The following is a 532,961-nucleotide window of genomic DNA, read 5'->3' on the forward strand; positions in this document are numbered from 1 at the left end:
TTCTTCATGTAGGGCGTCGAGGGGTGAAGTAAATGGGTGCATCTGAAATAAGAAACACAAAATAAATTAAAATAATGACCTCACAACAGCTCTAAATCGACATAAACAAATAAACATCCTACTACGCCACACCCATACCTAGTCCATTCTGTCGAGGGCAAATTTTTTTGTGTTCTATCTGTAGATAAATATGAAAAGTAAAACAATATCAAAATAATTGCCCGTAACTGGACATTTGTGTATATCATAAATATTAATCATTGATTAAGATGTGTAAAACTTACCACTTCTACGTTTCTCTAGAACTTCAACTTTGCTGTAGGAATGGTTTTTTCAAAAATTGTGCTCATGGGAGACATTTTCTGAAAAGCAATAAATGTTTTAGTGAGTTGCATTGTCAGACTTCTGCCACTGTTCTTTTCACTACCAACTGTCCCAAACAGACCAACTTATCTGAGCAGAACAACAAACAGATCATCAATTGTTAATAGAATAGCAACTTAATAATAAATAATGTGATAAATTATGTTAAATAACTCTAAGGTTACTTACTGGTTTCATCGGCGTCGTGGTGTAAGCCTTGGGGCATATCAGTAGTGATCTCATCAGCACTAAATAATGTTGGATAAGCGTGAATGCGGAGGCAAGATCTCACGCGTGGCGATGAGAAAAACCTTTTCTGTTTTCGTAAGTTCAGGACACTTTGCAATTTTTCAGAACCAATGCGCACTCTACCCATTTTTGAAGTTCTATCTCAGATTTTGGAAATCTATAAAAATTGACGTCCTTTCCTCTACTATCACAACTCACAACACTACACTTATGGGACCTGGTGAAAGTTAGATAATACAGCTACAAAAATTGAGAGGATAAGTTACGGAATTAAACGAATTAAATGTTGTGGAGGCACTTTGAAAATGTCATGTCGAACAAGATGGCGACTGGTCTTTGCACTATGGCATGGCAGGCGAAATAGGAAAGAAGTAAGAAGGAGGGGCGGGGTGGAACTGTCATCTTCAATATGAGCGCCCATAGACTTAATGCGAGAATGACATATTATGTATGAAGATAACCGCCCATGAAGCCCAAACTCGGGTGCGGCGAAGGGATATTGCATCATTTCAATGCCGAGTTCCTAATAGGACTGCCAACCAACCACAGAGTACTTTGTATCATGCTGAAATATGTACCTAATGAGGCTTTTTGAAAAAAAAAAACAAAAAATATGTATGTTTTTAAGGTGCTATTACTGAACCCTAAGAAAAGTCGCGTAGCAAACGTCAAATCAAACGTCAATGTCATGATCGAGCGAGGCCGAGCCGAGCCATCGGAATCAAGTTGTAAAGTTAAAAGTTTGTGGTTTGCGACAAATTCGAAATAAATAGGTAAGTAAACATTTTCGTTATTACACACGTGGGTATTTTATTCTTGGTTATTGTTTATATATCTATTACATGTCGTTAAAGTAAATAAATTTACTTTATTCTTATTTTTAAAGTTATCGTTGTCTTCATGGTTAAGTTAACAGAAAAGTACTTGCTTAGTTCTAAAAAGTTTATAAAACTTAAGATATAGGTTGATAGAACTTTAAAAGTTATTTACGAACGTAAATACACCTACATCATGAACTCACGCAGGTAGTCTGAAGATAATAGTTTTTATATGTCATGAAGTCCTACGATGGACCATCAAACCGATAGCCCATATAATTGTGGCATGTTAGAAAGTACACAATCTGTCTTTTGGTATTTATGCTCAAGTCTTACCTGGTCCAATCCCTGTCAGTGGCTGTGCAACGGGGCATGCCGCTAGTGTAATGGGTTTGTTTGGACCAGGTCAGATTCAGAACACTTAAACGCATAGTTGGACATGACGAAGTTACGTATGTTTTTGATTATGCGACAAATTGTATTATATTAATATTATTTTAATTTTGTTGTCAATTACAGTAAGTTCCATTGTTTATGTTCTGTTTTGGAAAGATATTTGTACTTCGATTGTTACTAACATTGAATAAAAGCAACTGAATTATTTATCTTTATATATAAATGAAACAATCAAAGTGCATTTAGATTAGACTTTTCAAATCTAACAGTAACCCCTACTTTCTTGAAACAGTTTCTAAATTATGTCAAAGAAACTGGGTGCTATTTAAAAACCTTGCTTGTTTCCAACTTGTTAAGTCAGTTATAGTAGTAACATACAATTGAATCTGTGTAGACTGAACTATAAATCCGGTCCGGTATCGCACCATTTTAATTGTGTGGAGTGCTGTGCGCCTCACATTTTTATTATTACCCGGTGCGGTGGTGCTGTCGCCATGCACATCGTACCCGAAGTGGTATTTGACAAGTTCTTAAGGATAGCACAGATGGGACAGTTCGTGGTGTGGTGCAATTGTGAGGCTTTAATGCAAATTTCCTATGTAATTTGTATGAAAAAGCACACTGTAAAATTATAGAAAGAAAATTATAAAATTATAGAGTGATAATAAAATGTTGGACTTATTATTATGTTTTTCATGATTATTTAAGGAATGTATTTTGAAGCTGCAAAACATGAAATGAGTTGGAAAATCTGTAGCTACGTGAATTAGTAAATTAAGTGGTAGGTAGGAGTAGTAAAAATAATTGTTGTTCTTACTTGATGCTTTTTTATATATAGGAGGTCTTATAAAGAAGAAAATAGAAAAATAAAGTACCTATATTATGCATGACAATTACAATATTGTATATTGTAATAAACTTTACTTATTTATTTATTTAGGTACAAAGAATACAAATCAAAATAAATTCTTTTTTTAAATCATAGGTTCAATAATAGGAATCGATGGGCAAAAAATTCATATATCTGTGGCTCAGTTTATTATGTCACATTACAAATTGATCGATGTTTGACCTGCTATTGATTACATCAATTTTCATACAAATTCCATAGAACATTTTCGTTATCATGTTTCGTAAAAATCTCTTATTTGAGTAAGTTGTTGAACAGCCTATTGTTGCATCTTTTTATACTTTTGTGGCTCTGCCTGCCCCATTTTGGGTCTGGGGTGTGAGTTTGTGTATGTATAGGTAAGGGCATAACAAATATTACCTGCAAACTATGCAGCTACAAAAACAAAAAGTTTAAAAACAAAATAGTTATTAAAACAAACATTATTTTAAAGAGGAAATTAATCTAAGAGCATACCTATTAACTTAAGCAGGGCATATGAGTTTGGCACAGTCACCCAGGGTTCATGTTACATTATCGTTAAGTCAAATAAAATGCTATTGGAAATAAAATAATATTATTTAAAGTCCTTATAGCAGTAGGAAGCAGCTTTGCAAGAAAGTACCTACATCTTACTGAATAAGTATAATTTACAGCTCACCACAGTAAATCATGACTGAAAAAGATGGTGTTTCTTCCCTAAATTAATTTCTTAATTAAATTATTTCAAAGACCTGTAATGTAATCATAAGTCATATTATAAAAAATCTCTTTTGATCGCTTTTGAAAGTACCTAGTAACTTCTTATGTTAAAGACTCGCATAATTCAAAGTCGGCTAGTGGTCTCTGATAACCTTTTGTTTCGATAAACATATGACGGTAAACTCTTATCTACGAGTGTCAGAGTGAAATTCCAATACTGTAATACACTAGCCACTATAACATTATTGTAATTGAGACGAAAATACGTGCCTACGTAGTATATTGAGGTTGCATAAGCTAAACTTGTTTGTCTGTATTTGTTTCAGATATAAATTGAACTCTGACATTGATGTAAGACTTTAATTTATGTACTGTCCGTGAGATCCATTTATGAACAGTAGTCTGCGAGACTTCGACTATACGCGTACATGTATTAACGTCACGATGTGTATCATAAGATTCTTTTCATCCGAGGCATTTAGTGCTCATAAAACCAAGGAAATACTACAGAAGTTGAAGCTAGTTGATTCAGATGTGACCCAGTTATCAACTGAACTTTGTTACCATGTCGAGTTAGCTGAAGGTTGCGACTATCTCAATATCAACCAGATAAAAGTATTGCAATGGCTTCTCAGTTCCCCTATGCAGCCGCATGCTTTGAAGAATGAAACTGTGTATAAAAATGTGGAGCAAAATCAGCTGATCATTGAAATTGGACCAAGGTATATTTAAGATTATGACTTTATTATTTTATTTTTGCGTGGAGTGGAAATATTTTTTACACGCCATTGTTTTTCAGGTTCAACTTTTCAACAGCAGACTCCAGTAACTCTGTGCAAATATGCGAAAGTGTGGGCTTAAACGATATCGTCCGCCTTGAGGTTTCTACTCGGTACCTCATCACTTTCCAAAAAGCCAAAGATGTCACTAAGAAGCAATTTGAGGAGCTGGCTTCCTCACTGCACGATAGGATGACACAATGCATTTATACTAAGGAGAATCTCCCCCGCAAAAGTTTTAATGAAGGTCTACCCAAAGACCTTGAGCCATGGTTTGTTGTGCCATTACAGAAGGAAGGTAGACCTGCTATGGAGAAAGTAAACCAAAAGCTAGGTAAATAGTACTCTTATACATTGTTTTAAGTTTACGCGGTTATTATCATAATTAAAGCACATAATAACGGGTTCTTACCGCGATTAAATGGGGATATGAGAAGAAATATCGGGAGTCTCATATCCCCATTTAAACGCGGTAAGAACCCGTTATTATGTGTTTTAATTAAAATAGTACTCTTATCAAATCTAATCACTATAGGCACTTCAGATCACTTTAGAGACTTAAAATCAATGTTTATTTTACCAGGTTTGGCTTTCGACTCCTGGGATATGGACTTATACATGGATCTGTTCGTAAACAAACTAAAGAGAGACCCTACCAGCGTTGAGTTGTTTGATCTTGCTCAAAGCAACAGTGAGCACTCGCGTCATTGGTTCTTCAAGGTCAGTTTGAAGTACTTTTTGTTTTGTTGAGAGAATTTTGGTCTCCTACTTATCTGTGAATATGTTAATGAGACTTGTGTTTTCAGGGTAAGCTCATTCTGGACGGCAAAGAGATCGACGAATCACTAATTGATATGGTGGCGTCCACTCAAAACAACTCAAACGATAATAATGTCATCAAGTTTGGTGATAACAGCAGGTAAGATTTTATAAACATAAACAGCCTATATGCCACTGCTGGGCATAGGCCTCCCCTTAATCAACCGGAGGGGGTATGGATCGTACTCCACCACGCTGCTCCACTGCGGGTTGGTGGAGGTGTTACCAACAGCTTAACGTATCCTGCAAAACACGGAAACATCTTACTTTTTCAAACGATCAGGTGATTTAAGCTGAAAAGTCCTTACCAAACAAAAGACAGTCTCACAAAGTGATTTCGACAATGTCTCCATCGGGAATCGATCCCGGGCCTCCAAATTGTGAGCCTAAAGCTTTAACCACTAGACTATGGTGGCTGTTGTGGGTTTTGCATACGTTTTCTTAATTTTCCAGTGCCATAAAAGGTTTCAAGCATACGAAGTTGCGTCCTAAAGACGTCAAAGCCCCTTCCGAAGTTGTTCAAGAAGTGACCGAGTCAGACATCATCTTCACGGCAGAGACACATAACATGCCCACAGCGGTCGCGCCGTTCAGTGGAGCGACCACGGGCACTGGTGGCAGGATACGGGACGTGCAAGGAGTGGGAAGAGGAGGACACACAGTCGCCGGCACTGCGGGATACAGTGTTGGGAACCTGCATATTCCAGGTTCGAGGATTCGTAACTTATGTTGGTTATTTATTACTAAACCAACTAATTAACTTCAAGACAATGGTCATAAATATCATAAATCTGAAACAGAACGCCAATGTAGACTACGATGTATTATATTTCATAACTCCTTAGCTTTTAATGAGAAGGGTATATGAAAAATCTTCGATATGACAGTATGCCTAATGCTAAAAAACTATTCTAATCTCATTCTAATCTGTCTTTATGATTCAAACATTGACTTGTAATCAGACAAGTGAAAGTGAAAGAAGTCGATCAAAGACGTATTGTTATAATTTCTCATTTATTTCAGGATACGACTTGCCATGGGAAGAGAAAAACTGGGAGTACCCAAGCAACTTTGCTAGTCCCCTCCAAATCATCATTGAAGCTAGTAACGGAGCGTCGGATTATGGAAACAAGTTCGGTGAACCTGTGGTTTCAGGTAAGTTATACCTATGTTTAACTGGGCTATGGGTTACATTGTTGGGTTAGTAGTTTAGTGGTTGCAGAACCTTGACTTGTTTCTCGGCCAGTGTCATTATAAACCGTTTATCAACAGGACACTATGATATTTATCAACAGGACGCTATATTACCTAATATTCAATATCTCCTATACTTAAAGGTTGCCTGGAAGAGATTGCTACTTAGCAATAAGGCCGCCTATTGTACTAATTCTATTTCTCTTTTGTTTTGTATTTTGTTTTTTCCTGTTTGTGCAATAAAGTATTTGTTATGTTATGTTATGTTATGACACTACTTCTTCTACTATCGTGTGAAACCCTGGTGTCAGGGTTATTATTGAGCCTCCAATAACCCCTGACATGGCTCATATAACGACTACATACTTACATCAGTAAGTAGTAACCGGACCAACGGCTTAACGTGCCTTCTGAAGCATGGATCATCTTACTTTTGGGACAATCGGGTGATCAACCTGTAATGTCCTACTCAGAATAGGGATCACAAAGTGATATTTTATGATATTAGAATTCGGGACCTCCGGATCGTGAACCCAACGCTCAACTACTGAATGGAGATTGTTACTTAGTTTTTATTTATTTATTTCAAATCGGGAAACAAACAGCTTAAATAACAATTTAAAAAATGCAAATAGTTTGTACATTAGCCAATAAAGTCTCCACTTATAACTAAAACATGCATCACTGAGAAGTAGACAGAAGTTATAAATAAATTAACTAAGTAAGTAATACAAAAAAGAAAAGAAAAGTTGATGTTACATCTGTTCTAACGCTTTGAGGGCAGATATATGTCAATGCTATTGTATTTATCATTATATTTGCTACAAGTTCTAACTATAAAACGGTCCTTTAGGTAATTCGTTCTGCAATTTATTTAACACTTCATAAATCACACATACATTAATTTAAAAACATCGATAAACCTAAACAGGTTAGTTAGGAGGTCGAAAGGACAGTACTTATCTAATCAAATTGTTCCAGGATTTGTCCAGTCTTATGGTTTGAAGAATGGCGACAACGTGAGAGAGGAGTTCGTGAAACCTATCATGTTCAGTGGCGGCATCGGATACATGCCCCATACAATGATTAGGAAGAATCATCCCGAGAAAGGTATGATTTTATCGATTGACAAGTTAAGAGAGAATGTCTTGGAACGAGTGGGTTTTAGAATTTAAAAAAAAAGGGTATTTGACTGGGTCAAAGAAAAATTATAAAATGTTAATCTATAAATAGAAGCCACCCTAAAATGATCAAAAAACGATTTCATTTTACTTTTCGACTTATATTTGAATTTTATTTATGAATTAAGTATCAACCGCTTTTATTGATGACGTCTCAAGACAGTATTTCAATACAAACTCCAAGCTCAATACGGTACTTTGAGCGAGACCCAGAAAATTGTCAAGGTTGTTCAACTTATGCGCCACGGATTATAAACATTTTGGTAATATGTTATCTGTGTCTACAAATATAAAGTTGTAATTATTTTGGCAGGCATGCTGTTGGTGAAAGTAGGTGGTCCAGTGTATCGTATTGGTGTCGGTGGTGGCGCGGCTTCGTCCGTAGCCGTTCAGGGCGGCGACTCTCGAGACCACGCCCTCGACTTCGGAGCTGTGCAGCGAGGTCAGTTTATCTATTGTCTTTATATGTTTGTATACAGCAAATATATATCATAACATAAGCTAATGACTATACCGCAATTGGGGTAGTCAGAGGTACATCCATCGCAACATTAACTAAGTACCAACACCTTAGCCACCTTTCTGTTAGACCAGCGTTATAGATAGGTGTTGACTCCAATCGCCGTCTATAACGTTCGAACCAACTGTGTTGGTGAAAACTAATAACTCATTGTTGCATTAGTCCGGTACCGAGTTTCGACAACAAACAAACAAACATGTTAGGGTACATTATATTGGTATCTAATGGCATAAAACCACTTACCAGGATAAAATGTAACAGCCCATGATGATCTAGGCAGTAACAGCCCATAAGCTTAAAGAATAGAACAGAATAAAGCTAAATCAATCGATGGACAAACAATTTGTTAAAAGTGTATTTTAATTTATTACTTTTGCAGGCGATGCTGAAATGGGGAATCGTCTCAATCGTGTCGTAAGAGGTTGTTTGGAGTCTGATATAAATCCGGTTGAGTGTAAGTCTCTTTTAAAATTGTTATTTTTGACCAATATGGACTTACGGCATACAACTATGGGGTACAACTGCTAACTCCAACATTGAAATACTCCAGAGGTTCCAGTCAAAAGTACTTAGATTAATAGTAGATGCTCCTTGGTACGTAACAAATGTCATGATACATCACGATCTTTAAATAAAAACAGTCAAGGAAGAAATCAAAAGTAATATATCAAAGTACAAAAATAGGCTGGTAAACCATTGAAATCAAATGAAATGGCAGTGGATCTAATGAGAAACCCAAACATTTTTTTGAGACTGAAGAGGAAAGCGCCATAAGATTTAATCAAGTAACCATTTAGGATGGGACTATGGTTCCATGCCTTGCAAGTCTAATAGTATGGAGAATCAAATATATTTATTTATTTATTTATTTATTTATTAACACAAATTACATAGACATATTGCTGAATGTCCTTGATCTCCTTGAGGAGATAATACAAAAATGATTCTTATAGATTATTTTACAAAAATGTCTGAATCATTTAGCAAGTTATTGTAATGACTTTAAACTTTACAGCCATTCATGACCAAGGCGCCGGTGGTAACGGCAACGTATTGAAGGAGCTGGTAGAGCCAGAAGGGGCAGTGGTCTTCACTAAGGAATTCCAACTAGGAGACCCCACTATCACCACACTTGAGCTGTGGGGCGCCGAGTATCAAGAAAACGATGCACTCCTATGCTCTAAGACAAACAAACACATACTAGAAGGTAATTGAGGGTACTTTTTATCTGCAGTAAGCTTTTTTATTTCGATATGTTATTGAAAATGTGATTTTGTACTTAGTATTTAGAAGAGTCTGGATAACGGCTAACATACAGAACTCCTATACGTATTTTACTAGGTGTTTTAGAAAAAATATTTGGTTATATAAATATACCTAGATAGAAGTATAAACTTGTTATTGTTGCGTATGGCCAAAAAATATCTTGCGGGGGTCATGACCAGTTTAAGCTCCCTCAACCGGGTCTCTGCCGATCGGTCACACAATGCAGCTCGGCTATGCCACCTATCGGAAAAAATCATATACAGTACCTCGTACAGTGACATCGTAACGAATACTGAGGGGGATTTTGCAACGGAAAATTCCACTTGACATCAACTGAATCATCCCTCAAAGTTTTCGTTACGATGTCACTAACACCCTGTGTTAGGATAGTTTTAGGCTTTACGGGTTCTTATCGGGAGTCTCATATCCCTGCTTTAAACGCGGTAAGAGCCCGTTATGTGTTTTAATTATGTATATATTAATGAATATCGTCTTATTTCTACTGGTATTTTCTATTTTTTATTACAGAAATATGCAACCGTGAGCGGTGTCCGGTGTCGTTTGTAGGCGAAGTGACGGGTGACGGATACATGAGTCTCGTCGAGGATTCTCTGAACGAGAAATACCTAAGCCGACCGGTCAGGAGCAGGCCAGATGTCCAGGCCAAGCTGCCGTATGACTTGCACTTGGAAGCTGTCTTAGGTATGTTTAATAACTTCTGGGTTTTTTATCCCTGTTTTACTTGTTCCCGCAACCTGAAACAAATGGAAGTTTTAAGACAATGTGTATACGACTTGAAACCTAGGGCATTTTACAAAACTTTTTGATAAACTGCCAGATAAGGGATCTGTTAGATAAGTGTCTAATAACAGTTATCTTCCACTATTCGTCATTTAGGGTATCAGATGCTGCATTCTATAATTCGTAAAGGCGAAATAAGTCTAAAAACATGGCTAGAGAATATTATGTTGTTATCTATCATAATTTTAAGTAAGTTTAAGGTGGTTCTCAGACGATGCGGTGGCGGTTTCGGTTGGCGTTTTCGTTATATGTATGTAAACCTGTAATTGATAATATATTTTAATGTAATTGAATTCCGTAATAATATTTAATTTCATTGAATTTTTTAATATCTGTGACGTGTAATTATTATTATCAATAAATGACTATGACTATGACTAAACCGACGCGTCGATTCTTAACAAGCGAGCCAACAGAGCGACCGCGCTATCGCTCCGCCTCGCCGCGCGGTGAATCGCTACATTAGTCGCGTAACTGCGACCGCGTCGTGTGATAACCGCCTTAGTCTCCATTTCGTTCTTATAATTTCACTCAATTCTTCCAGGCAATATGCCACGTAAAACATTCGACTTGAAGCAAGACAAGAGGACCAAGCTTCCACTGAGCTTGCCAAAGGATATCACGGTTAAGAGTGCCCTCGACAGAGTGCTGAGGCTCGTCAATGTGGCTAGCAAGAGATACTTGACTAACAAGGTGAGTTTTGTAGTTATTATAATATATCAGACAGTTTCCTATATTTGATAACGAACCGGATGACACATCATAGCAGACCTAATTTATTTTCTTTAAAATTTGTAACAACATGCAGTCATACAATATACATACATACATTACACCTTTCTTCACCTACTTCACACGCATACACACCCTAACAATTTCACACACCGATCTCTTTGTGCAACACGTGTATTTCTATAATTATTTTTTTATATTCCATTTCATCTCATTTTATCAGCTGTTTTAATTAAGTATAAGTCTTATGTATTCGCTCGTATATAAGTAATGTAAAATTTGATTTGTCATACTTTTTAATTGGCCAGCAAGAATTTAAGCTATGTAATGATATAAATTATGTTAGCTGTAAAGTATTCAAGAAACAATGAAATAAAATAAATAAAAACACCTCCACCAACCCGCATTGGAGCAGCGTGGTGGAGTATGCTCCATACCCCCTCCGGTTGATTGAGGGGAGGCCTGTGCCCAGCAGTGGGAAATATATAGGCAGTTTATGTTTATGTAAATAAAATATCCCAACCCAATGGGTTGGTCAGAGATACATCCATCGTATGAGGATTAAGTACCCAAACCTCACCTTGATTTCTGTTAGACCAAAGTGATAGTTGGTGAGCCGTATCGCCATCTATAATGGTCAAGCCAACTGTGTTGTATCAGTAACACTGATTGAGGGGGCACTTATTGGGGGACGCACGTTAAGCCTTTGGTCCCGGTTACTACTTACTGATGTAAGTGCTTAGTCGTTACTCGAGTCATGTCAGGGGCAGCTCAGTAATAAACCTGACACCAGGGTTGATGAGGTTGGTAATCCACCTCGCAACCCACACGATAGGAGAAGGGGGACTTATGGGTTACTTATACCTACACTTCATCGAGCTTTTTGTTCATCTTCCGACGGATGTACCTCTTGACTACCCTAATTGGGATATAGTTGTGAGCTTATGTTTTCTGACACTGATTTAATAACACATTATGACTCATTATTGGTACTACTTTCTGCCTTGTGCCTGTGTCCTTTTTGAGCGTTTGAAATGTCATTAACATTTCCTACATCACCAGGTAGACAGATGCGTGACGGGTCTGGTGGCCCAGCAACAGTGCGTGGGTCCGTTGCACACGCCGCTAGCCGACTGTGCCATCATCGCGCTCTCATACACCGACCTCGTCGGCTCGGCCACTTCCATCGGCACTCAGAACATCAAGGGTCTTTTAGACCCGGCGGCCGGAGCGAGACTGTCTTTGGGAGAAGCTCTCACTAATTTGGTAAGATTAATTTTCTTTATTTTCTTTATCAACTTTCGCAAAGGCAAAGGATGAGTGACCACAAAAAAAAAAGTTTTCATCTCGAGCTCCTCCGTGCTTCGGAAGGCACGTTAAGCCGTTGGTGCCGGCTGCATTAGCAGTCGTTAATAACCATCAATCCGCACTGGGCCCGCGTGATGGTTTAAGGCCCGATCTCCCTATCCATCCATAGGGAAGGCCCGTGCCCCAGCAGTGGGGACGTTAATGGGCTGATGATGATGAATTTTCTTTATAATACAGTGTTGTATATCCAACTTACAGTGAGCTCAAACGCTGCTTAAATCATCTGTTAGCTAATCAACCGTTATCTTGTAACTGGGTTTGCAAAAAGACTCCCGTTCACCGCTAACAGAAGTCTGTGCAACAATTCTGTGACTTAACTGGGACTTTAAAGTCCTGTTAGATTTAATTGGCGTTTGAACATCTCACTGTTAGTTCCCAAAATTACCTAGATTAGGTACTTTTACTGGTACAGTTCCATCCGCTTAAAAAATCCCTTATCAGCTTCATTTGTATGCAAAAAGGTTCCACTTTAATTTCTTCTTTTCTTTGAAGTCGCTCTTCTAGCATGAAAACGCCTCGAATGAAACCATTATGACATGGAAAGTAAAATCATTATTGTTTCAATTATATTATTATTGTATTGTTAGTAGAACTTTTATAAGAGCCGTGGTAGCCCAGTTAGTAGAACGCTGGCCTCTCACTTTGAGGTCGCAGCTTCGAATCCCATTGAGGCCTAAACCATTGATTGTCGAATTTGTTTTCGATTTCATGTTTGGATCATAAATTATTATTGCGTGCTCAGCGAAGAAGGAAAACATCGTGAGGAACCCACATTGTGACCTAACCTGTATTGGGCTGGTTTTCCCTTAGCGGGTTGGAAAGTCAGACAGGCAGTCGCTTTCGTAAAAAAACCGGACCTGTCAAATCTTCAGGTTCAATATTCAATATTCTTTATGTGTATACTATGATGGTGTACAAATTGGTAAGTTACATATGAGTTTCACATCACAGACCCTTTCGGGCACAACAAAATAGAAGTTTAAAAGAAAGAAGGAAGCTTTTCAAATAGTAACATTAGTACCTATTGAGCAAGGTACTAATGTTACTATTAGGTTAGGTAAGCGGATCCTGTGAAAAACTGGGTAATGCTAGGGAGATGATAGTAGAACTTTTGTAACTTCTTTCTTTCAACAGGTCTTCGCCGGTATATCAGAGTTAGAAGACGTCAAATGCAGCGGCAACTGGATGTGGGCAGGCAAGACTGGTGCGGAAGGCGCGGCATTAGTAGTCGCTTGTGACGCGGTGTGTGCCGCCATGAAGGCGATAGGCGTCGCCGTCGACGGCGGGAAGGACTCGCTGTCAATGTGCGCGCATGTCGCGGGGGAGAAAGGTAGTGTTTATCTGGTTTATAATTTCGACAGTATTCGCAATTCCGAATACAAACTTTATCGTGTATCAAAAATTTACGGTCTTTAAAAGTTTTTTGCACTTTACTACTCACAGTTACGTTACGAAATGAATTTATCGTGTGTGATATTAACGTACATAATCTAACCAGTGTAGCTATCTATCTAATTATTATTTAATATTTTCTTTAAATTCATCGTCTCCATAGCGTTATCCCGTTTTTTCACAGCGTCCGCTTACTGAACCGGACTTGTCAATAGGTTCGAATTCTTTTCCGATCGGTTTTTTATAAGTATTTCTTTAAATTATAATGCAAATTGTTTGTTTCAGTGAAATCACCGGGTACTCTGGTAGTGTCTACGTACGCCCCTTGTCCCGATATTACTGTCAAAATTGAACCGACCCTGCTAAAGGAAGGCGCTGCACTCATTCACGTTCCGGTTACTGATAAGTACAGGTGTGTATGTAATTATTTGACAGAGAAAGTACTTTATATCGTGGACAGCGATAGGGCTCAACGCCTATCACGTTGGTCTAAATGACAGGTCTTGGAAAGATCAGTGAGGTATGGGTACTAACTTCATCTTGCGATGGATGTACCTCTATCTACCCTAATCGGGATATAGTCGTGGGTTTACGTTATGTTCAAAGTACTTTATTGTGGTTTTTATTGTGTAATAATTGGCTAGTTTTCTAGCTCAAAGATGAATTGCGTCAAAAAATGTTTTCATTTTCTATTTAACTTAATTTATGATTTTTAATAAAGAAAAATGTAATAATAATGCGACATTTTGTCACGTTTTTCTATGACGTCACAGGTTGCTTTTTCATACAAATTCCATAGTAATTTCGTGTTTTGACGTTTAGTAAAAAGTAACTGATTTGACTTGGTGGAAAGTACCCTATTATCAATTGTATTATATTGGTTGCAGGCTTGGCGGATCAGCATTAGCTCAGTGCTATAAGCAACTCGGGGACAACCCACCGGACCTTGACGACCCGGCGGTTCTGAGATCTCTGTTCAAAATTACTCAGAAGCTCTTGAAAGGTTCGTATTGCGCTCATGAATATTTTGATAAAATACAAGTTCTTATCTAACCGTCAGAGGGATTATGTACATTATAACCGATGAACATTGTTATGGGCGACATGCTTGATCCCTTGTCACCATAAGCTTCATCATATCCATCTTAGGACTTCGTAAACTTCGTATCAACAGTGGGTGCAAGTAGTAGTAGTAGTTTTGTATGTATGTATATTTATCTATCTGCTCGGACGGTAAACCTTTTATGGTTTTTATAAAAGGTTATTTTTAAAGATTCGTTTACTAAAAGGGGTACTTATTCTACTTATGTCAATGAATCTCTCCTAATTACAGAAAAGAAACTGTTATCCGGACACGACATCAGCGAAGGAGGTTTTATAACAACAGTCCTTGAGATGGGCATTGGAGGTCTTCGTGGTCTCACTTTAGACCTTAAGGCCAATGTATCTGCTATCGAAGCTCTCTTCAACGAAGAGCTTGGCATTGTTCTAGAAGTTGATCAGAAGGATGTCACTTACGTGCTCGATCAATACAAGAAAGGTGGCGTCAATGCCAAAGTTATTGGTGCCGTCGGGAAATATGGAATGAATTCGCAGGTAATTTAGTGTTTTGTATAAGCTGCACATCCCATCTGCGCGTCCACTTGAGGGGAATCAGTGCGAACGGGCAGTAGGTAGCGTCAGCATTTGCGAATTGCTATAGGTTGTCATAGCAACCTCCTCAATTTGGATTTGAATCATCAACACTGATGTTAGCGTCGCTGTTGAGCCACCAAAGGCCTTTGACATGCCTTTGACCACATACGTACTTATAAGTAAATAGTAGCCGACACCGACTGCCTTCCGAAGATCGAATCATCTTACTTTCGGATAACCGTATGATGAGCCTGCAATTTCCTAACCAAACTAGCGATCGGGATTTCCGGAACCCGGGACCTCCATATCGTGAGTTGAACGGTCAACTACTGGGCGGTTCCAATGAACGTAGCTCTGGGAGTTGATACAAAGCAAGATTTTTTACGCTCCTTCAGCTCTGACTTCGCTTAAGTGAGTGTGCTGCCTTAGTAGTTTTAAAATGCTATAAGTATATTGATAGGGCAAGGGTTTCGATCCTGCCGTAATAGTTTTAAACATGCTATACATAGGCAGGGGTTTCGGATTTTGCCTTAGTAGTTTTAACCACGGTATAGGTAGGCAGGGGTTTCGGATTTCGCCTTAGTAGTTTTAAACACGCTATACATAGGCAGGGGTTTCGATTCTGCCTTAGTAGTTTTAAACACGCTATACATAGGCAGGGGTTTCTGATTCTGCCTTAGTAGTTTTGAACACGCTATACATAGGCAGGGGTTTCTGATTCTGCCTTAGTAGTTTTAAACACGCTATACATAGGCAGGGGTTTCTGATTCTGCCTTAGTAGTTTTAAACACTCTATACATAGGCAGGGGTTTCGATTCTGCCTTAGTAGTTTTAAACGCGGTATAGATAGGCAGGGGTTCCGCTATACATAGGCAGGGGTTTCGGATTTTGCCTGAGTAGTTTTAAACACGGTATAGATAGGCAGGGGTTTCGGATTTCGCCTTAGTAGTTTTAAACACGCTATACATAGGCAGGGGTTTCGATTCTGCCTTAGTAGTTTTAAACACGCTATACATAGGCAGGGGTTTCTGATTCTGCCTTAGTAGTTTTGAACACGCTATACATAGGCAGGGGTTTCTGATTCTGCCTTAGTAGTTTTAAACACGCTATACATAGGCAGGGGTTTCTGATTCTGCCTTAGTAGTTTTAAACACGCTATACATAGGCAGGGGTTTCGATTCTGCCTTAGTAGTTTTAAATACGCTATACATAGGCAAGGGTTTCGATTCTTCCTTAGTAGTTTTAAATACGCTATACATAGGCAAGGGTTTCGATTCTTCCTTAGTAGTTTTAAATACGCTATACATAGGCAGGGGTTTCTGATTGTGCCTTAGTAGTTTTAAACACGCTATACATAGGCAGGGGTTTCGATTCTGCCTTAGTAGTTTTAAACACGCTATACATAGGCAGGGGTGTCTGATTCTGCCTTAGTAGTTTTAAATACGCTATACATAGGCAAGGGTTTCGATTCTTCCTTAGTAGTTTTAAATACGCTATACATAGGCAAGGGTTTCGATTCTTCCTTAGTAGTTTTAAATACGCTATACATAGGCAAGGGTTTCGATTCTTCCTTAGTAGTTTTAAATACGCTATACATAGGCAAGGGTTTCGATTCTTCCTTAGTAGTTTTAAATACGCTATACATAGGCAAGGGTTTCGATTCTTCCTTATTAGTTTTAAATACGCTATACATAGGCAAGGGTTTCGATTCTTCCTTAGTAGTTTTAAATACGCTATACATAGGCAAGGGTTTCGATAATGGTTTATATGTATTCGACTTTGAGTGTATACGGCACATATTAATTGGTCGTTATTGATGATTGCTTCATTTATATTGCAGGTGGTGGTAAAAGTAAACGGAGAGAATGTTCTGGACACTACACTCATAGACGTATATAGGATGTGGGAGGAGACCAGCTACCAACTGGAATGTCTACAGGCCAACTCTGACTGCGTCCGACAGGAATGGCAAGGTAGGTCTGAGATCCTGAACTCAAAGCCTGATGTAAATAATTTGATAAACCATTTTCTGCTATGCAACGACCTTGGTGGTCCATTGGTTTGAGCGACATAGGGACATATCACGAAAATCACTTTGTGATCCCTAGTTTGGTTAGGACATTACAGGCTGATCACCTGATTGTCTGAAAGCAAGATGATTCGTGCTTCGGATGGCACGTTAAGCCGGTCCCGGTTACTACTTACTGATGCAAGTTAGTAGTCGTTACATGAGCCATACCAGGGGCCTTTGGCGGTTCAATAGTAACCCTGACACCAGGCAGGATGGGGTTGGTAATCCACCTCACAACCCACACGATAGAAGAAGAAGAAGTACAAACATATACTGTTTTTTAAAAAGAATTAAGTTTATTGTTTTAAATATTGATACCGGTTACAAATAACACTAGTATTACAGTTGTGCATACATACATAAACTCACGCCTATTTCCCACCGGGGTAAGCAGAGACTATAGAATTCCATTACATTATTATTTACAGTTGTGCTTGTATACATTAATAGTTATCTTTATGTTTGATCCAATTATTCCTGCAAATGGTTACGTAACATAATATAGCATCACACCTGTATCCCCAAAGGGGTAGGCAGATGTGTAATAGTACATCCACTCCTCGCCAGGTGTATAAGTCCCATGCAATAGCCTACTGCCATTAACCGGGCACAAATCCTGGAAACCAACATGAAATAATTTATCTTAAAATATATTTATCAAATAATTATACTGTACAATGTTTTTAATTCTAGTGACAAGCATTACTCACATACATCACAAGAGCACCTTTTTTAACGTTTCACCTTCAAAAACATTTATTAAATACTTATTTTAATACTTATTAAAAGTAATTGTCACCTTTCTTATATACTTGTATTTCTGAATGCTAAGCACTGAGTACACATTATAACGATTATAGAGGCTAGATAGATTACTGCCCAAATAATTTACCCACGTAACATTTTTAACATAAAAGTTCGATTATCATAACAGTCAAACCTTTTTTTTGTGTGGAATGTGGTAAGGTTTGTACTTAAGTTTGATATTTATTTTCAGGGCTGGAGAAAAGAAAAGGCGTTACGTACAACGTCACATTCGATCCTTCCGCAGCGGTCGTCAAAACTAAATCTATTAGGGTTGCGGTGCTGCGTGAAGAAGGTGCGGTTCCATTTTGTGGAATAATAATATTTTTCTACTAACTAAATTCTGCAGGATATACTCACTCACAACCTCTATGGTCTAGTGGTTAGAGCGTTAAACTCACGATCTGGAGGTCCGGGTTCGAGTCCCAATGGGGACATTGTCGAAATCACTTTGTGAGACTGTCCTTTGTTTGGTAAGGACTTTTCAGGCTTGAATCACCTGATTGTCCGAAAAAGTAAGATGATTCCGTGCTTCGGAGGGCACGTTAAGCCGTTGGTCCCGGCTATTAGCCGTAAAAACACCTCCACCAACCCACAGTGGAGCAGCGTGGTGGTGTATGTTCCATACCCCCTCCTGTTGATTGAGGGGAGGCCTGTGCCCAGCAGTGGGACGTATATAGGCTGTTTATGTATACTCACTGGGTTAGTGACAAAATCCTCATAGCACAGCCCGTCCGAAAGGGTGGGGTATTTCAGTAAGAAATTTAGTATTCAGTACAGAACTTTCTTTCATTTCTATAGGTTCAAGATAAATTATGAAATTCTGATTACTAAATAAAGACAGATTTAGAACTAACAACAACATTATCTTTTATCTATTTAACTTAGTTATGAATTTTAATGCAAAGGAGAGAGAGAGAGAGAATCAAGAAAAACGTAATAATAAGTCCAAAATTTTATCACGTTGTTCTATGACGGACGTCACAGTGTGCTTTTTCATACAAATGCCATAGTAATTTCGTGTTCTGACGTTTAGTAAAAGTAACTGATTTGACTAGTTGGTAACTAGCCAATTCCCGTTTCAGGTACCAATGGTGACCGTGAGATGATCGCGTCTCTCCTCATGGCGAACTTCGAAGTGTTTGACGTGACCATGAGTGATCTGCAAAGAAAGAAAATCACACTCGACGCCTTCCAAGGGCTGGTGTTCCCTGGTGGATTCAGTTATGCCGGCAAGTAAATTAATAAAAAATGTCTCACATTTATGGGTGAGGATATTTTTTGCACTGTACTCTAGACTATCAGTTATTTATTCCTATCATACATTACAAGATATTTTTATGTCAACTAGCACTGTTAAACTAGAGAAGGTTTGTGTCGAGATAACTTACAACTTTACATATACATCTAATCTAGCCTACAAGATCCCACTACTGGGCAAATACCTCCCCTTGTTCTTTCCATTTTTCGCGGTCCTGTGCGTACTCTGGCCAATCATTCCAGCAAGCTTCCCAAGTACATGCACCTCTACAACACAATAATAATGTATGTTTTATCTCCAGACACATTGGGTTCCGCCAAGGGCTGGGCAGCGGGCATCCTATTCTCCGAGGGTCTTAGCTCGCAGTTCACACACTTCAAGAACCGAACCGACACATTCTCGCTCGGCGTGTGTAACGGTTGTCAGCTGATGGGTCTACTTGGCTGGTTCGATCCCGAGCCGAAGCAGAGTGATAGGAAACAAGTATTTTTGGACCATAACGCTTCTGAAAGGTATGTCATGTGAATGTTAGAATAGTATGTTAACAGTAGTCACAGGTACATTCATCGCAAGATGAACTAAGTACCCACACCTCACCGAGCTTTTTGTTAGACCAACGTGATAGGCGGTATCTCTGGCTATATCGGTCGAGCCAACTGTGTTAGTACAATAATATATAAATATTCGTCAGTAATTCCTATTTGGGTCGGCAGAATCAAGTCACCAAATACGTTGAACTGTTAGTCACATATTATTGTCCGTGTCCTTGTATAGCTGCTTGTATACATACCGACATGCGACTTCTACGACGTACCAGCGTGGCATATTCACATTTTCCCCTCTCGTTTCTTGCCTAGCATGGACGAATTTACGTTTGTTATACAGAAAAGGAAACACTTGATCCAAAATCCAAATATCCACCACAAATGAGATCTATGTAACTTGAGAGTAGCCCACTAAATCTTGACTTTATCTGCCATAGGTTCGAATGCCGCTGGAGCGCGGTGAAGATAACGGAAGACACGACTAAAGAGGACGTATGGTTCCGCGGTATGGGCGGCAGTGTACTCGGAGTGTGGGTCGCGCACGGAGAAGGTCGCTTCACAGTGTCCGAGCCTCATTTACTCTCCGCCTTGCACAAGAATCGCCAAGTCGCCATGCAGTATGTCGATGATAATGGAGCGCCCACCGAAGTTTATCCGATGAACCCCAACGGTAGCCCTGGTGAGTAGTAAATGTTCGACCTGGCGATGTTAATGATTCATTATTTAGTCTTACCACTATAGTAACATTATTATATTATATACATCAATGGTCTTAGGTAGCAAGATGGAACAGGAAAAAGCAGTGGGGACACTTTACTTAAAATCAAGATTCAATTTCTTTTTTGATTTCGATACTATGACATAAACATGTGTCAAAATTTGAACTGATTTCTCGAGCCAACTAACTGAATTTTCCCCCAGACGGGTTGGCGGGCGTGCGGTCCCGCGACGGGCGTCACGTGGCCATGATGCCGCACCCGGAGCGCTGCGTGCTGCGCTGGCAGGCCGCCGCGCCGCCCGCCGCTCCCCCACGCGCGTCCGACCCGGCCAGCAACGCCTCACCATGGATACGGCTCTTCCAAAACGCCTACACTTGGGCTTCCCAGCAATAGACCAACTGCTCAAAATTGTCTTTTTATTAGAATTTTGATATTCAAAAAAGAATAATTGTTGAACTATGAGTATGGCGTTTGACCTTTGTCCACAAACATTCTCTCAACAGTTATATTAAGCGCATTTCGTTTATTCTTTTTTTGTGGTACATTATGGTTAACCTACTTAATTTTTCAATTCAAAATCTAATTTTATTAGATATCTGTTAATTTTAAGTTTTTCAATTTTCCTAAAAAAATATTGTTGTTGGACGCACCATACAAGTATTTACTAGCTAATGATAAAAATATGACAAATGAAATTGTCACTGTATAATCCAGTTTTATAAAAGAATATTAGGAAGCGGATTCCTCGAATAATAATGTTAAAGTATTTAATAAGAATCCATTCATTAGGCCTCATACATCTTTCCTAGATGACTTATACAGTGTCTAGGAGGCACTTTTATTAAGTATAATTACAAATATTTTTGAGAAAATAAACTATTAAGTACTGTACTTTATATACACATTTCTACATATATATTTGTTATTTTATTTTTATAAAAATGTAATTATATACATTATAAGAAAGCCTGTGATGAAATCACATAAAAAGTCGTCTTCCAATAAATCATTCCAAGTTTTGTAAGTGGAAATTTCAATATTATATCAATTTTGTGATCTGATGTGCCTTGTATTAGCTGTAAGTGTCTAATGTTAGTGATATAAAAATAAATACAACATTATATAAACGTAATGTTTATTTTCAAATAATTTTCCTATAGGTACTCTAATAATTTTGACTGTTACTAATTAAAATTATTATTGAAAACAACTCTAGATCTCACAATTAGTTTTTACTATAGTAACATAATTATATATTATTATACAACATCAATGTTTTTAATATGGGCCTTAGAGAACTGTCATTATTATACTTTGATTATACTTTTTTGACTCGAGTTTTCCAGACTCAATAGTTAGACCATGGAGATTGGCTAGATTAAAAGAATATTAGACTATACAACCATATTCCATTATCAGTGACTGCCTCAATTACAAATAGTTGAACACAAGCCTATTTTATAATAAAAAAAGATTTACAAATGAACAGGAATCTTTTTTAGATTTTTTTATTTAAGTATTGTTGTATCTTATATTCAGGCACCCATTTTTACCCATCAAATAAGTTGGAACATACAAAACTACAACAGTAGTTTGTTACTTTATCACAGCAGTTTGTAGTCTTTCTTACAAATTCATCAGCAAAATCTTTTGAATAGACTTTGTTAAGTCTTTTCTTCTTGTTTTCTCTAAAGCATTGCACAAAACAAAAAACCATTTATCAGGATCAGCTTTCTTTTCTAAATAAAGCTCCATAAGCTTCGCAGATTTTCTTGCAATTGACTTATTATTAGCATCAATGTCGTCAATGTCACATTCACGAATCTTCAAGTTTCTTGCAAGGTCTGTCCAGCCATTGCCAATTTCTTCCACAACAGTTTCAATAATTCTTTGTTTTTTTTTAGGACTCATATTTCCAAATGGGCTGGTATTTATGTAGCTTTCATTAACAACTCTGTTAGAGGTATTTTGGGTATTCTCTGAAGCTGTAACAAGATGCATAAGTTTAAATACTACTTGGTAAACATGGGAATGCTTTTACTTATTAACTAAAGATGCATGAAATTTGTTGCCATTGCTAATGAATAACTTATTATGTTATTGTAATACTCAATCAGTGTTTTCATCCATCACTTTTTTTCATCCTACACAAAAGGTACTTATAAGACAATGTTCCCTTGTAAAGTAATAGAAATATGTAGGGTAACTCATAATTAGTTATTACTCACCATAGTAATTCTCGTATTCCCTAGGCACATGGGATGCTTCGTATTGCAAGATCTTTCTCATGAGGTCGTTGCAATTGGGAAGCCTTTCAACAATTTTCTTTAGTGGTTCCACATTATCTTCAGACAAAACATCTCGGAGCTCCAACACGTTCAAAAGCTGACTAATGTTGTTGATCTGTTCATACCTTCTAGGGGAGTTTATTTCATTTCTAAATAACTCCTTGAGTGCATCCTTCAACTGAACGTGTCTTTCACTAGACCCTACACTTATAACGATTTGGTGTTTCAAATGAGAGTATTCTGATAAAGTCATTTTTTGAGTTCTAAACTTGCTAAAACGTAAAACAAAACTTTCGACGCGTCGTGTAAATTTCACGAACTTCGAAATAATAATTTTTTTTTTTTTTGTTCTGGTTTTCCCCGAAGGGTAAGGCAAAGGGAACTATGCCCATACAGCCATGTCTTACGTATTTTTTTTTCTTGATGATTAATGAAATGATGAAAGGTGATGAATGATGATGATGAAACCTAAGCCCCCACCCTCGGAGTAGACTCCTACTCCGAACCCCAAACGAATTAACTCAAAAGTCCGCATAAACTTTTGAGTTATGAAGCGGCTTCCCAGCACGAAGCGAAAATAGGCAGATACACTTTGTTTATTGAATACTCCAATATAATAACACTCGCGAATGTCTTCTGACTAACTTAATGCGATCATTAACCACAAAACACCACTTCGTATTAATTATTTAGATTACTCAATGAAGAAAGCAACTGTCCCGTTCCCGTTTCCCGCCGAAAAGCCTTCGAAATAATAAATCGCAATCGTCACGATTTGACAGCCGTCAAAGGAAAATATGAGATAACTTCCGGTTTACGCACGATTTAATATTTTTGTTAAATACATTTGATAATTTAATTTATAATAGGTAGGTTTATACGTTACTTAATTTTCAAATTTAAAAAAAGTCTTAAGGAACCTTATAATTATATGAGTATTTTAGTAACTAATGCTAACTAGATGAATCAAAAACGTAAATGAAACGAAACACAACAACTTGTAGTTCTGAACTTTTGACAGGGAAGTTCCCGGCCTGCTTACGACTTTGAAAAGTTTGACTCCTTTTGCAACTTGTGTGACTTCATCGTTGGTTGGTTTGTAGCTGATGAAGAGCCTTCGATCATAAATTCATAATATTTTATATGATCGAAGTGCAGAGTACACTTTTAGGACTCCTAGTTCCTATGGAAAAAATATAGCAAATACGTAACCTAGATTTTTTGCGAAATTTAACATCAGTATCTGTTTACATTCACGACTTATTTATTATTGACTTGAAGTAGGTATACCTACCTACACGGAGCTTTAATTTGAGATTAATTTGATTTAATAATTCCTACTTAGTACAAGTAGAACGCAAGGTATCGAACTGTAAACTAGTCAGTGGTATTATAGGAAACACAAATTTCATAGATAACGTTTGTCCTAATTGGAAATATTTGTATTTTGGCGATCAAATTCGACCGACATAGTAACATAGGAAAATCTCAGTGAAGCCTCAGATAAATATTTGATTAGGTGCCTACCTAAAGTCTTATTCTGAAACTTTTTGTAACTTAATAATGAGCTTAATTCCCATTTGAGATTGTTTTAGATAGAAATTATTTAATCTCACTGTTAATGGCGTGTGCTGAAAGTTTAGAATTTATTGACCTTTCGGGAAATAAGAATAGACTGTCTACCCAATAATGGAACATACCTACTCACACCCGTACTTAGGATGTTATTTGTTGGTTCAATATTGTATTTAACGACCCTGTGTAATTTTATTGTCAAGTAGTTGACGCCTTTATAAACAACTATTACAAATGTTAATGATAAGGGGGTCATTACGTAATTCTTATTAAACAATATAGTCCACGCGGAGTATAATTGTGTTTACTTATTGATCCAGCCAGGGTCCACCTTATCTGAGCAATATGAAATGTTTTGACCCCTCTATCAGTTGCGAACCATCGCTTTTGTCGAACGGTCATTATGCTCAAGTATTTAGTTTCTATAAAATAAATTAGTAAAATTATAAAAAATGCAGAGGTTTTTAGCTCGCGGGGTTGTGAGTAATGTTACTCTGGAAAGTCTTCAGAGAAGTTTTGGAAAGGAGGTAGTGTTGAGAAATGGCGTGCGATGTGTGATGACACAGAGCACGAAATCCGACAACTTGTTCCCTGAGAGAGTGGACTTCCCCAGTAGACATATCGGCCCACGTGATCATGATATCGTCACTATGTTGGATCTTCTAGGTTACAAGGTTTGCGATAAGAAACCATATTTCTTACATATAATTCACTTTCAAATTCAAGGCAACTTAATGTTTGTTATTCCCACAGAGCTTGGATCAGCTGACTAAAGATGCGGTCCCAGAAAAAATTCAGCTACGAGGACTCATGGATATTAGTGACCCGATGAGTAAGTGTTGTGGTTGTGCTCTATAATTATAACATGATACATTTATTTTAAGTAGGTACATTCGTGAATTCACGCCTGTTCTTCTTGTCGTGTGGGTTGTGAGGTGGAATACCAGCCTCATCAACCCTGTTGTTAGGGTTGTGATTGAGCCGCCAAAGGCCACTGACATGGCTCATGTAACTATAACTCACTTGCATCAGTAAGTAGTAACCGGGACCAACGGCTTAACATGCCTTCCGAAGCACGGACCATCTTACTTTCGGACAATCAGGTGATCAGCCTGTAATGTGCTAACCAAACTGGGGATCACATAGTGATTTTTGTGATATCTCCCCACCGGGATTCGAGTCCAACGCTCAACCACTGGACCACAGACGCCGTAAACTGCAAGGTAACAAAATGGCGGCTTTTACTTGATTCTCACTTAACTCCTGAACCTTTCACATCCAACATGCCTGTCATATTTTCAGGCGAATACGACCTTATTGAGAGAGTACGGAAAATAGCAGAGAACAATCAAATATGGCGGTCATACATCGGTATGGGATATCATAACTGTTGCGTTCCTCACACCATAATGAGGAATTTATTCGAGAACCCTGGCTGGTAAGAACTTTAACTGTGAATCTCAGAGCACTTATATACGAGTAGGTATTTACGTAAAGTCTAACGCAAGAATATTCTACAGTCTTTTGTTTTTTTCACATATCCACTTAGGACAAATATAAGTAGCTACTTACGTAAGGTCTAACTGGGTATTTGCAAATAGACGTAAGATACAGGATTTTTTTGCATTAATGCATGTTATTTGACTTCCGCTGTTCTGGGATCCACTTCAACACGAATGTTTTAATATACAAAGTAAAAAAGGAAGGAAAGTGCAATTAGATTATCCTAATAATATTATTCTCTATGAAGCAAAGATAGAGTCTAAATATTTTGCTCAATGAACTTAACATAAAATAAAAAGTTTCAGTCTTCTTCTATCGTGTGGGTTGTGAGGTGGATTACCAACCCCATCAACCTTGGTGTCAGCGTTATTATTGAGCCTCCATAGGCCCTTGACATGACTCATGTAACGACTACGTAGTTACATCAGTAAGTAGTAACCGGCACCAACAGCTAAACGTGCCTACCGAAGCACGGATCATCTTACTTTCGGACAATCAGGAAACTAGGTATCACAAAGTGATTTTTTTGATATGTCCCCTCCGGATCGTGAGCCCAACGCTTAAACCACTGGCCAACGGAGACCGTTAAAAAAAGTTTCAGTAATAGATATTAGTAATCTGTGACAAAAAGCTTTCTCACTCAAAGTACCGTTATAGGCGTGTTGTTGAAATTATCTTCTTAATTTTCCAGGACCACTCAATACACACCATACCAACCAGAAGTAGCCCAAGGGAGACTGGAAAGTCTTTTAAATTATCAAACTATGGTTAGCGACCTTACCGGCTTGGACGTGGCCAACGCATCATTACTCGACGAAGGCACCGCAGCAGCCGAAGCCTTGTCTCTTTGTCATAGGTACGAGAATTTAGTTTTCCTTACAGGGGGAATATAATATAATACACCTATTATTAAGGGGAGGCAATGAGACGTATATAGGATCTTTACATTACAAATATAGAACCAAATAGAACGCATTCAGTCGCTTATAATTTCGGGCACGTCTCATAAAAATCGACCATCTTTGGACTTTGTATTAAAATTGCCTGCAAGTTGTCTTCTGATTTTTCTTCTATCGTGTAGGTTAAGCGACCTTGGTGTTGCTCATGTTGGTCATCCACCATCATAACCCACGTCAGGGTTATTATTGAGTTGTCAAAGGCCCCTGATATGGCTCATGTAACGACTACGTACTTATGTTTAAAACTATGACTTTACATTTCCATGGACTAATTCACTATGATGAATACTTCATAATACTTTAAAACCATACAATTATCTATATCGTTGAAATATTTTTTACAATAGTGGGCAACAGGTAGGTGTTATATAGGTGGTAACGCGCTAAAACTAAACATGGTATTCGTATCTTCTTTAAAAATAATAATTCACAGGCATAACAAACGAACCAAGTTTGTGGTATCGGAACGTCTTCACCCTCAAACATTAGCCGTGGTACAAACTCGGTTGGACGCTCTGGGTCTGGAAGTGATCGTAGTACCTGATGTTCGCCAGATGGACTACGCACAAAGAGACATTTCTGCCGTACTGCTGCAATGCCCTGATACGAGGGGGCTGGTGTATGACTACTCCGGTTTAACAGCTGTCGCCCATGAACATGGAGTAAGTTAGATTATGTTTATTGTAAGATGTAACATTACGTAAGCTCTCGACTAACACAAGTAAACAGAAGTAAAACACCCACGGTTTGTTCAACTAAGCTTTCTGTTAGGCCAACGTGATAGGTGATGAGCCGAATCGCCGTCTTTAATGATTATTTAGAAGAATACACTTAAAATAGATCTAAAGTCATTTATATCTGTGATGAAGATAACAATAAGTTTACTAAAATTCAATCATCTCATTCTATATTTTTACAGACTTTAGTTGTAGTAGCAACAGACCTGTTAGCGATGGCTCTACTTCGCCCACCAGCGGAATGTGGAGCATCCCTCGCAGTAGGCACTTCCCAAAGACTAGGAGTCCCCCTAGGGTATGGAGGACCACATGCCGGGTTCTTCGCTGCAGAACATGCGTTAGTTCGCCTTATGCCTGGCAGAATGGTTGGTGTAACCAGAGATGCTACAGGAAGAGACGCCTACAGGTAAGTTAAAATGATTTAGAAGTTATCATTCGAACATTTTGTATTTCTAACATTTTTATTTACTAGGTTGGCATTACAAACTCGAGAGCAGCACATACGTCGAGACAAAGCTACGTCCAATATTTGTACTGCCCAGGCGCTCCTAGCCAATATGTCGGCTATGTTTGCAGTTTATCATGGACCTCAAGGTTTGAGAGATATTGCGTCCAGAGTTCATAATGCTACTTTGGTGCTGGATCATGGAATAAGACAGCGTGGACATAAACAGTCCAACGACGTGTACTTCGATACTCTACACGTCGTTCCACTATCTGAACATGATGCGAATGCCATCAAACAACGAGCACAAGAAAAGAAGATTAATCTGCGCTACTTCGAAGATGGCGCGGTCGGAGTAGCTTTAGACGAGACCACCACTATGCAAGATGTTGATGATTTACTGTGGATATTTGACTGCCAGCCTGTCAAAAATGTAAGACGATATTTTAAATTTAATTTACAGTTTCTACTTATATTTTGGAATCTTAAATTTTATATTTTTTAGGTAATGGAAAGCGGTGACGTTAGATCACGTAGTATACAGCAGGGGCCATTCCGTAGAACATCTCCTTACCTCACACATCCAGTATTTAATATGCATCATTCTGAAACGAAGCTTGTGCGTTACATGAAACGATTGGAGAACAAAGATATATCTTTAGTGCATTCAATGATACCTTTGGTAAGAATGATTTAATACTAAATAATCCAGTCTTGCTTTATAAAACACTTGTTTAAATATATATTTATATGGGTGAATTGGCAGGGATCGTGCACAATGAAATTGAATTCGACGACAGAAATGATGCCGTGTTCTTTCAAACACTTCACGGACATCCATCCATTTGCTCCATTGGATCAGTGTGAAGGTTATCATACTCTATTCGAAGAGCTTGCCAGTGACCTTTGTGCTATAACTGGCTACGATAGAGTTTCATTCCAGCCAAACAGGTATATTGATCACTATAATTTAAAATAAATATGTTAGATTTTTCGTTTACTTCTTGTACCATTAGCCAATCTATTCATCCATATTAACAGAGAGTAAATTATCTGGATGGCCATAGCCTCCGATGGCCATAACTAAATTGTCCTCAGTCCCATTTGGACATACGAATAGTGAAACAAATGTCCACTTATTTTTCCAGTGGAGCTCAAGGAGAGTACGCGGGGTTGCGAACCATCAAAAGCTATCACGAATTCCATGGTGACATGGGTCGCAACATTTGCCTTATTCCCGTGAGCGCCCACGGTACTAACCCTGCGTCCGCGCATATGGCTGGTATGAAGGTTTGCGCTATCCGTGTCACACCATCTGGAGAAATTGACATGGAACATTTGAAAGACAAGGTATTTAGGAATTGTTGTGTAACTGTACCTCTACAGCACCTGTTTTACTGAATGGTTTTTCGTGAAATAAACTTCTGCTTTTACAGGTGGAGGAACACAGTGAGAAGTTGTCATGCCTCATGTTGACGTATCCAAGCACATTCGGAGTGTTTGAGGAACGCGCAGCTGACGTCTGCGAATTGGTGCATAAGCATGGAGGACAGGTTTATCTAGATGGTGCTAACATGAACGCCCAAGTAAGTAAAAAGTTTAAAATTTCGACAGATTTCATGGCAAAAAATATGTAAGTACCTACATACATGACTTACTAAATGAGTTGTTTGTTTGACTTTAGGTAGGATTATGTCGTCCAGGGGATTACGGCAGTGATGTATCTCATCTTAATTTGCACAAGACATTCTGTATACCACATGGCGGTGGTGGTCCTGGGATGGGTCCCATTGGAGTGTGAGTATAATGAATAAATACGATACGGTGTCGAATGTGATGGCGGTAGTCAAAAATTAATTACCTACTTACACTTTAGTTCAACAGCTTTCGAACAAAAGTAAAAATAGTATTGATTCGCCAGAATCGAATCTATTTTTAAGCTTTGTTTGAGGTTTACGCGGTTATTATCAAAATTAAAACATATAATACCAGGTTCTTACCGAGTTTTTGCAGTCTTGAAATAACGGGAGTCTCATATCCCTGATAATAACGCGGTAAGAACTTGGTATTATGTGTTTTAAATGTTTTAATTGTCGTAAGGCAATAAAATAGAACACAGAAGTTAATAACCACTTATTATAATCTATTTTCAGCAAGGCTCACTTGGCACCATTCCTGCCATCACATCCTGTAGTTGATCCACTCGCTGATTTAGGTGAAAAGGCTCACAGTTTCGGATCTGTCAGTGCTGCACCGTTTGGGTCTTCAGCTATCCTTCCTATTTCGTGGGCGTACATCAAAGTAAGTGCAGTTATTTATATAAACAAACGTTTTTATTTGCGTCGACATTTTAGTCAGAAAAAATATGTACTTTTATATAATTGCAGATGATGGGTCCGAAAGGCTTGAAACGAGCTACGCAAGTGGCTATTTTAAATGCAAATTATATGTCGAAAAGATTAGAAGGACACTATAAGACTTTATACAAGGGTGACCGAGGACTTGTCGCTCACGAATTCATCATTGACGTGCGAGATCTGAAGAAAAGTGCTAACATTGAACCTGGTGATATTGCCAAGCGTCTTATGGATTTCGGTAAGGTTACATATTAAATTTATACTTATAGAACGGTAACTTCAGCACTCTTTATTTGTCCAGCTAAGTAGTTAATGATAATGCAAACCTATAGTAAGTGACGTGAAAAAGTAACAGTTTTCCTGGCAATCCTTCTTGCTCCCGAGATGGCTGACACTATTTATATTTTTCATTATGTTTTTAGGTTTCCATGCGCCTACAATGTCCTGGCCAGTCGCAGGCACTCTGATGATTGAACCAACAGAATCTGAAGACTTACAAGAGCTAGACCGATTTTGTGAAGCTATGATAACTATAAGAAAGGAAATTAAAGATATCGAAGACGGCGTTATGGATAAGCGAGTGAATCCCTTAAAGGTACTAAGGAATTAATAGATGAAACTTTTATCAATACTCACAAAAAAGGAAAGATATAAGAATTTGGAAAATTGGCAAATATCTATAACATTTTTATATTCCAGATGGCACCACATACACAACAAGAAGTTATATCCGAAGACTGGAATCGTCCTTACACTCGAGAGCAAGCTGCGTTTCCTGCTGTAAGTCTTCATTACTTATATAGGTGTTCACGTTACTTACAGATTCAAGATAAAATCTTGCTAATTTAAAAATTGTTCTTGCAGCCGTTCGTTAAAGGTGAGACGAAGATTTGGCCAACAGTTGGACGTATCGACGACATGTACGGCGACAAACATCTTGTATGCACCTGCCCTCCTGTGCTTGATGACTTTTAAAATATACACTACCTAAATACCTGTCTGTACATTAAGTACAGACAGGTATTTGAAGTAAAGGCCTTTGGCTGACACCAGGGTTGAAGAGGTTAGTAATGTACCTCAACCCACACAATAAAAAAAGATGAAGTAAAACACGTCAGAAGCGGTTGCGTAATGTATGTATATTTTGTCAATATTGTCGTAGAATAAATATCGTTATTTAACAACAAAATCTTTTTCTTCTGCAAAGATAAAATTTTAGTCTAGAGCGGTATAAACAATTAATTGCCATAATTACTATTGACTTCAAACAAGTAGTTCTATCTACCTTATTGTACGAATATTTCATATTGCGAAGATTATTTACTTTACACATAACAACATTAAAATGGATTCAAGGCAACGTGTTTGTTTGTTCCTAGCATAAAATATAATATTATGGAATAAATATTTTTTTCTCACAGCTTAGTAGTTGTATGTCCTTCACGAATACAAAACGAACAACTCGCCAAAACTTCTCGTATTCTAATCGTAGCTATAAATCTTACTAAAGCACGAATTTATCTATTTAGGTGAATACGTAGTATTCGTTTAATAACATTTTTTTTCATATTGCAATTATTTGTAATCATTTTAAAATGATTTTACTTTATTAAGAAATCGCAGAACAATTGTAAAATAGAATTCCAAAGTAAAGTTAAATCTAAACATTACCTATATTTAAAGCACAAAATTATCTAAAAATTAATAACACACAACAAAATGATTCTTAATAAAGTAATTTAGAAATAGAAAATGTCTTAAGCTACTCTCTCGATTATTTTGGAGGTGAACTGATGGCGTCTTTTGGGTACATGCCTAGTCTAACACCAAGTTCTTTGGGCATCCTCAGTGGGCGTGTGGGGAACGGATGGTACGAGCCAGTCGACGGGCTTCTAGGGTATGACAATGAAGACAAGGTATCTGTTTCAATAAGAGATGTTATTGCACTGCAAGTGTCATCTGACTCTAGTATAGTCTTTTCACTTTTATCTGTGTATTCTTTTGGAAGCGTAGGAGTTTCTTTAAAAAATATCTTAGGCGATATCGGGGTGGATACCTGATCAAGCGACGTTATTTGACACAACGTATCACTAGAATTACTTTTTGCCCCTATAGGTGAATCATCCTCGGCCGAAGGTTCATAGGTAAAACTAATAGAGGAAGTCACTACGTGAGCAAAATCACTAACTTGGCTGTTGTCAGTCTTTGATAAATTTTCACAAATCTTCGGGCCTTGATCAACCGTTTTGCTACAAATGTCGCTTGCTTTCGATAGAACATAATCATTATATTTACTTGAAAACGGATAATTATAATCATCAGAAGTATATTTGCGATCATACGAGTTAGTATCTTTCGGTTCGGTGGAAGGCAAAGTAACTGAAGTCTTCGATTCCCCTGAAAAAGAATGCCGAGTCCAATCTGATGGGGCTATAAGTTTAAATTCATTAGTAGATGCACCAATATCTTGAGTAGAAAAATCACAAGTTTTTCTTTTGTAATTGAATTCTGTACTGCTTGGTTTTTCCGACACGTTTGATTTAAAATCGTATTTTGCAAGAAAGCCTTTATTTTCCCACCCATACAGATCGGTTTTGTTACCCAAACATTCTATGCTAGGCGTTTTGGTATTTTTAACATTAAATTCGTCATCCTTAGTTGTATTAGAACGTACTTCTAACGAAAAAGGATCATCTATAGAAATTGGTCTAACCCTTACAAAGTCATTTTTGTCACTGGATTCATCTGTAACACTGCTGTTCCTTTTTCGGTAACCTATTAATGAATCAGAAGTCGACTCTTTTAATAATGGCGAATCCATTAATCTAGCTGCAATGGGTTTTTCAGGAGTACTATCACTTATTATACTACGGCGGGTGTCACTGAAGCTTTCAGTTTTTTTAATATCTTTTACAGTCTCGCTTACGGCGGGTACTTCAGTAATATTTTGTTTAGTTAGGATTCTACTCAATATTTTAGAGTTTTCTTGTATTATTTGCAATGCTCTTTCACTATTTTTTCTACCTGATCTTAAAATATAATCTTTAGGTGATATTATTTCAGAATAGTCTTTTACCTTATCAGGGGTTTGTTGTTTCATAACTTTAGGAGATTCTTTGATTTTAGATTGATCATTTTGGTCTGATCGAATTATACTTGTATGAAAATCATCTCGCTCTAAATTTATAGGACTGGAACTAATAGATTTGGTAAAGCTGTGACTTTGAGGCAACGACGACGCTCGTTCCGTTTCATCTTTCATAATCTTTTCATTATAGCTACTTTGTAATGTCAATGAATCTGGTTTTTTAGGTATTCTTGAATTTCTTTTTGTCGCTCTTCGATTTGGAATATTTGAACTATTAGGATCTGTAACTCTTGCGCCAAAAAATTCGGGGCTATGTTCAAAGTACTTATCAATTTTTAAAGGTATAGGAGGTTCATCTTCACTTACAATTATGCTCTCAGCGCCCGGGCTCTGGGGCGGACTATCTATATCAGACACATTTTTTTCTGATAAATCTATATCAGGCACAAAATTTGGATACATTGTTAAACTGTCAATAATATCAGGAGGTCTTAAAATTAAATCTGCTTTAGAAGGTGATGGCTGTTTAAAGTTAGAAGTGAAGCTTAAATCGTATGGAGATTTCTGACACAGGTTATACGTACAAGGTGATAAATTGAGTGGACTCAGATCAGTAATAGCTTTAGTACTTGGCAGGCTTGTCGGTCTAATGGAATCGCTGCTTTTAGATCCATCTTCATACCTTGTTCTGCTTAACCTTTGAATAACTTCAGTTTCGGTAGTTATGCGTGGTGAACTAAACGGAGATATATTCTTAAAAGGACTGATGGGGTTGTAACTATCAGTCGTCCCACTAACATTTAGAACGTCTTTTAACTTTGTTTCAAATCCATCAATATAAGTACGTAAAGGTTCGCCAGCAGCAGTGTCTAAATATTCAGAAATATCTTGAACAGAGCTCTCAGTGGCAATTTTATTAGTTAATAGATCGGGGGAAGGTGGTTTTGGTGGCTCTATAATAACAGGTGAATGAACTTTTTTCAATTCTTTGGAAATAGGAGGTATTATCGGTTTGCTTTCTTTAGAACTCAGAACCTTGTCTTTATCGTCATCTAATTCCTGCTCGGAATCAGTTCCACGCTCATTTTCATCGCAAAGACTGGTGTCGGTACTAGAAGCAGAATGAGATGAGTAAGATGACGTTTCACTTGAACTTCGAGATCTTCGTAAAGAAGCAATCATTTGATTGGCTTCAAGTTCAGAAACGATTACACCATCACCGGCTTCGTCTAAATCAATTGATGTCTTTCGACATTTTTCAACTTTATCGTTCTTTATGTCTTTCCACTTCACTGAATTCCTTCTGCTTAATGATTTTCGGTTTTTTTCCTCTTTCCAACTTATTGTGTCGCTAGTTTTCCCGTGTGATCGATGTTCAGTCTTGTCACGAGATGTGGGTGTTGTATGTCGTGATGGTGGAATGGCTCCAGGCGGCGGACCGAGTCTCCTGCCGCGGGAACTTACTATTGCACTTTTTCCCAATAGTAGATTGTTGACTGTAAGTGATGTTGGTGAAGTAGAAACTCCAACTGCAAATAAAATTCAGAACCATAATATAATATAATAATAAACGTTTATTGCATGAATTCAGGTTACGTACATTGCAGATTAGCAAAGCATGTTTCTGTTCATTCTTAACTACCTAATCAAATCAACCCGGCTTTGTATGGATACAATTCTTCCTTTCAAGCGTTTTAGGTATTTATGGTATTATATTAGTATTTCACGGCGTGTCTCCTTGTCACGTAGGTGAGCTGGAAAAATCTTTTTTTAGAGATAAGCTTACCAGTACTGTCTATGTTCTTTGTATGCTTATATAAATAAATAAAAACACAAAATTCAGCGGTTTTAGAGATACAGAGGACAGACTGACTTCCTTTTAAACTATGTACCTATTGATTGATTTGAAAGCAAATAAGTCGATAGGTAATACTAATAAAAAATCCTTACCTGCAGCATGTCGGGCACAAGCAGCCGCTAAAATAACGTGGGCTTGTCTTTGTCTTTCCCTTAGCCTAGCATACTGCCGCTTTAAGGCTCCTATATCCAATGATAGTCGGTCTCCAGTACCCGAACGATCTTCGCGTCTTGGTATGATCTATAACATTTTACAGTAAACATTAGAAAGTGTCCTGTAATCACACCACTAACGGACAATGACCATAACTGTATGAGACCCGTCCCCCTCTTTCAACAGATATTTTATACGTGTAAGTAGTTTCATTAGTGACTACAAAAAGAGTTTTAGCTTCAAAATCCATGGGGTTTAGAAATAAAATAAAACAATGATGTACCAGGCGGTATCCAAAATCATACTTAAAAACCCGAATTCCGGCTAAACCCCGCGTATTTCGAGGAAGTCGCCATAGAACAAAAATATCAACTCGCTAAGACGCTTCGAATAAGATATGTCTGAAATCTGTTGTTAAAGGGGGACGTTTTGACTTATTGTCCTTTTAAAATTTGAAACAAGAAAAAAGAATCAACGGATTTAAGTAATAACATTTTTTTCGTTATTCTATCGAGTAAATTGACATATTCGCAACTTACTTACCGTAGCCAAAGCCAGTTTATTGCCATCGTCACTAGAATCCCCCTCGTCTTCAGAATAAAAAAGCCGCAAACCTCTTTTTGTCATTGACTGCATCTGTAAAAAGTAGAACCACTTTTTATACATCGATGTGGCGTTTTAGTGTGCTAATAAGAAAGTAGTTATACCTTGTGGTTACCGAGCTTCTTTTCCTTCTTTAATTGCATCATCAGCCCATTAACGTCCCCACTGCTGGGGCACGGGCCTTCCCTATAGATGGATAGGGAGATCGGGCCTTAAACCATCACGCGGGCCCAGTGCGGATTGATGGTTATTAACGACTGCTAATGCAGCCGGGCCCAACGGCTTAACGTGCCTTCCGAAGCACGGAGGAGCTCGAGATGAAAACTTTTTTGTGGACACCCATCCTATCACCGGCCTTTGCGAAAGTTGCTTAACTTCAACAATCGCAGACCGAACGCGTTTACCGCTGCGCCACCAAGCTCCTCAATTTAATTCAATTTAATTGCATGTCTGCCTATTTTGTAAACGATTTGGGTTCAGAATTCCATACATTTGCTTTAACTATTTTAAAGGTTACAAATATTTTTAAGTATCAAGATTTATATTTTGATTCGATATAGAAACGTCGACAGGCGTATATTGCGAATCAAAGTGTCAAATCTACAATTTTTAATTAAAAGTCAATTACTATTTTATTTAGGGGCTTAAGATTTTTAACCTACCGTAGAATGTAAAGGAGGCTGGCAGACAGGAGGCGCGGCGGGGGGCGCGGGGGGTGCGACTCTGTAGCGATGTAGGCTGCGCAGTCTTGGCAGCTCAGGCGCTGATCCAAAGGCAACAACTCTCGCTACCAGGGTCTCTCCAGCCTCCCATACCGCACCGACGCCTCCGCCCATACAGCTGTAGAACTCGTCTGCCGAACGCGCGGACAAGATCCGACTGAAAATAAAGTTTGAACAAGATATGAATGAGAGCCAAATTGGAACTTGTTATTTGAATTTATTTTCGAATCCTGGCTCATTTAACGACGAAGCAAAATAACGAGACGAAGCATGCGAGGATGCTAAATTTTTTGTAACGGCAAAATAACTAATGAAAAAACCTATGACACAGGTTTAAAACAAGTCTGTAGATGACAAGAGTTAGTGGTTGTAAGTGTACCTTGTATCAAACACTACGGAGAAGAATGAAAAGTACTTAGTGCTTGTAAAGTTAACTTACTCTTGGAGCATATCCCAAATAGCGAGTGCAGTGAGAAGCAGGACTTCATTGCCATCAAGCAGTATCAGATCCCATATCCTCAGCAGGGATTCCCGAGGTAACCAAGTAGCGTACAGCGTCAAGAACCACTGCATCGTGAATACATCTGGCAAAGGAGGTTCTACTCCACCACCTGGGAATGGTAGAGTTCTGTTATTATTAATAACAATCGAGAAATTATAGGTAGACCATTAAAATTGATGTAAGCTTCTTTTATCTATGAAGAACTTGTGCTTATTCAAACATAAAGAAATACTTAGTATTGACACAACCCCGATACCGGCCCCGCCGGCGTGGTCTACGATTTCCCTCATTCAGCGTTTATCGCTATCGACCCATTAGGGTCGATTAATTCTTTCAAATATTCTTCCTCTCAGATGTCCCAATTGGGCACCCTCAGGCTTGTTGTCTTAAATTTTGTACCGGGTGAGAGCTCTCAGCGCTCCTCATTTGTCCCCAAGTAGTTAATGCCATTTGCAGCAAATCTACGATAAGTCACGTCAAAAAAAAAAGAATTGACACAAATTGGTTTATACATCGCGACGCGTACGACCTGCGACTGCCGACTGCTGTCATGCATCAATAAGTTACTTCTTTTAACGTAAGTTTACTCTACACGTAAGTAAGTGTACACTTTAAATGTAAGTTTCGGTTTTCCGGATACAATAGTTACCTATCGGGTATTGGATTTTAGAGGAATATTGGGTCAAAAAATTTGCTATAAAGTCTCACCATCAGATATCCTTTGCAAATGGTCCATGTGATTAGCTAGTCGCGGCAGTCGCAACCGCAGCAGGTCCCTGAAGGCAGCCATATCTGCAGACAGGCCTCGGAGGTCGTCTGCGAAGTAGCCCTCGGGCAACACTGCTTCCACCAGGTATATCATTACCTGGGAAACAGACATTATATGAATATAGTATCGGACTGTCAGTTAAATGCCCCTAGGACAAATGCTTGTCGCTCAACGGTTTTACTGACGGCCTCCGTGGTCCAGTGGTTGAGCGTTGTGCTCACGATCCGGAGGTCCTTGGGTTCGAATCCCGGTGGGGACAAATCACAAAAATCACTTTGTGATCCTTAGTTTGGTTAGGACAATACAGGCTGATTAGGTGATTGTCCAAAAATAAGATGATCCGTGAGTATAAGGAAGACATAACTAAAGCTAATTTTAGAATTATGAAACTAAAATTAATTTTGTGTCAGTCCACATCACAGCAAAAACCACAACATAAATCAAAAAGAAGACGGAGCATAGGTACATACTTGTACATAATACTTAGGTACTATTACCGACGGACCGAGAAATCCATTGATCTGTTACTTTTTCACTAAAAAATAATTGTGATAAAAGAATTACAAGTACCTATAACTTCACAATAAACATCTTTCATATTTTCTACTGGACACGGGCCTCCTGAGACCTCCTCTCGTCAACTTGTGCTAATAGTTTCTCCAACATTTAATTAGAAAAGTTTTGTAAGTTCATCCAAGGAACTGCGCTTAATAACAAAGGATAAAATATGTGTCAATAGACGAAATTGACTTTAGACAGTTTTAAGCATGGATGAGCTAGAAAGATCTACCCATATAAAACGGTCACCCATCTACAGCCAAGAAGAAGACAAGAGAAGTGTGTCAGGATCGAAGCAAATGGAATTCCATACTCTCTGCTTACCCCGGTGGGAAATAGGCGTGAGTATATACATATATTATGTATGTATCAACGGGCTGACTGAGCGTAACCTTGGTTAGTACTTATCAATTAATTCTTTAGTAGAAAAGGCAGAATTATACGTTTACAAAAAGCCAGCTTTAGTTTATCGTATCTTTGGACTTGAAAAATGGCTGCAGGTTGTCTTCTAATCGTTTGTGGACTTATCCACTCCATTACAGATTACGGGAATGAGTTTATGTATGTATGTTATGTATTTAAAAAACAACATAATACCTTCAAAGAATCAGATTCTGATTTCTCCATGACCTCTAATATTATAGCCGCAAGCATGTTGAACCCCTGGCAATAACCTACATCCTTGTTCCATCTGAAACAACCAAACAAGTATTAATATTATAAAGTGTGGGCTCCGAACCTACCGACCTTTGAAAAGGGCTTACGCCACTAACCCTTTAAAAGCTTTCGTGTCATCCCCTTTCCATCTTCTTCGAAACATTATACTCGTGTTTATTTAAACAAGCCACCACGTTAAAACAATAACCTTGTAAGTTCATAATTAAATATTGGTGCTTATTACTGCAAATTTTATTTTAAGTTATTCCTGACATTTTTTTATCCGCTGAAAAGGAAAGCGACGGGCATAAAGTTAATCGGCAGGCATAAAGTTTATGGACCACACGTCAATTTTAGGCAGCAATCTAAAACAACTCTAAAAATTTTACATCGGTCAATAACCTAACAGAATTAAGTTGACAGCACAAGTCAAACGGGTTGCAAACCAGTGAGATACCTATTTATTCATTATTTCGCTTATTCATTTTGATATTGACGGCTGTTAATCACCCGTCCCTTTCCTTTTCGGTGGATAGAAAATTACAGGTATAACTTAAAGTAAAATTAGCTGGTGTCCACAGGAATTAGCACCATTATCCTCCATAATTACAGGCGGAATTAGCTATTTACTAGAATGTCAATGAATTCAGAGAATTATTCACAGTCGCTTTATTGAATCCGTTTTATTCTCAAGATTAAATAAATATTAATGTGTTTCTGGTTCAGCGGAAGGAAAATCACGTCGAATGAAAATATAATAAAGGTCTATGGAAATCCTCACCTCGCGTAAGCTAATAGTACCCTCCGCAGCATTGCTTGATTTTCCCGACCTTCCGTGCCACAAAATAAAGAGCAGCCAGTGCGGTGTAAATCCTGAAGATGCAATAACGAGGTTTTATTACACAAATAACAATATTATCATAATACACAGACAACTCACATCCTATTATTATGCCAATTGGGGTGAAGAGCGCGTCAAGTCACCAGCCGCAAGTAAGGCTTGTCGTAAAAGCTGATCATGGGATTAAGCCGAAATATGTATGATAATCCTTACGAAACATAAACTTGCGAGTTGTTTCGATTTTTTAATGGGAAGTGTAGTTCAAAAGAAAGTTAATTTCAAATTATTAATTTTTAATTACATTTACGTAATACAAAGCTCCTAATTTAAATTTTGGTGAAGTCGACGTCGACGTGGTCTTTTAAGAACGAAATCCGTCTAAAATCCTATTAGGCTTTCAAGATTCTATTTATTTAATTTTAGAAGGATTAAGGTAATCAAAGGCAGGGCTGAAACGGACAGGTAAAGTAAATAGGTACTATACCTGTTGGTATAAGTACTCAAATATATATTTTTTCATCTTTATCCTTATTACCTTTGACTCTGCCCACACAGTTATTGAAATCACAAACGGAAAGGGAAAATAACAAAGGTTGATCCTTAAACTTTTTAAATGAGAATATTTATTTTTCTTTTCCGAACCGAGTTCAAATCACTTTATAACGAAATTCGTAAGGTACTTATATTATTAAAAGAAGAGGTTTTATGAAACCTCTCATTTAGAAAGTCCTTAGAAACCCTGAGTGATGGGTTAGGGTTCTACAAAAGGCCACATTGAAGCAATAAGGGATTTTCCAGACTATGTACCCAAAAATTATATACATGGCGCTGTAAAGATTTTCCTCCGTTTAACCTTTTAATTTCATGGATAACTTCATTTAAAAAGCAATATTGCAATTTCACATTTGCGCATATAAAAAGTACTGTCAACTGTGCTTTCTGTCAACAAGTGTCCAATGGCAATATTGCTTTTTTGCACTCCCGTGCCCAAACGAGCAACGCGAAGGTAGAAACGCAAGGGTAGAGCACTACCTACCTTATCTCGACACTCAAACTCTCGTAACTCTGGTTCGGATTACCTTTGTCTTTCAATGTGACTTCTTTACCCCCAAGATAGTATCAGTCCATACCTTTAGGATCTGCGCGCCAAGCTCTTCGTCATCGGGCATGGCCGTGCCTCGGAAACAGGCGCGCTCGGCCGCCGGCCAGTCGATGCCTCGCGCGTTCAGGTGCCGCTCCGCCAAATTCAGCCATAGCTGGAGACAACCACATTACCATAGGATAAGGAATACGCAAACACGCAACGCATAGAACGGCAACATTTCGCTCCCCACCAGCGGCTGAGCTAGGTTTACCTCAGGTTTACCCCTCGGTCTTACTTTAGTCTTTAATCGCATGGGCTTCACATAGATGCGCGTATACGATAACATTAAAATGTGTAGTGTCTGTGTAAAACGAGGTGTTATGCATGAAGTGTCCCCCACCACTATCCCCCACCATAGATCACAGTCAATGCTAGTGATCTACGACACGTCACTTCGGATAGTGAAGATACCCTGTTCAAATCAAGCCATTTCAAAAGATGCCTGGGTAAAGATACCTGGGGCAATTTGTGCCTCTCCGACCACAGCGGTGCGAAACACGATCCATTCAATAGGAGCATTAGTCAGTTCGCACCGCGGTCCGCAACGAGAAATGAGTAACCACCTTGTGATGTCACTACTACAAAAGTGACTTTTATTTTTTTTACTTTACCTATTTACCTACAAAATATAATTTCAAGAGAAAGTAAGTATAAGGTACTTTTTGGAATCGTAATAAAATAAAAAAATACCTACTTGCAGCGATAACTGAAGTCCAACGAGAGAAGTCGCAGGCGGCGGATAGCTACTAGGTACCTATTATTGAAAATTCCACCCCGAGACAGAGATCCTTTGAAATTGTAGGTTAGCTCAAGAACAATGTTTAATAAAGATAAAATAGTTACTTATAGATACCTACCTATTGTTATTAGCTACGAACTAGTTAAAATATGAAGAAAAATAATAGGTAAGTAAGTACTTTATTACGTATATTACATTTATATTATTTGCTGTCTTTTCCAGACAAATATATTGTTCTTAAGTATATTCACAAATTAACGTAAGCTATTTTCTGTTTAGATTCTCAATTGGATAGGAATATTATTCCCTGCGGTAAACCTTTGTAACTTAGTACCTACTATGACTATAAATGCGAACATTGTAAAGTAAATGACGTAACTTCTACTACAAATCTCTCTTTAAAAGTCCATAACTCTCTTTAAAATATTTTCTACACGTAACAAAACGAGGTCAAAAACCTTTAAAAAATTGAAATTTAGTACCTACAACTTTGATTCGTACGTGTAAAAAAGCAAGGTGTCTAGTACTTGTTTGTTCTTGGCCAACAACGAAGTGAAATATGAAATTCAGTAGTAACATTCAGTATACGTTATAATGTTAATTTCCATAGTAAGTATAAAGAACTCCTAGACTGAACAAAAGCCAAAAGCTGTAGCCGCCGCGGCGGCGTCGAGACGGGAATCGTAAAGGCGGCGACCAACAAGGGCGAACTATTGGGCCATCTGATAAACGCCATAGCTTTGTCTGGGGGTCTTCTAGGTTAAATGAGCCATGGAAGCATTTGGAAGCCAGTTGTTTAGATAAGTAGCAGGGGTGACTTGGGTGAACGTAGGTATCGGTCCTTCCCCCCATGAAGACTTTTCGCAAAACTTTTTTTGTCAGAGTTTACTGTTCAAGAAATTATGTTTACCATTTAAAAGTAATACTACTGAATTATATTTGGATTGCCCAAGGAGGTACTTAATACCTAAGTTTGTCGGTACTTACTACAAATACGTTTTACTGACAGCAGGTTCGTTATATGATCCGAAGCGTCGTAACTACGACTCACGTGTGTTTGTAGTAAACCAAGCCTTCAAATCAGGCACGTACGCCTTTAAGAGTGGAATTCATTTTATTGATGTTCTTAGTAAAAACAATAAAACCCTATACTGGTAGTTGCGACACACTCAACATTGCTACAACTATGGAATTACATTTTCTGAAATAATTATTTGAATTTAAATTCTCCGTCGTAGAAACTTACGTCCAGTCAGTGAGACAGAATTAGTATTTTACTTACATCTAACTATGAACTTGGAACTACGAGTATAAATAACACTTAGTAACTGCAAAATAGACGGTATCGTATTAACAAATTAGCAGTTAGGAAAGTTACTCACCCGTTGTGGGTTTGTTGGAAAATTCAAATGTTTGGCTCGAGTCCAATTTTGTGGTTTTGGCCCGTAAATAGGTACCTTTGGTTGGCATCAGTTAGATATAATAATTGCGTAAGTCTAAGTTTCCAAGGGACGCTAGAGTATACAAGTTGGTGATTCGCCACTCTATTAATTCTTGACATGTTCTATATTTAGCCCACTTCCTTACGCGTGAGGGTAACTGACGTCATACTAAACTTTGATTACCTGCCTATGAGCCAATTCCTTATTTCTTTGCGAACTGAATCCATACGCGTATTTTTTAGACGAAATACCTACGTTTAAAACTTTTCGTCTTAATTTACTTTTATTCAATGAAAATTATATATGCTATTTTTCTGCTCATAAAAGACTTCGACGTACTTAAATGTTTTTTGCTTTTTATATACTTACGAGAAACTTCGTAATAACTCAAATTAGACTAGTAATAAAGAAGTAAAGGAGCTTTTGTGTAAATATTTATATGAATCAGATATGAAACAACAGGCGCTCGCAAGTAAGTACACGCGTGGAAATAGAAAACACAATATTTGCTGTTCCCAGGAGCTGTAGCAGTCGGAAAATAAAGCGGCGCCTCTTAGAAATATATCGCCATGATGTGATGCTTTTCCGAACAATGAAGTAAACCGAAGTCTATTCTTAGACGGAAATAAAATGTCGAGCTCGCATATTGTGTTTTGTTGTGGATAAATAGCGGGCACATACATACAAATCATGATGCTTTTATTCATTTCATATACATCCCGTGCAAGGTCTCGGGCGGAAAAAACTTAGAATTTTTCGTTTCAAATATATTTTCAGTCATAGACTTAAAGAGTGAGCATTACGTATAAAACTGTGAAAATTATGCGTGAGTGAGCATATTCACTGTAAAATTCATCTGATTTATCTCCAGACGTAAAAAATAAAAAAATCCGCAAGTTGTTTTCTTATGATTTAACTGTACGACTTAGTAAAAATACCTAGACTCGAGAGTTCACATGTGGGTAGGTATGTATGGACATCGGACATTCGTATTCCAACTTGCATGGTATTGCGCTAACAAATTATTTCACCTCTCCAAATGACCTCCAACGGGCATGATATTAGAGTTATGTAAAACGGGATCAGAATCCTACAACTAGGCTGAAAATATGAGGGCGCTTTACCTCATATTATGTCGTTTAGCACATGATACGAGGGTAAAGGTCATGGCCACAGTCTCGAACATAGTACTTACCCATTTAAGTGTCCAAAATAAACAAAGTTAGCTATAAATTGATGCTCCATTCAACTGGAAGCCTTTATAAATAAGACAAGGCCTGGGTCACAGCTACAAAATAATAATGCCATTATCGGTTCATTGCCTAAATCAAATTAAGGTAAGTAAACCAAGTTAGTAACTTTGTAATTCGACTTTGATTATCAAGTTTACACTAACGCATCAAATGGCAAGTACAAGCATCTCATTTAAGTGTGGTCTTAAGTTAGTGGATAAGTAAATGGAAGCGTTGCGGAATATGATATCCTTAGGGAACCATTTGCATGAGTCTTAATACAAATGTCCCTTTTATATATGCAACTAACTATAGCACGTTACTTTGTTTGCGCAATTTTCGCTTATATCACTGCGGCGAGCATTTAAATGCTTGCTACACATAGAGCTAGGAGAACTTGTCAAGCGCCACAGTAAGAAAAATTTACAATAACATCAAAAAATTAAATTGGGATTCCGCGTCCCGGCTCGTTTGTCCCGTGTCCCCGGTTCTGTGAGCATAAACTTATTATCGTCTCTGGAATGTATCCTAATTTATTCCTAGGTTTTTAAATGAGCGCAATTTTCATCCAAATTGGTCCAACGGCCTTGTTGTGACAAGGTAACAGAGAGACAGAGTAATTTTCACATTTTGTGTATAATGTGAATATTACTCTATCTGTGTGCTGCGGTAAACGCGCTCGGTCTGCGATTGTTGAAGTTAAGCAACTTTCACAAAGGCCGGTCATAGGATGGGTGACCACAAAGTAAAAAAAGTTTTCATCTCGAGCTCCTCCGTGCTTCGGAAAGCACGTTAAGCCGTTGGTCCCGGCTTTATTAGCAGTCGTTAATAACCACCAATCCGCACTGGGCCTGCGTGGTGGTTTAAGGCCCGATCTCCCTATCTATCCATAGGGAAGGCCCGTGCCCCAGCAGTGGGGACATTAATGGGCTGATGATGATGAATAACCACCAATCCGCACTGGGCCTGCGTGGTGGTTTAAGGCCCGATCTCGCTATCCATCCATAGGGAAGGCCCGTGCCCCAGCAGTGGGGACGTTAATGGGCTGGTAATGATGATGTATAATAATAATAGTATGGATTTACTCGTAGTTAAGTGGAAAGTAATATAGGATAAGGTGTTTTGGGATTGGATGACACTAGTAATAAGAGCTCCACTACGCACTAGGAGGCTCTTTGAATTGCGTAGTTTCATAGGAATTTCGAAACGAACGCACGTTTTGTGCTTATAAATAACTTACGTATAGTACTGTAATAATACACTTTGTTCACTTGAAACCCGTCGTTGAAACGATCAATACTCCTGTTTATCTTTACTGCATGTTTGAATTCGTTCGATTTTGTTATCACACGAAGAAAATTATTGCATGGGAGAATGATGAATGGGTGAATTCCTGAAAGTGTAATTTCAATGACGCATTTTTTTCATTATAGAGTGATAGTAGTTGCGCTCGCGCCCGTAATTATGTATCCAATAGGTACTTTGTAATATGGAGGGCCGTGGAAAAACGCTTGATTCTCTCTGTAAGATCCGCAGGTGCCAATCCCAGCACGAGCCTAAACCAAAGATTTTTGAATTCATATTTGGTACTTTTTTTTGGTATTTGGTGGTTTTTGGTTTGGTTTTTTAGTAGCTAATTATCATAAAGTCATAAGACATGCCTAAACCAATGATTGTCGAATTTGTTTCGGAATCCTTGTTTGGATCATAAATGACTATCACGGCTCAGCGGTCACGAAAAACATCGTGAAGAAATCCTCATGCCCGAGAAATGCGTTTCGGAGGTGTGTGACCTAACCTGTATTAGTCTGGTTTATCCTTCGCGGGTTGGAAGGTCAGACAGGCAGTCGCTTCTGTGAAAAATCGGACCTGTGAAATTTTCATGTTAGGTAAGCGGACTATTTGAAAACGCAATAACGCTAGGGAGATGATGATGATGATTTTGTAACATGTAAAAAATGCGTCACCGAAATGATGAATGGAAAAGCTCCTATAATCACGCTCGCTGAGTTCTAACCAAGTTGGGTGATAGTTGTGATCTATAGGTAGTTCTAAAAAAGTCACCGTGGTCCTGTAGTTCATCGGCTTGCTTTTCAAACAGGGAGCGCGGGTTCGAACCCCGGTACCGGACTTGCACCATCATCATCAGCCGTCAACGGCCAACGTCCCCACTGCTGGGGCACGGGCCTTCCCTATGGATGGATAGGGAGATCGGGCCTTAAACCACCACGCGGGCCCAATGCGGATTGGTGGTTATTAACGACTGCTAATGCAGCCGGGACCAACGGCTTAACGTGCCTTCGGAAGCACGGAGGAGCTCGAGATGAAAACTTTTTTTTTTGTTGTCACCCATCCTATGACCGGCCTTTGCGAAAGTTGCTTTACTTCAACAATCGCAGACCGAGCGCGTTAACCGCTGCGCCACCGAGCTCCTCTTGCACCAATAACTTATTAATTATCTTAAGTACAGTTTTCACTAACACAGTTGGCTCGACCATTATAGACGGCGATACGGCTCACCTATCACGTTGGTCTAACAGAAAGTTCGATAGAGTCGATAGAGTGGGTACTTAGTTCATCTTGCGATTGATGTACCTGCAACTACGCTACTCCACTACTCTACTCTAATTACTTTATGGTTTTATTTCTAGTTGTACTGCAAACTTTTGTTATTTGTAATTTAATATTGCTTTAAATATCCGGAGGTCGTGACCTCGGGGGTTGAAAAGACCACATCGAAGCAATTCATCTACAAAAGCAATATTGCAATAAGACATTTGCGCATATAAAAGTAAGTGCGCAATGCAAACTAATGTCAAATAGCAATATTGTTTTTTAGATGAATTGCTTTTATGTAGCTCTTTTAACTCCCCTGGTGTCTTTTGCGACAGATTTCATCTAGTTTAAACTGCAGTCTCTTCACAAATGTTCAAACTGAGTGTTTTTGTATGTGAAAGTTTTTGTGGAGGAAATAAATTTTACTTTTCCTACGCGCATTGGTATATAGAGAAGTTGGGGGTTAAAATGGCCACATCGAAGCAATTCATCTAAGAAAGCAATATTGCTATTTGACATTTGTTTGCATTTTGCAAATTTTAACCCCCCTTATGTTATGGTTGTACCTTCTTGCGGAAGTGCTGTGGTACCCCGGCGGGCAGGCGCGCGACCAGGCGCATAGCATGCAGCCACTCCGCGTACCCGCCCTCGCCTGGGCCCTCCCCAGGCGCCACGCCGAACCGCGCGCCACTCTCGCCCGCTGAACATAAATGTACATTAATATCATAGATACTCATCAAAGGTAATTACCATAAAGTTGTAAAGCTAACTATTGTATCCGTGGGAACCCAGTTGGTAGAACGCTTACCTCTCACTTTGAGGTCGCAGGTTCGAAACCGGCACAGGCCTAAACCAATGATTGAGGAATTTCTTTTTGGATCATAAATGATTATCACGTGCTCAGTGGTGAAGGAAAACATCGTGAGGAAACCCATATTTTCGTAGGTATGTGACCTAACCTGTATTGAGCTGGTTTTCCCTTTGCGGTTTAGAAGGTCAGACAGGCAGTCGCTTCTATAAAAAACCGGACCTGTCAAATCTTCAGGTTAGGTAAGCGGACCCTGTGAAAGGCGGGATAATGCTCGGGAGATGATTGTTTAACTATTGTGTCTGGAAATCTCGGCGGCAAGAGGACAAACATCATCCATAAAAAATATATATGTATAACCAGTCCATATACGTCCCACTGCTGGATACATTTCACCATCCGGATTCAATCATCCGGTGGGGGTAGTATTCGCCACCACGCTGCTCTAGTACGGATGAATCGGTTGTTTATCATCATCATTTTTTTTTCTACTTGCCCCCACTGCTGTATGGGGAGCAATAGAATTCCTAGGAGATGTCCTTGATGCCTTATAAATCTGAACTTTATGAACCGTAAAGTTAATATTTCTCGGAGCGCGCGTGCAAGGTTCATTACCCTAACACTGGCACACTATTATTATTTTATATATTACTCTTACTTTTACAATATACATACTTAATTCAATAACTAACGCCGTTGAACCAGACCCACAACCAGGTTTGTTTCAGTCAGAGTCAAAGTATTACGTATGCGTAGTCAAATCTACCACTTTTTAAAAAAAATGATAATTTACTGCTCCCTTATTACAATAAGGGAGCGGTAAATTATAACGCGCATCAGCCCTATTCAAACGCAAAAATGAAAAATGGTAATTATTGTCTTGCTTATAGCAATTATATCTGCGCAATATGAGTATTTTAGACTTTGGATCTAACATTAATAATGCTTCATGTGTTGTAGTTTATAGACTGCTGTTTCTTTTGATTTGTCAGGCTAATTATGCATAAGCAACCTACATACGTCTAATTCCTTGGCACAGTTGGCGCCCGTGGCTGGCGCAGAAGTTTTCATCAATCATAGGAAAGTATAAAACATAGTCCACAGCGATTGCTGCAATGCGAATTAGCCAAAGTAATGGTGCATCGCTTAATATGTATCCTACAATATCACCGGATATAAAAATTGTTTAACAGACAGACATTACTGAAACTGCAAAAACACTTTCGGTCGCTACATACATTTAAACTATGTCTGCCTGTTCTGATTTATGCTTTATTCATCATCACCAGCCCATTAAAGTCCTCACTGCTGGGGCACGGGCCTTCCCTATGGATGGATAGGGAGATCGGGCCTTAAACCACCATGCGGGCCCGATGCGGATTGGTTATTATGCTTTATTAATATAGTTGATCTGATGAAATGATAAAATACGAAATTGCAATGGTCATTAAGTATATCAGAACCTCATTTTAAACAGGAGAATGTCTTTCATAATCTATTTCGAGGAATAACCCTGGAGCCAAACTATTGCCATTTTTGGGTATTTTGTGTCGAAAAAGTACCTAGTAAATGCTAAATGCAATACCTATAAGGGAAATCGATAATAAGTCACGTCAAAAATTATATAAAATGTGGGTTTACTGTAGGTATTTGTATTTGATGTGAACGAAGATTTGGTAAGAATAACTAGTGGAGCAAGCTAATTAATAATAGCCCGGCAGAAGCTGGCAATCAAATAATCACATCGTACGAAATCCTCGAAGAAGAATTGGAGTGGCCTAACTCTATTTCAGCACGCGATCGTATCAGGTGTACCGTATAATTCAATTAGTTTTCCATTACCTACAACAAGTCGTGGTACTTACGTGGAATTCAATAAAAGTTTAGTTTCAGTAGGTACGTAGCAATCCAAATTATATCAATGTCAATTTTGTTATTGCTAAGTAACTTAAAGTAATTTAAATAATTCTATTATGTTAGAATTTAAGATAACAATTCAAGTTATTTTAGCAAGCAATGAGATCAAGAGCCTTGAAAACCCATTTGCTTATTTAACACGAGTTCACGATGTAGAATTTAATTAAGATCGACTTTAGGAATGCACTTTCTACTTATAATGCCTACTCGTGTATCTGCAAACGAATGTCCCCGTAAGTGTTATTTATTACCTACTAAAACATTGATATCTAAGTATGTATGTATATTGATATCAGACGCTAGGCACAATGCCAGACAATTACTTAAAGTATGATTTAATTTATGAACAACGGGACAAAAGAAAAGAACCAACGCGATCCGAACTCCCACAAACAAATTGTCCTCATATAAGTAATATAAATAAGAACAATGAATAAAAGCTATTAAAGTCAGTTTTTTATTTAGGGATCTCTAAATTTCTCTTCTTGATAATAAGAAAAGCGTCGTATTTTACTATATTTTTATAAAGAGAAAGGAATAAGTAATGTAGATATAAAAGGTACTACTTATCATAAATATAAGGCTTCTAATCAATTTAGCGTAGATAATTTTATTAAATACCTGAGCTGGCCCTCGACGAACTTGCCAAGTTTCTGAGGGAGTTTAGGATCGCACTCATCTGTCCTGCACGCGGTACACATTTGACAATACACGCATACCTTCACAACTGCACTAAACACTAGGTGAGTTACCGATATGACAGCTTAATTCGATGCAGTGATACTGCAGACGGGCACGGGCGCGGCATGTTTAGGCTACGGGAGCTGGTTGAACTTCAAACTATACGAAACCTCAACACGTAACAACAACAAGAAAACAGAAAGGAATTCTGAATTATAATATGCCATCGCTGGTCAGCATTTGAGACTGCGTAGTCGACCAGCTGATTTGATGTTTACTGATAGAGTCGCGGAGAGGAGCGACTGTGCTGACTGGCCGCTACCACAGTACCGCACTGGGGGCGAGTTGGATTCGGCGCAAGGACGCGGGAAAAGTGAGGTGAATGAGTTCCTGCCATGGCAGGATGTCGTTGAAGCGTTTCGTGGTAAGTGCCCTGTGACATGCGCGCTGCGGCAGCCGGGCTTGCCTGTGTGCGTCGCGTATCGATTCGACACCGCTGTGTACGTCAGTGTCGATACTGATGCTCATCGCTGGCGAAGACCCTGCGAGCCTCCGCTTCGATAATACGTAACGCTATTTTAAACCGGATGAATGAAGTAGTTGTGAATTAATCTATTCTTAATATAAGGTGTCTTATTACATCATAGTTATGATAAGTGAAATTCAATGAACCGAATGACTGCGGTACCTATTGGATTTATCTAAACGTTGATATCAGATATTAATTACGTTAGAAGAGCGATGACGGGTAGAAGTGTTCTCATTAATCATTCCAGTTATTAAGCTACGGAGGAGCTCGCAGTTGGATCGGTCGATACCTTATGCAAGAGTGTCTTACCTAAATCGATTTCTTATTTGCACGCGTACTTAAAGGGGCACTAAAATGGCTCATGTTAACAGCAACTTGCATAGAGTGTATAGATTGGTTTATTAAATAAGTATTAGAAAAAGACTATGGATTTCTTCAATCAACCTGCATACAATTCCATTGGCCTCATACTCGTAATTATTTGCAGATGTGATTAGTAGGCTAGCGTGGGAGACGGTTTGTAGAGCACAACCTTGACAGAACTGGCATAGGAGATTATGTCATCGAAATGAAAAACGGTTCTATATATTCATAATTTTAATAATTTGAGAGCAAATAGTAGTTAAATTAGTTATGATATTGAGAACTTCAAGGTAATGGTTAGAACACGTTTACTTACTTATGAAAGTAATAAGTCTGTCATGTTAGTGTAACCTCTTAAGTAGTTTTGTATTCGTGCCAGTCTCGCATGACTCATATTAACGTTAGTGCATAAACATAACATGACATAAATAGCAAATATACCCTACTGCCCGGCACAGGCCTCCCGTCAATCTACCGGAGGTGATGCAGAGCGTACACCATCACCCTGCTCTACTCCAACATTCGTAGATAAATATGTACATTTGGATGAGCCTATAAGATATGTATACAGAAGAAGATGATGAAGGTTATACTCACTTATATGCCGTAGTAGTACTGTGAAAGCAGCACACAGTCGTTTCTGTTGTCGACGCAAGCGATCCCGTGCGCGCACGCAACGAGCCAGCCGCTCCCCCGCCACTTGAAGCCTCTCTTCGCATTGTAACTTCTGCTGGCGAAGCTCTTGGACGTCTAGAATAATTGAGGATGTTCGTAAGTACTTAATTATAATCTTTATTGTTTATCCTAGTAAAGGATAAAACTGTCTCATAATTTATTAAACACTGCGGGTTGGTGGAAGTGTTTGGGCTAGTATCCCGGGACTAACGGCTTATCGTGCCTTCCGAAGCACGGAATCATCTTACTTTTCCGGACAATCAGGTCATTCAAGCCTGCACTGCAATAACCAAACATAGGACAATCTCACAAAGTGATTTCGACAACGTCCCTATCGGGAATCGAACCCGGACCTCCAGATCGTAAACCCAACGCTCTAACCACTAGACCACCGAGGCTGTTAAATTATATAAGAAATTCAAAAAGCATAACCACCATAACGTGCAAGTGGTAAACTTACCTAATGCTTCCAAATAGCTGCGTTCAATTGCATCAGTCTGTTCGCAGTAATTTGATAACGACGAAGTTATAGACGCTGCTGAAGTTGACCTGAAAAGAAAGGAATTAACGTCCCGACAGTAATTATAAACGCTAGCGATAAAGTCGATGTAGGTTTTGCATCGGTTAACCGCACGAGGAGTGGTTTAGTCTAAACTACTAGTGCTGTTCTATTCGCACTTACATACATACATACATACATAAACTCACGCCCGTAATCCCTAATGGGGTGGGCAGAGCCACAAGTAATCAAAGACAACTTGCAGCCACTGTTGATACGAATTCCAAAGATGGATATGATGAACCTTATGGTGATAAGGGATCAGCCTATCGCCCATAACATTAGTCCATCATGTTAGAGGACACAATCCCTCTGTCGGTTTTTACGACATGCCCGGGAAGAGAAGCAGCTGAACGTGTTCTATGTTTTTTATATGCTCCCAGAACAGCATAGAAGCAATCTATTCGCACTTACATTACTTGAAATTCTGAAGAAAAATCAATGTTCTGGGTATTTTAATCAACAATATGTGAAGGCAATGTGTCTTTTTGAATAATAATAATTATTATTTAGAGCAAATTGTCTTAAGGGTCCTCTACGTGCTGGCTTCGGCCCCACGCACGCCTTCCAAAAGTCCGGGACTCCATAGGCCGAGACATGGAAATGACATACATAATAATAATAATAAAACATTTTCTTTCACATACATTTACAAGACATTTACAGGAGAAACTTATTCTAAGGTGGGAAAAGCTTATCGCCTAGAGCGATCTCTTCCATACAACCTTCGGCAGAGGATTATAATACACTTGTACAATTGCAGTGTAGCGCGCAAAAAAGTAAAATGAATAAGAAATAGATAAATACTTAGGTAGGGAAATCTCAGCTCGCTCATGAGGATCTTATGTACATTATTTTAATTTATTCATCATAATTTTCTCTATCTTACCCTCGACAGTAGTCAATGCCACTGTTGCTGCTCCAGTCTCGTTGATCAGCATAAAGTTCTTCCAGTAATTCCTCAATAAGATCTTTTACGTCGCGTTTCTGTAAGTATAAGTCTTCAGTAAGTGTCCAGCATTTTACCTTTTTAGTGGTATGAGCTTTCAAATTGTACGATAGTGTATTACTAAGACATCATAGTCCATCTAATACCAAGAATAATTTAGTTTTATTCAAGTACCAATATGATCTTCAGGGACTAAATCCATCCCCTGGATCCCTTACATCTCGGTGATAATGATGTCGTAAAAGTAAGTAGTTTAGTTTCAAATGACGCCTGTATTTCGCAGACGGTATGATCGTAAATGGCACACTCTAGAGTAAACGTTTACCTACTGCGCATTTACATTCCGTATAAAATAGTGTTATATAGATACAGAACAGGAAAGTGTTTTAAATTTCATAATCATTAATTTAAGAGCCATGCTCTTGACGGTGCAACATTCTCCATGCTACTTTTTTACGGAATAGGACAGTGATTTCTCTCTTGCCTTCCGCCTCGCAGTACTCTGTCTGACGCGGGTGGGATGGTGCCCAGAGTAGTCTATTTCAAATTCCTGTCCTCCGCCTCTAAATAGTACTGATAGTTAGTGCTGCCCTCTGTCAGGTTCTAGGTTATTTTAAATTTATTTATGTCCATTACATAAGCCTTATAATTGAAGAGGTGAATCTTAAGTTTGCCTAGACGATAACTCACTAGCAGCTTACTGTCATTTAGTGTTTGTTGTACCGATGTCCTACGATAATGAAACCTCATAATATATTATGTTATTTGGTAAAACTATTGAACATGATTGTTGTTCAATCTATCATCTATGTTTTTACTTTACGAATATCAGTAGTTAGATTTTGACATTTGATCAATTTACAGGGGTGGTTTTAGACAAAAAATAATGCAACAAATAATATCAAATAATAATTAAGAATATAAGTCTAGTGGTAGTTACCTCTTTTCTTGTTTCCTGAATAACAGGCGGTGAAGGTATATTTCGTTGCTTCTTGATGTTAACTTTTATTTCTCTAGGCACCTTTATATCCTTCGGTTTCTTCTCTGCACTTGCTGGTGTTGAACCTAGCGCCGCAAAGTTCAGTTCAAACCTTACTACCTTCAAGTTCATTGGTTGTTTCACACTTATTGTTTTCATTGTAAAATTATTTACTTTCTTCGTGTGGATTTAACGTTTTTTATATTTACTTACAATGTAAACATTGCCAAAAGTTGTTATTAATTAATGTTGTTATATGTGAATGACATTGTGATATGACTATCTGCGAAGATTGTCAGAATATTGAAATTGTCACCATGCATCCATAATGTTATGAAATTCTATATTTCACTATGGCGTAGTTCGGAAAAGTTTATTTAAAATAATCACCAATGATTTTCATGATCAAAAGTGCAACATTTTAACCTTGCATTGTTTGTATTATTGCAAGCACTATTTATAACACTAGCAACTAAATTAAGTTCGACCCAGACTGTAAAATGTGTTCAGAGTGAGTCAAACGATGGTGGCTGGTGTTTGGTGGCGGGAGGCGTATGATAATCACCCACTCACTGTCGTCGGCGATACGCTAGTGATAACGGCTAATATGTTCATTTGAATGCAAGCCCGATGCTATTAGGTACTGCGGACATTTAGCAACGTTTTATTTACAGTTCAAAGACGAATTTTGAAACCGACGCGCTGAGAAAAATACTGTGTTGTCAATGTAAGGCGCTGACTGCTCTCCGGCATTCCATAACTTCAGGCTTTGTTATTCCTAATGGAGGCAACCACTTTTGATATGAAGTCCTCAGATGGACGTGATGATTCGTACGATGATGATACAAGGAATTCCCCTCCTCGAGTTACTTATTATAGTAATACCATTGTTCCGTATACAAAACCCTAACCAATCTGTAAAAGTCCCCACATCTTCGTATGCGGCCATAAGACCTGAAGTTCAAAATTCCAAAACCCCTTTGTTTAACTATTGTCTATGCGAAAATAACACTTACTACTGGACCAAAATTGAAAATTGACACTATTATCAGAAATCAAGGACCGCCATAGACTTACGCGTACCTTCCAGAGATAAGTCCAAGAACCTACTTAATCTAGTACAAATATATTCTGAATCATCATATTCATCATATATTATTATTATTTATTTATTTATTATACAACGTAAGAGTAAGAGATTATGAAGAGCCATCATTTGAAGCGACGAAATTGATTAGCAAGATTAAGTCAATAATAACCTCGCACATCATTGCGTTAGAAAGCAGGATTATGTTAGCTGGAGTGAACTCAAGTATGGAATGAAGTAATTAATTAGGCTTATTTAGTGTCGTTAAAATGTGCAGAATGTACTAATCATGAAACATGTTTAATAATGAGGTTTATTGTCGAAATGAAAAGAAGCACCGTATCACAGACCTTGGTTCGTATCCTTGCGTAAGCTGAAAATATAAGCTAACATAAGCTAATGAATATTACATGACTCATTTATGTCATTCTAGGACTGTACTATAGGTGCCTACTAAAGTGTCTGTTAGTAGGCACCTATAGTACAGTCAGGGCATAAGTACATACACTTCTTGTGACTTGGGGTTTGTGAGGTCAATATCGACCTTATCAATGGCGAACCTGGTGTCAGGGTCACTATTGAACCATAACGACTACATAATTAAAGTAAATATTAGCTGGAACTGACTGCTGAATGTGCCCTCCAAAACATGGTTACTTTCGGAACGTCTACCTCTCAATTTTACTACAGAACATCAATGACTCCCAGAACAGTATTATAGAGCGTCATGAGGAACATGGGCCTCCGTCATCTAAGGATCTAAGGGTCGCCTAACTGGACACCCTCAGGCCTGTAGTCTTAAACGTTTTACCGGGTGAGAGCGCTCAGCTTCAGCGCTCCCCATTTGTCCGGCCAAATAGTTAATGCCATCTGCGGCAAATCTACAATAATCACGTCAAAAAAAAGTCAGCTAAGGAAGTAAGCGTATCCAATCCACCAAATGTACGATGTCCCTTACAACGATAAGCGAGTACCTAGTTCAGATAAGCTACTTGTTTTGTCAACTTCATTATTTGTGCGCTTCCGCGGGCACCTTGGAAACTCCTCAAAAATACAAGTTGAATAAAAGTAAGTGGACCTGTTTTCCGTTATTTACCTACTTGGAGTTTTAATTCCGTCCAAGTACTTAGCGAAAAAAAAACAAAAAAGTTTTATTACATTTTGGAGAAATTGTATGTATAAATTTCCGAGCTATAAATATAGAGCCGCAGAACAAAAAAGATATATTTCTATAAGACCGCCTATTGTACTTATTGTACAATGAAAGGTACCTATAGAATACTGAAAAATAAACCTTGGGTCTAAATATGTCACCATCATCTTAGAATTATCCAGTTTTCATCGGTCTGCTTTTCTAAACTAATTACAGGTTCGGTTTTTTTACAAAAGCGACTGCCTAGGTTAGGTATACCTTCTAAACTGTATAGAAAATCAGTCCAATTACAGGTTAGGTCACATAACCATACCTCCGGAAATACATTTCTCAGGTAGGTAGATGGCAAAATAGACACAGTCATTTCGCCTGTAGTATGCGTAAGTTTATTTCTACATAAAACATATTGGTCCTAAAGCAATACAATTCAATTTATATTTTGGAGAGGTCAATCTAAATTTTTCGTAGCTGTTTACCGAAATCACCTACTTATGCTCAGACAAAATCTCTTTGTTGACTTTGTAACTAAGGAAAGGAAATAAAATCGAGTTGTCAAGGAAACAAAGCGTTGACAATAACGTTCTGGAACAGTGTTTACGGCATTTCGATATTATTTTCTTTGATTTCGTTTCTTTTGTAGTGCTTTAAATAAAATGAATGAAAGTGATGCAACTCCAGCTGAATCACGTAAGCTTTCTCCTGAAGCCATGGCGCAGCTAACGGAAAAGGAAAAAGGCGCAGGCTTTTGCTCGGCGACTTGCGTAGATAAAGCTGGGGTCATACACGAGATCCAGAAACCACCCCTGAAGACTTCAGATATTTTTGCAGCCTGCAATCTGCCGAAAAGATTCGAATACCCCCGTAAGTGTCTACTTACCTAGTTAACTCATATAAGTTGCTGAGGAGTTGCCTATCCTAAGTAATTTTAGGCTATAAATAATCTCAGAACAGAAAAGTTATAATGTAATCAATAGTATGAAAATAACAAAATGAACGTGATTATCTCAAAAAACTAAAACTTTCCTCACATAATAAATATCAGTTTTTTTTACCCTGAAAAGATTTCCCGCCGATTTGTATATTTCGTTTTGCAAAAATCCAAAGGCACGATTCTAAACCGCATCCCTAAGCTTAAAAGTGAAATCTATAGAGAACTTGGAATGCTGGGACTAATTTAAAAACTGCATTTTGTTGAAATTCTTGTAGTAATACGCTTACCCATGAAAGAGTAATTAGTTTTTGGTCCAATGTTGAGTACGTTTTCGCTTGTGTTACATTATTTATAAGAATCAGATTCAAGTATTATTGTTTATCCTGTCCGATATGATTTTATTTGAAGCATTGAACTTGACATTGCAGACAAGTCGTTGATCTTTGTGCATTGTGTTTACGATGATGCGGGTCGATGGGCAGTGAATGGATACAATCTATTTATAAAATCTTACCAGTAACCTTCGTACGATTAAAAGGGCATACCTAATGATTCTAGTACGAGGACAGCATAGGTTGAGGAGTTTGTGTTAACAAACTTGTTTGGTAATAGCATACTGTTCACTCTATGATAGAAGTTTTTGAGACAGTAAATATTTCCCTCGAACACGCCATATACACAGGATGTGGACTCGGAAAAGGCGCACATGCTGAATTAGCTAAATTATATAGGTGGCAAGAAGGGCCATGAGGTTTTCCAAGTTTAATGCATTGTGTGATGGTGGAATTGTAATTTCAGATTGGTTCAACGGCTACGGCTCTCAAGTGAGCAAGCAACATCCCTTCTACAGAACATCGGCCAATGAATACGGGTGGTATGCACCAGGTATCAAGCTTTTTATAAGAATAACCAGCTCATAAGATTCACTCGACACACCTTCATAAGGACACCTTTAATTAATATTATTAATTTTTTGTTATTTTTTTTTTCATTATTTTTTAGGGTGGCATTCTATTCCAAACAACTACCATCCATTGAGCCAGAAGTTTTCTGAGAAGCAGATAAAGTGTGGCATGTATAGAAACTATTCGTTGAACATGTCTGCACCAGACCCACCTAAGAAATTGTGTTAATCTATTCATAATTTGTTTACTTTTGTATTATTTTCTCCTATTTCGCTAATTATTTACGTTTATAGTCTTAGTTCTTCCAATAGATAGATGCTCTTCTGATCATGAAATATACAAGTTGTTATTTATTTTTTGTTTTATTTTGAAAATCCGTGTGCTTAGTAAGTAAGTAAAATGTTTATTTTTCATAAGAAATACAGAAAATATTGGTACAGTAAAAACCCCACAAAACCAATTCCTCGGTTTGTCAGTTTGTTTTGTTTCATTCGGTTTGTTTGTTTGTTTTGTTTTGTGTATTTTTATTTCATATTTACGCGATTTTATTGATCACAGAGATATGGGTTACTAATGACATCAATGAAATCGTTAGCTTGCAATATTGCGTTCAATTATGTCAATAGTTTTTGTAAATTTTTTTGGTAGATATACAGAGGCGGCACTTCAAGTTTGGGGTTTCAGACAGGTAACACAGCAAAAAATGTTATCGTCGAGCATTGTTATTATTAATTGAATCAAGTGCAAGAAATTAATATCGAAAGAGAAGAGACGCCAAGTCCAATGAGGATAAAAACTGGAAGCTCAAATGTGGATGGGTTACGAACATAGAGCAATACGGACCTCCGCGGACCGGGTGACACCTGATGGGAGAAATAGGCAGATTTGATGACTTCAACATTATATTCATTCTTCTGGCATTTTAGAACCTGACAAAAAAGGTCTTGCTATCTACGTATTTGACTAATAGAGCAACACAGACCTCCACGGACCATAGTAGGAAAACTGGTGCTGGTGAATTGAGTCTAAAAACATCTAATATTTTTCTCATAAGGACAGATTCTCAAAAAGCCAATATGTTAGTCTTTACATGAGACATGTTCTCGTGTTGATTTTCGTGATTATCTATCAGTTCAGGGGTTTTGAAAGGAGCTATGGGCTGATTCAATTTATTCTGAGCAAATTAAATAAACATCTTGCATCGAGGGTTACCTTTACCTACATACCAGGAATGTGTCTTAGTTATTTCGTGAGAGTTAAACAGGGTGTTAGTGTCACCGTATCGAATAAAGAGATTTTCCGTCGCAAAATTCAGGTTTTTTTTTGTGTTTCTAGAAATTATTTTCAATTAATAAGCTAAATCATCGCCCTCAGTATTCGTTACGATGCACCGATGTCACTTAGGCCCCATTATTCCATACTTTTGCGACGGAAAATTCCACTTGATATCAAGATTTCGGTCTGAATCATTCTTCAAACTTTTTATTACGGTGTCCTTAAGGCCATGCGCGCACTACGAGTTTTTGGCCGCGCGGTAGAAAAAAGCTGCGGCATAATGTCGCACTGTAATACTGTACCAAACAGTTTTAAATTGTATTGCGCGCACTTGACGGCAGAGCCACCGCAGCGGCGCAGTATTACAGTGCGACATTATGCCGCTGCTCTTTTTCTGCCGCGCGGCGAAAAGCTCGTAGTGCGCGCCTGGCCTAACACCCTGTATATTGCAGTCGACTGCTGGAATGTAACGACAGGCTAATGATAAAGTGGAATATGGTTTGCAGATTGGCATACAGTGCCAACCGAGTACTACCCCGCCGGCCAACGGTTCACCAACCAGCTGGCTGCGGCGGGCATGTATCGCAACTACAGCCTCAACACCGGCATGGACCGTTCTGGCGTATAAATAGAGTCAATTTTGCTTATTAAAGTTATGTAGGTTTCTTCTTCAGATTTTATACTGCACTAACTATTACTATTTTCGTCTCCTTTGTATTTGCGGGCTACTGCAAGCTGAATATAGTAGGTAAATCACTATTTTCAGATTAGTTACTATACATAAGTACCTACATAAACCGCCTATATACGTCCCACTACTGGGCACAGGCCCCCAATCCGCAATCAACCGGAGGGAGAATGGAGCATACTTCACCACGCTGCTCCACTGAGGGTCGGTGGACTAGCTGGGACCAACGGCTTCACGTGTCCTCCAAACCACGGAATCATTTTACTTTTTCAGACAATCAGGTGATTCAAGCCTGAAAAGTCCTTACCAGACAAAGATTAGTTACTACAATGTTCCTTATTGTGAGTGTTTTTTTATAATGTAATGTACGTCCGTAATGTATTTGCTTGTTATCCTGTGTAGTAACTGTGTAATTAAGTAAATACAACCTTACTAGGTATTAAGGTACCTATAAAATACCTATTGTAGTTAGGTACCTGACAGGAAACCTTCGATAGATTTTTTATTGGAGAGTATATAAAATTTTGTGCAATATTATAGAATATTACAAATTCAATTTTAAATTGTATTCGTGACTCACTGCAATATTCAATTTAAATATTTGTAGATTGTTCCGTACATCGTGTGTGAACTATCATACTTACTTGTAAAATGTGCAATATTAGAAAATAAATAGTTAACTATTGACTAAATTAACTTGTTTGGTTACCTGGTAAAGTACAAAATGACGAATATTTTTCTATAGTGAGTTTCTCTACGGTGAGCCTCTTTAGATTGAGTCAATCGTTGCTTGGTATAAACACGTAATTTATATTATTGTTAACGAGCACTTTGCGGTTGCAAGTTGATACCTACTTATTAAAGGTTTTCACTGAGTTTTAGGTCTTTTAATTTGCTCCATCGTGTCATGACATAACATCGCGTTACGGGTACAAATAGCTTAGTGCTTATCTACCAAAAATCTTTAAGTTTTAGAACATAGATTGTCTTTTAAATTGTCTGTATTATGTTTAGTATGACTAAGATTCTATTTTTTAGGCTTTTTGCATTGAAGAAATAAAAGACGTGCACCTCGGTAGGTACTGATTTACCAAAAGAGGTATTTATTATTTTATAATATTATAGATTAACATGCATTCAAATTCCTTTAAAATATTACATTCGAACAAAGACATGGATGTCACATACCTAACGTATACTAACGAACAATGGAAATGGTCGAAACGAACTATAAACATTTTGTGAAGCGAATAATCTAAATGAAACTACTTATGTATATTATTTTCTTATGACTAGCCACAACTCTGTTGGAAGTATTACAAATAAAATTGAAATGTGATACTTATTAGGAATTGGTAAAGATTCAAGAAGTAGCATCATGGAGTATCAATATCACGGGAAGTTGGTAACACCGCAAAAATCTGCTACTACCGATTGTCATTTTGAAAATACATAGTTAGAATATTCGCATGTTGGTAACATATATAAGTTCCATATGGATATTTGCAAAAAGACAAGAGATTCCAGAATATTCTTCCTGTAATGCTATAATGATATCAATGTCGTCGTTTGACGTGCTTTAACTCACCAATTTGACTAAATAACTTTGCAATTAGACCTGATGCTGTGACAATCCATGTCTTCATATATCTGAACAGTAGCTTGCCACGATAACATCAGCCAGGGGTAGTAGATAAGGCCCTCGACACGGAAGACCCTTCACTAATCGAACCTTGGACATTGTCGCGACAAACCCAGGAAAAAGACTATCCTTCATTTCCATATGAGTACACATTGTATAACTTGTTAGCAACAACAACAACAGCATTATATTAATTTAGTGTTTATAATCATTATCTTATTCTAATAAACGCAGAAAAATCTCAATATATTTAAAACATTCAACTGAACCCCGTTTTTCCTATAAAAACAGTAAGTACCTAAGTAAATTTTTCATTGTCTATAATTGTTTACAAAATTTAAACTCAATATAAATCTGTCACTTTATTAAGTATATATCGTTAGTAATAATCTAATTGCGCATTTTATAGACACTTACATGTAAGTAAACACGTACACAATTGCTGTAAAGCTAATGATTTGTGTCAAATCTAACTACTGGTGCAGTTGATACAAATTACCTACTCTCGCATTGTATTCGTTCAGTAGATTGACACATAACAAGGCCCCACAACTAAAGGACATGTCAAGTCACTACGGAAGAAGAAATGTCTCGATGAACAATGGTGCCGACCATGGAATCTACGATGATATACTTGTACTTACGATTACATAATATATAACTATTTTCGTTGTAAAATCTACGATAACAAGTGTTTGGTTAAGGTTACTTAAACATGATAGAATGAACAACAAAATGTAAGTTTAAAATGTCAACTACATAGGTATATATTTTAAATACATATCTACTTTGTATCGCATAGCTAAAGAATAGTATATCTTTAAAGCTTAATTTAAAATACTTTGAGAAAGCACAATGCGTTTGCGCAAATGGATAATATCGACACCTTCCTGATATGACGTCTCATCAGACTTCGTTCACACACACCTTTACTTCTGCATACATAAAATATATTGAAGTATGCACATGCTGGGCTTAAACATCAATTACTGAATGAAGTCCTAAGATATTACATAAACAGTTTAACTGGTAAAATTATATATTAAAAAAAAATATATTAACTCGTTGACCCTTCATTAACCAAACCATGAAAAGCAACAGGCCTAATAAAATATTATTCTATGATAATTATTACGGAAATTGTAAATACTGTCATTGTTATGTGTAAAATAATATATTTTATATATGCTTGAGATTATGAAAGTAAGACATACAAGTACACGTTTAACAAGATATTCTTAAAACTATGAGATATAACTAGTAATAAGGTATATAAAATGTGGATTAATTCTTGTATTTAACAATATTGTCTTCAATAGCATTGCTCACATCCCAATTGCCAACAATTTAGATCTAATAGATGTAGGACCACTCAATCAATTAAGCATTTTTTCAACGATTTTGATTTAATATTAAATAAAAACATAAGGCGTGGTACTCTATCTCCGAATGACCGTTATCAATGGCTTTTTTGCCATATTCTCCACAACACCAAAATAAATTCACATCGCCCTCTGTCATAAAAGAAGGGAAAAACAATCATCCATATTACGTCAATCCAATTCTAGTTACTTATTGCCACTCAACTTTATTTGTCATCAATGATATTCTATATTCGAGAGAATTTTCTTAAAACTCTCAATTTGCGAGCATCAGACTCTACCAGGGTTGAGTCTGATGAATGTCCGCAGCTGTCATCAATTACAGAGACGCACCAAGTGTCGATAGACTTGCATCAGCTCACTAGGAAGGTGCAGTGAGGGTAGAAGGAGTTGGCGACAGTGAAAGAGACACTACTGGTATCGCGGACGAGGCCGCCGGTACCGAACGGGTTCAATCACAATGTAGCTCAGTTGATTCGTATTTTCATATTTATAATAAACTTATTGTAAAAAATCTATCGTTATTTTACATTAAAACTATCCTTAAAATTCTGTTTACACGGTTACGCTTTACACTCGGTTCGAGGGGTGGTCCCTTCAAATCTGGTGCAGCTGGGAGCATCGTATAACCGACAAGGTGAGTATTACGAAATCAGTTATGTTAATATTAAATAAATTCTCTGGACCGTCAGTTTCGTCTATTTCATGGGAATCGCTTAGAGTTTTCATCGGCATTACAATGCTGATGGTATGAAAATGTAACGGAAATAATAATATCAACGTTTGGTGGACTTTTAGCTTCCAACAATAGGCGTGTACGAAGTCTTCTATCTTTACTAACGCTAACCAGTAACCAGGGTGACTTTATGGTTATCATCATCAATTTAAGAGCCACGCTCTTGTCGGTGTAGCATTTTCCATTCCTGTCTATCAAAGGCCAATTCCTTGACTTCCCTATAAGACACGATGTTAACCTTTACCCTTGACGTTGACTTTATGATATATTGGTAAATTACGAACTGTTAGATACTGTTCAGAATCACATTAGATACCTCGAATTGCGGAACTATCTGTGTCATGAGAGATCAAATTCAATTACAATTTTCTCGTACACGTTTATCGTCAGAGGCATGTCACGTTGGCGTTATTACATGTCGCCGAAGATACCGGCGAACGTTTTCCGGAGGTTCTTCATTGTGTCCTCTGCATCCTCAGTGAGTGCGGCGCTGAGGGAGCCCTGGCGGGCGAAGCCCCCGCGGCCGGACGCGGAACCCGTAGCAGGGGCGGCGCCTGCGGCGGTTGCTGAACCGCTGGTCGAACTTGGCGCTGCTGATGCTGACGACACCGTTGATGATTGAGAAGCTGATGACGAAGAACATTGTTGATAAATTGCAAGGAAACCTAATGATCTATTTGAGAAATTTCATACTACAAAACTTTCATTTCATGCATCTTGGTAAGTCTATTGGAGCTTGACGTGATAGTGATGATTTCACGTGTGCTACGATTACATATAAATAATAATAATAATAAATATAATAACTAATAATATTTGTTTGCTTCGAATTGAAGATCCATATATCAACTACTTTACGGTTATTATGATTTTCAAAGCTTTTAAAGCATGTAATTTTTCGGTTTTTTGTTTCTATAAGTTGTTTTTTGTCAAAAATAGTTAACAAGTCCAGGGGGGTTTAAAAATGCCACATCGAAGCAATTTCTCTTAGAAAACAATATTGCTATTTGACATTTGTTGACATTGCGCAGTTACTTTTATATGCGCAAATGTTCAATTGCATTATTATTGCCTTAGATGAATAGAATAGTTTCCAACTAGTCAAAATTACTTTTTAATAAACGTCGAAACACGAAATTACTATAAAATTTGTATGAAAAAACAACCTGTAACTTTATAACTTTGTATGAAAAAGTAACCTGTAATGTTGAAAAATGTGGCAAAATGTCGCACTTATTATTACATTTGGATCTGTGTTTTATTTAAAAAACAAAATTTCATAATTTATCTTTGACCTAGGAAACTACCCAATTGTTTCAATGTGGCTTTTTTAACCCCCTGTTCGTTTATTATAAACAGTACAGTTATAATAATAAATGAAACGGATAAATTAAGGAACGGCTCGACAACAATTAGGATTACGAATTGAAAAATTAAACGGTAGGCATATAGTCAAAGGCTTTGGTGATCTTTATCTTTTAAACAGTGAACTTGTTACTGAAAATGTCAATGCTGACATCATTGACAACGAGTTCAATGAACTAACGATATTATGCGGGTTTGGGTGCTATAAACGGTAGTGACAGTTTTTTTTAATAATATACCTACATTTAAGTGGTTTAGGATTATGTAAGATCAATTACAGGTTTGGAAGAAGATTAACAAAACATGAAAAGTAAGAATGAAAACCCCAGGTAAACATACCATTATCAAATTCAGGATAACATAAACATAAATACCCACTGCGGGGCACAGGCCTCCCAGGAGCATAAATGCAAAATTTTAGGAAGTTTTAAAAGATAGCCATGTCGGAAGAAATGAAAGTGTAGTGGCAGGATCTTTGTCTGCTGAAAAAGGCGTTATCTTGTGTACGTAGGTATGTGCAGTTTATAACTGCATCAGGGTATATCTAACCTTGAGAATCGCGTCTAGTAAGCGGCGGCGGCGGCGGCTGCGACGGCTCAGCGGGTATCGGTGGCAGTGGGCGATCGATGCTGGCTCCGTGCGCGAGCGGCGCGGGCGGTGGCTGCGTCGGCGGACCCGACCCCGGCAGCGGCATCGTGCGCTCCTCGGGAGAAGTCGCTGCTGAACTCCCCGACACAGAGCTTCGGGATGTCGCCTTCGGAATCCCCGGCCGGCAGACCGTCTGGAATTTGTAAAAATATCTGTGAGAATGTTCAGTACATTTTAAATTATGTCGCTATTTTCGCTAGGTATTTTACCGTCGTGTCAATGATAGGATGCAGCCAAAGCTTTTTACCAGATAGAGGATTGGCCAGGACAGTTAGGCGCCACTATTCTATTTAGAGGCAAATTTGTCACAGACTCAGTTGTTTTCACTTTTAGGAGCTCTTGATGAACTGTTTGTTTATTTTTATACTTATTGAATGTCCTGTGTGGTAGACAATCGTTCCCGATATATAACAATGTTCATAACAATCGATGGAATGTATAGATAAATTGATTAATGTATACGATGATTTTTCCCTACAATAATTATACATGACTGTTGTTTCTTATTTTATTTATAGAATTAACAAACAAAAGATGTGATCTTGCTAAATAAAATAGTTCGTGTTTAATTCTATAGGATGCAAATGAATCAATATATGTATATTGTATAGGTAGGCATGCTAATGAAAACATCAATAAGTATTTATATATTTATCTTGGTACCTATATCAGCCTATATCGCAATTACATTCACGGACTTTTGCCTTTACAAATTAAAATGATAACTACTGGTCATTACTCATTTACATTACCTGCATACGCTGCAGCACGAGCTCGGCAAGATGGCGTCGGTCTTCCTCCTGCGAGTCTCCCATGAATGAGGTGGCGGAGTCGTTGAGCTCGATGATGTGCTCGCGACCGTCCTTGCCCACCACGAGCTCCAGAGCACATACCTCCAGCCCGCCGAAAATTTCGCTCACCTGATTAAAAACTTAATAATAAGATAACACGTTTCGTTGCACAGACCATGGTTCATACACCGTCCGTTATATAACGTGTGAAACTTGGAATCGGTACATCGCCTGTTGATGTTTTGTCCTGCAAAGCGTTGAAAATGTTGTTGGGAGATTTTTGCTTTTTCTTCTCAGCCATAAGACAGAAAATAGGAAAGAGAGTGTGTCCATTGTTATATAATTATACTATATATAGCTGATTAAAAATGATTTTTGAACTGTACAAATAAATGTCAGACGCGACGTAGAGTCACTCGCCGTAAAAAGACTCGCCGTAGCGGGAAGCGACGTTCGGGGAGTCACTGGCAACGCCATAATTTGATAAAATACATCGCCTCCCAAATTTTTTAGTTTTAAAAACATAATAACAAAGAACTTACACAAACTTATTCGCAAAGACGACGTACATAATTTACATAACAAGGCTTGTAGAGTTTAAATCTGCAGAGACATCAAAAGGAAAGAAAAGTTCGCAATCGCAAAACTTTTCTCTCTTAGGATCAATGAAACCAAGATGCTGGAAGAATATTTAATTTTAAAGTTATAAGCTTGTAAGTACCTCATCGATCCACATCTTATATCTGTCGTTCATTCCGATAGCTTCCAACATGGCAGATCCTTGATTGGTCTTCCAATTTCCCGATATAGATTTGCGCCTGAAAATAAATTAATTTCCCGTCAGAAATATAATACCTCACCATTTCCATTGTCAAATTCAACCATGAATTTCGCTTCCAATGTCGTTGTCGTATATTTTTATAAAATGTGCCGCCTGCGAAGTTTCTAATAGCACAGTTTAAGCTCACTGTAATTGTTGCTGTAGGCGTTAAAGTTCAGTCATTCGTTTCATGAAAATTGTCTGAACAGTTTACAAAGTAAAATACGATGTAAAGTTTATTTCTTCTTCACTGGTCACTGGCAGAATGAATTGGAAAAACTGTTCTTGATTGTATTTGCAGTTTATTTTCTTCAGAAAATAATTATTATGAAGTTCAGTAATTACAAGTGACCTATTAAACAATGGTAAACGAAATATGAAAATTAATCTTATTCCTAATATTCAATGTTATTTTCAAGTAGCCAAGTAGGGTTTCTAACGTACCTATTTTGTGCTACAGCATACGTTATTTCAATTGTCAGGTACATATTTAGGAGCTCTGACCGGGTGTGAGCGTGGAAAACGCAAAAGGGGCGGCCCAAAGAGGCGGCTCGGTTGACCGGGAATTAAAAACTCTCGGCATATCATGGGAGCAAGCGACAAAAGGATTAGAAGAAGAGGAAGAAGATGTATTTAATTTCTTTACAATTTATCTTCAATGTGATAGGTAGCCAATAGGTACTTAATGTAAAGGAAAGACGACGGATCTTACATAAATGCCTTGTAGTTGGTGCCGATCTTCTGTATATGGATGTCGTACTTAGCATCGATGTAGGGTTCCACTGTGCAGTACGTACCCAGCATGGCTACCACTCCAGCTATGTCCTAGAAAGTACACAGAAAATTCAAGATTAAGTAAATTTCTAACGGCATAAAATAGCGCAAAATCATAAATAAGTAGTCCTTATTATAATATATAGGTACGCTGATTTATTTAGACTATATCAATTGAAAAACAATACGCGCTCGTGAATTGATGGAGTATTCAGGGCACTTTGAAGATTTATTTTTAAATTTTCGATATCGCAGTTAATTCCACGATGTTTTCCTTTACTATTGAGTATGTTTGTGATATACTTACTCGATGTGAACCCGTGACTTTTAGAATAGATTAGTAAATATGTTAAACGTTAAATAAAAGTCTACCAAATTATAATGGGATGTTTTTAAATGTAGAATACCATTTTAATTAGATGAGTTTCGAGGTAGATAATTGCAGATTTCGGAAGTCCAGAGTTAATGGACTCGTTCTAAAAACTGTATAAAGCGGAGATTATTTTTGTTCCGGTGCTTTCGTGCTGCTTACAGACTTAATATTCATTACAATTTGCCTTCGGAATGAGACATTATTAGCATATTAATTTAAAAGAATATTGTAGTCTACTGAACAGATGAGTCCGACTTGGGAAAAGGAAAAATATTGAGGGGAAATGTCATTTTTCTTTTCTTTTTGGACGAAGAGTACCAAATTAGTGTAACAAAGGGAATTTAGAAACCGCGGACGATATCAATTATAATTATCTGACTTCCATTACGAGACAAAATTAATTTGCCAGTTGCCTTCTCGGTACTAGGTACGAGTAATCGAATCATCTGCTTGGGAACTTTTTCTTTCTCATAGCAGCTGCTTTTATTTATCCAATCATACCTAATAATTATGGTTACTTCAATATTTAGATTTTACTTTTTTTGATCTACACACATACATTTCTTGCTTTTATATAGGAGTCTGAAATATTTAAAGTCGTCATTATTTAGCGTGCTGCTGCTCTATCAGGTCTCAAAGTAAGACCCAACTTCTTAAGATTTCGCCGACGTATCAACGTAATAATTACCTCAACGGTGACGTAACATCAGTTTCCGACTCGTTGATGACGTGGGTCTTAAACCAATGACTCTCACCTGGAAATCGGTCACGGTGTCCACTTTCACCTTGGCCACGCCGCTGTGAGCGTGGCCTATCTTGATCACCACCGGGAACTTCGGCGCAGACACCTGAAACAAAGAAACATCTTACGTCACTATTATAAAGAGAAAGCGGATTCTTCACCTTATTGATTCCTTTTGAAGACGGGCCGGGCTTTGGGGCAGGGGAGCGGGACGCCGGCCGTATCTCGGCATCTGGGATATTTCTGTGTGAACGTGTGCTAAACTTGAACATTACAAAATATCCCAGCTCGAAACACGCCCGGTGCTGCCTTTGCATGCAGCGAGCTTAATAGTACTGTTAGATAGAAAATAATCGGTCGGTCATATCTGGACTGATACATCACTATGCTAATGAACGTCACATCACTGGCTTCTGTATTTTGACAGATCTAATTCTTACCGCGCATTAAAGCTATGGTAAAACATTATCTTTATAGAAATGTAATCACTAATTGTACCGAAATATCAACAAAAAATAATAAAATAATAATAAAAAGAAGTACATTCCTGTCTCTCAAAGGTTCCTTTGTCGCTTTTAGCCGATGTTGTTAACATTTGTTAACATTAACCCTTTCACGAACAAAGATCATGGGCCATTGATAGTTCATAATTGGTAACGTGACACCTTGAAATCGAAACGTCATTAGACGTTCTGTCCTTGAAAGTGTTAAAATCATGAATGAATAAAAGATATAGATACTTTTAAAATGATAGGTACTATATTAGAGACACCCATCACTTGCTGCGGAAAGCTTAGTGACAATCTAAGAGCCTAATGTCACTATCGATATCATATATTAGCTGTACTAGAAATGGAAGTCACGGATCATTGAACAAATAGGATTTGTTAAAAGCCTTCGACTGGTTCTACTTGCATTTCACCGTGTCGGGTTTATATGGGGAACTCTGAGTTATGTCCACGATGACGCTTCAGGATGCTTATTCGACATGAGATTATTCATATAAGTATAATGAGATTACGGTCTTTATCATTGTGAAGTAATAAGTATTTAGTTCTACTTAAGTGTGTATTTAGCCCTTGATAAATCAATTTAATATCTTTTAGTCAGACTATATATTATATGTATACTTATATTATGTGTTGCCAATAATAACATAATATATGTATTATTATATCAATGGGAGTTAGTAGGTAAAAAGTAAAGTAAAGTAAAAAATTCTTTATTTGCGTTGTAACACTATAGTAAAAGTACAATAATAAGATACAGCACATGCTGGTATGGGTATGGATGGTATGCCTGTAGTACTACCGTGAACATTCACGGTAGTACTACAGGCATACCATCGGACGGCCGACCACGGCCCACATTCGCACTAGGATCTAACCTGTATTGCGGAAGCAGAAGCGCGACAGGCTACCAATACGTATTCCTGTATGTAACGTGACAAGGCATAATATCTCACTATGTTACTAGATTTGCAAACATATTCCCAACTAGATAAATTATGTTGTTCTGTGATGTGTGTGTTGTAGGTAGCTCAAGAGCTTACCTTAAGGCATTTAGTTAAAATGCAAATTTTAATACGAGTTACTTTAAAGGGTTGTCAAGATTGTGGAAATTCTATTATTGTACAACATAGTGACATAAAGTTGAGTTTATTTGTTACATGACCTATATGTAGTTTCAGTTATTTTAATAATCGTATTGTGTCATGTATCAGTTATACCAATGACATAAAAATGTCCGTGCAATGATGTATGGTGGTCTCATTACCTAAATAAGTCGGTAATGGCCATGGATTATTTTCTATGACATCTGGAAATGTATATGATATTTGTTATTTTACACATTCATGACTTTGTATTTGAAGAATACTTCCGAATTTCATTCTTCGTCTCATTTTATCGATCACGTGGAAAAAAATATTGGTAGGTTACCTATAGATGTTAAAAAGTCGAATTTACTGTTGATGATTAGGAGTATTGAGTATTTAGAGCCGTGGTAGCCCAGTTGGTAGAACGCTTGCCTCTCACTTTGAGGTCGCAGGTTCGAATTCAGCACAGGCCTAAACCAATGATTGTCGAATTTGTTTACGAATTCATCTCTCAGTGGTGAAGGAATACATAGTGAGGAAACCCACATTCCCGAGAAATGCATTTTCGGAGAATGGACCTGGATTGGGCTTGTTTTCCCTTTGCGGGTTGAAGATCAGACAGGCAGTCGTTTCTGTAAAAAACCATACCTGTCAAATCTTCAGGTTATGTAAGCGGACCCTGTGAAAAACGGGATAATGCCAGAGAGATGATGGTTAGGAGAATTGAGTTTTTACTAAATAAATCTTATGAGAATGCATAGGTACCTACCTACACTACCTACTAGGTGATACCTACACCGCATGGGGTTATTTCAAAGTTATAGAATAAAGAATAATACTTGCGTAGGTACAGAATAGAACGGTCATCTCAGTCCCGCACTAATTCGTATCTGGCGCCGAAATAAATTTACCTCACCCCCTCTGTGTCGTACTTTAGTCCAAATGGCCATAAGCCCTTTAGGAGTAAGGGGGAGCGCACGCGGACTGTCTGTCTCGGTTTTTTTTTGACGTGACTTATTGTAGATTTGCCGCAGATGGCATTAACTACTTGGCCGGACAAATGGGGAGCGCTGTAGGCTCTCACCCGGTATAAAGTTTAAGACAACAGGCCTGAGGGTGCCCAGTTGGACGCGAACCTCGGCTAAGGGCGTCGTCTGAGAGGAAGAATATTTGAAAGAATAAATCGACCCGACCCGGGTCGATAGCGATAACCGTTCATTGAGGGAAATCGTCGTCCATGCCGGCGGGGTTATCGGTGACCTGAAGTGTTTGGTGTCGCGAGCTGATTGGTTGCCTCTATGGCTAGACGCGACACACGATTAGAATGAGATTTTAGTATGGAGTGTCCGGGTTGTGCCAAAGTGGCATGATATCATCAGGTTTCAGCCTTCCGCATACCACTAATAACCTCAAATAAACATTACGTTTGCAGGTGAATAAACATTTATTCAGTAGTTAGTGAAACTTGCTGAATAATAATAAGCTTTAGGTTCATAAACAATTTCTATTTATAAGGGTGTGAGGCAATCGCCAGTGTTAATCATAGCTTTGCTTACATTGAAATTATAGGGGTTATACATTCTGTCGAGCTAGATTAATTTTCAAACGATAAAAATCTAATCACTTTAAATCACGCCCATTAAATTTCAATCACATTTAAGTTACCTACATTGTAGCTGTGACAGTTTATAACTTTGTTCGTTTTAAATTTGGTTACTAACTACGTCAAATTTTCATTAAATCGCTAAAATTTCCTTTCTGTTCTCTGATTTCATTTTCATTAAAAGTTTTATAAGAACCCTCAATAAACAAACAGGTCTTTAGATAAATGGCCGAGACTAAATTCAAAACGTTTTATTTTCAAACGTTGTTTTTATCCTTAATAATAATCACCATTTAAATAGGCTTTCAATATTATCAGAGAGCAAGCATTATTGATTAAGTATACTTTAGGCGAAGGTAAATTATCAAGTGGAATTTTGACGACCGATATCTATTATAAGTTTCCATTACAGTAACGCGCAAATTTATTACCATGGTTATAGGAGTAACCTGCGGGTACAACAACGGAAGCAAAATACCTATTCTGACTTTGGCAGTAAAGCTTCATATACCTACCTAACTTTAGCCATGACTAAATGGACATAAACCCGCCATAACAATCACCCACTGTTTCCCAAGAATTGCGTTTATGTACCTACGTCTATGATTTGGAAGGTTAGAAGAAATTGGCACAGGTTCAGTAAATAATCGATTTCTAAATTTGAAACTTTACGAAAACATTAGGTGAGGTGTGGAATAAATTTAATTAGGTGGAAAGTTTACAAGTCGATGCGTCATTATCTGCATAATCGCATTACATGAAATTGCAAGTTCTTGGAAAGAGCTATGCATGCGTTATGCATTTATTGTGTTCATGACATAGTTGTAGATGTGTATATATACGTTGTAATGTTGTCAGTGTTTGACTAGGTGTTAACACGACTGTTAATACGTGCAATATTGCTAAACAGACGACGCGCATTTGTTTATCTTTCGATTGTTTCGCAATGCGTGAATAGAATTAATTACATGTAAAAAATGCGCTCTGTATTATTTTGTATGTGAATGAGAGAGACGTCACAGAGCAGTAACAGTTGGGAACGCGGCGCAGGCCTCGGCAGCGGAGGCGGCGCCGTGGGCGGCCCGCATCAAGTGTTTGACTCCGCAAGGTACACTCCAGCCTGTGTTGATGACGCATATAAGAATCAAAACACATTTTTACCGCGTGTGTATATTACTATTTACGGTTCGACGCCTGCCGCGACACAATCGACATTCTTGTCCTTTTCATCACATCCGTACTTTCCCGTATCTAAGACCACACAATGAGTAATTTTCTCAAAGAGCTCAAATGTTTACTCGCGGCTCGTTGACGTCACGATGCATCCTGTGTGTATGGAGACGATTATTTTCCAGAAACTTCCATTTCGACGTCGGCGCCAGGTCCAAATGGCAGTCATTTAGCCCACACGTTTGCACTTTAACTAGACTTTGTATCTGCTGATCGATCTAAATGATAACTTTGTAACGATTGTGGAAGCATTCAATTCAAATATCAATATAGTTGCTGACAATAGGTCTTAATGATTATAAACAGGCGAGAAATAATATCTCACCGGTCTCGATGGAGTATTTATTGTGCCGAGAGGACAAGACAATTGTCGTTTATCATTATAATGACCGCCTTTGATGTTATCTTTCCGCCTTATGAGTGCACGATAATGGATCGGTGCTACTCGAATGAACTGCAATGCTCTAATAGGGAGTTGCGTAGAACGGTGCTGACCCGATATTCTTGTGAATTTAAACTTCTTAGTAGTGCTATTGACCGTACTCAAGGTGACGGTGTAGTCATCGTCAGAATTACGTTAAAAATTACCACCTAAGCAATGCCACGCGATAATCAGATTATATTATTTTGGCGCCAGAAACCGACGGATTCAAAATAGCGTTAATTAAAACTTAACGCAGCAAAGTGAGCTATGAGATAAGATGTCCTAATTCCATGATTACGAATTCGCTGAGTGCATAATTCATTTAGTGATCACAGTGTGCACAAAATGCGGTATTATTAAAACAATATACAGGAAAATGTGTAAGTTCGTAACACACAACAACAAATGGACGAGATTATGTAATGTGGTTATTGTACGAAAACTACGTCTACAGATTCGCGTCGTATCAAGCTTATGTGAGTGTGGTTATAATGGTCTTTTATATATTTAGAAAAGTTTGACATCTCGGTCTTTACTCCTAATTAAGAGCAAAGTAAAGATCACAGGTATATGCCTATTATGAAGGAAACATTGCAACTACTTCGCTCGACCTACATTGATAACAAATGCAAACAAACCACGTCTACTCGGAAGAGTTATTGATGATTTCTTATGCAATTCTATATTTGAGAAATAAAATATATACTCATTAAATAAGAGAAGCAAATGACAGTATGTGACGATGTTAAGAATTAAAAATATCAAACTAATAAATTAGACACGGCAGATGTAAGCATTCGCATGAATGTAACCACGTAATATTTCATCATCATTAATTTAAGAGCCACACTCTTGTCGGTGTAGCATTCTCCATGCTACTTTTTAGGAAAAAATGGGCAGTGGTTTCCCTATTGCCTTCCGCCTAACCTAATATTTAAGTACTTATTCAAAATTTCCGTATCATAATAATCAGAAAAAGTGATCGACGATGAGACATTCGGTTGTGGTAGGCTTCCATTATTTAAAACGTAAAAAAACTCCTACTTACTCCTTTCAAAAGTAATACTTATAAAGGCTATTCTGTTAAAATAAAGAATTAAAAAATATAGCTACTGATATTAGCTTCTTTTTGTTATTAGCTTCCTCCTCTCTTTTAAATTTCTATTTTGTTGTGCCCGAAAGGGTCTATGATGTGAAACTCATACATGTAACTTACAAACTTGTACACCATCATAGTATGCAAATAAAGAATATTGAATATTGAATATTGATATTACCCAGTCATATGACACTGTCATTTGATGCTACTATTACGTACATTGTACAACAAGTTAACTACGTAAATATTTGTAGACGAAATTCTTCTTTGAAAGTCTAATGCAACATGCGGAGACTTTTGAGGAAGTTATGTAATAAAATTCACGGTAATCTCTCTTGGCTCAAGGCAAATACTTCAGTGTCGTATGAATAAATTTTATAGTGGAATTTTGGTTTCTTTGTAAATTGTCTGATGGGTCATGTATAGCACATTAGTATGCGCGACGATGCCCATTGCTGGACATTGACCTACTTCAAGTTCCACAAACTCCTGCAACCGTCGAAGTGCATCATAGGCTTGACTCATACATTCATCTTCTTCGATTTATTTAAAATTGACAAGAAAAATATTTCGTTTGTTGCTTGATGGTTACAAAATGGTTAGGTCTTTAAAATTCACAGGATGCAACTTGAAACTGTGGAGTGCAAGTTCAATATTTACATTGCCCGCATAGCTGGATGATGTCACGCGAAACCTAATTCTGAATCATCATGAGCTTTTACCGGCGATGCATGTTCCGATAACACTATGCTACAGTAGGGCCGGGCAGACCCACGTGGTGGAGTTATGGATGGCATCAGTAGTGGGCGCATAATAACTGGTCGGAGTAAGCAAAACGTTCAGTCTCTGATTGGCCGCTACGGGGAACGCGTGTCGCTTACTATAACAAGCCGGCATTGCGCGAGAGTACATACGATAAACAACTGTTGATTGACACTAAAACAATATTCTGAACCGTGAATAAGACTTGGACTAGTGCGACGGCTGCAGTGTATGTGCTCCATTGGATGACATTGCCTGTAAAGCCGAAATTTCTTCGAGTACAGGTGCAGTTTGTTTACTTACTTCATAGGTTAATTGCTACACGACTGGCTTTATGGGACTGATGCTTTTTTACATTAGTTTGTCTTCAGTATAAAATATACGATGTTAATATTGGAAATTTTCATTAAATTTCCCAATATGTTTCATTTTCCCAATAGTAATGCTGCGTAAACCTTATCTCGCCAGCACTAATGCAATATTATCGGACTTCTCAATTTAAAGTCGTAAACTTATTTTAAAGAAACAATAGCCTATTGTAAAGAACAGGTGAGGTGTTTATAAAAAAAAAAACTCTTATATCATTTGCCTATACCATAACAAGTGTGTGCATTATGATGATAACAAATGCACAATTGACGCATTGTTTATATTTAGAAACAAACATTTGGAGGCGAGCCCGCGATTATTTTCAAACAATTATTTATTTTAATTTACATAATATTTAGTAACATATGTGAATTTTGGCACTGTTTCATTCTACGTACCTAGTGAAGTGACTGCAGTTCAGTTTATTGATGAAGAATAGTTTACAAGTGCAGGAATAGTCTTGTTGGGTATATATCTAAGGTTATTTCTTCAGTTGTGGGTTGTGGTGTAACTAAGTATTGCTAGCGCTGCAAACGTGACACATTTTGTAAACATCGTTAGTGTTGGTTCGCGTCCTCTGGTTGTTACGGGCTGGCTCTATCTTCAAAGGCATGGCTCGGAAACGCGTTCTGAATCGAATTGGTAATATTTATTGATCATAATACATAAATATTTGCTGCTGCAGTAGAAATAAAAATCAGTTGAAACGTTCTAATGTTCTAATGCATGGTGACCGCTTTACATTCACTTCTTTTCTTTGCACTTCCCATTTATTTAGAGGTTTTATTTTTGTTATGTTTCTTGTACTACTTAATAATTTAACAAGCTTTTGATGTTCTTTTATTTTGTCTAGAGTGTACGTTTATTTTGATAATATGTTCTTATTTATTGTTATTGTAACATTCCGTTGCGAGCCACTGTTTATTTTCACTTGCAATTTACAATGACAGTTTGCCTGTCATAGATATGATGGACATGTGAATTAGACGATATTCTATTTATAAGATCCAATTGGTTCAATCTGCGGGGTGCAGAATCGAGGATGCTAGTGACAGTTGGTGCAGGAAGTGGATCGTTAGCACCGCACTGGCACCCACTCTGCTCTATTGATTAATCAAATCTCTTTATTGCGTAATCGCCTCTGATCTGTTGTGAACCTCCGTGCAAATCCTCTTCTAGCACAACCTGACAAATATTGAATCTTAATGTATGTCTTTAAGTTTTTAGTCCTATGAGCCATAATAGAAAATTAAATCCTTCGAAATTACAAAAAAAAATATACAAATTAAAAATGGAATAATAAACTGCACAATATTATTAACTCACTTACGTGGTACCAAAATAAAAAAATAATTTAAACCAACTTCAAGTCTAACAAAAAACAAAAAAAAAAACAATGTTTCGTTGAATACAATGTTAGAATATAAAGACTGAAGTCATTAGCAGTTATAACTTACTTAACTCGGAAATTGCAACTTGTGATGTCATCAGTTTAAAAATGATTAACTCAACTAACTTACATTTTAACTTAGCGAAGTTTATGTTCTGTAAACTAAGTTATAAAACTTTGTTGGGGTTACAACTGCGTTTTCAAAGATAGGTTGTTCATCAAATAGTGAATCAAGTTAGAAAGCCCTCGGGTTCTTAATCGGGTGTCAACCGGTGACCCCTGCCAGTTGACCCTGCACACGGAAGGAGTTAATCACGGATCTCGGCCCTACTCGTACACAGCCTGTGATTTATGTTGACAGCTACATCATTTTATCCCTATTGCTACTAATTTCTCCCTGCCAAGATGGAATTCCCTTCAATACTTTTTTATCGGCACTTGTAGTATTAATTTATAAGAAAAGAAATGTTTTCGAATAGTTGCTGTCGAAAATATTCAGGTCGAACCTTATGAAAGTGCAACGAGGAGAAATTAGAGCAATCAAACTCAAGCGTTGCAACGTGTTCAGTTCAACTCTTTCAAGTGTTTATTACGACTGATGACGAGTTGCAATTTCATGATATGTAGAAATCTCACTCTGCATCGAATGGGTGTACGCATGAGTGCACTAAGTATACAGCTTATTGCACTCCATTATTAATTGTTCCACTAAATGGCCCGACTGGAATGTCGTCGTCGTATATGAATACACGTACTCGTGTCTCGTTGACCCAGTCTAGCACAAGGGCCAAGTTCACAACGTGATAGAAAATAACCGTAGATTCTTGTCTCTACGTAAAGTTGCAACATCGTGAAAGCAACATTAGGCGGTCTATGGGTGGATATGATAAGGGAAACACTCAACGAATTGAATTAAAGACTAATAAAACTGTTATCTTAATTCAAAGCTGCGGGCCGCGGTGGTTTATCGATCGGGTACGAGTACGAGTTCGTAAACACGAGGAATTCGGCCCGCTTTGTGATCCGACAGGAAGCTACGAAAATGTGAAATAACTACATTTTAGCTGCCTTCCAGGAAAATGTTAAGTACTCTATAAAATAAATAACTATACAACAGTTGCTGTTGTCAACGGCTCCTCGAGTAATAATTCAGCAATAGAAAACTAACTTTCCTGCTACAACTATGTATTTCCATGCAGTTTATTAAAGTACTCATGTCGCTTTTGTTATTCTTTCATAATTGGAACCTTAACGACATCATTTCTGACACAAATGTCCTTATGGGTTCGGTATTGGCTGTCATCAATGAAGAGCATTCCTATCAATTGGTCTCTAGTCTGCTTACAATCAAACGGAGTACGAGGTATTTTAGGAATGTACCTAGAATGTATCAAGAGCTGGTAGATGGCAGTAGATATACCGTATCGTATACAGTAGGAAACAGGCAGGACTATGATCCTGCGTAGGTCGAAGCCGCAAGTACGAAGTAGTTTCGTGTTACGGCGGCTAGCTGGAATGAAAACACACGGCTATGTGACACCTTTTCGACTACCTAACATACTTGTCATAATTGTGTGTGAGTGGGATAGCTTATGAGTGGTGTTGGAAAGAATATATGTTTCTTTTCGAGGTTTGTAAATAGAATGCGATATGCAACAGTTTCTAAGTAGAAATTCCATTAAGCGTACGAGAGCCTCAACCAGAAGTAGTAAAACAATATATAACAGAATTGTAGTTTAGATATTATTTATTTTGCTTGTTGTTTATATGATTATTTACAACGACAAAGGCGTAAAGGCTTTTCCAATTAAAGAAATCGGTTTGACACTGGATGGGCTTTTGAACGATAAAAGTTTAATCAATCAACGTTCATCGACACTAAAATTATAACGCCGAACGTTGATCTTTATCGACCGCCTTTGGAAGACTCAATGTAACTATCTACGCTTAGGTATTTTACAGGTTCTGGTTAAATACAACGAATAGGTTCTAACTTTATCTTACACCATGTTGAAGAAATCATGTCTAACAATAAAATATTTATGTGCGTTTAAGAAGTTTTCTTTATGAGTATAAAAATAAGCTTCTGATTACAACTTTAATGTGATTGATAATATTCATTGACAGCGTAACCATAGACAATTAATTAAATTGATAAGTAACTTTGTAACTGGCGCTCTAACAAACATTGATTAATGACTGTATTAGATGGAAGGCAGAGTGAGATATCAGATTGCCTGTAACAAAAAAGGCTCAGATTTTTTTCCTTATAAAGAGTAGTAATTTAGCCTGTACATCTGCTAAAGTTTTCCATCAAGTGTGTATCTTTGTCCGGTAAACGGATATTAGTTAAATACTTTTCCCCAGAGAAATCATAAATAGAATTACTTTCGAAACTCTACTGTAACGGAAATGGAGTTGACTGTTTTATCGAACAGATCAAATGCTTACATTACGTTCGTATCGTAACATAACAATGTTAAAAGCGACCTCAGATGTTTGTGTAAGGAAATACGTGGTCTTAATTTTATTACGTAGTAAAGAAACCTTAGATAATTGAGTTGTTGTCTCTTTGATTAACATGTCTGGCGTATTAAAATTTGCTGCCACATTATTGAGATAAAAAGGTACTAATTACGCGTGGAATTCGGGCAACTTTCTCACGATAAGCATACCCTTAGGCTGGGGTCATCTCTAGCGTTTATCAGAAAGACCGCCGATTGTGTCCGCCCACGTAAGCCGGAGATTTATACCACAGTCGCGACGTGAGGCGCCGGCAAATACCTTCCGATCCCGTGCTTCGTTTTCACGGTTTCCAAGCCCGTTTGGTCTTCACATTCATAAATTCAACTGACACTGGCCAGTCTGTACGACATGCTACCGACTATCCGTGCGACAACTTTCAATTTGAACGCATTATGCACGGAAATATTTTGTATTTTACCCAAACGTCTAATGTACATTGTAAGGAATTAGCTCTACAGCTTATACCTACGTATATCTCCTATATCGTATTATTCATTATTTGATACTTCGTAACATCTGTTGAATTCGAAAATATGAATATATCCTTATCGTCCTTCTAACGAACTGTTTGCTGTTGACATTGTCATAGCGACGGTCTTGTAATCGTATAAGCAACTCTATACGATTACAGTCAGACTAGATTTTGCGCCACAAATCCGATATAAGGTATGTGATCCGATATTATTATATGATCACATGAATAAGAGTAGGACTAGGTGGTTGGCGCCGCGTCGCCGCTAACGGTAATACGAGATGCCTGGCTTAAAGCTTACCTACTCCAGACACTGATAGGTTCCTTGTTATTGGGATCCGTGTAGTCAAGTCTGAAACTGGCACAAGCTGGTGTCTTGACAGCTGGCATGTAGTACTTACGTCAATGTTGACTTTAATTTTAAAATAAAAATGCAACGTGCACTTTGAAGTGGCGTCAACAGCTTTGCAACGAGCATGTGCTGATTCACATGAACATCGCACGGCATTTCGGCGCCCATGCCGTCGGCGCCACACTACAGCATATATTCCTTTTATAAACCATTATTTATCATATTCATAAGGTAGTCAACATTTGTGGCTGAATACCTTAAAAAAACAATATATCACTCAGTTCAGTCACTTGTCAGTTTCGGCGCTAATTTATAATTAAGTTTCGACCTTCGAAGAACTTTAACTTCAATTCACATTTAAAGATTTTATTGATTTTAATAAAACTGACATAACAAAATGTTCACTCAAAAAATATAATTTTAACAAAATTTTCGCTTGTTCAAATAGAAGATAATAAAATATTTTAAAACCTGAAAATAATAAAAGAAAACGTAACAAAGATGCTAATGAAACCGTCACGGGAATCCGTTTTAATAATAAAGCGTCGGCTGGTCTGGATGTCGTAATCACAACAAATTCGGGCCAATGAAACGCAGAGCTCCAAACAACACTCGTTATAATAACAAACGTAAACTTTTATTACTTCCAACGTAATTTACTGTTTGGAGATAATAATAATGGTTACGTGATTTGTGAAAATTGTAGGTACGAATCTCCCAGAGGACACGAGACATTTCCCCTCAAGGGCTATGCTCAATTTGATATACTTAAATGCTGCAATTTTACAACGATTTGCTTGCGACTGGCGCCGTTATTCAGGTTTTATGTCTGATTCCGATTAAAAACGAAAGTGATTTTTGCGTGACGTTGTCCGATCACTCATCGAACTTATTCCTTGACCTTATTACATCCGGTTTCTGAGTTTAATCCCTTGCATAAGGTCTACAGGTCCGATATCTCGCTGAAGTAGACACAAAATGGAAAAAAATAAAAGGTAAGTAATAATGAGCTTACCTATTGAATTGTAAAATTGCGAAGTACCTATTTGCGGACTCCTATGATATCAGACGAAATATTACGAATTAATTTTTATTACATTCTGGTATGCGGCTTCTTGTTACATTTGTTAATGTACATACCTATCTCATTGTTCTAGAAATCTGGAAATACATTAGAATTACCTCACATACCACATCCATGAATAACGCATTGTTGTGGTCGTCCTCAGTTAATTGTAACACTACATGCAGCGTCCCAAGAGGTTACGATTCTAATTACTAGCAGCACAATGTGTCGGGAGTCCCACCAGAGCTCGTTATGCATTGATGCGCAAACATATGTAACAGCCGTGATGCTCTGTTGGTGTTCGTCTATGGATAACGAAGCTGCTATTTGCAGGAATGTGTATGATGATTAATCCGGCATTTGTGTGCATCGGTCACGGCACCGATGCGCTTGCGACTCCCGAAATAAACGTGACCGACGAACATTTCGAGAAAGGCGTCACACCACCCGGTAATGTAGGTAGATGCAGACGCATAAATAAACAGTAGTCGGATTAAATGAACGACATTTTTCACTGTTTAACTCCGATTACCACGGTTATTAAGCTGGAGTCGTTTATTTTTTGTCACCGTGCATATATAGCATGATGCAGTGAGAAATAAAGTAGTATTTACGGACATTATAAGTAAATTGAAAGCAAAAAAGGGGTGAATAAATGAGTTCTATTGAATCTAGACGCAATTGCAGACAAATAGCCGGCGGCCGCTGGAGCGCGTTCTTTCATTGATGCGCGCGGGCATGATGTAATCGCTATAAGGGGAACTATCGCGAGGTCTTTACTTCATACCGGTCATTTCTGAAGGTCGGCGACGTCATATTTGTAACTAGATTTATCAAATTATTGAATACGTTTACGCCGCGTTGTGGGGAATTCGGACAATCTCGTGATCGTAAACCGTCAGACGTAGTCTAGTATTCGGCTCATCTCATTGAAATTATGCCGATGTAAACATCCGCGAGCGGCCGCCTCGAATAACGCGATGCAGGCTCTCACTCGGCCAAGGTTGCTTCTAGTTTACTGCTCTGTTTACCTGAATTCTATCGGCAAGTTTACTTTCAACAGATGTGTAAATCACTACTAATTACATATAAGAAAAGCAGAACAAGCCTACATTTTTCTTGCAAGTGTTGTCAAAATATTTACATTGGGATTTTCAGACTTACATACACGTGTACCGTACTTAATTTGTGCGCTACGTAACATAATATATATTAGAGAAACACGCTGTCGGTAACTATTACATAAGATTTTTATCGGACCATTGAAAGAAAACGCCAGCGGTTGATGAATCGTCCCGACTTTCCTAAACGCATAATTAATCATTCAGCGATATATAAACCTGGATAACGGCCAGAGTTTAGTGTTTCGTAAATTTACTAGCTGAAATTATTTCGGCAAATGCATTAAGGAATCCTCTAAATGTGCCATTTACGACTGTGCACATAAAGCGCATAGTGGAGTGCCTTTACTCGGGAAAGGCACTAAACGTTTTGAGCTTGTACGGCAACGAAAAACGCTATATGCAACGTACAAAATTCGCCAACTAGTCCGGATGTGATCAATCACTCGCCTCTTTCACAGCGACGTCCTATTACTTACTTGGAAATAGGCTATCTGCAGTCAAACTTCACACACCTGCGGATTGAATACGAAGAAAATAAAATAATAATGCGTAGGAAGAGTCATAATCATATTTCATCAAAGTACCATATTGCGGAATTAAAGACACTCTTTATTCAAAGTCTTATGATCGATTCGTGAAATATCTTTACAGTAAGAAGCGTGTGATAAAAATTTAATATGTAGTCATGAAAATATGTACAATTAGTATACCTTTAAGTAAAATTAGCGAACGAATATTTTTCTTTCAGACTTGGTTCAGACAATTCGAGTAGCTTGAACGCAAAAACGCAATTTGTAATCATTAGCATTTCTACATCATTCATTGTTGGTAGACGTAGCAGACAGTAAGTAAAATGGCACAATTTGTAATTATTCCTCAGCCATAATAGTTACAACCTTGTCATATATAAAAACGCTAATCACTAATATTCCTAATCCTTACAGAAAATAGACGCCTTTAGTTAATTTTAGTACACGATAATTATGATGAATGAACAGGTCTCTATCGAAATCGTCACCTCTATTATCTTTATATTACTGACTGTGAAGTAGTATAATTGTTATATGAATTGTATTAAATAAGCCTCTACCAGGACTATCTGAGGATGTTTTTTTCTTACATCACGCAAGAATTCTACCCACTTCATTTACCAGCTTGGCATAGTCTGGAGTGTGGTAGCCAGCTGTAACTGAATCTCATTGTTGACGACTGGCATGCAATAGAATTAGCTATTATCAATGGTTCCAAATACTTATAATTCTCCAGACACAATAAGCAACCTTGACCTGGCAGTTGAACGAAAAATCCTTACAAGTATGATAAACTCCAACTGTTGGCGATCGTCCAAAACTTTCTAAAACCGACTGCACGAATCAATTAATGTATGAGAATCGGTAATAATTTTAAAAAGCTCAGTTTGCAAGCGCTTTCTTCAGGAGATCCGCCATTTAAAACACATGTTTTATGTTCCGTTGTAAATATTTACACATCTGTCTTGTAACAGCTGACTGCTGGAACATTTTTTGTAGCTGCAACTTATTTATCATGTTCTCAGAATATTTCACTGTAGTATCAACATAAACTATCCGTCTATTTATCTACCTATTGAATAATTGTTTATAAGTACATTTGAATCGCACTAAGACTTGGATGTGAGCATTACATAACATGTAGTTACTTACTTATAAGAGTTAGTATCACTATGTGATGTAAGTCAGTTATTCTTTGAAATAAAAGATTTATCTGTCGTTCCTAGCGAAATTACTATTTCTTCACACACTAATTTACGCTCTTGTCGGTGTAGTTTTCTCCATGCTACTTTTTTAGGGAAAAATAGGGCAGTAGCTTCCCTCTTGCCTTCCGCCTTAATCTTTCCTCCTCTTCCTTCTTCCATTCACCTCTTGCTTTTCTTGGCATTCTTTACTTTGCTATAATATTGTTGTCGTTTTCTGTAATCAGACTAAAGTTGTCTTCTTTTATTGTATTGTCTGTGTATATTGAACTTTACTTTCATACATTTCCGTTCTATGTATCTAAAGCGATATGTTTGATTTTGAACAAGTTTTTGTATTAAATTATTATTATAAGAGAAAGAGGAGAGGGAGCGAGAGAAAGACAGATATATATTTTATCGTGATGTATCAAAATAATAGTAGGTGAATAAAATACTATTCTACTAAATTGAAGAGTCACACATCGACCCTTGGACCGGTTGACGTCGTCGTCGATAGTAGGCGATTATTTCTGCCGACGCGACGTCGCTACATCAAAGTAATGTAAGCGCAAGGATCGGGTATCCGACACGAGATTGCATATTTACTCGTAAACGAATTATTGCTGTCAACAGTAGGTAACATTATCCCTTTACGTTCTGTGACATACATTGAAGTTATTATAAGTAACTGACCGTAGTTAAATAATAGAGACGATCATTTTTGGGGACTTTCAAGAATACGTCATAATTATTTACTCAAAACACACGTTGTCCAGTGGTTGAGTGTTGGGCTCACTATCCGGAGGCCCCGAGTTCGAATCCCGATGGGGATATACCACAAAAATCACTTTGTTATGCCTAGTTTCGTTAGGACATTACAGGCTGATCACCAGATTGTTCGAAAGTAAGATTACGGATGTTTCGAAAACGTTAAGCCGTTGGTCCCGTTACTACCTATGTATGTAGTCGTTACATGAGTCATGTCGGGACCTTTGGCGGCTCAATAATAAACCTGACGACAGTGTTAATCCACCTCATAACCCACACGATAAGAAGAAGAAACTCAGGGTGAAGGTAGAAGGTAGTAGTTACCACAAGCCGCAAGCAGTTCATGACTTTCCTACAGGAGCGACGTATTACGTTACTGCTTATCCAACATGGTTAATCTTGGAAAATACCTCAAAACATGTAGGTACCTAATTAAATTAGTGATAAGTCAATAAGCTTGAACCTTAATGCATATAGGAATAGAGTTTACTCACACTCACGAGGCTATTTAAAGAGTGATTGACATGATGGTTTTAGAAGTGACGAAGTTGTTGGCATTGAAAACATTGTAGGTAATATAATAACATGTGTAAAGGTGTGATGTAGGGAAATTTATGATTAATAATAATGTTATGACAGTACTGGGAGCCGTGGTAGCCCAGTTGGTAGAACGCTTGCCTCTCACTTTTCGGGTTTCGGGTCACTTTTCGGGTTTGGGTTCGAATCCAGCACAGACCTAAACCAATGATTGTCGAATTTGTTTTCGAATTCATGTTTAGATCATAAATTATTATCACGTGCTCAGCGGTGAAGGAAGACATCGTGAGGAAACCCATATTCCCGAGAAATGCATTTTCGGAGGTATGTGACCTAACCTGTATTGGGCTGGTTTTCCCTTTGCGGATTGGAAGGTCAGACAGGCAGTCGCTTCTATAAAAAACCGAACCTGTCAAATCTTCAGGTTAGGTAAACGGACCCTGTCACAAACGGAATAATTCTGGGGAGATAATGAATGTCATAACAGAACTAGTAAATACATTTACAATAATTAGGTACTTGTTTCTATGCAGCAGAAATTATCTATTAGATAAAAAGTATCGATGGCAATAGCTAGTTACTGAAAATATCTACCTACCTACTTCATATCTCGAACTAATTGTAGTAATAAGGAACTTTCCAGGCTACGATGCCGAAAAAAATATAGATGGCGGTGTATAGATTTGCCTTCTTTTAACCTTTTGTAATTCCATGAATAAAAGACATATGCATCTTTTATCTTTGTTTTTGGTGCATAAATGATGACCGTTGTTATGACATCCAGGGACAACATATATTCCACCCATTATTATTCTGATCAAAATAACGAGAAGCAATATATATAACAAAAAAAATCTGATCCAAATATCAAGCAACATTTTTAGGGTTCCGTAGCCTAATAGCAAAAACGGAACCCTTATAGATTTGCCATGTCTGTCCGTCCGTCCGTATGTCACAGCCACTTTTCTCCGAAACTATAATATCTATACTGTTGAAACTTGATAAATATGTGTATTCTGTGAACCGCATTAAGATTTTTACGCAATGATAGAAAAAAAACAATAAATTTTGGGGGTCCCCATACATAGAACTGAAACTCAAAAAAATGTTTTTCATCAAACCCATACGTGTGGGGTTTCTATGGATAGGTCTTCCAAAATGGTATTGAGGTTTTTAATATCATTTTTTTCTAAACTGAATAGTTTGCGCGAGAGACACTTCCAAAGTGGTAAAATGAAAAACCTCAATACGCCCCCTGTAACTTCTAAAATAAGAGGAGAATAAAACTAATAAAAATATATGATGTAGATTAGCATGCAAACTACCAACGAAAATTGGTTTGAACCAGATCTAGTAAGTAGCTTTTTTTTTAATACATCATAAATCGTAAACCGTAATTTACTTTTATATTATGTTACTTGCTGTTACGGAACCCTTCATGGGCGAGTCCGACTCGCACTTGGCCGCTTTTTTATACATATATGCTTCTGCCTTTAGATTATATTATTGAATAATGATGTAACCCGGGCAATGAGAAAATAGGTATTATCGCGTTAAATCTGTATATTTTGCTGAGGAACGTAGCCTGGATAGTCCCTCACTGGCTAGGGATTCTGTTTACTCTCCTTAAAACCGTCTTTGAACTCATGTACGAATATGTATCTTAAATAGTTTGAAATTAGGTTTCGTACAAAAGTCTAATTTCATTGAGAAGGGAAATCTTTTTCCACAGAAACAGGTCACGAACTTTTACCGTTACAGTTGTTTTGTTACTACGAGTAGGTATACTCTAGGGATCGTCGCTTGGACTTTGATACCAGGCCTTGCTTTTTCCTTGATTGCCAGTCTCCCTAGATACGAGGCCAGATGAAATACTGTTTGTTCTTAGTCATTAAGCTGTTACATACTGTGCGCCTGAAATTGATTTGGGTGCTGGACAAACAAGCCTAAACAAACCGGAAGGCCTTTTCTTTCGTAAGTAAATTAATTATTACAAAAAATAGCAGATTTATTTCATCCTTTGAAATATTGCAGCCGTTTCTTATATAAGGTTCATCGTATCCAGCTTACGACATCGTATCAACAGTGGCTGCAAGTTGTCTTTGATTGCTTGTGGCTCTGCCCACCCCATTAGGGATTACGGGCGTGAGTTTATGTATGTATGTATGTTTCTTATATAAGTGTGTAGGTCGGTAAGTAACAATTTATTTTTTATCGCTTAACAGTAGTGTTGATTGATTTATATTGATCTGTGTAGACACGATATTATAATTATCGATGTTACGGATAGATCATGGTTAGGTAGGAACCAGTCGACCGTGTTTTTATCAATAGTAATGTTTTAATCTCCCTCAACGGGTCGGTTAAGAATAACATGATTTTATAGATAAATTATATTTATCTAAATATAATTTAGAAAAATGATATAATCATCTCCCTAGCATTATCCCGTGTTTCACAGGGTCCGCTTACCCAACCTGAAGATTTGACAGGTCCGGGTTTTTACAGAAGCGACTGCCTGTCTGACCTTTCAACCGCGAAGGGATAGCCAGCCCAATACAGGTTCGGTCACATACCTCCGAAAATGCATTTCTGGGGAATGTGGGTTTCTTCACGCTGAGCACGTGATAATCATTTATGATCTAAACATAAATTATATAATGCTCCTATATTGCTCGCTACACATTTGGACCAAAAAAGGCTACAATATATAGGTTCAGAAATTGGCATTTGTTGACATTTTATTCTATAAGTATCTAGTATGTCAAGTATAGAATATTAAGTAAGTACAGTAATTTAATATCAGGATCATCAAGTGTCACGACAAGTTCTAGATGGCTATAATTAGATCACTCGCGTCGCATTGCTTACGCACTACAATACAAAATACTCGGTTTATTGTGTTTATTGTTCAAATTACTGTCATAATTACGTCTCATTAGTTGCTTTAGAGTCCAATGACAATAATTTCATACATAGTATAATAATATTATCAGTTACTGATGACGTTACAGTTTTAAGAAATCTTATGCATGTACCCTCTACACCGGTTGCCAGGTGGCATAGCCGAGCTGCATTGTGTGAGGGAAATGGCAGAGCTTAAACAAGATATATGTATGTATATGATCCACGCAGGATAGTTTGTGTCATACGCAATAATGCATGAAATAATCGATAATTCATCTTTTACAAACACATTTAAAATATCGATAATGAAACATAACTCATAAGCACTTGTAGATCGAAGATATTATGTATATTAGGATAATCACTCAATAGATATGAAAGCATTTTATTGCTTATGATGAAGCTCTATCAAGTTGGTTCAATAGTCTGGCATTCAAACACCTACTCGTTCGTGGTGCGATGCACAGAAACAGATAAGGAACGTGTTGTATGTCCATCTCTAACACCTCGAAACCATTCGAAACGCTTGTCCCCGTATTTTATGACTTATTCAACATCAAGATGCATAATAGCGGGAATCCTTCCCTCAATACAATTGTTTGGCGCATTCCCTACTTTGTAGTTCCACACATGTAGGTACTTCAACTATTCACCATAGTCCGTGTCTGAAATTGCACAATAAGTAAGAAGGCACGTTTTACTATTTTTAAAAGTAACGTATTTCTAAAGCCCGTAACTGTTATAACGGAATATGGTATTTACAATAAAATTCTCTAAGTTTTATGAAACTGTATTAGAGATAGTTTTTAGACTTTTTAGGTGCCACCGGCACTTCAATACAGGGAAAAATTTACTCTCTTCTTTGAAATTCCAAGAACGGCTTTTGTGAAACATTTTAATGGATGGCTCAATCATGTGGTTGAAAAGGCTCGCATGAGACGAGTGTAATCGTATCGGCACGTTGAAAATGTTAACGAATAAGCAATGTCGGCCGCGACTGAGGCGATCAGGTGGAGGTAATCAATAGTAATCACAGTGATTACAATGTGGGCCACCGAGATCGCCACGGGACGGCATAATAACAATAATCGACTCTCTTGACCAACGATTAGAAAGCCCCCCGCCGGTAATACTTGTAATGAAAATTGGAAACTATTATCCGAGAAACTAAATACACGTTTATTTATTCCACGTTCGCGCCTACTAAAGTGGACTATTAATATATTCAAGGTTTTAAAATAAGTTGAACGCAATTTTATTTGTTACGAAGCCTTTACGACTTTAAACTAGTGTCGTTATGAAAATTCAACAAAACTGCGTGCATTAGAGTTGTGAAACACTTCTTTCAAGTAAAATGCTAAACACGTTGTTTGTAACTACTAAGTTACGTTAACTATGTAAGCAAAGATGAACTGAGCTAAAGTTTGTTTTCTTCAAACGGCGACGACCTTGCGGCAATCTCGCTGCGATAAGGCAAGCATGTAGTGTGTCACCGATGCATTAGATCCGCCTGATAACAGTGACATCCTCGAGCTAATCACGCTGTCTTCAATCACGAAGCCAATTTGTCCCACAACATTCCTCACGTAAAATACTTTTTGCTTTCTAAGATTATGCGAATCATTAAACAGACGCTCACGCTGCACAGCTGCCGCAAACTGTTTAATAATTTATGAAACGTAAAACTTCAAGTTTAGACTGCGTAAATTATCTGCATCCGTATATTTTGCGAATAAAAACGATTTATCCAAACTGTCTATTCCAATAATCGTTCTAATTTGTTATAGTTGCTTGTCACAACACGGATCTTAAAAGTGGTTAAGATTAACATCGTCGGTCCGTAAATATTGATTATCCTTTGGTTCCACTGTAACAAGTCTGTTATTACTTTTCAATCAATATCAATTTATGGAAATCTTATCCTTTAAGAATCGTTTGAATGTCGCATGCATAATGTAGCTACAGAATGCTACGACCCTGTTGAAGCAGGCGTTTAATATGTGTTCATATTGGCTACTTTATCTTAAATGTTTTGAATAGAACGTCATATACCTAGTCAAACGTCTGCTAATAATTTTATTGTGTGGTGCGTTCATTCCGCGGTGTAACCGTATAACACGACGAGACGAGACGCGTTGTTCAATTAAGATAACGTGATTGAATAAATTGCTTGTATAATACATGACTACTGTATCTAGCATACATCTGGAATTGCATACAATATGCATCGATGAGAATCTGGGCTAATGATTGGTGTGGCCGGCCACAAGGCGCTACTCAATGAGGCTATAAATTGAAACGCATTATCTAATCATCAATCGTGAAATAACAAACGGCTTTATTGTATGCCGTAAATGTGATGATGTGATCTATGGAGCTGTTATTATTATGCTCGGTGTCAACTCGCACGGTTTGTGACCAATCCAGTACTAGACGGACTAATGAACTACATTAAGTACTACTATCGTCTTCAAAAAATTACCTACGTAACTGAATCTCTAGTGTTTAGTATTTGGAAACACTGCTGGAACTTATGCAATATTAATACAGTTCGTCGGACCAACTTAGTATTTGAATACTCTGGTGATCTTATCTGGTGACGATTGTTCTACCCATCCCCATAAGTATATGTATGTACTGCGCTATTCGCTATAAGGCATTGTGGGTATGTGCTGGTGGCGAAGAGTGGTCTAAAAGTGGAATAAGAAGAACTAGAAACGATGTGAAACAGAAAAAGGAATCTTGAAAAGTTGGTGTTTATTCCCTATCGTGACAAGTAGGTTATAGCGTGAAATGCATGTTCAATAAAATATTCAGTACAAGCCATAACGAAGCAATAAAATTTGTTATTCTGTCTTCATTTCAAGTGTCGTTAAAGACGTACTAACTATATAAAATGATAGTGTAACAAATGTGTCGGTATTAAAAATACGTGCACAAAAACATGCAATCTGGGTCGACTAGTGCAAACTTGTATGTATGTAGAGCTATGCAGAACCAATATTTACGCGCATGTTGAGGCATATAGCATCTATTTCGAGATAAGTCGGCACGAATTCCTCACTGACACCCGTGACAGCTTGCTTGATGTGGACCGGTCAGAACAGTCACAATAATGTTACTTGCATTTCTCGTTTTACATATGCGAGGGCGCACCAGGATGCCAGCAAACCATCAGTGTAAAGCAAACATGTGCGCCACAACGAAATTTTCTTCAACATCCGTCATTTCGTAACAGTTTCGTGTCTCGAATTTCCGCAAAGAAAATGAATCTACTTTAGAAAACAATTTTCCCAACATACTTTTGTCTGAAGACAGAACTTCGGAATACGTTTGCTTAACGTCACCGCAAATACCTCAACTTTTACTGTGTTCTAAAAATCTTCTGAACTTGTGTATGTACCTACAGTCTTACTTTTACGTCGTAAACACGCCACAAGAATTGTTCAGGCTTGTTCAACGCATAATGTAAACCGCGCCATAACAAATCAATAATAAATCATACAAAGAATAATTCCTTCAACAGTTTTTAAACAAAAAATATCATGTTTATTAATAGGTGCGAAGCAGGAATTGAAAAGTAAGTACAGAAAATTTATTTAAATGTCCAATGCAAAAATTCCAAATATAAAATTTGAATGCAGACAGGCTATGAATAAAAATGTTTTTTTTTTTCAATTAATGTCATTGCGGGTTTTCCCATGTAAATATTTATTTTGTCTCGTGCATATAAATTGATGAGAGCAATGTGATTGCTGCATACACACAATCAACTACAGGCACTGAAGTGGTGAATCATTTTCGCCCTACTATAAAATATAAAGACGACGTTTTCATTTTGAAATCAGTGGTAAGTAGGTCATACTACAACCGAGGAATATCACTCGTTTGTTATACCTCAAGTAGTTTATACATTGATAAGATCAACGGGTATTATGACCTAACCTGTATTTGGCTGGTTTTCTCTACTGGTTGGAAGGTCAGATTGACAGTCGCTTCTGTAAAGACCGGACTTGTTAAATCTTCAAGTAAGGTAAACGGTTTGTGAAAAAACGGGAGGGACATGATAACGTATAATATAAAATAAAAACTAATCAATTTGTTTTGGGTGAGTCGCTGGACGCAGTACAGTTGTACACGCCAGCCCTCCATACTTCCTCGGTTGCGGGAGGAAGTACCTTCTCATTTTCCTTATAAAGCCTTGCATAATTGTAAGACGAATTTAAAATGAATCACGTACCCATTTAATCTTCAACTTCTGCGAAACGTAGCTAGATTGATTGCTGGTCTAAATAACCGTAAAAATCGGCCGTGAATCATAGCATAACATTCGCAACTGTAACTGTTATTTGTCATCCAGAAAGTCCCACAACACTAGCCCATTTGTTTCTTGAACAATGGTTTGTTGAGCATACCAGTCGTTAGTATCATAATGTCTTCTACGAAATATCTAGCGAGATATGAGTACTCGTCGGTAACTAAACCAGTAGTTCAATAATGTTATATAATTATTATACATTGGTGTAGTTATTGAAACTATCCTGAATTTTTTTTATAAATATTGCGTTTCTTTTTACGAATTTCACGTTACCAACACGGTCTAATATATTTGATTTTGACCAAGTAATGAATGTTGTCAACAGCTATTCAAGTATTCAACAAGTGTATAAGTTTTGTATTTTGTTTCAGACGCCATTTACTACATACTTGGCAAGGCACAAGGCACTAAAACAATCAAATTACTATTTAGCCAACACGAAATATTACAAAGTCGAAACTCGTAAAATGGAATTGTCAAAAACAAGTGTGCGTAAGTAAACTTAAAATTGAATTCCGCCAAGGCAAGCTGCTTCTTATAAGAATGAAGCGTGAAAATTGTGGAATGCAATGAACGGGATTATAATTAAGGCACATCACACTTCCGCATTAAAGAAAATAATAACAGTGCTGTTATTTCGTTACAATTAGTCTCAATTTATAAATGCGATCGATAATGCACTTTGCTTGTACGTAATTAAAATTAGCATTGAATAGGCATTACGTTTATCTTGTAATTACAGATTTTTTATTTCCGCTCGTAATAAAATATTTTAGATGTAATAGTTCTGATATCGTATACAATTTTATAAAAATCGGCCAATATTTTTTTAATGAATGCAAAATAGTATCGATTCATCTACGTTTATCTGGTGTCGATTAAACGACATTATTAATAGATAAGTAAAAACACCTTCACCAACCCGCAGTGGACCAGCGTGGTGGAGTATGCTCCATACCCCCTCCGGTTGATTGAGGGGAGGCCTGTGCCCAGCAGTGGGACGTATACATATAGGCTGTTTATGTATGTATGTATTAATAGATATTTTAAAAACCTTTAGTTTTATCTTGATTCAGTAAGGAAGGGAAAGGATGCGGGAATGACTGATACTTGAACAATATTTATAAATAGAGTCCTTTAGTTGAGTCAGAATTGAATCGATAAGATTTTGTATTTATTTTTTATCATTTATCAATTTATATTTATATATAGTTTTTCCTGTACTCAGACATTATTTGATGTGACCGAGAACCTCACCTACATTAGCATAAAGATAAACGCCAAGCACTTAACAATGATACCTTCTTTCGGTTGAAGGTAAAGATCAGTAACCTGAATCAATTTACTGTAATGACATACCAATTAGTAGTATCTAGTGTTTACAACTTGAATGTCATAAGGTGGTGATGACTTTAGCTCATACAGTAGGTAACTACGTTTAGATGTCCTGAAAAGTACAACTTAATCACCAATATTTGCAAATTATTGATGTTTCGATAGTGAAATGTGCAAGCTTTCATTTAATTAATTCGTTTACCATTGGTAATTACCAATTCACCGGCTGAAAACATAATTACTGTAAATTGCAATACACGATTGGCATTAATTATTATTCCCGATTGATGCTTTGCGGTTTGATGCTCAAAGCACGCTCGTAATATTTGGCTGTTGTTGTTCCCAATAGCTAAATTTGATGCCCGCGGGGATATAGGTCGAGGCCGGGTCTATTAGCTGCCCCACTGAGGAGCCAGTAGGATTCACCATTGTTTACTAACACACAAAATTACAATTCCGTATTCGAATACGCGCTTGCGTTTGCCAAATAGCACTTCAAAGGACTTCCATGAAAGCGCAAAGCTACGTATAGTTCCATGAACGCTACAACAGCATGAATGTAATTTGCATTGTAAAGATTGAGAGTTTCCCAAGAGGGTTATGTTCAGGCTGCTCACAATATACCGGACAGATACAGGGGTTTACTCATACCTTTTGAACGAGAGACATTCAGACTGTTTGAGAATATACGATGTTAGCTTTGATTGTTATAAGAACGTTTGCCTTATAAAGTAAATCTCAAGTAGATGAAATTCGAAATTTATGATGGAAACATGTCGTTAGTACTGCGTGTAACCGCAGTAAGTTCTAGTTTGCGTAAACTTTGAACAACACCTTTTCGCTCGTAATAAGCCTAACAACGGTAACAACTTACTCGTCTAGTGTGAACAATGTGTTAGTTGTTTAGAAGGTGTGGAAAGTGAAGTGTGTCGTTAAGAGTAGTAGGGCATGTGGCCCAGGCCTCGCCATCTACATATGAAGGGCTCTAACTGCACCCGAGTCGAAAGCCGCTCGTCGTTTGTTTAGTACGCAACAACCATGGCGCAACTTGTGTGCAGATGTGTCGCGAATTGGAGAAACTATGCTAATACATATGAAACAAACGGAAAAGCGGTTGGAAAACTCGACAGAACCACGCGCCGTAACTGTGTGTTATTTTGGTTGCTAAACGTATTGGCTCGCGTCTGCATTTGTAATGATGAAACGTGGTGATTTATGTATGTAATAAATATACTAATAAATTTAGAGTGTTTAAAATGGATGTAAAGCGCCACCAAGCTTGCAAACGTCTCATTAGGTCTGGTTATGTAAAAGGTGGCGCGAGAGTGGAGGCAGCGCGGCGCGGGCGGGCCGGGAACAAAGGGCAATACGTCTGAGAATTGGCTTTTTCAGAACAGGTGAGGTCGCGTCACTCCCTGCCAGACGCATTCACTTTTCTTCACAACGCCGCAAACATAAATAAATCGCGAAGGTCGAAAGCTGTTTTTATTTGAATGCCCACCTGGTTTTAAGCGAGAACGCGTTTCGGATTGTTTTGAGCATTCTTTCATAACCTAAGCTCAGTTTTAAAGACGTTCGCGATCGTAAAATTCTGTTTATGTTGCACATTTAGAAGTTATTGGCATTAATTTTAGAATTTGTGTAGTCTTTCCTTAAATTCAAATGGAAGAATCGTCTATTTATTGTATAATATGACTTTACCTAAGATTTTAGGTCACGGCGAAATAAGCCGCGCCGGTTCGTTGAAAACAAATACAAAACGTAAAACGTGACATTTTGAGATGGATTTGCGTATGCACACGATGTGACGTCAATTTGTGTCAGAGTTAATAAAACTTCATAATCTGTCACCAAACGTCTCTCATAAAGTGTCAATATCAATTTGCATACAAATATCTGTTTGTACTTATCACTGCAAGTAGCCAATTGAACTGTAGAAATCAAAAATATCTGTAGAAATCGTAATATGATCTCTTTTTTGAGTTTCATTAATACAACCTTATTGAGTACATTATTATGTTGTGTTCTCTAGTAACATATTATACAACAATAGTCGGATGTTTCTATTCTACAATAAAATAAATTAGGTTACTTTATGTGAATAAGAGGACTTCCTTCTTGGCATCTAAAATGTACGGACAATTAATATTTTCCTGTGTTAAATAATTAATTTAATAAATACAAAAAAAGTGTTTTGTAAAACAAATAATAATAATAGGAGTTTCAATCAGTGAGAGACAATAAAGTGCTCAACACTTCATGTGGTTTGGTTCATTAAAAATACCAGCTCGCCAATTTACGACGAAAACGCCACATGCAACGCTCAATTGGTTTCTAAGTAGGTACTATAATAATTTCAAAATTTAATTAACCTTAGCACACAACATTAGCAGTGCTCGATTAAAACAAACATAAACACAATATACGGTTCACCGTCAATTTCTAGGAATGATTATGTACCTACGTGTAATTTACTGCTCTGTAATCACATAATTACAGGTTAAAAAATACTTTAAGGGATATTCTTTATTATTTTGTTTATTTACCATTTTTTTGTAAATTATAAGGGTTTTATCATCAATCATGCATTGTATTGTGTACTAGCTTTTGCCCGCGACTTCGTCCGCGTGGCGTGTTATATAAGAGAGAGATCTTTGTGTGTGTGGGAGTGCATATCAAATTTCAAGCATCTAACTTATGCAGTTTAGATTTTTTCATACAATTTTTTTCCCAATAACTCCCATTTTTCAAAATACAGCCAAAAATAAACTTTATATTTACTAAGGTATGCATGCATGCTAGATTGAATCAATTGATTGAATTGATTTTTTTTTAATTGATTGTTCATTGAGTTTTAATTTTAATACACACTTCCTCTCTTCCCTTCAACGTTGCTGTGCCCCACAGGGTCCATGTTTTAGTTCCTATGCCTATGTAACACCCCATTGTACTACATTGAATGCAATAAATAATTTAATTGAATTGAATTGAAAACATCTATCTTACGCGGTTTCGATTTTTTCATACAAATGTTTTTTCCCGCTAACTCCCGTTTCCGTGGGAATTTTGCAATATCCTGTTGCAACTAAGCTTTAAGTTAACTAAGGTACCTGCATGCCAAATTTCAAGCGTCTAACTTAAGCGGTTTAGATTTTTCATACAAAAGGATTTTCCCGCTAATTTCCGTTCCCGTGGGAATTCCGGGAATTCCTTTCTTAGTGCACCTCTACGGTACCTAAGCTATGTCCCTTACAAATTTCAAATGCCTACGTTTAGCCGTTCAGGCTATGCGTTGATATGTCAGTCACTGAGTCAGTCAGTTTCTCCTTTTATTTAGATTTGATTTTTTCATACATATGTTTTTTCCCGCTAACTACCGTTCCCGTGGGAATTTTGTAATATCCTGTTGCAACTAAGCTTTAAGTTTACTAAAGTACCTGCATGCCAAATTTCAAACGTCTAACTTGAGTGGTTTAGATTTTTCATACAAAAGGATTTTCCCGCTAATTCCCGTTCCCGTGGGAATTTCGGGAATTCCTTTCTTAGTGCACCTCTACGGTATCTAAGGTGCCTGCGTGCCAAATTTCAAACATCTAACTTGAATGGTTTAGATTTTTCATACAAAAGGATTTTCCCGTTAATTCCCGTTCCCGTGGGAATTTTGGGAATTCCTTTCTTAGTGCACCTCCACGGTACATAAGGTACCTGCATGACAAATTTCAAACGTCTAACTTGAGTGGTTTAGATTTTTCATACAAAAGGATTTTCCCGCTAATTCCCGTTCTCGTGGGAATTTCGGGAATTCCTTTCTTAGTGCACCTCTACGGTACCTAAGGTATCTGCATGCCAAATTTCAAATGTCTAACTTGAGTGGTTTAGATTTTTCATACAAAAGGATTTTCCCGCTAATTCCCGTTCCCGTGAGAATTTTGGGAATTCCTTTCTTAGTGCACCTCTACGGTACCTATGGTACCTGCATGCCAAATTTCAAACGTCTAACTTGAGTGGTTTAGATTTTTCATACAAAAGGATTTTCCCGCTAATTCCCGTTCCCGTGGGAATTTCGGGAATTCCTTTCTTAGTACACCTCTACGGTATCTAAGGTACCTGCATGACAAATTTCAAACATCTAACTTGAATGGTTTAGATTTTTCATACAAAAGGATTTTCCCGCTAATTCCCGTTCCCGTGGGAATTTCGGGAATTCCTTTCTTAGTGCACCTCTACGGTATCTAAGATACCTGCATGCCAAATTTCAAACGTCTAACTTGAGTGGTTTAGATTTTTCATACAAAAGGATTTTCCCGCTAATTCCCGTTCCCGTAGGAATTTCGGAAATTCCTTTCTTAGTGCACCTCTACAGTATCTAAGGTACCTGCATGCCAAATTTCAAACGTCTAACTTGAGTGGTTTAGATTTTTCATACAAAAGGATTTCCCTTCACTACTCTGCTCCTATTGATTGTAGCGTGATGAAAAGTATACTATAACCTGTCCAGGAGTGTGAAGAATAATTGTACCAAGTTTCATTAAAATCCGTCCAGTAGTTTTTGTTTCTATAAGGAACATACAGACAGACAGACAGACAGACAGACAGACAGACAGACAGACAGACAGACAGACAAAAATTTTACTGATTGCATTTTTGGCATCAGTATCGATCACTTATCACCCCCTGATAGTTATTTTGAAAAAATATTTAATGTACAGAATTGACCTCTCTACAGATTTATTATAAGTATAGATTAAAAAAATAATAATTTAACATATCGAATTTCACTCGGGTAAACATTTGGCCGTAAAATAGCTCAACAAGTGTTGAATATTATCTAACGTTAAAGTTAATTCACACACCCTAAAAGCAAACCCACTCTTAACTAACCCCTTTAATCATCGAAAATCCCTTCAAAATGGTGTAAATATCTCGATTCGTTTAGCTTATTCCCATTTCACTACAGAGGGATAATTTAAACGGCACCCAACTTACAAACTGGATGAACAAATAGGGTAATTAGTGGCTTTATTGTACTCTGTGTGCCTGTTGTTAGAGCCACTTTGCTATCTAAATTATTCTTAGCTATTCTCTATTCTGAACTATTCTCTATTCTGAACTAGAAACCCAAAGCTACGTACCTGCTTTATTTAGCGTTCTTTTCTGTTTAGCTTTAATATTTAGTTCATGTGCTATAGGTAAAATTGATTTTTACACAGATTCACATATTAGTGTGTAATTTTACCAAATATAGCAGTCCATCAGCGCATGTCTTAAGAAGCTGAAAGTAAGCGTAAATTGAATGAAAAACAGAAAGCTAGTTTAAACTTGCTATTTAGCAATAACGTCGCCGGTTGTACTTCTGCTGTAATTTTGTAATTGTCCTTTATGTTGGGTTTATGTGCAATAAAGTGTTTTAAATTGAAACTTAATACCACGCTTGTAATAAAAAGTTTAATTACTTATTGCACAATGAGAAACTTTTCGGGCCACATTCCCCAGAAAAAAATAAGATGGCGCTGTATACTTTTAAGTATTATTTATCTATTTAATCATTTCTCGGGTACGTAATTATTCAAAAATATAATGTAATGGCAGAGGCATAATATATAAAAATAAGTGTTGCTTGATATTTTGATCAGATATGTATAGATGATATATATGTATAGATATGTTGCTATCTATATTGTTTCTCTTTATTTTGATCAGAATAATAATCGGTGGAAGATGTGTTGTGTCTGGGTGCAATAACAAGGGTCACCATTTATACACAAAAACTAAGATAAAAGATGCATATATCTGTTATCCATGAAATTAGAAGGTTAAACGAAAGATGGATCCGATCCGATCGTCGTGGAGATCCTTGGGGGAGGCCTATGCCCAGCAGTGGCCGTCGTACGGCTGATGATGATGACGAAATATGGTATACCTATACCCATACCATATACCTTTATGTTTTCGAACTAAATATTAATGTGTGTATATTTTAATGTTGTAAATGTATATGTGTGTCGTAGGTTTTACCTAATTAAACTTTTTTTTTATGGTACAGCGCCATCTGTATTTTTTTTTTGGGGAACGTGACCTGGATGTCCTTCATTATCAACCTTACATTTGTAGAATGTATGATGTGTTATGTTTGTGTGTGTGGTAGCGCTACTTGGCTGTATCTAGGAGAGGGGCGTTGCATCGTTGATCCGCGTTCAAAGCTAACGGCACCTCACCTCATCGCCACTAATTCAATTTGTTAGCGGGCGATAATTTGTCCACGTCGTTCGACACCTGCTTCTTGTGAGAATCTCGTTAACGAACACGCTGTATATCCTCAGAAGGTAAATTACGAAACTGACAATAATTCGATTTGGATAATTCAAAAATTTTTACCGTCTTTCTTTTATAAAACTGAAGCAGTTAACGCCTGAAATTCTAACTTTCCATCTATTACGACTACTTTTTGGAATAACGTAATACATGTTTATTTTTACACCAATTAACTAATAACTAACTAACTTTTATAACTTTGAGAAATTTGAAGCTCATATGTTTCCCGTTTCACAGAACTTTTAAACGTTTAAGTAGAAAGTGAAAAGCGCGTTAGAACTCCAGTCTCGGTAGTTACAATTGGCCTCTCCAGTTAATTAAGAAGTTCTCAACACCGAACGGATGTAATATAAAGTTACTCAGACGAACCTTTTCATGCATCTAGCTAGGATAAAACGATAAGGTGCATGTTTCGAACCCAACCCAACGTCTACTAGAGTATCTACGATAACAAAAAATCACCTCGTATATAGGCGATTTGTGCCCTGTTTAAATGTATATTTCATTAATTCCTATTTTTCAAACACAAATAGCTCAATTTGCTGCAGATTCTGCGGGCACCCTACATATTTATGCCTATATATTATTTTTTTCACAATTACATTCACGTAGTAGGCAGCAGGTGTGTAAACATTTGACTGCAGCTGGCCTATTTCCAGGTGAATAATCTGACATCGCTGTGTAAAAGGCGAGTGATTGATAATATCCGGGCTAGAATCCGAACAGCCGTGTTTTCAACTTTCAGTTCAGATCTGTGATTGTAGTGTGAGTGCTCTGTAAGCAACTTCTATACAGTCCCCGTAGCTGACTCCCTGACATTTGTCAGCATGCTACAAAAGTTGCACTAGTTGTCGAAATTACTAGTAAACTAGTTTTATTGTGTTGTGCACTAGTTGTGATGTGTTGAGCACTAGGTGTGTTGTGATATGCACTAGTTGTGTTGTGTTGTGCACTAGGTGTGATGTGTTGAGCACTAGGTGTGTTGTGATATGCACTAGTTGTGTTGTGTTGTGCACTAGTTGTGATGTGTTGAGCACTAGGTGTGTTTTGATATGCACTAGTTGTGTTCTCTATATCAACTAATGGAACTAACGATTGTCAGCTTTGATCGCAGCAACATGTCAGTTATTTTTGTTACCCGGCTACGGCTTTTATAGTAGCATATAGGTATATATGAAACTGTGTGCTAAATATTACGTAAGCGAATACAACACAACAGCTAATATTGTTTTATTGGCGAGCCAGTGGCCGTTTGTAAACGCTTGATTTATGGCCGGAGACGATCGCCCAGTCAAAAAGTTTACGAGTGTTTTGTATACGATTGCGGTATGCACGTATATGGGACGCTATTGTTCAGTTACTTTTACTTTTGTTCTTAGGAAACTTGTAAAAAACACTTTTGTACAACTGCATTGCCAGCATAGAAAATAAAAAGTTCAGCTTCTTTTTTAATTCCAGTACCCAAATAATGGGAAATATTACTAGTTTGACACGATTAATTTCAAAAAGTTCACTGTAAGTACTACAAAAAACTATAAGTACCTACTTGTGGTTATAGTAGATATGTATACATTACATATATGTACAGATATGGTGACATGAGATCCTTCTTAAGCTCTTTAAATACTCTTTTCCAGACAGATAAACCTTTATTTATTTCACATAATTCTACCCAATCCATTAAGCTGAAACAGATAACCAATCCTTGTACACAACTGTCGAAGATCTCTCGATATCTAAAGTTCGCGGCTTATCTTACGAACAACTTTACCGCAACGTCCTTCTTGTAAGGGGTTCATACATATCAAAAAGAACACAACTACAGCTAAGTGCAGAAGCGGCCTTATCTATATATAAAATTGATAACTTCTCTACCAAGACATCACCGTATGCTACAAGACAGGATCATAGTCAGGTAGACGGTGGTAGGGTTCTGTGGTAAAAAGAAATTGACCCATATATTAGGAAATATAAAAATAAACTTGACAAAGAGAAAATAAAATCGAAAAATATACGCAGCGACTTGAATCCGCAGCTCTAACACGCGCAGCACGTTTAAGTGCTATAAAACAAAAATAATTTAAGAATAATCATTTACAAAAAATATTTTTTTAATATTAGAGTCATAAGACTCAATGTCATTTTGAAAATCAAATTCCGGTTTGAAACATAGCTGGCGAGGAGTGGGTGTATGTACTATACACTCTGCCTACATCTTCAGGGATACAAGCGTGATGTTATGCTGTTGTTGTAGGTGGCAGGTAGCTTTTTTGGCTAGGTTGTGTGTCTTGTAACTCCGATCTTTTGTTTTAGGAGTGCTCCTTTTTCAAAGTGAATATGTATAATGGTTGAAGACGATAATGAAGTCAATACTTAGTAAATGGTGTTCACTAGCTGTTGCCACTGGCCTGCATCATAACACACGTCATACCCTCACCAGTTGCAACACGCCATATATTGATGGATGCGTTTAATTGCAGTTATGGACATAATTCAATTAAGACAAGATTGATCCTCGACACGATAACAAATGGTCGCAAAATTCAACTCGCAATTATGAACTTTGGACAAACATTAATCTTAATTTAAAGATGATATATGTGACGCTTCACATAAGGTAGAACTCAATATGTTGGTAATATGAAAGATTATTTTTGTTCGTCTATTTAATAACCTACTTGCCTAATGACTCTGGGTAATAAAATAATAAGTAAATGCATAATAGTTGTACAAAGATAATAATGCAGTCCCTACAACTTTATTTAACTCTTTACTGTTACTAAATATAAAAAAAAATACACAAGAATTTTCTAACAATAACAATTTCCGAGGTTTACAGATAAAAAAGCATACTTACCTTAGTTACTATTTTACCTTTACACAGTTAAATTAAATTTCGCTATTGTTCATAGTTAGAAATACAGGGTGTTAGTGACATCGTAACCAAAACTTTGAGGGATGATTCAGGCCGATGAGGGAGTTTCATTTTAAACCCCGGAGTGAATAGCTTTCTAAAATTCGTTAACGCCTATAAAACCTTAAAGCTGAAGTAATTTAGCCACTTTGTTTACTTATACGTAAGTGCCTCGGCGCGTTTACAGTGCTCTTTTATCTTTATATAATTAATTATTTTGTTACAGGTACCCGCATTAAAATCCCGATTCTTCATTAATGGTAAATATTAAACATGTACATTTAAAAGTTGTTTATAAAAGGCACAACAAATCGAACGAGCGCTGGCGCCGCGATAATTTGTGTAATTATTTTTTACATCTGTCTATGCAATCAGACAGACGGAGTCATCGATCATGGTGATAGTGGTCCGATAAATCAGCATCAGTCAGTAGTGGACAGCCTTGGCAATTCGCAGGCTCGGTCCCCGGTGACTCACACATTACTCCGGTGATCTGCCTAAAGCTACGCATAAATTTCATAATTGCAGACCTGTAGACAATGTAGGAACAAGTGAGACCAGAACCCCATGAATAATACATACAAAAAGCGGGCGATACCTCCTACAGATAGGTCCTTTAACAGTCACGATAATAACTTTATTCTTATTTCCCAGTGTTTCAGGGTGAGCCACTGGTCCCAGACGATGCGACGTAAATAAAAATATTTTCTTTGTTTATTGCCTTATGGTAATATAACGCCCGCCTGACAATAAATTATGGCACATGAAACAGAACACGCTGCGATGCCACTACATACTCATTATTTGCCTTTGCAGCTAATTTTTCATATCCCTTATTCGGGGCATGGTGGATATAATTCGCGCAAACTGCCTAGCAATTAGATAGTAAAGTTTTATGAAATAAACAGCTAGGCAAAAGGCGCCTGAACACAAAGAGGGAGTTTCCAGGCTAAGTTCCTCAAAAATAATATACTTATTTGCGCTGTCGAGATTAAACGTGATAGTTAGCTATTTTCTCAAAACTCCGGTACATAATCAAAAATAAAATGTAATCAGAAGCATTATACATATAAAAATAATTGTAGCTTGATATATGGATCACATTATATTGCTATTTAAATTGCTTCTCTTTATTTTGATCAGAATAATATGGGTGGAAGATGTTAGTGTGCCTGGGTGTAATAAAAAGGGTCATCATTTATACCCATAAACAAAGATAAAGGATGCATATGTCTGTTATCCATGAAATTAGAAGGTTAAACGAAGGAAAATTTTTATAGCGCCATCTATATTGTTTTGAGGAAAGCCTGGAAAGTCCCTCATTATGAATGGACAAAAATAATGGCCATAATATATTTTCATCCTCGGGTCCCTTCTAATTATTTACATTGTTTAATAAATGTATGAATTTACACTTGGGGAAATAGAGTTGTCCTTAAATTAAGTATGAATTATACGAACATAATACTTAATATTTTTCCTACATCATTCAGGCTCACGTAGACGTGGCTTTATAAACAAGCTATTAGGGGACTAAACCCCGAGGCCGTCTTTAAACGCGACCTTTTCTAAAAATAATGACACGTGTACCTCCGCCTTATTACAAAGAGGACAACTTGCTAACACGACTTGTAATCCATGTTTTCCTTCTAAATTTTGTAACTTTAAGGCCTTGATAAGATCACCGAAAATATAAATTACAACTTGGTACATTGTTATCAAATAGGTTGTTCTAAAATAACAAGACGACCTTATTTATCCGAAATAATCCGAATTGATGTGGGTTTCTAGGGGTTAAATATAAATCTAACGCTGATTCTGAAAGAAATATGTGTCTTCGGAACAAGGGACAACAAAAACTTCGTGCAAAATATACGTAGGTTTGTCTTTATTGTGCTGTAAGTAAATTATATCCAAGCTATTATACTACATTGCATTTGAATCGAGTAATTACCGAACATCAGTTTTTCTGACAGGTACAAAACAAAATATCCAGTATCACTGCCAAGAACATTCAGAAACAAGACAGATACATTAATCAAATTATAAAAACTGACGGAAAAATATTAAATAAAAAGTACTTACAACATGACTCAAGCATAGTGTCACTCGTATAATTACAAATTAGTTGTATAATTATAAATACGGGCGTGTGTGAGACTCGCGGTTCGTAGTAAATAGCCGGAATGCCTGGGTTACTAAAAATACCTCAATGATTCATAGCCCATTCAGTAGGGATGACGCAGCTTTATTACTCTTATCGCTCCGATATGAAATTCCATTAAATTATTACACTACTGCCGAAACTGTAATATATTTACGTAATATTATGCAAAGTCCGTGAGTTTTCAATAAAATACAGATTTCGTTCTTAGTGTTTCACCACCTGCTACGTATAGGTCTAACACAAACTTACTTAGTTCATATTGCGATGGATATATACCTCTGATTACCCCAAGGATATAGTCGTGAGCTTATGTTATACCGATATTCACGTAAGTTCAAATACTCGAAATGCAAAGTACGTTTTGCATTGTGATAAAAAGTATTTTACTTTGTCCTTTTGTAAAACTATCCAAAAAAATCTTGATGGATTCCTACGGATTTAATGAAAAATACATTTTAGCAGACCCTTTTTATTTTATATCCTCGACGAGACATTGGCATTTGAGAACAGACGGAATGTATAGTAGTGTTGATCGTTTTGGATTCGGCGAATATCAGCATAATGTTGAATTTGCATGTCGATAGGCCTCAGGGAGGTCCCATGGTAATGAGAGGACCACACGACAGACCCTAAGCTACTCATTCCTTATTCATAACTTTACGATAGCTTGGTAGGTACTTTTATTTATTGAAAATACCTCGTACATCGTGTTTGCACGGTGTATGGCATTTATATTCAAATTAGATTATAGATTTTTGCTTGCGGCTTCTTCGGGACGAAGACTCGGGTTAAGTATCCCACGGGAATTTCTAAAAAGGACAAAAATGCTACATTTTTAAATATGGCTAGTTTGATAGCTCGCAGTAACGAAATTAACATTTTTAACTTTCTGATTTCTGATACCGACCCCGCTGGCGTGGTCGACGATTTCCTTCAATCAGCGTTTATCACTTTCGACCCACTAGGGTCGATTAATTCTTTTAAATATTATCTTCTCAGACGAATCCCTGAGCCGCCCAACTGGGCACCCTCAGGCCCGTTGTCTTAAATTTTGTACCGGGTGAACCTTCAGCGCTCCCATGTGCGGCAAATCTACAATAAGTCACATAAAAAAAACTTTCTGGTTTCACCATGTCATTGTGTGTACAAAATACTTATACATGTGAGGACATGTAAATAAATTAAGGTATTTTATTTACTTACGTATTATTAAATTACTTTATAAACATAAACAGCCCCGCTGCTGAGCACAGGCCTCCCCTGATATACCCGGAGGGGGGTATGGAGTATCGTAACCCTACTCTACCACGCTGCTGCATTGAGGAATCGGGGTGATATTTTATAAATACTGTATTGATAAAAACCATATTATTCAAATAAAATTAACTAAACTATTTGTTTTTACTTAGTCGCACAATGAAAAAGTTTTATTTATTATTATAATCTTACATAATGGGTATGTTATGTGACAAATTTAATAATAAATGATATTTCAATTATCAATAACAAAAAATAATAAATGGCTATTTAGATATGGACATATCTGATCGAATATGAAAATGATTTGAATATTATGTATAAATTAGCCTCCGACGTTGTCAGAATGATCTCATTTTGCTCCTACTTCTAGCGTCTCACGTAATCAATGATTAAAACACGTGAAGATATGATACATACGACTTTAAATACTATATTTATTTTAAGTGCATCATTTTAAATGATTACTCACATGTCCTTTTGAGTCGAGGTAATTATGACATTTAGCACTTTATTGTTTACTGGTTAGTACGGTTTAGATATAGGTTTAGGTAGATACTTGTCAAACCGAGCGTGTTAACCATTACACCACTGGGTCCTCATCCTGTCCATGTGAAATTCTTTTGATCTATGTATCGTCATTAAGCAGACGCCGAATTTTTCTATTTATGTTTTTTCTTTGTGAATTTCCTTAAGCACGTGTAAGTGCTATAAAAACAAATTAAATTAACTTAGGTAAAGGTACTGTTACAAATAACAATCAAGTGGAAACAGTTACTAATTTTAATATGCAGTTTCTTAATGAACACTTCTTGCCACACGTCATGCATCGTAATTCAACTAATGAATAGCTATAATAGTTAACTTGTAACAGAAGACATCTAACAAAAGCACAACGCAGCTAAGCTTGACACTGCTATAGGAATTGCAGTATAATGGCAGTCGCGAAAGTTAACCTTGATGCACCGCGGCGCGCCGCGGCGGGCGCGAGCAACTCGCGCGCAGCTTTCGCCGCTAAATATGCAGATAGAACAATTTGCGTACACTCGCCATCGGATTCTGATATTATTTGCTTTATGAATTGTTTATGCAATTTGCTTGGAAAAAAATGTTGGATAGCCACATGAATCTTTCAAAACTGTAAATTATTCCTCTAATAATTTGACTAAGTATAAATGTCCATAAATAGTTATCTAATGAACAATTTTGAAAGGAATAGGCGCATGGTAAACAATAATATATTGTGATTCATTATATTTAATTAAAAAACAGAGGTGAAAAATATAACTAAGCATCTATCCTGAAACATTGCGGTATACCGCTGAATCTATCTTCAGCGAAATAACAAGGATTTAAATGAATCATAGTTCGGTCATCAATATATTTAAAACCACCATGTGAGCACTTGAATGAATAACTTCTTGATTGAACCATTTTCCTTTCCCTTGTCTGAATAACAATGCCTACAGAGTACCTATTGTTGCTCCTGATACCTTCATAGGAGGAAAGTTTATAAATTGGTGCGTGTATAATTTACAATAATAACATGCACGCACATGTTTACAAAATACTCCAGAGTCGATTGAGAGCACGCATACGGTCAGAGGTTTTAGAAAAAAATAACAACACCTGCCAGTGATCGCTATAATTGGATGATGGTTGGACGCAAGTATCGCTTACAGACAATCGAATCGGATAAAAGAAAAACGTTTGAGATTTACAGCGATTTGTGTTGTCACCTTGTCGACTGTGTTTGTTCCCAGTGAAATTGTCGATGAGATTTATAACGTGTCGCGACTCAGATCTCGTCACATAAATCGATGTAATGGTTCGATCCGAGCACCGATAGCGCCTTATCGATGTCGGGGAACCGCTATCGGAGTGCGGCCGCGTAATAGTTGTGAAAGCTGGTTAGTTAAACATTAAATTTGAATCAGCTCGTTGTGAAAAGAATGACAGTGATTGATTTTGATTGGTGTGCGTTTAGCGCAGGCCAGGACAATGCCGCTCTAAAATTAACATGTGGCTATGATAGTCTATTGACTTGTAAACAGATGCCAGCGCGCAGTAAATGTGCTTATCATGCTATAAGACGCGCATGCGATTGCCGTGGCGGCGTTAGAGTGTATGAAAGTGTTTGTGAACGTGGGCGGTCAAGTTCGCTGGTGTAATCCGCTGTCGACTCGGGGTCAGCGGTTCACTGACGCCTCGTAGAAAAAGCAAGTCTCGTTGAATAGAAGACCTGCCGTGACTCACAGGAAAACAAAATCCCTTCATAAGGCAACAGGTTGTTTGTGTTTGTTCGTTTCGCGGTAATTGGCGGTGTGGTATGCGGTTAACAAAGCCACTTTAGGCGATGCGGCGTGCTTTATAAAATAAAGACCTTTATTTAAAACCTCATAAGAGGATGGGAATTTATAGCGGCACGAACTGAAACAGCGTTAATAAATTCTCGACAAATATTGCTATTACCGTTAAATTAAAATACTCAGTAGTGTAAAGCCGAGTGTTGTGTTCTTCAAAAACTTTACGGACTTGAATATTAGCTGAGAGAAAGTTAGTATTCAGTTCAAGTTTCAAGTTGTGGCGGTGTGCAGTGCATCGATGCAAGTTGCAGTAGCGCACGCGCCTCTACGGTGATTACGGACCGACCCACATCAGACGAACGTGAGTTGGACGCAGACCAAATTCCCTCGTTATTCCCATTTCGACTGTCCCAGCGCTATTCACAGTTAATAACGCTTATACTGTCCGTAGATGCTTCATTCAAGGCAAAATTATTGAACTTAATACTTATTTTATAATTGTATCGAGGTACAAAATTACTGTTTCAAGATTTTGCCTCACCTTTATTGTTTTTAGTATACTTATTTGAACTTATATTATTATTAATAACACTTAACATCTACATACGAAATCTTTTGTTCTGATTAGAGGGTATACCACTCGTTATCGAATAAAATCTCGCTATGAATAAAATCCATATGTTACAACTTTATAAAAACACACGAACAGTGGTAACCAATGTTTATGAAGTCATTTGTCTCCATTTGTGTCTTTTTCGTACGTAAGCTCCCGTTCCCGAAAATATATTGCTTATAAAAACACAATGAGATCAAAAATTATGGTAATGAGAATAATAAAGTGCATTTTGATGTCACTTATTATTATGATGTCCGAAAATGGTTGCGGCGTCACTTTGGACTGAGACGATTCTGGGCTTCTGAATATTATTGGACACCTCAGTAAAAAAAAAATGATTGACTTATTTAATTTTATTTTAAGAAAACAATCACCTGTGAATGTTTTTTGGGAATGTATATACATACACATACGCCCGTAATGGGGTGAGCAGAGCCACTCGAAAACAATATGCAGCCACTATTAATACCAAGTCCTAATGTAGATATGATGGACTTTATGGTGATAAGGGATCAGCCCATCGCCCGTAACAATTGTCCATCATGTTAGAAAAAATATATTTTTTGTCGGATGTCGGAATATACGACATACTCGTGAAGACACGCTGAATGTGTTCTATGTTTTTTATTCGCTCCTAATTCCAGTATTCCAGCACGAAAAATGTAGGAAATAAAATGGAAAATGGGATGTTATGCGTTTCGCATCAATTTTACTATTTCAATTTAGAATTCTGACTATCGGTGGCTACTGCAATAGCATCTAAACGGCTCGAAATTGTTAGCTTAGATAAAATACTTTATATAGTGACCTTTGCCGGTTTGTAATATGCAGTAAGTACAGTGTTTCTGTATTTATCACGTGTGTATTACATGAGTACTTACGTAATAATATGAGTACAAATTATCTGTTAACTAGCGAACATGCCCATCAACATACGAAAAACAAACAAGGAACTAACAACAAACATCGCGTTTCTACTCGTCATTCGCAGAGGCTAAACCAGAAAGAAAAATAATGCCGTGTCTTGAAACTCGTGACATAACATAACTAACGAATGTTTGCACGGTACACGGCCCAAAGCGGCGCCAACTCTTCATTTGCTCAGCACGTGCCTTCGTTTCTCATTCCGCTGCTAAATCTCACGTAAAGAACTTTAAGAACTATTCATAAAGAATATGTATAAGAACCTACATATTTAAAGAAAAGTCTTTTTTTTCTTGCTTCTCTGTTGAACTGGTAAAGACAAAAGAGAATTCTTACCATCCCCGGTATGTCGTAAGAGTCCCCTAGAGAGCTTTGGGAGAAGAGCTTAAAGAGAAGGTGAACGTCGTGACTTATAAGGAAGTGAAAGAATTTCCTCTGATAGACAAGAATGGAGAATGCTACACCGACATGAGCGTGGCTTTTAAATTTAATACCCGGATCTTACTTTTGTATAATCGGGTGATCCGCCGATATTTATGGATCACAGAGTGATTTTTGTGATACGTCCCCACCGTATCGAATCAGGGATTTCTGGATCGTGAGCCCAGCGCTCAACCAATGGACCAGGTTAATTATATTATAATCAAAGTGTGGCTGTAGGTTTTCTTCTGGTGATATTGGATCTCCCCACCTGAGTGAGATTGTTATGAACGTGTGACATTAATTTCTCTATTTTTTTTTTCAAATATTTGTAGGTCTATTTTTTTACTTTCGATTTATAATGAGCTATGATATTATTATAACCTAAAGTCCGCAAAGTAATAAACCCGTAGTTAGCAATTACAGTAAATATATGAGAAACATTAAAACTTCATTAGCCGTCTACTGCGAAAAATATTTTAATCAAAACTAACTTTGAAAATAATTTTCCATGAAATGCAGCAGTCAGTAATTTCCGCTGGAGGCTAGATAGGCTTTTTTAATGGAGCTGAACAAAGTTTTCTTCCATTTCATACTTATAGGACATAGCAGTTGTTAGGTATAATTCTTAGATGGTAGTAAGGGAAATGCTCCTAATCTTAATCGTACAATAATCGTGAGGATTATAAACGTTTTAATGCTCGTATAAAATATCAAATCTACGACCCGTCAAAAACGCTAACAGCATGACTCGTAATTCAGTACGTAAATCGCAGCTAAATAATATTTGTCTGTTTTATTAGACGTTCTAATAACGGGCTCTCGACTGGAAAACATCATAAACATCGACGATATAACCTCTAGATTCCTAATAGCAGATGAACGGTTTCTGTGACCACATCTGACAAACAGATCAGATATAAGATGTCGCTAGATAACGTTCGACCAATCGCGCCCGTTTCAGTGAACTTACGCTGTGTGTAGAATCTTGAGTAAGCCAATCAGAACGCTTTCATTACCTTTCCCTTATCTCAGTTAGTTGACAGAATGAATTCAATGCGAAAAATCAAACATTAAGTGTCTATTCGGTTGTATCGTGAATGATCATAGAGAACACCCATACACGCTTACGATGCAATTATGACCTGGATTGGTAAATAAGATGTTAGATGTTTATACTGTCAAGGCGAGATGTGTATGTGATTTGATAGGTAATGAGAAATGACAATTAAAACTGAAGTAGTTACTTCACATTCAAAAATATCTATAAATCGTCATTTTTTTACATAACGAACGTCTCAACCCCTAAATCTACTGCAGCTTCTCATAACTTGTATAGCTGCGGAAAAGAAAGCTGCAAAAAATCCCTCGGTACATGGCCCTAGACGTTTTTTAAAAATACGTAAAATATTGTACTGTACTGTATTAGGAGTGTTTACTTGAAACGAAAGTTTGTGACATTATTATGAGAATTGTAAATAACGTACTTTCTTTGAACTATGATTTAAAATAAACGTTTAAATATATGGCAAAATATAATATATTTATAGTGATTTCTATACTAAGTATAGGTAAAAGTGGAAATATCACAGAATATTTTACTGCTACTCAATCATACACAGATTGCGCGATCTCTAAATTAGATGAAGTTGATGCATTTTGATCAGAATTACCTAAGGCCTTGTGCTTTAGATATCAATCTTTTTCTAGACATATTTCTCTCTCTTAGATACACTTTACAATTATTAAAAATAATACAAGAACATCTAAAGAAAAAATATATAGATTCTAATAAAAAGTGCATTTACGATTGTCTGCATGCCATCATAACCCGATATTAACGTCAATACAAGACGCAAAATACTCTTACCCATTGAAATTGTTCGAAGTCCATTCAGGTGACACGGAATAATGATTCTGGCTTTCATCTCAGGCAAACAATACAAATCAGTTACATCACTCAGGACTTTTGTTTGTTCGGCTCAGTAATGAAAGCAAGGCAGTCTGTCAATACAAATACAGGTTCTAGACCTCGTGTGGGCGTGGAGCTTACCATGAACTAATAGATTTCAAGCTATAAAAGTACTTAACATGAAGGATCTTTACAGTGAGAATTCCCGAAATTTCATCTTAAACAAAACGCGATTTCGAATAAATTAAATAAAAAGCCTTTTTTATTTCATCCGTGTCAAATTATTTCTCGTTAAATAACACATGAACAAAAAGTGAAAACGTTTAAATCGCAATTATTCATACTTTTAAAATTAATATCTTCGAGACAGCTGGTGTGATGGCAACAAAAATAAATTTATTTCCGCCTTACTCAGCAAATATTTAAAGTCGAAGGTTTAACGTTTCATTTTGTACTCGTTAACGTTTCATCGCAATGCGTTTTTGCATTTATCATCCATCAACCGGGGAAATAAATATGTATAATGTTCCGCAGGCTGCTGCCGCCGCCTGTCGTCATACACACTTACAGGCACACTCCACAGTTATCGTTTTAAACCTCACTTGAAATATAAATTCTTACATTCTGAGACCATTTATTTTATTTGCCTCTTGAACTTTACTCACAGCTTCCTATCTACAATTCTTGCTAACGTCATACATAATCTACTTACATATTGCCATTCGTAGAGTATTAATTTTGGTGATCAAACAGATTGAATCATGAATAAATGTATTTAATTTTAACAACTGATGCTTGCGGTATAAATAAAATTAATTTCATTCTTGAGCCAAATGAAATTTTCTTACCTTCTCTTCATTTTAATTGGATGGCTTTAGAGCTCCTAGAAATATGACGGGATATTATTTTCATATTATAAATGTGAAATAATGGGCGTGCTGACTTTAATAAACTAATATGGACTGTCATACTCAAGTTCATAATGGTACGTAATTATTCTTAAAAGTGCTTACAGAAACATAAAACGACTTAGAAATCAATAAAGAAGTCTAAAAGTATTAAAAACATTGTAAAGTAAAAACGACCCCCGTGGCGATTCATCTTTATTAATTGGAGGCTGAGCAAAAATTCTCACTGTCCATAGCAACATTGCACTACAAGAGTAGACAAGGGTAAAAACTAGCAGGCATTCTTGCACGTCCACAACTAATGAATAGACGGACAGCCGGAAGCCATTTTTTGTAGGAATTGACGAGGACCATTACGAGTTATAACCTTTTTGCAGGGGCAAAAAGGGGCATATGTCCCTACATATGCATTTCAAATACGATTAAGATATAAAATATCTCTTAGAGGACACAATAAAGATATCTTCCTATGATGAACTCGTTAGACAAGTTGTTGGACGTCTATGAGGAGATATGTCGCGATAATAGTGACAACTTTCTGCTCGTGTAATTGTCCAGTCGTTATTAGTGCTAATAGAAACATATTATCATTCTTGGTCGGTTGCTGCCAGGTGGCAGTGGAAACCCAGATGGAAAACGAACTTGACTTTCATTTAAAAGTTGTTGTACCTGTGAGATATTACCCATAGTACCGACATTTTTTTCCGGAATTACATCCGCTAATTTATGCATTACTTCACCGTGGTGTGGAATATATGGAATTTTATATTATTCAATCGTATGGCGTGCCAGAATTTGCGGCTTAATCATCTTCTAATAAAACCGGATTAGCTAGTACCTAATGATATTAATACAATTAATTAGGATCACTATAATCAAAGAGGAGACAGTTTGAACTATCACGTATGTACGGAATATGAGATACATTATGTATGAACCTCCCGGCCAATTCAAATCCTGTAGTGCTAACATTTACAGTTCCACGTTTGTTTAAATTCGGGTGATTTATGCATACCACTTTTCATTGTTTTACGTCTAGCTATCTTGTTTTGTTTTTAACAAGTCGACAAATTGGGACCTAAATAATACCACATTTTTGCCAGCCTTTTCAATGTTTGCTGAAAGATTAGTCTCACATTATTTATTTAATTCTTACGTAAAAGTCTTTTACGCAATATCAAATAAGATAATGTGTATGAATCTTTCGATCGTATATACTCCAGAAATGAAAAAAAAATGTGTCTATTGGAGTAAAAGTAAGTATAATTATGTATAATCAAAATATAAAAAGATCCGTTTTGTAGATATTTGAAAATCGTTTTATGTGGGTATTTAAATCACAATAGACCTGGAAAATCGAGACTGATTGATGTGTTTACTAGTTTTATGGAAATGTCACGAGGAGCGATGAACGATGTATCAATAGATACATGGGAAGGTCCGCCGGCGACGACGTCAAAGCATCGTTAGCTATACCCCGATAATGAATCAATTCAAACTTCTTCACATCATACAAGCATTATGAAGAACAACATTTATTGCAGGTTTACTCTGAGGAAAATGTAAATTATTATTTTTTATAATCCACTTTTTCAATATGCCGTAAACATTCTTATGGCTTTAAGGCACCAATTATCGTGCTTTATAACTCGTAACATATACATTCCTAGAATTTACTTTTAATATGTAGAAGGAATATATCCTGGCTATGTTTATATAAGACAGTAAGTATAGTTTATTTCTTATAAACGCAATTACTGTCTAGTGGGTAGGTATATAACATAGCCTTGCATTGTTCGTCCTAAATAAATAAATCAACTACATCCTGAACAAACCGAGTCCCCACACCTAAGAAACTTATTTAATACTGTTTAGCTTCGGTTGACCGCAATTCAGGCTTGACCGAAAACCACACAAAGTGGCTCTGAGCATATCTGCTTACCTACATGTGGAAATCACATACAACATATATTATGAGTGACTACAGTACTTATCTCCTACCCTTAGTTAATTGAGTCGAATTTCCATTAATCGATCGTATACCAAACGTAGAAATTCGGCAACGCACTTCGAAGATATAGGTATACGATCGCTAGGCTTAAGTGAAGACAGGCAGGACATGGAGTAAGGATGTTACTGAATGGTGGCCAAGGGATGGTATGCAATATCTAGGCAGACCACCAGCGCGATGATCGAATGACATTGTGAGGTACGCCGGAAGGCAATGGATGAGACTTGCACTAGACCGGAAAGGATGGCGTGAAAGGCTTATACCCAGCAGTGGGTAGATACAGGCTGAGTAGATAGACTTGTGACTCTCACAGGTCTGGTTCCACATGGACAGTTTCCACTGTAATATTATTAGTATTGTTATAATGTTGCCCATCATCTACCTATCTTCAGTGGATGTAGGTTCTGAAATTGTCCCATAATATTGTATAGGAAATTCGTTCCTAAGCAATATTATGTGGCAATTTCAGAGTGGCTCATTATACCACTGTATAAGAGGTGTACTCGAGATTGTAACAAAATAAAATGTAGGTTACTTTACAACGTTTCAGCGTTACTGATAAGTTAATTGAGAGATTTTTCGCTGAAAATCTTTTAGAATAAAACCCGACGTTGGAAATAATCAATCAATAATACTTTATTGATATAAAGGACATAAACATACGAATAAAAAAAGCACAATAGGCGGCCTTATTGCTAAACAGCAATTTCTGCCAGGCAACCTTAGGGTAAAAGAAGATTATTCATTGGAGCACGGGCTGGTGCAATAAACATATTATAATGATACCAACATAACAAAAAAAAGAATAATAAATAATATATACTATAATAGTTTATCTCAATATAACGCATGTTACTCACGAGAGCGAATAAAATGAATAGAATTTTGAAGTTCTGTATGGCGATCGTCGTGTGAATATTTAATTTATACCTCTTAATATAAGAAATATTTTAATTGAATTGTTAGACAGAACTTTAATACCTCATTTTTTTTTGCTTTGGCGAATTCTTTTGCGCTTTTGTAACTGTTTACGTAAGAATACGTGAATGATAATGATACAGTTAGGTATATATCTAAATGTACAGTTGTATACATAGAGAATCTTGCCAGGTGCCAGTTGGTATCCGTCTAGAGACGTGTTCCAATTAACTCCGACAAAATGTAACTATTGCGACGCTACCTGCCAATAACATGGCCATTAATGTCCCTCTTATTTACCTTTTTTGTGTTGTCATCTCGTAAAAAGTTGGGTAAAAACTGACAGAGCTCGCTAGTGACATCATCAATGTTTGAAGATGAGTTGCGCGGCCTAACACAAAACATTAATCATTTCATGACGGATAGTCAACAAGCGTCCACCCCCAACGCAGATTTTGCGGTACCTAACATCACTTCCTCAGTAATACAATGTTTTTCGCTATCTTTATCGAGTAATCTGCTGTTTCCTTTATGCAGTAAATCAATGTGGCGGTGCAGTAAATGCACATGTACTAACCGGGCCGTAAACGAGTGAACACAATGTAAACGTCACCTCAGGTTTCTCGACGAACCCTGACGAACGATGCATTGTTGCTGCGTCAGGACCGTAGCAAGGACGTGATAGGGGTCAAAAAGGTTAGGTTACTGAATGAATGCCTACGGCGAAATATTGGTGAATTCTCATAAAGGAAACCTTTTTAAACGGACAATGAGAATTCCAAGTTAGCCAAAGGGCCTGAATACGTGCCTGCGTTGTCGCGCTCGGAACCATTGGCGCGGGGATGGGAATGCACCCATAAAATTTCCGGCCGTGATTTTGGACTAAAACACATAATAAGATCGGAACAAACGGATATACGTTCTCGCGCAGGATACAAAAGGCGCGTGTTCCTAAAAATACGTCCTCGAATGAATGCCGCCGTGTCGAGGGGCGGACGCCTTTTGTGGCTTTGCGTGCTATTTCGCGTGAGTTGTATTCACACGCTTTTGTCACAAATTACTATAAGTGTCGCTATAATAAAACCTCCAAGAAACATTGCTGCTCAAAAATGTTTTTCGGACGTAATAAATAACTATGAAGCCATAAAACTAATCACGTAACCTATAAATAACAAAATCTGTTGTCAACCTCTTCAGATTTAAAAATGTTAAAACCGCATCATTTCTAAAACTAAATTGCCCGTTTAACATAGTAATGAAGTTGTCGTTTCGAACGGCAGTTAATTTAAAATTATGAACATGATAAATTATTTTCTTGATTTTTAATAAACGAACTCTTACGTGCTGAAAAATGCACAGTAGGTCGGCTCTATAGAACAGAGGATTATCCCTTAAATAATACTTGCTACTTTTTACGTTCGTGTTATGGTATGTAATCGTGGAGTCGTTCGACAAAACTTATAAGTACTAAGTGGGTATAACAAAACGTGTAATGATACAATTACATGTACACGTCTTGGTTCTTAATACGTATAATTTCAGATACTAGCTCGGTTCCGTGTTAAGGCTCCATACTTAGTATTATACAATGACTAGCACCACCCACGCCCCCTCCCTAATGGCAAGCTTATTGTTTCCCCACTAAGGTTGGCGCACATTTAATGAATATGATCGTAAATCTGATAACAAAACTGTTTCTAAACAACCTTTTAATAAGAAGAGCGATAATTTTATCGCGTTTCATTGAGGACGGTCTCTAACAATGTTAAGAGTCATTTTTTTCAACGAAGTTTCTCGATGTTTAACGTTGTCTGTGATGTTGAACAAGGAAATGTTACAAATATAAATGTAGTAGCAAATAGCTTCATGCCAGCGCAAAGTAAGATATGTAATAGGTATAATAGCTATAAAATTTTACTGTTGTTCAGTATCCCTGTGCAGAGACTCCAAGTCTCTGCATTTAGAAAGCTGCGATAGCAATACCAGTTACGTGTCTCAATCCGATGAATGGGCATTCGAAAAATACTCGCGTATTGTTCAATCCAATACAACATAAAATTTGGTTTTTCTCGTAATAAAGTTTCACGATTAAATAATACTATGTTTTATTCTTGCGTTATATAGCTAACACGTGACATGCTTTGAAAGGGTACGAATACGTACCGTTTCAACCATTAAAATATTAATGAATAAAATTCACAACAAAAAGTTATCTAAATTGGGTTGGTTTGTTTGTCCCTCCGTCGCTTTAAATGAGTTACGTGAGATAATACTAGTAAAACGGATTTATGTTGACACACACAAAGGCGTAATCCGTTCACCAGCTTAAGATTGTTGACAACTCTTTTTTTACTTAACACTTCACAAAGAGTGGTATAGACGACTGAGAATGTGTCATTGTGTATTAGGCTTTAATAATAGACTGTATGCCAACACGGGGCAATGAAATTATGAGTTGAACTTTATTTTGTATGCCTTGGAGGATTACAGTCTATAGGTTGTCTTGTTATTTACCGTATAAATAGAGTTCGAATGTAGAGGGCGGGTTATCGAGGTAGGTAGCGGTAAGCTTGCCTTATTTAGTCCGGCGTCATCTAGCGGCTCCCCAGAAGTAGAACCTAAGCTAATAAATTACACGGAGCATGTTCCCGCCACGCCGGCCGTGTCTGTGTAACAAATTGATGAGTTTAACAACAAACTTCATTACAGCCAGTACCCGCATACCGTCTCCATTAAATTCCAAATTGATTTCCTTTAAAAAATAAATTACAAAGCTTCACATGTGAAACATAACATGTATAGTCGAAGTGCTTTCTGCACGCTTGACATTTATATCAATTTTGATAATAATGTTGTCAATATACAACAAAGTAAATTAATACTGACGGCAGGATAAAATATATACATGGAACGGGGATACATGAGCATTAAATATATAATTATGTAAGCCGACATTACTCAGGCGAGCGCAGACGAATGTTTGAGATAATAATGAAACATGAGAAAAACTCCATTTCGCAACGAAATTAGGCTCAATTATCGAATTACGGGCTTCAATTACCCTCATTAGAAGTTTGGGTTCCTTTTAAATGTATTATTGTTCGGTATACGATGATTAAAGGAAAGCAGTCTGCTGTTCGCTTTGTGGAATTCAAAACGGATCGGCAAAACCAAATCCATTTGCGGCATTTTATTTTGGTGCACAAAGTGTAATCGGTGATATCGTTCTATGCAGCGCCAGGTGCAGTCAAATTAATGATCTTTATCGTTTAATTTCCGGGCCTGATGGCATGCTTGTTGCCAGCTCGGTCATTCACGTCCTAAATGGCATTCTCTTATAAACCCACCTCAATAAATAGTGCACAATAATTATTGTCTAACGACCTCGAGTGTTCAACTGCAAAGACATCGTTTTCTTTGATCGCGAACGTCTTTATTACGACCACATTAATTCTTTACGAAGTTTCTCGTAAAGTTTTATGTATCCTACAATTGTTTATTATCGTTTTGTAAATATTTTTCTGCGTCAAAGGTCACAATATATTATGAAAGATTATAGTTAATTTGTTACTAGTCATAACATGCGCTCGTATAATGTCATAAGTTGTCAAAACGTTTTTATATTGTTACCCGTGTTAACATTCTTTGGAGGATAAAGGTCGAGAGGTGAATAGGATTCCTTCGGGATAAAGGTTGACATTGAGCGTAACAAAACAAGGTGGAGCTCGGTTAATGTCCTCGAGAATATTACGATCACGATCCTTACTTAGCCGTAAAAAAGCTATTACTTCTCACGACTTAATATGATCCTTCATGTAATAGTCTTAGAGACAGTTGTGGTTAGGTGAAAAAAGGTAGAGAAAAAGATACTTGGAAAAAATAAATCCATTTTCCGTAGAAGTTTACGGCTATACATAAATTATTACAGCATACGCTAATATACCTTTATATTTAATTCCACGGTCGATTAGCATTGTTGGCACTCCCGGCCGAATGAATATTTAAGTAAAGTTAGAAATGTACATTTTATTACCGTGTCACTGGATTTTCAGAGCAAAAAAAAACGAACAGTATCTACATCAAATAGTTGTAACATTTTCATCTAAAGTCAAATTATTATAGATACTATTAATAGTAGGTGTTCACGAAATAGGGTAGTAAACCGTGCTAATGTTGGTATCCTCAATGTTAAGTTAACACCCTTGTTTTAAAGGTCAAGGTATTATTGTGAAAATGTACTCTTATACCTACTCTTTTTTTGTTTAAGTCATGAGGTCGACGACCGGCCTGACCATCCCTGATTGGTATCCTATTTTCTGGTGAAATATTTTCTTGTTTCTTGCTTTTTAGAGCGCGATTTTTCCATAGTCGGGTTTTTGGTTTTAAACTTGCATTTTTATTAAGTTCGATAACCTGTGTCACCAATCGTAGTGTAAGGGATATAGGAGATGTATAGTTGCCAGGTGAATAATAGATTATTTTATATGTTACAGACGAATAGAGAAGCATGTTGACACGGTGGCTAGTGTTGACGCTGGTGGCGGCGAGCTGGCGCGCCGCGGACGCCTGCTCCTGTCAACTACAACACCCACAGACGCACTTTTGTAACAGTGACTTTGGTAAGTTCACTTTTTAAAATCTTCGATGGAACACTTTTATCGGCTTTCTCGGTAACATTCACCGTCAGCCTAACTGCCAAAAAATACATTTTCTTAGGATGCGGTATTGATGTATAGTATGTGACTATAAAAGTCATTGAGATGCGATGTTAATGTAACCGTGATAGACCTGTTCGGAGAACACGTGGCCTACATCGTAGTGTCATAGGTCCAAATCCCGGGTCGGGCTCTAAACTACTGTATTCATGTTTGGATCATAGTTAATTGATGTCAGGTAGTTTCCAGGATTTGTGCCTGTACATTAAACTATTTACTATACACCTCTGCCTACCCCCTCGGGGATACAGGCGTGATGTTATGTTATATTGCGGCGCTAGTGCCACGTGCCAAAAGATCCTTGTTTATCATATTATGTTACTTTTAGTGTCAATTTGTTTCAATAGCTCTAACACATGGAAGATTAAATGTATAAAAAAATTAAAGGCCCGTTTCACCACTTACTATAGTTTAACTTACAAGTACTTACTTAAACTGACTAATCTAATAGCGTATCTAGCTATGCCAGATATTTTTTGCATAGGCAATCGAACAAGTGATAAAACAAACAGGCTTTCGTCCAAAAGTTAATCTTCTTCTTCTTCTATCGTGTAGGTTGTGAGATGTATTACCAACCCCATCAACCCTGGTGTCAAAAAAAATAATAGAAATCATTATTCAATAAACTTTTTAGGGAAATTGGATTAGATACCCCGTACTACGTGCTACATTTATAAACAGCCATTTTTAATTTCCAGTAATCGTGGGCAGAGTACAAAAACTGTTCAGAGGGAACGAATTCTACGACTCATACAAAGTGAAAATCCGAAATATTTTCAAGGTAAGCTATTTTCGACACCGATTATTTGATCAAAGCAACAGACGGATGGCTGAGCGAGTAATCTTTTAATGATAGATCCGATTATAAAATTAAATTAATGGCTTTTGGTGTGACTATGGAGTACAATGGGTCTTTATCTGTTTTTATTTGTTTTTTTTTTACTTTTCCCTTTTATTTGACTTGTCTATCATAACTGACACTTATACGAACTTGCGATACGACGGGCGTCTTTTATATTTTTGTTACTTTTATCACATGTAGGAAAACGCTTCAAGTGACGAGACGCCAATTGCCATGTACCTAGTTAAGGTCTGTTATCTGACTAATTAATTATAATTTTTTGATACAATAAACTATACAGTCGTAAGACCGAATGTCCTTTTAAAATCCAAACCCCATTGCTTAACTACTGTGTCTGGAAATCTCGACCTTAGAAGGACATAATGTCATACATAATGTCTGATTTTCCGTTTGGTTTGCAGGCGACTCCTAAAGCGGCGGTGGCGCTCAAGTCGGGTCGTATCTTGACTCCGTCACAGGACTCTCTGTGCGGGGTGAACCTCCAGCCGAGAGAGACTTACGTCATCACAGGTATGTTTGTCATATACATAAACACATATATATGCCCATAAACCCTACTGGGGGCCGAGCTACAAGCAATTAAAATACAACTAGCAGTCACTCTTCATAAAAAGCCTTATGATGGATATGATGAACTGTATGCCAGATGATCAGCCTCAGATACAATTTGACAATTTGTTCAGGTGAGGTTTCTCGGATGGCTCGGGCTTAAAGTGCAAGTGCGGCACTGTTCCCCAAACGATGGAACATCTTACATGCCCGAACACCTGCACGCAGGAGGATCTGATGAACGCTGCAGATAGCGCCATACTTGTTGCCAAGTTTTGAGCCGATACTATTTAGTTTGCCATCGACACGATAAGAAGAAGAGCCTCAGATATATGAGTAAACTGGAAAGATTAACAGTTGAACGTGTAGAAGCATAGAAACAAGCGTAATTATTATAGTAATGACACTTGTTATGATTTACGGATTTTCAGAGTTACACTACTCTGTGCAATTAAATATGGTATCTTTCCAGCTCGCTACCCTGACGACGACATTGGCATTGGGTTTTATAGCCACTAATTGAAACTTTTTTTACCGTGATGTATTGTAGATTTGCCATATATGGCATTAACTACTTAGCTTGACAGACTAGTTGAAACTCAATATCTAGGTCCTAGTAAGTAGTACATTGCAATAATAAGAAAGTAAGGCATAAGATCGTAGTCGAACATGATTAATCTATTATAGGTGAGTGAATTATCAGAGAAGAAACTGCAATTTGATATTTTTGGGTCTGCCCCGACATTGACATTTTATGTGAGTACCTAACAAATACTTTTTTCGTGGTCACCCATTAAGAGATACATCCTTATAATTCACTCAAACCTTCCCTATCTACCCTCCAAACCACAAGTATGTTAAAGGACCCGTGGTTTAATTAAAGTTACACCTTTGGTCAGTGAGGTGCCATAAGAGGAGAATTATTTATAGCCACTGTAATGAGGTCCCATTCAACAACTAACTGAATTAAAATGAATGAACTGAACTCGGTTGTGTAAAAGTTAGCATCATATTCACAGTGATTTGAACGGTAGCATTGGATTAACAGCCTAGGCATTTAATGGACTAGTAAAATGGAATTGTAATTTTAATTATCAAAAAACCGCTAGTATTGTTATAAGTAACTTGAACACAAAGTTACATATTTTGTAAGTTATATAATCTTGCAACACTTTAAAGGTGAATAATCCTAAAATATGCCGTCATCCCTCAATTTGTATCTAAAGGCTTACATGTCTGCCAATATTGTGTGTACGCATTAATAGATTAATATTAATACGTTTTACCTAAAGACGGCTAAAGGCTGTTACTAAGACCCTGATGTCGGCTTTCCCTAAAGACTAGTATAATTGATTGATCGATGTAATACACGAGGAATATGCGAAAATATGATATGGGTTTAAGCAGGCATTTAACCTATTTACGATTTATTCCATAATCACTATTATTAAAGTAGATAGAGCCCACGAATCATAACAAACTTGCAGCAGCTTTTGATATTTGTGTCATAGATTTTTTTATTATTAAAAGATTTGAGTATGTCCCTACTGATATTAAGCAGCAATATCGTCATAATCATCTAAATCATTGGTTCATCGTGTTAGACATAAAAGAAACGTTGCGTTGTTAAGGTATACTCCAGTTTATGAGAAAGAATGGGCCCAACAGTGTTGACTCAACATAGACTGATCATGACGAACAGCAATAGATGAAGTAGTTCTTTAAATACTAATAACAAGAACTGAAATGCGGGTTCAAATTCCGAAACAGAATTATCGATCTTCTCTTTATGAGTTTTCGCTAAGCACGGGTAAGAGCTACAAAAACGTTTACTTACGTTATTTTAGTGGGCTCAGATTTCTGCATTTAGACTCTAAGATGGTCCATATTAAGAGTTTACTTATAATATTTTTACATTTCAGGCATTGTAATACACTTACAAGCGCACATGGGTTTGTGCGGGTACGTGAGTAAGTGGCGGGAAGTAACGCCGCGGCAACGGAAAGGCTTCCGGATGCTCTACAAACAGGGTTGCACGTGCAAAGTGAGTCCACACACTATAACACACTTTATAGATATAAATCCACACGCAAGCCAAAGTCACACACAAACTAGAAACTTGAGAACGCCGAAGTGGAAAAGGTCTCACAAACGTCTCCGTAACTTACTGGCTGTTACAGAAAGTTATGCCACCATTTCAAATATGCTACAACCCTACCAGTGCAGTATCGATTTTTATATAATTCTCTGGATTACCCATGCAGCAGAATGAGTAAATATTTTATACTTAGCACGCGTAGTCGTTTATATTGTCACTAAAGAGTTTAAATATCTAAAGTAAAGCAATGAATATTTAAATGTCAAAGACGCAATAAAGTCAGTAATAGTAACAGTTCTATAAAAACGGGCTTTGCTTATACGTGTATAGCTTATGCTATGGAATTATTTCCATCCATAACAATACAAAAGTATCAGGATACGAGTTTTATAAAAGTAACACTAGTACTGAACACCTTATTAAAAGCATATAAATGTAAAATGAAAATTGCGGAATGAGTTTTTGCGTTTATTCTGTAATTCCCTCCCTTGAATCCAGTCAAGTACCTTGAACGCGACCCTAGAGACTTAAGTTTAAGAGCTCTGCAGGGGTTACAGTAACGTAATGTCAATATGAGCTTTAATTTAATTTCAAACATAACCTCAAAGACCCATTACATTTCTTCGATAATACAAATATGTATTGTGTAATGAATGAATGATAATGAATAATAAATGGCGAGTGAAACACGAATGGCCAGCGTACAAACGTTTTTGGTAAAATTAAACATGACGTTTGTAAACATTTGATATGTAAACAGTCACGCAATCGTGACTACCAACTTGTCTACTACGTTGGACGAACTCGTTCACATTAATTAACATTGGTTTTTTGCCGACTTGGTAATTCAATACCTTCCATTCGCAGATAATTTAGATTAACCTTTAAAAAGACAAATTATACGCAACTCATTTAGCAAGGAAAAATACTACGTTGTCTAACCCAATTATTTACCATCTTCTACAAAATACTTAATTGAATGCTTATTCCACAAAATAGGCAAAATGAAGATGAAACTTAATTATTCCAGCGAATAAAATCAGCTGATCAATAAAATGTATATGCATAGACTCTTAGTTAATTGGGAATTTTACTGTTTGCATTTTCATTAGCTTTGGCTCTAAGTAATGTTGTGTATGTTGCTGTTGACTTTTTATTTTACATAATATATCACTCATTAAACCCATCACCAATGCCTAATTATCACCATTTTTATTTTCCCTTTCTCAGTAAGAATAACGGCCTCCGTGGTCCAGTGGTTGAGCGTTAGGCTCACGATCCAGAAGTCCCAGGTTCGAATCCCGGTGGGGAAATATTACGAAAATGACTTTGTGAATGGTTTGGACATTACAGGCTGATAACCTGATTGTCCGAAAGTAAGATGATCCGTGCTTCGGAAGGCACGTTAATCCGTTGGTCCCGGTTACTACTTACTGATGTAAGTGAGTAGTCGTTACATGAGTCATGTCAGGGGCCTTTGGCGGCCCAATAGTAGCCCTGATACCAGGGTTTATGAGGTTGGTAATCCACCTCACAACCCTACACGAGGGGAGAAGAAGTAAGAATTCGGCTACGCTCATAATTAGACACCGAATAGGTCACTGTCGCTCAGTAATGAAAGTTACTGTAGACTGGGGCTTACAAAGCAATATATTATTCCCATCTGCGACTTGGATCGATAGAGCCGTCTACAGAAGACAAAGTTTATTCACAAGCGTGTTATTTACAGGTTCATATTACGCGCAAACGCACGAAATCACCAAACACGTGTGTCACGAACTACGATGACTGCTACGAGAGGCACGGTATCTGTCTACACGACCGCAAGCGACGGTGCCGCTGGACCAGGTATATATTTACACCAGTTTTTTTTAGTATATAGGTATATAGTATGTTCTCTAGTGCACATACTGATGACTTCCACGCTATCAGAAGGAAAAAAGTAGCCTCTTTACTGAGCAGAGTGAGGTCTAGCCACAACGGCATCCTGAGGGGTATTGGTGACAGGTATGAGTGTCCTGTAATTAGGCAATGGGTGTCTGTTCTGGTTGGACCCAATAAGGATTCAACTAGAATAGACTATAAAATATGCATACTTTTAATAATAAAATTGTTTAATTTGATACTAACTTATTTTTAAGTTTTCTACTAACGACGATGACGAAAGTCTGAAATTTTTTTTTTTTTTGTATAGGTCTGAGTTTTACCCCACGCTTATGTTTAAACTTTAAGGTCGCCCACATTTATATTATGTTTCTCAAAAAATCACACACATCCTATCCATTTGAAACTTATACAATTATTTCACTATACATCTAGTCTTCTTTTATTATATATTATTAAAGTATTTTAACTGTTTTTAGTACTCCGTAACTCTCTCCTAAGAAAATGCGAAACTAAACTAATTAGTAATATCGTCTTTTCCGTTCTGTCCCCATTTCTTGAATTTTCTCCCCGCGATGTTTTCTTATTTCCACTTAAGTTGAAGCATCTCATAAAATAGTGCCGACTTGATTAACTATAAAGTTTTAAGGGTTAAGGAGACCGCTTTAGGTACATTTTCATCACTATCTTCAATAAAAAGAAAGTAATGAGAAACTTAATGACTGAGCGTTGATGAGTATCAACGCTCAGCCCAATTAAACAATTTGATCCAAAAAGCTAACATTTGCACAGGGGTTTCTTTTCCGATTTAGACAAGGAATAAAGACTTCGGAATGAAGAAGATTTATAGTCCACGTGAGCAGAGATGCGGGCTGAAACTAACAGTAGTAGTATAATACCAAGATAAACGAGACGTAATCCTTTGTAATGGCTTTTACGATAAATGTAAGCTACTAATATGAAATATTCTGATTTTCTCAACTCCTTTCTCAAATCTTTGTTTTATGTGAATATTTCTTTTTTTTCTACTTGTATCTGTCCACTCGTCTGTACATCCTTGACGTACAACACGATTCAAAAGTCAACAAAGGTATTGTTGTAAAGCTGGCAGTGCGCGAATATCACGTTAGTAAGCTAATCTTATAGAAGACAAAAATGTCTTGCAATCATTCATACTAAGTATTACGTCAGCGTTAACAAGAAAATGTTTCGTACTTAGCAATTGTCTTAAATGTCGGCCTAAGTCTCAGGGCAAACTCGTAATTCCACATACACATACATAAACTCACGCCTATTTCCCACCGGGGTGAGCAGAGACTATAGAATGCCATTTGCTTTGATCCTGACACACTTGCAAAATTCCATTTTTTGAAATCTAATTCCATTTTTACGAAATGAATTTTTGGTAACAAATCACAACGACAATGTGGTCGTTAATAACTACCAATCCGCACTGGGCCCGCGTGGTGGTTTAAGGCCCGATCTCCCTATCCATCAATAGGGAAGGCCCGTGCCCCAGCAGTGGGGACGTTAATGGGCTGGTGATGTGTGAATTTTTGGTGTATTTTTTATATAATTATTCACTATTCGTACCGTTTACTAAAACTAATAATGAAAACTCATTAGGTGACTTTATACAGCGCAAACAACGTATATCGTACAGAAGTATGTAACGTTACCTCAATAACGGGTTCGCGAAGAAAGTACGCTCCCTTCATTAATATTATTGGATCTAAAATACCAAGATTTTATGACAAGATGTTTAATGGCATACATGCCGGTGATATAATCTATAAGTATTACAAAAGTCCTTTCTTAACACCGGGTAAGAAGCTATTAACAAGCCTATAAACAGATTGTGGCTAGTTGTTACATAATAATGTATATCATAAAATATAAATTGATAAATAGCATGAATGTGGGTGTAAGTACTTGGAAATATACGTAATTCATATGCATGTATGATACCTAAGTAGTAATTGTCATGGGTAAACTAAATACATACAATTATACTATACTGTTAGTGACACCGTGCCGAATACTGAGGGGGATGATACAGCTCTTGATTTTGAGTTAATATCAAGTGGAACTTTCCGTCGCAAAATTCACGTTCTTTTGTGTTTTTTTTAATTACTTTGAATTCTTTACTTTTGCGATGGAAAATTCCACTTGATATTAACTTAGAATCATCCCCCTCAGTATATATAGATAGCCAAACTGGCAGCTTTGGGTGTTATTAACACCGTAACGAAAACTTTGGGTGATGATTCAGGCCATGATTCTGAGTTGACATTAAGTGGAATTTTCTATCGGAAAAAATCACGATTTTTTTTCATTTCTATATTTTAGCGACGGAAAATTCCACTTGATATCAACTCAGAATCATGGTATGAATCATCTCTTAAAGTTTTCGTTACGGTGTAACTAACAACACCTTGAATATAAGTAATACTATGGTTAGTACACCCACCGGGAACATCAAATGCAATATAATTTGCATTCGTTTACTTACATGTTTGCAAAACACAATGGAATATTATTGTGTCTAAAATTCTAAACAGAATCTTTATTTCACAGATGTTTGAAGCAGGCTACAATCGTAAACATAAATCTTTTGATGTTCCCCTCTCGAAATGCTGTCGTTATCAATCAATTTAAGGGACGCGGATCCATTTTCATCGCCAAATACTGCCTCGTAATTCTCATATTTTCATCACGTTTATTGTTTCCTTTTATATTTTCATTAAACACATTGTTTGTGATATAATTTAAAGGACAAATACTTGTTATAATTACCAGACAAGTGTTTTGGATTCTAACGGATTTGAAGTAGAAGTTGTAGGTTGAATTTTATAACATCGTTTGCTCTTCATGTTTCAGTATAAAGGAGATTTTGTTTCGTAACAGTTTTTTCTGTATTGTTTCAGAGCCCCAGCTCTCACGAGGTGCCTGCAAGGACACCGCTACAATATGACTCTAACTTGATTCCTCCGGCTCGACTCCCAAGTAAACGCTTCTCGTACCATTTGTATATCTCGTTGTACCATCATGGAATACTACAAAAGGATTCTCATCTACTAATAACATATACAAATTTCACGGCAACTACGTAGTAATTAAGTCAAAAGCCGTTCTAACATTGCGAAGGCCCAAATCAAACCATTCTAACATAACGAAGGCATTCAATACACGTAGAATTAGTCAACTTGTATTGTTTGAAGGAAGACAAAATGTAGATGTTTAATAAAATTCATGCAATGACGAATTTAGTTAGACTTTGCCATAAAGTATTTTTTGTTATTTTGTACCTGTTTTCCTTCGGACGATCCTAAATTGTTGTTGTCTTGTAGACGAAAGTAATTTTAACGTTATTTTTATATTATTTATTTTTAAGTTAATTATTGTAAATTAACAAATTATAGTGATATTTTTACGTTAGGTTTAAAGAAAAAAATAAAGGAAAATTTATTAAAAACATTTTTTACTGTTCTCAAAACTCCTGCGGTAAATATGATAGCAAAGGTACACGACGTAATATATTTGTATCTGCAGCTAACAAATCCGTGATAACATCGCGCTCGTGACAAGCGATTACCGTATGACCTCTACGACGACTAACAACACGTTATAAATGACCCCACAGACATGCAATCATTAGTATTATAAAATGACGAATACATATGAACCATAACTCTGATTGTCACGAAGTAAGCAACCATAGTGAAAAATAATGTGTATAAATAATGACTTTATTTTTAGTAACAGCATTTTAAAAGTTTTAACGTGGTTATGGAAGCTTTTTAGTGACCATAATTCATTCTATATACAGGTTGTTAGTGACATCGTAACGAAAACCTTGAGGATGATTCAGACCATGATTCTGAATTGATATCAAGTGGGATTTTTCGTCGCAAAAGTATGAAATTGGTAATAATTTAGAAGAACACTAAAGTTTTCATGAATCCGACAGGATATTCAACTTGATATTAACTCAGAATATAAAACTCATGTCGGAGTCCTCAATATTCGTTACGAAGTCACTTACACCCCGTACAAGTACGTATGAAGGGGATGATTCAGCTCATTATTATGAGTTTGTATCAAGTGGAATTTTCCATTGCAAAAGTATAGAAATTAAAATAATTTAAAAACAAAAAGAAACATGATTTTGTGACGAAAAATTTCACTTAATATTAACGTAGAATCATGGTCTGAATCATCTCCTCAGTATTCGGTACGATGTCACTATACCCTGTAAATTATGATGATTGAAAGAAGTATCCGTTACCAAACATGGCGTCTTAGAATGGCGTATGATGGTGGTGGCTTAGACGACATGATATCATCAGTGACTTTATGCGACTTAAATTAGTTGTTTTTATTATTAATTTATGAATTTTATTTTCATTAATAATCGTGTAATAAAATTTCCAAACAAGTCCATTACATATAGTAGGTTTAATTACTTAACAGTGGGTCCGATTCCTGCAGACACCGCCTAACTTTATTTTAAGTTATAACCGTCATAATCTTATCCACCGAAAAGGAAAAAGACGTGAGATTGACAACTGCTAATTTTAGAATGAACGAATAACCCGAGGGAATTATTTAAACATCAATGGGAAATACTGTCCGAGTGACGTCATCAATAAAAGCGGCCAACCATCTTACTCATTCATGAATAAAAATCGAAAATAAATAAATAAATAATAATAAAAGAGGAACAATATTTTTATTTTTGATAGTCAAACTGGTTTCGATATGTAGATTATTTACTTTATTTTAGGTTATGGCAATGGGTATTATAGGCTTTTCATAATTTGTCTTTGAGTAAAATAGCTTATTATAGATAGAATAGAAATGTGGACTAAGACTCACCATATCAGTGTGGTTGTGGTAGTAGGTCTGCTCGATCAAGGGGAAGTTCTCCCGGCCTAGGCGGCGCTGCAGCTGCAGTAGGTGGCCAAACACCCAGGGACGATCCTGTACCACAAACAAATATATGATATATATCGACAGCCTCCATGGTCTAACAGCATACATGGTCTAGTGGTTAGAGCGTTGGGCTCACGATCTGGAGGTCCGGGTTCGATTCCCAGTGGGGACATTGTAGAAATCACTTTGTGAAACTGTCTTTTGTTTGGAGGGACATTGCAGTCTCAATCACCAGATTGTCCCATAAAGATTGATTCCCATAAAGATTGGAAAGCACGTTAAGCCTTTAGTCCCGCCACTCCGGTTGATCGAAGGGAGGCCTGTGCCCAGCCGTGGAACGTACATAGGCTGTTTATATGTTATATAGACGAAAGTATCCTAAAAGTACTGAAAGGTCGCCTGGAAGAGATGCTACCTTAGCAATATTGCCGCCTATTGTACCATTTATATTATTATGCTGTATGTATCCTTAGTGCAATATAGTGTTATATTATTATATTGAAAGTAGAAGAGCTATAACGCTGCGACATGGATATTTGAGTACAAGATTGAGATCAAAAACAAGTGCTAACGTCACTTCGTACAGAAGCTTCATCAAATTAAATGATGGCGAAACTCGAAATGTTCATACTCCTTTTAGTCATTACAATTTAAAATAAATATGTTGATTGCACTCATTCTGGTACGTTTGTTTAGACGGTAGGTAAATACAATAAACTTGTGTTACATCGCAAAAATGGTAAAGTCGTTATTTAACAAAAGTGCAAACGTTATCGAAAAGACACAACTTTGTACTTTTATTTGTACAGTAACGAAAGTTCCTGCACATTCTTCAGACTGTTCCATAACAAAGTTTTCACTGCAATATCCGTTTTCACCGTACCCTGCCAAATTGGACTATTCCTAGTCCATAGGCTTCTCGTATTCCAGCACTTTACGCCAGAAAAACTACATAACTTTTGACGATCGCAAGCTGTGGTGTAGTGAGTAAACGCCTGCATTATTTTGATTGGCTGAGGCGAAATTTACTATTTGATCGGCTAAAGAAGCGCTGTGGGGCATCCAGTAACTACAGAAAATATTATTTGTTCTCATATGGACGTAAAGCAAATCTACGTAGTTATGTAGGACAGTTTTGTCTTCAAAAAAGTTTAATATAATCTACTGTGAAACGGCTGCAAGAAAAGATTGATGATTGTGGAGGAAACAAAAGGACTATATTAGGATCAGAATATACTTTTATAGACTCTGCTTAACCCAGAGGGAAATAGGCATGAGTTTATGTGTGTAAGTAGGACAGTTGTTAAAATAAATCATTTTCTAAGTTTTGCCTCTCTCGCTTTAGGCTGTAGAACTAATATCTATCTTTCTAAGTACCATATATATACATACATATATTTCTATACTAGAGCGCCAATAGTACATACATAAATAAACTCACGCCTATTTCCCACAAGGGTAAAAGAGACTATGCAATTCCATTTGCTTTGATCCTGACACACATCTCTTGCAAATAGTAAATATAGTTTATCTCAATTCCGTATGTTCCTCAGTCAAAACATAATACGAGCGTGACGTACTTTGTTTCGGATGATACTCTCTACATCATAATAGTGGGGTGTAGTTTATGAAAAATCCCAAGTAAATTGAAATGTATGAGCGTTTTTTTACTATCTAACTTTAGTCTTACATACCTATGTAACAAGGCGCCATAATAAATATTGCTAGAGTCGTCAACTGAGAGTCTCAGGCTCATATAAAATGAATAGGAAGCACAGACGTCTAGCTCGAGAGGACTTCAGAACTACGCCCTAGTTTGCCAACAGTTTAAAGCCTTGACGTTTTAAACATGTTTGCGTTGCCAGGAAAGAGCATTATGCAAAAGTATAGAGTTTAGAACTTGAAAGCATCTCTTCAATTATATTTGGAGATGGCGGATAGGGTATTGTAAAATCTAAATTGAAAATGAAGATTTAGGACGTTATTCATATATTACCTATACTATGTTGCACTGAATGTTATAGAAGTTAACTTTAGTCATATATTTATGGCGACCGTAGGTGTCCTTCATAAATGGAACTACGTAACAAAATTAATGATTTCTTTTAAAACACATATATCGAAATTGTCTGTAAATGTGTGTGGGACTAATTGACGTATATAACGATTTCTGACTATTGATACAAATAATGAATTTTATTTGAGACAATTCAAAACATTCGTATTAATTAAACTGTTCAACCATCATTTCCCCTAGGTCTCGATAGGAATAATATGCTCAGCGATATGAATTAATTTTAGTTAGTAGATTAGATGAAATTTATAAAATCAGTCGCCATTGTCATTGAAAACAAAATCCTTTATAAAAACGAAAGTCCTTTGCGTTTTAAATCAAAAAGAAATTGTAAGTATTATATTTATTTAGTCCGTGTTTCGTTCGGACTGACGGTTTATTTATTATACAAATTTAGACCTTTATGGCGTAATTACACGTCCTTTTATTCTAGTCTTAATGGACAATTTAAGGAGGTCATTTGGACTTTGTGTGGAAATGATGTGTATTAAAAATAATGTTTGTAAATACGAAAAACGTAGTGAACGCTTTTCTATACTGTGGGTTAATGAAGAGATATTCACAACCCAGAAAAGTTTAACCAAGTACCTACGTCGGTACTTATGTTACTGGGTAATAAAAAATCATCAACATACATACGTACATGCATAAACTCACGCATATTTCCCACTGGGGTAAGCAGAGACTATGGAATTCGATTTACTTGGATCCTGACACATTGCTCTTGCATCAAGAGTAGGTCGTACTGAACCTTTTCTAAGAACATCTCCAATTTGGTCAATGTACGTCCTTCTTGGTCTTTCACAAACAATTATCGTCAAACGGCAAACTAATTTAGTGTTACCCTGAAAATTGGATCATCTGGCAAAACAACAACCATACTGTAAAGGACCTCCGCCAATAGTTAGGTAATATCTAATACGTGACTCATCGGAATTCTATACCACATAGTTTGAATTCTTGAAAAATATTGCGATAATGTACAATTTGTACTTATATTCAAGGACTCTATGAAGCAGCATAGGATAAAGCTCCCGTCACGCAACAAATTCCGAGTAAAATGTATGAATCAGTAACACAGTACACAACCTGACTACGACTAGGAGTCCTGAGTCATAATAGACTTTAGAATAAGTACACTCTATGGTACGATTTTTTTTTAATAGCTGTGTCTTCGTAATCTAGCATGTCTCTTCGTTTCATCATTATTATCTGTATTTTGTTACATGCATGGGCAAGAGCTTAACGACGTTTGTACCTAATTTATTTTTGAATTAATTTGTACACAAAACAACAGTCAAAAAGAAACATACAAAGAAAACAGAGAGTACAGGTAAGCTTATCTCTAAGAAAGAGATATCTTTCAGCTGACCTACGTGACAAGAAGACATACAGTGTATAATACTATATAATAGATAGACATACCTACATACGCTTACACATTTTATGAAAATACATCAAATAAAAACAATAATCTAAAATATTCTTATATATAAATATACTATAATGATATATACATATGCCTAATATATTGTAGGTACAACAAGAAAAGTCTACAGTCAATCTTTCCACTTTAGCTATTGTTGCTTCCGTTTCATCGCGAGATTTTCATACCACCTAAATATCATAGGTTTCGTCGTTGTTACCAACTGAAGGGTGTCAGCGTCAGAGAATTATATAAACTTTTATCAACGAACTGTTAATTGAATACCCGCTTCGATGTCGGATATCGAGCAGTCCGGAGTGAAAGATCCTTATTTATTCGTATCTCTGAGCTCTGTATAATTAAGCATCCTAACGCTACATAAGCTCCACAAACACAAAAACATGTGGCTCGACATTATCAACCCCTAAATTGAAAAGGGTTCACTTAAATTTTAATGTATTTATCCATTTCTGCTATACAAATCGTAGTATAATATGTAATATAATACAATAGCATTGGCCTTTGGTTTCGGTTTCATACAAGACCATTAACCCGCGCCAGGCGGGACAGTCATCTTCTCTGCCCTCCACTGGGGCAATTCCTACCGACCTACGGGGTATAATGTAGAACCCTTGCCCAGGGATACGGGTGCAGACCTCAACGATTGCAGAGGCGGTGATGCGAGCTATCGGTACGGCACTAAAACGGAAGGGGCAAGTCGCAGGGACTGTAACCTAGAACCTGACAGAGGGCAGCAGTAACTGTCAGTACTATTTAGAGGCGGAGGACACGAGTCCTAGTACGGCTTTGAAATAGACTACTCTGGGCGCCATCCCACTCGCCTCAGACAGACAACTGCGGGACGGAAGGCAAGAAAGAAACCACTGCCCTATTTTTCCCCAAAAAAGTGGCTCCACTGACAAATTAGTGATGATGAGCATACATTGGGATACAGTTAGAGATAAAAGCTAATCATTATTTATAATATGTGCTTAGAGAATAGGGATCGAAAAGATAATGATAATAATAATGTTATTACGTTATTTATTACGGATGGTAAAAGAGATACTTAGGACCTACTTACGTATTCATGAACAAAGTAGTTACAAGATTAAACACATAACAAAGCAACATTTGGACTTCAAAAATCGGCCGGGTCAGTTTTTTAAGCAGTTTTATAGAGTCACAAGAAAACTTACCCCTGTGGGAAATAGGCGCGTATGTATGTATACATGTATGTGAATGAAATGTTTAATCAATTTATAATCCTAAGATCAACATACATTACTCCTATTTTCCTTTGGGATAGACAGCTACCACGGAGTTCTACTTACACCCCACGTTGGCTCCTTCCACCCTCATTAACACCTTCATGCATGCTCACAGGTTTAGAGTATTCTTGACCAGGTCCAAGGTGTAGTACAATGATAATTACCTGGAAGTGGTAAATGGAGTTAAGGCTGTTGATGGAAGGCACGCCTCCGAACTTGAGCCCCAACAACAGCGCGCGGTGGTCTGCGCCTGCGTCGCGCACGTTCTGGCGAACTAGCACGAAGTCCGGCCTGGGACACGCAACGCAATATTAGCAAAGCAAGTCTATGTCAAAATAACATAACATAACAAATACTTTATTGTACAAACAGGCAATAACAAAATACAAAACCAAAGAGAAATAGAATGAAAGAAAAACGTTCATTTATATTTGAAATATCATCGCTGTCTTTGCTACAAATCCTACAATATCCTACTTACTTACTACCTTTGGCGTTTTAGCAAAACTAATTAATTCTCCCGGTTGGTATATAGTACTTATAACTTTCAAAAGCTTAAAAATATACGTATTAACATTATTAATTTAATAGCCACGCTCTTGTAGGTGTAGCATTCTCCACTGTTGTCTGTCAAATGCCAATTCTTTGACTTTCTTATAAGACACGGCGTTCGCCTTCTCTTTAATTTGGTCCATGTAAGCTCTTCTTGGTCTTCCCCTGCTTCTCTTTCCTTATATCTTCCCTTCTATGATGTATTAATACCAAAAACGATAATGAAACTGATGTAGATGCAGTATGAACGAAGAAATGAAAAGTAAATACTCACTTGAAGCATCGAGTAACCTTAGTACCGCTGCGATATACGGCCATAGAAACATTGGCGCCATCCGAGTTAGCCGTCACAGACAGCTCCTGCAAACAAACTTGTTCCATAAAACACTCACACAAATATATAAAATACTGAACTAAATACAGAGTACTGGGACAAAAGCTTCAACCAACTTATTCAAGAAACTTTTTCGGAGCATTTTGCACAAAAGAGAAACCACCATTATTTACATGTTTGCCGCGGCATAAATACGGACTTATATAGGTACGTATGATTAAATAGATGAATGCGAATAAAGGCAATACGAGAATCCGCAGACATAAATATTGTCCAAATTGAGGATGCCCTAAAAAGGTCAAATCCGCAGTAAAAACGGACGATCTTCGTATATAAGCAGATTTATATGTTGCTGGTGTGCGATTTATATCTGGTTATCAACTTCGGAACGTGGAGTACAATACAATTCAACAATTACAAAAGTGACAAGACAAGCACAATCGGCGGCCTTATTGCTAAATAACAATTTCTTACAGGCAACCTTAGGAGTTATATATTAATAATAAATTATACAGTAGCATCGTAGCGAATACTGAGGGGGATGATTCAAACCATGATTCTGAGTCAATATCAAGTGGAACTCTCCATCGTTTGAAAATGTTTGTGTTTCTTTTTTAAATTATTTTCGGTTCCATACTTTTGCGACGGAAAATTCTTCTTGATATCAACTCAGAATCATTCCTCAAAGTTTTCGTTACGATATCACTAACACCCTGTTTTATTATTTCAGGGCTGTCAATTCAACACGCTTCAATTCAGGATATTTCTTTCGGGTTCACCAGTAGGTACTCCTACATAAGGCGAGTTAATAGCTTGGCTATTATTTCGATATAAAATGTGGGCAGTGACGGTGTCGTAACAATAAAATCAGTTCACAGCCCACATAACGGCTCCTTAAAGTACGTTTTTACGTTATTGCGTTCCTCGTGATTACTTAGACGTAAAATGCACAAAGTTGGAATGTTGTCTCATACATTCATTTCGTATGTAAAGCAAGGATTTCCTGTTCAAAGGTATAAAAATATTAATGAGGGGATGTCGCCCCACTCGTATATGGCACTAAATATTAAAATAGCTTGTTTCACGTTACAAAGCGACATCGAGTCGGAATAATCTGCATACTTAATTGATCCAATTGTTCGCGCGCGCACTATATTGTCCAGTTATGTCCATAGTTTTAGTTTTCCTCTCAATAGAAAACAAGATTCAATTTTGCTACTGGCATAGACCGCTCTTAATTGAGAAAGTTAATATAAATCAGAGAATAATACTAAGGAAAAAAAACACATCTTTTTTTTAGGTTCCTCCGTAATTTGAGTCATGTAATTCCTCAGTTCCATCTACAGACACTTGAAATTGTAGTAAAGCCAAATTGAAGGTTACTGTCATTTTTTTTCTGCAAACCTGCAATGAAGCTTGAACGATTGAGGATAGACGTGTCTCCAGTAGACGTATGTAGGACGTATAGGACTAATTGGGACTAAGAAAATACAGATTTCGGATTTATTGATGTGCATGTCTGATATCGAGAGGGTAGTACTTATTACACTTTTGTTGTTTTATAACGTTCTAACTAACATTGAATTAGAATAAGTACCTGATAACTACGGTGGTAAACTTCTTAAATGATTCAAAAGAAATAAATGTTTTAAAAGTCCATTCAAAAGTGCACTTACCCTGAACTCGGCCTGTTCGACGCGAATGTCCCACTCGCCCGGCAGCCGTCGTCCTCGGAAGTACTTGGACCAGTCGGTGTTCTGGTCGTCCACCACCAGCAGCGTCACACAGCGGTCCCGGTTGTACCCGCGACCCACGGATGCCACTGACGTTACGCTCCCTATAGACGTGGAAGTAAATCACCACTTGACAGTAGACTTGTTACTGATGTTGGAGAGAGGTTACACTGTCAATGCCGCTCTGTAGCGTCTCGTGCATGCGTAAAGTAATGCATTCACATGTACATAAATAAATAGTTCCTATTGGGGTAGGCAATAGACCAAATTGCATGACATATGAAGGGGTAGAAAGACGGAGCGACAATGCATCAGGTTACCCTCTCCTAAACTCTCGCTACATGCACAATCCTGTGTATACATTTTGGGTAACTCATTTCGAACTTTTGGATTATCACCTTTGTATCTAAAACAGATTGTTTATCTAAAGCTAATAAATCTTATTTGCTTAATCTTATTTGTAGCCGATGCTAAATTTCATGCTTACTTGTGCAAATTAGAATTTGAAAAGGTCAATTAAGATTGTACCATACAGAGCTGATCGCGAGATCGCGAAGAGTGGAAATCTGTTATTCGAGCCCTACATCCCAACAGGGGATAAAATAATTAAAATAGAAGAGGAGACAGAGCTGAGTTCTACAAAAGAAGAAGGAAACAGACTTCGTCACTTTAAGAAATAGATTTCGTCACTCTACGTTATTGGTTTCATGAATACGTGACGGAGAGACTAAAATAAAGACTTTTATCCAGAAAATACAGGATGTTATGACACCAACCGAATAGGTACTCAGGGGAATAACTCAGCTCATACATAAACTGCCTATATACGTCCCACTGCTGGGCACAGGCCTCCCCTCAATCAACCGGAGGGGGTATGGAGCATACTCCACCACGCTGCTATGTTAATATCAAGGGGAAACTTCCGTCTCAAAATTAAAATTCTTTTTTATGATTTTTTTTTAATTATTTTTAAGTCTTCTACGGTGGAAAATTCCACTTTATACTTTATACTCAGAATACTGAGCTGAATCATACTTTAAAATTTTCGTTACAGTGTCAATAACATTCTATATTCCTACTGCAGGCGGAAAAAAAGACGCGTTATGATAGAAAGTAGCAGAGATCTAACATCAAAATATAACACCTTATTATATATATTACAAGTGTCTATCACGAAAACGTCCTTTTTTCTCAGGCTAATGATGATTTGGAAACTAATTACTGTCCCAGAATACAAAGATCAATCAGTATCTAAAACAAAATTAAACACTAATTAAAGTAAGCTACGAGTATTTCCCAATTAAAAAAATTGCAATCAAAGCGTTTAGAAACTTGACGAATATCGACGACGAATAATCGTTATTATAAACGCAGACGTTTGGGATACTTCGTGTACTCCCAACATAAATCGATGGAATTTCCCACGCGGCTATTTTCGGCATTTTCGCAAACGGGATCCTTTTCCCAATATTGCCGGTATGTATCGCGATTGCTTGAACGACGACGGTCTCTCATTTCAAAATAAAATGAAAAGAATATTTCGTAGTAAAAGAAACTTGCTACCTACTTATAAGGTTAGCTACACAAAATAGCAGTAGTAGTATTCTATTCTGTAACTACACTACAATCACTTCTCCTATGGCATAGGTCCCTTCAATTATTTCAATCACGAGTTTCTACGTAGCTACGTACATACAGCTATCTACAGAATTATGACATATTGTATATAAATTAGGTACCAACAATATTCCTAGTCCGCATCCATATTCCTGTTCCGCAAGGAATAGATAGACCACTAAGAAGGTACCGTACGTAATTATAACTCACTATACTTAGTTCTCAGCAATTGCTTAAAAAGCAAACAGTGAAACGTACCATATTGGAACTTGTTATAAATATTTACACGTGTTTTACAGTGCTCTTACCTACTAACTACTGATATTAAATGAATATACATATTTACTTAATCAATAACTATTTACTTACTTATTTTGTATTGATACCAGCAAAGACACAGAAGTATATAGCTATTAAGAAAAAAAATATCAACATCTCCACATGCTACTATGACGTCAGCTAACAAGGATTTATCAAAAATCTAATTTTTGTGTATCATATTTGTGTTTGAAAAAAATAAAACACTTACCTGTTAATAAGAAAAAGCAATTCAAAATAATCCGGTGCTTGTAGTGCGACATCCAACACGATTCTACGACGACATCGAAACAGACGGCGTATCAATCAAATCGTGCTTTACCTGTGATATTACCTAGCAAACTAGCGCTCTGTTCGCGCGCCGCGCCAGTGAGGGACTGGACGCGTTGCAGCAGAGATTCTCTGGACTTCGCCGGAGAGGATGGAGCGGAGGTCCCTCGTGACCCTCCCCTGAGGTTCAAGGACAGGTCGCCCTGAGAGGTGGCGCTTGAAGGCGCCGGCGGCGGGCCCGAAGCGCTGCCGATGCTGCCGCCAGTCGCTGCATTGAGAACATTCAGGTAAGACGGATAAAGTTAAAGACTAAATCTTTATTGCTAACATTTAACAATATTTATAGCCGCCAGACCTTCTTTAACCAACAAAGGGGATCTAGAACTCAGTCCACATCCCCTGAAGGTTGACGTGTAATCGAACCTGGAATTTGACTTGACAGACGCAGCAGATACCATTTCAGTCATTCATTCAATTCATTTCATTTGTTTGCCATTTCAATATAGAACAGAATATATTATAATAGGTAAACCAATAAACCTATACTAATAACAAATTAATTAATTACTAATGACATTAATTAGACATAATATTATGTTCTATGCTCTATCGTAGATGTTATCTATACAGTATAGGTAGGTACTTTTTTAATACTCATATTAGAAAGTTCAATACCTACGGAAGCCCAACTTACAGCTGGATAAATCGACAACCTAAAACAATACGCGATTTATTTAAGAAACCGGCGTTCTAGGTCATGAAAGAAAATAATATATAAGGATACAATAAAAGTTTTTTAATATCTTTTTTCGATCGCCAATGGAATAGAAACATCCACCACGAAGTCACCTTGAAACAAAAGAGACGGAGGCAAGAAGAGGCTTAGGGAGACTCACTCGAGATTTTCGAGTGAAAATGGATTAACAGCCCTTAGCCTCTTCCAAATGTTCTTTCTATTTCACCAAGAATTCCCGTGGGAAAAGTAAAAGTAATTCTTAAGGTTCAACTGTCCGGAATCCAGTGCTCGCAAGCAAATTAATCAAGGTTGGAAGGCTATAAAGATGGCTATAAAATTAAAAATGAATGAAGCTACAATAAAACAAGGAATAAAGCCTTTATCGCAGATATTACTGCAAGAAATTGACTGCTGCTTGGAATGTAGAGCCACGAATTGCGAGAAAAAATATTGCAACCCTTTTGGTAACGCACGTACTTACTAAATCTACAACTTTAGTACAAAGAGACATTATCCAATTACCCTATATCTTGCGGTATGATTTGAGGTACATTAACCTCACAAACTACATGAGAGAAGAAGGTACGGTCACGAGCATTAATATGTATACACTTTGCTACTATGTCACATTAACTTTTTTGACAAATTGAACTGTAAGTCTCACTAAATGTCAAATATGTTAGTGAGACAGAGTTCTAAAGTGGGTTCATGATATTGCTCATGACTGTACATGTATTTTCTAACTATCAAGCAACAATAGTCACGAGAACTGATATTATCACGTGTCAGTGATTCACTCTCGGCAGCCATACGAGTATTCATTTTTCCATTTACCTAGTTTCTATTGTTGGAAAATAGGTTGTTTATTGTGATTAAGGGAATCGTTTGAAGAAAATATAGGTTAGTGTAGGTACTTACTTATACTATGCCTTATTTTATTATTACCGGCAAAATTTGGCGTTATTGATTTGATTTGGCCACTGACTGTCAATTTTTAGGTTATGACTTATGATATAATACAACTTGCGACTCATCAAGAAAAGATGTGGATATTTGTGTGTTTGTGATTCGTCTACGATGCTATGACGTAGCTATCAACTTTAGCGAGGATTCTGCTTGCTATTCATGCTTTAACACATCGTAGCGACGTAGGAGTGTTAAGGTAACATAGTTCATTGTACAGTATTAGAAGGCAAACTTACTCTACAGTAGGAAAAACATACTATCGGATAGGTTTTCATATGCACTTATCATACATGCATGACAATCAGGAGCGTAGGGCGCTTAGCGATAGGAACTAACTGAACTAAGCCTGAACTCGTTCACTGTGTCACGTACGTTGGTACAGCAATACATATTCATAGCAGTAGTATCTAAACTCTAATATACTGCACGTACCTATTGTTGGAAATTTTCAACTGATACAGGTGTTAGTGACACCGTATCGAATACAAAGGGGGTGATTTGGCTCATGATTATGATATTAATATCAAGTGGAACACCCTGAATACGCTGTACCCAATTAGTAATACATGTACGTCATAATATATATGTTTAGCATATACGTCAGACAGAAAGAGTGCAGCGGGTGCGTCTGTAGGAAGCTAGGTGTAATAATATACTTGCATAAAAAATGTAACAACCCACTAAAATAGAACCCTGACACCAGGGTTGATGAGGTTAGTAATCCACCGCACAACCCACACGACAGAAGAAGACAAAACAGAAGCAGATAAAAGCGCGCCGCGCTTGCGCCATTTTCTGTCTGGCCTGCGCCTTATATTATTACCCGACTGCGGCGACGCAAAAAGGAGGGTTATGTGTTGGACCACTATGTAGTGGTATTTATGGATATATTTATGTATGTATGTACGTACGTCTGTTCCAACCTAACTTCTAAACCACCTGTCAGAAGTTAACAAATGAGGTGTCACTAGAAGCGTCTTGATTATCCGGTGGTTATAGGCTATGTGGTTATAGGCTAAACATTCGGCACAATTTCGGAGGAATATAGGTACCTATTTTCTTGTTTCATACTTTTTGAGCGTGATTTTTCCGTGGCGTAGTCGGGTTTTAGTTTCTAAGTTATATTTAAGTAATATTGTTGAATGGTACTCACCTTGCGAGGCGGGCCTCGGTCCCGGCTTGGGCTGGCTGGTGGTGGCCGGCCGGCCCGTGTAGGGGTCCACCTCGCCCTCATCAGCGTCCGACTGCAGGTCGCCCGAGCTAAATCTGCGCAACGCCTCGGCTGAACTACGCTCCGCACCGCGCACCACCGCACCGCGCACGCACCGCCACGCACGGAAGGAAGGACACACACACGCACATGTAGCCACTCATAAACACCCTAGCTAGCCAATTGAATGTTGACAGACAAGGTGATATTATTGTTTTTTTAAAACTGGCTTAGGGCGTTTTGGATTTGAGGAATTATTTAGATTTTCAGAGGCAGATGTAAGTATTTGGAATTTCAGATTAGATATAAGTACTTCAGAATGATGCGACAAAATTATTGCTTGAAAAATTATTTCGGCGAGGCCAATCTTGTAGCATAGGATATTACATAAGCCGATGAAATTATAGGTTTTAACAGTGTCTTATGGATTTTTATATAAAGTAAATAATAAAACAACATCGAAAGACGACGGAAAGCGTCATGCGTTGACGGTGGATACATTCATTCGGCTAAGCACGGTAATGATTAACTGAAATTGCCGTGAGATTCTAGAGCTATCCTCTGAAACAGTCTATCGCAGTCCATTCCGAACATTCGTAGTCTCAAATCACCAAGTCTATTCTCGACAACAGCAAAGGTTAAGCGAGTTGTCTTTTTTAGTATATAGCCTGTTTTCGTATTTTGAATTGTGCCTAAGTATCTAGAGTATATTTTCAAAATAAGCTGATATACTTAGTCTCACTTAAGATTAAGATTTCTCACTATTATCTTTTTTCGTGCATAATAGTACACTAGACGAGACTAGAATAGTTTTAATTTAGAACAGTGTTGAATATACCATCCTAAATTCCAATATTATTGTAGAGCTCTTCGCAAAGAAACAAGTTTATATCGTCTACGGGACTACGAAAGTTCGTTTAGGACATCTTGTTGAATAGGGCAGGCTTCCAGTGAGGATACATAAATATAATCGAGCTGATGAGTGGTGCTACACTGTTTGTGAGCGGGGTTGGGCGGGCGGTGGATCGAGGGTCAAGTGCGGGCAGGGAAGCGCGGTGAAGCAGTGCCCGAGCCTTTTCGGCACGTTTTGAATATGCAAAACATATTTATATCCAGCTACCTGGATCAGCGGCATCTGCGAGAGCTACGCTATCGTGCGTGATGCGATAAACACCGCAAGATTCGACCAATAGACAAAATTAAATTTTGTAGTGGTCGAAAACCGCGATATTCGTCTCGCCGCGCACTATAACATAACTGTGCAGATTGCGCATGTTTTAATAGAAGTCAAAAAACACATAGAAATTGAAAACGTTATCAGATGACAACAACATTTGTTGCCATTGATTTCGAGTAAAATAGTGCGTGAATTGATCGAAATAGTAAGTAAGTATTTAATTTGTATTATAATAAAAACATTTACTTATAAAAATACAAAAAAATATATTTGACTGGTTAATACATTGGGAAATTATTAGTTTAGAAATTACAAAAAAATGAGAGGTTAACTGAAAACTTACAACAATGAACATAGGCGTAGCCAAACTAAAATTTGTTAAAAGAAAAATTTTGGCATGCAAAATCACGAACACCGATATAAAAGATTAGCATGACATACCTTCTTTTCAAGTAATTGACATTGGTGGTGAAGGAGTTTCGGAAGCTTGAGAAAGACAGGGTTGATGTGGTCGCGGCCTGCGGGCCACAGATCCCAGGGCACCCTGACTGCGCTATTTTGACGCCCCCTGTACAGTACACAGGTCACGTATAAGATATCGCCGCAAGAGACAAATTGCGAGACATCTTGACTGAATGTCAACTCTCATATCAATCACAATGTTGCGACAACTAAGCGACATGCATCTCGGGAGGAGGTAAGTCAACGTAATACATACTTAATAGGAAGTATAAAAGGTGAACTACTGAAATGGCCTGTCCGTGTCACGCCGCGACACGTTGGGCTTTTAGCGCGCTCTAAACCCTGTTATTTTTTTTACCTTCGTACCGTACTCAGCACGTAGCTCGGAGCAAACTAAAAAATGTGTCACTCTGACCTTTAAAATTCCCCCGTTGGCTCAAAAGAAATTCTTTCTGAATATCTCGACCCGTTTTCTTTTCAACCCTAAAGTATAAATGAATCTGGTAGCATGTGATTCTTCTTAAATGAAAACTCAAATTGATCGTTGTAATATTTCGTCCTAAATTGCGTAGGTAAGTCTTTGAGGCTATATTAAATTTAATAAAGGGCGGGGTTAATATTTAACGATGTACTTACCGCGGGAAATCTACTGACAAGTAGGCAGCAGCTGTAACTGAATTTGCGGCGAATGACCCGGAGACGACGGAGAGGGGAGAGGGGTTACCTGCCAACAAACAAACACATTATAATCAAGCGAACCTTCTTCAACCTGTTCAATGTTTTGTATTTCTTACAAAAGCGATCCCTGAAAACTGCCCAACAAAATTAATCTACATGCTAGTCACGAACTCATACCGAGCAAGGAGCTTAAAACATCAGTATTTCAATTAAATTATTAATGTTACAATTTCCGAAATATTCCAAATGTCTATTGTTATTTAGCCAGGGATTCGGACCTAATTGTTTGTGCAATAATATTTCAAGCTGTATTATAGGTATTTGTATATCATTAGCTAGGACAAGTAGGTTTCATTTTTTTATCTAAACTATAAAACCACTTGTATAGTTTGTTACGTTTTCCTGTTGGATGTAAAACAAGCATTTTCTCGGTGCTAAGTGCTGGCAAAATAGACCGCAAACAAACTACGTATTTCCCTAACTTTCTACATGAAAACTAGAGTAAAACGAAGCACGCGTCAGTTTAATTCTCGCAGTCACCGTACGACGTGTTTTCTTTGGGGAAATTGTACATTTGTTTCTGGAATATGCAGAGTTATCTATTCCACACGTACGCACTTATTTATGTGCTTCTACTGGTTTGTGAAATATTTGGTGTGGAACAGCATTAAAGTAAGGAAAAATGTTTTTTTTTCTCACGGAAAATTTCACGCTTTTTCAGACTGTAATGACTTTACGAGTATTTCTAAATCTTGATGAAACTAATTGCAGTAATGGTCAAATGACCTTACAACTTACCTGTAACAGAAAATTGAGCATTTCTAGTGTACTTTTATTATACGATACGAAAGTTGAGCACGTTACTGTTTTGTTATTCCTTGATGTACCGACATTATCGTATCCTTTTACGATTCTCGAAAATTAATGCATAAATAGATCGAAACTCACGGACGGATTTAGAGTCTTTCCAGCGATGGATTAGGGTACCGTGATAAAAGAAGACATAACGAGTAAATGAAGTCCACGCGGAAAGCTAGTCAAGTATATGTCCAAAAATCCAAACGAAAACCAAGTTAAAATTATCTTCTTACAAATCTACACACAGGGACATATTCGAATACCCACCATCCCGCCCTCCATTTATCGCCCATCAAATAGGTCTTGGCTACCAGCCAGTTCTGGCTTTATTCAGGACAGGACTTTCTGTTTCTGATTTATTTAAAAAAATATTATTGTTAAAAAACTACATAAGTTAAAAGTTGCGACTTTCGTTCTATGAAACATTATTATAACACTATCTATAATAAGACTGCATCACAGGCAGACAGCCGCATTAACAAAATTAATCTTCATTCCGTTAAGTACACATGCAAGTACATGCATCGTCAATCCATCAGATTTACACCTATAAAACAAAGCAGATTTCTATACAAATACTAGGACATGCCGCGAAGGTCACCTTCGGACACACCCCGGACACTTCATACAAAAAGCCTCGTTTTACACATACACTACACATTCACGTTATCGTACATAATGCATCTGTATGTGTGACGTCTGACGCCCATAATATTGAAGACTAAAGGAAGACCCACAGAGGGTGAGGTAAACCTAGTTCAACTGCTGGTGGGGAGCGTAGAGTTGTCGTTCTATACGTAGTATTATTTCTTATTCTATGGTTCGGGGGTAATTTGCAGTGGTGGCCAACTCAACAGCCGGAGCTGGCCATGTGCCAACGGCCCACGTACCGCGTTACGCAACCCGCCCATCACCAGGCCATTGACTCTCCCGGGGTAGTACTTTCCCCCAAATTTTACACCATTTCCATTCCCTGGCACAGTTCGTTCTGCAGCGATACGATTTGAAAGTCTCCGGTTATCTAACTTTCGATTGTCTCTATTTTAATTGGGATTTCTTTTACTTTTGTGTTGTTTTTAACGATTGATGAAAGTGGAGAAATCAAGAGAAGAGGTGAAGTGGTGGGAGATGCCCGTAATCAGAGCAAAAAATCCATAGTCTCTGCTTATCCCGTGGAAACACGTTCTGTTTCTATAAAAGAAAGGTGTGACCGAAGACGTGAGCAGAAAAACAACAGACATTTTAACGCAATATCACAAGAAAATCAAAGGAACATATTGCAAAACATCAAAGGCTTATATTTATGACTATTTATTTATTTATATCATACTATTCGTGACGTGAGTAACACGTAAATATAATAACTGTCTTTACGATCTATGCGCAATTTTTCATCTAAATCGGTCCAGCATAGATTAGGTTTAAGAAGGCACTCACTACACACTAACTCTCTGTGTTAGACAGAGTTTCCTACTATATAAATTATAATGTTAATACGGATTTACAACTGTTAGAACAAATGTATAAACATAAAGCTGCAATCTTATAAACTTTTCTTTTACTGGATTTATTCGACGGATTACCGGAGTCAAAGAAAGTTGCTGATAAACCCTTATAAAGAGAGAAAGCTTTGGGCCTTGTAGAATTTTGATGAGAAATAAAAAAGTGCTTGCAAAAAAAAGATCTAATTTCAAAGGAATAAGATTATTTCCCGATTATTGGTATACGATGTCTAGACGTAGGGATCTAATATAATCAAGGTAAGATGTTACTAAGTACCTATACACGTTATATAAGGTCGATTCCTATCGGCTTTTCCTACACTCATGTATAGGAAAACTGAGAAATGTTAATAATGTTATATCACCTCAATTACACTAGACCGAAAAACTTGAAAAATTCGAGCTTTCAAATTTTATTTAAGAAAGTTTTCAATTTTTAAATAAAAATAATAAGTTTTATAATTTTATTGTCATTATAAAGCGAGCTGCTACCACTGGCCAGTCAGAAAAGTTCCCGTTTCAAACCTATTACGTATTAAACCCGTGTTTCCATAATCTTAGAGTTAAGGGGTCGTCGGCTTTGTCGAGTCACGTTCTAAACTAATAATAATATTCTCGATGTGACTTTCTGAAAGCGCCGCAGGTCCTCCGTGCCACCCCAAAATCCCCATTATTGTGCCATTGACTCACCCTCTCCAAGGTTTCCATCTCTTACAATTTTAAACACGTGCAACTCTATTTTCGATTTCTATATTTTGAATACATTTCAAAATACCTACTTTCGGCTATTGAGGCCATAAATAGAATTTTCGTCAGAAAAACAATTAATTACTTCGCATTTATTAATTGCTTTTCAGTAATATAAATTTTGCAAAATAAAGGACGTTAGTTTCGATCAACTAAAAGACCAAAAGGTATTATTGTAGGTATAAAACAAAAATGTGTGTTTTAACTTTGATAATATATACTAAATTGTAAAGGTCCCTTCTCTTAAATAATTAATTAGCAACAGCGCTGTGACTGAAACTTTTCGTACAAATTTCTGTTCTCATCTTGCTTAAACACGTGCAGGTAGAAACAATTTTCTCTAACCAAAACTTTTAACTTTAATGCTACGGTGGCAACGAACTTTATTCGTCTATTTGCTAAAGTGGTACACGAGTTATACCGTCTAACTTTCTGGATCAGTTTTTTGCATACGTTAAGAGTTTGAAAACAAATATCTGCAATGCGTAAGAAAACGGAATAAAATAGAAAATCAAGGGTAAAGCCCACGGGACGTGTGTTGTGAACACGTGGAAAAATGAATGAACGCTTTTGCGGCACTTAGTACAAATCATCGTGTTTGAATATTGAAAGGGTGATATTATTAGAGACTTACCTTTCGGTAAAACCCTTCTCATTGTTGCCTTTATTGACCTAATATTTTGTTACATTTACTATTTTTTGGGAAATATGTTACGTCTGGTTATGAGAGCCTGCGAGGGTATTTTATAGTACCGAATATGGGGATAACACCAGTTTCCACTACCTCATTCATGGACCTAATCTCCTAATATTGCTGTGTTGTAATGCCTAGTCTGGAGAGAGATTCGAATAATTGCACTGTCTATAACACTGGCTCTTGGCCTACCTCTATAGGCTTTCAGGTAGGATATCTATAATGATATAATATAATATCTGTATCATAATATAATGTAAATGTGATGTGTTTAGTGAGTAAATATGAGGGGAGATAGTAGTCAAACGCAAACCAATTTCTAAAAACAAGTAAGAACTGAGTATTTCTCTGCAATCTTTAGGTAGGGGGTAAATGTTTTAGTTTCTCAGATTCCTTTCAGTATCTTTCACTTCATTTATAGGTCGCTTATTACGATATTAATGTTCGCGATATGAACAAATCGATTTAATATCAGACGACACACATGTAGGAAATAGTTTTATCCAGTACGGGAACGTACACCCGGGTCCTCTGGGATAACACGACATAGTTGGAAACATCTACAGAAGTTCACCTCTATGTCAGTTTTACTACACGTGTATATAACTACTAAATAAATCTACTGCGCAATTTATATAATTCAGATTTCCAATAAATCAATACATCTTGCTTCGTAAAACGTATCCTTTTTTGCGTTTATCCATCTCTGAAAAAGGTTTACATTATCTAAAACATCCTTAATTGTATCTTACTTTAAGGCCAAAAAAGGTTTAGTATCAAACCCTTGTCTGCTAACTTTTCATCAAAAATATGTATAAAACAATATCATTACATTTAAGTAGTAAAAACAAAATCTGACTCCTCATTCTTGACATTGATCCGACATTTTGGGAGCACAAGGGAAAATATTCCCGAGACGTCGTTGCATATTTAATGTAGAATGGCTGACATGAATCTAGATAGATGTCTCAGATGGTATCGAGAAAAACAAATATATCTCAGCCGCCTACACGGCCATGCTAGGTAGCTGTGTCCTGGCTGCCGGCCAAATTCGTGACGTCGTTCCGCCTTCGAGATCGATCCTACGGCAGGGTGGCAAACTAGCACATAAGCAAATAATTACCCAAGTAGCAATCAAGAATTGTGATTAAGTCATATATGTCTAAACTTTAGCTAAAGTGAGATTTATCCAAATCAAATAGGACTTATTAGGACTTCATAAATTCATTTCCTTCTTTAATTCTATATAGTTTTCAACAAATCCTACTTTAGATAATTTAGAATACACAAAACCAAGTTAAGTATTCACAAAACTATTTAGTCTTATCTCAGCCTACTGTTAAGTCTACAAGTATTCTTTTACTTTACTCAGATTATTTGAAGGCTCACTTAACACTAAATTGATTTAGTGAAGTATCAGTTTAGTCTTGTAAAGTAAAAATTGATTGCCTAGATATACTTAAGGCAATTTTTATTATTTGTTTCTCCTATACAAGACTGTTTTATTCGTTTTTGACTACAATAAGTAAAACATAAGAAAAGTCTATTCAATGGACGATAAAATCGAAACAGAAGCAAGCAGAAAGATGGATGAAGTCCAAATAATAAAATTATCTGGTGATTTTCGAAGGCAGAATATTAAATACTTACAGAAAATTAACCTGTGATAATGCACATCCCACTGTTTTTGTTAGCGATGCGATATCTTCTTCATTGCCATCATTTTTTTATATCGATTGGTATAACACAATCATTTAATTTTGGCAAAAAAATCGTAAGTTCCTGTTTTTCAAATCCGATCCAGCGTGTGGCGGCCCAGGTACCTACGTCTCGCACAAATCTTCTCAAAAATGACTAAGCTAGTCTAACCTAATCTAAGCGCACGGCAACACTACACCATGAAAAATCGAGTTTTATAGTAAAACCTGCTAAGTTCAAATATAAAATTAGGTACCTATTAGTCTAATAATAAATAAATCCAATCAAAAACATAAATGTGAAATGAGAGCCAAGTTCAATATTATGCAATGCTTTGGTTGTTGACTTCAACGACAAAAGAAGTGAGATCTAAATGGGTGCCAAGTTCAATGGTCAGTCCTGAAATTTATTTATAAGTAACAGTATAACATATCATATCTTCTTATAACATAAATATATTGTAGCCTAAGGTCTGTCTTATTGTAGGTAAGTACATATCCCCGTAACGCGTGGGTCCTTTTAAAAGGACAAATTCAAAACTAAAAGTCGACTTTATAGATATAATACATTTGAATACCTATTAAACTCGTTTAAGATTCACGTTAAGTTAAAAAAAATAAAAAGCCAGTAAAATGGATGTGAGTTGTGTTGTATCGTGGGCGAAAAGCTGACAACCTTTCACCGCTAAACACATGTTCCAACTTGCTTACCTACCCTTAAAGTACTTGTTGAATATGGCATCAAGTGGTTTTATGATCACTTAGTGCTCTGCCTACCCGGATATAGGCGTGATTGTATGTTATGTTAAGTTAATCCACATACCTACCACAAAAAGACCGGCTGTCATGAGTTTTGATTACTTACTGATTCTTACATCTATAGTTAGGTACAGGCACTAATTAGGTAATTATGTTAAGCGTTCATAATAGAATCTAATAATTAAAAATTTGCCAGTTTATTATTTTTTCCTTTATATTCATCTAATTACCTATCTTACCAAATACCAAATTTTAACTCTCTAGGATCATGTGGAACTGGGTTAGACTTTTGATTTATAGGTCAGTCAGTCAGTCAATCAGTCAATGATAAAAATGAGGATTTTTGTACATTAATATCTAAATAACCGTTTGAGATAAGCTTATGAAATTTAGAACACTTATATGTATCTCACAAGTCTCAATATATGAGCCAAATTTACGATACGATACGATACGATTTGATACGTTTATGTAAAATAGTTTTTGATTTATGAGGGGGTCAAAAGTGGCTGCAAATGGTTCGTGTAATATTACACACGGTGCGGCTCGCCAGTTCTATTTCTTGAACTTGGCTTGATACGCTACCGCGTGTCTAGATACTTTTCTTTCTTCTTTCATTCTTTCTTTTAATAATTTTAAAAATGTACCTATTTTTAACTAAGCTTTATTCACAATCATAAACAAAACATATCTATTTTAAGTTTTGTGTATGGTTAAATGCATTTAAAGTGGGCATTAGATTCGATTCCTTTATTTTTTTAGCTTGATAAAGTCATCGGGAGTTACATAGATGATTCTGGCCTTTTTTAACAATAATGTTTTTGGTGGGCTTAGAAACTACCGCGCACACACACGACGTTAATCAAATTGCAAGGGTTCTTCGTATATACAATATTCAACGGATACTCGTAAATTTTTACAATAATCACATTGTTTCCGTTGGCAATTAGAAGCGCGGTGATCGTACCTACTTTGCGTCAGCGAACCATGTAGGTACCTATGAGAATGTATGCGCGGAGACTCATTAGCAAATTGAGTTTATGTTTGTTAGTTCCAATTGCGATAAATATTAAATAATTAAGTAAATCACATTCCTATCCAAGTAAGAACTCAGCATAACAATATTTTTTATCTTCCACGAGTCGAAAAACTTACCTCTCAAACAAACATACTTTCCATAGGTTTTAAAAGCTTGTTCGATTTTAATTGTTACTTGTTACATAGATGATTCTGGCACAAAATAAACAAACATGATTTTACGACATTACTTTACTAAATCAAAATAGAGGATCACTTTAGACATAAGAGTTTTAAGTAGGAATTCACTAAATACTTTTTGTCTTAAGTTGGTATACTCCTAGACAATTGAAGTAAAATTTATCTTAACTAGTACTTGATGAAGTGCAACTTGACTTTACTTTTCTAAACTGATTCTTACGAAATCAATTGTTTCTAAAGTCTTACTTCATTTAGAAAAATATTACTTAACGCCATTTTGCACTTACAGGAAGAAAACATGTAATATTTTTTTGACAATATTATCGTCAAAAACTGAAGTAAATTAATATATATCTCTGTTGTAGTAACAATTACTGCGTTCAGCTGTCACATATTAATACAAAATGAATTTCTCTATACTATATGTCACCATTTTTTTTATTTGCTGAATAATCAATCCAAATTTTATTATTATTTTTCTGGTATATTAAAGGCCCTTCTGTTTTTTAACACTTTCTATCGATTTTACACGAGAAACAATCATGCGTTTATAATTTCCTGTATGTGAAACGGCAGAATAACCTTTTGTTAAAATAACTTAACAAATATTTTAGACGCCATTTTCTTACAGACTTCATTTCTTGTGTTAATGTAAATGTTCGCCATTATATTCTAAAATAAAGACGCGTGAAGTAAAAATCGTTTTAGTATGACCTGAAGTTTTACTTCGTTAAGTTACAATTGACTCAGTGCAATTCAATCCTATAGTCTTAACTAAGTATTGTAGATATCTTCAAGTATACATTTTTGGTATTAAGTGATACTACAAGAATTCTAAGTTTAGAATACGCAAGAACATTGTCTAAAGTAGGGTTTAAGTCTGACTTAACGTTGTCTTAAGTCTGTCTTGTATAAGAGTTAAAGTATGTGCCCACTTTTACTAAACTGTATCTTCAAGACATCTTGAGGGATATCTTGGAGACTTATAAGACTTATCCAAGACAAGGGCTTGATTTAGTCTACTTGCCTTCAAGATATCTACAATTCTCTTTTAAGACAATCGGTTGCTACTTGGGTAACATAACACATAATCTTACTTTCCCCCCCAAATTGGCACGCTACCATGCGCCCATGTAAACTTAGCCTCCCATTGACGTTTTTCAAAATTATCATTAACCCAACATTTTACTTTAAGTTTAATTTTCAGTAATAGAATGTTCGCGTGTGGCTCGGTTTCCCTTAAAACCGTGAGAACAAAACGACTGGGACCAAAACCTAAAATTACCTACTCTTTAAAAAAAACAACAAAACAATCGTTTACAAACGATTTTCGTAAATATTCACTGGTTACGAAATTCGACATATATTTTATTATGTTCAATTATATTTTATATGCTTCAACGGAAAACTCAAATTAAATTATAACAGTTATTAAATGTGCGTTTTATTTCTTATTTTATGATCATAATTTCCCTTTTATATTAGTAAGTTTTACAGTCACACTGTTAATGGCTGTGCTTAATGTTCTGTGTCCAAGGAAATAGTTATAGAATCGAATAAAATATAGAAACTGGTCCGGAACAATGAGTGATTACCCGGCAATCTTACGAGTAGTTCATTGAACGCTTTAGACAGTAACTGCTATACTATTGCTATACTAATAAATAAGAATAAGTTCCAGTAGGTAACACTCGGCTTCTGGAATTTCCGTTACATTTTTTATTCTACCGTCATAACCGCGCAAAGACTTATAACCGCTTATAAAACTTTGTGTTGTGGATAAAATCTTCTAGAAGTTCAAGCATCTACGACCTTACCGACTCGTAGAATCCGGTCATAAAATGTAAAGTGCCTGCTTGTGCTAGGCTATGTTTTATCAACCGAATATCTGTGTATCCGCACATTGTACAATAGAAGCCTATGTGGTCTTTGAAATTAGTATAACAGCACGACCATATAAGGATCAAAATTCCTTCCTGTCTAAAGCATATTTGGTATTTCTCAGAGTATGTGTAATTACTTAGCTTTACATCTTTAATAAATAATCATTGTTACCAGTAGGTTAACTATGGAAACAGTGTAATTGTTCCATCATTAATTTAGTCTTTACGTAATTTTAAAAGGAAAGGAATTAATATATTCTTGTGACATGTGGTTGGAAACGTCTATCGTCTATAAATGCTCTATTAACTTCTTACATATATTATTAAAATTGTCACTGTGTAGGGTAACGCACGAAAAGGGACTTTTCATTTTTATTATAAATTAATTAATATAATTTTTATTTTGTAACATCTTTTAAATTCAAACTCCGAAAAGAGTCGTATTTGGATAAAGATTTTTCGTTTAAGACTTCGATTTACATTTTATTTACAATTAATATTTAGAGAAAAGGCCGAATATTATTAAAACTTAGTCGTGGGCATGTAGAAACAATATTAATATGGTTGTGATTACACTGTCTGAGTAATACGTAAATAAAATGGGTAAAGCAAGTAATTAGATTGATATTAGATAACTTTAACAAGCCTTAGCGATGACGTTAAAGTAACTCTGCAAATAATATAAGAAGTAAAAACTAAGTTTTAGAGGTAAAATACGGATAAGTTTGTAAATATTGAAATACTTGGCCTGATTACGAAGTACGTTATTAAAAGTAAATATAATAAAATATTTAAATCTAGCTTATCTTACTTGAACAATTACACAAAATCCGCCCAGCGAGGTCGACCTACATACCCACTGTAACTTAACCCCGCTTTATTCTACTAATTCGAGCCATTTTGAGGTTCACACCGCGTGCTTACTCTTTATGAATGAACATACATCTACTTTTAGAATCAGAACTCATAAAAAAATAATAATCAAAAATTCACATAAAAATTGTGGGAAATACTTACAGATAACTTGGGAAATCCGATAAAGCGTGAAACCGACGGAGCACAGGTTACGCGTAAGGACACGAAAATGGGTAGCAAGAGGGATGCCTTCTGAAACACTGAGGGAAACCCTCGGGCGGCGCACGCCGGAAAACTTATTGATTTTGGGCGGCAACGTGCGGCGACGGTGGCGCCCTCTGCGAATGATGGGAGCAATAACAACACGCGCAGTTACCACACTTTGCCGCTAGATGACGTGATCACTAATTGAATATCGCCTTTAGTTGCGCGAAACAAACCTAATTTAAAACTTCGTTGACACTGCGACATTTTGATTTGCTTTTTAGGTAAGTTTATGAGTCGGACAAACAGTGCAGAAACTTTACTCTCCTTCGGGGCAGTTGGCAAAATTGTTACGTTACACCTAGATGGTATTATGACACAAAGTAAGTAAGTAGGCACATAAGAGAAATAATTTATATGCAAAACATTTTACGTTTTGATTTACTATAAAACATTATTTATTTAATATTAGGTTACGATTGTTTATATCTGGTTTATACTTTATCGTTTTGGACCCAGCTTAGAGTGACGTCACGTCTTGCAAGCGCGTTGAAGTCTTTTGTATGGAGCTAACATACGACTACGACTTACTTGATATTTCCAAGAAACTAAACAAAGGTCTGAACAGCCTCCGTGGTCTAGTAACAGCCTCCGTGGTCTAGTGGTTAGAGCGTTAGGCTCAAGATCTGGAGGTCCAGGTTCGATTCCCGATGGGGACATTGTCGAAATCACTTTGTGAGACTGTCCTTTGTTTGGTAAGGACTTTTCAGGCTTGAATCACCTGATTGTCCGAAAAAGTAAGATGATTCCGTGCTTCGGAAGGCACGTTAAGCCGTTGGTCCCGGCTATTAGCCGTAAAAACACCTCCACCAACCCGCAGTGGAGCAGCGTGGTGGAGTATGCTCCATATCCTCTCCGGTTGATTGAGGGGAGGCCTGTGCCCAGCAGTGGGACGTATATAGGCAGTTTATTAAACAAAGGTAATGATATTTTAGTTTTCTTGTCAAATGTTTCGTGAATTTTCCTGTCAAAAGTTGTGGTGCAAAGTGCAAGTTGTCTTCAGATAAGCGTGAGTTAACTATCGATTAATTTTATTTATACGTCAATAAAATGTTCTATTTGAAATCAAATGTGATAATATTGTTGTCAGTCGTAACAATGAAATAAAATCGGTGAGATACGTATACTGCATTTTTTTTAACTTTAAAGGATAACCATTATCTTTAAATTCTTCTCAGCGGCACGGCAGTTTACATCTTTATACGCACCATACTTAGTCTCCAACCTCATCTTTATTCCACAAGGAATGTGATCACATAAAATGCGCCTAAAGTTAAAAAGGTTTGAGGTTTTGCGGCGGTGTCGGTGCACTAAAAACGAAAAAGACCGTAAACGTTGGTGCTATCGGAAGGATCGGGTGGTATACCTGCGCGCACGCCGCGCCGCTGGTGCTGGTATGTAGGTGTGAGTGAGTGCATGGGTGTGTAAGTGTGTGTCGGTGTCGTAACGCCAGCCGCCCGTAGAGACGCAACGTTGCGTGGCGGAGACGTGGTCACACTGGAGTCCTATAGTAGGGACTTATTGGAATTGGAACCGTTTTTTTAACGCTGAGAAATGGCTCAGTAGTTGATGTCAGCTGGTGCATATTCATATTATAACTTTTATAGTTTTCTGAAAAGCATTTACCGACTTACCTTGTATGTATAAGTATTATTTTTTTATTTGAATACTTATACAAAAGTTCAGATTTTATACGCTTTGAATAAAAAGTACCGTTCATTATTTTTGTCGATAATAACAAAAAAGTACTTAATCAAAAACATAGCAATAAAACGATCTGTTGTGCTCTATATTTCTCTTTGTTTCTGTATCTTAATTTGAGTGTAGTAAAATATACGTCCTACAATACATGTGAGAGAGTAAACGTTAAAATGTTTTAACACCCTAAAGCGAAAACGGTGACCAATTTGTTCCGCTACAAACTCCACAGTTCAAACCGAGCAGTGTGGCCGCGCCCGCGCCACAGAAAGTAAAGTTTGTTGTGCTTCTGGCTCGACGCGCTCAGTGGCGCTCCGACCCGCGCTTGAGACACCCGCCATGTCTCGCTAATGACTCATATACCAACCTTATCCAACTGACAAATTCTCCTGACAACTTGTGCCTATTCCCCTACTCTGTGACCCCGTGACAGCTGTCAAGTGCTCGATATGTGGCTGTGGATCACCCTCCTGTCCAGCGCTCTGCTGGCCCAAGCGCAGGTAAGTTCGATTGATGCAATTATCATCTGTCCTTAAGGTTGTTTTACTCGTGATCTGACTCAGAATGCGTATTGGTGGGAGTTGAGGAATCGATTGGTCCATAATTTTTGGTGTTTTAATTACTTCTTGCTAGGGCTTTGTCATAATGACTATTTAAGTTTGAGGCAGCTGATCTTGAAACTATTTATGTAAATGCCGTAACTTAAACAGATTATTTATTACCTAAGCAAAACCTATATAAGGCATATAGCCGATACTCTATCGCTTAATGTAGGTACTTGAGAAGAATGATAAAAATAAGTGAGATTTAAATATCTTTATATATGGAATGATATAAAGTGCAACAGAAGACAGACTGATTGAGGAAAACGTATAGGTTCTTCATTAGCACAATATAATCTGGCATCTTTACGTACCTAGAACATATTACATAGTAGGCTACATATATGAAATAATACTTGCGTGATATTTTATACTGCGTGATTGATACTTGCCTAATGGAACTCCTTGATATATCATTTATTAAGCTCACATTCTTGTACTTACATTAGTTATGAAGATAATCAAAGTATTCTGTTTCATAAGACGACCTCGGATTTCTTGACAATTTATTGGCACAATATTTATTGTATCGACGATCATCCATCTATGATATTAATGGTGTTTATAACATATCAATAACGTTGTTTAATAGTTTTGTTATCCGACTACATTTATTAATGCATTAAACCGTTATATCAACTAATTGACTATACAACATTGATCATTTTTATATATTTTACATTTCCTCTATTTTCATTAACAACTGTATTTTGATAGGATAATACTCTGTTGCCTTTAGAACGCCGGGATAAAATATTTGCCTATTAAAAATTGAACTTAACTACAGCAATTAATTCTGTTTACTGTCTGCATACAAGGTCTCTACCTACGTAGAGAATGCTCTGCGCTTGTTATTAAAATATTTACTTGAAAATGAAAAATATTAGTACTTACAACGTGAACAATATGATTTGCGTTTGAAAATGTGTGAGTATAATAAGTATTAAGTGAAAGTATTTCAAGTGTCCACCAGAGCGTTCAGCGTAACCACAAATAAATTACCCTTGAAGGAAGCAAACTTACATCCTGCTCGTTACATCGCTAATCAGATAAAATACTTTAATTTTATAACTATTATGTATGCAAATGTAAGAGCTATTCAAAGATGTAACGTCTATTATGTGAATGAACGTAACCTGGTTTGGTACGCAGAATTCTCATGGTATGTGGAGTCATCTGTTCAATGACATAGTCAATAAATAATCGCGTAGGTGGATTATATTTCATAAAGTAGTTTGTATACATTTCGCGTTCTGGTTTCCGGGGTAGGTTGAGTATTCACTCAAAAAAAAACAAATATCCAAGAATTTCTTTTAGTAAAGAAGTCATTGTCTTCTCGCAACACTTCATATACACCTTGGGGTCTCAAACAGATCCGCTAACTGAATTTCCATAGTGGTGTAGACTTAGTAGATTTTACTGTAATAATTATATTTTTATAGTATCTTACATTAGGCGGAAAAATATCTTAGGTAAAGTTCATTCTAGAACAAGATTCCAATATACATATAAATTTCAATCAATCAATCAGAACAAGATTACAATATTACCTACAATGTATAAATTTCACTGTTATGCTCGTCGGATTTTTAAAAAAAGTTAAAGTAACTTATTTATTACGCTCATGCGTTCCTAAAATTACCAGGAACTACTTTAGATGCAAAACTGATAGCATCTCTTAGACAATTGAATTGTATGAATTGCACATCGATGCAATCGCCGCATGCGCTTACAGTCAACGCAATCTGATCATCGATCCTATCCCAGCAATATTAAGTAAGAAGTTATTCAGACAAGAACGTACTTTGAATCCATTATAATAAAACTTTGTTATCTTTGCCTGGAGTGGCCTCAGCTAGGAATAAAGTTTTAATACACTATTCCAAAGAAATATGTTCTCTATTTTACTCTCCTGGAAACTACCATTAAATCGTATAACTAATATATATCGCATAATAATGTATAAGTAGGGAGCAAATGTTAGAAATTGACCGTGTATGCATCACCCTTATAAGACCATAGATTAATAACTTGGTTTTTTATGTAGACGTATTGTCTTTGCTCTCTACTGTCATTCCTTCTTCTTTGCTCAATGTCCGAACTCACTAGTCGACTCTTACGCCAATTTTGTTTACGTGATTGTATAGTGAAATATCGTACAAACAATATTGTAATCTCCAGTGCCCTAAACGATTATTACACGCAGATCAGCTTCATCAGCACATTTGTATTTTTATTTCATCGAACCAATCGCCGGTCCACGATTTACCTCGCCACAGTAAATAGTAACTAAATATTGTCACCAACATTTCTCAGCGTGAGTTTATGTATGTATGTAATTTACGCCATGTACATATATTGTTATAAGTGTACGTTATGTCACATACTGTGACTGTTTTGTTAGAAGGTTGATCGGCCAAACGGCTGTGCAAACATCGTATATAAACATACGATTATACACGCCTCCATACTGACATTGTTCAGCAGTTCTCCTTTTGTGCCTGCTAGAGAATAAAATTATAACCATAAGTCGACGGAATACCTGTACATGGGTGATAACGTGTCTGTGTTTTAATGTATTCATACATTTTCCAATTGAGATGAAACGAATAATATCGCAGCAATTATAAAGACTTTCCGACTAGAATACAAATGTAATTTATTTTACTATCTAGTGTACGTTAATACGTACATTTAAAATATAGATGCGCTATATTGAAAGGTATGGATCATTTCTAAAAAATACATCGGCACTACAATAAAAACTACTGCACAAAGGAAGGAACATAATAGTTAGGTACAAGACAAAAAATACAATGTTCTAATACTTCATTTTTCAAATCTCAAATTCCAAAATTCACATTCCTTCGGCGACTGTACATAATCACATTAAGTACGTGTATTCAGGTCAAACCCTGCTAATGAATGGAAGCTAAGAAGCAATTTCAAAGATATTTTCTGCCTATCGTTCATGCCAACACTGCCGCCACATTTAAAGTTGTAGCACCTACTATATAAGACTCCTCAGCTACTCATTACTCTCAACTGATCAATTAAAGCACATATTCGCAATGAGTTGAATCCTGCCCCCAATTCTCCGTACAAGGAGCAGTCGTCGAGCGCCAATGCCGCGCGGCAAGGCTGCGCCCACGCTGCGCCCACCAAATACTCAAATTTGTTCAAACACGCTAATTCATTCACTCTACTGATGCATGAAAGTCAGAAGGTGAAATTATGGTGAGAAAAAGAAGGAATTAGCTCTAACACTATAATTAATATCTTTATTACATCACGGATTCGTTCATTTGCTAGTGGCAGAAATTAGAATGTACCATAATATTTAATACCCGGAAAGGCTGTGTAACTAATTTTTCGACAACCTGTGGCTCTGCTTACCACACTGGAAATTGCAGTGCATCTATTTATCATTAACATAATTAATTCACAGACCTTGTCATATTATTCTTGTACTTTATCCTAATGAAAAATATGTGTAGGAATTCATTCATGGAAGCAGACTCGTGAGTCAGGTGACAGACTGACTCATACCAGAGACAACGTGAATCAGTTGTAAAATTAAATGCTTGTAAAATTATAATATACAACAATACTATTGAATCATGCAAATATACTTTATATAGGAAACTAAAACCAGTTACGATTTGGTTATTCAGCCATTTGTTTGTTTATTAATACCGTAAAATAAGTTTTCTACCTTGAAACGAGCTAGAAATTAGTATATAACTTCATTTTGTCATATTTTATGTTGGCTGAAAATTATAATATAACAATCTCAGATAAATCACGTATCCGCGGATTCACAAATTCAAGGACAAAGGACCCAAAAATAAGTTACTCATTTGAAAATATTTTATTTTCTTTAATCCAATTTCGCTTTGCAGTGAATGGAAAAGTTCCAGAGCATAGAATTTTCCATGCATTTAAACTAACGTAAATATATGCATGAATACCTTGCCACAAGTGTTCCATCCATGTATGCACTACTTTTTAATATGATTTACTTATTTTAAACATAAAGCTTCAGAGCTAACATTAAATGATTTCTTTGAAGCTGTTTTTATTTGCTTGTGCTGGTACTTCACTGTATATGTGACTGGATGTAAGTAATTCTTACGCAATACTCCATCTTACTTATTTAGTTTTTGCAGCCGATCTGTATCGTGTCAATGTTCAAAGAGATTTATCAGATCACTTGCGAACGTCACAAAAACAACCTTATTGTCCAGCTTGATTAGATGCATGACTTGAACTTGTACTATATAAAAACTTTGTTACTATATTAACAAACTATTTATATTTAATTCAATCAACTTAATTGTGATACTTACTGGGTTTTTTATGGTACCACATCGAAGTCCGAATTTTTCCTCTATCCTTTCTAGCTGCATTGATTTATAATAAACATGTTACTATAGTCCTAGTTCTACTTTGTTCCTTCTTGCTTCTTAAAATACAATTTATTTTATATTTGCGGAGTCATATTTTTCCCTTTTGTTTGCTTTAATTTTTAAAAAGGACTGATTTATGAGACGTATTTTTTTAATATTTTTTTATATTTTAACCCGTCCAATATTTACGCAGTGAAATTGCAAGTAGAAGTCAGCAAACATACAATAAAGGGCCTTGAAAAACGATACCAAAACGTTACAAAGATAATTAATATTTACTCTACAATAATGCATGCGGACTATTAAAATAGCAGGTGTCCTATCGTGCACAGTGCCGAATAGTACATAAAACATGTAGTTTAACGTGCATCGCATATCTATGAGATATTCAAGGCGAATTCACTGGGTCAACCCATGAATACAAACTCACTTACGGTATTCTCTAACGTATTCATCAGCACACAAAATTCGATACTTGCAACGTGTAAAATAAACTCGAATTTCCAAGTCGCCGGTCACTTGTGACAAGCTTTTTTGGCACCCAACTTAACGGTGTCGTTAAAACGTGCGTCGAAATGACAGCTATTTATCACATTCCAAACCATTTCCAACAAAAATAAATCATTTATTTCTGTCACTTCACTGATTCCCTGAAATGTACAAACTAGATCATTCATCCGCAACAGAACTTTGAACACAGCGCTCGAAAAATGTCGTCAAACATAAGTTTATTTTTCGGTCGATAATGCACCATTTAAAATTATCACATAATTCGATGTAAATAAATGCTCTAGGCGGTAGTTGTTACTCACCATTATGCTAGATTAGAGGTTAGTTATTACGTTTGTGCAGTCAAAAGTATTAAAGCATAAAGTTAGCGTGATTGAGCTAAGTGGTTTGGCCTCCTAAACCCGCCGCGACACAGGCCGAGGCCGCATCTTCCTCTCTTCATTACTTTGTTTAATATCACTTTAATATAGATTTGCATCAAAATATCATTGTAATAACTCGGGTTTCGACCATTAAGGTCGAGGTGGGCGAGCGAGGAAGTCATACATTTCCATATTAGAATCATAACTTATGTAAATAATGGTTTTGCTGTAAGTTTGATCTATAATACTCGCAGCTTCCTCTATTGTTAATGTTTGCAGTCAGACTGAAAACGGTCTTAAAAATATTAAGTAAGTGCCTTTATATTAATGTTGTAATGAATATAGACTTAATGTAGAGATTAGATTATTGATGCCCCATCGTAGATGGATTTTACATTTCTAGTGTATATTATTTCTACAACTAACAATGTTGTATGTGAAGATTGGCAACACTATCTGTCATTGTCATTAGATTATTAGATTGAAGGTTATCAAAATAAAAGAGGTCTGACTACCTATGTGATTACAATTATCTTTTATTTAAACATAACATGGCGCTGCGTAATGTATTTTAAGATAAATTCAGGAAGTATTGATGTGAGGACAACTAATATTTATCAGTGTTTTTCGAAATAAAAAGAAGCCATGGCGGAATCGAGGTTGTCAGGAATTCCGGGCTTAAAACCCCCAGAACCGCTACATAAACTGACTGCGGAGGAATATAAAAAGTTTAAAAACAGATTTGAAGTATATAGAATTGCCGCGGGTGCGAATAATATGGAGAGTGAAGTGCAAGTTGCACTTTTACTTCATGTCATGGGACCTCAATGCCAGGATATTTTTCAAACCTTTGAGTTTCCTAAGGATGAGGCAAAAAACTATGTAGCGGTAGTGAAAAAGTTTGATGAACATTTTATCCCACTAAAAAATGAAAGTGTATCATCCCATGTGTTTTTTACTAGAGACCAACGGAGAGGGGAGACATTTGATGATTATGTTACTGAGTTGAGAAAATTAGCTAAGGAATGTGAATTTGGGACCCTGAATGATAGAATGATTAGAGACAGGATAGTGACAGGAATTGGGGATAGCAGATTACAAGATCGTCTTTTGAGAGAATCGGATTTAACATTGACAAAAGCTATAAATATATGTAAAGCAGCAGAGTTGGCAACAGAGAGAATCAGAGAAATAGAGGAAAAAGGTGAAAGAGTGGACAGGATACAAAGAACTACTACAAGCAGAGATACAAAGACTACAAATACAGAAGAAAACAGTGGACCTAGCACAAGTACAGGACAAAATAGGACATTCTTCAATAGACCAAAAATTATGTGTCAGAATTGTGGCTATAATCACCAAATAAGAAACTGCCCAGCATATGGAAAACAGTGTTTGAAGTGTAAGAAGATGGGACATTTTGCTAGAATGTGCAAGTCAGGATTCAGTCGTAATAATATTCGTCTAGTGAACAGAGAAGAGTGGGAAGACAGGCTACAAAGAAGTTGTGAAGAAGAGGAGGAAACTGTTCTAAATTCTGTATTTATAAATCATATTTCAGGCAGCAAGGACTGGTCTCAACCAGTAAAATTCATTGATGTGGAAAAAGAAATTAATTTTAAACTAGACACTGGGGCACAATGCAATGTATTACCAAAACATTTATGCCATATTCTAGGTATCAATAGATTTGAAAAAAGTAAAATGAAACTCTCAACATATAGTGGAGAATCAATTAAAACAGCTGGACAAGTTACTTTACAATGTCAAATAGGGCAAACTACAAAGTTTATAAATTTTCAAATATGCGAGGGTAATTTTGTTCCTATTTTGGGGTTAAGTACTTTAGAAAATTTTAATTTGGTGCAAAGAGTATATGTAAGTGTAGTTAACACTGTTGAGAGTCTGACAACTCAATACAAAGAAGTTTTTGAAGGATTAGGAAAAATTAAAAATCAAAAATATAAAATAACTTTGAAAGATGACTGGAAAGGTAAAGTGGAACCAAGTAGACATGTACCATTCAAATTGTTACAGAAACTGAAAATTGAATTGAGTAATTTAGAAAAATCAGGAGTAATAAGTAAAATTGATAAACCCACAGATTTTGTGAGCAGTTTAGTGATTGTAATGAAGCCGGATGCCACTATTAGAGTGTGTTTAGATCCTCAGTATCTTAATTCGCAAATAAAACGTGAACAGATTCAAATTCCTACTTTACAGGAGTTGACATCTAGATTGCATGGTAGTAAAATGTTTACCACACTTGATGCAAGTAAAGCATTCTTTATGTTACCATTAGATGATGAATCTAAAGAACTGACCACATTCAATACACCTTTTGGCCGTTATCATTATAATAGATTGCCGTTTGGTTTGTCGTCCAGTCCAGAAGTGTTTCATAGAATTTACTCAGATGTTTTCAAAGACATAAAGGGCGTAGAAACTTATATTGATGACATTCTTATTCATTCTGAAACTGAGCAGGAACATAAAGAGATTTTAGAGAAAGTTTTGCAGAGAGCACAAGAAGCAGGTATAAAATTTAACAAAAATAAATGCAATTTCATGAAGAGTGAGGTTAGGTTTCTAGGACACATGTTAACAGAAAAAGGTATAAAACTAGATGAAAACAGAGTTAAAGCTATATTAGACATGAAAGAACCTGAAACACAAAAGGAACTTCTAAGATTTTTGGGTATGATAAATTATATCTCAAGATTTATTCCAAATTTCTCAGAATTGTCAGCTCCTTTAAGAGAATTAACTAAAAAAGATATTCCTTTTGTGTGGGCGAGTAGGCAAAAACAAGCTTATGATTTAATAAAGAGAAAGATTAGTGAACCTCCTGTATTAGCATATTTCTGTTTAGATAAAAAAATCACACTTAGTGTTGATGCATCTAAAAATGGTCTGGGTGCTGTTATATTGCAAAATGGGCAGCCTGTTGCATATGGTTCTAGGGCTATGACTGGCACGGAAAAGTTATATAGTCAAATTGAGAAAGAAAGTCTAGCTATATTGTATGGATGTACTAAATTTCATCAGTACCTGTATGGTCAAGTATTCACAGTTGAAACTGATCATAAACCGCTGGTTTCAATTTTTGCCAAACCATTGAACAAGAGTCCAACTAGGTTGCAGAGAATTAGACTTGCATTACAACCTTATACATTTGAAATAAAATACAAGCCGGGCAAAGAGTTATTAGTTGCAGATCATCTCAGTAGATCTTACCTTGATGATGATTCTAAGTCTTATAATATAGACATTGAAGCTCATGTAGCTATGATTATAAATGGGTACAACATTACAGACCAGAAGTTACAAGAATTAATAGAAGAAACGTCTAAAGATAGAGAATTAATTTCAGTAATCAAATATGTTAGAGAAGGTTGGCCAGAAAATAAAGACAGGGTCAGTAGTGAAGCAAAGATTTTCTATAATTATAGGGATGAGCTAGGAGAATGTCAGGGTTTGTTAATGAAAGGAAATCAAATTGTTATACCACAAAAGAAAAGGAAGGAAGTACTGGAAAAGGTTCATTATGCTCATTTAGGGACAGAAAAGTGTAAACAATTGGCCAGGAAAACCTTATTTTGGCCTAACATGTCTAAAGAAATTGAGGATTTAGTAACTAACTGTGATGCATGTAAATCTTTTCAGAACCAAAATAGGAAAGAGCCAATGATTGAAAAGGAGATTCCATATAAAGCATGGCAAATTCTGTCAACTGATATATTTTTTTTGTACCGAGTACCTCACATTATCACAGTAGATGCATACAGTAAGTTTGTTGAGATCAAAAAGTTAGATAACTTGTCAGCAGGTTGTGTTATTGATAATCTGAAAGAAATATTTTCAGTACATGGTATTCCAAATATATTGTATTCAGATTCAGGTACATAGTATACTTGTCAAGAGTTCAAAAATTTCAGTGCTGGTTGGAACTTTGAACATAAGATAGTTAGTCCAAAACATCACCAAGGCAATGGGTTAGCAGAGCGCTATATACAGACAGTTAAAAGGACATTAAAGAAGCTAATTTATGACCAAAAAGATATCTATTTAGGGCTGTTAATTTACAGAAACACTCCCATTTTGGGAAATGGTAAAACCCCCACAGAGTTACTGTTTAACAGGAATGTAAGAACTATTATTCCAAGTTTTACTTACAACAATAGTAGTGCCACTATAAATGAAGAGAAAATGTATAGACAAGAGTTAGAAAAAAGGCAAAAAAATCAAAAAATATATTATGATCAGGGATCTAGGAAATTATCAGATTTGGAAAAGGGGGATGTAGTGAAGATACAGGATGAGACAAATAAAAAACCACTTTCTAGTGGAATAATAATAGGAAATGGAGTAGGACCTAGATCGTATCAGATAAAGACAGAAAATGGAAATATTATTACAAGAAATAGGAAAATGATCATTAAAGGTGGGAAGTTCAAGGAAAGAGTGTTGGTATATGATGATTTAACGGACAGAAATCAAAAAATCGAGGAGGATGTGTTAAATAGGTCTGAAAGAGTAGAAGATAATTTGAATTTAGAAGGCTCTCAAATGGTACAAGAAAATAGAGATTTAGTAGGGCAGACTAGGTCTGGTCGATTGATTAAGAAACCTAGTTATCTAAACGATTACTATTTAAATTAACATTTACATTTATTATTGTAAACTACTGGTCGATTGATTAAGAAACCTAATTATCTAAACGATTACTATTTAAATTAACATTTACATTTATTATTGTAAACTACTGGTCGATTGATTAAGAAACCTAGTTATCTAAACGATTACTATTTAAATTAAGTAAGTTGTTCTTTTGTTTAATGACAAGTTATCAGAAAATGTTAGGAGGAAGGATGTTGTATGTGAAGATTGGCAACACTATCTGTCATTGTCATTAGATTATTAGATTGAAGGTTATCAAAATAAAAGAGGTCTGACTACCTATGTGATTACAATTATCTTTTATTTAAACATAACAAACAATTTGTGTAGTCACACAGTAAATCAATGCTTTGGCAACTGTATTAATTCTGTGGTTTGGGACATATCTGTCGACTAAATTGTGATTTACGTTCAAAATTGCATTGGGACTTATATTGAGCGGTGCGGCGTATGAATAGCTCTGGCTTTGAGCGTGAAACTCGAGGCGATTCCAAGCAATATATTCGCCTGGCCATTCGCCGCTGCACGCAACGCTCTGATTGCCCCCGTGGGCCGATCGTGGCTTGATACCGACCCTCGCGGAAGCTCAGACCCTCAATACATTAACGCGCAATCCTCTGCGTCCATCACACATTCAAGTTTCGCAATTTCGAAGCGGAATCGCTTGCTTAACGAGCACCATTACTTTTGAACATCTGATTGTGTCAGTTCGCAAGTTAATCGAAAATTGAGGTAGGTTAGGTGGAACGGAGAGAAAATCTACTTATAATTTTAATAAAGAAAAAATTAAACAGAAAATATGTTTACTTATTTCACCCGTTGGTAATTTTGAGTTTGAAAAGTACACGGGATGATCAAGAATGTTAGACTAAGGAGTCTGTACACAAAAGTCGATAAACAAATATTTACTTTCAAAAGTCACAAAGTCCGTAGTTTTCTATGAAAACAACCAAAATTAGATTCTTACTTCAACGTTTATCATCAAGAATGTTGGTCAGGAAACAACGACAACTCAGAGTTAACATGTAAATAACATAATATAGGTAACAAGTGTACCTATTCACAAAATGTTTAGTCACGCGATTGGTCTCTTACGTCAGACGGGTCCAAGTTGTTTTGTGCCCGCAAGCTATCTGATTGGCGGGCGTGTCCGGAACGCATTGCATATTGTCTTCGTACATCTTTCAAACGCAACCACTAAATGCTCTTCAAAACCTGAATTGTCCAAAAACATGTTGTAAATACTTCGTCCTCGTCTGTTTGGTGAATGACATTCAAGTTCCAGTTTTATCTGTAAATTTTCACAGACAAATATTACTTTCTATAGTCATTCTATTCTGTTTGAGGTAAGTATCCCATTAAACCGCAATCACATCAAAATGTTAGTTTCCATTAAGTGTCCCAAATAGATTCTAAGGATGAATAATTAAAAATTAGGTACCTATGAACGTCGCGCACATCTTATTTGTCTATTAACGGAGTTGATCACATACAAAGGTACTCAATAAATAAAGTGTTTGGCTTCGTAGTAGGTGCCTATAGTTGGTAGTTACCATATTTAGTGCCTTTGTATGTGATCAACACCGCTATAAAACGGACACAAGACACACAGCTGTGTGTCCTGATGTTACTTAGAATTTAGTTTCACAACATCATATCCTACCCTTAATTACCAACAAATGATAACACACTTAACTATAAAACACGGCAATATAAACAGCAAGGGAAGTTTCAAAACGTCCTCCTTTCAATTTGTGACATCTTTTCGCAACCTACTAAAGTACGTATTTGTCGGAGACTAACGATACACAAATGACATATCATTATTTACGCTAATCAGCTGGTCTCCGTTCACCACCATCAATGTAATCATCACCGGACACTTCCTATTTGTATAGCCAAGACTCCTAACAATAGTGTACTGTATCCGTGGGAAGTCGAAATTTTGATTGTAACCGTACATGGAATCACTTCACACTCGATTAGGGTCGTCTAAATACTATTTAATACTGATGTCTTTTTAGTGGCACGTTCTCAAAATTAACGTAAACATATCTATATTAACATTATAGAGGATATGAGCCTTCCTAAAAATAGAATATGAGGCAATAATAAGAACGCGTTAATAATTTGCTTATTCGGACGGACATCATGGCCTCGCTTTTACAATAAAATATTATTTAGATTACACATTTCATGTACATAAACATTGTTTTATCTGTACTAAAAAGCCTCCTGTTGTAGATTATTTATCATCGTAAACGTTAAGTAATTTTAGACGTGGTCGCTCGTTTAGACGCTAGTCGTTTCGTTAGTACGTTAGTATTATATGATCTGTGCTCAGAACTTATAAACTTTATCGAATTATTATGGGATTAGCAATCGTTATGCCTAGTCATAGTATACTACTAAATTAGGTAGTAGGTCAGTAGCCTCTAAAACATTGAAGATCAGTGGGATTGTTAAATTAATTTCTCCCGAACCCCCGTTTCTTGTAATGGAATAATATACAATTTTGATTATTTCTTTCGATTTAATTTTCTCTTTGTGTTTAGTTTAAGTTCATGTACAGTGATCAGTAACATTCAAATTACGTATTAATACCTGTGATGTGTGAAGTTGTAGTTGTACCTGTTATGATAATTAGTTACCCACTCTACACATAATACAAGGTTTCATTGTTCTTGAATATTATACCACTAAAATAATGCTACGTAAAACATTCAAAGGCACATTCAAGAAAAATATGGCCCCAATTTTATTATTATTCATCATCATCATCATCATCATCATCAGCCGTACGACGCCCACTGCTGGGCATAGGCCTCCCCCAAGGATCTCCACGACGATCGGTCCTGCGCTGCCCGCATCCAGCGGCTTCCCGCGACCTTCACCAGATCGTCGGTCCACCTTGTAGCGGGCCTACCCACTGAGCGTCGCGTGATTATTATTCAATAAATATATATTATAATATGAATATTTTGTTATGAACTTGAACTATATTGTTAAGTTATTTTATTTATTTTTGATAACTCCAATAATAAGAAAAAATAGAATGTTAATTGTCTACCCGGGCACTTTGGAACATTTATTTATAAGGGCAGGCATTCCAAAAATAGAATAGAATATGTTCACCTGTATTCTTCTGCCTACCGCATTTATAATGAAAATCTTCTAACCGTGTCAAGTAGTACGTAATGTGACATAACTTGACGATTGTGTGTGTGAGTTCACCCACAAGAATGACGTAGACTTCGAAATATCGCGGCTGAGGAACCGGTTCTACGAGTCTTGCATCAAAACTGATTCTATATGGCAATGGCTTATATTCCCACTTACATAACACTTTAGTGTAACGTTATGGTAATTTTCTCTATGTAGGTAACAAAAGTTACCAATTTTGATGGCACAATAGATTTGAGATAAAAGAATGGTGTGTGACTGGTTCCCCACCAGTCAAACATACGTGGTAAAAAGTAACTTCTTTTGTTCTTCCTTTGACGTCTTACACCATTCTTACACCTAAATATACAGGGTGTTAGTGACATCGTAACGAAAACTTTGAGGGATGATTTAGGCCATGATTCTGATTTGACATCATGTGGAATTTTCCGTCGCAAAAGTATGGAACGGAAAATATTTTAAAAATACATCCAAAATATCCAAATTACATACCTAAGGTGAGATATCACCTGCATAGATAAGTAAAAAAAAATTGTCTGTTTGCCTTGAAGAAAACCCGATTAATATATGAAAATTCATTAACCAGAGCTAAAAGCAGTACACACATAATCATCAGTAGCAGGTACGTTCATTCCTAATGTAGCGAAGGAGAGTTACGAGACAGTGAAGAAAAGAACTAAATGCCATTGAACAGTATGTGGGTGACATACAGATGATTTCATCAGTGCTATCTGATGCATATTCATGGCCTTTGCGTCTGGTGCCTTGGGGTACCCTCGACTTTCACTCACCTATCCGGTTGTGCGCTCCCCTGAGGATACACGGACGGATATACGGTGTACTGGATAAGTGTATACTAACCTAACCTAACCTGAAAATTTGTAATATGTCCCCACCGGGATTCGAACCCGCGACTTCCGGATCGTGAACCCAACGCTCAACCCCTGAACCACGGAGACCGTTAAAAAAAACACTTTGTGATCCCTGGTTTTAGTTGCAAACCAAACCTAAGTTAGGTTTTATATCTCCGAAAAGCAATTCTCGGGAATGTGGGTTTCCTCACGATGTTTTCCTTTACCGCTCATAGACTCATAATATAAGTACTTACGTAATTATACTAGATGGTAGTAGTGGTTTCCTCAACTTACGGTCTATTTAAAAATATATTTTTTGTAATGTTCTAAGATCTAGTTACATCTAATGTTTCATCCTGTGCGTTATTCAATTGTTTTCCGTATAAGTAACACATTTATTACGTATGTGATGTGAGTTGCAAATCAATTACTGTAATCTAGGTATTTTGCTTTTCATGTTAATGTTTAAGTCCAATATGTATTTTAACTATTAATATAGGTCATAGATTAAAATCTTATAATAAGTTTTTTTACATAAAGTAGCTTCACATGAGCTTTAAAATTATTTTCTGACAAATTTAAAATATTATCTGGTATTTTATTGTATAAATGTATACATATAACCCCAAAAAAGATGAATTTAATTTACTTAACAAGAAAGGTTAATTAGCTTATGTGATGTATATAAAAAAGGACTTTACACATGTACGTAGGTAAACATAGAGTTTAATACATCAGTGAGCATACCACGTTTATATTCAAGCTATTACCGTACCGTTCCACCGCCAGTACCATTCCTGCAATAACAGTCCTTCGAATTACCATAATAAATTGAATTAAACATATGAGCTCTATCCATTGGGTTATAAAGTTACGAGAGTCGTACATAGAATCTGACGCGAACCTAACGGGTATCTGATACTCTAATTGACGATTATAACTTAATCTTTGGAGATTATTTAATTACTTACTCACCTATAATTATATATGAGAAAAGAGGCACAAGAAGGAGAAGTTGTCAGAAAGAACTAACAACATCTTGGAAATCTGATGTCCCTTGATAGATAAGAAATATCGACAGTGTATTTCTTTCCTCCCGCGTGGATTTTGTCTTTGAACATGAGACACATTTAATACATTGCGTACATAATAAATAGAGAAATCTTACCTACGTACGATGTTTTGTTTAAAACTTTTGTAGACACGATGCCTTTGTAGATAAAGGAGTTATAAATTATACGTTACGGTAGAGATAAAATTAATATTACTTACCGATTTTATAGCAATGAAACTAAAATAAATGACAAGAACTACTTTGCTCATATCTAAGGGCAATTTCTTTGAATCCTAATGGCCCCGATTCCTGCAGAAATCTTTTAATTTTACTTTAAGTTATACCTGTCATTTTCTTATCCGCCGAAAAGGAAAGAGACGGATGATTGACAGCTCTTAATTTTAGGAAGAATGAGTAAATAAATGAATAACCCGGGCGAATTTTTAGACGGTTGTTTTAGATTTGTGCTTAAAATTGACGTGTGTTCCATAAATTTTATGCTTGTCGATTACCCGTCCCTTTCCTTTTCGGCGGATAAGAAAATGACAGATATAACCTAAAATAAAATTAGATGGTGTTTACAGGAATTAGCACCAATATCTTATTTAAGTCAGCATTAGTTGAATTAGAACATAAAAACGTTAGATTATCTGAAGATATCCATTAAGCTTAATTATCATAACTGTTTCGGGTACTAAGAAGCATTGTAATAGTAAGTATTCAATTCTAGTAATGGCACTGGCATGCGATAATAACACGAACTGGAAACCCTGCAATTTGTGCGGCCAGTTCGTATTACTGCTTTGGAGAACTACTTACTTTAATCTCAGCATGTTCCGTTCCCATTTGGATAGGCTCTTAAAAGCTTCATCTGTCTTTATTATGCGGAATAGTATGCCAAAATAGTAGGTATTTTGAAATGTAACAAAATTATATACTTTCAGGGAATGTAACAGACTACTCCGCAGTTCTGTTGCGTCGTCTTAATTTCGTCGTTTTACAATTATATAACAAAGTCACGCCACACGATGCGTTGCAACAACGTGGCGGTACTCAGTATACATATACCTCTAGAACGACGATATAATTCTGACGCCGCTGCCGCCGTCGCAACGCAGCAGCAACGCCCTTGTGGCATCTCTCTATTATGCACCTTATTTACACTTTCGAAAGCTAGTAATTACAAGTGTGAAATCATCTCAACACAAGTGATTGCAATTGTTTTCAATAGGCAGTGTATGCCATATTAGTCATGTGAGAATCTTACTTGCGCTACCACCAGATATTAGAGATAATATATGAAGTGAATTTATTTCTTTAATTGAATGTGATGGACCTGTAGGTTAATGGCATTAGATAAAATCAAATACTGGGTTACTTACTGATTAACAGTATAATATATCGGGCAGAAAGCGACTAGCTGATCACTTCCGCTCAAAAGAATGAACAGTTATCTTCTTTTCGTAGTATTGTGATTCAGTTTGTGAATGTACGGGCGGACCGTTAGGTAAATAATAGGAGTAAATAGCTGCATGTCGTTGCGCAAGCGCTGCGTTATGTCATTACTGCTAACCTGTGATTCCCTGTTCCCTGAACCTTGCGCTGTGTGTGACCGATGGCTGGAACCTCACCTTACCGTTGTATTGTGCGAACATGCTCTACAGTAATGCCAAGAACAAAACGCTCCAAGCGAAAACACTCTATTCCTCTACTGTTTATTGTTTATGGTACACAATTTAATATTGTTCTATATAAAAGTATTGCAGTGCGCAGAGACACAGAATGGACGCGTCTGTAAATCTAGTTGTTTACGACCAATAAACAACAGAAGCAGATTAAATGCGCTGTAAAAGGAAAGAAAATAATTGCCAAGTGTACGTACCTACTTACGTACTTACTACGTACTTTTTGCAGATCTTAGTTAACCCTAAAATAAAATGTTTCCAAAAGTTAAGTAAGATTGAGTACAACGGATAGGAAATGGATTTTGCGAGCATTATTTATTACTTAATTACAATTCCTTATAAAAATACGATATACTATTTTAGTCGTATTATTTAGTAGTTTACTTGATCCCACCTGCGCAAAAGCCTTAAGTATGTCACTCCACATGTCGCAGTCTTCTATCCCTACTCAAACTCTCTCTACCCAATTTCTAATCGCGTCTTCGTGTTTTGTTTTTTTTAACAGAGAATAAATTATTTTTACAGCCATCATATTCATAATTTTATTTTCAGCTTAATACTTATTAATCGCAAAACGATTACATCTAAAATGCAATAGATAACACGCGCTAGAAATATGTTGGTTAGTTAGTAACGAATACCTAGCAGACATTCCTCGGCACTGGTAGCAGCTATTTAGGTATTTGGTGCATAGCTCGTTACTCGTGGCGAGTGGATATTGCCAATGTGCCAAACACGGCCTTCGAGTTTTGGCGTCCATTGTCTAATACGTAACAGGTTATACGCCCAGTTGTACTAAAGTATTGACGGTAATGTTGCAAACCTAATGCTGTTTCAATCTGAAGTAGCTCCTTATTCATAATATAACATAAAAGATAACATAGCTTCTCGCCTGAATCACCAAAGGGGTATCTGTGTTAAACCATACACATATTAAACATAATTTAATTTTAAACTGCACAATTTTCATTGAACATGGATATAATTTCCTGCGTCTTTATTAATTTTACTATCACTTTATTGGCGCTTTGACTTTTAATAGCTGCAAAGAACAAACAGAAAAAACACTACACTATTTTTTTCTTCTTAGTACGAACTCAAATTGATAATTATAACTCGGAAAATAGAAGATTTTTCAATCTGACTGCGCGGGGATATTTTGTTCGGCCCTTACAATGGCGTAATCGAAGTAGCGGATCTCTTTGCAAACATAACAGTGTGGTTGTTAGGTTTAAATAGGTGGTAGCGATACTGGGCAGCTCCATTGTATTGTTTTCATTATCGTTTATTTATTTATGCTGTAATACTGAAGTCAGCACAATGTAGCAAAACATGAGCAGACAAAATTGTGACAATTGTTATGATTAGCAACTCAATCATCACGGGAACTTCAACTTAACACTAGATTACGACTTAATACAGCCATTTTAATATCAAAATCAAGCAGAATGCTCGTTACTGAAAAAATATTTTTTAGTACATATATTTGTAACGCTAACTCCTTCCTAACCCTCACCAAATATTCAAATAATGGTTGTGTGTATCTTATTCTTGAAATAGGAATTGATTACGTCGTGACCGAACCTTAACGGAGTCGGGCAAAATACTGAGGTCCAAGATAGCCGGACCTTTGGCAACAATGTGGCAACAATGAAGCGTTGGTGACCCGTCGGCGGTCACTCGTGCGTTGACCTCGGCAAAGCCTCCTGAAGATGTCTTCTAAGGTTCGCCGATAGTGAAGGAAGTAAATATCTAATAGGGAGGTATTTTTAACGAATAAGGCTTGAAGGATCCTCATTAAGTTTTATACAGAATGCAAATGCTGGATGATTTGTCATATGAACAACCTGGATGAAGCTCACACAAAACCAAACAAATATGTTCTCTTTGAGCACGCAAAATTATGGAAAGGCTAATAAAGACTAATAGATACACCTACTAAAAGTCTAACTCCCCTTTACTAGAACCTATTAAGCTGTAGTAGGTTAATAAAGTAACGTTACTGCTTTTATACGATCATTAGACGTAATACTTTCTACTAGCGGGAAAATCTTTATAGATATTACTACAGAATACAATATGTTCATAGGAAATTCCCTACCATGCTAATCTGCTACAACCACTTACAAATAGTACGGTTGATGTATTATTGCATACTTGGAATGCAGTTAGGAAAATTGTAACCGTTTATGCCCTTGACCACGGAATAGAAGAAATAGTCCCTTGACCATGAATTGGTCGAAATTTTAAATAAGTAAGTATTGGTGGGGTTGGTAATCTACCTCACAACCCACGCGATAGAAGGAGAAGACCCTAAGTATGAATTAAATATGTATACTTATATACTTAAGTAACTTCTTTACTTCCTTTAAATAATTTTGATGTATGTTGCTTACCCGACGAAGACCTCACGCGATTGCCGAAACAATGCACAAACGGTCATTGTACAGAGACGTGCAATTGACAACGCTTGTCGCCTCAACGCGACAAAGAATCGTAATCCGAAGAATTCTTATTTATTCATGGTCAAAAAATAGAAATATTTTACATAATTTCATGGTGATTCGTCATATCTTCGAAGTATTATCACTGGACTGTTTTTCCTTAGAATGTTGACCTTCATCGCTAACAGCGTGTCGCTCATAGCCCGATTTTTTGCTACAGAATTGTTGAAAACATTCAACCAATCAATAATTTCAAAAAAATAAATAGACGTTGTTTGAAGACGTTTTGTAAGGAAACAAATTGAAATAAGTTTTTCTTTTTCAATTACTACGACAATTTTAATTATCAGGGTTCCAAGTTTGATTTGTGAGAGAGTATTTCTTTCCGCTTGATACCTCATCTACAAAACGAAACAAATAATAAATCATTTCAAAAGCATTTATCAGCTATAAGGGATAGCTTTAGTACTTCCTTGAGGAAAGCAAATAAACCCGGTCGGGTCGTGATGCCTGCAAACAACGGCAATCATGGAGACCTTCAGGCGTTCTATCTCAGCCGATTGACGATGTTCCTGATACTCGTACTAGAATCTTTTACTATTCTTCCAATTATAGTGCGTCCTTCCTTCACTTCATTATTGCGCATCTTTGGGACGCATTTCCCTTCATTGAGGTCTATGACAAAAGCAAAGATTTACTATTATTATGAAAATTATTATTACGGATCAAATTACTTATTATATTGTATGCCAGGAAGTAAATTACAATAAAACAATTTAGGTTTTTTAACCGGACTTATTGTAAGTTTGCCTCAGATGGTAGATATTAACTACTTAGCCGGACAAATGGGGAGCGCTGAGGGCTCTCATCTGGTACAAAATTTAATCGTATCGTCGCTTCAAATATTATAATCGTCTGAAAGGATTATAATATTTGAAGGAATTAATCAACATAACGATAAGGGCTGGAAAAGAAATACTATTTAAAAAATGCGGTACTAACTACATAGCAAGCCTACAACTCGCGAGTTGCCACTCTTATAATGGTATTCACCATGATTTTTGATTTTATGGCACTTACCCATGCTTAGGGAAACTCACAAAGAGCTTGTCAAGCCGGGACGAGCGTGTTAATCATTACACCACCGGGTCCTCCTGTCCATGCGGAATTCTTTCGATCTATGTATCGTAATCACTATATCTCGTACTATTACAACACTGTATATAAAGTCTAAATCATGGTGGCTCATTGCATTTGTAGGAAGCTATGGAGCGGGTCAGAGATTACTCCGCTTCCTATGTCGCGTAACACTAACCTTTGGCATAAGTATGGACTTTAGATATTGCGGATTAGACGTCTTTAGATACCCACCCGCTAGAAGGCTTTACTTACTGAATATTATATAGTTAATTTATGTTGTCCTGTCTTTCATGGAATTTATCATATTTCTGATCGTCTATATTTGGGTCTCTGTAGGCACTCACAAAATACATAAAATAAGTAAAAGAGTACGTAAAATAAACAAACTTGAATGAGAAACGAGTTTATATTGAAAAGGAACAGTCATTAGAATAGTAGGCAATCAAACCGTTAATTTAATTATATGAAATATCCTTTATTATTAAAACGGTTAATTTGTTAATTTCCGCTAAGCGGTCTCACATTATTTTAATTTGCAATATAAATTAATTACATGTGAGATTTTAGTGTGAGGAAAGGAAATGGTAAATGATAGAAACAACTTGACAGATGAAATAAATTCTGACCAGACTGGAGTAAATAATGACAGCCTCTACATCCAGAGGTAGGTAGGTTGATGTTGTCTTATCATCTTCATTAATTTAAACTCCATTTTTGTCTATCAAAGGCCAATTCTTTGTCTTCCTTATAAGACACGACGATCACCATCTCGTTAATTTGTTCAACGTAAGCTCTTCTTGGTCGTCCCTTTCCTCTCTTTCCTTATATCTTCCCATTTATGTGTCTTATTAAGTCTCCAATCATCTTGCCTCTTCTGACCTCAATAACTATCAATATTTGTCTCATTCCGTGACTCATCTTACTTGTTGTTATCTGTTACGGCAATGAAATAAAAAAATATACACAAGCGCCACAGCACCTTCAGATTTACCTACTCTCCTGAGGAAAAGTCTCCTTTTCCGCTTTGCTAGAGCATGGCTCGGTGATGCTCTATTTTTAGGCAAGTTACGCATTGCATGGAAAACCAAACATAATAGTGGGCAACCGCGTATAGCTTCCGTTATCATCAGCTAGACTCTCAAGACTTAAATTTCAACTTTGTCAATACAAGCCGAAATTACCCAAAATTCAATAAGTACTTTATTTGAATAGAAACTGGAAATGATATCCAGCTGATCAATAAACTCAGAGGCCACGGGGCTATGGCGGCTTAAAAATAATACTGACACCAGGGTTGATAAGGTTGGTAATCCACTTCACAACCACAATCCACAACTCACATGGTAGAAAAAGAATAAACGCAAGCCAAAAAATATTGGAAAATGATTTGCTTTTAATGTAATCTGGTTATAAACTCTTCTTCAGTAAATCAAATCAAGTAAATCTAAATACTAAACCTAAGTTTTAAACATATTGGTAAACACCAGGAACATTATTTATTTATTAAACATTATTGAATGTTACATAAACAAACAAACAGCACAATCTCTTCTTACGTAACTCCGTTTATATCTGAATAAATCCCAGAGTAACTCAGTACCCATAAAAGCCAAAAGATTATCATATCTCAGAGCCATGGCTGTGGTCGGGAGATCTCGTCTGTGATTTGTTGCTGAGATTCGTTGTCGGTGTGTAACGGTTTGTATGTCTACCGCGACGTATAATCTAGGGGTCAAACCAATCGGGGCTCCGTACCACTGCATATACTCTGATAAGTACACATATTGAGAGCTACTGAACGAGGCTTTACGAGGTCGCTTGGAGGAGGTTATTTTGTTGTTTAACGTAACTTTTATTTGTTAGTCGCCTAATAATGTCTGCTGTTGAATAAGGTCTTATTCAACAACATATACCAGGACAGAGTCCTGAGTTTCTTTGGGCCCGCGATCTCCATTGCACTGTCTACAGAAACACATTATTGGGGGCCAGATTGTAGGTAAACGTGCTAGAGGAAAAGCACCAATTAGGTGGGTGGAGCAGCTCAAACACATATATCATAGGACCGAACCCAGTGGAGGAAGTTTACATATAATCGCGATCCTCAGCAGTGAGGACACAACAAAAAGAAAGATTCAAAAACACTATACTATACTATTAATATAATCAACCTTGAATGTTAGATACTTTTCATTTCTATATTTCATTACAAAGCCATTATTTTCGAAACATCGCTCTATATTGTCACGAACAAAGACACGACCGAAAACAACGTGGCTTACTCTTAAGCAATGGATAATGTAATGTACTATGGAAATTGTTGTAACATCGCTTTAATTTAGACCAAACAAAACCTTGAGCGCGTGGTACCAAAGCATTCCTTAAACAATGGGAATGCATACTAAGGCGTGCACTATGCCTTTAAAGGATAGGCATGACTCGTAGACCACAGGAAGTCTTACCGATACCCATGTCACTCCTTACAAGACGACAAATTACATCACAAATTATCCGCCTTTAATGAATTAATGAACGCCTTACGTCGATTTAAATTGCCCTGTAAGAATTTAGTCACGCTAAGTTACATTGAAGTCGTAAAAGCGAACCTGGATATGACCTGGCCGTTTATAGGATCGTTGAATTCAGATTAGTGCAATTAATGCAGTAATTGCCTTACAGCAGTTTACTTGTAAGGTAAAAACCAATCCGTCACTCCGACCACATCTTTCTAAGACTGGATTCACTAAAAAGCTTGTGTACAACTTTCTCAATTATAACCGGAGGAAGTACATTGTGAAATAAGTATCGCCTAATGATCTATAAGCTCTCGGGTTTCACAGATCTTACACAATCAAGGCCACTTGTCACTGGTTTATTAAATACAATGCCTCATGTTTCATTTCTATAATATCACTTGGTCTTACGATAATAAGAAAACGAATATATTACTTTGACATAAAGAAACGTTACATAAATGGGACAAAAAGGAAAGAGCGTTACCGATACTGCTTATCTCAGCCATGTCGTAAAAGTCGGCTAAGATTATGATGGGTGAAACACTTACTTTACTTTAGACGCGATTGTCGCTAAAAGTAGATATGTGAATTGTCACTTGTAAAATGATAGGATATATATGTATATATATATATATATATATATATATATATATATATATATATATATATATATATATATATATATATATATATAGGAGGATATATAGATATATTTAAACTAATTGCATTACAGATTTTAACCTCTTGATGCCAATTCGAACAACCTTCACATCTCGGTTTGCCGCAGTAATTTCTACCAACTAATAAACCAATTGCAGTCCGACCAATGTATGTCAAGTCTGATGATTGTCTATTGTTTCCAGAACACAGAGAGCAATGAGTTCACTCCGGCAGTGGCGGCGACATGCAAGGGCAACATTATGTCCATCAAGATCAACTTCAACCAGGGATTCAACGGCATCGCACACGCTAGGGAGTTCAGGTATTTACATTTGTTTTTAATCTAAAATAACACTTATCGTCGCTTTGTAGTCCTAACCACGTAAGTGCCTTGTTGTAAAATGTGTACTTTTCTTCTACACTGATATGATTTTCTTTAACGAACCTGGAGAAATTTGAGACCACAATTTTTTACCTGGACTGAAAATAGCTTTTTTAACGTACCTTAATGTAGACTTGCCGCTTTTGGCATTAACTACTTGGCCAGACAAATGTGGAGCGCTTAGGACTCTTAACCGGTACTGTCGCCTGAGGGCGCCCGGTTAGGCGCGAACCTCGGTTCAGGGCGTCGTCTGAGAGCATAATATTTGAAAGAATTAGTCGACTCTTGTGGGTCGATAGCGATAAGCGCTGAATGAGGGAAATCGTCGACCACACCAGCAGGGGTCAATATCGGGGTTTTGAATTATCTGTTGTCGCGAGCTGATTGGCCGCTTCTATGGCTAGAGCTATCGGGTCCCCGGGAAATTGGGCCGTCGGGAACTGAAACTAACAATAAACTAACTTTGCTAATAAAAATAACATCCAAATATGAAGTATGATTTTTCATACATACTTGAGTCGAAGTTATAGGTAATCGTCACAATATTCATATGACTTCGCAACGAAAATGACTGCAAGTTGTCTCTTACACTTGTGACTCTGTCCACCCCGTTAGGGTTCACAACCGAAAGGTTATGTGGCAAAAGGTCTCCGAATTAGCATAACGAGCATGAAATTCATATAAAAACTGGATTTCTTATCAATTACATTACAAATTATGTAAGGTCCAACATAATAATGTCAATTGATTGACTGCCGGTGAATATTATTTGTTAAATACGTATATTATTCGAGATATGCTTTTCTGATATTAATCCAGATAGTACGCTCATAATATATTCGCCAGATAACTTGGCGACTGTCTCTGTATGAGATGGCATTTAAAACCAGCACAATAAGTGCAAGAACAAAACCTGTCGAGTTGTGCAAGGCTTCCATAACATATTTGATCAGGCTACTTTAAGTACTTGATAAATACTTTTTCTTTTGTTTAATTATTATTTTATACATTCCGCGAAGGGAACGCATGTCCTATAAAGAATTAGACTTTGATAGACAAGAATGGAGAATGCTACACCGTCAAGATGATGATGATGATATTATTATATTCGAACCTATAATATTATTAATAACGTGATATTATTATAAACGTAAGAATCACAAATCCAATTCAATCAAAAACCGTACAAAAAAAAATAGTTTTAATGTAAGATTATTGTAGAATCTCTTATTGCTACCTATTGAGCTTGGATTCGACAGAGGATTACAATTCTTACGTTAATATTGCCCTTGTCGCGGCTGCGGCTCGTCTTGTCCTTTTGCTTTCTTCTAGTAAGTGATAAGACTGCAGGACAGAACCAAATATATTGGATATAATTTGATTCAATTTATGTACTGAAAATAAATGTATTTTTAATGAAACCCATTTTCTCGTTCAAGGACTCCGGCGTGTATGACGCAGGGTAACGGCACGGAGACACTGAGCTTCGATATCAACCTGATGGCTGCACAAGGGGCCCCAGACTACTGCGGAGTCTTTTGGAACAATGTCAGTATACCAACACATACGCTTAATCTTCCGATCTGGTAGAGATTGCCGTTTAAAAAAATGTCTTACAAAACAATCAGTATGCTTGCTGGACACAGACTATAGAAAGCCGGAAAAGCTAAAGGAAAGTTTTGATTGCAGTTTCATCCAAATCAGTCAAATATCGAATATTAATCTCGGTTGCCTGGACGAGATTGCTACTTAGCAATAATGCTGCATATAGAACGTTCTATTTATCTATCTTTTGTTTTTGTAACTTTCTATTTCCTGTGTGTGCAATAAAATATTGATTATGTTATGTTACTCTACATTTTTCAATCGCATGTTAGTGATTTTAAACAAAAATGTTTATGATGATGCTTAATATGATAAGGTTTACAATGAGACATTAGACGTGGAAAATATTTTTCTATCTATTCTTACATAAGACTATACTGATTCAAATATCGCTTAGATCATTTGACTGTTATAATAACAATATAACACTCATATTGAAGATGCTCATTGGAAGTAGTCATTGGTATTTAGATAATACTACTAATGTTCCGCATTTGTTAACATTATAATATAAACAAAATTGTCACGATTATGACAATAAAGAAAAGTCATTCATTTGAAATATACCAAAAGATTGCAGTACCTATCTGCTCTACATCATCGCTCTAGCATCATTCATGGGGTTCAAACCTATAAAGATATGAGAGGCACGTGATATCATTTTTTTATGATCCAAACATAAACTCGAAAACAAATTCAAACTCTACGGTTTAGCCAGCCCATAATTCAAACCCATATCTTTTCGATGTAAGTTACGCGTTCTCCCATCTTTAATATTAATATACTAATTATATTTAAAAAAAAAGAAATTTTCTTTTAAAAATTTCAGCGCACTGATGAAAGATCTCTGCCGCTGGCGGTGCGCGTGCACAGGACTCTCGAGTTGGCAGATGACAAGTTCTACGTCATAACATGCGGGAAGGCTGGGTTTAGGAACGCCAGGTAATATAGTAAAGAAATAATAAAACTATAAGTATATGCCCCGCTCTGCTGGACACTGGCCTTTCCGCAATCAACCGGATTGGCTATAAAGCATATTCCACCCGGCTGTTCTTTCACGGGTTGATGAAAATGTTTGGGCCAGTGGCCAACCAGAGCTTTCCTGAGAAGGCCGACGACTTGGTTAACGATTATTGTCGTAAGTCAATCGCCAGGTCCAACGATCCCGCAGACATTTTAAGCAAAAGGACAAATATACATTGTTTTAAGTTTACGCGGTTATTATCATAATTAAACCACATAATAACGGGTTCTTACCGCGTTTAAATGGGGATATGAGACTCCCGATATTTCGACACTGTTGCAAGTGCCATGATCACGGGATGACTGATGAGATTGGAGTGGAGTAGGTAGATCCATAATTTTCTACGGGCAGACATATCTGTCTACCCTCTTTCTTTGCCGCTTGTTTATGATAAGCGCGGTAAGAACCCGTTATTATGTGTTTTAATTAGGACAAATATAACACAAATTTTATGTTTTATCACAGTCAAGATGAGACTTTTCAAAGTAGAAGGTCCTTCAATAGAGCTGGCAAAAAATCTACCAGCTTAACTTATTAAGCTTATTTGTTGCTGTACTAGTTTATATTGTTATAATGACTAAAATATAAATGTATTTCAAAGCAATTCACATTTCACTAACATAGTTGGCTCGATTATTATAGAAGGCGATACGGCTCACCACCTATCACATTTGTCTAACAGAAAGCTCAGGCGAAGGGTGGGTACTCAGTTCATCTTGCGATACATATACCTCTGACTAGCCCAATTGATAATACAATTGTAAGCTGTTATTTTCAAAGGCAATCGTTTTATTTAAAAAACAAAACCTCTGTTTGCTTTCCAGAAACGAAACCTCTCTCGTCTCCCTACGAATGTTAAACGAAGATGGCAAGAAAGTAATGAATGCTGCTTTCGGCATGCCCTACACACTGAGAGCTGAAATTAGCAAGTCCGATGGTAACAACAACTTTTGTCTTTTCTTCTCCTTTCTCTTCGTTTCTTCTTTCTTCAACTTATTAAAAAGTACCTTCATGTTACAGTACCTTAATAAATTAATAAGGAGATGTAGATTTACGTACTTAAGTCTTAAAGCATCAAATAAGTAACAGCTTGAAGTGGTTTTTTATATCCCGGTTTCTAACCACATCCAACACGTTCGTTTTGTAGCCGACATCAGTATTTTTTTATTTTTTTAATTTTACTTTCAGGTTCATACGGAATTAAACTAAAGAACTGCTTCGCATTCAACATGCGAAATAATACTGTCGAACTCACCGATAGCAAAGGGTAAGTAAAAACAATCTTTAAATTCAAGGCAGTAAGATAAGACAATAATGTTTAACATGGTAACGATTAATAAAGTAAATAGTAATATTATTAATTCTAATTGTAATAATTTTGTACATTATTAAGAATTTAAGCATACTTATTGGGACTACCTGTAGACAATGTTCTTGCAAACTTAATTAAGTATTTAAATTGAATTGAACACTTGAAAAGAAAACAAGAGTACTAAAAATTTATACCAATATTGCTTTTTTAGAATAATTAATGTCAATGTGGCCTTTATAATCCCCTGGATGTTCTTTTCTGAGTATTTCAAAAATACATACCAAGGTTGACGCACACAGAGCTGGGAAGCTTTTTTTTTTTGATGTGACTTATCATTGATTTGCCGCAAATGGCATTAACTACTTGGCCGGAAAGAGATGGGAAGCGTGTGTGGTATACGAGGGACCGCTCGCTTGTCTGATTTTGGCGCTCTGTGCAGCTTGCATTATTTTGTATTTAAATTAATTCCAGATGTCCAGTAAAGCAACAATCGGTCACGGTGAAGAACGAAAACGGAGCTGCAGAACTCCTGATTGCATCCATGTTCCGCTTCCCAGACTCCTCGCAAGTCAACTTCCAGTGTGAAATTGGTATTTGCAAAGGTATCTAACTTCATTTACTTTTTTATTATTATTCTGTCTACTTGTGACTCTGCCTCTCTGTATCAGAGGAATGATGAATGTGAGTACGTAACTGATAAATCTACAGCAGTACCTATCGATTCTCCTATTTATTTATTTTTCGTTTTTATAAGCAAGGATACTGACCAAAGGTCCTAGCCAAAGTTCTCTTCATTAGCATACATACATTAGCCCACTAGAATAAAAGCGTAATACTTACTTTGTAAGTTTTTTTTTGCATAAGCCAATAAATATCATGTGATTGGCTTGTGTGAATCTACGTATGCGTTGTCTTTCTACATAATTCTACTGACTGGCATTTAGGGTGTTAGTGACATCGTTACGAATACTAAGGCGGATGATTCAGACCATGATTCTGAGTTGATATTAAGTGGTTTTTCTTGTCGGAAAATTCATGAACATTTTAGTGTCTTTTTTAAATTATTTTGCTCCATACTTTTGCGACGGAAAACTCCACGTGATATCAACTCAGAATCATGGCTTGAATTATGTCTTAAAGTTTTCGTCGCGATGTCACTAATACCTTGTATAAAGGAAAACACTTTGAAAATGAAAGTACTAATATTTAAGTTTAAAAAACGATATCTAATATTGCGTAACTACGTTGCAATAGATTAGTAAATCATATGGCTATAGGACAAGACAAAAGTGGACATTTACCTGATTCTCTTTTTCAAAATTTTTAGGTAGCTGCATAGCCCCGGATTGTGCAGAAGATGGCCGCCCTGAAACCAGCGGTGACGAGGAAGGCACCGTCACTGCTTCCACTGGCATTTTTGTTCTCGATCCTAATGATAGCGCAGGTAATATAGACGTAGTTTCTTTAGTCTATAAGTGATAAGTAAGCTTTATGTAGTAGGTCTTCAAAAACAGAAATGCCTCTTGATACATTCAGCACTCCAACATAAGTATACAGATTTCTTCGGGCGTTACTTAGCTAGTGGTTCGTTATGTTAGGACACTGACAGTACTTCATAAAAAAATACACTCCATGTGTAATCGTACACTCTTAAACACGCAGAAATGATAGCCCTGCATATAAAAATGTTCAGTAAGTACTTAAACCATTTTCTCTAAAATATAACTATATTTTCATGAGACGCATTGAATTGAAAGATCTTTAACAACAGTTTCGCTTCAAAGTCGCCATCATCGTGTTAACTTCAAAAGAGAAAAGCTCTTTACAATTCTTCATACAGTACCATACTCAATAAATTGAATTAATTGTTGTTGCAGTGGTAGCGATGCAATGTGCAGAAGGTGGCGTGCGGCCAATCTGGTTGCTGTACCTGGCCATCGCGCTCGGAGTCATGTTCCTCGTGATGTTGCTCGTCAACTGTTTCCTTTGTACTGCCATGACTTGCTCCTGTGCCAGAACTGATGTAAGATAACTCCTCTATTGCTTGATAGCCTGGTACATTCAGCACTCTAACAAGTATACAGACTTATTTGAACACTCTTGGGGCAAGTGGTGACTTATGTCAGGGAACTGAAAGTACCTCATCAAAACCTATTAATTTTTACATGCTATGTGTGGTTTTACACGCTTCAATCTATCACATTTTAAGGAATATAGTGACTGAATATCATTTCAAAATCATACAAATAATTTGACCATTAGATAAGTTTCTAAAACCTATAATTTCACTATTATAATAAAGTAACAATTCTTTAACGCTGTTGAGGAAACATTCATGAAAACTATAATCTATCTTTAATCATTACAATGTCAGACCTGACCTGATCATCACGAAACCAAAGAAAACAAAATCTTCATTTTGGTTTTTCTTCCTAACAATGTGACTAACTAGCAAATAATTGATCATTTCTAGGTGATTGAGAAGGATCCATCTGTGGTGGAAGACTACGATCCTTACCGTAGTTGGCACGGCAGTCAATACGGAGGAAGATACCCATCATCTACCATCCATTCGGCCAGGTAAATTCTAAATTAAAACTTAAAAACACCATCAAAAAGTACTTACTTAACTTTTTCATAATTGTGGAAAGTGCATGCGTTTTGTAGCGAGTATTGTAGATGAACAGTTGACCAAAAAAGTTGGATTTCAGGCCGTTTGTAAACCGATGATCAAGTAAACTATTAGCCCAGACGACACCTCTAATACATACATATATGTAACTACTTACGTTTGATTTCATCTCCACCTTAACTGTTTATTATAATTATATTTTATTGTCGATGATTATGATTCATCGCATAATTTACTCTATCTTCATAACATTTGAATATACTCAACCATTTTATTTCGTTTCAGGTCAGTGTCAGACAACAGTGATCACTACGCGATAGTACAGTCTAGACCCGGCAGTCGACATTCTGGCATGCATAGAAATAGACATTAAACATTAGACACGCGCAGTATTTAAGTCGTATGACTTGGCAAAACGGAGTAGAAATCGGTCATCTTATTATGTGACTATGTTTATTATCGCTGGCATTCTTATTTTAAATCTATATATTTTTTTTCACAATCTCTACTCTCTTTTTGCCAGTGTTCGTATGCAGATGAGCATTTTAAATAGCGACTTTTTGAAGAACAAAGGACACGACAACACTGTCCTCAAGGTAGCGTAAAAGCGATGATTTTGTAAATAGGTAACTAGGGTCCATAAAAGTATGTTAGTTGAATGTCTAACCTTAATTATCATCAAGTTTCTATAAAGACTGGCATTTCAAAGACACGCATTACTTGGTCAGCTTTGCAGAAACTTGCTGCTAATTACAAAGGCTTTAATGTTTCTTTTTGTGTACATTTACTACATTATAACCGAATGGTGCTTTGAATAAGGCATTAGATAATTAAGTAACAGTAATAGATGTAGCTTAATGTTACCTTTGATAGGATATGGATGTCTTCAAATGAATTATACTTGTGCCATTTTGTATGTCATGTTATGTACCTTTAGGCCATATCGCCTTTCTAGATATTAATATTTATCGATACTTCAATACCTGATCAATGCAACGAATCCGTCCACATTGTAAATTATTTTCGATAAGATTATATAATTCGGTAAAAAGGTATATAATAAGTTTGTGCGTGTAGAATTGGTTATTATGTGCTATGAACAAAACTCGTACAAAAATCTAAAAGAACACATATTTATAATGTTTTTACCAGCTAAAATTACTTATAGAAGTTAGATTTAGTTAGAACAAGTTTTATTACGTAAGCTAATGAAAATACCACATCATCACTGTGAATTATTAGTAATGTAAAGTACTTAACTGTCCTATTGTCTTACCTGTCCTAGCTTCTATAGTATAGGCATAATATTTGTAGAAATCCGTCAACTGTGAAGAATAATGCTTACTTACATAATACTAGTAATGTATAACAGTAAGTAACTACGTAAATACAAGTATAATTATTATGTACGGAAGGAAATGATAAGCAAGGCATCCGTTGCAATTTATCATTTCAGAATTGCAATTAAAAATAAAATGCATATGCACATTGTAACAACGATACTTACTACACCAATTATGACTTTGCGTTTTTGTTAGCAACTTAGCATTTTAATGTAATGTAATTATATAAGGATAGCTTATTTATCGTTTTGACGAACTTTTTAATAAGCGCTCAAATATAAGTAAGTCTTCCTCAAATTGTACAGTACGAATAATCAGTCATAGCAAAATAATCGTAATAGACACTTTTAAACAAGTAGGAAGTATAAATTTATTCCTAACTTATTTTATAAGACAGATTTATGACTGTGAATTAATAAAAAGTAACACAATTATTTTCTCTTGTTATTTCTACGAGACCCTTTAATTCTCTAAATTATTTGCCTAGTTCCGACTACATTAAGTTCGATTTTATTAACTAAAATTCAAAATATAACACGACAGTGGTTGAATTTAAATTAACTACTTACCTCCTTCTATAACCATATGACAGAATCATTCGCATAAAAAAACATCTTTACTAATACTAACCGCGTTCATATACTTAATATATGGAGAAATGTCTCCATTGTAAAGAAGCAATTTTCTATTTTCGTTTAGAATTATCGATTCTCTGTTTTGTAATATATATAGGTATATACCGGTAGAAAGGTATCATTCTCATATACATGAGATTTATGAGACCAAAAATACCATAGTGGTATTGTATGGTATAAAAAATACAAATGCACACAAATCATTATTATTTATTTAAGTGTTCGACACTATCTTTACTATTACATACATTATCATAGCTGACAAGATTTAGGCATATTGTACACATAACTATTAACAAATTTGTGACAAAGTACCATAATTGGATTACAAAATTTCATTACAATTGATAATAAATATATTGTTGTTTTAAAAATATATACAAGGGTAAGTTCGTATAGAAATCGAAAACTTACAGTGTATTTTATTTTAGCTGCCTTTTTAGATATTGTGATAGACACCAATAATTGATTAAGAAATTATAATTACACTATAATACATATCGAAGACAAATCATCTTAAAATATATAATAATATTCACTAAACTGACTACACTACTAATGATATTTTATATACACAGACAGTGTAGCCTAAATATTTGGACTAGAAAATATTTCATTGTCATGTTATGTTCAAAAAAGAGTAACTTATTTTGACTAATAATTGAAAGTACAAAGCCCTACTATAAGTTGAAGTTCTCATACGATAACGCTTTCTTCTTCTATCATCGTGTGTCTATGGCACAATAATTTAATGGAAAGTATAGTAGATACATCTCTCTTCTGTTCCATTTGCCGTAGTCATCTTATAGTAGACGCTATGTAAATGATCATTTTTGTAATGTAATGATTTCTTTCTATGGCACTTCTAATAATTTCCTTCATGTTTGAAGATTTTCCTTCCATTTTAGCTTTGGAAAGTTTCATTTAAGTCTTACTTTGTTATAAATAACTTATGTAATACATACAACAGAACATTATAAACATTGCAACTTACTCTGAATTTACTTTACATACTTTCATCAGGTATAAGTGTAACCCATAATATTATGATTTGTACCCTAATTCACACACTACCGGTTGCCCATAAATATTTATAAACTTCATGCGATTGATTGTAAACATCAAAGTAGTTTCTCTTTGCCTCAAATTCCATTTTCCTTTAAACAGTTTATTTTATGATAAACTCCACACTGCTATGTCTTCCAACCAGTGACATTGCAATGTAGGTACCTACGTTTATTTATATAAATGAGGGGCTGCATATGGGAATATATTCTTTTTCATAATACACCCAAGTTCTTTATAATTCCAAAGGGTAATATAATATGCCAACGATTTAAAACTCTACAAATGTTCACGATAAAATTCTCTCAAGTGTTTCGTACAAATTATTATATTTCGTTTTTCCCTTTCATGGCGAGTTAAAATATTAAAAAAAAACTGTTATTTCAAAAACAACCCCCGTGACGTGATTATGTTGATAATTGTAAGAAACTATTTGACTCATTTCAAAACCAACTAAAAATGTCCCAGTATACATTATATAGTGTGTGAAATCAAAAATTAAAATACCTATTTACTGTTTGGCCAATTTGGGTTCCTTGTGTTCTAGGATGGTTTTGGTGACTTTTTCGTAGAGGGACCTCTTGTATATGCGCGGCTGTCCGTCTCGGAGACCGTGAGGGTAGAGACCGAATACTGACTCGTCGTCAAACCAGGTTGATGTAGGCTGAAATATAAGAGAAGGCGATTAAAGTCGGTGATTTCTGTTGATTATCTGTGGTTAACAACCCATTGTGAATTAGTGGGGTAGCAGTGTACATAAGACGATAGGTCTGACAATAATAAAAACAGAAAAATCAGAAGAAATAAGTACTTCAAGATTTGTATATCTTACTCCGTAACTTCGTAAAATGATAAATGTTTTAATGCAAAAGCGAAGTGTTATAACAAAAATGTTATCACCCAAGAAAACAAATCATTACAAACATTTATTAGATGAATTAGCATACTGGCACGAAACTAGAAACATTTAAAACTGGAGCAAGGATACCAAAACCTATTGCCAGTACCTACCTAGGCCATTCCCAACTCTTGTTGAAGGATAATTATAATATAATTATCAATTTATACACAAGGTTTACAGTTACATGGCTGGTCAGGGACAACATAAATCCTTCTTCTACGCATATGAATAGTTGCACCTATAAACTCACCTTCGTAATCCCTAAAGGGGTGAGCAGACCCATAAGTACCTAACAATCTTTTCTGTACGTGATGTGTTGTAGATTTGACGCATATGGCATAAACTTAATGGCCAGACACTTAATTAGAAAGCTACAAACATAAGCATCACGCCTGTACCCCTGAAGGAGTAGGTAGACGTGTATAGAATATACATTATACACGCACTTTTCGCCAGCTATGTTTAAGTCCCATGTAATAGAAGGCGAGCCTATTGCCGAATAAAACTTGCAGCTACATTTGATTAGAAAACTACAAGAAGTCATAAGATGGGTATGGCGTCAAGTGTGCCCATCGCCTAGGTTCGTCATAATTGAAAAAGAACACAATCAATTACGATATGCCATCGATACTCAGTATCGACATATCCAAGAATTTTCACTACTGAAAGCGTTCTATATTTACTCCCTCCCAGTTCAGCATAGACGCAAAATATTCAATGCTGTTTATCACTTCGAGCTTATATATTTTGTAGCAATTTACGCACGTAATATTATTCCTCATTCTACAAAATTATTGCGTATGTCAGACAAAAATAAAATATCCTGCGTGGATCAAATATCCAGCTTAAGCTCCCTTAACCAAGTCTCTGCTGCATCCGTCACACAATGCAGCTTGGCTATACCACCTCATGAACATAATATAATAAGTACTCACTATAGAACCGGAAAATTTATTTGATAAATAAATACATAGGTAGGTGCGTCTATTTCTGAAAATTAATAACCCCATAAGAGTACGTACAAGTCGCCCACATAAACATTTAAATTAATATTTATTACGTGGGTTTACGTGGATTGACGTCACTTTCGCCCTTATCACAGTTGACAAACTCAGCCAAGATGACGTCACACTGTGTATTAGAAGCTAAGGTTTCATGGTATTGACGAATACCTACAAGTGACACTGACTTTAATTCCAGGATTGCTTACCTAATAACGAAATCTGTTCATTACATAGATGTAATACACATTTGATCTACTTTTAATATGGCTTCTGTTTGCCCAAGTTATAGGTATACGTAATTCAATTATTTTAGCCTACTTCTAGTAGGTAAGTAAAGCTACATATAAAAGCGTGGACTCCTGTGATCGTATTGATAAAATAATTTATCAAATATCCTTTATTGCACACAATCAAAACATATAGACATTTAGCAACAGTACAAACGACGAATTAACAAACTTACGAGGACTTTAGAAAGCAGTACTGTTTACAGCTTAAATGATTGCAGAACAATATCATTTTATCAACTATTAATAAAAAAAATAAGCACAGTCCGAACAGATCGAGTTGTGTATAATAAATACAACTAAACAATACATTTGTTTACATTTGTTTGTATACAAACAGACAGAAGCACGACCCACAGTACCTACCTACTCTCTGAATATCTTCTCAAGCGTGTGGAGATTTTGTTAAATAGGTTAGGTAGGGTCAATGTGCTAGTTCGCTGACCACGTCCAGTTCCCGACCATTTGACGTACCGCTCTTTCAAATTGTCGGAAAATAGTAAATACTGACAACCTTAAGACCAAACAAAAAATTGATTCAAAAAGTAAATAACTTATGTAAACACACGCAGTCCCACAGAGACCAAAGTGCATGCATTAACTCGTTCAAAAATACAGAAGTTGGTTGTACCTAGAATATTTCTTTACAGAAAATCTTATAATAGATTGTGGTTACGTACATAATGATTTCTAAAATAAAATTTGATGAATTGATCATCATTATTTTTGGGCTTATTTGTGTATGGGTTTCACAATCACAACTAACAAAACTGAAAATTCAATAATGAGCTGGATTATATAATACCCTGGATTTACTGCTCTTTTTATTTACAATTGTAGATCGAAGCGACGGCATACTAAACCTAGCTGATATTTTTTATAAGGATAAAGGGTAAATGTAATGAATAACAACTACCTATACCTAAATAATTGCCATGAAAGGAAACCTTGAAAGTATCGGAATTAAAGTTCACAACAAGAGCAATGGGAGGTAGTAACTCTTACTAAGAGACAGGGATTATAACTATCACTTCAAGCTCAAGGTTTTGTGAATAAAGGCCACTAGATGTGATGTGTAGCTCTCAACTACTTTTTAATAGGTAGGGTCGATGACCTGCCGCGTTCATTAGTTTTATTTCATGAGTGTTAAGGGATTATTCCTATAATATCGCCTCCAATTGAAAAGTTTAGACAACTTTCCACCAATAGTAAGTACCTACTGCACATTTGGAAGAACTTTTGGAAGAATTTGTTAACTTTTCCATCAAATACCTAACTGAATTTCCCCATATCTATTGGTCTCTAACCTGGGCAACTAAACCCTCAGGCCTGTTGTCTTAAACGTTAAACCGGGTAAGAGCCTTCAGCGCTCCCCATTTGTCCGGCCAAGTAGTTAATGCCATCTGCGGCAAATCTACAATAAGTCACGTAAAAAAAACGTATTTATTTGCTCCTTGAAAAGCTAGTAACGTAAAATACAAAGTTAAAGTACCTTTATACATCAATTCTTAAAATTCAACACACGCTAGCTACTGTTGGCAAAGTAAGAAAGTGTTACGTCGTCAAGGTCGTTCTAAGGCAAATTACTAAATACAATGTGAATCTAGTGCAGGGATCGCCAACTAGTACAATTGGGGGTCCATTTAAAAAAATATATACTTGCATCTGTCACTGTTTTGTAAATACAATGACTAGCTACCAAGGATGAATCAAATAAACAATAACTAGGTAAGTAAGTACCCAATATTAATGCAGAAAATGATGTTGTTACTCTGAACAAACTGTCAGAAGTCTGTAGAAATTTACATATTGAGGTTCTTAGTTTCTGGGTCCGCTAAAAATAGGTTTGCGGACCACGCGGCCCACTGTTTGGTGACCCCCGATCTAGTTGAATAGAACATTAAAGTGACACTCTGAGCATTATTGCTCACCATAAGTCCATCATGTTACTAAAACAATCCGAAAAAAATTCTACCTTCCACTATGGATATTACGGAGCACAGCTTATCAATGCAGAAAGAAAAGTAAAATAATACTGACCTCAAGTTTGAAGTTGACGATGTTAGCTACCGTCTGGTACTCCGGGACAGTCACCACCCGGGACACTGGGAAGTATCCGGGGAAGCTCGCAGTGATCTCGTAGTGACCCGGGGTTAGTAGACGGTAGTAGTCGCCGAATGGTCCTGATAGTTAATAATGTAGGATACTAATTGCGACGTATAATAAAGTCGTAAAGCGGTTGTACCTATAAAGAAACTATCTAAGTTGATCAAATCAAATCAAATCAAATATACTTTATTGCACACAACATACAAAACAAATTCACACAGATGAAGATAGATAGATTGATCTGTGATTAGCAGATATAATTTCAGAGATATCGGACTCTTTTATCCGTCGTGTTTAGGGTGTAATATTGTAGCATTTTTTTTTCAACCTATTTATTTTCAATATTGGGAGACACGTCTAATAAAGTAAAACAGATTTTAGATCCCGTCATTCACAGGAAGTTTCGATAAAAACATTAAAAGATAAGTATCTTAAGAAAATTATCATAACATTCAATTTTAATACAATCTGTAGCAAGTGGAATTACATAATGCGTATTGGAACTGTAACCTATGTCTGCGCGAGAGATGCAAACGCGCGTTTAAAAACATCGCTACAGCAGCTATTAACAAACATTTGTATCGATTCAGTCGCAATCTAGTATAGCATTTGCATTGATTCCGACACACGTACTATAGTGACATTAGACAGTGTTACTATAGTAACATTATATAAAACAATGGATATAAAACAATGGAAAAACAATGTAATGGCATCGCCTCTGTATCGCTGCTTTTAGTTCTAATTCAAATTCAGAACATATTTTTGTTCAGGTCATTTAGGTAACATCGACATTCTTTACATAACGAACGTCTCATCCACCTAAAACTACTGCAGTTACTCACAACCTGATTATCCGAGGAAAACTCCAAGGGCCATAGGAAAAAAATATAAAATATTGTTAGGTAAGTATACAATTCAGTAATTTCGCTGTCTAGTATTGGTTCTTAGAAAGGAGCACGTATGAATAAAGTTTGACTTTGTGCGCTTGCATAGATGCTGCAATGTGACTGAATCGCGACAGTACCTATCGCTGCAATAAGTCGCAGTGTGTAAAGGGCCTTAGAAATTCAAGTCATCCCGACCAAGGAAGTGGTTACTTAATCTCATCACTGCCGATGAAAAGACTAACTTGCAGCAATCACTCACATCCTAACAATGGTTTAATGACTTCATTCTGTTTTCATACTACAGCAATTACCATTGTTCTACTACTTACACATTACAGGTGATAGGTTGATACGACGTAAGTACCTATAATAATCATTTCCGACAAGAAAATTCTTATAATCTTCCTTATTGTTGTAATACTTGTTTGTGCGTTTTGTAAATAAGCTTCTAATTTTGATATTTACACTTCAAACAATAAAATGAACAACGTGGAGTCTGAAGGATAAGTTACGAGAAAGAGAAGCAGCCAGTTGAAAGGCAGTTTTGATTGAATATAAGTTTTTCTAAGGTTTCTTCTTTCTGATCTTTACGAAATAAATATATCACTATGACTTTGTACTTAAACGCTGCGCAAATGGTTATGGTGTAAAAATATAACCAAAACAATGTGTTTATTTACTCAAATAGTATTGGGAACTGAACTGATGGGAGAGAAATAGGCAGTATTTATCCTCATAATTATATTGCGACATTGACTTTGATTTTAGTGCTATCAGTGACCATACAGCACCTAATAATAAGAATCTTTATATGCTATCCACTATGCGCACGTGAATGTTATGATAATTATCGTTCGTATTCAATGCCAAAACATTGTCCACCTTCAAAACAACATCTACTTTTTGCCCTAGTACAAAAAACTTTAGATATTTTTGTCCAACGTAAATAAAAAAATATATAAAGCTTACCAGTAGTGACGTCATGGCGAATAGGCCGTGGGAGTGGTCCAGTGATGTTCACCACAGATATAACAGCGTTCTCAATGAATCCAGAGCCGTCGCTGACTAACCCCTTGACCCCAATGTGTGCCTTTTCCAAGTACGACAACATTGCCTCCAGGTTCCTCTCCCATTCGTTGAATAATTTACTCTCAGCTGGATACTTCTCGCAACCCAACTCCAGGGTTATTTCAAACGCATTTGTTGCAAGATAATTGAAATCTTGCATTCCTGGAAATCACGTGTTACATCTCACTATATTATGCACTCATATTCATCTTCAAAAACTACCTATACAATAAACAAAACACTAACACAAAAATTGCTTATCGAGACTTATGTCTTAACTATTATCATTCAAATTAGCGAGCATAAAAAGAGGGGACATAACAGAAGTGGCGTCAGTAAACCAGTCCATACCTCACGGCTAACTAGTTAAAATATAAATGCCACTATACTATACAATGAGACTATGAAATAATTCATTATTCTTCACAGATCAGGAAGCTTGGTTTGCTCTCAATAAGTGTAGCAAAATGTCACGGAAAACGCCCAAGGAAATCGTCGTGAAGGGTCTTCTAAATATAACTACGGTAGATCTTAGTAGGTCCATCTTATTTCATTGTAACAAAAACAAGTATTCTAAATATTATCTAAACAATTGTATGGAGTAGCGTTTGAATGACAACAAAAATATTTCTCACATTAGATCATTACTATTATTATGATTCAGATTAGTAAATAGTAAACGCAACTGAAAAAATAACAATTCTCTAATTAGATTTAAGAAATCCCTATGCGATAGGCGTACCTCCTTTCAAGCTGTACCAAGCCGCTCCATTGGTGACCCCTCCCTGTTTCCCGAAGTTGTACACGGAAGATTCATCGGCACTGGTGACGTGGCATCCTTGTCGGGTCGGTGAGGCCATGTCCGCATGGTTTGTGGCATATGCCAACGCCAGCTCCCTAAGGATATTATAAATTTTGGTCCATAACTTGATACTATATTATAAGTTGTACTCATAATCAACCACATTTGAAATATTAATACAGAATGTCACACAATCATAATATACCTAATTATAATAAGTGATAATTTATTATTTGACTTTTAAAAAGTTGTCCTGAACAGCAAACAGCTACTTGATTCAAAACGTCACGTCGCGTCGTCGTGGACTAAAAAACAAACCATTTAAAAACTCTTGTACGAGTACTAACTCACTCTATGTATAGTAGTTCTAGATAAACAAACAAAACATACCATAACAAAATGCAGAAGTATGTCCAAAGATTAGGCAACAGGTAACGTTACGTAACGAAAGACATATTTCTTAAACTCGTGCGTAATGGTAATGAAGCACGTGACCAGAATCCGCTGGGTATAATTTATTAAATAGACTTGTCTTGGTAATGGTATCTCCGGTTCGAGTGAAGATGCCAGGGAAATAATATCAGGTTCCTATACGAAATAACTTTGGCCTTTATGTATCTGATTTAGTAGTTTAACCTTTTAGCTGACCAACTGATTTACTTGATATGAAAGGTCCTTGCTCCAATAACTTGTCAGTAATAAAGTTTAAAGACGACTCGTCAACAGGATTTCCTATATTTAATAATAAAGTAACTATAAACAGGGATGTTACTCATTCTGATGTGTAATGGTTTATAGGAACCAGGTTCTACAATATGTTTATAATTTTGTTGTTCATGTACATACATACATAAACTCACGCCCGTAATACCTAATGGGGTGGGCAGAGCCACAAGTAATCAAAGACAACTTGCAGCCACTGTTGATACGAAGTCCTAAGCTGGATATGATGAACCTTATGGTGATAAGGGATCAGCCTATCGCCCATAACATTAGTCCATCATGTTAGAGGACACAATCCCTCTGTCGGTTTTTACGGCCGGTTTTCATGTAACTTGTTATATTATTGAGTTAGCAACAGCAAACTTTCATTTGATCACGTAGACTAAGCTGTAAAGTTTGCCTGTTTCTGACAAATAGGTTAGGTACTCATCTTTAAAGTCGTAGTCAAACTATGTCAAATGCTTTCCAGTAAATGGATATGTCAGATATATTTTTATATACTTACTAACGATACCTACTACCCATTTCCCTTATATGTTTTTAATTTTTACTATTTATCTCCAATACAAAGCAAAGTCGAAAGGAGTGGAAAAATCAAGGGGAGGCCTTTGCCTAGCAGTGGGATCGAATAGGCTAAATAAGATAAGATCTCCAATACAACTTGACACCTAGACAAGCCCCAGAACCGTCAGTTCAGACAACGTATAACCAGGGAAGTTGATCCCAAGTACGTATACATTTACTTCAGGAATAAGGTTCAATATTTTTACCTACCTGAAAGTCTCGTCGTCAGGACTGGCAGAGTACTCGGACACCGGCGCTCCACTCTTACTTTCATCGTAAGGATAGTTCGCGACCAAGTCTCCTCCGTGCATAGCGGCACTCAACACGAAGGGAATGGACATGATCCATCTCATAATAGACCGTGTCTCCGGCTCGAGCTAAAAAGATACTCTGGTTTAAGGATCGTGAAAGTAGAAAGTCACAACACATAAAACAATTTAAAAACATTCAGAGGAATATTAAGTGAGTGATCACTTTGACAAAAATCACTTTGTGATCCCTAGTTTGGTTAGGACATTATAGGCTGATCACCTGATTGTCCAAAAAGTAAAAAGCTCCGTGCTTCGGAAGGCACATTAAGCCGTTGGTCCCGGTTATTACTTACTGATGTAAGTACGTAGTCGTTACATGAGTCATGTCAGGGGCCTATGGCGGCTCAGTAATAACCCTGACATCAGGGTTGATGGGGTTGGTAATTCACCTCACAATCCACACGATAGAAGAATTAATGAATAAACCTTTAGCGTAGATATAGCACCCATATCGAATAATCCGTACTACCATACTCATACTCATTTCGGTAATATCCGTTGATACATCTTCAGGATAGTCCCGAGAACTAAAATATGCGTCTGTAGCTTTTTTATTTGGACCATAAATTAAATGACAAAACTATAAGCTATCGGCCTTGCACTAACATCAAGATGTTCGTCAACATTAAGGCAAACTTACCGGAGCAGTGAGACTAGTCAAATCCTTCAGTATGTGGCTGTTGTGGCTGATGCCCTGTTTTTCGAATTGGAAAGTAATGGCATCTAGATCTGGGAAGTTTCTGTTCAGGTCCACCGAGTGATTGTTAGTGCGACCAATAAGATAATCTTGGCCCCCCTAAAATAAATATATATATATTAGTTCCCATGATAAAAATAAATAAATTTTATAATAATATGGATATTAGTGAATCAGTACATAAAATAAACAATTTGACTTACTTATATTAAAAAAAAAACAATCAACGTTATTCACTTGATCTAACTATTTACATCGATTTATAGGTGTGTAGTTGTGAGATTTATATATCATTCATGCAATATAGGCATTTATTTAATTTACGGTCACTTCACGTAACTTACCTTATCTAATAAAATGATTAAAGTATTCAACGTAACTTGCTTATTACTATATTTTTTAAGATAGATCAACTGAACCCTATTTTTCAATTTAAGGAACTTGTAACAAAGGTATATTCTACCTGTTGCTTTTATTTCTAAGATAGTGTTCCTATCATACAACGTTTTTGTTTAAAAATATGTGGCTTACCGTGTCTGTGGACAGCTGCCAGCCATCAGGATTCATGGCAGGCAGGAGGTGGATCCGCGTGTTATGTATCAGGTTCCTGATGCGACGGTCCCGGGCCAAATACTGATCACATAGGTAGTTTGCCAAACCCAACAACAGCTCCCGACCAAGGACTTCATTCCCGTGAATATTTCCAATGTACTTAACCTCCGGTTTGTCTAACAATTTAAATTTTATTATTTACTTCTTCAAGACGATTTCAAGTGATGCATGAAAAATACACAAATACTTACATGGCTGGTGGAATCCAGGACTATCGGAAAACTCAATAACATATAGAGGGACTCCACAAACTGACGGCTCCGTCAACGCATACACTCGAGTAATATTTGGACATTTCTCGTGAACTTCTTCCAAAACTAAGGGTAGTTCTTCATTATTATGATGCTTCCAAACAAATTCGGCGGTCACCGATACCGTAAGAACAAAAGCAAAACACACAATCCTGTACAAAGCCATGGTGTTTAGTGTTTGAAACACTTTAATACACTAACTTGGTAGAATTATTTAATTAAATTAACATTATCGACACAGCGAATCTTAACAACACTGTCCACGTCGCACGAAGTATCGATCGATTTTCCCGCGAACGAGATGTGTGAGGGGTGCAGATAGGAGGGGCGAATGACGCGCGTAGATAGAACAACGTGGCGATATATACCTCTCCCTTTTACACTTGAACGAACTTTGACATTTGTTTTACTCTTTATAAATGTCTGCTGTAAGCAATGGCATTAAGAGTGTTATTATGTCTGTTTCTGATTTATATTTTTGTAGGAAACCTAGACTCCGGATTTTAGAACTTACTTTATTATTATTTAGAGACAATGAAAAGTAAGCCAGAATCTGAAACAAAATACGAAACTTTTCTAGTGCCGTAAAGTCTTTTCGATATTTAATACAAGTAACACAAACACGGCTTTATTTCGGTTTATGAACGTACTTTTACTTACGGAACTGGCGGGAATTTCAAAAGTAATTGTGTGTAGTTTTCGCGAGATTTTTATGAAAGTATCGTGTAGTTAATATTGAAATGAGTTTTTAGTGATAGTGATAGGTGGTTGAAGTTTTCTCTCATCACCACTGACTGGGAACCGCTGCTTCCCTCGTAATATTTTACATAAATACCTACTGACCGGTTGCAAAATTTAATTATACTAAACTAACTTTTTCGATAATTGTAAAGTTATCGTATAGCGTTTTCTGATGCATTTAACTGTGAGAAATCAAATCAGAAACGCTTCTTTAATTGCGTGACTTCTTTAACTTAGTGAAGTTCTAAAATAATAAACGATATATTATAGTAAACAGGTACGTAGGTACATACACTAAAATTTTACAATAAACTACATCCCTGACCACAGGGTTGCTGAGGTTGATCTTCCTCCTCATTATAAGGAAAGAAAAATGGATTTTGCCAGATTTTATTATAAGTTATTCAGACACACACAAAATAGTAGATACTAGGGAATAATAATTTCGTTGACTAGTTAAGCGTTAAACTTTTCATTCGGTGCATGTATAAAATGTATACCTAAGCTTGTTTTTTTTAAACTCTCACATAGGTAAATGAATAGGACTACTAGGTTTAAGCTCATTTCTCTCTCGTTTAGCACATAGTTCAACGACGAATAGTAGCAATGAAATAGCGATACCCACTATGTAAATGTAGAATATGCCCTGAAACGCAAAAAAATAAATAAATAGGGTAATTATACTATATTAATATCTAAATTCACACAGAAAGATGATGATAACTCTAAAACAATAGGAAATTAATATTCGACAAATATGTATATCTAAATATGCCGCCTTTACAAAACTAAATAAAAAAGAACCACATACCACAATGTGACGAAAGCTTAAAGGTTCAATCTTTACAGCCTTTTGTAAAGAACGCGATAGTTTTACTTCAATTTGTACTTTGTAATCTAAATACTTTAAGGCAACCTAAAATGTAGAAAGGTTAAATAAATTAAAACTTACTTTTTACCTATGTCGTAGAATAAAGAATTTCGTGGCTCAGGGCTATTAAGAATAAGGTATAGATAGTCTCAGGGCATAGAATTATAATATAATACAATTTTAAATAATAATAATTACGTGTATGTATGGAACTTGTCACGTGTTCTCATCGTAGACGGAGACCATGATAAACAATTACAGCAAGAATATCATGATCCTGAGTCAATCAATGGATCGTATATTTGTATACGTACGTTTTAAAAAAGTAAGTATGAGTTGCGGTTTTATAAGTTTAGTGTTACTTGGTAAGCATGGTATGGGCATGAAATGAAAGAAAAATGGAAAATGATGAGTATGAATGTGGATGGATATGCACGTAGAGGTAGGGGACGATCCAAAAATTGTCTCTTTCTTACCCCCCACTTCCCTAAAATGGGAAGTGGAAGTTTGTATGGAACATTCCACAATTTCCAAAGTAGAAAGCTAGAAAACAATATTACAATTTGACATTGCGTAAATACATTTATGTGCAAACAAATTTCAAAAAGCAATATTGCTTTTCAGGTGAATTACTTCAATAATGTGGCTCTTTTTTAGACCCCAGGACTGAATGGTGGCCTATGGAAAGAACAATCACATTCTTGCAGCGAATGGCAGGAAAGTTGCTTATGAGGGTAGCACTAGATCGGAAAAAATGGTGCAAAATGAAGGAGCCTTTACCCATCAGTAGGATGGATGAGTGGGTTTTAAATAAAAGGATCACCTGGGTCTCCCAAGCTAACATCAAGCCGGTCTCGTGAAGACGGCCGATCAAGTCGCTTACTTTCGCAGTATACGGTGAACTCTTTCGTGCCATCACCACATTCTGCTCGTAGTAGAAGTTCTCTCTCATTATCATCAGATTTGGCACTGCCTCCTTAGTGATGTATCCGCCGATTGCAAAATTACCTAGTTTAAAAAAACAGTCACCTATTTTTTTACGAGGAAATGTTTAATATACTCATTACTTTTTTTAGTTTACTCAACTGTGAGGAATCGAATCTGAAACGCTTTCTTTGATTTCATTCCACTGTGACAGGTGTATTATGATAATAATTTATGTATATTTTTTTTAATGAATACTTTTGGTAAATTAAATATACTTACCAGCTGGCAATTTTTCGATACTGAAAGCCATACTTCTAGTAAAGCTCCTCCGTTTTAATTCTTCAGCGCTGTAAATCTTAAATTGACTGACCAATTGTTTTATTAAAGGCTGCAACAATGAATATTTTAATTCGTAAGTACTTCTTAAATTGTCTTGTAACAACATGTACATTCTTTGCTTTTACTATTGTTAAATAAATACATGTGAAGTGTTCTTGTTTTTTTCTCTTGTTGTGTTTTTTATTTTGATTCTTTTTCTTTCTGTTTTTTTTTAATAATATTATTTAATCTTTTTTCTATCTTTCAAATAATAATGTATTACATTTACCTCTGGCGAAAGTGTCAGTGAGTATATCCAAGCATCATGCGTTGCTCCCCACTGTAGTTTTCTATCAGTAATGTCTTGAACGGTGTCCACAGAGTTCTCGAACTTAGGCACGGTGAATGTTGAAGCAAGACCAGCTCCGTAGGCACTACAGAGGATCAGACTTGCTACCAGCAACCAACCTGTCACACTTCGGATCTTCCAACTTCCACTAGCATCGTCTTGTGACTATAGAAATTAAAGCATAAAATTTCCGACCAAAATCAAATTTCATACTTACAACTTTAAATAAAAAGTAGAATAATTATTCACTGTAGGTAGAGTAGGTACTCACTTGTGCAGTCATCATTCCAAAAATGGTCAAAAAAGCTTTGTTGCTAGAGCAGTCCATTGCTAAAATAAGTGCTAAGGAACTGATAATAAATGTTAGGACAGTGCCTATCCACATATTCCAGCTAAATGGTAATAGAGGCATTTCCCAGCTTACGAGCAATCTACAAGGAGAAAGATACTTTGAAAAGGTTTATTCAAAATTAAAAATAGCAAAGATGTCTATTGCGAGAGAAATGTGGCAAAACCGGGATAGTTGCTGCAACACCCACACAATAGAACATCTAACTTTAGGGCCGAGCGACTGTTCGTGACCACTCAAAAATTGAGTCTCTCGATAGTCGAATCAAGATGTAATATTTCAAATACTTAATACTTTAACCGGCAGAGGTTGTGTGATTTTTCAGACAGTAGCCAGTACCTATATACTCAATATCATGATGTTTAGGACTTGACTTTATAAATTCATACCTTGGTGCAGGAGCAATACATGTTATTGCGGTCCTTATTGATGCAGCAGAGAAGTCTAAATATAAATATATTTCGTACCAAGAATAAAGAGCAGCTGAAATATAAGATAAAATATTGAAAATGAAATGTAATGCCAATTTAATTAATGTTAAAGTAAAATAAAATTAGTACTTATTCCAAGATCAGCTCGATCCTCAATGACACTTCCAAGTACACCGATTCCTGTTCTGTTCTCATACATCTCGCCCCATTGGTCTTCGTCTTCCCTTACTATCTCAATTGTACAGTTCACCCATCTATCAAAGAAAATTACTTACTTAACTACAATTTCCGTGCTAGTATTGACTATTACGGCTGAATATACCTGCAAAATTCCTCGACAATCCTTACTTCGGTGCCATCACGTCCGGTAGGTGAATCTACGTCCAATATAACGTACGGTTTGTAAGTAAAGCAACCAACTTTCACAATTTTTCCTTGTAAATTTGATATGTCATTCGGAAATAAATTAGCACCCCTTTCAAACTCCTTGGTACAAGAATCCCACTTATCTAAGTATTCTCGCATACTAACTTCATCATCACGTCCAACAAACTTATGTGTAACTAAATCGTAACTTGTACATCCTGGTGTTTTTGTTATAGCAGGTACAATCAATAAAATATTTGCTATAGAACTTGTCTCTTTCATTAACAGAATGTCTAACAAAACTTTCGTATCCTCATCGCTCTCGTTGAAAGGTAGCATTATAATCTTTCTGTTACTGCGCCTTGCATTACCCATATAGTTCACTTTTTCGAATGCTTCCATAAATATACTTGGCTCTTTCACCCTTACAATGTAATCAGAGCAACCCTTTTCTGAAACGTCCAATATTTTATTTGCTAATTCATCCAAATCAGTTCCATTTGTAGCAATGTATGTGAAGCTAAAAGGGATCTGAAAGTTTATGTCTTCTTCGGAAACGAAAGTGATGCAGTAAGAATTGGCCAAGAAATTGTTGATAATAATTTGTAACAAAATTTCAATTGATGGCAAAGTCGCCTGCATGGTCCCAGCGAGCAACATGGTGATGGTAAAAATGTAGGGATTTATATTCTCGTTGATGGTAAATGGGAGTTGGTTTCCTACTCAGTAATAACCACACCACCAAGTAACCGAACGATGCTTTGCTTTTAGAGATCTGTCGGAGATTTCAGATAATATCTACTTTTGTACCTCAAAGTTTTAATTATTTATTGTTATGTTTAGTTTTCAAAATGTTTATCTAAATGACCATACATGTTGTGTTAAAGAATCTTCTAATTCATTAATTTTATAAGCCAAATCATGTTAAGCGTTATATTATGTAGAATATTGAAAATAAAACGTACAGAACCTAACAATGCCTCTAATGCTTTACGTAGGCGCAGTTCATTATGACTAGCATTACACATTCAAATAGGTATTTGATGAAGTAGCTGTTTACAATAGTTGTTTACAGGCAATGTTTCAAAGAAAATTTATGATTAAAAATTATAGTTCAGACAAACACGTAATATATTTGCCAATCAATTTTATTTTACGATGAAAGGGCGCCTATTAGAATATATAAAATAGCCCTTTTATTATAGATAATGTGTAGTGTTTAAGACAATGACATATTATATATCATTGGTTTAAGCACACAAGTTTTTTGTATTCAATATTTTATATTCCACTTCGAGTGGATAAATATATTTAGATATCGAATCTAGCTTTTTTTGACGTGACTTATTGTAGATGGCATTCACTACTTGGCTGGTTTGTGTGTAACAAAATATTAGAGCTAATTAAAAAAGAATTTGACACTATTTTAAAATGTAAGTTTATTTTGTTTCCTCATGTTTCTGGTTGATAATGTGCATAATGTTTGTATGCACCGAAACCACTAAAGCTAATGGATATTCTGTTATTGTAAGGTGACAAGACACACGCGGTTAGCGCCACCACTGATTTACACAGCCTTATACATCTTGATAGTAAGTAGAGAGCTTCTTCAAAACGTGGTATGAAGTTTTAAATCGTTTTTATTTTTTTACGTGAATTACTGTAGCGCGTCTTCACTTGTAACCACAGATCGTAGAATACTTGGTACTAACCAGGAAGCTGCAAGTAATGGCAATAAATAAAGAATCAGTATAGGTACATATACATTGACATTATGACATTGTGTGTACAATATAACACATACTTACTCGTACAGGCTTCGCTTGAACGATATACGTAAAATTGGTTAAAAAAGAACTTTTATATTTTTCTGAGTAAGTATTTAAGCTCTTTTTAACCGTTCTCTTATTAAAGAACGTATAATATATGAAAAATTACATACAGTTGTTGTCATAGACTTAGATTTCGCGTTTACGCTATAGTGTAGAGGAAGTTTTATCTACTTACTAGTATTAATTTATGAACACCGTTTTAAGAAATCTCAAAAGTATCAAAACGGCGCATTCCCGCAACGTATCCTCAAGACGTGTGTGGTCGGGAGATCCTGTCAAGTCGCCGCGCATCGGCCTAATAAAGGAGCCACAAAAAACGGAAGCTACTTCACACGCCTCGTCGTGACAAACACATAAACATTCAGATCAATCGACGCATTACACACCTGAATATCGGAGGAAATCCGTTTGAAATCATTATTCATTACGTATGTACTTTTGTTTTATATCGTACAATCGACATAAATTGTTTTACATCACTTACAGGGCTAACGTGCACAACGTGATAAAATTATCGATCGATTCAATAAATTTTGACGAAATCGATAAGTTTGTTTTTTTCTGTAACATGCGCGCCACATCATTTTGTTGGTATTTGGACAAAACGTCATGACTTATTTGGGTTCACATACTTATAAGTACTATTTTATAAAACGACCGTGATTATCACATTGCGCATGTTAGCCCTGCTGGTGAAAGAATTAGTCACTGCATAACATAAGTACAGGCCTAGTCGCCTATGTTAGAGCGCTGCCTGTAAGCAGGTACCTATATGAAACAAGACAATTTGTCATTATACGGCCAACAGAATATAAAACTACACTTCTATATAGCTATTCCACTGTTCTGCACTTGTCTCGCACACAGTAGTTTAGCATTAATTATTTATTTATTATTGTTGTGTTGTGTCTTGGTTTCATACAAGACCATTAACCCGGCCCCAGGGGGACAGAGTCATCTGTTCTGCTCTCCACTGGGGCAATTCCTGTTCGGCGCGTCTTTGCCGCAGGGGTGGGTGCCTCATGCCATACTTCAGTAGGCCGGAGTGAGATGGTGGCTGAGTTCTAATAGGGACCCAGACCTACGGGGTATTACGTAGAACCCTTGCCCAGGGATACGGGTGAAGACCGCAACGGTTGTAATGGCGAAGATGGGCCAACGGTACGGCAATGCAGGACGGAAGGGCCAGTCACAGGGACAGTAACCTGGAACATGACAGAGGGCAGCAGTAACTGTCAGTACTATTCAGAGGTGGAGGACAGGAGTCCTAGTATGGCTTTGTTATAAACTACTCTGGGCGCCATCCCACTTCCGTCAGACAGAGTACTGCGGGGCGGAAGGCAAGAGGGAAACCACTGCCCTATTTTTCCCTAAAAAGTAGCATGGAAAATGCTGCACCGACAAGAGCGTGGCTCTTCAACTGATGATGATGATTGTATTTATAAGTCATTAAAATTAAATTAATATTAAATCAGTTAAGACTGTTAAGAAAGCTCATTGACAAAACCGCATTACGCTAATCGCCTAGGTCAAAACGGGCTTAAAACGTACCGCAAATAATATATCTATAATATTATTCATAAGAAATATATTGTGTATACAGTAACCCTATTCCCTGTAACAAACAACTGAGAGTGTTTGACTGTGCCGGAGCGTAACCCTATACGATATTATTTTATATTTTTATTTCTCCATCTGTTCACCCGGAAGGTTTTTTAAGGACACATTTTTACAATAAAACTTAAAAATTAGTAACCGCAACCTTTATTGCAAAAATAAATATTTAAATTATAAATTATGGTAATCTTATTCTCATTTAAGAAAATTATTTTTAATTACAACGATTTTATAGATATAACAACATCAGATTATACTAATTAAGTACTCGTCAACGCAACTATGATCTCACAACTCAGGTTTCTGCACAATTTTTAGCCCATATTTTTTACTATATTTTTTACTCTATTTAATCCTTCTTCCTTAGTTGAGCGCTAGACACTTCGATAGCCCGTAGCCAGTGTTTGATCTCTTCAGGGCATTCAGGCTTCTTATCGGCTCCAGGGATACCCTTAAAGAGTGTGGCAACATCTACATCGATCAAGTTCTGACGGGACATGACGATAGCACGAACGAATCCGTCATTTAATGTGACGAACTTCTGTTCAACGAAGAGCGTCTTGTCTTCCCAGTACACCAACTGAAAAAATATTTATTTTATATATGTAGGAAAGTGAGTAGAAAGTAAGAGATACGGATTTGGTTGTTTATGAGGATGGTTAATGAAAGGGATGGAAGAAAGTTTTTTTTAAAATATAAGGGGTTGTCTATTATGGGTTGGTCATCGGAATGCAAGGGGCATTTTGTTTTTGAAAATAAAAGGAGTCAAGATAATTAAAACACCCCTTTTTATTTCTATATCCCACATAAATACTTGCCAAATTACAAAGACATCAAACGTAGACACACAAAAAAATTATGTGTGTTTATTTGTAGATAAATTAATTAGTTTCGGAAGCCGACTTATTGTAACTTGTTAATAATAATTCAGTCTGTCTTATAAAATAAACATACATAAAGACACTCTCATATTTGCCAATATTAGTACTTACTTACAAACTGTGAATACTAATACCAACCACAGCAACATCAGATTTTTTAAGAATAATACGTTTATTAATACACTTAAATGTATTATTCAGTCATTCCAATTTGTTATTCAAACAAGCAACTCACCCTTGTCTCCACTTTGTAAGCCGTGAAGATAGGTATGACTCTCCTGTATCGAATGCTGGAAGCACCCTGTAGGGCGTGTCCTTTGGCTGCCATGATGTTGTCGTAGATGCCGGTCCGGTCATAGAAGTGGAACCTGGCGAAGTCCAGCTCCCGAACGTACCGCGCATTGTTCATGTGCTTCAGAAAAATATCCACATCTTGTGTCGTGCAAAATCCTGGAAGATGAGAAGGTTTCAAAAAATAATTATTTGGGTTTTAATATCGAAAACAAATCTACACTAGAAACAATGTACGATCTATTGTGCCTGATATCTTATGTTACAAACCACCTACCAAAATTAAAATTTAATTTATTCATATTTAATATCATCATCATCATCATCAGCCCATTAACGTCCCCACTGCTGGGGCACGGGCCTTCCCTATGGATGGGTAGGGAGATCGGGCCTTAAACCATCACGCGGGCCCAGTGCGGATTGATGGTTATTAACGACTGCTAATGCAGCCGGGACCAACGGCATAACGTGCCTTCCGAAGCACGGAGGAGCTCGAATTTTTTTTTGTGGTCACCCATCCAATGACCGGCCTTTGCGAAAGTCGCTTAACTTCAACAATCGCAGACCGAGCGCGAGCGCGATATTTAATATAATAATTATTTATTTATTTTATTTTGTATCTATGTGTAATTACACTAAGATTTTATTAATAAATAAATTCATCCCGAGTAAAAATATAATGCATTCAATAATATTTTAAAATATTTTGACCGCTTATCACAATGATGTAAATACGTTACTATTATCATTTCGATGCCTAAGTACCTACGTATATATCGTGGAAGGATTTTCTTTCTGAAATTTTCTCGCTACGCCCTCTAATACGCTTGAATTTGTGATTGATTGGAACTTAGAAGAAACTTATCTAAGCTAATACTATAAGTACTATGCTAATACTAATTTGTCTAGGTACTAACAATCTGATTTCCGGCCAAGTAATTAATGTCATTTGCGGCAAATTTACAATAAGTCACGTCAAAAAAAACGAATGTGATGATATTGAATACACTAGATAATGGATTTATAGTCATCGCAGGAACACAGTTTTGTACATCGTTTGATTAATATAATTTGTTGAATACATTGTCGAACGTTGTATTTTATTCCATAGACAACAATTGACGGATGAACATTGAACAAATCTACAAAGGTACATTGTTAGAATCAAACTTCACAGCCAATAATCTTCGTTGCCTGCAAACCGTGTGAATCACGGTGGTTATTTTACTTATGCCAACTATTTTGGCCTCATTAATGTATGTCCGACACACCCTTTACCGTTTTCCAATATTTTTTTAAGCTCAAACCATTACTAATAATAATGAGCTCCCGCTTCATGTTGCCCACTAACACTGATAAGGGCTTCTTACATACAAAAGACATCAATTAGATCATCGGTCTTCTGTATAAGTACTTAATAATATTTTTGACCATAACTTTAAAACTATTAAGCCGATTATGATAAAATTTGCTTTATTCCCTAAGTTGGAATCGTCTATATCAATAGAATCCAAAGAATGATTGCGATACAATTTGTAGTTTCTGAGAAATGTGTGAATAAACAATAATTAACATACATACATACAAAGAAACACACGAATATGTTTGTAAGATATAGGTTTTCACCTAGTGTAGGAAACAGGGGCTTAAAAATAAAATTGTGCCTTCCTTTTAGAACAAGAATTTTGTAACACTCTCTCCATTATTTGTTTGAATAAATGATTATTATTATTAAAAAAAAAATGTTGCGTAATTCCAACAATATTTCACACATACGGGTCAAATGAATAATTTCCTATTTTTTCAAGTCGGTTTAAATTATTATTTCAGGAAAAACCTTTGCATGTATAATTTGTTTCCTTGCTTAACATTTGTTTTACGGGAATAATAATTTGTTATAGTGATTAGCATAGTAAATACATAAGGACAAGGTGCCTCTAATATTTGATCTTCAAAATATAAATGGTTGTGATAAAAATAACCTTCGATTGCCGATTTTACAACTTTTACGAATAAATTAAATAACTTCAACCTACACGTGATCTTATGTAAAATAGCTTATAGAATATTGTGTAAAATATACCTACCTAAAAGATAATTCGAACTCCTGTGTTTGTATGTTTGATAGTAATCCTATTTATGTGTATTTTATAAAAAAAAAACCTAAACTTGAAAGGATATTTACAAACTTATCAATATCAATGATTACGACGAAAATAGCCATTGACATTATTATTAGCGTCTTTTACGAATACATTATTATTAAATACCTACTCTTTTTCTCACGCTTGTAATCTTTACGGGGTGAAACCCACCGCTGCATGGAAATGCAGACGACTCACTGGAGTGTTCTCAAACTTTGCATGGGGATTCCTTTTAGGACGTAGGTGCTCATTAAAATGGGATTTTGCGAAATTCAACCCCCAAGGGATTGGAAGTTAGTACTTACCTATGAAACTGCGATTTTTAAAATTAGAATCATGACGCGAACGATGCCGATGGACTTTTGGGTCCATATTGGCTCACGTAAAATTCTAATTCCTATTCTTACACTGACTACCTGTATAAGCTCATAATAATCACTCCTCATAATTGTATTTTTCATATTATTTTTATTCATACATTTGTATTACTACCAACGGAGCTCATATAACCGTTAGTGATCATATTTTTTTTATTAATACTGTTACTTTCAAGAACCAGTTTCAAGTGATAATATTTTTTTAGATTTTTTTTCTTCATGACATTCAATTATTAAATATTGTTTTTTTTAATAATTATGCTTTTAACATAGTATTAATTGTAAAATGTTCGATTTAGTAATATTATAACAAAAATTGTTATATGAAATATGCGTGAACCATTGAATTACTATGAAAGTTGGCCTTGTAATTTTTTTCGGAATTTTGTATGAAAAATTTTGTAAGGAAATATAGTAGTTAGTATAGGATCTGGTATTTCGCCGACCGCTGCCGCGGCACGCTTCGCGCTCTCGGCTCTTGCATTGTGGTCAAAGTTCTAACCTAACCTACAGAACGAATATTGGAATAAAACACATTTAAGTATATGAATATTGTAGTTATTTATTGGAATGATTATGAATGATGTGTATAATTAGTGATATTATGAATTTCAATGATTATATTTTTTAATATTTAGTTTTTATTTTTTTATGAAAATGATCTATGAAGAATACTTTAAATGGTATGAGAAATATTTTCGAACATCCGATCATAGGAGTTGAAAAGTTATCTAGGACAATGCGCACCTGGAAAACATGTAAAATTCATAACGATAGTTATTTTTAAACAGCTATAGAGCAAGTATGCTCCATAGTATGGAGCTTCTATACTATAGCGATGGAAAATTTCACTTGATATTAACTCAGAATAATGAGCTGAATCATCATCGTCAGTATTCGTTACGATGTCACTTACATCCCGTACAAGTACGCACAGGTAGTACAAGTTCGTATGGGTGTTTGTGTCACCCGTAACAAATACTGACGGGGATGATTCAGGCCATCCCCGTTGAATCTGAGTTGATACTATGCGGAATTTCCTGTCAGAAAATTCATGAAAATTTTAGTGTTTTTTAATTAATTTTAGTTCTATATCTACTATTGCGACGGAAAATTCCAATTGATATTAACTCACAATAATGAGCTGAATCCTTTCAGTATCGGTTACGATATCACTAACACCCTGTATACGTCACAGCTGCTGGGCATCCCCATCCGAACCGAAGGGGTATGGAGCACACTCCATAATGTGCGCTGTGCTTCTTTGCCGCTCGCATGATGCCTACTCTCGTACTTATTTACGTTTTTACTAGCTAGTATGGTGCGGTTTCTAAGTTACCTACCCTTTATAATTTAACTTAAACAATGCTCCTTAGCTTTTTTTCTCACGTGACTTATTGTAGATTTGCCGCAGATGGCATTAACTACTTGGCCGGACAAATGGGGAGCAACTGCTCCTTAGCGTTTAAGGTATATTAAAAAAACTAACAAAGCATCATGCGAGGTAGGATTTGTACAAGAGTACATTTTGTTGGTGGCGCGAACGTAGCTGCGCGATGTTCTTTTTTTTTCATTTATTAATATTTTTTCGTAAATAAGTACTAGAATAATAGTGTAGCAAAAATTTAGTTAAACAGCTAGAATAAAAATTGCCGCGAAACGATTTGTATTTAGTCCGGCATGCCAGCGTGCTACCATGCGCTTAGATATTATAAAGTGACACATTAGGTATGTACTACTTTTCGCTGAATAAAAACTACAGCTTCCATGTCATATCCATTTTTCCACATCTCAAATGACAAGCACCGCATCCACGTTAAAACAACGCACCTTTACTTTCATAGATCTTGTATTACGGATTTTCTCATACAAATTATATGATTTCACTTCCAGGTAGGTAAGTAGCTAATAAAACAATACATAAATTCATTAGATGACCATTGTATTTAAAAAGCTGTGCATTTTTAAACGTTTTTTTGTTGCTTAGATTGAATGGAAAGAGTTTTTAGTATGTTAGATTAATTTACCCTAAATTTTTTTTAGTTTCAATCTGAAATCAGCCCGAATAACAGGGCGGTTAAAATGGCCACATCAAAGCAATTCATCTAAAGAAGCAATATTGCTATTTGACATTTGTTTGCATTGCGCACTTACTTTTACATGCGCAAATGTCAAATTGCAATATTGCTTTTGTAGATGAATTGCTTCGATGTGGCCTTTTTAACCCCCCTAAACGGATTCAGCATCTTCCAAGGTAGGTATGTCGTTAAAATCAGCAGAAGTGTTGTCCCCTTTCTAATATGATGCATATATTTCACCTCACGAGTGAACTAGGGGCAATGATATTTCCAGCGGTGCCTGTAATACACCTCAAAGGCGTACCAAGGGTCAGTACAAGTTTCCGTGGTCCACCCAGGTGGCCTTGTCAGGTGGACCCCGGATCGGAAGGGCATTATACGAGTATTGACCTGATCATCTGTCACGGTTCATCATTTCGATCATGAAACTTCGTCTCCAAAGTAGCCGCAAATTATCTTGTGGATGCTTTGGCTCTGCTCACCCCTTTAGGTATCACAGGCGTGCGTTTATGTATACAATCAAACATTATTAACGTTTTTTATGAGGTTCGAACACGTGTTAAAATAAAATATAGAAAAAATATTTGTAAATATATTATCTAATTATAGGTTACGATGACGCTCATGATGAAAAAAAAAATAATAAAAAAGTTTATTTAGGTAAAATCTACGACACACATGAACAATGAACATGTTCATGAATGATGAACATTGATTTAATCTTGTTAAACTTATAAGTACTTCTAATCAAAGTTCATTTAATTATATGCGAACCTTAATAAACAATGAGAAAAAAATCCAATTGACGAGTCATGCAAATATTCAAGAATAGGAAACTTACCGTAAATAGTGGTTGTATCGTTGACACCGCATTTCTTTTGAAACAGTCTTCCAATTCCTATGGTGAAAGCTATCCGAAGGAAGTAGTTTACATCCCAAAACATGTAAGCTAGGGCTACAAGAGTTGCTACTATGCAGTAATACATTTTAAATAATGTTTACAATATACCGGAGATAATTACAAACCACCGTATACTCGAAGTATACGCGCAAACTAATGTTCTAACGCTACAGCTACGTATAAATTGCCGGTATGTGAAAACGTCACCGCTTGTCTGGCGTGAAGTTTGTACAGAGGAGTCAATGAACTAGCATCACTGGTCTGAAGCTGGCTACAGCACGTAATAGGGTCAAGTTATAAGGTAACCAAACGCATGCCAAAAACCTTAACGTAAAGTACATACTTACACTTACCTAATGAACTACATCAAATAACACCATTAAGTAAACCAATATGGCAATAGACATATTTTTTATTTCTATAACACACATATTCGAATAGTTACATTGCCAGTAATATCCGGTCAAGTAGTGAACGCCATCCGAGGCGAAATACGTCTATTATTTAATAGAAAAGACATCAACGAGATCGATTTTCCATCACATAGTACACACAGTATTGTTTTAGAGTCTTCGTCCTATGAAGGCCTTATTTTGTATCACCTCATTCAAATAAAACACACTGGCAAACTATTGGTCAAAATAATACACATGTTTTATAATGATAAAAAATAAAAACTTGGGATTTTTTGTTCTGTTTGTATTGTATGCAATATAAGTATTTGATCTGATAATTTACTTGCAATGAGTATATAAAACTCTATTATCATCTGCTATGTCTCAGTTTTTCACTCGTCACTTCCATACTTCGGAACCAATGTTTGAGATACTCGGGGCATTCTCGTCTGTGTTGTGAGCCAGGCAACCCTCCCAACAGGACCTCTGAAGAGTCACCATTCTCTCCTATAGCATGTTGTCTCGAAACCAGGAAGGCTCGAACTTTACCGTCATGTAAAGTAATCACTTCATGTTCAAAGAATAATGAACGTTCATCCCAGTACACGAGCTGAAAATCAACCATTCATTTAATTCATCAGGAACTATAAAAGTTTCTCCATTAAAATTGGCAATGTTATAAACGAAATCTTGGTATAAGTTCTCATACAATTCCATGACGTCATTACCTTCGTGTTAATCTTGTAAAATGAAAACAGTGGCACGGGTTCCATAGTGAGGGTGAGAGTACATCCTTGCAACGACTTGATTCTGAGGTCTCTGCTGCGCTGGTACACACCAGTACGGTCATAGAAGTGGTACCTTGCGAAATCCAATTCTCTTAGCAGCCTCGCCTCACGAATACAACGAAACGAAACGTCACAGTCTTGGAATGTACAGAGACCTGATGATGATTAGTCGAATTATAAAGTGTAATTGGGTCGTTCTTCTTTTTTATCGACAATAAAAAGACATTTTCCCAATTAATCGGACTTAACATCTTTAAAATTATAACGGCAATAAATATTTTAAAACATCATATAAAGATCTGTCCGTAAAGGACTATTTAGTGGTTCTCTTTATCTTGGTAACATACTTTTCTTTGCAGGCGCATTCCAAAAAATATTGTGACAGAGTGGCCCTTTTCATCGGAGACAACATTTCAATATACCACTCTGTCACAAAATTTTGTGAAAAACAATGAAGCTACGTTAATAACTAATTGAGGAACCGATTAGTATTTTGCTTGTATTTTGAGTATAATAAGATAACTATATTTTTGGACAATGGAAACATGAAATAAAATTCTAAAACATAACTTATTAAAAGCAGTACGGAAGACAGATCATTGTCGATAAAAAAGAAGAACGACCCAATTAACTAAATTATCCGACAACATTAAAAGTGATGCTTACCAAAAATCGTGGTTGTTTCGTCCAAAGTATAATTCCGCTGATACAATCTGCCCGATAACACGGTAAAATAAGTTCTCACAAAGTAATTCACGTCATATAAAATGTAAAACATAACAAGAAGAACCAGAAAATACAACATGGTACTAAATTTAACTACAATCTCTTTTTAAGTCTACGCAAAATGTCGATATGCTGTGAACTCTACTTTCGACACTCAAAACAAAAGATTCGAATGGAAAGACTAAATGTAAATTTTATGGAAATGCGTAACGTTACCTACGGAAATCAGTTTACCTATTCAATGTATGTGTTACAATCTTGACCTCCATATATAAAAAGATTAACAAGAATAATAACGAAGGAAAAAACGAATAGTACATTTAGGTTTCAAGAGTTATCTAGATGTACTTAATTAAATTAGGCATATTATTATCTTACTCCGCCTCCATCACATTCATGCATCCATTGTGGTTAAACTAACAGGCAGCAAAGGGAAGCTCATTTTATTTGTATTGTAGATTAGTGACATGGTCTGTCTTCATTAATAAGATTGCTTCAGATTTGTAATCGTCAGTTCTAATAGCCGGCGGCGGCAATAGGGTCGGCATAGTGTTTATGTAGCCATTTGGCAACTTATCTCGTAGAAACTCAGCATCTTTCTCTAAATTTACTTTATTCATCAGACCAATAAATAATCTATAACAATTATTTGAACGAGGAAAGGATACCAGGTTTATCCGTCTAAAAATAAATTAAATAGAATATAAGTAATTACAATTTAATAACACAACTTTAACACAATGAATCAATGATTACGTACTTAATGCATATCTTTGGTATACACTAAAATTAGCCTTTAACGAATACTAAATAATAACGCGTAATTATTTTAATGTATTTTAGTCTACTGTTCGCTCATTTAACGACACGAGCTTTACATCGAGGCTTCGTTATCAAGAACGACACCAACTTGCAACATAATCGTACGCACAACACTTCGATCGGTACTTCTAACGCAAAACTTCAGTGGTGATTGCACTGTCGGCAATCAGGTGCGCAAGGAGCGGGCGGGGGGTGTTGGTGTTGTAGCGGGAGAAACAACGGCGCAGATAAAGTCGGTAAAGCAGGCAAGGGCACAAGCCACTCAGAGCCACACACTCGACCCATCACCAAAGCAGGCAGCAGAGGCGCTCGCGGCCCAACTGGCCGGAAGGCAGACCATCGCGTCTCATTCTCTTCAGAGCTGGTAACCGATGCATCGAAACTTGAACTGGCACCCGCGCCAGGCGACAGCAGTTTGTCGCGGTGGCCCTGCAAAAGACGGCCTTCAAGGTAGATTCTTCCATGTTGGTGCCGAAACACCTCCTAAAATTGTAAATTCAATATTGCATTCATTTATAGTCCTTAATAATCCAGCCAACGACCCACACGGTAGAAGATTTAATTTCTGTCATGATTAGAGCCTTACCCGACTAAATAGTCGCTTTTTTCTCATTAATCACTTTACGTCTGAGGCGTCTTTGCGTCTTGGGGTCTGGTTTATCATGATCTACTTATACGACGCGAGTGACTACCCGAACCTAATAAAAAAACGATTATAACCAATCCTTACCAAGTATCAGTGTTTCATCGGTTATCCTAATGTTGGCCTATTATATAACTATTTTATAAACCTTAATGATTTAAATATACGTTAGCACCGCTCACCTGTGTAGCATTGAAGTGTTCAACAGCTCGGAGAAGGTCGTGGTTGCAGCGACGTAGAACGAGCTCAAGCACTGAACGCTTCTTGCCAGGGAACAGCTTACGTAACATCTCCAAGCCCGCGGTGCTTACTGTTCCTTCACCCTCTGTTGGATCTTCGCTTCCACCGATCCTACAATGTGATATTTAATAAAATACAAATCGAAACGGTAGAACTTCGAACAGCGGTGGTCAATCGCATTATCCTAGAATTTTTGGTCTTTTTTCAAATATCCTGTTCCTGTTCTCTGTGTGTGTGTGTGTGTGTGTGTGTGTGTGTGTATCCTGTTTTTAAGTAAGTACGTAAGTTCTGACTAGAAAAAATCTAACCAAAATGATCATATACAAATATAATGCGATAGCTTTCTAGCGATCAAAAGCTTGTTTAAATGCGGTATGATGATACATTGGGCCGATTCCTGCAGGTAAACTTCAATTTATTTTAGCTAAGATTACGATTTAAATGTCAAATTATTTATTAAGTACCTATCTAAATTGACATTAGAAAACAAGTTCTCACCGCGAACGTGGTGTAGCGGAGTTCCCGGCAGAATCCGGAGACGCACAACAATCTGGCATGGAGTCACTCGTCTCGCTATCGATGTGGATGGGCTGAGAACAAATAGTTTCTTTAGAAAGTAAATACATTAATAAAATTACGCTTATTTCCTTAGGTAGTCAAAAACCACGGAAATCTACCACTATACCGTCCTGACGCACTACTTTCGATTCATCCATTCTCATTAAAATGAGCTATAGACGCAGTTACGGGCGCATATTAGGAAGTCTGAAAAGCTCACGATATTGCCTCTGCGTTAATTTAGCGAATGTTCTTTTAAAATTTAAACCCCATTTTTAACCTTTGTGTCAGGACATCTGGGCCTTACGAGGTTAAATAACAATAAATCTACTCACAGTCTGATCATGAGCGGAGTCAGGTTCCGGGCCGGGGCTGGGACAAGGGCCTGTGACCCTCATCCCGTAGATGCGGCCTGGGGGCAGCGCCGCCAACGCCGTCCCACTCTCCACCGACGCCAGGTGCAGAGCTATCTTATCTTCAGCTGCTTGCTGGCGCTTCAGAGCCACCTGCCCGAAGTATGTCTATGAAAAATCTTTAACCATCGATTCGTTTCACACTTCACTGCGTTCCATTGCTCTTTGGAAGACTTTGGACTTCTGAGACTGTTTGGTCACTGTAAGTTAGGATTAGCGTCGATGAACTAAATTACAAAATTGTCTTTACTATTCACTTAATATGTAATAAAGTAGCTAAATGCACCGCCGAAATATTTTACCTAAGCTACGTTAAGATGAATCTCAAACGGTAAATAAGAAAAATCTGGGCTTGGGTACTAGATATTGAGGCATTTTCTAGATAATCATGTGCTAACTTCGACCACATCATATCTTACCATCAGGTAAAATTGTGCTCAAATGCTTGCCTATCACATAATAAAAAAGCTAAGTAAGTCGTCATGTCAGAAGCATATGACGCCTTAATAGTATAACCCAGCCTGACACCAGCTTTTCTGTCGCCCCACACGAAAGAAGAAGAATAAGACAAATCCAAATATGTTTAACGTACCACGCCATACCAAACTTTATCTCGTAGAAAAGGGAGTGATAATACTGATAAATTAATTTAGCGGAAAATCAATGACAAACACGAAAAACAAATGTTTGTGTTTGCGGTAACTCGCCTTCGCCCCCGGGTCGACCGGAGCCCTAGCGCCTCATTGCAAGAGCAAACAACATCCCAGCAAATCAAATAACGACTGGACTCCTACGGAATACGATATCATTGAAGAATTCATTTTTCTTCATTCGATAAAGCATTTGTATTCTAAAAAAATTGTGGTCTATATCATAGCATTGATTTTTTATAAATAGGTAGTTATGATTGGTCTCTCCACACTTCCTATACAAATCCTTAACAGTAGAAAAGTATCTAAATAGTTGTAGTAGTAGTAGATAGAATAGTAAATTTCAACATGTACTGTAGACAAAACTATACACTCTTATGATCTAAGTTGGTCGTCGTCCGTTTTTACCACCTTACACCAACAAGCGTGGTGTGAATATAATTGGGTAGTTTCCTAGGTCAAAATTAAATTATGAAATTCTGATTACTACGAGTAAGTAAAGACAAATTTAAAACTAACAAACAACGTTTTCTTTTTTATTTAACTTATTTATGAATTTTAATAAAGAAAAATGTAATAATAGGTGCGACATTTTGTCACGTTTTTCTATGACGTTTTTCCCTGACACCAGGGTTGATGCGGTTGGTAATCCACCTCACAACCCACACGATAAGAAGATGACTATGTATATGTATAGTAATGTCGTGTATTGACGTTTAGTAAAAAGTAACTGATTTGACTAGTTGGAAACTACCCTATTGCCCCGGCTCGGGCTCTAAGCCACTGAATTTTAATTCACGAGTTTTAATTCACGTTTTCCAGGTTGGTTTCCAGGATTTGTACCTGGTTACCTACAATAAATAGGCTCACCTCCTATTACATGGGACTTGAACATAGCTGGCGAGGAGTGGGTGTATACAACTGCTGCAGAGCGACCTCGGCGAGGTAAAATTACAGTTTACCTCCAACTCTATGGTCATGTCAGGTAAGCCCCGGCAGAACACTGATGTCAAGCGAGTTCTTAAGCTGAAAGGCACCTCGCACCTGGTGAGTATCGGTTTGCGACGTATAGATACACCTCTGGCTACCCCATCGGAGATAGAGGCGTGATGCAATGTGAATATAAGTATGTCTATTTAAAATGATACTTTAGCGTAGTAATTTATGTTCCATTTAGGATTGTCTATACTTAAAATTGACACCACACACTGCGCTAACACTCCAAATCATCGCCCCCGACTATCAGTCAAGTGCACAGTGCTTTAATTCCCCGTCAGTTCAAACACCTGACTGCACACAAACTGTTCGATTATGGATTCAAACTGCGTAACACAATCCCTTCAATATCCCTAGTAAATCGTGGATGCAAGTGGGGTTCGACAGCGATGCATTACTCTGTAAACCGATCGATGCCCATCCGTCGTTCCGTAAACATTGCCACTTGTTTAAATAAACCGACACGCATTAGCCGATCTCGATTTCACTACATTAGAACACATTAACGCCTCTAAATTGCTTGTTATTTCTGAATTAGGTAAGGTTTTGGAACTGTTTTTGAGACTGGGATGTAGTTCCGTACCAACCATAATAATAGACGACTAACGACACAAAATATAAGAACGCTTTCCTGTAAATATCTTGTGGATATGTGTGGGATAAAGTATTTTATTATCTGTTATTATGAATGTTAATGGTAAATGGTAGAGTTGGGAGCAGAAGACCAAGGCTACTCGTAAGTGTACTTACAGACCAGAGACGATGGTATCGACGACGCTGTCGATACCACTGTCGTCTGTCTATAAGCGCTCTCAGTGATCAAATCGAGGAGCTGAGAATGTGGGTCTTACCAAAAGTTTAAAACCGACAAGCATTATTTAAGATGACTTTGATAAGAGTAGATGAAGCGAAAGCGGTGTGCCAGGATATTTCTAAGCAAGAGACGTTCTTTAAAAAGCTTGCAATACTACAAACATTTTATCAGATTCCTGTAGCGAAAGACTAAGAATGACTTCCGAAGAACTGAAGAAAACTTTAAGTACCTACCTACTTTGCGCTTTCGTCAGGGTTTCATACCAATTGATTTCCAGAAAAGTTAGCGCATAATGAGCACTCTTTTAAACGTAAAATCTACCTACTTGTTTACCTTTGGTATACTTACCAGACGAATCAAAAAGGAATGTTCATACCTGAGCAGCCATTATCCGTTGTCGTTCTTTGATGAGGCCACACTTCGGGCATTGGCAGTGTCGGTAAGCACAGGCCTTCTTATGGCCGCGTAGACTGGAGATGAGACCATGGTTGCGGCATCGAGCGCATTTCGGCACCCGTGCGCGACCGCTATTCATCTTAATCTTCTTCTAAAGGTACTACCTAAATCAATATTACCTATTGTTAAAGGGCATTGTTCGTTTGTTGTGTATAAAGTGCTTTAGTAGGAGCAAAGGCTCGACACGATCTTAGAATAAGGGGCGGCAATACTGTATGGGTAAGTAGGTACGTGTATTAACCTCTCATCTGCCGGAACGCGGATCTCGACCAGACACAATGTAAAATCTATTGTGTCTGGTATCTCGGCAGATGAGAGGTTAAACTTTATTTCATACTTACGTACTTACCTTCTTATTTTGATTCATTCATACGTAGTTATAATAGAAATAATCTGTTGTCTTATTGCAGGTATCTAAGTGTTTATATAAGTATGTAGGTATAAAAAAATAAATCAACCTTTAAGTGGCTGTCTTATTTTTTTTATTACTAATTACCTAATTAATTTACTCGCGCTTATAACCAAAAAGTTTTTATTCTATAAAAACTAAGTAGGTACTAATACTAGCTGTTTTCCGTCGGAAAAATAATGTGAAATGCCATAAACTAAAATTAAAACAAAACAATACTTATTTCTTTTAAAATTATTTGGCTTTCGTTTATTATTTTAAGCGGATTTTGGGCCAGTTTATTGTAAAAATGACATTCACTTTAAATATTCTTGATTTTGATATGGACTAATTTTATATCTTAATAATATTGAGATGAAAGAAACTTTGCATTTTCCCATTCCCATCTACTTTTCAACAGTGTGCGTGTTTTTTTTTTCCTACCTAAAAAATCATAACAATACCTAAGGGTTAATGCTTTACTTCAAGCAAGTACCTACCTACTTACATATTTAAGTCTGTAAATTAAGTAACATAAGAGGTTAAAGACAAATATTTTAAAAATATAAAGTACTTACTTGTTCCAGAACACCTAATTCACCACAAAATGACAAAAAAGTGAAACAAATCTTTAATAAATGTAACAAAGGAAAGATGCGAATTCAACTGAAATTAAAATTGTAGCACATCACTGTAATTAGCTGAAAAGACCCGAACAGTATCACCGCCCACGCGGTACTCCCTGAAACCAATATCGAGGTGACAGGCTTCCAGAAAAAGATAAGATGGGAGGCGTAACATAACATCTGTATCCACCGCTAAATACCCAACCCTAATGTCATCACCACAAGAGCGAAGTCTATTCCAAATGAAACTCGCACAGCATCCCCTATCCGCCCAACTCTAGAGATGAGCCAATCAGATCACGCCATTCCCTGGATTGGTTACACGCTTGGAAAAACAAAAGCTCACCAAAGCTTATGTTTCATTGAAATATACATTTTGTTTACACAGTAACAGTAGCCCTCTAAGTTAATCTACTCGTGTTTGAGTTTCATTTTAAGTAGCGTGTGTTCAGATTATCTTAACATAAAAATTAGTAGGTAGGTATAGTAACTCGTAAGTCAATAAAATTATACTCTTCACTGGATACATTCTCTCAAAAAACAGACCGTGTTCAGTTAATATTCTACCCAGGCTTGTCGACAGACGGTATTTGTGTTTTTCCTAACACGGCGAACCATTATTTGTGCCACCACGTAGGTAACAAAACCAGCTGCAAGTTGACTTAGTCCTGATGATTTGTGGCTCTACCCACCCCACGTTTAAGTAGGTATGCGTGCATAAGTAGATACATATTATCACTATCTCCGATATTTTTTTTTGAAAAAGCTGTTAAAAGACCTGTCTTGTCCATTTGTTTAATATCTTATACCTATCTACCATCATCATCAGGCCATTGACGTCCCCACTGCTGGGGCACGGGCCTTCCCTATGGATGGATAGGGAGATCGGGCCTTAAACCATCACGCGGGCCCAGTGCGGATTGATGGTTATTAACGACTGCTAATGCAGCCGGGACCAACAGCTTAACATGCCTTCCGAAGCACGGAGGAGCTCGAGATGAAAACTTTTTTTTTTGTGGTCACCCATCCCAAGTCCGGCCTTTACGAAAGTTGCTTAACTTTAACAATCGCAGACCGAGCGCGTTTACCGCTGCGCCACCGAGCTCCTCCCCTATCTACCAATATGCTCATATTAAATATAAGATTATGAAAAGCTTATAGGCGTACTTATATCCACCTCTGCCGGGCACAGTCGTCCCCTCATATCGATCGGGGGGAGTACCTACGGACTAAGTAGGTACTATACTTCCTATACCACGCTGCTCCACTGCTGGTTGGAAAAATACCATACAACAGTCAAAAAAATAATACTGATTTGCCCCGGTCGAACTCGGGACCTCTAATTTTGACGACATAACTTAGGTAAGTGGGTAATAGAGTAGCTACAATAGTGGGCAATAGTGGTAATAGTGGGGTTACGTAGTAAATATTTTCTAATCTGTGGTATCCTCATAAGGCCGAGATTTCCAGACACAATAGTTAAACAATGGAGATTGGATTTTAAAAGGACATTCGGTCTTACGACCGTATGACATAGCAAGCGGCTTACACTGGTAGCGAGTGTCGCCACCCGTGTATAGGTGACATCTGTGAAAATAACAAATCCTACACAAATAAAGACAAATCACTAAAGAGAAAAGTCATTTTAACAAATTTATCCTTCCAATTTCCAAACTTCCCCATAACTCGCACGGCGTTTGTCCCTTACTGTGAGATAAATAAGATATTTGGTTTGATAATGGTTAAAGTGATAAGTACTCGTCAAAATTATACTTATCGGTTATTATTTTATTTAGTTTTAACAGTTTTTATTCTTGGTGTAGGGAACCCACCCCTACGCCTCTGGGGACTTTGGGACACATTCCGATAAGGATTGCAGACGAAAGTCTATGTACTTAGTAGGTACGTGCTTACGTTCAAAATAAATCGTTAAGTAGGTAGGTACCTAACTTACACTTCACGGAGGTCAAAGTCAAGACCTCTCAGTTAGGTCTTACGAGTCAAACGCAATTTTAATTCTTCTCACCTTAACACCGTTAGCAACAAGACCAAAACTTCCACATAAAAAAACATTTTATTTTGCATTTTAGGATACATACCTACTACCTATAGTAATTACGTATATCCTCGTAAGGCCCGGATTTCCAGACACAATAGTTAAACAATGGGATTTGGATTTTAAAAGGCATTTGGGCCTTACGACCATATAAACATAAATAGTCTTGTTACGTCCCACTGTTGGGCATAGGCCACCTTTCTATCTATCGGACGTGGTATGGAGCATACTGCACCACGCTGCGCTGCTCCAGTGCGGGTTGACGGAGGTGTTTGGGCTAGTAGCCTAGGACTAAAGGCTTAAAGTGCCTTTCAAAGCAGGGAATCATTCCACGTTTTCGTATAATTAGATAATTCAGCCTGCAGTATCGTAGCCAAAGTGGACAGTCTCACAAAGTGATTTAATAATGTCCCGACAGTGAATCGAACCCGGACGTCCAGATCCTGAACCCAATGCGCAATCACTGATGGTATTAGGCTGCTGCTGAAGGCCTTAATTAACGAAAATTATTATTGAAAGTAAGTTTCGTGTCACTACAGACAGGCTATAATATTTTATACCAGTAAGCAGTAAGAAACAATATCTCGATATTACGTGAAACGCCAACCACGTTAACGTCATGTCTAGTGTAAGTCACGTGTGGCGCGTAGTTTGAGTGCGACCGAGCGAGTGACAGAAGTGGCCCGTGAACAGACCACACTACGTTATGCACGCTTGCAACTCGCGATCCATTCCGATCCTAGCCCTAGATCTGTGGCACATACTCAAAACACGAATAAAATCTCGTTAGAATCAAAATGAAACTGGCTAATTATTCAACTAATAAAATATTCAAGAGCCAAATACAAAAATATGAATAAAAACTATTTCCTTTATTTTAATGGCAACATACCGACACCATAGACCAACCAGCACTGACCTCTATTGTAGAGATTATAGGCACATAGTAACTTTATTTACTGCAGCCTCTCTCAAAGATCTCTTTTCTTTGAAACTCATTTTAAATGTTAATGGAAACTTCTGTAATCATGTACCTAATTAAAATATTATGTTATTGAATTTAAATTACAAAATTGAAATAGGTATATTTTTATAATAATAAGATAGCTGACCAGTAACTTATTTATTTTAACGAATTCCCAAAGGAAAATAACATGCTTGAATAAAAGACTATACAAGTAAAAAGAACAGCATTAATTCTTCGAGCTTTTCTTTTTTTCATGTTGTTTAGCTGCCTTCTTCTTCATGATTTGTAGTCTTTTGTCTGCAGATATAATATTAATATTAGGAGTGACAACTTTTGATGGAGATGATGAAGCAGAACTACTGGATGAGATTTTGACTGGAGTTGTAGACCCAGACACTCTTGATGGTGACTTTGAGGCTGAAGATGTCTTGCTATATCCAGCAGTGAATCCTTGAGATGCAAGGCATGTGGCACACTTCCAACCAGAGCCCATATCATTGTCACTTATTACAGGTTTGTGACAGTCCTGCAACAAAAAGTAAGTTTTCTTTGAAATTTTAACTGATTACAAAACAGATACTTTAAATAAAACATGTTAACAAAAAAGTCTGATTTCACAGAAATGTAATAACACCAAAGAATAGAAAAAAAATATATTTACCTGATGATAAAGAGCATGGCAAGCATCGCATTCAACCAAGCGATTGCCGGCCTGCACGGCAATCTGGCGACATACAGCGCAAGTCAAGTCCTCTTCTAACAAATCAAACGCGAGTTCTCCATCCATCACGGAACCATCATCATTCTCCCGCTCCGGAATCTGAATTTGCTGCGGACTCTGCTGCGGCACTGGAACAGTTTTACTAGTAGACGCCTTCTCGCTTTTGTGCTTTGTTCTAGGACTCTCCATTTTCTCTTCATTGAGATACTTCCTCGGCAGTACATTTCCGAGAGTTTTAGAATTGCCATACGTCTGCCGGATAAGATCGTCTAAAGTCAAACGCAACTGCTCCGTCGAATCTGGTGCACTGGAGTGCAAATACTTTAAACAAAGCTTTATTGATGGATCAAAGTCTATAGAAGACATCTTGAAAGAAAAACTCCGGAAAATATAAACCAGGAATTAAAAACAAACAAAATTCAATTCAACACAAATTCACATTCACACACACCATATGACATATGTCATATGTCAAACATTTTTTATTTTATACGTAGGAAAGGCAAAAATCTAAACCTTTACATCCTTGTGTGACGTTAGTACTACAATCATTCAGTATGATTTCCATATATTTGAATACCTATTGGCATCGGCAATCTGGATACGGCGCAAGAAAGCAGCCGTAAGTAAGAAGAGATGATCTGCAGGGCTCCCAGATCGTTTTATTTTTTGGTCTGTGGCATGGCTTGACATTTTGATGATGGCCGAAAGGTCTTTGCGTAGGGGCTTTTCGGCGGGAAACGGGAACGGGACAGTTGCTTTCTTCATTGAGTAATCTAAATAATTAATACGAAGTGGTGTTTTTTGGTTAATGATCGCATTAAGTTAGTCAGAAGACATTCGCGAGTGTTATTATATTGGAGTATTCAATGAACAAAGTGTATCTGCCTATTTTCGCTTCGTGCTGGGAAGCCGCTTCATAGCTCAAAAGTTTATGCGGACTTTTGAGTTAATTCGTTTGGGGTTCGGAGTAGGAGTCTACTCCGAGGGTGGGGGCTTAGGTTTCATCATCATCATTCATCACCTTTCATCATTTCATTAATCATCAAGAAAAAAAAATACGTAAGACATGGCTGTATGGGCATAGTTCCCTTTGCCTTACCCTTCGGGGAAAACCAAAACAAAAAAAAAAAAAGGTCTTTGCGTAGCATCTCTACCTCAGAACAATAACTAAAGCATAGAAGGAAGGCTAAAATAAGAATTCAGAAACTATAAACCGGCTCTCTTCTAGCTTACGACACAAACTATGAGTGAGAAAAGGACAAATGATTCGCTCTTTGCTTCATTTTTTCCGAGGTTGTCACAACATGAAATGTCATTTGGACCTATTGGACTCATTTTAACTCTGCCAAATACATAGTAACATACATAAGAAGATTTTACTTATATTTACCGAACTATTTGACACGGTCGCGTCAACTGTGTTTACGAGTGTCTTGTGTTCAGATTGTTTTAAGTGATAATTTAACAATATTTTTCCAAATAAATGGAAAGAAACTTTTATTTATATCAAATAATTGAGTGTCTCGACTGTGTGACATTATGTCTTGTGTGGTATGGGGCTGCAGCTCACATTCAGGAAGAAAAGAAAATAGCCAACAACTTCTGTCGTTTCATCGGTAAGTTTTTTGTAGTTTTCTAGTGAAATGTGAACTGCTGAACAATTTTAGGAAAGTAATATGTTTTGCTGAATAGATTTGTAGCATAAAATATTTGAGATATCCATTATATTATACGTTTCATCGATGAATACGGAATTGATTTGAGGTTATGTTGATTGTCCATAGTGATGTACTAAAATTATCGATACTTTTAATTTTTAGATTTCCTGTAGACGATAACAAAGAGAAAGAATGGATAATTCGCATTAATAGACGAAATTGGATTTCAAATAAGTACAGCCGTATTTGCTCGAAACATTTTACTGCGGATTCATTTATGTGTGTTCCTAATTCAAAGTGTGAGGCGTCTTCGAGACGATGCTATTCCTACATTGAACATTATATTATAGATCAGACAGATGAAATGGTGTTTAAATTTAAATTTCAGCCTAGCCTGCATCATCTCACTGCTGGATAGATAGATAAGATATTTGTATCATGTTATCACAACACGTTTATACTATCTATCATTCAACTACATATTATTATGTACTTAATAAACTTAGTATATACTAAATCTGTAGTTGTTTTATGTCTAAAACAATTATGAGTTGTACACGTTTTATATAAGTAAATTATTATTATCTTTGATTTCAGATATTAAATCCAAAAGTGTCGACTGGATTTACATGAAAAGGTATATCAAATAATTTTCTTTTTTTATATTTTTAACATGATATACATATATAGAGTGTATAATTCAACCAGCTGCACAATGCACTTAAATCAGATATATTTTACTTTTATTTTTATAGATTATTTTGTACATATACTATTTTAACATTATTATTAAACTTTATTTCAGTCAGTTCAAGAAGACGAGATGAAAAATTTAAAAGAAAAGCTGAACAAGTCCCGCCTCAAGATCAAACGACTTAATGAAAAAAAAAAAAACAATGTGACAGGGTGTCACAAAGACAGTTTCTAAGCAAATTGACACTGTTTAGAAATTAATAAATTTGTATTTATTGTAAATATAATGTACATAATTAATAACGTGTGAAATAAATACTTGCTAATGAACAGATTTACGATCTAATTTATATTTCATTTTACCTCCTGTTCTTATTTACTCCTACTCCAACACTCCAGGTTGATACGAACTGCGCCCAATAAAGAATGTAATGAATGTTATAGATTTGTGTAAGCGACTTAGATAAATCTTGACTAAACCTTCCTTTACAAATACAAATATACTTTATTGCACACAACATACAATACTTACAAGTTTTACACGAAAGATACAGTACACCACCTACCTACCTTTTACTTTCCCTTTCTGTTCTCTTATGAATACTTGTATGCCGTATTTTTTTAAGTATAATGCTATATCTAGTAGGTACGAGTATGGTAATCCTAGTATTGAAACAGCTTGTAGCCCTAGTAAAGACCGCCATTTTATGTTTACAGAGTGGCACGTTTTTTCTGTAGGTATTTCCAGTCCATACTCTTTTCTATGTCTATGGCGTGACCCCATCGGGCCTCTTACCGTCTGTGCGGCTTAGACCCGGCGGCGGCGGTTCCAATTTGCACGGCACGTCGATCGACACCAGTGCACGGCGGATGACATCATAAATAAATTCGAATATTACAAAATACTTACCGATGAAACGATAACAGTTGGCTATTTTCTTTCCTTCCTGAATGTGAGCTGCAGCTCCAAACTAATATAAACCAGACAATATAATCCAAAAATGGTTAGATACTTACCTATCAGAGACAGAGTCTCCTTTCATCAAGAAGAAGATAATTGCATCCTACAAAAAGAAATCTTGTAAAAAAAATTTATCGACATTAATTGTAAGTAAATTTAATTTTATCGACATACTACTAAAGTGAAACCCAACACTAGGCAATGAAAAACTTGTGACAACCTACGAAATTACGAAACAATTTTTGTATATGCGTCTTTGTCTAACATTACGCCGGTTCCGTAAGATAAAGTAGAGCAGAATTATAGAGTTCTGTTGCTATTTTAGCCTTCCTTCTATGCTTTAGTTATTGTTCTGAGATCTCTACTTAGTCTGTGGGTCTTTGTAACCAGGCCAAAAAAATTCAAAATAAAACATTTTGATGATCCCATTCCAAATCCCATTCATGTGTCAAGGGCTTTTCGGCGGGAAACGGGAACGGGACAGTTGCTTTCTTCATTGAGTAATCTAAATAATTAATACGAAGTGGTGTTTTGTGGTTAATGATCGCATTAAGTTAGTCGGAAGACATTCGCGAGTGTTATTATATTGGAGTATTCAATAAACAAAGTGTATCTGCCTATTTTCGCTTCGTACCGAGAAGCCGCTTCATAACTCAAAAGTTTATGCGGACTTTTGAGTTAATTCGTTTGGGGTTCGGAGTAGGAGTCTACTCCGAGGGTGGGGGCTTAGGTTTCATCATCATCACCTTTCATCATTTCATTAATCATCAAGAAAAAAAATACGTCAGACATGGCTGTATGGGCATAGTTCCCTTTGCCTTACCCTTCGGGGAAAACCAAAACAAAAAAAAAATCATGTGTCAAGTCCAGCTGGTTCAAGTTCAGTCAAAAAGTTTCAACGAAAAATTTAAATTGTGCCTGAATATGCTTCCAAAACCTAATAAGCTTTTATTGTTCTTATTGTGGATGTTGTGTGTTACAGGGAGCCTCAAGTGTGATGTTAAAACAGGCCCCGATCCTTGGAACTATGAAAAAAATTACATCACCGACAAAGCGGGGGACGATGATATTCCCCCAGATTTGCGGTTATCTCGTAAGATTAAGCCACAAACGGATAATAATTATGGAACAGGAGAATGGTTCTACAGAAGAATACTTAGTATTATGCTAAAAGGAGGCCAGGTCCAGGTTAGCTAAAATTCATATATTTCCTTAATAAGAGAGACATGAGAGTGCGGAACAACATTCAGCAATGGGTGAATGTGGGTTATTATGATCCTTGTATAGGTAATTTTATAATTAAATAAATATTTTTATATGTTTTCAGAAAAATGAAGATGGCAGTGTAGACATATCATTGCAAATGAAGTTAGATCAAAAGCAATGGGACACTCTGAATGGATACTTGACATCCTCAGGTGCCTTCTCAGAAGACATGTTCCGTCGCTCTTTAGGATATGTTGAGCAATGCATATATGAACCCAGTCATCCTACCAAGATAATTTTAGCTTGGAGTGACTACATTCAAATAACCTTAACTGAATATAAGGTGATTATTATACAAATACTAAATTATTAATAACACCCTTATTCCCTTACCAATACTGAACATTCCCTTGTTTCATTCCTGACCATGCATGATCATAATAATTATAATATTATGTCACAATCTTTATAAAACTGTTTTCTTAATTTAATTTCAGACTGAAATGAAGTGGACACTTGCTGCTTTAGGGATTTCAGCTCTGCTATTTTGGATGTGGAGGCACATGTCCCATACAAGTGTTAAAATCATCATATTTATCTGTTTATACCTATTTGAAGTATTTGTCAGTTATAAGGTAAGGAACATTTAAAAATAATCACATATAAGTCACATAATAGAGACATTCTGTGTTATTTTGTCAAGGATTGTACTATACAAACCATTGCACTTATATTTCATTTCTTATTCCAGTCTCTGCTTACCCCGGTGGGAAATAGGCGTGAGTTTATGTATGTTGTACTATACAACCAAAGTCTGAAAAGTATAATATATTTTTACAGGAAGCTGAACAAAAAGAATTAGACACATTTGTGGCAGCACTTAATAGTTGTAAATGGCGCATATGGTCATCTAACTGTGAAGTCCCTAGACCTGATCCACTTGTATTCATCAAGCACATGAATCCTACAAAAATTGGAGTCAGGATGTTTACAAACTTGGTGTCAGAACCATTGATAGTTTTAAGTGATACTGCCAAAACCATGACTCATGGAATTACAGGTATTTATTTAATGTTTTCAATTAAAATATGTTATTATTTGTCCACAATTAATCTTGCATGATGAAAATGCAAATTTTGTCTGAGTTAAGGCAGATTAGTTATTTGAAGTATTATAGTAACTGCCTAAAAATTAATTGTTTTTCTTTTCAGATGGAATCTGGTATCCATTTGATGTCATTGTATATGGTATCTTCGTAACATTTTTCAATGTTTTACTACTATTATTTATGATAATGATTATTTTTAACTTCTTGCTCAACATTCCTTTCAAGTTGGATTTCCTTTTATTTAGTGTTGGTTTACTTCAGCGCAAGAAAACTAAAAATAAGAGTGATGATGACAATCAGAAAACCACACAAAATAATGCTAATAATAATGCTATAAGTGCCCATACTTTAGATAAGCTGTTGGACGTATTTTCCAAAGCACTTAACCGAAATGCCGATAATCAAGCCCCGGCGGCAATACAGCATTTGAACAATAAACCAAGAGCAATCACTAGTTCTGCAACCACCAGCGGATTGAAACGATCAGCTAGTACCGGTCGTTTACCAAATCCAGGATCTTTTGAATGTCATAATGAAGGAAATGTCACAAGGAGAAATGTACCACGTACCGATGGTGGTGGAGATGCGCGTTAAAGACTTGTAGCTGTAGCATAAAATGCGATAAATTAGCAGACACTATTGGCTGCGCGATAAGTAAGCCAATCCTATTGGCTCATCTCTCGCGTTCCACGAACTATGCGGACGGCATGCTATGAATACTAGAGTTATTTAAACTTAAGACTGATTGCAACTCTTCAACTCTTCAAGTTTTTTACAGCCTGCCAACATAGATAGATGCATTTCTTACAATGTAGTATGTTGTGTAATGTGTTAACCTTATACACAAATTATGTTGGGTTGTGTTATACCAAGTCATCTAGGCTAGGAATATTTTCCATAAAGCCTGACCAATAACATAAACACATTCGCGTAAAATAGTCAGGCTTTATTCGTGATAATCGTATTAATTGTAAATAGTGTCATATTATTTTTGTAATAATTATTGTGTAAAAAGGTTATAGTTATTCCCAGGATATGCTGACTGATACTAATTTAAGAAAGCTTTGTATAATTATGGACTAATGGCGTCAAATTCAGTAAATCTTCTATGTTTACTCTTCTGCAGGTTATATTAACATGAATGTATATTCATCATTAGGCTGTACTTTTTTAGAGTAAAAATCATGTCCATGCTATTTGTACTGACTAGTCATCAGTGCTTATCTATTTTTTTATATTACCGCATCTCACATTTTAACATAATTATGTTTTAATATTTGTACTTATATACTTGTTTTGTTTTATAATAAAACACACACATTGTAATTTTATGTTTTATTTTGGTGATGCCTTACTGAGAAGTGTCACAAGATCAATTAAAAATATAGGAATTGGAAACATTCAGTTCAAATTTACTAAGCATTATTTCGTTAAAAAATGATTCAACTGTATTAAGGTATCAAGCAAACTCTACAATCGATTTACGTACTTACTCTACACTGCTATTGGTCAACAAACGTTCGCAACCTCAATAAATAACATTATAACAAAACAATATTTATAAATATGTACAACTAGAACACCACTCCGCGGGGCGAGGGGACTCACAACTGTAACATTCTCAGACTCGCCCCGACCAAGCTTCGATCACGATTCAAATGAGGCGCACCTATATCCGACTACCCACTACTACTATAGATCTAATGCAATATGGACTAATCAACCTATGCCAATGTGTATACTTAGAATTAAGTAGATGGATATAGAGAATAAAGAGCTTACAAAATCCACGCTAGGAATAGTTTTAACTTGAGAGTAATATTTGGGTAGATTGTAAATGCCCATTTTTGTTTAATAGTGGATTTATAGAAAGTTTTGTTATTAGCAAAGCACAGAACATTACAAGTTAACAGAGACACCTCAAAAAGTTAACGCTTTTGTATTTAAATGCTTTGTGCTACGCTTTGTTTATAGTGACAAGATCAAATTTTTAAAATTCTCTAGATAATGTTATCAGGTAGACAGAGTAAGGTACTGCATTTAGAGGCAGCTATAACTTTAGGGTATGTGTCTAAATCACTGTATGTGCGTGATAACACAATGCATAATTGCATACATTTCTCAATCAATAAGATAAAATGATTACAATCTGGACAAACACTACCTTCAGATACTACGATTCTGTTAAAAAGCACATAAATAAAGCGACTAGTTTTTATACAAAAAATACTAGTTTTTTATAAAGTAAATCTTAGACTTAAACAAGTTCACCATTCACACAAGACTACATAGTAATGAGATCAATAATAATCTTTCTTTCATAAAAACCACAAAATGATTCACCCAGCAACAGTTCTGTCTGTCTCTATGACTTTAAATGTACTTTTTTAGTTACGGAGATAACTACGCCAATCCTATTATCTACTATAATATTATTGCCATGTATTTGGGCACCATTGTGAATGAAATTGTTAAGCATTAGAGAGAAGAGTTGATTTGAAATAATGGTAGTTACAAGTGTTTATGGAATATCGAAATAATAAGGCCCCAGTAAGTGCAATGACAAGCTCTTTACGTTAAAAGTTGTATTTAAAGCTTTACGTGTTGGTAGACTAAATATATCAATTTAGAAATAAACTGGTATGTTGTGAACAAATATTCAAACAAAACCAACCACAACAATTATATTTATTGTATTTTGATTTACACCCGTCATCTTTTAACTCCTCGCGTTATGGTTGCGTGGAAGAAATTAGTTTAAGCGAGAAGGTCGCCGATCGCCATGTACCTATAAGGTCGTAAGGCCCAGATGCCTTTTAAAATTCAAATCCCATTGTTTAACTATTTTGTCTGGAAATCCGGGCCTTACGAGGTTAAGATAAGTTTTATTGTTACTATTTCCTTATTTTGGTGCAAAAAGTAAAAACAGACATTCCAGCTTTTTGCTTCTAATGTGTGATCAAGTCATATCATAGATATATCCCATGTCGCATGGCGATCAATATGCCTATTCTGTAACTCGATGGACAACTGAAATCTGTCGAAGATCAAATTCTTTTTGTAACGTAATTGTCAATGATAAGATTGATTGTATTTTTATTCTAAACTTGATCTTCGACAAGTTTATCTATAATTAATAATTCAGTTTTGATTTTTGACAGATTTCAATTGTCTACCGAGTTACAGAATCGATCTACTTATCACATCAATTGTTTTAATTTAAAATAATTTTATTAAAAATAAAGGGTCTCTAAAAAACTGCTATAAGACTGTATCAAATACAAACATAGCCTGTCGGGCTTGAATATACAAGCAATTAGGTTTTTGGTATTACTCGTACTTATCATGACAAAATTCACATCATTAGCCATATTTAAGAACATTGTCAATGCAATAGAAATGTGGCAAGAGAAGAAGTAAACAAGAGCAGGATGCCTTCAAATATACTAATAATTGATAATAAATATCGAACAAAATTTTTAACTATTATGGTAGAATTACATCAATCAACATCAAACAACTTTGGTCCAGCTATAACAATTCAGTTTCAACAACTTTTACTATACGTTAAATTGTCAGTTTCTGCCAATAAGCAAAGAATTACACATTACAAATCTGTGTTAATAAGCCACACTTCATAGTGCTTTACTTTGCGAGTACATCCACTTCAAGTTATCTCATTATAATTACCGTAATTCCCCTACGAAACATCGCTTACTGCGCACCTGCGCACGCGCAATAACGTCCAGTGTTGGCCTTATACTCGCGTAGGTACACAATACTCTATACAAACAAAACAGATTACATAATATTATAAAGGAGATCATCGGCTCTCCATACTTTGGCCGGCCCAAATTCGAAAGTGCCGGCCAGAGAAAAAAAATGTGTCGAACCTTTCGAGTACATTGCTGTGAACATTTTTTACTATGACACCAAACGTGTATGACCATTAGTTTGGATTTAATTGGATTTTAAAAATCTCGATTTTTCATACATTTTGTAAAAAAAAATATTATGTCCGTTGGGAATAAAAGGGATACAGGCGTATTATAAAGGACCGTTAGAACATTTATTAGTATGGCGCCATACTTCTATGACCATTATTTTGACGTTTATTGGACTTTCCGTTTTGGTTAATATGTTAAAATGCCGGCCATCGAAAAAAATACGTCAAATCTGTCCAATAGTTGCTTCTCAATATTTTTTAATATGACACCAAATCTATGACCATTATTTTGACTTTTATTGGAATTTACGTTTTAGTTCAAATGTGAAAAGTGCCGACCACCAAAAATACCATGTTGAGAGTATCGAGTAGATGCCTGTTAACATTTTTTTCTATAGCGCCACACGTGTATGACCATTAGTTTGCCTTTTATTGTATTTTAAAAATCTTGATTTCTTTTTTGTTTTGTTTAAAAATAAAGTGCTTTAGGCAAAACTTGCGGTACGGCGGATTACAAAGGACCTTTAGAACATTTAATAATCTGGCGCAAAACATTTTGGACCATTATTTTGACTTTTATTCGTCTCTCTTTCCGTTTTGGTTCAAATGGGAAAATGTCAGCCAGCGAAGCAAAATAAGTCAAATCTTTTGGTAAACGACTTGAAACGTATTTTTTTACTATATTACCAAATATCGACTTTGGCTTTTATTAGACTTTAAAAAAAATCTTTTTTTATATACATTTTAACAATGATAACAAGCAGAGCTTTCCCAATGACTAGTTATTAGTCATATAAATACTTTGTGTTTTTGTTTTGTGTGTTGTTAGGTGAACTTCTATATTAATACTATCTGATTTTAGATACGACGTTGGCTGTAGTTTTTGCATTCGACTCAACGTTACGGCCTAAGTTTAGGTCGAATTATGGTATTGATTCATCTTGACCGTAGATGGTTACCACCCTCCAAAGATCCTTGCCATCTAGTGACGAAACTTGTATTTTGGCATGACGTCTGAAGTAGCTGTTAGGGAAGATAGGAGTCGGGCAGTTGTACTTTGCATGTATGCCGATCACAATGTCCTGGTGCTACTCGGCCGACATATCATCGTACCTCACTTTTCTTAAAAAAAATAAGCTTCTAAAGCGTATATCACCATCAGGTGAGATAGTGGTCAAACGAAAACCTATTTTTGATTAATAAAAATGTGTCCAAAGACGACCACGATATTACGCCTTTACCTGCATTATCGCCAGATAAAACTTTTTTCGCCAAAGTGTAGGTATCTATGAAAACTCCAGATTTTTGAGAAATCTAATTGAGTTCAAAATAGTGGTCATAGACGTTTAATGTCATAGTAATAAACATTCTGACGATCCTTTAAATAACGCGCCTGTCATATTTTATTTTATAACAAAATAAATCAAAAATCGAGATTTTAAAAATCCAACAACAGCCAAACTAATGGTCATACACGTTTATTGTCATAGTGAATAATGTTTACAGGTATCTTCTCGATAGTTTTGACATGTGTTTTTGCTGACCGGCACTTTTCACTTAGAAACTAAAACGTAAAGTCCAATAAAAGCCAAAATAATGGTCATAGACGTTTGGTGCCATAATAATAAACGGTCAAAGGGATAAGTTTTAACGGGATATACCAATATTGTTTCTTGGCCGGCACTTCACATTTTCACCAAAATGTATGAAAAATACAAGTTTATTTTTTAATTCGAATAAAACCAGAAATATTGACGCTACAGCTTTGGTGCCATAGTAATAAATGCTCAGATAGATAAGTTCTAAGGATATATACCATTATTGTTACTTGGCCGGCACTTTACATTTTCACCAAAAATGTATGAAAAATACAGTTCTTTTAATTCGAATAAAACTGAAGATATTGACCCTACAGCTTTGGTGCCATAGTAATAAATACTCAGACGGATAAGGTCTAACGGAATATAGCAAAAATATTTTTTGGCCGGCACTTTGACTTCTGGGCCGAAATCCGATGATCTCCTTTAGATATTTGTGAAACTTGTACATTTGTAGAAGCTTATGGGCGTGAATTTATGAAACCTTAGTATTATGTTTATTAATAAATATATTTTCGTAAATATTACCTCATTATGAGGCGCATATGCGATAATGGTAATAATAATCGACTAGATAAATCTTTAATGGACAATTCTAATTGGATATGTAAGTGAATGATATTAAATAAAGTGCATTATAATCTAGCGACAGCTACTTTTAAGAATAATGACTAAAATATTTTATTGAAAATTATGTTTAGTACTGTAGTTCTTGTTCATTGCTTTCTGGGCAAATGAAATGGTTCGTTTGAATAAAATAGGCAATGTCATTGCAGTTGATTCAACTGTTATTACTAAATTCGTGCTCTTATAATTAATATTCTTTTCATCAATATTTTATGACATTATTCAATAGTTCTTCTTTTAGAAGAAAACTAGGTGCCCAATAACAAAATTGTTATTGAATTGCTACATTTTGGCACTGATGCAATGATCCCACTATGACATTATCTATTTCTCTCATATGGCCATTTTTTGTGTCAATAAATACTTATGTTTAAAAAGTATATAAGCAATTATTAGTAAAATTATCTTTGTATAGAAATTAGTGTCCCTAATAACTGAAATAAAAAGCAAAATGTTCCTAAAAACAAACTAGTACAAGTACTAAACATTTATTACAACATGTCACTATCGATTATGTATTGTTACTTTATTTATCAGCATACAATTGATTAACAGTAAGTCCTACAGACTTCATTTCGTTGTATTTTCACACTAACAATATACGGTTTACAGAATTATTTCTCGTGTCTCCTCAGTCATTATCAATTATGTAACTAGTGTAAATAACTTGATACTTTAATATTAGCAAAATATGCACTTTAATGACTGTTAAGCTCCATCTCAATGGAAATTAATATTATTTAAAAGGCATGATAATTATTACCTACAATAATAATACCTATGCTATTCCGTGCTTTTAGAACTTATCCAAGAAATGGATAGAATGACTAGGATCAAAATGACTGCTTATTATTGTAAAATCGGTGGGTGACAACAAAAGTAACCGGTCGCGCCGGCAGCGCGCATTACATCACGCTACACTTCTCTCTGCCGCTGGTTGAACCTTCCCCGCCATCTTTCACTACTTTGTCTTTCTTCTTCTTACCCTTTCCGTCAACTTGAAGAGAAACATTTCTGTTCTTTTCCATGTTAAGCAGCTCCTGAAATTTTATTTTAAAAACAAATTACTTCACAAATTTTGTGATTAAGTTATATTTAATAAATCACTTTTTGAAATATTTGTTCAGCATGTATATTGCTGTCCTATGACAGAAATTTTTAAGTACATACTAACCTGGAAAAGTTGTGTAACATTATGATTGGTTTTTGCAGATGTTTCCATGAAGGAAACTCCCCAGGCCTGCGCCTGTGCCTGACCCTCGGCCGCAGACACCTCCCGGATCTCTGGACTTTCATCACACTTGTTACCCGCCAGCATCACAGGAATGTTTGGCAACTCTGTGCCTTTTATCTCTTTTATCGTCTGCCATATTGGCTTTAATTCCTCCAAGGATTGTCGACTGCTCACTGAATACACCAATATAAAGGCATGTCCCTAAAAACAAAGTATAAAAATTGATTTATTAAAGTTTCAATAATTTACAATGTAACATCAGTTTTTTATCCTTCTTTTGCAAACTTATTCAAAATGTCCTCCAAACTTATTCAAAATGTAATAAAGTATTCCCCGTTTAAATTGTGAGATAAGAGTATGTTATGTCTAAAATGTAATAAACAAAAAAAAATGTTGTGAATGTTGGCAGTAACCTAATTGCTAGCCTGCTGATAAAACTTCAATCTATATTCAGAATTTCAGATTATTGTAACTTTATCATGCTTTGAAAGGAGTATTACAGTTATTATTATGTGCACCACTTTGTAATGCACATTACACTCTTCATTACTATCAAACTACTTGTGCTTATAATAACTTAATGAATTGAATTATGGGTTCTATTTGTTACCTATGGCCCTTAAAAGAATTGGTATATAAATGCCCTCACCTTGCTTATTGATAATCGTTGCATTGCTGGAAATTGATGGGAGCCTGTAGTATCAGTAATCTGGAGTGTACATATTGTTTTGTTGCTGCTTATCACCTGCAAAAAAAAACTCTCATAACAAATACAGTAACAGTAAGTAAAAGCCCCAAAATAGATTACCAAAATATGTCAAGTCAAGCAAGTTTGGTGAAGTGTAGGTACTTAGTTCATCTTATGATGGATATGCCTCCGACTATTGGGACCAATGGACCATTGGGATATAGTTGTGAGTTTATGTTATCAAATCAAGGTTGTATCTTATTTGTGTGTACACAAACAAATATACCTACCAGCAATATGGGAACCATTCACTTAATTTCTTGGAGTAGATTCAAGGACATATCACTGGCATAATGCCAAATGGCTATGTCAGGGCAACCCTGGCAACTTAACCATCAATTCAAGGTTACAATAATATTCACAGAATGTTATTTCCTTTCAATAGAAACAATTCAAACAATAAGATTTATTGGGTAGGTTGAAAATTAATATTAAGTATTAATCTTTTATTATAATGCACAATATAAATATCTTGTTGGCTTGAAACAAAAAAACATGTAAACAAAAATGTGTTATTCACATGCCAAATGTGTATTGCAAATTTAATAAACATATTAAACAAGAATAACAAAATTATAATATACACATAACCTAAAACTTTATGGGTGATTTATAAATGAATCAAACTAAACCTAAAAGATTAATGTTACCTGTCTGTATGTATCTTCGATTGTCGGTATGTAGGATTCTCTGAATGTGCCCTTTACAAATCGTAAAACCAGAGAGCTCTTTCCTACGCCACCCGCTCCGAACACAACAACTCGGTAATCGTTACTTTGCTCCGGCATAACTTATTCGTGTAAATATTTTGCCACCAAATAACAAATCAATTTCGATGCAAGACGCTGAAAATAGTGATAAAAAATCCTAATCTATAGCATTTTATTCACAACAAGGCTCGCTGACTCAAAGCAGTTCTAATTTATTTGTTTAATATTAACGATTTCTCGTTATTATATACTGATTATTACACATTATTTATAATTTAAGTTTACAACGCCCAAGTAAAATTACGAGAAAATGATAAGCGAAGGAAGGCGACATTCGCAACTTGCGTCTCTACGACTTCTGTCAATGTCAAAAATTATTCGTTCAGAATTTATTAAAAACAAGAACTGACTCATTCTCAACGTTCTCAACCGACAACCCGACAAGCAAGATATCTTTTTAAAGTCAAGCGTTTTATAAAATTGTCTCAAAATTGTCTGTTACATACACCGTCACACGTTGTTATGAAAGCTGGTACTTTTCTACAATATCGACATGATAAGAAATGGTGGATCTCAGTCAATATCATTCACATTAACGCAAAAATATCCTAGAATCTTTGCCTCAAAAGGAAAAACGTCACCCAGAGGATCACTGAACATAGTATTAGGTATATAAGTAGTAGGGTATATAATATTATCCAAATTGCCATGCCATCCAATATACGACCATTTGTAGCCTTATTTCGTACATTTCGTAGCCAGCGGATTCATAAAAAAACCTGTGAGGACTTTTCATACCTACCTAGCAACATGTTCGGCTAAAAGATGGTCTTACAGTAGGTACAAGTGGATAAAACAATTCAAATTGAAATATGTTTTTAAGAATACAAATTTATTTGAAGTTGACAAACTAATCGCGACCTATGTAGTAATAATAATGTATTGTGTCAATAAAGATAAACAGGTTTTCAACAGCAAAGTCAAAGCCTTCCTTAGGAACCGCCCCTCGTTACTGGCTTTTATTTTTTTTAAAGTTAGCTAGATGATGTGGTAAAGTGATCGCTTGTGTGTATTGTGATCGTATCTCAAACGTCTAGCTGGGCTGGTTTCAGGTCTCAGTCCGGGCCTGGATTGGAACGGATAACAGAATCAGAGTAGTATGAAACCGCCCTAATGAGAAACTTTCCAGGCTACGTTCCTCAAAATAATATAGATGGCGGTACGGAATTACCTTAACTTTAACCTTCTAATTTCACGGATAATATACATGATGCAGATGATCGTCGTGGAGATCCTATGGCCTGGGGAGGCCTATGCCCAGCAGTGGGCGACGTACGGCTGATGATGATGATACAAATGCATCTCTTATCTTTGTTTTTGGGTATAAATGACCCATCATGTAAGGCCCACCTTGTTATTACACACATGCCTAACGCATCTCCCACCCATTATATTATTGAAATCAAAATAAAGAGAAGGTCTGTGAGACTGTGACTATGTTGTTTCTTGATTAGACATACTGTCAACTTGTCATCTGACTTGCCTGCATCTGACATACCAACCACCCTACTTAAATTCGAAATAAACATGAGTTCTCATAGTAGGTACCTCCGGTGCAATACGAATGATTAGAAAATTACAAATGGCTTCCGTTTTCGACTTTTGGCTATTCTAATTCATTATTGGCATGGTTTTCTAATCAAGGTTTGTAAAATAATAGTAATTTTTATGTTTATTGGAATGGTATGTATATAATTTTAGTTTTTCAGCTTTGTGATGCACTACTTATTTGAACAAATGAATTTAACCTTGTTGGTAAAATAACGTGCCGGTTATGTATTATTTTTCCTATGTTAAAATGTTTGTTGTTGTGGCATATATTATCCAATTATTTAACAGGAAATTCGTATGTGTAATATATATATGAAACTTACCATTATGTATATTTGTTTGAATTATCGATGTGCATGTAAAATTGCAGTGTCCCGGCAGTAATTCTACAAATATATAATATTTTTATTTCAGAGCTTCGTTTTCTCAAGACGAAAGTGTTAGATCGTAAAGTCACTAGCATAGTTGTCTCCCACAATGGGCATACAGGACCTTCAAACCTTTTTGGAGAATGAGGGAGTTGGAGTGGATTTGTTTCGTATTGCTAGAAATCATCCCGGCGGGTTCCGGCTGGTGCTTGACGCAGAAGGGTGCTTAGATCGCCTCTACGGCGGATATTTCTCAGGTAGAGTGGATATTCTCATTAACTAAGTATTTATCAATGCACAGATACTATGCTTTATCTATTAGATAAGAAATAACTATGAAAACATATAATTTTGTGTTAAAGTAAAAAACAACTCTTAAGGTACTTATTTGTATTTTTGTTTAGATTGGGCATGTGGAGGTCAGTGGGCACGATGTGTTCAGTTCCTCACAACATTAGCACAAGCTCTTGCGGAACATCAAGTGGCTCTGTGTGTGTGCTTTAATGGTGCCCATCCCACTCCACCAGCAGTTCCTCAACACTGGATCCAGACTCAAACCATGTACCGGCAGAGGGTCAACTCTGTTAGTATCTATTCCCAACTATTAATAAACATACTTCCTAATTAGCGTTTCAGGGTGTTATATCTACTTTATGTAATATATTTCATGTTATTTATTCTCATTTATCCATTACATGGCTATTCTTTGTCTTTTTGGTGATTTGAAGTAAGCAGAAGTATTATGCAAATTTGACCTTATTATCCTTGATGATCGTGCGAGTCACCTCACCCAGTGAAGTAGGTAATTTACGTAAAGTCAAAACAATGTCAGTTATGACTGTTTTTGCTTCTAGGTATTGCGACACATTGTCACAAAAGGCACTCCACCACCGAAGGTCTGGTGGGTACCACCAATGGGTCTACATTCCTGCCTGAGGACTGCTCTGAGATACCTCAATATTCCAATTGTAAGTAGGAACTTCCTGACAATATAAAACATTTTTAAATAGCTTTGTATTGTTATGGAAATAGGTATTATATTTAATTGTCTTTGTGTGTTTATCAATACTTATTGAAATTAAATTTACTTATTTATTAGGTGTACCAAGTTATTGAAGTGGATCCCTCATATAAAACAGGTTTAATTTAGTTATTTTTAAGTTTCATATGTATGTAAATTTTTATAATATACAGGAGTTGGCCTGCCAGTCAGTAGTAGTAACTCTATTAATAAAATATATTTTGATTTTTTAAGTTTACTATTATAGATGGCGATATGACTTTGGTAAGTCATATCGCCATCTATAATAGTAAACTCTACATTGGTCAAGTCTACATTGGTCTAACAGAAAGCTCAGTGAGGTGTGGGTATTTAGTTCATCTTGCAATTAATGTACTACCTCTACCTCTGACTACCCCAATTGGGATATAGTTGTGAGCTAACTTTGTTATGTTGTGTTACTATTGTAGCTTATATAATGTTACATAGGCTGTTATTATAATATTGGTTTTTTATATAGATGGTATCTTCTGATGATCATTGCCAAGAAGTAGTTGGTCTATGCCGTGAGAAAACATATGCTGGCCTAGTGGGTTGCTCTGGGGAATACCTAGTGTTTCAGCCTCCAAGATATTTCAGTTCATCACAACTGAAGCTTACATACAGGGTAAGTGACTAAGGATTTTAGATATCTCATAATTCTATCAAACCAAATTCAAAAATATCTTTACTAAAATATGTAGTTACGTTACTAACTACAAAAATGTAGTTACTTTGAATCATCAATTTTTACAAAACAGACATCCGGGGAAAAGAAGCTGCAAGTAAAACGGCACAGGCATAGACATTCCCGACATACACATTTAGACATTCCCATTCATTGCCGACCCCAAACATTCTTTAAAAAAAAGCAATATAATCAAAGAAGATATATTTTCTTATCTTACAATTTCAAATTTTCAAAAGATAAGAATTGTGTTTTTAAATAAAACATTAATGTATTGGTCAGAGAAATATGATCCTTCAAGAGAACACTTTTCTTATTTACATATGTTTTTCTAGTCATCACTGGAGACAAAAGAGTATATGGTGCATGAATTGCCAAAAGTTCTGGATGTCCCACAAGACCGTTTGTGTTTGATGGCGGCCTTGCTGGGTGGAACCATACTGTCTGAACAAAGTCTTACAGACTTTTACAAGCGAGTCGGAATTACGTCGAAAAAGGTAAATAACATGTACTTATTATGTATGTAATAAACAAATAGGTCCGTGTTTTGATCATCTTGCCTGATGGTAAGCAAAGATGTCGTGACATGTTTATCTTGTAAATGCTGAGCCATATTTTAATGAATAGGCCACACAAACTGCACCAGGCTATTTATTCCATGTATAATTTTTAAATAATAATGTCAATAATCATAATTATTTTTATTAACTGTAAATATTTTCATGAAAGCATTTATTATATTAATTTAACAGCAAGTGCCTCCAGAGACTCTGATCAAGGCGGTGTGCCAGTTTGTACGTGAACTGCCTTCCGCCGACGTTGACGCCGCTTGCGTCGAACTATTCGGCGATCTCAACGATCTCCGCGCTGCCAAACTCAAACAAGCTGTACAGTATTATCTCAACGGCACTAAAGATGGCTTCCTCAAATACAGGACTGCATCTGGTAAACTTTATTTCGTATATTATTAAATAAATTGAAATCACAAATATTACATTAATAATGTAAACAAATAAAATATGGTTATGTATGTGTAATGTGTATGTTTCAGGCCGCCGCCCGAAAAATAATAGAAAGAACCAGAAGCCCGAGTCAAGCCCACCATCAACTTCAACGGACTTGGACACTACCAAGCTGGCGACAGAGTCGACTGAACATGAGGTTTAACATTAGTCTTCACACCTAAAGTCTTTGCTATGGTCATCCACGCCTTTTACACGTCACCATTGGCATCTATTGGCATTTCTCATCTTATTGCATGGTCACCAATTAACAAATTATCAAAATTTGTCTAAGTGCAGAGTGGTTCTTTTCCTTGTTCTTTTTATTTTCTAGTTCGTCATTCCATCCTCTTACCATCTTCATTCATTCGGTCATCTATTTCATTTCTTTAGTTCATCCAAATATGTTAGTTCTGTCCAATACTTTTATTGTTTTTTATTATTTTACACTTAAGCACTTGGATGGTTGAAAAATGGGCAACTGAATAAATTGCAGCAAAAAGGCTTGGAAGATTACAAATTGGCAACAGCAAACGCGTCAATGAACGCGGACTTTAGCATGGAGGAGCGAGGGCCGGACGTGAGCCAGAGCCTCGCGGCCGTGTCGCTCGAGGGCGGAGACGCCGGCGCCGCCAAGCCGCCTGCCGCCGTCGCCGCCGACGACAATAAAAAGCCGCAACCGCCGGCCAAAGAGGTACTGTACTTCATCATTATTAGGGTGACTACTGACGAAGCAACCAGTGAAGCGATATAAGTAATTAACATGTATTTACTTCTGTTGTGTACGATGTATGTGTGTATCTCGTAACAGACATAGGTCTGCTAATTTCTGCCCACTTTACTGCATATTTTGTCCTGACACTAACATTGTTTACATTGTTTGTTTAGAACACGACATATCGATGCGAGAATTTAAACACACTCAGTTCTAACCATGTCGAAGCGCGGTCAATCAATCGCGTTACAAAAAGCCATTAAATCGTTGCATAAGTAAGTACCGACGCCACAACGCGTATGAAAGCGAAACTGTATTGCAGAGTCGGCAGAGCGTGAGCAAGAGTGCGTCGAGCGAGGACAACTGCCCCGCGGCGCCGGGCGAGGTGCTGCGCACGTGCGCGGAGCGGCACGCACGCGGCCTCATGCACCCGCACATGCTGGCCATCCTCACGCACCGCCAGGTGGCGCTGCCCGTGCTCATGGAGGACGACAACCACCGCGAGATCCCCTCCATACACCACTTCTTCCGACCCATCCGACAGAACGTCTACGCTATACTGTACAACATGCATCACCACCGGTTCATGGCGCAGAAGGCTAAAGGTGATCACTAGCTTTCCTAAAAATTTAGTGCATCCGAACCAAGTCTGTCAGTGACGGATCCGAAGTGATCGTAAAACCATTTTTATGGTAACATACACTAAATCATTTTCTGTTGTCCATCAATCACGGACGTGAATCGGGTGTAGTGCGATAACGCCCTAATAACATAAAGACGGGTATGCCTATTTTTGCTTATGTACATTTTTTTTCTACAACCAGTATGTAGACTCCGTCAAACGAAAACGACATAGTTGTCGATATGTATTTGCTTTCGTTTCAACAATATTTATAGCCGCTACGCTAGCGTAGCTTTCTTCTTGTTTATCCAACATGTTCTTAAACATGTTAAGCTGGATAAGATCAAACAATCGGCGACGAAGAATACTGGCTTTTGAAAGTAGAATACTACTTTACTCACACTTATTTTTTTAACAATATTTTAAACATTACTTATTATCTATTCAGAGGAAGGCACAGCAAGCACATCGGCCTCCGACCGCCCGTGCACCGTGCAGATTGCAGAGTGGATCTACTCGCGCGTCAATTCCGGCAAAAGCCCGGAGATTGTCCCGGGTGTCGTGCTAGAGTGGCCAGTGCCCACTGTGCAAAGGCTTTGGTTCGGGTGAGCTTTATACCGTCACAGGATCCCTGTAGAAATCTAGAGCAAATACTGAAGTGGTGCCTATTCTGGCAGACACCAACTATTAGTTTGACTGCTCTAAATATAGTGGTGTCCTTTTCTTGCAATAAGATCAAGAAAGAGATAGAGCTACTTTCGGAACTGTCAAGCTAAAATAAAATTGAGTTTGAGTCAGCCAGAATGGGCACTTTTACCTTAGATGTTTAAAATCAATTTTATTTAATACATCGCTTATTATACATACATACATACAGTCAGGGGCCTTTGGCGGCTCAATAACCCTGACACCAGGTTTGATGAGGCTGGTACTCCACCTCACAACCCACACGATAGAAAAAAAAATACATCGCTTTTATAATGTCATGTTGAAACGATACTGACGTAACAAAAGAAGGAAAGTACGTACTTGTTTATTTAGGTTATCCATTTAACGATTGAGTGATGGCATTTTTTACTGATTTTTGCTTTCACGGTGTTTACCTTCAATGGTAAATTTAAATTTTTAATCCAAACTACCTACTGCCCGAAAGAGACGACAAATTAGAATAGGTATAACCGATATAATAATCTTTCTGTGACTAAGTAGTCTGATTTTTTATGATATCTATGAAGACAGGGTAACCAATACTGTTAAATTATACATTGTTTATGGAACTGTGTATAGATAAAGCTATGTGTTATTTTAAATAATAATGAAAACCTTAGCTTTATCCATATTAGAAACATTGTCTATCTATTTTCAAGCAGTATCCCCTCCTGGCTAGGCAGAACGGACGGCATGAGAAGAGAGTAAGTCAGTCACAGTGTCATTTGAAAATGTTTTGACATACATCTTTACCTCAGTCGAAAGCCAGAAAACTTATCGAAATTGGCTATGCTCTGCCTGCATATCAAAATAACTCATCTCCTTTGTTGATTTTCCTCCAAAATCATAATTTGGCCAGTTTGGGACCGCAACCGTACATGATTGACTTGGTAATTTCATTACAGAACTGCCCAAGACGATAAATGCCGCCGAATGCGAGCTTTCCTATCTTGCATGCGCTCTGATACACCTCTGATGCTGAACACGTCTTATGTGCCTCAACATCTGCTGATCTTAGCTACCGTATTGAGGTAAGTAGTAACGCAGTTATTATCATATAAGATAACTCAACCCCCAATCGGTTCTAGACATAAGCAATTTAGTAAAGATCGGTTTCGTAAACTAATTTGAACGTGTTGGCGCTATTCGCATTTTTCAGATTCATCATGACGTCCCAGATACAAATTCTGAGGCGTCAGGAATTGGACGCATTCTTGGCAACAGCTTTCTCCAGTGATCTCATGAACGCTCTCCATCTTCAAGAGATGAATGTAAGTTAATTAGATGTTTGAAATGCCGCGCGCGTGATATGTTCAGTACGTAAAGAAATTTTAATGAGAAAACGAGACGCGCGTCTTATAAAATGATAAAAGTAGGTAGTGAACTGTTTTAATTGTGACTATTTCAACAAGTACCAGGATGCAGGAGAAAGAAATGCTGTAACATGATCTAAGCTTGCTTTTTTAGGAAGTGAACTAATGAAATCACTATCATATAGGTTGAAAGATGTTCACGATGGGGTAAGACGGGCTCTAGATATAAACACGAAAGTTTAAAAGTATATTTAAGACAGGGTAAACTGAAATGATAATGTCTTCATTAAAAACATGAGAATGTTTTACTGCTTCATAGCAACATTTTAAATTGCATATATTTAGGTGAACGGCATAAGCTCTCGCGGCGTGCAACTAGGCGCACTGGTAATGGCGGGAGCGGAGGCGGCTCTGCTAGCCAACGACGCGTGCGGTGCACCAGTGCCGTGGCTCGTGGCCGCGCCCTGGCTCTACTTCGACGGCAAGTTGCTGCAACGCAACCTGCAACGCGCCACACACTGCAAGCATCTCGCTCAGCTTTGTGACAATCATCTGGACACCGTCGTGAAGGTGAGTGTTTGTACTTTACGATTCACAGTTCACTAATATCTAAGGTCACGAGTTATTTACTCAGCGTTATTTGTCGACCACTTGCGCGCTAATCGTGTCACGCGTTGACAAATTAACACAGCTAGTTTAGATAAACACTTATTTCAGTTGGTACTTAATTATTATTTTTCGATGCCCTAACAAAACGCCGTCTATTAAAAAATAATAAAAGCCTTTGGATTTTTACGAATGTGTTCAAAATTTTTCGAGAAACTACGTAATTGCACAAAAACATCTCTACCAACCCGTAGTGGATTGTTGATTGACTGGACTGTTTATGTGTCGTACAATTTTTTTTAGCATTCATTCATATACAAACTCTTGTCAACATCCCAGGTGGAACGCATGCGCAAAGCCATCTTGGAAGGTCTGGAAGTGGAGTTCGCGATGCCGCCGCTGCCGCTGGTGGCATCGCTAGGCGGCTGGGCGCGCGGCCGCGGGCGCGGCGCGCGGCTGGAGATAGCCGGCGTCGTGGTGGGGCAGTGGGGCGGCGGCAGCTACCCCGCGCGCACCGCGCGCTACCCGCAAGTGAGTTGGCAACTCTTGTTACGGTGATGTTTTGTTATATTTGTTTGAAAATTGCATTTGATCGATGAATCGAATACAGTGGGTTGCGTCGGAGATGATAATTTGCTTGAGAGTGCCTGAGTGGGTGCGATTTTTGGCCATTGTTAAGAGTACAAATATATTGCTTCGGAGAAAAGCCTACGAATTCAACTATTGCTGGTTTATTTCTTGTAGGGAGTACTGATTAATTATTGTATATAATAAATAATTCGGACTATATACACTCACTAAGACGCTCCGAGATAGCTCGAGCATTGTTCTGCATAGGCCTTCACGGCAAGTTTTCATAAACTGTACCTAATATGCATGCACGGTTAAACGAGTACTATCACGCGCTTGTCTACACAACAACATCATCATCATCTATGGGACCAAACCCTTGGTATTCAGCGCGCCGCGAGCGATAGCGCTAGCTGTCCAAGCCCCTGACTATATCAATGTCCCCGCTGCAGGTGAGCTACGTGGGCTACACGCCACCGGTGCGCAACGCATACGGATCTCGCGGCGCATACCGCGGCGGGCGCGGTCGCGGGCGCGGGGCGCGCGGCGCCGCCGCCCCCCGCGCCCCGCGCCGCCAGCGCCGCGACGACGAGCCCGCCAAACCCGCCACGCTCTCTGTCAACGGGTGAGCGAATTGGGAACACCACTCACTATGCCGGAGTCCGCGCCATGAAACAAGTCCTGCGGCCACAGCACAAGTGTCACAATGATCCTGATTCCTGTAGTCGCCATCTAATTTTATTTCAATTATACCTGTCATACATTACATACCGCGTTAAATCAGGGATATGAATCTCCCGATATTTCAACACTGTTACAAATGCCATGATCACGGGATGACTGTTTGAAATTGGGGTGGAGTAGGTATCCATTAAAATCCGTGGGACATATTTCGTGGCGCGAACTCTACCTGCGGTGAGTAGATATTTTTTAAATTTCTTATTTCCCTACTCTAATCACGTCACTGGTGCGCGATAAGTCGAATGAGTGTGAGTGAGATAGACTAACGACTGTCCATAGCGGCGCGTACTTTAACAACCATTTCCTAGCTTAATGGGTTTGGAGCCACAATACCCGCCAAATAAACCATCAATCTTTTTTTGGTAATGATTAAATTTTATGTAAAAAACCAGACCTGTTAAATTTTCAGGTTAGGTAAGCCGATCCTGTGAAAAACGGGATAATGCTAGGGAGATGTGTGATTAAATAGTATGTAAGAACACATCAGCTGCCGGTTAACACCACCTGTAGCTGATGTCTCCTTCACCACCACCACCTGGTTGTTTTTACTATCTGTCACATTAACCAGTACAATTGATAATTATATTTCAGCAAAACTGTGAGGCCGGATGAGGTCAGCACTCAAGCTGAAGAAGGAAGCCCCCATGAGGATACTTCAGCTGCCGATAATGATACTGATGGTTAGTATACTTGTATCAAAGTACTCCTGCTATAAATCAGTACATTGAGTGGCATATTTTCCTGTCTCTCGGCTCTGTAAGTGTTAGCTAGACTAATGGTTATTTATTCTATATAGCCATCTCTGCTTTCTGAGGTCTTCATGGTCCAGTGGTTGTGCATTGGGCTCACGATCAGGAGGTCCCGGGTTCGAATCCCGGTGGTGACATATCACAAAATCACTTTGTGAGCCCTGGTTTGGTTTATACACTACAGGTTGATCACCCGATTGTCCGAAAATAAGATAAACCGTGCTTCGGAAGGCACGTTAAGCCGTTGGTCCCGCTTACTACTTATCGATGTAAGTACGTAATCGTTACATGAGCGGCTCAACAACAACTGACACCAGGGTTAATGGGGTTCAACCTCACAACCCACACGGCAGAAGAAGATAGATATACGCTTTGTTTCTATAGATGTTAATGTTGTAATAGTTATAATAGTTGATTTCTATGCAGGAGCACAAGCTCAGAAAACGAAGACTGCTAAAAATGCCAAGAAGAATATGGGAAAGGGCAAGAAGAAGAGCACCAACCAGAAGACTGAGGTAGCCCAGACGCTGGAGGCGAACGGGCCCCACGACAAGAATAAGGTGACCGCCGAATAAATTATACGACCGAACATTGACGACACTACACTACAGGACTATACTCCAAGTTTTCCTCGAGATTCCAACACACCCACACATATTTATTCTTTCATAGTATTAAATCAAATCATATATTCTAGGTTACGGAGTCTAGCCAAATAACTGAAAAGGAGCACATTGGCCAAGGTGATGCACCAGTTTCTAACTAACTGTTCTAGCTCTAAAGGTAACTTTGCGGTTTTTTCCCTCCCTTCATTTTGACCTTTTAACATTTTATTATTCTCTTGTTCTAGCTTTAGAATGTTTAAATATACCTAGTACATTTACCAGTTGTCATTTTTTATTTAGAGTAAATTTTGAGGAAAGCTTGCCATAACCAGATATTCATATACTTTATGTTGCTAGTGATATTTACAACACTCTGGTGTAGAAATCTATTGCTGCAGTCCAAAATAATGTAGTATTGTTTTGTGTTACGTTCACTAGCATTATTTGTCAATATCACTAATAACGTTACTTTACTGCGGAATCTTTAAAGTCTTGGGAATAACATTAAGATCGTAATTATGTTAGCACGTATCTGTGCGAGATTGCATAATAGATTTGTAAACAGAAGAATAACCAAATCATTACACGTGGCAGATTTGTTATTGTCTGTAGGATGTAAGGTAAGATCATTAATCGCAATATATGTATACGTGCCTGAAGATCTAAAAGACTTCCCAATTTTGAGACTGATTTTATATTATGTTAATTGACACTTAGAAGTGTTCAATTAATATGTAATAAAGACAAATGACACCAACTTGAGACGTAAATGTCTCGATAAGCTCCTTAATAAGACAATCGTAAGCCTCTTTGGACATTTTGTTTTGTGCTAAAAAGACATCTATGTGCAAGCCAAAAAATGCTCGCAAATATATAGCAAATAACATAGTGACCAAAGAGTTGGTTCTAAAACTTGAGGTAGTACAATAATAATATCTCTAAAAGGGTAACAAAGCCTCAAGGGAAACCACTATTTGACAAGTGATAATTAGAAAATATATATTAAAATGTTGATTGTTAAGTCACATTTGATTGAAAAGTGAGATGACTTAGTAAATAATATGTTTTTGTTTGCATATAAAGTACTGAGTCAACGTTATTTATTTACACATAGTATATTTACAATTTACCAAATCATTATTTTTTATTTTTAAGCTTGGTTTGGCCTATGGAATCCCTGAGACGAGGTTATTGTGATGTCAGAAAGAGAAGCTTGGGATGTTTTTGTCCTGGGCAAAGTAACATATTTGTGACATTGTTGATTACATGGGTTAAACCAAATGTTTTCAGACTTGTTTTTGGGAATTCTTGATAAATAATTTAGGCAATATTGAATGCGCGCGAGAATGTTATTTTAACATGCCAGAAGATACTATTTACCAATTTGGCAATAAACTCTAATTTACTGGTTGAAATGTATCCTCTTACATGTTATGTGTGACGATTGTTATCCTACGATTATGTCCTGTACGATGTCCGAGTCTCGTGGAGATGTACCGAACACGCGTATCATACATAATCTTAGAAGGAATGTTAAAAATTTAGAATAGAAATTGCATTTATTGAATGAAAGTTGGTGCTTTGTAATTTTTGTAGGACTGCCTGAAACGAGTCTGAAACTAATAGATTTAAGTCTAACGATAGACGTTTAATGAAACTGAAGGAACATTCGTATGTTGACGCTCCCACATCCTATAGGGTATTATTTCGATAGGGAATCTTAGATTTGTTAGTGATATATTTATATGCATTTTCGGGAATCAACATCGCGAATGTTCTTCAATTTATATGTATTTTTGTAAATTTGTTATATTGTTATACTTAAATTTAGCTGGAATGACTAACAAGGATATTTGAGACAGTCTTGGTAAGAGACTCGGTTGGTGATAATACTGTCACAATTATCAACGAACCGATACATTCCATGATAACATGAACAATCTATTAATTGGACAGTTGACATCAATCGAGAATGGAACTAAATGAAGACTTTACAATTTTTGGAATGCTTGTACCCTGGCCAGAAGATAGACAATGTGAATATGTTGCTACAATAACGTGATTGATTTTAACAATCAGATAATGATCAGAACTTGAGTGCAGAGCACACGTACACATCGCAGCCACTGTGCTGTTCCAAGAGAATAATTGCCAAACAAAGTATATCGCATCTGACTTCGTAAGATGAGCCCGCGCCCTGTGCGCGAGGCGACGGAGCTGGGCCCCGCCCGCGCGGCCCGTGCGCGCCGCTGCGGTGACCGCCCGCTCCCATTGCTAATGTATTCGCTAGCCGTCGCTGAGCGCGACTACACTTTATATTATACATTTAAACGTTTATATATTATTGCTTGCTTATTAATAAACACGATGTGTAGCGTTTAGAATTTTAACTTCAATGTATTTTGATTTGTTTAAGAATTATGTGTAACAGCAATAAAGCATGTTAATTAGAGGGATATGTGGAATGTAATAAGTTTCAATTACTTACATTTATATCCAGCGGCTCGTAACTGAAAGGCACTATCTACCTATATATACCAGCATTACTTGTATTGCATAATGGATGTGTACTCTCATAACATAATCATGGGCTGCCTTTTAAGTTACACCGTATTTGTTCTGCTTAAAGTATACTTTGTCACACATAATTAAAATGTAACATTAGTGGTGATTTAAAGAAGGAAGTAGATTTTATTTTTCTCTTTTAAACCCATTATTCACTATAGTTTTAGATTGTTCAACAATATACCTTTACTACATTTTATAAACTTGTTTGCTGACAATTGTCATTTAAAATATTGTCAACATAATATAATCAAATTATATTAGAATACTTGTCATGTATAACATAAACATTTTTCGTAATTGAAGTAGCAAACGTGGAACTGTGGCTTTTTTGAAAACACTTATAACTTAAGTACGTAAACCTGCAATGTGAAATTTTAAAAAGTTCATTACTATTTTAGTTTATGAACACAAAAAAATATATATTGGATGAATTTAAATTGTAAAGAGTTGTATTTGTCTTCAAATAAAACGTTCCATCATTATGTGTGTGTTTTATTTCATTCCGTAAGGTTTAAGCGTTTATGTATTTCAGTGACGGTAGTGCCCTCAATGTTGGCTATGTGATTGATAACAACTTGTGTGGCGTCCTTGATGTCATTGTACTGGTGCAGAAGTTCCACTCTAATTGCTTTGCTATCACCATCCAATAAGCTATCTAACTTTAATTCCACTTCTAAAAGCTTATCATGTATTTCCTGATTGCTTTTAGACATCTGTAAAAAAAGAAACCAGGTGTTTTCTGTCATTTTAGTGGTACAAGAGATATCGTTCTAAGTGTTTTGGTTGCAAGGGGCAAGAAAGAACATTCAGATAAAGAGTGTTCATCATCAATTTAAAAGCCACACTCTTGTCGGTGCAGCATTTTCCATGCTACTTTTTTAGGGAAAAATAGGGCAGTGGTTTCCCACCTGCCTTCCACCCCGAGAGTGAAAGTGTTGTGTTGCTAAATAATCTTAGTGCAAGTTTTCCAGTTCTTTATTTTTCATAACTGGATTTATTGGAGCTAATGCTATTTGGTAGTGATAGTGACAAATATTCAACTAATAGGTACTTTGGGTAAGAAATGCAACTGAAATACTATTGACTTATAATATATTTATTTTATTCAAAAGTATCAATATCATTACTATGTGGATCATCAACACCCATAGCACATGCTAACATACTGTTTATATGCCTGCCTTCTGACTCAGATTTGAAAACATATCCGTTAGCTTTATCTACTGCATTTTTTACTTTTACCAAACTTTCTTCCTTAAACATATTCACAAGTTGAAATGTTACCAAACTATAATCTTCAATTATGGAAACAAGAGCACTGTTCAGTTTTTGATACTTCATTGTAAACTTGTCAGCTTCTAAACAGTCCAAGAGATAATTCAAATCTAATACTTCAGTGTAAAAATCTATACCAAATTGCAATTTATCCATATGTTGTTGTAGTAAATCAACTTTTGTTAGTAAGTTTATATGAGGTAGACCAATTTTTAACATTGCACTCAAAGATAACATTAGAGCTGCAATAAATTTTCCAGCATCTGAGCAATGGTGAGAGTCTACTAAATGTACAACACACAGTTGAAAATTCCCCTCGTTTGTCAGCTTTGAAAAAATATTTGCCAGGCTTTCATGGTGGCAGTAGAGCTCAACTTGGCCTGGCAAATCAAATATAAAGATTGTTGAGTTGTCGCCTTTTAGTTGATCTAAGAGCCAGTCAATGTTTTTCTCCAAATACTCCATGCAATACAACAAAGCTCCATTTGGACCAAGTTTATACTCATCCATCACATCTTCTAGAGCAACCAGATCTCTAACATCAATATCTGGTTTATAACTCATCATATCATTAGCAGGATCTAAATTTACAACTATGACATTCCTTCCCAACTTCTTTAGTAATTCTGTCATTTTGCTGCAGTATGTTGTCTTCCCAGCACCAGGGGGTCCAAGGACCAGTTGACCATAATATTTATGAGCAGGTTTGAATCTCTTCACATTAGCAACTTCCATTTTTATTATTCTCTTCTCCTTTGAGATCTAGGACAATATCCCTTACAGCCTTTACTGTTTCAATTTCATAAGATTTCAGATTTATAAAGAGACACAGTGGTTTAGTGATGTTTATTGCTTCAGCCAAATATCTTGCTGCTACTTGCTGCTCTTCTCCTGAAGCACCAAAAAGAACTTTTGTTGAATAAATACTTTCCGTACCAAGAGGGCTATGTACCTGGTCCCTCTGTACTGTAAGCATGCTTCCAATTTTTTGGTATTGAGATACAATAAGCATTGTCTTATCTGCGAATTCAGCGAATACTATTTCAGTGGGAACGTCATCGATATCTGCAGCCACTGATTTAAAAAACTGTTGTTCACTGTCATCTATTTGATTTATGGTCAAATTTTTCATAACATCTAGAAGATCCATCACGGTTATCTAAAATTAATATATCGATATTTTTAGGACGAATAACTACGGATAATAATAACTTATTTGAAAGACCAAATTAGTTGTATCCAGGTACACAGAGAACGCTTTGTTATAATAAATAAAATGATACTTTGATTCATGGAAATAGAAACTTGAGTTTCACGATAGAAGTACATACCTTATTCAAAATATATTTCTTCCCTTTAGAAGTTCCACAAACAATTATATTTTAAATAGTAGATATTTCGAGAAATAAATCTGCTTTAGGTCTTCGATCCTCAATACTTTTTTCCGATAAAATAACACCTTAACTTTGCTCGATCACGATGAAGCCGATGAAATGTCATTTGATTTCTTTTTTTTTTTTAACTTTTTTATCCTTTTTTTTTTTTTTTTGGTTTGGTTTTCCCCGAAGGGTAAGGCAAAGGGAACTATGCCCATACAGCCATGTCTGACGTATTTTTTTTCTTGATGATTAATGAAATGATGAAAGGTGATGATGATGAAACCTAAGCCCCCACCCTCGGAGTAGACTCCTACTCCGAACCCCAAACGAATTAACTCAAAAGTCCGCATAAACTTTTGAGTTATGAAGCGGCTTCCTGACACGAAGCGAAAATAGGCAGATACACTTTGTTTATTGAATACTCCAATATAATAACACTCGCGAATGTCTTCCGACTAACTTAATGCGATCATTAACCACAAAACACCACTTCGTATTAATTATTTAGATTATTCAATGAAGAAAGCAACTGTCCCGTTCCCGCCCCCCGCCAAAAAGCCACTTTTTTATCCCTTTGGGGAAAGGCAAAGGCAAAGCCGTGCAGCCGTCGTCTAATGTATTCATTTGATTTCGTTAATTTTCGTTCACTCCACCAAGGACCACCAAGTTTTTTTTGTTTTGGTTTTCCCCGAAGGGTAAGGCAAAGGGAACTATGCCCATACAGCCATGTCTTAACGTATTTTTTTTCTTGATGATTGATGAAATGATGAAAGATGATGATGATGAAACCTAAGCCCCCACCCTCGAAGTAGACTCCTACTCCGAACCCCAAACGAATTAACTCAAAAGTCCGCATAAACTTTCGAGTTATGAAGCGGCTTCCTGGCACGAAGCGAAAATAGGCAGATACACTTTGTTTATTGAATACTCCCATATAATAACACTCGCGAATGTCTTCCGACTAACTTAATGCGATCATTAACCACAAAACACAACTTCGTATTAATTATTTAGATTATTCAATGAAGAAAGCAAAAGTCCCGTTCCCGTTTCCCGCCAAAAAGCCGGATCACCAAGTATTTGAATCATTCAATCATTCATAAACAATAATTTAGTTTCTTTTTTGAATTAGGACCTTCAAATTTTTGGTATGAGGAGTATGAGGAAGTGTTTGGCTCACTCACAGGGCTCATTATCATCTCATTATAAGAATCATTTATTTTCACTTTAGAGAAAAACATCGGTCTTTTATTTATATTCAAGCATGGTTCATAAATAAACAAATCCATGTAATCTTCTCAATAATTTTTGATTACTGCTTGAGTCTGTTTGAGAGTAATGCCGTACTTTCTTCTTCTTTCCCCTTTTCAAGAAAGGAATCAGATAATATCACATATTATATACATTGTTCAGCGAGGACGTGACCAATTACCGATGGTAGTAAAGTAGTGAGTAGTGATGGTAGTTAAGCTTGCCTGTACTATCTGTTTTCTTTGTATGTTTCTTGTGTCTGTTTCATTGTGTACAAATAAATAAATAAATAAATAAATAAATAAATAAATAGATAAATAAATAAATAAATAAATAAATAAATAAATAAATAAATAAATAAATAAATAAATAAATAAATAAATAAATAAATAAATAAATAAATAAATAAATAAATAAATAAATAAATAAATAAATAAATAAATAGTAACCAAATATTGAACTTTGATTAGACATCAATGTCGACGAGAGCGTAGTTTGAGGACTTAAAAAACACTCTGAGTCTGTTTGATTCATTGACTCATTGTGTGATTTAGTTGAAGAAACGTGCAACACTATTTTATAGAGTTTGCCGCATGGCAACATTGACAGACTGTCAGTTTCTTTCTGTTGTCAAATTCTGGCAAAATGGTAGCGTATTTATGATTTTTATAAAATAAATCTAAATTAATCTTATATTTTAACTGATACAATTGTGTAATTTCTGTGCATTGAGTTCCAATTTCAATGGTCCAGAGTTTTGAAGAAGGTATTTACGTGGTTAGCGTTAGTGTTGAAACTTAACCTGTAACATTATTTCAGACGAAGGGAACTTCGAGCTTCGGTAAACGCCGGAATAAGACACATACACTATGCAGACGATGTGGTAGATCTTCATATCACATCCAAAAGTCCAAATGCGCACAGTGTGGATACCCAGCAGCTAAGCTGCGATCCTGTAAGTACAATTTTTCTACAAAATTAGTAACATAACCTATACTTTTCATAATCATGGCTCTATCTATTATCAAAAAATGGTTGAGCCGGTGTTTAATACCTTTGTGAAATATTAAAGAGTACTTCAAGCTGGATAACTTGTATAGACATAATAAGTTCAAAATGTTCAGTAAACAGTAACACATTTGGTATGTTTTTAAAATCATGAGAACATCCTACTCTGATTGAGGATATATTCTGTCAGGAATGTGTCCTTGTATAATGTAGGTAAAGAAATTGGAGTATTTAAAATGGCACATTATTTTGTGTGCTGTAATAATATTTCATACATTGTTATCCACAAATAAATTATTATGCATGTTTGATGGTAACTGAATAAGTCAGACTGAATTAATAAAGTTCTTTTTTCTAGTTTACTGCTCAATAAAATTTCTTTATGTAGGTAGGTAGTGATTAATTCTCATGGTGCCTAAACGTTGGTCCGTGACTATATAGTGTATACTTCATTGCTTGACCAGAATGCCAGCAGGATAGAGATATAGTATGCAGCTTAGTTTGAAAGAGATCAGAAAAAATATCTGTCCTGGTAGATCAGCAGCTCTTATTCTAATGAAAGTATATTTTATGAGGTATAGTGTCATGTTATTATGTGGCAAATTAGGGGTAGTAGCCACTAGAAGAGTAGGTAGCAGTGACATTATTATTTGAGGTGTAAAAACCATTAGGTAAATTTAGTTTGTCAGGGTACAAAATGTGAAAACATGGACTTAAAAAAATTATGTCCACCCCATAGATTAAAGGAAGATAGGTAGTTGAGTACTTTTTTATGTAAACTGTCTTTGCCACCGATTTGATCTCCTGTGATACTAAAGTTGCACTACCTATATGTATAGAATCAGTATTTTTCTGTTTTTACTATAAGCAGATTTGTTATGAGCAACTACTATATTACTACAAACTACAGAGTTTTGATGGAATTTTTACTGTCTTTTTGATTTTTGATTGTTTTTTATTTGACCATTGATAGAAATCTATGGTAATATTTTTGGTGATGCTTGCCCTGTCTTGAAAGCCATTCTATTAAAAGAGTAATCAACCTTTTCTGTGCTGTAATCCAGCTAAATACAATCTCAAGTACAAGTCATGTCAATTAAAAAAAAAATCATAAACTTCTAGGGACCATGATCCTATCCATTTCATTTATTGGTAGGACCAATATCTGGGCGCATGGGAGTACCCTCGCCAAGACGAGCAAGAGCAGGGCATTACCTACTTTTCTCAAAACATTTCGTGGATTTTTTGAACCCTCAATCCTACATAATATAATAATCAATATAGGTAAAAAATCTACCTGTAGTTAATTCTTACAAATAATTAGTAATTAGTAAGGTGATAAACTTTTCTGCACAGTATAAATGTGTAGTGAAATTTTTTTTTGTTTGCAGACCACTGGTCAGTGAAGGCTAAGCGCAGGAAGACCACCGGCACCGGCCGCATGCGTCACCTGAAGATTGTGAGGAGGCGTTTCCGCAACGGCTTCAAGGAGGGCAAACCCACGCCTAAGAAGGTCGCCCCTGCATCGTAGACTTATTGCTTAACCACAATAAAAACTTAAAAAAACCATACAAGTTTATCATTTCTTTTTCAATTTATAGGTCCTATTCCAGTAAACATATTAATTAATAGAATCCAGCTTACATAAATTACATACATAGTTTTTAACTGCAAAATGTCTTGATTTGTTCTACATAAGGGTATGAAAAACAAAATAATATTTTTACGATCCGAGTATAAAGAATAAAGATGCAGAAAGGACAATGAGGGCAAAGGAAGGTGCACGCATCAGCACATGCTGCTTGTGCTTTCTGAATAATAATAAGTAAGGAATGCTGTTGTTTATTTATAACGATTTCATAGCTTAGATGTTAAAATTTCACAAGAATAGAGAAGCGCCTGAAAAATAATATTAGCAATATCTCACTTGAAATGTTGCGTAAAGTCAGTTTGTCATTTTAGATACTCGTTTGTATTAAATACAAAATTTATGAGTTAACTTCTTTGTTTTAAACTGAGTCAACTGCAGTAGTGTCAACATTCCTCTCGTCACAAGGTTTCATGTAGAGCGCGGGCCGCGGACGAGCAGACAGTTGATGGTAGATGGTGGCATGACGTGCGGGCAGGAGTGAGGGGCGAGTGACCGGTGGCGGGCACGGGCACTCAGTCGCGGCTCGTTCACCGCCCGCGCGCTATGTCGCCCGCTGCCCCGTCGGCTCGCAATGCGCTACCTTCAACTACTGAACACCGCATAATCTTATCCAACATCGCCATTGGGCGATAACTTATCATGTGCTATTATGACGCAGCCTTACATTTTAAAATTCTCGCGTGATAAGAGACTCTGTGGTGATTAAAATTTTACTGTGAACGGGTGTAGAATGTGCGCGCATTGACGTTCTCGCTGAAGAAAAACTTGTTACCGTTATTTAGTGCTCTCCGATAGCGATGTCGTTGTTTAAGAAGAAGGCTCCGAAGTACTCGGCCCCGCCGGTGCCGCCGCCTCCGGTCGAGGACGTGCACCACCAGAGCAACGGTGTGGACAACAACAACGGCTCGCAGAAGTCGCAGCTGGTGTTCCACTGCCAGCAGGCGCACGGCAGCCCGCTTGGACTCATCTCCGGATTCTCCAACGTCAAGGAACTCTACCAGAAGATCGCAGAATGCTACGATTTTCCACCCGACGATGTAAGTACATCCAGTTCTTTTGTAATTAAGTAGAAGTAGGTATCTGAAAACTCGCTCGTCAGGGTCCCGTTTGATACATTCTAAGTCGCATTAGGTACTAACTTGCAACTGCTCAGGTTGTTGATTCACTTCAACATGCCGAGTCTGTCCTGTTTATCTACAGTCTGTCTAATAGATTTTTTATGTCATCTGTTTTATCGTATGTACCTACATAATTATGCATCCTTGATAGCAGTTTAGTTACCCGCATTATCTCCATTTATTTAATCTGAACTTAAGCCTTCCTATCTACACATTACATCTAATTACTTACACACAAGTTATTAAATGAATAAGTAGTTTCATAAAACTAAAGGACGTAAAGGAAAATACTTAGTTAAATCATTATTACGTCATCGCTCGAATCATCATTAGGTGGGTAGGTATATTTACCTCTGTGTAAGCAGAACGAAAACTTTGAGACTTACACATGTGTTGTTTAGGTATTCATAAACGTCATCTGATCAGCTCATCACATCAATCAAATTATACCCATAATAGAATTCACGTATAGGTAATTAATTAGGTACCACTACTTTTCCACTTCTGCTGTAGGTAGTCGTGTGAGCCGTGGTAGCTCAGTTGGAAGAACGCTTGACTCTCATTATGAGTTCGCAGGTTCGAATCTCAGAACGGCTCTAAACCAAAGATTTTAGAATTTGTTTTCGAATTCAAGTTTGAATCATAAATGATTATCACGTGCTGCGGTGAAGGAAAATATCATGCGGAAACCCGGATACCTACCCGAGAAATGCGTTTCGGACGTGTTTGTCTAACCTAACTTGTATTGGGCTGGTATTCCTTTCACAGGTTTGAAGGTCCGACAGGCAGTCGCTTCTGTAAAAACTGGACCTGTCAAATCTTCAGGTTAAGATAATTCTACTGTTGCAAACACAACTTCTAGTTTAATGTCCGTAGACATTGCATTAATAAGCCAGGGCTAATATTATAGTTCATTTATGCCTTGGTTAAACGGTTCAAAATAATAAAATAGTGAAGAATGCTGAGCATACGGGATTACCCGTATCTATGCTCCGGTTTCTCGCTATTTTTACATTTGTTTAATTCACTATCTATGTGTCTATGTACTTGAAACACTTGTGAAAACAAGCAATGATGTGTAGTCGGAAGTAGGGCAAAGTATAGTATTGCCACAGATCACAGAGTACCTAGCGATGGGTACCTACTATATTCCAACTGCGATGCAATAAGGGACTTTCCATTTCCAAGCGACGTTCCCAAAAAAAAAAAACATGGCGCTGTACAGATTTGCCTCCGTTTAACCTTCTAATATCATGGATAACAGACATTAAGCATCATTTGTTTTTGGGTATAGATTATACCCTTGTTATTACACACAGGCACAACACATCTTTACCACCCATTATTATTCTGATCAATGTAAAGAGAAGCAATATAGGTAGCAACATAACTCTATACGTATCAAATTCAAAAATATCTTTATTCAGTAGGTAACATAGTTACACATTGAATCGTCAATTTTTACATAACGAACGTATAATCCGCCTAAAACTACTGCAGTTTCTCACATCTGATCTAAATACCTAACAAGCAACAAATATTGTTATAATATGTCTCTGCAATTACATTATATTTTTGAATAAATATGTACTTACCCCGAGCAATGTGAAAATAGGTATTTAATATTAACACGTTAAAGCTGAACAGCGCCGTCTTTATTTTTTGGGCAATGCAGCCTAGAAAGTCCCTCAATCAACCTTTCTAGTGAGTACATCCATGTATTCTATGAACGTACCCTATCTACCAATAGGTGTACCCAGAAACAGGTTGCAGTGAAACTGTAATGGTGAAATAATAGTATGGGCCTGAGTAATATCTACTTTATTGCGGGGTACCTACACCATTGCGTGCATACATCTTCCTCGTCTTCAATGCAATCCGCGGATAGTCAGCAAAAAAGTCGTTGCATTTCATCGTATAAGGATATCAAAACAAGTTCATATTCATATTCATATTCATTTATTCCTTGTAACAACTTAACATTGTGTTGGAAATTGAAAATAAAAAATAAATAAAAACAAGCTTAAACTACATTACAATCTAAAACAACAGTGGGACTATAACTTACTTACAATATACCTAACAAACTATTACAACAAACACATACAATATCAAAATAATAAAAAAAAAAAAAAATATCTTACACTTTAAACTTACACTAAAAACAATGTCGATGTTGTTTGTATTCCTCAACGCTGTAAAAACAATTCTCCAGCAAAAAGAGTTTAAGATTTTTACTAAATAAATTAGCGTCATCAGTAGTTTTAAATTCTTTTGGGAGGCAATTAAATAATCTGACCGCTTGATACCTTACACTTTGTTCTGCCACTTTGAATTGGGGGGCTATTGCATTCTGTAAGTCCTTTCTTCGTGTCGTCTCTCTTTTTGTTCTTTCTTCAGAACTTTCAAATCTACTCGGCCGCTTTACAAGATCAGTCAATAGGACAAGAATGAACAGACTAGGTACCGTTAAAATTCCAAGGCTGCGAAAGTATTCCTTACATGATATCCACTGAGGAATGCGCACTATTGTTCTTATTGCCCTTTTTTGTAAAATAAACGCTTTGTTTATATTATAACTATAGCTGTTACCCCAAAACTTTATACTATATCTCAGATGTGACTCTACCAAAGCATAATAAACAGTTTTCAGATGTTCCACTTTTAACTCCACTCAGGATCGATTACACTTGTGATGGTCGCATCTTTTTTATAAACCTCTTTCTTTAATATTATATCTACCTAATCTATAATAATAATAATGAATTAGGTAGGTATGGTATAATGCACATAACTAAAGCCTAATGCTAAATACAATGCGCATTGATAATAAAAATACTAATAATAGGTTTTGTTTTCATACATCCATCATTCGTTACGTAGGTTTGTTTAGTACTAAATTCATTAATAGCGGACATCATTAATCTAATCGCCTATCTATCTTTCGATTTACCTACTGATTTCGATAAGTTAAGTAGGTATTTTAAATTATATTCCTTTTTAACAATCATGTAACTCATTATCAGAATACAATTAAATATTCCGTTCCAAGATAACACTCCAAAGAGCCGTAGGGATAATGTTGGTTTGGTTCCTGAATGTTTGATAATGTTATGAACGAAAAAACCCGATATGAATCATTTTTAAGACCGGCCGCCGTGATCCAGTGGCATAGACTAAGGAATAAAATTACCTATAGAACGGCAACTCTCCGCTCCCCACCAGCGGCTGACCTAGGTTTACCTCACTCCCTCGGTCTTACTTTAGTCAGTCTTTTCGAGCTTTGATTTTCCGGGGTGTGCCAGAGGTTGAGCTTTGGACTCACGATCTAGTTCAAATGCACACAGGGTCATATAAAAAAAAAAACACTTTTTGACCCCTGATTTGGTTCGAACATAACAGTCTGAACACCCAATTGTCCGAAAGATCCGTGCTTTGGAAGACACGTTAGCTGTTGTCGGTCCCGTTTACTAGTTACTCACATAAAAGTAAATCTGTAGTGGTTACATGAGCCATATGTCAGGGGCTTTGGAACCTGACGACACCAGGGTTGCTGAGGTTGGTAATTCACCTCACAACCCACACGATACAAGAAGAATTAGAGATTTTTATATTAACAAGTTTACGGCAAATGATTTTACATACATTCACACAATGGGGTGATTAGAATCACATGTAGGTAGGTTAGTCAATTTGTTAAGAAGCTGTAAGATTGGATGTGACGAACCGTGATGGTTCTCCTAGTCCAGCACAGAAGCGCAAGTTGATATGGCCAAAAAATTCTTTTCCGTGGGCCTATGTTCTGGGTTTTGAAACGTAAATGCCTGCTAGGATATTACTAGACACCTACTTATCATACTTACCTGATTATACGCAGTACAGAGTGATTGTAGTCGTAACCAAGGTACAGGTACAGGGTCAAAAATTCTAGAAAAGTAAGCGGTAGGCTTACCTACCTATAGTACTAAGTAGGTAGGTAAATGTTTTAAAATAGGTTATATATAAATTTAAAAATTTTCTACCTATTCTCAACTCCGAACATTATTACCTACGTTTTGGTTATCTATAATGATCATAATTTTTATTTAAATAAAGACGCAGCGTTATGCAACATGAAACGAAACGTAACCATATAGCTACCTATATACCTACGTAAGGTAGTACGGTCTACTCTCGACTTGTGTGACTCCGGACGCATCGCACACAATTAAATAAAACTGCAGACAGAAGTTATATCATATTCATACATATTATAAGTCATTTTGTTACACAGCGATATTCGTTTGATGAAATACCTACACTGGCTGGCCTAATTTCACTGTTCTAGATGAAAACAATGATTCACGTTCACAATATACAGTTTGACGTAATTTCGAACTAATTATGTACCTACCTAGGCACTTTCTCTTAGACTAGTGTTCATCATTAGTGTTTGTAAATCCTTACTTGGAAGTAGGTAAAATATTATTTATTAACTTTTATTAATTACAGGTACTTATGTACCTACCTACAACCTAAATTTAAATCACAGAAAATTACGTAAAAAATATAATAGGGTAAATGGCGTATTGATGGGGCGCAGGTAACTTTTAAGAATTTTATAAAAATGCCAATACGAACTGATAATGAACTTTGTTACGTTCCATTGAAATGTAACAAACAATAGACAGGATAACATTATTTCCAGCAAATAATGTTGCGTATTTACTTTGTTACCTTTCGTATTTGCGATGAAAAACATGTGACTAACGAACGATTTCGTTTTAATGCTAATGGGAGTATCTATACCTATTAGTAGGTAATCTAATATGTACCTAATAAAACCGTTATTTATTAAGATAGGGAGGTGTTAATTACTTCGTCCATCATCATTAATTTCCCAGTTATTCTGTTTTCACGGGATGTGGTTATCTAATCTAAATATTTGAGAGGTCCAGTTTTTTACAGAAGCGACTCTCCAACTAGCGAAGGGAAAACCAGCCCAATACAGGTTAGGTTAGGTCACTTACCTCCGAAACGCTTTTCTAGGGTATGTGGGTTGCTTCACGATGTCTTCCTTCACCGCTGAGCACGTTATAAACATTTGTAGTCCAAATATGAAATGAATTAGGCCCGTGGTGGATTTGAATCCGCGGCTTTTTACACCATGAAAGTCGAGTGTTCTTTTAACTGGGCTTTCACGACTCTACCTACTTTATGCATGTACCTTCCTGTTATAATCTATAAAATACACACAGAAAATCTCTGCAAAGTTCATAGTCTATCAATTACAGTTAGTATATAGATACAAGACGTCACTGACGTAACTGAATGTGTCTGTGGTGTCCGGAAGTAATAAATGTTTCTTTCTTTCTTTTAACTAACCTAAGCTAGACTATCTATGGAAACAATTTCTTCTGAAGTGTTCTGTGACAAATTTCAATATGGGTACAAGTCATACAAACGAAAGTTCATTGTCATCTACTTGATCAATTAGGTAATATTTCAACAGAAATATAGCTATGTAAAACAATCTTGAAGTTTACTTGGACAAAGTATTGTTTTATAATATATAAAAAAAATAATAATAATAAAAAAGTTTATTTAGGTAAAAATCTACGACACACATATACGTACATATCACATATAATATCTGTACAGAGAACATTCTATTATAAACGTGAGTCACATTTCTGCTACCGAAAGTAAACTTAGATTTTATTCTATTCGTGGCCCAAATAGAAGAAACTAAAATTAACAAGGCGAATGCCTGTTACTTCCTACATTCAACATTTCATCGTATCAGCATGATTTATAGAGTTTATTTATACCTTCATAGTTGTGCAATCATGATTTAATATGCATGTAATGTGTGGTCGTTTTTGGATCGTTGATATCTCAAATAATTATAAATTAAATGAAAGAGTAGGAAAGAAGTACGTTTTTATATGGGTTTTGTGGTTAATAGTTATGCTTATGACCAAATCCTGACCTCACATTATATTATTATGACTCAGGTGCTGAACTGTGCCGTCTGCCACGCACTCAAGATCCGTGTTATATACCTACTTAGATACATAATATTCTCCCAACTCCTACGTGAATGCAATATTTAAATCAATATCTAAAGCCACGCTATCGAGAAACCTTATATTTCCAATGTAATGTGACGTTATAATTAAATAACAGCGTGAGAGGAGCCATTGTGGAATTATCAATAATCACAATGACAATGGGTGTCCCTGAGGCGTGGTACTGCCGTAAAGGTCATGGGGAAAATGGCACGGTCGCTGCCTTCCTGATATTTCACGGTTTGTGAAATGCTGGAAGCGAATCATCAACTCAAGGCTTTCTTGACAAAAGTTCATACTGAGCCTCACCTTTTGTTACTTAGCGCCATTCGTATTTCCCAGTTTTACATAAATATGTACGCAAGGTTGTTTCGGAATTGACACTCTAAGTTAGACAGAACTGTAAGTGTGACGAATACAGCTCACATATTTAGTTAATTGCTGTAGCAGTATTTAATGCCACTAAGCTATTTTCTAGCAAAGTAGGAGGTAATTAAGTAGGTAAGTGATTTATTACGTGAGAAATAGAATAGGTCAAGAGGACGGAAGCACCATTAAAATACGGGTGGACTGGGACACTTATTGGCTCTCTGCTGTTTATCGTTCGGGCATTAAAAACATAGTGATATTGTTATGTTGATTTCACGAAGCAAGTTTGTCACTGTGTGCGGAAGCACGCACGGCTGAGCCAGGAAGTGGATCGGCCCAGGGGCGCAGTCTAGCTCGTGTGGTGTGTCCGAAGCAAGTGGCAGACACAGCCGCAGTCATGTGTGTTCTGCTGTGCGTTGTACGACCCAGTATGCGTGGGTCAAGGACCGGACGAGTCGCAACACCGCCATACCACACCATACGCCTATACCTGTCCCTGCCAATGCGCCTACCTGGACCCATCAGTTATGCGTGGAAAAAAATAAACTGATAGGTACCTACATATATTGACCATAAATTCAATTTACTTAGGTACTTAAATGTCTTGGTTGGCAGACTAGCCTTACCTATACCACTTAACGGGTAATAAACTAAGGCTCACAAATGCTCTGAACATGGAACTCTTAAATTATAGATATGGTTTACTAATTATAACGTAAAAAAAATATCTATTGTTAAAACATCTAAGCAATAACCTGTTTGAAAAGTAACGAAGGGGCACGATAAAATTTGCCTTTCTTAACCTAGAAGTGATTTACTGTTAGTTAACCACTTTCCCCGAAGTTATTTTATTGTTATTCTTGAAAAAGCGTCATTTTGTTAAATAATCAATAGTGCTAATAAGCTCATAAATTGAATGAATAATGACGAGTCATTATTACACAACATTTCAATATGTAGATATGTTAAAAACTATTAACAAATAAATTGTATGTCAAGGTAAATAGAGTGACCTAGCACAATGCAGATAAAACAATGAAACGAAACGCATTTGCACCATCTACATAACAAAAAAAATCGACACCACAGTAATAAACTCTCGCGTATACACTCAGAAAGCAAAAAAGAGTCATTACACATTCATGCGATTGTACAGAGTAGTACAGACTTGATAACCAGTAGCCTAGATCATGACATGGTCTGAAAAAGTGTTTGTATTTTGTACAAAATATTTCATTACAAATTCAGGTCGTGCACAGTTGAACTCACTCGTTCGAATCTATTCAGTTATTGCGAGACAAACCAGTCTCTTTTTGTAAGTTCAAACGATGTACCCATTGTGTTGTTGTCGGTACCATTTCACTAAATAAACGCTATAAGCTGCTGTTGCTCTTTATTTGGTAGTTTATTTCAGCCAATCGTCTTTTGTTTTATTATGCTCATTTCCATGGCTTTCCAAATTGTCTCATGCTTGTTCTAAATACTCGTGATAAAATGGGTGGTATTCACTACACTTTGACCTTTCATGTGAAGATTTTTACCGTCGATAGAATTATATTAGTCACTTTTATATGTTAACCATAACATGGTTTCTATTTGTTAAATTCTGTGCTGCTACTGTATTCATTATGCCACATTTAGAACAGAAGTCGATCGACTTAGGCTACCTTAAATATAACTATTTCTGGAAGGAAATATTCGTAAGACACGCGACGCTAGGCGTGGTAATCACATTACATCTATCTAACTAATGAAAACGCATTTGTATGGTTTCAGATTTTGTTTTGCACGCTGAACACCCACAAAGTGGATATGAAAAAGCTTCTTGGTGGACAAATAGGATTAGAAGACTTCATATTTGCACATAGAAAAGGACGTCCAAAGGAAATAGAAATCGTTAAGACAGAGGATGCTCTTGGATTGACAATCACAGACAATGGCGCGGGATATGCGTTCATAAAGAGGATAAAAGAAGGCTCTATAGTTGCGAGAATACCGCACATCGAAGTGAGTATATTCCGTATATATTCACATCATACATTAAACAAATTTCTGACTCAATACATGTTGATCCAATAAGTGTAACGGTTACGTACAATGGAGGAGACTTATTCATTCGCTCGGCCATTCACCTTGTTAAGAAATGAACAGGAAATTAACCATTAGTGAAGTCAGTTGGTTACAATAATTTACTTAAATTTCAGGTCGGTGATCACATCGAGAAACTAGACGGAGAGAACATGGTTGGGAAGAGACATTACGAAGTTGCGAAAATTTTGAAAGAAATTCCCAAAGGGACGACGTTTACAATTCGGCTCGTGGAACCTTTAAAGAGTGGATTTGCAAGTATTGGCCCAAAAACAAGTAGTGCAAGATCCGGTAGAAAACAAAATTACGGCTCAGGAAAAGAAACTTTAAGATTCAAAGCTAACGGTCAAGCAACTATAGAAAATGAGGTAAATACCGTGACCATTATTCATGGTTTTGATTTTGCGAGTTCATGATTAAAGTCAGTGATTCATTACAAAAAAATGCCAAGTCTATTTCGCCTAGTTTGATTACATTATCAATAATTAATCAGATTATTACGTAAGTACTTTACGAATCTGCGAATTGAACATACTGAATCATATTGGGTGAAAATTAACCGCATGAGTGTACTTTAACGTCAACTTTATTAAGTTAAACCACTAACTTTTTTTTAATGCAATAAATATAAATTGGATAAATACAATTTTCGAGATATTTACAGAATAATACTTTTATGGAAGATGCATTTATTTGTTAAGTTGTCTTACGTTTAGTTTTACAATTTGCTCTATAATTGTAATCCATGCCCCAATTTTTTACTTCACTACAAAATGCAGTAAAGAAAGTTCTGGTTAATAATGTTTTTGTCTTTTTATCATTTCCAGCATGACGAGAAATCCAAAGCCGGTATTGAGAAAATCAACAGTCTTCTGGAGTCGTTTATGGGGATCAATGACTCGGAACTGGCGACGCAGATGTGGGACCTCGCTGATGGCAAGACCAATTCGATGCAACTCGCTGACGCCATCGACAATAGCGATCTTCAAGAGTTTGGCTTTACAGACGAATTCATCATCGAACTGTGGGGAGTAATCACTGACGCCAGATCTGGTAGACTGAGCTAGAGACACAAAGCATTTTTTTTATAAATAGCAAGTGCGTAGGTACAGCCACAGTCCTAAAGTCAAAACTTCAATAACAAAAGCGACCTGTAATCGAAAGCTATAGTAGGTGGATCCTTGAACACGTCGATTTCATTACTTTGAATGAAAATAATATCCTAAAACCTTTTGTATTTTTGCAAATATCCAGTTAGAACTTACGTCCTATTTCGCCAACTTAATTTTGCGTTCACGTTAGAGGTTTAGTTATTTGTAAGTCATAACTTACTACTCTGTAAAAGATCAAAAGAAAATGTATTCCACCCGAGAGACAATTTCATCGTAGGTACTCTACAAGTTATATAACCAATACCAATGTTTTATAATTATTGAAACATGATTATGTTTAGATTTTTAATGTTATACAAAACTGTTGAATTCAGTAATCGATTCCATTTTTGTTGTGGGAGTTTAGGCTTTAAATTATCAGGCTAGTAGTATCATAGCAATAATAAGGTGAATATTTTGCCATTCGTTTGTTTTAGTGGTAGTTAAATAGCTGCCAATTGCGATATTTGCTGTTTATGGCGTATAATAAATTGTGTAAGTAATTTTGTCCTCATGAGTATATTTTTGTGTATTCGTAATTTGTGTCTGTATTTTGTTATGGCATGTATAATTATATAGACAGAAGTAAGTAGGTAATTTAGAGTGTCCATAATTTTCCATTGTTTCTTATTAATTTGAATCAAAATGAGAGACTAAAGGCGTTATCTCATTCGTAAATCTGTTTTATTGGTATTAGAATACATATTACGATGTTTTATTGACACTTTAAAATGTGGACATTCAGGAGATAGTCGCCAGTTTCAAAGATATTTCTGGACCTTTAAAAAATTTACGAGATTTATGTGAATTAAAATTAATGAGAAACTACAAACTTCGGAAGAACACTCTTTAGCTGCTGTGTCAAAACAAAACTCAGTAGACAATGCAGAAATATACATCTCGAAGTTAATTTGGAAGCAAAGTAAATGTGATATCGTGAATACAAATATTTTGAAACTTATAGTGCAAAATGCACAAGGTGCTTACAATAGAATATACATTATTTCCTTATTATTATAAAATTGAAATTATTATGCTTAGAATAAATATATCATTATATAATATACATATTATTAAATTACATAATATATATTCTAAAGATGACGGTACAAATATTTGAGATATTGTCAATTACATATTCCTATCAAGTCTTCATTTTAGGTAGGTATGTATTTATTTACTAAGTTATTTTTGCACTAGTTTTCATTTTATAAATATAGTTTATAAAGCTTTTGTTTATAATGTACAGTCATTATTAGAAGCTTATATCACTTTAAATAGGAATTATCTGTTAGGCTATTTAATTTTAAGGAAAATAATTAAATAAAATATTTTCTGTATTAACTTTTGTTTATTTTCTACCTGTAACGTAACGAGGTTTACTTAGGTATTATTAGATTTTATCTGCATCTGCCTTTTGATAGTGTTTTTACACCATAAGAAAGTACATAAATACGAAATAAACAACTAAATAGTTATTATATTATATTAAAATAATCTTACTAAAAGTAAAAGTACTATAATTTATTTTATGTTAATGTTTGCAAAAAAGATACCTATTAATTTATCTGAAATCGTTGCTGGTGAATTGATTACTTATTCAAGGACAAACTGGTTTGTATTGGTATAACAATAAAATAAATACTTGTTAAGACTAGAAACTCGTCGTTTTGATAGAAACTAGAATTTTATTATGTTCATTAGAGTGAGAAAATTAATGCAAATAAATATCATTGATTATGCATTCAAAGAGGAGGATCGGGCCATACGTCTATAAACGTAAATATATATAAGTTCACTTGTCTATAACGTACATTACCTGTGTTAATAGGTAATCATTTACCACCTTACAAATAAAAAATAAACCAGGCGTGAACATGGGTTTAAGTATTTCACAGCCAAGCAAAGTTCAGTCAAATTGTATGATAATTGGATTCAATTTTGCTTGGCTGTCAAATACTTAAACCGACTTTCATTCGTTTATTTTTTATTTGAAAGGTGGTCAATTTCTAGGTAGATATATCTATATGTATAACTAACTAACTAAATACGTAACATTATTATACTTGGGGTTGAAAATTTATAAGGTTTACGTGAGCAGATAATATTTAGTAAGCATACCTAATAGTATTATAATAAAACTTATCTGTGACGTAAATTATAATTGAAGTGATTCTTTTTATCTACCTACTACTACATTTCTGTTATCTTATAGGTAGCCCATGCTCCTCGAATAAATTTAACCGGCTGCCATTAAGGCAGAATCTACAAATACCAACCGGGTGACCTCGGTTCGGTACGCAGTCGTAGAGAAACAAACAACCGATTCGGGCTTCTTCTTATCATTTTATCGTCAGTGTTGCCGATCTGTGGGGAATTCCCCAAACTGCGGGGAAAGCAAAGCTGATTGGGGAATGTGTGGGGAGAGCTTCAATTCGGGGAAAATGCGGGGATTTTAAGTATGAACACAAATACGCGATATTTAACATCAAATTTCTGCTAGTCTTGATTGATTTCCCTGATAGCCTTTTATTCCGTAAGTTGACGTCAGAATAATGGTCAAGTTGCCGTCCAACTACTGCCGTATTTTGACGTCAAGTTTACAGCAGAATCTGGAGAGTAAAATTTGACGGAAACTTGCGGTGAATTTAACGTTAAGTATTATCTATTATCGCCGCCTAGTGGCAGAAATAAAAATCACATGGAATATGTCGCGACCTACCGGCAGAATTTAGCTTTCAAGTAGCTCTACCTAGCGGGAAAAAATACATTTTTTAATTTCTGTAAAAAATAAAAAAATGATGGTATTTGCTCTTCAACGTAACGAAAAATATAATTAGAAAATATAGATATTAAAAAGAACTTTACAGTGAATGTGACACTAGTGATATCTGACATACGTCAGAAATGCATTCTCACAGAGACCGAACTTTACCTACATTTTTGGTTGTTTTATTTCTGTGGGGAATATGTGGGGAATTATCATTTTTCTTTCCCCAAACGTGGGGAATTTCGACAATGCGTTTGGGGATTTTAGCAAATTACTGTCGGCAACACTGTTTATCGTTGTTTCCAACTTCATTTCATTACGTCAGACGCAAGCTGTGCCTCCACTCGTTTTTAGTATTCTCTTTTCTCTTCAGATTGTTTTATTGGTAATTAAAGGAACATTCACCCTAAAATTTTCGGGTAGTGACAGTCAGCTGTTTTTGACGTTTGTTTTGTTTACAAGTGCATGCGCTGAAATGGCAGCTAAGAGTTTAAGAAGTTTTTTCGTGTTAAAAATAAATTCTTTATCCAGTACGACGACTTATTACACTATTGGAAGGGTAAGTATTACATTGTATTTAAGTCGACAGATAGAAAATCAAATAGGTAAGTACGCAGTTACGCCGCGCCGCCCCGGTTGTTTTGGAGAAGTTGTTTTTGATAGGTATTAGATAATTATATTCTGCAAATGTAAGAAATAGAATGACTAGTAATACTTAAGTTTCCTATATTAATGAAATTAGATGTCTATTTACCATATTATTATGGACTTGACAACATGTTTCCAGATAACCTTATCGATTAAAACTGAAGTAACATCGCTGTTTTGTTTTTTTAATTTAGTTATGTAAGTAATTTAATTACTTTATAGAACTTGGAATGACGTACTTATTTAATTAATGACGTGTTGTATCTACTTCTTTATTATTGGCATGAAAATGTTTTCAGCTTGGATAGGGAACTGTAGAGGACGATAGTAATAGCGATAGGCTTGAGAAAAAGGAAAAATAATGTTAACCGCATAGTTAGTTATTCTATTTAGGTACTTAGCTACACATTTTATAACATAACTAAAGTGCCTTTTGTACCTACCTAGGTTGTATCATGTGCAAGCTACAGCACATCCAGTAAAAGAAACAAGATCTACCAAGACTTTAATGAAGCCGTGAAAGATATTAAAGATGGATCTAAACTTTTGGTTGGTGGATTTGGACTGTGTGGTATACCAGAAAACTTGATTCAAGCTCTAAATAAAACAAATGTCAAAGGTCTTACTGTGGTGTCTAATAATGCAGGTGTGTATAAATTAGGTTTGAAGATTGTAAAAAAAGTAAATATTGAACTCTACCTATTTTGAAATTAGTGAAATTAGTATGCAGGATTGGTAGTCTACGGTTATTTATCATCATTTAATTTTGCAAAGAGTTCTATTGTTAGCAAAATTTTCTTTCAGCATCTTTTATTTGTGCCTACAAAACATATTTTAGAAATTCTGAAGTATTTTAGGTGTTGAGAGTTTTGGACTTGGTATTTTACTGAAAAGCAAACAAATAAAGAGGATGATATCTTCATATGTTGGTGAGAATGCTGAGTTTGAGAGACAATTCCTAAGTGGAGAATTAGAGGTAACTATATTATCAATATACTAGCTGACTATATTATCAATATACTAGCTGACAAGTTAAGAGAGACTCTTCGACGGATGTTTGATTATTAATGCTTTTTTTAATGGACTAGGTGGAATTGACCCCACAAGGAACTTTAGCTGAGAGAATCAGGGCGGGCGGTGCTGGTGTGCCTGCATTCTTCACTCCAACTGGCTTTGGTACCCTGATCCATGAAGGTGGATCTCCCATCAAATATGCCAAAGATGGGAAGGTAAGATACTACTGACATAACAGCCTTGATACATTTTAGAAGTCCAACACAGACAATGTAATCCTCAGGTCAATATTTTACAGATTGACATAGCAAGTTCCCCACGAAATGTCCAACAATTCAATGGCAAAGACTACATTATGGAAGAAGCTATTACTGGAGACTTCGCTCTCGTGAAAGCGTGGAAGGCCGACAAATACGGCAATCTAATCTTCAGGAAAAGCGCTCGCAACTTCAACCCAGCCATGTGCAAAGCTGCTAGGATAACCATTGCTGAAGTCGAAGAAATTGTCGATGAGATTGACCCCGATTTTGTTCACGTGCCTTCTATATTCGTGCACAGAGTTATCAAAGGTGATAAGTTTGAAAAGAGAATTGAACGCAGAACGATCACTAAGCCAGCAAACGTGCAGAAAGAGAAGAAAGCATCTGATGCTATGAGGGAGAGAATCATCAGAAGGGCAGCTTTAGAATTTAAAGATGGAATGCATGCTAATCTTGGCATTGGTTAGTAGAATCAATTACTAATTACTAGTTTTTGCTTGAACATGAGAAATGTGAGAGAACATGAGAATTTTTTGTCATGTTTTAGGTATGCCTATGCTGGCCAGTAACTACTTACCGAAGAATGTAAAGGTGCTGTTGCAATCAGAAAACGGTATTTTGGGACTCGGACCTTTCCCAACTGAAGAAGAAGTCGACGCTGATCTGATTAATGCTGGAAAGGAAACTGTCACTGTTCTGCCGGGTGAATGTTTTTCTTACTTTTTATTATCTTTGATATAAGTTAATTTGTATATTGGTGCCTATTCTGGCAGATACAAATTATTTTGACAGCTCTTATATTAGTGCCATCCTTCTCTTACAATAAGTGCAAGAAAGAGATGGAGCTAGTTTTAGTCCTATCAAATTAAGTTAAAAGTTGGTGGTTGCCCGAATCCGCACCAATAATAAGGTAGTATTTCGCCATTGCAGGAGCATCATTCTTTTCATCCGATGACAGTTTCGCAATGATTCGTGGTGGACATATTGATTTGACAATTCTTGGAGCTATGCAGGTTTCCCAATATGGTGACTTGGCAAACTGGATGATTCCTGTAAGTTTGTATTTTTTTTTTATTTAGGTTTAAAATATATCTATTTCCAGTTACCGTCTGCTTAATTATCGCTGTAGGAAACTTCAGTGCGCTCCTGGTGCGACTGGATTCTTTTGCCTATTGGATGTACAATCCAAGAGCAAAAGTGCAGTCACTGAGCCCAGCACATTATTTGTAAACAGTGGTGAAATTATGAACCATAATTTGTCATAGTTATAAAATTTATGTTTTTGTAGGTGTTTTTGGTCTATTACAGAAACGAGATGTAACCAGGAGGTCTTAAGTGCAACCAGTTAATTTATTACTTTGCAAGAAACTGATTGAACTTTTGCACCTTATAGTACCTATGATAGTGATAAAATACCTACCATTCCTATTCATACCTATTTTCTTTTCAGGGTAAAATGGTTAAGGGTATGGGAGGAGCTATGGATCTCGTGTCTGCGCCGAGAACAAAAGTGGTAGTCACAATGGAACACACTGCCAAAAACGGTTCTCACAAAATACTGCCGGAATGCTCGTTGCCACTGACTGGGAAGAACTGTGTCGATATGATTATTACGGAGAAGGTATCGGTACCATCATCATCATCTCCCTAGCATTAACCGTTTTTCACCGGGTCCGCTTACCTAATCTGAAGATTTGACAGGTCCGGTTTTTTACAGAAGCGACTGCTTGTGCCTGTCTGACCTTACAACCCGCGAAGGGCAAACTATATAATGCATTTCTCGGGAATGCGGGTTTCCTCACGACGTTTTCCTTCACCGCTGAGCACGTGATATTCATTTATGATCCAAACATGAATTCGAAAACAAATTAGACAATCATTGGGTTAGGTCTGTGCTGGAAATGAATTATTAATAAATAATTACATTGCCTAGTTAAGAGAGATTGTTCTGATTAAGACAAGATAGAGTTGCATTTCATATTCTGACAGTAACATAATGCGTTCATTGATTAATTGCACAACATAACATAAGCTCACGACTATATTCCAATTGGGGTAGTCAGAGGTACATCCATTGCAAGAAAAATTAAAAGATTATTGGTTAATTGTAAGTCTCGAAATAGTCACAGTCTCCAGGCTAGGTAAAAAAACCCACATAACAAAACAAAAGTCGAATCTTAATCTTCTTTTTCAGTGCGTGTTCGAGGTGGACAAAGAGAAGGGGCTTATCCTGACGGAGCTGGCAGATGGAGTGTCAGTTGAGGACATCTTAGTTAACACTGGCTGCGAATTCCACGTCGCACCAAAAATCAAGAAGATGGGTGATATAACCAACCCAGAAAGTAACTGATTGGGAAAAACCGTTAAGGCTATATTCGAATGGTCTATTTTACTTAAAAATTAAGTTTATAATATATACGTCCGAATTTATTTTTATATAAAAAAATATTAAAATAATTAAAGTAATTAAACCTATCTATACTGGTAATTATGTACCTACTTAAATTAAAATGTGGTACTGAAATGAAAATATATGTTACAAAGTTATACTCGTTACTTTATCTGCGTGTTTTCTTTTAATTGTAACCTAAGTTAATCTTAAGAAGATTATACAGTTTACATATTATCCTAGGTTTAAGAATTTTTTTGAGCTTATCACTGTCATACAAAGAGCAACACGTGAAAGTAGTAGACATACGCAGGCGTTCCCCTCAGCAGGTATTAATAAACTAATCTCAGCTTTAAGACTGTCCTCAATATCATGTCAATGTGACAGTTCTTATATAAAAATAGGGACTTGAGCAGGATCTTGAGGGCAGTCTCAGCTGAAATTAGTTTATTAATACCATATGTCCTCGGGACAGGTAGTTCTATAAAAACCGTGTTACTCTATGCTGCTTTAGTTTTTTTTTTTTTTGTTTTGGTTTTCCCCGAAGGGTAAGGCAAAGGGAACTATGCCCATACAGCCATGTCTTACGTATTTTTTTTTCTTGATGATTAATGAAATGATGAAAGGTGATGATGATGAAACCTAAGCCCCCACCCTCGGAGTAGACTCCTACTCCGAACCCCAAACGAATTAACTCAAAAGTCCGTATAAACTTTTGAGTTATGAAGCGGCTTCCTGACACGAAGCGAAAATAGGCAGATACACTTCGTTTATTGAATACTCCAATATAATAACACTCGCGAATATCTTCCGACTAACTTAATGCGATCATTAACCACAAAACACCACTTCGTATTAATTATTTAGATTACTCAATGAAGAAAGCAACTGTCCCGTTCCCGTTTCCCGCCAAAAAGCTCCCATAGCTTTAGTATTCACATTTATAAACTTTATGCACATGTATACAAATCTCATTCTTATTTATCATAATAAATAGAAGTTCGTAGTTCTGTCATAATATTAATCAAGTGAGTTTTGTGTGTTATACTATTGTTTTGATATTTTCATTACTGTTTACGATGTCGAATAGTTCAGGACCCAACCACCCGTTCGTGGTGTGGGGTGCATGTTTCTTATGGGTAACGTCTATGTTTGCCATAACCTGGTCATTACTGTTATTCTTCTGTGAGTATATACAACTGGATAATTTAATACATTCTGAACGCTTTGTCTTAAGCCCAATGCCGTCGCAATCCCAATACAAACAATCCCAATGCGTGATACCGGCAACCTTGCGGGACGTATTTGGTTTAGACTCATTGTAGGTTTGCCTCATGGCATTAACTATTTGGCCGGACAAGGCTCTCACCCCTTGCGGGACGGGAGGCGGGAGTTTATATGAAACTGTCAACCGCAACGCTGATTTCTTTGCGAACGGCTGCCTACAACATTCTCGCCTCAGAACAATACAATACAAAAACTCTTTATTGCACTTAAATCATATTATTAAAAATAATTAGGTATTATAACAACAGAACGCTCCTGATATTTCTCAATTCGTTTTTTTTCGGTACAACAGCAACACGCGAAAGTAGTCGTTACAGTGCATTTTTTTATCGCTATTTTACGTACCTTTTGTAATTAGGTAATAAGGCTTAGCAATATAAGAAATGAAGTGTTTCATCACGTTACATATTTGCGACAACACACACACACTCACAGACACATACACACGCACACACAGACAGAGGCGAACAGTCCATATAACCCGATTTTCATTGGCTTCCCTTTATTCATTAATCAATGCATACATAATACGTTGTACGATTAAAAGTACATCTTATCTTATCTTATTTATACTTATGTGCTTTACTCGTATAGCGTCTTTATTTTGACCATTTGAAAGAGGAACAATAATAGATCCCACATAGCTCGTGTTCTTGAGGAATTACGACTTCAGGTACTATTAGAAATAAAATGTAGAATCGGAGTAAAAAATCAAGGTCTATTTCAGTGAGATGTGAAAGTACAAGTGAAAGGGGTTGCGGGGAGAGGAACAAAATCAACTTAGCGCCTACTAAATTAAAATAGCAATCCGTCTTCATCCTGTCGGGATTAATAAATATTATATGTAAAGGCGTCGATCCCCAACAGCTCGTATTACCTACATAAATTACGATAAGGAGATGAATTTCTCCAACCGCCAACTATCTAACTTATCTGCAACGGCTGGAACGTGATATCGATGTTTACATTAACACGATACAGCCATCATTATTTTTATTTTTTAAACTATTGTCATAGGAGGTATTTGTTGGAAGAAGAATATACGTACATGTTGTGCCGACCACATTTAGAGTGATAAGGGCAGGAGGATGATATGTTTGTTATAGAAGGAAGCCTAGTGCTATGAAGATTCTTGTTGGGTCACCATCATAGGCCTTTACATCTCCATCAGATGATTTATACAGCGTTTTTGTGGCAACGTCTTGAATGGCTGAAAAGTCCAATACGGGAACGGCAATAGCGTCCGCAAGACTGTCATTTCAGCTGAGGGTCGTTAGATGGTGTGGATAGTTAAGCGAACCTCTCATTTTTTTTGTTAGGTACATACCACGTATCAAACGGCAACAAAAATATCGAATGCGAAAAGGGGTTGCTATAATCGTAATAGATATTAGTTACTTGCCCGCTTCGATTTCCCAATATTTATCAGATCAAAATACTTTCCTAAAGAAACTTACTTGGTAAGAAATGATAGTAAAACCAAATTGCTTAGGGAAGTAAGACAAATATAGATAACTATAGAAAGAAAGAAAGAATCTATTATTTTAGGACACCACAGACACGAATTACTTACAGATAACATCACATCACAAGACAAAGAGCACACACATTAAAATACATACGTAAAACTAAGGCTAAGATATGGGTAAGTATAAAAACATAATGGCCCCGATTCCTGCAAACACCGCCTAATTTTATTTTAAGTTATATCCGTCATTTTCATATCCGTCGAAAAGGAAAGGGACGGATGATTCACAGCTCTTAATTTTAGGAAGAATGAGTAAATGAATGTGTCGGGTTATTGACTGACGTAAAATTTTTAGACGGTTGGTTTAGATTTGTGCTTAAAATTGACGTGTGTTCCATAAATTTTATGCTTGTCAATTACCCGTCCCTTTCCTTTTCGGCGGATAAGAAAATGACAGATATAACTTAAAATAAAATTAGATGGTATTTACAGGAATTAGCACCATTAAGTATATTAAAAAAACTCAAACTTATACCTAAATTAAATGTGATGACTATAATGCATTTCGCTCTCTGATTCTTTAGATAGAAAAGATAAGTATGCGAATTGTTGTCTATAGATGGCAATTTCATTCATGGCAAGTCTTGTGATGACACGGCAAGGAGCTATGTACTGATTAAATTTAAAGAAATTAATATTTTAACTTTGGCATCACAATATATCTTTGAAAACTTAATATATGTAAAAAAACATATAGGATTATTTGCAAAAAATAGCGATCGGCACATTGTTAATACCAGGAATAAAAATAAACTTGCTTTACAAGTCAGTCGATTACATAAGATTACTAAATCTTTTAAGGGGCAATGTATACGTTTTTACAATAAGATTCCCATTGACATTCAGAATTTGCCTTTCAACTGTTTTAAGACAGTAGTTAAACAAAAACTTTACAAAAAAGGTTATTATAAAGTTAGTGATTATTTAGAAGATATGAATGCATGGGATTAACTGTCTGAGAACTGATATTAGGCAGCTAAATTACTCAATTGTATACCAATATTTTATGTTTTATGTTTATTTTTATTTTTTTTAAAGAACGTCTAGGGCCCTGTGCCGAGGTTTTTCTTGCAGCTTCTTTTCCCCGGCTATACAGGTTGTGAGAAGCTGCAGTAGTTTTAGGCGGATGAGACGTTCGTTATGTAAAATTGACGATTCAAAGTGTAACTATGTTACCTACTGAATAAAGATATTTTTGAATTTGAATTTGAATTTGAATTTGATTAGTCATATATTTTGCAGGTGTCGGTGACATACTGTTCCTGACTGGCACGGACATGGTGAACGCATTCGTCTTGCTGTCAGGGCTCGTCATGCTTCCTACAAACTTGCACATGCTGTGTTCTATTGCCCAGAACAAGAATATCAGGTTCAGTTTTATCAAACCACATTATTATGTAGTGTCGTGAATTTCCGGTAGTAGCGATGTTAATGTTGTTCAATATTAATAGCTTGTTGATCTTGTAGCCTGACTAAGAGCTGAACAAAGAAAATACCGAACAACGGGAGTGAATGTAATAATAATGTTACTAGTAGGCACATTCCGGGCACTTCATACAAAACACTTCACATTTACACAGACACTACACCACACATTGACGTTATCGTACACGTGCATCTGCGTGTGTGACGTCTGACACCCATACGTTTGAAGACTAAAAGTAAGACCGAGGGGCGGGGGGAGGGGGAGTTTAATCTAGTTCAGCCGCTGGTAGGGAGCGGAGAGTTGCTGGTCTATACATAGTATTATACCTTAGTCTATGTCGTAACTAGTCGTAAGTAAGCACACCTTCTGTCGTGTGAGACGTGGGATGTGAGGCAGATGACCGAGAACGACATCGCTAACCTTGGTGTTAGGTTGATCATTGATCCGCCAGAGGCCCCAGAGATGTAACGACTACGAACATACTTACGAACTCAAGAATCGAAATGAATACGGAACATACTCCGATTTTATTACTTTACTTCTATCGTGTGGGTTATGAGGTGCAATACCAACCTCATCAACCCTGATGTCAGGGTTACCTATTATTGTGCCAGCCCTGACTATCAGTAAGTATCAGCTACCGGGACCAACGGCTTAACATGCCTTCCGAAGCACTGATCGTGTTATTTTTGGACATTCCGGGTGATCAGCCTGCAATGTCCTAATCAAACAAGGGTTCACAAAGTGATATTTCCCCACTGGGATTGGAACCCGGGACCTCTGGACCGTGAACCTAACATTCAACAACTGGTCCATCTCAATTTCTTTACACGAGTTTTTATTCCTTTTATTTGTTCTTATTTGCAGCCACAAGTCGACAGTAGCCTGTTGTCCCCTCTGGCTGTGTATTCTCTGGATTATTATAGTCAATCTCATTGGGGCCGCTATGTGCGTTGCAAGAATAAACAACTGCAAAGTGTTAGTTGATAAACAAATAGCGGAAGGCATGAAGCATTATAGAACTGGTTCTAAATACAAACGTTTTATTGATAACTTGCAATGGACACTGAAGTGTTGCGGGGTAATATTTACTTACTTTTTATGATATAATTTATGATTGGTGTTTTTGTACCATGCCGTACCTACTGTAGCATTTAAGAGAAAGTTAGACAAGATGATAACATAAGCTCAGACTATATCTCAATTGAGGTAGACAGAGGTACACTCGTCGCAAGATGAACTATAAGTATCTACTCATAGCTCACCGAGCTTTCTGTTAGACCAATTTGATAGGTAATGGCACCTATAACTCCTTACAAGTCCTGAAAGTATCGCACGAACTGATCCCTGTTTTCGCATTACTTCGATTCTTATCTGTACCGAGTCCGTCAAATGACGCACAGTGGATCGGTTTTGAAAAAAAGGAACTTTTGATTTTTTTGTCAAAATGTCATAATTTTGTTATGCCAATAGGACGGACCAATGGCTTAACGTGGCTTCCTAAACACGGATCACCTTATTTTCGGACAAACGGGTGATCAGAGAAGGTGCAGGTCGTGTCGTAGGTATAGGGAGGTGAAGGTTTTGGCGGGAAGAAGAGAGGAATGGCTATTACTCCACCGACAAGAGCGCAGCTCTTAAATTGAGAGAGAGAGAGGGGTGATCAGCCTGAAATGTCCTAAGCAAACCAGCCCTCAAAGTCATTTTTGTAATATGTCCCAATCGGGATTCGAACCGAGGATGATGGAGGGCATTAATAAATCTCACTGACTGGACATAAGTATCCTGATGACCAATGTCAGTTGCTTATATTATTTTCAGTTGAACTCTTACAAGGATTGGTTCACGCGTGATTGGTACGACAAGATCCGCGACTATGAATTTGAACCCTCTTCAACACGTAAACGAATGGCGAATACAAAAGCGGTACCGTCAATTACTGATAGTGTTCCGTTGAGGTACCTAAAATAAACATTGAAATCTGTGTTATCTAGTAGATAAGTGTGATAAAAGCACGTAAATTGATGTAAAGGCAGAATTGTTTTAGATTGATACTTTTGTGTGGTGTGCATGGCAACAGGATTTGAGACATTTTGATGAATTTTTACAGGACTACCTATTAGATAAATTTTCCATTCCATTAATCTTCGACATACACGAACTAATTATGAGAAAATAACTTGCAGCCACTATTAATACGAATTCCTGGGTATAAGTAACTGTTAGCCTATTTTGCACAAAAATAGTATGGATTGAACACAATTCCTAAGTCAGTTTTACGACATACGGGAAAACAAGCAGCTAACGCCATCCTATTTTTTTATTCACTCTCAGTTCAGTATACTTCTAAGAAACGCACATCTTTTATGGTGCACTTAATCACGTAATTTCTTTGAAATCTGCCGGGTCTGTAGGTATATGACAACTGCGCCGCGAATTATATTGAGCGCTTCGACCAATAAACGATACGAAGGCTATCTACGTAGATGGATGTCAAATGGCTATTCGTCGAATCGAATGCCTTGATATACATCGCGCCGCGCGTGGCTCGGTTGCCGTGCAGAGCCTAGTGCTTATCATTTCCTTTAGTATGCAAACTTAATATAGGGAAGATTAAAAAGTAGTTCACAAGTGAATTAACTAGAAAATCAGAATTTGAGCTGCATGATCCATTTTTTTCTAATGATTCATTCTTTCATTACAAATAGTTGCTGTAAAAGTGGATCCTGCATATCCAACTATCTGTTGGAGCTGGGCACATACTCCATAAACACGAGTGGGTGCAGCCGGCGGATGAACAACATTATCAGGATATCGATGTGTGTCCATCTTGCTGTGTTCATGCTGGTCGTTATCGTAGAGGTGGGTATACTGCTTTAATTAAGTTCTTTTAAAAGGATACATTGCACCTCGTACAAGTACATACAGGTAGCCATACAAGTAGGTAGGTATGGGTGTTAGTGACACCGTAACGAATACTGAGGGGATTTAGATCATGATTCTGAGTAACAAGTGGAATTTCCTGTCGGAAAATTCATAACAACTTTAGCGATTTTTTTAAATTATTTTCAGTTCCGTTCCACGGAAAATTGCATTTGATATAAACTCATGATCATGGTCTCACCCTCAAAGTTTACTAACTCCCTGTAAGTACGATCAGTACTATGGTATACTTAGTAAGTCACAGTGGTCCTGTGGTTCAAGCGGGGAGCGCCGGTTCGAACTCCGGCCATTATACTTAATGGTCGACCATTATACTTAATGGTCGAGGCAACTGTGTTAGTGGAAACGGTATTTAAGATACATTATTAACTCATTGGTGCAAGTCCGGACCGGAGTTCGAACCGGCGCTCCCCGCTTGAACCACAGGACCACTGTGACTTACTAAGTATACCATAGTACTTACAGGGAGTTAGTAATATATAGAATATAGTAATATTCACTATATTCATTCACCACCTACCACGTTAGTTTAACAGAAAGCTCGGTGAGTCGTGGGTGCTTAGTTCATCTTTCGATGGATGTACTTCTAACTACCCCAATTGGAATGTGGTCGTGAGCTTATGTTGGTAGGATCAGTGACCTAACATAAGTTAACCCCCTGTTATGCTTATCTTACCTAATCTATACTTAATTAATGCACTCATATATCTACTACAATACAAAATCATTTTTGGATATAGAACCCAACAATTGTGTCAATTAATAATGGGACATAGGTACAATCAGCCACGAACAATCAGCCTTATTGTCAAATGAAAATGTATACTACCTTAGGAAATAAGTTGTGCCTCCATCTCTCTGCCTCAAAGAGTAGTTATATCTACCTATACAGCCATGATATTTGCATTTGTTTTGTTAGGTCATGATATTAAGATTGATTATGAAGAAGCAATGCAATACCGAACATAGTGGAAAAAGGAAAGGAGATTATAACGTGAGACATATAATGGGCGTGAAAGATAATTTCCATGCATCCAGCGAATCTTACGTTATCCATCCAGAAGACAGCGACGTGTCTTCGAGACAGTATCATGATGAAGTAAATAAAAATAATATTAACTGCTTACATTATATATTTTTCATTGATTACTTTTATTTTACATGAAAATAAATAAAATATTACTTTTCAGGTGCCGCAAATATGTCCATCTTCACCTTAAGTATTACAAGAGTTACAAATAGTACCTACCTATGATATAATGTGCTTATAGGTACCTAACTTAATGTTTTCCTAGGTTAAATGTTTATGTAGTTTAATGTGGTTAATTATTTTAAACATGTTTAATATAGTTTTTGAGTAAATGAATATACATTGCATTCCTTTATAATACTTAAATATAAACTTAACAGAAAAAATGAACTAGTTCAAAATTGATATAAGTTTCTCTTTCTATACATTTGGGACATCCCTATTGTCTCAATATGGGTTCTATGCAAAATCATAAAATTACAGAAAAAAAAGTGATCGACCATAGACATTTTTTTTGTTTTGGTTTTCCCCGAAGTAAGGCAAAGGGAACTTTGCCCATACAGCCATGTCTTACGTATTTTTTTTCTTGATGATTAATGAAATGATGAAAGGTGATGATGATGAAACCTAAGCCCCCACCCTCGGAGTAGACTCCTACTCCAAACCCCAAACGAATTAACTCAAAAGTCCGCATAAACTTTCGAGTTATGAAGCGGCTTCCTGGCACGAAGCGAAAATAGGCAGATACACTTTGTTTATTGAATACTCCGATATAATAACACTAGCGAATGTCTTCCGACTAACTTAATGCGATCATTAACCACAAAACACCACTTCGTAATATAGACAGTATTTTTAAGTTGTTTTTAAGTGGTAGGTAGGTACTTATATTGCTTTGATCATTCATTCATTCGTTCTTTATTTAGCAAATGTCAAGTTGTTCGGGGTTAGGAACAAAACTAAGATAATATATTTTGTTTATTTGTGTTATTACGAAAGCGTAAGCATTTTGTTATACTTTAATTATTTATTAAAAATAGTTTCGAATGTCTTTCATTCCAATTACTTTGATTATCATTTTAACTTACGACTAACCTCTAAAACTGTTTTCAGATTATGGTATTCCTAACAGTTGTCAATTGGGTTCGTGCTAGAGGACCTGATGAGATTTGGAGGAAGAGAAAGATCTTCAAACTCGCCGCCCACTACATTGGCAGACGTAGAAACTGTTATTCAATTGCCATACGCAATGTCAATAGAGCTCTTGTATATGCTACAAAAGCTAGGAAATTGAAGAAAGAGGATATGAAGGCTCTGTGGAACACACGTATCTCAGCCGCATGTGAACAACATAATATCACTGCATACACTTTAAAGGAGGGCTTGGATCGTGCTAACATTATGTTGGATCGGAAATCATTATCAGACCTTGCTTCATGGGAGCCTAGAACTTTTGAATGTTTAGCAGCAGTTGCTAAGCAGAAGGTTCAATTTGATGGATTTATTGATGGCACTGACCGAAAACAGCCAACAGGAGTAAATCTGAACCTCAAAGATGTTATGCTAGAAGCTTGGCTCAAGGAAAAGAAGTAATTTAATTTCAAATATTTATTAACGTACCTAATCTAGATTATAGTAATAAATAGTTCTTATTCTAAAACTTTTATTTATAAATCCTATGAATTTCCAATTTCCTTTTTTAGTTTCTTTGTAAGTTCATTCTGTTTCTCTAACATATAAAGGTTTTCTATTTTTCTTCTCTGTTGTCTTTCAACGTCTTTGATTACTCCTTCATGCATTTTATCTCTGAAAACAATCACTACTGATTAGAAAACATATATTAAGTGAAAGTTTTAATATGTACTGTCTGTAATAAGAAAAATTTGATTACAGAGAAGTTAAAATAATCACAGGTTACCTGTCTGATTTTTGTTTCACATGGACATAGCTCACTATTCCTATTGTCATTGTACACGATAAGCCTAGGACTAGCTTGGATGTTGGGGAAGACATTAAATTTGTGATAACTATGATAAAATTTAATTTGGTTGATTTCAAAGAATAATTAACAAAAATATGTCTATATCTGTACAGTACGCTCACTGTCAGTTTGACTGATTGATTGTACGTCAGGTAGGAATGAACGGAAAACATCGTTCATTCAGCATTCGGATACAAGTTTGTCTATCGTAACATAATTATTATACAATCAATGAGGGACTTTCTAGACTACGTTCCCTAGATGGCGCTGTTCAGATTTAACGTGATAATTACCTATAATACTCATTTGTGGTATATATACAAATAATTGTTGTTGCATACGAATAGAATTATGTTGCTATGTATAGATAAACAATATATAGCTTCACATTAATTTGATCAGAATAATAAAGAGTGGAAGATGTGTTGTGCCGGGGTGTAATAACAAGGGTCATCATTAATACCCAAAAGCAAAGATATAAGTTGCTTATGTGTGTTATCCATTAAATTAGAAGGTAAAACGCAGAGAAATCACTACAGCGCCATCTATATATGAGGTACCAAAGATTTTACAATATTATTGCGGTGACGGTAATAACCTGAGGTAATAACATTGACTTCCGGTGTTTGAAGATCTACTCCGTCAAAGATAATAATTAAACCATTTTTTATCTGTAATCTTTTACCTTTTTTCTATGCAGTGAATATTAGAGCGTCGGAAAATAAACAAAATTAATAAACCAAATAATTTTATAGTCCTTTATTTGTTATTTTTTTATTATATTATATAAAGCAATAACATTGTAGGAAAGTAGGCAAACATATGTTTGTACATGTTCTTGTACAAAATACCTATCATTCGAATAATAACTTTTAAGTTATAATTTTGTTTCCAGGAGAAATAGGTACAACATTGTATAAATAAATTAAAAAAATGATTTAGGTAATTTTGAATTTTGACTAAAACCATATAAAAAAATATAAAATGTATTTTGATAAATAAAACCCTCATTATAAATTGTGATGACAAACTTAGATAAGCAGTAGAGATATGTAAGTATAAAAAATAATTATAATATTAATCCTTATAGAAAGACTAATATTTACAGTTATAGTTTACAGTTCTAAACAAAAATGAGTATTTTAGTTCAAGTCCTATCCAACCTAAATTATCAACAGGTATTAATGCCGAGTCCTAAACTATCAACAAATTATTTATAATTTATATAAACACATCACCCTGTAACTCATCATCACTGGAATTTCACAATCACACACATTTCAGTCTTGACCAGTTCCGCTTGTAGCGTCCATAATATAATTTGTCGTTAAAGCTTTAAAAGGGGATGTACCTACTAGGGACTAATTGCGCAATCGGCGGGACTTTCGCAGTTATTTTATTAGTTGCTTCAAACAACTTGTTTGTAGTAGATAAACACTTTGTTCCGTTTATCTTTCATCGCCGTCTCCCTGGTACATCCTCTGTCTGTCACATCCAGCTAGCTTGCAGTATGGCACGGCTACCTCCCGCAGTTGTCGTAGAAACTAGCGGAGCCTCTGTTCGGGATTTCAGCGAACTCCCGTTTGGGCGTGCATAGCTTACTACTAAAGTCCACGTTACGTTTCCTGAAATAAAAACAATGTACAGAATATTCATATTTTTGGAATTTGTTTTTATTAGATTTGTCGTTGATACCATTTGATACCAAATTCCTATTTGGTTACCAAATTCCTGGGACATATTTTAATTAACTAGGAATCGTCCTGGATCCGGCCAGTGGCACTTTCGAATCGTACTGACCTACGATTTTCGAAAAAAGTTTTTCGAATTAATGTTTGGATCATAAATGATTATCACGTGTTCAGCGGTGAAGGAAAACATCGTGAGGAAACCCACGTACCCGAGTAATGCGTTTTGGAGGTATGTGATGTAACAACCTATATTGGGCTGGTTTTCCCTTTAGGTTCGAAGGTCAGACAGGCAGTCGCTTTTGTAAAAAACCGAACCTGTCAAATCTTCAGGAGATAATGATGATGATGAAAGATGGTCCAAGGCCAAATTCTGTTACCAACAATACGGCTGCAGAAAGTCTGCGGCTTGCAAAACTCAAACAACATAATAGTAGAGCGGAATAGTGTTTAATGTTTGCATTTCCTATCTCCATTATTCATATTGTGCGTTCTATTCCACGTCCATTACCATTAGCTATGCAAATGGCCAATAATTAAGCAACATTGTTGGATTTGCTCTACAATCGTATCACATGCAATTGAATCCGCAGTTGTAAGTTTCTACAGACAGAGAGATACAAATCGTATCAAAAATAATTTGCAGATACCTAATTTTCAGAATTCAGAATAAAAAATAAATGTTGCTGAATATTCCAATGGGCTAGTCAGAGGTAAATACTTCCATCGTAAGAATAGATGATTTAACTACCCACATGTCACCGACATTTCTGTTAGACCAATATAGTGAGCCGTATCGCCGTCTATAATGGTTGAGCCAACTGTGTTAGTGAAAACTGAACTGAAGATAAATTAATAACTCATTGATGCAAGTCCGGTACCAGAGTTCAAACCGGCGCTCTCCGTTCGAGAAGGAAGCCGGAGTACCAGAGGACCACAGTGACTTTTTACCACATGACCACAGTGACTTTGTACCACAGGACCATAGTGACTTTGTACCACAGGACCATAGTGACTTTGTACCACAGCACCACAGTGACTTTGTATCATAGGACCACAGCATTCGTTATGTTATTAAATATTTACCCTCTGGTAGGCAGTTCCATCTGGTCAACGGTCACAGACTTGACGTACAGTCGGTCGTTGCACCACAGGATGCATAGAGATCGCGGCTCCAGTACATTCATGTCGTACTCCCACGATAACTCCACCTGCGCACAAACACTTTATATCAATCTAGAAATATTCAAATAAGTAAGTAACTAATATGATGTATCTTTAAAAGTGACGTCATCAAAACAAATGTTTCACTACAAGTAGATAGTTCGAGAAAGACTAAGCAGTAAGAAGAAGAATAAGTATATTTGGGATTATTTAGACTATTAGCTAGAGTATCGCTAGAAAATTAGCACATTATTGGGGTTTTTTGATTATTACCTTCCTAACTTTACCGCCCATATCCATTGGATGAATCACTACAGTCGTGTACGTAGTACCATGCTCTAGCCTGGAATACAAAGTCACATAAAAATATATACGAAAAGTAAATGTAAATGATGGTTTTAAAGATATAATGAAATATTTACTTGACGTAATTGCTTGGAGTGAGATCCATTCCTCTGATTACCCCTTTGTCTGACAATAAAGTAACTTTCAGGAAGCCCTAAAAAAGATAATAGAAGAATGACATTATGACCACAATAGATGTGTAAAATTCCATATAAATATTATTTCAATAATCTTTTACCTGGACCCAAGATTCCGCGCCTTTAGGATTCGCCAGTTGTATGGAAATTTTGTAGTGTCGTTCTGGAAATGCAATGGTATCGGATTAGAATTTTGCTCTATTAGAAAGGGGATCACAAACGCAGGTAACTTACAAACGGAGACGATATCTGGTCGCAGAATTAGCAGGAAGAATCTGGTTCAAGCTTTTTATTATTTGAATTAAACGAAGCTAGATTATTGCTCTTCGTACCTAGCGGAACTAGATGTTCTCTTCTAACATGCAAGAGCTTGACTTACGAAAGTTAGAAGCTGTGCAAAACGTCAGTACGTAGAGACGATTAGCTGTATTTCATGGCCGTGACCTCAGTGCTACTAAAATGCTACTCACATGCAACTTAAATGCATGAAAAACAAAACAAAAGCAAAAAAGTACATACGACAGAACGGTTGCTCCTTGCCAGTACTTAGGTAGTATTTAGCACCGATAGTTTCGTGTTCTTCTGAGGGGTATACTTCATTTTCTGAGTTGTTATTTTTATCTGTTATCAGTCCCGGTGAACTGTCTGCGTGGAAACTGAAAGTAGTTCAAGAAGTACGGTTGTAACTCATTGCTGTTATTGGATAGAATTACAATAAGTTCCGGATACGATGAAGTCTGGAAGATACGATGACGGAACAAGTCAATCTTACCCCATAATAGCACATCCATGACCGCAGTGGAAACATTTTCCAGCCAAAAAGTGTTGATATGAAGGACACTGATGACCTGAAATCATAACGAGTATTACGTAAGTCGTGTCGTTTTTCTACGATCACATCTATGTATCTCAATCTTACCTATGTAAGGGCATTTGTTGTTTATCGACTCTGTGAACAGTTTTATAGCTCTGACATGGTTACAGGCTACTAAAACTCTTGACGCTTCTTCTAGACCTTGTTTGACCAGTGTCAGAGGAACCAATGGGCCCTCAGTGAGATCACATCCAGGCTGCTCCTTCCCGTTATTCGGGTAGAAGTCTAAATGTCCCACAGGTTGCGACATTCCATATCCTGCCATAAACACAAAATCTGTCGCACGCGTGAAATAAACACGTCGGTAATTAGTTAAAGTGATGCGATAAATATATAATAATATATATACAGTAATGACGAACTTACAAGCCAAAAGCGGCTAGATTAATATAATACAATATACATAAATATGATACTAAATATGTGTTAGTAGAGTTAAAGAATGTGAAGCAACGTAGCTTAATTTGTGAACGTAATGCGAGGTTATGTATGTAACGTAACAATAGTGCGGTATGGATTATAAGAAGCGTACGTGCGGGTATTGAACACATAGTTACGTGGGTAGGATTACCTAAAAGGAAAATGCTCTTTCCATCTGTGTGGATGACGTCTACGAACTGAGCGTCGGAGGGGTCGAGCCGTACATTGGTCGGCATGCCTTGGAAATAGGGCTCTGCGGGGTCGAGACCCGTGATCCTTCCTAAGCCCTATGAAATCACAGGCTAAATCAAGGACAATATGGCGGCTCAACATTAAAAATGGTAAAGCAAATCAATGCACACGAAATGAATTTCATTTTAATTATGGACTTACTTGAATCCGTTCCCCGGCGTATCCAGCGGTGTGTGCCCCGAGAGAGTGGCCAATAATGTGAACATCCAGTGGATTTAATCCGTGTTCTTTCTGAAATATTCAATATATTTTGGGTACTTATAACATTTATTCATTATCACTACCATGCTATATTATTTACTGAAAGGCTTCATTTATTGCTCGTTATCCTTCAGTAGTTATGAAATTAATATTATATTCCGGTCACTTGAGTTAAAAATGAAGTGAAGTGAAGTGAAAGCAGATTATTGCAGATATGTTTTACGCACGTACGAGGTATATTGTCTCAATAAAGATTAAGTAAAGTAAGTTCTTAATACAAATATTATTATTACTGATCTCCGCTTCAATTGATTACCTGTCGATTCCGACAATGAAATATTCTTTCGTGAGTTCTTCACGTTTTCCATTCAGCAAACGTTGTCTGAAACAGATCGCTGTAGGCGATAAAACTGTCTATGCGTGTGATATCTTACTTTCTGTCCAAATTACTTTTAAGAATTGCTTAAAAAGAAGAAATTACGTACCTAATTAGCAGCCTTTGGTTTGATAAAGATTGTCAGCATTCGATAACTGAATTGTATTAATAATTGTAAGTTAAACATGTAGAGAAGAGGTAATAAACATGTAGAGAAGTAGAATATACCTACTTTTTATTTACACTAGTTCTTGCCTACTTTGGGTGAGAGCCGTCAGAGCCAATAAGTCACATCAAAAAAAAAAAGTCCTTGCCTACAACAACGTTCGCGTGGACTTCGGCCATTCTAAAAAAATATTTAGATTCCCTATGTCCTAAAATATGTCAATACTTACAAGAGTGTTATTTTTTGACATAACTTAGTATAGATTTGGCGTATAAAGCAGTAACTACTTGGCTGGAAACATACAACAGCAGTAACATTACCTGTAGCGTGTTAACGAAGTGCGCGACTTCAAGCCCCACGAGCCTCGTGTTCGCAGTAGCTTGCGTGTATAAAGGTAGACTGCCGCCTGCCCAGTCCACCACCACCACGTTGTAGTCGCCGCCCTTCACCAGCTCGTCCTTCATCTCGCTCACCTGGTCAAATACAACGTGACCTTAAGTTTACACTTAGCCAAATACGTGACCATAAGTTTACACTTAGCTAAATACGGGACCATAAGTTTACACTTAGCCAAATACGGGACCATAAGTTTACATTTAGCCAAATATTTTCAGGAACACAGCACGGGTCATTAACCTTTCATTTATGCATTTGAATGAGTACTTTGGTACTTGCAATAGCATTATCGCCTGTAGACGTGATGTCTCTAAAAGTGTTAAGCTTACATATAGAGTCGGGTAAGCGGGACACGCGAGCCTTAATCAATCTGGCTGTCTTATTCACACCGCTCTTTGTACTATTTATTTTTATATGTAGTTTGTGTTGTACCTATGTTCTTTTAGGCAATAATGTGTTATAATGTTATTACTAAGTGAGTTGGGTCATGAGATTATATGAAACCGCAAACAAATTCGCTACCCTGTCCATACCATTTTATTTATTAGGTATAATAGCATTCGTAGCAATAAATGGGTGATGGTTGATGGTGAGATTGTTATGCTTTGGCAGGTTTTTAAAAATATGAGGACAGAAAAATTGCCTAACCATCTCCTGAAGAATCACTAAATCCAGCAAGACCTTGTGTAATGTAGTTATATTCGTAGAAAATAGTACATAATGGGAGCAAGGTGTGTATTTTATGAAAACGTTTTTTTTTTGTGTTTATTAGTAAGTAAATGCATCATTGGCGGAATTTCGCCATCATCGATCACTAAGCCAAGCACTAGTGTTACGCCTATGTTTTGAATGTTGTCAACTATTTCAAACTAAGTAAGTTAATATTCAATCATTAATTGTTCTCTGAAACACCTTATTAATTTTCTCATTTTAGTTTTTTATCAACTAACGAATGTCAAGGGAGGCTGGTATAGTAAGGTAATCAAATGGTAATCAATAATTATTTGTCAGCTCTTGGTAGGTAGATATAATGGATGAGTGAACACTTCAATATACTTACTTATTGTGAATGTCCATAAGAACCTTGTTGGAAGGTCATAACATATTACTAATATGACGATAATGCATATTTGTATAAGATGGTAATGATCGTGAGTAAAATTCCAGTTAAATCTAACGCAACTCGGAATGGGTTGTATAAAAAATCCATTGGTAAATTCATCACTGATGAGGATGTTGGCTTGTTTTAGCTAAAATAATCATCAATTCAAGAGCCACGCTCTTGTCGGTGCAGCATCTTCCATGCTACTTTTTTAGCTAAAATAATATTTTATTATTTTTTATTCTTGTATACTGTGTGTATTTTTGAGTCGCTTTGTCTTTTTACTTTTAATCTCAATGGACACAGAAGTAGTAGGTACCGCATGCATTGCAGGGCACATTTATGTGTAAATACGTGCGTATGTCATTATCTCCCTAGTCATTATCCCGTTTTTTTAACCTGAAGATTAGACAGGTCCAGTTTTTTACAGAAGCCACTGCCTATCTGGCTTTCCAACCTGCGCAGGGAAACCAGTTCAATACAGGTTAGGTCAAATACCTTCTCGGGAATGTAGGTTTCCTCATGATGTTTTCCTTCGCCGCTGAGCATGTGATAATCATTTATGATCCAAACACGAATACGTGCAAAACAAAACGTGTCGTGTGAAATATGTGCGTATGTATAAACTCCAAAATTACAAAAGATATCCGGCCAGGATCGCTACCATTGCCACCTATGTTGCTGGTTTTTTGCTTGAATGTAGAACTGTGAATAATCAACATACTTACCCAGTTAGAGAGAGGCGTGTCAATGAAACCATGGATGATCATTTTGGTGAGTCGTCGCGGACTGAAGTTGGACTTCACTATCGTCTTGTTGACATTCACGTTCAATAGTTGCCCATCGGTGGGATTCTTCTTTGTGTACAAGATGAACCTGGAAAATAGTAGCATATAAGGAAATCTATTTAAATCAAAGCTATAGTATGGAAATCTTGGTGGGAAAACATGGAAAGGATGTATCGACAAATGATCGATAAACTGAGCGATACGAATGACAATGTTACAGAAGTCTCGCAGAACGACTATAAAGAATTAAATATTTGAAATAAACGCGATAGTACAACATGTAAAAATATGCGTTATAAACTTTACAAGGTTATTTTTTACTCAGAATTATTTATTAAAGTTACTTTGATAATTCTTGTAGGAAGGTGAATGTATGGACTTTTATTGCATGACGACAAGAAATAAAAACAAAAGTGAACGAGAAAATACAAAATACTTATAAAAAATTGCATTAAGAATTTCGAAGGTCACTAAAGTATGAATGCTCTGAAATCATGCGAAAATGAAATTGTTTTGAATCACGTTTGAACTAATTAAAAGTGTAGTATGTATAATAGTGTACCGTACCTACTACATACAACATTCTTATACATACCTAGTATTTATAACGACTCTGGGTAAAGGAAACACGTTGAATGGCCGGTGGATGAGGTGGTACCAGCTCCTGGTGATGTTCAGGCAACCGAGCTCATCGTAGCATCTCGTTTCATTTTCAACTGAAACAATAGCAACAAGATTAATGCTTGCTGCATACAGGGTCTGAGCGGGATAAGCGGTCCGGGCTGATAGAAAATACATTTTGTATACAACCCCAAAAAAACCAGCACCTCCTTTTCTATTTGGTCTATTTTCAAAAGATTTTTTAAAAATAATTAGTATAATTCATTGTTAGTTTTTTTATGCGAAAGTTGATGGTAGGGCTGGCGAAGGAAGACCTAGAAGGACTTACATTGACCAAATTGTAGATGTCCTTAGAAAACGTTTAGTACGATCTACTCTGAACCGGCGTGCGTGTTTGAAGCGATTGATGAATGTGGAGGAAGCTAGAGAAGTGTGTCAGGATCGAAGCAAATGGAATTCTATAGTCTCTGCTTACCCCGGTGGGAAATAGGCGTGAGTTTATGTATTTATGTATGTATGTAGCTTTTTTATTATACAATTAGCTGCATCCGTCCATAATATTTAAAAAATTTCTTAGTCCGACAAAAGGTTTGCAGGTTTTATTTTAGGGGTTAGAAGAAAGAACAACAGTCGAATTACTCTGATTTGTAATATTACGTTATTTATAACCTCGAATTTAATTAACCGTGAGTCCGTTGATCTTATGAATAGCATTATGAAAGATGGACAATCTTCACAGTTGTTTGTTTTTGTAATTAAGGTATTTAAATATTACCATTTTAAGACAAATATTTTTTTTGTGGTGAGTGTTTTGTGTGGTTATTACAAGATTACTTTTTATTTTTTTGACGTGACGGAGGCGGATGTTTGCCACAGATGGCCTTAACTACTTGGCCGGACTTACAATTTATTGGATTCTTTTTTTATCGTGATGATATCGTGTGAGGTGGATGACCAACCTCATCAACCCTGGTGTCAGGGTGATTATTGAGACGCCAAAGGCCCCTGACGTGACTCAACTAATGACTACGTACTTACATCAGTAAGTTGTAACTGAGACCAACGGCTTAACGTGCCTTCCGAAGCACAGATCATCTTACTATTATTTATTGGATTTTGTAATCAGTAGTAATTGTAACTGTACTGTGTAAGGGAGCTGTGATGTAAAAGATATAGTGACTAAGATGAAGATGATGATGATGATTAGTGAGTGAGAAGGGAATGCTAAGTTGGTATATAAAGCCAAGGTTAGTGGTAAGGCTGGCAGAGGAAGACCTAGAAGGACGTACATTGACCAAATTGGAGATGTCCTTAGAAAAGGTTCAATACGATCTACTCTGAACCGGCGGCGGCGTGCGTGTATGAAACGATTGATGAATGTGGAGGAAGCAAGAGAAGTATGTCAGGATCGAAGCAAATGGAATTCCATATAATCTCTTCTTACCCCGGTGGGAAAGAGTCGTGAGTTTATGTATGTATGTGTAGTAACTGTAATCTACACTAACGTTAGTATGAAGAACAAATAAAATAAACGTAGTGGCAGTGCTTTGTTTTGGTTATTTTTTGTTGTACTTACTTAAATGTTTCATTAACATTTTTCCAAGTCAGTACTTGTTAAGATTCAATAATTCATTCGTTGTAGCGAGAAGAAAAAATATAAAATATGTCTGCCATATTTAGGTCAACTGTTTTAATATACGGAAATGCTTCACAAAGTCCTTAAGCGCAAGGTTTTCAAGTTTTAATATTTGACCGACTAGACTACAATTCTTTCATAGTCGCCAACTAGATTTTATTTAGTAAAGTAAGTTATAAAAATTACGTACCCCAGTTTATTTTTATTATTTTCTTTCGGTTTATTTTTTATTTTTCATGTTCGGGCACAGTTCATTATTATATGTATAAATTAACAGCTTACATTTTTTGTGAAACCAATTATAGTTAACCACATTATAGTTTTCGGCTTATAGCTTACATTTAGAGTTCCTCTGTGTTTCGGAGAGCACGTTGATCGCGGTCCCGACTTTTGACATCTGTCAATAATGGTCGTTCAGGCAAGTCGGAAACTAGTCGGAAGTGAGTTATAAACTTTGGCGAATAGGCTCCTTTCCTCTCCTCCACCAGCCTGCAGTGAAGCAGTGTGGTAGAGTATGCTGCACACCGCCTCCGATTCTATTTAAGGGAAGCATGTGTCCCATAGGGCTGTGTGTGACATAGGGCTGTTAAGTTAGGTTAGGTTCGGGATGATCCGCCCTGTAGTTCCGGGCGCAAGAATAGGGCTACGGTACCCCCTGCCTGTCGTAAGAGGCGACTGAAAGGGGACACTGGGGATCGTGAGTGATAAGGGCGGGGGCCCGAACCACTCAACACACGATCTCCGGGATGGACGGCAATACGATATGGCCTCGCATCGCCGTAAAACTGGGATGGCGTAGGGGTGGGGATCTACCCCGGGACGCGCTTTAGTGAAAGCAAGTGCGAGGGGAGCACCGGTGCGTTCGACAGAGATCCCGGAGCTCCCCGACATGCACCGCAGAGGGCCATCGGAGGGGTTTTAGTCGGTAGGAGTCCGACATAACCTCGTCGCTCCCCCGGGTGGCGAGGTATCCATGAGGATTTCCCCTTCGTTACCAAAAAAAAAAAAAAAAAAAAAGGTTCGGGATGATAAACAGCTGTACAAGTTCTATGTTTGTTATTCGCTCCCAATCCAGCAAAGAAGCTACATAAGTACAGTAAATACGTACATGGCAACCAGGGAATGTTGACCTCTATCCGGTCGGAGCGCGCCCAGTGGAATGGGTCCAGGATGCCAGCGAAAGCGGGCTGGAGGCCGAGCAGGATGCACCACAACATTACTCGCAGATGTCTGTCTGTCAGGTGGAGACGCAGCATCGCGTCTCACGCCACTGTGAACAAAACAATAATTCAAATTCAAATATGCTTAGGGGCCCCTGTGATACAGGGGAAACCCTAGTGCAGGGCTCGCCATTGACATGTCTTAATTTTACTTTTATTTGGTAATATAATAAATAATCTTTACTTTATTTTGTAAAAACAATAGTACCGCCTCAGTGTGCTTTGAGTCTTTGGTATGGAAAGTCTATTATTCATCAACCCTGGTGTCAGGGTTGCTACTGGGCTGCCAAAGGCTCCTGATTTGGTTCATGTAACGACTACTAATATTAGCCGGGACCGACTGCTTAACATGCATTCTGAAACACGGAATCATCTCATATTCGGACAATAATTTGATTGTATCCCGCAATGTCTTTACAAAGCCAGAGACAGTCTCAGAAAGTATTTTTTTCTTGGATTTGTCTCCTGAGAATCGTAACCAGGACCTCCGGTACGTGAGCCCAACGCTCAACCACTGGACCACGGAGGCCGTTATTTCAGCGTTAACAGCAAATTACTGAACTCATCTCGCTTGGAGAATATTTAGGTGTCACTACCTTTTTTAGGCTTTTGGTCACCTCGATTATAATATCTAAAGACGTCAGGCTTCAACTCACTGTCAAGTGAGTTGCAGAACCGCTCTTTTAATTTAAAAGGCGTCTTTGAATACTAATAAACCGTTAGACTGTTGCACAAAACAACATTATTGTCAATTTTAATGATGCTAAGGAAATGTCAAACTGAATAGAGAAGGCTGCTTTTCAACTTGAAACCATTTTTATTACACAGCGTACACAAGACAGAGCGTGCGAAATGCTAAGTTTCAATCGGTTAGCTCAGAAACAAGGTGACTGTTGACTTTGTTATATAACAGTCTATTGACTTTATGTTATGCTTAGTTTATCAAACTCGACATGGGAATTTAACTGTTTAATAGTTCAGTTATATTGTGTTATGTACTTACTAATATGACATTTTAAGTTGTAATGCATAATTGTTACGTATGCAAAACTATTTAAAGTTAAAAACCTTGGGACTATAATTTAGTTGAAATATTGTAAACGTTTGGAATAGTTCTTCGAAGAGTATTTGACAACAATTTGCGGTAAGTTTCGTGTCTACTTAAGTGTTCTTGCTACAACACTTATAAGCATTAAAGCTACTTAGAACTCCTAGGAGTGTGATTTTGTAAACAAGAGTACTTAAGTGACGTTAGTGCCTTCAGACTAAGTTATATAATAACTTAAAGAACTAAGTGTATTTAGAAGGTGCTTCTACATAATATTGTTAAACGTATCGAATAGAAGAATAGAATAGAAATAGTTTATTATAAAAGGACGCTACACACAAAAATAATGCAATAACATCATTTAAAATTTTCACAAATCAGTTACAGAAAAACAAAACGGATGTTCGCTGAAATGATCATAAGGTGGTTGCTGGTGGACGTCCTGAGATAAAAGGGCCTCACTCAGCACAAGTCGCGGTGTGAACCACGACGCTGGTATTATGTGGACCCTGTTCAAATCAAATCAAATCAAATCAATTTATTTGCGAGAACACATAGAATACAAAAAAGGTGGTAAAATAATTTAAATAACAATGTTGTGATGTGTTCGGCCTGCATGCAGGCGTACAAATATACATAAGAAAATAAAAAATAAAGAAATGGTACATTGAAAGAAAATTATAGAAAATATACTTATTATTAAAAAATTACAAAATTTATTTATTTTTATGTTCAAAATATTCCTTCAAATTATAGTAACATTTGTCCATAAGCCATTTCGTTAAGTTATTCTTGAACTTGTTTCCAGTTAGTATTTTCAATTCATTTGGCAGATTATTATATAATTCAATGCACATATTTGATGCATTTCTTTTATGCATGTTGGTTGGAGTCTGTGGTTGATGTAGTAAATTAGCAAAACATGACCTATTTTGTCTCTGGTGGACGTCACTGTATTTTTTAAAGTAATAAGGATACTCCCTAACAAAACAGCATGCTGCTCTGATGTAAGCGCATGGGACTGGCAAGATATTTAATTGTTTGAATAAAGGCCTGCAACTTTCTCTAAATCCGACTCTACATATTGCACGTTGTTGGGTATGGTGCTGTCAACATATTTTTCCTCTCACACGACGCCCTGAGCCGAGGTTCGCGCCCAACCAGGGCACTCTCGGGCCTGTTGTCTTAAATGTTGTACCGGGTGAGAGCCTTCAGCGCTCCCCATTTGCCCGGAGAAGTAGTTAATGCAATCTGCGGCAAATCTAACAATAAGTCAGGTCAAAAAAAAGGTGCTGTCAATCTTCTTTCATAATATCTTTAAACATGAATACAGCCAGGACACATGTCTTCATGTTACATGTCTTCGTAGCAGTTCGTGGAAATCGACTGTAATTTCTATTATTACGATTATGACGTATTACTACGTAATATGTACGTACGTAATATTTACGTATTTTGTATTATGAGGTATAGTTTTGATCTGAAGGATACAGGCTAATAATCTTTAGAATTGAAAGAATAGTTACATGAGATGTGCATTTGCGGTAACCTAACCTGTTTTGTATTATTAAAAAAAAACAATGTTTTTTTTTGTTATTACAACAGCTCTGGTACTCAAATAAATGTCCTACGCTCGTAATATAAAGTAAATTATTTCTTATTTCTTATGATTTGTGGGATTAGCCCACATTAGTAATGGAAGTGGGTATATATAATGTATGAGTAGAAACGTATGTGGGTAATGTTGGTAATATTTCGATTTGCCTTATTGACTGTAGCTTGCATTGACCGCGAGATTTGTGAGGTTACCAAATAGTACAGCGCTTGACATAATTCTGGTCATACGAGTTTGCTTCTTGGTAATGTATTATTATAATTACATCATTTGTTTTACTTGTGCCAAACAAGGTGTTTATACAAATGTTTACCAACGTCGTGTGGGTTTATTTTAAAAAATAAATAATTTTGTAAATAATTGAGTTTCATGGTTAGTTGATATAACGTGGTTTCTAGGACTTGCCCTCTAATTATATGGGACTTAAATATAACTGAAGAGGTGTGGGTGTTTACCTAAGCTATACACCTCTGTGTACCCCTTTGGGGATACAGGAGTGATGCTATTTTATTGTTATGTTGTCAGTTCTGGATTAATATAAATGGATTTAATAAATATAGCAACCAATTTTTGTTAATATCTTGTGTCTTAATTTATTACGAAAGGCTGTTTCGACAATTTGATAACGCACTTGTTGAAATGAGTGGGCGGAGTTTTGCAATCAACCCTGAAAATAAGAAATATTTTATCACAATTTATAATAAGCAGTGTAACTATTATGTGAAATATGTTAGCGAAGAAGTTCTTAAACGCATGAAAACGACGCGACGACTTCTGTATCGTAGCGATCACAAACACCTCCAGTCTCGTTAATGTTCCGTGGAAAATAGAATAGCATGTTTATTTTATAGGTGATTTACGCTTGTAATCCTTAATAATGAGCGCTAAATATACCCACTAACTTGTTTTCTATGTAAGTATGTATGTTAAAATATTAGGGATCAACGCGATCTCAGCGTCTTATTTAGAGTAGGTAGTCTTTCTTCAGAACATTCTGGAAGTGCAAATGGGAAACAGATGTCGATCGGTATTATTACCGTCAATACATTGGTTTTGAGTAATGTATACTATAATGTGTTCTCAGGCGTGTAATTTGTCGTGTGTTCGTGACCGAGAGTTTCCGTCCACGCCCGCTTCGCTCGCTTCGCCTGCTTCGCTCGCTCCTACTTCCTAGCCTCGCCAAACATGCGGAAGGTGCTGTTAGATTCCTTATGCAATGTGTACACCGTTACGATAATGTGTTTATTTTCTCAGTTATATCTACCTTGTATCTCAGAGTAACTGTGAGTGTTATGGGCAATAATGTTATGAGAATATGTAGGTAACTAACTTTATAACTACCTAGCGTTTTTTTCATCGTTTTCAGCAGTTATAAACACTTAATACTTATTAATAATATCAGGTATGTGGAGGTATAAAATAGATAAATATTGTGTTTCTGGCAGACTGGATCTTAACCAACCACCAGAACAGGCAGGTTTTCGACCGGGACTCTCTACCACTGATCACCTGCATACATTGAACCAGATATTGGAAAAGCATACAGAGTTCAATTTGCCTCTATATCTAGCTTTCGTCGATTACTCCAAGGCGTTTGATAGTTTGAAGCACGACGCCTTGTTTGACGCACTCCAGAACCAACAGATACAACAAACTTATATAGATCTTCTAAAAATAATCTATGCCAATAGCACAGCAGCTATACAATTAGAAACGACGGGACCATCTTTTAAAATTGAAAAGGGCGTCAAGCAGGGTGATCCTCTGTCGCCAAAGCTATTTACTAGCACGCTAGAGGAAGTTTTTCGGAGCCTAGCGACAGAATGGGAGAGGCGGGGTATCGACCTTGGTGGCAAGAGACTGAATAATCTCCGCTTTGCCGATGATATCGTCCTTCTTTCTTCCTCGGCTTCAGAGTTAGAAAAAATGCTGCAGGATTTAAGTTCGGCGAGCCTGAGGGTTGGACTGATGATGAATATGTCAAAGACTAAGCTCATGACTAATAGCATACAAAAACGGGTAGTTTTAAATGATGGGGGAATGGAATATGTCCATGAGTACATTTACCTGGGGCAAATAGTCTCCTTCCAGTCACGTCAAGACAAAGAAGTTGCACGACGGACCGAAAATGCGTGGAGGAGCTATTGGTCAATGAAGGAACATATGAAAGGCGATTTACCTCTATCTCTAAAACGCAAACTCGTGGACATGTGCATTCTCCCAATATTAACCTATGGAGCTCAGACTTGGTCTTTGACAAAGGCTCAAAGGTCCAAACTTCAGGTCTGCCAGCAAGCAATGGAACGCAGCATGTTGGGTGTGAAACGGACTGATCGTGTCAGAAACACCGTGCTGCGTTCTAAGACTCAAATTGCGGATGTGGTCCACGCAGGCGCCAAGTTGAAGTGGGATTGGGCAGGTCACGTCTGTCGGATGCCTAACGACCTGTGGGCTAAGATCACCACAGAATGGTCTCCGAATAGAGACAGGCGCAGGCGCGGCAGACCGAGGCGGAGATGGCGCGACGACTTGGATGCTTTCCTGGAAGGCTGGCCGGAGGAAGCACTGGAGAGAGAGTCCTGGAAGAAATGGAGGGAGGCCTTTGCCCAGCAGTGGGACACTTTAGGCTAGATAAGATAAGATAAGAAGGGTTAAAATTAGAATGTCAAATACATTAGACTAAAAGACAATGAAGCAAAAATCATTGAGAACCTATTTTAAATATGTTTATAAATAAGTACATAATATTATGGCGTTTATGTGTGCGTGTATGATGAAAATGTGCAAGTTCCACCTACCTATTAGTGCATTGTTACAAAAGTGAGATAAGCGATTGAACAATGCCAACATAATTCTCCTAAGAGATATCACAGCAAAAACACTTCACACACGCTAGTACTAGGGTCGAAGTACCGTGTGAAGTAAATAATATTCTATTGTGATCATTACATGTCGTTGCCGTTATCTTCTTGCAACAGATTTCACTTCAGATAGATAAACAAACTAACGACATAACACACATAAAGTGCACTGTTGGGCGCAAGCCTCCCCGCAATCAATCGGAGGGGGTCTACTAAAGACATTGGAATTAAATAACAATTTAACTTGGCGCGTCTAATGTCGTGTTCGTGTTTCCATTTCGATTTACTACCGAATTTACATCTGACCGTGATTATTAAAGATATCGATCCAAAGCCAAACGTCATGATTTTATTAAACAGCCATAAAATGTTCAAATGCATCTTATAACCATTGTCCTGTTCAGACGCGAATAACAGGAGTTATTTAGTAATAATATGAATAGTCAATCGTGTTTAGTCATCGGTCAAGGGTGCCTGATTTGGATGGAGCCGCGAGGTCCGTTACGAAAGGTGTGGTTATGCTTTAGAATCTATAAGTGTTTGCCCATGACCGAAGAAGTTCATATACTTACTTTAGAATTTAATTATGGCTTATGGGGCATATGGCGTGTCAATATTGTTGACGTTCACCGCTTATCCCACAAAAAATGAAGAAGAAGGAGAGGTTAGTTGGCAAGAAATTCAGGATTCGCTAATATCTTATTTGCTTCTTAAAGCATAAATGTTGTTTCAAGACGTGGCGTATGGCGTAAAGACAACAGGTTGGCGAAGCTGATTGCAGTTCTAAACCATGAAGATAAAAGTTTGCATATCTGATCCTCAACTAAATGGAGAGATAACAGGAGCTGGTGGAGGTTTAGTAGTAAAACGATCTCTTCGCAAAACGTGACAATGACTTATTCTTAAAAAGACCTGTTCACAATATGTAAATTATGCCGTCTTCTGGAAAATATTTATCCGCATGAGTGCCATTGCAATTTTTACAATTAAGTACTTGTTTTTATGACTTGAAATTAAATACATTTCATAATCTGCTTACAATTTTTATTTTGCTACTTCGTTATTAATTTACATTACGGTTTTTACGGATTTTTGTATGTGAACAAATTGTAAAGCAGGACATTTTGAGAAAAAGGAATTTTACTAATAAGACCAAAAGCGACTAAGACATTTTGAAAAATGTGCGCATATTTTTGCATTTTTGCGGTTAGGTGGAGTATTAGTTCAAACCATGTTAAAATGGTTGGGTGGTTATGGTTAATGTGGTAGTCAGAGAAAACAGAAAAGAGATTCCTTTTCATTGCTGTGGTGGTATTATTAATACCGTTCAAACAGTCTTAAGTAGTAAAACTGTAACTCTTATAAGCCAATTAGTGTATAATTGCATGCTCACTATTAACATGCTCTGTTTGTAGATAATTAATGAACCATCAAGTGTTATATAATAATGTCAAATTTTACTACAAATAACACCAATAACAAGTTACGTGTTCTTATATAACTTCTAGTTTTAATTAGGGAATAGCTATTTCCGATTTGTTGCGAATAAGTTAGGAAATAAGTTACTTGATATTCTTATTTATTATACTTACTTGGCAAAATATTGCCCTCGGCCCGACAACTTTCCACCTGTAGGCTGTAATTCATCAACAACTTAATTAATTCAGAAGATTTAAGAAAGCGATGTAGTAACGGTGACAATCATAAGATATACGTCTATGTTATAATTTGGTGGAACGATCTGCTTTCACTGATCGTTGAGATTAGTGTTGAGTTGATTCTGTTACACGATAAGGCGACCGGAAGATTATAAAGTCATCAATCGATTTGGGTAATAAAAACACCGGGCGTGCTGCAATCGCCATCGGTGGTACAAAAAACAAACCACTTCCCGAGCCGGCGAGCGCGGAAACGACGCCGGTGATGCAATGTTAACGCACTGCCTTAAACTGCTAACTCTGATATAATAACAAATGTCAGAGCTGTGAAATAAGAGGCAATTTCTTTGTAATTGATAGGTGAGTAAAGACAAACGATTAGTTTCGAGGTATCGCGTCGCTAATGCGCGGTTGTGTGGTGTTGTATTAAGGCCGGGCCCGCCCTGAGGTGCGCGACTCGTAGGCCGTCGCCCGCAACCTGTCGCAACGTATTGTTCGAACGGCCTTTACGTAACCGACGAGACGCGCTTGTTTCGACCGACATGGATACTGCGAAATGCCGAAATGGATTATATCGGACCTTCATGATTACATGAAGCGTTTTATTGTCGTTTCTGTGACTTAATTCTTGGCAGTTTTATTGTAAAAATATAATTTACGAGTAATTACCTACCTGCCAGTTATGTAACGCACAGGTATGTTTTAAACAGATACAACACTCGATATACGAATGCAACACATTTGTTTACATAAATGCATGCATTCAAATTCCTCTTTTTTAAAAAAGAATGATGTTTTATTTTACCAGTTTAGATTTACATAAACGTCTCTTATAAAATCTACGGGTACCATGCAATTTCAACATTACCGACGGGCGGCGCGCAATTAAAATAATAGCTTTCAATCGTACCTGGCTTAATGGTTGCAGCCTGCTAAACCGTTAACTACATCTTAAACAGTTGCATTGTGTGCCGCAGGCGAGTTACAAAATCACGTTTTGGTTATTTAATATTTTGACGATTGATAATGTTGTAAACTGCGACCTTCTTACCGCGTGCGTCTCGTTGACCCACAAACAGTGTTGTGGTCAATGTAAACGAACGCACGGAAACGCAGACGCGTAAGTCGAATTGCACATTGACAAGTAATAATTATTCTCTTAAATATTAATAAACATGATATTGTAGGTAAGTACTAAATATTTAAAGCCTTGTACTGCGTGTAAACTTTCCAGAATAAATAAATATATAAATAACTAGCTTTTGCCCGCGACTTCGTCCGCGTGGCGTGTTATATAAGAGAGAGATCATTGTGTGTGTGGGAGTGCATATCAAATTTCAAGCATGTAACTTATGCAGTTTAGATTTTTTCATACAATTGTTTTCCCAATAACTCCCATTTTTCAAAATACAGCCAAAAATAAACTTTATTTTTACTAAGGTATGCATGCATGCAATCAATTGATTGAATTGATTTTTTTTTAATTGATTGTTCATTGAGTTTTAATTTTAATACACACTTCCTCTCTTCCCTTCAACTTTAGTTCCTATGCCTATGTAACACCCCATTGTACTACATGGAATGCAATAAATAATTTAATTGAATTGAGTTGAAAACATCTATCTTACGCGGTTTCGATTTTTTCATACAAATGTTTTTTTCCCGCTAACTCCCGTTTCCGTGGGAATTTTGCAATATCCTGTTGCAAATAAGCTTTAAGTTAACTAAGGTACCTGCATGCCAAATTTCAAGCGTCTAACTTAAGCGGTTTAGATTTTTCATACAAAAGGATTTTCCCGCTAATTTCCGTTCCCGTGGGAATTCCGGGAATTCCTTTCTTAGTGCACCTCTACGGTACCTAAGCTATGTTCCTTCCAAATTTCAAATGCCTACGTTTAGCCGTTCAGGCTATGCGTTGATGTGTCAGTCACTGAGTCTGTCAGTTTCTCCTTTTATTTAGATTTGATTTTTTCATACAAATGTTTTTTCCCGCTAACTACCGTTCCCGTGGGAATTTTGTAATATCCTGTTGCAACTAAGCTTTAAGTGTACTAAAGTACCTGCATGCCAAATTTCAAACGTCTAACTTGAGTGGTTTAGATTTTTCATACAAAAGGATTTTCCCGCTAATTCCCGTTCCCGTGGGAATTTCGGGAATTCCTGTCTTAGTGCACCTCTACGGTACCTAAGGTATCTGCATGCCAAATTTCAAACGTCTAACTTGAGTGGTTTAGATTTTTCATACAAAAGCATTTTTCCGCTAATTCCCGTTCCCGTGGGAATTTCGGGAATTCCTTTCTTAGTACACCTCTACGGTATCTAAGGTACTTGCATGACAAATTTCAAACATCTAACTTGAATGGTTTAGATTTTTCATACAAAAGGATTTTTCCGCTAATTCCCGTTCCCGTGGGAATTTCGGGAATTCCTTTCTTAGTACACCTCTACGGTATCTAAGGTACTTGCATGACAAATTTCAAACATCTAACTTGAATGGTTTAGATTTTTCATACAAAAGGATTTTCCCGCTAATTCCCGTTCCCGTGGGAATTTCGGGAATTTCTTTCTTAGTGCACCTCTACGGTACCTAAGGTACCTGCATGCCAAATTTCAAACGTCTAACTTGAGTGGTTTAGATTTTTCATACAAAAGGATTTTCCCGCTAATTCCCGTTCCCGTGAGAATTTTGGGAATTCCTTTCTTAGTGCACCTCCACGGTACCTAAGGTACCTGCATGACAAATTTCAAACGTCTAACTTGAGTGGTTTAGATTTTTCATACAAAAGGATTTTCCCGCTAATTCCCGTTCCCGTGGGAATTTCGGGAATTCCTTTCTTAGTACACCTCTACGGTATCTAAGGTACTTGCATGACAAATTTCAAACATCTAACTTGAGTGGTTTAGATTTTTCATACAAAAGGATTTTTCCGCTAATTCCCGTTCCCGTGGGAATTTCGGGAATTCCTTTATTAGTGCACCTCTACGGTATCTAAGGTACCTGCATGCCAAATTTCAAACGTCTAACTTGAGTGGTTTAGATTTTTCATACAAAAGAATTTTCCCGCTAATTCCCGTTCCCGTAGGAATTTCGGGAATTCCTTTCTTAGTGCACCTCTACGATATCTAAGGTACCTGCATGCCAAATTTCAAACGTCTAACTTGAGTGGTTTAGATTTTTCATACAAAAGGATTTCCCTTCACTACTCTGCTCCTATTGATTGTAGCGTGATGAAAAGTATACTATTACCTGTCCAGGAGTGTGAAGAATAATTGTACCAAGTTTCATTAAAATCCGTCCAATAGTTTTTGTTTCTATAAGGAACATACAGACAGACAGACAGACAGACAGACAGACAGACAGACAGACAGACAGACAGACAAAAATTTTACTGATTGCATTTTTGGCATCAGTATCGATCACTTATCACCCCCTGATAGTTATTTTGAAAAAATATTTAATGTACAGAATTGACCTCTCTACAGATTTATTATAAGTATAGATAAAAAAGTTGGATTATATCGACCTAGTTCGTAAAGTATTTTGTTATATCTTAACTTTTTTACTTACCTAGTATTTCACAGGTCGCAGAGTTACGCCACTGATTGGTTATCTGGGACGCAAGTTGATTCGCTGCGTATTTTTTGCATATCAGATTTGCATCAAATTATAAGACAATCATTGTAGTCATATAATACAGGTAAATAACGATATGTGAGTGTTTTTTTTCATCGATCGTATACTTTCGTTCGTGTTTGGTGAAACTTGTTGTTTCATAAGTATAAATCTTGCAATGTTCTATATGTTCTGTACGAGTACTAATAAACATTACGATTTAACTTTAATATGAACTACCTGCACTGTTTTATTGCATTTTTTATTTTTCTCTTTTGGAGGAATATATGCGGAATATGTTTTCGACTCTCGTCGACAAGTAAAGTAAACGTCGATAATATAATAGTTGTATAAAGTATTATTACGGATTTTACTAAGTACGTAACATAGCATTTTAAATCTTGTTCTATTATGTGGTTGTGAGGTGGATGATCAAGCTCATCAATTTTAGGCTTTATTTGTTAACAAGAAAATAAGGCTTCCATGTTCAGAGTAATTTACAACACAATGACACTAGCAAGAGTAAACAAAAGAATGGGGGCGGCCAATTCTTCAATTTATTGCCACGTAACATACTCAAGAAAGATACTGAAAACTTATTTTTTGAAAGTACTATTTGTTAGAGGTACATCCACCGCATGATAAACGAGAAAAAAAGACGTTGAAATTTTAAAAATACCGTTACCGTTATCTCTTCGATTTAAATAAAATATGATGAAAAATTTTCAATATTTTTAAAGGCAATATTTGCATTGCCAATATTTGACCGCAATGTGATCAGAAGTCGTGAAAGAGATGTCCTTGCGATCTCTTTTATTTGTGAGTGGAGGCTGAATATTAAAACTGTTTTTTTTTAAATTTTGGTTTCTTATAGATTACCCCAAATAGCAATGGCTTCATTAAGACTCATGCAATGCTGTACAATTTACAATAATTATTTTGATTAATTTCTATCAATAACTCTTATAGTACAATACGTATGGGACATTACAAATAGTCAATAGAAGCCAAATTAAAACAGTAATATTTTCCAGGCAAGCAAAGGTTTTTTGTTCGGAGTTTAAATTTTCATAGAAAAGCAACTCGAAGCAGGTCGCATCGTTGACAACATTATGACTGTTATTACCTTACTCGAACAAAAAAAAAAAAACAAAGGAGACTGGCTCCAAGTAGACAGACTAAACGTAAATCGAGGTTCTGCTTTCAAGAGCATTGTATAAATTAAACCGTCTACAAGCAATTGTATTCTATATTTCCACATACTTAACAAGTAGAGTATGAAGATGCGATGTCAGTGTGTCAGGCGATGTACAAAGGCCTCTATACGATTGTTTGTTTACATGCAATGAGGAAACGATGCGGCGAATGACAAAGAGGAAAATACATTTTATTTTATCACTGTAGTAGCTGTGCTGTGGTTAAATGAATATCAAACATGTCACAGATAATTTGTATTACTTATTTCCCGGATTCACTTAGAAATTGCATATTAACTAAGGTACTGTTACTTCAAATATAATTTTATTTATATATTCAACAGGCTCCGTAGTCTTGTGGTTAGAGCATTGGGCTCACGATCCGGAGGTCCGGGTTCGATTCCCGTTGGGGACATTGTCGAAATCACTTGCGAGACTATCCTTTGTTTGGTAACAACACCGCTGGTTTGAATCACTTGATTTACCGAAAAAGTAAGATGATTCCATGCTTCGGGTGGCACGTTAAACTGTTGGTCTCGGCTATTAGTCTTAAAACAGCTCCGCCAACCCGCAGTGGAGCAGCGTGGCGAAGTATGCTCCATAATCCCTCCGGTTGATTCAAGGAAGGCCTGTTTCCAGCAAGAGGCCTTTGTCCAGAAGAAGAGATTTTTTTTAAGAGATACGCCCACCTTTTGTTATATCTATTCTTTGCTTATTTTGTCTATAATGCAAAGTTTTGTTTTTAATAATTAAAATTGACGGTGTTGTTATTTATATCCTTATATCTTTGTCTTATCAAAAATTGTATAAGCCATAAAATAAATAGTATAGAATCACAAGGTTGCTATATAGTACCATACAAAATTGATATTTTTATTACACTTGTTTCGGCTTCTACTTTATGGCCTCTACAGTAGTGTTTGAATGCCGCTCATACAAAAGACATCAACGCGCGCCACTGGGTGCTTTCACGTTCGTTACATACATTAATAGTTCTAGAAGCTTCCAACACGATTGTTAGCTATTGGAACGATATAACAATAAAACGATACCCACTAATTAACGTTTTAGTATTATACAGTGTTTAGATAATAACCATTTTGTGTATCGTTTAATTGAATGTTATCGACTCTTGCGTGTCATCCTACTATTTAAAAAAATCAATGCATTTAAGGGTTCCGTAGCCAAGTACGGCACGGAAATAGGGTTCCGAATCTATTTATATACCTACGCTATCTGTTGATAATTTTAAGGTGTTTTAAGTAACTAATAGAATTTTTATTTCACTTGACATTATTGTGAAAGAGAGGAAGGGGAAGACCAAGAAGAGCTTACATGGAACAGATTAAAGAGAAGGCGAACGTCGTGTCTTATAAGGAAGTGAAGGAATAGGGCTTTGATAGATAAGAATGGAGAATTTGAAGAATGATGAACCACTTGGCTGGATGATGTAAAGATGCCAACAACACGTATATGCCTAACTATAGATACTGCAACATATCGTATATTGTATGCAGCAGCTGCACCCTGCGCAGTGCGCACGCGCGTGGCTTTCTCCCGCACCCGTCATCGCGGTCACCGTCACTTTTATGCACATATGGGGTGTGTATCGGATACACTCAGTTTGGCCATAAATTGGTCATGAGTCATGAGTAAGACTGGTAATAATTTAAGCTATATATTTAATGGATTTTATGGGCTGCTTGATCGTTATATCGGTCGGCACTGACACTGAACTAATTTCGTAAAGAATATCTTAATAAAGTTTGAAGCAAATGGTTTAGAAGCGTGTCTACTCTGCCGCTACACTAGCGCCACCTACAACTCCTTTCGGGATGACCCGCCCCAAATCGATATTACTTGATCAACTCGATTTGCATTCGAAATTCAAAATATCTCAAAATATATATAAGAAGATATATATGTTTATATTAGAAGACAGCTTCCGCGGACTAGTGAGCTTTGGGCTCACGATCTGGAGGTCCGGGTTTGATTCCCATGAGGACATAGTTGAAATTACTTTGTAATTTTCCTTTGTAAGGACATTGAATGTCTGAAATAATAAGTCGATTCCGTGCTTCCCAGGGCACGTTAAGCAGATGGTTCCGACTATTAGTACCCAAAAACACCTCCACCGACCCACTGTGGAGTGTATATAGGCTGTTTATATCATAGTTTACTTTTCCTTCTACACAGGACTGGGAGTGAATAAAAAAAATATCATCATTAATTTAAGAGCCGCGCTCTTGTCGGTGTAGCATTCTCCATTCATGTCTATCAAAGGCCAATTCTTTCACTTCCTTATTAGACACGACTGCTCTTTAATCTATTTCATGTAAGCTAAGAAGACGAAGAGGCAAGACGATTGGACAATTAATAAGACTTGAAGAATTGATTAAAAACATCATAGAAGGGAAGCTACAAGGAAATAGAGGAAGGGGAAGACGTCGATAAAATCGCCAGATTGTGCACATTCCCACATTATAGATGATATGGGCTTGTCATCTGTTACCATAATAAGGTTCATCATTTCCATATTAAGACTTCGTATGTAAAACGAGTTTCTTTATCTAAATAGTACGAGTTTAATAGTGTAGGTATCCTATAAGGGTGAATTATGGCAGACATGTACCTAATAGGTATGCAGTTGTTACAAATTCCATGCACTATGTTTATGGAAAACCAACTAGTACATTATTATGACGTGAACAGTTTAAATGTAAATAGAATGTGAATAGAAAATCATTAAAATAATAATTATATTAATTTACATAAAATATGCGTAGGAAGTGTCATAGAAAGTAAATAAGTACATTAGAAAATTGCGTTCCCGATTTTTATGACTTGATCATAAAGTTTATTTAAAAACTTTTTTTTTTGAGGAAAGAATTATTTTTATTTCAGATCTAAATCCATATTGTTAATAAATACGGTAATCATTAAAATACGGTAATTCAAGTATTCGTAGTAATGTCTATAATTTTTACACGTACTTTGAGTTATTAATGTCAAGTAATATTGCTCAATGCATTCTTATTTGCATTGAATGTGTTTAGTGTTAAAATCAGATACAAGGCTGTTCCATTTGTATATTTGATGTAAAAGTATATGACCAGTAAATTTATTTAAATTCTGAAATTAATCCGATATATAAAAATGCATTAGAGTCGACATCTAGTCGTAATTCGAATAATTTTAATCTTACCTAATATTTCATTTTACTTTAATTTAGTTTATTAAAAAAATATAATATACGCTATATTTTTTTAAGGTAATATCTCTCTATTTATATCGGTTTTGATAAAAAAATCCGACGTATCCAATAAATCGTTCACCTACACTTGTCTGTTTGGTTAGAAGTTAACATGTGTATATTGGTTTTAAAACTCGTAGTATTAGCATACTACACTTGCTAAGCATTAATTTGTCGTCGAAAACTGTCAGTGAATTTTACTTGTTAACAAGACTATTTAGCTCGTGCGTGCACATGTTGGCATGGCAACAGTATAATACTTAGTCATGCGAATATGTAACCTTAATACGTCTATTCAGAACCCCGATACCGACCCCGCCGGCGTGGTCGACGATTTCTCTCATTCAGCGCTTGTCGGTATCGACCCATTGGGGTCGATTAATTCTTTCAAATATTCTTCCTCTAAGACGACGCCCTGAGCCGAGGTTTGCACGCAACTGGGCACCCTCAGGCCTGTTGTCTTAAATGTTGTATCGGGTGAGAGCCCTCAGCGCTCCCCGTTTGTCCGGCCAAGTAGTTAATGTCATATGCGGCAAATCTACAATAAGTCACGTCAAAAAAAAAAATGTGTAGCATACTCTACCATATTGCTTCACTGCAGGCTGGTGGAGGAGAGGAGAGGAACCTATTCGCCAGACTTTATAACTCACTTCCGACTAGTTTCCGACTTGGCTGAACGACCATTATTGACAGATGTCAAAAGTCGGGACCGCGATTTACGTGCTCTCCGAAGCACAGAGGAACTCTAAATGTAAGCTACAAGTATAAGCCGAAAACTATAATGTGGTTAACTATAATTGGTTTCAAGTCAGGTCAATAAGTCAAGTCAAAAAAAAAGGTCCTTATTACAAGCTCATTTTCGTTGACCAAAGAGGATGTAGGGCGGTACTTAATTGTCCTACTGGGATTAAAGAAAAGCAATCCGTTCAGCTGCAAAACTGCATTCAGAGTTTATAAACGGATTGAGTCCTTTTAAACATGATGACAGTTATTGAGATGATGTAAGTCTGGATGGATAACAGCCTCCGTGGTTTAGTGGTTAGAGCGTTAGATCTGGAGGTCCGGGTTCGATTCCCGATGGGGACATTGTCGAAATCACTTTGTGAGACTGTCCTTTGTTTGGTAAGGACTTTTCAGGCTTGAATCACCTGATTGTTCGAAAAAGTAAGATGATTCCGTGCTTCCGTTGGTCCCGGCTATTAGCCGTAAAAACACCTCCACCGACCCGCAGTGGAGCAGCGTGGTGGAGTATGCTCCATACCCCCTCCGGTTGATTGAGGGGAGGCCTGTGCCCAGCAGTGGGACGTATATAGGCAGTTTATGTATGTATGTAAGTCTGGATGGATCACTGATACTAATATATTATTGCTCGTCCCCCTTTAGTGGTAAAGAATGGACACATTCAGAGTAGAGCCTACAATGTTGACTGCAAGTAGCGCACCTTACTGGCTATTACCATTTTTATGATTCCAACTAAATCATTAAGTCATAATGTGTTTATATGCGACAGTTTAACAGTGAGTTATGTTCACTTTCTATTCACGACTGGGTATAACTGCATAATGTTGTGTTACGATGTTATTTATTATACTAAAATATACTTAATAACTGTAACTCAGTTTAATTTTACACGTAGGTATTTGTAGAGTAGGGCAATATGTAGTAAATGATATCAAAAAATTAATTAAACTAAATGTTTTGAAAATTGTAGCATCAAATCCTAGTTTGAATTTGTTTATTTACATGGACTACAATTTCAGATATAAAAATTGCTTTGATAATGTAATAGTAATGGAAAGAAATCGTACAAAAAATCGCAGTGCAGAGAAGTGTAGATTATAGTCATAGTTATACTTACTCCGTCCGGCATATTGTCCAGTAGTGCAATCACGGAACCTCAAAGAGGGACATATCTGTACTGTTTATGTAATATCGCGATATCCAAAAACGAACTACCAGTGATCGTGATGCTAATGTCTGTTAGATGGCAAGATTATGTTTAATGCCTGACTTGATGCGGAAGAAATATTATAAATATTGCAACATAATTACTGCAGATTAAAAATTGTATTACGGCATCTTCGTGACCAGATTTCATGTTTCTGGTTGAAATTACTTTCTGCTTTTTTAAATACCTACTTATGATAAGAATTACGGCTATGAAATAGTTAAACTACTCATTAAGCAGGGTGAGCCCTAGTAATGTATTAACTAAATATAAATAGATGCCTAAGCTAAGCTATAGCATTTACATATATATATCACTGAGATTGGTGAATATTTTCAACACCGAATTGTAACTAGTTTCACGTTATTTTGACTGATAGATAAATAGACTTCTCCTCTGTGTTCGAAGACTTTATTGAACACTACAAAGAGAAACTGACACTTTCATCATTATTGTTATTGACAAACGATCTATTCAACGGAGCCATACTTATTTACTTATTTTATTGTTTTGCATTTGAAATAGATATCCATATCAGATATGGATGCGTATGAAGAAAGTAAACACGTTTGTATTTTAATGCTTTAAACAATTATTTTTGTATATGAACCGCCCGAACAAATTATTTTAATAGAATGTTCGGGATGTGCGTTACCACCAGGGGGGTTAAAATGGCCACATGGAAGCAATTCATCTAAGAAAGCAATATTGCTATTTGACATTTGTTGGCTATTTTAGCTATCAATTATATGACTATTTTGGCTATTTTAACCCCCCAGTTATGTTTAGAAGATGTGCCGTTTCAGGGAATGGTCCCAAAGTAGGAATATTCCTGTTGTAAAAACTCTAACTTCTTAGTAAGGATACTTCATGACTGTTTTTTTATCACATTCTTCTTTCTTGTATTTTGATCCTATCTGCCTAAAGGCTGGGTAATAAAGCTCTTTTTACATAACTCTTGCGCCTTTTTAATACAGGGAACGGTACATGACTGGTTAACACTCTTGTGAGTAAAGCAAAGGTTTCTCACGGTTGGTGTAAATCTAGTGAAATTTGGGTCGGACGCGTCGTTAAGACGTATGGGGGCAAAAAGTTGGTATGTCGAGAGAAGTGTTCTAATAGGGTCATGACTAGAGAAAGCTCCTGATGCATTCGATAGCATTCACTGACGTTCCAACTGAGTTAATAACGGTTGCATATGCACCTCGGCAGACAGCATAATTGAAAGAAGTTATTGATGCGCTAAGTATAGGTACTAAATGATTAATCAGACGTAATGGACTATTAAATGAATGATATATTTGTGCTTGTTTTTGAATATAGTGCATTAAGGATACATAGGTACTTTTTTATATTGCGGAGAATAATGTGCTTGAACTTATGATATAATACTTCAAATAATAAGGAACATAACGTAATAATCGTTTTTTTTTAATCTCTTATCGTGCCTAATTGTGCCAAAAGACAAACATAAAATTGTTCAAAATTAAACCTCTTATTTATCTGTACCAACGAAAGTAATTTAATGGTAATTGAAATCATATAAAAACGGCATAACGCAATGGATATGATATATGTTTTATACATTGTTTGAAGTTTACACGGTTATTATTATCACTAAAACACATTATAGGTATTGGTGCTAATCCAGTCTTATTTTATTTTAAGTTATATCAGTCATTTTATTATCCGGCGAAAAGGAAAGGGACGGGTAATCGACAGGCACGTCATACGAGTTCCATATCAGCGAGCCTATTTGATTTGCCCGTGTTATTCATTGATTTAACCATTCATTTTAAAATTACCATCTGTCAATTATTTGTCCCTTTCCTTTTTGGTGGATAAGAAAATGACAGGTATAACTTAAAATTAAATTAGGAGGTGTCTGAAAAAATCGGGGGCAATCGGGGAGTCTAATATTCTTGATTTAATACGGTAAAATAAAAAAAAAACTCGCTTTTAGGTGTTTTAGTGATAACATTATTATGTTTTGTTTTTAACTTTCTCGTTGTAGCTTTTCACACACGCCATTTATTAAACAAATGGGTACATAATTAACCAAAGAACTTGTTAATTACCTTTTGAACGAAGCACCTCCTCTTCCTCAATTAGTTCTCGATGTTTAGATCTGAAAATAATTAGATGATCTATTAGTTTGCTTCGTTATATAACGCTTTGGTAGACAAATGAGTTTAAATCGTTCCAACAGTATGTAAAAGTAGTTTTTTTATATATCTAGTTATATATTATGTATCTACTTATCGTAGAAAGGATGCTGTTAATAATGGTAACTGAAAGTTGGGTTGAGGGGTATTATGTTACTCAGTATATTTAAGATATGAACAGACAGGTTTGGGCGCTGTTAAAAAGTTGCCCGGAGGTCGGATCACCAGTTATGGAGAAAGTGTAAGACTGTTACTGGTCCACCACCTGTGAATTATGTAAACGTAATAGGTACTTCTAAAATATAATCTATGGGAATGCAAAGTCTATTTATTATTGTAGACACTAATCAGATAAACTTTATTCGATTTATTATTTCTTTGTAATGTAAATAACAAATGTTATGGGCGATAGGCTGATCCCTTATCACCATAAGGTTCATCATATCCAGCTTAAGACATCGTATCAACAAGTTGCAAGTTGTCTTTGTTTACTTGTGGCTCTGCCCACCCCATTAGGGATAACGGGCGTGAGTTTATGTATGTATGTATGTCTGTAAATAACAAATGACCTTTTCTATAAGAAATAACAATAAATAGTAAAGCGACTCCGTGACGTGTCTATGTTCGCTCGCGTCAGTTTTTATCTTTTTGACAAATCTCTGATTTTGACAGAATATTCAAGGTCATTAGCGGCTATAGGAACCGTAAGATTTCTAGCCATGACCACAAATTAAAAAAAAATGCCGATCTCTATACTTTAGCTCACGATTATATCCCAATGGCGTAGTCAGAGGTATGTCCATAGCAAGCTTCACTAAATACTCACACCTCACTGAGTTTTCTGTTAGACCAACAGATTTATACTGCTACTGTGGATAATATTGAAGAATTGTAGCGTTGACAGCGACTCTCCGAACGGCGACTCTCGAATGTCTTGAATATTATTTTTTAAATCTCATTTATTTTTTCGTGGGGCATAACATTACTTTGTTATGTTGTTTTTTTAAATATTGTTCTGCAGTCAAGAAATTAGCTATATAAAAGCGTAAAATTACTTTTGGTAACTAAATGAAATGCGTTAAGTCTTTGTTCATGCGCCGACGCCGTCCAATGCGGTTCTCATGATGTAACATAACGTAAATGAAAGGAATGCATGAAGAATATTAAATTCTCATTTAATTTACACTGTAAAAATAATTGACTTTTGCATCGGCATTCTCTCTCACAGATATTTTTTTAGATTGCGTTTTTGTACCTATACAATACTTTCTTAGTGCGGGACAATAAACGTAATGAGGAAGCTGAATTTTCAAAATAAGCGGACATTACATGGAATTACGGGTTCATAATCATAAACATTTATAAAAAATAAAAACCAAAATAAAATAAAAAAAAAGCGAAAACAGCGAAACAGCGGCGCATAGTTTAGACTATTAAGACGTCTTTTTTTCTTTAAATAAATACGGAGCATAGAATAAAGAATCATCATCATCAGCCCATTAACGTCCCCACTGCTGGGGCACGGGCCTTCCCTATGGATGGGTAGGGAGATCGGGGCTTAAACCATCACGCGGGCCCAGTGCGGATTGATGGTTATTAACGACTGCTAATGCAGCCGGGACCAACGGCTTAACGTGCCTTCCGAAGCACGGAGGAGCTCGAAATGAAAACTTTTTTTTTTGTGGTCACCCATCCAATGACCGGCCTTTGCGAAAGTCGCTTAACTTCAACAATCGCAGACCGAGCGCGTTAACCGCTGCGCCACCGAGCTCCTCAGAATAAAGAATAATACTATGTATCTAGAACGGTGACTCTCCGCTCCGGACCAATTCGTATCGGGCGACAACCTCACTCCTTCTGGGCTGGGTAGGCATTTTTAGTCTTAAAGAGAATGGCACATGGTCGCAATAAAACATTTCTATTTCTATTTCTAAATGGCCGTAAGTCGCTGGAGTAAGGGGGAGCACTCGGAACCTGTCTCGGTGTCTGTCTCGCTCACACTTACGCGTTAGACGGCACACGTTAAGAACAAGATTATTGTATGGAGTGACCGGGTTGCGTATTTAGAAATGCTAGTTTAATACGTCCCCGCCGGCCGAGACAACTGGATTAGGACTTCAATCCAGTCGTACTTCAGTTCGTCTCCGTCTAGGACGTATTGGAGTAGAGTTTACAGGTGTTTTTCACTTGGAAATCCTACTCCAGTTCGTCTCGGCTGGCGTGGACTTATTGAACTAACATTTCTAAATACGCGTCCAGGGTGTGTATGGAGTGACAAATGAGCATTGTTATAATTTTAGAGTGCTAATAGTATTTGTTATAGTATCTGAATTTAGTTTTAATAGCACTTACACACTCCTACTTCTTGGGCTGCTACACTTGCGTACCACTTATGTGTGCGGAGAGCTTTAATGTTTACGATCGTGGAACCTCGTCAAGTTAGAGTTCATTATGGTAGTCTTATAACTTTATATACAACATACGAAACCCTAATTGTTCGCTGTACACTTAGCTGGAATTTATAATGAATCATAAACAGCCTATAAAGTTAGGCTGGAGGGGTTATGGAGCATACTCTATTACGCTGATCCACTGCGGGTATAACCATTATTTTAGACTCTATAATTGTACATCACACTACTTCTTTTTTATAATACTACCGTACATTTTTAGCCTGAAGCAAGTACTATTTATATGGGACATAATGTTATACTTATTACCTACTATCTAAGAGGCAACAAAGGCCAATAAAAAGTTCGTAAAGTATTTTTACTAGACAATAGTGAAATATTGTCCGCAATGGACATAGCGTTGTCGGTTACGGTCGTAATATTTTGTGTAAAAAGATTGAAACGAGGAACATGACTATAACTATAGTTAGAGGCGTAACTGCCTGCTGTGATGTCTTTATACCTATTTAAGTTGATTTCCTCCGTGACTTTACAACGGAAGTTCTTAAAAAAAAAGCTATTACCCCAGACAACCTGCCGAGTAGGTAATAGGAAATTCGATACCCAAGTAAGATGAGTAAACGATTGAATAGGTAGGTATCGTGGAACTGTCTTTTGACCGGAGGGACACTCTCACCATTGGGGTTCCTCTTTACGGTTCCTAAAATCAAAAAATCAAACCTTAAATAGACTTGGATACCTTCTCCGATACAAACATATTAGGTTGATGATTGCCTGAAGTAACTTGAGTATATACATATTGGATAACGCACCGGTCTAAAGGTAGACTTTTTTTTTGACGTGACTTATTGTAGATTTGCCGCGGATGGCATTAACTACTTGGCCGGACTAGTCTATAGGTAGAGCAAATAGTTTTTTGTTATATCATACATTATGACCCTGTAGCTTGCGTGAAGTGTATGTACTATGAAAACTACCCAAGAATCCGATTTCTTTAAGGAAAAGAAGAATTCTTACCCAAAGAAAAAGTATAGAACTGTGATTTTATTTGGATAAAATTTTTTTATTTGAAGACGGCCAGTCGAAGTCCTTTTCAGGATTACAAAAAGAAACTGTACATCTCTGCCTACCCCTTTGGGGATATAGGCATACTATATATACTAATAGGTATATAGGTATGTTGAAGTCCCATATAATAGGGGGTGGGAACAAATCATGGAAACTACGTGATATTAATTGTCTGATCCAAAAAGATGATCCAAACATGACTTCTAACTCATAAAGCCGAATTCAGTGTTTTAGAGTCCGACCTGGGATTTAAACCCGTGACGTAGGGAATGCAATCCTGATCTCGCAACATCTCGTCAATTTTTTCGAGATCAATCCCGAAGCATAAGTAATATGACGAGATTCCATTCGAGATTGACGGGATTGAACGAATCTCCTTGGGTTATACTTTACGTTTTGATTACGCTGATTTCCAAAAAAAAACTTAGTTATTTAATTAGTAATATTGAAGAATAAAGGTTTTTGTTTTCTTTCAAAAAACATTTTGTTTTAATTAACCTCACTATCACAAAATTTCGGGATCTCGCGGGATCGGAAATATCAATTCGGCGGGATATCGAATTTGCGATCTCGAGTCGGGATTACATTCCTTACTATGATGTAAGTCACGCGTCCATCACGGATTCATATAAGATAGATAGATATAGATACATATTACGTAAAGTCATGGAGTGATAAGATCGCCGTAGGCACTAATGGACATGCGAAACCGATTACACGACCGTGACCATGAAATGTTCAAAGTGTAAATAATTCTCAATATATTCTCAATTACTTATGATCGTGATGATACTGCATTTTGCCTATATTTATAACATTGAATTGTAAGTATATTTATACTTAATAAATAATCGAGTTGTAGCTAACACGATGGAAGTATCCTGGTTCGCTTTGAATGCATAATATATTTTCAACGTAAGTAGGTAGATATATAGATATAAAGACTGATTGAAACTTTTGAAAGTTGTTTCTGATTTACGGCGTTGTCAATCCTAATAGGAATTGTAGTCGTTAGTCATTGACATACTATAAACAAATAGACTCACATTTACTAAGATTTTATAAAAAAGTGTTGTAAATTAGAACCTATACATTAAGTTATGTAGATAGTACCAGTTCGTTCCCTCAAGTTAAGGCGTTATGCTATTCAAATAAAGTGCAATATTGGTTGCACAGTGCACACTAAATACAGAGATTGTTTGTATTTTTGTTATCGAGGTCTATGGCGAAATAACGAAATATTTTTTTTCCATTATTAAAGGCTTATAACTGAAAGTGTCGTAATATTAATCATACTAGAAAAAGAAATATTATTGCAAATTAAATTTATTAAGAAAAACAAAAAAGAAGATAACTAACGAGCCTATAGGTATCTCGAATAAAATTAACAATTCAAATACATATACAATAAGCTCGCGTATTACACACTCAAAGATATCTCATGATTGTATTTACTTTATATATGTTTTTGCGTTCCTTCAGCGAATGTAGTGCTTATAAAGAACTAATTATCAGCTAATAATAAATGCAGCTGGGCAATGCGCCTGCGCACTGGGTCACCGGTATCGCAGCGAAAGTTATTTGTTTTCTCTCGAGACGCGGTCTCGTCCCCCCATCGCACTCCGTCCACAGTTTCTTATTTCACTGGATGAAAGTTATTAGAAATTCATTATTTCTAAAAGGTGGGATTTCAGACTTGCTTTATATCTAGGTACTTACAGAGAAGATTTCTGTCATATAGCTATATATAATTTTATATTACCGTGTGAAGAAGGTAGCTTTGAGTATATTTTATAGTACGTACGGCACGTGTGGTAGATTAAATGCACATGAGCCAGGAATGTAATATATTTATTTATGTAGATGAGCTTTTTTGTTTAAAATTAAGCACATTTTCTTAATACTCACGTTTCCCTTGACACTGTTTTATTGTTAAAGTTAACAGAAAAGTCGCTATTGCATGTTTTTAGAATACTTAGTACTTGTATAGTTGAAGCATGCAAATCACTTAACAGTTTCTAAACAGTAACATTGTAATTTTAATGTATAGTGGAAACGGAATATTGACAAACTTAAAAGAGAAGTCTGGTACTGGCATTGTGTAAAACTAAGTGTATTTGTCACGTCCTATTTGATTTGTTATTAAACTGTGTTTTTTTTTTACTTTAGAACTAGAAATATTTGTAGAGCGTAGAGTCCAAAATTGGTGTTTATTAAGGGGTAATCTTTCGCTTGACTGCAGCGTACAATCACTGCTTAGATCGTCATATATGTAGGTGATTAATAGGAAATTGCACTTTATGCAATAGTAGGAAACTAGGATTGTCTTTGTCTGTCACATGTGGTACACAATGGTTTGGAAGCGTCGGACTAGAACGCAACGTAACCGTTACGTCACACTCGACATATTCAGGTCGGTGATGTGGTCATTAGGCCAATGCTTTTGAGGTCTGCCACACAATAAGACCAAAAAGCTCACATTATCAATATATTTTCATCTAATAATACATCACATAATCAGGCCGTGTATTGCTATTTTTATCTTCGTTACTTATTTATTCTCATGTATTCTTTATTGTAAGTGCATAAGTGGACAAAATGATCAGGTACTTATAAAGGTGAGCAAATTGCGGTTATGTGATGTCAGTAAAAAGGTACATGAAGTCATTAGAAGTATATTTCAGTTATTCAAAATCCGTAGAAAAGTTATGCTAACTGATGTTGTCTAGCAGATAAACATTAAGTGACTTTATAATATAAGTTACAGACAAATTAACCTCGCTGATTGTAAAAACTGACAACAAAATGGCATTTAAAATGAAATGTTGCTCGGTTTATTATTTAATAGACGTGGGAGCGGAAATAAGTTATGTAACTATCGTTGTTACAAAGCCCTTTTGTGGGTAATAAACCTTTTAAAATGTAGGTTTGTATACCACCAACTGCGATGTAAAAGTTGTAACGGGTGAGTAAGTAATTATAGACTTAAAGGTGTCGACCACACGAGACAAGTGATGTAGCGAGTCAGCACTTACTTGGCCAAATGCAAGCGTTTCATGTTTATACAGAAAAAATGTTCTAATTTTATTAAACTGGGAGTTCCATTTTACACTGGCTACTAGTATACCAACATGAACACGGAACATCGTATCCTCATTATTATCGTAGTCCCCTCCCTATGTTTCATTTGTCTTTTGACGTTAAGAACTATGTTATTGTAATAATATGTAATTATACCACAAGCTCGTTTGGTTGACCGAAAACGCGGAAAAGTTGGTCAATGTACTCCATAGCGTCGGAAATTGTCCGTAACGTTACTCGATGACCATTTGTTTGTAAACAAAGCAACAGTGGGCTATTCCGATGTACAGAACCATCATAGTAGTAAAATATAATGAGATATTGTTCTCATTGTACTCTCGTGGCGATCGTTGCGAATTCACAAGCCAAGTGTACACATTTAAAAGCCAGTTTAATCGGTTAATCCAAGGTCATCACCATAGGGAACGTCGTATCCGTTAAACACGGTTAAACACTAGCTAAGATGTCATAATGCAATTTGTGCAACACGGTCAGGTCGGCAACGGCTGATGTACGATAAATAGCTAAAGTCCAATCAGTTTCTTGCAAAGTAATAAATTAACTGGTTGCACTAAGAACTCCTGGTTACATGTCGTTTCGTTTTTGTAATAGATCAAAAACATAAATTTTATAATTATGACAACTAATGGTTCATAATTTCATCACTGTTTACAAATAATTCGCTGGGCAAAAGTGTCACTGGGCAGTCACTGAGACTGAACTTTTGATCTTTGATTGTATATTAGGTATATATTAATGAATGACTTTATTCAGCTTCGAAAATTTGCAAGTATATTAACGCTTTTGGAATTGTAAAAAATGCCCGTAAACAACGACTGATTTTTATTTTACGTTCGCGTTAATTGTTAATTGTAAGTTCGCTAAACTTTTTTCTAATAAGGATGTTTTCCTGCTCCATAACAATCGAGTGGCTGACGTCTCGGAAGCAATGCCAACGTATCTGGATGAGAAAACGCTCAGGTAAAAAAGCAGGCATCAACCTCGTAATCACCGGATGAACGCCTAACTTAGAACTGCTCCGTTACAAATAACGTTTAAATATTAAACTCTGCACATTTAATTACTTATTATCTGCTAACAAAGCGAGCCAGCTCTATTATTAACGATGACAATAACATGAAGGAAAAATTGAAGAAGTCAACGACTTGTAGACGTGATATGAAAACAGGGCGCGTGTTGTATAACGGTGAAAAAAGATTAGGTGCCAAAAGACGAAAAAAATTCAACGAATATTTTTGAGGCAATGCACAACTTTTCCAGAAAACGAAATCCAACGCTTCGAGATAAGAGTACTCGTCCACAGACAAGATACCTAGTTATTATGTACTACATGTAGCAAAAGGTCATAATTATGTATCTTTAGGAAAATTTTGAGATTCTCTTTGTTCAAAAAAATATGTTCCTGCAGTAGATTTCCTAAAATATTAATTCATGAAATTATCCGCATAGTTCTGTTTACAAAATAGAGAATCATCATAGTTTCTCCAATTTGCAATATTTAGCACGATCGAATTAAGGGCGATTAAACAACGCCTGCCTAACCAAGTAATTAGCTTATAATATTTGTGATTTTAATGTTTATGTTCGGGCTTTAAATAATAATATTTATATCTATTATGAGTGTAATAAAACTAGTTTTCATTTCCGATAAAAATACGAATATCATTAAACGACGTTATAAAAAATATTGGTTACAAAGTGATATAATTAATTTAAGTACACTTCGTTCGCTTGTATATTTAATACCTACCTATCCACTTATAACTTCCATCCTGTTTCCTATATTTCGTAGTCGCAGTGGAATGGACTTTATATTATGCGATATTTATTACTATTCGCACGGTATAAATGAACTCTCTAATTTATTTCTTCCTTACTACCCCGTAGTACGAAGGGACGGTTATCTTCATGACTAGTAAAATTCTGCGATAGATTATTTTCGGTACATACATACCTACATAACCTCACGCCTATTTCCCACTGGGTAAGCAGAAAAAATGGAATTCCATTTACTATTTGTTTTTTTATTTTGAATAAAGATACGAAATACAGGGTGTTAGTGACATGATTCAGTCCATAATTCTGAGTTGGTATCAAGTGGATATTCCTGACGAAAAATTCATGAAAATTTTAGTTTTTTTAAATTAATTTCGGAACGTTAGTTAACGGAAAATTCCACTTGATATCAACTCAGAATCATGGCCTGAATCATCCCTCAAAGTTTTCGTTACGATGTAACTAAGACTCAGTATATTATAAAAAAATGCTGCTTATGAATAGTTTGTAAAAAGTACCAACAGCAGATAAACACCTACTATGCATGATTACAGCTCAAAGAGTCCTTGGAGCAACGGGAAGGAAGGGCCAATGGAGATCATAGACTTTTAAATAAAGTCCTTAACTGACTAATCCGCTTGGCTTCAGCCAGACTCATTGTATGGTGGGTGCATCCAACGTAGCTTGTGCAATACCTCACACGTACAGTTACCCACCCACAACAGTTGCCGTATCAAATGATATTCTTGTGTAACGCGTGAACTTTTGCACTCACCACTCTTCCTGGAGTTCCACTGACACACAGTCCGACACATGGTATTAATAACAGATTAGTATACTATGATAGCAGTCTGAGATGTTAGATAAACTTATGCTTTATGTCATTGCTAACACTGAATAAGAAACTGTATATTTCACCTTTTTTGCATTATCTATCGACGATTGATTTTCCCGAAACATGTGTTTTTATTGTCACATTATAATGGAAACCACGTAAGCGGCTTTTTGGAAAATGGCGTTCGCGTTTTTGTTTACAAAATCACGAAATAGGCTAGTTTCAATCCAATCTAAAAATGATCTCAATTTTTAATAAATCGAGGTTTTATTGATGAATCATATCAGAATATTATTATTCAAAAAGGCGCTTATTTGGTTTTCAAAAAGGCGACGTTATCTCTATATCTATAACAAAACAATTCGCAGCGTAAACATTTGCATTTCACTGACCTCTCCAGTTGGCAACACAGAGGATAAAATAATTTTCCACACTTTCTTAAAGTGGTTCATTTCAAATGGAAACTGAAACGAATTGGTCTCTCCGCAAGAAATCATCTATTGTTTTACAATCAGCAAAAATAGGCACGGAAACGTAGTGCGTTCGGGTGTTACTCGTAAATAATTATTGACTGCTAGGCTTTCTACTTAGTCTGTCTGAGTCTCATATTAAATCTCACATTTAATTATGGTCTACACTCTTCCTGCTATTCAGTGGACGATGAGAACGCAAGGGAAAGGTGAGGATGCCATCTTTATGCAACTAGCGTGTTCCCATATAATTTTAAATTAACGGTTTATACCACCTAATATCCTGAGAAAAAGCGACGTAACACGATTTACTTGAGAGCGTTTTGTTTAACAATACTTACAAAGAGCACATTAAAGTTTTACAACTTACTTTTTAGTTGGAAACTGTGAGAAATTGATATAAATAATTGTTTTTTCAACGCCGTATTATATTTGTACGACTTTCTTTTTACCGTTCGGTAGTATCAAATGAGATGATCTTTGTTTTCAGTGAGATTTTGAGGATCTGCGCTAGATCGGTCTGTCGGTAAATATCCGCCATAGAGTCTAATGAATGTGGAAGCGAAATTCCCATACATATGTATGTTTAGTAGCAATTTTCCACATTTTAGAAGGTTCGAGTAGTGATTAGAAAGCGATGCGTGTTGTAAGTGGCTCGTGGCTCGTGGGTCTACTGGCTTGCTTAATGCACCGCACGTACCAGCGGCAAGGCTTCGACAATAAACATTGTGTAACTGCTCGTGATATGATAAAATCGATATCAATACTAGGATAACATCGATGCCGCAGCCTGGTCACTTAAAGTTTTAAGTGTTGAAAGCGTCTTTGGGGCATAACTTGCTGAGTGTAAGTTTTTAATGTAAACTTCTCAACATCGAAACGACAAGAAGAAGAAGAAGTTAAAAAACGAAATCTTGCGTTCACCTTTTAAATAACGATATTTAAAGATATATTTTTTCTGAGTTCGTGATTTAAAGATATATCAGGTTATTTGGTAAATAACAAAAATATTCAAATTTGTATGATAGTTTTGTTAAGGTTTTAAAGAGTGACAAAGAAGGTAACTAAATATAGAGAAATATTTAGTGTCACAACTATTATTTAAATAGGTATAAGTTCGTAAACAATGTACGTAGGTACACTTATGTCGTAATATTTACTTTCGGACATACTACAAGTTAGTTTAAGACTGAGAATGTTGACCACACACTAACAAACTGAAGCGGTGTTACCAAGATCACTTACAAAATGTTTTAGGTACGATGATAGAGAAAGGAATGTCTTTGAAAAGGTAAAATTTGTGAGTGTGACCACCATTATTGTAATTTTATTGCATAAAGTTAGTGTCTATGGAGGAACTGACATAATTTATAGTTTTTTTTAGTTATAATTGTGGTCGATATAAATGCGGTTTATGAATTCGCGATGTAAGGAGTTAATACGAGATGGGGTACAAAATAGAGTAAAACAAGTTAGCAAAGGAGAAAGTAAGAAGGAAAGCTGACGGCTAGTGAGCTAAGGGTTTGGTTGGGTTTGTCACTATTGTTGTGGGTTAGTTAGTGTTACCTAAGTATTCTTGTAGGTAACGGTTAGGCGTATTAAAGTGGTTTTTATTGAATAATGATGACGTATCAACAGTCATAATTTGTGATGTAAGGAGTACAACATGAAAGAAGGTCTACGGGACACAATACTTATAAGTTTGAAAGAAAAGTTTGTAGAAGGAAATGTCGAAATGCATTTGTGTCAAAAGAATGCTGGTAAACGTAACGATTTGTTTTTAGTGGTTACGTACTTAGTGCAGTTTGCATTGAGGCGTGGATGAAGTTACGTTACTGAAACACGTACTATCGCCCACGGAAGCGTTTCCTCGAATTATGTCAAATTTACATAACTCATCTGTTTTATACTTTGACATTGGACTCATTTCGCGTTTGGTTTTTGCCGTGATGTAATTGGAGAATTTAGTCTGGTACTATTATGGTACTAAATATAAATATTGTAGGAACGGGCCCGTTTAATTGCCCTAATAGATTGAAAAATCAAGTGGGCTTGGCCAAAACAACTATTTTGTTTTAAATGCAATAAGGTTAACCGGTCGCTTATAAAGTTAAGATTATTCAGAAAATGGTCTTAAAATCGTTAAAGCGAAGGATTTTAGTCATATTTTGTAAAGTCTGCGACAAGTAGTTCAAAATATTCAAGTGGTTTACTCGGTAAAACGCTCACGAGTTATAACACGACTGGACGGTTAAGTGAATTCATTTATTTTCCTATTCTATAACCTGATACGAGTATTATGTACTTAAAAGTTGAAATTTTATGCGAAATTTCGTAGAAACTTGTATTTTAGTGATTGGTTTGGCCAAATATTATAAATTCCAAAGCTGTAAAAAGAAACAAAAATTATAATGCTCTTAAATCTAGTTAATAGGCAGTGGCTATTCCCATCCCTTTCGCACGTATGTGCGCATCCATTACCTGTCTCGCTCCTTACCCCTTTCTCACCGGAAGGCCGGAAGCGAAGAAAACAAAACCAGTTGCTAATTGACCGCGTCCGCGCACGTTTCGAGTTCCCCAAAAATATCGGGAAAACTACATAATTTCAGTGAATAAAGAGCTACAGTGAAGTGATATTTGGTGTGTGGTGTTAGTGGAATAGGACTTCCACCTTTATTCCACGGGAGGCCTCCCCAATTTGGATTTTGTCGTATACACGAGGTGAGTCCTTTGAATCCTTTCCCCTTTCTGCCACTGCCTAATTATTTAGTAAAAATAAAACCAATTTCTATTAATAATTATACAAAACTCCAGCGCCTTAACATAATTGGTCCATCCGACCCGGATTCTATAAGATTAATTTAGATTTCGGTGATAGTGTTTCCGCCACATTGTTCCAAAATGCCGGACGAGGCGAAAATTTCCGATCTCCGCTTACAAAAAATACAAAATAAATTAAGCGCGATCTATGGCCGAATACAAACCATTCACGATTCAATGGCACATATTGGCCAAGATGAGGTTAAAATAGATAATTTCTTAGCCGATTCCTTCACTGTAGATTTACTTCGGACTGACTTTAATAACGCGATTGAAGAACGTAATCAAATGCAAATATCATTGACGGACGGTCCTGTACCGAACTATAGTTCATTAATTGCGTTTGAACAGTTATACACGCGGATTAAATACAAAATTCATCAATTATCGCAAATGACTCAAAGTACGAGCCGCGTCGATGAGAGTAAATCCGTAGTGAAAAAACCTTCACGCAGATTGCCTACAATAGAATTATGTTCGTTTGACGGGAATAGCGACTCGTGGCCGATTTATTATGAAACTTTTAAAGTGTTAATACACGAAAACCCGGATCTTTCCGATGGGGAGAAAATTCACTATTTAATGGGGACTTTGAAGGGCAAGGCTTTAGGTATTTGTGAAGGTGCTTTGCCTACCGCCGATAATTACCCTATAATATGGAAAGCATTGGTCGCTAAATACAATGACAAGCGCGTACTGGCCGCTTCGTACTTGGATAAGTTATTTAATTTACCTAACTTGAAGGAATACACGCCCGCGCACATTGAGGAGTTCATAGATAAATTCTCATCTATATATTCCGCATTGAAACAATTAAAACTCGATAATTTGGAGGATTTCTTGTTTATTTATATTGCGTGCAAAAAAGTCGGATTGGAAGTGGTAAAGGAATATGAACTTAAATGTCATACTAATAAGACCGCTCCAACGTGTACCGATTTCATTGTTTTTGTTCGGGAACACTCGCGTATCATGCAGCGCGCGCATTCAGTTACATTTTCTTCTTCAAGTACGAAAGCGGGCAGTACTCAGGTACGTAGACCCCCCACACAGTCATCGGCAGGATCCGCTACCCGTTCGAATAGCGTTAAGACGTTTGTTAATGTGTCTGAGCAATCTAAGTGCCCGTCATGTGGACGGAGTGATCATTCTGATTTGACAAAATGTCAAAAGTTCCTTTTGATGACTCCTAATGAGCGATACAAAATAGTAAAGGCTAATAAATCATGTGTAAATTGCTTGAGTCACCTTCACACGATTTTAAAATGTGATAATTCATGTCGTTGCTCTGAATGTGGCAAAAGTCACCACAGTTTACTTCATTTTAATAAAACATCTATTGTTGCTAACGTAACGGAAACGACCCACACAACTCCGGCTCCCGAGTTCGGCCCTGTGACGATGTGTGCACTCGACGCGTGCGAGCTTGACCGAAGCGATACCCGCCCGCGCGACCGCCCGCGCCCCCGGAATAGTGAGAATACATCCTGCGTCCTTCTCGGTACTATTCAATGTTCCGTAAGAAATGACGACGGAAGATTGTTTACGTTACGCGCGCTATTAGATAGTGGTTCGCAACGCGATTTGATTACAACTGAATGTTGTAAGCGTTTGAATTTAAAATTGTATGAACCGCAGACTAAATATATCTCGGGTGTAGGTGACATACCTAATCTTATTGAAGGTGTTACCTGTCTAGATATTCAATCTCGCTTTGATGAGTCGGTCAGGTTAAATATTAAGCCGTTAGTGGTAGATTGTATCACGAGCGAATTACCAACCGCTAAGATAGACGTCGCGCGCTTAAATTACTTAAATAATCTTGATCTCGCGGACAGTGACTATTTCACTCCCGCTAAAATAGACCTGATTCTAGGCTCGGTTGTATTCTCCCGTATTCTGGGGCAAAATAGGGTCTCCCGCGCCGATGATGAGTCCGTCGCGATTGAAACCTCATTAGGTTACGTAATAATTGGTCGGGCCCCCACTGAAGAAATCGTTCAAAATGCCGCTCGCGCGCTTTGTTGTACTGTGGATGAGCCATTCGAAACTCGCATGAATCGTTTTTTCGAATTAGAGGAAGTGCCTAATGCACCTAATATTCTCACGATGGAAGAGCAAAAATGCGAAAATTATTATTGCGATACTACTCGCCGCGATAGTAACGGGCGTTATATTGTTTCGCTGCCTTTCCGTGAAGACCCGTCTGTCCTTGGTATCTCGATGCCGGCAGCTGAGCGTAGGTATTTGGCATTAGAACGGAAGTTATCATTAAATAATACTGTTAAACAGGAATATGATAACGTATTTGTGGAATACTTACAGAAAAATTATATCCAACCGGTTGGTACTGTCGCGGAGGTTAATTCCGGTAATAATCAGTACGTTATACCCCACCACGGCGTAGTGCGCACAGATAAGAGTACTACCAAATTACGAGTAGTGCTAAATGCTAGTAATCCTACTACGTCAGGAAAGTCGTTAAATGACGTTTTATATACGGGCCCTAACCTGCAAAACGATTTATTTCAGATATTACTTAAATTTCGCTTGCACGCCATCGCGTTAAGTGCCGATATCCGTCAAATGTATTTGCGCATTTTAGTCGACAACGACGACAGGCGCTTCCAGCGTTTATTATATCGGTTTGATCCCAATGAGCCCATTACCGTGTTCGAAATGACACGTGTTCCCTTCGGGTTATGCTGTAGTCCTTATTTGGCAATACGCACAGTGCGTCGACTCGCCGAGGATGAACTTGAGCGCTTTCCCGCGGCTGCAGCTGTCGCTAAGGCGGACATTTATATGGACGACTTAGCCACTAGCTGTTCCTCAGTGGCTGAGGGCGTTGAACTCTCGAATCAGCTGATCGACTTGTTTGCGGCTGGAGGGTTCGACTTGGTCAAGTTTTCGAGTAACTCACCCGAGGTACTAGAGAGCATCCCGGTCTCGCATCGCGTCTCGGAGGCGGTCGAGTTCAGTCCGGAGAGTCAGCTCAAAATTCTAGGACTCCATTGGGTACCGGCAGATGACGTCTTCACGTTCAGTGTTAATACGGAGCCGCGCGTGTGCACCAAGCGCAATATTCTATCCACTATTGCTCGATTATGGGACTTGGTAGGATTGGTGGCGCCGGTTATACTGCTCGCTAAATTAATTTTAAAATCACTGTGGCAAGCCAATGTCGATTGGGATGAGACTCCACCCCCGAAGATTATGTCTTTGTGGCAACAGTTTGAAGCCGAATTACCGTTTCTCGAGTCTGTTAGATTACCGCGGCACGTAGGTGTTAATGATGGTGCCATAGTATCCGTGCTAGGTTTTGCTGACGCCTCGGAAAATGCCTACGGAGGCGTAGTGTACTTACATGTCTATTTCCCGGATACGAATCGTACAGCAGTTAATCTAGTGTGCGCGAAATCCAAGGTGGCACCGTCTAAAACTGTCATTACCCTCGCGAGGATGGAGTTGTGTGCGAACGTCATATTGGCAAAATTAATGCGTGTAGTCATTGATACTTACTCTTCACGCTGTAAGATTGATAATATATTTGCGTTTACTGATAGTACCGTGGCGCTCGCGTGGATTCACTCGTCCCCCACGCGTTGGCATACTTTCGTGGCGAATAGAGTAGCACAAATTCACGACAAGTTAGATCCCTGTTGCTTTCATCACATACCGGGGAAAGATAACCCCGCTGATTGCCTGTCGAGAGGTTTAACCCCTGCGCAATTGGTCGTGCATCCATTGTGGTTCGCAGGGCCGCAGTTTTGTTATTTATCACTCGCTGAATGGCCGGTTCACCCCTTCGATCCCGCGTCTGTCGAAGAAGCACCTGAAATGAAACCTAATGTATTAGTCACTACCGCACCATTAGACTGTCACACGTCGCCTCGTGTCTTCGGCGAACTCGCAGCACGCGTCTCTTCATGGCCCAAGTTACTGCGGATTGTGGTGTATGTTCTCCGCTTCGTTAAGAAGTTGCCGAATAAGTTTGAAGTATCTCATTTAGAGCAAGCTGAATTGACAGTGTTAAGAGACCTTCAATCGGCACACTTTCGCAATGACATAGTTAGTGCTCAGTCGGGAGACAAAATGACACCTGCGCTTATGAAGCTTAATGCTTTCCTTGAAGATAGAGTATTGCGTGTCGGCGGGAGACTTACTAATGCGGATCTGAACTATAATAGTCAGCATCCAATAATGCTCCCTCGCAAAGATCGCATTGTTGATCTTATCATTGATCATTATCACCGGAAATACTTGCACGCTGGTCCCCAGTTGCTTATGTCTTTATTAAGGCAAAAATACTGGATTCTAGCTGCGCGAAATATAGTGCGTAAACGTGTGCAACAGTGTAATGTCTGTTTCAAAGTGAAACCGCGAAACGATCACCCCTTGATGGCAAGTTTGCCGGCCTGTAGGGTACAGGAAGCGAAAGCATTCTGTCACACCGGAGTGGATTACGCCGGACCATTGCAGGTTTTGCCGTTTCGTCGTCGTGGTGTGCGCAGCCAGAAGGCTTATATTTGCTTATTTATATGCCTTGTTACTAAGGCAGTACATATTGAATTGTCTCCTGACCTGAGCACTGACTGCTTCATGAATGCGTTTAAACGTTTTTTGTCCCGCCGTGGCCCGGTCTCGGTAATGTATTCGGATTGTGGCACCAATTTTATTGGCGCGAAAACACACCTTAATGAAGTTTTTGCATTGCTCGAATCGGAGGAATATAAGGATAAATTTGCCAATGAGTTGCGCGAACATCGCATTGAATGGAAGTTTAATCCAGCGTCGGCACCTCACTTCGGAGGGCTATGGGAGAGTAATGTCAAAAGCGTTAAATCTCACTTAGCCAGAGTAGTTGGCAATCAGTTGCTTACCTTCGAGGAAATGACGACTTTACTCGTCCAAATCGAAGCGATTCTAAACTCTCGTCCTCTAACCGTGTTAAGTAGTGATCCTGCTGAACCGTTGGCTTTAACTCCATCACATTTTTTGGTAATGACGCCATTAAAGTCACTCCCGGTGGAAGACTTGTCAAATCAGAAGGTCACTCTGCTCCAAAGGAAACGTATAGTTGACAGTATGGTTCAATCCTTTTGGAAAAGGTGGAAGATTGAATATCTTAACACCTTACAAGTTCGTAATAAATGGTTGAAAACTGGAAAATCTATTCAAACGGGTACCGTAGTGCTTCTTAAGTCTGACAATAGTGCTCCGTTGGATTGGCCTCTAGGCGTTATTAAGCAAACGTTTCCCGGAAAAGATGGCATAGTCAGAGTTGTGGATGTCCAGACTAAATCTGGAATCTATCGTCGACCAACTGTGAAGGTCTTTCCACTCCCTAATCAGTAATTTTATACAGTCCGCTTAATTATTCTTAGAAGTAAATAAAATAATATTATCTTTGTTAGTATCAATAAACTCTAATTATACATCTTTGATAAAAATAAAATAAAAATTTAACTAATATAAATTGTAAAGTAAACAATAGTTCAATAACTTAAAACCCGTATTAAAGATAACAATTTCACCTTATAAATTATAAATAAAACAGTAAAATAAATAATAGTTAAATTAGGACAAAATGTACTTTAAACTAAACTACTTCAAATAGCTTAATAAGTAATAACTCACTAAAAAAATAAACTTGCAAATTAGGTAATTTTGGGGGTTTTTTATTGAAGGACTTTGTCCTGTCAACCCGGGGGGCATGGTTTGGCCAAATATTATAAATTCCAAAGCTGTAAAAAGAAACAAAAATTATAATGCTCTTAAATCTAGTTAATAGGCAGTGGCTATTCCCATCCCTTTCGCACGTATGTGCGCATCCATTACCTGTCTCGCTCCTTACCCCTTTCTCACCGGAAGGCCGGAAGCGAAGAAAACAAAACCAGTTGCTAATTGACCGCGTCCGCGCACGTTTCGAGTTCCCCAAAAATATCGGGAAAACTACATAATTTCAGTGAATAAAGAGCTACAGTGAAGTGATATTTGGTGTGTGGTGTTAGTGGAATAGGACTTCCACCTTTATTCCACGGGAGGCCTCCCCAATTTGGATTTTGTCGTATACACGAGGTGAGTCCTTTGAATCCTTTCCCCTTTCTGCCACTGCCTAATTATTTAGTAAAAATAAAACCAATTTCTATTAATAATTATACAAAACTCCAGCGCCTTAACAGTGATGATTTGCTTCGTTGAATGATCAGTAAAAAGCACTGTGTTACGTTTATCATAGTAATACCTACGCTAAGTTTTTTATTTCGAATATTTGAATAGCAGCAATGTAGCTTCCCTTAGAAAGAGATAAATGAATCGAACCTATAGTGATTTGACTTAGATTTATTTTTATTGAAATATACTATAGGACAAGTATAAGGTAAATGGGAATTACTTACACCGTACACGTTACATAGAAAACTTGCTTTTATACATATACAAATAGAATTAAGTATATTTATAAATTGTATGATTTTAATGCTTTACTGTTTATCAAGTTGTAACTAGGTATTTGAGGCAAATTTTCTTATTTTTGGAGGTATGTAAATAGTTGTTAGCTGTAAAATGAAAGTTTCCTTACCACTGCCACTAATCAGCTGTTCAGACGTTAACCCCTGTCTTCCGCTTTCTTCGCCTAACGAAGCACCTCTGAAACTAAGGTGCTGCTCACAATCAAACACGAGGATCTGAGTCGGCACCTGTTACTCAATACTATATTTACTGTACATACATATGTGTTATTTGTGTACACTGAATAGGAATGGCTTTAAATGGAATCACGTAATTTCGGATGGGTCGTGTGGCCGGCGGGTGCGCGTGCGAGGCACTGGAAAGTGGTGCGCGGACTGTGCGGAGCCGGCGCGGGCGCTCGCTGCGCAAGCGTCGCAGACCGGGCTCAGACGCCGCACCACTTTCATCACCTGCACTCTAGATGCACAATCACAAGCCCATAACATACCTAGATATACAATATAGTGTAAGTAGATAGGTATTAGCTCGGGTGTCTCTTTCTCTTTTAGCAGTAAGATTGATTAATGTATGATTGAGTAAAGTGTATTTTTTATTTTTATTTGTGTAGCAAGAAGACATTACATACTTAAGTATGTCATGTTTGATATTTCATGAAATAAAAGTTATAAAATTGTATTTCAGTTGATTTTCAAGGAACTTATTCATTTTATAATATATAAATAGGTAGGTTCATCACCACAATTTCACCGATGGTAGGTGACGGACGATGTAGGCTAATATTGATACAATACAATACAATACAAATACACTTTATTGCACCAAAATAAAAAAATAATAATTACAAAAAGTCTCTTAACTAAGTACATGGCAAATGGCGGCCTTATCGCTTAAAGCGATTCCTTCCAGACAACCATAAGGTGAGGAAAAATGTAAAAAAAATTTGAAAGATTGCGCGTACAAACTATAAGTACAACTTTGCCAATAAATACATGCAAATAAATAGATCCTGCTTACTTAGTATACGACTGGACCAATTTAGCTTCCTAGACTGAAAAGGTAGGGAGAAGGTAGTATGGCGAGGTAGGTAAGTACTACCTATATATTTATACATTTTTCATGAATACCTACCGGTTTTTTGGATTAAATTAGATGAGAATAAAATCTTAAGTGTTTAGGTAGGTACAGTAAGTATGTCTGTTTTTAAAATGTAGAGCACGTAGCAAATGTTATAGAGCTTAGTTTTTTATAGGTAGGTATCTACCATAAATTGTTGAAAGCCAACAAGGCCAGTGAAATCAAAATTGCAAAAAGCCATAGACATTCTTTGTAATATTAAACAACAATCATGCAATATAATTCGAAGTCACGAGTCGATTGAATTGATAAAAAGTCGATGAAATTAAATCATTTAAGAATTAGGTAGATAATTATACCTTCGCGCATTTTGGCGTTGCGTATACTTAATTATGATATCAGTTAAGTATATGTGATTAGACTGAAAATCCCATCTTTTTGTTAATGTCTTTCTTGATTTTCCAATCGGCTGCAGCTGCTAGTCTAGCTACTGCTAGGCTACGAAATTTCCTGATCTGAAATTGTATTCACTATTATAGTATACTTCTAAGGTAGGTAATGTTAATTTATGTTATGCTGAATAAATAATCTTTCTTTCTTCTCCTTAATTCTTGTATACTTATACGCGATTATGTTGTGACTAAAATGTTTGTGGAAGGATCAGGGGGAGGTCTTAGCCCAGCTAGGGATCGGTCAAGCTAAATAATATCTACTCGTATAAAAGCGAATGGCTACTGACTGACTCTCTCATCACGAAATCTCAGAAACTACAAATGCTAGGAGTCTCAAATTTTGCATGGGCGTTACTTTTGGGACGTAGGTGCTCACTAAGACGGGATTTTGTAAAATTCAACACTCCTCTTCTCTCGTGTGGGTTGTGAGGTGGATTACCAACCTCATCAACCATGGTGTCCGGGTTACTATTGAGCCGTCAAAGGCCTCTGACATGAGTCATGAACATTTATGTGGGGTAAAAAGGGGTGGCAAAGTCGCGGGTAACAGCTAGTCTACTTATATATTAAATAGAAAGAATGGAAGAATACAATTAGTAACAATACGTATACCTGCATTTGATCTGGAAAATACAGTAACGCACAGCAGTCACACGCAATAATTCGCGTAACGGGCAATTAGCGGCTGGCGTAGTTCCGCTGTAAGTTTCAGCTGCGATTGAGGAAGCTGCTCCATCAAAAAATTACCGTGAAACTGAACGTAAACACTGACTCTTCACGCCAGCTAATCGTATTAAACAGTTTCGAATGTTAGTCGCGTTCAATAACTTCCACTAAATAGTGTTGTTTTCCAGCACAAGTTCTCTATAGTTAGTCAAGGTAGTGTGTAAAATCTGGATACGTTATGTAATTGAAAAATGATGTTAATTTTAGGGCTGAAATACTTAGTAGATAGAGTAATAACGCTATGTTACTCTATTGCGGGATTGTAAAAACTACAGAATGGAATAGTAGATACCCTATATTTTCAAACCGGTATGCGCATGCGTGTCATATATGTTAAACGGGAGATGGGTTGGTGACCGACATTGTCTCCTGACTGGCATTACCCGCTTTTACGATTACCAAGATGCTTCCAAAAGCAAAGGATCTCGATACAGATAATACTTAACTTTGTTGAATATTTCCTTTTGACAATCAGTAGTAAGGCTACTAGTTTTTCTAAGTTTTAAATTTAAGTATGTATAAACAATGGAATACTTAACTGAAGTTTGTATAAAAATATGTCACACCAGAATGCATCGGAAAGTAGAGCAAACTTATTCGCAAGACCACAAACAAGGGAAGGCTAAACAGAGCGGAAACTAACACAGATGCTTATAAAGTTATAACCTTGACATGGGAGAATAACATTACTTATTCAAATAGTGACATTTTGTTGAGATATTGAATACAATGAATCCTAACTACGCCAGATGGTATTGACTACTTTGGCGGAACGATTAGTCGGTAAGTCAATATTAGCACAGGTCTTTATGTGTAGTGGCATGACGGTACTTAGACGGCCTCTGATCAACACTGTGTAGTGGCTAGACTGTATTTAGACGGCTTCTGATCAACACTGTGTAGTGGCATGACTGTATTTAGACGGCCTCTGATCAACACTGTATAGTGGCAAGACTGTATTTAGATGGCCTCTGATCAACACTGTGTAGTGGCATGACTGTATTTAGACGGCCTTTGATCAACACTGTATAGTGGCTAGACTGTATTTAGATGGCCTCTGATCAACACTGTGTAGTGGCATGACTGTATTTAGACGGCCTCTGATCAACACTGTAGTGGCATGACGGTATTCAGACGTCCTCTGATCAACAGTGTTGTGGCATGACTGTATTCAGGCGGCCTTTGATCAACACTGTGTAGTGGCTGTAATCAGACTGATTAACAGAGACCTGTGCTAATATTGACTTATTAATCATTCCGGCCAAGTCAATGCCATCTGAGGCAAATCACGTCAAAAAAAAAGAAACTGTTATAATCTTATAATAATGTTTAATGACCCCCGTGGTCCAGTGGTTGAGTTTACGATCTGGAGGTCCGGGGTTAGAATCCCGGTGGGGATGCATAAAAAACACTTTGTGGACCCTAGTTTGGTTAGGACATTACAGGCTGATTACCGGATTGTCCGAAACTAAGATATGTCCACGTTAACCCGCTGGTGCCGATTACTACATAATTATGTAAGTATGTTGTCCTAATAATAACCCTGACTCCAGGGTTGATGCGGTTGGTCATCCACTTCACAACCCACAAGGTTGAAGACGAGAAAATAATATTGTTTAGTAAACAAAACCAGTGTCTACTAAGGAGATACCTACCTTCGTAATAAACCTACATTGGTAGGTATAGCTGATATTACTTAAGAATGAATAAAATTCATTTCACATATCCTTGGTAACAACACTTATATGTATTTATAGTTTAACGAAAGTATGTGGGCATGTGGGTCAATCATTATATAACAGGGCATGTTCGCTGCAACCATTCGTTTAGCTTAATCCACACGCAACGTACTCACTAAGTATTTGCAATACTAATCTTTGTTGCAATGTTCTAACTGCCACAGCCTGTCGCACTTATCGACAATTGCAACATTTATTGTGAAAACATTCAGATCACTATAATAATGCAATTTGGTGCAACGAAGATGGATGTAGGTTGATAATCTGGTCAACAGCACGAAAGTAAAGAGAACAACCACGGTACCGATTGCGTAGGCATGCACTTAATGCAATTAAATTACAATGTAGGAGCGCTAAGATTGTACGTAAGAAAGTGACGACATAGCTATTAAACTGCGAATAGTGAAATAATTCGGATTATCAATCATAGTGAAACTCTAACAGTGGCCGAGACAGGTATAACGTCCAACAAGTGCACTAGCCGGTCCAGTGCCGCCACCGGCGACCAGTTGCAAGAACAAGCAAAACGCAATACCGGGTTATAAGTCATGAAACCGCAATTCGCTGTCGGTCTAAGTCCAGAGTCCTAAGATGCACTCCCAGTTTGGAAAGAGATGAAGCGATTAGAGCCGAACCACAAACATCAACATTTTCTTCGCAACATTGCTTGTTAGCCAACCTGCTGTTGTTTATATTGAACCTCTGAGTACGCAAGAGTTCAAGAAATTCGATACGGGAAGCCTGGTTGCTGCGAATGTAGGTCCTTTCCTACATTCGTAAGACTAAGTACCTATCAGATGTGCTGCATCGAGCCAAGTATTATATAACGGCGAGCAATAGAACGGTGGTTGCAACATAATTTGCGTTACTCTAATGATTTTTTCTCATTGTTAGCAAATGTTTCCGTGGCTCTATGCAAGTTAAGTTAAAACAAATAAACGTAGTACTCAGGTATGAAGTAATACGCGCACGCACGCAAAGGAAGACGCGTGGTAAGAGCTTGGAATAATAATATTATGAAATGTAATTTTCTTCCTAATTTGTTTGCGTCAGTTTACGAGACGGCATTAAAATAGTAGGCAGGTACGTGCCTACTTGGTAGAGAAAAGTAAAATAAAGGTAAGTACAATTGAATTAAGAATAAAATAAATTTATCGCCAGTAACAATTTACATTTTTCTATAAGAATAGCTAATTATGAATATTACAAATACGGGCAAAAGGAAATGGCTCAGCTTGTGATTGGTCACTTCAATTTGTTGGTTTGAAAAACAAAGTCTATTATGCTGAAGACTCCGTTACTCTAGGCAGTTGCGTGTGCATTTGAATGTTCCATTATAGGTCCTCACGTAATCGCCTAGTAGGGCATCACGCGCATTCTAATCTATTGAAAGTGCCTGAGTTGCCAGCTCTTGAGAAATGCTAGGAGAATGTCCCTCATTAATATCTAATTAAGCACATGCCTGGTTAAGCCTAACATTTCCTGTATGTTGGTCATGTCGTACGTGGTTGATGAGTTGTCGGATCTCTCGTTCACAATCAGAATCAGATTTTGAATTGTAATCATTGCATGTGGCGTGAGTCGATGATGTAGAAATTATAAAACAATAAAATAATAATATAAATGAATTTATTTCAATAAATAAATTGACCTATTTATCCAAGGGTGATCATATTGTCAGTGGTTTCAGCATGTAGCTGGTGGTTGCTGGTAGTGGTTGGTGGCACCTCATGGTGAGGGCCAACCAGGCAATGCTGCAGGTTGCAACCAGGGCCCACTGTCGCGCCCGTGTAGATCACACAGTCTTGGAGGACGCATCTGGAAGCAAAATAATAAATAGGAAATTGAAGTACAACAAATTAATAATAATAAAAAAGTAAGAAAAGGGCCTTGTGGTTCGGGAACTGTCAGCCGTAAACATAGTAAATAGATATTTTTATTTATATCTAGCGGACCCAACATACATTGTACAGGGAAAATTGCTTAACTAAACAATTCAGTCATGCTTAAGCACATTATGTTTTTATAAGATTTGCTAAAAATTTACTATATATTATATAAAATTCTCTAAGTTAGTAGTCCCAGTACACAACAGTGAAAATTCAATATAAAATAAATTGTAACTCTAAAACGAACCATTATCAATGTAACTTCATTCATTCATTCTTCATTGTTTCTTAGTTAAGAGTCTTTTTGTAATTATTTCTTTTTATTTTCGTGCAATAAAGTGTATTTTTATTGTATTGTATTGTAACTTACCCTTCTTTGATAGTGACATTATTCATAAGTATACAGTTGGTCAAGCGCACTTTGTTTTCAACGGTACAGTTGGCTCCTATAAATGAACCTTTGATTGAAGTCTTCTCGTTCACTACACTCTTGTCTCCAACTGTACAAGTCTCATCTATCTGCCTTGTCTTCACCTCGCTGTTTGGATGGAACCTTTCAGATAGGGGACATCCTGTCAGCTCTTCCCATTTGGATAAGATCTGGAAGTAACAAAAGTTAGTATGGTTTTATTGTTTTGTTTATAAATGTATACATTATTCATGTTAGACAGAACCGAATATGTAATACATGGAACTAAATTTAAACTTAATTTATTAAATTAAAGATTGCCTAATAAACTTTTCCTGTGGGATAGATGTTCATAATTCTTATGCAAGTACTGTTATTTTTAATTTCTTTAATCTTTCGAACGCCGGAACGCGGATCTCGACCAGACACAATGTAAAATCTATTGTGTCTGGTATCTCGGCATATGAGAGGTTAAAATAATAATCACCTATGTTAAATACACATACAATAATTACCTTACTGTTAGCCAAGTAAAATGATGACAGGGTATTGATTCTCATGCCAAATGTACTCTTACTTGGTATGTGTGCATAGCACCGGATCACATCATTATAGTAAACACCCTTACTGCCAACTTTATGATCATTGTATGCAGACATTTCTCTAATTTTGCTCTCATACCCTGTTTCATCAGCAAAGTCAAAGATATTTTTTGTAACTTCTACATTTTTCTCTGAAGCACCTTTCTTGTTGACTGCACTCTTGGGTTTTGTTAATTGTTTTTTCACAATATGTGGAATCAGCTCCCCTTTCACTGAAGTGAATTTATCACTTTCCACTAAGTATTTAATAACCCACTTTTTCATTATATACACATGAGCATCTAATAATCTACTGTACATACTTATGGAATCAAACTTCTTGATTAGAATCCTGGGAATTGTTACGGATTCTTCAAAATCGCTAGCACTGGCTAGAAAGGTGAGTCTTTGTGTTTCTTTGTCTATGCATACTAAGTCTCTGTCTGGTTTAGCCTTTGTTTTTGGGCCTGGAAGTTCAATCCATTCTTCAGGACCATTGTTGAAAAATAAAGTGGCCAGCACTGCATCATGCTTGCGATAGAGATTGAACACATCATGCAAGTTGACATTAGTGATGAGGTCCCCAGACACAACAATTAAGTCTGTTGAAACTCTGCTGTATATGAATTTTAAGGAGTTTGCTGTACCCCAATCTTCTTCGGATGGAATCATAATAAAATCATACTTGATTTTCAAAGGGCACTTTTCTAATGCATTCAAGATGTTAGATTTATCTTCATCCAGAACTACTATCATAGTTTCTGAAAGTGAAAAATACTTTTTACTCAACTGCAAAATTATCACACACATTATGAATTTTTGCCATGTCCTTGAAGATGTGGACAAGAACAATAAATCTTTAATAAGTAATTAATAATATAATGTAAAAGAAGCTAGTATTTTCAACACAAATAAATCTACATACCTTGAAAACCCATTTTCTCCAACATATTTAAAGAGTACCATAATACAGGGTATGGTCCAACTGGTAGAAGACATTTGGACACCGTTCCACCGACGTCAGGCAGCCGGGACCCCCGGCCAGCCGCCAGAACTACTGTTTGAAACTCTAGTAGCTTGTGCATTGCGAATAGTCTATCTGAAACACAAATGTTTTCCACTGAGTGTCTGCTGTCTATTGAAACGATGTAAGACTCGCTATAAATATGAATAAATAGATAATTTCTTACTTTATGAGAAGTATTTAAAGTATAATTTGTAATTTAATTCATGTATCGTGTATTTTATTGCTCAAGTTAAGAGGTTATAATAGAAGACGTGTAACATTAACTTACCTTAGGAATAGGTACACAATAATTAAAAATGTTGTTGTGGGTAAAATATAAGTCTAATAAAAAGAATAAAACAAATCAAACACAGAATTACACAATTTTTAAATCCGTTTCTTCATTGCTATTCTACAGCTTCACTAGTTTGACAGATGACACTTGACTGACATTTTTTTTTGTTGAATGAGTAATTTGAGGCATTGAGTGAATGACATTTTCTGGCCTAGTATCCAGGTCTGACGTAGTTATACGTCTTTTTTTTATTATTTTAAATATTTATGTTCGCCACAGCGAGAGCCGAGAGTGACAGTCAAACGCGTAGGTTTATACTATATCTACGCCTCAGAACAATAACTAAAGCATAGAAGGAAGGCTAAAATAGCAACAGAACTCTATAATTCTGCTCTACTTTATCTTACGGAACCGGCGTAATGTTAGACAAAGACGCATATACAAAAATTGTTTCGTAATTTCGTAGGTTGTCACAAGTTTTTCATTGCCTAGTGTTGGGTTTCACTTTAGTAATATGTCGATAAAATTAAATTTACTTACAATTAATGTCGATAAATTTTTTTTACAAGATTTCTTTTTGTAGGATGCAATTATCTTCTTCTTGATGAAAGGAGACTCTGTCTCTGATAGGTAAGTATCTAACCATTTTTGGATTATATTGTCTGGTTTATATTAGTTTGGAGCTGCAGCTCACATTCAGGAAGGAAAGAAAATAGCCAACTGTTATCGTTTCATCGGTAAGTATTTTGTAATATTCGAATTTATTTATGATGTCATCCGCCGTGCACTGGTGTCGATCGACGTGCCGTGCAAATTGGAACCGCCGCCGCCGGGTCTAAGCCGCACAGACGGTAAGAGACCCGATGGGGTCACGCCATAGACATAGAAAAGAGTATGGACTGGAAATACCTCAGAACAATAACTAAAGCATAGAAGGAAGGCTAAAATAGCAACAGAACTCTATAATTCTGCTCTACTTTATCTTACGGAACCGGCGTAATGTTAGACAAAGACGCATATACAAAAATTGTTTCGTAATTTCGTAGGTTGTCACAAGTTTTTCATTGCCTAGTGTTGGGTTTCACTTTACTAATATGTCGATAAAATTAAATTTACTTACAATTAATGTCGATAATTTTTTTTTACAAGATTTCTTTTTGTAGGATGCAATTATCTTCTTCTTGATGAAAGGAGACTCTGTCTCTGATAGGTAAGTATCTAACCATTTTTGGATTATATTGTCTGGTTTATATTAGTTTGGAGCTGCAGCTCACATTCAGGAAGGAAAGAAAATAGCCAACTGTTATCGTTTCATCGGTAAGTATTTTGTAATATTCGAATTTATTTATGATGTCATCCGCCGTGCACTGGTGTCGATCGACGTGCCGTGCAAATTGGAACCGCCGGGTCTAAGCCGCACAGACGGTAAGAGGCCCGATGGGCTCACGCCATAGACATAGAAAAGAGTATGGACTGGAAATACCTACAGAAAAAACGTGCCACTCTGTAAACATAAAATGGCGGTCTTTACTAGGGCTACAAGCTGTTTCAATACTAGGATTACCATACTCGTACCTACTAGATATAGCATTATTCTTAAAAAAAAATACGGCATACAAGTATTCATAAGAGAACAGAAAGGGAAAGTAAAAGGTAGGTAGGTGGTGTACTGTATCTTTCGTGTAAAACTTGTAAGTATTGTATGTTGTGTGCAATAAAGTATATTTGTATTTGTAAAGGAAGGTTTAGTCAAGATTTATCTAAGTCGCTTACACAAATCTATAACATTCATTACATTCTTTATTGGGCGCAGTTCGTATCAACCTGGAGTGTTGGAGTAGGAGTAAATAAGAACAGGAGGTAAAATGAAATATAAATTAGATCGTAAATCTGTTCATTAGCAAGTATTTATTTTACACGTTATTAATTATGTACATTATATTTACAATAAATACAAATTTATTAATTTCTAAACAGTGTCAATTTGTTTAGAAACTGTCTTTGTGACACCCTGTCACATTGACTTTTTTTTTCATTAAGTCGTTTGATCTTGAGGCGTGACTTGTTCAGCTTTTCTTTTAAATTTTTCATCTCGTCTTCTTGAACTGACTGAAATAAAGTTTAATAATAATGTTAAAATAGTGTATGTACAAAATAATCTATAAAAATAAAAGTAAAATATATCTGATTTAAGTGCATTGTGCAGCTGGTTGAATTATACACTCTATATATGTATATCATGATAAAAATATAAAAAGAAAATTATTTGATATACCTTTTCATGTAAATCCAGTCGACACTTTTGGATTTAATATCTGAAATCAAAGATAATAATCATTTACTTATATAAAACGTGTACAACTCATAATTGTTTAGACATAAAACAACTACAGACTTAGTATATACTAAGTTTATTAAGTACATAATAATATGTAGTTGAATGATAGATAATATAAACGTGTTGTGATAACATGATACAAATATCTTATCTATCTAGCCAGCAGTGAGATGATGCAGGCTAGGCTGAAATTTAAATATAAATTTAAACACCATTTCATCTGTCTGATCTATAATGTTCAATGTAGGAATAGCATCGTCTCGAAGACGCCTCCACTTTGAATTAGGAACACACATAAATGAATCCGCAGTAAAATGTTTCGAGCAAATACGGCTGTACTTATTTGGAATCCAATTTCGTCTATTAATGCGAATTATCCATTCTTTCTCTTTGTTATCGTCTACAGGAAATCTAAAAATTAAAAGTATCGATAATTTTAGTACATCACTATGGACAATCAACATAACCTCAAATCAATTCCGTATTCATCGATGAAACGTATAATATAATGGATATCTCAAATATTTTATGCTACAAATCTATTCAGCAAAACATATTACTTTCCTAAAATTGTTCAGCAGTTCACATTTCACTAGAAAATTACAAAAAACTTACCGATGAAACGACAGAAGTTGTTGGCTATTTTCTTTTCTTCCTGAATGTGAGCTGCAGCCCCATACCACACAAGACATAATGTCACAGAGTCGAGACACTCAATTATTTGATATAAATAAAAGTTTCTTTCCATTTATTTGGAAAAATATTGTTAAATTATCACTTAAAACAATCTGAACACAAGACACTCGTAAACAAAGTTCACGCGACCGTGTCAAATAGTTCGGTAAATATAAGTAAAATCTTCTTATGTATGTTACTATGTATTTGGCCGAATTAAAATGAGTCCAATAGGTCCAAATGACATTTCATGTTGTGACAACCTCGGAAAAAATGAAGCAAAGAGCGAATCATTTGTCCTTTTCTCACTCATAGTTTGTGTCGTAAGCTAGAAGAGAGCCGGTTTATAGTTTCTGAATTCTTATTTTAGCCTTCCTTCTATGCTTTAGTTATTGTTCTGAGGGAAATACCTACAGAAAAAACGTGCCACTCTGTAAACATAAAATGGCGGTCTTTACTAGGGCTACAAGCTGTTTCAATACTAGGATTACCATACTCGTACCTACTAGATATAGCATTATACTTAAAAAAATACGGCATACAAGTATTCATAAGAGAACAGAAAGGGAAAGTAAAAGGTAGGTAGGTGGTGTACTGTATCTTTCGTGCAAAACTTGTAAGTATTGTATGTTGTGTGCAATAAAGTATATTTGTATTTGTAAAGGAAGGTTTAGTCAAGATTTATCTAAGTCGCTTACACAAATCTATAACATTCATTACATTCTTTATTGGGCGCAGTTCGTATCAACCTGGAGTGTTGGAGTAGGAGTAAATAAGAAAAGGAGGTAAAATGAAATATAAATTAGATCGTAAATCTGTTCATTAGCAAGTATTTATTTCACACGTTATTAATTATGTACATTATATTTACAATAAATACAAATTTATTAATTTCTAAACAGTGTCAATTTGCTTAGAAACTGTCTTTGTGACACCCTGTCACATTGTTTTTTTTTTTTTTTTTTCATTAAGTCGTTTGATCTTGAGGCGGGACTTGTTCAGCTTTTCTTTTAAATTTTTCATCTCGTCTTCTTGAACTGACTGAAATAAAGTTTAATAATAATGTTAAAATAGTATATGTACAAAATAATCTATAAAAATAAAAGTAAAATATATCTGATTTAAGTGCATTGTGCAGCTGGTTGAATTATACACTCTATATATGTATATCATGTTAAAAATATAAAAAAAGAAAATTATTTGATATACCTTTTCATGTAAATCCAGTCGACACTTTTGGATTTAATATCTGAAATCAAAGATAATAATAATTTACTTATATAAAACGTGTACAACTCATAATTGTTTAGACATAAAACAACTACAGACTTAGTATATATACTAAGTTTATTAAGTACATAATAATATGTAGTTGAATGATAGATAGTATAAACGTGTTGTGATAACATGATACAAATATCTTATCTATCTATCCAGCAGTGAGATGATGCAGGCTAGGCTGAAATTTAAATTTAAACACCATTTCATCTGTCTGATCTATAATGTTCAATGTAGGAATAGCATCGTCTCGAAGACGCCTCCACTTTGAATTAGGAACACACATAAATGAATCCGCAGTAAAATGTTTCGAGCAAATACGGCTGTACTTATTTGGAATCCAATTTCGTCTATTAATGCGAATTATCCATTCTTTCTCTTTGTTATCGTCTACAGGAAATCTAAAAATTAAAAGTATCGATAATTTTAGTACATCACTATGGACAATCAACATAACCTCAAATCAATTCCGTATTCATCGATGAAACGTATAATATAATGGATATCTCAAATATTTTATGCTACAAATCTATTCAGCAAAACATATTACTTTCCTAAAATTGTTCAGCAGTTCACATTTCACTAGAAAATTACAAAAAACTTACCGATGAAACGACAGAAGTTGTTGGCTATTTTCTTTTCTTCCTGAATGTGAGCTGCAGCCCCATACCACACAAGACATAATGTCACACAGTCGAGACACTCAATTATTTGATATAAATAAAAGTTTCTTTCCATTTATTTGGAAAAATATTGTTAAATTATCACTTAAAACAATCTGAACACAAGACACTCGTAAACACAGTTGACGCGACCGTGTCAAATAGTTCGGTAAATATAAGTAAAATCTTCTTATGTATGTTACTATGTATTTGGCCGAGTTAAAATGAGTCCAATAGGTCCAAATGACATTTCATGTTGTGACAACCTCGGAAAAAATGAAGCAAAGAGCGAATCATTTGTCCTTTTCTCACTCATAGTTTGTGTCGTAAGCTAGAAGAGAGCCGGTTTATAGTTTCTGAATTCTTATTTTAGCCTTCCTTCTATGCTTTAGTTATTGTTCTGAGATCTACGCGTTTGTCAACAACAAGTCAGGAAACAAGTTAATGCAGCAGCTAAAACTATTCGCACTCATTATGTTGTTGCAGCACTATTAGTGGCATGCTTTCATATTAATTGTAAATAGAAACACAGTGAATTCCCGAACATTTTATAATAATCAACTTTACATAAAATAAATAACTTTTAATTAGGTACTCGTTACAAACAAAAAATAATTGAACCTACCTATTAAGAGCTTAAAAAAATAAGTATAAAACTTAAACATCAACTTCTTTTAAACAGGTAGGTAGGTACTTAACAAGAAAAAAAAACTTAAATCCAAGTTCTAGGTTCTATCATCTTTGAAATGTTAAAAAATACTTCATTTGTTTGTAGCAGCATCTGCGTGGATCATGGATCCAGAATATGAAAATAGATTTCCTGTCGATTCCGTCTTTTCGATACCCTCGGGAGTCTTTGGCGCAATTATTGGCATTGACATTTTGGAGATCCGTTCTGAAGGCGGTTCTTCGCACAAGCAGTTTACTGAAAAAAGTTAGTTACAATCATCATAATACAATTTAATTTAGGCTCACGTGTGACCACATTCTCTCCTAATGGCAAGTGAATAAGGTGGCTTAAAGTGGAACTTAGTAATTGCCATACTACTACTATATATTACTAGTCTTGAAAATTTTAAGATGGAGATTTATTGGTATTTTGTTTGGATTAGTATCAATCACTGATTCGTATCAGTCGAAGCGTAAGATAATATTAAATTATTATTAAGCGTTTTGGGTTGAAATCTCGTTGCAGTTTCAATTTGAGTTTAATACGAACCTTTTATTTCACAACCGCAGTTCGGAGCTGCAGAATCTTGGGTAGTCGGTATGGCACTCTGCTGATATATCTCATGAGATATCTCTGCTTCCAGTCCTTCCAATGGCTCATAATGTATTTCCTTTAAGTTGCACGGCCCGCATGGCTGCATTTCCGTTTTGTAAGTCTAAAATAAAAAGTAAAACCTCAAATACATGAGTAACTACTACACAATAATAAACTAGATTATAGCATACAGGGGCTTTTGGCGGCTGAGGTTAGTCTTCCTCCTCACAATCAATAGATCAAACAAAAACAACTGATAACTACAAAGGAGAAGAAGGCATCATTTAGGTGTTTTGATGCAGATTAATCGACTTCATCTCCTCGTTTACTTCCCATAGAACTAAAGAATTACCTATCAGCACACCCCGGATACTTCATATCAAAAACCTCGTTTTACACAGACACTACACATTGACATTATCGTGCACGTGCATCTGTGTGTGTGACGTCTGACGTCCATACGATTAAATACTAAAGTAAGACCAAGAGGGGGTGAGGTAAGCGTAGCTCAGCCGCTGGTGGGGAGCGGAGTGTTGCTGTTCTATAGTAGAATAATTCCTTATTCTATACTATCAGAAAAAGAGCCGAAGTATAGTGGATATACGTAGTATAGTGGTTTATATTTTTTTTATGTATTTGTTAGTTGTTATTATTAGATATACAGACTTTTCCATCTGTTCCAGTTGTAACGGTTGTCGCTTTCTTGTTTACAGGTACTACAGTTATCCCAGTAGATGGCTTCTTCTTCAGACGACCTTTAGGAAGGCCTCCACAGTATCTTGTGCATAGTGCAGCCCTATTATAACATATAACATTTGTTTCAATAAGTACATACTAATATAAGTAATTGTAAATTCAAATCAAAATTGTAACATAATATAAACAGCCTATATAAGTCGCACTGCTGGGCACAGGCCTCCCCTCAATCAACCGGAGAGGGGTACCGAGCATTCTCCACCACGCCGCTCCACTGGGGGTTGTTTTTATTAAATATACAGGTGGGGGGTGTTTTCACGGCTAATAGAAGCAAGGAATCACTTTACTTTTGCAGACAATCAGGTGATTTAAGCCTACAATGTCCTTACTAAACAAAGGACAGTCTCCTAAAGCAATTTTGACAAAAAAAATATTATTGTATGGTATATAATTTTATCGGGAAATCTAGGCCAATATAATCATCAGGTACCTTTTATCTAATGGGTGTTTTATCGGTCGTCCGGGATAACAAACAGGTCTTTCAACGTCTTCCATTTGTTTAGGCGCTTCTTGCCCTATAGCCGGAGGTCTTACAGCCGGTGGTCTTATGGGAGGTAACTTAGGTAATAATTCCTCAGGAGGTGGTGGTGGAATTATATGAGCAGGAGTCGAGCAGGAAATGCACATTGTGTCACGATAAATCTTCCTCGTGGCTGCAGCGGTGAGAGGCTCTCCGAGTATTCCTTCCATCGTTTGTAGAGATATTTTCAATTTATTAAGATGTTTGTAAATATCGTTTGCCAATGACTCCACATGACACTTGTCGCATTTTTCATTTATTTCCGTAAACACTTCGTCTATATACTTTTGCTAATGTATGTTAAAATTTTGATTAGTGCATTACAAAAAGAAGCAGTAGAGACAAAACCAGGAGTAAGAAACTTATATATATATTTTGTACGACTTACTTGCCATATTTTCTCCATGCTATCGAATCGTTTGTAGGCGTCAGATATTCGCTGTTCTATATCTCCTCTAACAGCGTTAAAGAAATCTACTCTCACCAGTCCATTGAGTTGTTTTAAACCCACTACATCACGGAGTGCATCGACAAGTTCCTCGCGGTCAGTCTTAACGTCTTGTAAAACTTCTATTTCCTTTTTAACTTTCTGTAATAAGGTATGATTATTATAAGAGATAGTTTGACTTTTCCAATTTTACCAAAAAAAGAATGGGTACAACTTCAAAGTTTTCTGATAAAACGTGTTGAATATCGCTCAAATCCTTTTGTGCGACGTTTGCTCTTTCAATGAGTTTAGAAACGATTCCAACTCTATTCATCAATTCCACCATGACTGCAACAAAACAATTATATATCGGCTGACACTGTAAGAGATATTCATCTAAAAATTATACTAAGTAAGTAGATTCTTACTGGTCTGGTCTACGGCCTTGGCAGTTAAATTTTCAGCCAAGTTATCCAGTCCAGATTCCACATCAAAATGCATTTGTGTCAACTGTTCTTGGAAGTTAGACATCTGTGGATTTGAAACATTAGATAATTATCTAAACAATATAACATAAACGGCCTCCGTGATCCAGTGGTTTGAGCGTTGAGCTCACGATCCGGAGGTCCCGGGTTCAAATCCTGGTCCCCACCACACACACATAACACAAAAATCGGTTTGTGATCCCTAGTTTGGTTAGGACACTACAGGCTGATCACCTGATTGTCCAAAAGTAAGATGATCCGTGCTTCGGAAGGCACGTTAAGCAGTCTCAGCCACTACATATTTACTTAAGTTAACAGTAGCCGGGACGTTAACATAAGTAAATATGTAGTGGTTACATGTGTCATGTCAGGGGCCTCTGGTGGCTCAATAGTAAAGTAACTTTGACCTCATCAAGGTCGGTCATTGACCTCACAACCCACATGAGAAAAGAAGAAGACCACATGGATGAAGAACGTGAAAATTACGAATAAAGAAATAAATGATATTCCAGTTTATTATACTACCTGAGACGACAATGTGGTGTCAATTTCATTAACACGCTGTGCATAATGTGAGACTTTCTTGTCCAATTCGCCAAACTTTTGATTCCACAATGCGGTAGTCTTACCTTTCAGGGCTTGTTCTGTAAACCGTTAGCGTATTATAATTATTGCAATATTTTTGTTCAATTACTATTGTATATTTTTGGCATCTAGAAATATACCCATTTCACGCGTCTGTTGATTGACTTTCTCCCATATGCTGTCAGGATGAGTATACATAACCTTTACGAATTGTTGAACTTCTTCACGTGTTCTCTTTACAGCTTCTCTATAATATAAAATAATAGTTTGACGTTTACGCGGTTATCGTCATAATTGAAACACATAATACCGGGTTCTTCTCGCGTTATTGTTATTATCAGGGATATGAGACTCCCGATATTTCAACACTGTTGCAAGTGCCATGATCACAGGACGAGTGGAGTAAGCAGATCCATACTTTAAGGGCAAAAATATCTGTCTAACCTCTTTCTTTAAAGCTTGTCTCTACATTGTTCGTACATTTCATGTTGGAATGTTCGGAACCATCTGAACTTGATTATGGCACTTGCAACAGTGTTGTAATATCGGGAATCTCATATCCCTGATAATAACGTGGTATAAACCCAGAATTATGCGTTTTAATCGTCCAAGAATTCTTAATTTCAATTGTTCAGAATTTGAATAAATACTAAGAAACAATTTATGATGAGATGAGTGCTAATGATTATGTTCACAAGTCGATTGCATACGGAATTCATAAACTGCCTATATACGTCCCACTGCTGGGCACAGGCCTCCCCTCAAACAACCGGAGGGGGTATGGAGCATACTTCACCACGCTGCTCCAATGCGGGTTGGTGGAGGTGTTTTTACGGCTAATAGCCGGGACCAACGGCTTAACATGCCCTCCGAAGCACGGAATCATCTTACTTTTTCGGACAAGCAGGTGATTCAAGCCTGAAAAGTCCTTACCAAACAAAGGACAGTCTCACAAAGTGATTTCGACAATGTCCCCATCGGGAATCGAACCCGGACCTCCAGATCGTGAGCCTAACGCTCTAACCATTAGACCACGGAGGCTGTCGGAATACGGAATTCAATGACATGTAAATAGTTTAAATCATATCTTACTCTAATTCTTCATGAGTGACAAACTGATTCAACACTGATTTAGAAACGTAATCCGAAAGTGCTTCAGACTGGGTTTTCTGTTTCAAAGAAACGGTTGATAAAGCATCTGTCGCCGCCGTGGGTTTATGCTGGCTTGTTTTCGATGATAATCCATACTGCATTTGGACCTGTAAGAAATGCGATGATTTTCAGTGTAGGATCATCGAATAATATTTATTGAAAGTCAAAATTAAATTTCAGTATCCCACGTTCTTAAGAACGTGTTAGGGTTCAGGAGAAGAAGCGGTATCGCTTTTTGATAAATAGCAAATCTAAGTAATATTACCTTAGACGCGTCTTTAGGCGCCACATGGCCTAAATCACTAATCATATTTATAATCTTTTTCATAGTTTTCTCGACTGCTTCAAGGCGTGCTGAGATCTGTAGGGCGCCCATAGCATCGGTCAGTGATGCGCCTTGTCTCAGTTTTTGCATCAACTCCACGTTTTCCGGGAACTCAAGAGTACCGTAATTTTCATCGGCGAATCGTTCGTTAAGTTCCTCTACTTTCTTTGCCAAGTCATTGTACTGGTCCAAAGTAACGAGAGACAGGACCTCGTCCTCTCCGGATTGTGATAGTGACGTATCTATTTAAAATTCAACAGTTACCATAATGCAACACGTATCACAAAAAATAAGCGAAATTTGGAGTAAGAGCTTACTTCTGTCTAGTTTTACGTCTGGGAAAGCCTCCACTGTAATAAAATTGAAAAATTATGTAATTTCATTTACTTAATACTTATTTATTATACATATACTTATTTACTATAATGTTGTTATATCTTACCTATCAGCAATCTTTCATACTCGTATTCTGTTGATGAAATAATATAAAAAAGTTATAATTGGCTACTTGAACATTTATTATCTGTTTATAGGAAATAATTAATTTACCTTCAGATTCCAAAGATGCTAGTGGCGTAAGCGGTGTAATAGAACCGTCAATATCACTTTTCTAAAAATAAATAGAAGTAGGCAGATATATAAGATTTCCTCCACTTGCGAAATTAACATGAACCGATTTTCTATTGCTTCTATATTACATACGAACATCAATTGATTCATTCATTATACTATCAGCGTTGCACACCTTATTACCCTTATCATGTCACAATGTTTTTATTAAGTACCTCAGTTTCATTTACACTTACACGCATTTTGTCTTAGCTTACCTCGATAGAGGATAAAATTTGTCATTGATAATACAAATTGGATACCTAATACTCACCAGACATTCATTGGTTATGAAAAAAAGTGAAGATGCTGAAAAAAATGACCAAGAGACAAAAACAATAAAAGAACAATAGGAAACCAGCCATCAAACAGACAAAAAGTTTGCTAAGATTCACTTAATGCACCTTGTGTATGATACGCAGAACTTGTTCCCGCTGTTCTTCTATCTTCTCAAGAAGTTCGTGGTATTTCTGCGATGAAATATTTTGTGGGAAAAATATTTTCTAAACAAGTTCAGTAAAATCGAACAATTAAAATTAAGTAAAATAAATTTTATGATTTACCTTCACATCTGTCTTTATCCTTTTCTCCTTGACTGTCGCAAAAGCGGGAAGGGAAGCCCTTTCCATTGAGTACGTCAAAGTGCTAATTTTCTGCGGAGCCTTCGTCTTTGAAGATGTCGTAGACATTTTCTTCTTCATTTCTTTATCACCTGTTGACTTACTTTTGGCCAAATTTGATGATTTACTGGCCAAACTCTTTTTCTTACGAACTTTCAGCTTGATTTGCCTGACACTGACTTTTTGGCTAGCAACTCCTGGGAGTAGTTTCATTTTAACCGCTACTTTTCTTTCTACTAGGTTCAGTTGGGCGGCAAAGATCAATAAGACAATCCGTATAAGTTTAAACTTGACGATATTTTTCTAAAAACATATTTTTAATGTAAAAAAGTATTCCGCGCGCATTATTGTTTTGAAGAAAACTATAAATATATATTTTTATGTTCTAATTACGTCTTTGAAGTCTTGTCTGTCGTCATAATTATTTGTAAATAAGTTCATTACACTTGCTGCTAGCTTTTAGTATGTTTTGTTAACGTTATCTATATTAAAAAGTAGATAGGTACGTAATAATGGTTCCTATTCGGATATGAGGATAAAAACTGCCTATATCTCCCATCCGGTGTCGCTACTGTTGAGAGTTCTTAAATTTTGACAGTTCCCCGTATTATTTGACAGTAACGTATATAATTGAATATAAGTTAATGTATTTTAAATGTTATTTTTATAATATGTGATGGAGTCTTTTAGGTAATGTAAGTACTACGGTGATTCCTAATTGCGTTGAGATTTATGGCAAGTACTATTGTGTATTGCGAAGTTACCAGCCCAATATCTACATATTACATTAGATAGGATGTGAATTATTTTGTCTGTAATTTTCTATAAACGAATAGGATATAAAGACATAGAGGGACACGTGTGTTGGTTCGTGTGGTAGAAGATTTTTGGGAAGTACATGACTTACATCAACATCACCAAAAGCTTCATCGATCATCTGGTTAACGGTCATCAAAATGGCGCTACACATGATTATGTTTATAACAAAAAATATTACTATATTAATTAATGTGAAACTAAAGATCACTTTCTGTGTTTTATTTATAAAAACTAGTTGGTTTCTTATTCGCTTCTTATTTCAATGACATTTTAGATTGTTTTTATTTCTGTGTTGATAGATACATCCCAATGTAGATAGAGTTCTTCGTAAATAGATTTTATACGCAAATTCAGCATTATAGTCTCGTTGTTCACACTACCATAATAATGAGTGCCATTGAGTTAAATATAAGTACCTATAGTAACATATTATAACAACAATTACTTTGTAATTACAAATATATAGTTGTTGGTATAGCGAAAGAGACATATCTCTCTTCCCTTTCGCGCTGTGCTATGTATTGTATATCTTCCATGCTGTCATTCTAATCATGCTACGTTTTAATATAAAATATATGGATTTTTTTTTTGACGTGACTTATTGTAGATTTGCCGCAGATGGCATTAACTACTTGGCCGGACAAATGGGGAGCGCTGAAAGCTCTCACCCGGTACAAATGGGGAGCGCTGAAGGCTCTCACCCGGTTATGGAAATTCATAACAAAACAATAATTATATAACACAACAGATTTTATTACTTGTGTTGCAAACAAAATTACATTTAAAATTGATAAAAAAGAATCATCATCATAAATAGCATTAAATTGTAATGTTCTGCTATAAAAAAATAAATATATACTAACCATTACTAAAAGCAAAGTTAGAATTCAATCATTCTCTTCAACATCATCATACTCGACTTCAGCCGCATGTTCATTCAAACTTCCTCTATAGTCTTCATCTGATACTAAAACAATGATAATTTTAATAAATAATCTCAATAATCTATGGAAGTGAAATGTAGACACAGAGAGACAGAGAGAGGTTGGAAGCATTTGAGATGTGGTGTTGGCGAAGGATGGAGGGTATAAGCTGGACTGAAATGGTGTCAAATGAAAAAGTGCTGGAAAGAGTTGAAGAAAGGAGAACCATAATGAAGACTATAGAGAACCGGAGAGGAAATATGATTGGCCACCTGATACGACACGATTCATTTATGACAGAAGGAAAAATTGAAGGGAAGAGAGAAAGGGGTAGACCTAAGAGAACATTTATGAAATAAATAAAAGAGAAGGTGCAGGTCGTGCCGTATCAGAAGGTGAAGAATTTGGCGGGAAGAAGATAGGAATGGCGATTAGTCCACCGACAAGAGCACAGCTCTTATATAAAGAGAGAGAGAATCTCAATAATCTAAATAATCATTTGCGTAAAACATAATAAGCTCAATCATTATCTTATCAAAACGTCATGTTAGCAGCTGACAGATCGAAATGGTGGTTTTTCTCTCTAACGCATCGTCGTGGTGGGTATATTATTGTTTGTGAATGTGTAATGTTTATTCTCTTCAATTAACAATAAAAGTGGACTTGAAACCCAATTTTGCAGCAGGTACTGGCAGAGGATTATTATTTATATTTAACCATAACGGAGCCTTTTATGCTTTTTAAATTGATACAGACTCCTATAGAACAACCTTAATGTAGTTGTAATAAACAATTGACAATTTATTACAAAAAAAACGTATAATTAAACTTACCATCTTCAACTTTCATATCTTCTTGTTCTAGTAGATTTACATCTGAAGGTGCTTTGGCTTTGTTAACGGATTGATAAGGTGCTGGTGCTTTAGGAATTGCAAATCCCTTTTCGAGTTGATTGCACGGTATACAAGGTATTACTTTCTGCGGTTTTATTATCTAAGCAAATGTCAAATATTAGAAATTGTGGTGAACATACTATCTATTTGAAAATAATATCAAATGATCCTACCTTAGGTACAGGTCCTTTATCTTTACGTATTGCTTGTACGGTGATGGTAGAGGATATATCTTCAGACTCATCTACGTCTAACTTAGGAGCAGGTCCGCCGCATATCTTGGCACATATACGCGCTCTGACGAAAATCATTATAAAATTGTGAAAATTTAAAAGATTTAGACAAAGACGTTTACATGTACTGACTTATATATTATACACTAATAAGGTAGTTTTTTGAATATACGTATAAATTCAAGAATAGTCTATAAAGTATTTGAAGATCGCGGAAATACAATGCATAAGATTTGAATATTAAATTAGTACCTATATTAGATTGGATTTAAAGATTTTATTCAATAATCATGAATCACCTTCAAATCCAATCTAAAACACCCTACCAGTTTATTTTCATCATAAGTATATTCATTACAATTATGGAAATTCTGAACAAATACCAGTCTAAATAAATATCGGTTCGCTTGCATTTTTTGTTAATTATTCAAATATTACACTTTTGACCAGAAATATGATTACCTTGGATGTATTTGATGAGGAATTGGTTCAAATTTGTAGCAAACTTTACGAACTTGATCCCCAGCGCCACCCTCCTTTTCCTTTTCTTCTTCAACTTTTTTTCCTTCTTTACCTTTTTCTAAAAATGATGCACAATCATCTTTGTCACTCCCAAGCGTAGGCGGCCGAGGTCCCAGAAAATTTGGTTCACCCATGGCTCCTCTTGCAGGAGTGTTACATGATATACACGGCAATTCAAGCCTGGTTACTTTCTCATTATCAGTCGTGCGAGCTTCTCCACATATTTCTGTCATAAAATCAAGTTTATTTCGAAGTTGATCCATGTGTTTCTGAACATTATCTCTTAACGCATACACTTGGAACTTTTCAGCTTTTTCATTTAGTTCTCTCATCACATCGTCAATAGATTTCTGTGTAATAAATAAAGAATTATTATTATTATTGTCAGCATATTTTTTAAACTGAATTGATAATTTTCTAAAGTTAGATTTATTTATTTTTTATAGATAATTATCTAATTAATTTTGTGATTATTACAGTTTTGTTTTATTGCTCTAGTACTACAAGCGAATGATTACTACAATGAAATATAATGTGTACTTACGTACATAGGTACGATCAATATTATAATAATAACTTCACCTGCCAAACGATTTCTTGGTGGTTAAATTTGTCAAATAGACTTGCTAGACGCTTTTGATAGTCTCCTATTACAGCTTCAAATTGTGTTAAGGATACCAAACCATTCAGAGATGCAATACCAGCTTTGGTGCTGAGAGCTTCGGTAACCTCATCTCGGTCAGATTTTACATCTCGTAATGTCGCCAAGTCTTTCCATAGAATCTGATGATAATAATAGTATTTTGCAAAGCGAGGCCATTAATTAAAATCTTTAGTTTATTAAGGCTTATTAAATGCAGAGCCAGGAAGTTGTCAGAATATTCCTTTTATTTATATTTTAGTCAATTTTTGTCCACTACTCAAATTATCATCACAAATCAAGCTTAGGTTAACCTATCAAAATACAATGTTACCTTCTGACCTCATGACAGACGATTTTATAAGTAGGTAAATGAAGATTTAAAATGTACCTTTCTATTTTATATGATATAAATACATCATTATATTTGTACATACTGAATTGCACTTTAGACTTAATGGACAAGATGAAAGTAAATCAGATTACCTTGAGGTCTGAACGTAAGTTATTTTCAATTTCGTTTAAATCCTTTTGCAGATACAATGTTCTATCAAGGTCCATTTGAAGTATATTAAAACGGTTCGTTAGATCGGCCACAGCTAAAATAAGTCGGTAAAACAAATTGATAGAATAAGCAGCATTACACACTAGCTAATTGAAGAGGAAAAGTTCTGTATGGTATAAATTATATTGTCAACTCATCATTCTTTCCCGTTTACTCCATTTTTACATTGTTTGGCTCCCGTGTATAAAATAAACAATATGCATTTTTTTTATATCTATAATGTAAATTAGCATTCGTTTGTGAAATGCGATGATTGTCGAGCGTTTACATAATCTCATCATCATCATCTCCTTAGCATTATCCAGTTTTTCACAGGGTCCGCATACCTAATCTGCAGATTTGACAGGTCCGGTACAGAAGCAACTGTCTGTCTGACTTTCTATCCCGTTAAGGGAAATCCAGCCCAATACGGGTTAGGTCACGTACCTCCGAAAATACCGTACCGTATCATTTCTGACCCGAACATGAATACGACAACAAATTCGACAATCATTGGTTTAGGCCTGTGCTGGATTCGAACCTGCGACCTCAAAGTGAGAGGCAAGCATACTGGGCTACCACGGATCCGACACTGTACATAATCTGAAGGGCGATTTTTTTACAGAAGTCATTATCATACTTGGCTGCCATCTGAACTTCCAACGCGAAGATGACACCAGCCCAATTACAGGAAAGGTTACATGCGGCGAAAAACATAATTATCTTGAGAATACGAGTTTCTTCACGATCTTAGGGTAGTCAAGTAAGAGCCATAACTTGGCCGATACTTATAAAAGGACCCAAAAAAGATTATAATATAATTATTAAGACAAATACCCTCTGCATCAGTTTCTCTATTAGCAAGGGATTCCGCCATATTGTCCAAGGTTATTTCTAGATTATGCTGCATTAGCGCCAGTTCTTCTTGGACGTCTGTCAACTACAAATATTTGTAAACATATGACTTATCTTATTAAGTATATTGTGGTTTACATTGTAAAAGTACACAATCATGACGGTATAGAAAACACGGCTAAATGAAAAAGCATCAATTTTTCGTGGAAACCAAGAAAAGTTCTTAAAGAGTAATTGATTGTAACATAGTTTAAACTTAGAGACAGACGTACTAAAATGTACGCCCATAATAGGATAGTTTTCAACTAGTCAAATGAGTTACTTTTTACTAAACGACAAAACACGAAATTACTATGGAATTTGTATGAAATAGCAACCTGGGACGTCATAGAAAAACATGACAGTATGTCGCACTTATTATTACATTATTCTTTATTAAAATTCATAAATAAGATTACAGAGTTACTATTGAGCCGCAAGGCCTCTGAAATGGCTCATGTTAAAGTTAATACCCAGAAGCCGGGATCTCGTCGTGTTTAGAGTTTATCAGCCACATGACAGCAGTAACATATGTCTCCACCGGAAATCGCCGGGATCTCCGAATCGAAAGATGTAACTTACGATTGAGGAAAAGGCAGCATCCATGCCATTTATCTTCTCAGCGTACTGATTAATTTCTGCTTCTAATTCATTCATTTTTTGTTCGCAGTCCTCCGATGTTGCTAGCTTTTGGTCTGTTTAAAAGATACATTTTTGAATACCTATGCAAGCCCTGTATTGTGTTTTTGTTTATGATATGAATAGTTTCAGCCCAACCTAGTGTTATAGTCCGTTTTAATAAATTATCTGCCATAGTTTGTGTACGATGGCCTGTTTGAACAATAATTTTCTTCATGTCAGATTCTAGTTCATCAATATATTTCCTGTAAATAAATCCATAATATAGTACCGCTTTGGAATTCGAATTTAGGTTATTGATATGATAAGTACTTCATTAATAAGTAATCGAAATAATTCTCTACTGCACCGATCTACCTAGCTATGTTGTAGGATATGTGTGTCTATGATGGAGTAACCATAAGGTTTTTCATATTGTAGAGGTTAAAAGCTGGGAATATACCTCATGTCACCATATGTTGCCATTCCACTTTTCTTTGTTGCTTCTGCGGCCCCTTCATCGCCGCCTGACTCGGATCCCTCCGCTGGCGTCACATATAAAGGAGTAGTAGTAGCAAATGTCGTCGCAGTATCTGTAGCTGGTGTAGCAGTGTCCTTTCCTTTACCCTTAAGAACTCCCTTCTTTGAGCTCACACTTTGTTGATCAGTTTCTAAATCGGATATCTTAAAGAAATACGTTACGAAACAAAATGTTTAGACATAGACGACGATAGGAATAAATTTCCATAACAAGTACAGCTTTAACACATATTATTTGAAGCGTTTAGTAAAATAATTTTACATGTCGACTTTCATCATATGTGAGGGTTCAGAATTATGTCTTTTTCAGGTATATGTACAACAAGTACACTATAAAATGTTGTAAAAACAATTATTTCTGTAAACATGAAAATAAATCAATTTTGAAACCATTAATGATAATGGTTAAGTAAATAACTACTTACTGTTAGATAGAGAAGAATCAATCGACCTAATCTCGACTTACATCATTATGCTAATCATGCACGACACAACACTTGCTTACGTACTTTGACAGACCTAATTCTTTGAAGCTCTCGTAAAAAGTTAAATCTTTATTGAAAATATGCTCAATAATTGTACTGAAGTAGTTGTTCTGTTTAACACTAAGTTACGAAGTTATTTAGACATAGATGAACCTAAAAACCACATTTTAATTTCCCCCATGACTTTTGCAGTTGAAGCAGGTTGTATTATACTTGTTATTTCTAATTAACATACTTATCACGCATCTCATGACTGTTGGTAAGTGGGGATGGTGTCTTCAGATATTTTTTCTTACCTTTGTTCCCTTTGCTGTTTCGGCTGGCGACTTAGGTTCAGATTTCCCAACTTTAGAAGTTTCGATGTACTTAGGTGGCACTTTGCCCAGGCCCTGTATTACTTTCATCATCTTATCTATAGACTTCTCTACAACTTCAAGTCGAGCAGAAAGTTGTAGAGCTGCAACGGGATCAGTTATTGGAACACCTTTGTGGATAGCTTCCAATAATTTCATATTCTCTTTAAAACCAGGTATATCGATTGGACCAAATTGTTCTTGAAGTTTTATTACTTGATTGATTATTTTTACAAATTGAGGTCGGCTTACTAAAGACTGAGGAACACGATCGACGTCCAGTTCAGAAGCACTACTCCAGGACTTTTCTGAATAAAATTAATAAATTAATAGTTGCACTGACATATTGCTATAAAATAGTTATATGACTATGAAACACTCACTGCGTCTTGCACCTTTCTCTCCAGCAGGTATTTTTTCCACTTCAAATAAAATAATATTTGTATTATCATTATTGCTGTATTATTAATAATGTTTTAGTCAACCATTTTGTTGTTAAATAACTTACCAATAATGATTTTTTCGTGTTGCGCGTCTGTGTGGGAAAAAGTGTTATACTTTGTGATTATAATAATTATTATATACTTTTGCTTTTATACAATAATTTCAGAACAAAACTCTAAAAAGTATGATGTAAGAATTTGTCAATTAACCTGAAGAGTCTGGTGATTCCAACAAATCCACAAGATCCTTCCCTTTTCTTCCTTTTTGTACAGGGGCCTTCCCCTAAAATGTCAATAAATAAAACAATTATCAGCAAGGACGTGGTGTCTACATTTGAGGAGAATAAATTAATATAAACCAAGCAACCATCCTTCCAACCAACCAACTTATATTACCAGCCTTCTACCAAGTGGAATGCAATAAATGATATGATTATGATATAAATAATAAATTAATATTAATAATTTTGTCTAGAATTATTATGAATGTGAAAATGGCAATCCCGGTACATATTACTGTAGATTGTTTTTTAATTAATATATATTATGCAAGGCAATAATTCGTCGTACCGAATAGGTGTATTGTGTAAAGTAAATCTCGTATCAAGTATCACTTTCATTTTATATGCCCAAAATTTTCCCTAATAATACATTTTATAGCTTCATTTAGTCATAAAATTTTGTTTGTGATCTATTCTTACCTTATCACCTGGTTTACCACGAGATGATGCCGTAGTTCCTTTAGAAGATTTTGAAGCTCTATCATAAGATTCCTCAGATGAAGTCCTAGAGGCTGATGAATACTCTTCATCGTCTTTACCTGGGGATTTTTTAGATTTCTTCGAACGTGAGGAAACGTCTTCGTCATACTTATCATCTTCTGGAGTTCTTTTACCCTTTTTGGAGGTTGATGAATAATCTTCATCATATTTATCGTCAGGAGATTTTCTGCTTTTACCAGACGGCTGAGAACGTTCTTCTTCGTATTTAGTGTCTGGAGACTTTTTGCCTTTTTTAGAAGATTTAGCATCTTCCTTATCTTCATCATAATCATCTTCGGCCTTTTTACCCTTTTTGGAAGGTTTCGCATCTTTATCTTCTGCATATTCATCGTCTGGTGATCTTTTGCTTTTTCTTGAGGGTGCTGATTCATCATATTCATCATCTTCAGTTCTTTTGCTTCTACCTTTGCTTCTAGTACTGGATGCATCGCCTTCGTCTGCGGATCTTCGCCTGCTTCTACTAGTAGGTGACTCTTGTCCTTCTTCATATTTATCGTCTGCACTTCTTTTGCCTTTTCTGGTTGACTTTGTAGTGCCTTCTTCGGATTCATCATCTGCAGGTTGTTTACGTCTTCTAGTAGAGTCTTCCTCATCGTCATCATCTGCGGCACGCTTGCGTTTTTTGGTGGATCCCTCTTCGTATTCATCATCAGGAGATCTTTTACTTTTTCTACCAGATGATTCATATTCTTCTTCACGTTCATAGCCTGACTTCTTACCTTTTTTTGAAGGTTTAGCACTTTTCTTGTCGTCATCATATTCATCATCTGGGGATCTCTTGCTTTTTCTAGAGGGTGTTGATTCATCATATTCATCGTCTGGGGATCTTTTGCTTTTTCTAGACGGCGTTGATTCATCATATTCATCGTCTGGGGAGCGTTTGCTTTTTCTAGAGGGTGTCGATTCATCATATTCATCGTCTGGGGATCTCTTGCTTTTTCTGGAGGGTGTCGATTCATCATATTCATCCTCTGGGGATCGTTTGCTTCTTTTGGATCGCCTTGAATCTTCTTCCTCGTATTTACCCCCAGGAGATTTTTTACCTCTTCCTTTCTCATATTTATCATCTGGTGGCCGTTTACTTCTTTGAGAGGGTGAAGTTTCCTCGTATTCATCATCTGGGGATTTTTTACTTCTTTGAGTTCGTTCGGTGTCGTCTTGTTTACCACTTGGAGACCTTTTGCCTTTTTCCGAAATATCCTCCCCACGTCCTCTTCCCGATTTTTTATCATATTCTTTGTCAGCTTCATCAAGGGTACCTCTCATATCTTTCGATTTCCCAGAAGGTTTATCTCCCCCCTTTTCTCTCCGGTCCGAAGGTTTATCTGCCTGAACACTTTTTCTACCTTTTTTGTCAGTATCCGCTGGGGCTTTGGTAGAAGGTTTTTCTGGGACTTTTTGTTTTCCTTCTTTTGTTGTTTCTTTACCCTTACCCTTCTTTCCCTTTCCACCTCTAGCCTTAACTTTTACCTCAGTAATGGTCATACTACTTTCTATAGAAAGGGAAGGAGTCGCGTCAACCATAATATCCCGATCTAATACTGCCAGTGTTCTTGCAAGAACAAGTAACAGGGCATGTACAATTCTAAAGTCACACGTATTTTCCTGAAATCACGCAAATGACAATTAACTATATTGTTTATTGTTACGTAATAGTAATGGTACTTATTAGGTTTTACTTACTTCTTCTGTGCCAAAGGCCATATCAATCATATCTTTTACACTCATTATACTCGATTCTGACCACTCTCCATACGGTAAAACCATTTTGGTTGAGTTTAGGATATATCCTTGGTTGCGATTAAATCAAATATAATTATACAATAATGAATAAATCTTCATAAATATCTATGTATACGAAAGAACATTTGTTTTTGCTAATGTTTTCACACATGACAACTAAATGACATCTGAAAATGTAATTATTTTTCTAATAATTGGCTTTTGGCATATCCGGCTCTGCTGAGGATAAAAACTAGAAGCTCAAATGTAGGCGGCAGCAAGCTCAACAGTGTTCCTAAATTTTGACAGTTCTCCATACTATCCAGCTAAAATTCTGATACTTGGTCTTTGAATATTCTGAAGGATGAGTTACGAAAGAGAAAAGACATCAGTTGGAAATGGGCAGTTTTGATTGAAAATAAGTTTTTCTAAGTTTTCTTTTTTACGACCTTTAGAGAATAGTGTAAAAATATAACCAAAACAACATGTTGATGTGTGCGATGTTATGTTTGTTTACTAAAATTTTATCGGGAACTGTCCAAATTTAAGAACACTCAACATTAGCGACATCAGTAGGGCTAACATGCACAACGTGATAAAATTTTTTCACGGTGTTTTTATCGATTTTGCGGATACAATTATATCGTTTTGTCGATTGGTGCTAATATGTGAACCCAAATAAGTCATGTCGTTCTGTAAAAATACGATAAAAATCACGTGAAACGCATGTTAGGAAAAAAAAAAACAAATTTATCGATTTCGACAAAATTTATTGAATCGATCGATAATTTTATTACGTTGGGCATGTTAGTCCTGCGAGAGAAATAGGCAGTTTTTTTAGCAATAAATTAATAAAACAAGAAATCTGGAAACATGATTATTTATTATTTAAGATATTTACAGTTTTTTTTTGATAAATATCACTAGGTAGTAAACAAAAATTGTAAAAAGAATAAGAAGTTTTTCAATAAGTAATTATAAATAATTCCTACATTTTACTTAAAGCAAGTCATAGTACGTACCTGCTATGAACTGAGCAATGATGTTTTTAAATTAAAAACAATATAAAAACATCACTGAAATTAAAACAATCATCGCACAACAGTTTTCGTTTTTGAAAATATTGCTATTTAGGCATGTAAAAGTTCTTAAAATTGGCTACCTATCTAAAGAGTATGCAACTAGGTGTATTAAAATCTAATATATAAAATGAGCTACATTGTTAGGCACGAGTTCGACAGTGAGTGGAGCCCGAGGTTGCGCAGGAGTGCGCTTCGACAGGTGGTGGCGGAGGCGGGGACGCGGCGGGGGGCGCCGGCCCGCCGTTCCACAATTGACTAGAGGTTGTCTGCGCGGCAGACGCGGTCAGCTTGCTCTGCTCTACATCACCTATTTTTGATTTAAGCTTGTTTGGACTCTTATCATCAGCGAAGCCTTTGTTAGGTTGTCTCTCCTGTTTCTTACTTTGCAATATATCATGAGCCACTATAACAGCAAGAGGAGGTCCGGGCGGTACATAAGCTTGCGGCTCATAATTATCATCGACGTAATCGTTTGGATTCCAAGCGACTGTCGTAGTGGTAGGCGCAACAGTAGACGTCCTTTCTGTTGTTGTTGCTCGCGAAGTCACGGGCGAAGATGTGGTCATAATATGTTTCTCAGTTCCTAAATTTGTTGTTGAGATTGTTGCGGTAGCGGGTATGGTGAATATTCTTCTATTTTTATTGGATCTAGTCTTTCGTCGTTTTTGTAGTTTTGGCACATCGAGAAAGAATGGATCGAATATAAGATCAGATTCTTTGTAATCATCGTAATTGATAGCGACGATTGGCTTCACAGCACTAACGACATTACCGACGGTATAATTTAATCTCTTTCCGTTGCTGTCGCTGACAGAGGCGCTAGCAGTAACAATAACTCTGGGCGGACTTTTAGGCTTCGTCGGAGGTCGTTCTGTTACAGTAGGTGGTGCCACTGATCTGGCTGAAAGTGACGATTCATCTTCCGGAGGCGAATCGTCACTTCTTTTACGATCGTAATAATAAGGATTGAAAGGCAATGGCCGTTGTGCCGGCAGAGCTGGAGGATATTGTTGAGGCCTATGTTTTACAGACGTTTCATGTCTTTCGGAAGATTGGGATGTAGGCCCCGGCCGCAGTAGTTGATCGCGTGGATCTAGTGTGGTTGGACGAAATGGTGCCGGCTGTGGTCGTTGTACGAAAGGTGCTGGTCTAGGTTGCGCCGGTCTCGGGGCAGTTCTTGACGATTCATATTGGAAATGATCAAACTGTTGCGGTGGCGCATGGGTTATGTATACTCCGTCTGCAGGTCTGAAGCTCTGGAATGAGATAGCTTCAGAGCCAGGGCCGCGGTGACGGTTTATAAATTCTTGAGGCGAAAGAAGAGCCGGGTCCAGGGAGGGTACCGAAGGTACAGATGAAGAAGATATAGGAGATGGAGCCACGGAAGATATCGTTGGCGAGGGAGAAGAAATTAATTGAGGTACAGGAGATATGTGATGAGTTGATGTTGATGACGCTGTTGTAGTAGACGGCGCCCTTGTCGTTGTTGTCGTTGTCGTGATGGTCGATGTAGGAGTAGATACCGTTGTAGTCGGTGAATGCGAGTAGTCTTCTTCATATTCAGTATTTTCGCCATCTATTTCCTCATCTTGGTATTCTGGAAATAATTGAAACAGAATATAAGTAAACCCAGTTTAGTAATGTACCTATAGTAATGCAAGGAAAAGTAAATAAAGTATTGAAATTACCGTAGTTACCTTCACCAGTTTCTCCATGGTTTGGTAACGATTGATGAGAAGGTGAAAAGTCTTGCGTAATTTTAGGATCATCTTTCTTTATATCCAAAATTGGATCTTCGGTAGAATCTATTATATCTGTTGAGTGATCCTGTCCTTTATTTTGTGTTGTAGTTGGAAATTCGTCTAGGGAAGGGTCTGCTTCACTTTCGTGGCTCGGTTTTGCTTTCTGTACAGATTGTTCTGTCGACTGTGCTTGTGGTTTAGGTTGATCTGCTTGTATTATCGGCGGTGCAGTACTTCCATAAAGTTCTAAATTTAAACTGTAGAATTTTTCAGACTTTGTACAATCTACTTCGTCTACTCTTTCACATACTCTTGTCTCCTGAAAAGTGAAATAATCATTTTCGTTAATTTACGCAGATTTCTAATTCTGTTTTTATTTAGTAACGTGATTTACGAACATTGCAGGTGCACACCATAGCTATGCGCCAAATCAAAATAAATCATACATACGTACATACGACACACGTATTACGATGACGACTATTTATGTACGTGATTAAACTCGATGGACTGACCTACAAATAGGTACCAATGTCAATGGTATAATCACCTCATTACGGGCGTGAGGTTTTGTGGAAAAATATATTATATTATTTTGTCTATTTTAAAAAGCCTGTGATCAGACGTAGTGATTAGGGTGATTACAGACGGAGTTGAGTTGCAGGTGTACACTTGAAATGTAGGAGGAAATGCAAGGCGGACGTTTGCTGTCGAGCCGAGCGTGACGCCAGCAATGTAGCTTCTCATCTTACAGTTTTCTAAGTAGTACATTAAAACAACTAGAACCGCGCTTGCGTCGCATCAGGGCCCGTTACACCGGCAAGAGTGCCAAGAGCATTAAGCTTGTAAGACAAATAAAGTTGTGTCTGTACCTGATCGAAGACAGTGCCATTTAGGCAGAGGAACTTGATGTCCATGGGCTCGTCCTGCTGGCCCACGGTGCAGACGTGGAACATCTGGCAGGAGGTTTCCAGGTCGGCGTAGTAACCGCCGATCACTTTACCCGCGCACGTGAAGTTTGTCTCTGGGAGATTGTCGAAGTCCAGGTACTGGAATAAGTAGAGTAAGGTTTGGTTTTTATAATGAGATCATCACTAATTTAAGAGCCACGCTCTTGTCGGTGTAGCATTTTTCATGCTTTTACTTTATTATGGAAAAATAAAGCTGTGATCCCCCTTCTCCTCTTGCCTACCGCTCCACAGTAGTCTATCTGACGCAAGTAGGATGGCCACAGAGTAGACTATTTCAAAGCCGTAGTAGGACTCCTGTCCTCCACTTCTGAATAGTACTAACAGTTACTGCTTTTTAATGACAAGTTTGGAAAAAAATATCGAGATGAGTGCAGCCTGTTGAAGTAATCCACGATGGCTAGGGGAGAAATTGACCGGAGTTTCCAGACCAGTATAAGTAGTACGATCAAGGGGAGGCCTTTGCCCCACAATTGGATTAGCTAAGCTCTTTCTAATATCTGTGGCTAAGTTAAATGTGGGGAAATTGACGACAGCGATTAGTATGGATAATAGTACATCAACACCTCGTATAATTATTACATGCATACATAAACTCACGCCCATGACCCTAAATGAGGTAGACATCCACACGTAATCAAAGAGCAACGTGCAGCGGCATTTGACACGAAGTCCTAAGATGGATATAATCAATCAAAAAAGGGTGACAGGTGATGCTCAATGCGTTTTAATTACTTATACAAAAGGGTCTAACGTGTTAGACAGGACAGTCTCTACTGGTTTTAACGACTCACCGGACTGTACTTTATTCCCCGTCGAGGTCTTTATGAGAAAAAGACGAGCATGAGATGAATTATTTTAAAAGAGGTACGATTATAAGGAGTTACAGATACTTACCCCAGGTTGAATGGACCTTGATATCCGAAACTCGTTTTGGAATATGAATATCAGCAACCACAGCCATACTGAAATAAGAAAAGAATAAACATTTTAAAAGATTAAAGGCGTTCGAATTAAGTATTTAAATAAATTTCCCCTCTAAATTGATGGACTTTGATATCAAGTGTAGCTACATGTTATCATATAATTAGTGTCTTGTGGGTCGTATTTTTAATTTTTGTGTCATAAATACATAAACTCACGCCTATTTCCCGCCGGGGTAAGCAGTGACTATGGAATTCCATTTGCTTCGTTCCTGGCACACTCCTCTTGCTTCCTCCACATTCATCAATCGTTTCATAAACGCACGCCGGTTCAGAGTAGATCGTACTAAACCTTTTCTAATGACATATCTAATATTTTGTATCAGTATTTCTGAAAGTTATAGTATTGTAGATTAAATTAATTGTGAATAAGTATCTACTTCATTTAAAAGAAAACTATTTGGGTGATGAGTAGAGATCATTTGTGGTTCTACTCAGTCACGAAGACTCGGGTGTGACTATGTATGTATATGCATGAAGAATGGTAAATGATGGCAGTACCTTGCAGGGCGGAGGCGGAGCGCACGACTAGCGCGCCGCCCGCCGAGATCCGAGCTTGCCGCCGCATCTGAAACCATAGGAAACAACACGTGTTAGACAAACCAACGAAACTACTCAGTACTAATTAGAAATTATAAAACATTTAGTTGAGATGAGAATATTGGTCAGCCTCTGTGGTCTAGTGGTTAGAGCATTAAGCTATATCTGGAGGTCCGGGTTCGATTCAGTGTGAGACTGTCCTTTGTTTAGTAAGGACTTAGCAGGCTTGATGAATCACGTTAGGGGCCTTTGGCGGCTCAGTAATAACCCTGACACCAGGGTTGATGAGGTTGATAAACCACCTCACAACCCACACGAGAGAAGAAGAAGCAGGCTTGAATAACCTGATCGTCCGAAAAAGTAAGATGATTCCGTGATTCGGAGGGCACGTTAAGCCTTTGGTCTCGGCTATTGGCCGTATAAACACCTCCATCAACCCGCAGTGCAGCAGCGTGGTCGAGTATGCTCCATACCCCCTTCAGCTGATTGAGGGGAGGCCTGTGCCCAGCAGTGGGACGTGTATAGGCTGTTTATATGTTATGAGAATATTGGTACAGGATTAATGTATGAGTATATGATAAAGGTAAATAAGTGCAGCCTGTTGAAGTAATCCAAGATGGCTATGGGAGGAATTGACCGGAGTTTCCAGACCAGTATAAGTAGTACGATCAAGGGAAAGCCTTTGCTCCTTTATCTTTTTCTTTGTTAATGTATCTATACTTAATCTCAGAACTTTGCCAAATTGCAGAATCATAGCCGCATTGTAATTGTGTGAACATCTTGACTAAAGTACGACATGACTGGAGTAATGAAATGCTTCAATCATGTTAGTATTTAGAGTAAACATGTAGAGGCACGACAGCTTAGTAGAACTTAGAAAGAGTATTAAGAAAGACTTCAAAAACTTGCAGACTTTTTTTCAATGCTACCTTATCAAGCTGTTTGATCTGGGGTTTAATACGTGGTCCTAATTTATTGCGTGAGGTAACATCCTACGCAATTAGCATGTACATACATTCTAATCAATGTTTACTCCGATTACATTTTAATAACCGTCAGCAAATAAAACAATGATACACGGCCAAACAATAGGATGGTCCAAATTCACACGCGCATCACGAGGTAACAATAGCGTTGCAACATTTACAATTAACAAACTACAATGAATTGTTCCGATACAACTCATCTAAATTTCATAATATTGCAATTAAAATATTCGATGTGAATAATGTTCTACTTTTTCTGGAACTTAATTGAGGAAGTGGGGCGTCTAGTTCTCAAACTGAGCTTAGAACACTGTAGTTAGATGATATTAATATGACGTATCTTACCGTTTATCTTCCCCAATTTCCTTTTTTTTGTGAAATAGAAAATACTGTATTTATTTTTCAAATGAGGACAAAAACTAGAAACTCAAATGTGGGCAGCACTGTTGAGTTTCTTAAATTTTTACAGTTCTCCATACCGTCCAGCTAAAATTCGTGATAACTTGCTAGAAAATGTGGAGGAATATGGAGTGAATTCTGTCTGAAGAATGATTTACGAAAAAGAAAAGCAGCCATGAGTTGGAAAAAGGCAATTTTGATTAAAAATAAGTTTTTCTACGTTTTCTTTTCTCCGATCTTAAGGGAATAAATATAACACTATGATTTTGCATTAAACAAAGCAAAGCTCAAAGGGTTTACCCAAATAGAATGGGGAAATGTCAAATATTAAGAAAGCTCAACAGTAGCGACACCTATACCTTATGGAAGAAATAGGTAGTTATTGTCCTCATTAAATAGATTTGTACCTGGAACGTAACTCACTCGCTTTTCAATTACTTCCTATTCCTCTGAAAGTGACGATATAGATAAAAAAGTACGCCTAATTTCCCGGCCAAGTAGTTAACGCCATATGTGGCAAATCTACACTAAGTCACGTCAATAAAAAATCATGTTATCTACTCTCTTGTATTCAGTAACAAACGTTACTATTTACGTTGTAAAAATTGATCCTTATATTTATTTTTCAAATTGCTCTGCGTTCAATAAACTACTTACTGATAATAATTATCTATGTTATCTGTTATTAGAATCACTTGTCTGATTTGTACATTTGTTGTTCTTCTATTAGAGATGAGCGTCGGAACAGAGAAAGTATCAATGATTTTATTGATCCCTTTTTGACCAGTCCATTAACAAAGGCCATTAGTGTGATGCAACGTCCATTTAATTTGTAACACCGAGATACTCATTCATTGTAAACCGATACAACTTTCATATGTTAGGTACAGAGGTAAGTTACGAAACGAGGAAACAAACTTATTCAATAGTACCTTGTTACAGTTAACTGAAGTATAATAACGACTTTGAATATAGAGAAAGTTATCGGGGCATAACTAAAATATTATTACATACCTATTTCTTTTATAAAAATTGTAATAACAATCGTGCGCCGAGATTATTATATTATAGACGAAACGAATGATGACTTTCTGTAAATAAACGATACGATCTAAATCTTATTGCTTTGATTTTGAAGTTACGTCTGAGAATATGAGTTTATAATGAAAACAACCTATTAAAAAAAAAAAACTATATAAAGTGAGTTAGTAACTGTAAAGTACCAATCGGTTAGAGCAATTGGCTCGGGTTTAAGATTAACTTATGAAATTCTGATTTCTAAATAAAGACAGACCCAAAACTAACGAAAAACATTTTCTTTTTTCTATTTAACTCGTTCATGAATTTTAACAAAGACAAACGTAATAATAAGACCGATATTTTATCACGTTTTTCTGTGACGTCACAGTGGGCTTTTTCATACAAATTCCATAGTACTCGTAATTTCGTGTTTTGACTTTGGTAAAAAAATAGCAGATTTGACTAGTTGGAATATCGCCTATTAAAATTAGTAGGTAAAATTTTGGAACCATATTTATAAATAGCGATAGTTTACACACGATGGATGAATTTAAAGACTTGCAAATTTTATAAGCGGTGCATATCATAAGGCCGTAAACGCATTCGCCCCAAGTGCCTGTTACAAGTCTCGCACCCATTTCCCTGTGATAAGATAATCTCAGGGCTTTATTTAGCTCCATTAGTCAAATAAGTGGGTGTATTAGCAAACGTTATCCGTATTGAGAAAGCTGTCGCAAGAGTTGTGTCAGTGAGTCCAGGGCGTGGTTTCCTCTATGGCAGTATCAAATTGGAGCAAACCAGTATTGGCACTTACAGATGTTTATTTAGCGCCCTCTAAAAATAGTATACTATGTTTGTATGTTTAAAAATATACTGTTAGATAGAACAGGGGGGTAAAAAGGGTCATATTGAAGCAATATTGCTATTTGAAATTTGTTGACACTGCGCACTAATTTGTATATGTGCAAATGTCAAATTGCTATATTGCTTTTTAGATTAATTGTTTCAATGTGGCCTTTTTAACCCTGCAGAATCGATCGGCCAGATCTCGACTGATACATCACTAAGCTAATGAACATCACAACACTGGCTTTGACACAATTGACAGATCTAACTCGTACCGCGCATTAAAGCTATCGTATTAATTAATTTATACTGAAATATAATCACTAATTGTACGGGACTATACGTTCTGTAATACCTAACCTATTTTTTTATGTTTCTTTTAATAACCTTTTGGAGCTCGGTTTCGGGAAAGGCAGTGTGTAATTGATAGTATATGATATCAAAATTGATACTTGATATCACTATTGTAGGCGCAACCTTCGAATCCGAATCCTGACGGTGAGAGACCTCAGCGCTTTTCATTTGTCCGACCAAGTATTGAATACTGTTCAAGGGAAATATACAAAATTAAAAGTCAAAACCAGGTTTCTACAGTTAACCCTGATTTGGGCCCTGTGCTAGCGAGACAAAAACGATAATAATACAGTTGTGGTCACTACCTAGTAATGTAGGAAGAAATATTGCCGATATAAATACGCCGGTAATCATAAAGTTCAGGTAAATCAAAGGAAATTGAACCATTACTGCGGCGTTTAGAATAAAACCATACTTTATATCTTGTTGTGAAATGTACCATCCGCACTATAACCATAATTTTAAAACTATGTAGAATTCAATCGTAGGTTTGTCAATACAAAAATAAATTATTAAAGAAGAATTTCCTGATATTTGTCATGCTCATAATGCCTACACTGGTCAGTGCAGTCAAGTCGTCAAATGCGCTAGACAAGACAGCAAGTCTAAAAGTATACTCGAAGACTAAACTAAAATCGACTCTGTGAATAGATTGATAAAAATAGATGATTGCGACAGTTATCACGTGTGGGGTTATCAAGATAACTTCAGCATGAAATTATCATGACATATTATAATATATGAAACGGATTTGATAAGATCTTTTGACCTCTTGAAAGAATCACATTACCCTTCTCTTTCTTTTAAGTACGTATAGTTTAGTTTGTGCTGTTAAGTCTATAATTTAGATTAAATGTAATAAAAGTAATGTGTCGTCATTAAAGTTTATAGCCCTTTGCTCAAGTCAAGTATCCAGTTTGAGATAATGATACTTATTATTATTAAGTACATTAAATAAAAATCAGGGCGTTAAATAAAGTAAATGCATTATAATTTAATTTATTATCTTACTAAAAGTCAGTATTAGTTCAACTTTTAACATAACATAACAAATACTTTATTGCACAAACAGGAAAAAACAAAATATAAAACGAGAGAGAAATAGAACGAGTACAGTCATGAGCAATACAATATACCCACTTTAGGACTCTGTCGCACTAACATATTTGACATTTAGAGAGACTTACACTTCAATTTGTCAAAAAACTTAATGTGACATGGTACCAAAGTGTATACATATTAATGCTCGTGACCGTACAATAGGTTACCTTATTGCTAAGTAGCAATCAACATTTTAATAATATTTTTTATTTTTATTAAGACCTAATTTAATACTGTGGAGGCTGATATCCGCACACGGGAATGGCGGTTGATTGGCCATGGTCTTAGAAGACATGTGGAGCACCCGTCCCGTCGAGCTCTGACCTGGTGCGCGCGTAGAGAACGTAAAAGGAGGCGGCCCAAAGAGACCTGGCGACGTTCGGTTGACCGAGAATTAAAAACTCTCGGCATGTTATGGGAGCAAGCTACAAAGGCTGCAAAAGATCGCGAGCAGTGGAAGTCTGTTATTCGACCCCCACATCCCAACAGGGGATACAATGATTAGAAGAAGAAGAAGACTTTATTTCGTCCTTATTCTCTAGTACCTATTAGCAATTTTGTGTTGCAATAAATGATCTCCGATTGAAACACTGACACGCTTAAATTAATAAACGTAATATCAATTGTGTCAACTGGCTGGAACGTGCTAACAAACTGACTGTATATTTTATTAATTACGCTTTGTCTGCCGTCTGACTTGTTAAATAGTGGCTGTCCGAATCCTGTCTTAGTTTCTATTGGTGTAATTAGTTACCGCATTAGTATTTCTTACATAATGTCCATTGTAAATGAACCTATTGCTTCGGCCATTAGATCGTCTTCATAATTACAGTGTAGGTTCAGTATAAGTAAGTATATACCTATATTTATCGGTTATTATAACAATAAGTAGACCTTTCGATCAATGTTATGCAATGTTGCGGGTAGGCCGTGTTTCTTGTGAAATAACTGCTTTTCCATGATGACATGATTTCCGCTGTAAAAAATTTACGCAAGGAATTTATTCACTTGGCTGTTACTATAGTTGCAATAGTTATGTGTAATTACTTTTTATCAAAAGAAATCCAATAAGAAAGGCGTGGGTCAGTTTTTAGGTCCCGATAACTAAACACGAAGCAGTGAAAATGGAGAAACAACTTTCCAGGAATTTGTACATGTTATGTATTTATTTACTCGTTGTTTTTCTTAATTCATACAAGTGTGAAAACATGATTTTTTTGTAGTCAGGTGAGAACTTACACCCACTAATAAGTCTAAACAAGGCGCAAGTTATTAGCACAGACATGCAGTTTCTTTTAAATATTTATTTGGCATTCATTAATGTAATTTTATCCGCAAAGATATCTTGTAATAATAAAATAAAAGAGTTTTAATAATATTATTTAACACCTTATTAAACACGTCGACGTATTATAAACAAAGGCGACGGTGCGGCGGCGGCGGTGGTGTTGCGGTGTGTTGAACGGTGCAATGTAACGGGCCGCGTGGGCTGCGCGCGCGCCGCTCCGTTATGTCATCAATACCAGACGATGGACTCGCTGCTATGCCGGTCACTGTGTTATCTACCTTGTATGCGTTGTATTATTATTATGTATGGACGAATTTATCCTTTTCTGCTCGAATCTGCCGATTGTTTATTATTATCTTCTGGTGTAATCATTTGCAAAACCATAAAACGATAAGAAAAAAATGAAATACAAATAAATACCAACCCGCAGTGGAGCAGCGTCCAGCGTCCGGTTTATTGAGGGGAGGCCTGTGCCCAGCAGTGGGACGTATATAGGCTGTTTATGTTTTTTTATGTTATATAATGTAGTTAAAGAGGCATTGCCCAAATATTGTTGAGCGTAAGCTTATTTCATGATATTTGTATTTAAAAAGTAACTCGTCATAAAAAATATTAAAGGACTCGGACAAGATCGCCTTCTCTTAAAGTACTAGGTGTACTGTTATGGTTTCAGACTGTGGTTTCTAAGTTACACAAGAGACTAGGTACAGCTACTCTTCGTGTAATACAATCAGTTTGATGCATATCTAGACTAAATTAAAGAACTGCTGAAGGCCGTAACGAGCATGTAATTTTTGTAAAGAATTAATTTGAACTGTGCTACCTTTTAGATCTTTCATTAACTAGTTATTTGCATACTGGATCTGAATCTTCACGCCAATTATGTCTTACGTTAATATTTTCCGTAGATTGTTATTCGACGGGTGATAAGGTTGTTAGACTGTCGAATATACAAAAATAGGGAAAGGGGGGGTAGGGAAATATGTTTTTTTAAAGCAGGCTGAATCAAAATAGAACAATTCAACAACAAGAATTTAAAGAAAAGCATAGATGAGTTTCTAGTTACACGCATTCCATGTTTATTGGCGTCGAAGAAGGGAGGAAAACAGGATGGCTTTCTGAATGCAAAAATCAAGCCACTAGTTGTAAAGATACTCGCCGTAGCGGGAAGGATAATTCGAAAGAAGTGAAGAACAGTGTATATCCCACATCAAATTCATGTTTCGGAGGGCGAGAATATTTATTACACGAATTTAAACTTTACTTGACCTGTTTTAGGGTGGCAGATTTATTTACTTATATATATTATGTACGATACGTATAGTAAATGTGGAAAGTAAATATAGTATCCAGCCATAATCTGCATGCGAGTCTGCACTTACATTGCGTACCAAATAGAATTTGCACAATCCAAAGAAAGTAAAGTCAGATCACACACGCTCCAAATAAAACAAATAAATTACAAGTTGCTCCAGTTAAGTATCATCTCCGGCTTGCGTCAATCAAGAGTTCGCGACTCAGATGTTGCGTAATGATGATGAGAGAAGTGAATCTTCGGATTAAGAAGTCTCACACATCTGGCGCCTTAAACCGGTTCACGATGATGATCTCCCTAGCACTATCCCGTTTTCTTCACAGAATACGCTTACCTAACCTGAAGATTTGACAGGTCCGGATTTTTATAGAAGCCACCGTCTGTCTGATCTTCCAACCCAGGTTTAAACTGGTTTATGATATTGCTTTAAAGGTTTGCAAACTTGTTGAAGCCTTTAATAACAATAAATAGCTATGCAATCTTATCAAATTAGATTGTGTCAGTAAAGCTTGCAGATAATGATCGTTTGATTTATACAATAGCTATTTGCTAATTTCGTTTAAACAGTTTCGTTTACATCTACACAGACACATCCATCAAGTCACGCCTTCGGCCAATCGATAAGGGTCACTCACGAAATCGCTCTAAATTCGTTATGTGATACTTTCTTTACAACTTATTTATAGGATCATGTAACCAATTTGATATGTACTACGATATCGAGTCAAAGTCGTGATTGACCGAAATATGATTTGTAAATGTAAAAGAGTCATTACGTCAAATGAAATTTTATTGACGTGTTATGACAATTAAGAAATAGCGTTGGCATTGTTAGAACTGTCAAGATGTCCTTACTGATTTCTGAAATTTTTACTTAATGTGGTTCGACCTTACGAAAGTTGGACAAAAATGGTACGAGTCAGGTCTCAGATAGAATGTGCGATATATGGACTCACGTAGTCATACTAAGAACAATGGGTTCGCCTACACTCACTACAATTAAGCTAATAATTGTGACCTATGTCGACACGCATGGCGAATATTATTTAAGCCATATTAGGGTCATTTAACTACCGGTTACTGTCCGTAATCTCACGACTGATTCACGACTTGATTGTGCTTATCAATTACGTGTCTCACCTACGCGTCGCACTTCCAATTGTTAGTCTTTTATGGTAAGGAGATTATTATAACATGCCTTAAATCTCACCATCTGTGAGGTTTTGAAATGTTCCTTTAAAAGTACAAATCCTTGGGGTTTGGCATATCAAGCGTGTTAAATAAGCTTAAAGCTAAACTTAAGTAGGTAAGCTGTCAGGTCCAATTTTCGCAATGTGACGTGAAAGAATTCTGAATCCACAGGTGGGTCGAAAGGCCCTGACGTGAGCCCTCAATAGAGTGCTTGAGTGACAAATTGGTAACAAGTGAGACCGTGATGTTTATGTAAGATGATCGTAACAGCACCTACAGGGCACATAATCGACAGTGATTCATTTCCTCTTGATTCATAAGAAAAAAACAGGAAACAAGAGAAAAACACGGGAAGTATTTTGCTAGAGAACCTATTTAATAATAAACTTTGATGAATCTATTTACAAGGGAATGAGGATATTAGATAAGTAGATTAAATTTGTTCTCAGACGCATAAGAAATGAGAGCATGACTACGTGCAGCCTAATAAATCATGTTTATGAATATTAAGTATTGTTGACTGATGATATGGGTAATTGTCACAGGATAAACAGGAAAAGATTAAAATAATAAACAACAGGAGGAAAAAACAAATCTGCTTTTAGAAGAGGGTTAATAGTTCAATCTTATTGTTCCTGTCAGCACTAAAGACCGTTAGGTTCCCTGATGAGGTCATTGCCCTGTGAGTGGCTATGGCAATAGTGCGTATCCTGGATGAGTCGGCGACGGAATGCAGGATGAAGGTCGAACACGCAGCACCGGGATTGCGCGGGGGGACGTGTGGGCTCGTCTTCGACGCTACATCGATATGAATAAGGTAAAAGATAAAGCGATAGCGGTAGCAAAATCTGTTCGATATAAAGAATTATAAAATTGTAAGATGGTAGTTGAAAGTGACGGCGACCACACCACGTGATATAATTAAGTTTAACTATGAAAGTACCTATTTGAAAAATTACTGATACTGAAGAAGGAAAATATTATAAAAGGAAATAAGTATGATATGCAGGGACGCACATTTGTATTGTATTATAAAGTAGCAGAAGATCGAATAATCAAAAAATCAATGCCAGATTACATACTAGAAATAGCAGCAGTTTTAAAACTCGCAGCGCTTGAAACTTGTACCAAGTATCTGGAAGTCACCGCCTCCGTCGCATTCCGCGACACTTCCTCCGCCATTCATAGAACTTTTTTATTGTTTTTTCGGCTGCCCACGATGATGGATGGGATCTTGATAGAATAATTACGAGGTTTAGTCATATCACTCCGCTGTTTGACACGTTGTATCCTTGTTAACTGCAAGATTAATATCTACACTATTGGTACCATTTTAACCTCCTATTAGACTAATACATCAAATTATGACATTAATTGACTGTTGCGGCGTAAGTGCGTCTATGGTTGCATATGAAATCATTAAGGGCAGATATGTTAGATTTGCAAGATACGTGGTTCTGCAGTTGGCATTTAAATCCAAGTGGCAATTTCGACAGAAAAGTTCCCATGCGTTGCGGACGTTATGTAATTATTTAGTAGAAGACCGAGTTACCTGCATTGACATTTGACCTCTCGGCAACCGAGCACCGGCAGTCAGATGTCCCATTACATTGCATACCGTGAAGATTTGTACTTTGAGACTCAAAAATATTATCTACGGGTACTTGATGGACTATGAAATCAAATATTGAAATGGAAAAGTTCTCATATATTGCATTTCTTCTAAAGTTTTAGTATTAACTAATTTTATAAAATACATATATAAAATGACGCCTATTTCCCACAGGGGTGAGCACAGTCTAAGGGATTCCATTTGCTTCCATTATTACAACCTTTATAATAATGACTTACTTACTCGAGTTATTTTATCTTCTAAGAGCAAAACAGAAAAGCTGCCATCATGTCATATTGTAACTCACCATAGCTATTATGGAAGCAGATCATACAAATTGTTTTGAGTTTCAACATTACGTTGCGAACAATGCGTTGTAATAATATTATATAATATCGGAGTAAAATAATAACATGTAATGTTTCCTTTATCGTCGTATATTCTGCTTTGAGAATGTATCGCTTCGAGCTGTGTTGAATGAGGTAATTAAAAGTTATTTTGTCTTTGCGGCGTGATGTGCAAACCGCGGAGGCTCGGTTCTCATGACCTTTTGTTTCGTGGCCGAATGTGAGCTAATCTTTTATTTAACTGCCTATAATATCCTTCCGAGTTCCGATACAGGGTTTCGGTAATTTTGGTACTAAATTTGCTGTTGTGGAACCGTAAAATTCATTCGTATTTAAAAAAAGTAATCGTGAAGAATGCTGTACTTATACTTTATAATTTTTACAAGGCGAGGCAAGTTAATCAGAAAAATTGAAAATGATGATATATTACACAGTGAATCAGTATTATTGAAGAAAAATGGGACCTCATAAACGGCGTAGAATAAAGAATAATACTATAGAATGGTAACTCTCGGCCCCGCACCGATTTCTATCGAGTGCCGACTTCATCCCCTGTCTTACTTTAGTATTAAATGGCTGTAAGCCTTAGGAGTAAGGAGGAGCGCGCGGACTGTCTTTCTCGTTCGCACTTACGCGTTAGGTGCCACACAGTTAGAATAAAAACTTTATATGGAGTGTCCCGGGTGTGTTTAAGGGTGCCCGAATGTTTTACAAGCATCGAGTTTTGGAATCTGAAGGAATTAAAGCAAGTGCAATACGAGTAGAGCCTGTGCGGTATCTCGAGTGAAGTAACTCGAGAACGAAGCGGTTTCCAGCCGTTGCGGTGTTAAGTTCTTAACAGTTACTTCACGCCAACAAATTAAAGTCGTGAACACAAAAACCCGGTCGCGTAGAAAATTTATGCATTGAGCGAGTAGAGTAAGTATCATGCAATGGGAAATAAAACTTAAAAAATAGACTCGCTTTTATTAAAGATAACCTTTGTAGTGGTTAGAAAGGTTTAGAACGATTGACCCATTATTTTGTAATCGTCTAGTTTATTTTAAGTTCTAAAACTATATTGTTACTAGTATGTGGAAATCGTAAAAAGCAAATCATAACCAGAGGTTACTCAAACAACTAGGTACTTAAGTAAGTTATTTTATGAAAACCTTTTGATTGCATAGAAGCGGACAAATTATTTTATTCTTATACTTAATCCAGATAAAAGAAACATTAGGTAAGTATCCTTGAAAAATAATATTAGATAGTTATAAATAAGAAGGTTCAATATAAGTTCATACATTTAAGTAGCATTTAAGTAGTTGCTTCTATGCTGTTCTGGGAGCAAATAAAAAACATAGAAAACGTTCAGCTGCTTGTCTTCTTGGGCATGGCGTAAAAACCGACAGAGGGATTGTGTCCTCTAACATGATGGACTAATGGTGTGATGCTCTGTCGCGGAGCCACCACCTCCAATTCAGTTGAAAACGATATAGATTACTGTACGTACCATGTACATAGTGTACGTGAAAAGATTTTATGTGTACGTGCTATAATTAGAAAGAAAACCACAAATTAAAGTGGCTTCGCTGGAGAGCATACTCCCCAGCGGAGCCACTCAGTTTGCATACTTCGAGATGTTTTCTTCCTGTAAATTGAAGTATAGTTTGATGTACGTACTACGTACATAGTGTACGTGGAAAGATTTTATGTGTACGTGCTATAATTAGAAAGAAAACAACAAATTAAAGTGGCTTTGCTGGAGAGCATACTCCCCAGCGGAGCCACTCAGTTTGCATACTTCGAGATGTTTTCTTCCTGTAAATTGTAGTATAGTTTGATGTACGTACTACGTACATAGTGTACGTGAAAAGATTTTATGTGTACGTGCTATAATTAGAAAGAAAACAACAAATTAAAGTGTATATGACGGCATGAACAAAACGTGAAGCGCTGAAGATTTTAAGAAACAATCTCCTTGCGAGAACTTTTTATCTATGCACAAACTACTAAGAGAACCTATTTCAGACGAACGTCTCTTATACAAAACAAAGAGCCTCAGAATTTAGAGTATGACACTTGATTTGACGTATAAAATTATATTGCCACACGCAAAAATAATTGTGGGGTTGCCATAGTAATGATATGGCACGGCGTGGCAGTAGTGATAGCTTTAAATCATTTAGATTACTTACTTTAAATTTTGATGACAAGGTTTATAAAAAAAAGACTGCAGTTTACTTGTATAACATTTTATTTTTTAATTTTGTTTTATATTTTATGGATTTTTTTTCTGAAATAGAGCTTTATTATTATTATTTTAAATATGCCTTTTTGCATTAATGGCAAACTTTCCTCTAAACTCTCTAATCTAGAGACATCTGTACCCTTTAATATTTTGTAAGTTTTTAATAAAAATGTCTTTGTGCAATCCGCATGGCAAACACAATTGTTCCCAGTAGTCCTAAGCCTTCGCAAATTGTCATCACACAAACACTGTAACTTCTGCACTTCTAGAGTTCTTCCTAGCTCACTTTTAGGAAACTGGTGAAATATAGCGTCTTTTCGTTTTTTCGCTTACTTATCTTACACTCATACTGTATGGATATCACAGTTTTCTAGTTGAGAGGCTAACTACGGAATTTATTCAACGCAAATTTCACTCGATCACTTACATTTATAAAACTACAATGAAACAATGATTGATTTTGGATTTTGTTTGGTTAGGACGCCGGGCGGGCAGCGCTTGCCCTTGTGTCTATGTTTATATCCTAACCTAAGATTGTCCCAAGATGGCGGAAGATCGCAGAGGGGTGAAATGAAGTAGGAGAGGGGTGAAGTAGCTGTCATTTTCTAAACTCGGTACATTTGCGCTATGGTACAATTTTTTTGTATGAACATTTCCGGCCGTGTATCTATGACAGATTTGACATAAATTGTCAGTGCCGTACCGATCCGTCACCAAACCTTGTCATCAAAATTTAAAGTAATCTAAATAATTTAAAGCTATCACTACTGCCACGCCGTGCCATATCATTACTATGGCAACCCCACAATTATTTTTGCGTGTGGCAATATAATTTTATATGTCAAATCAAGTGTCATACTCTAAATTCTGAGGCTCTTTGTTTTGTATGAGAGACGTTCGTCTGAAATAGGTTCTCTTAGTAGTTTGTGCATAGATAAAAAGTTCTCGCAAGGAGATTGTTTCTTAAAATCTTCAGCGCTTCACGTTTTGTTCATGCCGTCATATACACTTTAATTTGTTGTTTTCTTTCTAATTATAGCACGTACACATAAAATCTTTTCACGTACACTATGTACGTAGTACGTACATCAAACTATACTACAATTTACAGGAAGAAAACATCTCGAAGTATGCAAACTGAGTGGCTCCGCTGGGGAGTATGCTCTCCAGCGAAGCCACTTTAATTTGTTGTTTTCTTTCTAATTATAGCACGTACACATAAAATCTTTCCACGTACACTATGTACGTAGTACGTACATCAAACTATACTTCAATTTACAGGAAGAAAACATCTCGAAGTATGCAAACTGAGTGGCTCCGCTGGGGAGTATGCTCTCCAGCGAAGCCACTTTAATTTGTTGTTTTCTTTCTAATTATAGCACGTACACATAAAATCTTTTCACGTACACTATGTACATGGTACGTACAGTAATCTATATCGTTTTCAACTGAATTGGAGGTGGTGGCTCCGCGACAGAGCATCACACGACTAATGTTATGGGCGATAGGCTGATCCCTTATCACCATAAGGTTCATCATATCCAGCTTACGACATCGTATCAACAGTGGCTGCAAGTTGTCTTTGATTACTTGTGGCTCTGCCCACCCCATTAGGGATTACGGGCGTGAGTTTATGTATGTATGTACATTTAAGTAAGTACAAACTTTTTCTCGGCAGATCTTTGATCAATCACTGAACTTGCTGACTTTGTTGACTTTCCATAGCCGAGGAACTTAGTCGAAATAACTTAGTAGAATTAGTTTAGTGTCGAAACAACTTAGTATCTTCGAAGTCCACTTTTTTAATGTCTGCAATAGACCAATATTCATATTGCGGGAAGCGGGAATTTATTATGAAGATTTCTGTGTGAATGAGCACACATAAACTCTAATATTACAATAAACCGTGCCCCCTGTAACATTCTCCATACCACCTATTGATTCATTGTCAAAAAACTATCAGAACAAGACAATAGAATGTCTTATTTGTATACTTTCACAGACACATAGGTATCCGTAAAAAACCTTTGATAGCCCTGTTCGGAGAACATCTTAATACCCATCCACCCATCTTAGTGACCCAGGTTCGAATCCTGACTCGGGCTCGGAACCATTGAATTCGACTTTTATAAGTTTGAATTCATGTTTGGATCATAGATAAATTGATAAGATATTTATTGCATTCCTTGTGTTTTTACAGAGGTCTTAAAAGTAGAGGAAAGTACAAACACGGACTCTGTAAACGCGCTACAACAACAACTTAAAATTATACACAATGAAAATAGAAAACCAAGAGTAAAAATAATAAAGATTAAGTTAAAAAAATACGTACATTTACAATAATCAGTATCTAAAAGATTCGTTAAAAAACTCCTGCATTGATATCACGTAGTTTTTAGGATTTGAGCCCGGTTAATGGTAATGTTATCGCCCCCTATAATATGGCACTTAAACATAGCTGCCTCGGAGTGGGTACACCTACTACTCTGTAGTATACTATATGCTTCTGCCAACCCCTTCGGGGTTACAGACGTGATGCTATGTTATATATGATAGCTGGGTATCTGGATAATGGCGTGAGGGCACTTCCGTAGCGTGAGAGCTGAGTCTCGTGCACTCTCGATGACGTGCAAATCGTTGCAGCGTGCGACTTACTGCACTATAGTGCTATACTCAAGTATGCCGCTTTGCGGAGATAGCGTCGAGATAACTGTCTATCATGCTAGTTACAGTATGTGTATACAATAGGGTACGATAACAATAATAATACATCTTCATTGCTCACACATTTAAAGGACATTTTTAAAAAGAAAAACTTAAAAATTGGCAATAGCTTCTGCTTACAGCTTATTTTTATTATTATTAGTTTAGTTTTATTGGTAAGTTGTACTTTTAGTTTGTACCCGCAATCTTTCAAATTTTACATTTTTCCTCACCTTATGGTTGTCTGGAAGAAATCGCTTTAAGCGATAAGGCTGCCATTTGCCATGTACCTAGTTAAGAGTCTTTTGTAATTATTTATTTTTATTTTGGCAATGCAAAATAAAGTATATTTGTATTTAAATAATCGTTGTAATCATTTGGCAAATAAGATTTTTCGAAAAATAATTATATTTTTTGATTATAAAATCATTACGGATATTGAATAACGAAGCGCATTTATTACGTCATTTGCAAATCATAATTTTGGTGGAATATATTTATTACTTTTTATTAATTATTTTAATATTAATATTATAAACATTACATATTACACATAGATTTTGTAAATATAAAGAGTATTTTGTCATCTAGTAAAGACGTAATAGCAGTTTACTTTTTAATTACTTACCTACTGATTTGTTACATCACAATATGTAAACTGAACGAGTCGCAATCATTGTTTCATAAAGTATTTATGATGTTGCGATTAATTAGTACATGATATTATACCATAGAGACGGTGTTACAGCCAATTGTTTATACTACTTATTACATAGATTTTTATGAAGAAATTGGCAAACTACATGTGGCTAATTACGTGAGTGGAAGATTGGATTTTGGTCGGTTAACATGACAAGTTTGGACAACGTTCTATTTCGTTTCGATACATTTGCGAACTGCTTTCGTAGAATGAATCTATGGCAAGATATATTATGTAATATTGCGGGAGAATTCCCACGACATTAGTAATATTTGTTTCATGATCTAGTCAGTTTACTTATTTTAAAAGAATGGATTTATGTTTGCTGTTTCTAAGGGTGGTATTAATAAACTAATCTTAGCTGAGACTACCCTCAAGACCATGCTCAAGTCCCTGTTTTTATATAAGTACTGTCACTTTGACATGATCTTGAGGGGAGTCTCGAAGCTGAGATTAGTTTATTAATGCCACCCTAAGTCTTCAATCGAGTTTGATAGCGTAATATTATGTGTCATAGGTACAGGTCGGGAATTCGGCGGCATTTTTAACTAAACGCTATGGTAGTCCATAATACCCGGCTATACAGGTTGTTATGTAAAAAAATGATTCAATGTGCAACTATGCTACCTACTGAATAAAAATATTTTTGAATTTGAATTTGAATAAAGGTGTTGATATTCCCGTTCATCGCGTATTAACGTGTTATTATTTAATAACTTAGTCATCGCAATTGATAATAATTCAGAAGTTGACGGATGAAAAACCACTTGATATAATTGTATTGGTATCTTTAAGTATTTGTATCTTTAATTGGTATCTTTAACTCCACCAACCCGCATTGGAGCAGCGTGGTGGAGTATGCTCCATACCCCCTCCGGTTGATTGAGGGGAGGCCTGTGCCCAGCAGTGGGACGTGTATAGGCTGGTTATGTTATGTATGTGGTATCTATAAGATCAATGTAATACACTGCGTAGTGATATCGTAGCGTTACACTAGAAAACCATAAGCGCCTTTTTGTAATATCACATTCGGATATAATTTTTATTAACATAACCTCGCCATAGACAAGCTGATTACAATCCAGATAAAAAAAATGGTTTTATTTCTACCCGGTATGACGCTTGCCGTAGAGACTGGCCGGAATACGCACAGTAGTGCTAACATGCGTGATAAAAATTGTCACGATCATTTTATCGATTCTGACGATATAATTATGTCCTTTTGTCGATTGGTGCTAATATGTGAATCTAAATAAGTCATGTCGTTCTGTCAACGAACAAAATCACGTTGCACGTATGTTAGGGAAAAAAACAAATTTATGGATTTTGTACAAAATTTATTGAATCGATCGATTGCGCAAGTTAGCCCTGCAGGACCGTGAAAAATGGAAAGAGGAAGGGGAGGCCTTCACCTAACAGTGGGATCTTATAGGCTAGATGAAATTAAATGAAAGAAATCGAGGTTTTGTAGAAGAAAATTACACCCAAATGTGATATTTAAAAATAGGCGCTTAGTTAGTTTTCACTATAAAGTGACGCTATGTGGATCTCTACATGCCTAGTCATGTTAATCGGGCCCAATTCGCAACAATGTCATTGTCGGTAAGTACGTCATATCATAGCACAATAAGTTTGATGTTGTTCTTGTCTTAACAAACAATGATGCGAGTGATATCTGGGGCGTGCCAGCAGCTTCACAACAATGGAGAAAGCAGACCAACTGACTGATCGAAATCCACATCTTGAAGACATGTCGTACGAAGACGTGTTGACAAAAACTTGATTGATAAAACGTGTTTAACAAGAACAAATTAGATGACAGGTAGTTACTACATTAACAGTTCTTCTTCTTCTTCTCGTGTGGGTTGCGAGGTGGAGTACCAACCTCATCAACCTTGGTGTCAGGGTTATTACTGAGCCGCCAAAGGCCTGACATGGCTCATGTAACGACTACATACTTACATTAGTAAGTAATAACTGGGACCAACGGCTTAACGTGCCTTCCGAAGCACGGATTATCTTACATTCGGACAATTAGGTGATCAGCCTGTAATGTTCTAACCAAACTCGGGATCACAAAGTGATTTTTATGATATGTCCCCCACCGGGATTCGAACCCGTGAACCACGGAGGCCGTTACTACATTAACAGTTGGATGTATTTAAAAACGGCAAGCAATATTATACCTATACAAAGGCACCAATTACTTTATGTACCTACTTATATGTTTCATTTAACAAATAATCATAAACAATGTAAATAAATTACTTTTTGTATTTAAAATAAGAAATCGGTGAAGGGATATAATTATTCGCATTCCGTTATTTTATTTGGAAACTAAATATTGCATTTTTATTGTACTATGTTGCATACAAGCTTGCTAAAAAAGGAAACTGTTTCACTATAGATAAAACGATATTGAGTTTGGTACATAAGTGAATTTTGAAATGTATATTGAACAATACTTGTGATTCTCACAATAATACAGTAAATGAGTCTATTGACGACTTTATTTATTACGTAGGTACTTACGTTTATTCCTGTAGTATCTTCATGTTATATGGTTTTAAGTATGCCATTTTTAACGACCTCCGTGGTCCAGTGTTTGAGCGTTGGGCTCACGATCCGGAGGTCTCGGGTTCGAATTCCGGTGGGGACATATCACAAAAATCACTATGTGATCCCTAGTTGGGTTAGGACTAGGTTAAGATGATCCGTGCTTCGGAAGGCACGTTAAGCCGTTGGTCCCGGTTACTACTTAATGAGCCATGTCAGGGGCCTTTGGTAGCTCAATAATAACCCTGACACCAGGGTTGATGAGGTTGGTAATCCACCTCACAATCCACACGATAGAAGAAGTATGTCATTGAATTTCCGCGAATTATTTCATACATAGAGAGAGAGAGAGAGAGAGAGAGAGGAACCTATACACCTGTGCAGTTCCGAATCGTGTGAATACGGCATTGTTGTACTAGTATGCAAATCAAGCGTTTAAATTGAGGGACATATGATGCGTACATGAAACTCGATTTCGTGGGTAAACTATTATTGTGAATGGAATTTAGTGAATCATCCATTGGATGCAAAATTACCTGTGTAGTTGTGGGCGACGTAGTGACGACGTGTGCATCAGCTGCAAATCATTGTTGTTACCGCCAAGGGCACTAATTATCTTTTCCATGTATTCTAATCTTCAAGGTCATTTTACCTTTTATTGCGTATAGATGGGAAGATTAATTTGTGTTGTAGGAAGGTACCTGCTTATACACACGGTTTTGCCTAGCGCATCGCTTATAGCGCACTGTTCACGCCGCATCGACATACGATACCGGTATTACTACCGGTAATTACTTACCGGTTCAAAAATTTGGCTACTCAATCATTGAGTCTTTTCTTTTCGTCGTGACTTATTGTAGATTTGCCGCAGATGGTATTATCTACTTGTCCGGACAAATGTGGGGCGCTGAGGGCTCTTATTTTATTCGTTATAACATTACGCCAAGAAAATATGGATATATCTATATCTAGGTAGAATAGAATATCTTGTCGTTTTCCCTATTTGGCGTAGGTACTGTCCTTGCATAACACACTTGGCATATTTATGTTACCCCCAATACTCATTTCGCATTTCGGTATTTCGCATTTTCGAGTCTTGTCCATGGTTCATTTGTTAGAAAAATAAATAAAGTATATTAGCCTGTATATAAATAAATGTCAATGGCAGCCAAATTTTTTCGTCAACTTCATGAATCTTTAAAGTAATTATTAAAAAAAAAATACTACTCACTACTTTATTTCTTTTTGTTATTTTTTGTTATTATTATTTTTTGTTGTTTTATAGTAATAAATGTTTCTTTATTTCTTAAGCCAGAAGATTAGACTTGCGAAATCAATGTATACGACTCGTAAAACCAAATGAAATTATGCTAGAATTTATTTCGTCACGACGTGAGTACTTATGTGAAACAATATTATGTCAAAAAAGGGTGAACAAATAAGTCTCATTCAATTGGCAGGTTGAATAATCGATAAGTGCACTTATCGATTAATAATGGTTTCAAATTAAGAATGCTTGCGCGACCTTACAAAGTCGCCGTGACGCCGCCGGCGCCGGTCCGGTCGGTGCGGTTCGGCTACCGTGCGGCTGGCTGCCAGCGGAGGGTTAGGCCGGCAACACACGTACTCTGACGTAGGATAATAAAAAAAGATAAAATAAAGAGCTGTATAATAAATATGAAGTTGACTAATACCTGTTGCTGTGGAAGAAGAGTGTTCTATGAAAATAAATAAAAACAACTCTACAAAAACTAGAGCTCAGGTAGTTTATCATAGCGACAAATATTTTTGTGATATAAAGATGCACGCATGTATAAAATTGTTTTTATGCAGGACCAAATACGTTTGATAGCTTCATGACGTCACGGCCGACTCGTTCGACTCGCGAAGTTACGCAATTTCGGAACGCATTGAACCCGCTTTTACCGGCGCGCGCGCACGGCTCGTTTACATGGAACGCGTCACTTACGTAAAACTGTATCAAAATTCGTATTCACGTAGAACATTGTAAAACCGTATTACGTAGCTTTATTGATACTGACTTTAATCAGGACTGTAAAGAGCTCTCCAAGGGGTACTTAAGTTTATTAACTGTAATGAATGATTGCACTCGTGCCTGGTCTTCAAGAAAGGCACTCCTTCGTCTGTTTCGTAATATTTAGTGATGAAGATTGTACAATGTTTTGCGAAAATTGATATAGATAGGCTATAAATTATAGTAATAAAGAACTTCGTGAATTCATGTTACTTTGTTGTTCATAGATCAATTACCTAATTACAATAGTTTATTTTATTTATTGTATTTATTGGAAACGTGTCAAGGTTGTCGCGCAATGGTAATAGATTTGGAACCTTTTGTTGAGCAAAGGACGAGATAACCTTGTCGTGAAGAAATTGAGTGATACAATTTTTATATAAATGCACATTGAATACAATAAATCTGCATTTGCTTCAATAATCCAGTCATCTTATGCAAGGCAGCGGAACTTTTACTTTCATCGTTATGCCGGAATGAGATACAAAAAGTAATCATTTTTTCTGCGTACATTGCCTTATGATTTCATAAAACGTTTTTGCTATTACAACTGCGGTGCGTAATTTATTACGTTTAAAGTTTTAACATACATACATCCATAAACTCACGGCTATTTCCCACCGGGGTAAGCAGAGACTATGAAATTTTATTTGCTTCGATCCTGACACACTTATTTTGCTTCCTCCACATTCATCAATCGTTTCATACATGCACGCCGTTAGAGTAGATCGTACTGAACCTTTTCTAAGGACAACTCCAATTTGGTCAATGTACCTACGTCCTTCTAGGTCTTCAAAAAAAAGAATGGGTTTAAAAAGGCAAATTATTCTAAAATAGAAATATTTAAAATTTGAATAGGTACCTATAACCAGCCAGAACTTGTGAGCCAAGCCAATAGTAGTTACGCGTAGATTAACATTGGCCCTGATATTTGAACCGATACTTTATGATATTAATATGGGTGTTATTATGCAAAATAAGGAGGTAATATACACCTTCACATAGCGTAGTAGTTTACACCAGTTTAGATTACACGCGTTAAATAAATTTGCTGCGTTATTTGTGTGCTGCATAACTTGTGATGAGAAATGCGAGAAATACTTTACTACTGGATGAGTATTGACGAGAATTTGTACCCGGCAGTGTATATAGGTTGATGATAATGGTTATGCAAGCATATTATTTACTGTCTGTAACTAGGTTGTTTAAGTTTAGAACTGTAGTGGGGTACCTAATGGTCGCGGAACCATTAAGACAATTTATAGCAATGTAATTGTGTGTACCCTTATGTTTCTGCGAGTGTCTGGTATGGTTAACGGTTCAAGTGCGGTTGTCTCTAGGTTTCATTAGACAGTTTTGAGGATTGAACAGCGGCTACAACTGTAAAAGTCTAATAGGTTGATAGTTAATTAAGAACGGTGGGTAAGTGTATTTTGGTTAATGTAAGAAGAGACAAATGTTCAGTGAAAGGTAACTTAAGTGGTCAAATTAGAAATTGATAAGTCGTTCTCTTTTCGCTTCAGTTTAGAATAGTCTCAAGCCAGGCTTGCTTCTTACGATGCAGGAAGATAATGTAAGTCCATATAAGGAAAAAACTTTATACAAAAAAACCGCCATATAAAAGTGAAAGAGATTTATGTACATAGTTCTTGATTTATATTATAGTTCCAACTAACTTTTACATAAATGAGCAATAATTTTATACGGCGGAATCTTTTTGCGCACATTTTCGTTATTTTTTTGCGTGTATTTAGTTATTGGCGACTGTACGTTACGATATTCTAAGAATAATGAAGTACGCATTTAAGTCTATTTTCTTGTAATTTTACGGTTTTGTTGTTCTCTTTAAAGGCTAGGTAGGTACGTTGAGTCGTGCTAAGGCGTTGGATTTCGTCTAAGCGTTCCGCACTTAAAGTTATTTGAAATGTCCATAAACGGGCATCCTTTTATCTTATTCTCCGGAAGGGTTCATATAATTGATAGCTTCTAAGCGCTACTTTAGCGTCAACGAGCAATTTTACTCACCTACACGTCGCAATCAAATGAAACCTATGAGCAATTTTCACACGTTGATTTTCTCGACATCATTGTTCCATGGTGCTATGGCGAAAGATTAGTTCGTAAAAGCGATCTTAAAAACCAGCTTTAGGTACTTTTTAAAGGCGAATTATTCCGTCGGTTTTATATAGCGATTGATAAGTATCACGTTCGTAATATGTGGCGCGTTGTATGTCGGTCAGTTCAACATTCACTTAGCATTAACAGTTTTATCAGGCTAGGTAGTGCTAATACGTCAAACTGACAATCGCAAGGCTTACTTACCCACTTAAGTCACTTTCTCTCAGGAACATTATAGTCGTTTTATACGGCTTTGGGTGTTAGAAATGGCGAGTTTTTTTTTTATAAAACAACATTTTTCTTAATTAAAACACATAATAACGGGTTCTTACCGCGTTTAAATGGCACTCGCAACAGTGTCGAAATATTGGGAGTCTCATATCTCCATTTAAACGCGGTAAGAACCCGTTATTATGTGCTTTAATTATGATAATAACCGCGTAAACTTAAAACAACATTTTTCTTGTTATTATCATCATCATCATCATCAACAGCCTATATACGTCCCACTGCTGGGCACAGGCCTCCCCTAAATCAACCGGAGGGGGTATGGAGCATACTCCACCACGCTGCTCCAATGCGGATTGGTGGAGGTGTTTTTACGGCTAATAGCCGGGACCAACGGCTTAATGTGCCCTCCGAAGCACGGAATCATCTTACTTTTTCGGACAATCAGGTGATTCAAGCCTGAAAAGTCCTTACCAAACAAAGGACAGTCTCACAAAGTGATTTCGACAATGTCCCCATCGGGAATCGAACCCGGACCTCCAGATCGTGAGCCTAACGCTCTAACCACTAGACCACGGAGGCTTGTTATTATAAAGGTACTTATATAAGATATTTGTATGAAAACAGAAAACAAAAAAAAAATAGTTTTAAAATTAAACCCGATTGCGGAAAATTCGCCCTATAAGAAAGTATGAAAGAAGAAAATATGTATATCTGTGACTTTTTTTCATACATAGTTATGTTTACCAGATAGCCGTGGTCGTTTGTCATGGTAAGCAAACTCTTACGACAGATTGGCATAGTTGTTAAACACCTCCTTTTTGCATCGGCTATGACTCGCACTGCGGGGCGGACAGCAAGAGGGAAACCGCCCTATTTTCCCCAAAAAAGTAGCATGGAGAACGCTACACCGATAAGAGCTCTTGAATTTATCAAGAGTGAATGACCTCAGGCGGGTAAAAATAGTATTATAGTAAAAACTAATGAAGTAACATTTCATCAAATCAAATCAAATCAAATATACTTTATTGCACACAACATACAGAACAGATTCACACAGATGAAGATAGATACAGTACAATCTGGCGGCCTTATTGCTAAGCAGCAAATTCTTCCAGGCAACCAGTGGATAGGAAACATTATTACAATTTGGTGCGGGACAGTGCAACATCTAGTATAAAATAATAAATACTATAAATAAAAAAAAAAACAAATAAAAGTAAAATAAATAAATAAAAATAAAATAGAAATATATAAATATAAATACATACATACATATACCCATTTATATCAGACGTATATATTATAATTAAATATGACATTACATGTAGATATGACAATAGTTTCTCAATAATAAATACTAAAGGATAAAATACGTCATCAAAATTATATCAATGAAACTACTGTATGTTGACCTATATCGAAATGATAATGCTTGTTAAACACTCGTGACCAGATCCGGATTTAGAGGCACACAAAGGCACTTGCGTCCAAGTGGCTCTAGTGTGAGGTGTGATTGACAGGTGGCAAAACAGTGGGCGCGACAGCCTTGAGTCGGACTATACTGCTACCGGAACACCGGCGGCCTTAATACCTCTCGACAACAATATATTGAGCTGTCACTTGAACTATCTCGCATCTACGCCATGCTTTCGCCAACGCTCGATAGATACAACCATTCCAAGCTCATTTTAGATTAGTCGCATCAATCTTCCATTTCCATACACACGGACACACTTGCGCACAGAAGTGTCTTGTTGTTTTTGATGTTATTAGTTTTAGGGTCTGTGCCTCGTACGTCAATACTAATACGTAATACAAAAGGATATATAATTATATTGGTATGGAACCCTTAGTGCTTCGGTAAGTTCGACTGGCATGACTTTTTTATAATGATATTCGTTGTCAACCTATAAATATGTAATAATAGCATTTATACGTACCTATATCATTAAAATTAATTCCTTATATCACAGTAAGTAAGGTGGTGGTTACTTGTGGCTCTGCCCACCCCATTAGGTATGACGGGCGTGAGTTTATTTATGCATGTAAGTAAGGTGTCATTTTCTCTTATGAGTAGGCACAGAACTGACGCTGCATGTATTTAAATATGATATTCGAATGATCATTGATTGGCTGCTTAATGTATTCAAGCGGGGATCTGAGGCATTTGCCTAAAGGTCTGCTGAGTGGAAGACGTTTCGAGCGAGTAGATCCAACGATGTGTGCCGAAATGTCAAGGGCGAAGCGACATCAACCGTTAAAAGGTCCGTTTGCATTACTTAGAAATAGATATAAACACATTTATAAATATATAGTCGTGATGTACCTTGCATAATGTCTCTATAAAACGCATTATACTTCGTGCTTCGTTCTCGAGATTAGTAACCTATAAGATGATAAACTTGAACACAATGTAGTAACGCATAGTGACACCATTCATTGCACACATAGTTGAAAGCATATAGAAAAAAAATAATAACAAAAGTAATTCTTTTTTTTTTTTTTTTTTAAAGGGTAGTCTTATATTGTCTGCCCCACTCGAATAGTCTCCGCGCGCTTCATTCGCTTTTGTGTGCTTCGCCATTCTGCACGGTTCAAATAATTGACCTATAATTCGAGAAAAAACTCTTAAAATACAATAGTTTTACTAGCTAATAATGTCCAAAAGACACAGTGAGGATATTGGTGACGTGAATCACATTAACAAATGTCTAAAAACATTAGAACGCATGATAATGCGTTCACGAAGACCTCGTGCTCGAGTTATTGAATCATCATCGTCGGAAGCGTCGTCACGGGAACCATCACCTACTTCGAAGAACCCACAAGGTATTTCTTAGTACAAACTTTCATAATTTTCGTCAAGTTCGATATTTAAATTTTTATTATGCACGGCTTCGTCAGACACTTTAGGTGTTTATCTCGCCACTGCATAAAACAAGGTCAAGGTCAAAACATGACCAACAATCTGCCTGTTCTAAATTCAAATTTCGTTACGGCACAATCGGCAATCGGATAACTCTTTGGGAGTTTTTCCACCGCCACAACGTGCTCAGATTCAAATATATAATTATATATTATATAAGTACCTAGATACTTATAACCACATACCTACTATGCTCAATCGGTTGACTCTCTGGGAGTCCTCCACGAGTACGATATAGGTATAGATATTTAGGCACCTTTTTTGTTCACACGAATAATTCCTCAGGAATTAAAATATGTTTGCGTGTTTTTCTATGGGAAATACACCTTACATTAATTTTCGAGTACAGAGACGTCTGTGGGACTATCTCGTAATCTCGGAGTTTGCTGACGTATGATTCTGTGGGAATCATACCACCCCCTAGTTACGACGCGTATCTTTATACGTGTATATTTTTGTCAAGTACGGCGTTAATCGTCACTCTACACGGACCTAACTCTGATGTCGAACCGGGACCGTCCTACGCGGTGCCTGAGAGGACCGCGACCGCCACTGCCGTCGCCGCCGCCGTGGGTGAAGCTCGGGCTACCACGAGTACACCACCTGCTGCAGAGAACGTCCTAGATAGCGCATTGTTAGAGATTCTCGGCGATGACCCCTCTGCAACCATACAATATGGACCGGATATACATAAGGACCTAGCATCCCGTTTCGAACACCTTGCTACAAATGGGTTAGATAAAAATGTTCGGAAGGAACAGATCGACAAATATCCTATTCCGGGTAACTGCGGCCTCATCGGCGCGCCTATACTCAACGCCGAAATCAAAGCCGCTCTGCCCGATAGTATGTTCAAGAGGCATAAGGCTATTAAGGCCCGGCAGAAACAACTCGCCACGGCTATTACTGTCCTTGGGGCCGCAATGACTGACCACATAAGTAGTGCCAAAAATAAGGATCACGAACTCATTAAGAAATTAATGGACACTGCTCGCCTATTATGCGACATCCAATATGCAGAATCCATCACTAGACGAAACTTTGCAATGTTTTCCCTTAAAAAGGATCTAAAAGAAAACTTAAGTACTTCCAAAGTGGATAAATATCTCTTCGGAGAAAACTTAACCGATACCTTGAAAGCGGCTAAGACAGTAAACAAATCGGGCGCCGAGCTTAAGGTGATAAACAAGGTGGGGAAAAAATCTGCTGTTCAAACGCTGAAACCTCAGGGAAACAAAGGTTTAAACTGGAAAGCTCCAGCACCGCAGCAGCGCAGGCCGACGGGAGCCGGGGCCCAGAAGAACCGCGAGCCTGCCACGACGACGTGGACGAACCGCACGCGCGCCGCCGCCTCCAGGCCGTCGTCGCCGCCGCGCCGCCGCCGCTACTGTACGCGGTACTGTACGCTGGACAACTAGCACAGTTTTACTCGCAGTGGTCACTTATCACTTTCGACCATAATATTTTGAATACAATTCAAGGTTATAAAATTACCTTTGCCCGACCAGTCGTGCAACATTATGTACAACCGATCCCAAACTACTCTAGCAGTGAAATGCAATGCTTTGAAGAGGCTATTAATAGCCTACTAGGCATCGGCGCCATTTCAGCATGCGAACACTGCGACGGACAATTTATATCTACTTAGTGTTTTCCTGCGCCCAAAACCTGCGGTCAAATGCGCTTTATATTAAACTTAAAGAACTTGAATAAGTTTATTGACACAAGTCACTTTAAGCTAGAAGATATTCGTACATCAATTAAACTAATGTCACAGGACTGTTTTATGGCCACTGTCGATCTAAAGGACGCCTATTTCTTAATAAAAATTCACGAAGATTCTCGTACTTGAGATTTATGTGGAACAATAATAAACTTTATGAGTTTAATGTGCTACCATTTGGGTTGGACACGGCGCCTTACCTACATCTTTACTAAGTTAATGAAGCCTGTAATCAGTCTACTTAGAGCAGCTGGACATATTTCCACAATATACCTTGACGATATTCAATTGTTAGGAAGATCATATCTTGGATGCTCTTACAACGTGAACTCAACTATTAATCTACTTACCGCTCTTGGTTTTATAATCAATAGGGAAAAAAGTCAGTTGACCCCTTCAACATACATACATACATAAACTCACGCCCGTAATCCCAAATGGGGTGGGCAGAGCCACAAGTAATCAAAGACAACTTGCAGCCACTGTTGATACGAAGTCCTAAGATGGATATGATGAACCTTATGGTGATAAGGGATCAGCCTATCCCCCCCCCCTTCAAAATCATGTAAAATTTTAGGCTTCATCTTGAATTCACGTACTATGCAAATAACTTTGCCCCCAGAAAAGAAAACACATATCAAAGCAGAGTTACAAAAAATCATAAACATTACTCGGTGTAAAATTAGAAAATTTGCTCAACTTATAGAAGTCCTATAAGTGTATATTGTGTCTGCGTGTCCCGCAGTGGAATATGGAATGTTATATACAAAACAGTTAGAACGGTGTAAGTATTTAAACTTACAACCTCATGATGACTATGACAGGTATATGAAAATCCCGGAAAACTTACTCTCGGATTTTCAAGGGTGGCTACGTGCTATAGAGCCCTGCGCACCGTATTCGAGACGACTGTTACGCGGTTGAAATATTTTCTGACGCCTCAACTACGGGGTGGGGCGCGGCCTGCGGGGGTGACACCGCGAATGGGCCTTGGTCACAGTCGGAGCGCGGGATGCACATCATGCAACTATCTCGAACTTTAGCTGCTTACTTTGCGATTAAAATTTTTGCAAAACATTTAGAAAATTGTCCAGTTTTAATTCGCATAGACAACGCTACTGCGCTATCCTACATTAACCGCATGGGCGGGATTCAATTCCCACATCTCACTGACATTGCTAGACAGATCTGGCAATGGTATGAACATAGGAAAATCTTTATAAAGACTTCATATTTCCCATCTAAAGAAAACATCGTAGCTGACACTGAATCCCGACGTTCACATCCAGACATAGAATGGGAGGTAGAAAACTCTACTTTTGACCAGTTAGTTTCACAGTTTGGTTCTCCAGACATTGACCTGTTCGCCAGTAGACTGAACAAGAAATGTGAAAACAGGAGGAACATTCACGCGAACCTTACCCTGGCTGCCGGAATATTATCCGGGCAGCACTATCGCGACGGTCCGTACCAGCCTCGGCAGTAGATATAATGATTAGTTCTTTAGCTGATTCATCTTTTAAACAGTACAACACCTATATTAATAAATGGTATGACTTTTGTAAACAAAATAACACACCTTTATACGATGCATCAATATTTAAAGTCATGGAGTTCCTTACTGATTTATTTAATAGTGGCAATCAATATGGTTCGTTAATTGTTACTGGCAATAAATTTATTTTATTCTTATTCTTATTCTTAAATTGCTGTAGAGCAGCCTTGTCCTTAAATTTAGGACCCAATATATCGACGGATTATCGTATTCAAAGGTTCTTCAAAGGTGTGTTTAGGCTAAGACCTACTATTCCCAAGTACTCAAGTTTCACTTGGGACACTGGGTGAGTGCTAGATTTACCTGGCTCTCTTGTACCCTAACGAGGCCATATCAATGGAAAAAACTTGAAAAAAAAAAAAAAAAATGTGTAACATTACTGGTACTGGTTACCGCCCATAACCCTGTCGAAAATAAATATTTATAACATTAAGATGTTTCCAGATATTAAGATTGTTATCAAAATTTCAGATCTCATCAAAACTTCGAAAGTCTGTACGAATAATCCAGTCCTTACCTTACCTTTCTTTTTGCAAAAACATGGGATTTGCCCAGCCAAGTCATTAATTAGCCATATAAATAGAACGGCCTCAATTAGAGAGTCAGATTACCTGTTTATCAGTTTTAAACGGCCTGATAAAGCCGTCACCACACAAACACTCAGTCGTTGGATTCATTGGATTGAAGATTATTCGTTGGATTAAGTCTACACTGAAAGATTCTGGTGTGGATGTGTCAATCTTTTCAGCACATAGCACGCGCCACGCTGCCACATTCCAGGCATACAGCGCAGGGGTTAGCATTGACCAGATTCGAAAAACTGCTAGTTGGAGTCAAAACTCCACCACGTTTGGAAAATTCTACAATAGAACCATCATGACCACAAACGAGGCAGAGTTGGCTCGTGCTATATTAAATAATAATTTGTAATTTTATTTAGTTTGTAATCATCTAGGCACATTATAATAATAAGTACTAGAAAATTATACATTTCATCTATAGTTCGTTATAGTTTACTGCGATATTTCCCGAACCTGCTCTCAACATCTACATTGTGTTCAAGTTTATCATCTTATAGGTTACTAATCTCGAGAACGAAGCACGAAGTATAATTAACGGTTAAACGAACTTACCTGTAAGTGAAGTTCTATCGTAATTATACGAGTGCTTCGTTCGAAGAGATTAGTAACCCCCGCCCGCCCTAGACCCCAAATCTGTTCTGCAAATATCGCAGACAGAGCCCTAAACTAATGAAGCGCGCGGAGACTATTCGAGTGGGGCAGACAATATAAGACTACCCTTTAAAAAAAAAAAAAAAAAAGAATTACTTTTGTTATTATTTTTTTTCTATATGCTTTCAACTATGTGTGCAATGAATGGTGTCACTATGCGTTACTACATTGTGTTCAAGTTTATCATCTTATAGGTTACTAATCTCTTCGAACGAAGCACTCGTATAATTACGATAGAACTTCACTTACAGGTAAGTTCGTTTAACCGTTAATTATATGCAAGATGCATCAGTTTATTATAGTTAAATGTGGCCCAGCAACAACGACACAAACATGACTGACTATAAAGATCGATAAGTGAGATTTATGAATGTGCTGTGACAATTCTATCTCGACTATTCTAAAGTCTAAAAATAATTGTAGAAGCTTGAACATTATTATCATTGCGCTTACTTTCCTTTTGTTTATTAGGTACCTACAAATTATATAAATGACAATGGGCACTTTTGTATGAAACTTGGTCCAAGAACCTCCACTGATGAGACTTATATGTAATGAAAGCTTATGCTTTCCCTATGATTCTGGCAAAGTTCTATCAGATTCTGTCCCGGGGTTCTTTTTTTACGGCCATGTTTGTCCTGGCTAAAAATGTGATAAAATACAGTGGGAGCTAAAATCGACTCAAGATTTGTTGCTGGATAACTAAGTCTACATAAATAATTATGTATCATATTGTATATCATTTTAAAGAGGATCTTTTCCAGAATCCGAAACATAAAAAAAAACAAAAAAAACTTTTTGTAAGCGAATTATAGTCAATTTATATCTGCAGCGCCATTGTTTCTCGGTAGCTAAGTTCAAGTTTCATGCCTTTTACCCCTTCCAAAAGTATGTTCCGATTTTTTTTATATTGCTTCCGGAATTTGATCTGAGTGATAATAACAAGAAAAATAAATAAACACCTCTCCGATAGAGACCGGCTAAGCTATTGCCTATTGCAAGAAATCGTCATCATTAGCAAGTCATTACGGTATTGCATATTATAAGCTTATCAGCAACTTGGAACTTGGTCCAAGAACCTCCACTGGTGAGACTTGCATGTAATGATAGCTTATACTTGTCCTATGATTCTGGCAAAGTTCTATCAAACTCTGTCCTAGGGTTTTTTTACGGCCATGTTTGTCCTGAGTGTACAGTAGTGGACTGCAAAATCACCTCAGGATTTGTTGTCGAAAAACTATTTAACTAAGTCTATATACATAATTATATATCATAATGTATATCAATTTTAAAGGGGAAGGTTATCAGAATCAGAAACACAGATAAAAAAATGCATTAAGTATGTAAACGACTTTTAGCCAACTCACGTCCGTAGCACCATTTTTCTCAGCAGCTACGTACGAGTTTCGCGCCTTCCAACCTTTCCAAAGAAGCCCAATCATTTTTTCCTTCTTTTGATATTGCATTCTTAACCTGACAAGTGACAACAACAAGAAATAAAAGAGATACCATTCCGATAGAGGCCGCGTAAGCTATGGACCTATTGCAAGATAACGTACTCAAAGGCTAGTCATTATAATCCAACAGACGTAACATGATTAGAATGCGGGAGGACGCAAATGTAGTATGTTTTCTTTCACCACAATCTTGTTTTATTAATCCAGGCTTATATGTTGTCTTATAAACAATGCCGAATGGTACAACAAAACGTATCGTAAACGTAAGGTTGCCTGGTAGTAATTGCTACCTTGGCAATAAAGCCGCCTTTTGCACCAGTTATTGCCTGAACTTGTTTAATAAATGTGTTTCTTTTGTATACAATAGAGTCATTGTATAGCATCTTGATTAGAATGACTTATTTCTTGTTTCTCTCGTACTAAGCTGTATACTGTTAGTGTTAAAGAGACACATATTTCATCTCTTTCGCATAAGGCGATGTACTACATTTCCGTCCCGCCGCATTCTAATCATGTTACGTCTGTTGGATTATAATGACTAGCCTTTGAGTACGTTATCTTGCAATAGGTCCATAGCTTACGCGGCCTCTATCGGAATGGTATCTCTTTTATTTCTTGTTGTTGTCACTTGTCAGGTTAAGAATGCAATATCAGAAGAAGGAAAAAATGATTGGGCTTCTTTGGAAAGGTTGGAAGGCGCGAAACTCGTACGTAGCTGCTGAGAAAAATGGTGCTACGGACGTGAGTTGGCTAAAAGTCGTTTACATACTTAATGCATTTTTTTATCTGTGTTTCTGATTCTGATAACCTTCCCCTTTAAAATTGATATACATTATGATATATAATTATGTATATAGACTTAGTTAAATAGTTTTTCGACAACAAATCCTGAGGTGATATTGCAGTCCACTACTGTACACTCAGGACAAACATGGCCGTAAAAAAACCCTAGGACAGAGTTTGATAGAACTTTGCCAGAATCATAGGACAAATATAAGCTATCATTACATGCAAGTCTCACCAGTGGAGGTTCTTGGACCAAGTTCCAAGTTGCTGATAAGCTTATAATATGCAATACCGTAATGACTTGCTAATGATGACGATTTCTTGCAATAGGCAATAGCTTAGCCGGTCTCTATCGGAGAGGTGTTTATTTATTTTTCTTGTTATTATCACTCAGATCAAATTCCGGAAGCAATATAAAAAAAATCGGTAACATACTTTTGGAAGGGGTAAAAGGCATGAAACTTGAACTTAGCTACCGAGAAACAATGGCGCTGCAGATATAAATTGACTATAATTCGCTTACAAAAAGTTTTTTTTTGTTTTTTTTTATGTTTCGGATTCTGGAAAAGATCCTCTTTAAAATGATATACAATATGATACATAATTATTTATGTAGACTTAGTTATCCAGCAACAAATCTTGAGTCGATTTTAGCTCCCACTGTATTTTATCACATTTTTAGCCAGGACAAACATGGCCGTAATAAAAGAACCCCGGGACAGAATCTGATAGAACTTTGCCAGATTCATAGAGAAAGCATAAGCTTTCATTACATATAAGTCTCATCAGTGGAGGTTCTTGGACCAGATTCGCCCATTCTCCTTTATCGACCGAGCGAAATTAATCGGAGCCAATTAACCATATAAAACACCATTAAACATCTTCGCTGATTGAAAAACATCCATTATAAACGTGCTAAGTGTTTGGCAAATGCTTTTATTGGCTGCAACGCGGGCCGGAGGTGAGGCGGAACGAATCAAACATTCCGTCGCTATCGTAATGTCAAAAATATCACCAGACGAGAACGTAAGGTCGCCACGGCAGGATTCTGAGTGCGATGTTACCATTACCAGCTTACCAGCGTCATTAGTGAACATTTGCCTGTGACCCGCGGCTCGCGTGATTGATGAGTATCGGTTATAGCGCAATACCCAATATAGCCAACCGAATTAGCATTTCGTAAACGAACTTTTAATAAGTTCAAGTGCGACTTCAGATGTATTGATTGCAAAATCAGTATTTTATTTATACCTACAAAATGTAATTACCTATTTACAAATTCAAATGTTTTATTGAAGTTGTATAAAAGGAAGTAAATGAAAGTTATATAAAACATTTACTTTAGCGCAATCACCAATTAACTGCTCAGGTAAGAAGTACGTGAATGTATCAGGTAGGAAGTAAGTTTTAAAAAAGTAACAACGATGACACTCTTGAACAAAAATCTATCCAAGTACTTCTGACATGTGAATGATCAGTTCATGTCATGGTTAAACACACACATCATACATCTTCCTGATGGTCAGCCTGTGCGATTTACCACGGATTGAATGGAAGTTGGTCGCGTGTCAATAGCGCGTAAGTAGAAGCATTTCTACATTATTAAAGACAATATGTGCGGGTGCAACGACACGACATCGACAGACTGAGTTAATTGCAGGCACGACCGTCGCCGACGCACCGCTAGCCGACCGCCGACCGTGTGCGGTAGAAACCTTATCAAATAGACATAAGTAACTCGAGTTAAAATTAGAGCGGCGAGACGTCTCGACAACCTATCAATTTGCAATACTCCCGCTCATTTGCGACTGCAATGCCGATTTGAAATGTCTAATTTACTGGCTTTTTCCCCGAGCTGCTTCGAAACAGAGTTGCGATATTAAATGATTGTGCGAATGTCTCGTAAGAACACTTGTTAATTGGTGAACTCTGCAGACTTATAAAAAACGTGACAAGCGGCAAGTCGGCAAGCGCAGGTCGGCGCTAGAAACTCTCACTCGATGTAATACCAATTTGTCGAGTGGCCTTGGCACACAATCGTGTTAGAGGTTTCTCTCATAATGGGGGCACAGCTTTTTGTTCATAACCGAGCTGGCGGAGGCTCGACGCCCCGGGAAACCTAGTAACTAAAATTCGCGTAACATTTCGTCTCACTCACTGTGTCCGTGTCAGGATTACTGCAATGTTTGTCCGCCCGTAACCAATCGCCAATTTGTTTACAGTTCTACTTCGAAGCTGGGAGTTTGTTTGTAGAGCAAAATTATATGCATGGTATGCATAAGTAAACATTGCTTCATTAGTAAAACTTGTTTGAAGAATTGTCTGTTTCTAAAGTCTTTAAAGTACTCACATAATAATTTCTGCAAACAAAAATGCGATTGTCTTTATTGTCCGATCGTTGCACTATTGCAACTGAGATTGGCGAATGACCTCGGCCCTACTGTAATACACTCGTATGTACACATTTTTAAAGTTCACCGACGGTCAATATGACAAGTGTAATTTGACATCATGATGGATGGTACTTTGCCCTGCAGTTAGACAAATATAGGCTGATGATGATGATGGATGTTATTTTACTCCGCAGAGAAACTAGAATAAGTTCAAGACGAAATTAGTTCCACTGCAACGGATTTTCGTGTTCAATTATCTTCTGTGGCAAATGTGTCTGTTTAAAATGTCCGGCAGACCTAAAAATAATAGTGTTTACTTTTTTAACTTTTAAAAATTACTTTATTTAATTAGACATTTGAATTCAGATGTGATGATAAATGTAATTATATTCTGCGGTTCTTATCTTTTACATAGATGGGCGTCTTTAGTATAAGATGTACTAGTATAATAATATGTGGGATTAATGTCGGGACAAACCCTTTTAGGGTTTTCCGATGTTAACTATTTAAAATGTAGCATTAAATTGTATCTATGATAAATAAATAAAAAAAAAAAAAAATAAAAAAATACAAAAGACACTCACAGTTTTTATTTATTCTGCATAAGCATTTTTAAGTTAGTTTGCTAAAATTCTCTACAATTTAAATACCGCCATAGCATTACGAAAAGGGTAACTTAGTATCGCGGTTACCTATCCGGTATGTGGTATGCATCCTGTACTTGTGTGAACTTTGGCCTTGGCACATTTTATATTATGGCTTTTTGATTACACCATGTATTAAATTAGTAGATAAGTATCATATCAGTCGATCAAACCAGCGTATTTTAGTTTGGTTTCCTGCTAGTCAATGTTTTGCTTAACTGTATCTGCCTACCTAATATACCTTCTAATAATAAACGATTTCGTAACTCCTGTAGATATTCTGAGACTGATTCTTTATAAAGACCTTGTGAGGCCAAGGAAAAGAAATACATATTCTACAGATAATAATAACTGATAGAGATGGCACCGTATTAGTATGAATGAAAGTCAAGCTTGGGAAATGTTGTATAAATTAGACAGTATTAAAGATAGAAAACAAATTCCTTATTCAGGGCCGGATTGAGTATAGTGAGACGCGTACCTCAGTGTGCAGGGTCGGAGTCAGGGAGGGCGTGGCTAGGCAGCAGTGCGGCGCGTCGGCGGCATGGCCGCGCGACCCTCTACCTCATACCACGCTATCTGCGCCGCTCCCAGCGGTCCATGATCTGGAACAAACAAAACATACGTTGATAAACAATCAATAACTAATAATTTTTGATAAATCAAAAATTACAAAAAATATATCATCATCTCCCTTTCCAAGAGCTTTTCTTTTCAGCGTTTATTCCAATTTTACAGGGCCCGTTTACTTAACCTGAAGGTATTGACAGGTCCAACTTTTATTCAGAAACGGTTGCTAAATCGACCTTACAAATTGAAGGAAAAACCAGCCTAATTACACGTCCTAGTGAAAATACGTTTTCAAGGAAACCATGCAGGAGCTTCGATGATTTATTTGTCCGTTAAGCACCTAATATCAGTCATTCAGATTCAGTGGTTCAATCAAAAATAGTATGTATAACAAAGGCCTAGATGCATCGTGATCAAATTGAGTATGTCTAAAATGAGGACTGGTCAAGAAACAAACTTGCGCGTATGTACTTAGATGAGAGTGGAAGAAGCGAAAGTGGTAAGTCAGGGTCGTGGGCAAGTGGAAATCCGTGGGAAATACGCGTGATCTTATACGCGCATCACAATTACGGTTCTGTCGCGATTTTAGTGGTTGCACCCTCGAAAGGAGGGTGGTAGGGTGAACTAACTTACAGATATTAGAAAGTAAGAGATATGTTATGAGGCATGTGACGTTTCGCCAATTCCTGAACAAATGTGCAGGAAATTGTTATTCGCATGGCAGTCAATGTGCGGTATACACATCAACGCCATTTTGTTAAAATGCTCTCTTGCGCTATAATTACGTGCAGAAATCGCAGAGATCATGTGAATTCTAAAAATAGTGGGATCACCTATCACTGTTCTGTGGGTGAAATCCACTACGCGATGTGGCTGGTGTTAGAAGGTGTAATTTCGCGTCCTTTTCGCATCTCTTTTCTCTTTGTTGAAGTGTGAATTTGAATATTTACATCTCACTTACTTTATATTAGCTACTATCTCACATACCCACATCCCGATGTATGCGAAAAAGCTTTGCGACATACATAGATTGCATAATAGAAGATGCGTAAAGGGCAAGACGAAAAATATACAATCGAATTGAGAACCTCCTCCTTTTTTGAAGTCGGTAATAATTAACATCATTAAAGAAACTGTTTGTATAAATTAAAAACTAAGGTTTGCCCATATCTATGTTAGCCGTGCATAACATATCATAATTACCCGTTTTATGAATGCTAATAAGTGTCGTGTTTGTAACACACGAGATTATAATAATTAATGATAATGTGCGAAAACAATAGCATTCACTAAACACTATTAGTGCTTATCTTGATAAAGCTATGAAAATACGCCACTGAACAGGTGAAGGTACTAATGAAAGTACTTGCAATACAAATTACAACTTTGTGTTATTTGTTATATTATATCTGAAAGACAATAGTAATTATAATGACGATGACCGCTATTGCTTACAAAAGACATCGCCAGTTACATAGCCATGACCTTACCGTATTATATCACACTGTTTTATTTAGAAATAGCTCATAAAATCTTTTGCTGACAGTCAACGAAGTATAATTTTCATTGTGCATATGACACAAATAAATTTATAAAATTACTTTTAATACATAATTCTAAATACCAATACTGTCGACTTATTGAACGAGACTATGAAATCCTTTTTAAAAGGTCACATACCTTACACAATAGGTCATGTGCTTTAGGTACCTATCGACTTTTTGGATGAGGTACAGGAAATATTCAAATGTCAATCTTTTTAATGGCGACATCATTATAAAGAAATCTCAAATCGAGACTATTATTAGAAGGAACAACAACAAAAAGTGTCGTGGTTCATTATGTCGCGCTGGTAGTTGGCCTATCACACCGGGTCAATGAGAATAGGCAGGCAAAGTTGATAAGTTGTCAAATGCCGCAGGACCGGTTCCTCGGCTGCGCCCGCACTCGTAAAGCGGATGATATAATTTGTTAGCTATTTTGCCCTATAAGTAAAATGGAGTCGCAGCAACTTGATACAGAGTTTAATGTTAAAAATATAGAAGCTTGCCTATAAGGTCTAGGTCAGATATTATTTGCGTCTGACAATTGAGATTGACGGCGTTTTTATAATGCCGGCACACGGTGTCAGTTTAATTAAGCTGGCCCGTTAGACAGACATAAACGAAAGCGTGTCTTAGTTTTTTCTGGGTGACCGGGCTATTGTCCGGTGGATGAAAAAGTGTGAGTCTCAAGGCATACGACGGGGTCGCAAGACTCACGCCCGGCCTCGCCTGCCAAACCAATAACCAATCACACAATGCAATAATTATTGTTCACCCACCGTGCTCATAAGAAATTTATTTCGCCTCATTCATGATACGTCGATAGACAATGTCTCGGCGGCAAAAAGCAGCGTTCAATAGCCGTTCAAAATTATGCATTGTTCAAACGACAAACCTTTTGTTAATTAAGCCCATTAAAATTTATTATAATGACATTGGGTTATAATATGACACAGGTTGTACGGCCAACGTGTGGAGCTGTTATTGAAATGACGACGGCTTGTAAATCTAGCGTCATAACGTCTATTATTAAACGTTCGTGATTTAAATTTTTATTGCTGTGGTTAAACAACAACTGCTGCATCAATCATACAATGAAAATGGATTATAACTAGATTACGTGTTTACGAGCTTAGTTCGATTGTTGGCATTGTTGTTAGGTCAAGGTGACCGGTTTGTTAGAGAGGATTACAGTACCTACCATATGCAAGTAGGTAGAACATTTACAGGTAGCAGACCATTGATGGAGTGATTTGTAATAGGTGTTACTTTATGTTACATCGTATTGTTTTAGAGCCTTTAAACCTTGGCGTAACAAGATTGAGGCTGCTCTTTTGGCAGTTTGATATGTTAGACATTCGTGGTTCCGCATTTCGGAATCGAACAATGTCTGTTTTATTTCGGTCAGACACCAGTAGCTATATTTATTGTGATTGTATTATATTTCCTTATTGTTTGAAATGATCCAGGCATGATGTAAAAAAATAAACATAAAAGGTCGCAGTTGTAACGTAAGTTCGTCGAGCATAATAATTTAAAGACTGTGAAGTAACTAACGACACCATAAAGTTCATGCATTTAAATGACCAAAACATGCGTGGAGGTGATAAATATCGGCTTTAATTATTGAACTAGACACACAAAGACACAATGGCTGGCGTGGGAAAGGCGATGCCGCTGGCATTTGCGGACGGCCGTGCGTCGCAGCATCTTCGGTTTAGGTATTACCTAACACCGAGAGAGACGTATGCGCCGCGCCGCTCGACTGGGAAAACCGGCGACTTCGGAAACAAAAACAAAAACTCGAGTAAAAACTTGACACAAAACCGGACAGTTCACTCATCCAAATCTCCAACAACTTATCCTATCACATTTTTGACTCTCAAAATGTTATCGCTGTCAAACAAGTATTAACTATTTATGGCCATTCTCTGCCTCTGCATAATGTTCGCGTTTCATATTTCAAATTAGTTTTATAGCAAGAATTGTTATTCATTAAAAAAAAGCATTAGCCTAGTTCTAATCATTCGGAGCAAGAATTTGCTAGCGTAGAATTTTTTTTTATTATGTTTTATTCTCTTAGTTTTCAACTTATAGTCCAAGGCCTTTTCTGTATAAATTACTTGCATATATTTAGTAGTTTGTCTAGTAATATCTTCGATAGTATTATACACTATTTTGGAATGAGGTTCGCAACTAGTGTGGTCGTTGGCGAGCTTACCAATACATTGTGATTCCAACTTACGAAACATTTGGCGGTATTGTCACAATTTGTTTGATGTTCAAGTGGCACCTGGCGATATAACATCTTTACAAGGATATAGTTAAAGTTGATTTCTTTTTTAATCTGTTGTTGACAATTGCAACGTAAAATACCTTTTTCAAAAAGATTAAAAAGAAAATCTTTGCTTTTTAATTCATGTTATATTCATCGGTCTATCTCTTATTTTCGGACATGTTTCTAACCTTTGTAATTACTTAAAGTAAATTACATGCGAAGTGGTAAAGCAATTAGCGTTTTTGACTACAGTTTACGAATGGTGAAAGTAATTAAATCACGCTAATTTTAACATCATAAAGATAGAAAACAAGCGTATAAAGATATCAATAAAAAAGCTCCAGTTGTTATGGGTAATGTGATGGTTGATGGTAGGGCTGGCAAAGGAAGACCTAGAAGGACGTATATGGATAAAATTGGAGATGTCCTTAGAAAAGGTTAAGTACGATCTACTCTGAACCGGCGTGCTTGTATGAAACGATTGATGAATGTGGAGCAAGCAAGATAAATGTGTCAGGATCGAAGCAAATTGTCTCTGCTTACCCCGGTGGGAAATAGGCGTGAGGTTATGTATGTATGTAATATGTACGTTATGGGTAATAATTTAAACAATAATCTAGGTTAGTTACTAGAAATCTATACTTACCTTATACTTATATACTCCAAAAAGTAATAAGTACTTACCAAAGTAGGTATATAAATTTATAAGAGGCTAGGCTTATTTAGTATCTAGGTATATTGAAGGCCGATACTAGTCGACAGTTGCTGAAATAGCCAGTTACAGCTGTGAGATGCGAGAGAAGCCGGACCATAAGTGTCCCATTGTACATTTTGGTACGGAACTGTAAAAATGGAGCGACAATAAATACAATACACCTGATTTCCTCATTGTCTAACATGAGTGAGGCTAATTTCCCTAGTGTTCGTACATTGTAAGTGATTCTAGTTGTCGACCAGTTATGGAGTTGTGTAAACTATTACGAAATGTGTAAACATGATCAGTAAATCACTAGTTTCGTGGCAATTACGTCGGTTGTCGGCACGAAACAGTTTTCTGTATAGTTTGCTAAATAAGTGCTGCGAGTACGTTCGTACGCCGCCGTACGCATTGTTCGTTGGAAAGCTTTGTGTGGAAAAAATGTTCCTATTATTAAAGATCCATTATTACGCAGTAATTCGTCGTAAACATGTTTATTATACTAATAAGTGGTGTTTTCCATGATTGATTAATTAGTTTTTGTAAAACAATGTATTTACTGTTTATTTGTTTTCCTTGAAACTAGGTTTATTCTAGGCATTAGTCCATGTCGGTTGTTATTATACAATTATGTGAGCCGTTAAAAATAGTGCGATATTTATATAATTACCATACTGTACAGTTGTTTTCTTTAACAATAATAAAGGACTGGTGGCCCTCAGCACCTTGACCTTCAGTGTAATTCCTTTTCTCATCATTCCTAAGCATGCATCGGTAATGGTCGCAAAATCATTTAGGGGGTGCGAGACCAATTTACGGCCACATTAAATCCTTTAAAAATGTCGTTTACGGCCACTCATTAAATGTATGAGTTTTGTGTAGCCGCTAAGAGGTCTAATTCACAGGGCAGCTGTGCCCAATCCAGTTACTTCTCTGTGTGTTAAGGTGGTCGCGTCTTGGCTGATTATGGCGCCTCCCTAAAACGCACCGCTTGCACCGCCCTAGAGCTGCCAGTAGGGGTAGTGGCAGTGGGTAATAGTGGTGAAACATGAATTAAAAGAAAAACGTAATCGATTATCGTCGCCTTCAAAGCGCCTTTGAAAAATCAAATTCTGATGCGATTTTCTCCAAGAAAACTTGGAAACAGCTCGAAACGCACACGCTAGGTTAATTCCGAGTAAATATTGACACTTAAAATTTTTACTCGCATTGAAACTATCATGTCTATTGTAAGGTTTAGTTAACAAAAATTTGTTACTCTTCCGAGCTTCTCATTATATACCTAAAACACACACATACTAATAGAAACGTTTCTAGTAGCCAAACCGTTGCCAGTTCTAATCGATGCGTAGGTATAAAATTAAGTGGCTCGTCTTCTTGACGTTTCCAATCTAAAGAAAGGTACAATGAAGAAGACTGCGGTCTAAATGTTTATATAATAATTCAAATAAGGTGACTATGTTATGCGAGGTAAAGATCGTAGGTAGTGTAAATGCCAGCGGAACTTTTGAACAACAGGAAATGAGAATATAAAAAGAACAGGTGAAGCTGCATAATTAGCGAAATACCTTATTATATTAATATAATTTCAACACGTGTCGTTTTCTCGAAATGGAAATAGTAGGTTAATTGTAGCCTGGCCTGGCCCGCGGGTTTGCGAAACATTACCAACTTATTTGACAATGATACCGTATCGCAAACATACTTAACTTACATTTGAAAATCGATTTTTAATGTAAGGAATGCAATAATTTTTATAGCTACAAATTACAAATTCCTACACTTAACTTGCCATTTTTGTAGGGCAAGTTAATAGGTACTTATAAATAAATCTTAATTTAATGACTGATAATTAAAACTCACGAATCACACAGATAATTTAATTTAGGATGTCATTTGAAGATAAAATATCCTATAAAAATGTTAAGTCGTTATTTTTTCCTCAAAAGCGCGAAAACAAACAGGACATGGTTTATGTAAATAAACAAAAAAGTCTTATTATAAAAAGGCGGGTTTTGGTTTTAAACTCGTTTAAAAATAGTCCAGTGGCAGTTACCACGCCTGCTGCGAATTTCACCAGCGCAGTCACGAGTTCTTTGGTTCAGTTTGCTGAATTCTGTTTTTTGTGACACCTGGCGGAAGCCTGTTGTCACGACACAGCCATTAAAACCGGTAGTTGAATAACTTTTGGATACATGGATATCGCAGCCGGCTCTACTTCATAAACTCGATTGTTGTTATTATGTTAGGTAACTCCAAAATATACCCACTGCCGTGCCCACTAATCTTTCCTTAGTCTTGTTGCTTATTTTGTCGCCTAATGACTCTGAACGTAGCAATCACTGTACTTTAAATAGTATTATTTGGAATGTTTTACAACAAAATAAACGCACTTAAAGTCATCGTAATGAAATTCAGAATAATATCTAACAATTTTTATGCAAAATAATACAGTTCATGAACGTTAAGTGTTTATAAATGCTCATAAAACACTTGATTTAAAAACTGCGCAGGCTGTATTTTTATTTATTTTCGAGTCGTTCTAATTGAATCAGGGTCTTTACTGTATTTTAAATCCGGACAAAACGAGTTAAATGGTAATGGAATCGACAAGGGGCAACAAACATAAGTGGATTTTAAATATAAGTAGGAGTATGGTAGTACGGAAGGCTGGCAAGCAAATATGTCAAGAATGCCAGCGTGAGTTAAATTGAGGAACAATGGGTCTGTGGCGGATCGCGAGAACGCGGTGTTACTAATGTTAGCCCGAGGAATGCGGTGCTTGAAAGTGGCACGTGCAAGGTCAAAGGTGCAACCAGCACACTGCCAGTTGGCAGTTGTGTCAAGCTAGATATCCGCTCTAATGCGTCCACCTCGTTAATCATTCTAATGTTGCCATTTTGCAACTAACTCTTTATTACTAGAACGTGTCAGCACCCGCTGCCGCGATTGCGGTTTTCTCAAAATTGCTTTTGTCAACCCACACAAGTTCTAAGAAAACTCATGCACTCTTAATCACAGTCACGTACTGTATGTACTAGACATTCGCAATTCAAAATCGGTGTCTTGGCTCCAAAATTACGTGTCGTGTTCCGTACACTCGGTGGGATACAAAGTTTATTTAAGTAACTTTACATTGACAGAGAAATATTTTTTTTACAATAGTCACTCACATCGTAAAATCAAGGTCGCAAATTCGTCGATTTTATTGTCTGTCATAATTATGTTGTTACTTATATCTGGGATCTTAATGTACGAGAGTGTAAAACAGCATTTGATTTTTGTCGAGAAGGCCATCTTGGGGACAATGGCAGGCTGCAAATGTCACTTGTAATGGCCAATGTAGAAAGTTAAAGATCGCGGACGAATGTGAGATCGTGACCAGTCTGATGGCGATAACTTATCACATGGACACTCGCACAATTAGACGCCTGCGCAACACATGTAACTCTACTAACTCGGTGTATCGCCAATCTAGCCATGACGCTGTTAGACCTGCTCGCTCCAGTGTGAAGCTCCCTGGCCGGACCACTACTCAGTACATAATTTGTAATTATATCAATAAAGTCTGTCTAATCTCTACCTACACTAAGTATAAATAGTACATCAAATCATTAAAAGAAAATGAATGTTAAAAGGGGTCCGGCTAGGGAGTATTTCTCCCCAGCCGCGCCACCGTGAGGCTCAGACTCTCAGAGATTGTATGTAATCAAGCAATAAGTGTCTCTACTCCTTTACTAAGTGTCTCCTATGTTCCAGTTTTGTTCATCTAAGCTTTAATAAGAAGTATTTTTTCTAACCTAATCTTCATTATTACAAACAACAAGTCTAGTATTGTTTGTGATTTACATACCCTTACCTTCTTAACTTTGAGTATTTTTCTTTTCTTTTAATTGTTTTTGTACTTTTTGATGTACTATTTATACTATTGTACTATTTATATTACATTTATATATTATTTATTATATGTGTATGTGAAGGTAAGAGATTAGGTAGATTTTATTGATATCATTAGAAATTGTGTACTGAATAGTGGTCCGGCCAGGGAGCAACACACGGCTCCAGAGAAAAGTCATACTGGAAACATTTGCATATATAGGGACAATGTTACATGATAAGGTATAAATACAATTAATTTTCTTTCTTTTCTACCCGACTAAACGTTTCAGAATATAATTTGTAAGATGTTTTAATGTCTTGTAAATTAGTTATAAAAAAAAATTGTAGTAATAAATTATTCGAATTCAAATACGAATAATAGAAGCTCGTTTCTTTGTATAAGTAACAACAGCTATTAATTATTTTTTGTTGAGTTACCCTTTTGTAAATTGCTAAATTGAATCTTAGGCTGTTGCACGCGGCAGTGTGGAACGATTTCTATCTAATTCATTAGTGTGTGATTTCGACATTGATTTAAATCAAAATTCGTTTAAACTTTGCTATACTTACAACTTTTTGTGTTAGAATTGGTGGACAAGGTCGTAGCATAGACGTGAATGTGAATAGATATATCGGTTCAGATAAATATATAAATAACTATTTAGCATCTCTCGTTTTGTGCTTTCATTAGGTATTTTGAATAGGAAATATTATTGGAAAATCAATAGCCGGGATATTGGCAATTGGTATGTTAAGGTGACCGAAAAAGGTTGTACTAAAACTTATAGCAGTTGGTTGCTGGTTCTAACGAGCCGGCCGCAATATTGAATACATACCTACTGGACCTTAGGAACAACAACTAAATAAATATACAATATTTTCTCGTTAAGACACCGTGTCCGCATTGGAAAGATCTATAGACAGTTTAAATAAAGGTACACGCACGAAAACAACGTCGCCATATAGAGAAAAACCACTTAAGCGCCTTTTTTACTGATTTTCTTCAACTAAGCATTGATTTCTTTCATTTGATTTCAATCCGGGTAAAGTTTAAGACTCCAATTTTTTTAACTGGATTGAAACTAGCGTGGCTATTGCGAGGTTTTGATAACAAGAATTACATCCAAATGAGATTCTTGTAAAAGTTGCTTATGTGGTTTTACTGAAATGCGACGATAAATTTTAATATACCTATATGTCGCAAAAACCCAGAACGCAGTGTTGGTGCAAAAATGATTGCGATGCGACACCGCGTCCACTTTCACTATTTATTGTGTACTTGTAGTGTGGTACTAGTACTTGAAACTTGCCCGGTGGCAATGGAAATTGTAATAGAGAGCTAATGCGTTTCACACAATCATAGAACTCATTGATAGAATTGAAAATATATGCCTATGGTACCAACACTAGCGAGTGCCTAGTGAGTGTCTAGTGAGTGAGTGTGGTGTCACCTCTATAGGTGACTTCGCACCATCGGCAACAGCATTTATTTGTATTGTTGGAAATAGGTTAGTGTTAGTTAGACCACAATCTCAGCTGTCATCAAGTGACGATATAGAGCACGTTTACTTTGTAACCCAAATATAAAGTTTTTTCTTTCTATACTGAAAAACTGGAGCACCAGTCACTATTTGCCTATATCCCTTTCCCAAAATGAAAATTTGTGCTGAGAAAAGTTCGATTATTCACCCGTCACCCATCTATTCAAAGACAGCACTTGTCTTTGCACATCTTCAGTCAACAAGGCCGTGAGTTGTACATCTTTGTACACCATGCCTGTATGCAAATACGAAGTGAATCGCTTAATGCATGGAGGTGGCATGCGGTATGCGGTGTGTGACGTCATCGGTGGAGTATTTACACACGGTGTCGACGACCCGCGCCTCTTGTCGCGTGAGCGCACTGATTGCTTATCGCCAGTTATTAATACTGGCCAATAATAACATAATGCAAGTCCCCGTGTTAGGTTCGCCTTATTATGCGCCTGTACTTCCCCATCACGTAATAATATAATTTAACTGATTTGTAATGTAACGTTACGCGATTGCCGATTGCCAATTATAGGTATGGGTATAAATAATAAGTAGATAAATATTGGTAGGTAAGGTATATTTTTTAAAGCGGAGCGAGGCTTGCTTATTTTTTTTTTAATAATTTTAATAATTCTATACAGATTAAATAAAAATACAATAAATCCTTTGTCTATATTACCTGAAAAGTGAGAATTATTTGTAGTACCTATTAATGAAATATATAGTTATTGGTTATGTAAAGTTTTATTTTTACTTTATCATCAAAATTATGAATTTAGAAAATCACAATTAATCGAAATAAATTTAGAAATCCATAAATTACAGTTTTATTTAGACTTTTATATGGATGAATAAGTCTAACAGGTATGACTGAATTTAATAAAAATACCAAGCAGTCTGCTGATTTAGTCATTAAGAATATTTCAGTGTTTTTTTTTTATTTTATAATGAATTCCTGTTTCAAACGATAACCTTTGAATAAGTATCTACTTATTTTATTCCTCACTTAGTAGTTAACATTTAAAAATTCAACAAGGTGTTTTTTCTTACGTCATTTTCATTCACTGAATATGAATAAATGAAGAAAATAATATTCAAGTTTGCTCGTAGCATGTTCGTATATGAGATAAGAGTTGGTGTTCATAGAGATATAGAAAAAGAAAATTATATTCATTAATCTTCTTGCCACTACTTCACAAACAAAAGTAAATGACGGTAGCTCAATGACAAACAGTCAGTTACAAACGCAGAAGATACAAAAAATGTTAAGCTTGATGATGCATTTTGATGCTTTTTTCAGGGTTCATGGTTACAAATGCTTCGGATAGATTAATATCAAAACTCAAATTCTTAGACCTAAGAGCTTACATGGAACAGATTAAAGAAAAGGTTAACGTCGTGTCTTATAGGGAAGTGCAGAGATCTCTAAAAGTTTTGTGATAAAACCGATGAAATGTGTTCATCAGTAACTTGATATCCGGCCAATGCGCCATAAGTGTTATGATCTGCGGTTTCAAGTTGGACCAATATTCATAGAGATGTCGCAACGGAGGAAGCTTTAGTTTTGCAAAATCTAGATAAACTGGTCTGTGGATTGTGACGAAATATATACCTACGTTAATTTCTAGTCCATATACCTTTTAGCAGCTGTAAAAGTTTGACTGTTTTACAACTTTACATATTCAAAGCCTGCGAAATACAACCGTAAAAGTCATGAAGCAATATTATATTATAGGTATTAGCTGTTTAACAATACCTCTTTATTGCATGCCACACAAGATGGCAATATATAATATAATAATATTAAATAAAAGCACAATAGGCAATATTATTGTAAATAAGTGTTGCTTGCATTGTTTCAGCAACCTCAGACTAAAGGATCGATGTGCATAGAAATAGAATAACAACAAAGCCATGAAAGGCAAGGTAATAACTGAAATATTATAAAAATCGGATAGCAAAACCAGTTGACTTAGTTCATTCTATAAAAGCTATGTATGAATGATAATATTACTCAAGTCTCCGTTTTACGGTTTAGAGGGGTTCAAGATGACTAGTTGTACTGAATCTGAAGCTGTATTAGAACAGAAAATAAAAAAAAAACAGCCCTATGCTGCTTATTTTCTGGGGCATGTACTAAGGATTAATGAATATTATACATACTATTATGGAAAGCTTCAACATAAAGAAAATGCGTTTCGGAGGTATGTGATCTAACCTGTATTGGACTGGTTTGGAAGGTCAGACAGGCTGTCGCTTCTGTAAAAGACCGGACCTGTCAACCGTCACGTTACCTTGTAAAAACGAAATAACTCTAGGAATATGATGATGGAGTGATCACCATATCCATTTTAGGACTTCGTATCGTAAGCGGCTGGATTTTGTCGTCTGACATTAGTTGTATTGTATTTAGTTTGCACTCGCTTTGAACTTTTTCTCACTTTATGGTTGCTTGGAAGATGTCACTAGCTATGTACTTACTAGTTAAGACTCTTTGTAAATATTTTCTTTTATTCTGGAGCAATAAAGTATATTTGAATTGAATTGAATTTACAAATATACTTTATTGCACCAAAATAAAAAGAAATAATTACAAAAAAACTCTTAACTAGATATATGGCAAATGAATTTACTTACTTGTGGATCTACCCGTTCCGTTACAGATATGTATGTATACAAAGCTGACAAGCAGAGTCCTTTCAACGACATTATTTCGTGTGAAACCGATGTGCCGACGTAAATGGGTCGTTGCAAAGAGCGGTGGCACGTACACCACGTAACATTGCAGCGTTGCTTCACCGCTTGCGTCAGTGAGCGCATCGCAGGGTGTCTTCCGCGACCCGCTGACCTTCACGACCACACATCGTCGATATACCCGCTCGAAACTTCAGACTCGTCCTTAATAAGACACAAAAAATTTGACGTCTAGTAGACATCATCGTAGACAATGGTGTCTGTTATGGCGGTTTCTACAAGTATTAGTTTAGTTTCACAGCTCTTAAAGTAGTGCCATTCTTCACTTACAATAAGTGTAAGAAAGAGATAGAGCTAGTTTTAGTCCTGTATTTAGTTAAAATTAAGTTAGTGGCATCGTCAACTACTCATTTTCTTACAAATTATTAAGGGAAAGGATGGATAGAGTTGTATACGCACTTTTGCGTGGTGGGGCAGATTTTCCCAAGGCAGTTCCTAAAGAGAATTCCTAAACGGTTTATTTATAAGTCAATTGTGTCTAAAGAAGAATTTCTGTGCGGTAATTTTAACGGAGAATTGAAAATTGACAATGCCGTAACAATACGCAACATAAAGGATGCTGATTTCCTTACGTTGGTACCGAGGAATATTGAATTTTATTGCTTATGATTCGTCACAGATAACACCTGTCGACACCAACATTACAGTGACAGACGCATCTCTGATAGGTAATTTGCGATCGCAAAAAGTGAAGGCCGGGTGAGTCAAAGCCATCAAATATTTAGAGAGTCCAAGCTCGGCCGGTCGGTTCAACATCGTGTCAGTCGCATGTTAAACAGCTGTCGAAACACCTCATTATCCAATTGCTGGCAGGGAAACACATATTGCACTCCTGAACATGATGTTGAATGTCCGAAAATACACGACATGTCACAAGCACTCATTGTTAAAGTCTAAAATTTACGTCGAACAGGTTATGAATCACATTCGCTACCACAATCAAAAGCAACTATACCACGCTCCGCTGAGAAAAATAAAGTGAGAGTTGTAGTTTACCTAAAAATGGCTATCAGCGGCCGGGGAGGTTATGACATCGGAATTCCTTTCAGTGACCGATTGTTCATAACTCAGTTGGAAATCATAAGCAAGGTTATTTTTTGAAACAGTTCAGGCAATTTTAAGACTTTAGGCTTTCTGCACTCGCTAGGGTCGATGGAAAGTGTTCGCTGGAGCGCGGCGCGACGCGCGCTATCGTTGCGCCACCGCGTAAAGGTCGAACTACAGTTGATTAATACTCGTAAAACTAAAATTAAACGCCTCATTACCCTATTATTACTAAGACGAAACGATTGCAACGTTATAATATTCCAAATCAATGGTATCGTTAACCCAATTTGTTACAGATTTATGAACTACAGTAATTATCATCTCCTTCACAGGGTCTACTTACTTAACCTGAAGATGTGACAGGTCCAGTTTTTTACAGAATCGACTGCCTGTCTGACCTTCCAACCGGCGAAAGGAAAAAAAGCCTCCGAAACCCATTTCTCAGGTATGTGGGTTTCCTCACGATGTATTCCTTCATCGCTGAGCACGTGATAATTATTTATGATCTAAACATGAATTCGAAAAACGATTTCGAAAATCATACATTTATGCTCGATTCGAACCTACGACCTTACAGTGAGAGTCAAGCGTTCTTCCAACTGGGCTACCACGGCTACACTACAGTAATACGTTATCTAGTTATTATAGTTAAGTACCACGTTCTGTATAACTTACCAGTAAAATTTGATTCCTCACCTGGTCTATTAGTTGATATGTCAGAAATGGATATTTATTGTGACCGTTAAACTAAGTACATTAGAGTGTACACGGAAATATATAAAGCATATAATTTTATGAGTGCAACGTTCTTGTAAATGCAGCCAACAAGGAATGTAGACATTGCGTATAAAACTTAGGTACCTATAAAATCAAAATGTTGTTGCAGCGTGACTTGATTACCAACTGGCTGATCAGACATTCGAGACTCCGATCGAGCAATTATTTATACTAACTATTGATAGTGAACCCGACAGACCCATTTATATGACGCCAATTGTAAACACCCATCTAGTTATAAAGATTAATGTTTGATCATTAATTTTATTACTTATTTTGAACGTAACTCATTCACAGAGTTATTATTAATACAATTTATTATCTAAACAGAGTCATGAGTGTCAATACTAACGTCTCACTGATCCTAGATTACATTAGATGTCGTTCAATGGCATCAAAGTGTTAATAAACCCTTGCTTTTTATTCAAAAGAACACTCCTGGATCGAAAGTTAAATATCTATAAAAGAAATTCGTGAGTGACATACGGAAGACTCTACTTTCGATATCGATCGCAGTATATTATTACCCAAAGGAATTCAACGTCGGACATTCTATACCGTAGCTATCCGTAACTCTATTACTATTATTAAATCAGCTGTTGAACATTGAAAGTTATAGGTGGTTATAATTTGATAATGTTTCTTTTATAATAGATTTTGCTGGCGGCAACCTTCCTTCATGGGTACCGGAAAATTGTAAACTTTAGTAAGATTGTATAGACCGTTGCAATTCAAGGAAACTATGTGTTTCAGAATTAATAAGGCGCGGAAGTTGTGTGAAGGTTACAAGTTTTTTTCTTAACAATAAATATGTAGAAATCTATTAATAAACGTGTAGAGATTTAATATATAGATCAGTTTTCTCAATGTAACATTAAGAAAAATGTGATATTGCGCTGTCCGTGTGGGATATTAAAACCCACATTTCATTAATCAGGCTTTAGACATTGTGTCACTGATACCTACTGGTTTCTAGCAAGGCAACACGTGTCCACAATAAGTTTGGAACCAGTTCTTGTGATCTGATTGCAAGTGGGCCTGATCACTCGCTCGTCGACTTGCCGGCTAGGCTGACCACGGGCTAGCGCAAGTAACTCGCCCCGCAACCGCCCGCGGGAAACGCTATGCCACTTTCATCACCTCATTAATAAACCATTCAACTTGCAGTTACACAAATATTACCAATGAATATTAAGCACCCACAGTTCTGTTATTGCCAATTGTAAAGTCAAATTCTCTCATCTTTAAGCGGCTTAAAGATTCCGTGTAGAGTCAATAATTATAAAGCACGTAGAGCTTGTCACATGACCATATTATCTACTTTATATACTTATATTGTAAGAAAATTTGCATGGTAAAAGGTGAAATGTAATATTTGTACATAAATAATTATACTTACTTACGTTCAAGTGAGCGTATCATCCAATAGAGTCCGGCAAGTACAAAACTTTTAAATATTCAAATTCTCATTAACGTTATTGAACTTTAGTATTTTTGTTGGAATAATGCACGTTTTAATAATACGAGTTTATCACAAGCAGTTTCTAAATAAACAAGCGACTGCGGCGGTTAAATTGTCTGTAGAAAGTCGCGTATCGGAAACTTTTTCTATTTTCTAGGAAATGTCACTGACGACGAATTCGTTTCGAAAAAACCCGATTGAGCGATACGTAGTGCCGCGCGGTCCGAGTTGGCAAAACTGACGTACGCAGCGCGCAGGCGCCGCCAAGGTATTGTTAAAAGTTACTTTTACTTACGCGACTTGCGGCGGCGACGACGCGGCGCAGGCGACGCTGCACGCTCGCGAAAGAGAACAACAGAGGTTCCTCCATTCCGCCGCGCACGCAAACAGGAAAACTTATTTTGTGGTACACCTAAGAACATTTGTGCAAGATTAAGGCAAATTATTACTATGTAAACTAATGGTCACGGTTCATTGATATTTTAGGCGAGTATTGCCTTATTTCCTTTCGTACTCCGGCGGACGCACAGGGAACACAAAATTATCAGACCATCGTAACGTAGATACGCAATTTTGCGCATTGGTATGAATTAATAATTACCTGTACCGGCACCATTATATGTAATTTAATTATGATTACATCATTACCTATTTCCTTTATAAAATTACAAATATAAGTCGTAGGTACCTATTCGTTATTCTTGTCTTGGGCGTATCTGGGTAGGTAGCACACCTTTTTCATTACCAAGTTTAGCAACCTGTTGCCGTATGCAACAAGTTACAACGCCCAATGTCACATAAAAATAAAATAATAAACAAATGTGCACAAAATCTTGATTTGAAAGGAGGCGTGAGCGTGCACAAGAATGCAGTCCTTGCATGTGCAAGCTCTACATTGTCGCGAGCTTCGGATTAACTTAATTTTAGATCTGAGGGATTATGCACGTTGATCGTTTAGCGTTTGTACTTAATTCTAATATTAAATGAAGGACTCTGATTTGATTCAAATATCTGGCTATAAAAGATTATGGCCATGCATATAATCATAGAAAGGGATGTAAAACTCTGGGAAAACTCTTTTCGTTTGTCGCGATTTCGTACGCACAACTATCGTGTGTTGATTCGATAATTTATACACCTTTCTCATCATTGCTATATCAGTCCCGGGTGAGAGCCTTCAGCGCTCCCCATTTGTCCGGCCAAGTAGTTAATGCCATCTGCGGCAAATCTACAATAAGTCACGTCAGAAAGAAAAAGCTATATCAGTTTCAGTGTCGTAGGTACTTCAACATAGTTACCCACCTGCTTTTAAATTTCGTAAAGTTTTAAAAATGAAGTAAAAAATGTATAAAGCGCTTATTACTAACGTTTCAATACGGCTTTGAGATACGAGAGCAGATAACTTTGAGCACAATAAGTCAAAGTACGAGGGGCGTTGACAACCTCACCCACTGGCAAGGTCAATCATTGGCCCGGTTACCCGATAACGTGATAGACGAAAATTTAAAGAATTCGTGTTGCAACTTATACTTATGGGTAGTGATGGTACGAATCGATTTAACCCCAACGAAATCGATTTTTCAAGACATTATAAAATAAAATATTAAGATGGAATTGACTCAATCGGTAAACTTGTCTTACTGAAAACCCTCAGTTTTAAATGTCAACATACATACATACATAAACTCACGCCCGCAATCCCTAATGGGGTGGGCAGAGCCACAAGTAATCAAAGACAACTTGCAGCCACTGTTGATACGATGTCGTAAGCTGGATATGATGAACCTTATGGTGACAAGGGATCAGCCTATCGCCCATAACATTAGTCCATCATGTTAGAGGACACAATCCCTCTGTCGGTTTTTACGACAAGCCCGGGAAGACAAGCAGCTGAACGTTTTCTATGTTTTTTATTTGCTCCCAGAACAGCATAGAAGCGAAGAAATGTCAAAACACTAAATAATCGATCTTATCAAAGCAAACATACAATAGGGTAGTTTCCAACTACTCAAATCAGTTACTTTTGACTAAACGTCAAAACACGAAATTACTATGGAATTTGTATGAAAAAGCAACATGTGACGTCATGGAAAAACGTGACAAAATGTCGCACCTGTTATCAAATTTTTCATTATTAAAATTCATAAATAAGTTAATTAGAAAAAAGAAAACGTTTTTGTTACCTTTAGATCTGCCCTTATTTAGTAGTCAGAATTTCATAATTTATCTTTGACCTAGGATCTACCCAATTTGCATGCACTTTAGCAACATCATTGTAGAGTGCGACGTTAAATAAAAACTTTGCGTTCGAAATTACATAAAACAACATAAGTATATTACGTCCCATTCATAGGTAAAGGGGAAGAAAGTAGGTATCTCTATGAATCTAGTTCTACTAAAGCCTAAAGACTTTCCATCATCTACATAATCTGCCAAAAAAAGAGTTATTCACTTAAATAAATCGAGTTGAAACCATTGACACACATCACTACTCGAGGGTTTGCATCAGGCATTGTCTATTGGTGATGGAGTGGAGTAAAGTAAGTCGTGCCGGGTTCGGCCTCGCACGCAACCCAATAATCTGATTCCGTCGATCGATTAAGAAATTACAGCCTTTATCTATATAGGCCGAGATCAATTTCACCTGCTCGTTACGGCTCGGAGGGCATACGTACCACCTGTATTGTTATAATTATAAAGGTAGATACTGTTAATTAAGTTTTTGTGTTGGTGCTTGATTGACAATGTCACGTTGTTCTTGTAGAGTTGAAGGATTTAATTTTATGTTTCCGGGGTGTTTGGCGCTTACTTAAGCAATTAGTATCCAATGTTAATATAAACGAGCGATAAATTTAAAAATCTAAATATGTCACTTTCAGTCAAAAAATTAAACTATGATAATTATTATTAAAGTACTGACAGGTAATGACAGATATGTAGCGTATAACAAACAATATAACTAAAGTGTATGTAATTAAAACACATAATACCGGGTTCTTACCGCGTTCAAAATAGGGATGTGAGACTCCCGATATTTCGACACTGTTGCAAGTGCCATGATCACGGGATGACTGATGAGATTGGAGTGGAGTGGGAGTCTCATATCCCTATTTTGAACGCGGTAAGAACCCGTTATTATGTATTTTATTTAATTATGATAATAACCGCGTAAACATAAAACAATGTATAAAGTGTATGTTCCTTACCATACCTATCATATTATAAGGGATCCTGTTGTGTATGTTGAGCTTTCGTTACGATGTCACTAACATCCTGTATAGTGATAAAGTAATATTTGGATCATAGTTAATTCATGTCACATACATACATAAACTCACTTCTCTTGCTTCCTCCAAATTCATCAATCGATTCATACACGCACGCCGGTTCAAAGTAGATCGTAAAAAAAGTTTATTTAGGTAAAACCTACTGAACCTTTTCTAAGGACATTTCCAATTTGGTCAATGTACGTCCTTCTAGGTCTTCCTTTGTCAGCCCTACCATCAACCTTCGCTTTATTTATTGCTTTCGTAATCCTACGATATTAAATCACAATAAAGTATTTGTTATGTTATGTCTCAATTGTTACGTGAAGATATACGTAAAATAACCAAGATATTAAACAAAAAGTTCCAATTGTGGTCTAAGATAAAAGGAAACTCTAGAGTATTCTATATTACGATGAGCAATCACTTCGACTAGGGAATCACTTTATACCTACAGCGTTGCCATAATAATGATGGATGTAATATTAGGCTACGAGTTGGTCGTATTCATCATAATTATCATCTGTGTATAACGTGCATTAATAAATGAATAGTCAGTCATGCATAAATCTTATAAACTGTACCTAAAATAATCAAGTCCATAAGTCATGAATTTAATTTAATATAATTTGTATGAAATTGCAAGCTACGACATCAAAAAATCCTGACAAGTACTTAAAATCCGCAAAAGAAATAAAACTGCCTGGGTTTTTCTTTTTATTAAATTAGGTTACTTATTTATATTAAGTGCAAGTTTCACTAAAATATTTGGCTAGATCATTATAGACGGCTCATCACCTATCACGTTGGTCTAACAGAAAGCTCTATTTTACTTAGATCATCATGAAGTGGAAATACGTCTGGCTACCCCAATTGAGAATATAGTCAAGAGCTTATATTATGTTATGTTCGTTTATTCAGAGTGACTCTATTTCACGATTAGAATGTCATACATAATGTATGTATCTTTGATCTAAACAACTACCCTCTATACCTACATGAAGCAACCGTTGCGTAAATTCACGTGTATTTTGTGTCATGTCAACGTCATCTATGACCAACTGCAACCATTAGGTACTCATATTTTTGACATTTCGGTCTGTCCAATCCGATTGTGACAGTCAATACAGTCATTATGGCTTTAGGACCATTGAAAGGTAGACCGTTGACGTCAACTTTATTACAAATATTTGTAGAAGCTTACGTAAGCTTCAAATATTTGTGATACTAGTGAAATATACACACATTTACTACAAGCTAGCTACTGAGAAATCATAGACTAACGTTCAATATTCGTTGAATGACGAAAGATTGGAAGATGAAACGCTTATGAAGCAGTGCTAGTGGAAAGAAAGTAGTCTTTCAGTATGGACCGTAATGCAGTCTCTTTATACATATTTATACTATTCTGTAAATAGTCACTAAAGGCAGATTTTGGTTTTGAATTAAATTTATATAATTAATGGTCATAGGACTTTTTGGCGGGAACGGGAACGGGATGGTTGCTTTCTTCATTGAATACTTAATCTAAATAATTAATACGAAGTGGTGTTTTGTGGTTGTGGGGGCTTTGGTTTTATCATTCCTGCGTGCAAGATATGGCTGCATGGGCATAGTTGGGCATGGGCAAGTTCCCTTTGTTTTTCCCTTCGCGGAAAATCTACAAAAAAAAACTTAATGGTCATAATATTATTTTTCTGTTGTGTAAGTTGTTAGGTCGATTACCAACCCATGACCAATCTCCCCAACAACCCTAATAATGTGAAACAGTGCTGTCTTGTAGCTAGAATCAATCATACGTAGATTTTAGTCCAATACTTATCTCTGGTCAAGAGATTTCAAAGTAACACAGTTAAAAACTAATAATATTGACGTTTATTATAATATGTTTTTAAACTCTACACATTGCAGTAGGCAGTCGCATCATCAATCACATTGGTTGGACAGGTTCTTATTGTAATTTTTTTCCACTCACGTTTTTATTATTATTTCTGTTAATGTGTACACTTAAATAAATTGGGCATAAATCATAGTTTAAAAAGTTATTCGTAGAATTTATTGTGAAGCAAGCGCAATTTAACAGGTAATCGGTATTGATTTGTACAAACATCAATAATTGGGTCGTGTACTAGATTCAAGATAAATTATGAAAATCTGATTACTAAATAAACACAGATCTAAAACTAATGAAAAAGATTTTCTATTGTCTATTTAATTATATTATGAACTTTTATCAATAAAAACGTATTAATAAGTCCGACTTTTTATCACGTTTCCTATGACGTCACAGTGTGCTTTTTCATACAAAGTCCATAGTAATTTAGTGTTTTGACGTTTAGTAAAAAGTGACTGATTTGACTAGTTGGAAACTAGCCTATTCACTCATGCTAGCATTCTAACGGCCCCACAGCCATGTGAGGAGGGAACGGGGAGACAAGTAAATGACTCAAGTACTGACGAAACAATGCGCATTTATTTCAGTAAATTAATGTATTACATTATAGTAGCTTCGTAAGCATAATAAGTAGGTAATATAGAAAATATCCATCCTTACATCATCCTTACATAATTACATCCACGCATAAAGGCGGTGGTGGTGGAAGCGTTCCGGTGCGGAAAGCCACAGTTAGTATAAAACCATCTCGCTTGTCACAAATTCCGGAGCACTCCCGGTACTACCTGTGTCCGTCCTCCTTTGGATCCATTATATGTATATAGCAGGTAATTCGCACGAATTAACCTCTCATATGCCGAGATACCAGACACAATAGATTTTACATTGTGTCTGGTCGAGATCCGCGTTCCGGCGTTCGAAAGATTAATAGAGGGAAGATATTTTCTTTACATTTTTTTTCTTTTCTTTTTTGAGCCGTGTCAGAGGCCTTTGGCGGCTCAGTAGTAACCCTGACACCAGCCCAACACCAACCCACACGATAGAAGAAGATGGCTATAGGCTCGCTCCTTATTACATGGGATTTAAACATAACTTGCAAAGAGTCGTTTGTATATACTATTAACCTCTGCCTACCCCTTTGGGAATACAAGCTTGATGCTATGTTTACGTTATGTTACTTCAGTCACCTTTCACGACAACCACAGAAAGATAGAGCGCGGTATTATTACCATTCCGAATGGTTGGCAAAAAAAACATTTTTTATGCTTGTTTGACAGGTATAATACTCAAAAACAACGTAGTCTGTCTGTGCATAAACGCAGGGCGGTACCACCACGCCTTGTCGAAATGTCGAATTCTTCCTCAAGGCCGTCACATTTGTAAGAATTTAATCGACTGCGGCCGGAGACATTAATTTCATCAGTCTCCATATTCGTTACTAGTCTTAAGGCCATCCTATTAAAAATAATATAATGAATGAACTCATCAATGCTAAGCCACTACACCGATGAACTGTTTTTTTTTTAAATATCGCCCGCCGTAATAATTGAATATTGTTCCTGTTAAAATATGATTTAGAAACGGTTTAATTATTGAAAAAATCTATAGTTGAATATATTAAAACATACAGGATGTTAGTGACATCGTAACGAAAACTTTGAGGGATGATTCAGACCACATTCTGAGTTGATATAAAGTGGATTTATGCGTCGCAAAAGGATGAAACTGAAAATAATTAAAAAAGAAAACTTACATTTTCATGAATTTTCCGACATGAAATTCCAATTGATCAACTCGGAATCATGATCTGAATCATCCCTCTCAGTATGCGTTACGATGTCATTAATACCCATACGTACTTTCGAGTGTAAGTGTCATCGTAACGGATACTGAGAATGATTCAGCTAAGCGGTTATTGAGTTGATTCTGAGTATAAATCAAGTGGAATTTTCCATCGCAAAAGTTTAGAATGGAAAATAATTAAAAAAAAAAAAACACCACAAAACATGAATTTTGCAACGGAAAATTCTTGATATTAACTCAGAAACATGGTCTGAATCATACCCCTCAGTTTTCGCTACGACGATGTCACTAACACCCTGTATATGATTTTAGCAAAGAACCATCAAGATAGCCGCATCGGCAGTTCTAATCTGGTTTGAAATATTGTCCATTCAATCACTCAAATTCAGATATGAGGATATGATATATTTTTTTATTATGCAGTTAACAATATGTTGTTCATGAGAACCTAATATGTTTTCAAATGTGACTTTAAATTATATTTTTATCATACGTATGTAACACAATTATTTATTAATATTATCAATAATCAATGTCGTAATTTCTATCGCTGTCTGTATAGTACCTATAAAACAAAGTCGCTTTCCGCTGCCTAAACTGCACAACGATGTTTCAGCAATGGACAGAGTTATTCAAGAAGAATGTTTAATATAATTATGTAATAAATGCCTATTATTTTAGAGAAAAGCCAAAAAAAAACTAAGATTTCGCAAAAATAAACATATTTTTGTTCGCGCGTTGGGTCTCTAAAAATTGGGTCTATGACTATGTAATTTTATATACCTAGTCGTATCTAATATTAACAAGTCCTTGTTTCCGGTTTTTAACTTCATATAGATAAATATGACACGATTTCTTCGAACTTCGTAATGTCAAACATTGAATAATATTACCGTACATAATGTTATGTGTACCTCATTGCCGCGACAGTGTTTTGGTATGTGCATGTGTGATATTGGCATTTAACAGAACCGGAGTGTACAGTTTCTACAGCTAGACGCGAAATATTAGTGATAGTGAAGTGCAGGGACCAAGGCCGGGCCTAACACTACCTTCCCACTTATATCGAATATCGTGACTTATTATGTTTCCACTTTTTTTAAGTATTTCATTATATTACTTTTGGTTACTAAATAATGGTTTAACAAAACAAAAATGTAAAAATAAAAATCACGAAAATTTTAAAAATATTTTTGTTAAAAAATAGTGACTTGAGAAGGGAATGTTAAGATGGTTTTGACACGTAGAGCGAATGAAGGATAATAGGATTACGAAAGCAGTATATAAAGCGAAGGTTGGTGGTAGGGCTGGCAGAGGAAGCCCCAGAAGGACGTATATTGACTAAATTGGAGATATCCTTAGAAAAGGTTCAGTACGATCTACTCTGACGACGTCGTGCGTGTATGAAACGATTGATGGATGTGGAGGAAGCAAGAGAAGTGTGTTAGGATCGAAGTAAATGGAATTCAGAAATAAATAAATTCCATAGTGTCTGCTTACCCCGGTCAGAAATAGTCGTGAGTAAGTTAATGTATGTATTTAAAAAAGTACTTTGGCATCACGAGAAGTGTACCAAATGATCGTATTACACTTTTTACTCATGTCATATTATGTTAAATTCATAACTGTCGATAGAAAAATGATATATTACAAAACCGGAATCTGAAGAAACTTGGAATATTAAAAGAGTTCTAGAATAATATGCGGTAAGTACCTACTATTTATTACCTACCTTCGCTACGTCCGGCGTACCTAGGCATCTGCAAAATCCACGCAGAGTACGCAGGTTGAATCCTTTCACCAAAACCGCAAGTCAAAATTCGAAAGGATGACAGTAAAGCTATAGCCACAAAGACACACATTTATAGTAGTAAGTACTTCACAAAGATACAGGTTAGGTAGGTAATTTGGTTCGCAGATTTATTTGTGTAGTTGTACATTAGTGGTTTACCTGATTTAAAGTCTGCGAAACATCTGAAAAACCATCTGCAACCTGTCTAGGATTAGTCTCCTTGGAAAATTACGGTTGATGACTGATAAACCACCTATACTACACTAAAGATGTTATTCAAGAGCTATTATGTGTTTCGAACTTTCAGAGCTTTATAGAGGTATATAATCTAATTACCAACAGTATTATTTTAATTTGAAGTCAAGTTTCATGTAATAAATTGTAAATCTAATTACAAACTGCGGTCAACAGTTACACGGTGGTAAGGTCCCTAATCACCATATAAACACGAATGGTTACCGAGAAAATGGCAGCCACATCCGTTCGGAGTGGCAAGAATGCTGATATAGTATTCGCGTGTATTATTCTAATTTATTGTTCCTTCTAACGTGATTGTAATTCAAAATGATACCTATATGATTCTGAATAGATTCTTGTTTGCATTTAGTTCGATTAGTAACTGTACATATTTTAAAAGGAAGGTCGGTGGTTGTGGCTACACTTATTTGATACCTACTTACATTATTAAAATTTGAGTAACTAAGCAGTTCCAGATCAAGTGTATTCGGATTTATTTCATTTACGTATGCGGTATACTTAAATTACCTAACATTTTCGTAAGTCGTTGCACCAAATAGTACTGTAAATTCAGCGCCATCTGTCGGTTCAGTCGAAAACTGTCACTACGCTCAAGAAACTTGGATCAGCATTCAGCCTACTCTGTATCTCTTTTTTCTTATGTACACTTTTACATCAACCGTTGGCTTTCTGAGAGCATAGATGACGTTTGAATCGCTCTCTCGCTCACTGTACCCATTCGTTCAATTATTTGTCTTATTTTCCTTATAGCCCTTGGTATTGACTTTATAAAACTTTGTGATCGTCTTAATGTTTTTTTTCCCGGTATAATCTTTTCCTTTGTTCTACTTCTTGCACATGTTATAGTTTCTAATGTTCTTATCATAATACTGCGGAACGAAAGATTTACTATAATACTTATACAAGCTGTATTTGAAGCATTTTTATTATACATAATTATGGATATAACAATGTTCATGGATTCTTATTAAACTTTTAGTAGAAAAACTGGCGTATGAGAACAGGGCGATACATCTTGTAAAAGTCAAAGCAATTCGTTGGGCTAGTCGGGAGAGTTGTGATCAATCATAGTGGTTTCGTTCCAATATCGGGAAAAATACGCTAATATTCGTCTTGCACAGATTGTCTTTGAAAAGTTTTTGTACTATATATTATGAAGTTGATGGCTAATAAATCAGTGTAAAACAAGTGTAATACTGCATTCAAAGATCGATTGGATGTATACCTTGTGGGCCTACACGTTACGTGATTCACGGGAAAGGAATATCTTGATGAATTGAATTACAGTATTGGAAGGCACAAAAAGCTGTCTACATCAACCCCGTCCCCTGTGGTTGCTGTAAAAACTGGAGGCAATAATTCATCCTATTTGTTTACCCGCAGTTTTGTGACTGAATCGCTGAAGTAAACGGTAGAATAAGAAACATTATTAGCAACATCATCAAGTGATATTACATTTTGAAAGAGGAAAACTGTCATCCCGGGCATATTTATATCATTTTTGGCGAAATAAAAACAGGAAAACAATACTTAATTATAAGTCACAGGGACAATGCCATTGTCATATAATTAATTTATTCACGAAACGCTGTGAGCTTTGAATTTGATACTTTTAAATAATATTTTGCATGAAAAAAGTAGCTCAAATTTTAACCGACTTCAAAAAAGGGAGGTTCTCAATGAGGATAAAAACTAGAAGCTCAAATGTAGGCGGCTGCACTGTTGAGGGTCCCTAAATTTTGACAGTTCTCCATACTTACTGACCAGCTACAATTCGTGACAAATTGCTATAAAATGTGGAGCAACGTGGAGTGTATCCCGTCTGAAGGATGAGTTACGAAAAAGAAAAGCAGCCAGTTGAAAGTTTTGATTAAAAATAAGTTGTTCTAAGTTTTCGTCTTTCCGATCTTAGAGAACAAAATATAACACTATGATTTTGCAGTTAAATGTTGTGCAAAGTTGTAGTGTCAAAATATAACCCAAACAATATGTTTGTTTAATTAAATAGTACTTATAGAGAACTGTCAAAATTTCAGATCACTCAACAAAAGCGACAGCTGATGGCAGAAAATGCAGAAATAGGTAGTTTTTATCCTCATTCTTTGGGACCTTTTTTATACCATTTGCGTTGTGATAAAGAATAATGACGACGAAATAATAACTATGATTTCATCATGGAATAATTAAAACAATGGAATAATTTAAAGTCCAATCACGATTCGCAGTTCATAGTAGTCTATTAAATATTTTACTGTTGTCTGTAACATGTATACGTACTTATAGGTTATGTACTCGTAAGAATTTTACACACATACATACAGAAAACATAATTCACACCAATGAAATCAAATTACGTGGTGTATACCATTATTAACCGTACTTTTTTACCTTACTTACCTCCGTTAAGCTCTTCATAAATTCACGCCGGTAATAGGCTAGTTTCCAACTAGTCAAATCAGTTACTTTTTTTCTAAACGTCAAAACTCGAAATTACTAAATGTGTATGATTTTTTATGAAAAAGCACACTGAGACTTCGATAAAATGTCGAACTTGTTATTAAGATTTTCTTGATTAAAATTTATAAATAAGTTAAATAGAAAAAAGAAAATGTGTTTCATTTATTTTAGATCTGTCTTTATCAAGTAAGCCATCAATTTCAACCTTCTACACGATCCAATTCTATTCAGGTAGACACCAGCGCTCCAAACCATCGGAAGACAAGTTGCAGTCACATTTCTTTCCTTTATAATATATTCTTTAAGAAGATTCGAATACGCATGGTAAATCATCTACGATTATCCCGATCTTCATAAACGCGCCGGCTGCGTCGAATAGCCACACCACTCCACAAATGGTTCGGAAAATATTTGGACTTTTTTATCGAAGTCAATCTTACTTAATTCAAGGAACATACTCTATATATCTCTTCTTGAATATCTGCACCACATGATGCATTAGGAATATTAAAACAATTCTAAACCGAGCAAAATCACTACGAACTCGTTCGTCGAGAGAAAATGTAATGCTTCTGGGAAGCAGAAAATCCATGAGCTTACATTCAGTGTCATTAATGAGTTTTGAAATTAAAAGGGTTGACGGTTTCAATCGGACTCGCACCTGCTAATATATCGTGAGTGAGCTGAATAAATTAAACGAGTCGATGCGGTTCAAACAAATCACCCCACCGCTGGAATATTTGTATTTATCTTGTTAGTCCAATAGCCCAGGTTTACGGTCGAGTGTTGGCGCTGTTTTAACACCTTGCGGCTTAATTTTATTTCCTGCTTAAGTAAGTACTCATGAAATTTCAAAAGTTAGTTGCTGATTTAAAATATGACGGACAAGCCCCCGCTTGCCAACTTCGTAGAGGGATAAAAAGGGATCAATTATAATACCACAAGTTTATTATTTTATGAAAATCACACACGATTTGACATTGGCTTCACAGTTGTCGCAATGAGCCGAAAAGTTTTAAACAGTTTTCAGCCAAGGATTAATTACGAGTTAATTTTGTCAACGGAGTCCGGATTATAGTTGGTCTTTTTCTGTTAACTTCCATGTGCGATAAATAGGTACTTACTGCTCAATATTCTTAGTTTAATATACTTATTTATTTTATTTTAGTTTACTAACAGTCACTTACACTAACACATGTCATAATATGTTACATTTCAAAACTTAAAAGCTAATTGTAGTGACTATTTATATAAGTAAACACTGCATGCAATTGTGTAGAAAAAGTATATAAAAAAGTGGATAAGCTATAACTAAGACTTAAGTACATATTATTCTATAAGAGTAAAAAAAAAATTTGTTGGAAAGTGGATACAAATCTAATTATTATTTATAATGCTTTTACGGGAGAGATTAAGTGAGTCAGAATTGAGGTCAATTATTTTGCTGTAGTGATTTAATAGCTTACACAGTTTGGGTGCAGGTGAATTTGCACCAAGAACAGTTCTGTGGACAGGTGGATGAAATGAAAAAAAAAAAGAAATGTACATATCCACTGAGAACGCGTCTTATTATATGACGTGATGTGCATACAAATACTGGTGATGAGCTGATAATCAGTCGACGGAGATATCTTGCAAGTGGAAAACGGATACCTCATATATTATTTTCAGACAAGGAATGTATGAGTGTAACTTTATGGCCAGATATATGATATGAGTGAGCGCCTCAGAAGACCAAAAGGTATAAAGAGTATGATTTTTTATTTTTTTCATATACAGTTCTACAACATACAAGGGACGACAATATAAGTATTTTGAATTATTCATAGTTTTTCTATTCATTCCAGAACCCTGCCCATACGTATTATAACCTCATGGTAAACGTATATACAATATTTAAACTCTTTACCCCTAAAATGTCCTAAATACTCCGAGCGAAACAGAAAAAGGTCAATGTAGTCACAAGGGTACGATATTACTTGTCAGATTGTATAAACTTTTTCTGACGTTGGAATAGAATAATGAGGGTTGGTTTTAAGACATATTAGCGTGGAAAATCCTTCAACTCAAACCGAAACATACAGTGTTACGAGTAGGTTAGGAATCTGGGGGTGCGGCAGTGCTCCCGCGAAGACGAGTAAAGGGGAGCGCAACGGCAGGGCACTACCTACCTTTCTCGTAATGTTTCGTCGATTTTTTGAACCTCACTATCATCAATTTTGTCAGCAATGGACTTTTATAATAATAATAATAATAATATAATAATAAAGTTTCAAATGCCTAGTTATACACTTTTATTGATATGTAAAAAAATCCCCGATTTGACACTCACTATCGATCATCCTTATTATAAGGTACTTCCAGATGTCGCATACGCTTCGTCTATTGGTCAAAACCCTGATATGGTTCGTGCTGCCGCGTGGTGGTGCCTAGGGATCTGAAAAACATTTTCCAAAAAACATTTTCATGTAAAATGTTGACAAGACGAGATCATATCGATCGCAATGTCAAAAAGTTATCAGATCTCTTGTAAAAAGTTCATAAACTCTAGACGTTACGCAAAATATGTTGCATGGCCATTTACCTACCATCACATGAGCGTAAGTTGAACAAACGATTTCGCTTCCATCATTATGAGCGTAAGGTAACAAATTGATTGAATGTTCATTGCCATTCTGTTATATAGTTCTTGTAGCAACAAAACGGGCAAGCCCTATATTTTGCGTATCATGTAGAGTTTGCGAACTTAGGGTTTGTATAGTTTGGGCATGTAGAGTTATAAACTTGGCTCTAATGTAGAATAGAATATCTAATAATATAACAAAATCTATTCTCTTCTACAGATATGTTCCATTACTGTATATGGTAATCAAAAATTGAAAAATGACCAGATGGTAGAAAAATGCGAAGTAAAAGTAACAATAAATACTTGAGAAGTGAAGTGTTGTTTTCAGGCAGACGCTGGGCGGCTAGGGGCGTATTACAAGTGTACGTCGCTTATTTTTTTCGAGATTATACCAAGGTCTTAGCGCTATCGTGAATCATGGACCAGTAGAAATTCGCGCTTGCGGGGTCGGTCGGCGGGCTCTGCGAATCGGATAGCGGGCTAAGTATTGCAAATTCGACATCGCCAAAGTAGTTTAAACTGATATTTTAAAGGTTTGGTGTTACAATAACACTTTAACAAAAGCACGGAATGTCAAATCTCCAAGGATAAGACAAGTTCTAGCGCAGACATTTTAAAATAAAATATTTCTCAATGACTAATGGACTACGGAACGGATCAAATCTATCTCCAAGTCTAAGTTGGCAACACCGGGGGCGGCACTCTGGCGGATCCCGCGTGACGTCATATCTCCGGGCGCCGTTACCCGCGCATGCGTACATCCGTCCCCCCGGCCCCCATGCCGACACCCGCGCCCGCCACTTCTCGGGCGGCGCGCGGACCCTCCACTTGCTCGCCCGCCCGTTTCAACTTTCGTCTACCCGCGCCGATGCCGTACAAATAAACTTTCCCAGTCGTTTCCAGTGCGTGTTTCTCATGAACTTGGACTGAAAAGATATTCCGGTGAGATTGCCGCGCTAGTTGGGTTCGTGTTGATGAAAGTTTGGATGTAGGGAAGTTGAGGTAAGATTTCAAGTTATTTGTAGATTTACGAGATTTTAGATAACTGTTATAATAAGAAGTTGCGTAATATTTGTTTATTTTTCGTTTAAAAAAGTATGGATTTAATGATTTCCAAGGTATTAATTTATATCGTTTTATTTTCTATAATGTACTTAACTTCTTAATACTTTCACAATTTAATAGCGTTGCATAAAAGCTGGGGGTAGGTATATTCAAAATGCAACGTTATTGGGAGTCGATGTCGACGTCAAGTGCATTGAGTGGGTGTTGCGTAACCGCTGCGCCGAAGTCTAATCCGCGGCGTCCTTAACCCTATCGCTGCTGAAGAACTATAATTGAACTAACTAGAACTTACGGGAACTACTAAGAACTATAGAATATCCACCTTTATCACTTTCATCAAATTCATGTTCTGGTCCCTTAGCGCCAACTTCGCGAATAAGTTATAGATTTCCATTCTCGTTATAAGTTTGGCTCTTTACCGCGTTACGGAAACCCAAAATGGTTTTGATTTTAGCAGAACAATACTAGTTGGTCACATCAAACGCAATGATTCGGATGATATCTTGACTGTTACAAAATCGCCAAGTATTTAATAAGTACTAAATCGATATCATTTATTTTCTACCCCTGTGATAATTTGTAGAAAATTAAAAAAAAAAATAACAAGTTTTGACGTCATGAATCTGTCTGCAGGTGACTAGAGAACCAATTTTGAAAAGCTCTTTGACGTAATACGCACATTGCGCTACGCGACGACGTAACGTTTGGCTCCACACTTCTGCCTTCATATTCCACACTCAAACATTTCCATTAAGTCCATAGTTAACCTTAAATATTATCTGTGCCAATAAGATATTGGAACGAATAATTTATAAAACCAAGCAGAAAAAAACTTAATGATCTCCGAAAAGAGAGTCAGTATGAAAATCGGTAGTATTAAAAAATATATTATATATTCCGCGTCCAATTTTCAAGTCAAAAGTAATACGGGCTTTCATATCTACCTACATCTGGTAGAGAAATATAAAAATGTAAATGTTTAAATGAGATCTTCGAATTCCAAAAAAAAAAATATTAATTAATGTTTAATCCGAAGATTAAATAGCTAATTGATGCGGCCAATCTACAAACAGGAGGAAGAAGGGATTAAGAAGCTTTCTTTATATATCCACCTACTGCCTCGATCATAATTAACATTATCCGGATTGAAGGCTTTACCGTCGTTTCATCTTCTTCTCCGACGAGCTTTGCCAATATTTTGGAATTTATGTTCTTGTAAAAAACATGAGTTAAGTCACTTTTATTTTATTTTATTTAGAAAAACAAGTTTTACTACTGCACTAACGGAAAACTCCAATGCGTACAGTAAACTTAAACTATTATTATAAATAATACAATCTTACGTTGAGCTTAAAAACAAATGGAATATTGCATAAACGAGTTTAATGAACTGAAATGAGTCATTAAGTCTAAGTGTAAGAGTAAAATACATATTAATTAATATGTGATTTTGGTCATGCGGTCAATTTTCTCATGATGAACTAATCTTAGGTATCCCTCGATTATAATACAACATGCATACGTTGTGATCCTATAATCGATTTCAGCGACGTGCGCGGAATGTTTAGCAGCGTGGTAGATTATAATATATATTTCTCTTCCCTCCTAAAGCCATGCCTTTATGTTATATGTTTATATAACGAACTTAGAATATGTTGTTGCTTTATTTAAAATAAGTTTATATAAATATCATATTCAGAACCTAATTCGTGGTCGTCCATGAAATCGACTCTGCATGTGTTAGGAAACAAGTAGCTCAATTGCAAGTCTATTCGATATTTATTTAATGAGTTTAGTTTTGGTATAATTTTTTTATTTGTTAGAAAATCATGAACGTAATCGTATGCGCAGTTCTGAGGGCTAAAAATTATCATCTGACAAAACTAACATGATCGATAATGAAGTGCTCCAGAGCAATAAGGCCGCCCATTTGTACTGTTGCTAAATGTTTGTATGTTTTGTTTGTGTGCAATAAAGTATATTTAAATATTAGTTCAAAGATCACAAAACAACTAGTCTTTTTGAAGGTGAAGTGTCATAAAGATTTTACTTCAAAGTATAAATCGAATTACATGTATCTATAACAAATTTTCAAAGGAAACCGAGGGGGTTGTCGTACTCTTTCAACCATTCGGTGGTGGCAACTGCTAGTGTGACTGGCGTTCTAACTTGCCGACCAACTTTTACCTAAAAGTCTTCCCTTATTTCTTTATATTTTACAACTTACTTGCAAGTCCATCGGCGTGAAAGTAGAAATGCAGTGGTAATAATTTAGCAACTTTACTTCACTTCGACTCGTTCAGTATAGTGGCTGTAGACCAACTAGGTGTTTTTGAGAAGAAAATAAAGTTTAGTACGACCTCTACTTGTCGATGAGGATTGTCATAAAACTTAAGAAGGATGGTTGCGAGTGCGCCAGAAATTAAAGTTTTTAGAGCTTTGCGAATTTTAATTTGTACAAAAAAATATTCGATATTTCTTCAAAAAGTGCACGTTTATTTTCAATTTCTCGTAGCGGTGTTTTATGAGCGTGAGTGACCATTTAATGAGATTTATTTTTAGCTTCTGAGGACATAGTTAGTCAAGTTTGTGTCCATTGAATGGATTGAAGACTTGGACAACTTGGTTAGGCACTAGGTCAGGAGCTTTTAACATTGCTTAGTAGAACAGCGTGGCTTAAGTGTGCCCCCTCCGGTTGAGTGGAAGCCTGTAGGTACGTAATTTAACTATAAATAGATTGGCAAAGAGATATCAACGTTGTTTTCTTTTACTTTTAATTTTTCTTTGTCAACATTTCATGAAGGTACAGTGTAAAAGCCACATTGATTACAGTGTTCAGTGGTTCGCACAAAATTATCAAACGAAAACTGTAAAGTAAAGCAAATCTGTAATCGAAGAAGAAACATAAAGGTAATTTTAAAGACAGTCCATTGCTGGGACCGTGCTTTTGCGGCAAAATTGATCACTAGTACTCTCTCCGAATCACGAGGGTGTTTATAGTAGTGGTAATGTTTGAACGAAGTTCTCCCACGCTGCGCTGCAATTTGCTAAAGGATACACGTAAACTATTAGAAAACTCTTGGTTATGTGTCTGGGTGTCTGAAGGTATCCCTCGAGTGCTCTATACGAGTATTACTTACATTCTGTAAATTTTTTTTTACAGAAATACATGCTTATTACGAACACGGAGGATCTATATTTTTATATCGTACTTATTCAATGAAGGGCTAAACAGTGTTACAACATTTTGAAATACATTTTTGTTATCTAGTAAGGTTTGCAATAAAATGGTAGTGATCGTCGTAATTTATGGATACAGCAATTAGCACTTTATCCTCTCTGCCTTCCCGAAAGGGATTATAGATATTATCATTGTTATTACATTACTAAGAAGAAAAGAAATAATATTTTATATTAAGTGTGGATTGTATTTCAATTTTGTTCCAAGTTTTTCCTTATGGTACTTGCCAGTATCTTTAAGCCATTTAATGATTTTTTTAGTATTTGGAAAAGGAAAATAATCATAAAATCATTGATAAGCCTTTAATGTTTTCGTTAAAGTACCTTGCAATAGATCGATTTACAAATTCGTTCTGAGTACTCTTTCATTATTTACATAAGTAGATGAGGATTGTACGCTTTTTACGGGTCGCCAAGGCCTATTATAAACATTTACAAATCCTTGCCCACTTTAAAATTAGGTAATTTAATTTGAATTTTAAATTCTATTAGCCGGTGTCGGGCCCTACAGCGCGCTTCTGCAGTAAACCTACCGGCTCTCATACAAAATTAAACCAAAGCAAATCTCTTTCCGCGTGCGAACTTGTTACACGTTTTCACGTTTATGAAAGACTAATATTTCTTTTATAAAAATATTATATTTTAGGCTGAAAAAAAAGTGTCAAAAATTTAAAATTGAGTTGACAGAAATTAACAATTATACTTAAAATGCAGTTAGCTTTATAACACAGATTGATCAATTTAATCGTACAGTAAGAAACGCAACTTAACACGTCAGGATTTACTCATAATAATAAATCATAGCAAAGGAAATATTTGTGGATACGTCCAAAAAGAAAATGTAAGTTTATGATGTGGCTATATATCCTGAGAATGGAGATGGGGAACATGACAGCGACGACAAAAACAAATATGGTGTATTTGCATTTATAAACAGCACCCGTCCTAAAATATAAACGATTCCACTCCTATTCTCGCGTGCTTTGAGTGATGTTGTTTTGGAAAAGCTGTCAGAAAGCTATTTGTCAACAACCGTTCGCTTTAACCCGTATTCTTATTGGCTCGGAACCATTTCAACATAACGACAATATACCGACCCGAATATTCAAGATACATTTCCCATAAAGCTATGATACGACATTGACACCATCAGAAATTTTCATAAGTTTGTCTCGTCCTTCCGTCCGTCGATCACGAATTACGAGTGGTGTGAAGACCGGCAACCGGTTTTTGAACGACACCGATCTAAGTTAAATAACAATTTCGGACCCTTTTTACTTAAGCAGAGTTGTTTTTGTATGCTTTACCTAGACAAGTAAATTAGTCCTTTGTAATTACAAGACCTAAAATAAAACCGCACGAGGCAGTAGCGCCCGGCTCGGATCGAGCTAATTGCTCTTACACGAATAATGGGGTCCACTTAATAACCTTGAGGTCCGATCGATGGTACTGGCTTTAAGACTTTTAGAGGGAAATTTTGCTATAATTTGTACAGAACGTGATCATTTAATCTTGAAAAAAAAGAAAAAAGTTTTAATTAAATTTCTTTGAACTATTGTCTGCGAGACCGGCGATGGGGCAGTTTCTAACTACCGTAACTGATTACAACTATTGATCGATTAGAAGCTGGTGCATAGTTGCGATTCTTTCAAAATTACAAAGATGTTTTAAGTTGTGGCATAAGCACTTCTAATTAAGTATTGTTTTCAAGTGATTCGAACAAGAGATTACATGTTTCATTAGTTGCTAACCAAACCATAGACAGTGCATTTATGCTAATCTAATGTAGGTATACACTTGGCATTACATAGCAATTTGTACAGGTAGGCATGTTAAGCAGTTGATCCCGGTTACTACTCAAGAGGGTTCCTGAACTCACATCACAGCTCATACGATAGAAAAAGAACGGGAATATTTCTAACAATTCTTATTATGTGGCTACACGTGTAATTAGATATTGCACAGCCATTAACGGTCTCTGGAGATTAGTGCCACAATTAGCACCGGCTTAACAGGCAGTCTGCGCCAAATTTGCTATAGAGTAATCAAATGTATCAAATCATATTAGGCTATTGTATTACCTAATTAAAGTTTATGGTTATGAGTATCCTGCGGACATAAATTCAATTACTCAGATTCTGAAACCAACTGTACTAAATAAAATTTCAATAGAATCCGATATTTGATCGGGGTGCGAGGCTAGCTTGCCGCAGACGCGAATGGCTTCAGCTTCTAAGCTAAACTTTCGTAATATTCCGCTATATTTGAAATGAATTTACAAAAGGAATTTTAGTTGGAAATCCAGTGTTCGTGTTATCAGCTTCATGGTTCTTGTAAGTTGTAATATTGTTCACTTCCTGTTTAGTTTTTATTGAATTTTCTATTACATACTGAAAGTTAACATTAGAGAGACCACCATGCCCGTAATCAGGGTACCTATTTTCAATATTCTTTATTTGCATACTATGATGGTGTACAAGTTTGGAAGTTACATATGAGTTTCACATCATAGACCCTTTCAGGCACAACAAAACACGCATAGATACGGACGGAGGCAGGCACGGATATGACCATAAGCAACTATAAGACAACTTGCAGCCATGTTTTTAAACATTTAAAACAAATAGTTCATCTGAGCAGCGCGGTGGAGTATGCTCCAGACCCCCTCCAATTGATTGAGGAGAAGCGTGTAGTCCATCTTAGACGAAGTAATCCCTTAGTTGAGTTCTACAAGACATTTAGGTTTTTCTTTAGTAAGTTCTGTAGCTAACATTAAAGAAATTAAACACTTTGTAGGAATTATTATAAATTAGGTACGTATCTGAATCTTCGCGACTTCCTTTTTAGTATAATGCCATACATTTGGTATAGTAGTAAACACTTTCATTTTAGTTCTGGCAAAGTATCAGATCTGAAACTTTGCTATAATAATATTCTGAGTCTGTGCCAATTTAATGCATGTTACTTGCTCTACTGATGCATTTAGTACATTTTTATTTACAAGGTTTCCCATTGACAGTAGACTTTGAAGTCTTTCTTCTTTTTCCTTTCAATTGAAAGGACCTTACATTATAGGGTGGAACATGCTATGACAGAACCATAAGTTCCAATTTTAAGATCATTGCTGTACGTATGTTCTAGGAAAATAAATAATAATTCTATATAAATATCACATATAAAACCAATTTTTGCTCATCTACTTATATCAAAAACTATCTTCATTGGCATGTTTCTTTTATACGAACATAGGCACGTATGTAATTACAGGTTCTTAGAATTTATTTTAAACTACCTATTTTTCTTTTTAATAATTAACAATCTTCTTTTTACATTATATCTACCGCAAGATAAACTAAGTATACACCACACCGAACTTCCTGATAGGCCAATGTGATAAGTGTAATTTATTGGTCACGCTTACTTCTTTTTACAATATTGTTATCAGGAATTTTCATTCTGCCAATTGTCCTCGTTTCAGTAAGATAAGTATGATGTATCTATAGCCTTTATCGAAGGAAAATCCTCTTAGTTGGCATCGCCATTGTAAGCCGGAGCAGCAATAATTCCAGATATTTCTGGCATCAACCAATATTGGTTTATGTAACCCGTATCAATTAACGTTTGTAACTAATAGGTTTGCTTTATTGAGCATTCGGTTGTTATGGATAAGTTATGCTTACAAGACATGGGTATAGTGTAAGTATTCGATATTTGCTTTATTTCTTAGGATTTTAACATGTAAGCCAGTAAATCACAAGTAAATCCCGTAGGAATTGGCAGATACTATGTATTTCCATTAATTTTGATCTAAACTTACAACCTTTGAGTTTTCTTTTTCATCAATCTTTTAATACTATTATACTCGCGTCGTCGGTAAAGCGAGAGTCTTCACTTGATCTTTCTTATACAGGCGAATATCCTCATATCCATTGAAGTATGTTCTTCTAGATTTTGTTCTTTTAGCTTTTGATTTGTCAACAATACACGAATGTTTAGAAATGCCTACATGACAGAGAGGTCCACAAATAAAAAAATAGAAACTTCGTAACTTGTGGATACTGCTCAATAAACATTCTTGTTTCGAACAAAAGTTAGCGACGAATAAAATTCGCAAAAGTAGTACGAAAGTTTTGATTGGTTTTCGTGGCTCTTGAACGATGCTAGGGACATTATTTTGCTATTTTCGTTTTAGTGAATCAAGGGATTGGCAACTTTTATTTACCAAAAAAGGTTTCCCGAACAATGCTGTAAGAAATGTAAAAATGTTTGATGATGTATTTCAATGAAAGCTTCGTATTTTAAAATTTAAATACTTGTCTTCTGATAAACAACTTTCACCTTTTCGTCTGAACGTTAATAGAGGATCAGTCAGCGGGAAGTTAGAATAAGGAAGTTTATACATTTATTGAAATGTATTCGTGCGTAGAGAATGCTACAAGAGATAAATCATGTTCCTTTCAACTAAGATATATGGGAAGTAAGTTTCTCCTGTGGATTGGTTGCTATGTGTTTTTTGTAGTCCTTAAAGCGTCACACTGAGCCAGCATCATTTGAGTTGCACTTATGAATTCAATTATTCATTTTCCCCTGGCGAGTGTCTACGCAATTTGCTGAGACCATCGATGGACTATATAAACTAGTATAAAAGTTGTCCAATCACAACAAGTGATTCGTTGCAGAAATACTAGGAAATGTAATATTTTCCATCACTTTTGATATCAATTTATCTGGATGATTGACATTATACTCGTTTATACGCCTCCCTGTGTGAATTTCCGGATCATCTGTTAGCGTTTACCTGTTCAATGAAAAAATGTCGTCACATTTTGTCGATAAGACGTTTCATACCGGCAACAAAGATATCGTCATGCTTGAAGTATCACTGGATGGATTGGGTATTTAGAGTATCACTCAAATATTTTGACGATGTAATCGTAGTATTTGAACGCTTTTTACCATTTTAAAAACAGAAAATTGTGCGAAATAAATACAAATTTATCTAGATGATGTTACCTGCTTTTCATTAAATACTTGACAAAGATTTTCATTAAATCTTTAGTAATATTTATGGCTCAAAACTTTCCGTGCAACTGAACTGTACATAATCCGCGCTAATAGGTTGCCTCTGGTTTAATAAAACTTTTCCAACCGAGACCAGCCATCGGACACATTTCACTCATAAATTCTCGTGCACCGAGGCGAAGTTTCGTGCTGATATTTTTGGACGTGTTGTAATGCGGTATTTATCTGCAGGATATGCCTCTAGGGTCATAATTTACTCAGCTCGGCCTCTGTGCAGCCATGACGAGGGCCAGAACTTATTATAATTTATTACACTTCGGCCGCAGTCCTCTAAATAAGACCAAAACATTAAAACACTTTGCTTTTTGTTCCGCTTTCTCTGTTATACCCATTGTAAGAGCTTAACTTTTGCGTTTATTAATCTTTGCTGGCTTTATATTTTGAGTTTGCAAAAAGCTATATCTTTTAACGTCTCATTTGAAGTACTACTTTGTGTATACATTTCAGTATGCAAAAGTAAGTATGCTTTAGTGATAAAACTTTAACTTACTACATCGCATGTTCAAACAGGCTGTCAGAGTTTACTTTCTTTAATACCAAACGAGGGTACCGCACGTCTCGCGCCATTATACAAATATTACTTTAGTCGCGTCGTTTCGCGTAAAAGGTAAGTGCTAATAATATGCGGGTTGAGACTGTTGAGACCGAAAAGTTAAAACATTTACATGTAGGTAGGTATGTGGGCAAATAGGTCGCTTAGCTGAGCGGACTAAGGGGAAAGTGAGGCAAGCGAGCCAAGTGAGCCGTCTCGAGACTGTGCCAAGATTTCCGCTCTCAGCCAAACTTGGAGGACGGTCGAGTACGCTGAACGGTGTAACGAACTACGCACCAACAAATATTGTATCCTACTATTTAATAGACAAGGTAACCTTTTCCTTCCATAGTTTAATTAATTTGTGTTGTACGCACCGAACGACGACGACCGCTGTACGAGTTCAGGGAATTAATTACACGTGTTATATTAAAATTTTTGCCGCTCCAAATCTTTACTATTTTTTTTTTAGGAAGTGTAGTATCCTCGTATTCTTTACCTATCTTCATTAAAATAAAAAATAATGTTTTTTGGTAAATTTTGTGGTTATCTGTATATATTTATGGCAAATTGTGCGTTATCTGACACAAGATCCTTACGTAAAGTTGATAGCAAAATTCTTTAGCATTGTCTCATCGCAAAACCACGGAAAACGCAAGTTGCGTAGGTATAAAAAGCCCCGTGTCCCAAATTTTTATCACGACATCAAATTAACGACGTCATTAAAACTCAGTACGGATGCGGACGTTATAATAATTATTTTTTGCGGAGTGACACCGGACACCTCAATTAGCGAATGTAATAGTGGTTTTTTTATTGAAATCCGACGCGGTTTTTTTTTCGTGATAATATATTTCAGTGACGATTTCAGTGATATCCCAGTGAAGATATTTATGTGCGTTAAAATTAAAAATATATTTACGACGGTAAACAAACCAGGCGCACGATTTTTGGTTTCAGATATTTTAATATACATAGACTTTATTAAGACAATGTATGAAATTAAATCATGATCACCACACAACAACAACTTGACAGATGATGGCATATTAGCTGTGTAGCTTTGTCATTCACGAATTCGTAATTTAAATAGCAAACATATTTAAAAAATATTGTGTTTGCAATGTACAAAATAAATGTCATTATTAATTAAAATCTTCATGAAATTACATAGATACCTAAATAAATAATCTCGAAGTGAGACAGGCAAAAATATAATTTTAATTGGGAGCGAAAGCCTAGGTGCCTATTTAGATTCGGCTGTCGCAAACAAAAAGCCCAGTTTAAACAAAATTTCAAATAAACACTCAGAAATTGAGCAATTATAACCAAGTCTCAAAGTGCTTTCAGCATATTCAATGCCACAACTGAACCCAAGAACCGTGTACGTAGACTAAGTGATGCTTAAACTTGAGAGGTGTCGCAGTGTTCTTCTGATATAAGCTAAAAGCTTGCTAGGCGCTTGGAAAGTTTCAAATATTCACCTCCAATAGAGTACGTATAGGTACTTATTAAGTATAGCGATACTTTAACCTTCGTGTTTGCAGACGCAATCAATTGTTCCATCCATCACCGTCTGCCTGTCTTGTTGTAACACTTAAAATTGTTTTGGTGTATAAGGTAAGGAGATAGGTTATTTTTGGACAAATATATTATCTAAAGTATATCACGTGAACATCAGTTCTGGTGTTTTGATTTCCTTAAGTGCATAAAAGCGTAGGTAAATAAATCATCAGTTCATAATATTTCATTAGATATCTTCAAAAAATTCAATTAACGTGGATGTCCTTAAAAAAATACTTTTATATTGAAACTGAATAAATGCTAGCACAAAGAACCTAATCTACCTAGAGAAAATAATGGATAAAACCGACAACTACAATCATGAACATTATTCATTAAATATGAATCTGTCTGTATTCATGTGTTTGGATAATTTAAATAATCGAAACATATAAACACAGACGGATAATCACTTGTATTAATAGAAGTGAGTGATGAACGCGGTGGTTTGCACAAGAACACAAACCACAACGGTGAAACCACGCGTTATGCTTCGCTCACTAGTTGATTAGAATCGTTTATATTAATTCCCATGTTTCAAAAGAAACGAAATAATAAGCAACTTAATGTAATTCTGTACTCTTATGTTCATAAAAAAAATACGAATTCTAAAAATATTTTACGAAATGCCCAGAATTCATTCACTAGGGGAAAGATAAAAACCAAATTACTTCTTAAGGATGGCAAATAAGTTACAGGGCGTAACAACGAAACAAAACTGCGAATAAACAAAGGACTCGCCCAGGACCTTTGCGGGATTAATGACGAAGAAAATTTTTGCTTAGAGGTAATCTTTTCTGGGAATCCTACAGTCGATCTTGTTAAGCATTCTTTCTTACGTAGTTCTCTTTTCCAAGAATGTAAATTGCTTGAGTTGCTATGATACGTAATGTATATGTAAATAATTTATTACAAAATTCTCCAGTAACTTATAGAATATGATCCTTAATAGAATAGGAATTATTTAGCGTATTTGTACTTTAATAAAAAAAAATATGCAGCCGTCTTTTACAGCAAAGATTGGAATATTGGAGGAAGATAAATATCTTCCTCAGTATTAAGTATAGAGCTAGGTATAGATACATAATAGTGATAAAGTTCCTATATTATGACTTAATTTATGATAATAATATTATGCTTGGGTTAATATATTAAAAGTAAACGTACTACTGAAATCTTATTGTAAACGTCATCTATACTTATAATAAATCTGTAGAGAGGTCAATTCTGTACATTAAATATTTTTTCAAAATAACTATCAGGGGGTGATAAGTGATCGATACTGATGCCAAAAATGCAATCAGTAAAATTTTTGTCTGTCTGTCTGTCTGTCTGTCTGTCTGTCTGTCTGTCTGTATGTTCCTTATAGAAACAAAAACTACTGGACGGATTTTAATGAAACTTGGTACAATTATTCTTCACACTCCTGGACAGGTCATAGTATACTTTTCATCACGCTACAATCAATAGGAGCAGAGTAGTGAAGGGAAATCCTTTTGTATGAAAAATCTAAACCACTCAAGTTAGACGTTTGAAATTTGGCATGCAGGTACCTTAGATACCGTAGAGGTGCACTAAGAAAGGAATTCCCGAAATTCCTACGGGAACGGGAATTAGCGGGAAAATCCTTTTGTATGAAAAATCTAAACCACTCAAGTTAGACTTTTGAAATTTGGCATGCAGGTACCTTAGATACCGTAGAGGTGTACTAAGAAAGGAATTCCCGAAATTCCCACGGGAACGGGAATTAGCGGGAAAATCCTTTTGAATGAAAAATCTAAACCACTCAAGTTAGACGTTTGAAATTTGGCATGCAGGTACCATAGGTACCGTAGAGGTGCACTAAGAAAGGAATTCCCAAAATTCTCACGGGAACGGGAATTAGCGGGAAATACCTTTTGTATGAAAAATCTAAACCACTCAAGTTAGACTTTTGAAATTTGGCATGCAGGTACCTTAGATAACGTAGAGGTGCACTAAGAAAGGAATTCCCGAAATTCCCACGGGAACGGGAATTAGCGGAAAAATATTTTTGTATGAAAAATCTAAACCATTCAAGTTAGATGTTTGAAATTTGTCATGCAGGTACCTTAGATACCGTAGAGGTGTACTAAGAAAGGAATTCCCGAAATTCCCACGGGAACGGGAATTAGCGGGAAAATCCTTTTGAATGAAAAATCTAAACCACTCAAGTTAGACGTTTGAAATTTGGCATGCAGGTACCATAGGTACCGTAGAGGTGCACTAAGAAAGGAATTCCCAAAATTCTCACGGGAACGGGAATTAGCGGGAAATACCTTTTGTATGAAAAATCTAAACCACTCAAGTTAGACATTTGAAATTTAGCATGCAGATACCTTAGGTACCGTGGAGGTGCACTAAGAAAGGAATTCCCGAAATTCCCACGGGAACGGGAATTAGCGGGAAAATCCTTTTGTATGAAAAATCTAAACCATTCAAGTTAGACGTTTGAAATTTGTCATGCAAGTACCTTAGGTACCGTGGAGGTGCACTAAGAAAGGAATTCCCGAAATTCCCACGGGAACGGGAATTAACGGGAAAATCCTTTTGTATGAAAAATCTAAACCATTCAAGTAAGATGTTTAAAATTTGGCACGCAGGTACCTTAGACACCGTAGAGGTGTACTAAGAAAGGAATTCCCGAAATTCCCACGGGAACGGGAATTAGCGGGAAAATCCTTTTGTATGAAAAATCTAAACCGCTTAAGTTAGACGCTTGAAATTTGGCATGCAGGTACCTTAGTTAACTTAAACCTTAGTTGCAACAGGATATTGCAAAATTCCCACGGAAACGGGAGTTAGCGGGAAAAAAAACATTTGTATGAAAAAATCGAAACCGCGTAAGATAGATGTTTTCAATTCAATTCAATTAAATTATTTATTGCATTCCATGTAGTACAATGGGGTGTTACATAGGCATAGGAACTAAAACATGGACCCTGTAGGGCACAGCAACGTTGAAGGGAAGAGAGGAAGTGTGTATTAAAATTAAAACTCAATGAACAATCAATTAAAAAAAAATCAATTCAATCAATTGATTCAATCTAGCATGCATGCATACCTTAGTAAATATAAAGTTTATTTTTGGCTGTATTTTGAAAAATGGGAGTTATTGGGAAAAAAATTGTATGAAAAAATCTAAACTGCATAAGTTAGATGCTTGAAATTTGATATGCACTCCTACACACACAAAGATCTCTCTTATATAACACGCCACGCGGACGAAGTCGCGGGCAAAAGCTAGTATACAATATGTATGTGCTAAGTATTCCATACCAAAGACATCTTGTACACATTTCGCTTTACAAGATCCTAATGTTGGTTCCGTATTGTCAACAGTGTGGTTTTAAGTGTTCGTGTTTGTCGAGTCATTACCATTATGTATGTGGAACACGAATTTACATGCCTCTGGATTCAGTAAGCGGATTTAAGTATCTTAAAGAATTTATTCAGTGTAAAGTGAAGTTGTTTGCATCTGCCCCGATTATATTATCGTTGATTGAGTAAGCAGATACAAAATCAACACCGAATTCATCGTTATTATTGAGGGACTTACAGGCTACCGACATAGCTCGGAGAATTGCAAAGCTGAAGTGGCAGTGGGCAGGGTACATAGCGAGGAGAACCGATGGCCGCTGGGGCGGCAAGGTTCTAGAATGGCGACCACGTGTCGGACGACGCTCAGTGGGTAGGCCCGCTGCAAGGTGGACCGACGATCTGGTGAAGGTCGCGGAAAGCCGCTGGATGCGGGCAGCGCAGGAGCGATCGTCGTGGAGATCCTTCATACGGTTACGGTTAATGGTGTGTGGTGTGTTACAGGCTACGTTCCCTAAAAATACTATATAGATGGCGCTGTCCAGATTTAACATGATAATTACCTATTTTCTCATTGCTTGGGTACATAACTATTAGTGTTGTGCCTGAGTAATAACATGATAATAACAAGAGTCATCATTTATACCCAAAAACAAAGATTAAACAAACATGCATGTCTTTATCTCGGAACTTTTAGACACAATGCCCTCAATGTGTGGACAATTCTATTACAGGATTTCATTCGTAATTACATAATTCGGATGTACGTATGCTAGGACATATTAGTACGTGATGTTTTAGAGTTAGGTGCGTTATCTTTTGAATGGTTTTTGGCGTAAAACATTTGATGTTTAGGTGAGTAATAAATCCACAAACATATAAAATTGTCTATTTATTACCTTCCCACTAGGATCTCTTAAACATATATTCTTATATTATCCATTTTCCGCACGTGGTAGATGAAATAACGACTTCAAGAAATATTTTATCAAGAACTACTTTTGTTACGGCTTGTGAATATTCTTTCTCTATTTTCTTTTTCTTATACTTACGTAGGTACCGTAATAAATTAAATAATATACGCAATTTATCGTAGAAGATAATTAGTATCAAAGACTGTTACATTTCCTAAAGTAAATTGCTTGCAAACGCTTCGCACGTAGATAAGTCATTAATTAAAACATGTTACGTAAATAGCTTCTATGTTACTAAAATGCACCAGCAAAATGAGCTTCATCAAGGGACGTATAGTGTACAGTCTATTTTGAGATACGATTAATTTGCTGATGAATAAGCACCTGTAAACTTTTGAACACTGGAAGCCACACTGAAGGCGCCGAAAATTTCTGATTTCCAATTCACTACAATTTCAAATTTAGTCACTTTAAATACTGATCGCACATAATTTATGTGTACCTGTGTTAAATATCTGAAATCTGGGACTTATTATATAAATTAACATACTGTACAAACGCAGTTTATATATTATAAATCAATGTTATTAGGGAATCGATATGAATTTCAGTTGAATAAACTGTCAGTGTCCAGTTGTTGAAATATACATCACATGCAAATCATCCAGCCTATTTTCCATAGGTAGCGATCCTGACTCACCACTTTTATCTCATTGACTCTCGAAAATCTTCATATTATTATGTCTGTCGGCCAAGAGAACTCTTGACCTAATATTTTCTTTAAGAAACGTCCCACATTTAAGTCGCTGTGCATTTGCCTACATTAAAATAGCATGCATTAGAAATTGGTAATAAAAGTATATGTTAAAAAATAAATAAATAAAGGAAAAGTTGCGCTCCAGTCCTTATATATAACTGTGATATTCGTGAATCAACTCATAAATTTGCCCTCAATTATAATAGTGAATTGGTTTTTCATTACAGTCCAAGCAAAAACGTTTGATTGGTTTTATATGGAAATATCTGACACAAAGGATAGGGGACGTAAGTGGAACAGCCATAAAATACAAATACTGGGTTACAGCCGGGTCAGTTGGGTATTCGGCATGCTCGGAAAATAAGACAGAGGTAGCTTTTTGCTTAATGTGTTTCCCTTCGATCCTTATCAAGACAGAATAGTTGCCCTCTTGTAATTATACCCTTGTATGACCTTAGTGTCCGAAAATGCGACGATACGCTTTTTCTAAAACATAAACGGGTATCTGTCGTAACTTTCGTAACCACCTTTCTTAGGATTCCTTAATAATTAATATACTTTTTCTCTTCTTCTTTTCACCAGTAATTTCTTTATTATTATTCAATTACAATTAAGGAAAGAATTTGAAGAAAATGGAAATTAAAAAGTCAATTTACTGGCTGAGAGTGCTTAGTAATAACTTTACAATATCAATTAGGGGGTGTATAATAGCAAAGATAACTGCGGGGATTCAGTTTTTGATCTGGAACTTAATATTTCATACATAATACAACATCTTTTCCCCTCCAGACCCTCTTTCACAGAGAATAGGTATTCTCGCCTACATAAGACAAGAAAAATCCTTTGATCTTAAACCGGAAACTGTTTTAAGGCGTTTTGAGAGTGAATCGGGTAACTAAAACAACGTTAGCTATGAAATTCTTTATACTTTGGTACTTTAATTCCCTTTGTTATGTGAATTCAGCCAAGTTGGTTTCCTCTTATACCCATGAAACTTTGTCAAGAGATTATTCACATCACATGAGAATAAGGGATAAAAAATAGACTTTATTACCTCTTCACGTGGATTTAATGCATTTTGCAACCGGAACAGCAGACCTCGGGGTATAATAAAAGTCTTTCCAGTGGAACTGTGGATGTGACATGAGAAATGCATAAGTCTGCGCTCATGGAGTGGCGCGCATTCAAATTCGCACCATAAGCCGCACTTGATTGGACGATTCCGAATGCATCGACCAGAGTTTTCACTCCGATTCGTCTCCAATAACCCGCCATATTTTAATAGAAAAACTTCGTTCTATTATCCTAAGGTTTTACTATCTGGTTTCGGAGTTACGCAGATAGTTTGTACGGACCGTTCGCATGCGTATAGTACTGAGTGTTGTAATTTGAGTGTTCAGATTAGATGAATATCTAATATGATGGGCTTTTTTGTTTTCTAACGTTGAGTGATCGTCTGTCCCCAATGTCACGATACGGGTTTCACAGATGACGAGCGTGAATTTATAATAAATAAATAATATAATAATTGTATTTATAAAAATTAATTTAATAATTAATTACATAAAACATAAACATAAACAGCCTATATACGTCCCACTGCTGGGCACAGGCCTCCCCTCAATCTACCGGAGGGGGTATGGAGCATACTCCACCACGCTGCTCCACTGCGATAATAATTATTAATTAATTAAAAATAATTAATTTAGTTTTTAATATCTTTAATGTGTATTTATATATTTTTTTAAATGTATTAAGAGGTATATTAGCTTCTACGGATATATGATCTGTACGAATCAATCCGCGTTACTGTAATGAAACTACCCCTAATCACTTCTTCTATTGAAACGCAGTACAGTCATGAGCAATATCATGTACCCACTTTAGAACCTTGTCGCATTATCATATTTGACATTTAATGAGACTTACGGTTTAATTTGTCAAAAAAGTTAATGGTTTCAAAGTGTATACATATTAGTACTCGTGACCGTACGTCCCGAAGACAGTTTTAAGCTAAGAAGCTAAGGAAATATATGTTGAGTTTTTCTATTCTTTGTTACGCTGACGAATTTGAAGTGTACCGTAATGCTCCCATTAGGCTTAGATTAAACCGGGGTAAGTGGGTGACAATGGGATTAACGAAAGCGATAAATTGTTTTCTTCCCCGATTTGTTCTCCTGTAATCCCCGGAGTAGGCATTTTTGATCTACGAGTATCTAAGTATAAAGTTTTTTATTGTTGGGAATTGAGAATGCAACCGTTGTTTTCGGATTATACGGATGTTGGTAGTTAATTTTGTTTTGAAAATTAAATCAATACTTATTTATAGAATTGTAGCTTTTATTTTCATTTCTGGAATTTCCTTTGTCAGGCCTCAATTTCCTCGGTAAAGGCTTGAAGTGGTTTCCATCATTTCCATTAAGAAGGGCCCAAGTAACGTTCAGGATCTTGTAAATGGAGGCAAATGTAGGTAATAATATTAAAGGCGTCACTTTGGCTATATTCAACACACGTATGTATTTTTACCTACCTATTTATAAGGTATAGGCGGTGGTTTCCGTAGGATGCCTGGGTATAGCTAAAATGATAGGAAGGTACAATTTGCATAAATCAAGGCTATTACCTTACTGGGTGAGAGCCTTCAGCGCTCCCCATTTGCCCGGCCAAAAAGTTAATGCCATCTGCGGCAAATCTACAATAAGCCACGTCAAAAAAAAACAGCTATTACCGTGTTTGTGTAAGGGTACTTGGTTTTGATAAAAGCCTGGGATTAAAAATATTAACTATATGAAACAATTTTTAATTTTCCTGTAACGTATAACGTTAAAACTCTTATCTATAATCTTGTATATAGGTATAAGATAATCTTTATAGGTAAAACACGTAATAACGGGTTCTTACCGCGTTTAAATGGGGATATGAGACTCCCGATATTTCGACACTGCTGCAAGTGCCATGATCACGGGATGACTGATGAGATTGGAGTGGAGTAGGTAGATCCATAATTTTCTACGGGCAGACATATTTGTCTACCCTCTTTCTTTGCCGCTTGTTTATGTTTTTGATATCGGAATGTTCGGAACCATCTGAACTCGCACCAAACTCACTACGACAAACCGCACTCACTGTGTCCTCACGTTTTTTCACCACATTAGGCCGTTTCAAGCTTTTTACAACACCTACTACTGGATTCGGAGGTGTTGTACTGGAGGCGAAGCGGCAAAGAAAGAGGGTAGACAGATATGTCTGCCCGTAGAAAATTATGGATCTACCTACTCCACTTCAATCTCATCAGTCATCCCGTGATCATGGCACTTGCAACAGTGTCGAAATATCGGGAGTCTCATATCCCCATTTATACGCGGTAAGAACCCGTTATTATGTGTTTTAATTATGATAATAACCGCGTAAACTTAAAACAATGTATCTTTATAGGTAGATGGATTTTATACAGACTTCGGATCATTATAAACTATGTACGTTGTCTTTGTGGGCAAGGAACATCGTGGGAGTGAACACATATTGTTAATGGACGACATTTGATATTTTCTAGAGTAAGGGTAACTCGTCTTATACCTAAAGTTACGGATAAATGTGCATATGCACAATAAAAGGAAAATAAATAAATTTAGTTCCCTCTCCGGTTGATTGAGAGGAGGCCTGTGCCCAGCAGTGGGACGTATATAGGCTTTATCTTATATTAGTGCCCGGAGGTCATGATGATGTAACTAACTGTTCCTTGTTGTAGGTGTAAGCTTCATAGCTCTTTATTTGTCTTCCGGGTGAGAGCTTTCAGCGCTCCCCATTAGTCCGGTCAAGTAGTTAATGCCATCTGCGGCAAATCTACAATAAGTCACGTCAAAAAAAAAGCTCTTTATTTGTAGTATTGAAAGTAATGTCTCCCTACGATGGTTTTTTTCCGCAACAGTTCGTTTTTAGAAATTATTGTAGATTACAAAATAAGTAAATCGATGAAATCGCAACTCTAACCTCACAACTACACTGGAATAAGATTCTTAAACAACGTATATTGTTTTAGCAACAAACATTTTTTTTTAAATACAATACGGAAGTACCTACTGCGAACAGTGTAATCCAATGGCTGATTCCTGGTAGTGGTTGCCTGGAAGTAATTGCTTCAGAGCAATAAGCCCATTATTGTTGCTAAATGTTTAAAATGTTTGTATGTGTTATTTGTGTGCAATAAAGTATATTTGTAACCAAAAAAGGATGCCTTATACTCTAAGTAACAGTAAGTCTGTTTTTATATACATAAATCAGTTGCGAACTGATGTTTGTCACGTCAACAAATAAACAAACAAACGTTATGAACGAACCAATTTCACCTCGTTTATAAACTCCCCAAGAATAGGTAATGTTTGTTTAGTACAACTTTGTAATTTGTCTCGCAATTTCACGAAGGGAGGATTTTGTCGTCGCGTTCCCTATGTATTGTAATATAAATTCTGTTTGAGATTTGACTGTTATTAAGTAAATATTAAATATTAATTGCTTGACAAATTATTATGCGTAAAGAACCTAGTTTTGGTACATAATCTCACGCCAATAATCCTACCTGAGCTGGGTAGACCCAGAAGTTGGTGGAACAAAACAACCAGCCGCCAACTTAGGACAGGTACATATTAAATATATAGTCTTTATTCAATTTCAAGACGTTAGGTAAATTTTGTGTTAATACTTAATATCTAATAAGCGACCAGGCGTTTCTCAAAAACAATATTCGTTTATCCTTCTAATTTCATGAATAACAGACATATGCATATATTTTATCTTTGTTTTTGGGTATAAATGATGACCCTTTTTATTACATTAAAGCACAATTACAATCCATAACATAATGTGATCCAAATATCAAGCAACAATTATTTTTTTCAACAAGTATAATGCTTCTGCCATTACCTCGTATTTTGGAATTATGAAAATGAAAAATTGAGAAAAAAAAAGAAAATAATATTGTTTATTGTATCCGATATAGGACTTAATTAGATACATTCATTTTTCATTCAGGTTCTAGTTCGTTGCCTAAAATAAAATATTAAGTATTATAATCACTTTATACAGGCAGGATGTAATCTCTTAGTTTGTTTGTACAACATACAACGCCCATCAAAACTTACAAAGCTGCATTTTAAAAGTGTTTATTTGTAATCCTTCGGGTAGTGTGAAACTAATTTTGCAAGCAAAAAAGCTTTCAGGTTTTCTGTTCATCTTTGACCCGTAACTTTAAAGTAGGTAATAAAGAACAAGACAAAGTAATATTCAAATGTTTTATAAAAAAAAAATGATAAAAAGAAAATGATTTTCCATTAAATAAGAGATATTTTTTCGGCTGGCAATACCTGTGGGCACAGCGGTTTCGGTGCTGAAACCGTACAAATACTCAAATATTATCTTTGGCTGGATTTGGTAATTTATACCTTTCATTTTAGAACACAATGAAACTCAATCGTAATGTATTGACATTTAGAATTTTGAATGACTTTTTGTGAAAACAATAATAAATGGAAACATAATGATTTCGCAGGTGAGGCTGAATTAGTACGTGATTAGTACCTACTTAGGTATATAATGTATTTCGTGAAACTCGAAAGCTCACTTCGGAGAGCGCTTAAACTGTTAGATCTAACTATTGAAGCACGTCATTGTCAGTAAATGAGGAATTCGGGTAGCTTGCAAATCTGACTCAACTGGGTTGCTTCTTCCAACCCGCAGTTTATAAGTGGCGGAGAGTTCATATCAAACTCACATCACAATTCATAATGGGCATAGCTTCTAGTGATCAGAAGGAAACTCGCAGTTTCTTTTGATTGGAAGTTCTAAGATAATAAAACTTACTGCTGTTTGTAAGACGAACGAACTGAGGAGACTGGTTGGTACCAAGACAAACCGTGTTGTGGTTTAACGGTTTCAGTGGTTTACCTAATAATGTCATACTTTAATGACAAATAAATAAAAAAATAAGATAAATGATGAACTGTGGTTGAGGATATTTCACAGTTCATAAGGATCCGCCATAAACGCTTTTTTTTTGACGTGACTTATTATAGATTTGCCGCAGATGGCATTAACTACTTGGTCGGACAAATCGGGAGCGCTGAAGGCTCGCACCCGGTACAACGTTTAAGACAAGAGGCCTGAGGGCGCCCAGTTGGGCGCGAACCTCGGGTCAGGGCGTCGTCTGAGAGGAAAAAATATTTGAAAGAATTAATCGACCCTAGTGGGTCGATAGCGATAAGCGCTGATTGAGGGAAATCGTCGCCACGCCGGCGGGGTCAGTATCGGGGTCCTGAAGTGTTTGGTGTCGCGAGCTGATTGGCTACCTCACCAAGTGTGACTGTATAGCGTCACCTCGGTCGCGCCACCAACAAAGCCCAATGACCCAAAGAGGAAGCAAGTGCCGAGTAGTGTTGAATAAAACTAATTATAATTCTGAATAATAAGCTTGTTTTGTGGAAAAGTATCGTGTTCGAAGTTTAACGTACTCGGATACTCTAACAAAGTAGTGATTTACAAACATAGACTTACATACTTAATTAGAAATTCCTTTTAGGTTGGTCTTGAGGGAGCACTTCAGTTTGTTATTGTTTGTATGGAGCAATACTGAGTGTGCAGCAACGTGGTCGATACACATTTGGGGGCAGCTACGTTTTTGTAAAGAGGCTGCAGCGTCTGGGAATCACTGAAATATTGGGAACTTACCCGATCAGCATATGTACGTCTCCGATCCAGCGTCTGCGTTCATCAGCTCGGCTGCGGGATCCAGGCGGGCACGTGCCTCACAAGCAGGAGTCGAGGATTGAATCAATTACGTTATTTACACGTGAAAATACACCACACCTTTATATAAACAGTCATTGATGATTCGTAACACTCGCGGCGTCAAGATATTTAAGGATTTTTAAATAAATTCGATTTTTGCTTCGGAGCAGATCTTTCGACCCATAAAGCCTCAGTCGTTCTCAATGACGTCGATTTCGTCACCGCCGTGTAGCAAGCCAGACACGGCTTGTGATTGGACGGAGCGTATGAGTGTCGCATACCAGACACTCTGCGATTGGGTGACATTCCAAAAATAAATCAGTGGTCCAGATTGCTGCGTATGAAAACCTACTTACTAGAATAGCGGGAAAATTTAAAATTCGAATAAGGAATGCGAATACGAAACATCCCGCCCACCAAAATACATAGTGGATTTTCTATCTTAGAAAACTAAGCCACTGAAGGCAGTTGAAACAGTTAATGAAACCATATGAACTAAAACTACTTACGAATAATGATAAGTAAAAAACGTGTAAACTAACGAATTAATTACGAACTACTTATTCGGTTTGGTTAGGTAATGGACAAAGTTTAGCTAATGGTCTCGTTAAGAGAGAGCCATTCGCAGTACGCACAGTAGCGATACGAATCAAGCCGTCCGGACTAGTGTGTAGTTTTAGAACGCGTGCTAGAGGCCAATGCAATGGCATAGCATCCTCTGTTTTAAGAATAACGACTGTTCCCACGTCTAACGGTTTCGAATGTTTAGTCCACTTAGCGCGTTGTGTTAAAGTTTGGAGATATTCAGTCTTCCAACGATTCCAAAAATCTTGTTGGAAACGCTGAATTAATTGCCAGCGGCCTAATCGGTTAATGTTTAAAGAAGTAAAATCTTCATCGGGAACCGACGTTAACGGTTCTAAGGTCAAGAAATGACCGGGTGTCAGAACGTTTAAATCGTTGGGGTCAGAGCTCAACGGACAAAGCGGACGCGAGTTAAGCATAGACTCGATTTGAACAAAGAGGGTAGATAACTCTTCGAACGTTAGAGCCTGATCACCAACGATACGATAAAGATGCGTTTTAACAGCTTTTATTTGTATTTCCCAAACTCCCCCAAAGTGAGGACTCGAAGGCGGATTGAATCGGAATTCGATGTTCTCACTCTGAGCGGCTGAGTTCATGAGTGAATTGAGTTGATTACTCGCGCCGACGTAATTGGTCCCGCAATCGGAATGTATAATATTAACCCTTCCACGACGGCCAACGAATCTTCGTAACGCGGCAAGAAATGCGTCAGTCGAGAGGTCGGAAACAACTTCAAGATGCAACGCTTTAGTGCTGAAGCACACGAACAGACACAGATAAGCTTTGCCAATTTTTGCACCGCGATGCTTTCCAAGTTTTATGCGAAAGGGACCGCCGTAGTCAGTACCAACGATAGAAAACGGTTTAACTTGATTGACGCGAGTAGCAGGAAGATCGCTCATGTACGGTTCGAGAGGAGTAGGTTTCGTCTTGTAGCATGGCAAACACTTTGACAAACAATGACGAATGGCACGTTTAGGGTGGAGAATCCAGAATTGTTGTGTCAAAAGATATTGCATCGTGTTAACACCGGGATGACAATGCTCACGATGAAACGCATCGATAATAAGATGAGTGAATCTAGCGTGGCGAGGAAGTAGAGCGGGGTGTTTATGTTCAAACTCAAGTCCCGAGCGGGCTAGTCTCCCGCCCACCCTAAGAACTCCGAGGGCGTCCAAAAATGGATTCAGTTTTCGCATTTGTTTAGATAAAAGACTGTTAGTCTGAATTTGACGAATTTCAGTAGCGAAATGAATTGATTGAACGTGTCTTACGACGATCATAAGCGCATTGTGAAGTTCTGTACGATTAGGAATGAGATCAGAACAGCGTGTACGTTTATTACGAAGAAATTCAATGAACTTGGTCCACACGCAAATAATACGTTGAACTTTACGAATTGATGAATAGCGGTCGAGTAAAGTGTCTATGAAAGAGACGGAAGAATCATCGTGTGTGAAGAGGGCACGGGGAGCTCGCTCTTCACAATCGCGAGCAGTTTCGTCGGGAACCTCGTCAGAACGAGAGGGCCAATGAGAAGAAAGTTGAGAGAGCCACGACGGACCCGCCCACCATAGCGAATTATCGGCAAGAGCTGACGGAAGTTGACCGCGGGAAACTACATCCGCTGGATTATCTTCAGAAGTCACGTGACTCCATCGAACACCGGGAACGACATCGAGAATGTGACTTACGCGGTTCGCAACGAAAGTCTTCCAACGAGAAGGATAAGATCGAAGCCACGCAAGCACAACGGTAGAATCCGACCACGCATACACACCGGTACACGGAAATACAGGTAAGTATAAATCCCTTACTAATTTTAGCAGGTCGGCGAGAAGGACAGCAGCACACAACTCAAGACGAGGTAATGACGTTGACTTGGTAGGAGCCACACGACCCTTCGAGCACACAAAGAAGACTTGAATGTTTTCATCAGCGTCGATAGTACGTAAATAGATAACCGCTCCGTAACCGGTTTCAGAACTGTCGGAAAAGCCATGGATTTCACATGATTGTATTCGTTTTACTGTGACGCATCGAGGGATCTGTAACGATCGCAAAAGAGGTAGCTCGTCAAAGTAACGATACCAGAAGTTAACAATATCTTCAGGAGGTTCTTCATCCCACCCTACACCAAGAATCCAGAGACGTTGTACGAGAATTTTTGCAATGATTGTCAGTGGCGAAAGAAAACCTAAAGGGTCGTAAATGCGAGCAAGTTCACTGAGAATGTTACGCTTCGTACATTTCTGGACTTGCGGGGTTACCGCGAAGAAGAAACAGTCACGAAGAGGATCCCATTTAAGGCCTAGAACCTTAAGCGTGGGGTTCTCCTTTATGTCGAGAGTGACAGGAGCGGTTAAGCAGTGCTCTGGCGGTAAATCTGCTAAAAGTTTTGGTGAATTGCTTGCCCACTTACGAAGCTCAAACTTGCCTCGTCGAAGCAAGTCGATGACTTCGGACTTGGCTTGTAAAGCAGTCTCGAGGGTGTCACATCCGGTTACAATATCGTCAATGTATAAGTCAGAAGATAAAACTTTGCTGGCGAGAGGAAACGCTGAACCTTCGTCTGCAATCAGTTGCTTGATAGTACGGCATGCGAGGAAGGGAGCGGAAGACACGCCATACGTAACGGTGTTGAGCTGATACTCTTGCACAGGTTCATCGGGATTGAAACGCCAGAAGATACGTTGATAATCACGGTCATCGTTGTGTATTGAAATCATTCTATACATTTGTCGCATGTCAGCTGTAAAAACCACAAAATGAGTCCGAAAGTTAAGAAGAATTTCGACAATATTTGATTGAAGTTTGGGTCCTATGAGGAGAGTGTCATTAAGTGAAATGCCTTTTGCATCTTTTGAAGAAGCATTATAAACGACGCGAAGCTTGGTCGTAGCTGAGTCGGGGCGTAATACACAGTGATGAGGAATATAATATTTTCCTTTCCTCAAGTCATAAATGGGAACCAAACTCATGTGACCTGCATCCAAATAGTCCCTCATAAAGTCGCTGTATTGTTGGTACAAGTCGGAGTTCTTAACGAGTTTTCGTTCAATCGTGTGGAAACAACGAAGAGCGATTTCACGAGAACCAGGAAAGGTTTCAACCTTCTCCTTGGTTTTGAAAGGTAAAGAAACAATGTAACCTCCGGTTGATTCACGAGAATATTGAGAGGCAAAAATCTCCTCGCATCGTTCGTCTTCAAGACTTAAACGTTTAGGAGTATCAAAAGCTTCTAACTCCCATAAGCGTTTAATATCTGCGTTTAACTGATCGTCATTTTTGACAAAAAAGGATTGAATCTCCTCCTCCTTACCACCTACACCTCCAAGGAGTAGCCAGCCGAAAACTGAGTTGAGGGCAGAGGGCTGCTTAGAATCGCCACGAATATTACCGGGCAGTAACAGCGAAGCAAATACCTCGGCGCCGAGGAGAAGGTCGATAGGACCGGGCTTGTGACACTCCGGGTCAGCAAGCTGTAGGCCCTGCAAATGATGCCACGAAGATTTATCAATACGTGTAGTTGGCATCTTGCCGCATATGGTAGGCAACGTGAGCGCGTCAACATGAAGAAGACTCTTACCATGAGCACCGACTTCGAGTCTGATTGTTCCGGTAACAGCAGAAGACGATTGACCTAAACCCCGAACCCGCCGAGAAGTGGGAGTACAACCTACCCCCAAACGAGAGGCAGCGCGTTCGGTTATGAAGTGAGCTTGGCTTCCAGAATCTATGAGGGCGCGAAACGATTGAAAGTTGCCTGACGAGTCACGAAGTTGAACGATAGCTGTCGAAAGTAACACCAGGGAACATTCACCCATATTCGTAAGTACGCGAACATGTTCAGTAGTCTGACTAATCGAAGCGGATTGAGAAGAAGGATTAGTCACACTGGCTTCTTGGTGAAGGAGCGTGTGATGGCGTTGACGACACTTTTGACAGTTAAAAATAGATTTACAATCGGTCACCTTGTGAGACGGTCGGAGACAGTTGAAACACCATCGATGTGTTTTAGCATAGTCGATTCGCTCAGAGATGGGCAACTGTGCAAAGTCTTTACACAAGTTGATCGAATGATTCCCTGAGCAGAACGAACAATTCAACACGGGAAGCGAAGGTGTGACAGGTGTGGAGGTTGACTGAGGCTGCTTTGAATTATACGACTGAGACTTCGCAGTGGTGTTGGAAAGAAATACAGAAGTTGTGTTTTGTTTATTATTTGGTTTATGATTGATATTTACGTTCATTTTTCCTTGGGATTGTACGCGACTAGTATTGCCTTGCGACGTGAAATGTATATCTCGAATAAGTGCATCACTTCTTGAATTTAAGAATTTTATTAATTCTTCATACTTAGGCAACTCGGAAGTAGTGTACTTTTGTTCGAATGAACAACGAGTATTGGAATCCAATTTAGATAAAATTAAATAACAGAGAACAAAATCCCAGTGTTGTGTAGGTAAATTCAATCCTTTTAAAATATTTAAATTCTCACTAATAAGATCTAGTGTACGACGGAATTCGATAGGAGAATTACATTTGAAGTTAACGTTTAATATTTCTTTCCAGCACATGAATGCAAGTTCACGCTTATCCTGATATCGCGCGATAAGAGTTTGGTATGCCTTTTGGTAGAAAGTACCCTGAACAGGATATGAACGTATAAGACCGAGGGCATCCCCAGACAGAGAAGACACAAGATAATGCATGCGCTCCGTGTCCGATAAGGCATCATTCATGTGTATCAATGAGTTAAAAATGTCATAGAATTCGGGCCAAGCCTTCAATGAGCCGGCGAAAGTAGGTATTGTTATCTTAGGAAGCTTGACGTTAGGAACGCAAGGGCGATCTACAGCGGTTGCGGAAGACGGCGAAGAATCAGTAGGTATTAATTGCCTATGAATGGTCGTGATACTAAAATAAATATTATCGAATTGCTCGCGAATTATATCTTCCTGCTCCTCCTGGTCGCTCTCGATCACGCTGAGAATATCAAAATGCGCCTCTTCGAAATTGTCACATAATTTCTTAATGACCGCGAAATGAGATAGAAACGCTTCCAATTGTGTTTCGTCCGTTTTAGCTAACTCGGCCACCTCATACATTTTCCTTAACCGGTTTAGCGCGATAGTGCGCTTGCGGCGCAAAACAGGTAGGTCATGTAAAGAGAAGACAATATCCTTTTCCTTTGTCATTTTAGGTTTGGAATTTCGTCTAGACGTAAAAGACATTTTTAAAGCGTATATTTCGTATAAGTACAAATGTATAAAGATCTGCTACTAAAACAATTGGGAGAATAGAAGTCAATAACGTAAAAACGATTTCCAATTGTTTACGAAGTCTACAAGTAAAACACCTATAACGCGAGTATAGTTCTAAGTTTAAAATGTATAATACGAATAACTAAAGTTGGTGCGTGCGTACGTATCGATTAGAAGTAAACGAACAGCTTCGGAATTCGTCCGGGTTATGCCTACTACCAAACCATACCGAACAATCTTATGTCAATTTTTTCAAACGAAACGGTAGGTATTTGTAGAAAGATTTCATACAAAACCGAACATACTTAATTTCTACCAAATAGCTAAATGTAACAATTTTATACGTATCAAAACATTAATTTCTTGCTCATATGCTTTAGAATACAACTGTTTCATAAAAACAAGATAGAATTGAATGAATGACAATGGAATGTCGAATGCGAAAGGTCGATAATGGTGGTGATTACGTACACAAAAACTATGGAATGTACTAGAAATTTCGTGAAATACACTATATTTTTGTTAAAATATGCGTGTAGTCGGTAATATTTAGAATATTAATGGGAAAATAAGCATATCTATCGGGGAAACTTGCTTAATTCCCGGGTTTCGGCACCAAAAAAATGTGCAGCAACGTGGTCGATACACATTTGGGGGCAGCTACGTTTTTGTAAAGAGGCTGCAGCGTCTGGGAATCACTGAAATATTGGGAACTTACCCGATCAGCATATGTACGTCTCCGATCCAGCGTCTGCGTTCATCAGCTCGGCTGCGGGATCCAGGCGGGCACGTGCCTCACAAGCAGGAGTCGAGGATTGAATCAATTACGTTATTTACACGTGAAAATACACCACACCTTTATATAAACAGTCATTGATGATTCGTAACACTCGCGGCGTCAAGATATTTAAGGATTTTTAAATAAATTCGATTTTTGCTTCGGAGCAGATCTTTCGACCCATAAAGCCTCAGTCGTTCTCAATGACGTCGATTTCGTCACCGCCGTGTAGCAAGCCAGACACGGCTTGTGATTGGACGGAGCGTATGAGTGTCGCATACCAGACACTCTGCGATTGGGTGACATTCCAAAAATAAATCAGTGGTCCAGATTGCTGCGTATGAAAACCTACTTACTAGAATAGCGGGAAAATTTAAAATTCGAATAAGGAATGCGAATACGAAACACTGAGTTTAATAGCTATTTATACAAGTTTGATAATGTACTAATGGAATGCGTTGTACGTAATAAACTCAGTAGCTTGGTCCTGATGTCAGGATTGTTATTGAGTCTCATGACGGCCTCTGTGGCCCACTGGTTGAGCGTTGGATTCATGATCCGGAGGCCCCGGATTCGAATACCGGTGCGGACATAATCACAAAAATGACTTTGTGTTTTCTAGTTTGGTAACGACATTGTAGGCTGATCACCCGATTGTCCGAATTAAGATGATCCGTACTTCGAAAGGAACGTTAAGTAGTCGGTCCCGGCTACTATTTACCTAAGTACGAATGTAGTCGTTTCACGATCCATGTCAAGGGCTTGTGACGGCTCGATAGTAACCCGTGACTGGCATCAGGGTTGATGGGGTCGGTCATTGGTCTTACAACCCACACGAGAGAATAAGAATGGCTCATGTATAACATCCACGTATCTACCACAAGTTGAAATGATTAGTTGCCAATGGCTTATGGTGCTTAAGGGACAGTCTCATGAAGCCAAAGACATGTCTGTGAGCTACGGTGATAGCTGATATATATAATGTGAACTGTATTACTATATAAATGAAAAACAAATACTTAGCTTGAAGACAAGACGTAGGTACATAAAAAAAAACAAAATTTAAAACGTTGTCAAAAAAGAGGAAATATAAAAAAAAAACATGTAAAAAGGCTATAAAATCTACGAGAAGTTCGCAACAATGTCCACAGGGAATCTAACCGGGGTTAGGCCCTTTATCCTAATGCTTTAACCACGGAAACTGTAAATGTGTTTAAACTCGTAAACTCGGCCCAATGTCGATTTAAAATCCAAACCCTATTGTTTAGCTATTGTGACTGAAATTCTGGGCCTTACAAGGTAAATATATCTATCGTGGCCATATCATAGAATTGATCATTTCATGAAATGATCGACCATTTCATGAAATGGTCGTATTTCATGAAATAGAACAACTTTCGTTGGCCACATCATGATGTGGTTTGGCCAGATCAATGAACACAAAACGTTTAACGATATGACCAACTAAATGCATGATTACTTCATGATATGGCCAAACGTTAGCGATCATATCGTAAAATAGTAACATTATCCACCGGTAGTGGCGCTGGTGTCGCTTTGTTTATGTTTTGCATAATGGCGGCGGACAATAATTATTCTTGTGTGAACGCGAATAATACGAATAATAATGAGCAAATACAAGATAAAAGTGCATTGAAGCAATGTTTTGACACTAAGGTGAAAAGAAAAACTCGTATTAACAGTAGACAGCAACTTTATTTTTATTTTTAGGTTATATGGCAAATAATGAAGGTCGAGTGACCACGCTACGTAAATCAATGGACTATTATTGGATTTCAAAATATGATATAATTAAAACTGCGAATGAAGAGATATTAATTTTAAAAAAGAAAAATATAGACGATCCTACTGTCCGTAAAGTTTCTTTTTTTGACTTGACTTATTGTAGATATGCCGCAGATGGCATTAACTACTTGAAACAGGATTCTATTAAAACGCATAAATGTTTTTGTCATAATTTAAATTATCATAATCCTTTTTTTTATCATTTTTACAAGGCATAACAGTAGGTTAGGGTGCGGCGGGGGTGGCCCTTGGGCCACCCCTACGCCGCCAGTATGTTTATCTTACACACGAAAAGTATACTGAATGATGACCAATGGCATGAAATAGTGTCAAAAAATATGACGACGACTTCAAAGCGAGATGCAGTTACGGCGTATATGTCAACTACATCAACACTCCGTTAATCGAAAATGACTTTTTAATTTTTAATTGACTTTTAAACATTTTTGTACTTTGTACTAGAGTAATACATTATTTCCTACCTTATTTCGCGTTTTTATTACACCACTTATCATGGACACCCTACATTAATGATATGGCCAAACGTGGATGGAAATATCATTAAACGTTGACGTTTAAACGATATGGTCAGTTGAAGTTGGCCATTTCATGAAATACGACCATTTCATGAAATGGTCGATCATTTCATGAAATGGTCAATTCTATGATCTGGCCACGACATATCTATTACATTCAGTTAAATATAGCTTGATAATTTGGCAGCAGTCAGATTAATACATATTCTTGATATAATATTGGATGTCAACAGATGACAGCTGCTGGACTGTCAGTGTCAATGATGAGTATGCTTAATATCTTGCAAGAGGACATACGTAAATAACTATCGAATTTTCGACCAATTCGATTTTATTCCTGCCCTATTGTGTATTTTGTTCAAACGTGATACTGGCACAATTGTGATCACACAAAAGCCATTCATCAAGAATTGAATTGAAATCTTGATAATAGTGTTTTGCACTGCACCAGCTTTCTGCCCAACTGTAAAGTTAATCAAGCTATATGTGATGGAGGACTCAATTACGAGTTCTAAAAAAGGCTTAACGCTTCACAAAGACGTTTTAAAAATTCCCAAGATTTTCGCACCACGTATGACAAGACTTTTATCGAATATAGTGAAAAAGATTACATCACGTCTGTCACTGAAAATGCTGATACCGATGGGTATGTGATTCCACACCATATTGTTGTTGCCTACTTACCCAAGTATAGGTTATTATTACATATCCCAAAACGCCAAAATGTACTCAAATAAACATTATAACGAGTTATAATACAATCAAAAGTTACCCAAGGCAACATTATTATCTGGAATGATATTGGAATCCAAATGGAAAGTTTTAACAATCGCCTGTAGTACGACAGCTATAAATCAGAAGGGAGTTGAAGTTCGATAAAATCGATAAGCCAACCTGAAAGGAACGTAGCTAGAACAAAGTAGCGATTACAGCCGCCATACCGCCTGAAATTCAAGTTTGGAACCTTTTTATTACGAGTTCCTAGCAAACTTCTTTCACAATACTTTTTAATTATTTCCTAGTTCATCATCTCCCTATTATCCCGTTTTTCACAGGTTCCGCTTATCTAACCTGAAGATTTGACAGCTCCGGATTTTACAGAAGCGACTGCCTGTCCCTTCCAATTCGCGAAGGGTAATCCAATCCAATACACGTTAAGTCACATACGTACCTCCGAAAATGCGTTCCTCGGGAATATGGGTTTCCTCACGATGTTTTCCTTCACTGCTGAGCACGTCATAATTAACGGTTAAACGAACTTACCTGTAAGTGAAGTTCTATCGTAATTATACGAGTGCTTCGTTCGAAGAGATTAGTAACCTATAAGATGATAAACTTGAACACAATGTAGTAACGCATAGTGACACCATTCATTGCACACATAGTTGAAAGCATATAGAAAAAAAATAATAACAAAAGTAATTCTTTTTTTTTTTTTTTTTTTAAAGGGTAGTCTTATATTGTCTGCCCCACTCGAATAGTCTCCGCGCGCTTCATTAGTTTAGGGCTCTGTCTGCGATATTTGCAGAACAGATTTGGGGTCTAGGGCGGGCGGGGGTTACTAATCTCTTCGAACGAAGCACTCGTATAATTACGATAGAACTTCACTTACAGGTAAGTTCGTTTAACCGTTAATTATACTTCGTGCTTCGTTCTCGAGATTAGTAACCTATAAGATGATAAACTTGAACACAATGTAGATGTTGAGAGCAGGTTCGGGAAATATCGCAGTAAACTATAACGAACTATAGATGAAATGTATAATTTTCTAGTACTTATTATTATAATGTGCCTAGATGATTACAAACTAAATAAAATTACAAATTATTATTTAATATAGCACGAGCCAACTCTGCCTCGTTTGTGGTCATGATGGTTCTATTGTAGAATTTTCCAAACGTGGTGGAGTTTTGACTCCAACTAGCAGTTTTTCGAATCTGGTCAATGCTAACCCCTGCGCTGTATGCCTGGAATGTGGCAGCGTGGCGCGTGCTATGTGCTGAAAAGATTGACACATCCACACCAGAATCTTTCAGTGTAGACTTAATCCAACGAATAATCTTCAATCCAATGAATCCAACGACTGAGTGTTTGTGTGGTGACGGCTTTATCAGGCCGTTTAAAACTGATAAACAGGTAATCTGACTCTCTAATTGAGGCCGTTCTATTTATATGGCTAATTAATGACTTGGCTGGGCAAATCCCATGTTTTTGCAAAAAGAAAGGTAAGGTAAGGACTGGATTATTCGTACAGACTTTCGAAGTTTTGATGAGATCTGAAATTTTGATAACAATCTTAATATCTGGAAACATCTTAATGTTATAAATATTTATTTTCGACAGGGTTATGGGCGGTAACCAGTACCAGTAATGTTACACATTTTTTTTTTTTTTTTTCAAGTTTTTTCCATTGATATGGCCTCGTTAGGGTACAAGAGAGCCAGGTAAATCTAGCACTCACCCAGTGTCCCAAGTGAAACTTGAGTACTTGGGAATAGTAGGTCTTAGCCTAAACACACCTTTGAAGAACCTTTGAATACGATAATCCGTCGATATATTGGGTCCTAAATTTAAGGACAAGGCTGCTCTACAGCAATTTAAGAATAAGAATAAGAATAAAATAAATTTATTGCCAGTAACAATTAACGAACCATATTGATTGCCACTATTAAATAAATCAGTAAGGAACTCCATGACTTTAAATATTGATGCATCGTATAAAGGTGTGTTATTTTGTTTACAAAAGTCATACCATTTATTAATATAGGTGTTGTACTGTTTAAAAGATGAATCAGCTAAAGAACTAATCATTATATCTACTGCCGAGGCTGGTACGGACCGTCGCGATAGTGCTGCCCGGATAATATTCCGGCAGCCAGGGTAAGGTTCGCGTGAATGTTCCTCCTGTTTTCACATTTCTTGTTCAGTCTACTGGCGAACAGGTCAATGTCTGGAGAACCAAACTGTGAAACTAACTGGTCAAAAGTAGAGTTTTCTACCTCCCATTCTATGTCTGGATGTGAACGTCGGGATTCAGTGTCAGCTACGATGTTTTCTTTAGATGGGAAATATGAAGTCTTTATAAAGATTTTCCTATGTTCATACCATTGCCAGATCTGTCTAGCAATGTCAGTGAGATGTGGGAATTGAATCCCGCCCATGCGGTTAATGTAGGATAGCGCAGTAGCGTTGTCTATGCGAATTAAAACTGGACAATTTTCTAAATGTTTTGCAAAAATTTTAATCGCAAAGTAAGCAGCTAAAGTTCGAGATAGTTGCATGATGTGCATCCCGCGCTCCGACTGTGACCAAGGCCCATTCGCGGTGTCACCCCCGCAGGCCGCGCCCCACCCCGTAGTTGAGGCGTCAGAAAATATTTCAACCGCGTAACAGTCGTCTCGAATACGGTGCGCAGGGCTCTATAGCACGTAGCCACCCTTGAAAATCCGAGAGTAAGTTTTCCGGGATTTTCATATACCTGTCATAGTCATCATGAGGTTGTAAGTTTAAATACTTACACCGTTCTAACTGTTTTGTATATAACATTCCATATTCCACTGCGGGACACGCAGACACAATATACACTTATAGGACTTCTATAAGTTGAGCAAATTTTCTAATTTTACACCGAGTAATGTTTATGATTTTTTGTAACTCTGCTTTGATATGTGTTTTCTTTTCTGGGGGCAAAGTTATTTGCATAGTACGTGAATTCAAGATGAAGCCTAAAATTTTACATGATTTTGAAGGGGGGGGGGATAGGCTGATCCCTTATCACCATAAGGTTCATCATATCCATCTTAGGACTTCGTATCAACAGTGGCTGCAAGTTGTCTTTGATTACTTGTGGCTCTGCCCACCCCATTTGGGATTACGGGCGTGAGTTTATGTATGTATGTATGTTGAAGGGGTCAACTGACTTTTTTCCCTATTGATTATAAAACCAAGAGCGGTAAGTAGATTAATAGTTGAGTTCACGTTGTAAGAGCATCCAAGATATGATCTTCCTAACAATTGAATATCGTCAAGGTATATTGTGGAAATATGTCCAGCTGCTCTAAGTAGACTGATTACAGGCTTCATTAACTTAGTAAAGATGTAGGTAAGGCGCCGTGTCCAACCCAAATGGTAGCACATTAAACTCATAAAGTTTATTATTGTTCCACATAAATCTCAAGTACGAGAATCTTCGTGAATTTTTATTAAGAAATAGGCGTCCTTTAGATCGACAGTGGCCATAAAACAGTCCTGTGACATTAGTTTAATTGATGTACGAATATCTTCTAGCTTAAAGTGACTTGTGTCAATAAACTTATTCAAGTTCTTTAAGTTTAATATAAAGCGCATTTGACCGCAGGTTTTGGGCGCAGGAAAACACTAAGTAGATATAAATTGTCCGTCGCAGTGTTCGCATGCTGAAATGGCGCCGATGCCTAGTAGGCTATTAATAGCCTCTTCAAAGCATTGCATTTCACTGCTAGAGTAGTTTGGGATCGGTTGTACATAATGTTGCACGACTGGTCGGGCAAAGGTAATTTTATAACCTTGAATTGTATTCAAAATATTATGGTCGAAAGTGATAAGTGACCACTGCGAGTAAAACTGTGCTAGTTGTCCAGCGTACAGTACCGCGTACAGTAGCGGCGGCGGCGCGGCGGCGACGACGGCCTGGAGGCGGCGGCGCGCGTGCGGTTCGTCCACGTCGTCGTGGCAGGCTCGCGGTTCTTCTGGGCCCCGGCTCCCGTCGGCCTGCGCTGCTGCGGTGCTGGAGCTTTCCAGTTTAAACCTTTGTTTCCCTGAGGTTTCAGCGTTTGAACAGCAGATTTTTTCCCCACCTTGTTTATCACCTTAAGCTCGGCGCCCGATTTGTTTACTGTCTTAGCCGCTTTCAAGGTATCGGTTAAGTTTTCTCCGAAGAGATATTTATCCACTTTGGAAGTACTTAAGTTTTCTTTTAGATCCTTTTTAAGGGAAAACATTGCAAAGTTTCGTCTAGTGATGGATTCTGCATATTGGATGTCGCATAATAGGCGAGCAGTGTCCATTAATTTCTTAATGAGTTCGTGATCCTTATTTTTGGCACTACTTATGTGGTCAGTCATTGCGGCCCCAAGGACAGTAATAGCCGTGGCGAGTTGTTTCTGCCGGGCCTTAATAGCCTTATGCCTCTTGAACATACTATCGGGCAGAGCGGCTTTGATTTCGGCGTTGAGTATAGGCGCGCCGATGAGGCCGCAGTTACCCGGAATAGGATATTTGTCGATCTGTTCCTTCCGAACATTTTTATCTAACCCATTTGTAGCAAGGTGTTCGAAACGGGATGCTAGGTCCTTATGTATATCCGGTCCATATTGTATGGTTGCAGAGGGGTCATCGCCGAGAATCTCTAACAATGCGCTATCTAGGACGTTCTCTGCAGCAGGTGGTGTACTCGTGGTAGCCCGAGCTTCACCCACGGCGGCGGCGACGGCAGTGGCGGTCGCGGTCCTCTCAGGCACCGCGTAGGACGGTCCCGGTTCGACATCAGAGTTAGGTCCGTGTAGAGTGACGATTAACGCCGTACTTGACAAAAATATACACGTATAAAGATACGCGTCGTAACTAGGGGGTGGTATGATTCCCACAGAATCATACGTCAGCAAACTCCGAGATTACGAGATAGTCCCACAGACGTCTCTGTACTCGAAAATTAATGTAAGGTGTATTTCCCATAGAAAAACACGCAAACATATTTTAATTCCTGAGGAATTATTCGTGTGAACAAAAAAGGTGCCTAAATATCTATACCTATATCGTACTCGTGGAGGACTCCCAGAGAGTCAACCGATTGAGCATAGTAGGTATGTGGTTATAAGTATCTAGGTACTTATATAATATATAATTATATATTTGAATCTGAGCACGTTGTGGCGGTGGAAAAACTCCCAAAGAGTTATCCGATTGCCGATTGTGCCGTAACGAAATTTGAATTTAGAACAGGCAGATTGTTGGTCATGTTTTGACCTTGACCTTGTTTTATGCAGTGGCGAGATAAACACCTAAAGTGTCTGACGAAGCCGTGCATAATAAAAATTTAAATATCGAACTTGACGAAAATTATGAAAGTTTGTACTAAGAAATACCTTGTGGGTTCTTCGAAGTAGGTGATGGTTCCCGTGACGACGCTTCCGACGATGATGATTCAATAACTCGAGCACGAGGTCTTCGTGAACGCATTATCATGCGTTCTAATGTTTTTAGACATTTGTTAATGTGATTCACGTCACCAATATCCTCACTGTGTCTTTTGGACATTATTAGCTAGTAAAACTATTGTATTTTAAGAGTTTTTTCTCGAATTATAGGTCAATTATTTGAACCGTGCAGAATGGCGAAGCACACAAAAGCGAATGAAGCGCGCGGAGACTATTCGAGTGGGGCAGACAATATAAGACTACCCTTTAAAAAAAAAAAAAAAAAAAGAATTACTTTTGTTATTATTTTTTTTCTATATGCTTTCAACTATGTGTGCAATGAATGGTGTCACTATGCGTTACTACATTGTGTTCAAGTTTATCATCTTATAGGTTACTAATCTCGAGAACGAAGCACGAAGTATAATTATTTATGATCCAAACATTAATACGAAAACAAATTCGACAATCATAGGTTTAGGTCTTTGCTGGATTTGAAAGTGACCTCAAAGTGAGAGGCAAGCGATCTACCAACTGGGCTACCACGGCTCCACACAGACGCCATACCGCGTGAAATTCAAGTTTGGAACGTTTTTATTACGAGTTCCTACAAACTTATTTCACAATACTTTTTAATTATTTCCTAGTTGGGAAAGTAACTTGAATATAAGTATAAAATCTTGTTGGCTATTTTTATAACGTGTCTTGTTGTTTCACCCATTGACACGTCTTCTTCTATCGTTTGGTTGTGAGGTGAATTACCAACCCCATCGACCCTGGTGTCAGGGTTATTATTGAACCGCCAAAGGCTCCTGACATGGCTCATGTAACGACTACTTACTTACATCAGTAAGTAGTAACCGGAACCAACGGCTTAACGTGCCTTCCGAAGCACGGATCTTTTTACTTTTTGGACAATCGGGTGATCAGCCTGTAATGCTCTAACCAAACTAGGGATCACAAAGTGATTTTTGTGATATGTCCCCACCGGGATTCGAACCCGGAACCTCCGGATCGTGAGCCCAACGCTCAACCACTGGACCACGGAGGCCGTTGACACGTCATCGTCACCGACATCTTTCCTATAACCTTTGTGTTGTCTGGAAAAGTATGTTACTATTATAGAAATAAGGCTGTCTATTGGGCTCGTTATTTGCAGTTGTGCAATATTCTGTATGTGATCTTTATTTTTTTTTTCACGTGACTTATTGTAGGTTTGCCTCAGATGACAGGATTCTGTGTATGCAATATAGTACCCATTTTTTAGATTGTGTAGCAGAAGTTTACGTGAAGTGATTACGTAAAGATCGTACTGATATTGTAAGTGCTTGTAATGATTTTTGTTTTTATAGCACTTACCCGAAAAAAAAAGTAATATTGGTACTCAATATTCTAGATAGATGGCGCCGGCGGCGTCAGCTTAATGACGATACATAGATCGTAATAATTTCACATGGACAGGAGGAGGACCCAGTGGTGTAATGGTTAACACACTCGTCCCGTCTTGTCAAGAGCTGTGGGTTCAAGTCCCGTTGGAGTCAGATTTTTTTTCGACGTAAATTTTCTCTTTGTGAGTGCGTAATGTAACCTGTCACAATCAGATTTGGTATGTGAATCAAAGAGAATGTAATCACTTTGATGTGAATATTTTAAATATCCTCAAACGTAGTCAGTTGTTTGTATTTTTTTCCTTATGTTTGTAAGCAAGTAAAAAAATGTACTTATATGTATCTGAACTTCCAGCCAGCTGCAAAATTGCAGGTAGGGTGCAGTTTTTTGCGGCTAGCTTATAGCTAACTGTATCGGAACTGCAATTCAACTGCAGTAGAACCACGTTACCATTTTTACAACCGCGTTCTATTGTAGTTTCGATACAGATATAAGACCGTAATAGCCGTGAGTCGAAATCCACACCGTTAGGGAGTAAATGGAGGTCAAAATATCGTAGCGGGAGATTTGTTTGTTGGACCTTTGCAAAGCAAAGGGGTGACCGTTCACCGGTTATGGGAAAATGTAATCAATAAACACATTGGGCAGGCTAGATGGCGATGTAATCTGCTCGAACATATGCTGAAAGTTGAGACGTGGGTGTGGACAAGGGATGTATGTTTATTTTGGGGTCTCGAGTCATTGACATTTTTATTAAGGGCAACTTTAATGTAGTCCTCACCGGTAGATTATAGAGAGAGGACGTAATGTATTAATATGAGAGTGAGAGGGTAAATAAAGTAAATCCAACCACGTTTGTTTAAATATTCGAGAATTTCTCAATTTTATTGTTTCAAATCGTCAGTACTTATGTGGTGAATGTGAAATCAGACGTTGAATCTTACAGTATAGCAACAGCGTCTGAAAATTTTCATATACCTCTACATAGGTTAAGTGTTGTAGGCGCCGAAAGCGTTCACCTGTTATGTAACATACATTATGATTTGATTTTAGGCATTGTGGTACAATATAGTTTCTGTAGGCTAAGCACGGCAACCGCGCCGCGCGCGGAGCGAATTATATCAAGGCCTTCGACCAATAGCCGTTTAACGTCCATCTACGTAGATAGCATTCGTATCGTTTATTGGTCAAAGCTCGATTACATTACAGGCAAATACTCGCATGAGGGAGCACCTTAACGGGCAAGCAGACGGACATAGATAATTTCAAAGTCATAATAATTATTATGAAATGAGCTTGCATAATCCTACTCGACAATTAGCTTTCGATAATATTTCTAATAATTTAATTTAGACCATGTGACTGAATAACCTGGTTGTCCGATAAAGAAAGACGATTTCGTTCTTCAGAAGGCACGTTAAGCCGTTGGTCCTGGGCTACTAGCCTAAATGCCTCCACCAACCCGCAGTGGAGCAGCGTGGTGGAGTATGCTCCATACCCCCTCCGGTTGATTGAGGGGAAGCCCGTGCCCAGGGGTGGGACGTTTACACGTTACTATGAGGTGCTTTAGTATTTTCAATATCTTATGTACTTAGTAAAAAATTTCAACAAGGCCATGAGAGTAGTCCGTACGATTTGGCAACATACTCCGCTTTGAAACAATTAACTAAGGAAGTGCATTACATGTATACATCTTTGTTTCCGGTGCGCTTGGGAAAATGGTCGTATTTATTACCACACTAACACGTCCCGCTTTAACTAGACGTTGTGGCTCGTGAAATTTACGTCTTTGCAAGAGAAGGCTAATATTAGCCTTAAAGGATGAATGCGGTTTAAATAATTCTTAAAATAAAACAAAGTCGGGTTAGGTAAACCACTTATATCTCAAGAATACCTGGATTGTAGGTTTTTTAATTAACGTTTTTGAAAAAAGAAAGTGAACAAGCTGAATAGCAGAATAACTATAACTTAAAATATAGGAAAAAGAAGAAAATTAGCCGGGTCAGTTAGTCTAAAGATATATCCTAGTTTTGTGAGGTTTTTTTCATGAACATTTTAGTCAGAGGTTCGATGTGAGTGTCGGTCACGAGGCGCAGTTAGAGCGGAAAATTGGCAATATTATTGCCTAGAAGACCAGTAGACCGTGGTTGGAATATAGAGGGTGTGAAGCATTCGTTCTGTTGCGAGCTAGTTAGTTTATAGTCAAGTAATAGTTTTAGATAGAAAAGAATCGATCGACCTAATATCGACAGGATACGTCACAACACTAGCTTATGTATTTTGGCACATCTAATTCTTACTGCGCATTGAGCTACTTATTATAAAATGTTATCTTTATTGAAATATATAATCACTTATTGTAGATACTGAATTGGTCGTTTTGTAAATTAGTAGTTTAGTATGATAGGATAGGTTATAAATAGTTGTGTCTCGGTTAACATTCATTATTACAAATAATAACAGATTATTAATGACGGAGCACTGCGGGGCGGAAGGCAAGAGGGGAACCTCTGCCCTATTTTTCCCTAAAAAAGTAGCATGGAGAATGCTACACCGTCAAGAGCGTGACTCCTAAATTAGTGACAGGAACATTCATAATTGACTCGTTTCTAAGAATTCACTGTTTTGATATAGGTATATATATAAAAACATGAAACACACGTTTTGATAAACAAACAATACACGTTTCAATAAAATCAGGAAATATACCTATTTACTGACAACTAACACACGTTCTGAAAAACTTAAAGATTATTTATGGAGTTATTTTAATTACAAATAATTTCATTTCATTAACGAATATTGAAACTAACTAATGTTCTTAACAACATTCACCTGTAAGTATAAATATATAAAACTGTGGTAACAAAATGATAGAAGAAACACCCAATGTAGGTACGAATGGTACGATAAGGGAAGACTCGGGGATAACTGTCTGAGAAATCAAATAGGGGACGCATTTTAACAGATGTGCCGGAACATCCCTAATGAAAATACTTCTTTGTCTATATAAGGTCCCTCAAAAAGTTATTTTTATAATAGGTATACGAGCGGCGGCGGCCCTGGCCTCGTATATAGATACACGTACGTTTATTCGTATTTCGAAGTTCATCATGTATATTAATTTATAACACAAATATAAAGTACAAAAATACCTCGGCTTCAAATATTTACATTCGAACCTGCAATTCAATAAGAGTTTGCGGTACAATTCGTTTACGCTCCTTCATACTTTACTCATGTATGTAGATTGACTGTTTCGTATTTCGACATTCGTTTTGCAGTCAGCAATAATACGATGACAACAAAAACTCAATTGAATATTAAAACGAATCGGAATATATTTGTGAAATTGGCGAACAAACAAATATCTGAAAGGATATGAGGAGACTGCGGTGTATTCATTAAATTATTGCCTATTGTTGATGGGAAACAATATTTAGTGTATAATTTGTGCACTGTATGCAGTAAATATATATAGAATATACAGAAATTAATTATAGGGGCTAAATTATGCTGTTGCTGTTGTACACAAGAAAATTCGATATAACAAAATTCTTTACAGTAAAGAGATTTATTTATGTTCAAAGAAATAAATGCTCTTTGGTTGACTGGCTAGTGCCTAAATGAGACTGTTTATGTATAAATGTAAAAACAGCCTCCGTGGTCTAGTGGTTAGAGCGTTAGGCTCACGATCTGGAGGTCCGGGTTCGATTCCCGATGGGGACATTGTCGAAATCACTTTGTGAGACTGTCTTTTGTTTGGTAAGGACTTTTCAGGCTTGAATCACCTGATTGTCCGAAAAAGTAAGATGATTCCGTGCTTCGGAGGGCACGTTAAGCCGTTGGTCCCGGCTATTAGCCGTAAAAACACCTCCACCAACCCGCAGTGGAGCAGCGTGGTGGAGTATGCTCCATACCCCCTCCGGTTGATTGAGGGGAGGCCTGTGCCCAGCAGTGGGACGTATATAGGCAGTTTATGTATGTATAAATGCTGATATTTTACTATTAAAGTACTTCTACAATCTATATTTTAGGATTAGAGTAAAATACTGCATATTACTAGTTGCAGCTGTAAAATCTATGGGTTGGAAAATTGCATTCTTGCGTACCCCTCGTACTAAAATACTTTTTATTAGCTCAGTCAATTGCCTAGACAAGCCGAGAGTTAGGACTTAGAAGTTTAGAACGTTTTAAAAGCATTTTTATGATTTATATTCTAACCTAGTTTATTTTAGTTTAAGATTAAGCACAGAAAATTTGCTACTTGCTCTGTACTCGTATGAAGTATTTTATGCGCACTGGCTGTTCAATTTTATCCATTAAAACTTTTCATGTAATAAAAGTATTATTTCGGAAACTAGGGAACTTTGTAGTCTGATTAACAAACCCACAAAAAATAGTACACTGTGCTTTATTTTCTCACCAAGTAAAGTCATGAAATTTCCACCGCCTTTACACAAAAAGTCCGCCATGTTTGTTCGCCAGACACAATCAGTGGATGTTTGCTTGTAGCGGTGAGAAAAACAAACATAGAATTAATTCCCGGCCAGGCCTCACCCTTGTTACTCTATGTTCAATGTTTTCGTACCTAACAAAAAGCATCACAGGCTTCTTCTATTAGGCCCAAAATTATAAACGTCCTAAGGTTTCTTTTTTAAAAAAGCGAAGCTTTTTTCTTATCACGAGAATAAAATTGGAGTTACTAATTTGAAGTAGCTGTAGCTACAAAAATGTAATTAGATTAGAAGCCTGGAGATCAAGTGCTTTCTTATTTCTTTCTGAATTTCTTTCGTATAAGACATTTCTAAGTACAGTATTTTGTAAAAACAATTATATGTTTTTATGTTTAATAGACTGTGTTTTTAAATCGTCACTTTTACAAACCTTTATCTTCTAGCAGCCATAGCATTTAAAAAGTCCAGATGAAGGATGCCCCATCTAATAAATATTATACCTAATGTTACGATGTTATACTGTAATTAATGAGTGGTACTTAACCAAGCGTTTATGCGACATAAAATAAATTCAATTGTCGTAGCAGGCGCCATACTTGTCATAAATCATGTTTGAATGGCCATATTGATTGCGGTGTGTTTGCCTTCGTATTATGTTTCGAATGTCCACAAACTCGACCTAATGGTAAATGCATCATCATTAGCCCAATATTTTGTTTTCAACCAGATAAATGTTTAACACATTTAGATTTTTCGCTGCTTATAGTGACGTCATACCTACACATAAACATGGGTATATGATTTTATACATTATCAAATCAAATCAAAAATCAAATCAAATATACTTTATTGCACAGAACTAAAATTTCAACAATCAGACATAACACATGAAAACAGTACAATTTGGGCGGCCTTATTGCTCTAGAGCAATTTCTTCCAGGCAACCACCAAAAGGAAACAAACATTTGCAAACAACTTGGATGCGGGATGGTGCAATAAAAAAATAAAAAATACCTAAAAGTAAAACTAAAGTTAATATAATAAATACTCTATACTATACGTACATATATTAATAAATACTCAATATAATATAAACCATATATACTAAAAATATACCTAACCATAATCAGAAAAAACTATAATAATAAATAATAGACTATACACACACAAACAAAACAAGTATTATCGTTTTATGCGGTTAAGACTGTCAACTTTAACTATCCTTTAGTAGGTATCAGATTTTCTTGACTACATCACACCCCGGATACTTCATACAAACAACCTCGTTTTACACAAACACCACACATTAACATTATCGTACACACGCACCTGTGTGTGTGACGTCTGACGCCATACGATTCAAGACTAAACGGTGTTCGAGGGTGGGTAAGGTAAAGGTACCTCACCTCTCCGCTTCCCACCATCCGTTCAGCCAGCGGAGTTGCCATTCTATACGTATTATTATTCTTTATTCTATGACTACGTGACGTTCCAAGACTACACTTCCATGCAGCTACGATTGTATTCTAAAAGTTTCATGATTTATCTGTATGTACACGACAGGCTCGTAAAATACGACAACATACGACAGCAAATTTGATTCTTTATCTTGTATTATTAGGTTCATTGCCATATTGGCAACATAATATATGGTTGCAAGTGTATAAAGGAGTATTCCTTACGTGGAATATTCGGTTGGGACTATTTGTGGGTAATATAATAACATTCTATCCAAACATTTATTCGATGTCAAAAGAATACGAACTGAGTGCTCTTAAGTCGTGTCAAATCTTCACCGTTGATAGTTTTTTTGCTAATGTGCAATGCTAAGTTCTGCTTTAAAGCTTAAATACACGGTACAAATCGCTACACTTACCACAACAAGAGAATAATAGAGGTTTAGTATACCGACGGTTGTCAACCTCACGAAGCTTTGTTTCAAGACGTAAGTACTCCCGTTCGCTCAGGCGTCTTTATTATATAAGTACACGTAAATTCACACCCATAATTCGGAATAGGGTGGGCAGAAGACAACTTACATTCACTTTTGATACAAAGTCCGAAGATAGACATGATGAAACTTATAGTGATAGGCGATCAGGTCTTCGCCCATAATAATGGTCAGAAGTGGCACAATTCTTCTGAAGCTTTTTACGACATTTCCCGGACCGTATCTTGTTTTTTAATCGTTCCACACAAGTACTCAATTTACCTTTTCGTCGAATCCCCGCCTCATTGTGTACCTACCTACCTTAAATGCTTTATAATTTTAGTACCATCTTCAAAGGCAAAAGATATTGAAGTGGGAAACACCCTTGTCAATGTTGTCAAACGTCACGGAAATTGGAAAGTAGGTATTAAATTATTTTTTATGAATGTTATTTTCTCCTCATTTTTCAATAATGTTTGAAATTTTGAAAGTACAGGCAATGATGGATTTGTTGCGTATAATAAATTATAAAAATAAAGTGTATGTTCCTTACCATCCCTGCCATGTTACATAACGGACCATGTTTATTTAATGGATGTCTTATGTCGATGGCTTGATATAAGTATCTTTAGTATTCATAGTAAGTTATGTATTACCTAGTAAGTATTTTAATTTTATCTTACTTTTTTAGGACACAGATATCGAATATTAAAGATTCATTTGATTCAAGATTACAGGCACGTACATACAATAAACTCACGCTTATTTTTACTGGCAAGCAGAGACTGGGATTTCATTCTTCCCCCACATTCATCCATCGTTTCATACCCGCACGCCGATTCTCTCAGACATGACATCTCCAGTTTGAGTACTTAAATACAAAAAAAAATCCTAGAAATAAATATTTCAGAGTTGAATTAAAATATACAATGTAGGTTTATACCGTAAATATAATGTCAAAATCCTTCCAATGCTATAGTACTCTTTAACCTGTTTAGCATAACAACACATAAACTGTGTGCACGCCGGTTCAAAGTAGATTGTACCAAATCTTTTCTAAGAACAGCAAGGTTCATTTTTTTAAGTATAAAGTTATTTTGCTGTTACACTTTCACTTTAATAGGAACTCTGCTGGATTATATTTCTAAGAGGCTAACTTTAGACATCATATAACACATATTTTTGCAACTCATACATTGTTTGATACCGTGATAATTTGTCTCAAGTTGTCTACAGAGTTTAGGATGAAAATATCTTGAAAATAATATTTGTAAGAAAACAGACGTGTTATTCCGGCAAACTATGTCAAATTCGTCCCGACTGAAACGGATAAACTTTGAGCGGTGCCAGGAAATACCCTCAAAATATTTACGAAGCCAGTGAATGCTTGAACAATTCTCGTATTTCACACCGCCCTGCTTTGGTCCTAAATATTTGAAATGTGTGATTATTTTAGGAGAGAACTACTATTAAGTACATACTTTATCATAAAAAAGTTGTAGTTACGCAATTATAAAAACTTGTCGAATACTTACTTGCGTTACTTTTCTTTATCGTGCCACCTTTTCCAGCTGAATGATAAAATCTTTGAGTACTAGAGTTGCACCGACGCGACGTCTTAAGAAAAATATAAATATTGCATATTACATGAGCTAGCTTATATCTCTTGAGGAGTTACTTGAGTCGCTTCTTCTTCTTAGCCATAACACGCTTTGAAGCAGTAGTAAATAATAAGTCCGTAGGATCTAACAGATAAAAAAATCGATTTTTAATACAGATTTTGCGTTTCTTTTTTCTGCCACAATATCTGTGATGATCCTACATTTGAAATAAAATAAATTGATTTTTGATTTTGATTTGATCTTATATAGAAAATAAACGATTTTTTTTTGGATGTCCACTTAGTAAGCCAAGCAATTGGTATTACTTTGGCAATTAAACCGACATGATGAGGGTTTTTTTATCTCAGACCATTCATGGAAAGTTATCATTTATTACATACTTACAATTAATTTGCGCTCATTATAGATAATGTGGTAGGAGGTCCCATCAGTCATCTGAAAACAAACCTGTTGGTTCTCTTACTAGACGAAATAATTTATTGCACGATGATATTAAGTATATAGCAATGTTCACGACAAGAATATCTACCTAACTGACCAGCTGACTTAAGTCTAGCTTGAGAGAAGAAAATGATATCAAGAGACTTTATTGCGGAAGCGTTCTTGGGAAGGCAAGTACTTGACCTAAATTGCTACTATTCTATTGCACTCAATTTCTCTAAATGGATCCCATATCCAAGTGTATTGTTATATGGAATATCAAATATTAAAAAAGTGACACAAGTTGGTGTGATATTTTAATATCGACGGCACACTGATTGAATAATCATTTTCTTAGTAACAATATTCCAATTTATTATAAGTAGCGAGGGTCGGGACCGAATTTCCATAAGGTGAAAGAGGCATCCATAAGGCGGCTGAAGTCTTGGCTGGAGGTTAACAACGTTTCGTGTCCCAGGGGCAACGCAAAACCGGGGCAAAATGTAACGCGCCATAGAAAGTCTGGGCAAAGAGGGACGCCTCATACTGAAGCGGAATAGATACACGACCCGCCAACAATAGTGATTTATTTTGATAGATGCTCCATTTGAACCTTATTTTCCCTCAAAGGGGTCACAGGGACCGCTTTAATTTAAATAATACGGAAATGTAACATTTGGTTGTCCCCAGTCCTTTTCACACGTAATTTTCCCTAAAGCGGCTTTTCATTCTGGAACCAATTTGCACATTAGGTTTTTCGTGTTTTCTTTGCCTTAGGTAAGTGTTTACGAACTGGTGCAGAAAGAAAGACAAGACTCTAAACGTTTTAAAGGTGCGAAGTTAGTTAGCCTTCTACGTTCACGTAGAGACGCCCCTTTAAAATTTCAGAATATTTTAAAGGACGTGATATTTTCATGCGCGACATTTTCGGGGTTAAGTGAGATGCAGGCCCCGTGAACAGGATAGTACCCGCGGGACTATAAAACGGGGGATAAATACAGCTACATGATAAAATCTAGATTGCTTTTTGCTTTTCTTGAAGCTTGACGCGATTTGCTCACTAGCTAGGAAAAGGGTTTTCCTTTTCAACTCAGTGCACAATGATAGAAATACCAAAAAACAACTTTTTCCACTTAACAAAAGCACCTAACCACAAATGTTTTGTTCAGTCTTGCTGCTTGTTTTAAACCCCCTCGCCAATCGAAGGAAATGTTATGAAGAAGTAGTTAAATATATTATATAATATTGTGATAATATTTTTAGCTGTGGTAGCTCAATTGGTAAAATGCTTGCTTCTCACTTTGAGGTCGCAGGTTGGAATCCAGCACAGGCCTAAACTAATGATTGTCGAATTTGTTTTCGAATTTCTGTAAAAAACCGGACCTGTCATATCTTCAGGTTAGGTAAGCGGTACCTGTGAAAAACGGGATAATGCTAGGGAGATAATGATGATTGTGATAATATTTTTATGTACTTTTTATAGAATCTATATATAATAATATGTCTTTTTATAGACTGTGATACGGCTCACCACCTATTATATTCCTCTAATAGAAAGCAATTGGCATACAGTCATGAGCTTATGTTATGTGTAAGTAATGTGTATTTGTAGTTATCACTTGGGAATACGAGTTAATTTTGCTTTTAATTGGCTGCGTAGCCTACCCAATTTAAATAAACTGTGTGTCCTATTTTGACAATTTAGTTTACATATTTCATTTATCATTATTTTCTTACGATTTCTTGTTGTGCTACGCTAAGCTATCTTCTAATTCTCTTGTTCCGTTTATACTACGTAAGTTTAAGTAGGTACCAGTGTTAGTTTTTTTAATGAAAAATGTTTTAAACTTTATGTTTCTTAAGTACTAAGCCTTTTGTCTCATTTTTCCAGGTGATTGCCTAGAAGCAAAGTTAACTAAGTAAGTATTTCTTTATTTGTACAAAATTTTTTGTGCTTCTTTTTTCTTTGTCTTTGAAGGGTTCGCTCATTTGTTTCAAGAATAAAAGCTGTATGTAGCTACTCCAGATCTAATCTATGCATGACAGATGAATTCTCGGAGTACAGCCAACAATTCTTGGACTACTAAATGGAACTTACTTTGATTTATTTTCACGAAAACCTTAATGCATTTGAAGAACTCTTATTGAGAAAGTGAAACTCTAGAAAATAAGAAAAATAATTGATAAAAAATATATAAAAATAAATTACTCATTGACCTGCAACGTTGTGAAGTATCCCTCACTCTTGCTGATAAAGACCTGACCTAAATATGAAGTAAGAAGAATATTATATACTTAACCTATACTCAATACTCAATTATTTATTGCAACAAATTTTATAATTTATGTATTTTATTGTATACACATACACGAAACATTTAAAACATACTTACACAAGAAAAATGACAGCAGATTTTTTTTGTGATCGGATATAATAGCGTAATAGCAGGTAGGTACAGCGGTTACAGCCGAAATAGAGATGAGAGTCAAATCTTTAAATACGCTACTTGACAACCTAGTCAAATGAGATACTTTTTACAAAACGTCAAAACGATAGTTTTCAATGGAGTTTGTATGGAAATACTGCCTTATGACATCACCAATAAAAGCGGTCAAATGTCGTACTTATTGTTACTTAATTAATGAATAAAATTCGAAAATAAGTTGAAACGTAAAATAAGATTAAGTTTTGTTCATCTCAGACAGGCTTCTATTTCTAATTTAACATTTTATAATTTATCTTTGATCCAGTCAAATATCCAATTGCGTATAAGTTTATCAAGATTTTACGCGTCGGTTTCACTGGTAACGTAATACAGTGGTACCAAGCCCCATGCAACTCATCGAGATAATAAATTGCCTAGAACTTCGCACGATAACGTCGCTACTCGAGAAAATGCGGAAAATATTGTTCCTCCGTAGCTGTCGGATGCTTTAGGCTTACGCGACACAACGTCGTAACTACATATATACGCCTTCTGGCGTGTCACTACGCAGTTGTGATAAAATTGTATGTGTTTATTGGCTGATTTCGGCCATGAATGATTCTGTGCACAAAATAAGGTCGATGTGATGTCGATCGTACAATATAGTGAACGCCGTACCGATAGTAATGAATGGAATTCTTTGAAATTATCATACGCTCGCACGTTTCAAAACTAGGTATCTGCGGCTTTTACAATTTTCAGTCAAAATGAACATTTCGACGACTGAAATATCTTTATACTAAAAATAGTTTTTTCAACGAAATGCTGTATACGCGAATATTTCATCAACACAAAAAGTCTAAAAACAGAGTACGTACATCGTTGCTGTAAACCCAGTATTTTCCTTTGTTTGAATAATAAATGAAGTTACCTATTGCTCCCACACATTTACTAGGCACCTGTTTGAGTATGTACCTACACCTTATGTACCTGTAGTCGTGTACTAAGTGAAGTGCGGAGTCGCGAGCCTTAGAGTGGTTCGGTGACTCGGAACAGACCCACCTTTTAGAATTTACCTTAGACAGAGAGCATATCTTCTCTACCTTCTTCTCTGTTCTTCAAGCGAGATTCCATTATGGAAAGACATGAAGAGTACTTTTTGGTGTCAGATTAAGTTACACGTTCCCATGTTATGTTTTATTATGTATGAAAAATAGATGCGTGTTTCTGTTTCTTTATTATCATAAAATATACTCGAAAGGGTAGGCAAAGGTGTATAGTATATACGCCCACTCCTGTTACCCCAGCTATGTTAGTTCTATGTAATAGGGGCGATCGTATATTGTCCTTAACCGGGCATACATTCTGAAAACCACATGATATCAATTAATTATCTATGATGCAAACATGAATTCAATTCATAAAGTCGAAACCAGTTGTTAAAAGCTCGGCCCGGGATTCGGTTTTATTAATATTGTGCAGTAACCAGGAAAATAGTGCAGTGTTTCTTTTTATGGTGCCAAAATGGGGACTATGGTGATATGTTATCCCTTTTCCCGGTTACACTATGGCCGGGTATGTATAGTCTGTGAGGTTTACTATGTATGTAGAACAGTTACGGGGGCTATTTGTTTACAAGGCCGGGTTAAGGCAATAGTTGTTTAAACCTTAGTATATACGGAGGGTTGACCAATTTACGTTCAAGTTTGTTACTAGGCGAGTGTTTGAGCTTTGAACGCAGATTACTTAATAGTAGTTGGATGTATTAATGTTTTTTGTGAAATTTGTATCTTGTGTGCAGCAAATTATATTTGATTTGATTTGAATAGTAAGTACGAACCCTTGGAGATAATTGTGAATTTTTTTTTGATAAATTGTATCTGTATTTATAATAACACATATATTTTCATTGTCTTAGTACAAAAACTACGGCCGGCCAAGTAGTTAATATCATCTCCACTCAAGTGATTAATGCCATCTGCGGCAAATCTACAATAAGTCACGTCAAAAAAGGAAAAAAAACTAGCTTTCGTTGTAGTATTGCTATCCGCAGACACAAAACCGAAATAGTAAATAACAATTTTAATTAAATTTCTCGGACGAGAAGATTAGAAAGAAGACTTAATAAAATGAGTCAGTATAGCAAAACTTCGTGGACAAAGGGTATTCAGTAATAATAGCCTTGTTTGAGTAGGTATATTTACTGAAAGAAGCTTGAAGCATTATAAGCCTCAGTAAAAGTGCCAAGACATGTAGCTTTTTTTGTTACTATTTATACAATGAGGATAACGAACTCAAGGTGGAGAAGGAAAAATATTCTATTTTTTTTTGCATCCGTTTCTCAACTCAAAGCACACTTCACACAATTCAAGAAAAGACAACTTGCTGCCCTTTACTCTTCTTAATCTTCTTTTTCTTTCGTGTGGGTTGGGAGATCAATTACCGACCTCATTAACCCTGGTGTCAGGGTTACTATTGAGCCCTCCGACTTGGCTCATGTAACGACTACATACTTACTTAAGTAAATAGTAGCCGGGAATGATGTCTATCAGGACATCACCCCTTGATCAGCTTCTACGACATTCCTTTGAGTGAGCGTCCTACTTCTTCTTCTTCTATAGTGTGGGTTGTGAGATGAATTACCAACCTCATCAACCCTGGTGTTAGGGTTATTATTGAGCCGCCAAAGGCCCCTGACATGGCTCATGTAACGACTACGTACTTACATCAGTAAGTAGTAACCGGGACCAACGGCTTAACGCGCCTTCCGAAGCACGGATCATCTTACTTTTTGGACAATCAGGTGATCAGTCTGTAATGTAGTAACCAAACTAGGGATCACAAAGTGATTTTTGTGATATGTCCCCACCGGGATTCGAACCCGGGACCTCCAGATCGTGAGCCCAACGCTCAACCACTGGACCACGGAAGCCGTTATCGGAACGGAATGGAAGCGTCCTACTTATTTGGGTTCACAACTGTATTTTCAAAGTTAAAAATATAAGAACATGTAATTAAGCGTGCTGGTGTTTCTCTATTCCCATGAAAAGGAAGGCATTTCTCTTTATTTTGTTTTATTTTTGACTGTAAAAAGGAAATGTGCCCCGACGTTCTAAAAGTTGAAAACAAAGCCGTGCTACATATATGTAAAAACACGCCCGTGTTAACCCTTTTAACCTCTTGTTTCTATTCTTATCACCTGCGAGAGACGCGGTATCCGTTCCTTAACCACGAATACGGGGTATATTAAAACCCCCAGTGCCTCTCTCACCTGTATAATACCTACCTTTCTGTGGTGAAGGGAGTGTGGTATACTTGTTCTTCTAAATGTAAAAGGATTTCAGCGAATAAAAATGTAAGAATAGGCTTTGTAAGAGAATAGGAGTAAAAAAATAGACATATTTTGAGAAGTTTTAACCTCATCAGCACTTGTGAAGGACGGTATTTTCATTTCAGATGAATATTCTAGGTACTTACTTACCTATACGCCTATCTCTTCGTTTGAGCTGATATCAGTAGAAAATCCTAATTAAGTTTACTTTGTACTTCGCACAGAAACAGTAAAGAGATATATTATGTCAGTTTTTGTAAGCTGTTTTTTACAGCCGTAGATAAGCAAATACTATGTAAGGTACGCAGGTAGAGGTGTAAGTGAGTAAGTTCTATCGGATCGGAGACAAGTGGTAGCCCCATTAGTAGGCCGTGGCGACATTACCGAGCACTCTGTCTTCATTATAACACGATTTGTCGCGAGTTTGGTATCTACTCGCGTACTACCGTAGTTACATATTAATTTAGCTCAATGTAAACGTGTTAATTTATCGCCTATGCTCATACGAAGCCTACTCTGAACTCGGTAATATTTTAACAGGGTACTGTGAATAGCGAGGCTCGTTCTCGTTCTGAATTGATTTGCATTATGTTACAATATTATTTTAGTGTATTAGGTGATCAGAACCGCCGATCCCTGCTATGGTAGCTTAGTTGGTAGTACGCTAGCCTCTCACTTTGAGGTCGCAGGTTCGAATCCAGCACAAATCAATGACTGCCGAATTTGTTTTCGAATTTATGTGTGGATCATAAATTATTATCACCTGCTCAGCGGTGAAGGAAAACATCGTGAGGAAACCCATATTCCCGAGAAATGCATTTTCGGAGGTATGTGACCTAACCTGTATTGGGCTGGTTTTCCCTTCGCGGGTTGGAAGGTCAGACAGGTTTTCAGGTTAGGTAAGCGGACCCTATGAGAAACAGGATAATGCTAGGCGGATGATGATGAGGTGATCAAAAACGCGAATAATTATAGACGCCTTAAATCAAGTTTTACGACACGCCCGGGACGAAAACCTACTGAAATCAATCTACGCTTTTCTTTTCTTTCTTTACTCTGAGCGTAGCATAAGCTTCATATAATACCAAGATCATAATTCACAAAAGAGTCTTGGCAAGTGAATACATTCACCGAGCGTAATCGAATATCGACGAAATAACTTGCGAAGTGCTATACTAAATAATCTTTGTGGCGACAGATGCCCTGAAAATGAACGACTGGCGCCGTTACTCCAAGGTCGCGGGTGGGATCTCCGAAATGTCTAATACAGTGGTTGTCAAACTACCGTCTAAGGATGGACTACGAACAGAGTGAAAGAAATTGAGAATGGGTCTGAGTCAGTGCATATGGACACGGGGCATTAACTTTTAAAATTGCGTTAGTTGTTTGATTAGGTATATCGATTACATATTTTTTTATAGATTTATATTCAGTTGATAAGGTAAACGGAGAGGTTTATTATTTAGCAATCACATTTTGAGTCACTGTCCTTTTTTGCTACTGAAATGAACGGGTACGAATTTGTAAATATATTTCTCTCTATAAAATATCCCTTTTCTATCGTTCAGTAAGGTATCGCCCATAAGTCGTATTAACTACCTGAACAGTTAATACGAGTAGTAGTACCTACAAGAGAATTAACTGAAATTGACTCTCTCTAAAGCGTTTTCGCTGAAAAACAAGGACCCTTCTACTCCACAAAAAGTTTGGCTAACCCTGGCAGTATACATAGATGTAAATGTATACGTATACATATCTACCCGAAGGCTGGCTGACATAAATCTCGCCAGTCGTTAAAGTGGGAGCAATCGTAACTAGCCCCCGTATATCAATGCGACCGTTTTTGTTTAACAAATGGAAAACTGGACGCAGAATGTTTCACAAATGGATTTTTGATGTCGTGAAATTTTCTGGCTTTTTCAATTTGTAAAAAGCGGGACATTAGTTTATACTAGCGCCCTACCTACGCTACGGAGATTTCGGGATAAGTTTTACGCTTGATAAGGTACCTAACGTCAAAAATATAAAATAAACTAAAACTCGACTACGGAAAAATCGCGCTCTAAAAAGTATAAAACGAGAAAATATTTCTCTGAAATTCTTCTGTTTAGGAGAGGTAGCCGGCTTAGGAGGTCGTATGCCTTAGTAAACAACCTCTGGGCATACAAACAGATTGGCAAACAATCGCGGCTATCACCTAAAAATCACTATCCAGAAAAATTTCAGAGAAATATTTTCTTGTTTCATACTTATTAGAGCGCGATTTTTCCATAGATGGGTTTTAGTTTATAAATTATAATTTTTATATTATGAATTCAAATGACAAGATTATTTAATTAAACACCAACATCGATTTCCACCACTTCATGTACTTAATTAGGTTTCTAATATTCAAACTCTACGTTGAAGCTCGTACGTTGAGTTTGTAAAGTAAATTAAGCAAGTAACAATGCAGTCTGTAGAAACGTGACCATCAAGCACCAGTAATTTGGAGCTCATTCATGTTCCTGAGGGCACTTAAAACGTCGGTCTGGGGTATCGGCAAGTCAATAGTCGTCAAATCAAGTCATAAGCATTGAGGCGGATTGGAAACTGATAACTAGGTTTACTCTAGACGACTTTCTGAGTAGGTATGTTAAGATATCCTGCTTATATTATATTCTTTACATGATGAAGAGACCAGATGTTGAAAGCAAGGTAAGAAGAATTAAGTAACCGTCAAGCTGCGGTCTCGCTCAAGTGATTTTTCCTTCAAACATTTTGCAAGTATAATGGTAAGTACAGTTAGAATCTATTTTTGGTCCAAATATTTCTATAGGTACCTATCTAATGTTATTTTTGGAGAAACGTCAAGCGGAAAAAAATACCAATAGCCTTTGCAATAGTTCACAATAGGAAAAAGTTCCCCTTTTTTCACTGTTTAAAAAGGTGTCGTAAGGTTCAAATTGATGAGGTAGAAACAAAGCAGTGCGGAAAACTCTTAAGGCAGGGAAAGTTCCAATCGGCTCCACAGATAGGTAAGTACCTAGTGCATAACTCAAGAGCTTGTTTTTGTCGGGAATTTGCTCGCGGTGCTTTGAGAAAGCAACTTAGTTACACAGTGTACCAGTTTCAGCCAATTTGTTAGAAATTCAGCTTTTTAAAATGTTTCGTTTACTTTTGTATAAGTGGCAATGCAGCTAACGCTTTTAGGCCAATTCATATATCAAGCGGTACAAATCTAATAAAATAAGTTATTGAGTAACACCTACACAATAATACCAATCTCAATGTGCAGTTTCAAGGTAATAGTTATGAATTAAATATTGGAATTAGTTTGTTAAATGAACATTTTGTACATCGGTTAAATTACTTGATACTTACAAATTGAAAAATCCCCAAAAATACAAAATAGCGAGCGTAAACATTTCCCTTAAACCGTTTCAAAACAGTTTACAAAATTAATTGATGGCAAAAAATATTCCGGAATGGACGCCAAATTAAAATCTGATCGGATTATTTTTCAATTGAAACCCAGTGAAGTGTTCCATTGATCGGCAACATTCTGGAGTGCTGCGCGTCAAATCTCGAGTAATTAAGTAGTCCCGAACATTACACGATTAGGTATCCTTCACCGAAACATGTTAGGCAAAAGTTTACACCATAAAGTAAATAAGATATGAGCCCTGCGATCCAGGCACTGATGCCTGGGGCTTAGGTATTTACAAACTAGTAGAAGTACGTAGTAGAAGGCTAGCTAGCAAAAACAAAAGGGATCTTGATCGCCTCAACGCCTCTGACACAGCTACTCCTGTATTCCGATGCGCAAACAATACGGGCTAATTCCAACTCTCCTTTCAATTGCAACAGCTGTAACTCTAACTGTATAAAATTGCCTCCGGGCTTGCTAGCTCACTGTTCCACGTTGGGAAACAAGTGCGGTGCTTCCTGACGGTTTTAGACAAAATACGAGGTGGTGTTTTTTGGCGCCTTTATCGAGTCACGGCAGTTAAAAACTGATCTAATAAATCGAATTTTTATGTTGCTTTGTCAGAGGACAAATGGCCATCTCTTTTGTAACTCGTTATTTTCCATGGTGACCATAATTCATTGTCAGCCACAGAGCTTTATTTTCCCTTATTAAATGAATGTTTAAGCTGCCATAATGTGCAACATTTCACGCACAATAAACCACATTGCCCTTGTAGTGGTTTGCGGCTTTTCTTGTTATCCTTTTTACTTCTTCAGCCTACTTTGGCCTAGATACATTTTAAGTTCTTATTCCGCCTCACCTCTATAAATAAGCTTTCCCCAAACTGCGGCACGTTTAAATAAATGAGCTTAACTAAAATATAGACAAAAGTTGCCGGTGCTTATAAACTAAAAGCATTTCTTATATAAGTATTTGTAAAAGTTATCATATTACCCTTGAAGCAAAAAACCCGATGAACTATCAAAAGTGATATTTCATATTGGCTTCCCCGAAAATCATCACCTTTATCGCAAACATTTCTTATATAGAAAGTATAAGTCGCTCATAAATCAAGATAAGTTCCATTTGGGATAAAATCAATAGGAAAGTGAAGCCGACGTGATTGAGGGACAAAACTGATTATCACACAGAAAGGCGCGTTATCTCTAACTTGCTAAGATATCAGAATCTGTTAATGACTTTTTGTAGAACGCCAACATTCTCGGCGGATGACAAACGTCGACCGGTTATCAGACGGATTAGGGCTAAGCGAGCGTATTTGTCCTTTGTTGTTCGTTATCCGCGGCACTTTACATGAGTTTGATTAGTAGACTTGCTGAATCCAATCACCCATAGCCTTTTGTTCAGACTACTAATTTATAAAGTTTAAATTGAACGTTCCGTAACAGATTAAGTGATCATTAAGTTTATTAAAATTGGCGAGTAACAACGGGAATCAGCTACGAGTATGTCTGCGGGCGAAGCGAGTTCGTCGGGAAGTTGTTTGATTAATGAAGATAAGTTCGAGTGCTGCCGATACTTGAATGTAGCTGAAAGAGTTTTTAGGTCGCGAACATTCTTAAGGCCGAGGAAGCTGGCGCTTGTTCTCATTAAAGTCACTACGTCACGTCCGTGAATAAGTATTATACAACTCTCTCGCCGAATACGAAAAAGATCGTTATTGTAAGAAGGCTCTAGTTACACCTATTTGTTCTGGAAATGGGATATGTTCGTAGCAGAAGCGCTTCACTTTCCACAGTTTGACACATTTGGGCGTTAAGCGGAGTAATCGCCATATATTTGCAATAAAATTTTCCTCGGGGAATCAGAGCGATTCAGACGACTCAGCAGTGTAATTTTTATGGCGTTGTAAAGACAGCGCTCGTTTTTCAGCAAAATAGGTAGCTATCTCAATCTGACCTCTTTTACGTTCCACAGTTTCGAATGACATTGTAATCGAGTGAGCAAAGAGTCACGAGTTTTATATTTTAAATAGACACAAAATGCTTTTAGAGCAGATCAAAGTAAAATCATCAAAACACGTCGAGATTCTTTAAGAAACATTAAATAAGGCACCTGTAAAATTTAACCAAAGATTTTATATAATCCTAGAATATAGAAACAAAAACATAAATAGCCTATATAGGTACGTGCCATTGCTGGACACATGCCTCTTCTTAATCAACCGAAGGAGGTATCCCAGAATATAATGGTATTTTGTTACTTATAACATTTATTTTATGAAAAAATATAGGCACGCACACTTGAGCACAATATATCCTGCGTAAACGACTGTTTGCAATTTCTAGACTCTGATATGTAGAGTCATATTCAACTATCTGAAAAAAAAAATTATAGAGTTTATGTACACAGGGCACTAGCTATCTAAATTATGCATTCAATTAAGTCGAAATTAAATTTTCTGCTCTTACGAACCATTATCAATTCAGCCGCATGTTCTGATGGTTTAATTACGTTACCTACCCTCTTGTATTTCTGGTGGATGGCATTATTAATGTACGAGCCAGTGGGACTATGGACAATGTTTGCAATATCACGGAATTATCTTAAATATTTTGGTCAATTATCTTAAGTATTTGTCATTGCCCCAATCTTATGTAATTATAATATGTATACATTGCCATAATTCTGCGTGCATAATTCTAATTTATACAGGCTATATAAATTTTATTTTCAACATAGTACTCAGATGAGATTATGTATAGAATGAAGTTATCAAAGAGCAACGGATGTACGACGCTATATTAGGTAGTCATATTATGAATATTTCATTTATTTAAGTGATCTGTGTATGGAAGTAAAATGGCCCATAAAAAAGGATAGGTATGCGAAGGGTCAAGATACGCTTTGACCCGATACTTATTTTACTGACATTCTCCTTACAAATCGTTCTGAAGGGATTCCGTTTTTCCTCCTATTTGCATGATATTTGTGTTCAAAGGAACGGCCCGTTTCGTTAAAAAACCCATTTAAGAGTTAATATGTTACGGAAACGGAATACTAACAATATTCTGCTCACTTTTTTAAAAGAAATCATTTTTAAAGTATCTATAGTTCGTAAGTAATCCAACCGCTATTACAGGGTAGTAAAGTTGCAAATACGTTGAAAAGATTTTTGTTGCTACAAGAAGTCCTCCTTTGTCCTAATATTACATATGAATAACGTCAAGAGTTTCCGCCCTGAAAAGTTTCAGGAAATGAATGTTCTCATGTGACATAGCTTGAGTCTTCGTGATTCATTCACTTATCTGCAGCCTGACTTAATTCACGAGTGGAGTCGATGTTTTTGTTTTATTGTTTGTCGCTGAGAGATGTTTTGGAGCGAACAAATCGCCCTGAATGGACTTGCTTGGGAACGAGATTTTATTTTCCTCTTCTTTTTCTTTGGGACACATAAAGTGTCGAGCTGTTGCTGTTTTAATTACATATTTTTGTTGTAGAAAATCGTCGTCTAGATATATGAAATATTTGAATAGATATTTTCTGGATATTTTATTTATAATACGTACGCACATGTTAAAATTATTTTCCAGTGCTGAAAAAGAAAATACACCGACACTGCTTTACTTCACAACAAAAATACTTTCAGTTTCTACCTATATGCGTTAAAAGCCGCCTATAATATAAGGAAAAAAAAACCGTGTGGAAATATTTTGTACCGTGAAAAAACATTATGGGCAGATCGTAAGCATGTTTGAAAATAGTCCCTATTCCCGCCTTTATTCCTTGAACGTCTGAACACAGTCCACAGTTGTACGGTTAACCGGGCACGTCTGTTCCGTCGACAAGGGATTTAATCCCGACCTTCTCAATTTTTACTTGTTTCAAGCCACTGAAATATTTCCTCTACATGCTGTGGCGTAACTACATATAAGGAGGGTGGCGCCCCAGGGCCGTAAGCTAAGGGGGCCTCTACTCCCACCTCGTCCCATTCAAAATTCCCAATTTTCGAAATTCATTCATTTCAGAGACTAGTTTCCAACTAGTCCAATCAGTTGTTACTTTTTGCTAAACTTCAAAACACGAAATTACTTAGGAATTTGTTTGAAAAAGCACAATGTGGCGTCATAGAAAAACGTGATAAAATATCGGACTTATTTTTACGTTTTTCTTATTTAAAATTCATAAATAAAGTAAATAGAAAAAAGAAAATGTTTTTCGTTAGTTTTAGATGTGTCTTTATTTAGTAATCAGAATTTCATAATTTATTCTGAACCTAGTACACGATCCAATTTGCGATGGTAACTTAAAACAATATAAAATGTCACAGATTTTTCTTCTATCGTGTCGGTTGTTAGGTGGATTACCAACCTCAGCAACCATGGTGTCAGGGTTATAGGAGCCGCTTTATAATATGGCTCATGTAACGTACTTACGTCAATAAGTAGTGCCTTCCGAAGAAAAGCTCAGCCACTAGACCAAGGAGGACGTTGTCATAGACTGCAATTAGTACCTTACCTACTTATACTCAATAAACATAGAGCGCTATTTCATATTACTTATATAGTTGAGGTAGATTTTTGTGCAAGAGAACATTTTTAGTCCTTAGACCTTTGTTTGCCTGACTACGATACTGCTCGTCCGGCCGGCGGCATCCTGTGCTATTGTTCCTTTACTTCATTTCCACAGTTCTGTAGTTAATTCACGTCCATGATATATCTTTGTTGCAGTCCGTTGCAGCTTAAATGGTTTTCGATTTTCGATATACAAGTCAGGTCAGGCACCTAGTATAAGTGTTAGCCAGCATAATAAATGTTTGTGAAAACTGTGCGCGTGTGAATTGACTTATAATACATGAAATAATTAAGATCTAATACTTAGTACGTTCCTTAATTATACCAGTTCCGAAGCAAACCTACTCACATTAAGGCAAGTTATTTCGGCAAGGCCGCGTTTTCAAAACCATCTCAGACACAGAATGTAATGTTTTTGATTCTGAAAACAAGATATGTGTTAATTAAGGATCTACTTCAGTCAAAGCATCGCATTCAGTTACACGATATCATGGATTTCACTCGATAGAAGTGGTTTTGCTATCTGGGCTTTCAAAAGGAAAGGCGGTTTTGTGACCTTATATTAGGCAGTCATGTATCAATCTATAGTACTGAAACTTTTTCCACAATACAGAACGTTATGGTGCTATTTTAGACTTTTTCCGAGCAAGATCTTGTAAACAAACAAGAAAAATCGAAGTCTCGTGGGACGTTCTGCTTTTTCGTTTAGTTTTTGCGAATAATTCTCAAAAGAGGAAAAGCTGTCCAAAGTGTCTAACAGTGCTGAGAAATATAATCTATCTCGCTTTACTTGAGTTGTGGCTTCAACGAGACTCTTATATTACTTGCGTATGACCTGTCATAAACTTTTCTATTACCCACGGACCAAAGTTTTAATGTTTAAAATTCCGGGAACAATACAATAAAATCCTCTGTTGAATTGTGTTTTTGAGAGGCGGAATGAAATAAAAATTGAGCAAGGATATTAAACGTGAAATTGTGTTATTGTTTGAAAAAAATAACAAATATAACTGAAACGCATAGAGCAGGGAATTAAACCACACATGCTGCATGTTATTTAGTTCATTGTTCTGTGGTTAAAAAGAGAAATTATAACCGTTACCGACGTCTATAGACACACACTATAGACATTTTGACGTCTAGTAATAGAAAAAAATAAAGATTTGTTTTCAAAAAGTTAAATTACTTGGAAGCGATTATTAATCCTGGTCATTAGAAAACAGAGTAGAGGGCAAAAGGGGAATTTAGGGCGGTCTTCTTGGTTGTAAACTTCCGGAAAATAAATCGTCCCATGCGACGTCGTTAACAGTTCGCCTGATCTTATTTAAGTCCTTTATCTACTTACTTACAGAGTTGCTCTTCACGTTAACAGTTTCTAGTAGGAATTCTATTTGAATCAAGATATTTACTACAAAGTGAACAAAGTATAAGTACTTAACCAAAACTACTTACTCACTATTAGTATGGGTTGTGTACTAGTTTCATGATAAATTATGAAATACTGATTACTAAATGAAGACGGATCTACTCTATATTAACAAAAAAAAAATCCTATTTATCTTATTTATGAATTTTAAACAAGAAAAGCGTAATAATAAGTCCGACATTTTATCACGTTTTCTATGACGTCATAGTGTGCTTTCTCATACAAATTCTATAGTAATTTCGTATTTTGACGTTTAGTAAAAAGTCACTGGTTTCACTAATTGGAAACTAGCCTATTCTTATTGTGTTTCTTCAGCAAGAAGAAACATTACTTCTTACGATTAGACAAGATTCATGAATATTTACTACTGCTTCAAAAAACAGATCTTGATTTCTTGAAGAAGAAAGACAGGAAAATATTTCCCAGAATACGATAAAGTCAGTACCTAGCGAAAGTAATTGGAATCCGAATAGATAGAAGCTAATTAATGTATTCCAACGGTCCAGATTTATTTGAATAGCTAACTGAATTTGCTTAATCCGATCGAAAATCGGACTTGATTTGCTGAGTCGCCGCTAACTACGAAAGAACAGACTGTAGCTTCACATATTCGTTAAACCAACCAAACCTTGCAAATTAACCCTAATAATATTATTACAAGCAGTTGTATGTGGGGTTTAGAGTTAGAGCCGATAAGTCAAGATTTAAAGGGTCAAATTGATCAAGATGAACTTTGTACCAACTAGAGCGTTGTCGTTAAACTACCGTCTCGATTGTCGGTTGTACGTGATTCTAATTGTGATGCCGCTCGACAAACAACCCTGGATTATAATTATTTACCTTGCTCGCTTTATCCTCTTCCTAATTGGTTCGTAGGCGAGAATCTTTCCTTACTTGAGATTTGAATTAACTTGCGGTAATGAGCTAATTACCTAAAGACGTATGTTTATCTGGATGGGAATATAAGCTTCTTTAGCGCTTGTATCTTTACTTATATTATTGTGTGTTTTCTCAGACATAATCTGAACACCCTAAGCATAGTTTGAATTAAGATGCTATAATGAACTTATTAAGTAAATATGTGTGTTTATGGATAGGTATATAATCTTGTTTTATATCTTTATTATTATCAGACATGATTCGGCTAACCTTTGGGTCTATCTACACGTCCACGTCACGGCGTCGTAATGTGGAAATCCACGTGATGTCGTGACGTGGTAACGTGGAAAATCCCGCAGCCCATCTTATCTCAAAATGTTTTCTCAGTGAGAACCTTCATAGCTCCTCTATGCTTCACAAAGTAGAGAATGTCGCCGGTAATAAATCAACAATAAACCATAAGTCATACATAATAAAATAGGCTACTTGACAACCTAGTGAAATGGAATACTTTTTACAAAATGTCAAAACGAATTTTTTCTTTGGAGTTTGTGCGGTATTACTGTCCTGTGATGTCATAAATAAAAGCGGTCAAACGTCGTATTTCATTGTAACTTAATTCATAAATAAAATTCGAAAATAAGTAGAAAAGTAAAATGAGATTGAGTTTTTTAATCATTCAAGGCTGACTTCTACTTTTAGATTAACATTTTATAATTTATCTGACGTGCCCAAAATGTGGGCGCACGTTTTCACATAAAATTGGCTATACGAGCCATCACAGAGCACACCAGAGAGCAGACTTACCAAGCTCTTGAATGACAACCGTCAATGAATCCACCAGCTGCTGTCGCTGTAGTCGAAATCGACTGTGAAGCATCATCATAATTTATCTTTGACCTAGTCAAATACCCTATGGTTATTGTTTGGTGACAAGTACACCGAAAACAAGCAGTTCCCCATTTGATTTTGACAGTTCAATTTGACATCATGTTAACTCATCAGACGTTGTTTAATATTAACATTACAGTTTTTATACTGTGAGTTACATGAGATCTTTGGCAATCCAAACCATTTACTAACATAAACTCACGACTATATCAAAATTGCGGGAGTCAGAGGTACATCTATCGCAAGATGAACTAAGTACCTACGCCTCACCGAGATTTCTGTTAGACCAACGTGATAAGTGGTCTATTTATTTACAACTCGGTACATTTTGGCACTAAGGCATGTAAATAGGAATGTCTTGAGTTGCCTTCAGGCGCTACAGGCAGGTGGTACTATGTTAGAAGTAGTTTGTGGTACATTTCTAGGTGCAAAGACGCAGGATAACAAACCGCTGCGCTTCAGATGCCTCAGGCGTAGAATGTTTGCAAGATATAGTATGAGAACATGTGGCTATTGTATTATGTAATTTCCAAGAAATAGCAAGACCTACGCATACGTTTGTTTTGGTTTGTAATTGTGCCTAGATTATTTTTTCTCTTTTGTTTTTTCTTCTTATCTTCTCAGTACAACAATCTGACAATATCAGCTGTTCCCATCTGTGCCTCCAGAAGATGTTTGTTTTTTTTTCAGCTCATTAGAGTTCTGCAGCCATCCTTATTATCATGCGTCTGTGGCTAACGGGGTAAGCTAATAGATTGAACATTTATATAATAGTGTAAACTGTTTACCCTTAAGCTTAGTAGCCACTATAGTTTCGTCACTAACGAAATGTAAGCAGTTGTATAAAGGGTACCTCACCTATTTGCGCTACGTTACGTTGCTGGCAACTGAAAATTTGAATGGTTTCCCGCTGGTGGCGTAACCATGGTCTTCTAGTGAGATAAGGCCTTTTGGTATATATAAAAAAAAAAAAAAAACGATTAGGAGGTTTCTATTTTGGTGTCATTTTTTGGAGCCAAGAATATACAGGGCGTTAGTGGCATCGAAACGAAAAATTTGGGGGATGATTTAGACAATGATTCTGAGTTGATATCAAGTGGAACTTTCCGTCACAAAAGTATGGAACTGAGAATCAATCAAAAAAAAAAATAACTAAAATTTTCATGAATTTTCTAACAAGAAATTCCACTTGATATCTACTGAGAATCATGGTCTGAATCATCCCCCTCAGTATTTGTTACGAAGTTGACTAACACCCTGTATAGATTTCATACATAAATCAAAGTTGTAACGTTTGGCGACCTGTACGACCTCTGCAGTGAGTCATTGTGGTTGCAGACGATATTGAGCAGAATTTACTCCTCTTTCGAACGGAATCAAACGATTCATTTGTTGGAGTGACTCTCTATTGTGTATTGTTTGACTAACATGCCATTTCTGGGGAGCGATTTTTTTCACTAAGTACTTATCTTATTTTATTCAATCAATATATTGAGTGGCAAATTGTGAATTATCTACATTATGGAATAAGCGCTCAACTGACGCCTTTGGGTTTGATATCTGATCGTTCGGATCCAATTTAACGCTTAGTTTTGGGAAACGCCGGCACTCGCGGTCACTGTGGTTGAAGGGCGTCCTAAAACTACATTTGCTATTGCTTACAGAACGGATATTTTTATAATATTTTGGAACAATATAATTGACAACACAAAGACACTGACGTGTCCGGAAAATATTTTAAATTGGGCTCTTAGGTACTTTGAAAACAGTTAATATCAATACTTTATTGAGCACGACGGGCATTAGATGCACAAATAACGACTACAGTGAACGCCAGGACGAAATATAATAATATGTAGAAAGATTGTATGGATTTTGTACAACCTTATTACTCATGCAGCAGCAGTTATATCCAAGCAAACTTTAGGTTATTGGGGTTTATTGAAATACCTATACCTACAATTGCCGAATCAATAGTACATAAATCTGTATTCTCTCAGGCGTTACTCATCCGAACTAACTGAAGCTCTTATTTTGCTCAATTATTAGTGTAAATAGTTTGGCGAACTTCTCGATCGTTATAGGATGATCTCCGACCTTCCAAATACAGCCACTAATGTTTTCCCTGCTAACAATTATTTACCCGGCTGTTCGTGTGCGGTCCGCGTATGCCAAAAACACCTTTTATTGCGATGAGCTATTGAATTATAGCTCTTACTGAACATACACGGCCGCACATGTTTGCTCATAACGCTTATATTACCTGGTAGTATTGTTATATCGAATCAAGGCACGAGTTTGTAGGTATTACATTTGGACTAAAAACGATGGGACAGCTATTCTTGCTAAAGCGCCGGCAATATTCGACCTTCATTGATTGGTTATCAAAATTATTTTATATCGATGAAGTTTGTATAAAACGTGTTAGTTAGAGTCAGAAAATTAGCATTTATTTAACCCGTGATGGTACAAGTTTTGGAGGCCCCTATCTATCGAAAACGAATAAAACTTTACGGCTTTGCTTTATAGGTTAGCTTTATAGTCATAAAGAAATAGCCAGCTTTTTAAAAGAGATTGACAAAAGCATAAAATTGTTGCTATCGATTGAAAGCAGTTGCAGAAGTTATGATTAACTGTTATATATGTATTTATATATTAACTGTTATTATGTGTATTGGTCGTAAATGTCAGTTCATTCTTGCTCTAAAGAACATCTTAGTGAAACAAATAAAATCATAGTCAGTCGTAAATGTGATTCGAAGTGTTGACAGAATGCTCAGGCGGGTTAAAAAGGCCACATCGAAGCGATTCATCTATAAAAGCAATATTGCAATTTGACATTTGCGCACATAAAAGTAAGTGCGCAATGCAAAGAAAATGTCAATTAGCAATATTGCTTTTGTAGATGAATTGCTTTAATGTAACCATTTTAACCCCCCAGTTCTGTTCATTCATTATCATGCAGAGTGGTGGATACAATTTGAACAGCCGTTGGATAACTTCACTTGGGTACGGTTCATTCCTCACCATGTTCGTAAAAGGACGTTTTAACTTCTACATTATCATGGATGGGTCGTTTATAAGATAGAGTGTGCTTCAACCAAAAAGCAGAGTAAAAAAGAAATGCCTTTGCTTGTAGTCGCGTAGGCTCGGCTTGAGACGCGCCATGCATATTCAAGAGTTAGGCTGGAGCCAAGTGCCTCAATGTTACTTTGCAAAGCTAAACTGCCGGTTACGTGATAGTGCTGTCGCCGTCGCCTTCAATGTTTCTCGTTTTCAGGCATTTAACCAAATGACGTGTACAGAATGGACGATTTCTTTAAGAGCTTTATAATCTTTAAGCTGGCGGTAGCGGTTTTTGGGACGACATTAACTTTCATTTTTGGCACAGTGAAATATTATGAAGTCATTTGGGATGTTGTGGTGGTATTTTCGTTCATTACCACAAATGGAGACTGTATAACTAATATTACGCATTGTATAAGTTAATTTTATTAAGAGAATAAAATATGATAAACAAATTGTAGTCAATGGACTAGCAACAATCCAGTATACACTAAGAATATAAATGCTAAGAATATAAGAAGTATTCCTGTCCCAATAATATTTCCTTGTAAAACTCCGGACCAAAATTAAATCTGTCGTTATCTGGCAGAGTTATAATTTATAATTTAAGACAGACTTCATTACCGATTTCCTTCAGTATAATAGGATCATTCACCTCAACCTTAATCAGAAATTAGATTAGAACAATTTTTCATCTACCGAAAATAGCCTACGGTTTATTCTGGAGCGTAATAAAGTACTCCAACATAGGTTTGAGTTATATCTAAGTCCATTGTCGTTGACGACGTAAACTCAATTCAGTCGGAAATCTTCGTCCATATAAAAGCGGCTTGGATTTATTCTCCAGCACTGAACGTCTGGTGGTCTGCTCACTGGCACAAAGCAATTTTCGTTAAGAGCCTATTTCGGGGCTTGCGTCGGCAGTACCCTTAACTTCTTTTTCTATGTTATTTATTTATTCCCTTCTTGTATCCAAACGCGTTCCTTTTTTTGGGACGAATCAGACTTTTATAATAACGTTGTCGTAAAAAAAGTCGTTAATATTAGCTCCGATGCGCGTTTTTGTTGTCCTGACGGAGGAGTGGATTCAGTGGCCGCTGTAAACGGCAATATGTCCGTTCTTTCATACAAAAAGCGTTGACGTGAACCATTTTATTTAACCTGCATTTTATGAGAAACCCTCGTTTATTTTGTTGGGAATCCTTACAAATTAAATCTGCATTGAAATAAACAAATCGTGCGAAGCCGGCGCGATTTCAGGGGATTAAAGAAATCTCCCTACGCCTGAATTAATTTTAACGAAGTGTCTTCATAGCTGTATAACATAACGTTTACTCAGTATAATGATCAGTATTCAGCGAGCTGAATAATCTCTGTCGCTTATTTCCATAATCGCGCCGGCTGTTCACTCCACTTACCTACAAAATAGTCGTCTAGCTTAAGAGACCTCGTGTTCTGCCGCGCTACTGTGATTAAAGTCCAGAGTAGAGACCACGTAGAGACAGACGCGTTACGTAATTTAACATCTAGCTTTAGCTAGACAAAGTTATGTCAAGTCAAGGACAAGTGGGTAAACAAGATCATACACACATCGATAAGAGAATGTGGAAACTCCAAGGATGGTGATGTTTGTGAGTCACGTGATGAGTTATGAATACATGTCACTCGCATCTATCTCTATACATCTGAAGCGAATATAATATTTATAACCAGTCAATGGACTAACGACCTCTGTGGTCTAGTGGTTGAGCGTTGGGCTCACGGTCCGGAGGTCCTGGGTTCGAATCCCGGTGGGGACTTATCCCTAGTTTGGTCAGGACATTACAGGCTTTAATGTCCTGACCAAACTAGCCGTTGGTCCTGGTTACTACTTACTGATGTAAGTGAGTAATCGTTACATGAGCCATGTCAGGGGCCTTTGGCGGCCCAATCATAACTCTGACACCAGGGTTGATGAGGCTGGTATTCCACCTCACAACCCACACGATAAGGAGACCAGTCAATGGACTGGTTGTTATTTCATCCGCCTTTTGTACGATTAGTGGACATTTGTAAAAAGAATATTCCAGAATAGAAACTGCTCCCAGGCAGAAATTGATTTTATTTTTTAATTGTGTTGTAGTTGCTTGCTATTATTAAAAATGTATTATACTTACATTATCTGTTCCAGCAAGTCGTATTATATACCTACGTAATGATCTTTTCTGTAAAACAAACAGAAAATAATAAATACCTAGTATTTTATTAAATCCTTTCGTACATTACATAGTTTATCTATTCACTTGACAAATGGAATAAAAGTATTTTGACAAATGGCTAAAGGGTATGAGATTTCAAAGAAAATATAATTTCCATTTGCCTGCGTTATGTTATGAATGATTTATATCGTACAATATTCGCTTTTTCCATACGTTTTTGGTTACGTGAAAAGCTGCGTAAAGCTATTGAGATTTGAGTAATCTATTTGGAGAGTGTTTTTTGAGTAGAACACTGTTTTGATTAACCTTAAACGATCTATTTTCCAAGCCATGAAACAATCTGATATGTGGGGAAACAAGGTTAATAAAAAAGAAAATTAAACCGTTACCTCTATGTAATTTATTTTATTAAGTTCTAGAATACTAGTCAAGATCCGCTTGATGGAAAGATAATTTATCATCAATTTTTTTCTAAAGGATTTAGTAATATCCTAGGCCGTTAAGTTCAGCATAATTTTACCATCAAACATGTTAAGGGCCTCTTATCGCTTCATTTTAAGCATGAATGAATATAAGATTATAAAAAGGGCGATTTTTATTTTAGTAGGTACGATGTTGCCAATGAATAATTTACTTTCAGCCTGTCTACGATTAACCATAAATCTGAAGTCAGTCTAATAATCTATAAGTACTTTCGTATGATCAAATAAGTACTTACTTAAGTATTCCTAATAGGTTTTTGCTTTAGCATTAACTTCGCTAATTTCACTGGGGGTTGACTTCTGATAGACAAGATTAAGACATTTTTCGTTACCAACATCTTTTACTTATTGCATTGTATAAAATGTAAAACAAAACCTCAAGATGTCCAACCAGTCACTAAGACGGACATTACTTATACAACCAGACTAAAAACTTAATAAAACATGAAATTTTCCGAATAAAGTTCACTGCGAGAGTTTGCAAGATTTTGCTTTAGATTCTTTCAGATTATAATTTAACTTTTTTGTCTAGAAGTCAAGAGGGGTGTAAGTAGAGCTTTCGAGCTGGCGACGATTAGAAGAGGGGTCTAATGGAACGACATCCGAAACGAGATAGCCTGCCCTCGAAATTGATGTGGCAACCTACTGTTTCGCCCGATCTGGGGTACATTTTATTATTAGCACTCCTTGCGGTCGGGATACTGCCCCTAATAATTATGTCTACGATATTATAATTAATTTATCTTTGGATTAAGGTCATAAGGTGTATGTACACGTGTACAGTAAGTATAATAACTACTAACTACATCTAATCTTTCTATAACTACACAAAGAAAATGGATTCTGAATACAAATTCAATTCGTTTTGTAGCTTTTCGATGCGAAATCTGCGAGAACGCTACGACAATACTCTTACAAAGTAGCAGTGCATAAAGATTGAATAAAGTCATATTATTTCCTTCTACTTGTAAGTGCTGACATAACTTAAGTTAAACTTATAGTGTGCTGTTCGGAGAGGTTCAAAGGATCTAAAATTCAGATAGGGCCATACCTATGAGAGGCCACAGTCTACGAGAAAGTTTCGTTTGTATTGAAACGTTAGGGCGGAACATTTCCGCCCGCCGCCGCGCCGGCGCCACGCTGGCGCTCTTACTTTTGTTCTTTTTCCATGCTCAGCTCCCGGAAAAAATCAACATCAAATGATATATTTATTAAAAATACTTACATAGTGAAATACCGTTCCTCGTTTTCCGCGTGTAGAACTGGATACATTTTTAATGTCGCATCCAGAAGTTTCTTTGATTTTTTTGTGTTAAATTTGAGTGGTTTTGCATTTTTATGGGTCAATTGAATCATTTCAAATGAATAAAGACGTAACCGTATGAAAACGGGACAGCCATGTTGCCCGATCTATTGGGGGTTATCCGAGCGAGACTATACCCTGCGCCTTTGATCCGTTCGCATGGACTGCTTCGATTAGATCGGAGAATGCGTGTTTACACACAATTCACCATACAAACAGCCATGCCTGCCGTTGTTGCAGTGCGCTATTTGATGTGATGATACACGTGATTTAGTTGTACCTATAGTGTTTATACATAGACAATATAATAGAATGTCCCTGACATGATTGATACCAGCAGTCTAGAAAATTGTTCACATACGCATATCACATGTGGTTGGACATACAACTACCCTTCCAAACGAATAACGGATAAATATATTTTTTTTGCTGAATAAGAACGGCCAATCATTGCCAAACTAAGTATGTTAAAATCGATTTCACTTTATATCTATTTGAAATGAATTGCTAAAATTTAATGATACATTCTTTATAATATCCTTTCACACTATCAGTCATCGGTAATAGGTTCATAATGATTATGAATGATTGTGATGTGTGACTGAGATGTTCAATAATGGTCATTATAGAGGACACTTGTAGAACCACTGGATAGAAACTGGATTGCATCAATATTCAATCCGTTTCTCGAAATCCGATTTACGGATAGTTGAGTCCGTTTAATTGAAGCGAATGGATACATTTAGCTGGACAAAAGGTATAAGTGCATAAGTTAGGGATGTTAACATTGGATTGGACCTTGGCTTAGCATTTCCCAAAAAAAATTTCAACGTCGTTTTTTAAAGACGTCATCAAGTATAATTGAAATAGATTACATTTTGTGTATTTTATGAAAATGAATCCCAGTGAAAATTCATTAAAATTAATTTACACACGCAAAATTGATCGTTATTGACTTCACCCCATAACATATTTTGTAAACGAGAGGTTTTATAGCATGATAATGAGTATCATTACAGTGAATTTTCATTATGAAATTACTATTTATGTAAGTTAAAGGTGATCCATTTTCACAGCACAGTTAATCGATTTATCTCACAAAAGGGAGATTAATGCTTTTACAGCTAAAATATCTTGTCTATCTCTTTGTCTTGTAAGAGTTAGCCCTTCAGTTTGTGAGAGACAGTGAAATATTGTTCTAGCGCCTATACTAAATTTTGTACTAGGATCCTCCATTCACTGGGTTATTAGGTTGTCACTCTGCGTTTTCATATAAGTTATTACTCTCACACTAAAAGGCCAATGGCTAAGGTTTTATCACACCTCGGACACTTCTTACAAAACACCTCGTTTTACACAAACACTATAAATTGACGTTATGTTACATGCTCGTCTGTGTTTGTGAGGTCTGACACCCATACAATTAAAGACTAAAGTAAGACCGAGGGGAGTTGAGGTAATCCTAGCTCAGCCGCTGGTGGGGAGCAGAGAGTATTATTACTTCTTATTCTATGGTTTATTTTCAATTATTTTTTGAACCCCTTTTTTCACGTAACTTCGTCAACCGAAGTGTACATATCCTTTCATGTTAAATGTGTGGGTGAGCTATGCCAACCTTTGCCATACCTACAATTTATAAAAAAGGTATGGATAGGTACTCAGTGGGCAAACTTGAGTTGAAAGCCTTCGGAATGTTTTAGTTCAACGACAAACAAATTTTATTCAATTAGTAATTCTTTATTGCACAAAAACATAAACACATTTGCAGACAAATAAAATAAGTACAATAAGCGGCTTTATTGTTAAACAGGAATGTCTGTCAGGCAAACTTAGGGTGAAAGAAGTTTAGTGCAATACAATAAAATGAAAAAATATAATTATTTATTCTGTATACTTACACGTTTAATGTTGTTACATGACGATACTCGACGATGGTACTGAAACACGTTAACTAGTTTGATAGGTACTTACCGAGTAGGTTGTCAACAAGCAGAAAATCTAGTTACTTCGCTACCTCTGAACAATCGTTGACTAGTCATTATGCAAGCCATTCGACGATAGTCGATGGTAAATGCAAGCGAATGTGGAGCAAAATACGTGTGCAGCGGTGTTCAAAGTACAAGTACAGCACCAGCTGATATAGGATAGTGTGTTTGTCACAAACACCTTATATTGTCACCTGTGATACCTGTCGATGCGCCCGCATTCTCTGAGCACCTGCTTTTGGTTCAAGCTTTATCGTTACAACACTTTATTTGCTTAATTTGCTTATTTGCTTTGCGTGCTGTGCTCAACAGTGTATTCTCTCAGCAAGTGCTCAAAGCGATCATGACCTATGCAGGGGTCGTATTTGCTCAGGCGAGTCCTTCTCAAATCTATCGCTGAGGTTAGGTGATACAAAAATGATTCATGCGAAAAAAGGTCTGCCAACCATTGGCCAATGGCTTAAATTAGCTTCAAAACGTTTTTTCGATTCTGCTCCGCCCCACACAAATCCCCTGGTAGTTGCGGCTTCCGAATACATCCCGCTTTCCTAACTAGCGACAACAAACACTTCAAAGCCCCGATGCCGACCCCGCCGGCATGGTCGACGATTTCCCTCAATCGATTAATTCATTGAAATGTTACCCTCTCAGACGACGCCCTGAGCCGAATTTCGTAGTAATGTAGTACCAAGTGGGATCCCTCAGCGTTCCCGATTTAACCGGCTATGTAGTTAATGCTATTTGCGGCGAATCTACAATGTCACGTCAAAAAAAAGTTTGCTATGGAGTTTGCTATGGGCAGAGACATTAGAAACAGCATGCTATTTTCAGCAAAAATAAAGGGTCGAATATTGTATAGGTACCGTGATACCGGAAAAAGCGCCCATATATTCTGCGTAAACTAGTTTTTGTACGCGTTTTCCGTGATTGCTATTGGCTACACATAAGGCCTGTTGTGGCTAGTTGTTCTCGTAATATAAACATTTTTCAGCCGGTACCAAGGTTTTATATAGTTTATTGAAATATTGTCGTATATAATAATTCTTGTGTTGAGAACCGTCTCCTTTGCAGGAAATACTTTATTAGCAGCAATTTCAAGCCTTGTAAATAGAGTGTCGCAATTTGTTCGTGAACAGGTAGTAAGCCGCGTTTGGAAGGGACTACGTTATGCAAACGAAATAGTGTAGATCTGACACAGACACTTGATCAATGTACGAAAGGGATGTCTATAATAAAACATTTTCTTTGTCGTTGTAATTAAGGTGTAGATTTTGATAAAACTGTTTCATTGTGCGTCGTAAACACCTCTGTTGTTGAGTCTACTCACTGCAGTAATGCGGCGACAATTTCTGTGCATATTTTGTTATTCACGAGCTCGCTGAGATATTATGTTACAAACCTCAGTTACAAACAAAGCAAAATCCTATGACATGAACGTTGTCACCTGTTATTTCACTTACATAGTATATTTGACCACAGACTTGAATAAAGCAAATCATACCGTTGTAGGTCAGGCGTAAGAAAATGTGCCGTTTACAGCAGTACTTAAGGTTCAACTTTTGCTAGAACGTAGACAAAAAGTAGTCGCGTGTTTATATGGCGTTTAGCAATATCCTGCGATTTCCGAGCCATTACTTTCTGTAAAGCACTGAAGTACTATTTCAGCATTTCCATGCATGTTGGATACGTTAATAATCTAGGTTTACTGCAACAACATTTTTGCAACATTTTTGGGACGAGTCGTTTGTAATTAATGTCTTCTTGTGCTATGTCTTGCAGTGCAATTCTTTAAATAGTCGCATAGCTGTATGTACAGTCATGAGCTATATAATGTACCCACTTTAGGACTCTGTTGCACTAACATATTTGACATTTAGTGAGAGTTACAGTTTAATTTGTCAAAAAAGTTAATGTGACATGGTACCAAAGTGTATATTAATGCTCGTGACCGTACACACACGCGATGCGATTATTAAAAGAAAGTGTTGAACGATGTGACTTTTGACACAAAACAAACGTTGAAAATAACCATTCTAGTAACTAGGGTTCATTTAGTACGGGGACAAGGCTGTTGATCAGGTAGGTATACGAATAGTGTGTAAAACAAAGCAGTTGAAGGCTCTTATTGTAGGACGAGTTCATTGAGAGTGGACGTTGTAAACACCTTGTGTCCAGTATTATCTCTCTAACAACACATCCACATTCTCTGAGCAACTGCTTTCAGTTACGGTTCTGTAGTGTTCGAATAGTGTTGAACAAAACATGTCGCTCGTCGACGGGCTTCGTTAAAGGACGCCTGTGTTCAACCACAGCGGTTTCTACCAATACAATGCACTTTACCAATTGTGTATGCGGTACTTACCTATTTAGTTTTTCTGTAGTTACTTTAATTTTTTTATATATGTGACATACAAAGTAAAACTAACAAATGTATAGGAGTTGTAGTAATTAACAAATGTTAATTTAAACACAACAAACATTAAATTATGATAAACGCTTTTACTATAATACAAAATGATTGCGATTTCAACGTTCAAATAATATTTACAATAAGCACAATAATACATAAACGATAAATACTGCGGTCCCAATTATATCATCTCAATTTGTTGCCACTTGCGGTTGGTTGATCCGCACAGTCGGTTTTCCATACATGCGACATGAAATTGCCAAATCGGGCACGTTCGGCCACAAACCTCAAATTTCTCGTCCAATTACATACAGAATCAGATATTCTACAAGTGGTCCAAGTAAAATAGCGAGTATTACTTATATTTCACTTTTCGAAAGTGAGCTCAAACGTAACTGCGCACGAAAAGATTAACTAACGGCTTACGAGCTCAAGTTACAGGATGAAATTTCAATGAAAATTTGTCTGCGTCAAAGTCTCGGCTCAGCTTAAGCTATAATCACACCGAACACTCGATGAGGAATGGATTTTCAGACTAAAAGAAAACGATTTGCCCGCTCCGACAAGAGTCTAGTTGAACCGATTTTTCCGCGTTTGCATTTTTCATTCGGTTAGCTTACATTTGAATATTCGTAGTTGTATTTTTCTACTGGCTGCTTTCTTTCCATTAATTTATAGTGAGTAAGCACAGAAAATGGTATTCCCCGGTGCCACTTCTGTCACAATTTATATTGTAAGCAAATGTAATATTTATTAATTTGCTTGAAAGCCCTTTGTGTCCCAACAAACACTACTACTTCACAATTTACTTTCATAATGAATCTTACTGGAAAATATCAATATCTGTGCTTTTCTTTTGAGTAAGTAGTTCAAAGTTCTATGCAATACGTTAGTATTATATGATCTGTGGCTATACATTGTATATATCGAGACGTATATTATCCACACTAATACAATACTATAAAAGCTAAAGTAACCTGTCTGTCTGTTACCTTTTCATGCTAAAACCACTAAATCGATTTGGATGTTTGGTGTGATGATAGTTTGAGACGTAAAAAAGGCAGAGAATAGTTTCTATCCTGGAAACTACACCCTAAAGGGATGAAAAGCGAATGGAAAAACACGCGGTAACAGAAGTCCACTCAGACAAAGTTGCGGGCGAAAAGCTAGTAATTTATACTTTCAAAATACTTTTGAAATACGACTCTAGTACGCCAACAACATGTCATTGTCAAAGTTACTATTGTTTTAGTTTGCGCAGAACCAACGTAAAAACTTCCACATTCATTCTAAAACTGGCTTTTTGCGTAATATAGCTATAGCAATATAGCTATCTAAAGCTAAGTCAATTTCGAACATGTTAAAATATGACTGAATAAATGGAAAAGGCCAATATGGCGCATTCCCCTGCTTCCTCCTCTGTTTATTTTGTTTGTGCCACATTCTGATACAACAAAGAGTTTTGTAGTAAGGTTCTAATAAAGTTGCCTTTTTTATATATCATAAAAAACTAACATTGTTATCCTGGCGGTTCCCTAACGACCGCGCATAAAATCTGCACTAGAGGACCTTCCCGTGTTGGTGTGTAGTCTCTCGTAATTGGCTTCACATATGAAAATATAAGTTTCTGAAAAATACTAACTTGATCTGCATACTTCAAACCAATTGAGCTTTGGAAAAGAAATCGCGTTCGTAGTTTAAAACTATTTTCGCTTGCCGCATGCTATTGCGATCTTCATACTTCAGGTTCGGCGCACATTAGAAATTATCGTTTGTTATTTTGGCACTTACGTGTTAGCCCGTCAGTGTCCCAAGGGTGAGGTCAAAGGGAGAGAGCGATGAACTACTGAAATTTCCTCTAACGACTGCGATTTATTTGATGTACAATGTTTTTGTAGCGGCGCGTCGCTGGGGACGAAGGTTGCTGGTACATGTTACATTGTAATGCTATGAAAGTTTTATTGATTCAGCTTACCGCAATTTTGTTATTCACCTCTTGGATTCTCTTTGATCCGTCTACGTTTTATGAGACCTCACTTTACTAAGGAGTAATTTGTCTTCGCTGATTGCTTCGCTTTATTGTACGTCGTAACCTTTACCTTTATTTTCACTTCCTTAAACATAAAACATCACATAAATATTTGACTTCTCAAATGTAATGAATGACAGACTCACGATATATTAATTTTGGGTTACTTTAGCTGCTCACTAATAAAAAATACCGTAATAGTTTTATTCGGAAAACGCCTGACTTGAATCGTAATGTCACAGGTTCGAATCCTGGTTGGTTCAAAAACCGCATTGAATTCAACTTTATGAATTTGAATTCATGTTTGGCATATATACGTAAATAATTATGATTATCAGGATTTGTACCAGGTTAATGGCAATAGGGTTGCCTCCTAGTACATGAGACTTAAATATGTAGCATATAGCTGACGAATATGGTGTATATACCTACTTATACACCACTGTCTACCCCTTTTACAGGAATACAGGCGTGATGCTATGTTATGTTTACTAAGTGGGTAGTTAGAAAGGCCACATCAAAGCAATTCTATTTTTCTAAAAAAGCAATATTGCAATTTGCACAAATGTCAAATAGCAATATTGCTTTATTAGATGAATTGCTTTGATGTGGCCTTTTTAACCCCCCAGTACACTATGCTGTGTATTGTACCTTTATCATTGAATACATACAATATCACTAGCTTTTAAGAGGTGTATTTATTAATTTTAAAAATACTTTGACAAATACAAAATCGAAACGTGTACGGGATTAACTCATTCATTCCGCGAATGTCAGTAGATTATGCTTCGGCTTTGACGCTGTCAATCCGAATACATAAACACGGAAACCACGGGGGGAACTATTGAATACTTTTTATTGTAACCGTGTTTTCCGGATTTCAGTATCTAATACGCGTATTTATAAATCAGAGCGGTTTGGTTCCGTAAATGGGTCCTCGTTGACTGTGGTACGGGATTTGGAGCTTATACCAAATCACCGAAACGTACCCCCGGGTAAGGTCTGGGTGTGGTTACGGTACTTTGTTCGAATGTCATCGTTGAATACATTTATTGACGAAAGCGCTTAGGATTCCCCTTTGTACGTTTATACGCTTGCATAATAAGCAAGATTAATGATAGTTCATTAGATTCTCGCGCCGCGGTGTTAGTAGGTTTAGCTGCGTAATTTATCTTATAATTGATAATAAGGATTAACCTGTTACTAGACTCTGTGATTCCGTTGGTAAGTAAACGTGAAGAATAATAAGTGACCTCAAGTTTTGATGGACCGCCGTGTGTTTTAAGCTTGCTTGTTCTCAATATTGTGTTTGAATATCCACGATAAAGCAGGTTTTATAAAAAATTAAGTCCCTCGTTTTTGTCTCTAATGCTCTTATTATGAAAACTGTACGATAAGTGTTCTAATATTAAGTCTTTTGTGTCGGCGTATTGACTTTTTACAATCTATAAAACGTATTTTCTGACAACCTGAATATTGTTCACTTTGTTCGCTGCGATGTCTACAGAATAATAATTATTCTTATATTCAAGTTCGGCACAAACAAACCATCGCAAACAATAACAGAGCTTTTTTATTAATGCAATAACAGAGTTGTCAAAACACATTTATTCATCTCAAAATTAATTTTCGAACTTGCCTCGCCGTGGTTTGTAACTTTTAATTTTACTGAAAATGTGCTTTGATAATTTTCCACGCATTTATTTATCTTCAACGAAGGTAAGATACAGAGTAAGTATTTAATTGTAACGCAAGGAAAAATAACAATCGTTCCTTTTTATTTTACTGATCAACTTTGTATAAAAATGTGTACTTATTTAACGTGAAGACTACGCGATGTAATCCGATTACATCGCGTAAATAATGTTAGTAAATTATACCATATCTCATACGTCATATAATGTAACATGTGAGTAGGACTCGCATTACGTACACACGCATTCGTCTGTATGAAAATTAACGCAAATGAGCTTAATTTAAAGCAAAACTTTGCGCAACCAGCAACGTCGGAATTCTGCTAATTATTAAAATTATAAGGTTATTGTGACTAAAGTTAGTACTAACATACTTGTTTGAGGTTACAAAATAAGCTACTGTGATTAAATTACGTTAGTTTGTATCCATTGTCTACTCTGACGAAGCGTAAAATTAGGTTTTTCTACAAAATACCTGAACAAGTTATTTTATATTACAAATTATTATGTTCAAGCCAAAGCGAGAAGTAGCTATTGTGAGAGTGGGTACCTATAGCAAAATAAAATTATGCACAACACTTGTGAAAAGTACTGTCTATAAGTACTAGGTACCGCCGCTACTCACGCAATCGTCGAAAGAATGTTTTTACTACGCGCGAACAACTTTTGTAGTGAACTGAGCAACGAAACAAACCGTCAGTAATGGTTTACGCACAATTTGCTGAGATAAATGTGAGTGTAGCTGTAGGTACGTAAAATACAGTGAGTTTTGGTCGAGAGCGGCTGAAACCTCACTGAAGCACGTTCAAATATGAAACTAATTACCGACAGTTAGGATCCTGGTTGTGACAGCTGCAATAAAAGAAGTTGCAGAAGTGTTTCTGTTGGATAATGCTGATCGACCTAGTTGGAGTGCGATGGAGAAAATCCACGTGTGAAGCTTATAAAACGATATGCGAGTCAAAGTAAATCAAGCGTGAAAAGGTGTTTCACAGTGAACCGATCGCAGGAGATTTTATACGTATAATATACAGTGTAGATAGATAGATAGAATCTTTATCAAGATAATATCATGAATTATTCTTAGGTAACTTGACACATTTTCCGAACTGTATGTTTTAATTTAATATTGTTAGATTTATGTAACGTATTTTCACTTCTGAACAATTTCGACCTGAAATTAAAAATGTTTGAAAGAAACGCTTGAAGATCTATTGTCTCTCAAAGAAACATTTTATGCGGCCCTTGGGTTCAAAAGGTAAGGAGAGACTACATAAAAGTGGCTTAACAAGATAAAAAAGTCTCTGAATCAGAAGTGATTGTCGTTTCCAAGTTAAAGACGCGATGATAGGGGTTTATTCTTGGAAGAAATACTAAGTCTGGGTTTGTCGGTTCTGTTTTCGTTCGTGGGTTAGAAGACAAGTTGTCTCCATTTCAGCGGCGTACGTGAGTAATCACAGTGGACGCTTAGTGGACACAAATGGGAAAGAAACGGAACAATGAAGAAAAATAAAGATTTCCTTTCGTAATAGGTAATAAGGCGGAGTTTAGCGCAGTTATTTAGTTCAAATTCCAAAATGTTACACTTACAGACGCTGAAAGCTGAAGATATTATTATTGTCAATTTATTTTATTGAATTAACTTCTCAAATCATTTGTGTACCTATTTACCATAATATAAGTATAGAATAACATTTTATTTCGGTAAATTATATGATAGACCACCAAATAATAGTAATTAATCAAATAAAACTTTATAAAATATTCCTGAGATAAGTACCTATCTATATAGATAGCAACTTCTAAGCTCTTATTATTCAATCATACATGAAACATGTAGGTATATAATTATGGTAAAGTGAATTATCCTCAATATTCATTTATAAGCCACTCCTCATAATGAGTTTACTAGCACTCTGCCTAATTCTATCCGGAACGAGCGGTTTGGCTACGCACGTTTAATTACCGGCGGAGTGGGCTCTTCTCAACATACCGAGGCCTGTTTGACATGTTACGACCCTCTACAAATTATTTTATCCCTTAACTCAGACCGACCTTGCAGTAACTTATTCTCCAAACTTGTTCATATTGCCTATTTCCTTCACTAGATTAGGCAAATACCCACGTTGTCACAGTTATTCCGTTCTTTGAAACGGAAAACTTTGTAAGACTTTTATCGTCCTTTCCCTTCCCGTTGAAAATACTGTTACAAAAATATTCTTGGATAAAGAATTCACCATTGTAAACTTTGTACAGTAACATAAACTTAAATTAAGACCTAAATCAAAGGAAAGTCGAGCAGAAATGCATGTCTGTAACATAAAATGAATTCAGTTTTATGGCCAGCTAAAGATATGCACACTTACAAGGGGACTGCTGTGAAATATGCGAAGAATCTGGTCGAGGTTCAACATCAAATTCCTTCGGTTGACCGGACTAAACCCGCCTGGCTTCGCTCAAGTTATTTACTTAAGCATACAATAACTTATCAATTAACTTTGTTACTTACTTGACTTAGTAGCATTAATTAGGTTGGCGAATGAAATAGAGCCGCCGCTAGACATAATAAAGTTAAACCAACACAACTTGATTATGTGGCAATCGTTGCAAAATAAAGTCTAAAAATATATTTATAATGATGGAGATGAAAATGTTAGGAGCAACACTTTGAAGCGAGGGAGAACCAACAACTGGCTGCGAGAGAAAAGTAAAGTCTCGGATATCGGAAAAGTTTCGTCTAAAACGTGTGGTGAAACTTAAGAGCAAGTGGGCCCAATATGCAGCCCGGAAAACAGACTCAAATCAAACAGCTCTTGAATGATCAGAAACGACAATGCAAAATTATTCTTGATTAACATTTTGGCTAACATTTTGGTACCTACAATTTTTACGCCTTCTTGTTCTTAGAGAAATGTATATTTCGACGGCGTAAAAATCATGTGAATCAATACAGTAGTTTTTGAGATTAGATAAAGCACATAGGACACATTCGAATATAAGCAAGCGACTTGTTGGAAAACACCTGAAAAGACCAAAAAACAAGCCAAAGATTCAAAAACCATCAGCTAATTGCTTCTCGTTCAAGACAGAAAACTGAAATGAGATAGTGATACTTATTTGTCCAGGTATGGTTGAAGAAAAACAAACTTTGTAGTTCAATATAGTAAATGACCGGAGTTTGTTCCAACTCCTTATTTAGAAGTTATAAATTGAGTACCTAATGTAACATTTACCCAAGTGGCTAAGTTTCGCAAGTTTACAGATGAACTAACCACTTTAGGCCTTCAAGGCATGGGGAAGTTATTGGTTCACAGGCTATTCAGTCCTTGGTTTAAACATCACTTTAGTTGACCATCTTCGGGTATAATGTTCCAATAAACTTCAATTAACGCGATGTAAAACATTAAACTTTAGCTCTTCAGGGATTGTCGTTGTAATATAGTTATTGCAGCTGAGATGTTTACATTAGGTAACATTCTTAACGTTTTAAAGCTGTTTCTTTCTTAGAGCAACGGTAAAATGAAGAAATAAAAGGAATCTCCCAACGAGGCAACTTAAAAAGAATGGGTTGTTTTAAATAGCGTATTCTCGGAGTGTTTTCGAAATGACTGCAATCTAGCTAACTGCTGACCTCTTGGCAGCATCTCAAAAAACATAAGTTTGAAAAACAAATATATTATTATCTTTGACCATTTCAGAAATGGAGTAAAAACAAATTTTAATAGATTTCAGTTTCTTTGCACATTTTAAGGCGACGGGAGCGGTGTCAAGGTTTTTGCAGAAGTTTAAAATGTAGATGGATTAGAAGTTGTGAAGGTATGATTATCTATCAAAATATTTTCATCACAAATCATACCTAGTGGTGACCGATTATCAGCTTCATAATATAGTCCATAAGTGAAAAGGACAAAAAAGTGCATGCTTATTTTCTCGAATTTCGTGTTTTTATTAGAAAAGAAAACTTATGATAGGGATCAACATAACCAATGGCGTGAATTTAATATAGGAAAGCCGCTACGCGTTCCGCGAGTCACTTTCAATTAGTTGGTCGAGGTGTTGTGACGAGGGTTCGTCTCAGCCCGCAAGTAATCACACTTTGAACACGTTTGTTGCTGTCTACACAAGATGTGCTTTCAATTGGAACACAACACCCACACTTTGAATTGCCTCAAGACCTTCATACAAATAAGATTTGGACTGCTACAAAACATATTGAAACCCGATTAAAAACGAACAATAAAGATATAAAAAAATAACAACTTCAATACAACTTCACTATTAAGAAAAAATGTCAACATCTTCGTTTCTATTCATTGAGCATTCGTAATTTATGGCAAGTTATCTTTCTCCCCAGCTCATTTTTCAGCCTTCACATTTTTATTAAAACTTTAATATTCTGAAGACGTTTCTGTAATCATGTTTGTCGTGACCTTGTATATTATTGACATTGTGTAGTAAAGTTGTTGCCCTCACTAGAATTAGACGCAGACCGTTTTTCGCGAAGGATAATGACAGCTTTAAGAAGCAAAGGCAATATGCCTCCAGCTCTGCAGCAGTAGAATTGAGAAACATAATTTAATTCCCCGAACATTCTTGTGCTTACTAAACTTCTGATTATGTAAGTAGGTGTCATTGAATTTGTTACTCGTCTCTGATGATGATATTATCATCCCGTTTACCACGTAGATATGTTTACATTCCGAGTCTTCGGCAAGACATGGCCTGACGTAAAATATGATAATAAATTCATATGAAAATGAAACACATTTTTCGCGATAATCCACCTTAAAACCGGCGTAGGTGGATTAAGGTATCAAATAACGAACTCAAATTCCTTAGAGGTTTTCCCCGCTTCAGTGAGTATATCCGAATAATTAATGAGCGGCGTTAACTGAAGGCGCTTTTTCGTGAAAATAAATAGGTTATGTCGCGACAAGTGCGCTCCGCTCGTAGGGTCGGGAACTAAATTAATCCTGACGGGCAGTACGAACTTGCGGAACGATAAAGCTAGCGGCAATTAATTCATTTACTTTTTACTAACTTCACTAACTCAAGTACCTACGCTCAAGTTTGCGGAATTCACTTCCGAACAGTAAATCAAACAAGTTATATCTTTCTACTGCCTACATTCGCGGAGTACATAGAACTCCGTTTCCCTGATTATCTTTAATTTTATCTTCCTATTAATCAAATTACTTATTTTTGTTACAGAAACGTGGCGACCGGAAGACAATCGAAATTGCAAGCCGTGCTTTTTTATTATCACAACCGTCCATAGACCAGTGTTAATTAATTTTATAAAGACCTTAGTGCTTTAATAAAACGCGGTGAAGGAAATGCGACTTTACAGTAGCAAAGTCGAGTAAATTTTTCTAGAGTAGTAGTCGCTAGTAACTTTATACAGTTTGGTATTTCGGATGCCGAGTTCGGAAACGGTGTGAGGGTGCGCAAGCGATAGATCAAAGTAATAAGAAACTACATCTCGGAGTGAACGGACATCGGCGGGGTACATGTGTGTGTCTCAGAGGCGCGGGGTAGTTCTCTGAGCGTGGATGGTGGTGGAACGGCTGTGGGCATGGGGGCGCGGTGCGGGGGGCGGCGCTGGCGCGCGCGGCGGTGAGGCCGGCGCGCGGGGGCGACATGTGGGCGCGCGCGGCGCGGCTGCGCGTGCTGTGCGCGTGCGCGCTGCTGGCGGCGGCGGCGGCGGCCCGCGACCTGCGCGTGCTGCAGGCGGACGCGCGCTCCGCGTTCTTCGTGGGCATCGCCGCGCCGCCCTCGGCCGCCGCCTCCGTGCGCGCCTTCAACCGCTCGCTGGCGGATATCTCGCAGACGTTCCTTGCCGGAGACTATCAGCTCTACTTGCGCAACATCACCCTGCAGCCGCTTTACATCGAGCTTCCAGAAGATGAAAGGTAATTGGTACAATTTATACTTAATTTTAGACATACGTACTTTATGGTAATTCAATGGATTTGAAATGAAGACTGTTGTTAGCGTTCAGTTTACGTAAAACATAATTTTATTGCAACATGTTTCCTCTTAATCGACACAGCATTTAGAGAGAGAGAGAACGTAATAACGTTAAAGTCGCTCACAGGGGAAGACCGACCGTCCTTTAATCGCGACCGGTGCTCCATAATTAGCCAATTGCAACTGCATGAGTAGCTCTGCGTTTGTGCCGGCAATCGAATCGAGCACAGCAATCATTCGGCTGATTATAATGAGATGTGGCCACAATGAAACTTGGTACATAAATGTGATCTCTGATATTAGCTTTACTCTAATTACAACTAACCATCGTTAATTTTGCAAGTGATGATTACTCACCCGTCAATAATTATAATTGCTCATCCTTTTAGGCTTTGATTATTTCCGTAATTATAAAATATAATTGTTGATTAATTTTGAATACAGTTGAAAGCACTATTTATATTCTAACGCGATTTTGTTTCGTACATTTCCTGTTAGCACAAAATCAATAAATTATAACATTTTTAAAAGCAACGTAACTTTTTTCGAATGGTAAGCTTCAGTAGGTACCTACACATTCTTGTCTAAGTAAATGTTCGAATAAAAGTTATGT

The 532,961-nt window shown here is 36.7% G+C and overlaps 32 protein-coding genes and 2 long non-coding RNA genes across 46 annotated transcripts; 12 read left to right on the top strand and 22 right to left on the bottom strand.

The window, feature by feature from the left end:
* The first annotated feature begins 1,286 nt into the window (after positions 1–1,286).
* Positions 1,287–21,483, top strand: LOC126366963 (phosphoribosylformylglycinamidine synthase). The gene is made up of 24 exons (XM_050010307.1): positions 1,287–1,385; positions 3,744–4,139; positions 4,217–4,530; positions 4,780–4,916; positions 5,003–5,115; positions 5,469–5,722; positions 6,039–6,170; positions 7,191–7,319; positions 7,704–7,832; positions 8,290–8,364; positions 8,926–9,117; positions 9,705–9,878; positions 10,522–10,670; positions 11,772–11,975; positions 13,212–13,407; positions 13,755–13,881; positions 14,357–14,472; positions 14,803–15,065; positions 16,945–17,077; positions 18,173–18,274; positions 19,065–19,211; positions 19,542–19,752; positions 20,223–20,464; positions 20,707–21,483. The coding sequence occupies exons 2-24, from the start codon at positions 3,808–3,810 to the stop codon at positions 20,895–20,897; spliced, it is 4,062 nt and encodes a 1,353-aa protein (XP_049866264.1). The 5' UTR covers positions 1,287–1,385; positions 3,744–3,807; the 3' UTR covers positions 20,898–21,483.
* A 139-nt stretch (positions 21,484–21,622) lies between these two features.
* LOC126366964 (uncharacterized) lies at positions 21,623–23,593 on the bottom strand. Its single transcript, XM_050010308.1, has 3 exons — positions 23,537–23,593; positions 22,733–23,111; positions 21,623–22,489 (listed from the first exon to the last, which is right to left on the bottom strand). Exons 2-3 carry the CDS (start codon positions 23,043–23,045, stop codon positions 22,131–22,133), a joined length of 672 nt encoding a protein of 223 aa, XP_049866265.1. The 5' UTR covers positions 23,046–23,111; positions 23,537–23,593; the 3' UTR covers positions 21,623–22,130.
* Positions 23,594–24,727: 1,134 nt separating this feature from the next.
* Positions 24,728–31,557, top strand: LOC126366995 (glycine dehydrogenase (decarboxylating), mitochondrial). The gene is made up of 17 exons (XM_050010341.1): positions 24,728–25,041; positions 25,121–25,199; positions 25,670–25,805; positions 26,562–26,726; positions 27,263–27,491; positions 27,749–27,972; positions 28,039–28,444; positions 28,517–28,693; positions 28,778–28,962; positions 29,160–29,361; positions 29,448–29,597; positions 29,696–29,808; positions 30,165–30,312; positions 30,399–30,606; positions 30,791–30,963; positions 31,068–31,148; positions 31,233–31,557. Exons 1-17 carry the CDS (start codon positions 24,820–24,822, stop codon positions 31,341–31,343), a joined length of 3,009 nt encoding a protein of 1,002 aa, XP_049866298.1. The 5' UTR covers positions 24,728–24,819; the 3' UTR covers positions 31,344–31,557.
* A 156-nt stretch (positions 31,558–31,713) lies between these two features.
* On the bottom strand, positions 31,714–55,252 carry LOC126366994 (uncharacterized). 3 transcript variants are annotated; one of them, XM_050010338.1, is made up of 14 exons: positions 54,654–55,252; positions 53,654–53,751; positions 52,666–52,754; positions 52,128–52,280; positions 47,799–47,932; positions 41,250–41,375; positions 40,060–40,151; positions 39,219–39,312; positions 38,003–38,159; positions 37,232–37,391; positions 36,733–36,949; positions 36,011–36,103; positions 35,407–35,554; positions 31,714–34,985 (listed from the first exon to the last, which is right to left on the bottom strand). In XM_050010338.1, the coding sequence occupies exons 1-14, from the start codon at positions 54,849–54,851 to the stop codon at positions 32,143–32,145; spliced, it is 4,602 nt and encodes a 1,533-aa protein (XP_049866295.1). In that variant the 5' UTR covers positions 54,852–55,252; the 3' UTR covers positions 31,714–32,142. The 3 variants fall into 3 exon arrangements, with proteins under 3 accessions (XP_049866295.1, XP_049866294.1, XP_049866297.1); XM_050010337.1 differs by having other exon boundaries at positions 37,232–37,403; XM_050010340.1 differs by lacking the exons at positions 52,128–52,280; positions 52,666–52,754; positions 53,654–53,751; positions 54,654–55,252 and adding an exon at positions 50,579–50,883 and having other exon boundaries at positions 37,232–37,403.
* Positions 55,253–56,770: 1,518 nt separating this feature from the next.
* Positions 56,771–61,367, top strand: LOC126366906 (piercer of microtubule wall 1 protein). Of its 2 annotated transcripts, none has more exons than XM_050010250.1 (4): positions 56,771–56,847; positions 57,573–57,793; positions 58,662–58,748; positions 60,550–61,367. In XM_050010250.1, the coding sequence occupies exons 2-4, from the start codon at positions 57,586–57,588 to the stop codon at positions 60,669–60,671; spliced, it is 417 nt and encodes a 138-aa protein (XP_049866207.1). In that variant the 5' UTR covers positions 56,771–56,847; positions 57,573–57,585; the 3' UTR covers positions 60,672–61,367. The 2 variants fall into 2 exon arrangements, with proteins under 2 accessions (XP_049866207.1, XP_049866206.1); XM_050010249.1 differs by lacking the exon at positions 60,550–61,367 and adding an exon at positions 58,866–59,083.
* A 483-nt stretch (positions 61,368–61,850) lies between these two features.
* On the bottom strand, positions 61,851–148,948 carry LOC126366952 (synapsin). Its single transcript, XM_050010295.1, has 15 exons — positions 148,928–148,948; positions 148,088–148,097; positions 147,431–147,557; positions 145,756–145,868; positions 142,953–143,168; positions 140,639–140,799; positions 138,903–138,988; positions 138,241–138,367; positions 133,249–133,353; positions 70,018–70,110; positions 68,828–68,940; positions 68,017–68,113; positions 67,257–67,424; positions 66,406–66,637; positions 61,851–65,117 (listed from the first exon to the last, which is right to left on the bottom strand). Exons 1-15 carry the CDS (start codon positions 148,946–148,948, stop codon positions 64,903–64,905), a joined length of 1,884 nt encoding a protein of 627 aa, XP_049866252.1. The 3' UTR covers positions 61,851–64,902.
* On the top strand, positions 76,788–131,845 carry LOC126366897 (tissue inhibitor of metalloproteinase). Of its 4 annotated transcripts, none has more exons than XM_050010238.1 (8): positions 76,788–77,003; positions 105,050–105,083; positions 122,756–122,881; positions 123,676–123,758; positions 124,241–124,349; positions 126,311–126,432; positions 128,216–128,334; positions 131,298–131,845. In XM_050010238.1, the coding sequence occupies exons 3-8, from the start codon at positions 122,770–122,772 to the stop codon at positions 131,353–131,355; spliced, it is 603 nt and encodes a 200-aa protein (XP_049866195.1). In that variant the 5' UTR covers positions 76,788–77,003; positions 105,050–105,083; positions 122,756–122,769; the 3' UTR covers positions 131,356–131,845. The 4 variants fall into 4 exon arrangements, with proteins under 4 accessions (XP_049866195.1, XP_049866194.1, XP_049866196.1 ...); XM_050010239.1 differs by lacking the exon at positions 76,788–77,003 and adding an exon at positions 77,592–77,730; XM_050010237.1 differs by lacking the exon at positions 105,050–105,083.
* Positions 148,949–160,592: 11,644 nt separating the features above from the next.
* Positions 160,593–193,132, top strand: LOC126366871 (uncharacterized). 2 transcript variants are annotated; one of them, XM_050010203.1, is made up of 11 exons: positions 160,593–160,804; positions 184,604–184,722; positions 186,222–186,330; positions 187,217–187,329; positions 188,236–188,348; positions 188,600–188,678; positions 189,195–189,325; positions 190,051–190,167; positions 190,601–190,746; positions 191,197–191,303; positions 191,641–193,132. In XM_050010203.1, exons 1-11 carry the CDS (start codon positions 160,754–160,756, stop codon positions 191,726–191,728), a joined length of 1,173 nt encoding a protein of 390 aa, XP_049866160.1. In that variant the 5' UTR covers positions 160,593–160,753; the 3' UTR covers positions 191,729–193,132. The 2 variants fall into 2 exon arrangements, with proteins under 2 accessions (XP_049866160.1, XP_049866161.1); XM_050010204.1 differs by lacking the exon at positions 191,197–191,303.
* Positions 193,133–193,525: 393 nt separating this feature from the next.
* LOC126366870 (carboxypeptidase E-like) lies at positions 193,526–204,936 on the bottom strand. Its single transcript, XM_050010202.1, has 8 exons — positions 204,558–204,936; positions 204,286–204,482; positions 203,698–203,853; positions 202,957–203,123; positions 201,400–201,554; positions 200,559–200,819; positions 198,631–198,773; positions 193,526–195,062 (listed from the first exon to the last, which is right to left on the bottom strand). The coding sequence occupies exons 1-8, from the start codon at positions 204,781–204,783 to the stop codon at positions 194,910–194,912; spliced, it is 1,458 nt and encodes a 485-aa protein (XP_049866159.1). The 5' UTR covers positions 204,784–204,936; the 3' UTR covers positions 193,526–194,909.
* Positions 204,937–205,036: 100 nt separating this feature from the next.
* On the bottom strand, positions 205,037–209,629 carry LOC126366953 (ionotropic receptor 21a-like). The gene is made up of 9 exons (XM_050010296.1): positions 208,926–209,629; positions 208,733–208,857; positions 208,562–208,655; positions 208,095–208,254; positions 207,764–207,988; positions 207,436–207,544; positions 207,053–207,237; positions 206,170–206,274; positions 205,037–206,004 (listed from the first exon to the last, which is right to left on the bottom strand). Exons 1-9 carry the CDS (start codon positions 209,627–209,629, stop codon positions 205,882–205,884), a joined length of 1,830 nt encoding a protein of 609 aa, XP_049866253.1. The 3' UTR covers positions 205,037–205,881.
* A 2,920-nt stretch (positions 209,630–212,549) lies between these two features.
* LOC126367195 (protein THEM6-like) lies at positions 212,550–219,268 on the bottom strand. Its single transcript, XM_050010614.1, has 3 exons — positions 219,031–219,268; positions 213,535–213,749; positions 212,550–212,998 (listed from the first exon to the last, which is right to left on the bottom strand). The coding sequence occupies exons 1-3, from the start codon at positions 219,173–219,175 to the stop codon at positions 212,768–212,770; spliced, it is 591 nt and encodes a 196-aa protein (XP_049866571.1). The 5' UTR covers positions 219,176–219,268; the 3' UTR covers positions 212,550–212,767.
* Positions 219,269–219,496: 228 nt separating this feature from the next.
* On the bottom strand, positions 219,497–221,203 carry LOC126366915 (protein THEM6-like). The gene is made up of 3 exons (XM_050010259.1): positions 220,940–221,203; positions 220,214–220,428; positions 219,497–220,095 (listed from the first exon to the last, which is right to left on the bottom strand). Exons 1-3 carry the CDS (start codon positions 221,076–221,078, stop codon positions 219,856–219,858), a joined length of 594 nt encoding a protein of 197 aa, XP_049866216.1. The 5' UTR covers positions 221,079–221,203; the 3' UTR covers positions 219,497–219,855.
* A 664-nt stretch (positions 221,204–221,867) lies between these two features.
* On the bottom strand, positions 221,868–226,958 carry LOC126366954 (doublesex- and mab-3-related transcription factor dmd-4). Its single transcript, XM_050010298.1, has 6 exons — positions 226,941–226,958; positions 226,512–226,682; positions 223,598–223,768; positions 223,203–223,294; positions 222,640–222,815; positions 221,868–222,264 (listed from the first exon to the last, which is right to left on the bottom strand). The coding sequence occupies exons 1-6, from the start codon at positions 226,956–226,958 to the stop codon at positions 221,963–221,965; spliced, it is 930 nt and encodes a 309-aa protein (XP_049866255.1). The 3' UTR covers positions 221,868–221,962.
* A 3,811-nt stretch (positions 226,959–230,769) lies between these two features.
* On the bottom strand, positions 230,770–231,804 carry LOC126366572 (integrator complex subunit 12). The gene is made up of 2 exons (XM_050009714.1): positions 231,290–231,804; positions 230,770–231,154 (listed from the first exon to the last, which is right to left on the bottom strand). The coding sequence occupies exons 1-2, from the start codon at positions 231,713–231,715 to the stop codon at positions 230,855–230,857; spliced, it is 726 nt and encodes a 241-aa protein (XP_049865671.1). The 5' UTR covers positions 231,716–231,804; the 3' UTR covers positions 230,770–230,854.
* A 3,698-nt stretch (positions 231,805–235,502) lies between these two features.
* On the top strand, positions 235,503–238,304 carry LOC126366892 (uncharacterized). The gene is made up of 5 exons (XM_050010231.1): positions 235,503–235,852; positions 235,992–236,213; positions 236,368–236,505; positions 236,711–236,930; positions 237,082–238,304. The coding sequence occupies exons 1-5, from the start codon at positions 235,520–235,522 to the stop codon at positions 237,570–237,572; spliced, it is 1,404 nt and encodes a 467-aa protein (XP_049866188.1). The 5' UTR covers positions 235,503–235,519; the 3' UTR covers positions 237,573–238,304.
* On the bottom strand, positions 238,299–246,181 carry LOC126366894 (GTP-binding protein Di-Ras2). The gene is made up of 4 exons (XM_050010232.1): positions 245,782–246,181; positions 245,033–245,128; positions 244,324–244,584; positions 238,299–244,189 (listed from the first exon to the last, which is right to left on the bottom strand). Exons 1-4 carry the CDS (start codon positions 245,917–245,919, stop codon positions 244,055–244,057), a joined length of 630 nt encoding a protein of 209 aa, XP_049866189.1. The 5' UTR covers positions 245,920–246,181; the 3' UTR covers positions 238,299–244,054.
* A 1,268-nt stretch (positions 246,182–247,449) lies between these two features.
* LOC126366885 (constitutive coactivator of PPAR-gamma-like protein 1) lies at positions 247,450–260,227 on the top strand. The gene is made up of 19 exons (XM_050010222.1): positions 247,450–247,545; positions 247,867–248,077; positions 248,225–248,403; positions 248,675–248,788; positions 249,341–249,487; positions 249,883–250,044; positions 250,300–250,492; positions 250,599–250,708; positions 251,045–251,242; positions 251,586–251,868; positions 252,334–252,490; positions 253,499–253,624; positions 253,753–253,864; positions 254,252–254,476; positions 254,852–255,043; positions 255,535–255,707; positions 256,415–256,503; positions 256,999–257,132; positions 257,270–260,227. The coding sequence occupies exons 2-19, from the start codon at positions 247,930–247,932 to the stop codon at positions 257,336–257,338; spliced, it is 2,811 nt and encodes a 936-aa protein (XP_049866179.1). The 5' UTR covers positions 247,450–247,545; positions 247,867–247,929; the 3' UTR covers positions 257,339–260,227.
* LOC126366889 (uncharacterized) lies at positions 260,222–263,384 on the bottom strand. Its single transcript, XM_050010225.1, is given in 3 exon segments — positions 260,222–260,366; positions 262,478–262,682; positions 263,189–263,384. Coding segments are annotated over 3 exon segments (474 nt in total). The 5' UTR covers positions 263,334–263,384; the 3' UTR covers positions 260,222–260,242.
* On the bottom strand, positions 260,826–262,512 carry LOC126366886 (GPN-loop GTPase 2). Of its 2 annotated transcripts, none has more exons than XM_050010223.1 (2): positions 262,352–262,512; positions 260,826–262,179 (listed from the first exon to the last, which is right to left on the bottom strand). In XM_050010223.1, exon 2 carries the CDS (start codon positions 261,753–261,755, stop codon positions 260,847–260,849), a length of 909 nt encoding a protein of 302 aa, XP_049866180.1. In that variant the 5' UTR covers positions 261,756–262,179; positions 262,352–262,512; the 3' UTR covers positions 260,826–260,846. The 2 variants fall into 2 exon arrangements, with proteins under 2 accessions (XP_049866180.1, XP_049866181.1); XM_050010224.1 differs by having other exon boundaries at positions 260,826–261,911; positions 262,352–262,511.
* Positions 263,385–264,215: 831 nt separating the features above from the next.
* Positions 264,216–266,232, top strand: LOC126366899 (60S ribosomal protein L37). Its single transcript, XM_050010242.1, has 3 exons — positions 264,216–264,298; positions 264,470–264,605; positions 266,050–266,232. The coding sequence occupies exons 1-3, from the start codon at positions 264,296–264,298 to the stop codon at positions 266,187–266,189; spliced, it is 279 nt and encodes a 92-aa protein (XP_049866199.1). The 5' UTR covers positions 264,216–264,295; the 3' UTR covers positions 266,190–266,232.
* Positions 266,233–266,643: 411 nt separating this feature from the next.
* LOC126366898 (PDZ domain-containing protein GIPC3) lies at positions 266,644–278,429 on the top strand. The gene is made up of 4 exons (XM_050010241.1): positions 266,644–267,346; positions 275,623–275,853; positions 276,051–276,302; positions 276,762–278,429. Exons 1-4 carry the CDS (start codon positions 267,107–267,109, stop codon positions 276,999–277,001), a joined length of 963 nt encoding a protein of 320 aa, XP_049866198.1. The 5' UTR covers positions 266,644–267,106; the 3' UTR covers positions 277,002–278,429.
* Positions 278,430–280,147: 1,718 nt separating this feature from the next.
* Positions 280,148–284,338, top strand: LOC126367158 (succinyl-CoA:3-ketoacid coenzyme A transferase 1, mitochondrial). The gene is made up of 9 exons (XM_050010569.1): positions 280,148–280,414; positions 280,951–281,149; positions 281,361–281,479; positions 281,592–281,732; positions 281,816–282,239; positions 282,325–282,480; positions 282,708–282,829; positions 283,228–283,398; positions 283,972–284,338. The coding sequence occupies exons 1-9, from the start codon at positions 280,331–280,333 to the stop codon at positions 284,125–284,127; spliced, it is 1,572 nt and encodes a 523-aa protein (XP_049866526.1). The 5' UTR covers positions 280,148–280,330; the 3' UTR covers positions 284,128–284,338.
* Positions 284,339–286,886: 2,548 nt separating this feature from the next.
* Positions 286,887–292,710, top strand: LOC126367181 (peripherin-2-like). The gene is made up of 7 exons (XM_050010602.1): positions 286,887–287,098; positions 288,224–288,350; positions 289,275–289,488; positions 290,229–290,365; positions 291,116–291,269; positions 292,270–292,449; positions 292,541–292,710. Exons 1-7 carry the CDS (start codon positions 287,095–287,097, stop codon positions 292,568–292,570), a joined length of 846 nt encoding a protein of 281 aa, XP_049866559.1. The 5' UTR covers positions 286,887–287,094; the 3' UTR covers positions 292,571–292,710.
* Positions 292,711–293,271: 561 nt separating this feature from the next.
* On the top strand, positions 293,272–294,040 carry LOC126367189 (39S ribosomal protein L20, mitochondrial). Its single transcript, XM_050010610.1, has 2 exons — positions 293,272–293,380; positions 293,494–294,040. Exon 2 carries the CDS (start codon positions 293,497–293,499, stop codon positions 293,971–293,973), a length of 477 nt encoding a protein of 158 aa, XP_049866567.1. The 5' UTR covers positions 293,272–293,380; positions 293,494–293,496; the 3' UTR covers positions 293,974–294,040.
* LOC126367155 (pancreatic triacylglycerol lipase-like) lies at positions 293,974–344,463 on the bottom strand. 2 transcript variants are annotated; one of them, XM_050010564.1, is made up of 17 exons: positions 344,170–344,463; positions 325,018–325,067; positions 305,636–305,797; positions 302,866–302,986; positions 302,211–302,358; positions 300,305–300,457; positions 299,383–299,472; positions 299,141–299,276; positions 298,615–298,845; positions 298,468–298,543; positions 298,215–298,351; positions 297,797–297,858; positions 297,636–297,712; positions 297,487–297,556; positions 297,136–297,260; positions 294,299–295,986; positions 293,974–294,186 (listed from the first exon to the last, which is right to left on the bottom strand). In XM_050010564.1, exons 3-16 carry the CDS (start codon positions 305,781–305,783, stop codon positions 295,881–295,883), a joined length of 1,680 nt encoding a protein of 559 aa, XP_049866521.1. In that variant the 5' UTR covers positions 305,784–305,797; positions 325,018–325,067; positions 344,170–344,463; the 3' UTR covers positions 293,974–294,186; positions 294,299–295,880. The 2 variants fall into 2 exon arrangements, with proteins under 2 accessions (XP_049866521.1, XP_049866522.1); XM_050010565.1 differs by having other exon boundaries at positions 298,615–298,827; positions 344,170–344,461.
* Positions 344,464–349,663: 5,200 nt separating this feature from the next.
* Positions 349,664–352,377, bottom strand: LOC126367162 (translation initiation factor eIF-2B subunit gamma). Its single transcript, XM_050010573.1, has 5 exons — positions 352,226–352,377; positions 351,856–352,029; positions 350,865–351,691; positions 350,311–350,540; positions 349,664–349,869 (listed from the first exon to the last, which is right to left on the bottom strand). Exons 2-5 carry the CDS (start codon positions 352,013–352,015, stop codon positions 349,707–349,709), a joined length of 1,380 nt encoding a protein of 459 aa, XP_049866530.1. The 5' UTR covers positions 352,016–352,029; positions 352,226–352,377; the 3' UTR covers positions 349,664–349,706.
* Positions 352,378–356,199: 3,822 nt separating this feature from the next.
* LOC126367194 (uncharacterized) lies at positions 356,200–357,536 on the bottom strand. Its single transcript, XR_007566450.1, has 3 exons — positions 357,128–357,536; positions 356,454–356,493; positions 356,200–356,285 (listed from the first exon to the last, which is right to left on the bottom strand). It is a non-coding gene; the product is annotated as an uncharacterized LOC126367194 (long non-coding RNA).
* Positions 357,537–357,892: 356 nt separating this feature from the next.
* Positions 357,893–358,870, bottom strand: LOC126367191 (uncharacterized). Its single transcript, XM_050010613.1, has 2 exons — positions 358,404–358,870; positions 357,893–358,109 (listed from the first exon to the last, which is right to left on the bottom strand). Exons 1-2 carry the CDS (start codon positions 358,552–358,554, stop codon positions 357,946–357,948), a joined length of 315 nt encoding a protein of 104 aa, XP_049866570.1. The 5' UTR covers positions 358,555–358,870; the 3' UTR covers positions 357,893–357,945.
* Positions 358,871–359,003: 133 nt separating this feature from the next.
* LOC126367188 (uncharacterized) lies at positions 359,004–360,488 on the bottom strand. Its single transcript, XM_050010609.1, has 3 exons — positions 360,113–360,488; positions 359,635–360,014; positions 359,004–359,244 (listed from the first exon to the last, which is right to left on the bottom strand). Exons 1-3 carry the CDS (start codon positions 360,128–360,130, stop codon positions 359,088–359,090), a joined length of 555 nt encoding a protein of 184 aa, XP_049866566.1. The 5' UTR covers positions 360,131–360,488; the 3' UTR covers positions 359,004–359,087.
* A 5,126-nt stretch (positions 360,489–365,614) lies between these two features.
* Positions 365,615–368,254, bottom strand: LOC126367183 (uncharacterized). The gene is made up of 5 exons (XM_050010604.1): positions 367,900–368,254; positions 367,258–367,667; positions 366,736–366,859; positions 366,503–366,662; positions 365,615–365,713 (listed from the first exon to the last, which is right to left on the bottom strand). The coding sequence occupies exons 2-5, from the start codon at positions 367,647–367,649 to the stop codon at positions 365,634–365,636; spliced, it is 756 nt and encodes a 251-aa protein (XP_049866561.1). The 5' UTR covers positions 367,650–367,667; positions 367,900–368,254; the 3' UTR covers positions 365,615–365,633.
* Positions 368,255–368,608: 354 nt separating this feature from the next.
* On the bottom strand, positions 368,609–374,383 carry LOC126366955 (muscle M-line assembly protein unc-89-like). The gene is made up of 8 exons (XM_050010299.1): positions 374,300–374,383; positions 372,536–374,221; positions 372,045–372,117; positions 371,335–371,495; positions 370,487–370,697; positions 369,978–370,090; positions 369,339–369,441; positions 368,609–368,628 (listed from the first exon to the last, which is right to left on the bottom strand). Exons 1-8 carry the CDS (start codon positions 374,381–374,383, stop codon positions 368,609–368,611), a joined length of 2,451 nt encoding a protein of 816 aa, XP_049866256.1.
* An 889-nt stretch (positions 374,384–375,272) lies between these two features.
* On the bottom strand, positions 375,273–432,256 carry LOC126367153 (mucin-5AC-like). 4 transcript variants are annotated; one of them, XM_050010561.1, is made up of 7 exons: positions 432,237–432,256; positions 415,883–416,006; positions 379,615–379,681; positions 379,028–379,095; positions 378,035–378,211; positions 377,109–377,481; positions 375,273–377,017 (listed from the first exon to the last, which is right to left on the bottom strand). In XM_050010561.1, exons 3-7 carry the CDS (start codon positions 379,679–379,681, stop codon positions 375,561–375,563), a joined length of 2,142 nt encoding a protein of 713 aa, XP_049866518.1. In that variant the 5' UTR covers positions 415,883–416,006; positions 432,237–432,256; the 3' UTR covers positions 375,273–375,560. The 4 variants fall into 4 exon arrangements, with proteins under 4 accessions (XP_049866518.1, XP_049866517.1, XP_049866519.1 ...); XM_050010560.1 differs by lacking the exon at positions 432,237–432,256 and adding an exon at positions 431,883–432,217; XM_050010562.1 differs by lacking the exon at positions 432,237–432,256 and adding an exon at positions 431,879–432,217 and having other exon boundaries at positions 377,118–377,481.
* Positions 432,257–458,708: 26,452 nt separating this feature from the next.
* Positions 458,709–460,641, bottom strand: LOC126367193 (uncharacterized). The gene is made up of 2 exons (XR_007566449.1): positions 459,415–460,641; positions 458,709–459,146 (listed from the first exon to the last, which is right to left on the bottom strand). It is a non-coding gene; the product is annotated as an uncharacterized LOC126367193 (long non-coding RNA).
* An 8,855-nt stretch (positions 460,642–469,496) lies between these two features.
* On the bottom strand, positions 469,497–475,005 carry LOC126366956 (uncharacterized). The gene is made up of 3 exons (XM_050010300.1): positions 474,816–475,005; positions 471,712–473,687; positions 469,497–469,595 (listed from the first exon to the last, which is right to left on the bottom strand). Exons 1-3 carry the CDS (start codon positions 475,003–475,005, stop codon positions 469,497–469,499), a joined length of 2,265 nt encoding a protein of 754 aa, XP_049866257.1.
* Between the last annotated feature and the right edge of the window lie 57,956 nt (positions 475,006–532,961).

The sequence above is a fragment of the Pectinophora gossypiella genome, chromosome 5 (genome assembly GCF_024362695.1).
Source record: "Pectinophora gossypiella chromosome 5, ilPecGoss1.1, whole genome shotgun sequence".
In the NCBI taxonomy this organism is placed as follows: Eukaryota; Metazoa; Arthropoda; class Insecta; order Lepidoptera; family Gelechiidae; genus Pectinophora; species Pectinophora gossypiella.

What these genes read in the sequence shown, in the direction of transcription:
- LOC126366894 (XM_050010232.1), bottom strand. Translation starts at nt 245,919, where the DNA reads ATGCCGGAGCAAAGTAACGATTACCGAGTTGTTGTGTTCGGAGCGGGT. An exon ending in TCGAAGATACATACAGACAG is followed by an intron (nt 245,129 to 245,781) that starts GTAACATTAATC and finishes TTTTTTTTGCAG; the next exon opens with GTGATAAGCAGCAACAAAAC. An exon ending in ATGTTACACAACTTTTCCAG is followed by an intron (nt 244,190 to 244,323) that starts GTTAGTATGTAC and finishes ATAAAATTTCAG; the next exon opens with GAGCTGCTTAACATGGAAAA.
- LOC126367195 (XM_050010614.1), bottom strand. Translation starts at nt 219,175, where the DNA reads ATGTATTACTGCATAGTAGCAACTCTTGTAGCCCTAGCTTACATGTTT. An exon ending in CGATACAACCACTATTTACG is followed by an intron (nt 213,750 to 219,030) that starts GTAAGTTTCCTA and finishes CTCATCTTCCAG; the next exon opens with GATTTTGCACGACACAAGAT. An exon ending in CTTACAAAGTGGAGACAAGG is followed by an intron (nt 212,999 to 213,534) that starts GTGAGTTGCTTG and finishes ATATTTTTTCAG; the next exon opens with TTGGTGTACTGGGAAGACAA.
- LOC126366954 (XM_050010298.1), bottom strand. An exon ending in TCCGCTACACCACGTTCGCG is followed by an intron (nt 222,816 to 223,202) that starts GTGAGAACTTGT and finishes ATCACATTGTAG; the next exon opens with GATCGGTGGAAGCGAAGATC. An exon ending in CAATGCTACACAGGTGAGCG is followed by an intron (nt 222,265 to 222,639) that starts GTGCTAACGTAT and finishes TCTACCTTGAAG; the next exon opens with GCCGTCTTTTGCAGGGCCAC.
- LOC126366898 (XM_050010241.1), top strand. Translation starts at nt 267,107, where the DNA reads ATGTCGTTGTTTAAGAAGAAGGCTCCGAAGTACTCGGCCCCGCCGGTG. An exon ending in ACGATTTTCCACCCGACGAT is followed by an intron (nt 267,347 to 275,622) that starts GTAAGTACATCC and finishes GTATGGTTTCAG; the next exon opens with ATTTTGTTTTGCACGCTGAA. An exon ending in CGAGAATACCGCACATCGAA is followed by an intron (nt 275,854 to 276,050) that starts GTGAGTATATTC and finishes CTTAAATTTCAG; the next exon opens with GTCGGTGATCACATCGAGAA.
- LOC126367183 (XM_050010604.1), bottom strand. Translation starts at nt 367,649, where the DNA reads ATGAGAGAACTAAATGAAAAAGCTGAAAAGTTCCAAGTGTATGCGTTA. An exon ending in ATAAAGGACCTGTACCTAAG is followed by an intron (nt 366,663 to 366,735) that starts GTAGGATCATTT and finishes ACATTTGCTTAG; the next exon opens with ATAATAAAACCGCAGAAAGT. An exon ending in AGATATGAAAGTTGAAGATG is followed by an intron (nt 365,714 to 366,502) that starts GTAAGTTTAATT and finishes TCATTGTTTTAG; the next exon opens with TATCAGATGAAGACTATAGA.
- LOC126366963 (XM_050010307.1), top strand. Translation starts at nt 3,808, where the DNA reads ATGAACAGTAGTCTGCGAGACTTCGACTATACGCGTACATGTATTAAC. An exon ending in CGGTGAACCTGTGGTTTCAG is followed by an intron (nt 6,171 to 7,190) that starts GTAAGTTATACC and finishes AAATTGTTCCAG; the next exon opens with GATTTGTCCAGTCTTATGGT. An exon ending in TGGTGGATTCAGTTATGCCG is followed by an intron (nt 19,212 to 19,541) that starts GCAAGTAAATTA and finishes TTTTATCTCCAG; the next exon opens with ACACATTGGGTTCCGCCAAG.
- LOC126366952 (XM_050010295.1), bottom strand. Translation starts at nt 148,948, where the DNA reads ATGCTCAATTTTCTGTTACAG. An exon ending in ACCACAACCACACTGATATG is followed by an intron (nt 70,111 to 133,248) that starts GTGAGTCTTAGT and finishes TCTTTGTTTCAG; the next exon opens with GTGTCTGCGCCGAAGTTCCC. An exon ending in ACACCGTGACCGATTTCCAG is followed by an intron (nt 68,941 to 70,017) that starts GTGAGAGTCATT and finishes TGTACTTTCTAG; the next exon opens with GACATAGCTGGAGTGGTAGC.
- LOC126366897 (XM_050010238.1), top strand. Translation starts at nt 122,770, where the DNA reads ATGTTGACACGGTGGCTAGTGTTGACGCTGGTGGCGGCGAGCTGGCGC. An exon ending in CTTTTGTAACAGTGACTTTG is followed by an intron (nt 122,882 to 123,675) that starts GTAAGTTCACTT and finishes TTTAATTTCCAG; the next exon opens with TAATCGTGGGCAGAGTACAA. An exon ending in AGAGACTTACGTCATCACAG is followed by an intron (nt 124,350 to 126,310) that starts GTATGTTTGTCA and finishes TTTACATTTCAG; the next exon opens with GCATTGTAATACACTTACAA.
- LOC126367162 (XM_050010573.1), bottom strand. Translation starts at nt 352,015, where the DNA reads ATGCACAAGCTACTAGAGTTTCAAACAGTAGTTCTGGCGGCTGGCCGG. An exon ending in TTTACTTGGCTAACAGTAAG is followed by an intron (nt 350,541 to 350,864) that starts GTAATTATTGTA and finishes TGTTACTTCCAG; the next exon opens with ATCTTATCCAAATGGGAAGA. An exon ending in AATGTCACTATCAAAGAAGG is followed by an intron (nt 349,870 to 350,310) that starts GTAAGTTACAAT and finishes TTTTGCTTCCAG; the next exon opens with ATGCGTCCTCCAAGACTGTG.
- LOC126366885 (XM_050010222.1), top strand. Translation starts at nt 247,930, where the DNA reads ATGGGCATACAGGACCTTCAAACCTTTTTGGAGAATGAGGGAGTTGGA. An exon ending in TCGGAATTACGTCGAAAAAG is followed by an intron (nt 250,045 to 250,299) that starts GTAAATAACATG and finishes TTAATTTAACAG; the next exon opens with CAAGTGCCTCCAGAGACTCT. An exon ending in CATGGCGCAGAAGGCTAAAG is followed by an intron (nt 251,869 to 252,333) that starts GTGATCACTAGC and finishes TTATCTATTCAG; the next exon opens with AGGAAGGCACAGCAAGCACA.
- LOC126367158 (XM_050010569.1), top strand. Translation starts at nt 280,331, where the DNA reads ATGGCAGCTAAGAGTTTAAGAAGTTTTTTCGTGTTAAAAATAAATTCT. An exon ending in GCATGCTAATCTTGGCATTG is followed by an intron (nt 282,240 to 282,324) that starts GTTAGTAGAATC and finishes GTCATGTTTTAG; the next exon opens with GTATGCCTATGCTGGCCAGT. An exon ending in TGGCAAACTGGATGATTCCT is followed by an intron (nt 282,830 to 283,227) that starts GTAAGTTTGTAT and finishes TTTTCTTTTCAG; the next exon opens with GGTAAAATGGTTAAGGGTAT.
- LOC126366995 (XM_050010341.1), top strand. Translation starts at nt 24,820, where the DNA reads ATGCAGAGGTTTTTAGCTCGCGGGGTTGTGAGTAATGTTACTCTGGAA. An exon ending in TGCATTCAATGATACCTTTG is followed by an intron (nt 28,694 to 28,777) that starts GTAAGAATGATT and finishes GTGAATTGGCAG; the next exon opens with GGATCGTGCACAATGAAATT. An exon ending in TTTCGTGGGCGTACATCAAA is followed by an intron (nt 30,313 to 30,398) that starts GTAAGTGCAGTT and finishes ATATAATTGCAG; the next exon opens with ATGATGGGTCCGAAAGGCTT.
- LOC126366964 (XM_050010308.1), bottom strand. Translation starts at nt 23,045, where the DNA reads ATGACTTTATCAGAATACTCTCATTTGAAACACCAAATCGTTATAAGT. An exon ending in GGAATACGAGAATTACTATG is followed by an intron (nt 22,490 to 22,732) that starts GTGAGTAATAAC and finishes ATCTTGTTACAG; the next exon opens with CTTCAGAGAATACCCAAAAT.
- LOC126366956 (XM_050010300.1), bottom strand. Translation starts at nt 475,005, where the DNA reads ATGTATGAGGTGGCCGAGTTAGCTAAAACGGACGAAACACAATTGGAA. An exon ending in ATTCGATAATATTTATTTTA is followed by an intron (nt 473,688 to 474,815) that starts GTATCACGACCA and finishes TACTTTCGACAG; the next exon opens with CTATCGTTCAACTTCGTGAC. An exon ending in TCGCCGACCTGCTAAAATTA is followed by an intron (nt 469,596 to 471,711) that starts GTAAGGGATTTA and finishes ACCCAATCGCAG; the next exon opens with AGTGTCTGGTATGCGACACT.
- LOC126367191 (XM_050010613.1), bottom strand. Translation starts at nt 358,554, where the DNA reads ATGCAGCCATGCGGGCCGTGCAACTTAAAGGAAATACATTATGAGCCA. An exon ending in CTGCGGTTGTGAAATAAAAG is followed by an intron (nt 358,110 to 358,403) that starts GTTCGTATTAAA and finishes AACTTTTTTCAG; the next exon opens with TAAACTGCTTGTGCGAAGAA.
- LOC126367153 (XM_050010561.1), bottom strand. Translation starts at nt 379,681, where the DNA reads ATGCGGCGGCAAGCTCGGATCTCGGCGGGCGGCGCGCTAGTCGTGCGC. An exon ending in CTCCGCCTCCGCCCTGCAAG is followed by an intron (nt 379,096 to 379,614) that starts GTACTGCCATCA and finishes TTCTTATTTCAG; the next exon opens with TATGGCTGTGGTTGCTGATA. An exon ending in CAAGGTCCATTCAACCTGGG is followed by an intron (nt 378,212 to 379,027) that starts GTAAGTATCTGT and finishes TACTTATTCCAG; the next exon opens with TACCTGGACTTCGACAATCT.
- LOC126366915 (XM_050010259.1), bottom strand. Translation starts at nt 221,078, where the DNA reads ATGTTGTATTTTCTGGTTCTTCTTGTTATGTTTTACATTTTATATGAC. An exon ending in CGAAACAACCACGATTTTTG is followed by an intron (nt 220,429 to 220,939) that starts GTAAGCATCACT and finishes AATCATCATCAG; the next exon opens with GTCTCTGTACATTCCAAGAC. An exon ending in TTTACAAGATTAACACGAAG is followed by an intron (nt 220,096 to 220,213) that starts GTAATGACGTCA and finishes GTTGATTTTCAG; the next exon opens with CTCGTGTACTGGGATGAACG.
- LOC126366899 (XM_050010242.1), top strand. An exon ending in AGCAGCTAAGCTGCGATCCT is followed by an intron (nt 264,606 to 266,049) that starts GTAAGTACAATT and finishes TTTTGTTTGCAG; the next exon opens with ACCACTGGTCAGTGAAGGCT.
- LOC126366870 (XM_050010202.1), bottom strand. Translation starts at nt 204,783, where the DNA reads ATGGCTTTGTACAGGATTGTGTGTTTTGCTTTTGTTCTTACGGTATCG. An exon ending in GGCAGCTGTCCACAGACACG is followed by an intron (nt 203,854 to 204,285) that starts GTAAGCCACATA and finishes TATTTATTTTAG; the next exon opens with GGGGGCCAAGATTATCTTAT. An exon ending in TGACTAGTCTCACTGCTCCG is followed by an intron (nt 203,124 to 203,697) that starts GTAAGTTTGCCT and finishes GTATCTTTTTAG; the next exon opens with CTCGAGCCGGAGACACGGTC.
- LOC126366572 (XM_050009714.1), bottom strand. Translation starts at nt 231,715, where the DNA reads ATGTCTTCTATAGACTTTGATCCATCAATAAAGCTTTGTTTAAAGTAT. An exon ending in GCCATGCTCTTTATCATCAG is followed by an intron (nt 231,155 to 231,289) that starts GTAAATATATTT and finishes TTTTTGTTGCAG; the next exon opens with GACTGTCACAAACCTGTAAT.
- LOC126367155 (XM_050010564.1), bottom strand. Translation starts at nt 305,783, where the DNA reads ATGCTGCGTCTCCACCTGACAGACAGACATCTGCGAGTAATGTTGTGG. An exon ending in CAAGGAGCAACCGTTCTGTC is followed by an intron (nt 297,859 to 298,214) that starts GTATGTACTTTT and finishes TTGCATTTCCAG; the next exon opens with AACGACACTACAAAATTTCC. An exon ending in TGGGCGGTAAAGTTAGGAAG is followed by an intron (nt 297,261 to 297,486) that starts GTAATAATCAAA and finishes GTTTGTGCGCAG; the next exon opens with GTGGAGTTATCGTGGGAGTA.
- LOC126367181 (XM_050010602.1), top strand. An exon ending in GCCCAGAACAAGAATATCAG is followed by an intron (nt 288,351 to 289,274) that starts GTTCAGTTTTAT and finishes TCTTATTTGCAG; the next exon opens with CCACAAGTCGACAGTAGCCT. An exon ending in GGACACTGAAGTGTTGCGGG is followed by an intron (nt 289,489 to 290,228) that starts GTAATATTTACT and finishes TATTATTTTCAG; the next exon opens with TTGAACTCTTACAAGGATTG.
- LOC126366886 (XM_050010223.1), bottom strand. Translation starts at nt 261,755, where the DNA reads ATGGAAGTTGCTAATGTGAAGAGATTCAAACCTGCTCATAAATATTAT.
- LOC126366871 (XM_050010203.1), top strand. Translation starts at nt 160,754, where the DNA reads ATGTGGCTGTGGATCACCCTCCTGTCCAGCGCTCTGCTGGCCCAAGCG. An exon ending in GCACACGCTAGGGAGTTCAG is followed by an intron (nt 184,723 to 186,221) that starts GTATTTACATTT and finishes TTCTCGTTCAAG; the next exon opens with GACTCCGGCGTGTATGACGC. An exon ending in GCTGGGTTTAGGAACGCCAG is followed by an intron (nt 187,330 to 188,235) that starts GTAATATAGTAA and finishes TTTGCTTTCCAG; the next exon opens with AAACGAAACCTCTCTCGTCT.
- LOC126367188 (XM_050010609.1), bottom strand. An exon ending in AAACACCCATTAGATAAAAG is followed by an intron (nt 359,245 to 359,634) that starts GTACCTGATGAT and finishes ATGTTATAATAG; the next exon opens with GGCTGCACTATGCACAAGAT.
- LOC126366994 (XM_050010337.1), bottom strand. Translation starts at nt 54,851, where the DNA reads ATGAAAACAATAAGTGTGAAACAACCAATGAACTTGAAGGTAGTAAGG. An exon ending in CAGCTATTTGGAAGCATTAG is followed by an intron (nt 52,281 to 52,665) that starts GTAAGTTTACCA and finishes CAATTATTCTAG; the next exon opens with ACGTCCAAGAGCTTCGCCAG. An exon ending in TTGGCGCGCAGATCCTAAAG is followed by an intron (nt 40,152 to 41,249) that starts GTATGGACTGAT and finishes TTGCATCTTCAG; the next exon opens with GATTTACACCGCACTGGCTG.
- LOC126366953 (XM_050010296.1), bottom strand. Translation starts at nt 209,629, where the DNA reads ATGTTGCTCGCTGGGACCATGCAGGCGACTTTGCCATCAATTGAAATT. An exon ending in ATTGTCGAGGAATTTTGCAG is followed by an intron (nt 208,858 to 208,925) that starts GTATATTCAGCC and finishes TTTCTTTGATAG; the next exon opens with ATGGGTGAACTGTACAATTG. An exon ending in CACTGACACTTTCGCCAGAG is followed by an intron (nt 207,545 to 207,763) that starts GTAAATGTAATA and finishes TCATTGTTGCAG; the next exon opens with CCTTTAATAAAACAATTGGT.
- LOC126367189 (XM_050010610.1), top strand. Translation starts at nt 293,497, where the DNA reads ATGGTATTCCTAACAGTTGTCAATTGGGTTCGTGCTAGAGGACCTGAT.
- LOC126366892 (XM_050010231.1), top strand. Translation starts at nt 235,520, where the DNA reads ATGTGTCAAGTCCAGCTGGTTCAAGTTCAGTCAAAAAGTTTCAACGAA. An exon ending in TAAAAGGAGGCCAGGTCCAG is followed by an intron (nt 235,853 to 235,991) that starts GTTAGCTAAAAT and finishes ATATGTTTTCAG; the next exon opens with AAAAATGAAGATGGCAGTGT. An exon ending in CATGACTCATGGAATTACAG is followed by an intron (nt 236,931 to 237,081) that starts GTATTTATTTAA and finishes TTTTCTTTTCAG; the next exon opens with ATGGAATCTGGTATCCATTT.
- LOC126366955 (XM_050010299.1), bottom strand. Translation starts at nt 374,383, where the DNA reads ATGGTTTTACCGTATGGAGAGTGGTCAGAATCGAGTATAATGAGTGTA. An exon ending in GTGGTAAACCAGGTGATAAG is followed by an intron (nt 372,118 to 372,535) that starts GTAAGAATAGAT and finishes TTGACATTTTAG; the next exon opens with GGGAAGGCCCCTGTACAAAA. An exon ending in GGAATCACCAGACTCTTCAG is followed by an intron (nt 371,496 to 372,044) that starts GTTAATTGACAA and finishes ATCCCGTTGCAG; the next exon opens with CTCTACAACTTTCTGCTCGA.
- LOC126366906 (XM_050010249.1), top strand. Translation starts at nt 57,586, where the DNA reads ATGAATGAAAGTGATGCAACTCCAGCTGAATCACGTAAGCTTTCTCCT. An exon ending in GAAAAGATTCGAATACCCCC is followed by an intron (nt 57,794 to 58,661) that starts GTAAGTGTCTAC and finishes TTGTAATTTCAG; the next exon opens with ATTGGTTCAACGGCTACGGC. An exon ending in ATACGGGTGGTATGCACCAG is followed by an intron (nt 58,749 to 58,865) that starts GTATCAAGCTTT and finishes ATTATTTTTTAG; the next exon opens with GGTGGCATTCTATTCCAAAC.